The sequence below is a fragment of the Culex pipiens genome, chromosome 3 (assembly GCF_016801865.2).
Source record: "Culex pipiens pallens isolate TS chromosome 3, TS_CPP_V2, whole genome shotgun sequence".
In the NCBI taxonomy this organism is placed as follows: Eukaryota; Metazoa; Arthropoda; class Insecta; order Diptera; family Culicidae; genus Culex; species Culex pipiens.
Genome location: NC_068939.1, coordinates 147,407,412 through 147,984,127, shown reverse-complemented (window position 1 = coordinate 147,984,127; position 576,716 = coordinate 147,407,412). Strand labels below are relative to the sequence as shown.

At 35.2% G+C, this 576,716-nt stretch overlaps 7 protein-coding genes across 9 annotated transcripts; 5 read left to right on the top strand and 2 right to left on the bottom strand.

The window, feature by feature from the left end:
* Positions 1-108,379: 108,379 nt before the first annotated feature.
* LOC120432159 (very-long-chain 3-oxoacyl-CoA reductase-like) lies at positions 108,380-115,319 on the bottom strand. The gene is made up of 2 exons (XM_039597286.1): positions 114,465-115,319; positions 108,380-108,445 (listed from the first exon to the last, which is right to left on the bottom strand). Exons 1-2 carry the CDS (start codon positions 115,317-115,319, stop codon positions 108,380-108,382), a joined length of 921 nt encoding a protein of 306 aa, XP_039453220.1.
* Positions 115,320-115,492: 173 nt separating this feature from the next.
* On the top strand, positions 115,493-125,571 carry LOC120432202 (very-long-chain 3-oxoacyl-CoA reductase-like). 2 transcript variants are annotated; one of them, XM_039597360.1, is made up of 2 exons: positions 115,493-116,317; positions 125,503-125,571. In XM_039597360.1, the coding sequence occupies exons 1-2, from the start codon at positions 115,493-115,495 to the stop codon at positions 125,569-125,571; spliced, it is 894 nt and encodes a 297-aa protein (XP_039453294.1). The 2 variants fall into 2 exon arrangements, with proteins under 2 accessions (XP_039453294.1, XP_039453293.1); XM_039597359.2 differs by lacking the exon at positions 125,503-125,571 and adding an exon at positions 116,374-116,613.
* A 42,376-nt stretch (positions 125,572-167,947) lies between these two features.
* Positions 167,948-528,079, bottom strand: LOC120432174 (connectin-like). The gene is made up of 4 exons (XM_039597312.2): positions 526,402-528,079; positions 218,468-219,391; positions 213,608-213,824; positions 167,948-177,587 (listed from the first exon to the last, which is right to left on the bottom strand). The coding sequence occupies exons 2-4, from the start codon at positions 219,374-219,376 to the stop codon at positions 177,016-177,018; spliced, it is 1,698 nt and encodes a 565-aa protein (XP_039453246.1). The 5' UTR covers positions 219,377-219,391; positions 526,402-528,079; the 3' UTR covers positions 167,948-177,015.
* LOC120432176 (40S ribosomal protein S14-like) lies at positions 238,645-239,935 on the top strand. Of its 2 annotated transcripts, none has more exons than XM_039597314.2 (2): positions 238,645-239,025; positions 239,088-239,935. In XM_039597314.2, exons 1-2 carry the CDS (start codon positions 238,876-238,878, stop codon positions 239,457-239,459), a joined length of 522 nt encoding a protein of 173 aa, XP_039453248.1. In that variant the 5' UTR covers positions 238,645-238,875; the 3' UTR covers positions 239,460-239,935. The 2 variants fall into 2 exon arrangements, with proteins under 2 accessions (XP_039453248.1, XP_039453249.1); XM_039597315.2 differs by having other exon boundaries at positions 239,083-239,935.
* LOC120432175 (uncharacterized) lies at positions 511,103-514,658 on the top strand. Its single transcript, XM_039597313.2, has 4 exons — positions 511,103-512,036; positions 512,098-512,262; positions 512,520-512,678; positions 512,740-514,658. The coding sequence occupies exons 1-4, from the start codon at positions 511,893-511,895 to the stop codon at positions 512,899-512,901; spliced, it is 630 nt and encodes a 209-aa protein (XP_039453247.1). The 5' UTR covers positions 511,103-511,892; the 3' UTR covers positions 512,902-514,658.
* LOC120432184 (uncharacterized) lies at positions 520,466-521,788 on the top strand. Its single transcript, XM_039597324.1, has one exon. The coding sequence runs from the start codon at positions 520,466-520,468 to the stop codon at positions 521,786-521,788; it is 1,323 nt and encodes a 440-aa protein (XP_039453258.1).
* Positions 528,080-537,801: 9,722 nt separating the features above from the next.
* Positions 537,802-547,956, top strand: LOC120432183 (uncharacterized). Its single transcript, XM_039597323.1, has 3 exons — positions 537,802-537,915; positions 538,021-539,517; positions 544,321-547,956. Exons 1-3 carry the CDS (start codon positions 537,802-537,804, stop codon positions 547,954-547,956), a joined length of 5,247 nt encoding a protein of 1,748 aa, XP_039453257.1.
* The last annotated feature ends 28,760 nt before the right edge of the window (positions 547,957-576,716 follow it).

The following is a 576,716-nucleotide window of genomic DNA, read 5'->3' as shown; positions in this document are numbered from 1 at the left end:
CTCTTCAGCACTGAAATAATTGCTAAAAAGTTGAACTTTTTAGCACTTGTGCTGAAAAGTTATCCTTTTCAATATTGTTTTGATTTTATCAGTTAATTGACTCGGTAAACACCGTTAGATAAATGTACGAATCGTGCTGAAAAAATCATCAATATGTTACGTGACGATCCAAATCATAGAGTGTATGGTTAGTACACATTTATTTATTTCTTGTGAGGATGTAGATAATTTAAGAATTGAAAACTGTTTACTAATTCAACAAATGTTTTTTTTCTAGTGAAATCTGACTCACTCAAATTTTCAACTCACATGCGAACATTTGTTCATCTCGTCTGCACTAGCGAGCACTACTAAATCCGGCATCTCCATTAACAAATTACACTATTTTCCAAATCGACGCTGTCGTGCTAACATGTCGTACGTCGCTTTTTGACGTCCCGAGAAAAACGCGTTTTAATGTTTGACCTTGAATAAACAAAAACTAGAGCACGGATCTCAGGATTGATATCAAAATTTGGGGATCTGTGAAGGTCAAAAAATAAGGCATTGTGAGCTACACAAAATGGCGCTGTGGCAAGCTAACACGACAGCGATGAAATGCGACCCCCACAGTCATCTGTGCCGCGAACGGCGAATTAGAGCTCCAAGTTCTCCCACGGCGATAGTTTAGGTTCACGGGCCAGCCCAAAGTCGTGGAATTCTGATGCGAATATTCCTGCCAAACCGCAGTGCAAATGTTTATGCACGACGACCCCTCCCAACCACAGTGCGAGCGAATTATGTTTTCGGAATTTATTAGATGCAATTTATTCCGTTTGTTCACCCCCTCCTCCCTCTCCCCAATCCTTGAATGGTGGAGTGAGCTTTTGTGTGCGAACTCTGCGAACATTATGCTCGTCTAGTTGTCGGACAGAGTCAATTTATCAAAAGCAGTCCCGCGCTGCGTGGGCGGTAGGGTGGTCCAATTTCGTGCAAATGGATTCAAAAAATCAGCACTATGAAATGTTTTTTGAAATGATGGCATTTTTTATGAGGCTTTTTCCACAAACTTTTAGACGAAAATAAATTGTGGGTTTATTTTCAAATTAAACTCTGAAACCTTGAAATCAATAAAAATTAAAAAAAAACTGCTGTGTTTTTTTCTTTCCGTGTATTTTCATCCACAGGATCTGTAATATTTCATACAAGTGTGTATATGACCCTTTTTTGATACGATCAACGGCTTCGAGATGTGTGCATATTTTAATTACGATATACAATCATATTTAATTGCCTTACACCCTTAACAAATGTTATTCTCGAGTGACTCTAAATACACAAAAATGGCATTTACAGTAGAATATAACAAAATCGGTTAATTTGTTGCGACAGAACTTTGCCGAAGAGTGCGAAAAGATTCGTCAAATATTAAGGATGTTACAGAATTTATAACACCAACGCTGAAAACTTCAACTTTTTCTTCACTCTGGCAACACTTACAGCTACGGCAGAAAAGATTCAGAGTAGGCGTCCTGACGCTCATCTAACCAAGCAAGCTGATGGTTGCCAGAAGCGCTTGAAGAATAACTTGAAGTTTTCAGCGGTGATGTAATAAATTCTGTAGCATTTTGAATATTTGACGAATCTTTTTGCACTCTTCGGCAAAGTATTTCCTTGGAACACGAACTTTTTGAAAAATGCAAAAAATGTTGAGGGACTCAAAACTGGCAAAGACCAACACGCACCGATTTCACGGGTCAAGCTCATATTTCGGATTCGAGCTCAGTACACCTAGGGAATCATGTCCTGAAATGCCCACAAAACTCATTTTGTAACATATCCCGGTCAGACGAAAATAATAAAATTCATGTTATTTCAACAACAAATTCTGTTAAAATAACAAGTGTTATGGAATCTTCTTGAAAAATCATTTTTTGCAAAAGAGTTTAATAACAGTTTAAGTTATCGTAACAAAATTTGTTATTGGTCTGATATTGGTTAAAATAAAAAAAATAGTAAGACATATTTGTTCGAAGAATAACAAAAAATGTAATTAGTCTATTATTACAATAACAATCCAATAACAAAAAAATCATAACGACGAATACCAAAACTTGTTATAAATAAAATACGATTTTATTTGTCTGGGACGCGAATGAAAGAGGCATTGTAGGAAAAATAGATTAAAGATTCAAAAATGTAGGGAAAAGGTAGGTGAATTTTTAATAAAAATAACGCATGGACCACCCTAGCGGGCGTCTGCTTATGGTGGTCGTCAAGGTCAGCTAGCAGTGGGTTCTTTGAAACACACGATGCAACTCTGGATGGCTTCGGGCACTTTATGAATCTGATGCAGTTCTGCTGTACCAGGTTGACTAGTGAGTTGGGTTGTTTGTCAGTTGTTAAACTTTTTTAAAATAATAATTATGTTCAAAAGAAACGAAACTATAATGTGACTAACAGTTTTGAAGCTACACACATTCTAAACACCTAATAGAAAATGTTGGACTTCAAAACAAATGTTATCGTCAAACTCTTGGCAAAGTACCCAAAAGGATGTCCACACTGTCAATTTATTCTCAAAGTTCACATTTTGGAAAGGTGTGTGGTGCATGTCCCCGGGTTGACAGACTGAAATCAATTTCTGGATGCAAATCACAAATCTCCGCCGGTCGCACACGGAGTGTGTGTGCGTCTGATATTGTCAAGGTATCTACACAAAATGATAAAGTTTGTGCAAAGTTGGGGCACTTCTGATTGGTTTTCAATGAAATAATTATTTAAAAGAACTTTTTTCGTGATTCTTATTAATCAATTTCATTATAAAATCGGCCGATTTCATGGAATTTACATAAATTTTTTTATTTGGCTGAAACTGTTTGGAGGGTCTCCCAATGATCAAAAAAGCTATTTTGCATAATTGGTTTCATACAAGTTTCCATACAAATTTGGCAGCTGTTCATACACAAATGGTTTGTAATATTCGTTAATCGGTATCTGGGATAGGAATGTTCTAAACGTTGTGGTGTCGTCAGCAAAGGTTTAGGTAGGTGATGATGATGAGGACAGTAGTTAAACTTTAAAAAACACTCTTTTTTAGTTAATTTGTTTACAAAGAATTGTATATGTTTTAGGGAATCAAAAAGGAAAACTTTTAAAAACAGAGAAGCATGGACAAAAAAAATCAAGGGCATATAAATATAAAAAAAATAATGATTAAAATTTTGGCAATTTTGTCACCTTGAAAATATAGGCCTTGATTTCGAAGTTTTGAAAAATAGTATTGGAAGATTGCACAAAAAATCACCTTTCAAAATTGAAAATCTGACCAATGGTTGCCAAGGTTGGTCAGTACAACATCTAAGATTATGAGAAAACTTTGGGGGAATTTCAATTTCCTTAATTTAAATACTTTACAATGGTCTTTTTTGGCAACTGTTTTTCCGTATTAAAAAATATCTAAGCCATTTGAAATAATGTTTTTTTTTTCAGAAAACGACAATCATAAATTTTATTTTGAAAAATATTTTAAAAGTAAAATTTTTGTTACCAGATATTTAACTTCAATCATGATAAAATATATTCAATATATTGATAAAATCAAGCAAGCAAATAAAAAAGTATAAAAATTTAAAATTACGAGCCATGGTTTTAACATTTTAATGAAAAAAGTGTTTTAAAATGCATTATACACCTGTCCAGTTGTTTTGCCATCATCAGTTTCCAATATATCTAAGTATTGAAGAAAATTTTATTTTTTGCGAAAAATATTTTTTTTGCTGTGTTGTACGTTGGAATTTCAAAACATTTTTAAACAAGCCCAAACATGCCTAATATGATTATCAATGCAGAATACTGCATGTTAGATTGTTTTCCGTTGATTGGACTTCCATTTTTATGGAATTTTTGAAGCTTTTTGGAATTTTTTTTTTGATTTTTCAAACCAATTTCGAAGGGGGTGGGGGGCCGGGGCGACTTAAACTTTGAAAAATATTTGCAACGGCCTAACAGATTAATAACATTTTCAGTTATTCTTCGAACGAATCTTAGTTTTTTTTTTATTTTTTTGTTATTTTAACAACTAATCTGATCATGCCAATAACAGTTGGAATTATTCTTCTTCCATAACAAAAAATATTATTCCCAAATTGTTTTTGTTTTCAATCAATATCAGATAATAACAAATTTTGCTATGATTACATGAAATGTTTTTAAACTCTTATTTAAAAATGGTTTTGCAAGAATATTCCATAACACTGTTTGTTATTTTAACAGTATTTGATATTGAAATGGCATGCATTTTGTTGTTACCGTCTGCCCGGGTACACTTAATTATTCATTAAGCAACTAAACTAAGTTATTTTTCTAGCTAACAATACCCAGTTATCACGGGGATTCATATCAAATCAAAACTAAAATATTCCAGAAAAAAACTAACTTGTTAGACAAAAAATATAATTTAAAGCCCAACTCATTTAATCATAATTCATCAATAAACAATGTTTGAAACTTATTTTTTTATTTGAAATGCTAATGAATTTTTAGTCAAATTGTCACGGAATTTACCTAGCACATTAAAATTTTCATTAGCTTGAAAAAAACTAGCATTCTAAAAAAACAGCAAATAATTCTTTGCCGAACTGTAAATAGAAATTTCACTAACCATGGTAAAAAAGGAAGGGAAGTGCAGTTTTCTTAATTGAGTGAAGAACTCAAAAAGTGCTACGGGTATTTCCAATCTGTGTAAAGTACCAAATTTGATTTTTTTTATAAATATTTCTCCCCCCCCCCACCATCTCCCTTTTCTAAACATATTTGAAGTGAGGTGACAAAAACATTAAACAAAATTTGGTTAAGCCTGACTGTAGTCATCGCGAAAATAAAATAGGGTTTTTCTTAAATATTTTTAAATATATTTTTCACTTCAATTATTTATTCATATCTTATAAAATTTTTTAACAATTCTATTTTAATGATCCGGTTCGTGATGCTTTCAAATTTTAGACTTCAATTCAAATTTAAGTCAAAAAGTTAAAATCACGGGTTTCAATTGGAAACTCATCAAGTGTACACTTAAAACCTTTTTGGATAAAATATTGGTAAAATTCGATACTTTTATGCATTGATTTCAGAAAATTCTAGAATTACCCGAGATTTCGCGGAAATTGTGGAATTTGACTCTGTCAGCGATATCGCGAAAATTCACTTACCCTAGTTATTTGCTTCAATTAAAAATAAATCTTAGATTTTATCGACTCTTATGTGCTGTTAAGAATTAATATCAAACTAACAAAAAAAAAAAAAAAAAAAAACATTTGAAACCACAAGCTATGTTCGATCAAGTCACAGCAGTGGCAGCAAAAGGGGGTGCGCGTTAAAACCACACCACAGTCTAGACGGAAATTATTTGCGCTCGGGCAAATTCATCCCGAAGCAGTTTACCCTCTTGGGAGAGTGCATTCTCGCAAAATATTGATAGAATATCAGATTCGGCGGAAGGTGTTGCCAATCAAGGGTTGGCGCACCTGTTTTGGACCATTCCATGAATTCATTTGATTTTATCATTTGAATTTTGGAAATAAAAAAAACGTTCGAAATCTTCGAGATACGTTCTGAGATACGACCTTGTTCCAGCATCGATGGTGTAACTCGATCTGCGTGGTGGCGCCGTGAGACGATCTCACTGTTGAGACGATTTTCCGCTGAGCGGATTATTTAACGTTACAGAATCGATTGCAAACAACCCAACGGTATTCAGAATCATGGTTACTTGCATCGTATCACACACGTGGGGAAGCCGAAGCAAGTGGGTGCTATTGTGTACGGAAAATTCGTTCTGAAATGTATTCATAGATTCTGAATAGAAATTTAGCAAACGGTTTAACGAGGAGTGATGAAATGTTTGCTCGTTTTGAGTTGCATCGGATTTTTTAAATTGTATTTGAATCTTTTTAATGACATTCTCCATAGATTTTAAAATCATTTATGGGTGTTTCTTTGCTAACTCACACAGCAGTAGTTGTTGTAACTATTTTTAAAACACTATCGAAAAAACTTTTTTTCAAAAGTGTATTATGGACTTTGTGTGTCCTACCCCAGTACATGTTTTAAAAATAATAATCTTGAGAAAAACCTTACCAGTTGCTAAATGTTCCAAAAATAATTTGAAATCCTATCAATGTCTCCCCGGTTTACGGTACCAACCACCAGTTTGTCAGAACATCTCACCTCGAAAAGAGTCCGAGGTCACCGCCTGGGAAAGTTGACTCCGTTATCGTAAGGTCGGCCACTGGCATGTCGTTGGAGGTAAAACTTTTCGCCAAGCATTTTCCTAGGACATCTTCATTTTCACCGGTGTGTGTCACGAACCAGCACAACTCTCTCTCTCGCTCGCTCGCTTCGTTGTGCATCAACATATTCAAGATACACTAACACACACGCTCAGACCCCGTGAGTACGCTGCTGATAGGTTGATTAAATTATCTCCGGAAAGTATGAGCGGCCAAGATATTAAATTACAGACCAATTTATGGTGCCAAGGTGGGCCAAGCGGCCCACGTGTACGGGAAGTCGGGGAGAGGATTCTTGCATTTTGTTTTTTTTTATGCTTGAAATAAAAATATAACATAAAAATAAAATTAAGAATATCTATATATGTTTTTTTTAATAGAAAACAGAAACAACTTCAAATTAAATGGACATCTGCATAAATTACGTTCACAGAGCCCAAACTTCCCCCTTCCTAGTTAAGACTTTTTCGGTGAGAGGTCCCACCGACTTTGGGGAGCAAACCGAGCACTCCCAAAAAAAAGGGGGAGTTTCTTCGGCGTCCTGTATGACCTCACAGAGTGCCTCTGTCTTCTTCTGGTTGGCGACTCAACGTCGTCGTCGTCGGGTTCACTCATCAGCGTTGGGAGCGCAAATTATGGTGGGCGAGGAAGCACCACCGTAATGTGCGTTTCCACCAGCTCTAATTGAAATGAATGAAAGGCCAGGGAAATGTTTTAATTAAAATTTGTGATTTCATCTGGGGCGCGTCAACGTCGCCACGGGGAAAGTTTTTCCTACCCAAAGAGTTGGGTCTGTTAGATTGCACGTGTGGTTGGACGTTTTGTGGAATCTTTTTTTTAATTCTATTAAACAAGATATCTTTTCTATGAACCTCTTAAATAAGCTTATTAGGAATGCAGTTCAGCTTTGGCTGTGCAAATCATATTTAAATTATGGTTTTTCCTAGGAAGGAAAATCTTTCTCATCAAAATTACCTGTTTTTTCTTTTCTGTGCGCTTCACATTAAATGCCACTAAAGATGCTATTTAAATGGCAGTCTTGACAAAAACCCTGAGTAAAAAAAAATCTAAGTTACGAATACAACAGAAGCGAATTATAAATCAGGCTGGACTCCTTAAAAGCTTACCGTCCACGATAAACGGTGAAACTGAGAGAATTGTTCTTGCTGACAGATTGAGTTGGAAAACTCTTATGAACACAAATGGAAAACAGTTTTAAACAAGGCTGGAAGACTTTTTTTTCTCTCCCCTTACCAAGATTTCTCAAAAAATCAAATGACTGACAATAAATCTAGAAAAAATTCACGCAAACAAAAGAAAAACGATTGAAAAATATTCTGAGTCTTATCAAATAAGATTATTTTTTCTTTTAAAAGCATATGGGACTGGTCCCCAATCCTTTTGATTTTTTTTAATGTGAATTCAAAGATATTTTGCAGTTAATGGAAGCGAAATACTCTGGGACTTCTGTAAATGAGGAGGAATTTGAAAATCTGACAACGATTTTTATCACTTTGTTCCGTAGCCCAAAAGCATGCATTTTTGTCTATGAAAATAAATAAGAAAATGTATTTTGCAATTCGATTTATTAAATAAAAGGAAAAATAACAATCAGTTTATTTTTGTTTAAATTGATTGTTAATTGAGAAAAATGGAATTGACGTAACACCTTATCATGTGGCCTTCTTAAACCTTGCGGTTTCGTCAAAGGATCCACAGGTGTATATCGTTCTTTTTGCGACAAGACTCCGTCTCCCGGGTCTCCCTAGTGTGAAGGTATGGCACGGGTAGAGGGCACTGAATACCTATATTTACATTAAGAATGTTTTGAGTCCGTCTCGGGATTCGAACCGGTGACCTCTGAATTATGAGTCCAGTGCGCAGAAGACAAATGGATTAAATAGATAGATAACTAGGGTATATGATCCTACTTTGGACCTAGTACCTATTTTCGACCTATTTTCTTAAATTGAGTTAGTTCAGCTTTGGAAGTAGGTTTTACTGGATCCAATGAAAAGAAAGCTTAAGCCGGGTCGTTTTCTAGTTTACCTTGTCCAAAAATGTTAACATTGTTGATTACTTCCGCTTTTTTAGCCATTCGCATTTCCTACAATTTTCCTGGCTCATCGATTAGGTTCAAAAACTCCGGCCTCGTTGCTTATCAGTTTTGGTTCGGGACTACCTTGCACAACTTTCTATTTTTCACTGGCATCAAGCTATTTTCAGCAGTTTTCCGAGTAATGTAAGTGTTATTTATTAGATACTTTTATGTTTTTATCACTAAAAAAAATCTATAGTTTTACAAACACAATTGAAAAAACACTTTCAAATCAACCGAGTTGGCTAATTTTGTGGAGCTACTTTGCCGTCAGTTCAAGGCTATCACCAACACATGTATAACAAGGTGTTGTCAATTTTGTTTATGAATTTATTTCAATACTTCATTGAAAATAAAATATTCAAAAAAAAAAAAATCAGCATTCGAGGTTAATGCTATGTTTATTTTCGAAGATGTATTCTTATTTTGCATTTTTATGCATTTTATTATTAAGACATACCTAATTACAAGGTTTATTCAACACCACCATTAAAATCAATTTTGAAACTACGCCCCTCTTAACCAATCCAAACGGTAGGCAATCTCGTCACATTTTACATTGTTTTTAAAAGTGCAACATGTAGAAAACTTTCTGTCTAGAAACCGTAAAGTTTAACATGACCGAAGAGCAATTCTCTGAGATTTCGGTCATTAGAATTTTAAACAAACAACTAACATTTCAAAAAGACCAAACATTCAATATAACGCCCTTTTGATATGTTAGTCTTGATTTAAAATTTATGGAAATATTTTTTTCGAATAGATCGGAAAATTTTACGAATGTTTGATGTTTTGACAGTGTAAATCGGACCATTAGTTGCTGAGATATCGACATTAGAAAATGGTGAGTTGTTTGGGTGAGACTTAGAAACATCAATTTTATTGTTTCTAACCCTTTGCATGACGAAATCTCAGCAACTAAGGGTCGTATCAACAAAATACTTCAAAAATATTTTTTTCAAAAGTGGGCAAACATGGGCACTATTTTAAAAAAATCAATAACTGCTACTATTTTGTAAAAAGGTACATAAAAAAGGCTATGATTGAATGATAAACTTTATAAAAATTTGAAAATTTGACTTTTTGATTGCAAATTCAATTTTACATCGAATAATGAAGTTGGAAAATATTTACGACCAATATTTCGATAATTTGAAAAAAAATGTATTGATTCAAAAAATTATAACTTGGTCAAAGATTTTTTGCCCATTCTGGAAATTTCTGAAAAGTTGGCATTTGATGTCCTCTAAAACATATCAAAAAATAAAAAATATTAAAAATATTGCTTTTTTTTTTTGCAAATCAAGTTTGAGTGACAAAAAGTGAAGTTAAAAATCACCAAAAAAAAATTTTACCGTGTACCATTTTTTTCAGTGTGGTCCATATCCATACCTACAACTTTGCCGAAGACACCAAATCGATCAAAAAATTCCTTCAAAAGATACACCCAGAACTGGACATCGACATACGAGAGGATAAAGAGCACGATTCGGTAGTAAAATGGTACTGTGTGCGGACTGAGAGGATAAATCCCGAAATTACCGAGAGTACTTTACTCATGGGTTCATCTACAAAAAAGTTCATCTATCAAAAAATAAAACGTACCGGTACCGAGACTCGAACCCAAGACCTTCGGCATATTAAACCGTGCCTTTGCCGTATGGGCCACCATGGTTCGGTGACTAAGAGGCGGTCATTTGTCCATATAAGCCACTCAATAGGATGAACTGTTCCAATGAACGAATGAACACGCGAGAGGACTATACTCTCGCCAAATAGCACTTTCCTCAGGTTTCTTTTCGAGAGGACTATCCCCTCGTTCTTTAACTTTGGGTGTACAGATTTTTGAATTTTCATATATAATGTTTGTATGGACAGCTGTCAAATATGTATGGAAAATTATATGGACAAACTTATGATGCAAAATGGCTTCTTTGGGCACACTGAAGGCATCAAAAAAGTTTCAGCTGGATTAAATAAAACATAAAAATTAAAATTAAAAAAAAAAAAAACAATTTCGTACACCCAAAGGAAAAATATATCTCAAAATCTGCAACATTGGATTAGCTGCAGAAAATGTCACATTTTATAACATAGGGACGTGGCGTTACATCGTGCTGCCATCTGGTTATTTTAAGTGCAAGAGTGTAAAAGTGCTGAGTCATCGTCTAAAAAAAGACGGCGTCCTATCTCGCCCAGCAAAATGAAGTCGATAAAGTAGTCGGTTTCGATGAGAAAAAGGAAGGAAAACGTGGTCTAAAAATAGCGACGCCATCCCCCTATTATTTGCAGCAAGCCCGTAGATCATTTTTGCCCGCGTGTAAAAATTTCAGCGATCTGCAGTTCTCACCAACACATATAATAGGGACGTGGCGTTACATCGTGCTGCCATCTGGTTTTTTAAGCGCAAGAGTGGAAATGTGCTGAGTCATCGTCTAAAAATAGACGGCGTCCTATCTCGCCCAGCAAAATGAAGTCGATAAAGTAGTCAGTTTCGATGAGAAAAAGTGGAAAACGTGGTCTAAAAATAGCGACGCCATCCCCCTATGCAGGCCCGTCCCCGAGCAACACTCCAAAGAGAAGCATATGGTGGTGCTCTCTCACTCACTTTTTATCAAGCGTCCATGGCGCGGTGGTAGCGTGTCGGATCAAAAATCAAAAAGTTGGTGGTTCAATCTTCGTTTTGTAAAGGATTTTTTTTTTGTGAAATACAACCAAAAAGCCGTCGGTAATGTCGATAATTGTCGGTAACGGGCAAAAATGGCATACTCCTACATCGCAAAAAATGCATGAGGACAGATTTCATGCATATTCTGACATACTTTCATGCCGCCATGCATCACAATCATGCGACAGCCGGTTGGGTGTAGAGAATTGCTTAGATGCGAAAGTTTCACTCCAAGTTACATGCTATAATGTTCCTTTAAAATTTCTTGATTTTTTAATAATATTTGATCTTCAGTTCTAAAGATAACCTTTTAACCTAAAGATAACCTTTTTTCTTTGTGACATTTAATGTATCTCTGCCATTCATGTGTTTTTAATGCAGCTAATAACGTCTTAACCCTCTTGATATGTTCTAATTCTTGAACAATTAGGTTGTGAAGATGCATGAGTTCCCATTCAAAATAATTAAAACACGTATTCAAATCTAAATCCATTGAATAAAAAATATATATATTGGAAAAACAGGCCATTTTTTTAAAATATGTAAGATTTGAGGAAAACAGTAATTTTAGCGAAAAAAAAACTTTTTGTGGAACTGTATATCGAAAATTTTCACAAATTTAAGAGATTTTTGAGCAATTCCATGAACCCAAAAAAAAGTGTTTTGCCAGTGCCTAGAAATTCTAGTGAAAATATTCTTGACCACACACACTTTCACAGACATTTGTCAAGAATTTTTTTCTGAGTCGATATGTTTTTCAAGCCCAAGTCAGGTTAAAAGGATGCTTTTTCGTTTGTTTTGAAGCACCGGCAAAATTCGCTTCTTTGTTCACATTCCAAGCTATTGTTTCCCAAACACAACTGCCAGCATCGAACTCACTGCTAAGTAATGAGTATCATAACTCAATTCGACATTTATGTATTTCTGTATACTTAAAGCTTCATCCAATCACACTCACCGGGTAGGGAGGAAGGCTTGGTGGCCATGCATGAGGTGGGTGTCGCAAAAGAGCGAAGCATAAAATTCACTCGTACTCTTCATAGCCAAACAGGTTTGATATATTAAAAACTCGCACTCGCATACACTCACCATCGAAGCACATAAAAAGCTTTTATCTCATATTTTCTCACACCAGTCTCTGTTCTGTTCTCCATTGCTCGGAGAAAAGCATCAGGAGGAAAGACAATGCAGGGATCTTAACACGCGTTCGCTTCCTTATTTTATAGGATTGGTTTGAAATTCTTGAATATATTTTTCATACCATGATTGCAATTTGGTGTTGAAAGTAGGTAAGTTTTGTTCAAAGTTTATTTTTGGTGTGGAGCCCTTTCAAATTGTTTGCGTTGAATTACGAAAACGAATTTAAAATGTCTCTTCCTGTGAAAAGCGTAGCTGTTGGTGAATTAGTTTTTCTAGCAGAATAACATATAATAAATATCGATTGAAACGAAAAACATTATAACTTTATTTGTTTAACAACACTATTCACACAGTTGTTGTCGATGTTAACATTTCAAAACAATTTTTGAAATGAAATCAGCACGGAGTTTCCATTGTATCATTTTCACCAATGGCGTCAGCTCTTTGCTTCTCTATTTTACGAAATTTATGACGATCTGGAGCGCGAAACATGGTTGGCCATAAATATTACATGAACTGTTCGAGATCGGGAAAGGTAAGTGGGCGAGTTGAGGAAGTTATAGCACGAACCAGAATAGGGGGAAGTACATTTTCTTGATATTTAAAAAATAAGAGTAATAACTGACAAAATACACGATTTTAAAAGTATAGCATCATTGAGGATTCAATAATACAATTTTCATCATGTTTTTGATAATTGATTGTAAAATTGAGAACTTACAAATAAGTGCACTTACCATACTTGCCATCAAAGGATAAGAATCGAGCGGAAAAGGACATCTCGCTTTCGCATATGTGTTTGTGTGTGTGTGTGTCGTCCACAGCAGAGAATGGAAATTGTTTTCCCAGGGTTTTCCTGCAGGGATCCATTTGTCTGGAATAGTAAAATTTCGCCCTCTGAACCCATCCCAACTCGTTTTGCTCAGAGAATGGTCCTGCTTCTTGGCATGAAATATTCAAAAACAATTTTGGAACCATATTTTACTCAATTTGGACGCACGCACACTCTGTTATCATAACCGTTGATAAATATCTGCATGCAGAACGAGCGCTTGTGTGTCTATTTGTCGTCTGTAGAATAACAAACACGGGAGAAATTTAGGCAAGCTTAGGTGAGCTCTCTGCATAGTTTAAAACGATGATTTAAATTTGAGGGGGACAGCAAATGCTGATTTTTAATGTAAAATGTACTTTATTTCAAAACACCACAGTTACTGCACTTGCAACATTTGCACACAAAGTACGTGCTGAAACAATAAAACTTGTAAAATAATCCTTCCGTTGTATTTCTAATGCTTTCACTCAGTTAATCTTTGCTCGACCAGTTTTTAAGCTTGCACAAAGCACAAATCCCTTTGACAAGAAACATACACTCAAGGAAAAGCAATGCTGGAAAAGGATTAGGGCGTAATTGTGTGTGCATGACAGACTAATCTCAAACCAAAATGTGTAATCTTTTGCAAAGCAAGATATACAATGCAATGAGTAAAATTTGAGTGGTTTCCAGTTAAGGTAGCAGTGGTGTAGTATTTTTAAGGTATAACATTTGTAATTTGTATACATTTGCACAGAATTATGTCTCTGTCTCTGTCTCTGTCTCTGTCTCTGTCTCTGTCTCTGTCTCTGTCTCTGTCTCTGTCTCTGTCTCTGTCTCTGTCTCTGTCTCTGTCTCTGTCTCTGTCTCTGTCTCTGTCTCTGTCTCTGTTTCCCCCATATTTATCGATAACATTTTATTCGCAGCTGAAATTAAGCCACCAACTGCGAGGATTAATTTTCAAATTATTCATTGTTGCAAGACGAAGACTTATTTTTTACCAGAATAAAACCACAAGACGTTTGAAGACTTCTGAAATGCAATTTTTCCATAACTCCTGACTGGGTTTTAACGAAGTTTTTGTTATGGCTTTGAAGATGTTGTTAGGATTCCTTTGTAAAGCCATGAACTCCTATGCAGGATTTACAAAAAGGCCTTGACAACCTTTTGCAAAGGTCTTTTTGCAAAGGTCCTTTTGGGTTTTAAGAAAGGTGAGCAGTTCTCTCAGATTTCGGTCATTCGATTTTTTTTTGTATTTTTTAATCCGACTTAAACTTTTTTGGTGCCTTCAGTATGCCCAAAGAAGCCATTTTGCATCATTAGTTTGTCCATATAATTTTCCATACAAATTTGGCAGCTGGCCATACAAAAATGATGTATGAAAATTCAAAAATCTGTATCTTTTGAAGGAATTTTTTGATCGATTTGGTGTCTTGGGCAAAGTTGTAAGTATGGATATGGACAACACTGAAAAAAAAGTACACGGTAAAAAAAATTTGGTGATTTTTTATTTAACTTTTTGTCACTAAAACTTGATTTGTAAAAAAACACTATTTATAATTTTTTTATTTTTTGATATGTTTTAGAGAACATCAAATGCCAACTTTTCAGAAATTTCCAGGTTGTGCAAAAAATCTTTGAGCGAGTTATTAATTTTTGAATCAATACTGATTTTTTCCAAAAATCGAAAAAATGGTCGCGAAAATTTTTCAACTTCATTTTTCGATGTTAAATCAAATTTGCAATCAAAAAGAAATTCACTGATATTTTGGTTAACTGCATCGTTTTCAAGTTAAATCCATATTTAGGTGACTTTTTTGAAAATAGTCGCAGTTTTTCATTGTTTTTTTATTAGTGCACATGTTTGCCCACCTTTGAAAAAAATATTTTTGAAAAGCTGAGAAAATTCTCTATATTTTGCATTTTTGAACTTTGTTGATACGACCCTTAGTTGCTGAGATATTTCCATGCAAATGTTTAACAACAGGAAAATTGATGTTTTCTAAGTCCCACCCAAACAACACACAATTTTCTAATGTCGATATCTCAGCAACTAATTGTCTGATTTGCAATGTTAAAATATGAATTATTCGTGACCAAGACTATCATTATTAAAAGGCGTAATATTGAATGTTGGGCCCTAACATAACGTCTTGGTCTAAAAAAAAAAATTGAAAATATTTTTTTCGAAAAGATCAGAAAATTTCACGAATGTTTCATATTTTAACATTGAAAATCGGACCATTAGTTGCTGAGATATCGACATTAGAAAATTGTGTGTTGTTTGGGTGGGACTTAGAAAACATAAATTTTCCTGTTTTTAAACCTTTGCATGGCAATATCTCAGCAACTAAGGGTCGTATCAACAAAGTTCAAAAATGTTAAATATAGAGAATTTTCTCAGCTTTTCAAAAATATTTTTTTCAAAGGTGGGCAAACATGTGCACTAATTTAAAAAAAAATTAAAACTGCGACTATTTTCAAAAAAAGTCACCTAAAAATGGATTTAACTTGAAAACGGTGCACTTTATCAAAATTTCACTGAAGTACTTTTTGATTGCAAATTTAATTTTACATCGAAAAATGAAGTTGAAAAATTTTTGCGACCGATATTTCGAATTTTTGAAAAAAATCTGTACTGATTCAAAAAATCATAACTCGGTCAAAGATGTTTTGCCCATTCTGGAAATTTCTGAAAAGTTGGCATTTGATGTCCTCTAAAACATATCAGAAAAAAAAAATAAATAAATAAAAATAGTGTTTTTTTGCAAATCAAGTTTAAGTGACAAAAAGTTAAATAAAAAATCACCAAAAATTTTTTTACCGTGTATCATTTTTTTTCAGTGTAGTCCATATCCATACCTACAATTTTGCCGAAGACACCAAATCGATGAAAAAATTCCTTCAAAAGATACAGATTTTTGAATTTTCATACATCATTTTTGTATGGCCAGCTGCCAAATTTGTATGGAAAATTATATGGGCAAACTAATGATGCAAAATGGCTTCTTTGGGCATACCGAAGGCACCAAAAAAGTGTCAGTCGGATTAAAAAATACAAAAATTAAAATTTAAGAAAAAAGACCGATTTCGTAGAGAATTGCTCAGGTTTATCAGAGATCTGGGGAGACTTTTAGGACTAAGTGATTGATGTTGGTTTGGTTTTGGCTGATAGGTTTTTTAGCGGCTTTGATTAAGTTAGTCCCTAATAAAATGTGATCGGATCATAAAAAATAATAACTTTAAAAACACGCCTCACACCAAAATCTCACCTCTCGGGAGTCCTCCTTGTTGAGCAGTCCTGCTGCCACTTGTTCCTCAGTTTCGTGACAAACGACTGATGATTAGAGTTTTTCAGGGGGCGGAGGCGGGAGAACAAAACACGCACATTAATAATACTTTCAAACTCATTTGCAATCATAAATTTCATAATTGGCTCCGACAACAGCTGCAATCCAACAGCTCCGCACTACACATCAAACTGTAGTGGGCCTGTTTTCGAGAGAACAACAAATGCCATCGGCACTCGTTTTGGAATGTTTTCATAAATTATGTATTATGCTTGAATTTTTGAAAAGTACAATAGAAAATGAATTTGGGCAAAAATAATAACATTAAAAATTATTCATAATAGTTCATAAAAAAACAGTTTTAATTTATGGACGACCCCCAAAATTTCGAGCAAATTTCCCAAACATGTGACAACTGTCGTGATCCTTTTCGGTCTGGTGCGAGCGCACATTTGTGAGTGGGGTTTCTAAATTTTGACGTTCGGGTTGTTTTGAAAACTAACAAACACATGTACAAAAAAACGCACACACACACCAACACAAATTCACACATTAATAATTTTGACGAATACGTGCGGTATAGTTTTTACCGCTCAACTTTCACCACAGAAGTGGACTGACGAAAGCACGAAACTATGTGTGTGTGTGTGATTGTGTAAAATTTTAACTGGTTAGCAAATTTCCGTCACGTTTACGTAAACATGGTTCAGGGTGGCAGGATCAATCATCTGAACATATGCCGCCATTTGAGCAGGAGAGGAAGGAGTTGGGGGTTGTTTTGAAATATGACATGGTTTATAATTTTATTTCGGTGAAATTGCACTCAATTCATCAGAGTGGCGTCGCACGTGTTTGGGTTGGTTAGCGTTGGTCACAAATTTAATTGATTTGTTGATAAGTTGAGCAAACTTTTAAGATTGTTCACCGTTTTAAAAATTCTAACACATCTTCATGAATTGTTTTTTAATTATCTGTGGATTGTGTTATCGTGTATGATGCTTATTCTTGAAAGAGAGTTTAGAGTAATGTTTGCTTAGGTGAAATAGTGAAAGTATGTAATTTTATCAACATTTTAAACAGTTTAATTTGATTTAAAAATTTCTTTTCGTAAAAAACAAATGATAAAATTAAGAACATACCATAAATTACGCACCATGCAACACATTTTTGGAGCAGCACGAGAACATGCATTTTCCATTTCAACGCTCGCTAAAATATTGGTTCTGACTATATTTTCCAGGAAAACACCCGTGGGCATTCGTAGCGACGGTCGTACTCGATGAACTTCCGGACGATGGACAAACCGGTATTATTCCCACCTGCAGAATCAACAAACAGCCACTAATTAATTTCTCCAATCAAAGACAAAACCTGTTGAAGCGTTAATTGTGAGCTCCAGTCCAAATTTTTCCCGCCCCATCGACATCCTCCTGCAGCTATTGGCAAACATAGTTTAGGGGAAACTTTTCCCGAAATCACTCGGCAATCCCCGATTTGGAATTTCATTACCACCGTCGCCACCTCTGCCAAATCCGACGCCGGCTTCACTTGGCTAAAGTTCCTGACGGTGACACTTTGCTTATTTAACGCTAGTTGCTGCAATTTAATTTCGAAAGTTTTTCCTCTGGCGACCTACCTATATGGAGGAAGAGGAGAAAAAAGGGGGCGAAAAGCCAGCTCGAAAAAGTTTTTCCACCCGGAGTTTGTCACTCCGCCAACTGATTTAGTTTACACACGTCAGCGGGAATAGAAGTTTCCGGCCAGAGCCAGGGCGCAATGCAGCGTGATTTCCGATACAGGACGGTAAGGTTTGAAGGAAGTTTTGAACAGAAAAATTGTTCTACTTTTCAATAAAATGTTGCGAAAAATTTAAAATGTGGCAAAAAACCTAAACTGCTCGCATGGAAGTGGTTCATTCTGGCGATTGTAAATCTTGGTAATCTATCATACCTTGACGAAACTGAAGCGTTTACTGACATCAACTTCAAAAATGACGGGTTATGGTTAGGGACCTACATAAGGAAATGAAAGGTTGAAAAACTTGTAGTTTTTTTTTGTGTTGGCACTTTTCTTGTACCGAACAAGCACAAACATAATAAAAACTACCAGATTATTATCAACAACAGTTTTACAATACTTGTAATTGTTATAAGTCTCGTTTTTTGCCAAAATTATTTTAAATTGATTCCAACCTTGTTCTTGCATGATCTTGTTGCTCGATTGGAACCCCGATTTGACAGTTCGATTGGAACCCTGAGAGTGACATTTTGCCTCTCCATATAGGCTCTCTAGTTATGGTTTGATCAAATAAAAAAACATTTTAATTTGAATTGCTTTGAAAAGTTATAACATTAAGTATATTTTTCAGAGCTCCTAGAAATCCTGATTAATTTACTCTTTGGTGTGCTATTACTTTTTTATTTAATTTCAATTTAAAAATATCCCAAGGCAGAGTGTTTAGATCACAAAACCTCAAGTCTTGTAGGAAAGATCTTAGATTTCAGGAGAGAAGATTGAGAAGGGTGTAAGTTTTTTTTTAATATTATTGTATTTCGTAATTTAAATATTGTTGTATCGTTTCAAAAGTGGTCAAAGACAAACTTGTATGAAATTTGACAGGCTTTCTGAAAACAAAATAAAAAAACACTAAAAGAAAAGAACACACCACTTTTATAACATTTTTAGATTTTTATGTTTAAAAGTCATCTTCAAAGTGAGCCTACGATTTTGTTTCGTTCATTTTTTTCGTGGAAAGAGCGTAAAATGTAACAAAACGACTTACGAAATATATAGGATGGAGTAATACTCCTAAAAATACACAAAAATCATTTACTGAATCTGTTTATTTTAAGTGGAATAAACGTCAACATTTTCCAAAACCGAAAGCAGAAATCGATTTTCCAGACAATTTAACATAAAAGTCTCCATATTGACTATTGTCCTTAGTCTTATACTTGTGAAGTTAAATCGGTTAAACGGTAACATTCAGTATTAAGTCCTTTTGAAGTGTTAGTCTTGATTTTAATAAATTGAAAATATTGTTTTCGGAAAGATCGGGAAATTTCACTAATGTCTAAAATCTGACCATTAGTTGCTGAGATATCGTCATTACAAAAAGGTGGGTTATTTGGTTTTTTTTTTTTATTTTATATTTATTTAAATTTCTTTTCCATGTACATTCATTCAGTTAAAATATTATTGAGTGACCAATCACAAACGATGACTTTTCACCTCAATTTTAAATACTAGCAACTTTCATTTATTCATGAAATATTGTAGCTTTCGCTATTCAGTGATTTCAAATGTAGGAGGTCCTACATGTACAAAAGGGAAAAGGGATACCTTAAAACTAACTTATAAACTATATAAAGAGCGGATCAATGCAGCTGAAGACTGCAATGATTTTTGTCGAAATGCATCAATTATCTTATTGGACATAACATCCAAAGTGTCAACTTCGGCTAATTGATGAAGTTCACTGGTGCTGAACCAGGGAGGAAGTATCAGAATCATTTTCAGAATTTTGTTCTGAATCCTCTGAAGTTTTTTCTTCCTGGTTAAGCAACAGCTTGTCCAGATCGGCACAGCATAAAGCATGGCAGGTCTGAAAATTTGTTTATAAATTAACAGTTTATTCTTGAGACAAAGTCTAGAATTCCTGTTTATAAGTGGATACAAACATTTAATATATTTGTTACATTTAACCTGGATACTTTCAATGTGATCCTTGTAAGTAAGGTTTTTGTCAAAACCAAGTCCAAGATATTTCACTTGATCCTCCCACTTCAAATTCACCTCATTCATCTTTATAATGTGATGACTTTTTGGTTTAAGAAAATCAGCCCTTGGTTTGTGAGGGAAAATAATAAGTTGAGTTTTTGCAGCATTTGGAGTAATTTTCCATTCTTTCAAATAAGAATTGAAAATATCCAAGCTTTTTTGTAATCTTCTTGTGATGACACGAAGGCTTCTGCCTTTGGCGGAGATGCTTGTGTCATCAGCAAAAAGTGATTTCTGACATCCTGGGGGCAAATCAGGCAAGTCAGAAGTAAAAATATTGTATAAAATTGGACCCAAAATGCTTCCTTGAGGGACGCCGGCACGTACAGGTAGTTGATCAGATTTGCTATTCTGATAACATACCTGCAGAGTACGATCCGTCAAATAATTTTGAATAATTTTCACGATATAAATCGGAAAATTAAACCTTTTCAATTTCGCAATCAAACCTTTATGCCAAACACTGTCAAATGCTTTTTCTATGTCTAGAAGAGCAGCGCCAGTAGAATAGCCCTCAGATTTGTTGCTTCGAATTAAATTTGAAATTCTCAACAACTGATGAGTAGTTGAATGCCCAAGGCGAAATCCAAACTGCTCATCAGCGAAAATTGAATTTTCATTAATGTGCGTCATCATTCTATTAAGAATTATTCTTTCGAATAATTTACTAATAGATGAAAGCAGACTAATGGGCCGATAGCTTGAGGCTTCAGCAGGATTTTTATCCGGTTTCAAAATCGGAATTACTCTGGCATTTTTCCAACTACTGGGAAAATATGCCAAATCAAAACATTTGTTGAAAATTTTGACCAAGCTACTTAAAGTTGCTTCTGGTAATTTTTTAATTAAAATGTAAAAAATGCCATCCTCACCAGGGGCTTTCATATTTTTAAATTTTTTGATAATAGATTTTATTTCATTCAGATCCGTATTAAAAACTTCATCTGATGAAAATTCTTGTTCAACAATATTCTGAAATTCTATTGAAATTTGATTTTCAATAGGACTCAAAACATTCAAGTTGAAATTATGAGCACTCTCAAACTGCTGAGCAAGTTTTTGAGCTTTTTCCCCATTAGTTAATAGAATATTATCACCATCTTTTAAAGAAGGGATGGGTTTTTGAGGTTTCTTAAGAACCTTTGAAAGTTTCCAAAAAGGTTTGGAATAAGGTTTAATTTGTTCGACATCTCTTGCGAACTTTTCATTTCGCAGGAGAGTGAATCTGTGGTCAATAACCTTTTGCAAATCTTTTTGAATTCGCTTCAGTGCAGGATCACGAGAACGTTGATACTGTCTTCGGCGAACATTTTTCAGACGAATCAGAAGCTGAAGATCGTCATCAATAATGGGAGAATCAAATTTGACTTGGACTTTTGGAATAGCAATATTCCTAGCATCCAAAATTGCATTAGTTAAAGATTCCAAGGCTGAATCAATATCAGCTTTGGTTTCTAAAACAAAATCATGATTCAAATTATTCTCAATATGATGCTGATACCTGTCCCAATTAGCTTTGTGGTAATTAAACACAGAACTATTGGGTCTGATAACTGCTTCATGAGAAAGTGAAAAAGTTACTGGAAGGTGATCAGAATCAAAATCAGCATGAGTCACTAAAGGACCACAATACTGACTTTGATTTGTCAAAACCAAATCAATTGTTGATGGATTTCTAACAGAAGAAAAACAAGTTGGCCCATTCGGGTATAAAACCGAATAAAGACCAGAAGTGCAATCTCTGAATAGAATTTTACCATTGGAATTTACTTTAGAATTATTCCAAGATTGGTGTTTGGCATTAAAATCACCGATAATCAAAAATCGAGATCTATGCCGAGTAAGTTTATTCAAATCCCCTTTGAAATAATTTTTATTTTCCCCAGTGCACTGGAAAGGCAAATATGCAGCTGCAATCATAATTTTCCCAAAAGATGTTTCAAGTTCAATGCCCAAACTTTCAATAACTTTCAACTTAAAGTCACGTAAAGTGCTATAAGTCATACTACGGTGGATAACTATTGCAACTCCACCGCCATTTCGATTCATTCGGTTATTAGTTATAACTTTATAATCTGGATCACTTTTCAAATAAGTGCAAGTTTTTAAAAATGTTTTGGTTATAACAGCAACATGCACGTTATGAACTCGTAAAAAGTTGAAAAATTCATTTTCTTTCGCTTTTAAAGAGCGAGCATTAAAATTCATAATATTGATGGAATTACTTAGATCCATGATTAAACTTCAGGGTAAGAACAACATCATTCGCAAATTTTAATCCAATCTGGATTGCTTCCATCATGGATGTAGCATTACTCATTGTTTGAATCAAACCAAACAGTGAGTTTTGCAAAAAAGTCATTTTTTCAAACGTAACATCGCCGAGATCAGAAGAACCCAAAGCGTTGCCAGCAGAAAAATTTTCAAATGAAATTTGAGGTACCTGCCCAATTTCAGAAAGATTGGTAGAGGATTTAAAATTCGTGGATGAACCCGAACCCGAAACGACGTTAGCATAAGAAATGCCATTGTTGTTACCTAACTTTTCCACGGTAGGGGTATTTCTAGAATTGTTCGAGTGAGACAGCACGAACGTTTGATTTAAAGATGCAGGTACAACCTGACTTTGAGAAAATTTCGGTTTGGATTTCGGCTGATGCTTAGCACGAGAATCCAAAACCTTTTTTTTTGATGGGGCAATCCCAAAAATTTGATTTGTGATTTCCAACACAATTTGCACATTTAAATTGGGTGACTTCTTTCACGGGACAATTGTCCTTGTCGTGAGAAGAATCCCCGCAAACCATGCATTTTGGAACCATGGCGCAATGATCAGTACCGTGACCGAATGCCTGGCAACGCCGGCACTGGGTCAGATTCTGGCCATTACCGCCATGTTTCTTAAAATGCTCCCACTTTACCCGTACATGGAACAAAAACTGAACTTTGTCCAAAAGTTTCAAATTGTTGATTTCATTTCTGTTGAAATGAATCAGATAAAATTGTGAAGTCAAACCAAAGCGAGAAATATTCCCGTTTGATTTTTTCTTCATCGGTATTACTTGGGATGGGGCAAAGCCAAGCAACACCTTAAGTTCGTTTTTGATCTCATCCACCGACAAGTCGTTGGAGAGACCTTTCAGGACCGCCTTGAATGGACGAGCATTCTTGGTCTCATACGTGTAGAAATTGTGTTTGTGGTTTTTCAAATAACCAACAAAAGTTTGGTGATCTTGTAAAGATTCCGTCAACAAGCGACATTCTCCTCTTCGACCAAGCTGGAACGAAACTTTCAAATTGCAAGTTTCCTTGCAATTCTTCAGTTGCGTTCGAAAGCTGGCCAAATCGGAGACGGAAGTCACTACAATTGGCGGAGCCTTTACTCGTTTCTCGACGGCAGAAGGCTCAGTACGAGGAGAAGGTTCCTTGTCATCAGTTTCGGATAAAACACCGAAACTGTTTGTCAATGGAATTGGAGGATTGACCTCACTTTCAGAATCAGAATCAGACCTCAGAAGAGGCTGTTTTCTTTTTCTGTTTCCGTTAGCCGGTTTAGCGTTCAAACGTTTCACCGACGTAACGACCAAATCTTCAGAAGATTTGCGTTTACCTTTGTTTTGACGCATTTTTCAAGCAAAGTTCTCTTAAAAAGATGGCTTCGTTTGTAAAATACTACAAAATTTCAGGTGGTGTTAGCCTTGAAAAGACTGTTTAGAATTTTGGAAAATAACTCAGGTAGTCTTTAAAAAGACTGTGAATTTTGTTTTGAAATAACTCTGAGCTTAGGTAGTAAAAAAATACCGCAGCTCTAGTGTCCGTTCACCACGAAGGTTCGCAAGACACTGTGGGTTATTTGGTTGAGACTTAGAAAATAAGGCGTTCAATTTTCCCGGGTTTGAATTGCCCGGGAAACAAGAAAATTATTTTTTGATTCCCGGGAAATTTTTGAAGCAGTCATAAAATCTATGTTTTCATTAAATTTTCTATCTTTTACTAAATTTAATAATAGAATTTGCTCAAAACTGTTAGTTGGTAAATAGCTATACCTCAATCCGACATTAAAAAAAATCTTTGATGTGCTTTGGAATATAAATAACCAATATTATTTAATCAAACACTCACGAAAAGTTACATGTATAGAAAAAGTTTCCTGGCATCACTGGCTCACTCCAACAGGCGCTGCTGGTGGTGTTATTTGCCCCCTTTGTTCAAAAGGCAAAAATGCCTTCGCTTCTCGCTCGGTTTTCTTCAGCCTTCGATTGGAATGGGTCGTCAAAATTGAAACGTCAAAAGACTTGGCGCGTTTGTTTTTTTGATGGCGCTTGCTAATTATTTACATGTTTCGGGATTATTTTTCAAGTGAGTGATCAACAAATGTGCAAAAGAACATGTTGCCGAAAGTTGGGTTCAGTTTTGTATCGAAAGCGCCATGAAAAAGTAAGCCAAAGTGAATAGTTGATTTTGGCGAGATTTATTAGGCGTTAGAGGTTTTCTCGCGTGTGTCACTGTGTGTGCCAACAAAATGATGAGAAATGGTCTCGCATAATAGAAATTTGCATTTAATTCGATCTTTTTGGCCAGTAAGTGGCATACATTTGCGTGCTTACTCGAGGCGGTGCTGTTGCTGGTAAGTTTATAGCCTAAATAGTATTTTTGGAGCTTTGATCGAGCATCAAACTCATCATATCACGAAGGTAGGTGTTTGTTTTGAATGGATATATTTCCCCTAATTGTTTCTCCTGTTTCTGTTGTAACCGAAATCAATCAAAACAATCAGAACGTTACTTAAAAAAAAGCCTAAAAAGTTGTCATAATTCGTTACTTTTGTCCTGATTTGCTCCATATGCCGGTTTTTGATTAAAAGTTAAATAATGTTTTTAAAGTTAAAACTCAAAAATGTACATGAAAATAATACTAAGTCCTTTTTTAAATAATTAAAATTTAATTGGAAATATTCAAGGCGCAAAGCATTTTGCGGATCTGTACACTAAATGTTTAACAGTTTGCCCTAAGAAGACAAATGAATTCTGAAATATGTCCAACACAAATTTTATTGCTTTAAAATGCTTATCGATTACTAGGTATTCAACTATTGATCTCTTTCCACAACCACATCTGAATTACTAGACCAGAAATTGATTTGTTTTCAATTTCAGTAATTCACGGGACAATGAATAAAAAAAAATCCCGTGATTCGGGAATTTCCGATTTTGGAAAAATCCCGTTATTTTTGTCCCTGGAATTTCCGGAATCGATGCATGGAAATACCTCCAAATGTAGAGAATTTTCTCAGCTTTTTAAAATATCATTTCAAAAAGTTTGCAAACATGGGCACTAATTAAAAAAAAAATAACTGCGACTATTAAAAAAATATCTATTATCTGAATTCGGTGCACTTTTTCAAAATTTCACTACAGTAATTTTAGATTGCAAATTCCTTTTTACATCGAAAAATAAAGTTGAAAAATTTTTGCCGGCGCTATTTATTTTTTCTGAAAAAAATCGGTATTTATTAAAAAAATCGGTCAAAGTTTTTTTTCACATTCTGAAAAATTCTGAAAAGTTGGCATTTGTTGTAAATCACATCAAAAAATTAATAAATTTAAATAGTGCTGATGTGCAAATCAAGTTTAATCGACAAAAATAAAATAAAAAATCACCATATTTTTAAATCATTTTTGTATGGGCAGCTGCCAAATTTGTATGGAAAATTATATGGACAAACTAATGATGCAAAATGGCTTCTTTGGGCATACCGAAGGCACCAGAAAAGTTTCAGCTGGATAAAAAAATTCAAAAAAATAGAATGACCGAAATCTCAGAGAATTGATCAGCTCATTTTTTTACGAGGTTTCTATTGTAGGGTAGAGTAGTCATCAATGAGACACGGGGAACAATGATAAAATGGCTCTCACAAGTCGTAGTTTTAACCGATCAGGCTCATTTTTGGAGGAATGGTGTATCTACTGGATACACGTCTGCTATAATAAAGGCTTTGGTTATGGACGCTCCGTTGAAAAGTTATTCATAAATGTTTGATTCTTGGGTGTAAAAGTAAATTATGGTCAAAAAATACTTTTTCGCTCGTAGACTGCCATTTATACCAAAACTAATATTTCTTCAAATTTCTTTCGACGTTCCATAGGGATTGAGTTGGACTACAATGTGCTTTCATTAGGTTTGACCAAAATCTAGAATATACCCAAAATCCACGGCTGTCTCATTGTTCCCCACTCATTTTAGCCCATGGGTAACAATGAGACAATTTGATTATTCTTCATTAAACATTTCAAAATCCATGTAAATCTTTAAAAACATGAATTGAAGTGATTTTTGGCATATTTATAGAGTTTTAATTTCATTTAACCAAAAATAGAAAATTATTTGGTATAAATATATGGATTTTACAAAATTAAAATACTTTTTAGTATAACTTTTGTTATTTAAAGTTTCATGTTGGCAAAATTGCTCTAAAATGTTCAAAGCAAGTCACCTGTAATGGAACAATACAAAAACATGATGTTTTACTAGAAAAGTATTGATTTTCGTAGAGTGTCTCATTGTTCCCCAGCTGTCTCATTGTTCCTGCCAAGTGCGTCTACAATGAGACAGTTGAATAACTCTGGCTGTAGATGTCGGATCGATTTCATATCTTGGTCAATGTTGAAACACACTAAAAAAAGAAAATGCAACAAAAAGCTCATTAAAACATGCTGATGAAAAAATTAGAAAAATCGTTGAAAGTCGAAAACCAAAAGTGTCTCATTGATGACTACCCTACCCTAATCATGATTCAAAATATGTTTTAGTGTTAATTTAAAATTCCTAGTTGAGCAAACTTTTTCATGTAATATATGAACGAAGTTTTAACTTGTTCACTTAGTTAGACAAAATTAGTAAAAGTATTGTGAAAAACACAATGAAGATTCGTAAGTTCTGCATAGCAAAAAACATTGCACCAAATTGTAAGCTAAATTCTAAACATATAACCTCTTTTCCACTCACCGTCTTCAACTGCATCGCGTCAATTCCTCCCACATCACTTTTCCAGCGAATTTTAAAGGTTTAGGAGGGGCAAGAAGGTGGAAAAAAAATGTTAAGCAGCTTTATCGAATGACGCCACCCAGCGAGTGACAAACTTTCCCATTATCGGGACCCAGAAGAAGCAGAATCGCGAAGAAATAGTTTTTTTTTCTTTCCATTGAGGGAGGGAGAACATTATTGACAGTCGAAGGTGGGGGAGGCGCAAGAAAGTTCTTTGACGATACAGCGTAAAATGTGTGCAGTTTTTCTTTTCTTCTACGGTTCTGCTTGCAGTTGATTGTAATAGTTGGCCGATCCAGGTATTCCTTCTATTCGCTCAGATTATGGGATGTGAATAGGATGAACTTAAGTTCTGTCCTTTCTATTTCAATAGAGATGAGAAATAAAGAATGCACATTTTGCGGTCAAGATTGAGTTAAGTAGAGTTAAATTAGTTTCTTTTGAAAATAATTCTGATTTTAGATAAACAATATGATCGTGAAAATTAACATACTAGATATAAATGCCCATATACATATAAAACACGATATTTATTTTCAGTCTTCTTCCTCCGGATGACAATAAAAATTCAAATAAAATGCAATTATTAGTTCCGTTCTAATGCAGCATTTCTCGCCCAAATTTTCAACCAGGGAAATAATTACATTCCACTCCGCACCTTCTTTTATTTTCCTTCCAACAGCCCAAACACAAAAGAGAAAGTTTTCCCCGAGCAAGCAACCGAGAGTCCCGATGGGCCTTTCGATACAACAACAAGTGAGGAAAAGCCCGGGAGGAAACTTTTCACTTCCTCTCAAGGGGTTCCACCAGTCGGTATCTACAAGGCTGCTCCCCCTCCATTGCATGCCTTGCACCTTACTTTCGACACGTGTAGTAGGTATGGTTTTATGGGGTGGTTACATCTTGAAAATAATAATAATTGATTTACTCATTTGGGACCAATTTTGAGGTGGTACCAAAAAGGAAAATTTTATTATTAGCTTCTTCCCTTCATCAAAATTGGATGGGTCGATTGGTACGGTATGTCCACGCATCCTTCTTACCTGTAGATTATGTGGAATGTGATCCGTTCTCAGAATCCTCCTTGCGGTAAACACAACGCAGTAGAGCTGGCCACTTTAATTTTTGTAATACTTTTGCGGTTGTTTCCAGATGTACTGCAATTATTGATATCAATCGGACTGGCTGCGTTTGTGTGTTGGATTAGATGAGATTAGATAAGATTAGTCTATCCCTTCTTAAAAATGGATTTTCATTGAAAAAAAACTGGTATATTGAATTTTTAACTAAATACGTTAAATATTGTTTTTTTTTATCATATATAACACGATTAGGTTTTTTCCCAAATTTGAATTTATGAGCCAGATATCTGATGGGAAATTCTCTGAGATTTCGGTAATTCAATTTTTTTTGTATTTTTTAATCCGACTGAAAGTTTTAGGAAACTTTTTTGAGGATAATCGCAGTTATTCATTTTTTAAAATTAGGGCCCTTGTTTGCCCAATTTCGAAAAAAAATATTTTTGAAAAGCTGAGAAATTCTTTATATTTTGCTATTTAGAACTTTGTAAATAAGACCATTAATTACTTCGATATTGCCATGCAAAGATCTTAAAACAGGAAAATTGTTGTTTTCCAAGTCTCACCCAAACAACCCACCATTTTTTAATATTGATATCCAGGAACTAATGGTCCGATTTTCAATGTCGATCACAAAATTCCTTCAAAAGATACAGATTTTTTAATTTTCATGTACCATTTATGTTTGGACAGCTGCCAAATTTGTATGGAAAATTATAAGGACAAATGATGCAAAATGCCTTCTTTGGGCATACCGAAATAGTTTCTGCCGGATTAAAAAAAAACAAAATTAAAATTAAAAGAAAAACATCGATTTCGTAGAGAATTGCTCTTATATAGACGCTTATGGAACACCAATATTTTCGTTAATTTACTGATATTCTCGAAAATTTTATCAGTAAATCCGTTCTCAAATTACACGATTTTTCAATACAAAAGTGCAATGAAAATGTTTGAAAATATGTATCAAGAGAATGGATTGTGTATGGGACCATCCATAAACCACGTGAAATGAGTGATAAAAAAGCTATCAATTGATAATCTCTGCGCCAAAAACATCCGAGAGTATAGCGACCGTCACTATAGCTTGTGAGATCTCTTCTTGTTTCTGCAATGAAAGAACGCGAGATGGCTATTAGAAGCCGACCACGCATGACGTCTCGTAAAACTGCGTTTGCGAATTTGGTTTTTGTGGTGGCTTTTGTGGTTAAACGCTGTTGCGGTACCCGAGCAGACGGAAATAACTTGGGAATAACATTCTTTGTTATTTGAAAATACTAGGCCAATAACATTTTATGTTATTTATAACAAGATTTGTTATTAGCCGTTATGATTTTTTTGTTATTGGATTGTTATTGTAATAACAGACTAATAACATTTTACGTTATTTTTCGAACAAATCTTTGTTATTATTTTTTGTTATTTTAACAACTAATCCGATCATCTCAATAACGTTTGGAATTATTCTTCCATAACAAAAAATGTTATTCCAAAGTTGTTTTTGCTGTCAATCAATATCAGACCAATAACAATTTTTGTTATGATAACATAAACTGTTATTGAACTCTTATGCAAAAATGGATTTTTCAAGATTATTCCATAACACTTTCTGTTATTTTAACAGTATTTGTTATTGAAATGGCATGAATTTAGTTATTACCGTCTGTTCGGGTAGGATGATCGTGGGAGCGGGAATGAGAGAGAAAAGGAAAAAGTCAATCGCGAGTGTGTAAACACGAAAACTTGTTCGGCTGTTTTCGGCGCTGAGAGTTTCAATAAGGAGGGAAGAGCAGTTGTATTTGAGGTATGGGAACACTACTACGCTGTCGTGCTATCTTGGCATACGTTGCTTTTTGACGTTCCAAGAAAAACGCGTTTTAATGTTTGACCTTGAACAAACAAAAACGAGAGCACGCAATGTAAACAATAACAAACCCGTTTTGTTTGGTTGACCATTCTGTGCATTGCTCCGAGTTTGGTTGAAGTTGGTTGCTGGAGTCCCGAGTTATAATTACAAATGTTTACGGTAGTCGAGCATGTGCCTGTGTCAAACGCGTTCTGACCTGAAATCCCTTTGGCCATTTGTCGCACTTACATAAATTTTCAGTGAGTGACAAGATAGCACGACAAGATTGAAACTTCTTTTATATGCAGAATGACTAAAATGAATGGAGTTTGTTTTAAGGTTATGAATATGATTGAAATCGAATTTTGGGGATCTGTGAGGGTCAAAAGGTGAGGCATTGTGAACTGCACAAATTGGCGTTCCTAACTCAATTTGACCATAAATGCACGTACGACAACTTGTGACATGTGTTTTTTTTTTCAGATTTCTGTTTACATTTGTTTACTGTAGCATTAAACTGGTGTTACTAAAGTACCTACTTAATGGTCGTTATCACAAGATAGCACACAACAGACGATGCATAAAGCATATTGTGAAACATTAAACAAAAATCTGAAAATTACAGGGAAAACTTTTAAACATATTTTGAATGGTGGTGGAGAACCACCCTGCCCGTTCGGAACCAGTAGCCAGGTTACACGGCCCGGCATGTTGCGCACTCCCGCCAGGCATTCTATTTTTCCAATTTTGGAAAAGTTTTGACGATGGAAAACAACTCGGGCTTCGAGGCATTTCATCGAAGTCTGCAAAATTTATGTAATAAAACCCTCGAAACCCCCTAGCAAACTAACCGCCCGTGTGTGTGTGTTGACTCTCCGTGTGGGTGTGTGTAACTTTGTGTACACACACACACTCCCGGCTCTGTTAGTTGTCATTTTTTGCCGGATATGAAATTCGATTTCATAGTTTATGGCCGACAAGGACCATCAGTGGCAAGCCAGCAGGTCCCAATGTGATGGTGCAGAGAGAAAACTCGCCCCAATGGCAAAAGTTTGGCAATTACAGTCCGGACCCCGGATGTACTTTTTTGGCAAACATAACACACACACACACGTGCCCACCCACGTGTCTGCAGCTGGGCTAAACAGAAAATTACCGAGGTAATGGCTGTGTGTGTGTGTATGTGTGTGTGAACTGAGAGTGCATCCGGCGGATGTAGTTTCGATGGATGTGATTGGATGGATTTCCTATTTTTTTTAGAAAAGTTTATTTTTAACGGCAAAAAGTGGATCGAAGCGCTAACAACGCGTTAGCTATACATGTTCAAACAAGGTAGGTACATACAGAAATTAGGTGTATGTAAAAACATTTTTTTTCGTTAACACTTAGATATTTTGGAAACTTAAGTTACTAAACAACTGGACTATAAGATATTTAACACTTATCAGTTTTCTTCGGTACACGGAGAGACCGTGCCCAGAAATTTTAACAATTAAAATTGTTGATTTTACTTTCGTAAATTTCAACAAAAACGTACTTGTCACTGCCAATTTTCAGTTAAATTAACCAAAATTTAGTATTAATTTTATAACCTGTTTGTTGAAAATGCTAAAAGCAAAAAGCTAACAGATTTCCCGAACTCAAATGAACGTGCTCGACTGTTAGCTTTGGTTTTAGGAAAATCAAAAATTTTGTTAGTTGAATATAATTTACATTTGGTTGAATATTTAAAAGATGAACTTGGGTTTGTTTACGTCTGTCATTTGAAGTCAGGATTCGAACGGGAGCGGTCGATTTGTTGAGTTTGTGTTGTTAGTTATGAAGTGAGAGGATGTGGAAGGTGAAAATTACACTATTTAGCTAATGTTGAAGTGGCAAATCAAAGTGTTGATGATTTTTTTACAGGCGATTAACTATGAAAAGCAAGAGGACGACCTTCGTCATAAAGACCTCTGATGCGAGTGAGTTGAACACGTTATAAGAATGTTTGAAGGAAAGAGAGGGCAGTAGAAGGGAGATGCGGGCCAGCTCTTTACGGATAGAGCAGCCCGGGCAAACTTAACAAAATGTTGGTTAATCCAAGTAAGTATGGGTTAATTTATGCACAATAATTTATCTTATGTGATACTTATTAGAAAACTGAATCAATAAAAAGCTTCATGCTTACGACGGATAATATCAGAATCATCAATTATAAAATACATAGAAATGCGTACACATGACACCATAAAAAATAGATATGAAGTAAAATATAAAAAAATAAAAATATATAAAATATATAAAAGAAGATAGGTAGTTATTATCTTGAAAGTTTTGTTGCAATACGTCTGCTCAATAAACTGGTAAGTAAAACTCTAAATGTTTTTTTCAGGAATCGGAGTACGTTAAATAAATTGAATCAAATGCAATGTTGCCAAAATAAAGTGTTAAATAATGCAAGCTTGGTAAGTAGCATTATTGATATTTCTTCTTTCCTCAATATAATTATATTTATTGACGTTCCTTGTTTCAGTTTATAGCCGAAATTAAGAATTTTGTATTAAATTACTAATAAATTCACATGTCTATTTGCAGCAAAAGGTTCACTTTGGTGAAAATTCTGTGTCCCAACACAAGAAAAATAACTACTCCTGAGACCGTTGTAGATGATGATGACATATCGGATGATTTCACAGTGATGGTAAGTGAATACAACACTTAATTTTGTACAACATAATGAAAATATAAGCTTAAAACTTGGTGAAAATTTTGCTCGGTTTCTTTTTTTAAAGACTTCACGAGAAATTAAACATCTTTTTTAAATATGTTTCACAAAATTCGTAATACAATTAAAATATTTTTTAGTTTAATGCAACGTAATTTTTTAAACATTAATCAAACTTCACATGTTTTATAACAACAGTTAAAAAAAAGCTTTTTAATAGTAATTTAATAACTTCATGTAAAAAAAAAACAAATTAGTACAAAACGTTAAATTTTTAGGCAGAATAAATGCGAATATAAAAACACTCATCATTAATTTGTGAGGCATTATTACAAAATTTACTGCAAATTCAATACAAATATTGCTAACAACTGCTAGTTATTGACTACATGTACAAATATTTTTCTGTATTCAAGGAAGACATTAGTTAAAATATAGCTAGAAATTCGGCCCAGCCTGTATCGTTAGATAATTAAAGAAAATATAAATCAACACTTACATAAATTATGTCTAATTAAGAAATGTTTTGTTATAAACCATTAATAATTTGCTGCATGCAAAAATATTTCGGTTGATACAACGAAAAAAAATTGTTGAAAAATAGTTGAAAAATATGTCCCAGCCAGTTTTTAACAGAATAATTTTCTGAAAAAAAAATTCTAGCAGTCGACTGCTAGAATTTTTTTCTGCCATTTAACAAACAAAAATGGAAATTCCAACTATTTTTTTAGTTTATTTTTGTTACTGGTGGTCAGCAATTTCGGGTTAACAAAATCAACACTCGATTGTTGAAAAAAGCTGTGTTAAAAATTAACCCATACTTTTAGTTAAATTAACAAAGATTTTCTTAGATTTGCCCCGGCCGGTCTCTCCGTGTACAATAATAAAATGTAAAAAAAGGGATGGAAAACATGATCTTCGAAAAAATTGTGTATCGGCCCCACTTGTCAGCGGCCAACCACAAAGTTTTTTTTAAAGAATTAAAGTCGAAAGGTTATGATTTACAATTCAGCAATGTGTTTTTCTTAGAACCGCAACCATTTCTGGGAAGTACCCTATTTTTGTTTAAATTTTCCTTTTTCATTTTGAATATATAAAGACTGAAAAAATCACTAAACTGTTACTTTTTTTAGTCATGCAGGTTTGACAAATTCACATTTCTTGATTTTTTTTGAAAAGGTACAATTAATTTAATTTTAAGTTTTTGCTTATAGGGTGTTTTTCAATAGGAGGAGCGGCCGTGGCTGACTGGTTACGGTGTTCGCTTTGTAAGCGAATGGTTCTGGGTTCGATTCCCATCTGCTCCCAACGAGAAAGTTAAGAACACATAAATTTGAAATGATGAATATGAACGAAAAATCCAAGTCGCTCGAGGCGGGGTTCGATCCTCCGTCCTTTGGATTGGTAAGCAAAAATGCTAACCACTAGGCCATGACGACTTGGTGAGCGTGGACTGGAATTAGGAATACTGTTACAGAGAGCGAGTTGTGGCGCTATAACCACGGCAAATAGTGTCCAGGGCATTCGTGGAAATACAATGTCCCATCCCAGAAGGTCCCGGAGTACCAAACCTTCTTAGCATGGTGCTCCCAACGAATACAACCAAAATCTCGGAGCGTATGGTGGTGTGTCCCCACGCTTCTTCCTCCCCTGTCGATTCAGAATTGTGTTGTTGTTCGAACACTTTGTGCTCAAACTCAACCCAATTACGAGTCATCTCTGCGATACGGCTTTACGCAGTAGGCCTGGCCGCTTTAACGCTTGTGATGTTTCAATGCATTCTAATGCAATGGCGCACTACAAATGTTAATAAATGACAAGAAGAGTGCTAGGCGTCATCTAACCTAAGGGACTCTCCAGGATCCCTTCGAAAGATTGGCTGCGCTAGGGTCTGATTAGATTAGATTAGATTAGATTAGGGTGTTTTTTAATACCCTTGTCTCAAGGCGGTTCAAAAAACACCCAAAAAGCAACAACTGGAAATTTTATTTATTGGACCTTTTCAATAAAATCCCGATTTCATGATTTTTAAAACCGAATTGTTTGAGAACAAAAATCTGTCTGAAGTTTTAACGCAAGGCAGTTCAACTTGCCGTTGAATTCAGGTTTTGACGAAGACTGCCATGACGTCGCTTTAAACTATTCAATTGAACGCTTTAGCGCAGATCTGGATTGACACTTGGCAAATGCAATTAAAAAGCACACACTAGATTCCGTCAATTGCATTTCTGCTTGCGCGTGACACGTGACAATCACCCGCTTTCCACCGCAATTATACTCATTTCAAGGGAAATTTACAGGGTGCTCTCCAGCACTAGCTGACAGTTACTAATTACACGTGACAGTGGTGGTGGTGGTGGTGGTGAGTAGTGTAATGTCCGCTTGCCTGACAGCAACCTGTCACTGCGCCGAGCTTCCGACCATCCATCCCTTCCGGCAGGACACACTCGAGTTCGTCGTCGTCGCTCACCTGTTGGCCAGGAACCGGATTGGCGTCAATTGCATTGCCAGGCTTGATTCAATCATTGTGGCCACCAACCACTTCCGGGATTTCCACCCAACACCCCAAATCCAGAGAGCGCACTGGAAAATCGTCGCGTGGGAGGGGGGTAAAAATGAGATAAAGAATTAACGGCGTTCATTGTTGCCGGGCATTTCCGCGAACAAATTGATTCCCGATCCCGGCAAATTGTGTCAATATTTGATTGAATCATAAAATCCCGCATAAATGCTATTAAATTTGCATGACATTGTGCATTCTGCCATCCTGTGTTCCCGCGTAGAGGAGAGCGGATTTGGCATCGTCTATAGTGGGATATTTTTGGTCACCGGGTTTCTCCATGTCCTGTACTAGTTTTGAACTATTTAATTTAATGAAGGAATCCTGCGTATCTCCGATGTTTATTTGATATAAAGTTGTGTAATAATATTGTATAATATTGCACAACTCAACATTTTTGAAGTTGAAGTTAAAAAAAGCTTTAATTTCGTCAAGGTATGGAAGATTTGGGCTCCCTGAACACGCTCCATCCTTTAGAACTGAAATTTAGGTGAATATAATTGTAAATAGGGGAGAGTGGGGAGACTTGATCCCCGGGGAGACTTGATCCCAAGCCTGTATCTCGTCAGCATGTGGGTAAAACAATTAGCTTTGTTCTAGAAAGTTGTGCGAAATTGACTAAAACTCATTGTAGAAAACAAAGAAAAAAATAAAAAATGTTTAGATTGAGTTACACACATTTTTCTAAAAAGTGCTGCAAAAAAGTTCCAAGAGATCTTTTTTTCTTTTTTTTGATAAGTATAGAAAACACTCAAAAATTATTCAAAAAAAATTTTTTATACATGAATTGTTTGATAAACATATCAACTCCAAAACCCTTACGCATTTGACTTTAAATTTATCGTCATACTATTTTTACTATCAATTGTTTAAAAAAGTACGTTTAGGGAGACTTGATCCCTGCGTTTTTACAGTAACTGGAATCAGCCTCAAGATCAAATAATTGGGCTGGGTTTTCGTACATAGTTTTCTTTAGTATAGTTGTATATAACTTACTGCAGTTTGAACCATTTTTCAAAAGTTTTGTAAACAAAAATTACCAGCTTTTGTAAACATGCTCAATTTTGGTCTAAAAAAGAAAATTTTATGTTTTTAAATATTTTGCATGCTAAACTTGTTATATTTTAAACACAAACGTACAGGTTTAATGTGAAATAGCTGTAACTTATAGAAAATTAAAAGTTTGGATGAATAAGAAACATTTTGCTTAAGATTTCTTCAAAATGTTGAAAGGGGGATCAAGTAACCCCCAACATTTTGAAAATGCCGGTTTAAAATATTTGTTTAAAACGCTTGGCATGATTCGAAGAGTTAATCTGATGAAATACCCTAATCAGCCAAACATAGTTGAATGTTTAAGCTTTCAATTCATGCAAAAAGATCATAGTTTTGTGAGAAATTGACAGAGTTATGTGCGATACAAAAAAAGGGGATCAAGTCTCCCCACTCTCCCCTACCGTAAACTGGGGTGACTTTGATAGGTTTTTCAAATGTCCGTCAAATTAATATTTAAACATTTTTGAGAGTTATAAGTATGTATGCATTTTTTTTTCTCTTTTTCATAAAATTATTTTTTTTAGGTCCTTTTCGGTGTTGGGACCTGGGAAGGACCCAGTCGGCTTTTGTAATTACATTTTACTTAAACTAAGAGTAATTACAGTGGATCTTGTGTGTAAATGTTAGTGGGAGGGGAGCCGATTAGTATGTAAGCATTAAGGGATAGCTTATTACCGAACATATATGCAAAAATGTGACTGTTACATTGGATGTATCAAAATCAGTGGCCAAATCAAATTTCTATCAATGTCACCCCGGGCTGTCAAAGTCACCCCAGTTTATGGTATCTGATATAAATGCTATGGAATTATCCTAAGCAATCACATCCACATCTATGGAGGCAGCACAAAAAGGGGGGGTGCGCATTAGGGTGGGTACGTTTCAAAAAGTTCTCCGATCAAGTTTTAATATGTCAGTCAGGAATCACGTGGATGAGAAACAGCTGGAATATTTCATTTCAAACTTATTTTGGACCAGAAAAAGGTCATTTTGAGCAATCCTGATGTATTTTTAATTTTTGAATACGAAATTTGCGTTTTTTTTGCAAATATTTAAACCACGTGGTACATGCCTGACATATGGCGTCGCGGTATTCATCAAGTTTTCATAGCATGCTAAGGAAAATTTGATGCTTTTTGAGGAAAAACCGTTGATTCCGGAGACATCGGATGTTTTGTCGATGCGTCTAGGGACAACGAATCCATATGCTCTCTTCGGGAAAAGTGTTCTCCAGACCATTCCCCAAAAGCCTGACCATACCAGAAGTTGGCGCGTTTTTTTCCCAGACCTGTAGGAGCGCTTGAACAAAAAGTTCAAATTTCCCATAGTAATTCCCATGTAAACTTTAACCCAGATGCGCGCAGCCAGTTTACAACCAAATGCGCTGATATTTGGCATGAGAGCCCCTATAAGCATGCCCTACAAGGGGAACCATACTAAAACTTGATCGGAGAACTTTTTGATAAACGTACCCACCCTAGTGCGCATGGTTAATGCTTAAGATGATTCCAAAACTTTAAGATGGATGATAGTGTCTTTCACTTTTGAGGCAATGACTGTTAATGGTCCCACTGAGAATTTTGGCTCGAGTCTCGACTCGATTCAGCCTCGATCTTGAGCCAGATCGACTCGAGGCTCAAGCCAACATTCTCAGTGGGATGGTTCTGAATTCAGGGTCTAGAAATAGTAAATTCAAATGAACATATAATCACTACATGTAAAATGCTTCTGACCATTTCTCTGAGATTTCGGTCATTCAATTTTTTTGTATTTTTTTATCCGGCTGAAACTTTTTTGGTGCCTTCGGTATGCCCAAAAAAGCCATTTTGCGTCATTAGTTCGTTCATATAATTTTCCATACAAATTTGCCAGCTGTCCATACAAAAATGATATGTGAAAATTAAAAAATCTGTATCTTTTGAAGGAATTTTTTGATTGATTTGGTGTTTTCGGCAAAGTTGTAGGTATGGCTATGGACTACACTGAAAAAAAATGATGCACGGTAAACAATAATTTGGTGATTTTTTATTTCACTTTTTGTCACTAAAACTTGATTTGCAAAAAAACACTATATTTAATTCTTTTATTTCTTGATATGTTTTAGAGAACATCAAATGCCATAATTTCAGAAATTTCCAGAATGGGCAAAACGAAAATAGTCGCAGCTTTTCTTTTTTAATTAGTGCCCATGTTTGCCCACACTTGCAAAAAATATTTTTGAAAAGCTGAGAAAATTCTCTATATTTTGCTTTTTTGAACTTTGTTGATACAACCTATAGTTGCTGAGATATTGCCAAGCAAAGGTTTAAAAAGCAGGAAAATTGATGTTTTCTAAGTCTCACCCAAACAACCCACCATTTTCGAATGTCGATATCTCAGCAACTAATGGTCCGATTTTCAATATTAAAAAATGAAACATTCGTGAAATTTTCGGATCCTTCGGAAAACGAAAACTTTTAAAATTTTCAAATAAAGCCTAAAATTTCATAAGGGCCAAACATTCAATATTACGCCTTTTTGATTTGTTAGTCTTGATTTAAAAAAAAATAAAATAATTTTTTTCGGAAAGATCGGAAAATTTCACGAATGTTTCATATTTTAACATTGAAAATCGGACCATTCGTTGCTGAGATATCAACGTTAGAAAATGGTGGGTTGTTTGGGTGAGATTTTGAAAACATATTTTTTCTGCTTTTTAAACCTTTGCACGGCAATATCTCAGCAACTCAAAGTCGTATCAACAAAATTCAACAAAGCAAAATATAGAGAATTTTCTCAGCTTTTCAAAAATAGTTTTTTCAAAAGTAGGCAAACATGTGCACTAATTAAAAAAAAAAATGGAAAACTACGACTATTTTCAAAAAAGTTACCTAAAAATGGCTATAAATTGAAAACGGTGCTTTTTATGAAAATTTCACTAAAGTACTTTTTGATTGCAAATTTGATTTTGCATCGAAAAATTAAGTTGAAAAATGTTTGCCACTAATATTTCGATTTTTTGAAAACATCAGTGTTGATTCGAAAATTCGTGACTCGGTCAAAGATTTTTTGCACATCCTGGAAATTTCTGAAAAGTTGGCATTTTATTGCCCCTAAAACATATCAAAAAAGAAAAAAAATTAAAAATAGTTTTTTTTCAAATCAAGTTTAAGTGACAAAAAGTTAAATTAAAAATCACCATTTTGTTTTTACCACGTATCATTTTTTTTCAGTGTAGTCCTTATCCATACCTACAACTTTCCCGAAGACACCAAATCGATCAAAAAATTCCTTCAAAAGATACAGATTTTTGAATTTTCATATATTTATTTTTGTATGGACAGCTGCCAAATTTGTATGGAAAATTATATGGACAAACTAACGATGCAAAATGGCTTCTTTGGGCATACCAAAGGCACCAAAAAAGTTTCAGCCGGATAAAAATACAAAAAAATCGAATGACTGAAATCTCAGAGAATTGCTCTGCAGTTTTATTGTTTTGCGAAAAGCTTATATCTTTGTGCGGCGTGGCATTCAAAGGATAAAATTCAATCTAAATGTATAAAACGCTAAAAATGGTACGGCTTGGTCTTCCAAAACTGGGCAATTTTAATCGACTTTATTTGATATTACTAAAAATTTGATCAACAACCCCATATTTTTTGAATCTCTACAAAGTGTTAATTTTTATGATTCATACAATTGAAATAAAAGGCAATTTTCGTCTTTATGCAAATATATTTGTTAAACATCACACTATCATAGTCCCATTTCAAATCCTAATTCTTCATAGTTGTTGGTCTTGCCTAACCCTACAATTTCAACAACGCGTAGGGTCAGAAGTCCTTACTTCTTGGCGTACACGAGACCATAATCGGTGATGTACACTTGGGGAGTCTGGAGCGGGGCGGGGGCCACCTGCAGGGGTGCAGCCACGGGAGCAGCCGGCACCGGAGCCAGTTTCAGCTGTGCCGGGTAGGCAGCCGACGCCTCGTTCAGCAAAAGCAACCGCTGGAGAGTAGATTCCGGGATGTTGACCAGGTAGATTGGCTGCTGTGGCTGCTGGTTGTCATCGTCTCCTTCCAGCTGCTGCAGTCTGGCGGCCAATCCGTTGCGGCGACGGGCCTGTCGAAGGCGGGCGGCCCGCAGCTGTCCGGCCACGGCTTCGGCTTCAACGGTTTCGGTTTCCGGATCCTCGGTCGCGTTGTCCTCGTAATCATCAACCGGCAGGGCAGTCGTGGTGGGCAGTTCCGTCGTGGTCGGGGCCACCGTGGTCGTCAGTGCTGGCTCCTCTGGCAGAGGGAACGGTTGCTCGGGCGGAGGGTAGGCGTACCCACCGGATGGTTTCGGGTAGTCGTATCCCTGTGGAGGATCGGCCACTTGACGCGCAAACGACGGGGGTGCTTGCTGCAGGCGGCCAAAGCTGGAACCACGCCGAAATTGATGGTATCGCACCGGTGGTTCACCACTTACGGTGGCCACGGCCAAAACGAACACGGATGCCAACGCTAGGAGTTTCATTTTGCAATTAAATTGAACCAAATGGCAAACAACGAACTGAACTTCTAATTGTTTGATTTGATAACCCGCTGAAACTGATATCGATTGTCCGGTGGCGTTCACCATTTATACTAGTTAGATTCCGACTAGGGGTTGGACTAGGATGGTGGGGGTGGTTGCCGAAAAACCAATATTCTGCATCGTTTCAAGTTCGATCACCGGCCATCAGTGTGGGGGACGCAACACCCCCTAGTCTGTGGTTGACCCATATACGACCGCAGCCGCATGGCAAAGCGAAGCCGGGTATAGAAGTTACGTGCTTCCACAGTTTTATGACTGATGATGGTGCGTCATTTCGCGGTTCGCGGGACTAGTCTAGCTAACCTTTGTCGGTGCTCGTTGATGAAGTTCTATTTGATGAAGCGCACCAGCGATGGTGCACCCAAAGCGTTTACAGGTCTTGTGATGTGAAATGATTTGAATTAGATTTCGTGTTTTGGTACAAACTTTTCTATCAAATCTCGGGTCGGTTTTCAAAAGTTTGCAACAGAAAACTCGTCCTACGATATTTTTTTCAATAAACAAGTATCGTGAAACGTTTTAAAACTTTTTTGCAGCTGAATTTGTTTAAAAAAATAATGTGGGGACCATCCCAATATGCTAAATACTACCAAGCTAAACAAAAAAACATGACAATCCATTTTGAGTCATTTATATAATTAAAAAAAAATACTTTCTGCAATTCCGGCATGTTCAAAATAACCATTCGATTGTTGGATTAATCTTGGACAGACTCTTCGTGTAGAAAATTCGTTCTCTAGTAAAACCAATCCTGTGTGAGTCATTTTACTACATTTCCATCGCATTTTGAGATGGATTCATAAAACAATACTTTGTCAATATTAGAACACCAGTTTCTCAAATACATACACTTATTGTAGTCGAATAGTTTTATATGATTTCGCAAATCGACTTTCTTTTGTAATTTTCATTTAGATGAGACTTTGTCCGAACACTTCATTCGTCGAAACCATCATTAGTTTTTTCAGTTTTTTTTTAATATTATTTATAATGTATTTATTTATTTATTTATTTGACAAAAATGGTATAAGATGTGGTTTTATTTTATTACAATGAAGTATATTTGTAATTCTCCGCCAACTCACACAGCAGTTGCCTCGACCCCTCTTCGATTTGCGTGAAACTTTGTCCTAAGGGGTAACTTTTGTCCCTGAAATTTTTGATATCTCGTGATGAAGGGGCGGTGCGAATCCTTTCATTTTTCTGTTTTTTTACTAAGACACGTTTTTCAGTGATTTGTAGCTCTTAACCGTGAAGAAATAGAAATTTGGTCTCAAAGGGACTTTTGTGTAAAATTAGACGCCCGATTGAATGGCGTACTCAGAATTCCGAAAAAACGTATTTTCATCGAAAAAAACACTTGAAAAAACACGAAATTTTAAAATTAAAAATTTTGTTCTAAATGAAAAAAATACCATTTTGGGCCAATGAAGATTTAAAAAGTACATTCAATTTCCCATAAAATGACATGTTCCAGAAATTTTTACATTCTTGTAACGGAAAATGGGAGAATTTTTAAAATATTTTTAGCGTTTTTTTCGATGAAAGTCCCTTTGACACCAAATTTTATCTGATCACAGTTTCAGGCTGTTCAAAAATATAAGGGGTCGTACCGCCCCTCCGTCACGAGATATAAAAAAAGGACCTCGGATTCGTGATCAGGAACAAAAATTACCCCTTAGAACAAAGTTTCGCGCAAATCGAACTTTTCCCGATTTCGTGTGAGTTGGTAGAGAACTACCCATAAATTTTTTTTTATTGGGATCAGTTATAAATCATGGCCTATCTACAATCACTTAGCTTAGAATAGTTATGTAGGGTAGAGTAGTCATCAATGAGACACGGGGAACAATGATAAAATGGCTCTCACAAGTCGTAGTTTCAACCAATCAGGCTCAAATTTGGGGGAAAGGTGTGTCTACTGGATACACGTCTGCCATATAAGTGGCTTTGGTTATGGACGCTCCCTTGAAAAGTAATTCATAAATGTTTGATTCTGGGGTGTAAAAGTAAATCATGGACAAAAATTACTTTTTCGCTCGTAGGCTGCCATTTACACCAAAACTAATATTTTTTTAAATTTCTTTCGACGTTCTAAAGGGATTAAGTTGGGCTACAATGTCCTTTCATTAGATTTGGTCAAAATTTAGAATACATCCAGAATCCAGGACTGTCTCATTGTTACCCACTCATTTCAGCCCATGGGTAACAATGAGACACTTTGATTTTTCTTCAATAAACTTTTCAAAATCGATGGAAATCTTTCAAAACATGAATTAAAAGTGATTTTTGGCATATTTATAGAGTTTAAACTTCATTTAACCAAAAATACAAAGTTATTTGGTATTAATATATGGATTTTATAAAATTTAAATAGTTTTTAGTGTAACTTTTGTTATTAAAAGTTTCATGTTGGCAAAATTGCTCTAAAATGTTCAAGGCAAGTCACCTGCAATGGAACAATACAAAAACATGATGTTTTGTTAGAAAAATGTTGATTTTCGTAGAGTGTCTCATTGTTCCTCAGCTGTCTCATTGTTCCTGCCAAGTGCGTCTACAATGAGACAGTTGAATAACTCTGGCTGTAGATGTCGGATCGATCTCATATTTTGGTCAATGATAGAACACATTAATAGAAAGATAATGCAACTAAAAGCTCATTAAGACATGCTGATGAAAAAATTAGAAAAATCGTTGAAAGTTGAAAACCAAAAGTGTCTCATTGATGACTACCCTACCCTAAAGTAAAACTTAGAAAATGTACACAACTTACGACCGTCATCCACAATCAACTTAGAAAATTTGCTGGGCTGATATACGTTGCTATGCAGTTGTTTGTTTACCTTTAAAATGGAAACGTCAACTTACCGTAGATTTTGAAATTTTCCAAACCATACGTCAAGTTTCTAATTTTATTCCTTTTCACTGTAGAAGATCAGATTCATTTCCATTGATTCAAACTCCTAAGCTAAGTGAAATTTTCTAAGTTAAGTGATTGTAGATAGGCCATCAGTTGTAGTATTTATTGTTTTAGTCCAAAATCTTTGCAAAAAAAAAAAAAATTCCCGAATCAACGACAAAGTGCTTTGGAGTTTTAGTAACTTATAAGTTATTTTCTCTTATTTTTTTACATTTTTTTCAATATTTAATAAAGAAAGGCATTTCAATAACTTCTAGCAATGCTCAAATCATACCTCGAACAAAAAGAAACTCAACCGCATCAACAAACACCGGACATCCTAGAGCATTTGCCGGTCACCCGGGAAGTAATCGACTAACAAATCGAATATCAAAAAACAATCGAGAAGCAAATTTGCGCGCCGGTGTTTGTCAAATGTGCACAGGCCCCAGTACAAACTAGGCTCGACGGGTACACACTTGAAGAAGCATTCAACTACAGCAGAATTTGTCATAAAACAAGCGGTACGTGCGTGGCTGGTCGTCACCGTCGTTGGCCGTATAATTGCCGACGACGTCGGACGTGCCCCGACGGCAATGTGGTGCACTCGCCCCGGGGACCGGACCTTGACCGTCAACAGAAAGAATACTGAGTTTGAGCCGTAGGGTGGATGAATTAAAAACAATTTTTTTTTAAACATCCCTTTAAAGATTTCATATAAACTCAATACTAGGATTATCTTAAAAGTGTATAACATACGAACAGAGATTTCAGAACCACCCTACCACCCTGAAATCTCTTTAACCGTTTGTACGTGCACGAATTTTTCGCACCCAAATCGAATTACGGGGGCTTTCTGGTGGAGAACTCATAAAAGCAGGGTAAAATAAGGGGGAAGAACAAATCATAGAGATAGTTTTACTTTTAAAACTAAAATTCATACTTTTTTGTTTTGTTTTATAAAATGATCAATTGGCTCCATATCTAATTGTTCTCATTTTCTTATCTAAAAGACAAAAAGTGGTAAGTAAATTGTAAAAAAATGAAATTTCAGTTAAACTAAAGTGTACATTTTCAACTGTTCTAAATCAAACTGATTAATTTGCCAATTTGAGAGATTCAGAAAAAAATATGTCAAAACAATTTTATAATAAAAATGGAGAACTTTATAATACTCTTTGTCACACACTTGAACAAAAAATATTAAAAAAAAGTTTAACGTTTTAATCTGTTTTTTTTTTTATATTAATTTTTACTTCGCTTAATACCCTTAATACCTCAAAAATCAAATTGATATTACTATATTTAACTTCTAATTGTGCAATTTATTGTAGACTTGACCTGATTCGGAGGTTGAGATTTGGACAAAATTACAAGTAAAAAAAGAGAGTAGTGGTCTCAGAAATTGCCCACTTTATATTAGGAATGAAGGAAATTTGAAGAAAATTCAATAAAAACTTAAAAAAATGTATGATGGGTCTTTCTCCGCGGACTCACACAGCAGTTGCCCCCACTAAGGCGTCCAACTTTTTCGGGTTTTAAATTTCCCGGGAAACGGGAAAATATAATTTCAATCCCGGGAATTCCCGGGATCATAATTTTTAATCGAATGTGACTCAAATTACTTCATATTAATGTTTTTAAAATTCATATAAATACATTTCTTTTTTTATTTCAAATGACTAAAAAGCTTAAGAAATTTCATTTAAGGGGTTACATACATGTAGAAAATTACAAAATTTTATATTACAGATTATTTGATAAATCCACTCAAAACTTGATTTTTAATCACTCCTGAAAGTTTCATGAAGATATTTATTGATTCAACTGAGTAAGAGACGATTTAAGTTCAGAATTTTGCCATGCGCAAAGCGGGCTGTCAAACTTTGTTGGAGTTTTTCTCTAAACCTCGAGTTGATTTACGGGTGCCACGATATCTCGAGATGGGATGGACCAAATTGGCTGAAATTTTAGGTGAAGATTCTCAAGATGTATCCTGTGTGCATGACTAAGCCCAATTTTTAAAATTAGCTTTTTAAAAAAATACAAAAATCAAAAACAAACGGTTTTTTAATATGAAAAGCATGAATATATTTTTATCTTTTTTTATAATAAACTTTTTGAAAATCGGGCTATTCACCAAAATTTTGAGTCAACTTGGTCAAGACTGTGTTGAGATATCGTGGCACCCGTTTTTTGAAACTGCTAACTTAAAATTGGTATATCTCGGCAATGATGCAACCAAATATCTTCAAATTTGTTTTGAAAGTAGGTGAAAATGTATATTTTAATGCCATGAAAAAATAATTTAAACAAAGTTACTTAATCCACCCTTAGTGGTTGGCGCCTTCCTCACATTTAAAGGGTGCTATCCAAAATCCAAAAAGTGCGTGAATAACATTTTAGTGCTTATAACTTTTGATAGGGTTGTCAGATCTTCAATGTTTTGGACGCGTTAGAAAGGTCTTTTGAATACCTATCCAACGATAGGTCGCATGAGAGATCCGGACAACGTTGTCATCAAAATATCTGAGATCCGGCCTCCAAAAAGTGTTTAAAAAACACTTAAGTGATTATAACTTTTGATAGGGTTGTCAGATCTTCAATGTTTTGGACGCGTTGGAAAGGTCTTTTAGATACCTTTCTGAAAATGTATAGCATGACGGGTTTTCTTACAAAAACCACCCTTTTTACAATCTTCCGGACTTTTGTTAAAATCGTTTTTTAGCATAACTTTTGAAGTACTTAACTAAACTGCATAATTTTTAATAGCGACTTATGGGACCCAAAGACGGATCGAATGATGCCAAAACGGACAAAATCGGTTCAGCCAATGTCGAGATAATCGAGTGACAATTTTTTGATCAACATCCCACCACACACACAGACATTTGCTCAGAATTTGATTCTGAGTCGATAGGTATACATGAAGGTGGGTCTAGGAGGTCTAATTGGGAAGTTCATTTTTCGAGTGATTTTATAGCCTTTCCTCAGTAACGTGAGGAAGGCAAAAAGTTGAAGTGTGTGCCCATACTAACCTCTGACTTTTTTGCCAATATACATGTATGTAATCCCTTAAGCTAATTGAAAAACAAGAAACAAAATCAAATAAAATTATACCATCCAATGCAAAATTATAAAAAAATTTAGAATTTCATGTTTTATATAAAACATATTCTAAAAATTATCATTGAGCCACTACCGCCAACTGCGGGGAAATCGGAACTGCAGTCTAAATAGGTACAGGATATTTCAGATCAATAAATTTGAAACTAATTGTTTTGTTATTTTAAAAAATATCAAAACATTATGGAAAAAAATATTGGCATGAACAGCTGTCTTGGTTCGTTACTATATATTGTCTTGGTTTGCTCCAGATGCCAATGTTTTATGAAAAATAATTAAAAATGATTTTTTTTCTAGTTTAAAAATGGTTATTTAAATCATAATAAAATCATAATATTTAAAAAATAAATAAAAGTTTATGAATAATATTTAAAGCGCTAGGCATTTTGCGGATCCGTAAACTAAAATTTTAATTATTTTCCCTTATAAGCCAAATCAGTGTTGATATATGTCGAATACAAGTTTGCTAATGTTTTAAAATTCTTATGGATTACTAAGTATACAACTGTTCATCTATTTCCACAACCAAATCTGAGTTTCCTGACCAATTTTTTTTTCAATTTCGGGAATTCCCGGTTTAGGGAGAATCCCGGGATTTTTGTCCAGGGAATTCCCGGGAGGACGCACTAGCCCCGACCCCTCTTCGATTTGCGTGAAACTTTGTCTAAAGGGGTAACTTTTGTTCCTGATCACGAATTCAAGGTCCGTTTTTTGACATCTCGTGACGGAGGGGTGGTACGACCCCTTCCATATTCGAACAGGCAAAAAAAGACATCTTTTTCAATAATTTGCAGTCTGAAATGGTGATGTGTTGGAAATTTGGTGTCAAAAGAACTTTTATGTAAAATTAGACGCCCGATTTGATGGCGTACTCAGAACTTCGAATAACATTTATTCTTCATCGAAAAAAACAAGTAAAAAGTTTTAAAGACTCTGCCATTTTCCATTACTTAACTGTAAACATTACATTTTAAGGAAAATTTCATGTGCTTTTTGAATCTGCATTAACCCAGAAGGGTAATTTTTTCATTTAAAACAAAAATTTCATTTTGAAATGGTGTTTTTCTAACTTTGCAGGGTTATGTTTTAAATGTAACAATGTTCATTAAAGTTGTAGAGCAGATACTTAAAAAAAAAGATATATATACATAAGGGGTTTGCTTGTTATCATCACTAGTTATCGCGATTTTATGGAAAAAAAGTTTTGAAAATGTTGGTTCTGTCGATCATGGCCGTTAATCGTCACCCGCGACAGAAACGAACGACAAAACTAAAAGAAACGCAAAAAAATAATTTATCAAAACTTTTTTTTCGTAAAATTGCGATAACTCGTGATGATTACAAGCAACCCCCTTATGTTTATGTATCTTTTTTTTTGTAATTGTCTGCTCTACAACTTTGTAGAACATTGCTACACTCTAGAAAATAACCTTGCAAAGTTAAAAAAAAATACAAAATTCTAAAATTATTTTTTTTCTAAATGAAAAAATGACTCTCCTGGGTTAATGCAGATTCGAAATTTAAGCCTAACAAAACGCTGAAAAAATGCCCTTGATAATCGGATTCGATAAGGTGTTATTTATGAAAAAGCCTTATAAATTTCGATATTTTTTTAAATTATTTATATCTAGAAGATATTGTTTTTTTGAAGATCACAGATCGGTAATAGACGGTACTTGTGAAAAATAAAAATGAATTTATTGGTTAATATGCAATTGTTTGGCAATTTATAACACATTTAAAAAAACCCTAATCTTATATATTTTGAAAGTTGAGTAACGGAAAATGGCAAAGTATTTGCATCTTTTTCAAGTATTTTTTCGATGAAAAATACGTTTTTCCGGAATTCTGAGTACGCTATCAAATCGGGCGTCTAATTTTACAAAAAAGTCCCTTTGACACCAAATTTCTATCTCATCACCGTTTCAGGCTGCAAATTATTGAAAAACACCAATCTTGGTTTATTCAAGATTGAATGACGTGGGCTTAAAATACTTTGTTTATCTAAAAAATCAGCTCTATTCAGGATTGTATTAGGTTTTTCATAGTCTCGCGGAATTTCCTCGAATTTTGAAGATTTGATTTGAAGCTCCCAAAGAAAACTGAACATTTTCAGCTTGAAAAATCACTGCGTTTGGATGCTTTATTGAAAATTAAGTATACAAAAATCTTTAAGGTTGTTTTTTCTAAGATTTTAAAAGTTATTTTAGTATTTTTCACGCTCCGTGAAATTTCCGAGAAATTTGTTGTTGCATTTTTTTAGCGTGAAAAATCACTAAGCCTAGTGATTACCCATAAGGAAAAAGTTTACGAAAATCAAGTGAGTTGGTGGAGAATGACCCTCATATTTCCACATACTCATTTGTTTTGGACAATGTACAGGTTACCACTGTCGAATATTTAAGCTTCCCTAACATTTTGAATCTTTCAATTAAAATGATATTAATTTCTTGAAAATCATGTTGTGCTCAAGATCAAGATCCAAATAAGGCCATTTTAAACGAAAATTTATCAAACATTTCTCAGATTTGGATTGAAGACAGTCTTAGTGTATTGATCGCATCAAATATTAAAATGCAATTGAAAAAAGTTTTTTTTACTTTGTACCTGTTCCGCACCACGTGTCCTTATCAACAGTTTTAACGTCAACAATCCCCGTATAATTCGTACAATTCGGATCAAGCGACCGCACGAAACCCCGGACAGAGACCGGGACCAAAAAACAGAAAAAAAAGAATCTGCTTAATATTCATTGTGCGGATATTGCTCACGTGTACACGCGGCTGCCGTTTGCCTTCTGTTTTTTTTTCTTTTTCAAATGTGTGGGGTGGAGGCTCTTTTGCTGGCCAATTCGTTTTCGGACAGGCAGGTGTACGTACACCGGCGGAGTATAGAGTCATCGGTTCGTGTGTGTGTGCCGCACACGTATGTTCCTGACAGAGCTTTATTCGTCTGTTTGCTCGTTGATGCGTTTTTGAACGCTGCTCCACCACTTCCTGGCCACCGGCCCTTTGAGCGGGGCGCGGGGGTGGCCTTGCCAGGGCCACTCGCCATACGGTGCGCGTTTATGAGCGAACGGTCGATGCCGGCGCCGTACCTTGATCCCGGAAGTGGTCGTAGAATCTGCTGCTGGCTTCCGATGGGCACACGGTGGGGTTGAATGTTGCGGTGAAATATTTGACGCGTGTGAGCATTCATTGTTTTTTTTGAAACCTTGACGGCAAACTAGCATTGGTTCGTTCAAAAAATAACGGTGTTTGAACCCACCGTGTGCGCAGACAGAAATCATGCGATTACCGGCGAGAAGGGACGAATCCAAACCGTAGCACTGTTTAATCGCTGATGGTTGATTTTCGAGGAAACTGGGATTAATCCACGAATGGGGTGGGTGTTTTCCGGAAAAGTAGATGTTTGAAACAGAGATTTTTTAATTCTCTTCAATAACATGAAATGGATTTAAGCCGAACAAAACACTTTAAAAAATGCCCTTGATAATCGGATCCGATAAGTTGTTATTTATGAAAAAGCCTTATAATATTGGATAATTTTTTAAATTATTTATATCTAGAAGATATTGTTTTTTTTTGAAGATCACAGATCGGTAATAATAATCGGTAAAGACAAAACTTATGAAAATAAAAATCAATTTATTGGTTATTTTGCAATTGTTTGACAATGTATAACACATTTCAAGAAACCCTAATCCTAAATATTTTGAAAACTTTAAAAGCTAATTTTTTTATTAATATTTTTATGTAAAATAAACCAATGTTGGAATTCGAGCGAGAAGAAGGAAAACATTTCTCACTCGCGAGCGAGGGAGAGAACTTATAGTACTTACACACAAAGAATCGTTCGTTGGAGTAAGACACACTATCCCAGTTTTAGCTCATCAAGTCGTGATGGCGTAGTGGTTATCATGTTTGCTTACCAATCCAAAGGACGGGGGATCGAGCCCCACCTCTCGAGCGACTTTGATTTTTCGTTCATATTCAAGTATTTCTAAGTCTTAAACTTTCTCGTTGGGAGAGCAGATGGACATCGAGAACCCAGTCACCAGTCAGCCACGGCCGCTACCCTTTGTTGAACGAAATCGTTAAATCGGTAAAAAAAATTACTTCTAATTTGATAAACTCCTTTTATGACAATAATTTAAAACATTGAATACTACATTCATTATAAGGGTTAGTGAATTTTCACGATTTCGCGTGCAGCGTGGAATTCGTTAAATTTGAAAATTTCCATGAAATCCCGTGAAATTTATCAATTTTCTCAAATTAATTCATTAAAATAACAACATAATAAATATTTTGTTTAAAAAAACTTTTTAAGTGAATTTTATTAGTTTTCAATTGAAAAGTGTGATATGAACCATTTGAAGAATTTTTAGCAAAACATACATTAACATGTAATTATTATTACATTTACTAAGAAGTGAATGCTGCGAATACTTAGAAGATGTTAACAAAAATCAGATAAAGAAAAAAAAATTCTCGGATTTTATTTTTTACAGATTTTTCTTTTTCAACCAAAACTTGTTGAAATTTACTGAACAAGTATATAATGCTCAATACTATGTTTTTTTTCAAAGACTGTACAGATTTTTTTTTAAACTGTATTGATTTTTTTTTTAAATCAATTGAAAGCAAACATTTATTTAAAAGTAACATTCAGTGAAAATTTCCTCCGGTTAATGATACCGGAGAAGTGAAAAAAAAAATAGACGGAAAAATTTTATTTCATCAGATCAAAGAAAAATATAGAGAAAGTAGATTGCTATTTTCTGGATACTCTAAATAATAGTTTATCAATTTTTCTGAGGAAACTAACTGAATTCAGCAATATTTTCAGTCGCCATAATAACAATTTATCTATTATTTAAGGCCATTGCCCCTCCCCCCTTTAAAACTGGTCTGACAAATCAGAGGGCAAAAAAAAAATAATATAATATTATGTAATATTCAATGTTTGGCCCTTTTAAAATATTAGTCTTGATTTGAAAATTTTCAAAACATTTTTTTCGATAAGATCGGAAAATTTCACGAATGTTTCATGTATTAACATTGATAATCGAACCATTAGTTGCTGAGATATCGTCATTAGAAAATGGTGGCTTATTTTGGTGAGATTAAGAAAACTTCAATTTTTGTGTTTCTTTTTCTTAAAGCGGCTCTATCTCAGCAACCTGAGGTCCAATCTTCAATGTCTCTTGCACAATTTTATAGCAAATTTTCTGAACTTCTCAAAAAATATATTTTTAGAAATGGTCACTTATGGTCACTATTTTTAAAAATTGAAAAACTGCAAATATTTCGCTAAAATCAAACTTTCGGTGGCTATATCTTGAAAACAGAGCCCTTTATCAAAAAATCTGTGAAGTACTTTTCGATTGCAAATTCAATTTTGCATTTAAAAATAATGCCATACTTGTTTCTGCATGAAACTTCGATTTTTAAAAAATCACAGTTTTTTTCAAAAATTCATAACTCGGCGGCAGATTTTTTGACCATGTTTCTCTATGGCTCAAAAGTTGCGGATTTTTGTCCCTTAAAACATATCAAATAATCTCGAAAATCAAAAAATACGTATTTTGGGAAATTGAGTTTTTGTGAAAAAAAGTTGATAAAAAAATTTGCAATTTTTTTCCGTGTACCTATTTTTTTCTCAATAGTCTTCAACAATATCTACAATTTTACCGAAGACACCAAATTGATCAGAAAATTCACTCAAAAGTTACAGCTGTTTGAATATTTACATACCATTTTTGTATGGACAGCAGCCAAAATTGTATAGAGACTTGTATGGGTGAACCAATGACGCAAAATAGCTTATTTGGTCATAGGGAAGGCCGCCACAAAGTTTAAGTCAAATAAAAAAATACAAAAAAATAAAAATGGTCGAAATCGGTCGATTTCTTAGAGAGTTGCTCATATACTACTTTTTAAACGTAAATAGTGGCAAAATTTTACATAAAAATATAATTAGTTTCATTCTATTTTATGCTTGCATTTTTTGTATTTTTTTTACAGTGGTTTATTTTGGTTCCGAAATGACCAGCTGTTCTTTTGTTCTGGCTATGATTTGGTGCCGTAAATGGCAGCTCCCTTTTGTTCTGACTTTGTTTTGGTGCCGTAATTGACAGTTTGTGTTGGCTGCGGTTGAGCTGCCTGTAGTGAGATATAGATGTCACCTCTCTGCTTTCACCGCAACAGGGTGTATCACTCCACACAAACTTCATCGTCGTCTTTTTCATCCTGCCGCCGTTGGAGCACTGACGTCGTCAGTGATTGGAGTTTTGTTCGAGCCGTTTGAAGACGGCACTTCGCTGCCGCCGACTGTCAAAACTGGCGTCGTTTTTTGTTCGATACCACATTGATGGTGCGCTCTATGTTAGTGGAGGATCCACCACCGGCCGAAAGTGTGTAAATATCATCGAAAATCTACCACCGGAACCTGCAAAGCATTTGTTTACATTTTGGACTTAGACGTACACGTTTTATGCAGTCGTAATAAAAGTTAAAACATTTAAATCAGTTAGTCATGAAGTTTTCAAAAACTTTGTCAGTAAACGTTTTCATTTTTAAAACAAGAAAAAAACTTTTAATGTATCGAATTTTAACCACTTTTTGTTTCAAAAGAAGGTTACTTATGTCATTCCATTATTTTTGTGTGTGTAGTGTCGTTTTCTTTTGTTCAAAACAATGTTATGTTAATTTTAATTGCCAATTTAAAAACCTAAAAACTAAATATACATTGTCCCATTAGCAAATGCAAAGAAAATTATTCATATCCATCACGGCAGTTCCATGTCAGTTTCAATCATCATCAATAATTTCATTATATAAAACATCACGTAACCAAGCAGAAACAGAATTGACTGTGGTCAGTCATTGGAGGTCAAAGGTTAAAAACTATTCATTGAGCATGAGTGCTAAAGTTTGAAGTGATTGTAACAAATTCAATACCGTCAGTGGGGGTGATTAACTTAATAACAGTAACAATTTAAATATCATCGAAACTTTTTTAACGTAAAATGTACTTAGATAAGTTATTAACGGTTTCCCAAAATATGGTGAAATTAAATGCCAATTTTTTTGAAAATTTACCAAGTCTCACCTCTTAGAGGAGAATTTCAAACATTTAGGTACTTTTCGAGCAATTCCAATTAAAAATATTTAATAGTTGTTTTTCTAGAGGTCATTCTTGGCCAAAAACGTACCGCAACTTTAAACAGCTGCCAAAATGACATGATTTGTTCTGGGAACCCTTTCAACATAATTTAGTTTCATTGAGAAGAACCTGAGAAACGGCAAAATCCGTAAAAACTAACTTTTTATCAAGGAAGTTTCGAGGGAAACTTAATTTCAAGCAGGAACTTCAAAGTGTCGGGGTTGTGGAATGTGGGAGAACTTCCACTGGTGCACATTTTTTGTAGGCAATAGAAAAAGAAAAACAAATGACAATAATTACACTGAAATTACAGTACAGCGTACAGTTTTGCCAAACAAAAAAGTGCACGTTCGTCACTAGTTTGAAGTGTGCAATTTGGCACAGTTGTCGCCGTTGCTACGTAGTTTATGTGGGCAGTTCCGGCCACCCCGCATGTGGTGTGACATTGTGTAGGGTGCCTTTCTCCCCTGTTATGACGTGGCAGTTGTGTGGATTGGTGATTGTGGTGCCATGGATTTAATGTGTTGTTTTTCATTCTTTGTATTTTCACCGCACTAATGATGATTGTTGCTGCACTGGATAGAAAAAATAAAACAATGAAAGTGCGCTTTTCTTTCTGGCATGATGAGTTTCAATGAGTGGTATATCAGTGGCTAATGAATGTTTGCCGCGGACGAGATATCATTGTGTTGTTTTTTTTTGCATACCAAGGGGCAAGCGTAAAATTATTTGTTTTGAAAATAATTGGGATTTGCATGCTTTATTCTTTTGAATTGTTTCTTTTCGATTCTATCGTTAATCAGTTACATGTATGCAACCCTTTTTTTTTGTTTTGAAAAAAGGATTGTAAGCGTACAAAAATAAAATATTGTGAAAATTTATTGTTTGCAGATGGTGAAAACACTGAAAAAAATTGCACTGTCTCATTTTCATCTAATGACATCAGTTCAGCCCTCTGTCACGACGGCCATGTTTATGAAACCTAAATGTTCGACGCGAACATGAAGACAACAAAGAAGATGAAGAACGCATTTGCTGTCAAAATCTGAAAATAAACAAACCGCGTGATAAACAAAGGTATAATTTCATAATGTTGAAATGATTTCCATGAAAAACGGGACGGATTTCCAAACACAAGTTCCCGAAGGACCTTTCCGCCAGAGACTATGGATAAATGCCCCGGGAAGTGGCGATGAAGACGGTTTTGCAAGTTCAAAATTCATATTTATTCGGACCACTTCGCGATGAATTTCTTGTGAGTCCACAAAAGGTCGGATTCTACACAAGCACGCGATTCCTTCGATTCCCTGTGCGAGTCGACAGCGGGAGTGGGCCAGTCCTCGGAGAAGGTTATCGAAGGATGCTCGGAAAGACCAGCTCCACCACAATCACCGGAATCACGGATGTTTCTGCACTTGGTCGGTTACTCCCTGTCGGAGATTGCAGCGAGTTGTTCAGAAGGATCAAGTCCCGCTTGGCCAGTCCCCGGTCCAGTACTACCCAGCAAATCTTACCGGTCAATCAGAAGCAACAGTTTTCATGTTTTTTCGTAACAGATTTGCACACACAAAAAGTGATGTTTCTTGAAGATTTGGTGTAAACAAACAGACAACACCAATACTGCTACACTCACAGAGCCCACGCAGTAGTATTAGTGAAGAGCCCACGATAAACAACGTGGGCTCTTCACTAATACTACTACGTGGGCTCTTCGAGATTTCGGTGACTGTCAAACGTTCTAGCCATTTACAGTGGTGCCAGAGGGTTGCATCAGTTCCAAAGAACATCTCATAACTCAAATTGAGTAAACAAACACGATCGATTAAAGTTTATGTCTTTGACTCTGGGATAAAAAAACAATATAAAAAAATCAAATTGAAATTTCAAGCCATTGTTTCGGCTTTTGAATTATTTTTTTGCTTTACTGTACATTAATCTTAACAATAAAGAAAAAGTAGACACAATGTTTCATTCAAATAGAAACATTCATTGCCTAACTTTTTTTTTTTGAAAAGCCCTCTTGTAACCCTTCACAGTGTGCGTTAGCGATTTTGGTGTGTTGGTGCACGAATGTTTATAGAAGTTTGTGTGCATGTGTGTACGTATGCTGCCCTGCAGTTTCGTATCGGGCCAGGTTCGTGCCTATGCGTACACAACGTGCACACACGTGTTTACATGTTTCTGTTTTACGGCCACACCGAAACCACAGTTTACTAACGTTGAGGTTTGTTTGGTAAACTCAAAGCTCGAACCTTTACCTTTCGGGGGAAAATATATTTAGCATGCTCTTGGTGTTGTGGTACCTGGTTTGTAAAATTATTCAATTTTGTGCTTTTTAACGTAGAAAAACGTTTAAATATAATTCGATCACCTTTTACTTTACAATTTCCGACATCACAAGAAAATTTCCGCTGAAATTTTCACATGAGGAAATCTCGTTTTAACGGGGTCACGTGCACGGTAAGTTTTTTTTCCGCCTCGTAATGGTAATTAACCTGACCAAATTACAGCAGCTCCCCAGAAGAACCCGGTCCGAGTCGTAGGGGGTCCTTCCGGTCGGTCATTTGCAGCGAGGGGGTTTCTGTCACTTCAGCAGAGCTTGGAAATTTCGGTGAAAAGAGATTTTTTCCACGCCTTTTTTTCTGGCTGGTTTAGACAGGGAGAGGATGATTTTGGTTCAATTTGAAGAATAAAAACCAATTTCGTTTATTATACGTTCTACTTGCCATTTAAGATAGTCGTTGCTAGTTGTTGTTGGCGCCAACGCCAAAGTAGATTTAATTTGCCCAAGAAATGATTTTAATCTCAGAAGAAATAGTTTCCAACCGATATGATTTTTTAACAGTGTCAGGTATAGTAAATTTGCAAGAATAATCCATCCATTTCCACAGTGTCAGTTAATCCTTCCATTGTTTCAAGCACATAACACAACACAAATGTACCCGCACATACACGCCACACATTGAAGAAGAAAAGAAACAATAGCATGTAAATAACCGCAGACCAACTCACCATTCGTGTCCTTTCCCTTTCACACATGTTTCATTCATGAATCTCACAGCACACAATAGGCTCAAGGACGCGCAGCGCGCGTCTGAATAAGCAGCTTGCGCAAACAGACCAATAGGAGAGCAGGGAGTAGGAAAGAACGAAGTATGAATGGAAAGAAGAAGTGGCGTGTACATGGTTTAGGGAAAAAGGATTGCGCACCCGAGAGGAGATTAAAGAATAAGAATGTTTTTGTTGCAAGAATGCAAAGAAGATTCGGGGAGTTTGGCGGTCGTGCTCGTGTTCGGTTCGGTCTTGGTGCGCGCTGTTTTTAGTTCAAAAATTTCAAGTGTTTTAAAAAAGTTTTCGTGTTGAAAAGTGATAGATATTGCTCGTTTAGAGTCGAACTTCATGTGGCTGAAGAAATTACTGCAAATTTTGAGATATTATTGCGAAAAAGTGATTTTTTCTTGGTCGAACAGCTTGTTGGTAAATGGCGTCCCTTTTTTCGTTGGTGCTGCAGTGATACGTATCACACTCACACAGTAAGGTTGATTGTTTGTAGTGGTGTTGTTGACGAAAAGAGAGAAGAGCGAAAATCACGGCCAGTTTGTGGGAGCTTGTGGGTCGTGCTTGTGTGCAGTGAAGAGGGGTAAGCTCTGACTCGGGCTTAAAATCATGTTAGCAGCATTGATCGTAGTGTGCTTTGATGTGGCTGTAATGGTGCGTGATTGAGTTGGCGCTCTCGGAAAGCGGATTTAAAGTGAAATGTGTGCAAAAAGAGCTTTCGGTTTTGGTCGCGAGCACGAGAGGGGTGTGAAGAAGGGAGTAACTGCGTTGCTGGAAGCATGAAAAGGATGCGGTTGGCCAGCGGAAAGGTGAAAGGTGCTGGACGGCGACTCTGTGCCACCTCGTCGCTCGGTGGGGAGGAGAGGCAGCGATCGAGAGACGACTGCATACGTGACCCGGGTGAGAGCGTTCTATTTTATGTTGTGTGTTTTGACACTCTCCTTGAGTGGTGTTGGTGGAGAGATGGAGGCAGGTGTGTGTTGTGTTTGTGTGTGTTTGAGTAATGTGGCTAGAAAAGAGATGCTAGTCGTTTTTGTTTTTTGTTTACACTGAGGAAATTTGTTGGTTGTAATTGACGATTTTCGCCGTGATTGGGTTCATCGCGTTTTTTGTCGTCAATATGGTGATCGTATCGCGTAGATTAGTGCAGTGCCTATGAGGACGCGCATTCCTGTTTTTTCGAGTTATTTTCATCTCTTTTGTGTTGCTGTTTGTGTGCATGGGGTGATTGGTCAGTATAATTAAATAATGGCATCAGGGATGGAATAATCGCAAAAAATCATTTTCGCTTGCGAACTTTCTTCACCCGCGAAAGAGAGAAGAGGCAAATCACGCAAAAGAAAATCGCTCCCGAACTTCTCAAAGAAAATCAATCTGTTGATGTTTTTTTGTGAATTTCCTTGTTAGCATCACTTAAAATTATTTATTTCGCTTTGTTTACACTCATTGCCCAACTACAAAAGTGACAGTTCATTTTTTCGACCTGTGACGTTACACATGCAAGTGTAGTAGTGAAAAAGATGATCCGCCGAATAATCAAGATGATGATTTTTTTAGATTCCTTTTACCGATCTTTCGTGCGCGAGAGAAGAGAGTCATGCTCCTTTTGGATTTTTTCTCTTGATGAACGTCCAAAGATTTTCTTTTGATGATGATTATTCCATCGCTGAATGGCATCATTAGTGCAGTGCCTATGAGGACGCGCAGTCCTGTATTTCGTGTTAATTTCGTCTCTTTTGTGTTGCTGTTTGTGTGCATGGGGTGATTGGTCTTCTTCTTCTTCTTTTTTAATTTTTTTAGTTCGCGCGTACGTTGGCCGATGAGTTTTTTTGTTACCTTTATATAGTTTTTGAGATTTAAGATTATTTAAAAAATCCGCGAGAAAGTAGTGGAAGTTCCTTGAATTTTTGATAGAAGGCTTCGCGTTGTCGTGTATATGTTGAATTTCATTTCGTTTTGAAAGCCCTTCCCATAGCATCGTTGCTCGGATGGCACGCCGACGGTAAGAAGTAAAAAATTACGGGATTAAGTTTAAAATTAAGTTCTTCTAGCGTCGAAGATCAGAAAGCAACGATTCACACTCGGTCATATTATCTACCGCCGCCGGTTTAGTTCGTTTATGTTATTGTTTTAATTTCATTACAATCGGTTACGTGGTGTCCTCTTTTCTTGTAGTTCAAATTTGTTGATTGTAAAAATGTATTCCAACGGGCAGTTTAAGTATTAACTCATCAAACTTTCCATTTTATGAAGAATAACTTTTTTTTAATTTACTCGCGTTATCGTATAAACAGTAAAAATATACTGATAAGTCCAGCCCATAGCAATACTGCTCGGTTGGCACGCGTTCGACTAAAAAAACTTTTTAAATAATCAATTATGTATCTTTCCGCAGCCGGCTGCCTAAGATTTTTAAAATTTCAACCGATAAACAAATTGCTTATGGTCGCATCACCTACCACAGTGAATCCTGACCTCATACCCATCTTACTAACCCCTCAAAACTCATGTGATACTTTGTCGGAGACGCAGTCGATTTGGCGGTCCCATCACTCAAGTATCGGCTAACATTCCCATCCACTTCCCCGTGTCTTACCACTGGTCGTGGCCGGCGTCGGTATTGATCAGCATGATAGGGATCTTTGAAAATTGCGAAGGGGTGATGATTGGTTCCTACTTTTCATCTGTGGTCCACGGAGCAATTTTTGGGGGTCCTGGTCAATAACGAAGTAGCAGCTACGGGTAGACACCAATGCTATGCTATGCTATGCTAAGAATGCAAAGAAGATTCGGAAAAATTGCCGAAGTTTAGCTTTAAAAACCAAATGATTTTGTTAGTCCGTAAGTCAGTTTAAGCTTGTAAATATAGAAGTTAACATCGTGAAACAAGCTGTTTTCTTGCATCCTGGCCAAAGGAGTCCACTGAAGGAAAAACTTGTGAATACAGTCCACTCGCCGATTGTCGCCTTGAAGCTGTGTTGTGCCACGGAATTCCCTGCAACACAGTGGAAAGGTTGGACAATCAACAAGCCCTCCTGGAGCCGGGCCTAGCGCTCCTACAGTTGTTAAACACTAAATTTTAAAATTTTTGTTTCGCAAAGTAACAGAATGATCCACATCAAAATTAAAAAAAAAACTACTAACTCTCAATTGAAACATAATGCTGATTTTTTTTCAGGATAAAAATCAGGATGTTTTTAAAACTAACCCGAGAGTCACACTTTACAAAAATTCAAACTTTCAAGAAATCCATAGGAAATTGTTGGTTTCACTAAAGTTTCAGTCTCATTTCTGTTGAAATGGGGAAATTTTACGTTATTGACTAGAAACAATAAATAACCGTTTCCCCATGTTTTAATATTGAAGTAGCTCTTTTTTACTATTATATCTTGCAATCTTATTTGCTGGTGAACTATTAAATTTTTAGACAAATTTGTAAAATATAATTTCGCCGCTTAAATGTAGTGCCGATATTTTAGTTTATAATAAATGAAAAAAGATTTTTTTTTTGGTTATCATAAATATTTTTTGATGTTTTTTTGCTGAACGCTCCCGATTATTTTTTCAAATCAGGTATTTTTCGAAATTCTTTATGGTGATTTGATTATGGTGCATATTCACCTAAACTATTTTCTTCAAAATGTAAAAAAGTGGTGCAGTAAGCGATTAAGGCTAATGAAAATATAACATTTTTTCCAGGAGTTCTACAAGAGCTCTTCAAGATATCTACAGCATAGCAGTTTGGACCGCGGTAGGATAAAACTCTCTTCAAGTACTCTTCCAAACTCCTGAAGAAGTTTTGAAGAGAATTTTATCCTACCGTGGTCCAAACTGCTAGGTTGTAGCTCTCTTGAAGAGCTCTTGTAGAACTCCTGGGAAAAAATGTTACTTGGGAAATGACCCTCCTGAGTCAATGTAGATTCGAAAAAGACATTAAATTTCCCTTAAGATGACAGGTTCCAAAACTTTTAAAGTCGAGTAACGGAAAATGGCAGAGTTTTTAAAACTTTTTAGTGTTTTTTTGATTAAAAATACGTTTTTTCGAAATTCTGAGTACGCCATCAAATCGGGCGTCTAATTTTACATAAAAGTTTCTTTGACACCAAATTTCTATCTCATCACCGTTTCAGGCTGCAAATTATTGAAAAACACCTCTTTTTTCGCATGCTCAAAAATTGAAGGGGTCGTACCACCCCTGCGACACGAGATGTCAAAAACCGGACCTCGTATTCGTGATCAAGAACAAAAGTTACCCCTTAGGATTAAGTTTCACGCAAATCGAAGGGGGGTTGAGGCAACTGCTGTGTGAGTTGGCGAGAATTATTCATAGAAATAGTTTAACTGCAATCATTTCCAAATACATTTTCCAGCAAAGATTTTCAGTTGAATCATTTTGGCTTAAGGAGGTATTAGATTGTGACAAAAAAACAAACTCGCACATTTTCGTGTATGCCAGTTCCAACAAAACAATACAAAAGGGCCGTAGTTGGTGTGTAAACCAAGAGGGTATTCTTTCATACCAAATGTAAACAATCTCTAGACTGAGCAAGATAAACTCTTTGTTTACAATCTCACTACGGCCCTTTTGCATTGTTTTGCTAGAGTTTGCCAAACTCGCAAACTTGTTAACGGCAAACTCGTAAACAAAGCAAAATGTATGCAGCCTGACGTTTCGGCAAACAAACAAAGCAGGCAAACTGTCAAAAAGTGCGAATTTGCCAAGGTATTTAGATTAGTAAGGTAAGGCGGGTTTTCCAGCTGTCAAAATAGTTAGTTAGAACGAAACCCGGATTTTATATGGAGATTTTCAGAAATGTTAAAATTTGACCAATTTCCGGGCAAATTTCACCGGATTTTTTTCTGTACGGTTGTTAAGCATGCCAAACTGAACCGAAATACACTTTTAAAACAAAAATATTTAAAAAAAAAATCAACTTAACGCGTTTTTCGGTTCTATTTGAAAAGTTTAACAACCCTACAGAAAAAAATCCGGCGAAATTTGCCCAGAAAATGGTCAAAATTTCACTTTTCTGAAAATCTCCATATAAAATCTGGGTTCGTGCTAATTATTTTGTCAGCTGGGAAATCCCGCGTTACCTTATCTAATCTACATACCTTGCGAGTTTGTTTGTCATAGTCTAACACCTTCTTGATTTTATCATCAATTTAATTTTTTTTAAATTATGATACAAAATTAAATCGAGTCAAATTTACCTTTATTATGGGCATGCAATTTATATTCTCTCTCAAACAGAAGGCAAAAGTATGATTGTGGAGAATGGATTCATTTAAGTCATTGTCAAACACCTAATACACAAATACTTCTGAACCAAAAATACAATTTAAGCCTATTCAATTTGAAGGAAATAGGGGAGCTGGGGCTAAGACGGCCAGGCGGGGTAAGACGGCCACCCCACTGTTTTAATAAGTATACTAATGAATATTACTAAAATGTTTAGCAATACTATTCCTCATGCTAAATAATGCATATGGAGTCACCTTTGCCAGAAATATTGTTTGAAATAGTATGAAAATAGCTCAAAATAAACAAATAATTTTTGAACTTGAAACTGGATGTAATTTTCATGAATTACAACTTAGGCATTTTTGTTAAATAACAATATGTTTTTCTGTCTTCAAATATTTTTTCATGTTAAATTGAAATTTTCCCTAGATTATGTCCCTCGAAAAAGTTCAAAAAATGCGATGAACTGTTTACAAAACATGTTTAAAAAAATAATTTATTTGGGGGCAAGACGGCCACCTCCTCCGGGAGTAAGACGGCCACCCGTAATTTGTAGATTTTATTTGATATAGGTTATATTTTTGACGGTTTTTGACAATTAAGACATAGGGGAAATCTACCCATTTTAATCCTAATAAGCGGTCGTGTATGAATGATGCTGGATAATCTAGAGTCTCCCTTGAATTTTACTAAAACCAAGTACACCAACGAGTAGAGCAAGTTTTTGTGAACATTTCTGTTTATTTTCACTTTCACTAAAAGTTATTCTATTTCTTTACCAAGCATTTAACAAAAAAAAATTCCCAAGGGTATTCTAATCGAGGCGAATGCATTGGGCCACGCCCATTTTTCTAATATCGGCTTAGTTCTTTTTTCTTCCAACACTCTGTCGAGTGTTGCCATTTGCGCTGACAGTTCAAACGAACACTCACGAAAAGTGGCATTTATAGGGAAAGTTTCCTGGCATCGCTGGCTGTGCTGCTGGTGGTGTTGACGGCCAGCCTTTGTTCTTTTTTGCCTTCGTCTCTCGCTCGGTTTTCTTCAGCCTTCGAGTGGAATGCAAAGTGAAAATTGAAACGTCAAACGACTTGGCGCGTTTGTTTTTTTGATGGCCCTTGCTAATTTATTACATTTTTCGGGATTATTCTTCAAGTGAGTGCCTTACTAATGATCAAAAGAACATGTTGCCGGTAGTTGGAAGCAATTTCATATCTTAAGCGCCGTGAAAAAGTAAGCGAAAGTGAAAAGTTAATTTTGGCGATATTCATTAAGCGTTTGAGGGATTCTCGTGTGTGTCACTGTGTGTGCCAACAAAATGATGAGAAGTGGTCTCGCAAAATACAAATTATGATCAAAAGTGCATTAAATGTGATCTTTTTGGCCAGTAAGTGGCATACATTTGCGTGCTTACCCGGGCAGACGGTAATAACAAAATTAATAATATTTCAATAACAAATCCTGTTAAAATAACAAAAAGTGTTATTATTTCATCCTGAAGTTCAACTTCAAGAAGAAAAAATAATAACAGTTTCTGATAAAATAACAAAATTTGGTATTGGAGAGATATTATATTGAAAATATTTAATAACACGCTAATAAGAGGAAATGTTATACATTTCAAAAACTCTCCTAATAACAAAATTTGTTATTCGTTCGGTATACTGACTTAGAAAAAAAATACCATAAATCGCACAAATGGAAAAGTTTCTAAGTGTCCATAACACAATCTGTTATTTTTTTTCTTTTGTTAAATATGTTTAGATCTTTGGGATAATTTTGACCAATTTTGTCAGGGTCATTATTTTGGCCAAGAAATGGGGTCCTTAAGCTAAAATTATACTGAAAAGTTAAAATTTTGAAAGTTGAATTTTTTAATTATTTGATATGCCCCCTAAAGGACTTTGTTAAAAATGGTTTGAACTATGCGATAATTTTGACCAATTTCGTTTGGATCATTATTTCGGCCATGAAATGGGGTCCTTAAGCTAATATTATTTAAAAAGTTGAAATTTTGAATGTTGATTTTTTTAATTATTTGATATACCCCCTAAAGGACTTTGTTAAAAATGGTTAGAACTATGGGATAATTTTGACCAATTTCGTCGGGGTCATTATTTTGGTCATGAAATGGGGTCCTTAAGCTAAAATTATTCTGAAAAGTTGAAATTTTGAAAGTTGATTTTTTTTTATTATTTGATATACCCCCTAAAGGACTTTGTTAAAAATGGTTAGAACTATGGGATAATTTTGACCTATTTCGTTGGGATCATTATTTTGGCCATGAAATGGGGTCCTTTAGCTAAAATTATTTTAAAAAGTTGAAATTTTGAAAGTTGATTTTTTTTATTATTTGATATACCTTATGGGACTTAGCTAAAATTGTCTAGAACTATGGGATAATTTGGACCAATTTCGACGAGGTCATCGCACTCGGAGATGCATGCATAAGCTAATATTATTTAAAAAGTTGAAATTTTGAATGTTGATTTTTTTAATTATTTGATGTACCCCTTAAAGGACTTTGTTTAAAATGGTTAGAACAATGGGATAATATTGACCAATTTCGTTGGGATCATTATTTTGGCCATGAAATGGGGTCCTTAAGCTAAAATTATTCTAAAAAGTTTAAATTTTGAAAGTTGATTTTTTTAATTATTTGATATACCCCCTAATAGATTTTACTAAAATTGGTTAGAACTATGAAATAATTTTGACCATTTTCGTCGGGGTCATTATTTTGGCCATGAAATGGGGTCCTTAAGCAAAAATAATTCTGTAAAGTTGAAATTTTGAATGTTGATTTTTTTAATTATTTGATGTACCCCTTAAAGGACTTTGTTTAAAATGGTTAGAACTATGGGATAATATTGACCAATTTCGTTGGGATCATTATTTTGGCCATGAAATGGGGTCCTTAAGCTAAAATTATTCTAAAAAGTTTAAATTTTGAAAGTTGATTTTTTTAATTATTTGATATACCCCCTTATAGATTTTACTAAAATTGGTTAGTACTATGAAATAATTTTGACCATTTTCGTCGGGGTCATTATTTTGGCCATGAAATGGGGTCCTTAAGCAAAAATAATTCTGTAAAGTTGAAATTTTGAAAGTTGATTTTTTTAATTATTTGATATACCCCCTAAGGGACTATGCTAAAATTGGCTAGAACTATGGGATAATTTTGACCAATTTCGTCGGGATCATTATTTTGGTCATGAAATGGGGTCCTTAAGCTGAAATTATTCTGAAAAGTTGAAATTTTGAAAGTTGATTTTTTTTAATTATTTAATATACCTCTGTTCCGACAACACTGCCACCAGGTCGACATAAGTCACGGCGGCACAGACACGGTCGCAGCAACGCCGCAAATCGTGTCAACGCAACGCGTTGACAACTGTCACGAGAGAGAGAATGAGAGATAGGGAGAAAGAGTGAGAGAGAGCGAGGAGAAAGAGCGCAAAAAGCGATGTAAACAAACAAGCACAAGTAGTAGGAAAAAAGTGAAAAACGTTTACGAGCAGCTAGACGCGCGTGAATAGGGGTTAAAAGGTGCGCTTTTGTGCAGTTTCGCGAGTTTGGTGCATTTTGTGCGTGCAACGAGAAGGTTGACGATCACGTACAGGTAGAAGCTACGATCACGAACAGGTAGGCGAGTAAAACTGCATGCAGACGAAAACCAGAGACTAAAATATGTCCTAACCCTAATAGTACGGTCGCAAGCGGTTGATTAGACGTTCCGACGGGACGTAGAAGGCCAGTTGACCTCGAACAGCACAAGAACGACACAGTACAGGACAGAATTGGATTCCGGCGGAGTCAGCAGGGAATTTCAATTGAACTTGTAAGTTACACTGAACAAAAAGTGCACGATAGATTTAAAACATTAAAATGATGAATTTCGATAGGATTGTGGATAGGACGGTTACAAGGAGCAGGAAAGGATTTCTGGAAAGGATCAAACTAAAAAATGTAAGGAAACACACACACACACACACATGTACATTTACAAACATACTAAAAACTGTTCTTAAATACATTCAACAGTTTGATCTGCTGCGAAGCGGCTGATGCACAAAATTTGGGTTTTTATTCCGCCACCGTCCGAACAACCTCCTAAGGGATTTTACTAAAATTGACTAGAATTATGAAATAATTTTGACCAATTTTATCGGGGTCATTTATTTCACCATGAAATGTGGTTTCAAGCTAAACTTAATTCGATAAAATTAACTTTTGAAATTTCTTTTTTTTTAATTTTGTTTTATTCCCTAACGGAATTGATTTATTTAATGATAATTTTTGATGTGTGAATAACAAAAACTGTTATTATTTTCACAGAGCCAGGAAGTCGGAGCTGACGTTGAAGTTCGAGCTGGAGTGAGACCTCGGAGACTGCATCGGATTCAGCAAATTTTCAGCAACTTTTACTTGGAGTCGGAATCCGTGAAGTCGGGTATTTTTAGAGAGCTGAAGTCGTCGTTGACGTCATATCCTGCATCCAGAGTCGGAGTTGTCTTCAAAGTATGGATTCAAAGTCGCTTGGAGGTACCCGACTCTGCAGCCCTGACTAGTACAGAGGAGTTATGGCAACTGCAGGTTAATTTGCAAATTGCAAATAAACCAAAACAATAACTTTTTTTGTTATGGAGACATACCAGTTCAATAACATTTTTTGTTATTATGCTGCTCCACCTCTCCGCACAAAATAACAAATCTTGTTATTCCTTCATGATTCCTTCTGTGTTATTGGTTTGTTATTGCAATAACAACATAATAACAGTTTAAGTTATTCTTCGAACAAATCTTTGTTATTGATTTTTGTTATTTTAACAACTAATCCGATCATCCCAATAACATATTTCGATCTTCTCACAATATCAAAAACTGACCTTCCCAAGTTATTTCCATCTGCTCGGGTACTCGAGGCGGTGCTGTTGCTGGTAAGTTTATAGCCCAAATAGTATTTTTGGAGCTTTAATCTAGCATCAAACTCTCCATATGACGAAGATAGGTGTTTGATTGGAAAGGGTAGATTTCCCCTATTTGTAAATAAAGGAAAAGCATTTTCAATAAAACTATCCATTTTTAATCAAAATGCTGTTAACTACCGTTTCGACAACATTCTTTACTGTGATATAGCAAAACTCATTGAATAGTATGAAATCCTATCAAACTTTTCATAAAAATCGCTAATTTAATATTGTTTACATAATTTGATTCAAAATAGTTATGATGTTCAGAGAAGTCTGTTGAACCAACCATGTAGGTGTTTGGGAGGATTTAGCAAAGTTATTAAGTTAATTTATAGCATTGGCCGTCTTACCCCGCGTATTTCATAAATATACGATTTCAATTATTTTTTTAGAATTGCTGAAAAGTATTGAAAATTGGTTTTTAGATCAACTAATTTATGTCATTTCTATAATGGACTAGTAGTAGAACAATATGTACGTAATTTGAGATCAAAATAATCTGTTGTGTAAATTTTATTAGACTTCTCCCTTAGGGTGGCCGTCTTACCCCCATCTCCCCTATACACAATTGAAGTTGTACGATTTTTTACATGCAGTCAAGCTTTTACTTGATATTATTTCAACGATTTAACTTACTTTCTTATACCAATTTGTTGCAATCTATTAATCAGAGCCAAGATCAGATCAATTTAAATTAAAAAAAAAATTCCGGAAAATTGGTTAAAAATTTCTCGTTTCCCGGAAACATAATTTAACTTTAACTAAAGTGTTCTTTTCTTATAAAAAATGATTTTATTTTTAAAGTCTTTGCAATAACACTATTAAAAAAAGCTTCAAAGAGTATTAAATAAAAAGTGCTCAACTTTGCCCTCAATTTATTTGTAATACGTTTCAAAAGGTATTTGACACATCCATATGTAACAAAATCGTTATTAGGCAATCATTTATTTATTTTTCTGCAACAAAATCATTTTTTAATTGGTATTTTTCCAATTAATCTGTGCAAACAAATAAATAGAAATTTAAGCAAAGATAAAATAAACAGTTCAAAAAATCCTGCCGTCCTCGTACCGGGATATGACGGGGTCGTTTGTTTTAATCGCTCTGGAGCAGTGGGTGGTAAAACGGCGAAAATGAATGAAAATATAAAATAAAAAAACGAAAAAAAGGAAATTCCCGTTGAAAGGCCTTCGACAGCCGAGAGTGAAAGATGTTTATCATCGCCGGTGGGCAAACCGGACGAATAAAAAGGTCAGCCAGCACCGTCCTCCCCCCCCCTCTCCCTCATTTGTCCGTATGTGTTGGAGTTGGTTAGGGAGAGAGTGCAAAAAAAGTGCTAAATAAACGGAAACTTTGTTATCCGGCCTCCGCTTTAGATTTCGTCTGGACTATAGGGCCTCAAATCTGAATCCCTTGTGTTTTTTTTTCAATTTGGAAAAAAATACATTTAAATAATGATTGTTTAAAAAACAAAACATTTGTCAATTATTTTTTAAATAGTTAGATTGTCCCTTTAAGATTTTTGTTTTGTTCAACACACAAGTTATTCATAATCATTTCTAAAATCATCGTGCCTTTTCTAAACTTTAATATTTTGTCTCGCACACTATGAACAAATCCCAGCGTTCAATCAAAACTGCTGAGTCCACTAACTGGTGTTGGCTCCCACCGTGAACTTCCCCACGGGGTGGTCAGTGACAATCGTGTTACCCCGCGGTGTCACCCCAAAAAACCTTCACAAAAAAAAAAAAAAAAACGAGAATCACACCAACACTAATCTTGTGAGCAGTACAGAAAAAAATCAGGGTCGAGTCGTTTTTGAGGATGAATGTGTGAGAGTGTGTATTTGCACTAAATTTTGACCCCCCCCCCATTGAAACGTGTGATGGCCTGCTGGCAAAATTTTCCATTTGCACTTTATCTGATGTCCCTTTAGGGATGATTTTTGGATCCAGTTTTTTTCGGTCTCTGTTCTCACCATGATGCCACCGGAATTGTTCGCCAAATTGAGGGGAAGGAAACAAGTGTTTCCGCTTTGGAGACGGTCCATTATCTGCACACTCTTGAAACGGTTTCCTGACCCTTTGATGGATTACTAGTGCTGTTTTTTTTTTCTCTAGTAATTAATAATCGAACAATTTATTAAAATTTCTGAATTTCTGAAATGATGAGCGTCTGGGGTCAAATTGGGTACTAACATTTTCTATATTTTTTGTGATTTACAATTTAAATGAAAGAACACAATATCATTCAACAGTAGAAAATGTAAAAAAAAACTATCAAAATCTCGAAAAAGTAATTGTAAAAACATGAAAAAAACTATAAAGGCAAAAGAGGTGGTAGAATAAGCCAAATATTTTCAAAAAAGAAAACTAAACTTAACAAGAAAAATAAAAAATACAAAAAAATGAAACAAGAAAAGCTCACTCAGCAGTTGCCCAGACCCCTCTTCGATTTGTGTGAAACTTTGTCCTAAGGGGTAACTTTTGTCCCTGATCACGAATCCGAGGTCCATTTTTTGATATCTCGCGACGGAGGGGCGGGCTTTCATTTTTGAACATGTGAAAAAGAGGTGTTTTCAATAATTTGCAGTCTGAAATGGTGATGAGATAGATATTTGGTGTCAAAGGGACTTATATGTAAAATTAGATGCCCGATTTGATGGCGTACTCAGAATTCCGAAAAAAACGTAGTTTTCATCGAAAAATACACTTAAAAAGTTTTAAAAACTCTTCCATTTTCCGTTACTTGACCGTAATTTTTTTTTTGGAATGTGTCATTTTAAGGGAAATTTAATGTACTTTTCGAATCTTCATTGACCCAGAAGGGTCAATTTTTCATTTAGAACAAAATTTTTCATTTGTAATTTGTAATTTGTGCGTTTATTTATAACGATAACCTGTTAGTTTACAACATTTTATCAGGTCAAGGAATTAACTGTAGGAAAAATATAGTTGATAGAAATAATCCATGCAAACTGAGTTAGTTTAACTATTCATTTTTTAATTTTAAAATTTCGTGTTTTTTCTAACTTTGCAGGGTTATTTTTTAGAGTGTAACAATGTTCTACAAAGTTGTAGATCAGACAATTACAAAAAAATTGGTAGAGATACATAAGGGGTTTGCTTATCATCATCACGAGTTATCGCGATTTTACGAAAAAAAAAAAATTTGAAAACTTTGAAAGGTCTTGCTTGACAATTTATTATTATTATTTTTTTATTATTTCTTTTGAAATTTGGAAAAAAAATAATTCACTAAAGTTTTAAATCAGCAAAAATCAAAATACCCAAAATCAAATTATTGCCCTAGGCGAGACCAAATTCTGGGGTCTGATTTTTTTAGGGCAGTTTTCGCCCGTCTTCAAAAATCACAGAAAAGCAGCAAAAGATGGGTGAAAATAACATTTTAGTAATAAAACAAAATTAAAAAAAAAAATAGCAAATAGTGTTGGAAGTTCTTTGCCAAATATTTATCCAGAAACCAATTGTTTAGTTGAGCAGTTGGAGACTAAGAACGCTTAAGGTAAGGCCGTTTAACATATGAGCAACTCTCTACCAAAACCGGTGATGGATTTTATTTATTTATTTTTATTTGGCTCAAATTTTGTGAGGGCACCCATACAAGTCTCCATACAATTTTGGCAGCTTTCCAATTTTCCATACAAAAATGGTACGTAAATATTTTAACAGCTGTAACTTTTGAGTGAATTTTCTGATCAATTTGGAGTCTTCGGCAAAGTTGTAGGTATTGTTGAGGACTATTGTGAAAAAAACTGGTACAAGGAAAAAAATGCCGATTTTTTAATTTACTATTTTTTTCACAAATACTCAATGACCCAAAACAAGTATTTTCTTGATTTTCGAGATTTTTGTATATGTTTTAGAAGACAAAAACCCTCAACTTTTGAGCCATAGGGAAGTATGGCCAAAAAATCTGCCGCCAAGTTATAAATTTTTGAAAAAAATAGTGATTTTTGGAAAAATTCTTAATATTACAACAACAAAAAAAAAAATTTACTTCACGTTTTGCCGCAATTTTTGGCCCTTTTAAAATTTTAGTCTTGAAGAAAAAAATTCAAAATATTGTTTTCGAAAAGATCAGAAAATTTCACGATTGTTTAATACTTTAACATTGAAAATCGGACCATTAGTAGGGTTGTAGGGTTGGGTAGGGTAGTAGGGTTGTTTGGGTGCGATTTAGAAAACTTCTGGAGTTTTTTTTTTGAAAAGGTCCAATAAACCAAATTTCCAGTTTTTGCTTTTTGGGTGTTTTTGAAACCGCCTTGAGTCAGGGGTATCAAAAAACACACAAAAAGCAAAAACTGAAAAATTGGTTTATTGGACCTTTTCAAAAAAAAAACTCCAGACTTCAATTTTCATGTTTTTTTTTCTCTAAGCAGCTTTATCTCAGCAACCAGATGTTCAATCTTTAATGTCTCTTAGACAATTTCATAGCAAATTTTCTGGACTTTAAAAACATATTTTCTCATAGTTAAAAAAACTTCCGGTGGTAATGTATCGAAAATGAAGCCCATTTTCAAAAAATCTTTGAAGTACTTTTTGATTGCAAAATCAATTTTACATAAAAAAATTGAGATATTTATTTTAGTATAAAATTTCGATTTTTAACAAAAAATCATAACTTGGCGGCAGATTTTTTCTACCATACTTCTCTATAGCTCAAAAGTTGCGGGTTTTTCCCCTTAAAACATACAAAAAAAATCTCGTAAATCAAAATATTCATTTTTTGAAAATTGAGTTTTTGTGAAAAAAATAAATGATAATTAAAATATCGGCAAAAATAATTTCCGTGTACTAATCTTTTCCTCATTAGTCCTCAACAAAACCTACGTTTTTGCCGAAGACACCAAATTGATCTGAAAATTCAATCAAAAGTTACAGGTGTTTAAATATTTACGTACCATTTTTGTATGGACAGCTGCCAAAATGGTATGGAGATTGGAGACTTGTATGGGTGAAAAAATGACGCAAAATAGCTTATTTGGTCATAGGGAAGGCCCCCACAAAGTTTGAGCCAAATAAAAAATTACAAATAAAATCCATTTCCGGCTTTGATGGAGAGTTGCTCATGTGTCCTTAGCGACTCCGAATCGAAGACTGAACAAATGACTGTGTGTGGTGTCAAATATGACGAATTTGACTTTTTTAAGACCCGGGCAGATGGTAATAACAAAATTCATGCCATTTCAATAACAAATACTGTTAAAATAACAGAAACTGTTATGGAATCTTCTTGTAAAATCCACTTTTGCATAAGGGTTTAATAACAGTTTATGTTATCATAACAAAATTTGTTAATGGTCTGATATTGGTTGAAAGCCAAAACCATTTAGTTGTTAAAATAACAAAAATTAATAACAAAGATTTGTTCGAAGAATAACTCAATATGTTATTAGTCTGTTATTACAATAACAATCCAATAACAAAAAAATCAAAACGACGAATAACAAATCTTGTTATAAATAACATAAAATGTTATTGGCCTAGTATTTTCAAATATCAAAAAATGTTATTCCCAAGTTATTTCCGTCTGCTCGGGGAACCCGGAGTCAGAGTCAGTAACTTATCAGAAGCCGGAGTTGGAGTACGAGTCAGAGTTTCTAATTTGTTGGAACCTAGGCTACTTATTTTTCGATTTCATTTCTTAAATTAAACCTGTGACACAAAATGCGTAAATCAAGAATTGCTATCGGATCGCACTGCATAGTATCCTATTTTCACCAGAATAAGCTCCTCGTCCGACATCTTCCCCTCTGAAAGGAAGCACCTCTAAGTGCGTTAACGAGAAAATGGAGAAACCTGATTTGGTCCGTGAGCAGGATCCCATTTCCAGGTGGCTTTATTCCGTGGGCCAACCCCAACGCAGCAACCAACAACGGTCGTCCGGGAGCGTAATCCACCTGTTTGAGTTATCACCCCCCGGTAGAAATTGGATTCCGTGCTGGTTCCGGAACGGGGTCCGGTGTCCAGAACGGGATCGTCGGGTGGTGGACAGCAACACACCTTGGACACCACAACGCTACGTGACGTTGGCCGCAGGGTGCTAGATTAATGCAGTTATAACCTTCCGATGGGCACGAACCGGGGCTTGTGACGATGGCAATGTTCCGGGTTCCGGGGCATGTCTCATGGAGGGGGAAATGGAATGCGAAATTAGGAGAATAAGACTGGTGGAGAAATTGGAATTTGCCAACTCGAACTTTGGAAAACGACAAGAATAAATTACAAGAGTAGTTTGCTGCCATTTCGTAAGATCAGGCGTTTTCATCGAATGTTCAAGTTACTGAAGATGATTTTATTCGCATTTTTTGCTGAACATTATAAACAAAACCTTTCTTCCAAAATTTAAATTTTGTTATCAAACAAGATGCTCCTAAAATTAATTTTAATCGTATTGCTTAAGCAATGGTCATCTTCAAACACCATCGTTCAACTTTTACGACTAACCTACGCTTCAAGTACCTAATATCGACCCAGCCAGTAGTGGCATTACCGACCACTTGTCTGACAAACGCAGAGCACACGTGTACCGCTACCAACCAGGAGGTGGGTGCCGGCTAATCCGTTGCTAATGAACACCGGTTCGGAGAGGGGGTGCCTCCGTGTTGGACACTTAACCCGTTCGGTTGGGCCATTTGGCCGGTCCCCTCCCCCTGGACCGATTAAGCCTAAATTGAAAGCAATAAAGAAGATCAAAATTAAATTGAATCTTCGGCCATTTCCCGGGCCCAGCCGTATGGTTTCCACGTGGACACCACGTGGTTTGGTGCACACTTCTACACGTGGGGGGCCATTTTCCTCTCACGCACACGGAAAGGTACGGTTATGGTGCCAATTTGGTTCAGCTTAACAAACGTGCTGGCAGAGGCGCAAAGGTCGGGTTTGTTTGGAGAAGTATCGCCAGAACTGGAAATTGGTGCGTTTCTGTGATTTACTTCGGTTTTGCTGGAAGAGAAACTTGGGCAACTTGAGTGGGAGCTTGTTTGGAAAAGGGGGACATTGGCATTTATTGAGAAAGTGGTCTGAATCTTTTATTGTTATTTTTTTTTCAATACTGCCAAATCTTCCAGCGTTGGTAAGAGTAAACTTGGCTTCAGTTTCCAACCGGCTTCGCTAAAACTTACAATTAACCATGATTCATTGCAGCCTGACAGCTGATTGTAATCTGCCACATCGTCGCCGTCGTGATAACTTGTCGTACGTGCAATTTGGGCCAAATTGAGCTCAGAACGCCATTATGTGCAGCTCACAATGCCTCATCTTTTGACCTTCACAGATCCCCAAAATTCGATTTCAATCATGAGATATTCAATGAAAACCGAAAAATACTCCCTGCTGTGTTGTCACTTTTCACTTAGTTTCAATCTTGGCGTGCTATCTTGACACACCCTGAAAGTTGATGTGAGTGCGACAACTGGCCAAAGGAATTTCAGGTCAGAACACGTTTGACACAAGTACGAGCTCGACTACCGTAAACATTTGTAATTATAACTCGGGCAACCAAATTCAACCAAACTTCAAAACAAGGCACAAAATGGTCAGCCAAACAAAACGTGTTTGTGCTCTCATTTTTGTTTATTCAAGGTCAAACATTGAAACGCGTTTTTCCCAAAACGTCAAAAAGCGTCGTACGACAAGTTAGCACGACGGCGTCGGCAGAGTGTATACTGATCCCGAGCATGGGTAAATAACAAGGGAAATGCAAAATAATACCATTCAATGGTATCAATACCAAATTTTGGTTTTCGCGAGCCCTTGAAAAAATGTCTAAAGTGTAAGTTAATACCAATCTGTGGTATTATAGCAAATTTTGGTATTGTTTTGTTATTGGGCAATTTTTAAGAAAATGTCGAATTTTGACATACTGTTACTTACTTACATACTTAAAAACGCAAATCTACTCCAAATGAAAGCCAACTATTTTATTTTGGTCTAAAAAAGTCATTTATTGGTCTTTATAAATTAGGGAATACCATACATTGGTATTGTAAAGGTATTTTAAATAAAAATATTATAAAATAAAGGTGATTCATAAAAAATCTATTTTAAATAAAGATTAACATTCTTAAAAGTATGCTGATACATTTAAAAATGATAAGAAAAACATTTATAAATTAAGACGATTAACTTAACAACAACAATAGGTTTAACGTGAAAATATAAAATTTTAAAATGGATTTTACTTAACATTATGTGCCTTTTTCGTCATAATCGATAAACTCAAAAAATAATGTCAATCTTTGTTAATTTGATAAAATAACTCTTTCCATACCAAAATGTTGGTATGCATGTGATATTCGAACTTCGTTCTAAAATCCTTTTAATATTAGATTTGTGTTAAATCCTATTCAGATGGAATCATGCATCCTCGAAAATCCCACGAAAAATGCCATGCTGCCTGGGCTATAGCCTTTCTCGTTCTGGTTTAGTTTGTTTCTCTTTCTTTGAATTTCCTCATATTTTTGCCTGCAGCTAAAACATGTTGATGCAGCAGCAGCTCGTTTTCAACAAGCGTTAATAGCTCAGTTGGTAAACTGGTAGCTAAAATGGTGTCTGCACCTTACCTGTCATGAGTTCGATTCCATTATTCCTCTAGTTTTCTTTAACTGATATTTTTTGGCTCTCCAAGCAAGACTTCGTTTTCCTGCCTGTTCGAAGGATTTAAATAAAGCATCAAAATTCTGCCCATTTCTCATTGAAATCCCATTAGCCAAATTGAATTCCTGTTGTAATCCTATAGAAAATTCTCACTGTTTTTTTTTCAATGAGATTTTTATTTACCCGGAAAGTTGTTATTGTCTGGTATTCATTTGCCCTTGAAATGGCACGTTTTCGTATTGCTTTGGTCTTCCCCATACAGTATTTTAGTATGATTCCATGGTATTATACCATCTATTACTGGGCAACCAAGGGCACATTTTGGTATTTGTTATTATGCCAAGTAATACCAAAATATGGTATTCCCGTGTTATTTACCCCTGCTCGGGATGTTTTGGCTCGGAACATTCTTCAAAGTAATAAAATTATAATTATTGATGTTCTTGTAAGAATTTCAACTATTCTAAATAACGTAGCATGATGATTTTGCAATAATTATGCAATCGATGCCTCTCCACGTGTTCACCGTCTGGTATGTGACGTCGTGGTTTTCACCAAGCTGTCATAGCATACGAAGGACAATGCGTACTTTCGAAGGGAGAATCGTTCGTTCTGGAGACAACCCTAATTCCTTTTGGAATGTGTTCATTGAACCATCCCCTACACACCTGTCATTATTCCGAGTGAATTCATGTTGTCACCAGACCTGTAGGAACGGTTTAAGAAAAAGCACAAAAATCCCGTAGTAATTTCCATGTAAACTTAGAACCGCTGGGGACAGGCCAATTCTCAACCAAATGGGCTGATATTTGGCATGAGAGTCCCTATGGGTATCATCTACAAGGGGAACCTCGGTTTGTCGTAATCTGAGAACTTTTGTGTTTTGTTGAAACACCCTAATGGTGATATTTGGTACGGTTTCAGGTCATTTATCTAACACCCGAATATATTCGAAGACACATTTGAATACAAAATGGTGGGTCTACGAGCTATATGTGAAAAGTTCATTTTTATAGCCGGATTGTAGCCTCACCTCAGTGAGGAATGCAAAAATGGATTCGATTATCCAGAGAAGTCTCCGGATGATCGAGTTTGAACCGTACTACTTTTTGAAAAACTCATGCCGAATATTTTCCATAACAAAAAAAGTGTGTATACCTTTCGAAATTCAAATGCAAACAATGTCATTTGTTTATAAATATCATAAACTGTGAATAAAAACCCATAGTCCTGAATCGATTTACTCAACTGACAAAAAAAGAGAGATATGTAAATTGATTAATTGATTGATGATGTCAATGTTCACTTGTATTCTTCATGAATTTTCAGAATTTTAATAAAAAGTTTTTGAAAAAAGAAACGACCAGTTTTTCGAGTTTTAACCCTCAAAAATCAATCGTGTGCTTTTGAAAGTATTTTTTTCTGGAAAGTTTAGCAAATTGTTCATAATTTTGGCCCTTTGGTGTGGCAAGTTCATTGTATGTCAAAATTTCTTGCCTCATCATTTTGTTGCGAGTTGGTTTACTCTTTTACTGATACAAACAAAATAAATAAAAACTAAAAATCAAGTATGTAATATGTTTAAACATATTCTGACGGATTGGCAAATGCGACGAGTGCTCATAACCTGACTGCAAGACAAATTCCTGCTTCTAATCTTTTTGGCAATGAATAAATCACCCATAAATATTCGATTTCCAATATATCAGCACTTTCACCTCCACATACACTTCATCGAAAAGAAGGAAAAGTTCAAAAAGAATATGACGGCATAGTGAAGAGCAAACTTTTACCGTTTTATGAATATGCAAAAAAGAAAAGAAAAACTCTTGCATACATCTTCCTCCTGAAATCATAGGGATGAAGCAAAACAAAAAAAAACTTTCTTCATCATTGTCATATCGATATCCTTATTTACCTCAATTCCGGTGTCTTGGGTTTCCGGCGCTACATGTCTGCGGAAGTATTCGTGGAAGACACAACTCGCACGTGGCAGTAGGAGATTACATTGCTCCCTCACCAGCAGATAGAGCGGAAATGGATTCGTTTAGTGTGCAGAGCAATTTTTTTTTCGTTTTATGATTTTTGCAGGCAGTTTTAAGACATATATTGAAGATTGCGATATAACTTCAGTGTGATCTTGTTACATAGAATTGAATGAAATGCTTTTTTGCTTCTTTTTTGATTAATGGAAGGAAAGAACATTGTAAAAACTGAGGAAAATATCGACATTCCGATAAAATCAAAGTATCATGCTCTGAACAAAATGTTGTAGAGATGGTATCGAATATCCGATGATAACTTTTTCGCTTACTCACATGGTGCTGGGGGAAAGTGCTGCTGCCATCAAAACAAAATTAATTAAAAATCTCAATTACCCACTCTCTTCTAAGGGTCAATCGCATAACCCTGTTCTGTCCATTTTCTTGCTAAACATAAATTTTGATTTATTTATTTTTATTACACTACACATATTTTCAATATTTTTCATTTACTCTTGGCAAACATATATAAATATCCATATCGATTAATAAAAAATAAGCTACTAAAAAGTGTTGAGCAGAGGGTTATACACCAAAGAGTTGTGCTAAAGTTCATGACCAGGCAGAGTGGACTGCATTAGTATGAAAAATCATCAACAACATTCTGGTCTCTAGAATGCATCAAAGTTTAGCTGCTTTATTGGGGCTGATTTAATGAAGTTCCCGAAAGTTTCTGGAAATTTTTTGCAATACGGAACCATTGATGGATTAAATTTAACATTTTATCTAATTGAATCTCCTGGAAAATAACCTTGGCTCAATATATGATCTTCAGTACTTTTACAGGTGATGTGGAAAAATTTAACTTTTTGGTTGATAAAGGGCAATTTTTGGAAAGCAATACTGCTTATCTTTAACATTGAAGTGCTCTTCACTATGATTGCCCTCTAATCTCGCCTGTCCCTCACCTTTTCCAGGTCCCATCTGCCTTCCCTCCTATCCCTTTCAGTGTGCAAATTTGATCTACCAAAACACGTTGCTCATTTTCCATGGGGCGCGTCCCTAATCAACGGTGTGCTCGTGTCACGCCATTGACAGTCTCTTGGATCTCACTTGACTCCGAGTTCTGGCTCGACCTTTTGCCGTGCCAAAGATCCAAAGTCGAACGTGTGTCGTTCGAGACGGGAGCTGCATCAAACACGTTCATATGTCACAGGACCGAGCTGTCAGAGCGCTATGTTTAAAGAAGAGGAAGAAAATGGGAGAAAAACTAGCAAAGTTGGTAAACTCATTAGGGGGATGGGTTCTGCCACTGGCAGAAAGGAGATTTTTCGAAAAGAGATTTCACAAACGGTCTAATTCATGGCGAGATTTAATGTAGTTTTTTGTATACTGGATTTGGTCAAAAATGCGTTTCTTGTTATGTTTGTAGTTAGTTTAGTCTATTCTCAAATAAATCTGAGCAATAAAATATATAATTAAAAAAAAACGTTGTGTACATCACTTGAGTTGGTGACTCCAGAAGCTTAAATTGTTCTTAATCAACTTTGTCCAACCTTATTTCAGAAAATTGCTTTATATTAGTCAATGGAATTGAACAATAAAGCTCGAGTAGCAGTTTTTAAATTTGTGTATTACGATATTATGAATAAAAAAAAGTTCAATGAAATAGATTAAAAGTTGAATCGTCTGATGTTTGCAAACAACGATATAAGCTTCGATTTAAATATTTCTAATCCATTATTTAAAATTAATTTTTATTATGAACTTTCTATCAATATAATTTATTTAATTCACGTCCTTTCGTGAAAGTGTATCCGACGCTGTACTTATTTCCACTCATACTCAACGTTGTTTTGCTGTCAACAAAAAAAAAATGCAGCCAGCGTTGCTGTGGCTTGCTGAAGTTTACAGGAAAAGGACGATGACGGCTATCGCTACATACTATCACTTACCTATCCTGTTCTCCGTAACTAACGTTGCAACGTTGATAGCAGGGATCGTTTTAAATTGCTAGTGTAAATTTCCTGTCAATAGTGTTGCTTTGCAACGTACATTCGCTTTATCAGGTCAGGTCATTCTCCGCCAACTCACAAAGCAGTTGCCCCGACCAATCTTTCAGTTGCGTGAATTAAGTCATAAGGGGTAATTCTAGTTCCTGATCATTAGGCTCAGTGATTTTTCACGCTAAAAGACTGCAATTGTCACGGGGACCACTATCCGAAAACACAAAATTTCGCGGAAACTTCACGAATCGTTAAAAAAACAGGATTTTTTTTGTGTACATAATTAAGTATAAAGCATCCAATTTAAACGTTTTTTTGGAATTCTGTCGTGAAACTACTTACTTTTCTTGTAATTGTTGAGCGATGAAAAAAACTACATTTCTGTACCAATAATAATAAAATCGAATAGTAACACTTTTCAAAATAAATGCCGAAAAGTTCTACTTTTCAGCACTGTTGCAAATGCTGTATGGAACTCGTTGCAAAACTTGATTTTTTAACACTCGTCGTATTTATTCAACTCAGTGAACCTCGTTGGATAAATGTGCGACGCGTGCTGAAAAAATCTTCTTTTTGCAACTACTATTTCAAGCCTAAAATTTCCAGTTTTCACGGGGACCATCAAATCAATTGATCAATATTTTTGAGAATTTCACGGAACTAAAAAAATGTATTCCAGAAAAGGAATGATTTTTTAATAAACGTTATATTTGTATGCCCAAGTCATTCAATTTGTAGTAAACCGAGTTTGAATGTTCAACTTTTATTTAATTCTACTTATAAAATGAAATGGCAGGTACAAAAAATAAATAACGATGCACAGTGGTCAGAATCGCAAAATTAGCAGGTTACACCCAACTGGCAGTCGCATGATTGTGATGCATGGCGGCATGAAAGTATATCAGAATCTGCATGAAATCTGTCCTCATGCATTTTTTGCGATATAGGAGTATGACATTTTTGCCCGTTACCGACAATTATCGACATTACCGACGGCTTTTTGATTGTATTTCACAAAAAAAAACACTTAGCAGAACGAGGATTGAACCACCAACTTCTTGGTTATTGATCCGACACGCTACCACCGCGCCATGGACGCTTGATGAAAAGTGAGTGAAAGAGCACCAATATATGCTTCTCTTTGGAGTGTTGCTCGGGGACGGGCCAGCTTTATATGTGTTGGTGAGAACTGCAGATCGCTGAAATTTTTACACGCGGGCAAAAATGATCTACGAGCTTGCTGCAAAAAATGTTATAAAATATGACATTTTCTGCAGCAAATCCAATGTTGCAGATTTTGAGATATATTTTTCCTTTGGGTGTACAATGAAAAAGGCATTTCCAACTTTTTTGACCCCGTGTTGGGGCTACAAGTGTTGAACGAACTAAATCGTGCTAAAAGTGATATTCAATGCAGGAAAATGCATTTGTTTTCAGTTAGGTGCTTGTAATTCAATTTTCACTCAACATTTGAAAAAAATTATAAAAAATATTGTTACTAAAATATAAAAAATAAAGACTGCTTTATACAGTCATCCCACATATTTGTAACGGTTTACAGATCTCCCGATGTTCAAAAAATCATAGAAAATCGATAATTGAACATAATGATTTGCTTTTATCTTCATGAGAACCCGAGCAGACGGTAATAACTTTGGAATAATATTTTTTGATAGTCGAAAATACCAGGCCTATAACATTTTATGTAATTTTTAACTCGTTTTGTTAGTCCCTTTTATGATTTATTTGTTTTTGGATTGTTATTATAATAACAGACTAATAATATTTCATGTTATTCTTCGAACAAATCTTTGTTATGATTTTTCGTTATTTTAACAACTAATCCGATCATCCCACACCCAACTGGCAGTCACATGATTGTGATGCATGGCGGCATGAAAGTATATCAGAATCTGCATGAAAACTGTCCTCATGCATTTTTCGCGATATAGATGTATGACATTTTTGCCCGTTACCGACAATTATTGACATTACCGACGGCTGATTGATTGTATTGGAGAAAAAAATTTGAACAGAACGAGGATTGAACATTAACTTCTTGGTTATTGGTCCGACACGCTACCTCCGCGCCATGGACGCTTAATGCATTAAGAGGGACAGAGCACCAACAAAGTCTTCTCTCTGGAGTGTTGCTCTGGGACGCGCCAGCATTACATGTGTTGGTGAGAACTGCAGATCGCTGACATGTTTACACTCGGGCAAAAATGAGCTATGAGCTTGCTGCAAAAACTGTTAGAAAATGTAACATTTTCTGCAGCAAATCCACTGTTGCAGATTTTGAAATCTATTTTTCCTTTGGGTGCAATAACATTTGGAGATAATCTTCCATAACAAAAATGTTATTCCCAAGTTGGTTATGCTTTCAATCAATATCAGACCAATAAAGAAATTTGTTATGATAACATACACTGTTATTAAACTCTTATGTAAAAATGGATTTTTCAAAAAGATTTCATAACACTTTCTGTTATTTTAACAGTATTTGTTATGGAAATGGCATGAATTTTTGTATTACCGTCTGCCCGGGAAAGCCTTTCTTTTGTTCTTTCGATTGATGTATTGACCGACGGTATTTTTGTACGTTTTATATAAATATATTTAAAAAACCTTAGACCTTAGAAATCCAGATTTTTTTTTATCTTTCCAGGAGTACCGTGAACTGGGGTGACTTTGATAGGATTTCAATTTGTTTTTGGATTATTTTCCAACAGGTAAGGTTTTTCTCAAGATAATTACTTTTAAAACATGTACTGGGGTAGGCCACACAAAGTTCATGCACTATTATAGAAATAAAGTTTTGATTAGAAAAAAAATTACGTTAAAGATTATTACACAGCTAAAAAAGTAGTAATCCAGCTGCGTGTAAAAGGCCTGGGTGTAAAATAAATATTGCATTATTTTATGCAATTCTGTGTAATATTACACCCTGAAATATGTAGCCCATCAGTATGGGAAACCTACTTGACCGAAATGTCAAGCTCATATATGCGATTATCCTTGCAGTCTTTCATCGGTCTGATGGCCGAGTGGGCTAAGGCGCCAGTCCTTACTATTGGTGCTGGGTTTGAATCCCGTTGGTTGCAACTTTTTTTTGTGTTTGCAAAAATTGTACATGCAGTGTGTAATATTAAGTGTTTATTTTGACGAAGGTGATGTGCATGCTTTTGCATGCGATTTTACCATCGGATTTTTTGCTGTGTAGTTTTAACTCCGGACGACTTTGATAGTCAAAGTTTTTCTTGTTAAAAACATATTTAAGATGTTTATACTTTATTTGTACGTTAAAAGTACCATCACAAAAGTAGCTGATATAGTTTTTTAGAAAAAAAAATCAATGTTTATATTTAGTTAACTAATTTTATAAGCTTGTTAACAAAGTTCATATCAATTTAAGGTAAAATTGTTAAAAAGTCGCAATTTTGCCTGAAATTGGTTAAAACTAGTTTTGTTTATAAAATTATCGATTTTATCGATTTTCATTTTATACTGAATTCGAAGCACACATCAAAAGTTTTTACATCATACCGGAAATTTGTTAAACTTAAATTGCCTTTTAATTTGGAGATTTTTTTGAGTTTTGTACCACATATTATTTATTATTTACAAATTTATTGAACCTTCTCTTAGTGGAAAATTGTTCAAAGAATCCAAAAATACATTCCGTTTTCCGATTCAAAATCATGTTTATTGAGAAAATCATGACACTTTGAAAAGTTTAAAATAATGACTTTCATAAATATTTTCTTAACTATACCTCTTTCCTCAAGGGAGCAATTCTCCACCAAAACCGGAAATGGATTTTATTTGTATTTGTTTATTTGGCTCAAACTTTGTGGGGGCCTTCCCTATGGCCAAAGAAGCTATTTTGTGCTATTGGTTCACCTGTACAAGTGTCCAACAATGCCTAATTTTGGCTTTTGTTCATATAAAAAAGTTTGAGCCAAAACAGATAACCGGCTCCGTGGCTTAATGGTTGCGGCTTCTGCCTCGAATGCAGAAGGTTCAGGGATCAAATCCCGGTCGGTTCCCTTGAAATTTGGAATCAGGAATTGAACTTTAAATATGAACAAAAAACCTTTAGGTGGGTGGGATTCGAACTCACACCCTTTGGATTGATGGTCTGGGACGCTAACCAGTCGGCCATCATGGAGTTAATGCTCTAGAATTGAATTGATCCGTAGTGGCGAAATAATGTCACAAGGTATAACATATCAATCCATTATATAACTACTAACACCGTCTCAAAACAGCCCAGGGCCATCTCATATACTCATGAACTGGACGAGGGAGTCGTGGATTGCCTGGCCCGAGTCATCTGCATTACCGATCTTTGTCCGTACAATTTCAGAAGAAATCGTTAGCCAGAGAAAGGTATTCGCTTCAAAGGTTCTTGAGATATATGGTGGTTACTAACCGAACCGTCTCAGTTGAAATATACTGTGGTCATGGCCAAGTCCTGCCAAGGCGGGGGTTCAAATACATACATACATACATACATACATAAAAAAGTTTGAGCCAAAACAAATTACAAAAAATAAAATTTTGGCAATCATTGAAAGTAAGTCCAAGTCTTGAGTTTTTTTGAAAAGGAAAACCAAATTTTCAGTTTTTGCTTTTTAGGTTTTTTTAATACCCTTGACTCAAGGCGGTTTCAAAATCATCCAAAAGGCAAAAACTGGAAATTTGGTTTATTTTACCTTTTAAAAAAAACTCCAGAAGTGTCAACAGAATGAACGAGTATTGAATGATTCATAAATGATTGATTAACGGCAATTAAAAAAAAATCATAAATTAATTCCACTCGTCAATGGTAAAATGAACGGTGGTTTCTACCTCCTAGTTGCGGTCATTTTGGTTATGATTAATTATTGCATTTTTGTGCATCACTTGACAGATTGTTTACGTGCAAAGTGGTAATGAAATTGAACAGATTCCGGAGTTACATCGGATAAGCGCTCATTTCCGGCAGAACAATTGCTGCCACCGCATTTGTTTGATGGTGGCGTAAACAGAGCGGATGTACCCAATTATGCAATCGACCATACTCTGTTTCCATCAATCAACAGTTTTGTGGTTTTTGGTATAATCAATCTATCCAACTTAATTCAATCAATATTGCGATTGTTGTAACGGTGGTTTGTCATCAAATGAATTTGTTACTAAAATATAGAAATATGCCTTTATTAAAAATGATAGAATTTCACTTCTCAACATTCTGATATCTACCTCCACATGAGCACCATCACAAACGAGTCTCTTTGTCAACGTCAAAAAAAAAACTTCAACCGAACAAAAGTTCCACGATTGGAAGCCGGTGGCTTGTGACATTTTTGAAAAGACTCCACAAAAAAAAAAGAATCGCAAAATTCCCTGAAAAGCTGCGATCTTGAACGAAAATTAGCTCTCTGATAGAGAGGAAAAGTTTTCCCATCAACTCCGTTTGGCATGTTCGTCCCCCCTATCTTCAAGGGATGTGTTCTTCTTGTTCTTCTTTCCCAAGGACCATCATCATCGTTCGTGATGCACATGTTGAGATTCTTGAGTGCTCTATTCGAGGGAGTCGAGTCAGCTAACAAGGAAAATGCTGCTGCACACATCACACAATTTGTGCATATATTGCACGCAGCAGCACCTCCCCCTCCTTGGGTTGGTTGCAGGGAAAAAGACTTCCGGAAAAGGGGGAAGTAGTCGTAGAATTGTAATTTGCTATCAAAAAGCAAAAAGCAAAAAGCAAAAAGCAAAAAGCAAAAAGCAAAAAGCAAAAAGCAAAAAGCAAAAAGCAAAAAGCAAAAAGCAAAAAGCAAAAAGCAAAAAGCAAAAAGCAAAAAGCAAAAAGCAAAAAGCAAAAAGCAAAAAGCAAAAAGCAAAAAGCAAAAAGCAAAAAGCAAAAAGCAAAAAGCAAAAAGCAAAAAGCAAAAAGCAAAAAGCAAAAAGCAAAAAGCAAAAAGCAAAAAGCAAAAAGCAAAAAGCAAAAAGCAAAAAGCAAAAAGCAAAAAGCAAAAAGCAAAAAGCAAAAAGCAAAAAGCAAAAAGCAAAAAGCAAAAAGCAAAAAGCAAAAAGCAAAAAGCAAAAAGCAAAAAGCAAAAAGCAAAAAGCAAAAAGCAAAAAGCAAAAAGCAAAAAGCAAAAAGCAAAAAGCAAAAAGCAAAAAGCAAAAAGCAAAAAGCAAAAAGCAAAAAGCAAAAAGCAAAAAGCAAAAAGCAAAAAGCAAAAAGCAAAAAGCAAAAAGCAAAAAGCAAAAAGCAAAAGCAAAAAGCAAAAAGCAAAAAGCAAAAAGCAAAAAGCAAAAAGCAAAAAGCAAAAAGCAAAAAGCAAAAAGCAAAAAGCAAAAAGCAAAAAGCAAAAAGCAAAAAGCAAAAAGCAAAAAGCAAAAAGCAAAAAGCAAAAAGCAAAAAGCAAAAAGCAAAAAGCAAAAAGCAAAAAGCAAAAAGCAAAAAGCAAAAAGCAAAAAAGCAAAAAGCAAAAAGCAAAAAGCAAAAAGCAAAAAGCAAAAAGCAAAAAGCAAAAAGCAAAAAGCAAAAAGCAAAAAGCAAAAAGCAAAAAGCAAAAAGCAAAAAGCAAAAAGCAAAAAGCAAAAACCAAAAAGCAAAAAGCAAAAAGCAAAAAGCAAAAAGCAAAAAGCAAAAAGCAAAAAGCAAAAAGCAAAAAGCAAAAAGCAAAAAGCAAAAAGCAAAAAGCAAAAAGCAAAAAGCAAAAAGCAAAAAGCAAAAAGCAAAAAGCAAAAAGCAAAAAGCAAAAAGCAAAAAGCAAAAAGCAAAAAGCAAAAAGCAAAAAGCAAAAAGCAAAAAGCAAAAAGCAAAAAGCAAAAAGCAAAAAGCAAATGCAATGAACAAAAAGCAAAAAGCAAAAATATGCACGGGATGTTTTCTGAAAATACTTAACAGCAATACCTTCAACTGGCCAAATTCCCCTACGTGGTTAGTGATAGCCTGGGGGTCTCCTATGGACGTCGGTGGGTCCCAACCATGCAGGCGACCAAGTGTGAGAGTGCGATCCTTCGGGGTCAGGCTTTATTGATATTTCCGGATTCCGGTGCATCCTCTAGTTTTGCCAAGCAGAGGGGTTGGCAAAGTTTGATGGCGGGACCTCTGCTGCAGCTTGCTCCAGGGGCACAACCTCCTGGGTGCTCCCTGGCTCGTGTGTTGAGTTAACGCAAGATGGCTCCAATTTGCTCTGTGTGTGTGTGAGTATGTACTCAAGTGTGTATTTATATGCAAATTATGACGATGATGGGGGCGATAATGATGACGGCGATAAAACCATACTGTTGGAGGAGGCCAGCTGCTGCATCTTGAAGATGAACTTACTCTCCTTCGGGGGTGGTACGCCGTGGCGAATGTGTGTGCGTGTGTGTGTAGATGCGAGAATTTATACTTTTTCTGTTTTCTACGGAAGCAGTGATGAAGATATATTGAACAAAAAAAAAATCATACTTCTAATTTTGTTAACAATTTGTAAATATTTCAAAAATCATACATCCACACTTCAAACTGAGCGATTGACCACGTCAAGCTTCGCCACCACTGCCAAACTGAATCAGCACTTACAGAGAGAGCATCTTGTAGCGCGTTGGTGGGTGGCGACTGCAGCATCTTGACGAACTAACATAGAGCTGCTGGCAGTGTACGATGACGGCTATGGTAGGACGAGCGGCGATGGAGTTTTAATTTAGTCCCGAGGATGCTAATGAATATGTGAGAGCACTTTCTAATTGGTGCTGGATGCAAAATGCACTCCAGCACTCTGCGCGTAGTTATTGGGAGAGTTGAATTTCCAAGTGGCCAATTATTCTGATTTGGACGTATTGTTCAGTTTGAAATAGCGGTGGAAACTTTTGAGCTTGGTATTTTTTGATACAATGACTAATTGAATAGCTTCCTTGGAATATTGAAAAGTAAACCACGGGATGGGAATACTCAATACTGCTCTTAAAAACAGAAATGTTATTTTTTGAAAGTAAATAATTCAATTTTCAGAGCGAGTCCACGAGCAAAGCATATCCATCTCGTATCCACCTCACCAATCTGCCTGAAAATTTCAAGGATCGTTTGCACATATAAAACTAGCATCTGACCAAAATATGAGCACTCTAGGTCAACGGGAAGTGAGGCAAAATTCAAAATTTGAAATGCATCTGAAAGGGCTTAAAAATGCAACGAAATATAAGGTGAAGAATTCCAATTGGTTAAATCTAAAGGGAGTTAATGGCATTTTAGTGGAAAAATAGCACAATTTTTAAACTCAAATAAAAAAGTGTTCCATCCGGATATCAACTCGATTCGACCTGCAGCTTGTAAGAGACATCTGAGACTACACGGAAAGGAGATCCATTGGCAAATCAGCAGAAGGATTTTCCTGGTTTGATTTTACTGATATTTGCAAAAAATTACATTGAACCAGCAAATTAAAGAATTTTTCAAGTTTTTTTGACGGTTTTGAACTTTAAACTTTGCGTCCCGATTCGCCCTATTTTCCATTGACACCTGAAAATTTAGGGCGGATTGGTTTGGTCAAAACGACGTCCCATACAAAGGGGTATGCCCTGTTAGTGGACTCGCTCTAAATCAAACAAAAATCTTTTGTTCAGCCTTTTTCCCTCGAAATTCATGCTTTATTACAGAAATAATATTTTGTTCTAGCTTAGGGTGACAAAAACTTTGAAAAATATTTGCAATCGCCTTATTACTTATTATCTTATTGGTGTTAGTGATAGAAGAAAATAAATTATTCTCCTGTTAGAAAAAAATTGCTTTTTTTTACACCTTAGCTTCCATCCACCCCGGGATTCGAACTGACGATCTTTTGATTGTGAGTCCAGTGACTCCACCGAGACAGGACCAAGGGAGACGACTCCTACACCTGGACTGAGCTAACAACCTACACAGAAAAAAAATATGATGGTAATATTCATCAGGAAATGGTGACAGATTTTGTGGCTAAAAAATGATGAATTTTACCCCAGAAAATTATGAATTTTCATCAGTTTTTGTGAATATTCATCAAGTTCACATTTTTACACATTTTTTATAGAATATTTTTCAAAAAAAGAGGTTATATTCAACCTACCAAATTTTCAACAATCCAAAATTCAACTTTTTTTTTTCTGTGTAACCTATCAAATTTAACCATTATTAGGTTTCTTATAGGTTTTGATCCTGCGCTAAGAATTCGTCGCCGTTGTACTTACTCGTCGTACGTGCATTGTTGGCCAAATTGTGTTAAGAACGTCAATTTGTGCAGCTCACGATGTCTCACCTTTTGACCTTCACAAATCCTTAAAATTCTATTTCAATCTTAAGATATATAAAAGAAATAAAAAAAAAAAAAAACATTTTTGTCACTTTACGTATGAAATTAGTTTCCATCTTTTCGTGCTATTTTGTCATACATACCACACCAATCAGTATAGCGCACCAGGTACGCGTGCTGTAGCAAGAAGACGCTTTCATCTTTCCCGGTCTTGTGCTGCTACTCTCCAATTTCCCAGGTTACAGATCTTCCGGATATCACCATTCACTTGATCTCCCCACCGTGCGCGCGGTTTCCCTGCTCTTCTGTCTATTCCGCCAGCTGGTTCAGCGCGGTCAAATAGCAGTCTGACAGGCTGGCTTTCGGCCATTCGGGTGACATGGCCGGCCCACCTGAGCCTCCCGATCTTCGCCTGGGTGGCGATGGTCGGTTCTTCAAGAAACGCGTGCAGTTCGTGGTTCATGCGTCGTCGCCACACTCCGTCAGACACCTGCACTCCACCGTAGATCGTTCGTAGCACCTTCCGTTCGAAAACTCCAAGGGCACGTTCGTCCTCCTGCCGCATCGTCCAGGTCTCGTGGCCATAGAGGACTACCGGTCTGATCAGTGTTCTGTACATCTTCAGCTTCGTGCGGCGTTGCACTCGATCCGAAGTGAGGGTTTTCCGTAATCCGAAGTACGTACGATTCCCAGCAAAAATACGAGTCCGGATCTCTTTGCTGGTGTCGTTGTCGGCGGTTACCAGCGATCCCAAGTACACGAACTCGCTCACCTCCTCCAACTCATCATCATCCACAGCTAGAGGGGTGAGACATGGGGGGCCAACGTCCTTCGAACCCCTTCCTCTCATGTACTTCGTCTTCGTCGTATTCATGCCAAGCCCTACACGCCTTGCTTGTACCTTCAGTCGGGTGTAGATATCTTTCACCGTCTCCAAGTTTCTTGCCACAATGTCGATGTCATCGGCAAACGCAAGCAACTGGTAGGACTTGTTCATGATCGTGCCACTCGTTTCGATGCCCGCCCTTCGAATAATGCCCTCAAGGACGATGTTGAACAGCGCACAGGATAAGCCATCACCTTGCCGCAGCCCTCGGCGTGATCCAAAGGGTTCCGCTGATTCCCCCGAAACACGCACGTGACACATCACACCATCCAAGGTAGCCTTGATCAGCCGAGTCAGTTTATCCGGGAATTCGTTCTCGTGCATAATCTGCCATAGCTGCTCGCGGTCGACTGTATCATAGGCCGCCTTGAAGTCGATAAAGATGTGATGTGTGGGCACGTTGTACTCACGACATTTCTCAAGGATCTGTCGGAGACAAAATATTTGGTCCGTGGTGGCACGCGCGCCGGTAGAGCCCGCTTGGTAGGGCCCCACGAACCTCCTTGCGTGGGGTGACAGCTGACGGCAGAGGATCTGGGAGAGGATTTTGTAGGCCGCGTTGATTAGCGTAATGCCGCGGTAGTAGCCGCAGTCCAGCTTATCGCCCTTTTTGTAGATGGGGCACACGACACCATCCATCCATTCCTCCGGTAGCTTCTCCTCCTCCCAGATCTTGGAAATCACGCAGTGAAGCGCCCTCGCTAGTTTTTTTTTTGCTATTTTGTCACTCCCTTAAAATTGATGTAAGTGCGACAACTGGCCAAAGGGATTTCAGGTCAAAACGGGTTAGGAGCATGTACAAGTTAGACTACCGTAAACATTTGTAATTATAACTCGGGACTCCAGCAACCAACTTCAACCAAACTTCCAGACAATGCACATAATGGTCAGCCAAACAAAACGTTTTTTTTAGATTGCGTGCTTTCGTGTTTGTTTATTCAAGGTCAAACATTAAAACGCGTTTTTCTCGGAGCGTCGAAATGGCGGGTGCGACCAGATAGCACGACGACGTCGAATTGATCCCGGTATGATATTTTTTGGAGTATGGAAAAAATATAACGTGCTCTATGAATTTTCCTGTATCATTTCGGGATTAACTCGTAGCGCTTTGCGTTCAACAAAGTTCTTCCCCTGATTAATACATATAAAAAATCTGATCTGATTTCAGAAAATTTCCCAAAGTTTATGGAAGCCAGGCCAAATTTACAAAATAGGCTATTTATGAAAAAAAATAATGAAATTTCGTTATTTTAATTTAAAAGTATTTAAAATACATCTAAAAGTCTAAAGGTGACATGTAAATTGAACAATTTAAGTAACGTCTTGATTTTCTATTTTAATTAATTATGACTAATGAAAAATCGTTGAAATTCAACATTTCAAATGAATAAATATTATAAAATGTTATAAGCTGCAATCATTATTATCTTCAAAAAAAAAAAGATTTGATGAAAAAAATAATGGTTTTAATGAACATTTTTTTTACATTTTCAATTGATTTCAGCTGATTGCACTTAAATTTCTATAGATTTTTTAAAGTTTTCCCGAGCAGACGGAAATAACGCGGGAATAACATTTTTTGATATTGGAAAATACTAGGCCAATTACATTTTATGTTATTTATAACAAAATTTGTTATTCGCCGTTATGATTTTTTTGTTATTGAATTGTTATTGTAAGAACGGACTAAAAACAATTTAAATTATTCTTCGAACAAATCTTTGTTATTATTTTTTGTTATTTTAACAACTAATCCGATCATCCTAATAACAATTGGAGTTATTCTTCCATAACAAAAAATGTTATTTCAAAGTTGTTTTGGCTTTCAAACAATATCAGACCAATAACAAATTTTGTTATGATAACATAAACTGTTATTGAACTCTTATGCAAAAATGGATTTTGCAAGAATATTCCATAACACTTTCTGTTATTTTAACAGTATTTGTTATTGAAATGGCATGAATTTAGTTATTACCGTCTGTTCGGGTTTGGAGATAATATTTTGCTTCTGTTTTTTTGAGCCATTTTTATATATTGGGGGTGGGGAAGTTGATCGACAAAAGCTTTGTAAAATGTTTGCAACAGCCTTGATCCTCCGTTTTCAACATTTTGTCTGCCTGAATCAGATGGTAGTCAATCAGCCCGAACAGACGGTAATAACTAAATTCATGCCATTTCAATAACAAATACTGTTAAAATAACAGAAAGTGTTATGGAATAATCTTGAAAAATCCATTTTTGCATAAGAGTTCAATAACAGTTTATGTTATCATAACAAAAATTGTTATTGGTCTGATATTGATTGACAGCAAAAACAACTTGAGAATAACATTTTTTGTTATGGAAGAATAACTCCAAACGTTATTGGGATGATCGGATTAGTTGTTAAAATAACAAAAAATAATAACAAAGATTTGTTCGAAAAATAACGTAAAATGTTATTAGTCTGTTATTACAATAACAATCCAATAACAAAAAAATCATAACGGCGAATAACAAATCTTGTTATAAATAACATAAAATGTTATTGGCCTAGTATTTTCAAATAACAAAGAATGTTATTCCCAAGTTATTTCCGTCCGCTCGGGAGGCTCGTTATCTAACTGTCATGAGTTCGAATCCAGAAGGAAGTTTTCTAAGTACAAAGTAAGTTTGAGAGTCAGTTTTCTCGTGCACAGTTGAGATGGAATGACCTATATGTAACTTAAATTTTTTAGAGATACTGGGAAAAATCGAAAAGTATGTTGTTACATAATTCACAAATCTTGTCCAAATCATCAACCATTCGCTTCCCTGCTCCAAACATATCAGTACAAATGCTAAGCAATCTGCCACCGAGTGCAGAGCACCAAATTGGAATGACTTTCGAGGGTGAAACGATTCTCGATTTTCGAAGCTTGTTGATCGTTTTTTGGAGGGGGCAGAGGGAATTCCCCCCTCCGTGGCGCAATTGACATGACACGAAACATGGAGCGCTATCAAAAAATTCAGTCATGAATTTTCACTCCGTTCCAGTTGGTTTGTTTTTGCAGCAAGGCGTGTGCAATACCCGATCGGATTTTGGAGCTGAGAACTTTCCCGGAGGAAAAAAGGGGCCTTTGATTTTGCTCAAGTGACTTCACGTTTTTTTGACGCAAGGCGTGTAAAATTATTGTACGAAATACTGGCAAAAACGTTGAATATTTTAAAGTTTTGGTTGATTTGAACATTTGAATGTACTCGACATTGTAATTTGCTTGTTTTTTGTGACGAACCCCTACATAAAGGATGATTCAAGAATCATCAAAATTCAATAACATAATTTAAAATTGCGTTTTTTTTTTAAGACTTTCTTTAAATATACAGAAATAAGAATCAATGAATCAAATTTCAACTCATGAAATTTTGAAAAATAGCTATTCAATCATAAGGACGTGGTTCAAATTACAATGTTACAAATTTTCTTGGTCTACCATCCAAAAAACCAACGCAATATTATTTATTCCCTTCAAACTGCATGTCTCACCACACGCCAGAGGCAGTAATTTTAACTGTCAACACGCTCACGAGTGCCACTTCACTTTTCCATTACGAAACCTTGCAATTACCCTTTTTTGGCGCACCGAAAAGTGGCTCACCCCTCGAGCGGCGCAAAGTCCATTTCGCCGCGTGACATTTCATCGCAAACTGGCAATAAAATTAGCTAAATTCAATTCATTACCCAACGGTCCCCGACCGAGCTTTGGGTGGTGCGGAAAATTGTATGTTTCAACTGGCCCAACATTAGCAGTAACCGTTGGCGATTGGTGGATTTGGTGTTGAACGCACACGTGAAAACGGGTTGGGTGGTAATTAACACTTGAGTTTCGAGTTTGGCCAGTGAGCTGTGAAAATTAATTACGAACTGCGATTACAACGCCTGTTTGCGTAGGGGAAAGTTTTGGTCATGGAAACGAAACTTTGATGACATTTATGCTGGAATTTCTATTTTTTTATGTAGAAATCAGATATTGCGTAATAATAATTAAGGATAGCAATTCGCAATTTGCTGGAAAATTGGCAACATTGTTGTGACACACCAACAGAATCTTATTAAGCACAATTAATTTTATGTGTGTATTAAAAATGTACAGATTTGTTTGCTACTATATTGTAATGCTATATAGGTAATAACGACATAAAGAAATGCCATCGTACAATGCGAACTCAATTGAATTGAATTGTATTGAATTCAATCAATCATTTTCAACATGTTTTCACTCGATGTGCTTCCTTGATCAAATTCTCCCCCCCTCCCTTCCTTCTTTCGAAAAAGGCCCGACACTCCATCATGTCTTGGAATATTTCCCGCGCCAATTGAATCGAACCATGTAGTGCCATGTGCCGGCGGGACAGGTTGTTACTTTTATTAGGTTCTTATTCATACCACTCGAGATGGATGTCAGTGTTTTCGTTCCCATGTCGGAGGAGCCAAAAGTTGTTTAATCGTTGATTACATTTCAGTGCGACCCGGGCAGACGATAATAACAAAATTCATGCCATTTCAATAACAACTGTTAAAATACTGTTAAAATAACAAAAAAATGTTATGGAATCTTCTTGAAATATCATTTTTTGCGTAAAAGTTTAATAACAGTTTATGTTATCATAACAAAATTTGTTCTTGGTCTGTTATTGGTTAAAATTCAAAACAACTTTGGAATAACATTTTTTGTTATGGAATAATACCGCCAACTGTTATTGGGATGATCGGATTAGTTGTTAAAATAACAAAAAATAATAACAAGGATTTGTTCGAAGAATAACTAAAAATGTTATTAGTCTGTTATTACAATAACAATCCAATAACAAAAAAAATATAACGACAAATAACAAATCTTGTTATAAATAACATAAAATGTTATTGGCCTAGTATTTTCAAATATCAAATATTGTTATTCCCAAGTTATTTCCGTCTGCTCGGGGAGTGCTGGGTAAGAAGGGAGTTGTAGCTTATTGAAGTTCTGAGAAAACGCGTTTTAATGTTTGACTTTTTTGATAACCATTCAGTACCTTTGGGTTTGAGAGTGATCAAAAACTTTATCAGATTTGCTTGATTAATTTTAGAATTAAGATATTTTTACACTTACCATCCTTCTGCAATAATTTTACAACTAAACAATGATGCGATGAATCTAGCTAAAATGTAGCCATAGTTACAATGACTTCATTTCTTCGCCATGTTTTGGTATTTTTCCAATATTGAAAATTGTCAAAAAAAAAAAGTCGAAGTTATTTTTACCCAATTCTCACTTAGGACAAAAATATGTATTGGTAAAATTATCGCATTATGCAGACCGTGGCCCCCATCTGGCCAGTGAACCGGAATATGGTTTTGTCCCGATTGCACCGTGTTCAGTTTTAAATTCACGTAATACCTTATAATGTGGCCCTCTTAAAACTGACGGTGTGGTGGTGCGACCCCTTTCATTTTTTTCTTAATTTGTATGTGAAGAAATAGAAATTTGGTGTCAACGAGACTTTTGTGTAAAATTGGACGCCCGATCTGATGACTTACTCAAAATTCTGAAAAATGTGTTTTCATCAAAACATTAGAATAGCTACCATTTTTCGTTACTCAACTGTCAAAAATCGTTATATATGTAATTTTATGGAAAATTTAATGCACTTTTCGAATTTGAAATAATCCAGAACGTCGTTTTTTCATTAGGAACATTTTTTTTTCATTTTTAAAATACGTGTTTTTTGTTAGTTTGCAAAGATATTTTTTAAAGTGGAACAATGTTCTATAAAGTTGTAGAACAGATAAACATAAGGGGTATGTATGTATTCTTCACGAGTTAACAGTATTTTACAAATCAAGTTTTTTTTAAAGAAGTGATCATTTTGACCATTTTTGAACAGATTTTGAATGTTTACCCATTAAACTCAATCAAAAGCTTCTAAAAATATTTTGCAAATTTTGCAATAGTTTTGACTAGTTTTGACCACGTGCACAGCTTGTAAGTGGGATTTTATATATTTTTTACATTTATTTTTTTTTTTAACAAAATCTGATTTTAGCAATGCTGGTGTCACAACAATCGTCCAAAGGGTCATTCTTATGCAAAATTTTTTAGCACTCAATTGAGTTTTATAGGTTAAAAGTTCGAAAAACTGATCAAAAATGGTCATAATTAACAACTTAAAAAAAGTGTTTTGTCAAATTCTGATAGCTTGTGAAGAAAACATGCTAATTCTATATTATATTATATTTATATCAAAAATTTGTTTTTGCTCTGCAACTTTTTTTAAACATTATATAAGTACAGGTTTTGTGTATGAATAATAATCAGACCATTTCAAATATTTTTTGATGTTTATGTCCCTCGACTCTGGCAAAAAACTTTTTTTTCGATTTTCGAAAAAAAAACCCTTGCAGCTATTTGAGCAAAAGACTTGCTACAGATTGAATTTTATAGAAAAGGCAAGGGATTTCAGAAGCATTATTTGATTATTATCGAATTCCTAGGACAATTTTCTGTAAAATGCAACCTGTAGAAAGTCTTTTGCTTCGGAAAAATTCGGATAATCGAATCACAAAACAAATATTTTTATTTGTCTTATTTGGGTAATTCTTCGCCAACTCACACAGCAGTTGCCCCGACCCCTCTTCGATTTGCGTGAAACTTTGTCCTAAGGGATAACTTTTGTCCCTGATCACGATTCCGAGGTCCATTTTTCGATATCTCGTGACGGAGGGGCGGTACGACCCCTTCAATTTTTGAACATGCGAAAAAAGAGGTATTTTTCAATAATTTGCAGCCTGAAACGGTGATGAGATAGAAATTTGGTGTCAAAGGGACTTTTATGTAAAATTAGACGCCCGATTTGATGGCGTACTCAGAATTCCGAAAAACGTATTTTTCATCGAAAAAAACACTAAAAAAGTTTTAAAAATTCTCCCATTTTCCGTTACTCGACTGTAAAAAATTTTGGAACACGTCATTTTATGGGAAATTCAATGTATTTTTCGAATCTACATTGACCGAGAAGGGTCATTTTTTTCATTTAGAACAAAATTTTTCATTTTGAAATTTCGTGTTTTTTCTAACTTTGCAGGGTTATTTTTTAGAGTGTAACAATGTTCTACAAACTTTTTTTCGTAAAATCGCGATAACTCGTGATGTTTATAAGCAAACACCTTATGTCTATATATCAAAATTTTTGTAATTGTCTGCTCTACAACTTTGTAGAACATTGTTACACTCTTAAAAATAACCCTGCAATGTTAGAAAAAACAAGAAATTTTAAAATGAAAAAAAAATTGTTCTAAATGAAAAAATGACCCGTCTGGGTCAATGTAGATTCGAAAAGTACATTAAATTTCCCAAAAGATGACATGTTCCAAAATTTTTTACAGTCGAGTGACGGAAAATGGGACAAGTTTCAAAACTTTTTTAGTGTTTTTTTTTCGATGAAAAATACGTTTTTTTCGGAATTCTGAGTACGCCATCAAATCGGGCGTCTAATTTTACATAAGATAGAAATTTGGTGTCAAAGGGACTTACACCAAATTTCTATCTCATCACCGTTTCAGGCTGCAAATGATTGAAAAATACCTCTTTTTTCGCATGTTTAAAAATGGAAGGGGTCGTACCACCCCTCCGTCACGAGATATCAAAAAACGGACCTCGGAATCGTGATCAGGGACAAAAGTTACCCCTTTGGACAAAGTTTCACGCAAATCGAAAAGGAGTCGGGGCAACTTTTCCCGATTTCGTGTGGGTTGGTAGAGAATTACCCATTTTTGATTTTCAAGCTTCAATATGACTCTCCTAGACCACTCTAAAGAAATATAGAATTTTCAAATCCGTGATGGATCCCAAAATGGCGGTCACAAAATACTAGGAAAATGCGTTTGGTAAATTTTAAGGCAATCCACCCATCAAATTTATCTAAAATGGGGTCACAGAACTCAAATTTGATGATAAAAATAAGGAAATGATAGAAAAATACGAAAAAAAAGTTAGTGATTCGATTATCCGAAGTTCCATACAAACCTTCCAATAATCGAAACTTCGGATAATCTATGTTTCAGCTCATCGAGTCTGTTAATAATTATTTGAAGATTCCAGAGGATTTCTTCAATTTTTAAATTTGTTTTTTCTTGATACAATCAACAGGAAAACCAATCAGCACATTTTGTTGTTTATTAATCAGATTAAATGTATGACAACAAGACTGCAACACTGACTGTACCAGTATAACGTCACAACAATCTCTACGTTTTGAAGCAAAGCTTAAAAACCAAGCTAGGTCCAAAACAGAAACATCTACTCTGTTTGAAATGTGTCCTTACTATGAAAGAGGCCGGAACCGGTATGAACACGTACCGGTAATCCTTTTCAAAATTGAGAGACAACCCATATTGGAGGACCACGTGTCTGCAGGCTTCCGTCGTACACGTGGCACGCCATGATTACTTAATGCATTCCATGAAGCATGGTCGCCCAAGCCCCAAGTAGGCCCACTTTTTACTTTTGAAAGTGGCTGCTATCCTCAATAGAGCGCAAATTTAGTGGGAGGTGGTGATGCTGCAGCAAAAAAAAAAAGCCTTTCAATGATGTGCCAAAAGGTAAAAGTTGATGTTGGCTTTTCGGCTAATAAACTGACTTTTGCCATCAAAGTTGGGGCGGGTTGTGTGGCTTTCAGACGGATGAGCAACAGTTTTTAATGAAAGCCAAAACTCATTTTAGCGAACTGAGTTTGGCACTCTACATAATGCCTCCTGGGAAGCTTTCACAAGTGCATGTAGTTCAAAAGGATGAGATTCAATTTCGTAAATGAAGGCACATCAATGATTCAGTGCGGATGAATAAACTGTATTATCTTCTGGGGAGAGAGCCTGTCAAGCAGGTGAATTATGTCATCACAGCTGAATGGCTTGAGATGAATTTTTAAATAAGCCTACGTTCAATCACTTATTGGACATTGCTGTCTTGGTGACTTTTTAAGTTAACGTTGACTCTGCATGATTTTGTTTCAATTTTCTGTTCAAAAATCAAAAATAATTTTATTGCTTCATCGATTTTTATTATTCAAACTTATGTTTTTTAATCATCTTGGAAATCAAAAATAAGAACACACTTGCGCCAGAGTGCAAATTCACATCGCTCCCACAAATCCATCACATGAGCACGTGACGAAACAAAATCAAAAGCTAAAAATTTGCTCGTAACAATCCTTCCATGTTCCGGCGCAAATGCTCCCCAGCGAAATTTTGAGCCGACATTAAGCCCTTCGATTGGGGAACATGACAGCTTTCCCTGCGCACTGTTTCATAGTTTTGATCAACGGCGTCCGCTCCGAGCATTCATGACGAGTAGGGTGGTCTTGAAAGAAATAAATTTGTTACAGAGTAGCTCTTTACGATTACGCAACTTTTTTTTACGATTCATTTAAATATTAATTTTTTGGTTTGGATTAAACTTTTTCAAACATTCCCTTTGTGAAATTAAAAGAAGTCGTTTGCCAACATTAGTTTTTCCATACATGTTTCCATACAATTTTGGGAGCTGGACATATGATCTGTATCTTGAGAAAAGATTTTCTGTTCGATTTGGTGTCTTCGGCAAAGTTGTTGGTTAAAATTAATACTTTTAGGAAAAGATTTTTTTTCTATTAAACTTTTTATCTCTTTATTTTAGATTATTTAATTTGTTTTGGGGAAATAAAAAAGATATCTTCTTAGCCATTGTGCTTGATGGTGCAAAATCTGGTTGAGGAGATATAAATTCTTTAAAAAAAACGTGTGATTTAGAAAATATCGGACAAAGAAATAATTAAAAATTATTTTTAAAAAGCAATCCTAAATTCATTTACATATTATTTTATAGCGCATCCCAAGTAACATTTTTTTCCAGGAGTTCTACAAGAGCTCTTCAAGATAGCTACAGCATACCAGTTTGGACCGCGGTAGGATGAAATGCTCTTCAAAACTTCTTCAGGAGTTTGGAAGAGTACTTGAAGAGAGTTTTATCCTACCGCGGTCCAAACTGCTATGCTGTAGCTATCTTGAAGAGCTCTTGTAGAACTCCTGGAAAAAATGTTACTTGGGATTTAACATATTTTTAAAGCACGAAAAAAATGTCTTAGGCCAATTCTTAGTGAAGATACACCAAAATGTTAATTTTTCAACCTAGGACCATAATTCTCAGCATCACGCACTCTGGCTTAGAAGCAATATTCTTTTGTAATTTGCCAGAATATGAATCAAATTTGGCAGCTGTCCATACAAAATAACAAAAATGATGTTTAAACTTTCAAAGAAATGTATCTTTACAGGAAATTTTTTGATCGATTTGGTTTCTTCGGCAAAGTTGTAGATATGGATAAGAAAACAAATAAAAAAAATAAAAACATTGAAATTGGGTTAAAAAGTTTTGAAAGAGTTACATTTTGCGTTTCTCTTTGTTTCGTCGTCCGTGTCTGTCGCGGGTGACCATGAACGGCCATGATCAACGACGACCAACATTTTCAAAACTTTTTTTCGTAGAATCGTAACTCGTGATGTTTATAAGCAAACCCCTCTTGTCTATATATCAACATTTTTATAATTGTCTGTTCTACAACTTTGTAGAACATTGTAACACTCTAAAAAATAACCCTGAAAAATTAGAAAAAACACGAAACTTTAAAATGAAAAATTTTATTCTAAATGAAAAAATTACCCTTCTGGGTCAATGTTGATTCAAAAAGTACATTAAATTTCCCATAAAATGACATGTTCCAAAAAATTTTACAGTCGAGTAACGGAAAATGGGAAAATTATTAAAAGTTTTTTGGTGTTTTTTTCGATGAAAAATACGTTTTTTTTCGGAATTCTGAATACGCCATCAAATCGGGCGTCAAATTTTACATAAAAGTCCCTTTGACACCAAATTTCTATCTCATCACCGTTTCAGGCTGCAAATTATTGAAAAACACCTCTTTTTTCGCATGTTCAAAAATGGAAGGGGTCGTACCGCCCCTCCGTCACGAGATATCAAAAAACGGACCTCGGATTCTTGATCAGGGACAAAAGTTACCCCTTAGGACAAAGTTTCACGCAAATCGAAGAGGGGTCGGGGCAACTTTTCCCGATTTCGTGTGAGTTGGTAGAGAATTACCCAATTACTATTCATGGTTTTAACAGTTGAATGAAAAAAGTGTTTTAAAATGCATTTTACACCTGCCCAGATGTTTTGCCTTCTTTAGTTTTTAAAATATCGAAGTATTGGAGAAATATTCGATTTTTTCGAAAAAAAAAAACTTTTGCAGGACTGTACAACGGAATTTAAAAAAAATAAAATAAAATATGCTTGATCGATCTCAAATCAGCTCAATATGTTTTGAAACGCTGGAAAATGCATTTTAAATTAAATTAAAATTTTGAAGCTTTTGAAAAAAATATTTTTTTGCCCCCTTATTTTTCGGACCGAATTTGAAGGGGCGGGGGGGCGGGATTCACGTTAACTTCAAAAAATATTTGCATTGGCCATATTGATTCCAAAATTTCAAAATTGTTCAAAGATGTTAGCGCATTCTGGAAATTTAAAAAAAGTTGGAATTTGATGTCCAATAAAGCACATAAAAAATTAATTTAAATAGTTTGTTTTTCTGAGCCAAGTTTTCGTGACAAAAAGTTAAATAAAAAATCACTTTAAAATGTTTTACCGTGTATTATTTTTCAATGTAGTCCTTATCTATACCTACAACTTTGCCGAAGACACAAAATCGATCAAAAAATTCCTTCGAAAGATACAGATTGATTAATTTTCATATATCATTTATGTATGGACAGCTGTCAAATTTGTATGGAAATTATATGGACATACTAATGATGCAAAATGGCTTCTTTGGGCATACCGAAGGCACCAAAATAGTTTTAGCCGGATTAAAAAAAATAAAACAAAGACCAAAATTTCGTAAAGAATTGCTCAGTGATAAAAAAATCCAAAACATTTATTTTTTTTTTAATTCTAAAATGAATTTTCAGTTACTGACTTTGTAGCTTATATTTAATTTGTCCTGATAAATTTTATAATTAATAACATAGCAAAAACTTTCATACAAAGATTTTTTCGTACACGTACATCCAAAACTGGGACGAGCGCTATCCGAGGAAATAATGGCCTCGAGTCGGGAGAATACACAGTTCGAGAGAGGCAAGTGAATTATTCTCTCGAGGTTCATTTGCAAAAAAAAAGCTCATATGTCAAAACAAAAAAAAAAAAACAAAAGTGTCGACTTCGGGAATCGAACCAGAGACCTTTGACATACTAACCCAATGACTTAACTGCCTCGGCAACTACAGAATGTTGAACAAGGAGTGGTCAGATGTCGATGTATGACACTTGATGGAGATTTATTGTTTTAATTAACGAATGAACTCATTTGTTATGGTGGTGTGAGTTGGTAGCATTATTCTTTCGATTTTGGCGTTAACCCCTCAATATATTTTGAGGGAACGGTTCTCTCGACTTTTTATAATAATTTAGTAAAACTTGTGTACTCATGCGATACTTAATTAAAATGGTATTCATTAACATTTGAAATAAATTCTATTAAATTTATGCTGAAAATCATCACAACAAAACAATGAACCATCCTAAGCAGTGATAGTTCATCGAGTAGCAGCAGCTTTCATTCGCTGGCTGGCTAAATAATGTGTCCGTTCGATGTGCCGAGTCCTGGCACAGTCCTGGAAGCCCCGTCATATTTTCGTGCCGACGATATCGACGTGGCCGGAATAATTCACTGTGTCATAATAACTGTCCAAGACTCGCCGAAGCCGTGTCCAACGTTCCGGTTCAACGTGTTCAAGAGAGAGAGAGATGGTGGCTGGGCAAAAATGGATACGGAGTGGTACTTTTCGAGTTCTTTGAAAATTTTGGGGGGCCATCGGAGCTTTTTTTATCGAATTGTCTACAAAATTTCTAATTTGAAAAAAGTCGTTGCTTGTTTGATTTTAGTATCAAAAAACACCTCAAAACTAACGAAATTTTTAACCCCACTTCCCCGCACATTTGTCCCGGAAGCAGAACTGTTCGGAGCTGCTACCACGGAACTCGATATCGTGGTGCATGTTCCGACCGATGATTCCTCCAATCCCCCGAGGGCTTTGTCCTTCCCGGCTGACATGGCCACGGTCAAAAGTTGGGGCTGCGCTTCACCATCCCGGTACAAACCCGAGATATTGTGAATATGCAAAACCAGGACAAGGGGGAAGATTCGGGCAAGAACGACACCAGAAATTGGAGGTTTCTTCGAGAGTGCATTATCGACATTTCGAGAATTGAGGGCAGTCAGGAAATGTTATATTGGGCAAGAAATGTTGCTAAAAAAACTGGCATGGCAAATGGAATTTGGGGAAAATTTTATCAAATATTGAAAAAGATAAGATAAGATATTTTTATTCAAGATTATTAGGCATTATTAGGTATGAATTTGATGAGATAACATTAGATTCGATAATAATTTTAGGAAACAAAAAGGTTGGATAAGATAAAAAAAATATTAGATTTAATTTTGTCAGACCAGATCAAATCAGATTAAATAAGATTGAAATACAATTTCGAAGTCTGAATTTACTTAAATGAAAAGATTCTTTCCAACATCGATTCTTTCCATCCAGAAAAAAAGCGAGTAATTCTCGTCGTCGGCAACGTTACAACTGTAACTCTCTAGAGGCCAATTTGAAAGCAGGTGAACATTGCCAAATTAGTGTCTTCTCTTAGTAAAATCCAGGTCCAGAGCTATTGTCACCAGGACAACCACCATGGGACGAGGACCATGGTAGATGCATGATGTAATTCAAAGTTCGTTCGTTGAAACTAGTCGTGCCTAGTTTGAGAGACAAAAAGTGATTCACCGGGATTTGCAATACAATTTGCGAACTAGTTACCCATGGAAAAGCTTCAAGTACAAGTACAATGTTGATTGTATTTTTTCCCGATTGGAGTGGAGGGGAGAGCAGTCTTTTAAACTTTTTTGGTTTTAAGTTTTAAAGGGTTACCGATGCTATTTTGGCGTGTGGGCCAGATTGCTGTGCAAGTTGTAGAATACCTAAAATTGAATTGTGCCTGCTATCTTTAGATTGAATTTATTCTGTATGAGCTATAAACGTTTTAAAATAAAATATACATTTTTTTAACTGATGGTTTTCACCATTTTGACCAGTTTTTCAAGTTCAATCGTGTGTTTTTAAAAGTATTTCCCCAATCCAAATACTGCCACTACAAATAGGCAATGCAAATCATTAAAAAACGTATCTTTGTGAAAATCCAGAAAAAAGTGGGGTCATAACGCCCCACCATCAATTAAGCATTAAATGGAAAAATTTCCCTTCCGGGTTTTTCAAATAAATATTAATGAAAATGACATGTTTCAAAGTTTCTACAGTCAAGTTACGAAAAATGCCAAAATTTATAAAACTTTTTTTTCGAGTGTTTTTTTCCAAAATCAATCGTTGTCCGGATTTTTATTTAAATATTTATTAAGATTTTCATTTCCATTAACATTTATTCAGTTAAAATAATATTGCGTGTTTATAGTGAGTAATATTGAGTGGTTATCGTTATCGTCAGGACGATAACGATGATCTATCGTTATCGTTGTTCCGATAAGTCTATCGGCGATAATTTTATTGAAGATAACGAACGATAATACAATTAATATATTTCTAAAATTGACTTAAACCAACCAAACCATGTTGAAGATTGAAGCTTTGCCCAAGTTAATATTTTGTTGGTAATATAGTAATTTTCAATGCTAATACTAAAAACACAAAATACCGTATTTTTTTAAAGTACTCGATTTTTGTAATTTGCAATATGGGTAACAAAAAGTTAAAAATTTTGCATGTATTTCAACTGTTTTAGAGTTTTTTCAATGAAAAACTCAGATTTCCACAAAATACTGTCTTTTCTCGAAAATTCAGAATTTTTTCAAATTTACAAAAAAGGTATCAAACAATTTGAAATTGTGCATTCATTTTTACTGTTTTATTTGTGCATGCATTTTACCAATTTTTGAATTTTTTGAATGAAATACTCAAAGTTTCACAAAATACCATATATTTTATGAAAGTACAGTCCCGAGACGATTATCCGAAGTCCTCAGAAAAATTTAACTTCGGATAATCGAAACTTCGGATAATCGAATCACTAAAAAAAATTGTTTTCGTTTTCTTATTTTTGATTGTTGAGCATAGGTACAGGGGCTTAAATTATTAAGAATTTTTTAAGATGGCGGCCAAAATGGCGGTGATGCAATATTAAAAAAAATGCATTGTATTTTTTAAAAGGCAATCAACAACTAAAATTTTTATAAAATGGGTTCGTAGAACTCAAATTTTATGTTAAAAACAAGAAAATGAAAAAAAAAGATATTTTTTTTCTTCGTGATTTGATTATCCGAAGTCCCATACAAACCTTCGGATAATTGAACTTCGAATAATCGAAACTTCAGATAATCGAGGCTTCAGATAATCAATTCTGGACTGTACTTAAATTTTAATGATTTGACATATGGGCATCCAACGAAAAAAAAAATTTACCTGCTATTTCATTAAAAAAAACTCTAAAACATATAAAATACATGCAACATTTCGAATTGTTTGAAAACTATATTGCGAATCATAAAAAATGGAGTATTTTCGAGAAAATATGGTATTTTGTGAACATTTAAGTATTTCATTGAAAAATCTCTAAAACAGTTACAATAAATCTAAAAATCGAATCAAACTTTTGAATCGTTTGATACCCATATTACGAATTATACAAATTTTAGTATTTTGAAGAAAATACGGTAATTTGTAAAAATTTAAGTATTTAATTCAAAAAACACTAAAATTGTTAAAACGAATCGTTTGATACCCATGTGAATTATAAAAATGAGTATTTTCGAGAAAATACGGTATTTTGTGAGAATTTTAGTATTGCATTAAAAATCTCTCTATAACAGTAAAAATACATTTATAATTTGGAATCGTTTGATACTAATATTGCGAATAATAAAAATTTGAGTATTTTCGAGCAAATACGGTATTTTGCGAAAAATTTAGTAATTCAATTAAAAACTGCTAAACAGTTAAAATACATGCAACATTTCAATTCGTTTGATATATTGCGGCTTATAAAAATTTGTGTATTTTCGAGAGAATACGGTATTTTGTGAAAATTTTAGTATTTCATTGAAAAACTCTAAAACAGTTTAAAGTATTTCATTAAAAAAAATCTAAAACAGTTAAAATACATGCGAAATTTCGAATCGTTTGATAACCATAATGCAAATTATAAAAAAATTGAGTTCTTTCAAAAATACGGTATTTTGTGAAAATATTAGTATTTGATTGAAAAGCTCTAGAACAGTTAAAATGCATGCAAAATTTCGAATCGTTTGATATCCATATTGCAAATTATAAAAGTTTGAGTACTTTCAAAAAATACGGTAAATAGAGGAAGCTTGAAAATTTAACATAATTTGGCTGGTTTTAGTCAATTTAAGAAATAGATTAAATATGAATTATCGTCCGTTATCGTCGATAAATTATCGCCGATAGAATTATCGGAAAAACGAGAACTTCAACAATTTTATCGTTAACAACCTTGAAAAAAGTCTGGAAAGTTGTAAGAAGGGTTGTTTTTGTAAGAAATTCCGTCAGGTTAGGTGTCATCCATAAAGTATGTCACGCAAAAATCGGCCAAAATTTGCAAGATTTTGCAAATTATTGAAGTTACAGCTGAATTAAAAAAAAATACTATAACATAAATTATTATGTGATACTTCTAAATAATAATAAGCAAACAATTTTAGAAACGAGGATTTAATTTAATTGTGTACATTTCGAATTAATATTATGCAATCATAAAAAACCAAGCGTGAGGATACAGTCTCGCAAACCCCCTCTCCCCCTTCGTCACATCTTGTCACACCTACGGTAATCCCCCCTTCTCCCTCCCTCCCTAAGAGCGTACGTTTTTTATGGATAACGCCTTACACATTTTCAGAAAGGTATTTTTGGAGGCCGGATCTTAGCTATTTTGATGAATACGTTGTCCGGATTTATCATGCGACCTGTCGTCGTTATCAAAAGACCTTTCCAATTCATGTCAAAGATTGGAGATCTGACAACCCTAGGAAAAGTTGTAAGCACTTAAGTGCACTGGATTATGAAGATCTGACTAACCAATTTGATGATTTGTATTATGAATCAAATTGATAGAACACTAAGAGGTCCGCCTTTTTGTCTTTATTTTGGATAGCATAGCTCTATTTTTTTGTTCCAAAGATTTGGCCATTTGAAAGAGAGGTTTTTTTTGGAAAATTGGCGAAAATCTCAAAACCTTGGTGCCAAAAAGAAGGGATGGTCAAATTTTGCTGGAATGCAAGATTGTTGCATGCAAGCTTCGCTAAATTTAAGCATGCTCAGAAATAGTCGATTTGTACTTTTTTGTGTACAGTTGGAGCAATATTACCCATATGACTTTCTCCGTGTTTCTTTTAACAACTTAGATTTGCTTTTGATATCTCCATGGTTTTGGAACTTGTACTTGGAATCATATTACATCCTCAAGAAAATTTATTTTGAAGATCTTGGAAAAGATATGATTTGCATAGCCTATTATTTTTAGCCTAGATTTATTGGAACAATCCTTTATTTTAAAATTCAGATTCAAGAAAACAACTCTGAAACCGATACACCAGCCGGCCAGCCAAGCCCTTCATTCCATATTTCACGATGGCATGAAATTGTTGCATAGCACACCGCTCAGGAACGTCGAGAAAATTCCTCAACGCTGGTGCACATTTGATTCGAGCTTGGCCAGCCAGTATGAAATATGCATATTACGCAAAATATGCATCCTAATGGCACCGTGCGGTGGGGTATTTTCACTCTCAATCCTTTCAGTGTAATAGGTTATATTAAATTACATTGAAATCTATTTAATTTTAAAACGTGAATTGCCATCAAGTTAAGATTGTCATACAAATATATCCAATTATCAATATGATCAAAGTAACCCCATTTTACAGTATTCCTTCAAATTTCCTTTCCACCGTCCCTACCACCAGACTAAGTCCATTATGACACCCCGGCCACCTGACCGCCAGCCAGTGTGGCCAGCGGACCTTTTGTCCGAGAGCAGGGGATACAAAGTCTGACAGAGCTGCTGGGGGTACTCTCAGAGAAAACCCAACATTGCTCGGATGCCGGACACACTGCATTACTCAGGAGTTCACCCCGGCAGAAGCAATGATGATGTACTGCCACCAGCCGGGTATGGCTTCTTCCGGCTTATGGAAAAATTTACCCATCATTCCAGATGGGATACCAAAGTCAAGGGAACTGGAATGTTAGCTGCGAAAATTGACTGAAATTTTTGAGAAATTGATCGATGTGGTTTTAGTTTCAATGCAAAAATTTCAGCTGATCCAAAAATAGTTTTGAAAATTGAAACTGAACACAACTTCAAAACGAATTTACATTTGATCTAAATTCTACTCACAAGCTGACCACTTTATCCCAGTAAGATCTATCCTCTGCGTTAAACGTTGAAATTCAAGCCCCGGAAAGATATTACCCCGAGCAGCCAGGAAGCATCAAGCGCTCGGTCAGGTCAGGTCAGGCCTTCCAGGTCTTAAGTGGTGTGCGAAAGAAGATGCACCAGCCAAGATATGAAAATTGCATTTTGATTGCAACTGACAGTTAAATTGCGCTCCCAGGCGTTTTCCCCTCCCGACGATCTCTCCACTGGACTCGGAGAACATTCGTCCAGGGAAGGAATTCCTGCGAAAAAGCAGAAGTATCATCTCGGACCAGTCGACGCAGGAGGGTAAAGATTCTTTCACAAGGGTAAAGTAGTGGATAATTTATCAATTTTATTGTTTTAATCTTATGCTGAAAAAAAAAAAGAAAAAACAAGAACAAGATTATTCAAACCAAATGATACAAATGGTAAGTAAAAAAAAAACAGTTTTATTAAAATAAGATAAGGAAAATTATGAGTTGGGACTTGAAACTGGGTTGAAGTCGGTACTTTTTGTAGAGCCAAAGTTGGACATGCCCATCTAGTCTAAACTGCTGACAACTTTAAGGTAAGCAATTCTCTACGAAATCGGTCTTTTTGCTTCAATTTTAATTTTTGTATTTTTGAATCCGGCTGAAACTTTTTTGGTGCCTTAGGTATGCCCAAAGAAGCCATTTTGCATCATTAGTTTGTCCATATTATTTTCCATACAAATTTGGCAGCTGTCCATACAAAAATGATGTATGAAAATTAAAAAATCTGTATTTTTGAAGGAATTTTTTGATCGATTTGGTGTCTTGGGCAAAGTTGTGAGTATGAAAAAGGACTACACTGGAAAAAAATGATACATGGTGAAAAAAAATCGGTGATTTTTATATCACTTTTTGTCACTAAAACTTAATCTGCAAAAAACACTTTTTCTAATTTTTATCTATTTTCTGTTATTTTTTAGGGTACATCAAATATCAACTTTTCAGAAATTTCCATCTTTGGCCGAGTTATGATTTTTTTGAATCAATACCGTTTTTTTTTCATCAAAATGTTGGTCGCAAAATTTTTTCAATTTCATTTTCGACGTAAAATCGAATTTGCAATCAAAATGTACTGCAGTGAAATTTTGATAACGTGCTCACTGTTTTCAAGTTATAGCCATTTTCAGGTAACTTTTTTGAAAGTAGTCGCAGTTATTATTTTTTTAAATTAGTGCACATGTTTGCCCATTTTTGAAAAAAAAAAACATATATTTGAAAAGCTGAGAAATGGTGATGAGATAGAAATTTGGTGTCAAAGTTACTTTTATGTAAAATTGGACGCGTATTAGCGTTTTCAAAATTAAAAAACATATTTTCATCGAAAAAAACACTCAAATAGTTTTTAAAGCTCTGGCATTTTCCGTCACTTAACTGTAATTTTTATTGGAACATGTGATTTTAAGGGAAATTTAATGTACTTTTCGAATCTCAATTTACCCAGAAAAGTTATTTTTTTCATTTAGAACAAAATTTACCCTTTCAAAAAATCGTGGTTTTCTAACTTTGCAGGATTTATTTTGAGAGTGTAACAATGTTTTACAAAGTTGTAGAGCAGACAATTATAATAATTTCAATAAAAAAAACATGAAAACTGACGGTATCAACATCTGACTGCTGATAGCGTTCTATTTAATTTGATTTTCTACAACTTTGTAAAACATTGTTACACTCTTAAAAATAAACCTGCAAATTTAGAAAAATCTTGAAATTTTAAAATGAAAATTTTTGTTCTCAATGAAAAAAGAACGCTTCTGGGTTAATGTAGATTCGAAAAGTACATTAAATTTCCCTTAAAAGAACATGTTCCAAAATTATTTATAGTTGTGTAACGGAAAATTGCTGAGTTTTAAAACTTTTTGAATTGTTTTTTCGATGAAAAATACGTTTTTCCGAAATTTCAAGTAAACCTTTAAATCTGGCATAAAATTCTACGTAAAAGTCCTTTTGACACCAAATTTCTATCTCATCACCGTTTCAGGCTGCAAATTATTGAAAAACACCTCTTTTTTCGCATGTTCAAAAATCGTAGGGTAGGGTAGTCATCAATGAGACACTTTTGGTTTTCAACTTTCAACGATTTTTCTAATTTTTTCATCAGCATGTTTTAATGAGCTTTTAGTTGCATTATCATTCTTTTAATGTGTTCTAACATTGACAAAAATATGAGATCGATCCGACATCTACAGCCAAAGTTATTCAACTGTCTCATTGTAGACGCACTTGGCAGGAACAATGAGACAGCTGGGGAACAATGAGACACTCTACGAAAATTAACATTTTTCTAGCAAAACATCATGTTTTTGTATTGTTCCATTGCAGGTGACTTGCCTTGAACATTTTAGAGCATTTTGCCAACATGAAACTTTTAATAACAAAAGTTACACTAAAAAGTATTTCAATTTTGTAAAATCCATATATTAATACCAAATAACTTTGTATTTTTGGTTAAATGAAGTTTAAACTCTATAAATATGCCAAAAATCACTTTTAATTCATGTTTTGAAAGATTTCCATCGATTTTGAAAAGTTTATTGAAGAAAAATCAAAGTGTCTCATTGTTACCCATGAGCTGAAATGAGTGGGGAACAATGAGACAGCCCTGGATTCTGAGTATATTCTAAATTTTGGCATATCTAATGAAAGGACATTGTAGCCCAACTTAATCCCTACAGAACGTCGAAAGAAATTTTAAGAAATATTAGTTTTGGTGTAAACGGCAGCCTACGAGCGAAAAAGTTTTTTTTGTCCATAATTTACTTTTACACCCCAGAATCAAACATTTATGAATTACTTTTCAAGGGAGCGTCCATAACCAAAGCCACTAATATGGCAGACGTGTATCTAGTAGACACACCTTTCCCCCAAATATGAGCCTGATTGGTTGAAACTACGACTTGTGAGAGCCATTTTATCATTGTTCCCCGTGTCTCATTGATGACTACTCTACCCTACTGCCCCTCCGTCACGAGATGAGCATGAGCATGAGCATGGTTGACTGCCAATGAGCTGCTACTCCGTTATTGACAGATCAGCTGAAGTTAAACAATGAATCAAAAATGATCAGTGGGAGCCAACCATTAGTTCACTGTTTAACCCCTGAAGACCCCGACTTTATTAGTCAATACCGGCGCCCTCCCAAGAAGCCTGCAGTTCAACAAAAGGGAGGAATGTTAGTCCGATAGTTGAAGTTGCAGACTCATCAAGCACATAGTTTTTCGCTATATACTTGTTGATACCGCTTGAGACCGTTGAATCCACAGCATCTCCTTCAAGCATCACGTGATTATTTTTTTTGGGTTAGTAGGATAAGGTATTGGCTTTTCGATGCCTCCCGAGCTACGATGCTATGGGGAGGACTTTCATAACAAACCCGTCGGCGAGCCTTCTGAGCAACGATGCTATGGGAAGGTCTTTCTAATTAGCACACAAAAACACTCGCGCACAGGTATTTAAATACTGAATAAATGTAATTTTTCATCACGATTATCCAGACGACATTGATGATATAGGAAGGACTTTTTTACAGTCATTTACAGTAATACTTAAACTTATTTTAATGCAACAATTCACACGACGTCGTGCCTCCCGATCAACGATGATGTAGGAAGGACTTGAGCAAGCCAATCAGGATGAAACACGAAATAAAATTCTTTTCTTTTCACACACAATGCCACATAATTGACCGCGCGTCACCACCCAACAAATTGAACTCACTGCCCCTCCGTCACGAGATTTCAAAAAACGGACCTCGAACACGTGATCAGGGACAAAAGTTACATCAATTTCCAAGGAATGACAAGGTTGCACGACAAGATTGAAACTTCTTTCATATGAAGAGTGACAACAATGAATTGAATTTGAATTTTGGGGATCTGTAAAGGTAAAAAAAAATCAAACCATCCACATTAACGACCCCCGGGTCTTTCCTGGTCTCTATTGCAAGTTTTTGCTCAAACCTAGGAGTCCGAAGGCTTGAATGGAAGAGCACCCAAACCTCTTTCTACTCCAAGGAACCTTCCACCCCAGTGTTTGAACTGACGACCTTTGGATTGCGAGTTCAACCGCCGCCAGCGATTCCACCGGAGTAGGCTTGGTTTGGTGTGTTGTTTGTACTCATGGCATGGATACGACTCCTACACCTGGAATGACTTAATGGCCTAACAACAACCAAGGCCGGGACTATAGCGGGTTGTGGCGCTATAACCACGGCAAATAGTGTCCAGGGCATTCGTGGAAATACAATGTCCCATCCCAGAGGGTCCCGGAGTACCAAACCTTCTTAGCATGGTGCTCGCAACGAATACAACCAAAAATCTCGGAGCGTATGGTGGTGTATCCTCACGCTTCTTCCTCCCCTGTCGATTCAGAATTGTGTTGTCGTTCGAACACTCAGTGCTCAAACTCAACCCAATTACGAGTCATCTCTGCGATACGGCTTTACGCAGTAGGCCTGGCCGCTTTAACGCTTGTGACGTTTCAATGCATTCTAATGAAATGGCGCACTACAAATGTTTATAAATGACAAGAAGAGTGCTAGGCGTCATCTTACCTAAGGCACTCTCCAGGATCACTTCGAAAGATTGGCTGCGCTAGGGTCTGATTAGATTAGAATAGATTAGATTAGATTAGATAGCAACAACCAAGGCCGGGACCGACATTTTACTTCCTCATCCGATGGAAGGTAGGTAAAGGTAAAGGTCTGTAAAGGTCAAATGGTCAGGCATTGTGAGCTACACAAAATGGCTCAACACAATTTGGCCCAAAATGCACGTGCGACAAGTTTGGACCACGGCGATGAATTGTTGAATTAATATAAACTTTGACTTGACCATTTGATCTCCAATCTTAAAAATATGGGCCATATTTGGTTTGGACATGTAAATTTAAATTTATGAAGTTGGATCCAAGATTTGAAATTTGAAATAATTGCCTTGAAAAAAAAACTATTTTATGAGATTTTGAGCACGTCAAACCATTGGCTTATTACTCTTGTAAAGATGCAGTTGTACTAGACCATCACAAAATATGTGTGTGTGTGTTTGTGTGAGTAACTGTGTGTGTGTGCATCGTCGACCCCTACACCATCATCCCACAGGATCTATTGGACACACAGGACAGAGAAAACTGGTTCCTGGAGGAAAGCCCTCCACACTGAAAGGAATGAATGCGGAATGGTCTTTTGTCTAAATTATGCTGATATCTGCTTGTCGTGTTTCATTTGCCAATGCCACACGGCTATGCATTCCGACGTTTAAAGAAAAGCTGCGAGGGAAGAAAAAGTGCAAACGATGCACACTTTTATTGTTTTGGCTTTGAACTTTTATGTGGGGCGCAGAGTGGGCGGGAAGAGATTGTGGAATAATTTAGGTTTTTGAAAATTCTAAAAACACCCTTTTAGGGACTGGTGGTCCTGAATCAATATGCCAATCGATATAAAATGGGTTTATTTTTTGTCGAGGCACAAACATAAGAAATGTTTGAATTTAATACAAAAACATTAAAAATACAAAGGCATAATCAAAATATTACGTAAATTAGCAAAATTTTATTGCAAATGCAAAAAAAAAAATGCTAAATGTTCGAATTTTTTTTGTTATATTATAATATATGATGTAATTTTTTTTTTAATTTCGACTCTCATTTAATTTATTGAATATTTCATGAAAAGCCGTCGCGGGCCGGATAAAATGGTTATTGTTTCAACAAAACGCTTCTGAGTCGCTTCAGCAGCACTCCGACACTTAGCGCCATTACGCTTTGCGGTAGAAAGTTGATATGAAATATCTGCACCGGATGCAGCCAGTGACCGCACGTGTGGGCCGTCTTGCCGATGGTGAACACCGCCGACCGCACGAACCGTTCCACGTCGAGCACGGCCATAAACCGTGGCAGTAGCTTGGCAAAGTCCTGCGACCTGTTCGTCAGCACCACGAACGGTGCAACGGTTTGGCATTGGACGCCCGTTCCGTGCAGTTCATGGGCCAGTCCCAGCCCGAGACTGGTCGTGTAGGCTTTGGACGCGGCGTAGATGGTCATGCCTGGGCCAGGGTGGTACCCGGCCGAGGACGAAACGTTGATGATGATCCCTTTGTGGCGCCGTTGCATTCCCGGGAGTACGATCCGGGTCATCGTGGTGGTCGCAACGATGTTCAGGTTGATCGTGGCGGTTACATCTTGGTCGGAGTTTTCGTCGAACGTCTGCGACGGTGGCGGCAGATGGCCCACGTTGTTGACCAGCATGCCGACCTCGATCGAAGCAAGCTGCTCGCGGAGGGGTTTGTAGATTTCGGGCCCTTTGGAAAAGTCAACGGTGAGCCACTTGGTTTGGACGCCGTACTTGCGTTCGATTTCAGCGGCTACTGCGATCAGCTTGTGTTCAGTTCTAGAAAGGAGCATGATGTTCATGCCCTTGCGAGCCAGTTGTTCAGCGTACTGTCGACCGATGCCGTCCGTTGCTCCGGTTATCACAGCCCATTTCCCATATTTCTGTGGGAATCGCTCCCGAATAAGTAGGTTCTTCAGAGAACCCCAAATGATTCCCAGCAGGGACTCCAGAAATCCATTGTAGCACCACAAAAACACCGCGTACACTCCAATCCACCAGAACATCTTGCCGTGGTAGAACTAACTGAACTGAAAATGCTGATACAAGAACATGACCCGATCAGCATGTTTGTTGTTACGGAAGGTTGTGTTTACGCCAAGGGGTAAACAATCGTGACCAAGCAGTCAACCTGTGACGGTTTGAGGTCTTCAAATTTCAAACTCAGTCATACCGCACCATGTTCTGGTGGATTGGAGTGTACGCGGTGTTCTTGTGGTGCTACAATGGATTTCTGGAGTCCTTGCTGGGAATCATTTGGGGTTCGCTGAAGAACCTACTTAAGCGGGAGCGTTTTCCGGAAAGATACGGAAAATGGGCCGTCGTCACTGGTTCGTCGGACGGCATTGGCCGACAGTACGCCGATCAACTTGCCCAAAAGGGCATGAACATCTTGCTCATTTCGAGAACTGAACACAAGCTGATCGCAGTAGCCGCTGAAATCGAACGCAAGTATGGCGTCCAAACCAAGTGGCTCGCCGTTGACTTTTCCAAAGGGCCCGAAATCTACAAACCCTTGCGCGAGCAGCTTGCTTCGATCGAGGTCGGCATGCTGGTTAACAACGTGGGTCATCTACCGCCACCGTCGCAGACGTTTGAGGAAAACTTCGAGCACGATATAAATTCCGTCATTCGGTTAAATGTTGTCGCGACCACCATGATGACCCGGATCGTCCTTCCGGGAATGTTACGCCGCCGCAAGGGGATCATCATCAACGTTTCGTCCAGCTCGGGGTACCATCCGGTGCCGGGCATGGCCATCTATGCCGCGTCCAAGGTCTACACGACCAGCTTTGGGCTGGGTTTGGCGCACGAACTGCGAGGAACGGGCGTCGAGTGTCAAACCGTAACACCTTTTCTGGTTAGTACCAGCATGTCCCAGGAGTTTACCAAGAATCTGTCACCGTTGACGGCGGTTCTCGATGTGAAGCGGTACGTGAAGGCGGCCGTTTGTACCATTGGGAAAACTGCTTACACATGTGGGCACTGGATGAATACTTTGCAGGTTGGTGAAATTTGTTGGAGTTACTTTTACGTTTATGGATTTTATTTTGCTTTTAGCTTTTTTATATCAACATCGTTTCGCCAAGTCTTGCTGCCTACATTATTGGAATAACATTGAAGCAACGAAGATCAGAATTACTGAAGAAAAAATAAGTTCAATATTTCCAAAATCAAATCCAAATTTTGAACTTGAATCAAAAATATTATATATATATATGTTTAAATAAAAATTTATAAAAAACGACATGTCAGAAATCCGGGCAAACTTCAACAACATTGCAGTTAACTTCATTAAGCCCTCAAGCCCTAACCGGGCAACAGGCCTCCCAGTTTAATCTTGCCACAGTCTTATCTTCCCCAAAAAGGAAGCAACCATCCTTCAACCTGATGGCCCACGGGTGAAACGTTAATGCCACCCGCGGATTTCCCGCGCTCAAACGCGTAATTAGAAGCAGTAGGTCTCACGCGGGCAATTTTCCGCCTACGCACACACACGCACTTGGGAAAAGTTGCGGAAAATCGCGACAACCAGTGTTAACGATTTAATAAAGCAAACATTACGAGCCCCCGTGTGACGTTTAGTGAGCCGCTTGTTGCTTGAGTTACTGCTTATGGGGAAAGGATAAGATGGTTGGTTGTTTGCACACTGTTGACAGAAGTTATTTTTTTGTTGGATGTTAGTTTTCGATAATATCAAAAGTTTAGAATTACTTGTTTATCGAAGCATTGTACCGGGATAAACTGAATCAAAATTCAAGTATAATTTTCCAAAGATTTCATTGTAATTTTCAATTTTTCTTCCTGAAAAAACTGAGAATAAAAAAAACTTGTACAATCGCTTGTGAACTTTTTTTTTTTCTCTAGTTAAAATTCCCGTCTTTTCAAAAGTCTTTATGAAAATTTGATTTAGAGTTTAAAAACGACTTTTAACGCATACCCTGCTTTCTAAATTCTTCAAATCTAACAAAAAGAAGGTAAATCTCCATAAATTTTGTAAGTCAAACAAAAACAAAAACAAAAACAAAAACAAAAGCAAAAACAAAAACAAAAACAAAAACAAAAACAAAAACAAAAACAAAAACAAAAACAAAAACAAAAACAAAAACAAAAACAAAAACAAAAACAAAAACAAAAACAAAAACAAAAACAAAAACAAAAACAAAAACAAAAACAAAAACAAAAACAAAAACAAAAACAAAAACAAAAACAAAAACAAAAACAAAAACAAAAACAAAAACAAAAACAAAAACAAAAACAAAAACAAAAACAAAAACAAAAACAAAAACAAAAACAAAAACAAAAACAAAAACAAAAACAAAAACAAAAACAAAAACAAAAACAAAAACAAAAACAAAAACAAAAACAAAAACAAAAACAAAAACAAAAACAAAAACAAAAACAAAAACAAAAACAAAAACAAAAACAAAAACAAAAACAAAAACAAAAACAAAAACAAAAACAAAAACAAAAACAAAAACAAAAACAAAAACAAAAACAAAAACAAAAACAAAAACAAAAACAAAAACAAAAACAAAAACAAAAACAAAAACAAAAACAAAAACAAAAACAAAAACAAAAACAAAAACAAAAACAAAAACAAAAACAAAAACAAAAACAAAAACAAAAACAAAAACAAAAACAAAAACAAAAACAAAAACAAAAACAAAAACAAAAACAAAAACAAAAACAAAAACAAAAACAAAAACAAAAACAAAAACAAAAACAAAAACAAAAACAAAAACAAAAACAAAAACAAAAACAAAAACAAAAACAAAAACAAAAACAAAAACAAAAACAAAAACAAAAACAAAAACAAAAACAAAAACAAAAACAAAAACAAAAACAAAAACAAAAACAAAAACAAAAACAAAAACAAAAACAAAAACAAAAACAAAAACAAAAACAAAAACAAAAACAAAAACAAAAACAAAAACAAAAACAAAAACAAAAACAAAAACAAAAACAAAAACAAAAACAAAAACAAAAACAAAAACAAAAACAAAAACAAAAACAAAAACAAAAACAAAAACAAAAACAAAAACAAAAACAAAAACAAAAACAAAAACAAAAACAAAAACAAAAACAAAAACAAAAACAAAAACAAAAACAAAAACAAAAACAAAAACAAAAACAAAAACAAAAACAAAAACAAAAACAAAAACAAAAACAAAAACAAAAACAAAAACAAAAACAAAAACAAAAACAAAAACAAAAAACAAAAACAAAATCAAAAACAAAAACAAAAACAAAAACAAAAACAAAAACAAAAACAAAAACAAAAACAAAAACAAAAACAAAAACAAAAACAAAAACAAAAACAAAAACAAAAACAAAAACAAAAACAAAAACAAAAACAAAAACAAAAACAAAAACAAAAACAAAAACAAAAACAAAAACAAAAACAAAAACAAAAACAAAAACAAAAACAAAAACAAAAACAAAAACAAAAACAAAAACAAAAACAAAAACAAAAACAAAAACAAAAACAAAAACAAAAACAAAAACAAAAACAAAAACAAAAACAAAAACAAAAACAAAAACAAAAACAAAAACAAAAACAAAAACAAAAACAAAAACAAAAACAAAAACAAAAACAATGGATGAGATCGAGTCATAAAAATTTTAGCATTTTTGTATGACCCAATCTAGGCCCCAAACCCAATGACACCCCTGATGCCGGTACAATGAATATCGTTTGAATGAGAATTAGTTTTGAAATATTAATTTTTGTTTTGCTCTCTCATTCGATTTGGACCTATAGCGTCCAATTTCCCGGGGATGAAAAAATTCTGGGAAACAGGAAATTTTAAATAAAATCCCGGGAATTCCCGGGATATTTCAAAAAATCTATCAAAAAATATTTGGATCCCGCTTCTGATTACTATTGTGCAACACAAATGTATAGAACAGCAACTTTAATGGTCCAAATGAGTGTGTGAATTAATTAATGTCTTTACCGCTTGAACAAATAATACACTTTTAAGAAAATATACAAATTACAATTTTATATGCTGCCTTTGAAATCGTTCCAAGTAATATAATTATCGTTCGTATTTTTTGTTGTGAAGTATTATTTATAAAATCAAGGTTTTTGGAAATTGAGTAAGATCCATGCCCCACAACCAAAAAACAATGCTTTCAAAAATTTGTCCTTGTGACCAATTTGAGAGAACATCGTCGCCATCGTGCTAACTTGTCGTACGTCGTTTTGGACCAAAATGAGTTAAAAACGCCATTTTGTGCAGTTCAAAATGCCTTCACCTTCACTGATCCCCAAAATTAGATTTCAATCCTGTAATATTCAATGAAAACTCAAAAAACTCCGTTCATTTTTATCACTCTTCATATAAAAAAAGTTTCAATCTTGTCGTGCTATCTTGACACACCCTGAAAATAGTTGTAAGTGCGACAACTGGCGAAAGGGAATTCAGGTCAGAACGCGTTTGACACACGTACATGCCCGACCCCGGCAACCAAATACAACCAAACATCGGGACGATGCACATAATGGCCGACCAAACAAAACGTGTTAGTTATTGTTTACATAACGTGCTCTAGTTTTTGTTTGTTCAAGGTCAAACATTAAATCGTGTTTTTTTTCTCGGAACGTCAAAAAGCGACGTGCTCTTTCGAAAAAAGTTTAAAAAATTTTAGAGCAGCTCAAAACTGCAAACTTCAAAATGCTTTAAAATAGCTGTTCTAGAAAATATATACTCCATGATGGTAGTTGCATCATTTTAATGAGAAATTAATGCTCCCGATGGCTCACATCAGGGCACAATTTGGCAAACTAACTATTGCTTTCCATGAAATCAAAATAGTTCTATCGAAAGGTACAATTCGATCATTACCATGCAGGTGCACCAATGTTTTCTAGATTTCTCGTGAAAATTTAGCTCCATTCTGATTTGTTTTTGGGAAATTTATAAAGAGGATATGTATATTTCTGGGCCAAATTGTTGGAATCGAAAATGATCATTGGAATTTCTAAATTGATGCGCTTTACTATTTATCAGTTAAATTAAAAACATACGAAAATTAAAGTGTGTCATAGTGGGTTTACAAAAACGCTTAATCAAAACTTAACCCCACTTTAAAGCACACATGATGAGCACGGCTCAGTTTCATCCCCGCCCTACACGAGCGCCTTCCATCGGTTTGTTGACACCAAATCCCTGCAGAAAAATTTGCGCTGACTTGGGTGAATTTTTCATGAATTATGCTAATAAAAATAAATATAATATTTTAATCTCATTCGAGCTGTCACGCTCGGGGGAAAAGTTTCGCGAGTGTATTCACCACCCACTTCTCTCTACGTTCGTTTCCTCGTTTAAGCTCGGAATTGTTTCACACTTTTCCTCCCAAACGCTGGTAACTGAAGGGGAGGAGTTTTACTGTTGCACAGTAGTAGAGTGTGATGGGGAAAGGATGAGGTGAGTTTTCCAGCAGCCAACGCCTGGAGAAAAAAGCATTATCTTTAGCCACTGATCGTGGAGGATCTATGAACCATTTGGGATAGTTGGATGATAAAAAGTTTTTGAAAAAAAAAAATAGTTTCAATAATGGAACTGGGAAAGGTCAGCCAAACTGAGAATATTATTTGTTAAAAAAAGATTTTGCAGTTTCATAAGTTTAAAAAAAACACGGTTTACAGTTGGGTAAAAGCCCCAACGATTGTAGACGTGCTTTTAGAACAAATAATATTAAAGAGAAAACAAAAAAAAAACAATTTCTTAACGAACAGTGATCAACAGTCAAGTTTAAAAGTATAATACAAGTATAATCAAACATCCTTCAATCATAATTGTTTCACTTTTATGAATTCTCCTGTTTTTTTTTTCAATTGACTCCTTTAAAAAACAGCAAAACATGAAAATTAAGTTAACCAACATTGAATTTTACAATATTTGACCCAAAGTCATACTAATGTTTCGAGCACGACCCACACATCCCTACGTAAAAGCTAAAAAGTGTCTCCCTCTCCTACCCCACCTTCCCCCACACACTCCCATTTTGGACACTGGGGTAAAATTAAACATAATTTTCCACTTTTATGAATTTGCATCTTTTTAGCAAACGTGCGCCGGCCTCGAGAGTCATTATTCTTTCACCGCAGTCTCTCGGCATCATCACCGTCATCCGAGGCCCAGAACCTGTCTGGGTTCCTCAGTCGGAAGTCAGGTGGGCGTGCGTGGGCGGAGGCAACTCAAAGAGGTGAAACTTTTTTTCCTTCTCCGTTTATGCCAGACTGGGCACCTTTTTTGTTTGAAAAGAAGGCAGTCTGCGAGGGGGCACTGCTTCAGAGTCGAGTAATTTCCACCTGTGAAAATAAGTCCCCTGGCACCCGTTTTTAACGAGAAATGTGGAATTAATTAAGCTTAGGCCGTTCACTTAGTGAGAGCAGATTTGATGTTGGATGGAAATGCTCTGTCAAAGGAGGAAGAATGAGAAGGATTTTCAAAATTGGATTATGCCTAAACGAAATAAAAATGACTGAGCATTAGGGTGTAATATGGTTGTATGGACAAAACTTAAGCTGTCCAAATTTAGTGAGCACAGCTATTTTTCAGTTCCTTTTGGGGTCCTAAATAGCCATCCTGCATTTTTGTGAGTCTTTTTGTAACATCTTAGAATATTTTCTTAAAAAATGATCGAAATAAAAATCGTGACACCACCATAATATTAATTATTGAAACTAAGTCATTGAAAAACCTCATTGAAGTGGCGTGTATTTTTCTTTCAGTTTTTTTTTTTTTCAAAAAGTAATCGTATGAAAAATCATACTAACATCAAACATTTTTAGTGTTTTGAAATCGAGATGATATCAGATATCGTTTGCAGTTATAATTACATATAATTACAACATTTTCACAAAAATACGTATTTTTCCTGTATTTTGAAAAAATTATTGTTATTGCAATGTAAGTATCAAATGATCGGGATATTTTCATACATTACGAAAGTTATAAGACATTTTTTGAAAATATTAAAATTTTTCACAAAACTACGTATTTTTGAAAAAATACTCAAAATTATATTCTTTCACAATATGGTTATCATATGATCGGATTTTTTTTTATATATTTCGAATGTAATAGCATCATTTTTTGAAAATACTTAAAAAAATTCAAAAATGTTGTTTTGAAAACACTAACAATTTTCACAAAACAACGTATTAAAATAATATTACTAAAATTTTTAGTTTTTAACAATGTAGGTATCAAACGTTCGAGATATGTTCATACATTACGAAAGTTATATCATTTTTTTTGAAAATACTAAAATTATTCACAAAACTAACTTCAAAAATACGGAAAAAAATACTGATTTTTTTTTCGCAATATGTAAATCAAATAATAGGATTTTTTTTATGTTTTTCGAATATAATATACTAAAAAAAATTCAAAATTATGAATTTGAAAAAATACTCAAAAGTTCAGTTTTTTTTCAATTTGGGATTTTTTCATACATTTCGATTAAAGTAAAATTTTTTTGAAAATACTTTAAAATTTTCATGAAACTACGTATTTTTGAAAAAAAAACTTTTGAAATTTCAGTTTTTTTTTACAATATAGATATCAAACGGTCTGGATTTTATCATGCATTTCGAAAGTTGTAACACCATTTTTTTGAAAATTCACAAAATTTAACAAAATTAGGTATTTAAAAAAATGCTAAAAATTTCAGTTTTCCACAGTATGGGTATCAAATGATCGAGATATTTTAATGAATTTCGACACAACATTTATTTTTGGAAAAGACTCAAAATTTTCACAACACTATTTTCTAGAAAATACTTAAAATTTCAAAGGCTTAAAATTTCTTACTTTCGTAATGTTTGAAAACTTCTAATCACTTGCTACCCAACTGAAATTTGTTTTTTTTTTTCAAAAATTCGTAGTTTTGTGAAAATTTCGAGTTTTTTTTCTGAAAAGGTTGTTATTACATTAAAAATGTATGAAATAGTTCCGACCCATAATGCAAAAAAAAAAGAAATTCGGAGTAGTTCTTCATAAATACGCAGTTTTGTGAAAATTTTAAGTATTTTCAAAAAATGTTGTTATTACATTCAAAATGTATGAAAAAAATCCCAATCATTTAGTACCACACCCAATCGGCATGGTCGCATGATTTTGATGCATGGCGGCATGAAAGTATATCAGAATCTGCATGAAAACTGTCCTCATGCATTTTTTGCGATATAGGGGTATGACATTTTTGCCCGTTACCGACAATTATCGACATTACCGACGGTTTTTTGGTTGTATTTCACAAAAAAAAACCTTAACAGAACGAGGATTGAACCACCAACTTCTTGGTTATTAATCCGACACGCTACCACCGCGCCAGAGAGTAAAAGAGCACCAACATATTTTTCTCTTTGAATTGTTGCTCGGGGACCGGCCAGCTGTATATGTTAGAGCAACACAGCTTTATATGTGTTGGTGAGAACTGCAGATCGCTGAAATATTTACACGCGGGCAAAAATGATCTAGGGGCTTGCTGCAAAAAATGTTATAAAATGTGACATTTTCTACAGCAAATCCACTGTTGCAGATTTTGAGATATATTTTTCTTTTGGGTGCAGCATTGCAAAGAACTGAAATTTTGAGTAATTTTTCGGAAATACCTAGTTTTGTGTTAATTTTCAGTATCTTCAAAAAAATGTATGAAATTCGAAATATATGACAAAAACACGATCATTTATACCCATATTGCAGTAACAAATATTTGCTTACAATTTTCACAAAACAACGTATTTAAAAAAATACTAAGAATTTTAGTTTTTTACAATGTAGATATCAAACAATCGGGATATTTTCATACATTACGAAAGTTCTATAACATTTTTTTTGAAAATACTCTAATTATTCACAAAGCTACGTATTGATGAAAAACATACTCAAAATTTTATTTTTCACAATATGTGTATTAAATGATCGGATTATTTTTATATACAGCCGAATCTCTGGCTGTCGATCTTCTCAATATCAATATTGCTCCATCTATCGATGAATTCTTCAGTCCCTTCAAACTGCATACTTTGATTGGCTTTATTCCTCGATATTTTCTCTTGCTTGAAGGATCTCTTCCTCGACGGTCCCTTGGATTTTGTTTGCTTTAAAAATCTCTTCCGGTTGTCAATATTGTCACCATCTCATGGCTTGCATAGACATTTTTCTTTGCGAAACGAAGCTTTGAAGGGTGTTTGCCATTAGTTTGTTTTTGTTTACTGGACGTTGCCATGATTCTCTCCCATAGCTGGGTACCAAGAAAAACATATTTCCAATCGAGTCTTCATTTTGCATCGTTCTGTAAACTGATGATTCTCTTCCTCGACGGTCCCTTGGATATTGACAACCAGAGAGTCGACTGTATTTAGAATGTAATAACAATTTTTTTGAAAATACTTAAAAAAAATCACAAGACTACGGGTTTCAATTGGGATTGATTGATTGGGATTTTTTCATAAATTTCGATTATAGAAACATTTTTTTAAATACTTAAAATTTTTACAATTTTTTTTAAATGCGACATCATCCCGGTACGAGAATCGAACTCACGACCTCTGGATTGGAAACCCAGCACGTCGCTAGTCGAAACCCATCCCCTACCGGTCAGTATTCCCAGTGAGCATATTTACTCTTTAAGGGATCTGACTTTGCCGAGCCAGACAGGAATCGAACCCATCACCTTCCGCTTACAAGGTGAAACCCGTAACCTCACGGCCACAGAAGCTCGGTATTTTCGAACGAAAACAATCAAAATTTCAGTTTTTTACAATGTAGATATCAAACGATCGGGAATTTCCCATGCATTTCGAAAGTTGTAACATTTTTTTTTTTGAAAATACTCAAATTTTCACAAGACAAGGTGTTTTTGTAAAAATGCTCTAAATTTGAGTTTTTGGCAATATGATTATCAAATGATCGAGATATTTTAATGAATTTCTAAACAACATTTATTTAAAAAAAAAAAACTCAAAACTTTCACAATTTTTTTTCTAGAAAATACTTAACATTTCAAATGTAGAGGGTTAATTGACCTAACTGATGTTACTTGTCATTTTTCACCAAGCGTAATTCTTTTCCTTGATCTCACTAAATTAAGACTGTTATAAAAACCCATTAATGTCCCCCATAAGCGTTGCCCTAAATCATCTCACCACACCCTTTCCTAAACCAGAGCTTGGCAGGTCGCCTCCTCCTTGGTCGTGGACACACGCAAACTTCCGGTTTGAACGCACAACCATAAAGCCGAAATTCATTACCCGCCGTCGTCGTCGTTCCGCCGAAGAACCGGAACGATGGGTTCCAGCGAGCACGCATCGCGATGGCCACTTGCGAAGCCCATAAACGATCGCGTAAAATCTGCTCTTTCGCGCTGCCGCGACGAATCGAAATGACGGAAATTTTTAATTGTTTTTTTTTTTTTGAAAAGTTAGTTTATTTGAAAATTTTATCATGAAATTGAGTGGTTTGAATATTTTAGTATTTTTCCCCCTAGATTTTTATTTAAGAAATCAGATCTTGAAAATTATGATTTGATTTTAATAAAAATTAACTTTATTTTTTCCGTGCAGCTACACCCTTTCCAACCCTTGGGAAACGGTTGGGGTCGGTTTCGGTAATAAACCCCTCGAGCGTTATTCCGCGAGCTTTTCATTGTCAATTTGAGCGCAAATGACAATAAAAATGGCGAAACGGTTCATGCACCCGCAGAAATGAGCACACCCCCCTCAATCGGGTTGTGAAGGAGGGGGAGAAAAGTGTCCTTTGGCATCGTTTTGGCGAAATTGACCCTTGATTTTCAATTAAAGTTTGTCAAATAATATCAAGACAGTAATTTTTCAAATTCGTCCAAAATTCAAGAAAAATTTGAAAACAACGCAGATATAAATTAACAAACGAAGTTTCCAATCTAGGAATGGCAGCTGAGGGTTAACCATTTGGATGCAGCCACCGGAGGTCATAGGGACACGGCCATTTGACCATGATGTCCGCCTCAGGGCTCTTCGTCGGTGGTCCAAGCGGAGCTCAATTTGATGGGGGAATAATTAGGTGAGGTGCGAATTAATTATTCAATTGCACTCGCGAAGCGGGTGAGGAGTCTGCAAAAACGTGTCGTAAATTCAGCCGTTGATTGCTGTCGTCATCCTTGATGTGCTAATAAAAGTTAAATTTGGCTGTTATTTTGAAAGGAAAACATTGACTGGTTTAAAATGTTTTATTTAGCGTAGAATTGTTGTTTCGTATTATTTAATAAACTGAGTAATTATTTTCAGTTTCTTATGGGGTACAGCAAAGTCGCAAAGTCCTCACTTTGCGCAAAGTGATTCAAATTTCTATGGAAATATGAACGGGATTTTTTTGGATTTTGATTTCTTTTGAATTCACGTTTCTCGCTAATTGAAACCAGTCTCGTATTCGGCTGCTCTAAATGGTGTTCTACAACTTTCCCGGAGAAAGTATGGTGCTAGCTTGCCCCTAAAAAAGATACAGCGTCCTCAAAGCTGGTGTAAAACGTGTTTTTTGCTCTAAAACTTTAGCAGAAGTATTTCGATAACCAGCAATCCAATAAAAAAAATCTAAATATTGTACGAAACTTGTATAGCTTTTCGAAAATATATTTAGCAGCAGTGCTTTTCTCATGATTTTGTTTTCATTTCAAATTGATATTTATTTAATTTATTTCCTTAAAAATTTAAATGATTTGAAAACATCGAAGCAATTTTACAAAAAAAAATCGTACACATTTTACCAAAGTTATTGTCACATAAGAATTTAACGCTTTTGTGGTGATACAGGTAATCCCTCATTTTTCCAGTGTTATTTTCTTTCAGAGTAATTAAAGTTAAGTAATTATCTGATCTCGGGTTAAGTAATTAACTGGGTCTCGTGGCGCAGGGGTAGCGGCTTCGGCTGCCGATCCCGATGATGCTATGAGACGCGGGTTCGATTCCCGCCTTATCCACTGAGCTTCTATCGGATGGTGAAGTAAAACGTCGGTCCCGGTTTCTCCTGTCTCGTCAGAGGCGCTGGAGCAGAAATCCCACGTTAGAGGAAGGCCATGCCCCGGGGGGCGTAGTGCCAATAGTTTCGTTTTTAATTATCTGATCTATGGTCAAGCTTGGTCATTAACCCAAGTAGCAAGAAAAACATCGCTCTTTATTTTGTTGTTCAACAATTGCTGCATAAGTGTTTTTATTCGTTAATTATTGAACAAGTGTCAAAAAATATGGTCAATTGTTCATATTTTGACCAAAAAACCATTGTTCAACATGGTTGTGTAACACATATGCCAAATCTAGCAACAGATTACGAATATTTCATTTCGAAGTTTATTCTGACTCAAATGGAACATGCTTGTAGAACTCGAAAAGCAAAATGACATTTGCAGACATGATGTTTCATTGCAGTTTGCTAAACGTGATAACATAGTAGATTCGACCTTTGGCTTCGGCTGGGATTTCTCGTAAACTCGTTGTTTATGTGAAGTTCGCGTTCGTGTTCTAAACACCGAGCATGGACATGTTGACGAAACAAGCAAGGATAGTTCTAAAAATAGAAACAGCTTATGTTCGAAAGAAGTTTTGGCAAACTGTTACTGAACTTGGTAAAACCTAGATGACCGCAGACTTCTTATTGACGTTTAGGCCTGCTCATCCAACATAACCTCTCGTGGAAAAAAGCAGACGCGCGCCCGGACTTGACATTTGGAGTGATCTTGAGTTCGATACTTGCCCTGAGCATTCTTCATCAAAAAGGAAAACTGAAAATTCAGCACCGGGAACCAGCAGCAGTAGTAGAGTAGTAGTAGTAGCAAGCGATGTTAATTAGCACTCAAACATAATTGAAAAAAAATCCTAAAGGCATAATGAAGAAATCGAATGATTTTTTATGGTTGATAATTTTTTATTATCCATCATTCATAAATGGCGTATCCCTGTCCAAACTAATAAATTACAAAAAAAACTGGTAGTTAAATATCGTGAAGCGACATTTCTCACAAATAAAGGATTAAATGAAGAAAAAATAACTTTTGAGCGAACGTCTTGAACATATTTTATGAAAAGCCTGTTAAACATTTTGCCTGCCATGATATGTTCTTGAACGGTTATAAAAACGTTTGCCTAACTCCCTCCTGAATCTTTAAGGCAGAATGTTGCTAAACGGTTCTAACGACGTTATCCAACCCGGTTCAGAATCTTATAGTCAAGAGTTCTTATGACATGTTCAACAAACGTTCTCTTTGCAAGTAGGACGTGCGCTGGTAAAACTTGATTAAACCACGCACATTTCTAACGGGTTAAGAAATGTTCAACAACAGAAAAACGTGCGCTTTTTCCAGCGTTCAAGAGTTCTCTGGGACGTTGGGAAAACATAGTAAATGAGTTCAACAACAAGTTTGGAAATCTTTTGGCGAACAAAGTGTGCTACTTGGGAATTTAGCAGGTGAACAAGTTACCGTAAACCGGGGTGACTTTGATAGGATTTCAATTTATTTTTGGTATTTTTCTCCACTGGACAAGTTTTTCTCAAGATTATTATTTTTAAAACATGTACTAGGGTAGGCCACACAAAGTCCATGCACTATTTCTGAAAAAAAAATCCTATAATGTTTAGAAAAATAGTTACGCTAAAAATTCACATTTTTAATTCCGGGGTGACTTTGATAGTCATAGTTTTTCTTGTTAAAATCAGATTAAAGGTGTTCAAACTTTAATTTGTTATGAAAAGTTCTTTTTGAGGTACTTTGAGTACTTGTATACCACGATCAGTATGATTCCAAACCATTCCGTACGTATTGAATTTGTAACCTTCATTTGCTATGGAACGTCCGGCCCGCGGACGTGATCCGGCCCGTGAAGCCATTTTATCCGGACCGCGACGACTTTTCAAAATAGTTATATGACCGGGTTTAAAGGCTGTTCATAAAACACTCAATAAATAAATTGAGTTCCACACAGCAAATAAAAAAAGTTGAATTTTTGAATGTTGAAAATTTGGTAGGTTGAATATTATCTCTTTTTTGTGTAATATTACTTAAAAAATGTGTAAAAATGTGAACCCGATGAATATTCATCAAAAACTGATGAAAATTCACCATTTTCAGAGGTAAAATTAATCATTTATTTTGCCACAAAATCTGTCACCATTTCCTGATGAATATTACCATCATTTTTTTTCTGTGCAAAATATTAAAATATATTTTGAGATAAAATATACAGACATTATAACAAAACATTTATTTGTTTTTATATTGCTTTTGACATTAATTGTTGCTAAACCAACGATTTGACAAAAATACGACAAGTGCTGAAAAAATCAAGTTTTGCAACGAGTTCCATACATTTTTTTTTGCAATTCCGAAAAACGCCCATTGAGTGAAATTATAAGTAAATTTTTCATGTATTTTGTTAATAAATCGTTAAAATAAAAAAAATGTTGAACACCCGAGCAGACGGAAATAACTTGGGAATAAATTTTTTTGATATTAGAAAATACTAGGACAATAACATTTTATGTTATTTATAACAAGAATTGTTATTCTTCGTTATTATTTTTTTGTTATTGGATTGTTATTGTAATAACAGACTAATAACATTTTCAGTTATTCTTCGAACAAATCTTTGTTATTATTTTTTGTTATTTTAACAACTAATCCGATCATCCCAATAACAGTTGGCGGTATTCTTCCATAACAAAAAATGTTATTCCAAAGTTGATTTTGCTTTCAACCAACATCAACCCAATAACAAATTTTGTTATGATAACATAAACTGTTATTGAACTCTTATGCAAAAATGAATTTTGTAAGAATATTCCATAACAGTTTTTGTTATTTTAACAGTATCTGTTATTGAAATGGCATGAATTTAGTTATTACCGTCTGTTCGGGCAGTATTATTTTCCAAACAAGTGCTGAAAAGTTCAATTTATCAGCATCATTGAAAAATGTTGTTTTTCGATTCCGTTATTTTTCATACTATCTCGCCGCTGTGAAAATGATTGGACAATGTAACAGTAGGTATTCCGTAAGCCGTATACTGTGTTAACTGTATATCTGGAGTTTTTTTTTGAAAAGGTCCAATGAACCAAATTTCCAGTTTTTGCTTTTTGGGTGTTTTTGAAACCTCATTGAGTCAGGGGTATTAAAAAACACCCAAAAAGCAAAATCTGGAAATTTGGTTATTGGACCTTTTCAAAAAAACTCCAGATATGATGTATGGGGAACCTACAGCTATATCGGTGAAGATCCAACTATATATAGCGAAGAGATAGCCGAAAGGGTTGGGGCGGAGGTTTGGTAATCTGAATATGACTCTCGCCGGATTGATGTTATTTTTGGGGTGAGCTGAACTGATTTTTTTTTCTTCGGTACATGCTTTTTGTGTACACGTTTTCTCATACAATATTACATGCTTTTGCTCACAAAGGTGATGTGCATGCTTTTGCATGCGATTTTACCATCGGATTTTTTGCTGTGTGAGTCTAGAAATTAAACTGCAATGTGATTTTTTTCAAAAAAAAAATCAATAATTCTAAGTCTGTTGAAGAATGACGAATTAAAATCTATCAGATATATATTTTATCTATTTATGGAAATAACGATGGGGAAACTCCCATTTTCACATATTTAACTGTGCAAACTGTACATATTATATTTTTTTATGAAACTAACACTAAAGAAGCATAGTCTAGATTGTCCCGAACAACTCAATCCGAGACAGAATGGTGCTAAAGTGCTTCTCAAAAATGATACAGAGTTTAAAAAAGTAGTGTTTAAAATAGTCGCAACAACGTTCTTCAGCAAAAAATCGTTTTGCTTACAGTTAGGATGCATCCTTTATGAATAAAGGTTCATAACACTTTACTTTGTTGTAAAACACTTCCAGAAATACAGGAAAATAAAAAAGTTTTCTGCAGAACATTGTTACTTTGCCAGTGTTGGCAATAAACAATGTTTTCACTGTCTTTTTAAAGAAGCACCTTAACTGACTTCGGGAAAGTTGTTCGAGACATTCTTGACTATACTTCTACGGTGTTAGTTGGATGAAGTAATGAAATTTAAATGTTCTACAATTTTATTCCAAGCTTTGTTTAAAAAAAATCAATATTTTAACATGCACTTATAAAGGTTATTCAATTATGAAATTTTCCATTTTTGAATACAACACTTTTTTGCCTTATGATTGAATGATGAAGAAGAGAGGGGAAACAAAAACCGGAGTTGAAATTTATCGTGGCCTAAATCAGATTAAATTTGATTTGATTTTGATTTTCAACTGTCACAATATTAGTACCGCATCATAGATCTACAAATTTTACCATAAATTGAAGGTTTTCATAATGTCAAATCACATTTGCTTCTGGATAACCAGTTAAACTCTTATTGAAATTCGCACATGAGCAACTCTCTACGAAATCGGCTGATTTCGACCATTTTTATTTCTTGTATTTTATTTATTCGACTTAAACTTTGTGGGGGCCTTCCCTATGACCAAATAAGCTATTTTGTGTGATTGGTTCATCCATACAAGTCTTCATACAATTTTGGCTGGTGTCCATACAAAAATGGTATGTACATATTCAAACAGCTGTTACTTTTGAGTGAATTTTCTGATCTAGATCAAGAATTCTCTAGTCTTCGGCAAAGTTGTAGGTATTGTTGAGGAGTTTTGAGAAAAAATAGGTACACGGAAAAAAAATTTGCAGATTTTTTTTATCAACTTTTTTTTCACTAAAACTCAATTTCCCAAAGTACGTATTTTTTTATTTTCGAGATTTTTTAATATGTTTTAGGGGACAAAATCCGCAAGCCATAGAGAAACATGGTCAAAAAATCTGCCGCCGAGTTATGAATTTTTGAAAAAATAGTTATTTTTGGTAAAAAATCGAAGTATCATGCAAATACAAGTTTGACATTATTTTTTAATGCAAAATTGAATTTGCAACCGAAAAGTACTTTACAGATTTTTTGATAAAGGGCTCCGTTTTCAAGATATAGCCACTGAAAGTTTGATTTTAGCGAAATATTTGCAGTTTTTCAATTTTTAAAAATACTGACCATGTGACCGTTTCTAATTTTTTTTTAAAGTTCAGAAAATTTGCTATAAAATTGTTTAAAAGGCGTTGAAGATTGGACCTCGTGTTGCTGAGATAGAGCCGCTTTAAGAAAAAGAAACACGAAAATTGAAGTTTTCTAAATCTCACCAAAACAACCCACCATTTTCTAATGACCATATCTCAGCTAATAATGGTCCAATTTTCAATTTTAATGCATGAAAAATTCGTGAAATTTTCCGATATTATCGAAAAAAATATTTTGATTTTTTTTAAATCAAGACTATCATTAAAAAAAGTGCCAAACATTGAATATTACGCTCATTAAAAAAGCTAGTCTTGATTTAAAAAATTTCAAATTATTCTATTCTGAACTTTTTAAAAAAAATATTAAAAGCTGCAAATATATATCTTGAAAACGGAGCCCTTTATCAAAAAATCTGTAAAGTACTTTTCGATTGCAAATTCAATTTTGCATTACAAAATAATGTCAAACTTGTTTTTGCATGAAACATGGATTTTTTTCCAAAAACCACTATTTTTCAAAAATTCATAACTCGGCGGCAGATTTTTTGACCATGTTTCTCTATGGCTTGCGGATTTTGTCCCCTAAAACATATTAAAAAATCTCGAAAATAAAAAAATACGTACTTTGGGAAATTGAGTTTTAGTGAAAAAAAAGTTGATAAAAAAAATCTGCAAATTTTTTTTCCGTGTACCTATTTTTTCTCAAAACTCCTCAACAATACCTACAACTTTGCCGAAGACTAGAGAATTCTTGATCTAGATCAGAAAATTCACTCAAAAGTAACAGCTGTTTGAATATGTACATACCATTTTTGTATGGACAGCAGCCAAAATTGTATGGAGACTTGTATGGATGAACCAATCACACAAAATAGTTTATTTGGTCATAGGGAAGGCCCCCACAAAGTTTGAGCCAAATCAAAAAATACAAATAAAATCCACTTCCGGTTTTGGTAGAGAATTGCTCACATCCAACATCTTGGTGGCATTTTCTGGAGTTTTTCGCTCATTCCGGTGACCTCGACGAGCACTCGCCGTGGTAACGAACACCGTATACTAGCTAGCTGCTAGCTATTGACCGCATCAAGTGGCTGTCCAAATCTGAACTGTTTCCATCGAAATCCAAGTTTCAACCTGTGCCCAGGTGAAATATCCTCGTTGTTACGTTGGACCGGACGAAACGGGTTTGCCCGATGTAAATTAGACGGTTTTGGTTGCGCATATATTCGAGCACGGAGTACGGAATTCTAGAAAATGGGCACCGTGTATGTGCGGTTGAGCTCGACTGGTAAAGTGCCACTTTCGATGCTTTTCCAGCTCAGCTCAGAGTCAATTGCCGTGGTCCGGTGTCCGGTATTACATATCCAATTGGAAGAAATCTCACGCCGAGCTTAGGTAAAGGGGGAATAATTTACAGTTTTGGCGTGACCCATCAACGATAGCCGGACATGGGCCTTGAATCCGTTCACAACACTGCCCACTTGTGGTTACTGCCACAGTCTGCTGAAACGGATCCACCAATCTCGCTAGGGAATGGTTCGAGAAGATAAACACTTGTCCGGGCGGTTTCAGGCTGGACAATCTGTTTGGAAGGTTATTGCTGCAACGAGTTCCGATTTTGGCTTTATTTGGACAGTGTGCTAAGCTTGTTGGTTCGAACCATTGAATGGGCCTTCCAAAGCAACATCCGTCATGAGGATTCTTGGGATAATGCGATTCTGGAAATGTTGTCCGAAATTTCAATTCAAATTATAAAAACAATTATTGCTTTACAATATTGTTTTGATCACCGGAAGTCAATTATAATTATTTGCTTATATTGGCAATTTGCGGCGAGAAATATTAAGCTAACCTAGGACAGAAAGAGGAGAGACAGAATTGAAGATCGCGACAACAGTTTTTTCAAACCTTTTGTCACATGGTGGATAGATCCAGACAGGGCGCTGGCAGTTATAAGGGGAAAGGAGGTGAAGAAGCTAAGGGCCATTCATTCTAAGTGTAATATTTGGTTGAACTAGCTTTTTAGGGGTCTTCCATTAACCGACACAGAAGGTGTCGGAGAATGTCCCACATAGTTGACACACGATAATTTCTTTTCGTGTTTCGTCATCTATGGGACGACCCCCAAAAAGCTAGCTCAACCAAACTCGCTATATACTCTTAGTGGCGCACTTCGATTCTACCGATGGATTTCTTTTTTCAGATATTATCTACCGAAATGTTGCTGCTTGTGAGCACTCTGTACCGATAGTTCCTACTTTCGAACAAATACCGATAGATGAGTTTATTGTTTTTTTCTTTTTTTACCAACTTATTTTTGCTTTACAATATTGTTTTGATCACCGGAAGTCAATTATAATTATTTGCTTATATTGGCAATTTGCGGCGAGAAATATTAAGCTAACCTAGGACAGAAAGAGGAGAGACAGAATTGAAGATCTTTCTGTCCTAGGTTAGCTTAATATTTCTCGCCGCAAATTGCCAATATAAGCAAATAATTATAATTGACTTCCGGTGATCAAAACAATATTGTAAAGCAAAAATAAGTTGGTAAAAAAAGAAAAAAACAATAAACTCATCTATCGGTATTTGTTCGAAAGTAGGAACTATCGGTACAGAGTGCTCACAAGCAGCAACATTTCGGTAGATAATATCTGAAAAAAGAAATCCATCGGTAGAATCGAAGTGCGCCACTAAGAGTATATAGCGAGTTTGGTTGAGCTAGCTTTTTGGGGGTCGTCCCATAGATGACGAAACACGAAAAGAAATTATCGTGTGTCAACTATGTGGGACATTCTCCGACACCTTCTGTGTCGGTTAATGGAAGACCCCTAAAAAGCTAGTTCAACCAAATATTACACTTAGAATGAATGGCCCTTAGCTTCTTCACCTCCTTTCCCCTTATAACTGCCAGCGCCCTGTCTGGATCTATCCACCATGTGACAAAAGGTTTGAAAAAACTGTTGTCGCGATCTTCAATTCTGTCTCTCCTCTTTCTGTCCTAGGTTAGCTTAATATTTCTCGCCGCAAATTGCCAATATAAGCAAATAATTATAAAAACAATTATATATGATACACGATATCAGGCAGGCATCTTTAAAAGATAGCAAGATATTGGGAATTCTCTCCATGGCACCGACCTAAGATTCGCACAGTTATCTATTTAATTCAAAAGTTTAAAAGGTGATTCCGCATGTATCTGAATATTACATAAGTGCACAAATCAATTCAAATACCATTACATTATTATGTAAATCGTTGGGTAGGTAAAGACCTTCCCAACGAGTCTAACAGTTTGGATATAATTGATGTTTTTTAAGCTAGATCTTGTATTTTCAAATACTATGCGCGAAAAACTAAAATGGGGTGCGTGGTTTGTAAGTAACTACGCTGGTTTCATAAAAAATGTCGATTTTTTATTTAACCTTTTTTCACAAAAAATCAGTCTCCCAAAATCCGTTTTTAATTTTTTTGAAATTTTATGATTATGATTTTTGAAAAAATAAAAACTTCGCATAAAGATACAATTATTCCGATTTTTATTGTCAAATCAAACATAAAATCAGAAAATAAAATAATATAATAAATTTGCAGTTAAAGACTTATATATGGTTAAAAATCGTTGTCTATTTCTGAAAATATTATTTTGAGTAACTGAAAACAAATATCCATAATTTTCATTATTGAACTTAGAAAATCGAACAATTAGTTGTATCTCAGCCTTGCAAAAAATTAAAAAATATAAAATAAAGTTTTTTCTAGTGTCATCCATTTCGACTTGATTTGTCGAATGTCAATAGCTTCAATATTTAGCAAACGAAACATTTATACATTTTCCTTTTTTTCTGAAACAAATGGTTAAAAATTTAGCTAATGTTAGATTTTTGACATTTTCATATAAAATTATAGATTTAAAACTCAGATTTTGTTGTTGTTTTGAGTACAGTAAACTGGGGTGACTTTGATAGCCCGGGATGACTTTGATAGGTTTTTCAAATGCCCGTCAAATTAATATCTCAACTTTTTTGAGAATTTTGAGTATGTAAGGATTAAGGAATAACTTATTATCGAACATATATGCAAAAATGTGACTGTTACATTAGATGTATCAAAATTAGTGGCCAAATCAAATTTCTATCAATGTCACCCCGGGCTATCAAAGTCACCCCAGTTTACGGTATTGGAAAATTTGACAAATGTTTCGTTTTTTAACATTGAAGCTATCGTCTCTTTAAAAATCAAGTCTGATTTAATCAACATTATTTTCAGAATGGACAAAGCAGGAAATTATTTTTAAAAAAATCATAATTTCTTATCCTAAATTAGACTTAAGTTGGCTTTAACTTCAAAATGATTTATTTAAAGAAAAATCGAACTTTTCGATGCAAATTCTACTTAACAATTATAACTGAACACAGTAAAAAAAATCTGTGTAAAATCACATGCAAAAGCATGCACATCACCTTTGTGAGCAAAAGCATGTAATATTGTATGAGAAAACGTGTACACAAAAAGCATGTACCGAAAAAAAAAAATTGCTACACAAAGTCAATTAACTATTTAAAAAAAAAAACATTTTTCTTATTTATTTTGAATTACGGGGTGACCATAGTCATAGTTTTTCTTGTTAAAATCAGATTTAAAGTATTCAAATTTTATTTTCACGTCAGATTACCATCACTTAGGTTGCTGCTGTAGTTTTTCAGGAAGAGTATCAATGTTTTTATTTCGTTAACTAAGTTTCACATTTTGTATGTAATTTGTTTTAAAGAAAATACCTATACATTTGGAGTTTTTTTCGAATTATGTTTCAAAACACAAAAAAATATTATTTCTTCAAAAACTTATTTTTCATTTCCAATTCAAAAATCGTTCAAAGAATCCGAAAATGCATTCAGTGTTTCGATTCAAACTCATTTTTTTGAGAAAATCATAACTTATTGAGAATCTTTAAATAATGCAATTCATCAACATTTTCTTAACTATAGATAATTAACTTTTGAAACTTTTCCAAATTTTATGAAAACTTTTTCTCGAAGTACTTCCATACCATCTAGTACGTATTAAGAGGAAGTATTTGTAAATATTGCTCGGTTTGTTCCAGAGGTCGTATCAAGGTGCTCCGATTTGGATGAAACTTTCAGCGTTTGTTTGTCTATACATGAGATGAACTCATGCCAAATATGAGCCCTCTACGACAAAGGGAAGTGGGGTAAAACGGGCCTTAAAGTTTGAGGTCGAAAAAACAAAATCTTAAAAATGCTCGCATTTCTGTAAAACTTCATCAATTCCAACTCTCTAAGATGCATTCGAAAGGTCTTTTGAAGCACTTAAAAATGTGCTATAGACATACAGGATTGGTTTGACTTTTTCTCATAGCTTTTGCAAATTACTGTCAAAAATGTTTTTTTTCAGATATTCGCCTACTTGATACAGCATTTGACGTATTGATCACAGGGTAAATAAGATCTGTTTCTTTGTCAAAAATGTATTATTTAATTATTTTTCAAATCAAATTTACAACTCCTATGCTTCTAACTTACGTGAAATTGTCCGAGGATTCCGAATATGACAAAATTGAGACCAAAAAGTGCCGCTTTGGCGGCCAACAGGGCAAAAACTACCGTTGTAAAATGTTTGAGCATGAGCATGAGCATGGTTGACTGCCAATGAGCTGCTACTCCGTTATTGACGGATCAGCTGAAGTTACACAATGAACCAACAGATGAGTAGTGGGAGCTAGTCATCCTCACTGTGTAACTCCTGAAGATCTCTGCTTTAAGTCAATACCGGCGCCCCCCAAGGAGATGCAGTTCAACAAAGGTAGGAATGTTAGTCCGATAGTTGAAGTTGCAGACTCATCAGACACAGAGTTTGTCGCTCTATACCTGTTGACACCGCATGAGACCGTTGAATCCGCAGCATCTCCTTCAAGCATCACGGGAAGTGGGGGAATTGTGTTAGTAGGGGAAGGAAAGGGAAGGTCAGGATTCATCTTGGTAGATGATATGACCAGAATGTGAACCATAATCGTTGCCTTCTGAGCTACGACGCTATGAGAAGGACTTATCATTCGCGTTTTTTTACTTCTTACCGCCGGCGTGCCATCCGAGCAACGATGCTTTGGGATGGGCTTTCAAAACGAAATGAAATTTGAACTAATGCATTATTCGGTAACGTACAATTTAGAATAGATCCGGATACATTATTGTTAGATGATATGACCAGAAAGTGAAACATAATCGTTGCCTTCCGAGCTTCGACGCTATGAGAAAGACTTAATTATATACTCAATCCCATAATTTTTTTTTACCGTCGTTCTGCCATCCGAGCCACGATGCTAAGGGAAGGACTTTCAAAACAACTTGAAATTTTTAGCACATATTTTCAATGAATTTCAGAATCTTCTAGCACTTTCTCGCAGATTCTCGCGCGTCGATTCTCCAACCGATCTCCCCCACGAACACCACACGACTCACCGTTGTAAAATGTTTGATACAGAAAAACCGAAAAACCATGATTGGCCAAAAAGTTATTTCCGTAGGCTTAAAAAAAAAAAAGAATATGGGAGTATGGGTGTTGGAGGCAATTTTTAACAGTAATTTGCAAAAGCTATGAGAAAAAGTTTAACCAATCCTGGATATCTATAGCACATTTTGAAGTGCTTCAAAAGATCTTTTGAATGCATCTAAGAGAGTTGTAATTGATGAAGTTTTACGGAAATGCGAGCAATTTTAAGATGTTTTTTGTTTTTTTGGACCTCAAACTTCAATGCCAGTTTTACCCCACTTCCCTTTGTCGTAGAGGGCTCATATTTGGCATGAGTTCATCTCATGCATAGACCATCAAACGCTGAAAGTTTCGTCCAAATCGGAGCATCTCGATACGACCTGTTACACATTGGTGAAAATCTCGCTCTTAAATTTATTTTCTTCATTTAACGGAAAAATCTCAAGCCTGTCAAAATCACCCCGGTTTGCGGAGTGTTGTCAAAATATTGATATGGAAGTTAAAATGGCGCAAGCCATCACCATAAGATCAATTTATATATTTTACAAAAACTTGACGAGCTGGCAACACTGCTTCCGGATCATTTTGTTGACAACAACTTCTGCCGACCAAAGTAATCCCCGTTCGTCGTGATTGGATGGTCGCCGCCATTGAACCAGCTCAGCTAGCGCACAGACCTACACAGACAATACACCAAGACCACACCAGGGACCCTCTCCCCTCCAGTCCGGGTTGGCAAATCTTTCATCCTCGAGACAGCCAGTGCGCTGATCTTTGAAGAGTTGATGCAAGCAGAGTGCCCAGATCGATGAATCCTTCCAGATCCGATTACGGGCTGGCAGGAAGAGGAGGTAGCGGGCAACGGCAACCGGAAAAGTGCTATTATGTGTGTGTGTGTGTGTGTCTATTTGCTGTTCTTGTTGTAGCAGCAGCATCGCCAACCGAACAAGATAGAACATGCCCAAATAATGGCTTCTAGCTTAGAGCTTTGACGCTTCGTGCAATGAAATCGAATTGCATTCGGACGAGTGCTTCAAATGTTTTCCTCCCGATCAAAGTGACTTTCCAGTAATTTGATTTACACACTGCTCGACAAGAGATTTTGTCTTGTTCTTGCCGTGTTTGAGGAAGAGCAAGAATTGTAGCCTCAGCGCTCACAAAGAAGCTCTGGTCGGTCTTCGTACAGTAAAACCCTGTTATATTTTTTAATTTCGTTCCGTACGTAAATTCTTATTTTTTATGTCACTTTCTAAACTGTAAAACAAAAACACTCGAAAAATTAAACTTAACTAAATAAAAAAAACTTCTCAAACCAATGACATTGAACTGTGAATTGCATGCTTCGAATTCGAGCTGTTTACTTCCAAACTTGACGATGGTCGTCGGGCCAAACCTTTGATAGTGGCTCTGGACTGGCTGCTGCTTGTAACATGGCTATGGATTGGTAAACAATAATACTCCCCCAAGTGCGGTGCTGTCCCCCAGCTGATGGTGGTGGTGTTTCGTGATGTCAACAGGGCACTATTGTTCGAGCGAGAGCAAATTGAATTTTTTGAAGTCGGTTGTGTTTGTGCTGAAGTCGATTGCAGAAGCGTGCAATGATTGCATTACTTTTCAGTTATACATGAATTAGGAACTTTTACAAATCGACGCCGTCGTGCTATCATGTCGTATGTCGCTCTTTGACGATCCGAGAAAAACGCGTTTCAATGTTTGACCTTGAATAAACAAAAACGAGAGCACGCAAACAATAACAAACACGTATTGTTTGGTTGACCATTTTGTGCATTGTCCTGAAGTTTGGTTGAATTTGGTTGCCAGAGTCCAGAGTTATGATTGAACATGTTTGCAGTACTCAGGCATGTACGTATGTCAAACGCGTTCTGACCTGAAATCCCTTCGCCCTTTGTCGCACTTACATCAATTTTCAGGCTGTGTAAAAATAGCATGACAAGATCTTCTTTCAAATGAAAAGTGACAAAAATGCATGGAGTTTTTTTTCCGTTTTTATGGATTATCTCAGGACTGAAATCGAATTTTGGGGATCTGTGAAAGGTGAGGTATTGTGAGCTGCACAAAATGGCGTTCTTAACTCAGTTTGGCCCAAAATGCACGTACGACAAGTAAGTACGACGGTGACGAAATAATGATGCCACTGTCCTCAACTTTTCATAACATAGGTAACAGATCATCAAATTACAGATTTAAAATCAATGTGAAAAAACATAATTGAGAGATTCAATGTAGTCAACAACTATATTGAAAGTAATTTTGAATTAAAAATCATAAATCTGAAGCAATTTTTTTTTTGATTTAAATGTTTAGGCAAGGGTTGCCAGCAAGGCCTCAGACTGGCAAATACTTATTGAAAATTGAAACGGCCTAGCTTGTATTTTTTTTGGTTATTGTAGTTTTGTTTGTGGAATTGTGGAGTTTCGGTGTACAGAATCATAAAAAGTGTTTTTAGCGAAAAAAATGTATTTCTTGAGACTAAGTTTTTAGAAAACTTATGATTTCAGAACAACGATACTGTTATATAATGCATTTTGAATTTTGTATTTAAAAAAAAAAAACAATAGCAGATATTTTAGGATGTGAGGTTGAAATTTCAGGTGCAGCTTTTGAGGTCTTGACCATTATTAGACATTATTTTAAGATCAAAAATATATATTTTGCTCAAATTTGTAAAATAGTGTCCACCTTTGCCCTTCTCTGATATAAATATGTTAAAACAGCTGTGAAAATTCTCTCCATTTTTTTTACACTGTCGATCTCTGAAACTATTCAGAGTTTCAAAATCTCGAGTAATATTTCACAAAGGCGAAATAAAAAGTTTGAAATTTTAAAGTTTTAAAAAGTACTTCAAAAGTTTTGCTTGAAACATGGTTTCGCTAAAGTTTGGGAAGGTTTAAATAAAATATTTTTTCAAGCTATTCTGTCGTACATAATGTAGACCCGGGCAGACGGTAATAACAAAATTCTTGCCATTTCAATAACAAAACGTTACTTAATCCATCTTAAGGTGGTTGGTGCCTTCCTCACATTCATGTTGTATTTTAGGTTGTATTTACAAATTAATTTAATTTTTTTTTAATTTTTTTAATTTTTTTTTCATTTAATTTTTTTATAATTATTGTTTTTACCAGAACAGCAATTTTCAATTCTTTTTTTACCAACTCTCCAAAATAAAGGAGAAAAGGGGGGCTGTAATTGAATTTAAAAGTGCTGATATGCCAACATTAGGTGCACGATGGAATTGCATGCTGTCCCCCTAGTCTTAGTAAACAATGTCTTATGAGTTGTATATTTCAGTAAAAAGTTCGTGTAAATCTTTGTCGAGACAAAATGATGTATTCAGCAACATAATTAATACAGACTTTTTCCAGAAGAGACACAGACACTGCATAAGCAATGTGGCAACCAGGCGATATGCATGCTGCGCAAATCTCGCGCGTAAGCAAAAAGACTCGGCCTTTGAGGTTATGCAAAAATCACCCTTTTTTGTAGCTACAAAAACCTTGTTCATGGCATAACTTTAAAAGTACTTCACTAAACAGAATAAAATTTAATAGGGTCTTAGGGGACCCCAAAACGAACAGAATAAGGCGGATCCGGCCAAAATCGGTTCAGCCAGTTCTGAGATAATCGTGTGGAAAAAAAATCATGTCTACACACATCCCCACAGACATTTGTTCAGAATTTGATTCTGAGTCGATAGGTATACGTGAAGGTATATCTAGGAGGTGTATTTAAGAAGTTCATTTTTCGAGTGATTTTATAGCCTTGCCTCAGTGAGGTGAGGAAGGCAAAACTGTTAAAATAACAGAAAATGTTATGGAATCTTCTTGAAAAAATCCATTTTTGCATAAGAGTTTAATTACAATTATCATAACAAAATTTGTTATTGGTCTGATATTGATTGAAAGCCAAAACAACTTTGGAATAACATTTTTTGGTATGGAAGAATAACTTGGGATGATCGGATTAGTTGTTAAAATAACAAAAAATAATGACAAAGATTTGTTCGAAGAATAACTAAAAAAGTGATTAGGCGTAATCCATAAAGTATGTCACCCTCTAGGGGGGGAGGGGGGGTCTGAGCAAGTGTGACATAGCATGTTATAAGTATAGGAAAAGCGTGACAAAGGGGGGGAGGGGGGGGTAAATTTGGGCTGATTTTAGCGTGACGTACTTTATGGATGAAGCCTTAGTCTGTTATTACAATAACAATCCAATAACTAAAAAATCATAACGGTGAATAACAAATCATGTTATAAATAACATGAAATGTTATTGGCCTAGTATTTTCAAATATCAAAAAATGTTATTCTCAAGTTATTTCCGTCTGCTCGGGGTACCGGATCCTCTCCGATTTCAATGAAACTTTGTAGACATGTTATCCTACGCTTAGGTAAGCCATTTTTGTGTAAATGGAGCCAGTTTCACTAGATAATGATATTTGAGGAGGGCGTACACGCTAACCAGTCGATCTCAATTTTGAGATGAACGTCGCAAACCGGCTAAAAGTGAAACCACTCAACGTTGAGATGAGCAACTTGATCTCAATTTTGAGATGTAGAAGACGATCTCAACGTTGAGATGCGTTTGGAACCGGGAAAATCGCCGGAAAATCCGAAAATCGGCTGGGGAAGGATAATTGAAGCAATAAATAAGTTAAATTAGAATGAAGTAAGCAAAGATTTTGAAATTTTATTTATTTACAGCTTTTATAACTCCATGTACGCCGTCATTTACTTGTACCCCTGCGACTGAACTGTACCAGCGTCTCGGTGCCCTAAACCGTATCAATCACAACTATCATGTCCCCTTCCGGATTGACTTGCTCGAACAGGACACGTACACCACCACCATCCGGCCCGTCGCAATGCCAATCTCCGCAAACCACCGAGATCTTTGGCCATCACATCCTCCGATGTGATTGTTCTTGCGTCCGCCCCGTGACCGCGATTTTCCGCCAGCTGCTGGACCAGGTTGCGCGTGCTGCGTTGAATCGAGGTGATCACATGACCCTCGTCCGTTAGGTACTCTTGGTTGAGGCGGCTGCCACTGATGCCTTCCAGCGTTGGTTCCGCTGAAGCTGAAGGTGTCTTGTTCCGAACCACTTTTCCCTTTCCATTTAGCTGCCAAGTGCCTCCGCCAATTATCTTCATGTTGTCCAACCCAGCCGTCACGGAATTGTCCACCTTCTGTTCCTGCTTGCTGCTGAAGATACAGATTCCTAATAGCAACACTCCACGTTCCTCTTCCACAGCTGGATCCCGTTCTCGGCGGCCTTGGTTATCAGATTTTCGACCGGGTTGTCCTGCTTAATGACGCCAATGTCACCCCGGCAGTGGATCAACAACGACCGAACAAGTGTTCGGCCATTGCTTTGAGATTCCGCTTCGACTTTATCAGGAACATTTCTAAAAACCTGCTCCTCTTCCTCTAGTCAATAATCAACTAAGTCCAAATGTCAAACAAAAATAATCGGCTAAGTGCCGTCGCAAAAACAAGTTCGCATTCTTCATCTCAAAATTTGGAATGTAAACAAAAAATTTCATCTCAAAATTGAGATGGTTGAATCGAACTCGTTTTTGCGAAATTTTTCTCAATAATTGAGTTCGCCTGGTAAGCGTGTAAGCGTTTTAAATATTTTTTGTATTTCGTAATTTAAACATTGCTGTATCTCGAAGCCGTTGCATCGTATCAAAAAGTGGTCAAAGACAAACTTGTATTAATTTGACGGGCTTTCCGAAAAAATACACTGGAAGAAAAAAACACGCCACTTGTATGAGATTTTTATATTTTTAAGTTTAAAAGTGAAATTTTAAGGTGAGCCCACGATTTTTATTTTGTTCAAAATTTTTGAGAAAATAGTCTAAGATGTTACAAAAAGACTCACGAAAAATGCAGGATAAAGTAACTCACCTAAAAATAATACAAAAATCAAACGTCAAAATATTCAAAAACCGAATACGAGAATCAAATCTCCTGACAGTTTTACATAAAAGTCTCCTTATTGACCACTGTCCTAAGTCAAATTCTTGTGAAATTTCAGCGGCTTTAAAAATAAAAAAACGTTGAATTTTTTTTGTGGTTTTTTGCAATTTCTATGCGACAGACTGAAAATATTTATACCGGAAAGCTCGTCCAATTTCCCATAAGATTGTCTTTGATCACATTTCAGTTGGAAGTATGGGCTTATAGATATAAGCTTATTATATTTCTCATAACTGAAAACAGAATATTTTTTTCAGTGTTATTCATTGGATGATAGCGGAACAGCATCTAATTCCAGCGTGCCTCTAATGTTGGCAGGTCAGAACTTTGACATTCAATTAAAGCTAATTAAAAGCGTTTTCAACGGAAATCGAGTGATAAATAGCTGAATAAGAAGTGAGCAAGCAAGTTTCTATCAAAAGTTTTGCAAAATTAGTTGTTTAAATAGTGAAAATCAGCAAATTAGATGGAGTTAGGAGCGAGAGCTTAACCTGCCAAAGATACGAGAATTTCCCCTAGTAACCTGGATAGTAAATTAGCTTAAATCATTAAAAAAACGAGTTTTTTGAAAAGTGGTCCGAGACTTATGGGACTTATGGAAAATTGGACGAGCTTTTCGGTAAAAATATTTACGAGACTAAAAAATCTAGTCTGTGATATTGAAATTGTCAAAAACCATGAAAAACCCATTTTTCAACACTTTTATTTTAAAAGCCGTTGTATCTTCCCAAGGATTGGACATAGGATGATGGTCAACAGGGTCACTTTAATGTAAAATTGTCTGGGGATTCGATTCCCACTATTGGTTTTTAAAAATTTTGACGTTTAGACCACTTTTCAAAAAAACAGTTTTAGTAAATGATTTTTGTATTTTTTGAAGGAGAGACAAACCATCCTGCATTTTCCATCAGTCTTTTTGTAACATCTTAGGCTATTTCCTTAAAAATTTTGAACGAAAAAAAATCGTGACCTCACTATAAAATTTATTTTTTAAGCTTAAAAATCTAAAAATGTCAAAAAAGTGTCATGTATTTTTATTTCAGTGTATTTTTTTCCAAAAGCCTGTCTTATTTCCTATAAGTTTGCCTTCCCGGGCAGACGGTAATAACAAAATTCATGCCATTTCAATAACAAATACTGTTAAAATAACTTAAAATGTTATGGAATATTCTTGCAAAATCCATTTTTGCATAAGAGTTTAATAACAGTTTATGTTATCATAACCATATTTGTTATTGGTCTGATATTGGTTGAAAGTCAAAACAACTTGGGAATAACATTTTTTGTTATGGAAGAATAACTCCAAATGTTATTGGGATGATCGAATTAGTTGTTAAAATAACAAAAAATAATAACAAAGATTTGTTCGAAGAATAACGCAAAATGTTATAAGTCTGTTATTACAATAACAATCCAATAACAAAAAAATCATAACGGCGAATAACAAATCTTGTTATAAATAACATATAATGTTATTGGACTAGTATTTTATAATAACAAAAAAATTTATTCCCACGTTATTTCCGTCTGCTCGGGTTTGACCACTTTTTGATGCGATGCAACGGCTTCGAGATACAGCAATTTTTAAATTACAAAATACAAAAATATTTAAATTAGCTACGCTCTTCTCAGATGTTATTTTTGAGTATAATTGGCTCCATATACACAAAAATAGCTTACATAGGCAAAGGATAACATGTCTACAAAGTTTCATTGAAATCCGAGAGGGTCAGGTACAAAAGTACCAGAAACATTTCTGATTCGAGCTGGTATTGCTCAATACTTTAAGTGAATTTGAAAAAAAAAAAAAAAAAACAGGACACCGCGTAAACGTTTGTGATGAAATTAAAACACTTTCACAAACACTCCACTGTTGAAACTGTGGACTCCCTCACCTGGTTAAGCCATTAAGCGAAATGTTATTTGCACAGCATTATGACCTCATTAGTGCGCCAGACCGTGTGATTCCACGTGTGTGCGCGCCCGTTTCGGGGCAAAAATTTGGCTCAGCTCATAAATTGTGCGAAACATTTTATCCAGCCCGTTTTCCACCCACGCAAAGCATAAAATATCGCAAACAGGTGTCCGGTGGCGCGCGAAAAAGCTATTTGTGCGCCCAATTTATTACACACAATGAATGCATTTTTTATCGCGTGCTGATTGTAAATATTATTACTATTAATTTCGAGTGGACGGGGCTAATTGAATAAACGAAGGCGGGTTCGGGTGGGCAGTAGGGGTCATTTTGTAATTTGAAATTGCGTCCACTTTTAAACACAGTTTTCAGCACTTAAAAGGTTCTTTTAGATGATATATTCAAATCAGGTATAATGAAAATAATAATAATTTAAACAACAATGACAACCCTACCATCAATGCGTAATCGAATCAGATCGGCAAGTCTGGCGTAAAAAGTCAATTGTCAAGTGTAAACACTCCCGATATTAATTACAAAATAGCCGATAAAAATGGGTAAGCAAACATCCTCATTGCGATTCCCTGTTATCACTTACACCTCATAAATAACGTGTTGGATAGTGGGTCAGAAGTTTATCGAATTGATTAAATATAAAAGAATTATTTTTTTCATCTGCCTGCTTCTGCGAAATTTCCCGCAAAAGCAAGGCCAGTCAAATCCACCTACCTTCCCAGCATTAATCCCGTTTATGTAATTTTGGTTAACTCGCTTCCATTACAGTACACTTTTTTCCAACGTCGAATCAACATCGGCTCAAAAGTCAAACCGAAATGCCCGCAGCAATCAGCGTTGAAGCGTGAAAATTAATAAATTTAATTAAGTAACGGAATTGTGAAGCGCACAAAAATCGCTGCCGGAAATCATGGCTGATTTATTCTGTTCTGGATCCGGTGAACTGTTTTCTTTTTTCGAAATGGAAGAATTAACCTCGAAACATCAAACCGCAACGAGAGTTACGGGATGAATTCATTTGTGGCAGATGTAATTTGAGTGGGTTCTGTTGATTGGTTACGCTTTGCGCAACGGACTGGCTACGGAGCGTTGAGAACTGTAGATTTTTGTTGACAAACTTACAAGTGTTTACCGTCGTTTTCTTTCAGCAGAACAAATTAAAATTTTCAGAAATGTTTCATTTTTCAACATTGAAAATTGGACCTTTAGTTGCTTGGCTGTCTAGGTGAGACTTTGAATACTTAATTTGTCCGGTTTGTTTTTCTTTTATCCGCTGAATTTCATCAATAAGAAGTCCAATCTTCAGTTTAGAAAATTTGCAGAACTTTTGGAAATAAAATTTAAGATATTATCACTCATGAGCACTAATCAAAAAATCGAAAAAAGAAACAATTTATTTATTCCCTCACCTCAATGAGAAAATGCTATAAAATCACTCAGAAATTACACTTCGTTATTTGACCTCGTAGACCTAAAAGTGGGTATACATATTGACTCAGACAAATTCTGAGCAAATTTCTGTGTGTGTGGTGGGATGTTTATCAAAAAATTGTCACTCGATTATCTCGGCACTGGCTGAACCGATTGTGTCCGTTTTGAGCTCATTCGATTCGTCTTGGGGTCCCATAAGTCGCTGTAGAAAATAATGAAGTTTAGTTAGGTACTTCAAAAACGATTTCGACTAAAGTCCGGATTAAAAGACCTTTCCAATGAGCCCAAAATATCGATGTTCTGGCAACCCTATTAAAAGTTATAAGCACTTAAGTGTTATATAAAACACTTTTTTGAGGCCTGATCTCAAATATTTTGATGAAAGTTATGTCCGATTCTATCATGCAGCCCATCGTTGAATGGGTAATCAAAAGACCTTTCCAACTGTGACAAATCGATTAATGAATAATCAAAAGACCATTACAACGTCCTCAAAAGATTTAAGATCTGACAACCCTATCAAAAGTTATAAGCAATTAGGTGTTATTAACACACTTTTTTGAGGCTGCATCTCAAATATTTGGATGAAAATACTGTCACAAGAAATTTGTAATGAAGCTTATTTTTCTAAACATATTAGGAGGGAAGGGTGCTATTTTAACTAAAAGTATTTACTATATGAATGTAAGGAAGGCACCAGCCACCAAAAGGTGGATTAAGTAATTTTTTTTTCTGTAAAAATCAAACTAATAGTGGCATTATCTTGAAAACTTATTCATAACTTCTGGCAGGTACTTTTTGATTGCAGATGGAATTTTGACATTAAAAAGTGAACCTTCATCAGGGGTGACATTGGGGCTGGGGTGGGATTGGGTCATACAAATTTAAGTTTTTTTTAAATATAATTAAAAAAAACATTATTCGATAGTAAAATGTTGTGCTTTGCTTCAAAAATTAAAATATTTCAATCTTGGGAAATTGATTTTTAGTGAAAAAAAGATGATTAGAAAAACGGCAAAAAATCCGTGTACCTATTTTATTAATAGAGTACTAATCAATAGCTGCAACTTTGCTGACGACACCAAATCGATCAGAAAATATTAAAAAAAAATTTATATTTTTTCTAATATTAGGCCTACAGTCACGCCCCTTGAAACAGGAATTTTATAAATAAGCAATTTTTGTGTTGCACTCGATAATGGCATTTGAAAAGAACGTTAGTTGTTTTAGTATTTTTGTATTTTATAGTTTGAATATTGACTAGTTAAAGACAAACTTGTAGGAAATTTGACAAAATTTAAATAAATACACTGAAAGAAAAAAACACGCCACTTCTATGAGATTTTGTAGGTTTTTTAAGTTCAACAGTCAAATTTGAAAGAGAGTCCAAGATTTATATTTCGTTAAAAAATTTTATGAATTACAAAAGTTGTTTATTAAAATTGTTTTTTAGGTCAATCAAAATTTGCCAAAAACTGGCCACGCGAATCATTATTTCGTAGGCAAACCTAGGGGAAACTGGTCGAATATTCTCGTTAGCATATTTACGAGACTGAAAAATCAAAGCCGTATTGTTAATCCGATAACGGTAGATTTTCTTGAAATAATTCGAACTGTCAAAAATCCACCAAAGCATCTTTCACAATGAAACTTTGGTAGAAAAGTATCCACCGCGATCTACCTTGATCATTTTTTGACAGTAAATTGTTTCAAGAAAATCTACCCAAAATAAAATGGCCAAAACCCGCAAAAAACATTTTTTTTTTAATCTGAAACCACTACATCTTCACAAGTATTTTGGAAAGTGGACAATTTGAAGGAAGTTATTTAAAACTGTTATGTCCAAGATTGTTGTTGTTCTTAATTCCTATTTTTGGCAGCTTAAAGCCTATGCGGTCATTCGTTGCCCTAACTGCGAATGGAATTTGGAAATTTTTCGTGAGGTCTTTTGGCACATTATATAAAAAGTATTAAAAGTTTGCCAAAGACACCAAATGAACAAGAAATTCCTTTCACAAGATTAAGATTTAAAAATATTTAAGTACCAGTAGGGTGCACAGAAAAAAAGACCGGGAATCGGTTTACTTTTTCAAATCGAATAACTTTTTAGGCTCGAGTTTTACAATTTTGGTATGTTCAACGACGTTTTTAACTCTACTGCCCATTCAAGAGAACGGAATTTCTGATTCATTTAGTGTCTTTGTAAAAGTTATAGCTACAATTAAGAGCAATTCACAAAAATAAAGTTAAATGATGATTTTCTTTTTTATTATGAAAATTGAATGGCAAAAAAAAACGTCTACATCCATTTAAATAGAAATTTGCTCACAATTTGATTATTGAATTGTACACTTTACGGTGGATCTAGGAGTTTTATTTATGAAGTTTATATGTAATATTATATCCTGAAATATGTAGCCCATCAGAATGGGAAACCTTTCCATTCTTCATCGATCTGATGGCCGAGCGGGCTAAGGTGCCAGTCCTTACTATTAGTGCTGGATTTGAATCCCGTCGGTTGCAAATATTATGTGTATTTTTTCACAAAGGTGAAGCACATGTTTTTGCATGCGATTTTACTATCGGATTTTTTGCTGTGTGGTGAGAAGGCAAAAAGCTTTTAACATAGTAAAACGGTGCATAATCCACCTTTAGGAGGTGGTCGGCGCATTCTCTCAATTATATAATTCCCCTTCCCCCTCCTAAAAGTGTCCACATAGTTTAAGAATGGCCCCTTACCAATCGCACCACCAGTTAAGAATAATAAAAAACAAATACAGTCATCCCTCATATTCGGAACAGTTTACAGATCGGCCAATTGTAACCGTTCAGTTACAAGATCCCTAGTATTTTTAATATGTTAATTTATTTATTTATTATTTAATGTTCTTTGTGGTAAATGTTCAATGTTTTGGGTGACGAGCTATAGGGAAACACCAATATTGTATAGCGTAGTCCCCCGTCAACAAACACAACAAAATATTGTCTCTTAAGAAAGGGCTCAGTGGGTGCAAGGGGGGTATCCAGTGGGTGCAACTTAAGGGCAAGCTTCTGCGATGTTGGCGGTATTGGGGGATGACGGTTGAGGAGACCGATGACGGATCCTTCGAGGCAGGTTTGACCGCCGTGAATCGGCCATTTCAATCCCGGTGTTCGTGCGAGAAAGTTGAGTGCTTTAGTGAAAGTTTTTAAAAGTGAGCCAGCAGAAGACGGAAGAAGGATTCCCGCATCACCCTGCTGTTCGTTCAGGACCTTTTTGATTTCGTCCACCAAGCGTACGCGCCTCACACTCGCACGGGTCGGTCCATGTACATTGAGTGCGGAGGAGCCAGTACATGCACCTAATCGTAATAGGACCTCTCGCTCTGGATCTACGGATCCATAACCCGTAAAGGAGCGTTTTTCTCGGGCTGAAGCCCTAAATACCAAGGAGACCCTTCTCGGAACGACCGTTACGGTGATCCCGTGGTCCGCCCGATCGAGTCAAAGAAGGAAGACACCGAACACCTCGACACCAGCCTACGCCATTGCTGGTCAGTACGCGCCATCCGTCCGCCATCGCTCAAGCCAGCCCGCGGTTTTCCACGGCCGCCATTGCCACCCAAGAGCACTGGTCGATGTTCCGTGCGCGGCGCTGAAGCGAGCGTGGCCATCCGAGTGGTGCTAGCCCACCAAGAACCCGAGCCAACCGAAGCCGAAGCAGAAGTAAGAGAAGAAGCAGTTCATCAACGGTACGTACCGCAGCAGTTCCAGAACCCCAGCAACCCCCACAATAGCCCAAATTTCCCCCCATATCACACACACAGTAGTTTCCGTAGTTTTTAATAAATAGTAGTTTTTAATTTCCATAGTTTCTTGATTTGTCTTTAATAAAACCCTTCCCTTGATATTTCCCACAAATTTGCCTTATTTTATTTGATCCGCGTTGTCCTCCGTCACCTGAGGTGAGCCGACTCTGTTTTCCTATCCTAGGGGAAGAGTTAGTGCCAAGAGCTTGCCGACATCCGTAGGAAATCACACCTTTTTCCCATTGCTACCTTACAAATTAGTATCACAATGTTCAAAAAATCATAGAAAAGCAATAATTGAACTTAATGATTCGCTTTTACCTTCATTTGAAAGCTTTTCTTGCGATCTTTCAAATGCTGTATCGAACAACTGCAAATTTTAACTTTTATATCAAGTTTTTGAAGAAAAACTTTGACCCTTGAAATCCCTCCCTTGAATTCGGAACACTTTTTTCGTAAGGATGTAAACAAACATTGAATCTCTCCAGGAGTACATATTTGTAACAATATAATGACTTCACACACTGCAACCAGTGAAATTCAAGCTTAAAGATGTTTTATCCATGGTCTGATAACTTTTTTTTTTGTAAAAATATCAGTTAAATTCAGGTGTTCCACAATTGTGGGAGGCACAATAACATTCACAATTATGGAACAGGCAATTTGGAGGTAGTGTTTGGCTGTTCAGGATAAAATAGTCTTGAAATTAAGTTTTTTGTTCAAAAAGTACTACTTTTACTAGTGAAATTGCAAGAGAATTGCCAAATAAACTGCCCATGTTCGCATAAAAACGCATAAAAAGAAAAACGCGTTTGAAGTTTGTCCCATACATAAGGCTACGTGTTAAGTTTTCGTGAAAAAACTGGATTTCCTCCTGATTTCTAGAACAAAGTACTGGATGTTATAGGCTCTTTCGAAAGAACACACAATTTTGAACCAAACTGCATCAATAACTCGAAATCGATGAAAATGCATATGGGACATTTATGCGATCAGGGGCAGTAAAGGTCCTTAAAAATAGTAGGGTTTACAGAAAAGCTGAATTTGGCAAGCTATTGAAAAATTCTCACAAAAGTGTTCCGAATTTGTGGGTGTTGCGAATATGTGGGATGACTGCCAAGAATATACAGACTCCACTTTTGAAGAAAATGGCAACCCTCTACACAGCTTTTTAAACCCGGCCATTTCAGGTTATGTTGAAAATCATCCTTTTTTGCAGTCGTCAAAATAGTTTTTTTTATCATAACTTTAAAACGACTAAATGAAACCATTTTTTTTAATCAAGCTGTAGGACCTTAAGCTGAGCCGACTGGACCACATCCGGGCTAAAATTCGTTCAGCCAAAGCCGAGAAAATCAAGTGCATATTTTTGATCAACATCTTCACACACGTACAGACATTTGCTCAGAATTTGATTCGGAGTCGATAAGTATAAATGGTCTAGGAGTTCAAATACAAAAGTTTATTTTTCGAGTGATTTTCTAGCCTCTCATCAGTGAGGAAGGCAAAAATGATGGGGTGCACTGATTTCTTCACGTTCGGGATTCTTATTGGTTTTATTGAAGCTAAAATCCACCAATTTTGAGCCAGATTAGGCAAAGTCGATTACGAATAAAATTCCTTTTCTCTCAAAGATCTTTTAAGAAGACATTCCGCCTGGGATGATTTTAATATAAAAATTCTAGTAAAAAGCCTTCTCTTCAAACATGTAAAAAGATACATGCACAATTCTACCAGATCAAACGGGAATATTTTTTCTCCGCCACAGAGTTGAGATTCAATTTCGTCAAAGTTGTAGCGTTCTTTGGACGCAGAGGTGCGCTCGCATGGACCACCCCCGCGTCTGTGTGATGAGCTCGATCGCACCGGGTGGTGGCGGGTTTCGGTGATTGTTTTTCTAAAGAACGTTGGAATGTCTTCGCGGAAAAAAGATAAGGTATATGCGTTGCCACAGGCAGTCAAGGTAGTACTACCAATGCTTGTACTTTTTTTGTTGGGTTTGAGCAATTTTTTTTAAACTTTGTTTATCGATTTAAATTTGATTTTGGGGTCTGTATAAATGTTTACAACCTCTTGAAACATGGCTTACAAATCAGTGTTCTTACCCTTGAGGTCCCACAGTGTAGGGTGGAAAATTCATTACAAAGTTTCGATGTCATGTTGTTTAAGGCATTCTTTTAGCATGATGAAGGATTGCGACGACTTTCCGACCATCAAGTTACGAAGTTACGAAGAATGTGTTTAAATATTATTTCTTGATAATTCATTTTTTTTGTTAATGAAATATAATATTTTTGTTCAACTTGACTCCAAATATGATTGCAACAGTTTTATAAAAACACGCAAAAATTTTACTCAACGCACATGTGGATTCGCGTGTGGAGAATCCAGTAGAATTTAAAACTTGAACCAGAACTGGTTTGTGTGCACATATCCATGACAGTAATAAAACGGCAATTTCAATGATGGATGATGGCACTTTTGCTTGCGGTGGGTAATTTATTGAACTTTTTTGCATTTAATATTATTTTTCACGAAAGGGACAGTGATCTGCGATTTCAAATTCAAAATATTGTTTTTTTCTATAGTCCTTGATTTTGTTAATTTTTTAAAAAATATATTTCCAGTTCAATTTTACAAAAGAATCTCTCAACATCTCTGGTTAATCTGAACCATTGCTAAGAATTAAAATAGCATGATTTCAATGAAAAATTCAATCAATCATTCTTCAAATCGAGGAAATTTCCACTTTAAGCAAACCAATAAAAAAAAGCTCGCGGGTGTCTTTTCAGTCGAACAAAATCAATCAATAAGCAGTTTTACCAGTTCAAAAGCGCGAATACAATCGGGAAATTTAAATATTTTCTTTCAGGTCGAGCCCAATTCACGAAAGAGTGCACATTATAATCGATTATCTGGTCGTGTCAGGGGGAAAAAAGGATAACAAAAGCAACATAACACACACATACACAGATCGGACACCTGTCCCGCTGTGTCCGGTGAATAATGCGTTCTGGAGTGGTTTTTAATTTCATGGTGCTGAACTGTGACCCCCAGGTGAATCGGGCGCAATTAAGGCAATTGGAAAATGATAATATTCTTTTTTTTTTTGGTTTTTCAAGCTGGGTGTAAATTACTTTTCCACTAAAGGATCATAAAAGTGGAGTTTTTTGGAATTGGTGGAAGCAATAATTTAAAATAATTTATTTTGACGAGCAAGAGCAGAATGAATATGACCAGGATATATCGGGGATTCCGGAAAACTTCATTAACGTTTTCGTTTAGTTTTTTTTCGATAAAAACTATAAATTCAGAAAAATAGTCTCTTGTCCTGCTAATTAAATGAAGTTATTTGTTATTTGCAGTTATTTTTCGAGAATTAACCCAAACAACAAACAACAAACAACAAACAACAAACAACAAACAACAAACAACAAACAACAAACAACAAACAACAAACAACAAACAACAAACAACAAACAACAAACAACAAACAACAAACAACAAACAACAAACAACAAACAACAAACAACAAACAACAAACAACAAACAACAAACAACAAACAACAAACAACAAACAACAAACAACAAACAACAAACAACAAACAACAAACAACAAACAACAAACAACAAACAACAAACAACAAACAACAAACAACAAACAACAAACAACAAACAACAAACAACAAACAACAAACAACAAACAACAAACAACAAACAACAAACAACAAACAACAAACAACAAACAACAAACAACAAACAACAAACAACAAACAACAAACAACAAACAACAAACAACAAACAACAAACAACAAACAACAAACAACAAACAACAAACAACAAACAACAAACAACAAACAACAAACAACAAACAACAAACAACAAACAACAAACAACAAACAACAAACAACAAACAACAAACAACAAACAACAAACAACAAACAACAAACAACAAACAACAAACAACAAACAACAAACAACAAACAACAAACAACAAACAACAAACAACAAACAACAAACAACAAACAACAAACAACAAACAACAAACAACAAACAACAAACAACAAACAACAAACAACAAACAACAAACAACAAACAACAAACAACAAACAACAAACAACAAACAACAAACAACAAACAACAAACAACAAACAACAAACAACAAACAACAAACAACAAACAACAAACAACAAACAACAAACAACAAACAACAAACAACAAACAACAAACAACAAACAACAAACAACAAACAACAAACAACAAACAACAAACAACAAACAACAAACAACAAACAACAAACAACAAACAACAAACAACAAACAACAAACAACAAACAACAAACAACAAACAACAAACAACAAACAACAAACAACAAACAACAAACAACAAACAACAAACAACAAACAACAAACAACAAACAACAAACAACAAACAACAAACAACAAACAACAAACAACAAACAACAAACAACAAACAACAAACAACAAACAACAAACAACAAACAACAAACACAACAAAAAACAACACAATTTTTGCCAAGAAACAAAACGCACACACATTCAAATCACCGGGATCTTGCTGCGTCTCACGGCCAGTTGGATCCGAAGTTGGGCGTGTGCTTAAGGTTTCCAAGTGGGGGCAAACACAATTAAGACCGCAGACGCACCGCCGTGGCCAAACTTTAGTCCTTGCTAACTAACCAGCGAGATAATAAATTGCTGCAACTGTGAAGTTTTGTTGGGGAGGATGCAAAAACTCCACCTCCCAAACCCCCTTCTGGGTGAGCTCTCCAAAAATCGGCGAAAATTTGTGAAACAAAAAAAAATAAAAAAAAGCTTCCAACTCTCACTTGCTCGACGTCTGGCCGACTTGGGGGAAGCATTATTTTGTCGGGGAAAAAAAACTGCTGAAAAGCGCTTGGAAAAATTATGGGAATTATGTATTCAAAATAGGTGGTTATTTGGGGTAGGGAAGAGTAGAAGAATTGAGGATTGAGCAGCGTTTTGAGATAACGAACTGGGAGTTAAAGAGTCACGGTGAGTGATGAGAGTGGGGGTGGATCGTTAAGGGTTAAACACTGGAAGGATCCTAGGGACTTGATTTTGTTTGATAAATTTTGTGATGAATGAATAGCCGGGAACCGTGGTGAACACGGAAAAACGCGATAAAATCCGCTAAAACTAGCAAAAAAGTCGCTTATTTCTCAGTCTGCAGAAAAATTACCTGGAATCGCTAAACTATTTCGTTGGTTTAGAAGTCAGTCAAATCTGATCGAACCAGTGAAAACATTTACTGGTTTATTGAAAAATTTCGTTGCTTGGGTTTCGCTAGAATTAGCGATTAGTTTTGCTGGTTCAGAAGAAGCTACCAGATTCCAAAATCAACCAGGAGATTCTTCTGCCCGTTTCGGGAGACAATGCGCTGTACCAGTGGGTTTTTTCGCTGGTCCGGCGGATTCTGGCACTGGATCGGCGTATTGTTTCGCTGACGTCTGGACATTGGACCAAGGTGCTGAGATACAACAAGATACAATTTGAAAGAAAAAATAACGAGATTATTCAATTCAATTTACTATCTTACTGATCAGATCTTTTGAAAATTTCATGTCAAGATTTTTTTTTAAGATAATCTGAATGTAGAAAGCATTCACAACATGGAAAAGTTCTTGTTCTTTTCAACGCTGTCGTGCTTTTTTGTCGCACGTCGCTTTCTAACGTTCTGAGAAAAATGCGTTTCAATTTTTGACCTTGAGTAAACAAAAAATAGAGCAAGCAATATAGATAGTAACAAACACGTTTTGTTTGGTTGACCATTCTGTGCACTGTCCAGAAAATTGGTTGAATATGGTTACCGGAGTCTTGAGTTATAATTAAAAATGTTTACGGTAGTCGGGCATGCACGTGTGTCAAATGCGTTCTGACCTGAAATCCCTTTGCCCTTTGTCGCACTTACATCAATTTTCAGGGTGTGTCAGGATAGCATGACATGATTGAAACTTCTTTCATATGAAAAGTGACAAAAATTCATGGAGTTTTTTTTTCGTTTTTATTGAATATCTCAGGATTCGAATCGAATTTTGGGGATCTGGAAAGGTCAAAAGGTGCACCATTGTGAGCTACACAAAAAAGCGTTCTTAATTCAATTTGGCTCAAAATGCATGGCACTTGTGACAAGATAGCACGACAGCGACGAATTGTTAAGCAACAGAGTTTACGATAGAATGGAACAATAAAATATTTCATTTTGGCAAGCTTTTGAAAGAATAATTCGTGTTTAATGGTCAAGTAATTCTCTGCCAACTCACACAGCAGTTGCCCCGACCCCTCTTCGATTTCCGTGAAACTTTTTCCTAAGGGGTAACTTTTGTCCCTAATCACGAATCCAAGGTCCGTTTTTTGATATCTCGTGACGGAGGGGCGGTACGACCTCTTTCATTTTTGAACATGCGAAAAAAGACGTGTTTTTCAATAATTTGCAGCCTGAAACGGTGATGAGATAGAAACCGATTTGACGGCGTACTCAGAATTCCGAAAAAATATATTTAATAATCGAAAAAAAACACTAAAAAAGGTTTAAAAATTCTGCCATTTTCCGTTACTCGACTGTAATTTTTTTTTTTGGAACATGTCATTTTAAGGGAAATTTCATGTACATTTTGAATTTACATTGACCCAGAAGGGTCATTTTTTCATTTAGAACAAAATTTTTCATTTTAAAATTTCCTGTTTTTTTTACTTTGCAGGGATATTTTTTAGAGTGTAACAATATTCTACAAAGTTGTAGAGCAGACAATTACAAAAAAATTGATATATAAACATAAGGGGTTTGCTTATAAACATCACGAGTTATTGCGATTTTACGAAAAAAAGTTTTAAAAAAGTTGGTCGTCGTCGATCATGGCCGTTCATCGTCACCCGCAACAGACACGGACTTAACTTTTTCAAAAATAAAAAATCGTAAAATCCCGATTACTCGGGATGTTTACAAGCAAACCCCTTTTGTTTATATATCAAAAATTTTGTAATTTCTGCTCTACAACTTTGTAGAATATTGTTATACTCTAAAAAATATCCCTGCAAAGTTAAAAAAACACGAAAATTTAAAATGAAAAATTTTGTTCGAAATGAAAAAATGACCCTTCTGGGTCAATGTAGATTCGAAAAGTACATTAAATTTCTCATAAAATGACATGTTCCAATTTTTTTTATAGTCGGGTAACGGAAAATGGCAGAGTTTTTAAAACTTTTTTAGTGGTTTACGATGAAAAATACGTTTATTCGGAATTCTGAGAACGCCATCAAATCGGGCATCTAATTTTACATAAAAATTCCTTCGACACCAAATTTCTGTCTCATCACCGTTTCAGGCTGCAAATTATTGAAAAACACCTCTTTTTTCGCATGTTCAAAACTGGAAGGGGTCGTACCGCCCCTCCGTCACGAGATATCAAAAAACGGACCTCGGATTCGTGATCAGGGACAAAAGTTACCCCTAAGGAAAAAGTTCCACGCAAAAAGAAGAGGGGTCGGGGTAACTGCTGTGTGAGTTGGCGGAGAATTATCCATATGAAAAGAGAGAAAATGCCATTTTATTACCAAAAACTTTTTAAAATATAACAAGTGAAATTTCTCAATGGTGGTTTGCAGTTTTTTTAATTTCATGTCACTAATTCCATTAAGTCGATATAACTCTATGCAACATTAATTAAAATGATCGTCACGTGATTTGTAGTCAACTTTTCCCCACCTTATGACCACTCTTGGAGAAAAAGAGAAAAGCTCCCCCCATAGTTTAGTGACTGGTGTAGACTCTAAAACCGATACCCACCCTCAAACTCAAGCTCAACTCCACCGACCACGACTAAGATGAAACACACACACACACCAGTCTTGTTGCTCTAGTTCTCTCTGGATTAACATAATTTGCTAAATGGGAAAAGTTTAAAAAGCCAATTTAATTTTCAGCCCCCACTTTGTGGGGGAACGAGGGGATGAGGGGGGGAACTGTGGTGATTCTGACAGCATCCAGCTTGGCGCTGGGGAAAAAGGAGTAAAGTTGAGCCTGAGATGGGCAAAAGAGATAGATCATTTCAGCGCGAGAGACTCCAGAGTCCTTCTCTGATGGCTGCGAGGAACCTCTTGGACGCCACACCGAGCGAGGGTTTGAGCTCCAGTGTGAGTGACGGCAAAAAGGTGGTTTAAATTTTTCTATTTTTTTGCTGCCGTTTGCTGCTCCCAGATTCATTTTAATCCACTCCGGTTTGTTGAGATACAGGTAATTACGGAATTGTCGAGATGATTTTAACGGTTTTTTTTTGCTCCTCTTTATCTGTGCATAATTATTCTGCTTCAGCTTGTCAGATAAACTGTTTAGTAGAATCTGGAGGGAAATTGCTTCTTTTTCTAGGTAATTTGATGCTTTGATTTGATAGAACGAACTTTAAAATTTAAACCATTCAGATAAATTATAAAGTGTTACAGGTAAACTCATCACATTTGCTAATGTTACTCAAAAGCAATATTTTAAATACATTTTGATAGCAAATTGTGAACGTTGACAACGTTTTGAATTTAACCTTGATTGCATTGTATAACATTGTATTTGAAGCATAATGTTTCATACAAGCAGTTTATTCTTTGAATTCTTCCGAGCGGAATCAGCGTTTATGGCTGAAAGGCTCGTCAATAAAGACAACTAACTTACTAACTATGAATTCTATGAATGAAAATGTTTTTTTTTCTAGAGAGCGTAATCCATTGAGTATGTTTAAATATGTTATTGTACCTCATAATCCTTTTCCAATTCCCAGGAGTTAATAATCTCTTTGCTCTAAAAAACCATACTTCACCATATCGCACATATTTTCACCCATCCGATTAGGTAAAAAACTGTTGATTTTAATCTCCTTCTAATTAGAAGTGAATTATGAAAGCGCTACCTACATCATCCACTCTCCTGCTCAAGCTGCTGCTGTGTGTGTGTGGGCGTGCAACCAATGCTCGGCCAAACTATGTTTGCTTCAGCCTAATTATTCCAAACTATTTAGACTGGACTGGGCGAGAACCTTTTTTTTTTTTGGTTGTTGGGTTGATGAAACGCAAAGTATGTTTCGCAAAGGGATAATTGGATGGATTATGGTTAAAAGGGTACACGCATCGCACAAGTTTAGGTTTTGTTTTGTTGATTGCAAAGTTAACTGGGGTAGGATTAGTTACACATTTTCGACAGATTGGCAGTGGGATTTAATTTTGAAAAACTGGATCCCCATTTCAACAGGTTGATAAAAGCTTGGAAAACTCCGGGATTAATTGAACGGCAGATTCCACAGTCTCAATGGGGCCCACTTAATTACTATTCCGATCCAACCAAGCTTTTATTTAGTTATGCAAATCATCACGCTTTAGCTAAATTTGAAAAAAAAGAAATGTTATAGATTGACTTTTGAGCTTTCTGATCTAATAACCGAAATGTTTTTTTAGGAGATATAATTGATCATTTTCGTGAAAACATGAAATGTTTTGGCAAGGTCAATTTAAAAATAAAATTGTTCTGACGGAACTGTTTTCAAAATCGACCAAAGTTATCATTTTAATAATATGACTTTTTTTTTTGGTGAATTGATTAATAGATAATTAAAGTAAATGTCAGCCTAACATTTAACACAATAATGTCAATCCATGACACATTTTAAGCTGGTTTCTAACTCACGTTGTAGACCAGTTTCAAACAAGCTGTATCTTTAGAAGCTAGAAGGCACCGTAATTTGTTCGATTTTTTTAGATGGAGAAACATTTCAACACTTGTTTGTAAGTACATTTCAACACTTGTTTGTAAGTACTTTATTAGAGTCTGCGATCAGCAGAGCAGCGAGTCAAACGTGCGTCCCTCCAACACCAAACAAGTGCTTAAATAGTGCAAAAATGCCTCACGGCAAGAAAAAGAGGCGGTCCTCATCTGCAGGATCGGCAGATTTGAAGAAGCTAAAGAATGCCGAAGCGCTACCTGCAAAGCCAGGCAGTTTTAGCAAGGACGCTCCAAATTCATCTGGAAACCAGTTCGCTACCCTCCCTGTGGACGTAAGCGAGAAGGAAGAATTTGAACGACGGGAAAAGTTGCCACCCATTTTTGTGAAAACATCGTCATCGGATTCGGTGCGAAAGTGGCTGACCGGGTTTATCAAATCTGGTGCTTTACGAGCTTCCATTCGCTTGTGTGCTGATGGACTCAAAATTCTGCTACCTACCAGAAAGGATTACAACTACGTTCGGGATTTCCTGAACAACACAAAGATTGAATACTACAGCCATGACGATCCAGGTAAACGAAGTTGACTTTATAGCTGTCGGCCACCATTGCTAGTAACAACCACTAGTGTCTTCCTTTTTGTATCTACAAGGACTTCGCCGCCCTGGGCTCCTAAGTGTATGAAAGTATGGCACGGAGCGACGGCGCCGAATACCCATATTTACACAAAGAATTTTAGAGCGCCCGCCGCGGGATTCGAACCGTCGACCTCTGGATTGTGAGTCCAGTGCGCGGTCCGATTGATCCACACGGGCGGGACAAGGACGATCCAGGTAAACGCCCCATGAAACAGGTCCTCCGAGGCCTGTATGACATGGATGTGAGTGTGCTGAAAGAAGAGCTCAAAACTCTTAAGTTGAACGTGATCGAAGTCTTCAAGATGACGAGACACAACAAGGACATCAAGTATCGTGATCAACTGTACCTGGTTCATCTCGAGAAAGGATCGACAACGCCGTCTGAACTGAAAGCAGTTCGGGCAATTTTCAACATCATCGTGACTTGGGAACGTTATCGTCCAGTGCACCGTGACGTGACACAATGTTCAAACTGCTTGCAGTTTGGGCATGGTGGAAGGAACTGTTTCATCATCGTGGATTTTCCTGCTCTTTTCGAGTGGTTCCAAATCTGCAGCCATTGCCGTTGAATCAGCGGCAAAAAGTTGCAGAGAATACAACACCTCCTGGCTTCAGTCAGCAACCGAGGGAAAACCAACCAGCATCAACGGATGAAGGCAGTAGTGACCTGTTTTCACCACAAGAACTTCTGAATATTTTCATCGAGATGACAAGAACACTGCGTGGTTGCAAAACTCGTGCGGAACAAGTAAGAACGCTTGGAGCATTCATCTTAAAATACAGTTCGTAGTTTACTCGTTGTAATGATTTTGAATATTTCAATGAATTTACGTTTTTTTGTTTTAAGTTAGGATTGGTTGTTAAAGTGATTTTTTTCTTTTTTACTCAAATGTATTTGATTCAATGCAAAAATTTAAAACAATTTGAAGCAAATAAATGAATGTGAACAGTTAATAATAAAACGAGAAATACAATACAATAAAGAAGAGCATTTAGCCATACCACTTAAAACGTAAGTGAAATGTCATTATTATAAGAAAGTTCAATAAAGACATATTTAATTTAAAAAAAAAGTACTTTATTAAGTCCACAATGTAGACTGTCTACATGGTACTTTTAGCATGGATTTGGGGTAACCTCTAGGAAAGCTGTTTTTTTTTTTTCTATAGAGGCAAAAATTGAAGAAACATTTAGGATTATTCAAGACACATTCATGAGAAATATGATGAATATGTACAGGCTTCTATCATTTAAAGTGTATTTTTTCCTTTGACAATATATTCGAAGTATAAATTATTCTATCTTTTACTAACAAATAAATAAGACAAAATGAACAAATTGTAACTTGATTAATGACAGCAAATTGTAGCTTCGATGCCTCTGTGCTCTCTTATGCTAACTAGATAGGAAAACCAGCAAGCTTAGTACAAGAGAGCACCGAGGCATCGTAATAAAAATCAATGCTCCAAAGAATGTGCATTTTTTATATCTTTTTATATTTTTTTAATTGTCTAACCAAAGAACAGGGCTGAGCTGTAGTTTAGTCGTCAACTAACAAGTTCTTTTAAAAAATGTCGCCCTCCTTAAACAATTTGGCGCCCTCAGCAGGGCCCAAGAGAAACTTGCAAATTTGGCAAGTTGACGATTTGTGCAGCGCCTTCATTTAAAAGATATAGCGCCCCCTCAGGAGGCCCCAGGCCCCAGTTCAAATGATCGTCAAGCATTTCTGGGCCATGTTTCAGAAGGTTTGTGTATGTAGTTCTCGAGATACAGCCATTTTAAAATGTTAGGAATGAGCACCAACATATTATTTTTTTTCAAATTTGATACACAAGCTGGCACATTTTTTTTTTATAGCAAATCCACTGTTGAAGATTCTGATCTTTGTTTTGCCTGTGCGTGTATATAATAATTTTAAGAAACATTTCAGAATTTTCCTTTTTTTTTAAGACGTGAAATCAAATTTGGAATCAAAAAATGTTTTACATCAATGTCGATACCTTGCACCGTTTTTGAGTTACCACCTGATTTTTTTTTGTAATATCAGGACTTTTTTTAAACTATGGAGTTTTCCGATAAAGCCGTTGCAAATATTTTTCATTGTTTAAATCACCCCCCTCCCCCCCCCTCTTCAAAATAAAATCCAGAAAATAAGGGGGAAAATTTGTTTTTAAGCTTTGAAATTTTAATTAAAATAGAAGTCTTATCTACTAGAAACAATCTTAAATGCATTTTTCTGCATTGATAATCACATTTAGCATGTTTGGGCTGGTTTAAACATATTTTGAGTTAAATGAAATTCCGAAGCACAGCACCACATTTTTTTCTCGCAAAAAAATTGTCAGCGCTTAGATATTTTGGAAAGTTATAATTGCAAAACGGTTGGACTGGTATTTAATTTCATTCGAATATTGACATCACGGCTCGTAATTTAAATTTTTATGCTTTTTGCCTTCCTCACCTCAATGAGGAAAGGCTATAAAATCACTCGAAAAACGAACTTCTTACTTTAACCTCCTAGACTCACCTTCATGTATACATATCGACTCAGAATCAAATTCTGAGCAAATGTCTGTGCGGGTGGTTGGATGTTGATCAAAATAATTGCACTAGATTATCTCGGAACTGGCCGAGCCGATTTTGTCCGTTAGGGCCTCATTCGATCCGTCTTGGGGTACCCTAAGTCACTATCTATAAATGGTGATGTTTAGTTAAGTACTTCAAAAGTTATGCTAAAAAAACGATTATGACAAAAGTCCGGAAGATTGTAAAAAGAGTGTTTTTTGTAAGAAAACCCGTCATGTTATACATTTTTAGAAAGGTATTTGAAAGACCTTTTCAATGCGTCCAAAATGTTGAAAATCTGACAAACCTATCAAAATTTATGATCACTTAAGTGTTTTTTATACACCTTTTTTGGGCCGGATCTCAAAAATTTGGATGAAAAGTTTGTCCAGATCTATCATACGACCCATCGTGAGATAGGTAATCAAAAAACCTTTCCAACGAGCCCAAAAGATTGAAGATCTGACAACGCTATCAAAAGTTATGAGCAATTGTGCTAAAACATAATTGTGACAGATACCCTTTGAACATTGCAAAAGATCCGGCTGAGGCAGCACTAAGCTTTATGGAATCGGCCTCGTTAGCCCGAGCTTTCTTCATGTTATGGCTTTTTTATGTCAGAAACGTAAGAAACGCTTTTATAGCATTTTGTTTGCATGTATTCAGGCGCATTTGAATACAAGCAGAAAGAGTTTTCAATTGATTTTAGGAGGAAGGCATCAATCACTAAGCTGCCCACCATTGAAAAAACGGCTAATATCCACTTTTGTCAAAAACGAGATATTAGCACCAGGTGGTAGAGGATGTTCCAACGCATCTTCTGGAACTTGAATTTCACTGAAATAGTGTATAGACTTGGCTGCCGATGCGAAAAACCAAACGGCTAATATGCCACTCTTATGGGAAATTGCCTTGACGGAGATTTTGTGACAAACACTAAAACGCGTTTTTCTCGGAATACTTGATTTGGCATAATAGCCGTATTTTCAATTATGGGCAGTAAGGTGGTTTAAAGTAACGTTTTATTTTTCATTTCAGAGGTGTTTTTCTTTGAACATGATATATCTTCATTTTAATTTGTTTAATTTTCAATGGAAAGGTGCATGGGACAATCTTAAAAAAAATATATATGAAATTACATGTTTTTCCATGTAATTTTGCCCTTTGATTTTTAATCTGCCCTCAGAATTGGGCTAAAGTGTCAAAATATCGATTATTGGTCATCTTTTGGGTTTTTTTAATTATCATAATTATCATACCAGCTCCAAAAAATAGTTCATTTTCCACTAAATTTTGCGATCTGGATCTCTATGCATTTGTACAATCCCCAATATCTTTGAAACAAAATTTCTAATAGGATGTAACAAAAATGACTTTTAGGCGGGCATTCAAGGGTTTGTTCCGGTGGGCGTATTGAGCCCAAATCCAAAATATGAGCTTGATTGGACGTAACAGGAGCTGGCGCTTTGCATTTGAATTTAAATAAAAATCAAAAATGTCACTTTTGAGGCATATTGGCCACTGAAGCGTTTATTTTCAACATCACTGGCGTGTAGGCCAGATCCTTGCGCATCTAAACGCTTCAGTGGCCAAAATACCTCAAAAAGCGATATTTTTGAAAAAAAAATTACGGGTTAAATCCGATTTAAAATTTAAGGGTGGAGCGCCAGCTCCTGTTACGTCCAATCAAGCTCATATTTTGGATTTGGGCTTAGTATGCCCACCGGAACAAACCCTTGAATGCCCGCCAAAAATTATTTTTTGTTACAATCTAATTTCTAATCTCATTAATATTGCAATTTATGCAACATGGCTGCACCATGAAGATGACAATTGATTGTTCGATAAGGACAGGAGAAGGAAGTGATAACGCAACGGAACCGCAAAAAATATCTTCAAGCTTGATGATGACTTTGACAGTTTAGAAAGCCACGCTGTCGACAAGCAAAAAAAAACATTTTTATATTTTAAATAACTCAACATATCACATTTTTTGTTAAGGTACTCTCCGATTGCAAAATAAAATTTTGCATGTAAAAATAAAGTAATAGCTATGTTTTCGATGTTTCCATGATTTTTTTTTTACTGAGAATGTGTTTGAAAAGTCGAATTAAAATAATAATATCCATCCATGTACAAGATATTTTTTTATAAATATTTTAGTAGCCTGTGTGTATGGACAGCTCCGAAAATTTTATGAAAACTTCTATGGACGAACTTATTATGCCAAATGACTTCTTTGGCATTTTTTGGTAATAGAAAAAGTACACACAAAGTTTCATCAAAGTAAAAAAAAAGCTGTCAAAATTCCCAGAGAATTGCTCCAGAACTTATTTCAAATTGATAATTTGTAAAACTAACGAAAATGAACATTTCTATACAAAAGATGTTCTTGTCCATACGATCATTTGCAAGATCAAAAACGGTCAAATAGCATTGAATTGAAACTTAACACATGCAAATCCGTTAAAATTTAAATTTGAACTCTGGTCAGGGAAATCTCAAAAATAAGTTGCTGAAATCCTTCACTTAATTTTATGGAAATATAGTTTTTGAATGACTGACCCACAAAAGTGTTTATTTCATTTCATTGTGATGTATATGTGTTCCCTTTGAGTTTTTGTGTTCCCTTTGAGTTTTTGTCATTTTCTGTTTGTGTGTTTTTTTCATAATCAGTTAGTTGTCCCTCCAGAAATAAACTTACCGTAACAAGCTTACAATGCTCCGAAGCTTTCCATGCTCCGAGGAAAAAAAATGCCTGTGATATTTCAATTACGGCACAAGAAAAACAACCCCGACAAAACTTTATTTTTTAATAAGATTCCTTTATTTACGATTTCATTTCTACCCGAAACAATAAGGACATCATTTAAAGTTTTGAGAAGTTTTCCACGGTTTCGGGTTTAATTTTTTTTTCTCCATTTTGCGTCTTAACTTACACACTGTTTTGTTTTTTTCCCTCTTCATCCTTTCGCTTCGTCTTTTAATAGTACTCGCTTTTCCCAATTAGTAATTTTCTTGTTTTGTTTGCAGTTTTCCACTCAACTTCGACATTTTTCTCGTCATTTTACTCGCCCGCTTTTCAACTTCTTTTTGTGTGATTTCACGCAGCTTCTTACACTCTAAAAATAAGCACGTATTTTCAACTTTTTTTTTGTTTTTTCTTCGCCAATGTTTTACACTTTAGTTTGCCTTACTTTGCTATGTACGTTTTTTTTTCTTCTTCCATTTTTTGGTTTGTTTTTGTTTTTGTGTTGTGACTGTTGCTTTATATGTATAGAGTGAAAAATGACAGTTTTATCTTACTTTTTTTTCTTTGCGCTCCACCATTTGTTTATCTTAATCAGTTCAAAATTCCAGGGCGGTACAGTAACGGTGTGATTCATGGGACTTGCTGTCTGTGAATGTGTTTGTTTTATCTTGTGATGTGCGTGGGGATTGGGAAATTAATACAACTTGTATAAATCCTGTTTTTCTTTCGTTTTATTTTTGCTTTCAGCTGTCACGTTTTGAAGTACAGCTTGGATATCTTGTTTTTTGTGTTATGGCTTTACATTTTAGCTCGATTTTTCCCTACATATCGGAGGCAACATTGGGGAGGATTACGGGGAGCTTTATCTTTTCTCCTTAATTTTTTGTCTTTTTCTGTTTAGTGTTTTATCATAATCATCTTTTTCTCTAAGGTTGTTTTGCTTCTTCAAGAATCATTGTTTTATACATCTAGGTTCACATTTATACACTATTTACAGAGGAATTTATTTACCTTCGAGGGAAAAATGGGAATTTTAAGGTCAGGTGAAGCCAAAGTTGTGTGCTGATTGGTAATTTTTTTCCTTGGCATTCCGTCAATCAAAAGTGGTAACCATTAAAAACCGATAATCTCGTTATGAGCATAATTTTTCCCGGAAGACTTCGCAACGCCACCCAAGCCACAAGCCGATCGAAACTTTTCCCAATCCAGCTTCTGCGGTGCGGTGAGCGAGTCTCTTAATTTAATTACGCTCAATTTTCGCGATTACAACCGTGTCTGTCCGTTTGTTTCCGCGACGTGGTGGTTGAGAAGTGCTCGGAAAAGCTGAAACCCAGAAGGCTTTGTGGGGTGGAAAATCAAGAGTTTTTCCCACGGTGTGGAATTGGATGGAGGAACCTTGCCGAGTGGACTAATTGGTACTACTACTGGGTTGTCGGCGATTATCCGATGTCGGAAGTGGATGTTAGTGTCGATGAAAGTTTTAATCTTAATGAGCACGTTGAAAGTAGGAGCAAATTAGAAAGAGTTTGGCACGTTGTCACATCGTTGGAGTAACGTGAGGAATGGTTTTAATCGTTGTCGGTGGTAATGTGAATCAAGTCGGAGTTATTTTTTATCTTGGAAATGAAGCTTTGAAATTCTTACTCTACAGCATAACTAAAAAGACTTAAAATGAAATTACTTTGCAATAGGTTGACAAGAAAAATTGAAAATTTGTGAAAATCTTAAAAGATACCCCCTGGCTTCATTCTTCAGGTAAACATAAATAACTGTGCTAATTTTCAACCCAATTCAGTAAAGGTTTAATGTCGCTATTGTCCGTTAAAGTTTGCATGGGGAAATTCGCAAAATGTATGGGGAAAGCAAGAATTTCAAAATTCTACCAATGTGTTGGATCACTGTCAACAAACAACTTTGTCGAAGACCGCAAAACGAACCGAGTTAACCCTGACGTGTTATTAGCGATTGAAAGATGACAGATCTATAAACTACAAAATGTATTGAAATATGTTTTTCAAAGAGATCAGAAAGTTTCTCAAGTGAATCACTTTTTAATGATGATAAAATGAGGGCTCGTTTGGCAACACTGAAGGAGGTATAAGACTATGACAAACAAACAAACTCGCACTCGTTCGTGTTTGATAGTTCTCCAAACTCGCAAATTTCCCAAGTAACGAAAAGATTCTGGAATTCTACAAGAGCTCGCCAGGATTGCTACAGCATAGCAGATTGGAACACGGCAGGTTAAAACTCCCTTCAAGAACTCTTCCAAGCTCCTAAAGAAGTTTTGAAGGGATTTTCATCCTATCGCGGTCCTGAATATCTCAAGATCAATGGCTGTAGCAACAAAGTTGAAAAATGCAAAACAAACATTTATTTTACAACTTTTCGTTTTTTTGTCGAATGTTTAAGGAAGTCCTTAAAAAGTTCTTCGAAAACATTTTTTGTTTTTTTTCGAATACAAAAAAGTATTAAAATTGCAAAAGTTCCAGCTGATGGCTCATTTATCGCAGTTGTTTTTGAAATGATTCTTCAAATTTCCAATAGGTGGCAGCACTAAGCTCGTAAGTTGTATAGCGATATGTTGTCGGCGTGACGATAACGATAAGTTATCGTTATCTTTATCGTAATCGCCGATAATTATATTGGCAATAACATACGATAACTCATATTTAATATATTTCTAAAATTGACTAAATCCAACCAATTTTTTTTGAATTTTCAAGCTTCCTCTTAAAAAATATAGTTACAGGTTCTCAAAAAAGTGTCCACGTGGTTCATGGATGGTCCCAAAGTATAAATACTAAAAAAAAACCACATCATAAAAACCACAACATTCTCGAAAATACTCAAATTTTTATAATTCGCCATATGGGTATAAAAAAATTCAAAATTTTGCATGCATCTTCACTGTCTTAGAGATTTTTGAATGAAATACTAAAATTTTCACAAAATAATTTCTATAACTCGCAATATAGATGTCATAAGAATTAAAAATTTGCTTGCACGGTTCTTTATTAAAACTCCTGTCTTTTGAAAGAATCGTTCCAAAATGGTCCAAGTTTAAAAATTAACTTGTTATAAATATAATTTATTGAATTTGTAACGAATTGTAGTGTAAAATTTGTTTTTGAGAATTGAAAATACAATTTCAAATATTTCAACGACAATAAAAAAGTACTTTTCAAGTACTTTAGGATAAAAACGGCATGCAAATGAGGAGCTATTTTCAGAGCTGAATCGAAATATTTCATCATTATAATGTATATCAATATATATTATATTGAAAGACTCTCAATAGCATTGATGTCAATCTTTGAACACCACTTAATAGTTTTAAAGCTAATATTTTCAGTTTCCTGCTGTTTCTTTTAATTTCAATAGTATATGAATTTTTAAAACAAAATGAAGAAACTTTTAATTGTATTCATCGTACATTATAGTTTTGTTCGAATACAAATTTGAGCATTTCAAATTGCTTAACTTGTAAATTTTAATCAAAAATCTACTGAATAGCTTAGAGATTTAGGAAAAAATAATTACTTCAGCGTTTATAAACTTTATCGATCAAATCAGAATGTAGAAAAGATTTAACAGAATATTTTCTCTTAATAAAATATCAGCATTAGTTCAATGTTCGCAGAAATAAATGCCATTTTAAAATTAATAGCAATTTCTCCAAAATCCTAGATTTAAGTGTGGATGCAATTCAATCATTAAAACATTCAGGTTCAAGTAGAAATTTTGACAAAGAGATCGCCAAGACCTGATTTTTTAAGAGCATCTTTTTGTTTTCAGTTATTTTTAAAAAAAAATAAAAAAAAAAAATATTAATCCAATGTGAAATAGCTTTAAAAATCCCAAAAAAAAATTGAATTGATTTAAATTTGCTTCAGCAACTCAAAATATAAAAAAACACCCTAGAACTGTCCAATTTCACATTTCACCACTTGTCGTCGAGTAAGCCTCTCTCTCTCGTGAGTATGCTCCGCACTTTTGCACAATTTCCTTCAAGAGGACGCCGCTTGAATTCGCGTCAGTACTTGAAGTCCACAATCGACCAACCGCAGCACAATTTGTGGTGGAACCCGAATCGGAAACGCAGTAAAGTGTCCCACTTTATTGGTCTATTTTTTTGGGGTTTTCGCGTTTTAATTTCTTATAATCCAGCTGCTACTGCTGGTTTCATCCGATCTTTTTTTTCAGTGAAATTTTGCCCCGGGTAGTCAGATAAGCTTGGTCTGCTTGAATAAATGACGATGCAAGCTGTGTTTGCGAGGAAAAGTTTTTTGAGAAAAACAATAAGGTTGATCAATTAATTGACTGCTTGATCGGTTGATAAAATTTTCATTTTTGCATTCTTGTGCGTCGTTTTGAAAGCAATTCGACGCTGTCGTGATATCATGTCGCACCCGCCATTTCGCAGTTCCGAGAAAAACGCGTTTTAATGTTTGACCTTGAATAAACAAAAACGAGAGCACGCAATGTAAACAATAAAAAACACGTTTTGTTTGGTTGACCATTCTGTGCATTGCCCCGAAGTTTGGTTGTATTTGGTTGCCGGAGTCCCGAGTTATAATTACAAATGTTTACGGTAGTCTCACTTGTACGTGCGTCAAACGCATCCTGACCTGAAATCCCTTTGGCCAATTGTCGCACTTACCTAAATTTTCAGGGAGTGACAAGATAGCACGACAAGATTGAAACTTCTTTCATATGAAAAGTGTCGAAAATCCGCGGAGCTTTTTTGGTTTTTATAGAATATCTCAGGATTGAAATCGAATTTTGGGAATCTGTGAAGGTCAAAAGATGAGGCATTGTGAGCTGCACAAAATGGCGTTCTTAACTCAATTTGGCCCAAAATGCACGTACGACAAGTTAGCACGACGGCGACGAATTGTAGAAAACTTTATTTTATTATATTGTGAAACCCAAAAATCAATTTGAGTTTTTTAGAGTTTAAAAAATATGTTGTTTTTGCTAAGGGTTCGTTCAAAAACTACATCCAGGAATAGGGGGAGTTTTGTGACAGCCCATGTTAAAGGTTTAGGAAAAGTGCGTGACAGAGAGGTGGGTGGGGGGTCTGAAATCCCGAAAATCGCTGGACGTAATATTTGAACAAACCTTAACTAAAGAATATTAAAGCAGGATTATCCTCAAACAACAGTGCCTTCAAAAGACAACCTCCCACTCGTTAATGAAATATTAATTCACCATTCTGTATATGGTGGAGCAGTAAACTTGTTCGCATACGGCATTGTTACTATACCGGCTCTGTGAACCTTAATAAGACACATTGGATAACAGTACAGAGTGTATCATTGGCCCCGTCTCAAGCTGAGATGGTTTTCCTTAGGAGGGGCTCTTTGGGGTCAAATGGGTCACACATGTTGAATCTTGAAATGACTTTTTGTTCTCTAGTCTAGCTTAACATTTTGATATTGTAATATTTCTCAAATCTCAACTTCCCCTTTTCGCCATTTTACCCTCAAAGTCTCCAAACATTCCACCTTCTTGTGTAACATGCTCGTACTGTTTTCTTTCATGAGCCAGAACGGTTTTGGAATTATCCCTCGGAGCTCTTCCTTATTTGCGCTTACGCCCTCACACGATCGTTGGAGCTCACAAAACATCCTGGGCGTTCTTTTTTATTATCCTCTCAACTGAACATAAGGAGATTTGTGCCTTTCGAGCAAACAACAGTCCTAGATACTGTTTCGAAAGGAAGCATTGAATTTATATTAAAAGTTTTGAAATATTCAATTAAATATTGATATCGGAAATTAAAACAATTTTTAAACATGGTAAATCCATTTGTTTTTTTTTAATAACAAGCAACTTTAAGCAAAGAATAATTAATTTTTATTTTCTATTTTTTTTTTGGAAGCGAGTTTTTAAAATCGGGTTGTAGCATCTTGTAGTGTTTGTTAAGTATAGCAAAACGTCATCATTAACTCATTTTCGACCAAAATGGTCTATGTCACAAGATAGCACACAGCTGACGATTTGTGTAAAATTTCTGTTTTTCCTTGTTTCTTTGTTATGGTTTAAATTTTTCTTTTCCTTTTTTCCTTTTTTTCATTTCATTTCTTTTCTTATTTTTTGTCTTTTTGTTTTCTTTTCCATTCTGTTTTTTAGTTTATTTAAAAAAAATCTTATCTGTTAATTTTTTTTTCTTCTAATGAACGAACATTAAAAAAACCCGATTTAATATCACCAGAGGTGAAATAGAGCCTTTCTTACAAAATGATGAAACTCCGAAACATATATTGGTGCAATTAATTTTTCAGAAACCTAATGATACCACCCAGTGAGAATTTGACCTAAAGTTTCGAATCTTTTAAGACTGAACCTCGAATGCCATTTCTTTATTTCAGAGGTACATTCTTGGCCGCAAGATAATTATATTTAATTAAGAAAAACTTATTGGATTGACTTTATTAGAAAAAGTAAAGGGTACTCAGTCTTTAGTGTTAGTCTATGATTAACTTGAAAAAAATATACATCGATATTGCACTTTGTCGATCTATTATGAGAAGGCAGAAAGCACACTTTCACGCGCAGCGTAAAACGCGCAAGCGTAAATGTGCTAACGTTTATGCTTCGCCTTGACGACTTGTCGATCTTTCGAGCGAGAAAGAGCCGGGACTTCGAATTTGATGTTTAGTATATGATTTTGTATAAAACCAAAAATTTATAGGAAAAAATAGGGTAAAAATAAGACGAAAAACACTAAAATGGCTATATCTCTGGAAATACATTTTGGAAAAGCTTCAAATTTTGGGCCCAAGCAGTTTATGGCGCATGTTTTCGAATGGCTTTTTGTTTGAAACTGAATTCTTTTAATTTGATAGTGTTATCTGTAAAATAGTCCAAAAAATACCTCTTAAAATGGCTTTGACCACATTTACTGGTCGAAAATTGTGAATCGAAAAATAAAATGTTCGTCTCCGACCCCACGGCTACAGATCTGACTTATAAAAATTGTGGGTTTTACGAGCGGTTTTCCAATAATGGAAGACACAAATTTTTAAGAGCGGATACAGACATCGCTCATGTATTTCAGAAAAAGAGCTATCAAAAATCAGACTTTGAGTACCGGGTTTCGGGCCAAAATTCAATCGAAAGAGCGCATCTAAACCTTCAATTTAGTAATAGGATTTTTTTCTGGGACGAATCCTCGCCGTGCAGGAATTTTTTTAAGATTTCTGAGAAAAGCGTTTTTCCAAAAGCAAACCTTAAACCTTTCTTTTGTAAGAAAGGCAAAAATCAAAAAAATAAAAATAATCGAAATCGGCTGATTTCGTATAGAATTGCTCACATGTCATTTTCATTTAAAACAATACTTTCCATTTTAAAATTTTGAGTTTTTTGTTGACTTTGCGTTTCTACTTTTGAGAGTGTAACAATGATCTACTGAGACAATAAGAAAAACTTTGATGTTGAAACATAAGTAATTTGTTTGCAAACATCACGAGTTATCGTGATTTTAAGGAGAAAAGTTGTGATAACGTTACTTTTTTGGTTTTCTTTGTTTCGTCGTTTTTGGTTATCGCGAGTTACCTTGAACGGCCATGACCACGGCCAACTTTTACCAAAAAGTTTTTTTCGTTTTTTCACTATAACTCATGATGGTTACAAGCAAACACACTAAGTTTTTATATCAATTTTTTTTAAAGTGTCAACATTGTAGAACAATGTTACACTCTAAAAAATAACACTGCAAAGTAACAAATAAAAAACACGAAATTTCAAAATGAAAATAAAAATGTTATAAATGGAAAAATACTCTTCTGGGTTATTGCAGATTCGAAAAGAACATTAAAATTTCCCAAAAATTTCCGCCTTCAAATTTTCAATCCATCACCATTTCAGGCTGCAAACTATTGAAAACAAGTCTTTTATCGAATGTTCAAAAATGCAAGGGAGGTTTAAACCCTAGAAAACCAAATGTTTCCAATTTTTAAAAATGTGAAAAAAATATATTTAAAAAATTTATTCAGCAGCACTCTTGTACAGTTTCTTGTAAACCAGACTGGTTTACCGGCAGTGTTGCCAGACTTGAAAGGTTAGGTGCTCGCTCGAGGGTGAATAAAATTTGATGCTCGCACTTTTTCCCGCTATCTCGCTCAAAGAAGAAGACCCATTAATAGGCTAATATTTTATTTATATTCATGGTCGAAACTGGGTGGCTGGCCTCCGGGGGGTGATTGTGGTGCGGGGTTAATTTTTATTAGACTTTCATTGATTTTGCATCGATTGTTTTTTTTTCTGAAAGTGATAAAATTTTGAAGCTTGAAATAAAGCTTCTGTATAAATTGGCAATTTTCACTTGAAAAAAACCATTCTGTATTGTGTTGAAAATATTGGAACAATAATAATTAGCCTCACTGTTATTCACTTCAGCAATCAGAACAAATAAATGTCAATCCCCTCAAATTCATTGCAAATGCTCAACCTGCAGCGCAAATCAATGCAAACCCCAGAACCACACCTTCACTGAGAGAAACAATCAGGGCTGCAATCAATCAACCAAACCGAAGCAAAAAGAAAGAGCAAACTTCAATGAATGATCGTACCGATTCCCTCGATTCCCTGAATAACTGTGCCAGGGAACGATAGCAAAGGTGCTTGCTGGGAAATGCAAATGCTTCAATTTGGTACCAATTTACCAAATGACTGAACCGTTTACAGGTGTGTGAAGTGAAGAGGAGAGGGAAAGGTGGTGACTCGACTAACTGTTGCTGTTCGAGCAAAAGAATTGATTGGTTTTACGGAAAACTCTTTTTTGCTTGCACAATGGCTACTTCTGAGAGGAAAAAGGGAATAGATGTAGCAAGTTGCAGGATAGCAATTTTCCAGCGATAATTAAGTGTGTTTATGATGAAGTTATGCAAATTGAAAATTACCAGGTATTTATTATCAAATTAAACACTCAAATCTTTAAAAAATAGTTTAAAAAGTACTTTCAAATGTAGATATTTGCCCTATTGGAATTCTTTCGATGCAAAATATGCAAATTTCAATCAGACCTACCATCAACACACAACAATGTCAGCAATTCATCATGGGGAAAGTTTGGATGCAATTTGCTTAAAGTTCTGACGGGTTTCAGTGGGGGTTTTTAATTGTTTAAAAAAGTTTATCTACCTCACTTTACTGCTCTCCTCGCTCACCAATCTACTAGTATTTCTCGGGGTTTTGTAATCCCACTGTGATTACCACCACTTACTTAAGCTTTAAGCTAACACTTAACTAGCGCAGAAACCGTCACCACTAGCAGCACGACTACTAGCCCTTGTGACCCCCAACTCCGGAGTCGTCCCGCGGAACTGGACGTGACCCCGCCGACCGACGATCGCCAGCCCATGTCGATGCCGATGGATTCCCGCGACAGGGGCAACTCGGTCGGTTCGTCCAGCTCCTTGGTGCACGGCAGCAGGTCTTGCTTGCGTAACTTCATCAGCGTAAAGACCTGCTGGCCGGCAGCATTCAGCGGAGCCTTCGGAGCGTACGGGTCCGGCCGGTGAACCGGCTGCACTCCGTACCCAACGCCGTGCTGCGGCTGTCCGTGGTCCAGATGGTCCAAGCCGCCGTAATCGGTGCTGTCGTCGTACCCGAGGATGTCGTGCGGCCGCGATAGATCGCTCAGCTGGTGCTGGACGGAGATCGGGATGGGGCCGGCACCGCGGTTGTCGGCCTTCAGCTCGTACAGACACTCGAGCTGGCGCAGGGTGTGCCGCAGGTTGTCGTTCTTCGTGGTGTTGGCCAGGTCGAACAGCCACGCGAGCCGGCAGTCGCAGATCAGTTTGTTTTCTGGAAAAAGAGCGAAAGAGTGGAATACGGTGAGAAGTTGTAGATATATGCAGGTTTTTACACCTCAGTCATAAAAGAAAAAATCATAAAAAATGGACTGCTTCACTCGATTCTACACCCAAAGTTAAAGACCGAGCGGATGGTCGTCTCGAAAAGAAACGAGAAAAAAGGCCTATTTTGCAAGAGTATAGACCTCTCGCGCCTACAACAACAACAAATTGTGTTCATTCGTTCATTACAACAGTTCATCCTATTGAGTGGCTTTATGGACAAATGACCACCACTTAATCACTGAACCATGGTGGCCGAAACGGCAAAGGCACGGTTCACTATGCCGAAGGTCTTGGGTTCGAGTCTCAATATCGGCACATTTTTGTTGTTGAAAGATGGACTTTTTTGGAGTATGAACCCCTCTCGGTAATTACGGGATTTACCCTCTCCGTCCGTTTACTACCGAACCGTGCTCTTTATCCTCTCGTATGCCGATGCCCTGGGTGCAAAAAAAAAACTTTTAAAGGCAATATCTCAGAAACCAGCAGTCCGATCAACAAAGTCAAAAAATTAAAAGTGTAGGAATTTTTTTCCGCTTCAAAACAATTGCAGGCTTATCTTTCCTTTATGAATTTTATTTCTATAGCAGAAAATTTAAACTAAGAAAAACTAAGAATGCATATACTGCCGTTCTACGCATAATTGTCCCATGTTCAAAAAAGTGCAACAGAGAAAAACGCGATTGAAATTTTTCGACCGATTTCTGCGTTTCTACGCATAATTGTCTCAGGGTCCCTGTTCGCCTTATATGTCCCTTATCACCCCAGTAAGCAGTTTATGACACTTATTTGTAAAAAAAAACAAACAACTTTTTACCTCCCCATTCGATGGCAGGTTGGAGCAGATAGGAATCGAACCCATGATCATCCGCTTGCAAAGCGGACAGCGTCGACCACGCCTGCTGCCTGCTATAAGACTGATACAAATCTAGCAAAACATTGCAATAGGGCTGAAGGCGAAGTGTAAACAAAGAGTCTATCCTGCTCGTTCCCAATGTAAACATCAACTGACGTGAGCAGGATAGACTCTTTGTTTACACTTCGACATTGGCCCGTTTACATTGTTTTGCATGAAATATCAATTTACATTACAAGCCAAAGTTTAAACATTTCAATGAATAAAGTGTTGTTGAATTCATATCATGAGTACAATTGTTTTGCTGTCGTAAGTTTTCTAAAAAAAACTTAGTTTTGACAATAATAAAAACGTTAGGTCATGGTCGATTATTCAATTTGAAATGATTTTCGAAATTTTGTTTGAAATTGTTTCAGTTTTTCGCAAAAATACAGATTAGCCGATTCTTATTTCCGACTTGAACGACGAAATATTTTTTAAATATAAGGAATTATTTAAAAACTGTGTTTAAATATATTTTTAAATGCTAGATTGATTTAAAAACGGTTACATTTGTAGTAAAATCGTAGCTAAATTTCACTAAGTTAAATTTTCAACATTGAAACATTTGTCTCATAAAAATCATGTTTTTTTCAGGAAATTATAACCATCATGATATTAAAAAATATATGAAAATACACTTATTTTTAATGTAATCGAGTTTTCAAAACTATCACTTGAACACTGTGCTTTTATATAAGATAGTTAAATTCATTTCGTTTTTAAATATTTGGCCATAAACTTGAAATAATGTTGGGTGCTTCAGTGTCTTGCGAACCTTCGTGGTGAACGGACACTAGAGCTGCGGTATTTTTTACTACCTAAGCTCAGAGTTATTTAAAAAAAATTCACAGTCTTTTTAAAGACTACCTGAGTTATTTTCCCAAATTCTAAACAGTCTTTTCAAGACTAACCCCACCTGAAATTTTGTTGTATTTTACAAACGAAGCCATCTTTTTAAGAGAACTTTGCTTGCAAAATGCGTCAAAACAAAGGTAAACGCAAATCTTCTGAAGATTTGGTCGTTACGTCGGTGAAGCGTTTGAACGCTAAACCGGCTAACGGAAACAGAAAAAGAAAACAGCCTCACCCGAGGTCTGATTCTGATTCTGAAAGTGAGGTCAATCCTCCAATTCCATTGGCAAACAGTTTCGGTGTTTTATCCGAAACTGTTGACAAGGATCCTTCTCCTCGTACTGAGCCTTCTGCCGTCGAGAAACGAGTAAAGGCTCCGCCAATTGTAGTGACTTCCGTCTCCGATTTGGCCAGCTTTCGAACGCAACTGAAGAATTGCAAGGAAACTTGCAATTTGAAGGTTTCGTTCCAGCTTGGTCGAAGAGGAGAATGTCGCTTGTTGACGGAATCTTTACAAGATCACCAAACTTTTGTTGGTTATTTGAAAAACCACAAACACAATTTCTACACGTATGAGACCAAGAATGCTCGTCCATTCAAGGCGGTCCTGAAAGGTCTCTCCAACGACTTGTCGGTGGATGAGATCAAAAACGAACTTAAGGTGTTGCTTGGCTTTGCCCCATCCCAAGTAATACCAATGAAGAAAAAATCAAACGGGAATATTTCTCGCTTTGGTTTGACTTCACAATTTTATCTGATTCATTTCAACAGAAATGAAATCAACAATTTGAAACTTTTGGACAAAGTTCAGTTTTTGTTCCATGTACGGGTAAAGTGGGAGCATTTTAAGAAACATGGCGGTAATGGCCAGAATCTGACCCAGTGCCGGCGTTGCCAGGCATTCGGTCACGGTACTGATCATTGCGCCATGGTTCCAAAATGCATGGTTTGCGGGGATTCTTCTCACGACAAGGACAATTGTCCCGTGGTAGAAGTCACCCAATTTAAATGTGCAAATTGTGGTGGAAATCACAAATCAAATTTTTGGGATTGCCCCATCAGAAAAAAGGTTTTGGATTCTCGTGCTAAGCATCAGCCGAAATCCAAACCGAAATTTTCTCAAAGTCAGGTTGTACCTGCAACTTTAAATCAAACGTTCGTGCTGTCTCACTCGAACAATACCCCTACCGTGGAAAAGTTAGGTAACAGCAATGGCATTTCTTATGCCAACGTCGTTTCGGGTTCGGGTTCATCCACGAATTTTAAATCCTCTACCAATTTTCAAATTGGGCAGGTACCTCAAATTTCATTTGAAAATTTTTCTGCTGGCAACGCTTTGGGATCTTCTGATCTCGGCGATGTTACGTTTGAAAAAATGACTTTTTTGCAAAACTCACTGTTTGGTTTGATTCAAACAATGAGTAATGCTACATCCATGATGGAAGCAATCCAGATTGGATTAAAATTTGCCAATGATGTTGTTCTTACCCTGAAGTTTAATCATGGATCTAAGTAATTCCATCAATATTATGAATTTTAATGCTCGCTCTTTAAAAGCGAAAGAAAATGAATTTTTCAACTTTTTACGAGTTCATTACGTGCATGTTGCTGTTATAACCGAAACATTTTTAAAAACTGGCACTTATTTGAAAAGTGATCCAGATTATAAAGTTATAACCAATAACAGAATGAATCGAAATGGCGGTGGAGTTGCAATAGTTATCCACCGTAGTATGACTTATAGTACGTTACGTGACTTTAAGTTAAAAGTTATTGAAAGTTTGGGCATTGAACTTGAAACTTCTTTTGGGAAAATTATGATTGCAGCTGCATATTTGCCTTTCCAATGCATTTGAATAAACTTACTCGGCATAGATCTCGATTTTTGATCATCGGTGATTTTAATGCCAAACACCAATCTTGGAATAATTCAAAAGTAAATTCCAATGGTATAATTCTATTCAGAGATTGCACTTCTGGTCTTTATTCGGTTTTATACCCGAATGGGCCAACTTGCTTTTCTTCTGTTAGAAATCCATCAACAATTGATTTGGTTTTGACAAATCAAAGTCAGTATTGTGGTCCTTTAGTGACTCATGCTGATTTTGATTCTGATCACCTTCCAGTAACTTTTTCACTTTCTCATGAAGCAGTTACCAGACCCAATAGTTCTGTGTTTAATTACCACAAAGCTAATTGGGACAGGTATCAGCATCATATTGAGAACAATTTAAATCATGATTTTGTTTTAGAAACCAAAGCTGATATTGATTCAGCCTTGGAATCTTTAACTAATGCAATTTTGGATGCTACACCCAACTGGCAGTCGCATGATTTTGATACATGGCGGCATGAAAGTATATCAGAATCTGCATGAAAACTGTCCTCATGCATTTTTTGCGATATCGGGGTATGACATTTTTGCCCGTTACCGACAATTATCGACATTACCGACGGCTTTTTGGTTGTATTTCACAAAAAAAACACTTAGCAGAACGAGGATTGAACCACCAACTTCTTGGTTATTGATCCGACACGCTACCACCACGCCATGGACGCTTGATGAAAAGTGAGTGAAAGAGCACCAACATATGCTTCTCTTTGGAGTGTTGCTCGGGGACGGGCCAGCATTATATGTGTTGGTGAGAACTGCAGATCGCTGACATGTTTACACGCGGGCAAAAATGATCTACGGGCTTACTGCAGAAAATGTTATAAAATGTGACATTTTCTGCAACAAATCCAATGTTGCAGATTTTGAGATATATTTTTCCTTTGGGTGTAGGAATATTGCTATTCCTAAAGTCCAAGTCAAATTTGATTCTCCCATTATTGATGACGATCTTCAGCTTTTGATTCGTCTGAAAAATGTTCGCCGAAGACAGTATCAACGTTCTCGTGATCCTGCACTGAAGCGAATTCAAAAAGATTTGCAAAAGGTTATTGACCACAGATTCACTCTCCTGCGAAATGAAAAGTTCGCAAGAGATGTCGAACAAATTAAACCTTATTCCAAACCTTTTTGGAAACTTTCAAAGGTTCTTAAGAAACCTCAGAAACCAATCCCTTCTTTAAAAGATGGTGATAATATCCTACTAACTAATGGGGAGAAAGCTCAAAAACTTGCTCAGCAGTTTGAGAGTGCTCATAATTTCAACTTAAATGTTCTGAGTCCTATTGAAAATCAAATTTCAATAGAATTTCAGAATATTGTTGAACAACAGTTTTCATCAGATGATGTTTTTAATACGGATCTGAATGAAATAAAATCTATTATCAAAAAATTTAAAAATATGAAAGCCCCTGGTGAGGATGGCATTTTTTACATTTTAATTAAAAAATTACCTGAAGCAACTTTAAGTAGCTTGGTCAAAATTTGCAACAAATGTTTTGATTTGGCATATTTTCCCAGTAGTTGGAAAAATGCCAAAGTAGTTCCGATTTTGAAACCGGATAAAAATCGTGCTGAAGCCTCAAGCTATCGGCCCATTAGTTTGCTTTCATCTATTAGTAAATTATTCGAAAGAATAATTCTTAATAGAATGATGACGCACATTAATGAAAATTCAATTTTCGCTGATGAGCAGTTTGGATTTCGCCTTGGGCATTCAACTACTCATCAGTTGTTGAGAGTTTCAAATTTAATTCGAAGCAACAAATCTGAGGGCTATTCTACTGGCGCAGCTCTTCTAGATATAGAAAAGGCATTTGACAGTGTTTGGCATAAAGGTTTGATTGCGAAATTGAAAAGGTTTAATTTTCCGATTTATATCGTGAAAATTATTCAAAATTATTTGACGGACCGTACTCTGCAGGTATGTTATCAGAACAGCAAATCTGATCAACTACCTGTACGTGCCGGCGTCCCTCAAGGAAGCATTTTGGGTCCAATTTTATACAATATTTTTACTTCTGACTTGCCTGATTTGCCCCCAGGATGTCAGAAATCACTTTTTGCTGATGATACAAGCATCTCCGCCAAAGGTAGAAGCCTTCGTGTCATCACAAGAAGATTACAAAAAAGCTTGGATATTTTCAATTCTTATTTGAGAGAATGGAAAATTACTCCAAATGCTGCAAAAACTCAACTTATTATTTTCCCTCACAAACCAAGGGCTGATTTTCTTAAACCAAAAAGTCATCACATTATAAAGATGAATGAGGTAAATTTAAAGTGGGAGGATCAAGTGAAATATCTTGGACTTGCTTTTGACAAAAACCTTACTTACAAGGATCACATTGAAAGTATCCAGGTTAAATGTAACAAATATATTAAATGTTTGTATCCACTTATAAACAGGAATTCTAGACTTTGTCTCAAGAATAAACTGTTAATTTATAAACAAATTTTCAGACCTGCCATGCTTTATGCTGTGCCGATCTGGACAAGCTGTTGCTTAACCAGGAAGAAAAAACTTCAGAGGATACAGAACAAAATTCTGAAAATGATTCTGAAACTTCCTCCCTGGTTCAGCACCAGTGAACTTCATCAATTAGCCGAAGTTGACACTTTGGATGTTATGTCCAATAAGATAATTGATGCATTTCGACAAAAATCATTGCAGTCTTCAGCTGCATTGATCCGCTCTTTATATAGTTTATAAGTTAGTTTTAAGGTATCCCTTTTCCCTTTTGTACATGTAGGACCTCCTACATTTGAAATCACTGAATAGCGAAAGCTACAATATTTCATGAATAAATGAAAGTTGCTAGTATTTAAAATTGAGGTGAAAAGTCATCGATTGTGATTGGATACTCAATAATATTTTAACTGAATGAATGTACATGGAAGAGAAAATCAAAATAAATATAAATTAAAAAAAAAAAAAAAAATGTTGGGTGCTTATTAGATGGAAATGCAACCAAGATTTTTGTAGAGTTTTTGCAATATTATTCGTATTTTTTTAATTATTCAATGCAAAATGAATTTGGACTGAAAAAATATTTTTCACTTTGAATTTGAGTATATGCGAAAAAATACGGTTATTTATGAAAATTCATGTATTTAAAAAAACTTTAATAAATTGTATAAGCATGTACGGAATTTCTATGAGATTGATACCCAAATTGCTAATTTTGAAAATTTAAATATTTTCAAAACATACGACATTTTGGAAAATTTTGGAATTTAAAAAAAATTCTAATAAAGTGAAAAAGCATTCAAAATTTCGCTTCCCATACCCAAACCCATATTGCATATTTAGAAAATTTGAGTAATAAGGTAATTTGTGAAATTTTTTAGTATTTTCCGAAAAAAAATCGCTAATGAATAAAAAAACAAAAAAAAATCAATTTGTTTGATAATCATATTGCAAATTTTGTAAATTTCAAAACTTTCGAAAAAAGTGCGGTATTTAGTCAAAATTTTAGTATTTAACAAAAATACTTTAATAAAGTGAACAAAAACATACAACATTTCGCTTTGTTTAGTACCCATATTTCAAACTATAAAATAATTGAGTATTTTAGAAAAAAATACGGTATTTTGTGAACAATTATAATATTTATGCTTTGAAACTAACTACATTAACAAAAAAATATTCTATATGAAAGCATTGAAAATTTAACATGATATGGTTGAGTTAAGAGCGAGTTTTTCACCGATGTGAAACAGGTCGTATCGAGGTGCTCCGATTTGGATGAAACTTTCAGGGTTTGTTTGTCTATACATGAGATGAACTCATGCCAAATATGAGCCCTCTACGACAAAGGGAAGTGGGGTAAAACAGGCATTGAAGTTTGAACCCCAAAAAACATGAAAATCTTAAAATTGCTCGCATTTCCGTAAAACTTCATCAATTCCAACTCTCTTAGATGCATTCGAAAGGTATTTTGAAGCTCTTCAAAATGTGCTATAGACATCCAGGATTGGTTTGACTTTTTCTTATAGCTTTTGCAAATTACTGTTAAAAATGGATTTTTTTAAAACCTTAATAACTTTTGGCAACAGCCTCCAACACCCATACTCCCATAGGTCAAAAGTTAGGGAATTTCATGGACTATAAGCCTACGGTATTAACTTTTTGGCCAATCGCAGTTTTTCTCATAGTTTTACGATTTTTCTAGAACAAAAATTTTACAACGTTAGTTTTTGCCCTGTAGGCCAAGAAGACGGCACTTTTTGGTCTCAATTTTGTCATATTCGGAATCCTCGGACAATTTCACGTAAGTTAGAAGTATTGGAGTTGTAAATTTGATTGAAAAAAATGCCATTTGGAATAAATAAAAAAAAATTAACATTTTGTCGGATTAGGGGTAGAACAGATATTCGCCTACTTGATACAGCATTAGACGTATTGATCACAGAATAAACCAAATCTAACTATTTTTCAAAAATGTTTTATTTAATTATTTTTTAAAATCAAATTTACAACTCCAATATTTCTAACTTACGTGAAATTGTCCGAGGATTCCGAATATGACAAAATTGAGATCAAAAAGTGGCGCTTTGGCGGCCTACAGTGCAAAAACTAACGTTGTAAAATGTTTGTTATATAAAAATCGAAAAAACTATGAGAAAAACTGCGATTGGCCAAAAAGTTAATACCGTAGGCTTATAGTCCATGAAATTACCTATCTTTTGACCTATGAGAGTATGGGTGTTGGAGGCTGTTGGAAAAAGATATTAAGGTTTTAAAAAAATCCATTTTTGACAGTAATTTGCAAAAGCTAAGAGAAAAAGTCAAACCAATCCTGGATGTCTATGGCACATTTTGAAGTGCTTTAAAAGACCTTTGGAATGCATCTAAGAGAGCTGGAATTGATGAAGTTTTACGGAAATGCGAGCAATTTTAAGATTTTTTATGTTTTTTCGACCTCAAACTTCAAAGCCCGTTTTACCCCACTTCCCTTTGTCGTAGAGGGCTCATATTTGGCATGAGTTCATCTCATGCATAGACAAACAAACGCTGAAAGTTTCATCCAAATCGGAGCACCTCGATAAGACCTCTAGAACAAACCGGGAAATATTTACAAATACTGTCTCTTAATCGATTTTAGAAAGGTTTAAAAAAAGAGTTATCGTCCACTATCGGCGATAAGATTATCGCAGATAGAATTATTCAAATAACGATAATGATAGATTATTGTTATCATCTCGACGATAATATTATCGAAGATAATTTTATCGATTAACATCCTTGGCTAAATAAGTTAAATCACTGGCAATTAAGATAAATTACCAATTTATTACTTTAAATAACTCGAATTACCATTGATTACTATGTAATTAATGAACTACCAAATGACCAGCTTAAAATCAAAGTATTTAATAAATATTTGCCAGTATGATGCCTTGCTGGAAACCCTTGGGAAGTGCCCAAACCTCCGGCCAATGTGTCGCACGTGTTCGAGACAAGATCATCAATCGGGTGAATGGCTATATTCGCGATACGGTCAGCTTTAAGCCGGACGAGCATCGGGTGAAGATTGAACGCCTCAGAATTGGCTGAAATTTGGGGGTGAAGACTCTGAAGACATATTCCGTACCGTAATTTTTTTTTAGATTTTAGAGGGTTTTTTTTTTTTTTTTTTTCATAAAATTATTTTTATTAGGTCCTTTTCGGTACTGGGACCTGGTTAGGACCGAGTCGGCTTTTGTAATTACATTTGGCTTAATAATTACAGAGGATCTTGTGTGTAAATGTTAGTGGGAGGGGAGCCGATTACCCGCGGCCTACTCGGGGTTAGTAGGGAAGGGATTGATGTTAAAGACAAGGCGTGGGAAGGGAAGGGGGATTGTGTAGGGGTCTTGGTTGGCTCTGCTGGCCTTTGCGTTTTGTCCTCAGCCGCAACTCGGTGTCCAGCTGCTGGGGCGTTCTTGCTTTGCTTCCGGTGCAATCCAGAAACGACGGCTTTGTGCGAAGGCGAGTTATACTAACAGAAGGAAAACTAACTGAAGGAAAACTAACTGAAAGAAAACTAAATGAATATTTTGGAATCTGAGAGGAACTGATAGATCGGATAGAGAACATCAAGGTCAAGTTGAGACAACGCGTCTCGCATCGGGATTTCTGGTGGTCTTCCTCGGGCCCTGAGGGTATCTTTCAACTTAATTCTGTGAGCCTGGTGATCTGGACACGCCCATACGAGATGGTCGATGTCCTGATAACCCTGCCCACAGTCGCAAAGGTTCGTATCACTCATGTTGATACGGTACAGATGAGCCTTGGACGAGTAATGGTTCGACATAAGGCGGGACATCGTTCTGATGAATCCACGCGTCAAGTCCATTCCCTTGAACCAGGCTTTTCTTTGCACCTTAGGTCGTATGGAATACATCCAACGTCCTTTGGTGTCGCCGTCCCATTGTGTTTGCCAATCCAGAAGCGCACGCTGCCTCGGAAAACCGTAGCATTCTTGTAGGCTAATTGGCCTTTCAAAAATGTCTCCACTCTCAGCACCCTTCTTGGCGAGCAAGTCCGCTTTCTCATTACCCGGAATCGAGCAATGAGCGCGGACCCATACCACCGTGATGCTGAAGGACTGAGCCGCCAGGTTGTTTAAAGTCTTACGTATTTCCGTGAGGAAAAACGTAGACTCCCTGGTCGGCTTCAGAGACCGGATAGCCTCAACAGAGCTAAAGCTATCGGTGAAGATGAAGTAGTGGTCAGGTGGCATGGTCTCGATGATTCGCAGTGCGCAGTAAACCGCGGCTAACTCTGCGACATAAACCGAACTCGGGTCCTTCAGCTTAAAGAACAGCTGATAAGATTCATGATAAACACCGAAGCCCGTACAGCCGTCGAGCTTGGAGCCATCGGTGAAGAATCTGTTGTTTGGAGGAACATGGTTGTACTTAGATGCGAAGATCGACGGTACAACTCCCCGCAGAAGATGGTTTGGGATACCGCGAGTATCGGCTTTCATGGACGTGTCGAAGCCAATCAGGGTGCTGCTGGTTAACGGAGGCGTGCGCTGTACCGTTGTGCTCGGGCTCCCCTCCCACGATGACATAAAGTCATAATATAGAAGCATGCGCCGAGACTCAACGTGAAGGTTCAGCAACGTTTCAAAGTTGTCAATTACCAGTTTATTCCTGTAATCACACCGGATCAGGAACCGGTAAGACAGTTCGTAGTAACGAGTTCGCAGAGGCAATACTCCCGCCAAGACCTCGAGGGTCATGTTGTGAGTTGAGTGCATGCATCCCAAGACAATGCGAAGACTTCGGTACTGTATCCGCTGGAGAACCAACAAGCGTGATTTCGCAGCTGTTTGGAAGCAGAAACTGCCATATTCCAGCACTGAGAGTATCGTTGTCTTGTACAGTCGAAGCAGGTCAGAAGGATGAGCACCCCACCGGTTGCCAGAGACGCTGCGCAGAAAATTAGTTCTTTGCAGGCACTTTTGCTTCAGGTAGTTAATGTGCTTCCCCCATGTTCCCTTCTGATCAAAGATGGTACCCATGTACATGAAGTGGTCCGACTGCTCGATAGTCTTTCCCGAGAGAGAAAGATTGAGCTGCGGCGGTTCATGCTTCCCCGTAAAAACGACCAGTTCCGTCTTCTCCGGAGAGAATTCAATACCCTTTCCAACTGCCCAATGGGCCAAGTTGTTCAGGGTATCTTGCAAGGGTTCTAGCAGATCGACTTCCTTCTTGGCAGCGATTGAAACCACTGCGTCATCTGCGTACTGTATAAGGGTGCAGTCTCCGGTCAAGCAATCGTCGATATCGCTGACGTAGAAGTTATACATGGATGGGCTTAGGCGTGAGCCTTGTGCCAAACCCATGTAACTTATCCGGGTGATTGCCAGATCACCTTGCACAAAGTGCATGTGTTTTTCTGACAACAGGTTGATGAGGAAGTTGCACATCGTCGGATTGAGACCGCTCCGCCGCAGCTTTACTCCCAACACATCGATGGAGACTGAATCGAATGCACCCTTGATGTCTAGGAAGACAGAAGCCATTTGCTGTTTTTTACCACGGGCTATGTCGATTCCTGTGGCCAGCAAGGCTAGACAGTCGCTTGTTCCCTTGCCTCTCCGGAAGCCATACTGCGTGTCTGACAGCAAGTGCTCTCGTTCCATCCATGGTTCGAGGCGGTCGAGGATCATCTTCTCCAGCAACTTGCGTAGACACGACAGCAAGCTGATTGGACGATACGAGTTGTGGTCGGACGCCGGCTTACCGGGCTTTTGAATGGCAACCACCCGGACCTGTCGCCATTCGTGTGGAATTACGTTCTGCTCCACCAACGTGTTGAACAGTTTCAACAGACGCTGCTTGGCGACGTCCGGAAGATTCTTCAGCAAGCTGAACTTGATCTTGTCCGGACCAGGAGCAGTGTTGTTGCCCGTCAATAGTGCTATGGAGAGCTCTACCATCGAGAAGGGAGGATTAGCATCGCTCCCATCAACAACGTCGAATGATGGTTGTGTCGGCACCGAGTCCGGGCACACCTTCTTGGCGAAATCCAATATCCACTTGTCCGATTTTTCCACACTCTCGTTCGGAACGGAACCTCTACGCATGGCCCTCGCAACGCGCCACAGAGTGCTCATGGACGTATCTGCTGGTAGTCCTTCAACGAACTCCCGCCAGTACATTCGCTTCTTCCTCTTCAGAGTATTACTGTACCTGCGATCAAGAGCTCTGTACTTTTGGAAGTTCGCTCGGATTCCACACTTGCAGAAGTCCACATAAGCTTCAGACCTGGCCGCCGAGAGATCCGTACACTCCTTGTCCCACCAGGGGAGTGGAGGGCGCGTTCGGATGTACGGTCCCGGGACGGGTTTCGTCTGAGCTTGTAACGCACTGTCATAGATCAAATTAGCCAGATACGCATATTCTTCAAGCGGTGCCAACCCATCTCGCAACTCAACTCCAATGGAGACTGCCTCCGCGTACTGTTTCCAGTCGATATTTCGCGTCAGATCGTAAGGCATCTCCACCGTTGTCGATTGCTGTGGGCCATGGCTAACCAGAATAGCGATCGGCAAGTGATCACTGCCACGAGGATCTTGAAGCACGTTCCAGTCACAGAGAACTGCCAGACTGTTGGAACAGAGCGACAAGTCGATGGCACTCGCCTTCGTGCCGGACGTGGTTGGCGTTGGTGGTGTTGCAATCCGCGTAACTTGCTTGTCCCTATTTAGGAGGGTCATCTGGAAGTCGTCGCACAGTTCATGAATCAGATATGCTTGAGGGTCTGTTTTGTGACTTCCCCACTCGGTGCTGTGAAGATTAAAGTCACCCAGAACCAGTCGCGGTGCCTGCAACAGCTCAAGCATACCCCACAACTTTTGTCGAGTTAACGACACCTGTGGGGGAACGTAGACGGATACAATGCAAATGTCCAGTCCTCTGATCCTGGCCTGTACTGCGACTGCTTCGATTCCTCCTAGCTTCGGGAGCGTGACCTTTCTAAAGGTGTGGCATTTCCTGACCCCAATCAGTACGCCTCCACCTCTATTTGGTCCTGCCCTGCTCTCTGTGATGATGTTGTACCCCCGGAAAGCTGGCGTCTCATCTCCGATAAGAAACGTTTCGCTCAGCGCAAACACATCACAGTCCCGTTCGAATGCGAATTGTTGAAAATCGTTTAACTTGGGGGTTAAACTTCTACAATTCCATTGTAGGAAGGAGATGCCATTTTTCGTTTTTGGTGTATTACCCATCAAAGGAAATGAACGACAAGAGGGGCATCGTGGTAGCAAGCTGTTTCCCGATGTGTCTAGCGAGAGGCTCAAACCGCTTTATGATTAAACGCGTCGGTTCACTCACAAAAGAGCACAGCCATTCCACGATTGTGGAAAAAGGAAGGACTCCTTTGAAGGCATCGGTGATCGGATTCGGTTGAGGAACCGGTTTGAGGGGGATCTTTGGCAGCTTGGGAACGGGCTTCAGCGGCTTGAGAGGAATCGGTGCCGGCTTCGGTGTCGGCTTCGGAGCGGGCTTACCTGACGGACCGAAAGGAAAATCCTCCTCGAAGTTCAACGAGTCACTTTCCTTACCCTTGCCGCCAGCGGCTTTTCTGGACTTGGAAGCCTTGTTGCGCTTCGGGTTTGGCCCGGAAGAGTCACTTTCCTCGTCTCTCTGGAAGAGGACCTCCGCATCGGAATCTTCATCCCCCGAATCTTCGTCCGCCAAAGGAGCGAAGCGATTGGAGTGGGTCACCTGACTAAGGATTTCCGCGAAGGACTTCTTGGAGCGTTCCTTCAAGGATCGCTTCATCTTGTCCTCGCGCTCCTTGTACTTTGGGCACTGCCGAGTTTTGTGCGGTTCCCCGCCACAAAGCAGGCATTTTTCAGCCTGCTTTTGGCAATCCACGTCCTTGTGGGGGCCGGCGCACTTTGAACACTTGCTCTTGTTGCTGCAGTAGGTCTTGGTGTGTCCCAACTGCTGGCAGTTTTCGCAGCTCATCACTCGCGGAACGTACAATCGAACTGGAAGCCGAAGCTTGTACAGCTCAATGTAGTCCGGCAGAGCTGACCCTGCAAAAGTCACCCGGAACGAAGCAGAAGGAATGAACTTCTTCTGGCCACCCTCGGTGGTGACGTTGCCCAGTTGCCGACACTCGAGTACCTCCACAGCTGGAAGTTTAGGGTTCTTGAAGCGTCCCACCGCCCTTGAGAGGTCGACAAGCGACAGACTGTCATCGGTCACCACGCCGTCGATTTCGACTTTGTGGGCCGGAATCCAAACACGGTACTCAATGCAGAACCGCAGATCAGTTACGATCTGATTAGCTTGCACCGCGGAGTTCACGATCACGCGGAGCTTGCTCTTGTTCAGCTTGGTACATTCGACCACCCCAGGATAGTGCTTCTGCAAATCCTTGGTGATCTGTACAAAGTTTAACGGCTTCTGTTTGGGCCGGAAGAAGACCACCCATTCCGTTTGCGATCCCTCTTGATACTGACGAGGACGAGGAATCGGTTTTTGAGAATGAGGATTCAGGGGCGGAGGGGGATTTGGATCCGGATTCGGCACCGGTGTTTTAGGAGGAATTGGATCTGGATTGGGAGGAATCGGTTCTGGAGTCAAGGGAGGAACCGGGTCTGGAGTCAAGGGAGGAATCGGGTCTGGAGTCAAGGAAGGAATTGGTGGTTGAGGGGGAACCGGATTCGGATCTGATTTAGGACGCTTTCGCTTCTTCGTCTTAGACCCGTCCGAGGATCCCCCTTTACCGCCAGCATCCTTATCCTTCAGGAAGAGGTCCCTGTTGGTGGTGTTTGAAGGAACTCCCAAAACGGAGTCCGCCATTTCCACGTCCTCATCACCCTCAAGGGTAGAATCGAATTCAGATTCTTCATGTTCCGACTCGGTCGGATCCATGATTGCGGAAAAACGGAAGAAAACTAATCAAAACTAAAAATAATGAGACTAAAATAACGCAAAGAAATGAGAAAAAAAAAACTAACAGGAGAAAAAAAAAACTATGAGAAAAAAAAAAAAAAACTAAAAGCAAACAAAAAACTCGCCTTTTGCACTCACCGCCGAACTGGCCGCACTGGCTGCCGCCCGCAGCGGGATGCGCGGGAAGCTCGTTTGCGCGCGCTTGTTGTTGTTGTTGTTGTGCTGCCTGCTGCCAGCCACACACAAACACCGGGGTTGTCTCCGACCTGGCCTGGCCGGAAACTGGTCCGTCGACTGCAGTCGACTCTCCGGGGCCGCCTCCTGCGACCACCGCTCGTTTGCGTCTGCCGCCGCCTTCTCCTGCTGCCGCCTCACGGGAGCGGGAACTCGGGAAGCTGCCTTGGGGAACTGCCGCTTCTGGGCCGTCGCCGTGTCCACTTCTTCCGGAACGTGGTCCGCACCACCTGCAACCGCCGGAACGGGAAATCGCCGTCGAAGACGCCGAAAAAATCGCACAAAAAACTCGCGTGTAAGAGACTCGCTAAACACGACCGACTCGCACCGAGTTAGACAGGGCAATGGATTTTAGAGGGTTAAAAACCTCTCTTTTATGATGTAATTTTACCTCAATTTAGACTGAAAAAGTGACATTACTCCAGAAAAGTGGTAAAATTACACATTTTTTCTGACATAGAAGAAATTACCATGATTTCGCGTGCATGATGGATCCCGAATTTGAAATTTAGATTTTTTTTTAAATACAAAAATTGGGTTGTGATTGTCCACGCTCCAAATATTTTTTTTGTTCACGTACTTCAAGAATGATTCCTTATTGTTAAGGTCGTAGAAGGTGTCCTTACTTCTTGGGGCAATGACTGTCAATGATGGTTCTGAATTCAGGGTCCATAAATAGTAAATTTAAATGAAAACATAATCACTACATGTAAAACGCTTCTACAAATAACACAAAGAAAAACGGTTTTCTGATTGAAACATTCTGAATCAAGATTTGAATGTTTTTCTAAAACAAACATGGCCGACAAATGGCCGATCGGGAATGATATCTTTAAGAGCCTTAAAACAATGAGTGAAAATCATCAAAAAATCATTGAAATGCTGCATTCTTTTTTCGTTTCAAATATTTTAATGTTTTGTTGCTTTTTCCACAATGATTTATTATTTCATTTTTGAAAAAGTCGCGAAAAAGAGTCAGGAAAAAATGTTTGTTGCGGTCCTATATTAAAATGAACAATAGGGTTACAAGAAAAAATGAAAATTTCGGAAAATCGCAAGAGATACCCCCTGGATCGATTCTTTAGGCAAAAACAAGTAACTGTGCCAATTTTGAGCCCAATCGGTTAAGGCTAAGGGGTCGCTTGTAATCGTTGAAGTTTATATGGGGAAATCGCAAAAATGTATCGGGAAAAACATCGCTTCAGGATTTTTGCAGCAGGTGGCGCAGGTCTCGCCCAAAATTGTCCAAGTGTGAGATTCTTGTAGGAAATTTAATTACCTACAACTTTGTAGAAGGGTGCAAGACGATCCGAGTTGATCCTGATGAGTTATTAGCAATGCGATGAAAAGAAATCGGCTTTTATACTTGAAAGTATACAAGGGGTATATAGGAAGTATATAAGAAAATATTTTTTTCTAGAAAAATCGCCAAAAATCAGGATCAATTCGGATCGTTTTGCACCCTTAGACAAAGTTGTAGGGAATTAAATTTCCTACAAGAATCTCACACTTGGACAATTTTGGGCGAGACCTGCGCCACCTAGCAGAAAATTACTTAAACGATGTTTTTCCCCATACATTTTCGTGATTTTCCCCATATAAACTTCAACGATGAAAAGCGACCCCTTAGCCTTAACCGATTTGGCTCAAAATTGGCACAGATACTTATTTTTGCATTAGGAATCGAGTCAGAGGGTATCTCTGATGTCGATTTTTTTTATTGTCACCCTAATGAACAACAAAAAAAATCCCTGATCGACTGTAATAATCCATTATGGCATAACTTCTCGTTTGCGCGTCAAAACGGATCGATCATCAATCAACATCAACCAGCAGTCTAGAACCACTTAAAACTTTTCCATTTTGCAACACACTGCAGCTGACTGCGAGGCGGTCAGTGGGTCCTTCACAAATCGCGCACTTAATTAAACTTCGACGCTTCTCTCATGTTAGCGTCCAAAACCGCAACGTAACTTACAAACACCCTCTTTTTCGTTTTTGCCTTCACTCCAAATTGTGGCAGGTAAAATCCAGTCAGAAACTCGCTCTCTTTTAATTTTAGCCTTTTCCCCTCATTAACCACACCGGAGAATGGGGGCGGAAAAAGTGAAAAATCGCCCATCAATCATGGGTCTTTGCGCTGTCGAAACTTCAATCGCCCGTCGTCAATGGTCGCACAAATTTAAAAATTCATTAGCGAAAATTCAATGTGGGAAATGCCTTTTAAATTTTGTTTTACAAAATTATTGTTTAAATCAGTATTTTTTAAATCAATAATTTTTTGATAATTTTCTAAGTTTTTCATTTTGTGAGTGATTTACTAAAATCCAATTTTCTATATTCTCAAGGGACTTCAAACCCACTAAGTGACTCAATCAAATTATATGGCACGTGCAGGAGAGCTTTTTCCCTTCAAACTCCCAGCTGTTATCGCTGATAAAAACTTGATTGGAGGGATGAACGTTCGATCCCCGGAAAAACCTCCCCCGAAATCAATCATATTTTCCCCAAACTCCACCACACGCGCTGATCGGCAAAAATCGAGAGCTTGAAACTATAAAAAACTTTTTCGTCAGCAAAAAAACTAAAATAGGAAACTTGCTGCACCAGATGAGGGCGGTCAAAGTTTAATTGGGGGCACACTGCTGGGAAGTGGGCGAAAATTGAACCTCTATAAAAAAGTGGGGTTGGGAAAGGGGCGAACCTGGCATCACTAAATTGCTCGCAAATGAACACCTCCGCGGCGGGTGAGAGCTGAAATCGTTCGATGATCCGAAAATAAACGCGGATCAGCGGCAATGTTTTCGGAATAGCTTTTGCTGGGAGTTTTGAAAGGATAGAATATTGTTTTATCGAAAAGCCACCCAGATCCCACTTCCTTCTCTTGTAAAGCTATCACCACAAACATTTCATTAGGGGAAAATGTTTTAAGTCAGTAAATCATTAAATTACTTTCCTTTTCTTTCAGCGTTCTTTTTTCTTACGCCATTTTCAAAGTTTACTAACGTGCACAGTGATTTGTTTTTGCCTTCCTCACCTCACTGAGGCAAGGCTATAAAATCACTCAGAAATTGAACTTTTTAAATAAGCCTCCAAGATATACCTTTACGTATACATATCGGCTCAGAATCAAATTCTGAGCAAATGTCTGTGCGTGTGGATGGACGTAGAATTTTTTTTCTCACTCACTTTTCTCGGAACTGGCTCGACCGATTATGTCCGGATCTTTGTTTTTGGATTCGCCTTCAGGTTCTTTAAGTCTTTTTTTAATTTCATCCGGTTTGGTGCAGTATTTTAAAAGTTATGTTCGAAAAACTGTTTTGGTTGATACAAAAAAAGGGTCATTATTTACATAATTTGAAAGCTCCGGCGAAAGGCTGTCGGAACTTTCCGCTCAGTGCACGCACACAAACACTGCAGTGCTTTCAAATAGTTCATTAAATTTATCATAGATGGCAGCCCTCAGATGTATAGTGTCTTTACTAAGTAAGCGTTAGCCAAAGCTTTCGTAGTGTGTGGTTACAAGGCTTTTAGGAGGAAGGCAGCAACCACCTTCTGGTGGATTAAATAACGTTTTTTTTTGTAAATTTGTAAATTGCGGTGTGATCTTGAAGGTTGAATATCATCTCTTTTATGATGTAATTTTGCCTCAATTTAGACTGATAAAGTGATAGTACACAAGAAAGGTGGAAAAATTACACATATTTTCTGTCATCCCAGATGTAATATTATTATGATTTTATTTTACTGTGTGTGTAACTGGATTCATATTTACAAAAATGGCTTATATAAACCAAGGATAACAAGCCTACAGATACAGATTGTCTAATCGACCTGGTATGATAGTTGCAGTCATTGCTTAGGACTTCTCAGAGAAAAAAAAAATGCACTGTAAAACAAGTTAAGGTATAAATCAACTCTTCACGCAAACTTTTTAAGCGCTTTTCTGAAAATTCTTGTTTTTGTTTAACGGAGAACATTCAACAGAGCTTTTTGCACTGAGAATTCAGTTGCACACATTTTAATATTTAGAAAAAAATACGGAAGTTATTGATATACTTTTGCATTCATCTCCCAAGGTACTGTTTATAGAATTATTTACAAAAAAAAAAAAAAACTAACTATATATACCATCAAATAATTGCAGGATTGGGTCCGTAAGTTCGACAATTTTGGAATAAAAAGACCACAACTTCCATGATTGCTGTGCACCCTCAAGACAAATATGAGCAATTCTCTACGAAATCGGCCGTGGGGGTGACATTGGGTCTGGGGGGTGAGATTGGGTCAAAGTATTTTTTTACGGATTTTACCATTTCTCAGGTACTTCTCAATGAAACTAAATTCTGTTAAAAGGGCTGTGCAAGGGACATCCAAAATGACTTTGCTGAAAAAATCTCGTTCCTAGAACAAATCCTGTCATTTTAGCAGCTATCTAAAGTTGAGGTACGTTTTTGGTTCCCTCGAACAAGAAACACTGTTCGACGACTTGTTTTTACCATATCTTTGTATTTGAGCATCATTTTAGTTTCATTTGACCCAATGTTACCCCCTCTAAGGGGTGAGATTGGGTCAATTTTCAAGCGATTGCCATTTAAGGTAGAGTCCATCAAATTACACCATATTTTGGGAAAATGTTAGTAAACTATCTAAGAACTATTCTGCGATAAAAGATTTTCGATGTTATTTAAATTGTTTTTGTTATTAACAAATTACGAGAGGTATATCGTTTTTTGACCCATAGTCACCCCCACTGACGGTAATACAAAAATGATACGTAAATATTCAAACATTTGTAGCTTTCGAGTATAATTTTCTGAACAATTTGGTGTCTTCGGCAAAGTTGTAGGTATTGTTAAGGACTATTGAGAAAAAAATAGGCACGCAAAAAAAAAATCCAATTTTTTAATTGACTTTTTTTCACAAAACCTCAATTTCCCGAAACAGGTATTTTTTGATTTTCGAAATTTTTGATATGTTTTAGGTTTCAAAATTCCGCAACTTTTGAGCCATAGAGAAGTACGGTCAAAAAAATTTCCACCTAATTATGATTTTTTGAAAAAAAAAAAGTGATTTTTGGAAAGAATCGAAATTGTATACAAAAAAATACTGTTATTTTTAGGTAAAAATGAATTTGCAATCAAAAAGTACTTTACAGATTTTTTTTATATAGGGCCGAAAGTATGATTTTGGCGAAATAATTGCAGTTTTTCGATTTTTTAAAATAGTGACCATGAGTGACCAGTTCTAATTTTTTTTTTAGAATTCTGAAAATATGCTATAAAATTGTCAAAAAGCATTGAAGATTGGATCTCTGGTTGCTGAGATACAGCGGCTTAAAGAAAAAGAAACAGGAAAATTGAAGTTTTTTAAGTCTCACCCAAACAACCCACCATTTTCTAATGTCGATATCTCAGCAACTAATGGTCCGATTTTCAATGTGAAAACATGAAACATTCGTGAAATTTTCCAGTCTTTTCGAAAACAATATTTTCAAAACATTTGAATCAAGACTTACATCTTAAAAGGGCCAAACATTCAATATTACGCCCTTTTTAAATGTTAGTCTTGATTCAAACATTTGAAAATATTGTTTTCGAAAAGATCGAATCATGTTTTAACATTGAAAATCGGACCATTACTTGCTGAGAGAGAGAAAGAGAGAGAGAGAGAGAGTGTTCAGTAGCGATTGGTGTGGAAGTGACAAACGGTAGGAATACATCAGAGCAGTTTTTCGTCGCGCTAGATTTGTGCTCGCGAGTGACTGAGTCTTTTTGGAGCAATCAGGACAAAGTGTACAAAGTAAACTGAAAAAAAACTCTGAAATTTTAGCAAATATAGAAAAAAAATAACAATAAAATATATTTAAAAAAAAATCTAACACATACCCAATGGCTAATTTTTTTTGCAGCTTGAATTTTAGTGTTGAAAAGTGAAAAATGGGTATTTTATTAAGAGTATAATAATTTTTCCATCCAACTACAACTTCTCCGAATAAATTCACAGTTATTCAAAGAAATGTTAATTTAAGAAGCCTCATTATTTTAAGGAATTTATTCAACGTTTAGAATTTTTCTTAGAATCTGTAAATACAAGATCGTTTTTTGAGCTTTTGGGGACTCAAAATTGTAGTTTAAAATTTTACGAATCTTAATTCGCACAGAGTGATTTTTGAAAAGTTGCACAAGCTTGTTGCATGAACTTGTTTTTAAATTTTCGTGAAGTTAAAAAATAGCAAATATATAATTTCCCAGTATCGAGATTTTTGCAACTATTTGAACTTGTTTTTTTTTTCTTTTTAATGTAAACTGGAAATATTCATTGAAGAAATATTTACATTTATCAGGAAATCCGAATGTTCATAAATATCGGATCTTAACAAAGATTAATACAATCTTTACAGAATGCTAGAGTTTTTTTTTCTAATATATAATAGGGTGGGTACGTTTTTCAAAAAGTTCTCGGATCAAGTTTTAGTATGGTTCCCCTTGTAGGGCATGCCCATAGGGACTTTCATGCCAAATATCAGCTCATTTGGTTGTAAACTGGCTGCGCGCATCAGGGTTAAAGTTTACATGGGAATTACTATGGGAAATTGGAACTTTTTGTTCAAACGCTCCTACAGGTCTGGGAAAATCACGCGCCAACTTCTGGTATGGTCAGACTTATGGCGAATGGTCTGGAGAACACTTTTCCCGAAGAGAGCATATGGATTCGTTGTCCCTAGACCTGGCGCATCGGCAAACAATCCGATGTCTCCGGAATCAACGGTTTTCCCTGAAAAAGCATCGAATTTTCCTTAGCATGCTATGAAAGTTTGATGAACACCGCGACGCCATATGTCAGACAGCTACCACGTGGGTGAGAAATGGCTGGAATATTCAATTGCAAACCTTCTTTTAACTAGAAAATGATCATTTCGAGCAATCCTGATATTATTTAGTCGAATTCAGAATCTTTGCATAGCAAATTTGTATTTTTTTGCAAATATTTCAACCACGTGTTAGCTGCCTGACGTACGGCGTCGCGGTGTTCATTAAGCTTTCATAGCATGCTAAGGAAAATTTGATGCTTTTTGAGGGAAAACCGTTGATTCCGGAGACATCGGATTGTTTGCCGATGCGCCAGGTTTAGGGACAACGAATCCATATGCTCTCTTCGGGAAAAGTGTTCTCCAGACCATTCCCCATTGGCCTGACCATACCAGAAGTTGGCGCGTTATTTTCCCAGACCTGTAGGAGCGTTTGAACAAAAAGTCCAATTTTCCCATAGTAATTCCCATGTAAACTTTAACCCTGATGCGCGCAGCCAGTTTACAACCAAATGAGCTGATATTTGGCATGAAAGTCCCTATGGGCATGCCCTACAAGGGGAACCATACTAAAACCTGATCCGAGAACTTTTTGAAAAACGTACCCACCCTAATATATAATCTAATATTGAGGTTGATGAGAAACACAAAATGACTTAATGAGGATATGGAAATTGAACTTATTGAAAAGGGTGTTCCCTCTTAGAAATAACAAATAAAAATAATTTAATAAAAAAAACTTTTTACAACAAAATTTCACTTCGAATAAACAAAACTTCATATAATCGAATCTCGACAACAAAAATTTTTCTCTGTCTTATTTTTGATTTTCGAGCTTTAAACTACTCCAAACTACTCTAAGATTATTAGGAAATTTTTAAATCCAAGATTCAAATTTGACTAAAATGTTGTTGCAGAACTCAAATTTGATGTTTTTTTTGCGCAATTCCCTCAACGTGGTGTAATTGCTTTCAAAAAAACATAACACTTTTGATTTTGAAATACGAAAAAAAAATTTTTTTTTGTTCGTGATTCGATTATCCGAAGTTCCATACAAACCTTAAGATAATCGAACTTCGGATAATCGAAACTTCGGTTAATCGAGTCTGGACTGTATTTCATTTCTGGGATGTAACTGCTTCTTTAATGTAAATTTTGGGCTCCACATTTTTTTTTTTGGGCTTCTCTCAATTATAGTTATTGGAATTTTCGACAAGTTAAAATTTACACTTTCTGAATAACAAGATTAGAGAAGTAATTCAAACTTGAACATTAAACATCCAATGTTCTAAACCATTTTGAATTTTTAAAGGTTTTTCTGATTAGTTTATAACATTTTGCTTCGATATTTATAAGTAGAAAATTTCCCGGAACTCTAGACCAAATTTTCCGGAAATCGAGAGGTCCAAAAAGTGTCGATTTCCCGGGAATTCCCGCTCGTTACCCTCTACTCGGTATATAATATCTGTGATATTGATTTTAGCTGTGCACGTTGAATGGAAAATTAAAGGTTTAGAGAGAGGTTATTATTATTTTTATTATTATTATTATTTTTTTTTTGAGCATTTCAGATTCAACCAAACTTTCAATCGTAATTTAAACTACTTGTTGACTGTGAAAACGCCTTTTAATCAAAACTCTTTATTCCACATAGCTTTTCCGTTCATCTTCTTTTCAAGACTGTTTTCTGTTGATTTCCCTCCACTGAGAACAATGGCGAAAACCCAGACGAAAATCCATTGAGCGAGGTTTTCCCTCCCAACACATTCCAGGAAGTGCAAGTAAGAAAAACAACTTGAACCTCCCGCGCGCTCTTTCCTTCAGATCATGAAAGTAATAATTCTTTCGTTGTTGTTGGTGGCCGCTAGGGCCGCCTTTTTTTTCGTTGAGCTGCTTCTTCCAAGTTAAATTGCAAATTATTTATTTACGCAACCGGCACGAGGGCCAAAAATGTACTTGAGTACCTAATAACAACTTTGCGCTCCCTCCTTGGTGCAGTAGCAGCAGCACCCCAAAGATACATCTCAACTGGGAGATAACAAAAAATGAAGATGAAATGAGAAGCTCACTGATAAAATAGTTGATGGTTTGAAGGATTTTTTTTTTTTCATCATATAAAAAAATAAAAAAAATTAAATCAATTGAAACTCTGCAGAAAACAGAAGAAAGAAGAACTCATAAATTTTTGAACATTTTTAGGTTTGATTATTTTACTTATTCTATGGCTTTTCTAAGATGTTTTCTTCTTGATACAAAGGCTGAAAAAATAAACTTTTCAACACTAAAATGGGTGCTGAAAATTGAACTATTCAGCACTTGTATCCAAAAGTGTTACTTTTCAATATTGTTTTGAACTGAACGGTGAATGGACACATGGGCATTTGACTTAAAATTCAGTTCAAACGGTTTTTTTTTTTCGGAATTGCAAAAATGGTTGGATGGCAACCCCGGGCAGATGATAATAACAAAATTCATGCCATTTCAATAACAAATACTTTTAAAATAACAGAAAGTGTTATGGAATCTTCATGAAAAAATCCATTTTAGCATTAGAGTTTAATAACAGTTTAGGTTATCATAACAAATTGTGTTTTTGGTCTGATATTTCGTCAGCTGTGTGCTATCTTGTGACATAGACCATTTGGTACTTTTCGAGAAAAACGATTTTTAAAGTTTGAGGTTGAATATTTTCACAACAATACATGATAAACTATTTTTGAATACAGCGATCTGTTCGTATACTATCGATGAACAAACGCTCCAAGTATGGATTAATTTAGTGAAACATACTAAAAGTTACAGTATAAAATGTAACTAAAAATCTGAAAAGCACGTGTCACAAGTGTGTTTTGAAAGTAAAAATGTACTACGTGTCACAAGTGTGCACAGAATTCCCATACAAAATTAAATAAGCTCAAATCAAAAGTTTAGTTAAGTTAAACAATAGTTTTTGAAATTTTTATGATAAGATTACCTTGAAACAACGGTAAGCAATCAAAATGTTGAGAAAACGAGGAAAATTTTCTCGCTTTTCCGAAGTTTTCCACGATTTTTTAATGAGTAACAATAAAAATTCTCTTAAATTATCTAAAATATTTAAAAAAATATTAAAATAAGCTCAATGCAAAAAAAAATTAGTCATATTCATAGTAGTGCAATAAAAAAAAATATGAGAAAATGATGAAAATCATGGAAAACCAATGATTTTCCCATGTATCCACATAGCAAACACAAAATCCATGATGGAAAATTAAATCATTCAAGACACAACCCGAACAGACGGTAATAACTAAATTCATGCCATTTCGATAACAAATACTGTTAAAATAACAGAAAGTGTTACGGAAAATTCTTGCAAAATTTATTTTTGCATAAGAGTTCAATAACAGTTTATGTTATCATAACAAAGTTTGTTATTGGTCTGATATTGGTTGAAAGCCAAAACAACTTTGGAATAACGTTTTTTGTTATGGACGAATACCTACAACTGTTATTGGGATGATTGGATTAGTTGTTAAAATAACAAAAAATAATAACAAAGATTTGTTCGAAGAATAACTAAAAATGTTATAAGTCTGTTATTATAATAACATTTCAAAAACAAAAAAAATCATAACGACCAATAACAAATCTTGCTATAAATAACATAAAATGTTATTGGCCTAGTATTTTCAAATATCAAAAAATGTTATTGCCATGTTATTTCCGTCTGCTCGGTACTCGTTGCTTTTTTTTTTTAAAGAACTCGTCGTATTAATTCAACTCAGTCCTGAAAAATTTATTTAGTTATAACGGTTTTAATTCTGTGAAAAACACTCAAAAATACTAAGTGTGACTGGAAAATAATGATATACAACAGGCCTGCCCAACGTCCGGCCCGCGGGCCGGATTCGGCCCGTGAAGCCATTTCATCCGGCCCGCGACGGCTTTTCAAAAATGTTCTATGACCGGCCCTGTTCATGGACTGTTCATGAAATATTCAATAAATAAACTGAGTGTTTAAATTAAAAAATAAGCATGAGATTAAATATTCACGCAAGCAAAAATTTAACGAGAAAAATTTTGGTTTTTTATTTGTTTTTTTTTTTGCTATAAAATGTTACTAATTTAACGTATTATTTGGATTTTGCCTTTGTATTTTCAAAGATTTTTGTTTCAAAATCTAACATTCTCCATGTTTGAATTTAATTCTTATCATTTCTATATTGATGACTTCAGAATTATTCAATTAACTGAAAAATGGCTTAAAAAAATAAAGTTATCCATTTCGTGAGAATGTGAAATAAAACTGAAGATTTTCTTTTTTTAGGAACTTGATTAAAATTGATTTTAAAATTCAAATATCGTTTTTTTCAGAAAATCTTTTCAGTGATAAACTCGTGTTTGAAAAAAAAACTTTTTAAAAGCAAATTATTAAGACCGAAGAAAAAATAGCTGCAAATATTTTTCAAATATTGAAATGTTAAAATGAGTCAATAAATCTGGGAGTATTAAATATATGACACGTTCTTCAGTATATTTTTCATAAACTTCGATAGTTTAAAGAAGTTCAATGAACTAAACATGAAAACTACTCAATATATATTTTTCTACACGTTTTAAAATTTGTTTGTTTAAAATCTTTTAAAATGTTTTATAAAATATATTTCAATAAAGGTGAACAACAACGCAAAAACTTTTTTTTTTGTTTCATTACGCTTGGATCCAAATTATTTGGATCCAAATTTCGTTTAGATAGTTTTTGTCAAGCCTCATTGATTTCTTTTATACATGGTTGTGTTGGCAATCAAGCTTTAAAAAAAAACTTGCAACGACCAGTTAAATTTGAATGTTTTTGCCTTTTTTTTTACTAATTTTAAAATTAATTATATCAAGGTATTGAATAGCAATCTACAAAACCAATAACAATAAATGAAAAAAAAAACTAAATGAAAATAAAAGAAATAAACACATTTTTCAATGTTTTGATTCTTATTTTCAACACTAGTTTATTCATTTGATTACATGAAAAGAACCTATAAGAATAATTTTATGAAAAAAATGTTTACTTTTTCAATTTTTTATCAAACATTGGTTCCGGCCCGTCACTGCTTCAGAAAAATCAGATCTGGCCCGCAGGGCCAAAAGGTTGGGCACCCCTGATATACAATAAAAAAGAAAAGCTAGCAGGTTGTAAAATAGGCCTGAACCTACAAATAAAAATCAAAAGCTAGACAAGATGAACATAAATACTTAAAATGAATGAAAAAATTTAACAAGAGAAGTAATTTTTCGTAGGAGAAAAATTGCTCAAAATAACTTGCCAAACACAACAAAAAAAAATTTACTCAAAAAGTAGCGAATAAAAATCAATTTTTTTTTAAATAAAAAACGGTAGTTTTACACGTGCTCACCAGCAATGTCTGTTCTCGAGCAACATAAAAACAAGCCACCATCCTATATTCCTTTTATTTTCATTTCCCCAAAATTCCGTGGATCCGTACTTGAGATAAAAAGAAATGACAGCACGGGCAAAAGGTCGAGATGGAGGTAGAGCAAACGAGTTCTCGGGAACTACACCACCAGCCGAGCGCGTGTTTTCCACCCTCTCACTAAAGTGGGCTTGTTTGGGGGAGGGGGTTCCAAAGTAACCCCACCTCGAGCAAACATATCTTGGGGCTAGAGGGCAGGAGGTGGCAAGCAATGTTTCTTATCCTTTGTTCGGCAACACATTTTTCCAGCGAATCCTACCTTTTCCGCCAAAGCCACTTTTGCGGAGCTTTTCGCCCGAAACTCTTCAAGGTGTTTTGGCTTTTGTTTGAAGAGGGTGGGGGAGAGATGGTTTGAAGTAGATTTTCCACAAAATTATTAAACTTTATTCTAAAACATTGAAAGGAAATAAACAAATCATGGTCAACTTTTAAAAAATATATTGAAGAAAATTAAGCAAATGTTGTTTAAGTCAGATAGGTGAATTCATCAACATGTTTTCCTACCCATTTTCCCAAACATCTCAAGGAAATTAATAAAAGAAGGCAGTTTAGGTGCTTCTGTTTTCCGAATCGTACTTTTACTCCGTCTCGGTGTATCTTCCTTGCGGGAAAAGCTCATGAAGAGGACAGTGGGAGAGGTAGCTGAGGTTTCACACCTCCTCCCTTCCTTTTTTTCCAACCATCAGAAAAACGAAGGAAATCTCCCCTCTGCTCCCCTGTCAGAGTGTCAGAGTTCAGTGCGGAAAAAAACGTGAGTAGGAGGAGGGTGACACGTGTTGGGGGTCTTGTAAAAAATGTAAATGATAAAAATTTCAAAATTGTTTTATTGTCTGTGTTTCATGCCGTGTAACCTGGTGACTTTTATTGTGTTCAGAAGAAAAGATCCACCCACCACCACCACCAGCAGCTCTGCTTCTGGGAAATTTTTTTAGCGTTTTTTTGAGTTGATTGTGAAACAAAAGAATAAAAAGCATAATTATGGCGGAGTGAAATTCGTTTTCAGAACTCAGTCGGAGTGATGTAATTGGAATTCAATTCTCATGTACTGCTCGCGCAGTGATCATTAAAATTTCAATTCCCCTGGAGTTCATTATCGTGTTTCCCCACGCGTTGAGATTAAAAAAAAAACTCTCGTTGTATTTTTCATGCAATTCTGTAGACAAATCGATTTTGGAGCTGCTGTAACGATTTTTTTTATCGATTTTCCTATCGTGTATGCGCTTCTGGTGTAACAAAACAGCCAACTTTTCATTAACTAAGCAAGATTGTCGAAAAGTTCAAAACATTCGACACCATTTAATAATGTCGAAAAGTACCTCTTTCTAGCACTATTTTAAAATTCACTATTGAAACGAAACGAAACAAAAGTACTTTCAAAGCAGAATAGCTAAAGAAGATTTCACATCATTCCAACAATCAGAGCAAAATGAGTGGACTGACTCAAACTCGTTTTATTGGCATTCATCTTAGCTATAAAATTCTGCTTGTTGGAATCTTGTATGACTAAGGCTTAGGAAGCATTTTTTGTTTTAGTCGAAGACCGTAACCGTTCAAATAATGAAAATATGTCAAAATTTTATTTTTCAGCACTGGTATTGAAAGGTATTAATTTTCCTTTTTTTTTGCAGAGTAGGCCAATTCGTCGTTTGAAAATGAAAGGAAAAGTTAGTAGTCTCACGACGAAATTGCATAAATAAATATTTCAGTTTCATAACATTATTTTTGAAATTTTGAAATTTGTCAACTTTTCCTGTCCTTCTGGAGAAACGAAACGGCCTACTTTTCCCTACCAAAAATAACAGAATGGAAAATTAATACCTTTTAATACCAGTGCTGAAAAGTTCTACTGTAATGGGTGCTGAAAAGTTGAAGTTTTCAACACTAGTATCGAAAAGTAAAATTTTTCAATATCTTTTGTTTTGTTTTAAACGGTGAATTTACTAAGCACCAAGGAACCTTCAGATAAAATTAGAACTCGATCGGAGAACTTTTTTTCAATTCAACGTTGTTTTTGTTAAAAAATTGACAGGTTTTATTTTATTTTTTAAATTCAAACCAAAAAATCGTTCTTTTTTGTTAGTTGCAAAAGAACCTCATTTCGATGAGCAAATTGCATACAATAAAAAAAAAAAAAACACGAACCCAATCATCATCAGTGGCAGCAGCAGCAGTCGCTCGCATACCGCCAGAATGAGTGGGAAAATGAGTTTTGCTCGAAGGTAGATTTCCCGTGATGGAAATTAAACTTTTAATGAACGGAATCCCGTGGCAACACGAAAGACACACTCAAGTTGGTTTCTGCGCAGGAGATGGGCTAAATTAAGCTTAGTTGAAATTTAAATGAATATTTTTCATGAATTCATGAAGTTTAGCCATGACTTCATGAAAATCAGTCATGAAATCATGAATAGTGATATGCATGATTTCATGAAGAAAAATTCATGAATATTCGTAAAAATATTTAAGCCAACCGTAGTGGGAACCGTGGTGTAGGAGTAAGCGTGGTTGCCTCTCACCCAGTCGGCTTGGGTTCGATCCCAGACGGTCCCGGTGGCATTTTTCGAGACGAGATTTGTCTGATCACGCCTTCCATCGGACGGAATCCAAAGGTCATCAGTTTGAATCCCGGGGTCGATGGAAGCTAAGGTGTAAAAAGAGGTTTGCAATTGCCTCAATAATCAAGCCTTCGGACACCTAGTTTCGAGTAGGAATCTCGCAATCGAGAACACCAAGGCAGCTAATAATTTGTTTTTTTTTATATTCAAGCCATTTATAAAATTCATAAACTCATGCTTTTTAATGCACGATTTCAAGAATAATACTCGTGAAATCATGAAAGGTGTCACGAAATCATGAACAAAATTAATCATGAATTCATGAATCGAAATTCATGAATTCTCGCACACTTTTTTCCGTGTGATGTTTTGATTTTCCAGTTTATGTAAATGTTTTTTAAGTTTCAAAATTTATATGAAAAAACATTTTTGCCAAAACTCGATCAGCAATTTTTAGAAAAAAAAAAATCTAATTCGAATCTTTAAATGTGTTATTTTACTAATCCTACAAAAATTGAAGTGAAATAAAATCGAAAAATATACAACCAACAATTTTTCAACCGTCCAAACTTTAACTTTTTCTTACTACAGTCATGCCTCGGTTTAGCACGGCCCAGTGCTTACCTGAAGCACAGAGCTTATGGGATTTGGACTAAATGGGAAACTTTAGCTATAATCCTATGAAAAATCATCCAAACTTCAAAAAAAAAAATACAGTGTTTTGAAATCGGAATGATGTCACCTATCCATTGCATTTGGGTAATTCTCTACCAACTCACACGAATTCGGGAAAAGTTGCCCCGACCCCTCTTCGATTTGCGTGAAACTTTGTCCTAAGGGATAACTTTTGTCCCTGATCACGAATCCGAGGTCCGGTTTTTGATATCTTGTGACGGAGGGGCGGTACGACCCATTCCATTTTTGAACATGCGAAAAAAGAGGTGTTTTTCAATAATTTGCAGCCTGAAACGGTGATGAGATATAAATTTGGTGTCAAAGGGACTTTTATGTAAAATTAGACGCCCGATTTGATGGCGTACTCAGAATTCTGAAAAAACGTATTTTTCATCGAAAAAAACACTAAAAAAGTTTTAAAAATTCTCCCATTTTTCGTTACTCGACTGTAAACATTTTTGGAATATGTCATTTTATGGGAAATTTAATGTACTTTTTGAATCTACATTGACCCAGAAGGGTCATTTTTTCATTTAGAACAAAATTTTTCATTTTAAAATTTCGTGTTTTTTCTAACTTTGCAGGGTTATTTTTTTGAGTGTAACAATGTTTCACAAAGTTGTAGAGCAGACAATTACAAAAATTTTGATATATAGACATAAGGGGTTTGCTTATAAACATCACGAGTTATCGCGATTTTACGAAAAAAAGTTTTGAAAAAGTTACTTTTTGCGTTTCTCTTTGTTTTGTCGTCCGTGTCTGTCGCGGGTGACCATGAACGGCCATGATCGATGACGACCAACTTTTCAAAACTTTTTTTCGTAAAATCGCGATAACTCAAAGTCAAAGTTTCACGCAAATCGAAGAGGGGTCGGGGCAACTGCTGTGTAAGTTGGCGGAGAATTACCCATTTATAAAAACATGAAAATTTTCACAAAACTTAACTTTCATAAATCATTGAATTTCATCTAAAAAAAAAAATTTTATTGCAATATGGGTATCAAATGATTGGGATTTTTCCATACATTTCAAATGTAATAAATCAAGTTTTGAAAATACTCAAAATTTTCATAAAACTACGTATTTTCGAAAAAATGCTTAAAATCTAAGTTTTTGACAATATGGGTATCAAATGATCGAAATTTTTCAATATATTCCGAAGTCATAACAAAACATTTTTAAAATACTCAAAATTTTTACAATGCTACGTATTTTCGAAAAATACTCCAAATTTCAGTTTAAAAAAAAAATGAGTAACAAATGATCGGGATTTTTGATACATTTTGAAAGCAATAGCACACATTTTTGAAAATACTCAAAATTTTTGTTTATTTTCAAATATGGGTATTTAAAAAAACTTTCGAAATGAATAAAAAAAAACCATTTTTTTATACTCATATGGTAAAAACTTGAAATTTTAAGTATTTTTTTTCAAAAATGCTTAGTTTTGTGAAAATATTGAGTTTATAATTTTCAAAATGTATGCAAAGTTCCTGATCCGAGACCCATATTGTAAAATACAAATTTTATTAGTATTTTTTTCAAAAATACGTAGTTTTGTGATTTATTTTTGCATTTAAAAAACATGTGTGAAAACTTCGAAATGAATAAAAAAAATCCCGTTTATTTGATACCCACATCGTATAAAACTGGAATTTGGAGTATTTTTTCGAAAATACGATGTTTTGTGAAAATAATTAGTATTTTCAAAAATTGTGATATTACTTTCGAAATGTTTGAAAAATCCTGACCATTTGATACCCATTTTATAATAACACAAATTTTGAGGTCGAGAAAGAATTGCATTTTCAAAATACAGGAAAAATACGTATTTTTGTTAGAATTTTCATGTAATTATAATACCCATGGATAGTTGACATCATCCCGATTCCGAAACACTATATTTTTTTTGAAGTTTGGATGATTTTTCATCGGATTATAACCAATGTCTCCCATATAGCCAGAATCCCATAAGTTATGCACGCCTCGGTTTTGCATCCCCCATATGCGGTGCTAAACCGAGGCATGACTGTATGTAGAATTTGATATTTTGTCAAACTAACACGGACGCCCAAACCTCCCAAAAGTGCGGGAACAACTCAATCAATCGTGACAATTCCAGACATTTGTTAGGATGTTTAGATGGTCCTAAAATTTTGCAGAACTCGATTTGATCAAATCTGCAATTTTTGCGATCTAAAATATTTTGCCTCCGCAGAATTTTGGACGATCTTACACGTGAAAAAAAGAGTTCAACCATTTTGTTTGATGTTTTGTCGAACTTACAAGTACCAGTGCTTGATGTTTGTTGTTTGTTGTTTGTTGTTTGTTGTTTGTTGTTTGTTGTTTGTTGTTTGTTGTTTGTTGTTTGTTGTTTGTTGTTTGTTGTTTGTTGTTTGTTGTTTGTTGTTTGTTGTTTGTTGTTTGTTGTTTGTTGTTTGTTGTTTGTTGTTTGTTGTTTGTTGTTTGTTGTTTGTTGTTTGTTGTTTGTTGTTTGTTGTTTGTTGTTTGTTGTTTGTTGTTTGTTGTTTGTTGTTTGTTGTTTGTTGTTTGTTGTTTGTTGTTTGTTGTTTGTTGTTTGTTGTTTGTTGTTTGTTGTTTGTTGTTTGTTGTTTGTTGTTTGTTGTTTGTTGTTTGTTGTTTGTTGTTTGTTGTTTGTTGTTTGTTGTTTGTTGTTTGTTGTTTGTTGTTTGTTGTTTGTTGTTTGTTGTTTGTTGTTTGTTGTTTGTTGTTTGTTGTTTGTTGTTTGTTGTTTGTTGTTTGTTGTTTGTTGTTTGTTGTTTGTTGTTTGTTGTTTGTTGTTTGTTGTTTGTTGTTTGTTGTTTGTTGTTTGTTGTTTGTTGTTTGTTGTTTGTTGTTTGTTGTTTGTTGTTTGTTGTTTGTTGTTTGTTGTTTGTTGTTTGTTGTTTGTTGTTTGTTGTTTGTTGTTTGTTGTTTGTTGTTTGTTGTTTGTTGTTTGTTGTTTGTTGTTTGTTGTTTGTTGTTTGTTGTTTGTTGTTTGTTGTTTGTTGTTTGTTGTTTGTTGTTTGTTGTTTGTTGTTTGTTGTTTGTTGTTTGTTGTTTGTTGTTTGTTGTTTGTTGTTTGTTGTTTGTTGTTTGTTGTTTGTTGTTTGTTGTTTGTTGTTTGTTGTTTGTTGTTTGTTGTTTGTTGTTTGTTGTTTGTTGTTTGTTGTTTGTTGTTTGTTGTTTGTTGTTTGTTGTTTGTTGTTTGTTGTTTGTTGTTTGTTGTTTGTTGTTTGTTGTTTGTTGTTTGTTGTTTGTTGTTTGTTGTTTGTTGTTTGTTGTTTGTTGTTTGTTGTTTGTTGTTTGTTGTTTGTTGTTTGTTGTTTGTTGTTTGTTGTTTGGTGTTTGTTGTTTGTTGTTTGTTGTTTGTTGTTTGTTGTTTGTTGTTTGTTGTTTGTTGTTTGTTGTTTGTTGTTTGTTGTTTGTTGTTTGTTGTTTGTTGTTTGTTGTTTGTTGTTTTGTTGTTTGTTGTTTGTTGTTTGTTGTTTGTTGTTTGTTGTTTGTTGTTTGTTGTTTGTTGTTTGTTGTTTGTTGTTTGTTGTTTGTTGTTTGTTGTTTGTTGTTTGTTGTTTGTTGTTTGTTGTTTGTTGTTTGTTGTTTGTTGTTTGTTGTTTGTTGTTTGTTGTTTGTTGTTTGTTGTTTGTTGTTTGTTGTTTGTTGTTTGTTGTTTGTTGTTTGTTGTTTGTTGTTTGTTGTTTGTTGTTTGTTGTTTGTTGTTTGTTGTTTGTTGTTTGTTGTTTGTTGTTTGTTGTTTGTTGTTTGTTGTTTGTTGTTTGTTGTTTGTTGTTTGTTGTTTGTTGTTTGTTGTTTGTTGTTTGTTGTTTGTTGTTTGTTGTTTGTTGTTTGTTGTTTGTTGTTTGTTGTTTGTTGTTTGTTGTTTGTTGTTTGTTGTTTGCAAATTTGCAAGTTTCTGATACTATTATTTATTCTCGTGCTCAGTTATTTATTCTCATGCTCAGTTTTTTGCAAGAATTATTTGCTTATTAAAACATCATCATATTAAAGAAAACGTCTTTCTCAAAAAAGACAAAAGACTCAAAACAAATATACCCAGAAGAAGCAGAACTGAACAAAAAACCTGGGCCGGAAAATTAACTTCACACCTCAGTTCCGGTGGGAGCAGAATGAGAAAAAATACGAAAAAAATAATCAAACTCTGACTGACTGCTTTAGAGAAACTTCTCCCAAAAAAATGGCCACCCTTCTCAGAATCCACCGGAGAAGAAGTGGGTACGCCACCGTTCTGCATATTGTATGAATAAGGGTCCGGAAAGTGGGTCCTTTTTTTCTCGTTGGATGCAACGGTTGACTTTAGGCTGCCCCAAATGGATGTTCCATCGAAGTGAGTAAATGAAAGGGGTTGGGGCGCTGAAATGGGTTGATGAATTTTTGAAACATTTTTTTTTCTGCTTTGTCTCAGTCGTTGGAAACGCAAATCATCGTTGACTGAAGTGCAGTGTAAATAATTTATAATTAGAACGAAGGAGCTTTGTCTGATAATCGAAATTGAGCTTGCTTAGGAGCTTTTGTTGATGAACATTACTAGTATATTTTTGTGAAAATATAACAATTTTGTACCCGTTGGAGGCAACAAAAAAAAATCAAAAATTTAAATATTCCTACATTTTAAATTTACAGTAGAGTCACAAAGCCAATCAAAACTTAAAGCTTCACTTCAAAAACCCCCTAGCTCAAACACTCGAGAAGCGTCCCTCCTCCAACCAACATTTTTTTTCTTCCTCTGTTTGGCAACACTGCTGTCATCGCTGTCTTTCAACACGTGGCGTGGAGCCTTTAGCAAAACACAAAAAAAAATGATCTCAAAACAAAAGAAAGCAACCATTACAGTTAACAGTTCTTTGGAAAAATTCTCCTTGACTGGCTGGCCAGACCCCGGCCACTCCCCGAGGGCGTTTGCTCCCTCTGCGGAAACTTCCCCGTCCCCGTTCGGGCTTCCGGTGCTTTTCATCGCGGCGCCATTTTAATTGGTGCGAAGTTTGAGCGTTTTTCTTCCACCGAGTTTTGTTGACGGAGAGGAGGATTTTTCCCCTTTGGCGAAGGACGATTTAAAGTTCGTGTCAGCGAGCAATTTAGTGTGCACTTTATCTAATTTATGGTTTTTGTTTAATTTTTTTTGAATCACACTTAAAATAACAATATAATCTTACCTTTAAGCAGCAACTCCACGGTGCTGTTGACCAAGTTGTCCATCAGCGGTAGAAAATTGTTGTACGTGATGGTCTGGAGCAGGTTCGAGTTCAGGTTGAGTCGCAGAATGGCCGGCACGCCGGTGAAGATGCCCCGCTCGAGCCGCGCCAGCCGGTTCTGTTCCAGGTTGAGCCGGCGCAGGTTGTTCAGGCCGTCGAAGGCGCGCGCGGAAAGTTTCTGCAACGATAAAAAGATTTGAAAGTATGTTATTCCTGATTCTGCATTAGTTTTTTTTTATGTGTTTATAAACAAGATTTAATTTTTATATTTAATTCAATCAATACAAGTATTGGCTCCTAAAAAAACGACGGAAAAAATATTCTAAGAAAAAAAATTGTTTTAAATTAAAACTTGAAACAAACTTTTATAAAAAAAAGTTATTTTTTTCTATTTTCGTTTATAAAAAAAAAATTTTTTCTAAAAATCATATCAGGATACCTACTCACACGAAATCGGAAAAAGTTGCCCCAGCCCCTCTACGATTTGCGTGAAACGGTTGTCCTAAGGGGTAAATTTTCTCCCTGATCACGAATCCGAGCTCCGAGCTTTCGATATCGAGGAGGAGTGGTACGATCCTTTCCATTTTTTATCATTTGAAAAATACGTGTTTTTCAATAATTTGCAGCCAGAAATGGTGATGGTTTGGAAACATAGGGACTTTTATGTGGAATTGGACTCCTGAGTAAGCCATCAATTTCTAAGAATTCCGAAAAATCCTAATTCTGACATTTTTCGTTTTTCAACTGTAAAAAATGTTGGCACATGTTATTTTCAAGGAAATTTACTGTACTTTTCGAATTTAAATTAACCAATTTTTTCATTGGAAACATTTAAATTTATTTTATACTTTTGTGTTTTTTTTTCCAATTTTGCAGGGTTATGTTACAGAAAGCAAAAAATATCTAAAAAGTTGTAAAGCAGACAATTACAAACAAATTTGATGCAAAAGGATAAGGGCTTAACATGTAACCATTAAGAGTTATCGCGATTTTAATAGTGTTCCAAATATAACTTTTCTCTAAAACTTGCCTGCTATGTTCAAAAAATGTTTGCTCAGGTACTTTCTTAGAATTTGGTTGCAAAAGGCGTTAATTGCGAGATAAAATTTTGGTGTCATCGACAAGGTTGCTTGGATTGACACCCCAACAATTATTTCGAAGACAATAAATTCCCACAAAAATTATTGCACAGTTATAATTTCAAAATCACCACCAAAGCTTCAAAACAACAACACTTTTCGGAAAATCAATTTTCCACTTAAATTTGCCATTTGGGCAAATTGTATACGCTTGATACAATTTTATTTTGGTTTTGACTATTTCAGATACATAATCAAATTTAGCATCCAAAAGTTTTTTTTTTAATTTCGCTGATTTCAAGTTAGGACGTTGCTAATATTTTTGAATTGTAAGTTTGGCTCCAAAAAAAAAGTCATCATTATTTTTTTCGAAAATCTTCATAATTCCATTGAAATTTGACTTTTAATTTGACTGAAAACAGTGTAAAATTAATTTCACTGCATTTTTTTTTTTTTGTTCGATGCCACTATCCACTGCGACCAGGAATTAGATCTATTGCGGACTTGCAATTCTATTTATAGAATCACAAAGGCTTCTTCTGTTATTAGGCAGATGGGACACGCACACACGCTATTGTTGAGCGAGTGTGTCGAGCGATCCACTGCCGTAACTTCGCCGCCGAAGAGGTTTGAATGTTTTTTCAATCCTCTTTGGCTCTGCCTTTTCCACTCTGTACTGTCCAAATGTATCGCTAGAACCGAAGTGCACATTTTACGTTTACTTATACCCAGCTAGCCCTTAAGTTCTGGTTTCTGAAAAACTCGTCCCTTCAAAGCACTTTTTGCGATCGGGCCGTGGAGCTCTGTAGGGCAATTATACAGAGAACAGTTGGTCCTTATACATGTGAAGAGTACAGGGGAAAGGATGTGCCGAGCCATGTGGGTTTGAAACCACGACCTTCCGCTCGTAAAGCGAAACCTGTAACCATTAGACCACAGGAGCTCGGCATTTCACTGCATTGATATTCAATTTGTTCATGATTTAAAAAGTAAAAAATATTAAAATTTTTGTAGAGCACCATACAAAGGTTTTTTTTTTAATTTTTTCATCAAAATTTAGAATTTCAGAATGTAATGACTCACGGTGGGTAAGAAGGGGATTATTATGCAACTTGCATGCACCTCGGAAATTCCTTCTGGAGGTTGTTGGGGGGACTATTCTGAGTCAGAAAAATCGATTCCCAAAATATTCTGTCGGTGAAAACTGGTTTTATTTCGATTTGAAGTTAAAAAACCTAATATATCACCTTAAACCTCAAAAATACGTCTAAAATCGCGGTCTAACTCTGGACAAAGATGCACATTTTCATCAAGATATCAATTCTTAGCTCCCAAAATATATTCCTGACATAGTACACCTTAAATCGATCCATTACTTGAGTCCCAGCGTCATGAGAAGGTGTAAAATAGTGTTTTTTCTTTAAAAATATTTTCAAATTGCTCTGGTAAATAAACTGTCATGTCTGAATTCAAAAACTAATGTTGTAGCATTGTTGCAAACAAAATGAGGAACAATTTTGCAGAAAAAAGAATGAAATTTTATCCATTTTCAGTAAAGTTATGTCTATTTTAGTGGGAAAATTGCTGCCAATTTTCAAAATTCTTCGATATTTGACTCATTTATGTTATTAACAGCTACTACGATCATACTCAGTAGGATGTAACAAAAATTACATATTAGCGGTCATTCTGGAGCTTGTTACGGAGGGCACACTGAGCTGAAGTCCCAAATATGAGCTTAATTGAACTCAACAGGAGCATGCTTTTTGCACTTTTTAATAGATTTTTTTTAGAATTTTTAATAAGATTTAACCCGTAATTTATTTTTTTTAACAATGTAGATTTTTTAGTCGTTCTGGCCACTGAAGCGTTTATTTTCAACATCATTGGCGTGTAGGACAGATCCTTGCGCATGTTTTGGTATATATAATATTGAATTGAAGCATTCTGAAGCTCTGCACAGGCCTTCAAAGTTTTGAAATTTTTCTAAAAAAACTTTCCAGCAGAAAAGATAGGCGTCGCGCCATTTCATTTTGCTCAAAACAACAATGTTATATTTACCAAAACATGCGCAAGGATCTGTCCTACACGCCAATGATGTTGAAAATAAACGCTTCAGTGGCCAAAATGACTAAAAAATCTACATTTTTGAAAACAAAAAAATACGGGTTAAATCTTATTAAAAATTCAAGTGCAAAAAGCATGCTCCTGTTGAGTTCAATCAAGCTCATATTTGGGATTTCAGCTCAGTATGCCCTCCGTAACAAGCCCCAGAATGACCGCCAAAATGTAATTTTTGGTAGCTGTTAATAACATAAATGAGTCAAATATCGAAGAATTTTGAAAATTGGCAGCAATTTTCCCACTAAAATAGACATAACTTTACTGAAAATGGATAAAATTTCATTCTTTTTTCTGCAAAATTGTTCTTCATTTTGTTTGCAACAATGCTACAACATTAGTTTTTGAATTCAGACATGACAGTTTATTTACCAGAGCAATTTGAAAATATTTTTAAAGAAAAAACACTATTTTACACCTTCTCATGACGCTGGGACTCAAGTAATGGATCGATTCAAGGTGTACTATGTCAGGAATATATTTTGGGAGCTAAGAATTGATATCTTGATGAAAATGTGCACCTTTGTCCAGAGTTAGACCGCGATTTTAGACGCATTTTTGAGGTTTAAGGTGATAGATTAGGTTTTTTAACTTCAAATCGAAATAAAACCAGTTTTCACCGACAGAATATTTTGGGAATCGATTTTTCTGACTCAGAATAGTCCCCCCAACAACCTCCAGAAGGAATTTCCGAGGTGCATGCAAGTTGCATAATAATCCCCTTCTTACCCACCGTGGACTGCAACACAACTTTAACTGTTATTTAATGCTTCAAACAACAGTTTTTTCATTGATATCTTTCAAACAATGGAAACCTTTTTTCTAATTTTCCCCATTAAGTTAAAATTTTGTTAAATACGTTAATTTGTCACCATTTTTTAATTCACAATGTATCAGAAACTATTGGTTCGATTTCAATGTTTTAACTCTCTCTATTGTGAAACTTCCTGCTTATTTTACTTATAATAAAAGTCGAAATACACATAATACATATTTGTGAAACAAAATTAAAGCAGCACAAATTAACCCTCTACAACCCAACCCCGCCTTTAGACGGGCTTAGATTTTAAAAAATCGCCAATAATCCATTTTTTAACCACGGGCTACGTTTTACACACAAATATGGTGATAAATTTCCGAAATTGTGAATCTTTTGAAGAATTTTCTGATCTCTTCGGAAAAAGTTGTAAGTGCTATTCAGTACTATTCAATTCTGTGAGGTTTATTCAAAATGAGGAAGTCTCCAAATAAAAAATGCTCAGATTTGGCTTAAATTTGGAGTGGGCGTTTTTTGATCCAAATTATAAGGCCCATAATTTTTTGTTTGGCGATTAGGGTGCTTCTATCCGAAATAGGGTGATCCTTTTAAAACTTTTAAACTTTTAAAAATATTAGACGGCCTAATAAATAAATATATTATTTATTATTTTTCTCGAACCAATATGACAAAATGAAAAAAATATGAATATTTCCGATCTTTTCGAAATGAAATATTTTTAAAATTTTGGAACCAACTATTCGAAGTTTGAGTCAATTCTAAAAATATAAATAATATCCATTTCTAGTGATGATGGAGAATTGCTCAGGTTCTGAAAATAGGTTCCATGGGCCAAAAACCTACCTCAATATGATTGCTGCTCAAATCCAGCTCCTGCAGGCTCCACAGCTCCGCAAACACCGTATCACCAATGTAGCTGATACTGTTCGACTTCATGTTGAGCAGCCTCAGGTTGCCCAACCCCTTGAAGATCTCCCTCGTGAGCACCGAAACCTGGTTCGATTCCAGCTTCAACTCGTCCAGGTTGGTGAGATCCACAAAGACATCGTCGTGCAGCATGGTTAGGTTGTTAAAGTCCAGATTGAGCTTCTTCAGCTGGGGCAGATTGATCAGCGCTTCCTTGTCCAGCTCGATGAGCTCGTTCCGCTCCAGGTTGATCTCCTCCAGGAAGGGATGGTTTGCAAAGGCGAACGGGTGCACGATCCGGATCTGGTTCTTGTGCAGCGTAATGTTCCGCAGGTCGGTCATGTTTCCGAACGCGTAGTTCAGCAGGTCCGGAATCTGGCCGTACTCGACCGTGAGCATTTTCAGGTTCTTCAACGTTACGATCACATCCGACGGGATGTAGGTGAGGTTGCCGATCTTCTGCACGGTGATCTTCAGCTGCTCCAGCATGGTTTGCGTCTGGAAGGCCAACCAGTTGGGGTCCTTCCTGGGGAGATCCTTGCTGAAGATCCAACAGTTGGCTTTCTGCGCCTTGACGTGCTCGTCGTCCGGGGAACAGTGACACACGAGCTTCATTTCGCGATCTCCCGAGCAGAGATTCATCAACGGCGGGGTGGACATTCCGTGGAGTGTGTTGGAACTGGCGCTACTGCTGTGGCCGCCGATCACGTTCAGCTGGGCGGATTTTGCTTTCTTGGGGTCCTTGTCGCGGTACCTGCTCTCGGTGGGACTTGTGACGATGCAGAGGAGGAGCAGCACTAGGGCTGCGTGTCGGTAGAATTTGGACGTCATTGTGGTTGGGTGCATTTCCGGGGGTTCAATCTGGAAGTTGAAGAGAAGTGGGAGGTTGTCAGTATAATCAACTTTTAAAATTGATAGTGTTTTTTTACAATATTTCAAAAAGGTTACTTATAAACTTTAACCCACCGGAGGTCGCGTACGTGTACTTTGTACACAGTTTGTAAGGGCACTTGTAAGAAAGGCGCAAACACGCGACTTCCCGAAGGTTAAAAAAGAAACTCAAAAGTTCTCAACTGGCAAACCGTGCCGGAACGTCGGAAGTGTGGCCGGAAATCTTACAGTCTGCTTCCTGCAGTCAAGAGCCAGTTGTGAGTCAAGTTCGATATGATTGAACGAAGCGCAGAGGACACGTACAAAAATACGCCAAGTCAAACGTTAAGGCCGGAAACAGATCCGGACGCGGAAACAAAGTGAAATCGAGAAGCTGCACCGTCGCGTGGGGTGAAATAGGAACAAATTTGGGCCGATTGACTGGTTTTCCGCTTCACCCCACGGTACGGCTCACGTCTCAATAGCTGGTCGCGCCAAATCTATTGAGTGGCTGCCAATTGAAATTCGCCCATAAATCATACGAAGCCGGACCGGAATCAGCCCCAAACATGATGAAAATGTATTTACTTTCGCTTTTCGATTGCCTCCCGCCAGTTGGTTCTAAGTGATTGCTAGCTGGGACGTGGTCCCCGGGCTTCTGTTAACCCTCTTGTGCTATTTTTAAGATTGTGTTTCCATTAAAAAACAGAACAACACCAATCAACACAGGACAACGAAAATAATATTGTAATGGTATAACACAATCAATCAAACTAATATGTTTTTGAAATAGAACATTATCAAAAAAAAAAAAAAAAAAAAAACACAGAACAAAAAAAGATCCATCAGAAAAAAACATACCTAGAGTTTTATTTAATAGGTCCTATAAACATATGAAACAAAATAGCTTATAGGACCTTTTAAAAAAAAACTAAAAAAATTAGAAAAGCAGAAGAAAATTCAAACATAACAAAAGAAAACAACAAATAACGGAAGAAAATCAAACAAAGCTACAAAGAAAATAACTGAACAAGATCCGAGTCATTGAGGGTTACCGAAAGGTTCATCCAACTGACAGCAAACTGACACTGCCTGGTGCGTGGAGAGTTTCGGTCCAGATGGCGCTCCGGTTGCGGTTTTTACTTTACTTTTTTTACGCTGTGGGGTGAGTCACTCTCCAAAAGGAAAACTTGTGTCGCGATAGGCTTTTTAAACAAAAATACACAGACTCGCCGCGAAGGCCCAAGCTGACAGATAAGGGTCGTGCCTGAATGAATTATGGGCTTGAACTCGAGAGTGGAAAGTTTGCAGTCTTGTCTGGGGCGGAGGCTGTGGCCGTGGTAACTTTAAAGACTGCGGCACCACTTGCAAAATGGCAGTTGGCGACACGGTGCCAAGTTTCTTTTTATGCGCTCTCTTTTTCTCTCCGTTTCCGTTGAAAGTTTAATGTATTCTTTGGCATAAATTTGAAAATGCTTTTGCTTTATGGTAACGGAAGTTTCTCTGTTTTCAAATTTAACATAACTTCCTATATTATACAGAAAATAAGGACAATTTTCAATTTAAACTTTGTTGAAATATTAGTTTAAAAAAAAGCAAATTTCAAAAAGTTTAAATACGTGACATTGAAAATTAGATTCATGTATGCCGAGATATTCAAAAAAGTTGGAACACAAAATGCATTTCCGCAGCGATAAAATCTAATTTCCTCAACATTCAAAATATTTCTGTAATCTAATGTAATGTAATCTAAATTAATCTAATCTAATCTAATTTAATCTTATCTAATCTAATCTAATCTAATCTAATCTCAGCTAATCCAATATAATCTAATCTAATCTAATCTTATCTAATCTAATCTAACCTAATCTAATCTAATCTAATCTAATCTAATCTAACCTAATCTAATCTAATTTAATCTAATCTAATCTAATCTAATCTAATCTAATCTAATCTAATCTAATCTAATCTAATCTAATCTAATCTAATCTAATCTAATCCAATCTAATATAGTCTAATCTAATCTAATCTAATCTAATCTAATCTAATCTAATCTAATCTAATCTAATCTAATCTAATCTAATCTAATCTAATCTAATCTAATCTAATCTAATCTAGTCTAACCCTAGCGCAGCCATCCTTTCGAGTGTATCCTGGAGAATGTCGGGGCGATTACTTTCAACGGCCAGGCCAACTGCGTAAAGTTAACCGCAAAGATGGCTCGGTGAATTTAGGGCGTCCAATTTTCCCGTGTTTTGAATTTCCCGGGAAAAGGGTAAAATATTTTTGGAATCCCGGGAATTCCTGGGATCCCGGGAAATTTTGGATACAGTCATAAATTCTATGTTTTCATTATATTGGTTATGTTTTCAATTTAAAAATCATAGAATTAGCTCAACAATATTAACTGGTGAAAATCTAAAGTTCAATTGAAACAAGGAAAGCAGTTTTTAGATAGCTTAAAAGAAATTTAAATTGTATTTTATCTGTGTTGTGCTTTGGATTTTGGATTAATCACAATTTAAAATATATTGTGGTTCAAATTGAATATGTCTTTTATGAATATATTTCTCTTATAAATTTCGGTATGACGTGACTACGAAAGCCTCGACTCTACCGTTTGAATAGCTGCAGTAGATTTTAGAGTAAAAAATTTGGAAATCGGTGAACTAATTGTTTTGTTCTGTTCCTGTTTAAACAAAGTTAATCAAAACATTATGCAAAAAAATGGCATCAACAGCTGTCTTTATTCGAAGAAAAATATTTTTTGTTGATTGCTTTACAAATTCAAAATCTTAAATATACGTTAATATAATACCCAGAGTTTTAAAAATATTTAAAATTGAATAGAAATATTCAAAAGCACTATACATTATGTAAACTAAAATTTTAACAATTTTACATAATAAGCCAAATGAAAGCTGATGTATGCCGAGTTAAAATCTTAATGCCTAAAATTCTTATCGATTACTAAGTATTCAACTTGTTATCTATTTCCACAACCAAATCCGAATTTCCAGAATAAAATTTGATTTTTCTTCAATTTCGGGAATTCCCGGGACAAATTATAAAAAATCCTGGGATTCGGGAATTCCCGGTTTTGGAAAAATCCCGGGATTTTTGTCCCGGGAATTCCCGGGATGGACGCACTAGTTGAACTGGATTGAGTTTGAGCACGAATGTTCAAACAATAACACATTTCTGAAACTACAGGGGAGGAAGAAACGTGGGGATCTCCAGCAATAAATCAATCAACTCGCTCTAAACACATTTTAAATCAGTAATTTGGCAGAAACAAGATAAAAATTATCATAGCAACTCTTTTGAAGCACTGCTGCAAATAAAATTTCTGAATAATAGGACCTGAACAATGTGTGTCGGTTCCCAGCAGAAGATAAACTGGCTAAGACATAATTTGGAAAAATGAATAAAAATCCTCTGTCCAAAACACGGTTCTCGTTAACCAAATGTCAACAAAAACATCTAAACGTAAAAAAAACTTCAGTCATTTTACCAAATCGAGAAAAGTGAAGATTGGTCAAAAGAAAGCAACATTTCAAATGCCACAAGAATGGCTCCATGCGTCCATAACTGTCCACAGCAGTCACCGGTCAACTGTCCGTGGAAATTGCATCGATTTCCCCCCCGAAAAAAAAAGAGAAGAATCTCTTTTCACAAATCATCCTCCCAGAAACGACCCATTAGCAGAGAGCGAACCCATTGTGCGCAGCAATGTTAAGGTTCCCTCCGGAAAGTTGAGCAATCACGTCTTGATCTTCAATCGTTACTATTATAGTGCTCCTCGTTTTTTTTTTCCTCCGTCGTCTCCGTCTAGAGCATCCTGTGCACTCTGGGGTAAAAAGGTTTCCAGTGGCGAACGGATACATCGAGCGAACATGCAGGAAACAAGCACTGCTGGCAAAAGTTCGACAAATAATGACAACTAGTGCCCCATAACAATCGATTTCGAATGTCGATTTTGGGGGCGGTGGCGAGGAAATAGTGCTTCTTGAAAATATATTATTTTCTTTTTTTTTTTTGGATCGAATAATGAGTTGACTAAATGATACTTTTTGTTACCAAAATAAGCTGCAGCAAATCGGATTTCCTGGTCAGCGCAAAACCACTTTCGCATGGGAAAAACATGACATTGCAGGAAAATCATTTCCACCCCTCGTCCCTTCCCCCCACAGTTCAGCAAGCTATTTTCGAATTTGTCTGCACGATGAGCATCCACCCGGGAGGTTCCAGCTAACAACGGCGAAGACGACGAAAAATTTTTTGGAGAAAATCTATCGAGCTCCATCGTCGTCGTCGTCGCCGTTGTCGTCTGGGACCTGGGACCAAATCAAGCGACTACGGTCCGACAGATAGAGGATGGGGAAGTGGGGGCTGCCTCGCGAGAACAGCTTTATTATCGAGTAATTTCCTGTTTCGAGACACCCTGGCGCCAGCGGAATAGCACCCCAAGTGAGCAGGGGTGTTTTACTTGTTAAATAAACGTGAAGTTGCGAATTAAAAACCGAATTTTAAACCAAAACTAGAGTAATCTCATTTTCGAAAAATAATCTTATAATATAAACCCAATCTCAGAACCCAAACTCAATCTCATAACCTATACCTAATCTTATTACCTGAACCCAATAACCCAAATCAAATAAAAAAAAATCTCTAAATCATATGTCAATCTCACTACCTCAACTCAATCTCTTGACCTGAACACAACAACCTAAACTAAATCTCTTAAGCATATGTCAATCTTACGACCTCAACCCAATCTCTTAACCAAACTCCAATCGTGTGACCTAAATCAAATTGTATGACCTAAATCCAATCGTAAGACCTAAATCCATTCGTATGACCTGAACCCAATAACCTAAACCAAATCTCTAAACCATGTATCAATCTCACGACCTCAAGTCAATTTCTTAACCTAACTCCAATCGTATGACCTAAATCCAATCGTTTGACCTAAATCCAATCGTAAGGCCTAAATCCAATCGTATGACCTGAACCCAATAACCTAAACCAAATCTATTAACCATATATCAATCTCACGACCTCAACCCAATTTCTTAACCTAACTCCAATCGTTTGACCTAAATCCAATTGTATGACCCAAATCCTATCGTATGACCTGAACACAACAACCTAAACCAAATCTCTTAACCATATGTCAATCTTACGACCTCAACCCAATCTCTTAACCAAACTCCAATCGTGTGACCTAAATCAAATTGTATGACCTAAATCCAATCGTAAGACCTAAATCCATTCGTATGACCTGAACCCAATAACCTAAACCAAATCTCTAAACCATGTATCAATCTCACGACCTCAAGTCAATTTCTTAACCTAACTCCAATCGTATGACCTAAATCCAATCGTTTGACCTAAATCCAATCGTAAGGCCTAAATCCAATCGTATGACCTGAACCCAATAACCTAAACCAAATCTCTAAACCATGTATCAATCTCACGGCCTCAAGTCAATCTCTTAACCAAACTCCAATCGTATGACCTAAATCCAATCGTATGACCTAAGTCAAATATGACCTGAATGACCTGAACCCAATAACCTGAACCCAATCTATTAACCATAAACCAATCTTACGACCTAGCCACAACCAATACTCAAATTTAACTCAAACCCAAACCTTGAACTTTACCACTATTATTATTACCGTAAAACGGGGTGACTTTGATAGCCGGGGTGACTTTGATAGATTTGCGATTTTTCCGCAAAATGAAGAGTACAATTAAAATACGTAAGGAATGGTTTAGAAACATACTGACCGTGGTAGAGAAGTGTTCAATGTACCTCAAGAACTTTTCATAAAATTTTGACAAGTTTAAAAAGTTAGTTAACTATAGTTAAGAAAATGTTGATGAATGTCATTATTTTAAACTTCTCAAAGTGTCATGATTTTCTCAATGAACATGATTTTTAATAGAAAAACGGATTGAATTTTCGGATTCTTTAAAAAAAATTGTAAAAAATAAATAATATGTGTTTTTGAAACACAATTATAAAAACTCTCTAAATTTATAGGCAATTTCAGTTGAACAAATTTCGTGTAAAATGTGAAAACATGTGATTCGTGCTTCGAATTCAGTATAAAATGCAATATAAAACGACAATTTTAAAAACAAAACTAGTTTTGACAAATTTTAAGGAAAAATTCCGACTTTTTAACAATTTTACCTAAAATTTATATGAATTTTGCTTAAAAGCTTATACACTTAGTTACCTGTTTGAAAATATTCTAAAAACAAATTGAAATCCTATCAAAGTCACCCCGGTTTACGGTACCTATTATATTTAATCAGAAGAATGAACAACACTGCTCGTTCTGAATCATTTCGCTTGGTTTTTCTGAGGCATTTTCTTCCCAAAACTATAGCCATTGGGCAAGCATAAAAGTATCGTGAATCTAGCGAAATTTCCCTGCTGAATCATTGGCCTTACGAGCGTGCTGCGGTAGGAATAATAATCGACCAAGAAAGTCGGCATTTCCGAGGAGAAAAATAAAAAGTTTTCACTGTAGAAGAGTCAGAAGTTGGAAATAGTTGCGATTGATATTCGCAGAAATGTTGATTTTTGTTTGTTCTCAAAGAAAAAAGAGCTTTAATTTGTTCCAAAATTTAAGAAGTGATTGCTGAAAGCAAAATATGTTGAATTTTCTTTCAAGGTTAGACACATAACAAACATAAATGCCATAACTGAACACTTCCAAAATAACCATTTAAAGCAATTTAGCAAACGAGCTAGCTCATAACACTAATCGTTGCGTCAGACATTATGCTAGCCCGCCGCTTGTTTCCTATTTTAAGGTGTGAAGGTTGATTAAACGAAACAGTTTCAGGTAGTCTGGGTTGTTCCGGCGTTCCGTTACAGATTTGGTGAACCCTTCAGTCCGCATAAAGGCACTCCATAAAACACAAATTGTACCGCCCATAAAAACGACTCGTTTTGCTGCTGCAAACAGCATGACGACGTTGGAGGTGGGGGGGAAATGTATTTTCCGAGAAGAGCTTTCACCCGAGCGAGTGAAAAGTTGAAGGTCCATTGGGTTTGCCGCTTGTACAACAGGCCTGCCCATCGAGGATTTCTTGTGGGAAAAAGCAAACATCGAGTGGTAGCAGGTTGTAATGGAATTATGAAACCACTCGCTCCGTTTGGGCAAGGTTTGCTCCGGTTGAAGTTTGAACACGATGGCAAGAAGACTTGTACATTTGAAAACTTGTAGACTTGAAGTCCCGAAGTCCCGAAGACCCGAAGACTCGAAGACTTGAAGACTTGAAGACTTGAAGACTTGTCTTGTTGTCTTGTTGTCTTGTTGTCTTGTTGTCTTGTTGTCTTGTTGTCTTGTTGTCTTGTTGTCTTCTTGTCTTCTCGTCTTGTTGTCTTGTTGTCTTGTTGTCTTGTTGTCTTGTTGTCTTCTTGTCTTTTGTCTTCTTGTCTTCTTGTCTTCTTGTCTTCTTGTCTTCTTGTCTTGTTGTCTTGTTGTCTTGTTGTCTTGTTGTCTTGTTGTCTTGTTGTCTTGTTGTCTTGTTGTCTTGTTATCTTGTTGTCTTGTTGTCTTGTTGTCTTCTTGTCATCTTGTCTTGTTGTCTTGTTGTCTTGTTGTCTTCTAGTCTTCTAGTCTTGTTGTCTTCTTGTCTTCTTGTCTTCTTGTCTTCTTGTCTTCTTGTCTTCTTGTCTTCTTGTCTTCTTGTCTTCTTGTCTTCTTGTCTTCTTGTCTTCTTGTCTTCTTGTCTTCTTGTCTTCTTGTCTTCTTGTCTTCTTGTCTTCTTGTCTTCTTGTCTTCTTGTCTTCTTGTCTTCTTGTCTTCTTGTCTTCTTGTCTTCTTGTCTTCTTGTCTTCTTGTCTTCTTGTCTTCTTGTCTTCTTGTCTTCTTGTCTTCTTGTCTTCTTGTCTTCTTGTCTTCTTGTCTTCTTGTCTCATCTTCTTCACTAAGACAAACATTCGTCCCAATTTCCTCCGGTGCAAGCTTCCGGCAAAAAACCGTTATCTCGCCATTTTCAAGGACCAGAGCCGGAAATGTGTGCGGTAGGAAAATTGTAATTGAATTTGAAATCCGTTTCAGGCTCTGGCCCCGGCCTGTCCGTATCGGGGGCCCAATCTACAAGCAACTACATCGGGGAGGGCGGAAACACCATGTTGCAGCACAAGAAAAGAAACATAAAGTGGAAAACATTGAGTGTGAACAACGGGTCTTCTGGGGAAGTGTGTGTGAGTGGGGAGGGAATGAGGTTGGGGTGCAGATCGACTGTTATTTATAGAAAATTTTTATTGCATTTCACGCCGATAAAGTTTCCACTTTCGAGGCAATTTTCAATCCGGCTGTTCCGGGAGGACTCAGCAGAGCACACTGCCAATCGATGGTGAAGGCTGGTTGTGAAAGTTTATAGTGCAGAGTTTGTAGGGTGGGATGCAAGATTAAGATCTATTATGACGCTGAAAGCAAGTTCAGTCAATAATACATTACAAAACAAATAATTGTCAAAGTAGAGTGCTTTCAAAAAAAAAAAAAAAAAAAAAAACTCACACACATTTTCACGTATTTCATGATCGATATTTCTTATAAATGAATAAAATTCGCAATCCTTACATCAAAAAATAAATATTTTCATGAAAAAGATTTGTGATATTATATTTTCAAATTATCTCAAACTTTTTTAAACATTAACACAGTAACATTACAGTCAAAAATTGCCACAAAATAAATAAACTCATGAAGATACTGTTTTTTGAAAAGTTATTTTCAAAAAAATTAAATTTGATGTCACAAATTGTAAAAAGACAATTTAAGCCTGAAAATTCCATATTTTAAATGTCCTTATTGAATCTCTTTAAAAAAAATCATTTTCAACATGATTAATAACGTTAACAATAGAAAGCACAAGTTTTCACTACTAATTGATTTGTTTAACAATATTTATATTTGTGCTCCTATGTTTGTTTTGGAAAAAAAAGTTAAGCGGGACGATAACGGAAAAAAATTGAAATGGCCTCACAATACAAAAAAACAATTTTAATTGCTTTTGAAAGAAAATTGCCAAAAAAAATCATCTAATTCCTCTAATAAGGGTTGTTTTCCATTGTGAATTTAATGCCATTGGGAGATAAATGACAATGAAGAAGAAATACAATAATGATAAGCTAGAACGAAAAATAATATTACTTTAAAGTTTCAGTGGCAATGTTTTTTTTACTACCGTTGCATTACGTTGTTAAATTGTGAAATTTTTAAAGATTTTTATTTTCTTATTTGGTCATACAAAATTTAAATCTTGAGATTTGACAATTCTATTTAATTTTATTTTTGTGTTTTTTAAAATAAATTCAGGGTATTTAAAAATGGCTTCTTCTGTCTAGAACCAAGAACATGACTGTGAAAAAAAAAATACTAAGGCCGTTGCAAATATATTTTGATGTTTTTTTTTTTCTCTAAAAAACCTATAAATTTGAAACTCTACATCAATAAAAAATATTTTTGATCGATCCCAGGCATGCTAAATATGATTTAAAAAGCAGGAAAATGCATTTTAAACAAGATTGTTAATCGATAAATTTATCGTCGATAATATTTTAGTATGACGCTAACGATAATGGTTATCTATCGCAAAATACCGTATTTTTTCGAAAATATTCAAATTTCCATAACTTGCCATATGGGTATCAAAAGAATTGAAACTTTGTATGTTTTTTCAATTTAATGAAGTTTTTTATTTGAAAATACTAAAGCTCCTTAAATATGCAATATCAAACGAGTTAAAATTTTGTATGCTTTTTGAATTTATTACAGTTTTGTTTAAAATACTAAAATTTTCACAAAATACCGTATTTTTTTGATTTATTGAAATTATGCAATATGAGTAACAAACGAAGCATAATTTTGTATGCACTTTATTTAAGCTTTTTTCTTTTAAAAAAATACCATTTTTTTTAAATAATCAGACTTTTTAAATATATTTAAAAAATCTGAGTATTTTCGAAAAAAATATGGTATTTTGTGAAATTTTTAGTACAGTGGACTCTCTGGCTGTCGATTTTCTCGATATTAATATTGCTCCAGCTGTCAATAAATTTTTCAATCCCCTTTCCCGCTCTCGACGATCCCTTCAATATCGACAACGAAAAAGTCCACTGTATTTAACAAAAAAAAGCTAAAATAAAGTGCATATAAAATTTTGCTTCGTTTGTTACCCATATTGCATAATTTTGAAAAATCCGAAAAGTACGGTATTTTGTGAATATTTTTGTATTTAAAAAAAGTTAAAAATCATACCAAATTTGTTTCGTTTGATGAAAATTTTAGTATTTTAAAAAAAAAACAACAGTAAAATGGCAAAGCATTCAAAATTTTGCTTCGTTTGATACCCATATCGCAAATTAGGAAAATTTGAATATTTTCGAAAAAAAACGTTAATTTGTGATTTTTTTATAATCTACAAAAAAAAACTGTATTATTGTAAAAAAGCAAACCAAATTTCGCTTCAATTGACACCCATTTTGCTTATTTTGAACAACTGAGTATTTTAAAAAAATACGAATATTTGTGAAAATTTTAGTACCGTAAACCGGGGAGACTTTGATAGGATTTCGATTTGTTTTTAGAATATTTTCCAACAGGTAAGGTTTTTCTTAAGATTATTATTTTTAAAACATGTACTGGGGTAGGCCACACAAAGTCCATGCACTATTTCGGAAAAAAAGTTTTTTCAATAATGTTTAGAAAAATAGTTACGTTAAAAATTCTTAGTTTGAATTCCGGGGTGACTTCTATGACCCGGGGAGAAAAACTATGACTATCAATAGTTTTTCTTGTTAAAATCATATTTAAGATGTTCAAACTTCATTTGTACGTTAAATGTACCATTACTAAAGTAGCTGATATAGTATTTAAGAATAAAATCAATGTTTATATTCAGTTAACTAAGTGTATATAAATTTTTGGTAAAATTGTTAAAAAGTCGGAATTTTGCCTGAAATTTGTTAAAACTAGTTTTGTTTATAAAATTATCGATTTATATTGCATTTTATACTGAATTCGAAGCACGAATCACAAGTTTTCACATTATACATGAAATTTGTTCAACTGAAATTGCCTATAAATTTAGAGAGTTTTGATAATTGTGTTTCAAAAACACATATTATTTATTTTTTACAAACTTTTTAAACCTTCTCCTAGTGAAAAAATGTCCAAGGTATCCGAAAATTCAATCCGTTTTCCGATTAAAAATCATGTTCATTGAGAAAATCATGACACTTTGAGAAGTTTAAAATAATGACTTTCATTAACATTTTCTTAACTATAGTTAAATAACTTTTTAAACTTGTCATAATTTTATGAAAAGTTCTTCTTGAGGTACTTTGAAAACTTCTCTACCACGGTCAGTATGTTTCTAAACCATTCCTTACGTATTTTAATTGTACTCTTCATTTTGCGGAAAAATCGCAAACCTATCAAAGTCACCCCGGCTATCAAAGTCACCCCGTTTTACGGTATTTAAAAAAAATCTAATAAAGTGACTTTGTTAACTTTGTTTAATAGTATTTTCGAAAAAAATCGGTATTTTGTTAACAATTTTGAATGCATATTTTACTTTGAAACTTAAAGAGACTAAATAAACTTTGAAGAATATTTACAGCTGTCTAAAATATTGTCGAACAAAGTTAAAAAAAACCCTTATAAGATGCAACATTAAATTTCCAATTAAATATGCCAATTTTTTCAATAGTTTTCTGTTTTCAAGTTAGTTATTTGATGGCATAATTTTGAAAAAATGATTAGTTTTTTGCAATTTGATTATACTTTAAAAAAACCCTGCAAAAATATATTCGAAGAGCTAAAAAGAATTCCTAAAATATTATTCTCGGGATTTAAGAACCTCCCCCCCCCCTCTCTCTCTCTCTCTCTCTCTCTCTCTCTCTCTCTCTCTCTCTCTATCTCCTATGATAAACCCTTAAAGTTGAAATTATGTAAGAAATTGGTTTTTCTCAGTGTCATCGATTTAACCTTCACTTTTCAACTCGCGTTATCTTGGAAACTATCGAGAGTAACATTTCAAAATTTCCAAAAAATATATAATTTTGACGTTTTGAAATGCATTGCATAATTTTTTTCAAATAATTTTTTTAATGAAAAGATCAGTTAATTTCCAAAAGTTTTATTTTTATAGTTTCCATAATTTCACAAGTTGAAAAATTAGTGCTAATCAGTTGGCTGTACCTCAAAGCAAAGTAATCCACTTTAACGACCCCCGGGTCTTTTGTGGTCTCTGTTGCAAGTTTCTGCTCATTTCTAGGCGTCCGAAGGTTATGTGTGGTGAGTCACTCAAAACCTCTTTTACGCAAATGGACCGACGTTTTACTTCCCCATCCGATAGAAGGCGTGGTCAGGCAAATCTCGTCTCGAAAAATGCCACCGGGTCCGTCTGGGATTGAACCCAGGCCATACTGGGATTCAGAGGCTACCACGCTAACCACTAAACCACCGGACCCGGTACCTCAACAACTAGTAAAACTATCAACAATGTCTATGAAGAAAACTTTTCTTTTGGAAAATATTGCTAGCTTTTCCTTGATGAAGTATATTTAAAATGCAAAAATTAACTGAACATCTTTCGAACAACCCTCGAAATAAAAACCCTCAAGATGAACAAGTGTGCCAAAGTCATAAACTGCAACACAATTTGCACTAATCGCGCTATACTCCACACCATAAAAAGGGAACGAACTTCATCAATTTGGTGGTTTCGGCTTTATTCGAATGGTGCAACTTTCCCGTGTTCCACTTGTGTTTCTCCAAAGTTCAGCATAATTCACGCACGCACACACACATACTTGAAAATGAAATGTCAAACCGCACCACAAGTCACATTTGGCCGCGGGCGCGAGGAGAGTTGTAAAAATTTTATCACTGCAATAAGGGATGAAAAAAGCATTCGAATAACTTGAAGAAGCAGCGAATAAAAAGAGGAACCCCGCAGACGTAAAAGCTTTAAGAAGAGCTTTCGCGGCCCTCGTAAAGTTGCCTTATTTAACACGATTTTCTCCCTTTCTTTTCCCCCACTGTGTGAGTGTGTGTGTGTGTTCGAAGCCAATGCTAATCGAATTGGAACGGCCTAAGCTGCAATGAAAGCTCGAAATTTATGGATGCTACTTTATGGAATTGACGGGGCTTCGGGGCTCCGGTCCGTTGGGTTCTGGCTCCGGGATGGTCAACTTTTACGTAAGAGTGCATTTTCCCTCTCGGTGTGTGCAGCACAACCATCGTGGAGCCCCATTAGCTGGTCGGTCGTCCCGGGGAAAGAGTGAAACTTTGGGCCGGAATGGTCACAGCCGGAACCAATAGCGGCTGAATTGCTTTGTAATTGTGTTTCACCGACACAGGGCGATTGGACACGGGTTTGGGGAAAGTGTTTGTGGGGACGAGAAAAACGGTCAAAAACAATAAAAAAAAACCTCGGAAATTGCTTGTGGTGTCTGGATGTAAACAGCAGTTGACAAGTGTAGCTCGCAACTTGTGTATAGTTTTAATTGCTTTAACAATAAATCGGTTTAAGTTTGTTCAAAATGAACTTTTGATTTGATCTGTTCCCATTTAGTTATACTATTTGCCGAATAACGTGTAAATGATTTTTTTATAAACCTATGTCATTTTCCACAAACTCAACCGAAATCAGAAAAAATGGCTCATTCCCCCTTAGATTTTAGTGAAACAATGCAATAATGGGTATTTTTAGTCCCTGATCACGAGGTACATGGATTACGATGGATTGGGCGCCTGATGTAATGACGTATCAAATTTTGGGTTAAAAATGTTTTTTTTTTTTTCATCAATAAGCTTTTCTTTATTAAACTGTGATTTTTTTTATCACTTAGCTTTGAAAACTTCATGAGACCTCTCTTTTTTTTCTTTAATGTACCAATGTCAATTTATATCATTTATACAAAAAAATCATTTGAACACATTATGCCAGTGCACAGTGGTCCAGATTGCAAAATTAAGTGGAAAATGGATTTTCCAAAAAATATTAAAATTTAAGAGCTTTGGTGCCTGTAATTCAAAATGATTTTTTAAGGAATATTTTTTGTCTTTTAGAAAATTGTTGGGCTTGCCAATCCATTCAATTTTGTAGAAGACACCAAAGTTACAAGGAAAAACACATATTTTGATAATTTTTGAATTTATTCAGGGTTTTGCTTTTCCCTTGAAAATTAGACTTTTTTTTTCAAATAAAGATATCTTGAGTTTAAAAATTACCCCTGATCCTTTTTCAGTGATTGCACTTGCTTAATTCAGCCTTTTAAATGCAACCTGACGTTTAAAATTGGAAATTTAGACTTTTGTAAAAATATAAATAAATGCGATCGAAACATGTTTTTAATACAGATTTGTTTGATTAGATTTTACCAAAGTATGGCTTTTGATCCATTTTTGATGATCATGTGAAATAACCCATGCATACAGTAATTTTATAATTCTTGAAACATTAAGTTTTGTTTAAGCTTTTTTGTGAAGCTTTAAAGTAATGATTTATCTGTTCTTTGATGCCGATTATACCTAACAAGTATATTACTGAAAAATCTATCCTATTAGTTTTTTTTTTTTTTTGATAGTAAGTTATAAAAAGTTCAAGTTCAAGTTATGGTTGAAAACTGTAAAAAAAGCAAAAATTCAGGTAATCCATATTAATTCAAAATTCTACACAAGTAAAACAGATTATTCTGGAAATTATTTTAGAAAACGACAAAAATGACGAAAATTAAAATAAAATACCAGAAGTTTCAAATGAACTTAAACTTATACATATATGTTGAAGGTTGTTTTGATTGAAAAAACAAATAATCATTTTTTTCAAATTTGGCCATCAAGCTCGTGTAGGCTTCAAACTTAGCTCGCCATTCAAAAACGTTGAGCACCCCTGATCTAATGAGAACATGAAGAATAGATTGAAAAAGGATAGAGCTCTTTTTCATTTTTCGGAATTGTTTATATTCGAAAGATAGGAAAAGCCACTGAAATACACACAGTATTCTTTTTATAAATTAACATTTGTAAGTTTTTATTTAATCGACGAAAACAAAAATGGTAAGAACATTTTAATCACTTTTAAATGTAGTTTTCTTAAAAAGAACCGCTCATATTCAAAGAATGGAACAAATCACAATAGCATTACCGCATTACGATAATCAATAATAGGTTTTAAACAATAAATCCGAACTTTTTTAGTTTTTTTGAGAACTTTTTATATTTGAAAGAATGAAAAAAAAATCACAAAAAATTATGGCAATCAAGAATAGGTTGTTTTTTGTTAACTGCCAGAATATTTTCGAAGTCACATTTTTTTTGATTTAACTGATCGTGTTTGAAAGAATGGAACCACTCAAAACAATATTATGACAATCTAGAATAGGCTGTTTTCAAAAATAACATTAAAAACTTAAATCAATTTTTCTGAAGTCGATTATTTTTAATTCACAAAAATATTACGATAGTCAAGAATAGGTTTTTTAAATAAAAGAAAACTTTTAAAATAGAAAAACTTACACAAATATATTTACAATCAAGAATAGGATGGTTGGTTGTTGTTGAAAATAAAAATAAACTTTCAAAATATTTTAGAAGGTAATTTTTTTTTTTCAGAGAACTGCTCATGTTTGAGAGAATGGAAAAACTCATAAAAATATTCAAAAATATTTTAGAAGTCAAACTTTTTTTAATGAACCGCTCAAAAATTAAAGAATGATAAAAATCACAAAAAAAACATTGCGACAGTCATAAACAAGTTGTTTAAAAAAATAACTAAGAATAACATTTAGAGGTCGATTTTTTTAAGATAGAAATTATTTCAGAAATCGCCCTTCTTTAAACTGCTCCTGTTTGAAAGAACAAGATAACTAACAATATTATTATAAAATCTTATTACAAAAACTAATATTTTATTAGGGAATGGAAAACTTCTTAAAAGAAGTTTGGCATTTATTCTCTTTTTTGAAAAAAAAAAAAATCATTACTTTAGTATGTACGTTTTTTTTGTTTTTTTATTTATTTTTTATTATAGACATTTTACCACTTTTGTGGCATTCATGTCTTGATAAGTATGTATGTATACAGCAGTTCCATATGAAAGTTAAAGAAAAAAAAATTGCTTAGATTTGACTCAAAAGTTTTCTGGGTTTCCTTGGCCAAAAAAATTAGACCCGTATTTTTTTGTTTGGCCATTAGGGTGGGCTACGCCATGTTAGGGTGGTCCGAAAAATGGGCATTTTCGTCGATTTTCACAAAAACCACTTTTTTCAAAAAATCATAACTTCGCTCCATTTCAACCAATTTTAGCTGTCTTGGGTGCAAAAATGAAATTTTTTGAGCCAAATCGAATTCTTTTATTTTTGTTCTTTAACTTTAATATGGAACTGCTGTATATGTATGGTTAAACTAACAGAATAATCGGATTTTTTTTGTAAGCAAATATTTTTTCAGGAATATTTTAGAAGTTTAAAATTATTATTATTTTTTTCATTTTTCACAATCGACCTGTCATTTCAAAGTTTTGTCCATTCGACCTTTTGTCAACTTTTGACTTTTTTGTCAATTCAACCTAATAATCCTTATACCAATTGTCGCACATCCACATTTAATGTGTGCTTAACTATTGAATTATTTCGTCGATTTGGACAGCTGTAATATAGTCTTAAATTTTATTTGTCTATTCTAAAAAAATAATACTTCTTCTAGAAAAATTGCTTTGAAATCTCTCTACCTGCACTTGGTCAGCTCAAATGTATTAAACTAAATTTTGTTCAAGGTTCTTCGTGCACTTTATTTTCTGCACTTTTTTCCCACAAGCAAAGTGATAAATTCCAAACCCGAGCCAAAACAAAACTTTTAATTCCCCTCGACTATCCTTTACAAAACTAATTCAAGCCCTGGTATCTGTACTCCGGAATCGGCCCAGCAAAATAGGAATTTAAATGGCCATTTTTCTGCTGCTGGCAGCAATCCACTTTTTTTATAGCAGCAGTGCACCCTGGCAACGGTTTGGCCTGTTTGGGGGCACTCGTCGTCGTCGTCGTCGTCGTCCTGGCTCACACAATGACCGCCCTTAGGGGTGCACAAGATAATCCGATAATAAATCTACTAATCTTCGTGCTTTCCTGGGTGACGCTTTTGTGCTCGTATTGTTGTACTCATTGGTGTTGGTAGCAACGGAGAGGAAAGCTGGGAAATGACTTTTCCAGAAGGATCTGGTACGTTTCGCCGAATGTCGTTTCGCCGACGGTCATTTCGCCGAAAGTCATTTCGCCGAATGGACGTTTCGCCGAATTGAATAAAAATTTACTTTTTTTTTGTACAATTTATGCTATTTGTTCGCTGCAGTGCCAGTTGTAATTCACTCATGCAAACTTGAGAAGGAGTGGCAAGATAATAATATAATAATTTAAAAAGTAAAGAATGTCTCATGTTTCAAAGAATGCAAAAACTCACAGAAATAATACAAATAATTTGCTTAAAAAATGAGGAATGCAAAAACTATCAGAAATTTTTCTAAATGTTATGCTAAAAATCAAAAAAACTGGTCATGTTTGAAATATTGCAAAACCTAACAAAAATTATAGAAATAAAATGCTTAAAAAACTAAATATACATAAACTCACCGAATTAATTGAAAAATATGCCAAAAATATAGAATGCAAAAACTAACAGCAATTTTGCAAAATGTTGTGCAGAAAACCAAAAGAACTGCTCATGTTTGAAAGAATACAAAAACTCCCAAAAAATATACAAACAATTTGCTTAAAAAACAAAGAATGAAAAAACAAACAGAAATAATGAATGAGGAATGCAAAAACTATCAGAAATTTTTCTAAATGTTAAGCTAAAAATCAAAAAAACTGGTCATGTTTGAAATATTGCAAAACCTAACAAAAATTATAGAAATAAAATGCTTAAAAAACTAAATATACATAAACTCACCGAATTAATTGAAAAATATGCCAAAAATATAGAATGCAAAAACTAACAGCAATTTTGCAAAATGTTGTGCAGAAAACCAAAAGAACTGCTCATGTTTGAAAGAATGCAAAAACTCCCAAAAAATATACAAACAATTTGCTTAAAAAACAAAGAATGAAAAAAGAAACAGAAATAATCAAAATTATAAGCAGAAAATAAAAAAAAACTGTTCATGTTTGAAAGAATGCAAAAACTCACAGAAATAATCAAAAAAAAAAATGCTTAAATACAAAGAATGCAAAAACTAACAAAAGATTTCCAAAATGTTATGCTAAAAATCAAAAGAACTGCTCATGTTTGAAAGAATGCAAAAACTCACAAAAATTATACAAATAATTTGCTTAAAAACAAAGAATGCAAAAACAAACAGAAATAATCTAAATAATAAGCAGCCAATTAAAACAACTGCTCATGTTTGAAAGAATGCAAAAACTCACAGAAATAATAAAAAAAAATTATGCTTAAATACAAAGAATGCCAAAACTAACAAAAAAATTCCAAAATGTTATGCTAAAAATCAAAAGAACTGCTCATGTTTGAAAGAATGCAAAAACTCACAAAAATTATACAAATAATTTGCTTAAAAAACAAAGAATGAAAAAACAAACAGAAATAATCAAAATTATAAGCAGAAAATAAAAAAAAAACTGTTCATGTTTGAAAGAATGCAAAAACTCTCAGAAATAATTTAAATAATATGCTCAGTAAAGAAGGCAAAAACTACCGGCATTTTTCCAAAATGTTATGCTGAAAATCAAAAGAACTCCTCATGTTGGAAAGAATACAAAAACTTGCAAAAATTATACAAATAATATGCTTAAAAAACAAAGAATGCAAAAACTAACAGAAATTTATCAAAATTATAAGCAGAAAATTAAAAGATTTGCTCATGGTTAACAGAACGCAAAAACTCACAGAAATAATTCAAATGATATATTAAAACAAGAATGCAAAAAACTAACAGAAATTATTTTTGCATTAATGATTTAAAATTGTTTGCTGTAATTAAATAACTGCTTATATTTGAAAGAATGCAAAACCTCGCAAAAAAAATTTCAACTAAATTATTTTTCAAGCGATTGTTTATGCATGTTATAATGCATACACTTATAAAAATAACATACTACCCAAGTAACCACAAGCACTAAATCAAAACTCTAAATTCACTCTAAATAAACATTCCCAATGCTATGACACTTTAAATAGCCTCCCAAGTAACCACAAGCACTAAATCAAAACTCTAAATTCACTCTAAATAAACATTCCCAATGCTATGACACTTTAAATAGCCTTTCCAAATGTTTCAAAACATTTGTAGCTTGAAACATTATTACCTACCGTATAATGACATATAGAACAGCCAATTAAAGTTTCGAAGCATTTAGCACAACTATGTTTCGAAGCATTAATGGTAAGCTTTATATATCACTGTAAAGTAAGCTTTTAATGTTATATCACATTTTGACATTTCTTAAAATGTTTCAAAACACTAACTTAACACTAGTGAGGGCAATAAAAGTTTGGCAGTATTTCGTGGTATGTTTATGTTTGCTGCAGGTAAAATCGTTCGGCGCACGGTTCAGCGTCTATAAAAATGTGAGTCAATTATACTTAGTTTTACTGGGCTTAGTATTACACTATTCTTTTTTCCAGAACAGCTCCTTATCGTCGCAAGATACAATTTTCTAGTTACGATGGCTTCCTGCAAAAACAAAACTAGAAAGGAGGAGTTTTCGCTCTACGCCAGCTTCAACGACACTTTCGTCTACGTCACGGATCTTTCGGGCAAAGAAACAATCTCGCGCGTCACCGGCAACATGAACGCCAAGGCCGATCGTGACGAGGCTCCGCCCTACGCCGCTTTGTTGGCTGCTCAGGACGTCGCCGATAAGTGCAAGTTGCTCGGAATCACGCTGCGTGCCACCGGCGGAAACCGCACCAAGACCCCGGGACCGGGTGCTCAGTCGACGCACCGTGCTCTGTCCTGTTCGTCAAAGAATGTTGTGATTTTTTTAGTGCTATTAGTATAAACATAAATAAATGCTCTGTTTTAATCTGGCAAGTGTTTCAGTTTTTCCTGAAGTTCTTCCTCAAGAAAGACTTAGTCGGCAAAAATCATCTGAAAAAACATATTTCAGGACGGACGAGACGGTTGGCGCAGGACATCTAGGTGAAACATCTCAGTACACGCAGTTTAGAATCTCGAAAGCAAAGCAACACAGCAAAAAAACAAACAAACTTTCAAAATCGTCATCCCAGCGTAAAAGCACTCTCCCAAGAGAGAGAAAGAGCTGCGCAAAGCTTTTTGATTTTTCTATTTTTGTTCTGTCGGTAAAGTAGTATTTTGACGTTTTACCGCTGTATAACTTTATATCAACTCTAGACTTCGCCACTCAATTTTACCTCCATGCGTATAAAGTGAATATAAAGTTTCAAGACTCTATAGACAAACTTTATATGTTGATATAGAGGGGATTTAAAGTTACCTTATACAGTCCCGCGGTTACTTGGGTAAGAAACATTTTTTTTTTAAAAAGATTGCAAAATCACCTTTTAGGGACATTATACTTTTTCAAAATATTTTAATACAATTTGTGTCCATTTTATATATTTATTTTACGATTATTTGTCAATTCGGCGAAACGTCCCATGCGGCGAAACGACATTCGGCGAAATGACCTTCGGCGAAATGACCGTCGGCGAAACGACATTCGGCGAAATGTCCCGCACCCTTTCCAGAATAGGGGAGAACTGGTCAAAAATGTCAAGAGCCTTATGTTTTCAATCAAATCAAACGAACTTGATGGTTATGTTACAGACATAACCAATATGACAAAGAGCTTCGCACTCTTATTTTGAGTGTATTTGTTAATTCAAATACCTTCTCTTATTGTAAAACAACGTCCCCTAAACCACAAAGCTGAAATTACGAATAAAAAGGACTACAATTTTTCTCTCCCTGCCATCCGGCGAGAGACCAAATTTTGACTTGAAGGCTTCCGCCGATGGTCCGGGGAGAGAGTTTCCGGGCTGGCAGGTGACCAACGAAAAAAAAAAAAAAAGTGGGTGTGTCTTCCTCCCACCCCTTCCCTCAGTAAAATGGTGCATCTGCTTTTGGAACAAAACACCCACTGGGCAGTAGTCATTAAGGTTCACTACCACTACAGCAGTAGACGCATGGGATCAACCTTCCGAGAGGGATTAAATAATTGCCGGAAGCAGGTTGCAGCAGCCCCGGCCGAAAAGCTTTTCCGTTCTCTCCGGAGGTGGTGGTTGGTGGTTGGGATTTGGACAGGAGGAAATTGTGTGACTTCATTTTTAGGGCTTGGATGTCGGGTGGAAACAGTGGGAATATTTGTTGTTTTTTAACATTTTTTTGAAATTCATCAAAACTTCGGATTGAATAATTTTATTCTTTTTAGTTTCAAACATAAAATAACAATTTTAAAAGCTAAAAGTTAAATTTAAATAGAGTTAATAACGATTCTGCCCGCCGTGCAGTGCTGGCTCAGAAACAAGACGATGAATAATTTCCAGGCTGTCCATTTGGGCCGGATTAGGCCACACAGGACGAGCAAGATTGATTGCGGCCTCCTGTGTGACAATGACGCCCGGGCCAAAGCACTTTCTCCCTCCGGATAGTCTTTTGGCTGCTAATGAAGTCCCCGTGTGGGCTAGGGAAGATGAACTTTTTCAGCTCAGCAAGTAGGGTGCTGATGATCTGGGCCAGATGGCCGGTCTGATTTGTGGGGATGAGCCCCTCCCCGGAAGCGTGAAAGAATAATTGCGACCGCACCGGAGGGGTCATTTATTGAGTTGAGGAGACAAAGAAGATGTAATCACATGGGCAGTGAAGGGATAATTTGGTTCGAGACGGAACAGGTTTGAGTGAAAGGAGTCCGGATTTCAAATTCAAATTGCACAATCGAATAATGTATCAACTTCTCGTCGCGATTCGAAGGCGATTATCTTATCGTTTATAACGTATGATAACTAATTTTTAAAATCTTTCTAGCCTATTCCAACCATATCATGTTATTTTTTTTAAACATTTACAACCAATATATTTTTTGATCGTGTAGTTTCATAGTACAAATGAATCTTCACGAAATACTGTTTGTTTTGAAAATTCTATAAATTTTAAAATTTGCGATATTATCCAAGTGAAATTTAAGCAAAATAATTGTCAAATTATTTTGCTGAAAATGTAGTTATTTTCTTGTGTCAGTTTGACAGATCATTTCTGGAGTTTTTGCCTTTCTTACAAAAGAAAGGTTTAAGGTTTGCTTTTGGAAAAACGCTTTTCTCAGAAATCTTAAAAAATTCGTGCACGGCGAGGAATCGTCCCAGGAAAAAATCCTATTACTAAATTGAAGGTTTAGATGCGCTCTTTTGGCCCGAAACCCGGAACTCAAAGTCTGATTTTTGAGAGCTCTTTTTCTGAAATACTTGAGCGATGTCTGTATCCGCTCTTAAAAATTTGTGTCTTCCATCACTGGAAAACCGCTCGTAAAACCCACAATTTTTATATTTCAGATTTGTAGCCGTGGGGTCGGAGACGAACATTTTATTTTTCGATTCACAATTTTCGACCAGTAAATGTGGTCAAAGCCATTTTTAGAGGTATTTTTTGGACTATTTTACAGATAACACTATCAAATTAAAAGAATTCAGTTTCAAACAAAAAGCCATTCGAAAACATGCGCCATAAACTGCTTGGGCCCAAAATTTGAAGCTTTTCCAAAATGTATTTCCAGAGATATAGCCATATTAGTGTTTTTCGTCTTATTTTTACCCTATTTTTTCCCATTAAATTTTTGGTTTTATACAGAATCATATACTGAACATCAAATTCGAAGTCCCGGCTCGTTCTCGCTCGAAAGATCGACAAGTCGTCAAGTCGAAGCATAAACGCCAGCACATTTACGCCAGCACATTTACGCTTGCGCGTTTTACGCTGCGCGTGAAAGTGTTCTTTCTAGCTTCTCATAATAGATCGACAAAGTGCAATATCGATACATTTTTTTTTTTAAATTTAATCATAGACTAACATTAAAGACTGAGTACCCTTTATTTTTTCAATCCAATAAGTTTTTCTTTATTAAATATTATTATCTTGCGACACATAATGTACCCCTGAAATTAAAAAAAAATGCAGTCGAGTTTTAGTCAAAAAAGATTCGAAGCTTTTGGTCAAATTCTCACTGAGTGGTATCATTATGTTTCTGAAAATTTAATTGCACCAATATATTTTTCGGAGTTTCATCATTTTGTAAGAAAGGCTTTATTTCACCTCTGGTGATATAAAATCGAGTTTTTTAGATATGTATTATTAGAAGATCAGAAAATCATGCAAAAACAAATATATTTTTTTAAACATTGCAAAATGAATCAATAGTTTCCGAGATATTTTATGACATTCAGAAAAAAAAAATATATATCGATTCCATTTTTTGTGAAGTTGTATCTCAGAAACCAATTTAATTTTTTTTTTTTAATTTTCTCAGCTATTTTTAACATATTTTTGAAGGGGTTCTTTTCATTAAAGAAGTATTTTTTAAATACAATATAGAAATCGAAAAATTATACTGTAAAAAAAGCAATAACTTGAAAACCATACATACGATACCATACCATACAAAAAATTTAGGTACTTTTCGATTGTCAATCAGATTTTGCATTAAAAAAAAAATTTCCGCAGGTTCTCGAAAAAAAAAGTTATGATTTTCCACAAAACACAATTAAAAAAAAACATATTTAAACCTAGATTTTGCACTAGCACGCTCAAAAAATTTTATCCTTAAAAAAGATTTTTTTTAAATATTAACTAAACTTCTAGTGATATAAAGTTCAACAGAAAATTGTTTTTTTTTTTAATGAACCTATTTTCTTCGAAAAAGTTTAAATCATAGCCTACATACATTTTTTTTTTGCACTGAGATATTAAAAACAAAAAATAATAATACTAATATGTGTCACCAGTCACACTATCAATATAACTGAAATTCAAGCAAAAGAATTGTCAAATTATATTGCTGAAAATCCAGTTATTTTCTTGTGTCAGTTTGACAGATCATTTCTGGAGTTTTTTTTTTTTGAAAAGATCCAATAAACCAAATTTTCAGTTTTTGCTTTTTGGGTGTTTTTAATACACCATATTCTTTTTTTAAGTCACCTTTTTTTAAACGATTCTCGATTTACGCAACTTTTTTAAAGTCATGACTTAAAATGAGAATGTCCATGACTTAAATTGAGAATATGACTTAAATTAAGAATCTTTGGGATTTTGTAATTTGTCGGAGAATTTTCATCATGTATCAATTGTATTTGGTTTAGTTATGTTATTAAAACATTTCAGCATGGTTTTGGAACACCTGGGATGTTCTAGTCCATCCGAAACTTCCGGAAATTTTGTGCAGCAGGCTAACCGAAGAAACAAGTTGAAACTTCAAAATTTTGACAACGGATCCTACCCAGAGTGCTTCAGTGAGTGTGCATTGTTGGAACAACTTATTGGGATGATCTGGGACATCCAAGGACTCCCTGGAGTTAAGATCTGTGGGTCTACCGCTGCAACAAGCAAGAGGTCGACGGATTTTGACCCCGGAACATATCCACATAGCTTCAGTGAGTATGGTAGACTACTTTGCTGATGTGTAGGGATGTCCTGGGTCATCCAAGGACTCCCTGGAGTTAAGATCTGCGGGTCTACCACCGTAACAAGCAAGAGGTCGACGGATTTTGACCCCGAAACATATCCGCATAGCTTCAGTGAGCATGGTAGACTACTTTGCTGATGAGTAGGAATGTCCTGGGTCATCCAAGGACTCCCTGGAGTTAAGATATGTTGGTCTACCACCGTAACAAGCAAGAGGTCGACGGATTTTGACTCCGGAATATACCCGCATAGCTTCAGTGAGCATGGTAGACTACTTTGCTGATGAGTAGGAATGTCCTGGGTCATCCAAGGACTCCCTGGAGTTAAGATCTGTGGGTCTACCACCGTAACAAGCAAGAGGTCGACGGATTTTGACTCCGGAATATACCCGCATAGTTTCAGTGAGTATGGTAGACTACTTTGCTGATGTGTTGGGATGTACTGGGTCATCCTTGGATGACCCAGGACATTCCTATTCATCAGCAAAGTAGTCTACCATGCTCACTGAAGCTATGCGGATATGTTCCGGGGTCAAAATCCGTCGACCTCTTGCTTGTTACGGTGGTAGACCCGCAGATCTTAACTCCAGGGAGTCCTTGGATGACCCAGGACATCCCTACACATCAGCAAAGTAGTCTACCATGCTCACTGAAGCTATGCGGTTATATTCCGGAGTCAAAATCCGTCGACCTCTTACTTGTTACGGTGGTAGACCCACAGATCTTAACTCCAGAGAGTCCTTGGATGACCCAGGACATTCCTACTCATCAGCAAAGTAGTCTACCATGCTCACTGAAGCTTTGCGGATATATTCCGGGGTCAAAATCCGTCGACCTCTTGCTTGTTGCAGCGGTAGACCCACAGATCTTAACTCCAGGGAGTCCTTGGATGTCCCAGATCATCCCAATAAGTTGTTCCAACAATGCACTGTAGCCTACCGCACTCACTGAAGCACTCTGGGTAGGATCCGTTGTCAAAAATTTGAAGTTTCAACTTGTTTCTTCGGTTAGCCTGCTGCACAAAATTTCCGGAAGTTTCGGATGGACTAGAACATCCCAGGTGTTCCAAAACCATGCTAAAATGTTTTTATAACATGACTAAACAAAATACTATTGATACATTTTGGAAATTCTCCGACAAATTACGAAATCCCAAAGATTCTTAATTTAAGTCATATTCTCAATTTAAGTCATGGACATTCTTTTTTTAAACGATTCTCGAATTAAACACCCCCATTTCGTTGTGTAAATCAAGAATATGGTGTACCCCTGACTCAAGGCGGTTTCAAAAATACCCAAAAAGCAAAAACTGAAAATTTGGTTTATTGGACCTTTTAAAAAAAAAAATCCAGATTTGTTGAAGATTCAGCATTCGTTGCTGGTATTTCAGTAGAGCGTCCAATTTCCCGTCCCGGGAAAAAATTTCCCGGGAATTCCCGGGATTTCCCGAAAAATAATATTTCCCGTTTCCAATTCCCGAAATTCAAGCGGAAGTATAAATTTTCCTAACTTTTTGGTCCCAAATTTTTGAAAATTTACAAAAAAAAATAATGAGAGAACCTAACTTAATTTTATTCATTTTAATCTACTGTGCATATTGAACTAATAAGAGAAAATCAGGTTCATTTAAGGTGTATTTCATATTAAAACGGGGTAACAATGATAGGATTTCATTCTGCTTTTATATTTTTTTCCAACTGGTATGGTTTGTCTCAAGATTATTTTTTTGTAAAACATGTACTGGGGTAGGCCACATAAGGTCCACGAAATATTTTTGGGAAAAAATGTTTTTCAATAGTATTTGAAAAATAGTGGCGTTGAAAATTGTATTTAGCATTTTGGGGTGACTTTGCACAAAGTATTTGTTGTTAAAATCAGATTTAAAGTGTTCAAACTAAGGTTGCTGATAAGTTTTTAAGAAAAAAAAATCAATGTGTAGATTTACTTTACTAAATTTATAAGCTTTTTAACAATATACATTTAAATTTTAGGTGAAATTGATAAAAAGTCAAAATTTTGCCTAAAAATCGTTAAAATGTGTTTTGTTGCTAAAATTTCGGTCTAGAACAAGTTATTTGCCATGACAAACATAATTTCTGCATGATTTTATTTTTTTTGCCTTATGAGTCAACACTATTCTTAAACATATTCCCTTGAAATGGTAACAGAGACAAATTTAAAAGCATTTTTATGGTTGAGAAGCAGGGATTTTGCTCACTTATTCAAAATTTGATTTAAAAAATAATACTTCTCAACAAAAAAATATCAATTTTTTTTTATTTGGTAGGAGTTGAAAGACAGCATATAAAAATAGAAAATTTCAATATTTTTATAAAATTGTATGATTTTTAAAAGCAGTCAAGCCATTAATTGACCCCCACACTCATTTTGAACATTAAAGTTGCTGTTCTATAAAATTTTGTTGCAAAATATCAATCAGAAGCAGGATAAGATCAATTTTCGATAACTTTCAAATTTCCCGGAAATTCCCGGGATTTACCGGGAAATTTGTTTAAAAAAATCCCGTTTCCCGGGAATTTAGCAACCCCGGGAAATTGGACGCTCTATGATTTGATTTTTTTGCCATATTTTTTTCCATTGCTGTTTTTCATCCATATATTACTCAAATTGCGCTTGAAATAAAAAACACCTACCATAAAAAGCTTCTTCCATGTCTGGTTATGTTGTGACTTGCCGTTATTATTGTTTTTCGTTTGGAAAAAGTGGGTGGTTTTGGCAATCATCCACCCCTGGAAAAACAACTGGTTAGCATCGAGGCTTCTGTTTTTCACACTTTCAAACCTTTGTTTCTGAAAATGACTATACAAAATTCAAAAATCAAACACAACACATTTGAAAAAGGATTTTCACTGTAACTTTTGAGTGAATTTTCGGATCAATCTGATCAATGGTGTCTTCGGAAAAGTTGTAGGTATTGTTGAGCACTATTGAGAAAAAATAGGTACGCGAAGAAAATATTTGCCGATTTTTTAATTAACTTAAAAAAAACCCAATTTCCCTTAATTCGTATTTTTTGATTTTCGAGATTTTTTGATACGTTTTAGGGGACAAAAAACTCGCAACTTTTAAGCCATAGAGAAGTATGGTCATAAATTCTGCTGCTGTGTCATATTTTTTTTGAAAAGGTCCAATTAACCAATTTTCAGTTTTTGCTTTTTGGGTGTTTTTTAATACCCCTGACTCAAGGCGGTTTAGAAAAAAAACCCCAAAAAGCAAAAACTGAAAATTTGGTTAATCCAGATTTGTTGAAGATTCAGCATTCGTTGCTGGTATTTCAGTTACAATAATTTGATTCAATAGTGATTTTTGAAAAAAAAATGTGTAAAATTGAATTTGCAATCGAACAGTACTTTACAGATTTTTTGATATAGGAAATTAATACATGAGACATGATAAAATATGAAATTTTCAATCTATTCGAAAACACATTTTTACAAATTTTGAATAAAGACTAACATTTTAAAAGGGCCATACATTCAACATTACGTCCTTTTGTTATGCTAGTCTTGATTATTATTAAAATATTGTTTTCCAAAAGATTCGAAAATTTTACGAATGTTTCATGTTTTAACATTGAAAATCGGACCATTAGTTGCTGAGATATCGACATTAGAAAATGGTGGGTTGTTTGGGTGAGACTAAGAAAACTTCAATTTTCCTGTTTCTTTTTCTTTGAGCCGCTGTATCTCAGCAACCAGCGGTCCAACCTTTAATGTCTCTTAGACAATTTAAAAAAAAATATTTTTAGAAATGGGCACTCATAGTCACTTTTTTTAAATATCGCAAAACTGCAAATATTTCGCTGAAACCAAACTTTCGGTGGTTATATCTTGAAAACGGGGTCCTATATCAAAAAATCTGTAAAGTACTTTTCGATTGCAATTTCAAGTTTACATGAAAATATCTGGTCATTTTTTTTTTGCGTAAGATTTAGATTTTTTCCAAAAATCACAATTATTTCAAAAATGTATAACTCGGTGGCAGAATTTTTGACCATTTTGTCTATGGCTCAAAAGTTGCGGGTTATAGTCCCGCAAAACATAACAAATTTTCTCGAAAATACATATTTTGGGAAAATTAGTTTTTATGAAAGAATGTTAATTAAAAAATCGGCAGTTTTTTGTCCGTGTTTTATTTTTTTCTCATTTTAACAAATAAAATCCACTTTCGGTTTTGGTAGTGAATTGCTCAAATTTGTTAGTTACACATTTTTGCTCATTGCTTTCGAAAGCAGATTTAACAAAAAACATAATTTTTGCTCCTGATTATCATGTTGGTTTGAAGGCATATCCAGGCATATGGAATTTAAAAACACCCTTTAATTGCAATTAAAATTCAAAAAAACCATACGTCTATCTGTGCAATGTATAATTCAAGGAACGTGCCCAATTTGAAAAATGTGAAACTTGCCTTGCATTTGAAAAGTTTCAAAGGGGACCTCTGAAATGCCATCTCATTTTAATTAAATTCTCGGTGTAATTAATGTCAAAGGAATTTCATGATAAAAAAAGAATGTAAAGCCCTTATTTTGCTTCGAAACATCATAAGGCATCGTGCTGTATTCAGCAAAAAACACAGCGAGAATGCTCAAGACATGGCAGGAACGAAACGATGCATGCAGCTGCTTAATTTGTAATGACACCCGTTTTTGTCCTTAGCTGCCAGATTTGCATCCGCAAAATCATATTTTACAACGCTGAAAGGCGCCAGCAGAAGATGAAACAACCGTAGAAGCATAATAATTGGCTACTGCACACACACACATACATGCAGTCATGCACACACACAGCTGGGGAAAACTCTCATGAATTTGAATTCATTTTGGATTTCATTTTTCATTCAAAGGGGTTTTTTTCGTTTTGCTTTCATTCAAACCCGACCCAAGTTCTATTTGGGGACGGTTTTTTGTCTTTCTAGTATTTTAATGCATTTTTCCTGCTCAAATCCCGGGGGAAAAACGGCGCTACTTCCGTGCATATGCATTCGCTGACGGGATATGACGACGACGACGAGGGCGAAAGGAGTCATCCGGATGCAGCCGGAAGCACCCGTAAGCTCACTGTTACTGTAGCGTTGAGTTGGACTGGACTGTTAGGGATACAAGTTAAATTAAAATATAGTGGTGAGAAAACAATCTTCAATTCACACAAAACGTTATCAAAACAAGTCGTGTAAATTATACAAACCATTGGACAAATAGCATTGGAGCTTTTTTGGTGATTTGGTCCAAGGATGTACACGAACGAGAGAAACTTCTGGACGAACTCTCTAAACCCCGGGGTTCAAAAGTAACAAGTTGTTGAAGTTTTAGTATTTTGGGTTAAAATGTACAAAAAATCGTATTTTTGCAATTTCTAAAATCACTCATAAAACCCTTATTTTATTATGAATTTCGATCATCTTGACTTCATTCGACGCGTATCAGCATAAACTATAAGTTCTGATTTGTTTTAGCATGATTGAAACATGCCTTCTCTTGTCTTTATACGTTTGAACCGTGTGTGCAAGAGGCTTACCAAAGAAACAAGTCGTCTACCGCCGTAACAAGCAAGAGGTCAGTGATTTTGTTTTAGAAAACTGTTTTTCATTAAAAAAGGCAATCTATAAAAGAAATCTTTTTGAAATTGCAATTCAAATTTTGTTTTCATTAGGAATAAAGAATAACATTTTGGGTTTTCATTTTTTGTTACTTTTAAGGCACATTATCTACACAAGAATTGTAAAAGGATATAGGGGAACAGCATCTAATTCCAGCGTGCCTCTAATATTTCCATATCAGCCCGTTGACGTTCAATTACAGCTCATAAAACGCGTTTTCAACTAAAATAGGGTGAAACATAGTTTAATAGGAAGTTCGCAAGTAAGTTTCTATCAAAAGTTTTGGATGGAGTTAGGAGCGAGTGCTTAACCTGCCAAGCATACGAGAATTTCCCCTAGTAAGGTTCACTCCCAGTTAAAAAATTTAAGGACTTTCGACTTGTATCTGCAACGACGAACCGCCCCAATTGTCCATGAACACTTTGAAGAAAAAATATTTGGCCATCTCAAAACAATGTACAGTCCAGACTCGATTATCCGAAGGCTTCGTAAAAAATCACTTCGGATAATCGAATCTTTGGTTACATAATCGAATCACGAGGAATTTTTTTTTCGTTTGTTTTATTTTTGTTTGTTGAGCTTAATAACAAACCCTTAACCACGCTAATATGATTTAGATCGATTATCCGAAGTCCCATACAAACCTTAGGATAATCGAACTTTGGATAATCGACCCTCGACTGTATTTTCATTTGCTTGCATATCTAATTTAACCCTTTAAATTTTTAAAACTGCAGTGAATTTTTCATGTTTAAAAATATTTACAATTATTACAAAATTATTACAAAATTTACAAAGTGAGAATGCCGATCAAATAAGCCACATTTTAGTAATTGTAAATAAGTTTTATTTTTGACAAAAAAGCAATGTTTGACCTACAGTGTAGCACTGACGAATTATTTTTGAATCTTTTTGAAAAGTATTAGTGTATTAGAAAAAGAACAAAAAACGTATTTTGATTGCAAAGTTATATTTTCAATTGAAAAGTTCCTTAATTAAATTTTAATAAAGCTTTTGAAAAAAAGCAAATGATTCAAATCTACCTTCTCAAAATTGTATTGTAATATTTTACATGCAAAAAAAATAAATGCATAACAAATAAATTACATGCCGTGGTTCCAAAATTTGGATCAACAAAGAATTTTTAAATGCATCTTATATCAGTCCAGTTGTTTTGCAGTCATTCGTTTTTTTTAAATAATATTTCATTTCTTCTTTTTTAACTTTTTGTTTTGCGGTACTTTCATCAAGTTCTTAATTCTAACGCAGGAAAATGCATTTCTAATTGTTTTCTATTTTCATATTCCCAAAAAATGAAAAAAAAATCTAATTTTGGTCTGAAAATTCAGATTGGGTTGTGGAAATATAAAAAAAAAACAGTTGAATACCTATTAATCGATAAGAATTCTAAAGCATTAAACATTATTCGGCATGAATCAGCATCAATTTGGCTTTTTAGGGAAAATTGTTAAACATTTTAGTTTACAGATCCGCAATATGCCTAGCGCCTTTAATATTTTCTATATATATAATTTAATAAAGAAAGTGATAAGTAAGTTTGTTCCACGAGAACAAAAATTACGAAAGTCCATACATTTTTGGCAGTTTGCTCAAACGAAATTTTAACAACTTTTTTGCCTAGGTATTTAAAAACGTGGGTTTTATAGAAAACCTAGATGTATTAGTATCAAAAGATCGGAAATTTTATGCCCTTTTCGATGTCACATAGGTTGACTTGTGAACATTCAATCCAAATTATTTTTTTAATCAGTCAAGGATGCCCTGTTTGGAGTTGGGAGACTGGATTTATGGTGATTTGTCAACATAACATTATTTATGTGAATTTTTCGAAATGTGTACAAACTTTTTTTGCACCTTTTTTGATTTCTGTAATAGTATTTGTAATATAACTTTTTATGGAAATCATTTTTTCATGAGCTTTTTGAAGCAAAATGTTCGGCATGAGTTTCTGAATAAAACGTAGTACTAGGTTTCTGGCAAACTTTAAATTGTGTACATGTTTCATCACAAAATGCGCATAGTGCCCAAGGGGTGTAAATACTAGAGTGGGGTTTGTTCCGGTGGGCATACTGAGCCCAAATTCCAAATATGAGCTTAATTGGACGTAACAGGAGCTGGCGCTCTGCCCTTCAATTTTAAATGGGATTTAACCCGTAAAAAATGATTTTTTCAAAAATGTCGATTTTTGAGGCATTTTGGCCACTGAAGCGTTTACCAAAAACATCACTGGCGTGTAGGCCAGATCCTTGCGCATCTTTTGGTACATATAACATTGAAGTTTGGAGCACCTTGGAGCTCGGTACAGGCCTTAAAAGTTTGGCATTTTTTCGAAAAATCGGCCCGGCAAAAAAGATATGCGTCGCACCTCGCGACGCCCGAGACGCCATTTGATTTTGCTGGGACCGATTTTTCGAAAAAATGCCAAACTTTGAAGGTCTGTAACGAGCTCCATGGTGCTCCAAACTTCAATGTTATATGTACCAAAAGATCTGGCAAGGATCTGGCCTACACGCCAGTGATGTTTTTGGTAAACGCTTCAGTGGCCAAAATGCCTTAAAAATCGACATTTTTGAAAAAATCATATTTTACGGGTTAAATCCCATTTAAAATTGAAGGGCGGAGCGCCAGCTCCTGTTACGTCCAATCAAGCTCATATTTGGGATTTGGGCTCAGTATGCTCACCGGAACAAACCCCTGAATGCCCGCCAAAAAGTCATTTTTGTTACATCCTAGTAAATACCTTTTTTTGCATACACGGACAGAAAGTAATAACAAAATTCATGCCATTTCAATAACAAATACTGTTAAAATAACAGAAACTTTTATGGCATCTTCTTGAAATATCCATTTTTGCATAAGAGTTTAATAAAACTTGTTATTGGTCTGATATTGGTTGAAAGCTAAAATCACTTGAGAATAACATTTTTTGTTATGGAAGAATACCGCCAACTGTTATTGGAAAGAACGGATTAGTTGTTAAAATAACAAAATATAATAACAAAAATTTGTTCGAAGAATAACTTAAACTGTTATTTTTCTGTTATTACAATAACAATCCAATAACAAAAAAATCATAACGAAGAATAACAAATTTTGTTTGTTGTTTTGGCCTAGTATTTTCAAATAACAAAAAATGTTATTCCCATTTTATTTCCGTCTGCTCGGGTACTGTATTTTTGGCATATTTTCCAACTGGTAAGGGTTTTCTCTAGATTATTATTTTTAAAACATGTACTTGGGTAGGCCACACAAAGTCCATGCACCTGTTTTGAAAAAAAACGTTTTTTCAACAATGTTTAGAAAAATAGTTTCGTCTAAAATTCTTAGTTCAAATTCCGGGGTGACTTTAATAGTCATAGTTTTTTTTTTTTTGGTCAAAATCAGATTTTAGGTGTTAAAAATTTGTTTTACGTCAAATGTACCATCTTTTAGGTTGCTGATATAATTTTAAAGAAAAAAATGTTTATATTTAGTTTACTAAGTTTTTAATCTTTTTAACAAGGAACATATAATTTTTTAAGGAAAAATAAATGTATTTTTTTCAGAAAGCCCGTTCAATTTCCTACAAGTTTGTCTTTGACCACATTTTGATACGATGCAACAGCTTCGAGATACAGTAATTTTTAAATTACAAAATACAAAAATATTTAAATACCTTACGCCCTCCTCAAATGTTATTTTCGAGTACTATTGGCTCCATATACACAAAAATGGCTTATATAGGCCTAGGATAACATGTCTACAAAGTTTCATTGAAATCGGAGAGGGTCGGGTACAAAAGTACCAGAAAAAATTAATAAATAAAACTATTTTGTCAAAACCTTCGCAGCTAAATTATAGCTGATGCTATAGGTAATAAGTGGTTCTAGCGCAAAAGAAAATAAAACAAAAAACAACTAGCTGTTTACATTGAAAACGTGTATCTCATCGATTGTTAACTGTCATAATTAAATTTATGATCATGTTTGCTTTATTTATTTACTTTTGCAATACAGATTAGGACAAGACATAAATACATAAATATTATTTGCTAACTTTTACCAGTAGCATATTTGAATTTTGTTATACAAAGCATTTCGAAACTTTTTTTTTTAACTTAAAGACATAGAATTATGAGAATAGTGCTTCTTTTTAGGGATTGTTTCATATAAAGTTTCCAAGTTCCAAGAATCACATCAACAACAATTTTCTAAATTACTTGAATTTTACGGTTTTCACATGCATTTACATACGTCCTAACGGCACACATACGCTGAAGCCAGCCAAGCAAATACACATTCGTCTGCTGTTTTCATTCATGGTTTTACTGATGTCTGTGAAAGCAGATTCTATGTATGAGACTGAACAAACATGGTGGTCACAGATTGTAGATTTCAAGCTTTGAAAAAAAAAATCAGGATTAAAAAACTCAAGGAAAAGTGGAAGAACAGTTTTAAAGTTCAGTTTGCATTGTTACACTAAAGAAAAAAATAATTTTCAACGTCTTCCTGTCTGTGGCACCTGCAGTAATCTTCCGTTTTTTTTTGTTTCTGGTATTTTTTCTAGCCAAACGAGAAACTCTCCTCTCTGTGGGCAAGAAAGTATTTTCATTTCATTTCGTTAGCCGTCGTGCACGACGGTGGCGGCGCCGGCTTCAGAGCGGAATTTTCCTCAATTATGTTTCTTGCATATTTTTGTGCTTCAAAGTTCCAGGAAAAATAGTGCGGAGTTGGCGCTTGGATGGGAAGACCGAGATAATTCATTCGGGCTGGAAAAATGCACCCGGCTACAGTTTTCCCGGAGAGCTACCAGCTTAGTCTGCTGACGGTGGGCCTTGTAAAGTATTATGAAATTTTATAAGGTTGCTTCTGTTCTGGAAGCTGCAGGTTTTTCTTGTGAAATTTCGGTATTATTTAAATCTTGCTAAGAATAACTGAAATTGCGGCTTGGCTTCAAAAACTAATTAAATTTAAATCTGGAGTCTCGATCATAGAAGGTTGTATAATTTATAGATATTAATCATCCTCCCAATTTCAAATGCACTCCAGCAAACCATAAAACCTCATTAATTCCGTCAGTGTCATGGAAGTTTCTCAAAAAAGTTACAACCCACTTTCCCTGCCCAAAAAACTTTTACCACGCCAAAAAGATTTCCCGCGTCAGAATTTTCCTTTACCCGAAAAATTCAATTCCATGTTCCTGCCACGAACCCGGACTGACACTTTACAGATTTTTCCCTTCGATTTACACTTACACACACACACTTCACCGGCAGAGATCCTTCACCAAAAGCACTTGAGGGGGGGTGGCGCTTCCACCCGCTTCCAAAAGAAAAGTCTTTGTTCGGAAGCAAGACAAATATTTTGCATACTTTCAGGCGTCACTTGCGAAGTTGTCGTCCCTTCCACCAAACTGACTGACGGGCTGCCGTTTTCTGCAGTTTAAAGGACTTAAGATGACTGCGAACAGTTTGTGCTGTGGAGGGGGGGTGAAATGGACATGGTCTCACGAATCTACTTCCAAAAAGCGACTTGAACTATTTCAGAACATCTTACAAGCTTCTAAAGGTATCCACTTCACCCCAAGTCACCCCGAAAGGACCCAGGGTGCGGAAAATCGTTGGGGACAAAGTTGGGCTAATTTTAATTAAGCGTCTCCCTTTTTTATCTCCTCGTCATGGTGAAAATTAGCCTCGGCAGTCCACCCGTCGGGCGGATAATTTCTTAGAATAGCAAGCAGCCCCCTTATTCCAGCAGCAGTCAGTGAGGCTGTGGGTCGTCCGAAATTCAAATGAAGAACGCGCCCCGAGATAATGCAATCTTCGGCGGGGGTTTTGGGTGTGTGATGTTCTCGATGAAGTGCGCAGTTTTGTTTTCTTTAATGAAATTATTAAGAAAACATTTTTTACTTCTCTTGTTTAATGTTTTTTTTTGTTTATTTTTGTTTATAATAAAATTTGGCTTGTTCTACCATCTCCTATAATTTTTCCTTTTAAGTCTTTTCATGTTTTTACAACCACTTTTCCATTATTATTTTTTTACTTGTTTTCACATTTTCTATTATAGAATAGGTAAAAGCAATATCATTCAAATTGTAAAAAAAGCATAGAAGTATAGTCTTGGAGAACACAAAAATTACTGAATCCTCAATTTTACCGATAATATAAAAAATATAAAGAAAAACTTATTTTGCATGCACCGAAAGTTTGATTTCTGCGAAATATTTGCAGGTTTTCGTTTTTTTTTAAATAGTGACCATCAGTGACCATTTTTAAAAATATGCTTTCAAAAAGTTAAAAAAAAATCCCGGCCAGACAGTAATAACAAAATTCATGCAAATTCAATAACAAATACTATTAAAATAACAGAAAATGTTATGGAATCTTCTTGAAAAATCCATTTTTGCATAAGAGATTAATAACAGTTTATGTTATCATAACAAAATTTGTTGTTGGTCTAATATTGGTTGACCCGATCAGACGGTAATAACTAAATTCATGCCATTTCAATAACAAATATTGTTAAAATAACTGAAAATGTTATGGATTCTTCTTGAAAAATCAATTTTTGCATAAGAGCTGAATAACAGATTATGTTATCATAACAAAATTTGTTATTGGTCTGATATTGATTGAAAGCAAAAACAACTTGGGAATAACATTTTTTGTTATGGAAGAATATCTCCAAATGTTATTGGGATGATCGGATTAGTTGTTAAAATAACAAAAAATAATAACAAAGATTTGTTCGAAAAATAACTAAAAGTGTTATTAGTCTGTTATTACAATAACAATCCAATAACAAAAAAATCATAACGTCGAATAACAAATCTTGTTATAAATAACATAAAATGTTATTGGCCAAGGATTTTCAAAAATCAAAAAATGTTGTTCCCAAGTTAATTCCGTCTGCTCGGGGAAGGCCAAAAAAACTTGGGAATAACATTTTTTTGTTATGGAAAAATAACTCCAACTGTTATTAGTTGTTAAAATAACAAAAAATAATAACAAAGATTTGTTCGAAGAATAACTAAAAATGTTATTAGTCTGTTATTACAATAACAATCCAATAACAAAAAAATCATTACGACGAATAACAAATCCTGTTATAAATAACATAAATTGTTAATGGCCTAGTATTTTCAAATATCAAAAAATGTTATTCCCAAGTTATTTCCGTCTGCTCGGGTTGCTATAAAATTTTCTAAGAGACATTGGAGATTGGACCTCTGGTTTCTGAGCTACAGCGGCTTAAAGAAAAAGAAATTGGAAAATTAAAGTTTTCTAAGTCTCACCCAAACAACCCTTCCTTTTCTAATGACGGTATCGAGCAATTCCAGCTCAAAATGGAAATTTGTCTGGTACACCATATATTCCTTTTAAGTCAACTTTTTTAATAATTCTCGATTTACACAATTTTTTTTTAAGTCATGACTTAAAATGAGAGTGAACATGACTTAAATTGAGAATCTGACTTAAATCAAGAATCTTTGGGATTTCGTAATTTGTGGGAGAATTTTCAAAATGTATCAATTGTATTTTATTCAGTTATGTTATTAAAACATTTAAGCATGGTTTTGGAACACCTGGGATGTTCTAGTCCATCCGAAACTTCCGGGAATTTTGTTAAACTGGCTTACCAAAGAAACTAGTCGAAACATCAAAACTTTGACAACGGATCCTGCCCAAACTGCTTCAGTGAGTGCGGTAGACTACAGTACATTGTTGTAACAACTTATTGGGATGATCTGGGTCATCCAAGGACTCCCTGGAGTTATGACCTGTGGGTCTACCACCGTAACAAGCCAGAGGTCGACGGTTTTTGACCCCGGAACATATCCGCATAGCTTCAGTGAGTATGGTAGACGATACGCTCTGGCTTGTTACGGCGGTAGACCCTCAGATCTTAACTCCAGGGAGTTCTTGGATGACCCAGGACATCCAAAAACATCTGGAAAGTAGTCTGCCATACTCACTGAAGCTATGCGGGTATGTTCCGGGGTCAAAAACCGTCAACCTCTGGCTTGTTACGGTGGTAGACCGACAGATCTTAACTCCAGGGAGTCCTTGGATGACTCAGGACATCTCAAAATATCTGGAATGTAGTCTACCATACTCACTGAAGCTATGCGGGTATGTTCCGGGGTCAAAAACCGTCGACCTCTGGCTTGTTACGGCGGTAGACCTGCAGATCTTAACTTCATGGAGTCCTTGGATGACTCAGGACATCTCAACACATCTGAAAAGTAGTCTACCATACTCACTGAAGCTATGCGGATCTGTTCCGGGGTCTAAAACCGTCAACCACTGGCTTGTTACGGTGGTAGACCCACACATCTTAACTCCAGGGAGTCCTTGGATGACTCAGGACATCTCAACACAGCTGAAAAGTAGTCAACCATACTCACTGAAGCTATGCGGATATGTTCCGGGGTCAAAAACCGTCGACCTCTGGCTTGTTACGGTGGTAGACCTGCAATTCATAACTCCAGGGAGTCCTTGGATGACCCAGATCATCCCAATAAGTTGTTACAACAATGTACTGTAGCCTACCGCACTCACTGAAGTAGTCTGGGTAGGATCCGTTGTCAAAATTTTGATGTTTCGACTAGTTTCTTTAGTAAGCCAGTTGAACAAAATTCCCGGAAGTTTCGGATGGACTAGAACATCCCAGGTGTTCCAAAACCATGCTAAAATGTTTTAATAACATAACTAAGCAATATTCAATTGATACATTTTGAAAATTCTCGGATAAATTACGAAATTTTCGAAAGATTCTTGATTTAAGTCAGATTCTCAATTTAAGTCATGGACATTCTATTTTTAAACGATTCTCGATTTAAACACCCTCATTTCGTTGTGTAAATCATGAATATGGTGTACTTTTGTACCCGACCCTCTCCGATTTCAATGAAACTTCGTAGATGTGTTAATATTTTTGTATTTTGTAATTTCAAAAGTACTGTATCTCGAAGCCGTTGCATCGTATTTAAAAGTGGTCTGAGACAAACTTATAGGAAATCAGACGGAATTTCCGAAAAAAATATACACTGAAAGAAAAAACACGCCACCTTCATGAGTTTTTTTTTCGATTTTTAAATTAAAAAATATAATTTAAAGGTGGTTTTTTGATATTTCGTTACGGAGGGTCGGCACGACCCTTTCCATTTTTAAACATGCGAAAAAGAGGTGTTTTCAATAATTTGCAGCCTCTAACGGTGATGAGATAGAAATTTAGTGTCAAAGAGACTTTTATGTAAAATTGTACGCTCGATTTGATGGCGTACTCAGAATTCCTAAAAAAACGTATTTTTCATCGAAAAAACACTAAAAAAGTTTTAAAAACTCTGCCATTTCAACTGTAAAAATTTTTGGAACGTGTTATTTTTTTTTTAATTTAAAATTTTGTGTTTTTTTTTAAACTTTGCAGGGTTATTTTGAGGACTGTAACTGTTAAATACTATGTGTCTAGTTTTGTAATGAAATTTGATGTTTTGCAACCCTGACAACTAACCATAGACAGTTAGTTACCTAACCCACCTGTAAAACACACACAAATTACATGCAAACACACAAACACACAACATACCAACTTGTAAGCCCTACACCAAACATGTAAATACCTACAGACAAAACGACACAAATTGTACAGACATACACAAACCCCAAAACCAGCACCACTGCTACGCGAGATCTGTCATCTCGGCGCAGCATAATCGATGTAAACAAAAGCATAACGAGGAATAAAATTAAGTCTCAAACGAACCGTCGCGGAGTTCAGTTCGCGTCACAGTAAAAGCGGCAATTTTACTTGAAACAAGTCCGAAACACTAAGTCGCGGGTGTGATTAGTGGGAGAGAACATGCAGAGGAGTTAGTTGGAAGGAAGGAAGCATGCAAGGAGCGGAATAAAGGAAAAGGAGGAAGGAAGTTCATGCAGGAGAAGGTTCTGGGAAGTGAAGTTTGGGGACACAGGCCGTCGGTGATCCGGGACGGCCGAAACTTATGTCCAGTGCGTGGACATAATTTGGTCCTTCGAACCGGATCGAAGAGACAACTACCAGTGCCGGTGTGGAACCAAGTCCGCCGGAGTGTGCAAACCCCGTCGTCGCACGGGTAAAAAAGTGTCCCCGAAGAACAAAGTGCCCCAGAACAAAATGGCCAAAAGTGCGCGAACCGAAGCGTCTCCAGTGACCATTTTGTGCCAAGGAAAATGGTGGAAATCGGGACAAGATTTCTCCGCCATCAGCAACAAAAGTGCCCGTGAATGAGAGTGTGTGGTGACGACGACAAACAGCAGTGCGATCACCAACACTCGTTCGGTTTGTTTTGGTTGCACACACGAGAAGCACCCACGGTGGGTCAAATCGAAGAATTTTGTGAAAAAATAAAAGTGCTAAAAAGTTTTCGCAAAATATTTTGCTGAATTTCTGGACGCAATTCCCGGAAGTTTGTGTGCGCGTGTGTGACCGGAAGTGACGGCAAGAAGACAAAATGGCCGAAGAATTGGTGCAGCAGAAGTCGATCTTGCTCGACTCTCTGGCCATACTGGAGCGTTCTGCAGTTTGCGGACTTGAAGTGATCCTGACGGAGCAACCGGAAGTGTGGGAGAAGCAGCTGGACGAGGTGTACAACCGGTACTTCGACATCGTGGCCAGGCTTGAGGTGATGACATCCATCGACTTGAAGCTGGAACGGATGGAGTTCGACGGCAAGTACTACGCTCTTTCTGCCCAAATTTTGAACTCGTTGGTACTTTCGCCGCTGCCCACGTTGCCTTGTAATGCTGATGGGCAACCCCACGGCGGTTCCTCAGCCGCCGCTTCTCAAGTCGTTTCGTCACCGCTGTCAGCACAGCACAGTTCCACATCCAAATCTAGATTAACCTCGTCGGTTCCTGTTACGCCAAAACCGGAAGCGCAGCCAACAAGTGGTTCCTCAACCGCTTTGCAAACCCGGAAGTCAACCAGGCGACACCGGAAGCCCAAGCATTCGACACCTGCTGTGCCAAAGCAGGCTGTACCAGCGTCCAGTGGTTACTCAGCCACCGGAATCACATCGAACGTTACGCTCAGCACTCGCGCCAAGCCACCAATGAAGTCTGCTGCGCCAAAGCAGACAGTTCCAGCTCAAGCAAGTTCCCGCTCCAAGCCATCAACGAAGCCTGTCGCTCCCACAGTGACTGCAGAAGCGAAGCCAGCAAGCAGTTTGTCGGCAGCCATCCCACGCGACGGGAAGCTGACGAAGCCGTGCGCCAAGCGCGGCAGCGACCATCTTCGCCTGAGTCCGGACATCCGTAAGCCACTTTCCCATGGGACGGATCCGGTAAGTCGAACCAGTTCAAACCCAAACTACTTGCGATCGCCCAACCAATCCTCTTACGAATGTTCCGGCACGCACTGCCGATCGTGCAGCGTAAAGCACGACTCTTTCCTCCACGCGAACCACTCGCAACTCGCTCCCACTATGCCAAGCCGGAAACAGCGCCAAGTTTCTCGGCAGTCTCGGTACACTTCGTGTCTTTACGTCCATCAAGAGCGCTACGCTCGCTGCTTGTTGGACAATGCGCCTCGAGTCCTGCCTCGGGCTTTCCCCAAACGCGAAGAGCTGCTCTTGCAGCTGACGGACAAACTACACTACGCTACGCACTCCTACACAATCAAGCTTCCCCACAAGCACATCGCCGAGCGAGCACAGCTCGGGCACGTACGAGAGGTCGACTGCGCCAAGGTCGATGCTCTGCTGCAGTGCGTTCTCACGCACACACAGACGAACTCCGCTCCTACGCTCAGTGCCGGCTTCGAGGACTCTTGTCGCTCGGAATCGGACTTTCTTGAAGAAACCCCTGGTCACAGCATCCAGGTCAACCCCACCACAATCTCGTGCACCAGTTTCCAACCGCTTCCGGTCTGTGCGGACATGTTCCGGCAGATTCTGGTCCGATCGTCGGGCCAGTTGTTCCCGCGAATCTGGTGGCGTGACTCTCAACCGATGAAGGCATTCGAGCTGCAGACCGTCGCACACGGGGTCAGCAATGCCGTCCCGTCAAGCCCCACAAAAGAATCGTACCACACCCCACTGGCCGTGCCAGTTCCACGACGTGAGTCCACCGAGGATCGTCGCATCGTGGCAGATAAGGATAGCCCTCTCAATGTGCCCTGCGAACCCGCTTCCGCAGGATTTCAAGTCCGTCAGCGCACGATGGAGCTACGAGAGACCAGCCTACTCCGAGATCTGACCCCAAACCCAACCGCCGCAGCGGTCGGTCTGCACATGGCCGGCTACGAGCTGTTCAAGCTGCCGATTTGGAGGATGTTGATCGGCAAAGCCCAACCCGTGCCCAACGGGACAACACGCGACTGCCAGAAACTCACGCGCGATTTCTGCAGTGCACACCAGTTCCGGAATCTCACCAGGCAGAACATCCGGAATCGTCGTTTCCGCCACCTAGGCGGGATCGGACCACCTCGGCTCAGCGAGAGCCATCCACGCCAAGCGTACCGGCGCCGCAAGCATGGTTCTTCCATGGCGGCCGGCCAACACACCCAACAAACCAAGAAGCAGCGCGCCAAGCTGCAAGGTAGCCAGCACATCGCACGACGCTTTCGCCACCGGACGAAGCGACATCATCACCAACCGCCGTTGCTGTACGGCACGAGTTGCGATGGCGGCCGGCTACACTCACCAAGAACATCAACCCGCTGGAGCGAATTCCAGCAACTCTTATCACGAGCACCGACACGACCCAGCGAGCTGTCCTCGCACTCTACCGGTCCCGGTGGAGCCTCACGCATCCGCACGTCAGTCGAGTGGACTCCTGGCCTCGCACGGGGAACGAGCCGCCGGCGCGAGATCCGGTTTCACTCTTTAGAAGAGTCGCCAGTCGAGTGGACTCCTGGCCCAAGCTCGGGGGAATCGAGCGCGTTCCTGGAGCATCTGTAAAGAGGAACAAGGTCTCGCCGTGCGGGTTCGTGGAACCCCGCGGCTGGGACTTGATTACAGGCAAGTACCCATTGTGTTCCTTCTTTACCAGACCCTCAGTCGCCCATTCTTTCCAGCAACAACCACACCAGCTGAAGAATGCCGCCCGACAATCAACCGGAGCGCCAGAACCGTCGATCCAACCAGCAGTTGTACGAGGAGCATCTTTAGCCATCAAAAAGCCTCGTCACGTGGGTCTGGGAGACAAACTGGACCCCGTGACTGAGACTTAACCCAAGTTAAGTACTCGCTCAATGTTCCCGCAGCCCCTGCGCTCACCTTTTCTCGTTACAGCTTGCCACCACTCGGATTTCTGCCGCCGGCTCGATGTCGGCCACTGAAAGCTGTAGCGGGAAAACAACGAAGAAGATGCTTCAACCTGACTACTACAAGTGATCGTCATCTACTTGACCACCACATGTCTCGTTCATATGTGTCCATTCGCGGTTGCGCCCGTGAAAAACCTAATTTCATTGGCGGCCGGAATGTTAAATACTATGTGTCTAGTTTTGTAATGAAATTTGATGTTTTGCAACCCTGACAACTAACCATAGACAGTTAGTTACCTAACCCACCTGTAAAACACACACAAATTACATGCAAACACACAAACACACAACATACCAACTTGTAAGCCCTACACCAAACATGTAAGTACCTACAGACAAAACGACACAAATTGTACAGACATACACAAATCCCAAAACCAGCACCACTGCTACGCGAGATCTGTCATCTCGGCGCAGCATAATCGATGTAAACAAAAGCATAACGAGGAATAAAATTAAGTTTACAACGAACCGTCGCGGAGTTCAGTTCGCGTCACAGTAAAAGCGGCAATTTTACTTGAACCAAGTCCGAAACACTAAGTCGCGGGTGTGATTAGTGGGAGAGAACATGCAGAGGAGTTAGTTGGAAGGAAGGAGGCATGCAAGGAGCGGAATAAAGGAAAAGGAGTAAGGAAGTTCATGCAGGAGAAGGTTCTGGGAAGTGAAGTTTGGGGACACAGGCCGTCGGTGATCCGGGACGGCCGAAACTTATGTCCAGTGCGTGGACAGTAACAATATTGTACAAAGTTGTAGAGCAGACAATTACAAAGATTTTGAAATATAAATATAAGGGGTTTGCTTATAAACATAACGAGTTATCGCGATTTTACGAAAAAAAGTTTTGAAAAAGTTGGTCGTCATTGATCATGACCATTTATGGCCATGATTTTTTTTTTCAAATGGCCCGTCCAATTTCTTACAAGTTTGTCTTTGACCACTATTTGATACGATGCAACGGCTTCGAGATACAGAGAAACCTCGTTTTACGCGGGGGCGTTACGCTTCTTGTTTCGTAGATTTCTCTTAAACCATACAATATTTTTGCAAGCTTCGAAAAGCGTTTTGTAGATCAGAGAAAAACCTACAAATTGCTTTTAAAAGATTGCAAAAATGTTGCGCCGTTCCAGAGAAATCTAAAAAATAGAAAGACGTAACGCACCGCGTAAAAAGAGGTTTCACTGTACAGTACTTTTTAAATTACAAAATACAAAAATATTTAAATAACATACGTCCTTCTCAAATTTCATTTCCGTTTGCAACTGGCTCCATATACAAAAAAAGGCTTATATAGGCTAAGGATAACATGCCTACAAAGTTTCATTGAAATCGGAAAGGGTCGGGTACAAAAGTACCAGAAAAAAATCCTGATTTGAGCTGGAATTGCTCTTTCTCAGCAACTCCGCTTTTCACCATATCTCCACGTTTGAATGAAACATTCGTGAAATTTTCCGAACTTTTCGAAAACAATATTTTGAAATTTTTTGAATCGAGACTAACATTTCAAAAGGGCGTTTATAGAATGGGAAAACAAGGCACTTTTTCAAAAAAACATGCATGCATGAAATTTAGATTTTTCTAAAATTCCTTTTTTTTAATCATAGCTTGGCTACAAAATCTTTGACCATTCTTCTCTATGGCTCTAAAATTGCGGGTTTTGGTCTCCTAAACCTATCAAAATATCATCTCCAAAATAAAAAAAAAACAATTTTGGGAAATTGAGTTTTTGTAAAAAAAAAAGTTAATTGAAAAATCGGCAAGATTTTTTTCCGTGTATCTATTTTTTTCTGGACAGTCCTCAATACCAACAACTTTGCCGAAGATACCAAATTGATCAGAACATTCCTTCAAAAGTTAGGCCGTTGCAAATATCTTTCAAAGTTTATGTCGCCCCCCCCCCCTCCTTAAAAATTGGTCCGAAAAATCAGGGAAAAATTATTTATTTCTGAAAACTTCAAAATTTTAATGAAAAATTACTTAAAAAAAATTAAAACGCCTTTTTCTGCATTGATAGTCCCCCCCCCCCCCCCCGACTTTAGTCAGAATCGAGGGACAAAAACTTAAAAAAATATTTGCAACGGCTTGACATCTTTTCAAATATTTACGTTCCATTTTTGTATGGAAAGTAGGGTGGTTCAAACCCGGGCTTCCCCTGAAATCAAAGATTGACCCATAGCAAAAAATCCTTCGGGAAAGTTTTTACAAATTAAATGATGATCTTCGTTTCTAGAATTGGTAAGAGTGGGATAGTGATTGCGCCTTCCAATGGTGAAAAAATCAGAAGCAGTTGCTTTTCTCCATACATTTTGACGATTTTTCTCATACAAATATTTTACATTTTACAAAGCTATTAGAGGGAGGGGTTCCGATGGTCAGAATGAGCATAAATTTGGAATTAAGAATAAAAACACTTTTAAAAACAAATGCTGAAAATTTCTACTTTAAGCATTAAAGTGGATGCTAAAAATTTTAACTTTTTAGCACTTGTTTCCAAAAGTAATACTTTTCATATTGTTTTGATTTAAATGCAATCCACTTTAACGACCCCCGGGTCTTTTGTGGTCTCTGTTGCATGTTTCTGCTCATTTCTAGGCGTCCGAAGGTTATGTGTGGTGAATCACCCAAAACCTCTTTTACGCATATGGACCGACGTTTTACTTCCCCATCCGATAGAAGGCCAGGAGTATAAGGCGGGAATCGAACCCGCGCCCCATAGCAACTTAGGGATTGGCAGCCGAAGTTGCTAGCCACCGCGCCACGAGGCCTTACATGAACATTCGACTCATAATTCTATCCGAAGGATGTTTTTCGTAATTGAAAAAAATGTTGTATGAAGTATTATTTCAAATTATACATTTCTTGATGCATATTTTCAGTGATCAACATTTTCCTCCCATCCGGCCTGCATGCGAATTTCATAATGTCAATAATTACCCATTCCCAAACTGGCTAAAAAGCGCTCTAAAATTAATATTTTCAACACTTTGCATAGAATCGTTACAAAAAGGACACCCGGAAAGGACCCTTCGTAGTACAATAACAACAACAGCCGTTCTGGCTTTTGTCCGTTACGGATAAACTTTCATCTTTACAGTGAAGGAGCCTTGCAAAAAAACGGCTGAATAAGATTTTTTTTTCTGCGGTACGGTTCTTGCATTTTTCCACCAACATTTTTGAGTAGGGTTCTGTTTTCTGTTGGTGGTGGACCGTGACAAAAAGAAGAAAGCAAAAAAAAAACTATGCAAATAAAAGGACTCCGAGCAAGGACACACTTTCGGTAATGATCTTCTCGACGCAAGGATGAACTCCAAGGACGGACAAAGTGGTGGTGCTGCTGGCCACCCAGATTAATCAACCGAAGAGGCTCCTTCGATGACTCTGTCTCCGAGTGGACTTTGGGCTGGAAAGCCTTTCTCGTTTCGGGCCAAGGATGATGCATTAGGACGGAATTAGACCGAAAGGGATGGAGTTTCAACCGAGAGTGCTGAGCTTGGAGATATGCGTTCGAAGGAGTGGATAGGCGTTGTCCAGGAGTTGACAAACGGGCTGACTGATGAAATGGGGACGGATTGACGACTATGTTGGCTGGTAAGCTGCCAGAATTAAGTGCAAAGAAGCTTTCAGGAGGATTTTGAAAGTGCGTTTGCGATAATGAGGGATTGTTCAGTTCGAAGCAACGAGAACTCAATTTGAAGCTAGAGTTGAAGTCTTCGGTTATCGATAAAATGTAAAACATTTGAACCAACTACAATTCATGTTTATACGAAAATATATCGGCATCTATGTGCAGCTTTTGTAGAATGTTAGATTAAAAAAAATCATAATGTACATTAGGGTGGTCCAAATCCGGACTTTTTTGGGGCTACCCCCTGAAATCAAAGATTGACCCATCACGAGGCTAAATTCCAAATTTGAGCTCATTCTGACCACGGGAACCCCTCCCTCCAATCGCTTAAAGTTTGTATGGGAAAAATCGTCAAAATGTATGGAGAAAAGCAACTGTTTTACTTTTTTACCTGTGGAAGGCGCCATAATTATCCGATTCTTACCATTTCTCAAATGTAGAACCTTCATTAAATTTAGAACAACTTTCCCGAAGACACCATATTTTTAGGATTTTTTCCCGCGAAGTTATTAGCGCCCAAAACTGACCCTTTTTGCGCGGCCAGCTGTAAGGGGCTACCTAACAACGATGTTTAATTCCAATTCGTACACGCACGTGCTCTCTCTCAGGTTCAAACTCTCTCACGAGCTTGCTCGCCTGCCTGCCTGTTTACCTACAAGCGCGCGCTGTTTCTCTGCTTGGACTTTTGTCGTCGTCGTCGTTTTCGTTTGCTATCCGCTGCGCTGCGTTTCTGGTATGTTTATTATAATTTTCAAATAAAATAGCAGGATTGTCTTGAGATATATTTAGAATATAAATTCTTAAATTATGTCAAAAATAAAAAAAACCTCGCTGAAAAAAATAGTTTAAAGAAAAGACAGCTTAGGCTCAATTAAAAAAATTACAGCAAATGTCATGAGAACAGGGTTTGTTTGTTTTTCCAAGCATTACACGCAGTTTTTCGTATATGCTAAAGAAACATGATAATGATTCAATTATTTAAAAAAAATCTTCAAGTAATACAAATGTTGTTCCTTTAGGTAGTTTGCTTTAACAAAAATATACTTAGTACAAATCAAGGAAATTTTACAATTATTGCTGCAACGTTTCATTCATACTCTCTAAAATTATTTTTTTATTCTTTCTGGAAATTTCTTTCTGTGTTCCTAGACCACCTGCAACAAATATTGCAACTGTTTATCATTTTTTGTCAGTTTACCTGTAAATTTTTCGATTCAGGAAACATCTCTTTCTGCACAATCGTTAACTACCTTCAGATCTTGCAGTTGCGGCCTTCCTTTAAGATACTCATTTGGATTCAGTTTTAAAAAAAATCTAAAGAAAATTCCTTCCATTTTTATCTACAAAAACTGCATGGTATTTCTTGTAATAAAAGCAGATAAATTAAAATCCAAAACGTTTGCAATTAGGTTTGGATCAGAACAGATGACGATTCATGGATGAACTAATTCATCAAATTTGTATTCTCTCTCACACGCTCTTATAATATGATATCTTTTGTTGATCACATATTACATAAAATTTTATATCTCAAAACAAACCTGGTATTTTAGTTCAACATTATAATAAACATGTCAAGAACGCAGCGCAGCGGATAGCAAACGAAAACGACGACGACGACAAAAGTCCAAGCAGAGAAACAGCGCGCGCTTGTAGGTAAACAGGCAGGCAGGCAGGCGAGCAAGCTCGTGAGAGAGTTTGAACCTGAGAGAGAGCACGTGCGTGTACGAATTGGAAATAAACATCGTTGTTAGGTAGCCCCTTACAGCTGGCCGCGCAAAAATGGTCAGTTTTGGGCGCTAATAACTTCGCGGGAAAAAATCCTAAAAATATGGTGTCTTCGGGAAAGTTGTTCTAAATTTAATGAAGGTTCTACATTTGAGAAATGGTAAGAATCGGATAATTATGGCGCCTTCCACAGGTAAAAAAGTAAAACAGTTGCTTTTCTCCATACATTTTGACGATTTTTCCCATACAAACTTTAAGCGATTGGAGGGAGGGGTTCCCGTGGTCAGAATGAGCTCAAATTTGGAATTTAGCCTAGTGATGGGTCAATCTTTGATTTCAGGGGGTAGCCCCAAAAAGTCCGGATTTGGACCACTGATGGTAATATTACATCAGGGAACGAAAACAACTTATATGTAAGAAAAAATAGTAATTTTACCTCTAGAAAGTGTAACTCCAATACTGTTTCAGTGCAGCTTCACATTTTGAGTATAAATTAAGCCTTTCTTACGTCACGAATGAAGTAATAATGCACCTTAAATTTTGACTACATTCAAGATTTACAGAATTTTTCACTGTATGTTATATTGACCAAAATTTATTAAAATTATTAACAAAAACTCTGTACAATCGATCTTAAACAGTTAAGAACTCTGTGTTTAACGTTTATTAATAATTGATTTTCAATTTGTTCACTTTAAGTTTTTTGTTTTGAAATTTTGCACAAAAGAAATGTTTGCATGAATTCATAAATTTTTTCCACCTTTTTAACTTGTGCGATACTTGACGATTGAAAATATGGAAAATGTTGCTTATTTTTTTTCACGTCTAATAATTTAAAGTATTTAAAAATATTAGAATGAGTAATTAATGGCTAGAATAAAATAAAATGGTTGTTATTTATTACCGAGTAAAGTTGTTTGTTTATTGGCCAATAGCCAATGCAAATTTTATTTCATGTTAAATAAGGCTGGTGCAAATATTTTCAAAAGTTTTTGTCACCTCCTCCTTCAAATTTGATCCGGAAAATCATAGACATTTTTTTTAAACTTCAAAATATTAATGGAATGTCAAGTGCAATTAGCTATAATCAATTTCAAATGCATTCCCTTGCGTTTAGAATTATGTTAAGCAAGTTTGGGTTTATAAAAAAATCGAATGAATTTTTAAATCATTTTTGCGGTTAACTTTACGCAGTTGACCTGACCGTTTAGAAAAGAAGGATGTTGGAAGTAATCAGCCCGACATTCTCCAGGATGCTTCCGAAAGGATGGCTGCGCTAGGGTTAGATTAGATTAGATTAGAAAACTAATGATTTCAAAACAACTTAACTTGAGTAAAATGCATTTTAAAACTTATTTTTCATTCAAATGTTGAAAGAATTGCTTGTTATTTCATTTTTCATATTTGCATTTTTTTTGCAATTCGTATGTTTTCAAATCAGAATGTTCAAAACACCGTCACTAGCATTTTTTACGTTTAAACAAATATAAAATATAATTTTAAATATTCTAACAAAAAAAAAATACAAATAGTGGAGTGGAGTGGAAGCCAAACTATGTGAACAAAAATCAAGGTATTTAAAAAATAACTTCAAAAAAGATGAGATTTATTAGACTGCTGTAATTCTTTAACCATTCATAAATACACAAAAACAGAAAAAAAAATCAAATCATATTCATAGAGAGCATTTCGCCTGAAGCTTGCAAGTTGCAACAGTAATTTCTAGTTCAATTTCGATTATAAAATATGTTTTGTATCCATGCACCTATTTAATCTTTAGTTAAAGAATCATGATATTTTTTTTTTCATTAGAATCCAATCATACATTTAGCAATTTCAAACCTGCTAAAAATGTTAATTACATCAGCTAAATTAGAGCACACTGGAGATATTTGTACGTAAAACAAATGTAAAATTGTATTTATTCATGTAGAAATTATGTTTAAATACGGTTTTATGATTATAATTTATTTCAACACTGATCTAAAACTACATTTTCAAAATGTTTAGCGATTTGCAACGTTGAACAAAATTTGTTTCTTGTCAAACTTCGCACATATTGCTGAGTAAATGACACATAAAGCACATCATTTGACAAGTTCCCTGATCAGTTATTAAAAATATTTCAACAAATAGTTATGGAATTCTAAACAAAAAACTTGAGTAATAGATATCTTAGACATTTCTCGATGGAACACTTCGCTCTTTGAAGCATTGAAATACTGAGAAAATTTCCAGCAAGGCACATTTAAAAGTAGCGATGAATATTTTTTTCGTTTTAACATTGCCCAAAAAACACGCCGTTCGTTCAATACTCAAAAAAATGTTTGCCAATAGAAAAAAGGTTCCAAAAAAAGAACCAAAATGATACATTAAATCATGTGAATTTGCTTTCAAAATGTGTTTGCCAGCACAAAAGAAACACAAACCACCAATTCACCAGCGCTATCCATTACACTCATCATTCATGTATCATTTATTCAGTGAACCGTGTTTCATTGCAACAACCCAAGCCTCCCCCCTCCCAACAACCTCCACAAACAGTATAATCAGCTAAATTGGCTGAATGTAACACGATATTGTGGAGAGCGGTACATCCATTTGCGCTGTCATTCTTTTGCCTGTTTGGTCGTGTCACGAGCAAGAAAAAAAAATAAACGAGAAAAAAAACCGCAAAAAAGGACCCACTTTTACCACGGGGACCTCCGGTTACGATGAGTTCAAGAAATCGCTTGTAAAAATTATCATCACCCGCAAAAGTGCCACCCACCACTACCGTTGCCACCGATATTGCACGGTGGGTTTAGTGGTTGAAAAACAGTTTGGAATGAAATTTGTTCAAGTCGGATATAAAAAAAATCACTTTTTAAACCTTGTTCGGATTTTTTCCGCGATTTTCAAGCTTCAACCCTACCGCGCCCGTTGCTTACTCGATACAAAGTGTCACTTTGGCGCACTCAAACGGCACAATTTCCAACCAACCCCCTGCCACTTTTGCGCCACTTGGAACCTCGGAGTGTTCCAGCTGTGAAGTAGAACCCTGAGTACCGTACCGAGAAGAGGGTGGCCACAGTGTTGGAGGCACGACCTTTGGTTGCTGGCTGGGTGGACGCACAGCTTTTTTTGCTGTTGTTGATGTTGCCCTGAACATAGTCACAGCTTTGAAGAATGAATTTTCACATTCTTTGGAGAGTTATGGCAATTTAATTTTTGCAGTTAGTTTTTTTTTTTTAGTAGCTGATGTCAAAAGGGATGGGCATTTGGTGAAATTATTGTTAAAATACGATTGAGGAATAGTTTTGTTCCATTTTATGTTTACTCCATTTTACTCTTTTGTAAAGAATCAATATCAATATTAATACCTTGTCACTTTCACTTTATTCCAAATATAATGGTTTCTTGTATTCGATGGTACCTGCAAATAGAAGAAAAAAGTTCCAAAATTAGTTACCTTAAATAATACTTTAGAGGAGAACGGTAGTCCTTAATGTTAATGTAAATGTCAAATTTTTTCAAAGAAAATTTTAAGCAAAATACAGAATGATGACAAACTCCATCACATGGTGGTTCCACCCCACCCCCAATCTCTCTCCCTTCTCATCAACTATGTCACAACTGGCTGGTGGTAGCTTTTTGTGAAGGTTCCCGTTTTGCTGAACAGCAACTTTGTACTACTGAAAAGAAAAGCATGCTACCCTGCGAATAAAGGTAAGCTTCGCTCTCTTCCAGTCATTTGTTTCCAGTTGTTGCGCTTGTGGCTGGCAACACTTGGCAGTTGGTGGGGTTTGGTTTCTTAAGGTTATTATTTTCGGAGAACAGTTTTTGAGGTACCCGAACAGACGGAAATAACGTGGAAATAACATTTTTTGTTATTTGAAAATACTAGGCCAATAAAATTTTATGTTTTTTATAACAAGATTTGTTACTAGCCGTTATGATTTTTGTTGTAATTGGATTGTTATTGTTATAACAGCCTAATAACATTTATAGTTATTCTTCGAACAAATCTTTGTTATTCTTTTTTGTTATTTTAACAACTAATCCGATCATCCCAATGACACTTGGAGTTCTTTTTCCATAACAAAAAATGTTATTCCCAAGTTGTTTTGGCTTTCAATCAATATCAGACCATAACAAATTTTGTTATGATAACATAAACTGTTATTAAACTCTTATAAAAATTGATTTTGCAAGATTATTCCAAAACAAATTTTATTATTTTAACAGAATTTGTTATTGAAATGGCATGAACATTTATTGCAAAAGGTGTTTAAAATAAAAGATTTTCAGTTTTTAGTTTTTAGTTTTTAGTTTTTAGTTTTTAGTTTTTAGTTTTTAGTTTTTAGTTTTTAGTTTTTAGTTTTTAGTTTTTAGTTTTTAGTTTTTAGTTTTTAGTTTTTAGTTTTTAGTTTTTAGTTTTTAGTTTTTAGTTTTTAGTTTTTAGTTTTTAGTTTTTAGTTTTTAGTTTTTAGTTTTTAGTTTTTAGTTTTTAGTTTTTAGTTTTTTAGTTTTTAGTTTTTAGTTTTAGTTTTTAGTTTTTAGTTTTTAGTTTTTAGTTTTTAGTTTTTAGTTTTTAGTTTTTAGTTTTTAGTTTTTAGTTTTTAGTTTTTAGTTTTTAGTTTTTAGTTTTTAGTTTTTAGTTTTTAGTTTTTAGTTTTTAGTTTTTAGTTTTTAGTTTTTAGTTTTTAGTTTTTAGTTTTTAATTTTTAGTTTTTAGTTTTTTGTTTTTAGTTTTTAGTTTTTAGTTTTTAGTTTTTAGTTTTTAGTTTTTAGTTTTTAGTTTTTAGTTTTTAGTTTTTAGTTTTTAGTTTTTAGTTTTTAGTTTTTAGTTTTTAGTTTTTAGTTTTTAGTTTTTAGTTTTTAGTTTTTAGTTTTTAGTTTTTAGTTTTTAGTTTTTAGTTTTTAGTTTTTAGTTTTTAGTTTTTAGTTTTTAGTTTTTAGTTTTTAGTTTTTAGTTTTAGTTTTTAGTTTTTAGTTTTTAGTTTTTAGTTTTTAGTTTTTAGTTTTTAGTTTTTAGTTTTTAGTTTTTTGTTTTTAGTTTTTAGTTTTTTAGTTTTTAGTTTTTAGTTTTTAGTTTTTAGTTTTTAGTTTTTAGTTTTTAGTTTTTAGTTTTTAGTTTTTAGTTTTTAGTTTTTAGTTTTTAGTTTTTAGTTTTTAGTTTGTAGGTTTTAGTTTTTAGTTTTTAGTTTTTAGTTTTTAGTTTTTAGTTTTAGTTTTTAGTTTTTAGTTTTTAGTTTTTAGTTTTTAGTTTTTAGTTTTTAGTTTTTAGTTTTTAGTTTTTAGTTTTTAGTTTTTAGTTTTTAGTTTTTAGTTTTTAGTTTTTAGTTTTTAGTTTTAGTTTTTATTTTTTAGTTTTTAGTTTTTAGTTTTTAGTTTTTAGTTTTAGTTTTTAGTTTTTAGTTTTTAGTTTTTAGTTTTTAGTTTTTAGTTTTTAGTTTTTAGTTTTTAGTTTTTAGTTTTTAGTTTTTAGTTTTTAGTTTTTAGTTTTTAGTTTTTAGTTTTTAGTTTTTAGTTTTTAGGAATTATGTAATTTAAAACTTTTCTCGTGTAATGTTTCTCGTGTACTTTTTTCAGTCTAAATTGAGATAAAATTACATTATATAAGCGGTAATACCTTCCAAAACAGTCCTCATTTTTCAACATGTGATATCACGAAATCTATTGGTCCAATTCACAATGTGAAAAATTTAAACAGCTTTTTATAAAGTAAATTTTTAACAACCTATAATTCCTTGGTTTCCTATGCAGATTGAACATTTTGAAAATTTAATCCAGATTTTATAATGTTGGGCTTATTTTTAATTTTCACAACAGTTTCACTCTTTCAAGATTGTAAATCGATCCAATAGTTTATGAGTATTGCGAGTTAAAAAATGAAGATTTCTTTCAGCTATTTATAATATTTCGATGCGTGCTTTCTATACTTTAATATTTTTAAGCTGCAAAAAAAACAAAACTTGTCTAAGCATTTTAACAATAAAGCAGCCTACAAATTTAAAACATAGCTTTAAAAAAATCCAATTATATTTTTTTTGACGAATGTCAAATTCAACATTTGATTCATTTTTTTTTTCAATTTTTTTTATCAAAATATATGTATCTTATACTAAATTTTGCAAAATTGTAAACTCCAGCTCATGTTAAATATTTAAAAATGTTATTTAAGATGTTTTTTGCGGAAAAGTATGTTTTTCAGTAAAAAAATCACTGAAAAATTATCAACTTTTGCTTCAATGAAATCGCTACTGATTTTTGAATATTTTGATAGCATTTTTGGAGTTTTTATGATGAACTGATGACGCAAGATGGCTCCATTGATAACGTGAAAAGATGTCACCAAGTTTCAGCTAAACCAATATTTACACAAAATATTCATTTTTTTTTAAAGAATCGCACTGTAGTTGAAGATCAGCATAATGCTATGGGTAATATTTTTATTATAAAGATTTTCTTTGCATATTTATCTCTACAAGATATGTCGAAGACTGCTCTAGCACAAAGAAAACCAAAGTTTTCTTGATTTTCCGCTCAATTGATCTGTTGAATAAACTCCCACCATTTGCATAATGTTATTGACGAAGAAAAACAGTCCGATAATTATTCCATTGTTTATTCAGTCCAGCAACAAAAAGTTCCCAAGTTTTTCCGCCACCCAAAGATTCAACCGTTATCTTTCTTCGCCCCCCCTCTGATTGCTTAATTAGGAAACTGGCTGCTCGCCCAATCACCTCCGACAAGCGGCTATCAACCGATGTCTTCTCGGGGCAACACAAGTACAAAATAATGGTGTGTAAACACATTGCCACCGAGCTTTTCCTGTGAATTTTCCACCTCTCCTCCCCTCGAGAGAAATTCCAACTCGACACTGTGCGGTGAATGCTATAAATTCCACGTTTTTACCACACTCTATGAACTCTCGCACTGTGTCTCTCTCTTGGGAAAACCTAATCAACTGAAAGTGTTTTCAAATTTCTTCTCCGTCCCCATTCGAGATGGTGGGTGGAGGTTGCCTTTTCTTTCGTCACAAAACCGCAAATTTGTTCGCTCAGCTGTAATAGATAAACTTTTAACCTGTGCTGCACACCACGACTGGTAGTGTTTTTGTCTGGGTCTAGGAAACACCCACTCGAGCATTTCTTGGCCCCAACTTCCACTTTTTTTTGCGGACCAAAGAAACTTTGGTGTGGCGGATGAAAAACCCCCTCCGAAAAGGAAAGTGAAAAAGAGAGCGATTCCCGACCTAGTTGTGTGCGGCAATCACTTTTCCACTTGAGCAAAAGTCCCTGCCAGTTTGCTCTAACGGCGCTCAAGGTGTCATGTAACGGGTTGAATTAAAGAGTTTGCTAGGTTTGTGTCATGTCGGGGTGCTGAAAGGTGCGGTTTGCCGACCTGCCTGGAGACGACGACGGACCCTCTTTTTCTGTGCAGTTCTCGAGTTTTTGAGCTCAGTGGTGAGTTTGAGAACTGGGGAATAGTTTTGAGAAGGGGTTTCAGTTTCAGCTTAACTTAACTTTGGAATGGGCATTTAGATTCTATTTACTGTTGAAGATGAAACGAGCAAAGTTACAAAACAATTCGAGCTGACTGAAAAGTGAAAAGGTAAATTTTTCTGGTCAAAACTAGCAATCTGAATCTTCATTAGGACAATACATTTTATGTTTTTGTCTTCTCTCCACTCTTCAACATTTCTCCGAAATTCAGCATTTAAAAAATAACGTATTACTAAAAGTAGAAGTTGAGTTTTTCACTTAACATAAATAGTGACTGTGCAAGGTCTGAAAATACATTTTTGCAATTCCACTGTGAAACTGTCAACTTTTCCTGCCCTTCTGGAGAAACGAAACGGCCTACTTTTCCCTACCAAAAATAACAGAATGGAAAATTAATACCTTTCAATAACAGTGCTGAAAAGTTCTACTTTTCAGCACTGAAATGGGTGCTGAAAAGTTGAACTTTTCAGCCCTAGTATCGAAAAGTAACATTTTTCAATATTGTTTTGTTTTGAACGATGAATTTATTAAACACATGAATGTTTGACATAAAATTCCATTAAATAAGCGTTTTTCAGAATTGCAAAAAATGTTGTAAGCAACTCGTTGCAAAACTTGATTTTTTCAGCACTCGTCGTATTTATCCAACTCGGTAAACCTCGTAGGATAAATGTACAACTCGTGCTGAAAAAATCTTCTTTTTGCAACTTGTTGCATAAACTACTATTATTCATTTGGCTCAAACTTTGTAGAGGCCTTCCCAATGACCAAAGAAGCCATTTTGTGTTATTTGCTTACCCATACAAGTCTCACACCATACAATGTTGACAGCTGTCAAAACAAAAATAGTACGAAAATATTCGAAAATCTGTAAATTTTGAAGGAATTGTTTGATTAAATTGGTGTCTTCGGCAAAGTTCTAGGTATTGCTGGGGACTAATCAGAAAAATAGGTTCATGGAAAATAATTGCAGATTTTCAAATTATATTTTTTCACAAAAAAAATAGTTCCGTGCTATAACATTTTGAAATTTTAAAATCAAGACTAACATTTCAAAAGGGTTAAAAACTTAATACGCAGAAATTAAATTGATGGTAATATTCATTAGGAAATGGTGATAGATTTTGTGTCAAAAAAAAAAATGTGTCATATTGCGCAATTCTCACTAGCTTGGACTTCGCACTAAATTATTGGTATCGATCGCACTATTGCGACTTGTCAAGCTGGCTTGGGAAATTTTAATTTTCTCAGAAAATGATCAAAGCGAGCCGATGTTGCTCACCTGTCAATCGCAATTTTAAAGTGCGAATGTCCAGTTTGGTGGAAACTGCGACTGGAAATGTAAATAAACAACTGCTGGTTGCCTAGTTTTTGGACATTTTGTTGTCAAAAGTGCGAGAGAAAAGTGCGGGCCAAATCCAAGTTACAGTGCAAGGATCAATATGACATCAAGAATTGATCAATATTAATCAGTTTCCGAAGAATTTTCATCAGGTTCACATTTTACACATTTTTTAAATAATATCACTCACTCAACCAAAATTTCAACCATTCAAAATTAAACATTTTTTCTGTGTTTACGACCCTTTTGAAATGTTAGTCTTGATTTCAAAAAAATTAACCCGTTTTTTTTCGTATAGATCAAAAACTTTCACAAATTTTACATTTTTTAAATTGAAAATTGGACCATTTGTTGTTGAGATAATGGCATTATAAAATGGAGGGTTGTTTGGTTGAGACCCAATTTTTGTGCTTTTTTTTTTACATTTACCCACTGTATATCAGAAACTGGAGGTCCTAATTTTCTGAAAAATAAAAAAAGACATATTTTCGGAAATAGATAATCAATGAGTATTACTCATGCAAACTTATTTAAAAATCGAAAAATGGTTTATCAGCTTAAATCGAACTTCAAGTGGCTATATCTCGAAAACGGCACATTTGATCAAAATTTCTGTTCAGTGTATTTGGATTGCAAACCAACCCTCTACTGCCCAAATGTTTTTAATTGAAATTTTTATTTTTCCCGTGTTCAGGAGGTCATTTTGAGCAACTTTTGTTCTACGAAAAACTTTACTTCTCTTGTTTTATGTTTTTCCTGTTTCATTTTTATTTATTTTTTGTTTTTTTGTTCAGTCACTTTTTCAATTTGTTGCTTGTTTTCACATTTTCTGCTTTAAAATGGAACCATTATCATTTAAATCGTAAAAAAATGCGTTGAGGCATAGTCTGGGACACTAGAAAAACTACTGCATTCTTCTTATTACTAATAATATTATAGGAAATGTTAGTAAACAACACAGCCAAAGTTGAACCCTTAAAAAAGTCATTTTTAAAACATTGGCAAAGTCACATAAAACAAGAGCAATTCTCTACCAAAACCGGAAATGGATTTTATTTGTATTTTTTGATTTGGCTCAAACTTTGTGGGGGCCTTCCCTATGACCAAATAAGCTATTTGGCGTCATTGGTTCACCCATACAAGTCTCCATACAATTTTGGCTGCTGTCCATACAAAAATGGTATGTAAATATTCAAACAGCTGTAACTTTTGAGTGAATTTTCTGATCAATTTGGTGTCTTCGGCAAAGTTGTAGGTATTGTTGAGGACTTTTGAGAAAAAAATAGGTACACGGAAAAAAAAATTGCAGATTTTTTTATCAACTTTTTTTTCACTAAAACTCAATTTCCCAAAATACGTATTTTTTGATTTTCGAGATTTTTTGATATGTTTTAGGGGACAAAAATCCGCAACTTTTGAGCCATAGAGAAACATGGTCAAAAAATCTGCCGCCGAGTTATGAATTTTTGAAAAAATAGTGATTTTTGGAAAAAATCGAAGTTTTATGCAAAAACAAGTTTGACATCATTTTTTAATGCAAAATTGAATTTGCAATTGAAAAGTACTTTACAGATTTTTTGATAAAGGGCTCCGTTTTCAAGATATAGCCACCGAAAGTTTGATTTTAGCGAAATATTTGCAGTTTTTCAATTTTTTAAAATAGTGACCATGAGTGACCATTTCTAAAAAAAAATTTTTTGAAACGTTCAGAAAATTTGCTATAAAATTGTCTAAGAGACATTGAAGATTGGACCTCGGGTTGCTGAGATAGAGCCGCTTTAAGAAAAAGAAACACGAAAATTGAAGTTTTCTTAATCTCACCAAAATAACCCACCATTTTCTAATGACGATATCTCAGCAACTAATGGTCCGATTATCAATGTTAATGCATGAAACATTCGTGAAATTTTCCGATCTTTTCGAAAAAAATATTTTGAAATTTTTTAAATCAACACTTACATTTTAAATGGGCGTAATATTCGATGTTTGGCCCTTTGATTTAAAAGCCTGAAAAGACAATAGTCTTTTAAAGGTTAACCATAAATAATTCAAGATAATCAATATTTTGCATATTTTTTATCGATCAAAAAAGCCCACTTTAAGCTTGTTCCAACCTCGATCTCATAAATAGTTTAGTTGAATAGCCGTCAGCACCTTTCCACCGAGAACAGACCCGCAAATATCAATATCCCAAATTGGAGGGGGGGCTCGTTCGCGTTATTGGATCGGAAAAATTCCATCATCTTGAAAGGTGTTCATAAATATTTGCCAAAAGCCCTGCCTTCCACTACTCCTGCCGGAGGGTTTTATGCTGGTTAACAGGGGGGTTAGCAAAAATGCCAGTCTCCTCCCCCTGCTTCTAACCCATATAGTATTCCGATATTGGCTACGAGAGAGCTCAAATAATTTATCGATAGAGGGTGGGGGCGGGGGGAGTTGAGCACAAATCGGGAACAATTTCGTTACGGTGAGCGAATCTTTTGCTGCTCTGTTAAATTCATGGCCGAGGCGAATCGATTCATGAAAGTGTTCCGTGTTCCAGCGGCCACACTTTTTCCAAGGTTGGGATTTTTCCTCCTCCACGTGGAAAAGCACAGGGAGGTAGTAGGGAGGAAGGTAGCGGTATCCAAGCGGCAATCAATTGTGGAACTTGCCGGGGCGAAGAACGCCGAGAAAAGACCGTTAGCTAAATTGCCGTTTGCCATCGGATGGGGACTGGTTTTGGCAGAGAGAGAGAATCAGAACACTGGATTCTGTGATCTGTGGAAAGACAATTTTAGATTACACTAAATCCCCTAAATACGCTCCCCCCGATTGCGCCTCCCCCGTTTTGCGCCCCCCGAATTGCGCTCAAACCCCGAAATAACGCTCCCCCCAAATAACGCTCTAATTGGCGCAAATCGGGGGAGCGTTATTTCGGGGTTTTGGCGTAAAATGGGGTTTTCTTTTTTAATGTTCTTTATTTACATATAAATGAAACATTTGTATAAGGGGTCATCCACAAAACACGGATAAGGGGCCATCCACAAATCTGAGTATCCAAGAACTCCCGGAAGTCATGCCCTAGATATCTACCTGATCATCGAGGGTCTATATGGGTCTATTAACCATCGGTATAGCTTCAGGTAGCTTCAGTAAACCACGATGGATACTCTGGGGTACGTTGGATTGTTATGGGTCCTCCAGGAACTCCATGGAGTTATGACCTGATGATCTACCTGTTCAACGGGGGTCTATATGGGTGAATTAACCATCGGTATAGCTTCAGGTAGCTTCAGTGAACCACGATGGATACTCTGGGGTAGGTTGGATTGTTATGGGTCCTCCAGGAACTCTCGGAAGTTATGACCTGATGATCTACTTGATCAACGGGGGTCTATATGGGTGAATTAACCATCGGTATAGCTTCAGGTAGCTTCAGTGAACCACGATGGATACTCTGGGGTAGGTTGGATTGCTATGGGTCCTCCAGGAACTCTCGGAAGTTATGACCTGATGATCTACCTGATCAATGGGGGTCTATATGGGTGAATTAACCATGGGTATAGCTTCAGGTAGCTTCAGTGAACCACGATGGATACTCTGGGGTAGGTTGGATTGTTATGGGTCCTCCAGGAACTCCATGGAGTTATGACCTGATGATCTACCTGATCAACGGGGGCCTAAATTGGTATATTAACCATCGGTGTAGCTTCAGGTAGCTTCAGTGAACCACAATGGATACCCTTAACCATGTTGGTTTGATATGGGTCCTCAAGGAACTCCCGGGAGTTATGACCTGATGATCTACCTGATCAACGGGGGTCTATATTGGTATATTAACCATCGGTATAGCTTCAGGTAGCTTCAGTGAACCACGATGGATACTCTGGGGTAGGTTGGATTGTTATGGGTCCTCCAGGAACTCTCGGAAGTTATGACCTGATGACCTACCTGATCAACGGAGTCTATATGGGTGTATAAATCATCGGTATAGCTTCAGGTAGCTTCACTGCACCACGATGGATGCTCTGGAGTTCGTTGGATTGTTGGACCCATATAGACCAACCCTCGTTGATCAGGTAGATCATCAGGTCATAACTCCCGGGAGTTCCTGGAGGACCCATAACAATCCAACGTACCCCAGAATATCCATGGTGGTTCACTGAAGCTACCTGATGCTATACCGATGGTTAATATACCAATATAGACCCCCGTTGATCAGGTAGATCATCAGGTCATAACTCCATGGAGTTCCTGGAGGACCCATAACAATCCAACCTACCCCAGAGTATCCATCGTGGTTCACTGAAGCTACCTGAAGCTATACCGATGGTTAATATACCAACATAGACCCCCGTTGATCAGGTAGATCATCAGGTCATAACTTCATGGAGTTCCTGGAGGACCCATAACAATCCAACGTAGCCCAGAATATCCATGGTGGTTCACTGAAGCTACCTGAAGCTATACCGATGGTTAATAGACCCATATAGACCCCCGTTGATCAAGTAGATCATCAGGTCATAACTTCCGAGAGTTCCTGGAAGACCCATATCAATCCAACCTACCCCAGAGTATCCATCGTGGTTCACTGAAGCTACCTGAAGCTATACCGATGGTTAATACATCCATATAGACCCCCGTTGATCAAGTAGATCATCAGGTCATAACTCCCGGGAGTTCCTGGAGGACCCATAACAATCCAACGTAACGCAGAATATCCATCGTGGTTCACTGGAGCTACCGGAAGCTATACCGATGGTTAATATACCAATATAGACACCCTTTGATCAGGTAGATCATCAGGTCATTACTCCCGGGAGTTCCTTGAGGACCCATAACAATCCAACATGGCCAAGGATATCCATCGTGGTTCACTGAAGCTACCTGAAGCTATACCGATGTGTAATATACCAATATAGACCCCCGTTGATCAGGTAGATCATCAGGTCATAATATCCGGGAGTTCCTAGAGGACCCATAACAATCCAACCTACCCCAGAGTATCCATCGTGGTTCACTGAAGCTACCTGAAGCTATACCGATGGTTAATTCACCCATATAGACCCCCGTTGATCAGATAGATTATCAGGTCATAACTCCCGGGAGTTCCTGAAGGACCCATAACAATCCAACGTAACCCAGAATATCCATCGTGATTCACTGAAGCTACCGGAAGCTATACCGATGGTTAATTCACCCATATAGACCCCCGTTGATCGATCTACCTGATCAGGTCATAACTTCCGAGAGTTTTTGAAGGACCCATAACAATCCAACATGGCGAAGGGTATCCATCGTGGTTCACTGAAGCTACCTGAAGCTATACCGATGGTTAGTTCAACCATATAGACCCTCGATGATCAAGTAGATATCTAGGGCATGACTTCCGGGAGTTCTTGGATACCCAGATTTGTGGATGGTCCCTTACCCGTGTTTTGTGGATGCCCCCTTATATAAATATTTCATTTATTTGGAAATAAAGTACATTAAAAAAGAAAACCCCATTTTACGCCAAAACCCCGAAATAACGCTCCCCCCGTTTGCGCTCAAACCCCGAAATAACGCTCCCCCCGTTTGCGCTCAAACCCCGAAATAACGCTCCCCCGAATTGCGCTCTCCCCCGGTGTGCGCCCCCCCAAAAAGAGCGCACATGGGGGATTTAGTGTATTATTAAATTATTTATGAAAAAGTAGGGGATTATCAATAAATAATCAAAAGCTGGTTTTATTCTTTGAGAAGCTACAAAAAAAAAATACAAAAATTCCTGATCACAGACCAAATTTACATCTTTGCCAAAGTATCACGAAAATCAAAGAAACTTTTTCGTTAAAAACCCATTTGTCTGTGAAACAACAACCTCCCCCTACCTACTCCCCACCTGGTGGCCATCCTCTTGCATTGGCGTGTGACGACGACGACGAGGGACGATCAAGCTCTACACTTGTTGAGGCAGCATCATTCGGAACTGCTGCTGATTCAGGACCGCTCATTCTTCCGTCCGATATTGGATGAATGAAAAATTCATATTATTTGATTTGATTGATCCGAGCCAATATTTGTCGTCATCATATCGCTGGTGGTCGTGCTAGTTTAATCATTCTTTCCTCTGTTTTATTTTTATTTCGCAGGAAATGTTTCATCGCTTTCGAGCTTTATTGGAAATAGCTGGGCAAAAATGCTGACATTGGGTCTTTTTATTTATGAATCATTCCCGGAATGAATCAATTGAGTCGAAACGATTTTTTTTTATTGATTGGAACATGATATCTAGCAACTTCATTAACCCGAAACATTGGTATATTCGATACAACATCAACAACATTGTTCATAAAAGTCGAAATGGTAAGATTGTTGCACCGTTCGATTAGAAATTTTATTTGCTGCTTTCTACTTAACTTTCAATAACCTTAGCAAACTTATTTAAACCATCCAAAGGTTACAAAAAAAAACTATCATGATTAATGGAAATTCCAAGCTAAACTGCGCTTTCCTAACACAGAAGTTTGCCTCTCAAAATGAAATTCCAAAACACGGATGAGAACTTCTCATATCTAGAAGGAAGATCATTTTTAAGCAGAGCTACATAGTGAAAAATTGTGTAAATTTTGATGGTTAAAATCTGATTCCAAAAAATAATAAAAAAAAACAATTGAAATTCAAATGCATGGGATAAAATCTCTACGAATTCGGTCGATTTCAAGTATTTTTATTTTTTGTATGTTTTGATTTGGCTACAACTTTGTGAGAGTCTTCTTTATTACCAAAAAACTGTTGACGGAATTTTCTGTTTAGTTTGGTATCTTGGGTAACATTGTTAGTATTGATGAGGGCTATTCAGAAAAAAAATAACATAGAAAAAATGCCATTTTTTAACCAAATTATAAACCTTAAACCTATGTAAATTTTGTTGTCCTCCATTTTCAAAATATTTTTTTCAAGGGGATCAGAAACTTTATTGAACCATTACACAGAAAAAAAAATGATGTTAATATTCATCAGGAAATGGTGACAGATTTTGTGGCAAAATAAATGATAAATTTTACCCCAGAAAATGATGAATTTTCATCAGTTTTTGATGAATATTCATCAGGTTCACATTTTTACACATTTTTTATGTAATATTACACAAATAAAGAGGTAATATTCAACCTACCATATTTTCAACATTCCAAAATTCAACATTTTTTTTCTGTGTAGTTGCTGAGATATTGGCATTCGAAAATTAAGTACCGTTTGGGAGAGACTGAGAAAGCTAAAATTTCCCTGCTTCTTATTCTTTTTTCCGCTGTTTCTCAGCAACCAGAGGTCCAATTATCAACGCCCGAAAAAAATATTTTTAGAAATAGACACTGGACAGTGGTCCAGATCGCAAAATTAAGTGGAAAAAGGATTTTCCGAAAAATGGTGAAGTTTTGTAGCTTTGGTGTCTTTAGAAGAGTTGTTGCAAACAAAAAGGGTCAACTTTTGGTTTGGTTGAAAATTAGGGTGGTTCACGATTAGGGTGATTTTGAAAATCTAACTTTTCAGGAATATTTTTGGGATTTTTTTCGTCTTGTAGAATGTTGTTGGTCTTGCCAATTCAAGCAACTTTGCCCAAGACATCAAAATTAAATCTGCCCTCAGAATTGAGCCAAAGTGTCGTAAAATCGATTTTTGGTCATATTTGGGTTTTCATGTAAAATTATCATTTGAACCCAAAATAGGAACAAAAATGAGACCACTTTGGCTCAATCGTTAGGGTGGTCCTATAGGGTTTTCCCTTGAAAACTAGACTTTTTCAAATAAAGATATCTCGAGTTTAAAGCAAAACACCCCTGAGATTTTTTCCAAAAAGAAATCGTTCTACCTTTTTAACGTTTGTTGACGTTTTTAGCTCTTTTGCTTATTCAGCCTCCTTTGATCAAAATTTGATTGTACGTAACTTTTCCCATATAATCAGCACGGGTCCCCCACAGACCGTTATTATGAAGAAAAAATTTCCATAATCAAATAGAGTTAGCAGATTTGCGTAGCAATATCATTTAATTGTTTTTCAAGCTTATCAAAACAATCTTAAGTCGTTTGTTGGCTCAATGTCACCCCTTGGCTCAAAGTCACCCCATTTTAAATTATTTTGGTGCCGTTTCGTTTTTCTAGACTTGAAATTTTCTAATATAAAATTTTTAAAAAAAATTTACGCTTGAATTTACGTCTAAACTTGTAAATATTGTACTTAAGTCACTACACTTAGGCTTAATCCGGCTCAGTCAGTATATCATTCTGCTACATGTTAATACAATTTAAAACCATGACCAGTAATGTTTTGGAGTTAAAACATTGAAACTTAGATCTTTTCCTACGCATTTTACATGTGATTTCCCCTTAATTTCTACTCGAAACACTAAAACTGACCGTATTCGAAATTTCTGCCGGCAAATATTTTGAAACTCGGCCCAGAGGTGCAGAATGGTCCCAGGAACCATGTCCAATCATTGGTTTGGGTGGAAATTTTTTATTTATAATAACGGTCTTTGGGGGACCCGTGTTTTTAACTGCATTTTTTGATTTGGCTCATATTTTGTTAGGGTCTCCCCTGTAATACAAAAAAAATTAGACGAATTTTCTATTTGATTTGGTATCTTCGGCAAAGTTGTAGGTATTGATGAGGAATAATCAGAAAAAAGTACATGGAAAAATATTGCCGATTTTTTAGTTAACATTATTTAAAGCCGAAACTTTTTTAAATTTTGGAATATCTCAGCAACCAGAGTTTCAATTTTCAAAGTAAAAAAATATATTTTTGGGGATGGTCACTCAAACACTTTTTTTAAATCAAAAACTAACTTTTTTGTTTTAATCAAAATTTAAGTGGTTCTATCTTGAAAAAGGAACACTTTATCAAAATTTCTGTTAAGGGTTTGTTCAAATGTTACGCCCCTGTCACGCACTTTTGCTATACCTTTAACATGGGCTGTCACAAACCCCAGTATTCTTTGAGAAAAATTCATCAAAAAATACAGATATATATTTATATACAGACTTATATTATGTTTAATCTCAAAAATTAAGTCTTTATAGAACATATCCGATTTTTTTGTGTCCTGGTTTATTTTGACGATTCATTAATTTTCTGCCGAATTATTGCAAAATATTCATGAATTTATTTTAAAAGTTTTTGTAATAAATCATATAATTGCTTGATTTTTGATTTTTAATAAATTTTTTGAAAAGAGAGACACAATCTTTTTAAAATATTTAGTTGGTTAATGTCGCAGGATATACAAGTTATTTTAATAGTTTTGGTAAGACGTAACTGTTAAATTTTGCTTAAATCTGTAATTTTAAATTAAATATAAAATGGAGAATTAGAAACAAACCAGACTCAAAATTTAAGCTATAATAGTCGAATATAGAAAAATGATCAATATTCAATAAGCTACAAAAGTGCTTTAATGTGAAATGGAAAAAAGAGCAAAGAAATTAAGAAAAGATTTTCTATCAGAATCACGATCAAAATTGGTAAAGAAAATTTATTTGTTTTAATTTAACGAAAAAAATATATTCAAGGAAATTTATAGTTTATTGAAAAAAAATTGTAAATTGGAACATAAAAAGTACTTTCTATAATTCTACCCTAAACTGTTCAAGATTTTTTATAAAAAAAATCACGTAACATTAAACATTGTGTTCTCGTGAAATTTTCAATTTTTGAGCGTGAAAAATCACTTAGCCTAGTAATAGGGCCCCTACAAAGTTTGAGCCAAACAAAAAATATAAATAATATCTTTTCCTGGTTTTGGTGGAGAAACGCTCTATTTTGTCTTTTGACCTTTTGTTTGTTGTTATGCATTACAAAATCGCGATATTTTTTATCACAATTTTCGCGCATAGGGGATATTTTTAAAACGAATAAGGTTTTCAAAATTCATACAAGTGAGTTTAAATATTCAATTCATTCAAACTTAAATTTTATTGACCTTTATATAATATTGTTTTCATACCAAGAGCACTCCATCATTGCAATTCAAATAATGTTTAATAACTTTTTCCTCCCCCGCTGCGAATTGCACTCTCGTTATCATGCAGCGCATGTACGTGATTCGTGATTCCTGGGAAAAGCTTTTCATGAAAATAAAAACTAGCTGACACAGATTAGCACGCTGCTTCACTCAGCTGCTCGCCCCCTCCCTCCAGGGAAAACAAGGCATGCATAGTATACTGTCCTCGTACTACCTCCCGGCAGAGCAGGACACCCCCCTCCAACTGACTGCTGCTAATACGTTGAAAGCTTCAAAACTTTATCATTTTGATCCCTGCGCTGGTTTCTGATGGCCGGGGAAAAGGCGAGTGCTACTTTTGATGTGTTTGCCAAGCATTTTGTTCAACCGGCGAAACAAAATAATATTAGTTTTGAATAGAAAAACTTTTGAGCTCATAAGATTGGTCTTCCAAATACCTAATCGTCAATATTTCTATTAATGGTAATTGAGTAATTTTTTGGTAACTCATCTAAAAGCTTCAGTTGAGTTTCGAAAAAAAAGCCATGTTAATTATTCAAATGTAAACTTAGTCTTATTTTTAAAAAAATCCTACTTTATTTTTTGATTAAAAAAAAATGTTTATACTCTAACGAAACTAACTCACACAACCCAAATGAGAATTGATTGAATGTTACGCCCACACAGAAAATGGCTTCAAGCTGCACAAAGAAGTGCTTTGATTCTTGATGTGTGAAAAAGGACAAATGACAAACCAGTGAGCCTTTCTGGGAGTGAAAAAAAGATAAGATTTACAACAGAACATCGTCCTGTGCAACGTCACCCCGAAAATAGCTTTGATCGATCATTTGACCAGTCTCTTTTGATTCTTGGTCCAAACTTCCGCTCCGCCGCAGGTCTGCAAACCGAAACGACTCTTCCCGTCGGTTACATTTGGTTTTGGTTTGCAGCATCAGAAGGCCAATTCCGAATCGTTGCCCACACCAAGGATTCAACAAATAACCCTTAAAAAGGCTAACTCCACTCTACAGTATTTAAATGGATGCTGAAAAGTACTTTTCAGTACTGTTATTTTTAGCAATGAAAAGAAGACCGTTTCGATGCAGTTTTTCAAAGGAATAAAAAAACATCTAAAATGCATGTTTTCAATTTAAGGGTTCAATTCTGACGTACACAGCTACTCTCAAGGACGTCCAAAGCAAGTCATCCAAAGTCGCTCTTTACCGGGCCTGTGTCCACCAGCGGTGTTCACATTCATCGGGGGCTGACTTTGAAAACTGTAACTTTTGCAGCCCCAAAAGTGTGCCTTGCTGTGATTCTGTGAAAAAGTCGCAAAATTCTTCGAGCCAGAAACCTAGATCGGTGCCTAGTGCAAAATATGCGGTTTTATCTTTCGAAGAGCGTTTGACGAGGCCACTCCAGAGAGTGCCTCCTTTTCGAGGTCTAACTTTGCTGTTCGCACTGACAGCAGAGTACGTGATTTTGCACAACGGGAGCATCAAACGATTTGAACTTGCTGATTTCCCAGGTTTTGTCCCTATTCTTCAAGATATGCTTATTTCCTTTCCTCCGGCTAAACTAAAATAGGAGTAAGAAGAAGAAAAGCAAAAGTTCCGCCAAGAATCGGCCAAGCACTGTCCGGTGCAATTTGGCTGTGCCCTCGTCAGTTTGGTGCAACTTTTACCCGAGCATGGGTAAATAACAAGGGAAATGCGTAATAATACCTTTCTCTGGTATCAATACCAAATTTTGGTATTCCTGGACCCTTAAAACTTTGTCTTAAGGATTATGCAAGAGCAAAATGTGGTATCATACCAATTTAAGGTATTATTTTGATATTGCAAAATTGCAGAATTTGTCAATGGTCGAACACCACATTTTGGTATTATTTTGGTATTAAAGTGTTTTACCAAATTCCTCTGAAACTATGGGAAAATTTTGACCAATTTTGACAAAATAATTAATTTTGCGCTAAAATGATTTCTCAAAGCGAATGCTTTCATTGAAAACCGGAAATTTCAAACTTGATTTTAAACATTTTTGATATACCCCCTACAGAAATGACTTAAAATTGTGGAAAATTTTCTAAGTCAGGATGGCACATTTTGGTATTATTTTAGTATTAAAGTGTTTTATCAAATTCCTCTGAAACTATGGGAAAATTTTGACCAATTTTGACAAAATAATTAATTTTGCGCTAAAATGATGTCTCTAAGCGAATGCTTTCATTGAAAACCGGAAATTTCAAACTTGATTTTAAACATTTTTGATATACCCCCTACAGAAATGACTTAAAATTGTGGAAAATTTTCTAAGTCAGGATGGCACATTTTGGTATTATTTTGGTATTAAGGTGTTTTATCAATTTCCTCTGAAACTATGGGAAAATGTTGACCAATTTTGACAAAATAATTAATTTTGCGCTAAAATGATGTCTAAAAGCGAATGCTTTCATTGAAAACCGAAAATTTCAGACATGATTTTAAACATTTTGGATATAACCCCTACAGAAATGACTTGAAATTGTGGAAAATTTTCTAAGTCAGGATGGCACATTTTGGTATTATTTTGGTATTAAAGTGTTTTATCAAATTCCTCTCAAACTATGGGAAAATTTTGACCAATTTTGACAAAATAATTAATTTTGCGCTAAAATGATGTCTCAAAGCGAATGCTTTCATTGAAAACCGGAAATTTCAAACTTGATTTTAAACATTTTTGATATACCCCCTACAGAAATGACTTGACATTGTGGAAAAATTTCTAAGTCAGGATGCCACATTTTGGTATTATTTTGGTATTGAAAGGTTTCATCAATTTTCTCTGAAACTATGGATTTTTTTAAATTTTTGACGAGATAATTAATTTTGCGCTAACTTGACTTGAAACCCAAAAATGTTAAAGCTGATTTAAATTTTTTTTTGTGATATACCCACTAATATTTTTTTCAAAAACGTTGAAATTTTTCTAAGTTGGGATAACCAAATACTTTGAAAAACGAGTCAATCAACAGATTATTGAATTTTGGTGAATTTCAATCCAGTTTCATTTTAATAATACTTATTTTTCAATCTTGTTAATTTTCAGAAGCTTCAAGAACTTCAAGTACAGCCGTTCATCAATGACAAATGCATTCGGTGTGGTGAAGAATATCACTAAAAACAACATGGAATCATCAGGTGAGTAGATTTGGTTGTTGCATAAGGATCATTTACGTTTTTTTCACTAACTGCAACTGCTGCACTAAAAATGGTATGAAAATAACAAATTTTGGTATTACTTGTGCAAATACCAGCGACCAAAATGTGCTCTTGGTTGCCCAGTAATAGATGGTAAAATACCATGAAATCAAACCAATATCATGTTTGTGGAAGACCACAGGAATACCAAAATATGATTTTCCAAGGGCGCGGGAATACCTAAAATTAAAACCATGACAATACCAAGTTTTGGTATTCAAGCAATGTTCAAAAATCCAGAAGACCTCAACTTGGTATTGAAATGATTTTATTTTGTGGTATTATTTTACCTTTGGAATAACATGGTATGGTATTGTTGTGCCCTTCCACATACAAGCTTTTGGTATGATTTCATGGTATTTTACCATCTATTACTGGGCAACCAAGGGCACATTTTGGTCGCTGTCATTTGCCCAAGTAATACCAAAATTTGGTATTCCCGTGTTATTTACCCCTGCTCGGGTAAGGTTTATTTGTGCCACCAGCAGTCAGCTGGACCCGGCTCTGGACAAGAACGTGCTGCAAGCTCGACCTCAACCTTGGCGCAGTTATTGTGTGCCGTCTTTATCGTGAGGAATTTTTCTTTATTTATTTATTATTTTTGCTGAGTTGTTCGAGCTGGGAGGCGAGTTGACTTAGTGTGAAAACGTGACTGGTCCGGATTCTAATAGTTTTGTGAATCTGGCCATCAGCGGGAATTCTTGGCACGCTTTTGCCGAGTGCAATTGATTGAATGGAATAGGCAATAGCAATAAAGCTCTTTTGTGGTGAAATATGAAACTTAAACGTTTATTGTTTGTTTTTTTTTTTATGATACATGAGATGCAAAAATGTTTGTTTTTTTATGTTTTGCATTTAATACAAAGTAAAAAATTGGGAAATTTTGGAAAATGTAGAATACAAAAAGTGGGACTCTAACTGTTTTCTATGCAATTTTTAAATATAAATTTGAATGGAATTTTTAGAAATTTTGGAAATTTTAGAAATTTTAGCAATTTGAAAATTTTTGGAAATTTTGGACATTTTGGAAATTTTGGAAATTTTGGAAATTTTGGAAATTTTGGAAATTTTGGAAATTTTGTAAATTTTGGAAATTTTGGAAATTTTGGAAATTTTGAATATTTTGGAAATTTTGGAAATTTTGGAAATTTTGGAAATTTTGGAAATTTTGGAAATTTTGGAAATTTTGGAAATTTTGGAAATTTTGGAAATTTTGGAAATTTTGGAAATTTTGGAAATTTTAGAAATTTTGGAAATTTTGGAAATTTTGGAAATTTTGGAAATTTTGGAAATTTTGGAAATTTTAGAAATTTTAGAAATTTTAGAAATTTTGGAAATTTTGGAAATTTTGGAAATTTTGGAAATTTTGGAAATTTTGGAAATTTTGGAAATTTTGGAAATTTTGGAAATTTTGGAAATTTTGGAAATTTTGGAAATTTTGGAAATTTTGGAAATTTTGGAAATTTTGGAAATTTTGGAAATTTTGGAAATTTTTGGAAATTTTGGAAATTTTGGAAATTTTGGAAATTTTGGAAATTTTAGAAATTTTGGAAATTTTGGAAATTTTGGAAATTTTGGAAATTTTGGAAATTTTGGAAATTTTGGAAATTTTGAAAATTTTGGAAATTTTGGAAATTTTGGAAATTTTGGAAATTTTGGAAATTTTGGAAATTTTGGAAATTTTGGAAATTTTGGAAATTTTGGAAATTTTGGAAATTTTGTAAATTTTGTAAATTTTGTAAATTTTGTAAATTTTGTAAATTTTGTAAATTTTGTAAATTTTGTAAATTTTGTAAATTTTGTAAATTTTGTAAATTTTGTAAATTTTGTAAATTTTGTAAATTTTGTAAATTTTGTAAATTTTGTAAATTTTGTAAATTTTGTAAATTTTGTAAATTTTGTAAATTTTGTAAATTTTGTAAATTTTGTAAATTTTGTAAATTTTGTAAATTTTGTAAATTTTGTAAATTTTGTAAATTTTGTAAATTTTGTAAATTTTGTAAATTTTGTAAATTTTGTAAATTTTGTAAATTTTGTAAATTTTGTAAATTTTGTAAATTTTGTAAATTTTGTAAATTTTGTAAATTTTGTAAATTATGTAAATTTTGTAAATTTTGTAAATTTTGTAAATTTTGTAAATTTTGTAAATTTTGTAAATTTTGTAAATTTTGTAAATTTTGTATATTTTGTAAATTTTGTAAATTTTGTAAATTTTGTAAATTTTGTAAATTTTGTAAATTTTGTAAATTTTGTAAATTTTGTAAATTTTGTAAATTTTGTAAATTTTGTAAATTTTGTAAATTTTGTAAATTTTGTAAATTTTGTAAATTTTGTAAATTTTGTAAATTTTGTAAATTTTGTAAATTTTGTAAATTTTGTAAATTTTGTAAATTTTGTAAATTTTGTAAATTTTGTAAATTTTGTAAATTTTGTAAATTATGTAAATTTTGTAAATTTTGTAAATTTTGTAAATTTTGTAAATTTTGTAAATTTTGTAAATTTTGTAAATTTTGTAAATTTTGTAAATTTTGTAAATTTTGTAAATTTTGTAAATTTTGTAAATTTTGTAAATTTTGTAAATTTTGTAAATTTTGTAAATTTTGTAAATTTTGTAAATTTTGTAAATTTTGTAAATTTTGTAAATTTTGTAAATTTTGTAAATTTTGTAAATTTTGTAAATTTTGTAAATTTTGTAAATTTTGTAAATTTTGTAAATTTTGTAAATTTTGTAAATTTTGTAAATTTTGTAAATTTTGTAAATTTTGTAAATTTTGTAAATTTTGTAAATTTTGTAAATTTTGTAAATTTTGTAAATTTTGTAAATTTTGTAAATTTTGTAAATTTTGTAAATTTTGTAAATTTTGTAAATTTTGTAAATTTTGTAAATTTTGTAAATTTTGTAAATTTTGTAAATTTTGTAAATTTTGTAAATTTTGTAAATTTTGTAAATTTTGTAAATTTTGTAAATTTTGTAAATTTTGTAAATTTTGTAAATTTTGTAAATTTTGTAAATTTTGTAAATTTTGTAAATTTTGTAAATTTTGTAAATTTTGTAAATTTTGTAAATTTTGTAAATATTGTAAATTTTGGAAATTTTGGAAATTTTGGAAATTTTGGAAATTTTGAAAATTTTAAAAATTTTGGAAATTTTGGAAATTTTGGAAATTTTGGAAATTTTGGTAATTTTGAAAATTTTGGAAATTTTGGAAATTTTGGAAATTTTGGAAATTTTGGAAATTTTGGAAATTTTAAAAATTTTGGAAATTTTAAAAATTTTGGAAATTTTGGAAATTTTGGAAATTTTGAAAATTTTGGAAATTTTGGATATTTTGGAAATTTTAGAAATTTTGAAAATTTTGGAAGTTTTGGAAATTTTGGAAATTTTGGAAATTTTGGAAATTTTAAAAATTTTGGAAAATTTTAAAAAAATTTAAAATTTTTAAATTTTTTGGAATTTTGGAAATTTTAGAAATTTTGGAAATTTTGGAAATTTTGGAAATTTTTGAAATTTGGGGAATTTGGAATATTTTTTTTTACAGTTTAAATAATAATCGTTCTATACAAGCTTCCCTGCACCGTGCGGTACACGCGGTTCACTTGCACCTTGGGTTTGCTTTGCGCCTGCTTTGTTCGGTTTACACCCGTACCCGACTCACACGAACCGAGGGTATTTTGGTTCATCGTACCAGCGCACCACGACACTCTCGGTTCGCCGCGTCGGTTTTGTGTCTGGCACTCACCCATGGCATGAAACCGGTATATCAGCCAAGGTGCTTCACTCGTTACGAGCCGAGGTACGTGCCGTGGTACGCGCTGGCGGTACAAAACGGGTTCAATACCACGGCGCGTACCACGGCACGCTGGGTTCATGCCATGGGTGAGTGCCAGACACTAAACCGATGGGGCGAGCCGAGAGTGTCGTGGTGCGCTGGTACGATGTACCAAGATATTAATACACAAATGGGTTCAGGCACGTACCGAAGCTAGAAAACCAAACCCGCGGTGCGCGGTCTATAGTAGAAAATGTGAAAAACATGCAAACAATTTAAAAAGTGACTGTTAAAACATGAAAAAACTAGATAGGCAAAAGATAATGACAGAAGACGGTAGAGTAAGCCAAATACTATTCAAAACAAACATAAACCAAACAAGATAAATGAAAATTAAAAAAAAAAACAAATGAAACAAGAAAAATATGAAACAAGCGAAGCAAAGTTTTTAGTAGAACAAAATTTGCTCAAAATGACCTCGGGAAAAATAAAAAAATCGAAAAAAATTGGGCGGCAGAGGGTTAAGAGTGCTATTAGCATCACTTTTCTTTGAATGTTATATCTGAATTACAACATTATTTTTTCTTAATTTTTTTTTTGTTTTGTTGCCTTTGATACACCTAGTCGTAGAAGGCGTAGATTGCGAGATAAAATCTAGATTTTTTTTAAAGGTCCAATAAGCTATTGTGTTTCGTATGTTTATTGGATCTTTTCAAATAAAACTAAAAACAAATGTTGGTGTGTTCGGCAAAGTTTCAAAGATAGTCGTACTTAACAACTTTAAAGAGAGAACAAAAAATCCTACAATATTCCGGAAAAAAATGATTATATAAAACACCCTAATTTTCATCCAAGCCAAAAGTTTCCCTCATTCCAGTTGGAAACACTCTCTCGAAGACATAAAAGCTCTAAAACTGCGCATTGTTCGATTTTTCGAATTCCACATAATTTTGCGACCAGGACCACTGTGGTATGATCTTTTAGCTTATTGATTTGAATACAGCTTCGGTAATGATGTTGGGAATAAAGATTCAGAAAATAACATTCTACTTGTTTAATTTTTTTACAACAAAACAAATATTTTTAAATTATTCTCTCAACTTTCAATCTGATTTGAAATTATATAAAAAGAAACCAATGTAATTTTTTGAAGCATTATTTTTTGAGGGATTAAAAAAACACAAAACTCATTGTTTGTTGAAAATCAACCAATAGATTCTGATGTATCAACATAAAAATATCTACTTTATATGCTTTCATGGTGTGTTTCCTAGAAAAAACATAAGATTAATAATTTGGCAAGTCTGCTATTTGGCACCATGAAAGAAGGGCTCTTTCCCGACATTTCGCGTGGTCCGTAAAAAAATTCATCCGGGGATTTTTTGAAGTTTTTTTTCAATTTTAAAGAATTTGTCTTCAGAAATTCGCTGAAAATCAATGGATTCATGTATATATCCATCAAATTTCTTATGAATATGTCTTGTGAGACTCTAAATAACATATTTGACCAATATTAGGCCTCAAATAAGATGTTGCCGAATCAAATTTACCAGATTTCTAGTATTCTTTGAAATAACCCCAAAAATCTAAGTTGGAGACCCCAGTAGGTCCGATTTTTCTGTTTCTTTGTATAATTTGTCATGAAAGTACAGTGACAGATTGCCGTGGTACAAATTTGAGCATAAAACACTGTTAAACTTAGAATACTTCATTAATAAACTATTTACTACCAAAAAAATATTCTTTCAATCCTCTGCCATATTCAATCATGACATTTTAATTATTTTTCGAATCAATCACATAGTAGAAAATAGTTTCCAGATCAAGTTACCAAAAAAAGTATCAACTGTTATCTAGTATAAGCAGAGATATGCTCAATTTCGTAAAATAAAAATTGACTCCAAAATTTCTGAATTTAATTCCCTTGAATCAGTAGATTTTCAGCCACATTTCTGAGGAATTCTACAAAATCGAAAAAAATAAAAAAATGGCTCTGGACATCCCCCCCCCTTCGTCGAAATGTTTGCCAAATATGTTATCTTAATAGAAAATTAAAAGAAAGGACGAAATTCTGGCAGTTGAAATATTCTTTTTTCTTTGTAGTCCTTAACAATTTTTTTTCCGTGACACCGAATCTATCATTAAACGTGTTCTAAAATATAGTTTTCTATCATTTTCAAATCATTTTTGTAAGCAGCATTGTCTAAATTTTACAACGATTTGCATGGATGAACTTGTGATGTAAAAGAGACCTTTCCGATAATCAAACTTCGAGTTTTCGAGGCTTCGGATAATCAAGTGTGAACTGTACTGACAAAATAATTGCTCATAATCAGGATGATTTCTCAGAACAATTTCAGACTAAAAAAATTGATTTTTCACCAGGTGTTTCCATCTCCCGTTTTTTCTTTCATCAAGTCATAAAATCTCACAAAAGCTCATCGCCATCTTTCTCGCCTCCCCCTCGTTGAAACTTCAAGGTATCCCTAGCGATAAATTTCACAATGGGAACACCGCCCACCTCTTTGTTTGTGAATATCGATGGCTTCATTTGTGAGGGAAACTTTTATCTTTTCCCTCCTTTTTTCTGGTTGGCCAACCAGCAAAGCATTCATTTCCATCACTTAACGAGATCAAATTTGCCATTATCCACAAACTAGGGCTGGGGCAGCACGGAAAGAAATTTTAATGCCATTAAATAGAAAAATCTTTCTCTCTGTTTAAAAACAAATTTGACGAACTTTCAAATTTCTTGAGAAAATAGATATATTCTTTAAAAATTATTTTTCTCTGTGCTCTCAACTTTGGAAACCAGGATCGGCAACGACAATCCTTTGATCAGTTTTGCTCCCTTTTTTAAGCACACTTGACCCTAACCTAACATCGCAAACACACTTCAACCCAGCTTCGTCAACATTCTTTCATCCTTCGATTTTCCTCATTTTTTCTTTCGAAACGGTTAGCCCCATCTGATGAAATCCGGTAGCTTTCTCCCTCAGGTAGATTCTGCAGAAATGGGGGAGGGGAGACCGCTTTTGGAAAACGAAGAGTCCTTTTTGGCGACGGCAGGAACTTGTGGTTTAAAATGGGGCTGAAATAGGGGAGTGGGGGATAGGAGGACTGGTAAGAGATATTGGTTTCGTGTGTTGAGGTCGGCAAACAGGGGTTCCCTTGACGTGTCCGGAAATTGCTCCCGGTTTATCCTGTGGTTTGAAGGTGAACCTGTTTAAACACTGTATCTACAGTGAGGAAAGTGGGGAAAAAGTAACAGGGAAATTTTAATGTTGTGCGAATTTTGGCCAGTTTGGTATATCGTTTTTGCTGCCCGAAATCACCCAAAAAAACAAGAGTTTGAAAAAAATATGGCATTTATATTATCTTTCTAGTGGACTTTTGACTAAATATAATACGATTTCAGAGCTAGCCTTCAAAAATCATCCTTGTTTAGTTATTTGATTATTTAAAAAATATATGACTGTAAGGGTACGTTAATCATACCCAAATAAGCAAATTAACTCAATAAATTAATTCAAGGAAGTCTCCAACAAATTTCGTGAGCCGTCCATGTAATCATACTTTGTTAATATTAGAAATTGGGATTTTATTTTCGCAATTATTATAATGATATACAATGCTTAATTTTAGTAACAAAAATTAGATTTGATTTCATGACAGTTAAGCGAATACAATGTTTAAAATGTGTGGCTCCATCCTCTCTAAAATTTTCGTAAAATCAGCGTGCTGTAAAATGAGTCACTGTAAACCAGAGTTACAATAATAGACTAGAGACATATTTAAAAATTAAAATTCAAAAATATTCACAGAAAAAAATCATGGTAATATTCATCAGGAAATGGTGACAGATTTTGTGTCAAAAAAAAAAGTGTAATATAACATTAGGAATTGGTGAATTTTCATCAGTTTCTAATGATTTTTTTCAGGTTCACATGTTAACACATTTTTTGAGTAATATTACTCAATATTAATATTCAACCAACCAAATTTTCAATATTCAAAAATTCAACGTTTTTTTTAATTTTCAGATTTATGCTTTGAAATCAGTTTAAATGTCAATAAAAAGCATTTTTTATGAAAATTTATATTTTCCTTAGGCCATTGCAAATAATTTTCAAAGTTTTTGTCCCTCGGCTCTGGCCAGTGCCGACGGGTGAGCAAAAAAATAAAAAAAATATTAAAAATAAATAACAAGCCATAGTCCCAACATTTGAATGCAAAAAGTGTTTTAAAATTCATTTTACACTTGATCAGTTGTTTTGCTATCATAAGTTTTCAAAACAAGTAAGGTTTGACGAAAACATAAAAAATAGCGAAAAAAAACTTATTGCGTTACTAAACATCGAACATTTTAAGAAAAATTAATAGATGTTTAAATCAACCTAAACATGCTTAAAATGATTTTAAACGCAGGGGAATGCATTTTAAATCAATTTCAGCTGATTGCACTGAAATTGCCATTGAAATTTTTAAGTTTTATGGAAAAATATTTTTTTATCCCTTTGATTTTTCGGGCCAACTTTGAAGGGGGAGGGGGGTGACAAAAACTTTACTTTGTCCTAATAGGTAACTTTTGTCCCTGATCACGAATCCGAGGTCCGTTTTTTGATATCTCGTGACGGAGGGGCGGTACGACCCCTTTCATTTTTGAACATGCGAAAAAAGAGGTGTTTTTAAATAATTTGCAGCCTGAAACGGTGATGAGATAGAAATTTGGTGTCAAAGGGACTTTTATGTGAAATTGGACGCCCGATTTGATGGCGTACTCAAAATTCCGAAAAAAACGTTTTTTTCATCGAAAAATAAAAACACTAAAAAAGTTTTAAAAAACTCTGCCATTTTCCGTTACTCAAATGTTAAAATCTTTGGAACATGTCATTTTAAGGGAAATTTAATGTACTTTTCGAATCTACATTGACCCAGAAGGGTATTTTTTTTTCATTTGAGTCAAAAATTTTCATTTTAAAATTTCTTGTTTTTTATAATTTTGCAGGGTTATTTTTTAGAGTGAACAATTATTTTCTCTTTGTTTCATCGTCCATGTCTGTCGCGGGTGACCATAAACTGCCATGATCAACGACGACGAACTTTTTCAAAACTTTTTTTTTTGTAAAATTGCGATAACTCGTGATGTTTACAAGCAAACCCCTAATGTTATATATCATTTTTTTGTAATTGTCTTCTCTACAACTTTGTAGAGCATTGTTACACTCTTAAAAATTAACCCTGCAAAGTTTGAAAAAATACGAAATTTAAAAATGAAAATTCTTGTTCTAAATGAAAAAAAATACCCTTCTAGGTCAATGTAGATTCGATAAGTACATTAAATTTCGCATAAAATTACATTTTCTAAATTTTTTTAAAGTTGAGTAACGGAAAATGCAGAGTATTTAAAAAAAAATTTTTTATTTTGATGAAAAATACGTTTTTTTTGGAATTCTGAGTACGCCATAAAATCTGGCATTCAATTTAACATAAAAAGTCCCTTTGACACCAAATTTCTATCTCATCACCGTTTCAGGCTGCAAATTATTGAAAAACACCTCTTTTTTCGCATGTTCAAAAATTGAAGGGGTCGTACCGCCCCTCCGTCACGAGATATCAAAAAACAGACCTCGGATTCGTGATCAGGGACAAAAGTTACCCCTTAGTTGGTAGAGAATTACCCATACATTTTATTAAACTTTAGTAAAACATAAATTTGATTGTAAATTTTGCAATAATAAAAAGAAACCATGCTTATGATCGATTTGACGTTATTAATTCATTTTGGTAAATTTTGGGCAGAAATTATTCAAAAACACAGTGACTTTCAAAAGCAATTTTAAACGAATATATTGTTTTAGGCACCGCTGAAAAAAAAATCTTTAAAAAAACGTACTTGAACATTGGGTGACCCAGACCAGTAATTATTTAAAAAAAATAAAGTCATGAGAAAACCGTTGAATAAAACTTTGATGGTAAACTGAAATCTTATCATCCCGGTTTATGGTTTCCATTGAAATGAGAACAATAAAAAAGTCATGTTTTTTTTTCTTCCATTACTGAACCACTAGAACTACATTGGGTAATTCTCCGCCAACTCACACAGCAGTTGCCCCGACCCCTCTTCGATTTGCGTGAAACTTTGTCCTAAGGGGTAACTTTTGTCCCTGATCACGAATCCGAGGTCCGTTTTTTGATATCTCGTGACGGAGGGGCGGTACGACCCCTTCCATTTTTGAACATGCGAAAAAAGAGGTGTTTTTCAATAATTTGCAGCCTGAAACGGTGATGAGATAAAAATTTGGTGTCAAAGGGACTTTTATGTAAAATTAGACGCCCGATTTGATGGCGAACTCAGAATTCCGAAAAAACGTATTTTTCATCGAAAAAAACACTAAAAAAGTTTTAAAAATTCTACCATTTTCCGTTACTTGACTGTAAAAAATTTTGGAACATGTCATTTTATGGGAAATTTAATGTACTTTTCGAATCTACATTGACTCAGAAGGGTCATTTTTTCATTTAGAACAAAATTTTTCATTTTAAAATTTCGTGTTTTTTCTAACTTTGCAGGGTTATTTTTTAGAGTGTAACAATGTTCTACAAAGTTGTAGAGCAGACAATTACAAAAATTTTGATACACAGACATAAGGGGTTGCTTGTAAACATCACGAGTTATCGCGATTTTACGAAAAAAAGTTTTGAAAAAGTTGGTCGTCATCGATCATGGCCGTTCATGGTCACCCGCGACAGACACGGACGACGAAACAAAGAGAAACGCAAAAAGTAACTTTTTCAAAACTTTTTTTCGTAAAATCGCGATAACTCCTGATGTTTATAAGCAAACCCCTTATGTCTATATATCAAAATTTTTGTAATTGTCTGCTCTACAACTTTGTAGAACATTGTTACACTCTAAAAAATAACCCTGCAAAGTTAGAAAAAACACGAAATTTTAAAATGAAAAATTTTGTTCTAAATGAAAAAATGACCCTTGTGGGTCAATGTAGATTCCAAAAGTACATTAAATTTCCCATAAAATGACATGTTCCAAAAAATTTTACAGTCAAGTAACGGAAAATGGTAGAATTTTTAAAAAGGTTTTAGTGTTTTTTTCGATGAAAAATACGTTTTTTTCGAAATTCTGAGTAAGCCATCAAATCGGGCGTCTAATTTTACATAAAAGTCCGTTTGACACCAAATTTCTATCTCATCACCGTTTCAGGCTGCAAATTATTGAAAAACACCTATTTTTTCGCATGTTCAAAAATGGAAGAGGTCGTACCGCCCCTCCGTCACGAGATATCAAAAAACGGACCTCGGATTCGTGATCAGGGACAAAAGTTACCCCTTAGGACAAAGTTTCACGCAAATCGAAGAGGGGTCGGGGCAACTTTTCCCGATTTCGTGTGAGTTGGTAGAGAATTACCCCATTAAAATCCGTCCAAAAAAAAAAAAAAAAAAAAAAAAATCGATAAGAAAACTCATTCCTTCACATGCATCAGCGATGATCCAGATCTGGTCCGTTGGACCTGTATGTGAGCACCACCCTTCGTTCCCTTTCTTTACTTTATCCATCACTCGCATCGGAAACAATCTCATTTTCAATCAAAAGGTCGAGCTAACATTCAACTTTTCAAATGATGAAACAGCGAAACTGTGCGGTTGTGTTGGTTGTGAACAGCGAAGTAGCTTCCGTGGAAAACAATCAACAGAGTGAGCAAAGTTCGAAAACAACAACAGAAATAACATCGGCACACAAAGAAGAGAGAGAGATAGAGGAGGAAAAAAGTTAAAATTTCCGCTGGGTTGTTTGCATATTTTGCCAGTCATTTTTTTGTTGTGCGTTATTTGAATGTTGAGTTGTTAGAAATGTTTTTATGACCTTCACTTTGTTTGGTCTACTTCAAGGTTGCTGGCAAACAGAACATTTCCTTCCACCTCGTAGTTGCAGGAATGTTTTCCAGGGGAATCTGCCTTTGGTTTTTCCTTACTGAGGTGTGAGTTTTGCAACGAGTTTTAAACGACATTTTTAGCAATTCTTGATAACGTCATTTAAATTAGCTTTTTCAGTTGATCGTTTGTTTTACACTTGAATTTAATTTTCCGTCAAAATGAATATCAATATCCAAAACAGAATAGAAGGTATTACTTTTCGATCATGTGCTGAGAAGTAGAGCACTCAAATGGATGTTGAAAAGAACTTTTCAGTACTGATATTTTTAAATATAAAAAGTAGGCTGTTCGTAATTTGAAATGGCAAGAAAAGTAATTTACAGATTAAAGATGTTAGTGTATTTGTTTATTCGCACGAAATCTCCTAGATAAACCCTTAACCTCAAACATTCTGAAAAAAAAATCCAGCAGATAACTAACGCTCCGGAAATTTGTTTGCAAAAGTGAAAAGTGCGGAAATCTTTGCCCGAGAGTGCGGCGGAAAGATGTGGTACACACACACCAAACTTCAAAAGGATTAATCCCTCGGAAAAACCAAAACCAAACGCAAACGCCGCCTCCCCTCAGGTACATTTCTAGGAAAAACTTTTTTTTTCTTCTCTGCCTCCTGCTCATGTTGGGTAGGGGAAGGAAAACACGAAACAAATAGTTCCGAGATAAACAGAACCGACCAGGCAGAGAGATAGAGAAAGAGAGCGGCAAAATGTGGTTTGGTTGGGGATTTTTCCGGAAGGTAAAACTTGAATTTGCTGAAGGATTTCAATTAGTTTTATGGAGCTCGATGAAAGGAGCTCGATGTGATGGTTTTTGTGGGTTGGTGGTATTTTTAGAAATGGGAGATTCGTCGGTGGAAATCCAAGCTTGAAGTCAATAATGCCTTTTTTCGAAAAGGATTTTGAAGTAAGCAGTAAGAAGTAAGAAGTAAGAAGTAAGAAGTAAGAAGTAAGAAGTAAGAAGTAAGAAGTAAGAAGTAAGAAGTAAGAAGTAAGAAGTAAGAAGTAAGAAGTAAGAAGTAAGAAGTAAGAAGTAAGAAGTAAGAAGTAAGAAGTAAGAAGTAAGAAGTAAGAAGTAAGAAGTAAGAAGTAAGAAGTAAGAAGTAAGAAGTAAGAAGTAAGAAGTAAGAAGTAAGAAGTAAGAAGTAAGAAGTAAGAAGTAAGAAGTAAGAAGTAAGAAGTAAGAAGTAAGAAGTAAGAAGTAAGAAGTAAGAAGTAAGAAGTAAGAAGTAAGAAGTAAGAAGTAAGAAGTAAGAAGTAAGAAGTAAGAAGTAAGAAGTAAGAAGTAAGAAGTAAGAAGTAAGAAGTAAGAAGTAAGAACTAAGAACTAAGAACTAAGAACTAAGAACTAAGAACTAAGAACTAAGAACTAAGAACTAAGAACTAAGAACTAAGAACTAAGAACTAAGAACTAAGAACTAAGAACTAAGAACTAAGAACTAAGAACTAAGAACTAAGAAGTAAGAAGTAAGAAGTAAGAAGTAAGAAGTAAGAAGTAAGAAGTAAGAAGTAAGAACTTAGAATTAAGAAGTTAGATGTTAGAAATAAAAAGTAAGAAAAAAGGCGTAGTAAAATAAAAAAAAACTTGCAAATAAAAATTCGTCAAATAAAAACCAATAAAAAAAAACGAACTATGCTGAACTGTTTGTAGTTCAAACAAACCGCTCACTCGACTATGAATATTTCAATAAACCACTTTCTATTTTAATCCCTCTGCCAATCGAAATAATGGAATTTAAAATCACTCCATAAACTCCATTTGTGGCTCAAATCAAAAGCAATAAAGCACGTGCAAACACACGTTATTTTTTTCTCTTCTCTCTCAAACATTCACAAACAGTGCTAAAAGCACCGTGTCATGAACCTAAAACAACGCGTTCTAGTGCAAACAAACCCCTAAAAACTGTATCATCATCGGTCGTGTTCTGCACGCTTGAACAGAACCTAACCACGCACTCGAACCTGGGGCCTAGGGAGAAATAGTTCAGGTTAAATATTTTATTATTTGCGCGTCGAGTCGATAAATAGTCACTCTGAAATAACAACACCATCGACGATATGACCTAGCTTTTGGGAATGTGTTGGGAAATATTGATTTTGTGTGTGTGTGCGTGATTTGCTAAATTTAGCACTTTATTTGCAGACACTGTTTTAATAACAAAAATTGAAGTAAATTTTCAAAATAACACAACACAAAAATGATAAAAATATTTCCAAACAACATTTGTAGCAACAGCTCGTTACGAATCGATTGAATAACGATGCATCATTTTGCTCATACTAACGATTAATAAATTTGTAACGTTCAAGCATCCTCTCAAAACATTGATCGATTGGAATGTCCCATCAATGCGCCCTTAAAAGTCAAGCACTAAACAGCACACCACATGATTTGTGGTGGTCATTCTCGAGGGAAAATTGTTTGAAAAATAGTGACGCATTAAATAAATACTCCCCCTCAATATATTTGCTCCGACTTCGGTGCAGTTAGCTGCCAAAATGCACGCATAAAGTCACAACAAACGGCTATAGGGACGCCACTTGCAGTTTGACACGTGGGTCGAAATAAAGCCTTGAACTAGACGAACCAAAGTATGGCTAAGCAAAATTTTGTTCGCATAGGGTGAACGGGCCAGATTTCTATCAGAATTGGTTCCTATTTTCAAAAACAAGCCAAATTGAATTTTTACATGCATCGTAAATTAGAAAAATAAATAAATAAATCTGAACTGTGTCAGTGTTCAAAACCAGTGCAAATCAAATTGTGTTGAGTGTGTCTCTTTCAAAATATTCATCGAAATTGGAAATCTGTGGATTCTATAGCGACCTAATTTTCGATGGCCACACGCGAGTGCTTGAAGAGTGGATCATTGTCGCTTAATTTGGCAGCATCAACAGAATTAGATTGGAGGTGGTACAGTATAGTGGAGTAGTCTTGAAATTTAATAGATCTAAAAATCGTTTATTCGAAGAATATTTTGGAAAACGTCTTGAAAAAACAATCAAAACATTTCAGACAATAAGGACACGCACACACACACAATTTGAATTTGATTTTGAATTTGATACAAACAAAAGTACAAAAAAGTACAACGCTTTTTTAATCAAGCTCAAATTTGGCGGAGCTGTTCGAAATATGTAAAGATTCCCAATTTTAGCAAAATTGGACCACCTCTTCTTTTTTGGCACTAACCCAAAGTGATGCAGAAGGGATCTTCTGTTTTATTTTGGTCGTTTTTGGCAAAGTTGTATGTAATGATTTGGACTTTTACACACAATGAGGAAGTCTTTCCTTACCTCAATGAGGAAGGCAAATGATACGTTCTTTATTTTTGAAAATTCTTTAGTAATGCCAAATAAGTTTTTCATTCAAATTACAATTTGCCTACAAGAATGTATTTACACATTTTGTGATTAGATTAGCTTAGATTAGAATGTATTTACACATTTTGTGATAAAGTAAGGTTTTTCAAGGCATTTTTTTTATTTTTTTCGGTATTTCGCGATAAAATATACTTCATAAAAAAAAACACCCGTGCAATTTTTTTTCAGCAATTTAAGACAAAGTATTTTTTCATTGTTTTGACTTTGTTGATCGACATTATGAAGATTACATTTTGTTAGAATGAGTTTTTTTCAGAGCCATCTTATATCGGAAATTTATGCATTGATCTTGTTAGAAAACATTTTAGAATTATTGCGCCTTGCAGCAATTCCTAGAGTTTTGTGTCAATCGTGCTAGGCCTAGATTTTTTCATCACACTGCTTTGCAGGACTGAGAACTGTCAACTTTGCGCACTTTGCACCTCACTAGAGTGCTGCGGGATAATTTTCATCACAGTTGGCAAACTGAATTTCCATCACACCATCAAACAAAACAAGTCTAATACATCGACTTCTGACCACAATCTAGTCACCAAGCTGTGGTAGCCGAGGCAGTAAAGTCATTGAGATGGTCTGTTAAAGGTTTCTGGCTCGATTCTCGTAGTTGGAACTTTTGAGTTTTTTTGACGGGTTATTTTTTTTTCTCTAATGAGCTCGAGGGCATAATTCTATCGGCCACTTCGAGCTGTGTTCGCTGAGTCCGTAAACGGTACCATTATTCTCACGGCTCGGGGCCATGATTTTTTCGGACGATTGCTGCGAATATAACTACATCCCGGCAACGAAGACCAGAATTCCACAGCCAGAACAAGTCAAGTCCGGGTAGTCCCAGGAATGGCAAGATACTAGGTGTAAGAAATCAATTACGACTGCTTCTGGCTTCTGGAACTTCCCAATCTATTGATGACGAAAATCATGATCTTTCTACCCAAACTACCCCTCCGCCGTCTAGAAGATGCATGCCATGAAACAATCTTTCTCAAGAATCATAAATATTGGCCGTGATCATCTGTTTCTTTAGCTCGTTTATGTAAACGCCATAAATAAACTATTGTTGATGAATTAGCATTTATTTTAAAATAACGTTGGAAATGATCATCTTACACAATCGTTAAAATCCCGATTGCTTCCAGTGGTAGACGCAATGATGTGGTCATTAGCTAAAAGCATGTTTTTGCCAATCCGTTACATGTCCGGTAAAGCTTCACAGGAGTTATCAACGCTGCTGGGCAGTCACAGAACAAATTCCTTTTTGGCTCTGTTTGGAAGCAGGATTTGACTCTGGAATAAATTATCAGCCATTTTTAAACGTTGAAGAAAGTAACACGCTACCAAATTAATAATAACCCTCAATTTGACTGTGCCGGCATTACAACAGTTTCCAACTTATCTGACTTTGAACGGTTTCATACGACTGGTAACGACTGGTAGTGTGAAGAAAATCACTGTGATAAAAAGATACTGTGATGAAAATATTTGCGCAAGACTCTAGAGAAGTGCAAAATGCGCAATATTTAAAATATTTCTTTTTGTAATTTCTCTACGAAATAGGTCTATTTTATTTTATTTTAATCTTTCTATTTTTAAATCCGGCTTAAACTTTTTTTGTGCCTTCGGTATACCCAAAGAAGCCATTTTGCATTTTGTCCATTTAATTTTCCATACAAATTTGGCAGCTGTCCATATAAAAATGATATGTGAAAATTCAAAAATCTGTATCTTTTGAATTAATTTTTTGATCGATTTGGTGTCTTAGGCAAAGTTGTAGGTATGGATAAAGACTAAATTTTTATGGTGATTTTTAATTTCACTTTTTGTCACTAAAACTTGATATGCAAAAAAAACACCCTTTTAATTTTTTTTATTTTTTTATATGGTTTAGGGGACATCAAGTGCCAACTATTCAGAAACTTCTGGAATGTGCAAAAAATCTTTGACCGAGTTATGAATTTTTGAATCAATACCTATTACCTAACAATGGCTATAACTTAAAAACGGTGCACTTTATCTCAATTTCACTAAAATACCTTTTGATTGCAAATTCGATTTTACATCAAAAAATTAAGTTGAAAAATTTTTGCGACCAATATTTCGATTTTTTGAAAAAATCAGTATTGATTCAAAAATTTATTTCTCAGCCAAAGATTTTTTGCACAACATGGAAATTTCAGAAAAGTTGGCATTTGATGTCCCCTAAAACATATATAAAAAAAAATCAAAATAGTGTTTTTTTTTGCAAATCAAGTTTTAGTTTTTTTTTTTGCAAATCAAGTAAAGTTAAATTCAAAATCACCAAAAAAAATTTACCGTTTATCATTTTTTTTTCAGTGTAGTTCTTATCCATACCAACAACTATGCCGAAGACACCAAAACGATAAAAAAATCCTTTAAAAGATGCAGATTTTTGAATTTTTATAAATAGTTATTGTATGGACAGCTGCCAAATTTAGCATAGCATAGCATTGGTGTCTACCCGTAGCTGCTACTTCGTTATTGACCAGGACCCCCAAAAATTGCTCCGTGGACCACAGATGAAAAGTAGGAACCAATCATCACCCCTTCGCAATTTTCAAAGATCCCTATCATGCTGATCAATACCGACGCCGGCCACGACCAGTGGTAAGACACGGGGAAGTGGATGGGAATGTTAGTCCGATACTTGAGTGATGGGACCGCCAAATCGACTGCGTCTCCGACAAAGTATCACATGAGTTTTGAGGGGTTAGTAAGATGGGTATGAGGTCAGGATTCACTGTGGTAAGTGATGTGACCATAAGCAATTGGTTTATCGGTTGAAATTTTAAAAATCTTAGGCAGCCGGCTGCGGAAAGATACATAATTGATTATTTAAAAAGTTTTTTAGTCGAACGCGTGCCAACCGAGCAGTATTGCTATGGGCTGGACTTATCAGTATATTTTTACTGTTTATACGATAACGCGAGTAAATTAAAAAAAGTTATTCTTCATAAAATGGAAAGTTTGATGAGTTAATACTTAAACTGCCCGTTGGAATACATTTTTACAATCAACAAATTTGAACTACAAGAAAAGAGGACACCACGTAACCGATTGTAATGAAATTAAAACAATAACATAAACGAACTAAACCGGCGGCGGTAGATAATATGACCGAGTGTGAAACATAATCGTTGCTTTCCGATCTTCGACGCTAGAAGAACTTAATTTTAAACTCAATCCCGTAATTTTTTTACTTCTTACCGTAGGCGAGCCATCCGAGCAACGATGCTATGGGAAGGGCTTTCAAAACGAAATAATATTCAACATATACACGACAACGCGAAGCCTTCTATCAAAAAATTCAAGGAACTTCCACTACTTTCTCGCGGATTTTTAAATAATCTTAAATCTCAAAAACTATATAAAGAGAACAAAAAAAACTCATCGGCCAACGTACGCGCGAACTAAAAAAAATTAAAAAAGAAGAAGAAGAAGACCAATCACCCCATGCACACAAACAGCAACACAAAAGAGACGAAAATAACACGAAAAAAAAAAACAGGACTGCGCGTCCTCATAGGCACTGCACTAATGATGCCATTATTTAATTATACTGACCAATCACCCCATGCACACAAACAGCAACACAAAAGAGATGAAAATAACTCGAAAAAACAGGAATGCGCGTCCTCATAGGCACTGCACTAATCTACGCGATACGATCACCATATTGACGACAAAAAACGCGATGACCCAATCACGGCGAAAATCGTCAATTACAACCAACAAATTTCCTCAGTGTAAACAAAAAACAAAAACGACTAGCATCTCTTTTCTTGCCACATTACTCAAACACACACAAACACAACACACACCTGCCTCCATCTCTCCACCAACACCACTCAAGGAGAGTGTCAAAACACACAACATAAAATAGAACGCTCTCACCCGGGTCACGTATGCAGTCGTCTCTCGATCGCTGCCTCTCCTCCCCACCGAGCGACGAGGTGGCACAGAGTCGCCGTCCAGCACCTTTCACCTTTCCGCTGGCCAACCGCATCCTTTTCATGCTTCCAGCAACGCAGTTACTCCCTTCTTCACACCCCTCTCGTGCTCGCGACCAAAACCGAAAGCTCTTTTTGCACACATTTCACTTAAATCCGCTTTCCGAGAGCGCCAACTCAATCACGCACCATTACAGCCACATCAAAGCACACTACGCCCGAGGCAGAGCTTACCCCTCTTCACTGCACACAAGCACGACCCACAAGCTCCCACAAACTGGCCGTGATTTTCGCTCTTCTCTCTTTTCGTCAACAACACCACTACAAACAATCAACCTTACTGTGTGAGTGTGATACGTATCACTGCAGCACCAACGAAAAAAGGGACGCCATTTACCAACAAGCTGTTCGACCAAGAAAAAATCACTTTTTCGCAATAATATCTCAAAATTTGCAGTAATTTCTTCAGCCACATGAAGTTCGACTCTAAACGAGCAATATCTATCACTTTTCAACACGAAAACTTTTTTAAAACACTTGAAATTTTTGAACTAAAAACAGCGCGCACCAAGACCGAACCGAACACGAGCACGACCGCAAAAATCCTCTATTGTATGGACAGCTGCCAAATTTGTATTTAAAATAATATTGACAAACTAATGATGCAAAATGACTTCTTTGGGCGTTCCAAAGGCACCAAAAAAGTTTCAGCCGGATTAAAAAATACAAAAAAAATCAAATGAACGAAATCTCAGAGAATTGCTCCTTATTTAAACTCATGAACCATATAAATATATTTCATATTTATTTTTACAAAGAGAATGCATAGTCAAGTTTAACTGAAATAAAAAAAAACAACATCAATAAAATTGCATTTTTGGATAGGACAAAATATTAATAATGAGCTCAATGAGAACAAAGTGGCTGCATATAAAAGTCATTTTAATTTTTGTAAATTTGTAATACGTTTATTAAATAATATTTTTGCGTGGTTGAAACATTTTTAATAATTATTTAATTCCTCCTTTATTTTTAATATTAAGAAATTTCGAAAGCTTTATTTTCAACCAGGGCTGTGGGTACGAAGTCGGTTGAATTGGCTGTTTTGGAGATCTGAAGTTGTAGTTGGAGTCAGAAAACCACCAGTTTTTTTTTTTAAACGGAGTCGGAGTCGCCTCAAAAACTACACAGCAAATAAAGTAGTAATCCAGCTGCGTTTGAAAGTCCTGGGTGTAAAATAAATTTTGCATTATTTTATGAAATTGTATGTAATAATACACCCTGAAACACGTAACCAAAGTGTCATGCTCATATATGCGTTTATCCTTTCCATTCTTTGATTTGATAGCCGAGCGAGTTAAGGCGCCAGTCTTTCTGTTGGTCCTGGGTTTGAGACCCCGAACAGACGGTAATAACTAAATTTATGCCATTTCAATGACAAATACTGTTAAAATAACAGAAAGTGTATGGAATCTTCTTGAAAAATCCATTTTTGCATAAGGGTTTAATAACAGTTTTTGTTATCATAACAAATATTTTTATTGGTCTGAAATTGGTTGAAAGCCAAAAGAACTTTGGAATAACATTTTTTGGAACAATACCTCTAAATGTTATTGGGATGAACGGATTAGTTGTTAAAATAACAAAAAATAATAACAAAGATTTGTTCGAAGAATAACAAAAAAAAATATTAATCTGTTATTACAATAACAATCCAATAACAACAAAATTCATAACGACGAAAAACAAATCTTGTTATCAATAACATAACATATTATTGGCCTAGTATTTTCAAATATCAAAATATGTTATTCCCAAATTATTTCCGTCTGCTCGGGACTCGTTGGTTGCAACTTTTTTTTGTGTTTACGAAAATTTTACATGCGGTGTGTAATATTAAGTGTCACAGCACTTGATATTTTTTTTTTTTTACTTTTTGATACACTTTAGATTTGGCTCTGATGTGGATGCGTAATGACTTTTTTATTTTTTTTTATTTATGTGAAATTCATAATTTTGGAAAATGCATTAGACTGCCCAGAGTAAAAATATCGATTTTGTTAAAAGTGGATAACTGCCGTTTCTTCAGTTATCGAGAAAACTCCGAAAAACTATATTTTTCTGCTAGCATTTTATTATTGCAATGAAATTGAAAAATAGTAAATTAGTCGTAGAATTTTGGTAAGGATTTTTAGTCAAGTGACAAGCTCTCAATCATTATTCAATGATTAAAACCACATTTTTAGAACATCTGGGATGTTGTTTCAATGTATTAATTTTGAATACATCACGCTTTTACAAAAAAAAAAAAATCAATCCTAAAACAAAGTCACCCCCATGAACGGTATCCAGCGAGAGCAATTGCAATCAGAAAATGTTGGGTGGTAATTTCAATACCCACTGCTTTGACCGCTTAGTCTAATGAACTGGTGTTTGAAAATTGTTGGGACCTCGTTGAATGAGCATTGTCGGATTTTAGTGAATTTGGTGGATGCTTTGGAGAAAGAATACAAGCTCACCTAATTGTGAAATTCATTAGCAAGTCGTCTGGTTTTGTGGTCCAACGAAAAATGTTCAATTTTGACTAATGATTCGAGGAACTATTTGAAAATTGGTTCGGATTATTTGAAATGATTATGGAAATTCAGAGCATCGGAAATGAACCACAAAGCTCAACGTTGAACTTCGACATTTCCTTCGACCTTGCTCCATTTCCGGGAACTGATTCCGGCGCAGTGCTTTGACTTGTTGAAAAAGTCATCTCGTTAAAACTTGCTGCCATTGAAAACGTGAGGTTGGTCCGGGTTTGACCTCACCCGTAGTCGTCGCTAACGTCGTCTTGTCAGCCCGCCCTTTTGTGCAGGGAAGAGTATGATCATTATGTTGGAAAACTCTTTTTTTTTCGCCAGAAATTTGCTCTCGCGGAAGCTGCTGTAGCTCTGTTATCATTTCCTTGAACATCAGCAAACATAGAAGGTGCAGATCCCGAGAGTTTTGCGTTGAGGTTTTTTCGCAGAAAACCCTAAAGTTTTTCATTAAAAAATCCTTTAAATTCGATTGAGTTGTGGTCTTCAGTAGCGTTTCCAGGAAAATCCTTCGCCAAATACAGAGGTATTGATCCAGGAAATGCAAGTTCATTTTTCGCCAGAACACCCCTGCCCTTCTATGCAGGAGTAAATTCCATCGGCAAACAACAATCAGTACAGCTGTCGCCGGCAGAGATCGACTCGCAATTTCCCGTACAAATATGTTCGATTTCTAGCTCAAGTCGGTGCTCATGCTGCTGCTGCTGCCCGTGAGAAAGCAGGAACATGGCCCCGGACATATCGATGAGAACGACGAGGACAATTTTCCCTGTCAAGTTTGAAGGTTGACATGGGGAGGTAAAAGGGTGGGCGAAGGAAGATGTTGGATTTAAGTTGTCTTGTGCAAGAATTTGCTAAAGAGAATGAGGATGTGTTTGCTTTGGAGATTCTAGTCAGGTCTTATAATTTTCTTAATTTTAATTCATTATGGCTTCCTTTGAAAGATATTATTCCGGATGCAAATAAAAACAAAATATTTTGGAAGGGACCTTCTTTAAAATCAACACTTAAACATGGAATAGTTTCGAGAAATTGTGCAAGGAGTATGGAAGGTTTCATTAGCACAGCCGAATTTTAGAAATAAAATTTATAATTCATTTCAAAACCTCAATAAAACAAGGTGGTGGCTCATTGGTTAAAAATTGTTACTTGGGTATGGTAAAAATAAGAAATGTGTACGTTCTTTAAATAACCGAATCGGATCAACAATGTCAGAAAACAAAATTGTAGAGAATTCTATTATGTATTTGCAACTTTTTATCAGAGATGGACAACTATTTTTTTTTTCATTAAAAAATTAAGAAAATAAAAATTTGTCGAAAAAAAAAATGAAAAAAAAATTGAAACGGCACAAAAATCTACGTTTTCATTATGTTTGTAATGTTTTTCAAGCCTAAATTATGGAATTTGCTCAGTTATATTATTTGGTGATAATCTACACTCTATTCTAAAAAAGGACAACAGTTTTTAAATAGTTTAAAAGAAATTAAAATGTTGTTTGTTCTTGGTTGAGCTTTGCATTTCAAACTTGCTACAATTTTTATTCCAGTGTGATTAAAATTTAATATGTCTTTTATAAATATATTTATTTTATATATTATTTTATATGACATGACTATAAAAGCTTAAAAAAATGATTTTAAAATGTCTAGAAAAGAAGAAGCGACAACAAATAAAATGATACCAGTCAATATTGAGTTTCACATAAGTTTTGAATTTCATGTTTTAGTTTTATATAAAACATATTTTATTAAAAGTCACTACCGCCAACTCTGCGAAACCGGGACATAAGTCTGAATAGTTACAGGAGATTTTTAAGCAATATTTTGAAATCGGTGTATTTTTTTCTGTTCCTGTTATAACCGAAGTCAATCAAAATATTATGCAAAAAAAGGCTTTAATAGCTGTCTTAATTCATCACATTTGTATACGAAAATATACGTAAATATAATACTAAGTCTTTAAAAAAAATTATAAAATAAAAAAGAAAATGTTTCAAGCGCTAGGCATTTTGCAGATCTGTAAACTAATTTTTTAACAATTTACCCTTTTTTAGCCAAATTAATGCTGATCTATACCGTATACAAACTTTAATACTTCAAAATTCTTATCGATTACTCAGTATTCAACTGTTCATCTATTTCCACAACTTAATCTGAATTTCCCGATCAAAATTTGTTGTTTTTTTTTTCAATTCATAAAAAAGTCATAAAAAATCCCGGGATTTGGGAATTCCTGGTTTTGGAAAAATCCCGGGAATTTTGTCCCGGAAATTCCTGGGATGGACGCACTAGTTGTCAAAAATCGAGTTTTTTTATTTAAAATAAAAAAATTGAATTATTTTTTTTCTGAAAAGTCCTAAGCATAACCTCTAACTTTGTAGAATGTATCAAATCGATTACTAATTATTTTTTCCAGCTACGGATTTTTTAAAGTTGCTGATGTTTTTTTTTTTCTACAAACAGCACCTAACTTTGTATGGAGGAACCAAAAAATGTATTTAGAACTCTTAAAGTGCCCCGAAAGTCACTTTTCTCTAAAACTCAGCAATGAATTGCTATGTTAAAAAAATGATTTTGATTCATTGTGAGATAAAATTTTGGTGTATTCGAAAAATTTGCTTGGATTGGCAAGCCCACCAACTTTCTAGAAGATGAAAAAAAAACCTGAAAAGTAAGATTTTTAAAATCACCCTAATCGTGATCCACCCTAGTTTTCAATAAAACCAAAAGTGGCCATTTGAAGACACCACATATGTGTTATAACTTTATAACTTGGAGCATTTAATCCTAGAATTATCACCCTATTCAATTAAAGGTGTTGAATTTGTATATTTTTATGATTTATTACAAGTTTTGCGAATTTATCATCTTCTAGTGATTTCTTATTATTGAATTAGGCAAAGACAATTTGATCTTTTAAAATTAGTTTTTATCTCGATTTTTTTTAAATAATAGATCAAAAAACCACAATTAACAGTAATTGGGTAGTCAAAATACGATACACTTTTCGTTATTTATAAATAACTTACAATTGATGGATATGATTGATTTAACCTGTTTTTTTGCAATTCCGCTGTGAAACTGTCAATTTTTCCTGTCCTTCTGGAGAAATGAAACGGCCTACCTTTCCCTAAAAAAATAACAGAGTTGAAAATTAATACCTTACAATACCAATGCTGAAAAGTAACATTTTTCAATATTTGTTCTGATCGGTGGATTTACTAAACACAAGGATGTTTGAAATGTACGACTTGTGCTGAAAAAAACTTTTTTTTGCAACTTGTTGCATAAGCTACTATTTTATCAATCGTTTGAAAATGAACTCGTCTTACTCATTAGAGGGGGTAGCATTGGATCAAATGGAGCTAAAATTATTCTCAAGTACAAAAAATGGGTCAAAACAGAATCTGAGAAATGGCAATAACCAAAAAAAATCACAATGAATATATGCAGCGCAAAAACATCTGTGCTCTTCAACCTGCTATCAGGTGACACTAATCGCTGCTTAAACGCCGTGTTTGTTTCAATCAGTTAAGCTGTGGCATCCATCAACAACGAACGTCACCCGGTCTTCGGCAGCTCATGACAACTGACAAGTACGAGTTCGGGTGTAGAACATGCACTTTCCCCCTCGTTACCCGATCCCGGTTGACACCTGACAGCGAAAAAAAGTAGCGCAAAAAAATGTCTCGAATAACATCCAACACCCCTCCCCTTACCAGGGGGATGCCAGTCAGTGTTTTCCCCCGCCACGTGTTGAACAACGTCGTGCTGCTGGCTTGGCGGTGTTGTTCGTTGATTTTGCACTCGACTGACTTCGCGGCGAGCTTGCAAAGAAGATAAATCACGAAACAATTTGAATTAACGACCCTTTTTTCTGGTGGGGAGGAAGGTGACACAGGAAAAAGACAGGGATTTGCGATTTTCAGACCTTGACGTTCTGGAGTAGTCACCTTTTCGGTTCAAGCAAACAAAGATAAGAAATTTGTGTTTTGGTGAATGTGTGACTTTTTGGATTAAGGTAGATCTGGTAGAATAAAGATTTTTAGGAAAAAACCGGCGACCGCCAGTGAAGTTATGGGAAAGTACATTTTGTATTAGACTAATAAAAAAGCCTCTTAAGGGTGCACAGCAACCAAGGAAGTTGTTGTCTTCTTATTCCAAAATTGTCAAACTTACGGACCCAATCCTGCAAAAATCTGATTGTAAAAATAGTCAAACTTTGTTGTAATCAACTACGAAGACAGTAATTTAGGGGATGAATAAAAAAATATATCGATAGTTCCCGTATTTTTGAAGACACTAAAATGTCTATTCACTTATTCTTAAGATTTTTACCAATTTCTCCTACGCATGTTCAAAATTAGCTCGATACCATTGGGTCTTCATTTAAAAAGGTCGCAACCTCTCAGCACCATAAAGACTCCATTTAGCCATTAACCTTCAACGCACCCGTCCTTCAACTTGCTCATCAGTTTGTCCGCCAGCAGCAGGTCCCAAAAGTTTGCCCAAGGATTTCTCTAATGGCTTTTCGAAACGCTAACGACCGCTGCAAAAACTCATCATCCAGTGGACTTCCGGCGGCGAGTTTGTGGGACGGGGTCCGCGGATCTCTTTCTCGGAAACTTTGAAATAAACTTGAAAGTTGCTTGCCACGCGGCGGCATCGTCACGTGGTCCTTCGATCGACGATGACGCAAGTGACGCAAAACTTTGGCCGCATTCTTGCGTGCACCTGTGCACCTCAATGAAGTTTTGTCCTGAGAGGGACTGGGATTTTTGTTTGCGAACGCGTGTCTACCTGGTTGCGATGAATAATGGAAGAATAAGAGCAACTCACAGGTTGAGTTTGGCTAGGGTGGACCAGATGTTTGAATTTGAAAAAAATAAATCATAAGGTCATCAAAAATCAGCAGCAAAGAAAAATAAAAAAAAATAAAATAAAAGAAGAACAAAAGAACAAACAAACAGAAGAACAGAAGAACAGAAGAACAGAAGAACAGAAGAACAGAAGAACAGAAGAACAGAAGAACAGAAGAACAGAAGAACAGAAGAACAGAAGAACAGAAGAACAGAAGAACAGAAGAACAGAAGAACAGAAGAACAGAAGAACAGAAGAACAGAAGAACAGAAGAACAAAAAACAGAAGAACAGAAGAACAGAAGAACAGAAGAACAGAAGAACAGAAGAACAGAAGAACAGAAGAACAGAAGAACAGAAGAACAGAAGAACAGAAGAACAGAAGAACAGAAGAACAGAAGAACAGAAGAACAGAAGAACAGAAGAACAGAAGAACAGAAGAACAGAAGAACAGAAGAACAGAAGAACAGAAGAACAGAAGAACAGAAAAACAGAAGAACAGAAGAACAGAAGAACAGAAGAACAGAAAAACAGAAGAACAGAAGAACAGAAGAACAGAAGAACAGAAGAACAGAAGAACAGAAGAACAGAAGAACAGAAGAACAGAAGAACAGAAGAACAGAAGAACAGAAGAACAGAAAAACAGAAGAACAGAAGAACAGAAGAACAGAAGAACAGAAGAACAGAAGAACAGAAGAACAGAAAAATACAAAAATACAAAAATACAAAAATACAAAAATACAAAAATACAAAAATACAAAAATACAAAAATACAAAAATACAAAAATACAAAAATACAAAAAAACAAAAATACAAAAATACAAAATACAAAAATACAAAAATACAAAAATACAAAAATACAAAAATACAAAAATACAAAAATACAAAAATACAAAAATACAAAAATACAAAAATACAAAAATACAAAAATACAAAAATACAAAAATACAAAAATACAAAAATACAAAAATACAAAAATACAAAAATACAAAAATACAAAAATACAAAAATACAAAAATACAAAAATACAAAAATACAAAAATACAAAAATACAAAAATACAAAATACAAAAATACAAAAATACAAAAATACAAAAATACAAAAATACAAAAATACAAAAATACAAAAATACAAAAATACAAAAATACAAAAATACAAAAATACAAAAATACAAAAATACAAAAATACAAAAATACAAAAATACAAAAATACAAAAATACAAAAATACAAAAATACAAAAATACAAAAATACAAAAATACAAAAATACAAAAATACAAAAATACAAAAATACAAAAATACAAAAATACAAAAATACAAAAATACAAAAATACAAAAATACAAAAATACAAAAATACAAAAATACAAAAATACAAAAATACAAAAATACAAAAATACAAAAATACAAAAATACAAAAATACAAAAATACAAAAATACAAAAATACAAAAATACAAAAATACAAAAATACAAAAATACAAAAATACAAAAATACAAAAATACAAAAAATACAAAAATACAAAAATACAAAAATACAAAAATACAAAAATACAAAAATACAAAAATACAAAAATACAAAAATACAAAAATACAAAAATACAAAAATACAAAAATACAAAAATACAAAAATACAAAAATACAAAAATACAAAAATACAAAAATACAAAAATACAAAAATACAAAAATACAAAAATACAAAAATACAAAAATACAAAAATACAAAAATACAAAAATACAAAAATACAAAAATACAAAAATACAAAAATACAAAAATACAAAAATACAAAAATACAAAAATACAAAAATACAAAAATACAAAAATACAAAAATACAAAAATACAAAAATACAAAAATACAAAAATACAAAAATACAAAAATACAAAAATACAAAAATACAAAAAATACAAAAATACAAAAATACAAAAATACAAAAATACAAAAATACAAAAATACAAAAATACAAAAATACAAAAATACAAAAATACAAAAATACAAAAATACAAAAATACAAAAATACAAAAATACAAAAATACAAAAATACAAAAATACAAAAATACAAAAATACAAAAATACAAAAATACAAAAATACAAAAATACAAAAATACAAAAATACAAAAATACAAAAATACAAAAATACAAAAATACAAAAATACAAAAATACAAAAATACAAAAATACAAAAATACAAAAATACAAAAATACAAAAATACAAAAATACAAAAATACAAAAAATACAAAAATACAAAAATACAAAAATACAAAAATACAAAAATACAAAAATACAAAAAATACAAAAATACAAAAATACAAAAATACAAAAATACAAAAATACAAAAATACAAAAATACAAAAATACAAAAATACAAAAATACAAAAATACAAAAATACAAAAATACAAAAATACAAAAATACAAAAATACAAAAATACAAAAATACAAAAATACAAAAATACAAAAAATACAAAAATACAAAAATACAAAAATACAAAAATACAAAAATACAAAAATACAAAAATACAAAAATACAAAAAATACAAAAATACAAAAATACAAAAATACAAAAATACAAAAATACAAAAATACAAAAATACAAAAATACAAAAATACAAAAATACAAAAATACAAAAATACAAAAATACAAAAATACAAAAATACAAAAATACAAAAATACAAAAATACAAAAATACAAAAATACAAAAATACAAAAATACAAAAATACAAAAATACAAAAATACAAAAATACAAAAATACAAAAATACAAAAATACAAAAATACAAAAATACAAAAATACAAAAATACAAAAAATACAAAAATAAAAAAATACAAAAATACAAAAATACAAAATACCAAAATACAAAAATACAAAAATACAAAAATACAAAAATACAAAAATACAAAAATACAAAAATACAAAAATACAAAAATACAAAAATACAAAAATACAAAAATACAAAAATACAAAAATACAAAAATACAAATATACAAAAATACAAAAATACAAAAATACAAAAATACAAAAATACAAAAATACAAAAATACAAAAATACAAAAATACAAAAATACAAAAATACAAAAATACAAAAATACAAAAATACAAAAATACAAAAATACAAAAATACAAAAATACAAAAATACAAAAATACAAAAATACAAAAATACAAAAATACAAAAATACAAAAATACAAAAATACAAAAATACAAAAATACAAAAATACAAAAATACAAAAATACAAAAATACAAAAATACAAAAATACAAAAATACAAAAATACAAAAATACAAAAATACAAAAATACAAAAATACAAAAATACAAAAATACAAAAATACAAAAATACAAAAATACAAAAATACAAAAATACAAAAATACAAAAATACAAAAATACAAAAATACAAAAATACAAAAATACAAAAATACAAAAATACAAAAATACAAAAATACAAAAATACAAAAATACAAAAATACAAAAATACAAAAATACAAAAATACAAAAATACAAAAATACAAAAATACAAAAATACAAAAATACAAAAATACAAAAATACAAAAATACAAAAATACAAAAATACAAAAATACAAAAATACAAAAATACAAAAATACAAAAATACAAAAATACAAAAATACAAAAATACAAAAATACAAAAATACAAAAATACAAAAAAAACAAGACCACCCTACTCGGCTCTCCAACATCCACGATGATGATCTCAAGAGCAGTGCCACCCGGCAACTTTTCCACGTGGCCGCACGTGGTGGTGCGCACCTGTTTGCATACAGAACTTCCGCTGCCAGGTTGGGTCGGGAAATCGGGCGTGAAATTCGCTACCGACAGGCCGCCGACTCAATACATCGCGCGCCACCTCGCCAAAGTGCTCGGAGTGCATTTTAAACGAAGTTGCATTATGCGTCATGAATACGTAATGCATTACGCAACTGGGAACTCTGGCTTGGGACTGGGATGCAACTGCTGCTTCTGCTGAATCTGCTGCGGTTGAGGTTAGCGAACATTTCAATTAGCTGCTGGCGATTCGAGCAGCAGGCGGGATGAAAAGCTGCTGTTCACGGGCGCAAGATATGTGCATGAATGTGTGTGCGTTAATTTATCCGATTAAACGGATTTGAACGTGTCATCGTGGGGCAGTCAACCGGGGTTAGCGCGCCAAGTGTTAACTGGCGGCGTGTGTCTGGTCAAAAGTCAAACCGGTCCGCTCGTCATATGTCACACGTGAGAGTATCGTGACCGCAGTGCAATTACACGTGGTGGATCTTGGCGCAAAGCGTTGCGCAATCCATTACGGATGGAGTCAGTTTGTGATTCGCGGAGTGTGTGTGTTTTTACTGCACGCATGCATCATTAAGTGATTTGAGATCAATCGGTACAGAACACACGTGAATAAATAATAGTTGGTATGATTTGCTGGTAGGGCGTCCAATTTTCCCGGGTTTTGAATTTCCCGGGAAACGGGAAAAATATTTTTGGAATCCCGGGATTTCCCGGGATCCCGGGAAATTTTTGTATCAGTAATAAAATCTATGTTTTCATTATATTTGTTATGTTTTCAAGCTTAAAATCATAGAATTAGCTTAAAAATATTAATTGGTGATAATCTAAACTTCAATCTAAACAAAGACGAATGTTTTTAAATAGCCTTAAATTAAAATTAATTGATAAAAATCATTTTTTGTGGTGTTTTGGATTTTAAATAAACTACAATTTTCAATTCCCATATGATTCATTATTTATTTGTGATTCAAATTACATAAGTCTTTATAAAAATATTTCTCTTATATATTTTTTTATATGACATGAATAAAACAGCTTAAAAATTTCATTTATATGTCTAAAAAACAAACAAAAACGACAACAAATAAAATGATACAAGTCAATGTAAAATTTTAGATAAGTTTTGAATTCACATATAAAACATATTTTATAAATTAACTTCAAGTAACTATCGCCAACCGGGGAAATCGGGACTAAAATTTGAATAGGTCCAGGAGATTTTAGAGCAATACATTTGGAAGTCGGTGAACTAATTGTTTAGTTCTGTTCCTGTTTTAACCAAAGTGATCCAAAACATTATGCATTTTTTTCTGCTTAAATACTTTTTCTGCTTAAATACCATTTTTTTCTGCTTGCCCCAAATGCCGGTGTTTGATTAAAAATAATTTGATATGAGATTTTGTTCAAATATAAAATCGTAAAAATACGTAAATATATCGAGTCGTTAAAAAAATAAAAAAGAAAAAAATTAAAGCGCTAGACATTTCACGGACCTGTTAAATGAAATTATAATAAATTTCCCAAATAAGCCAAATAAATCCTGATATTTGCCGAATACATATTTTAATGCATTTTATTGATTACTAAGTATTCAACTGTTTACCTATTTTAATGCTTCTTATCGATTACTTAGTATTCAAGTGTTCTACTTGTTGCAAATCTGAATTTCCAGACCAAAATATGATTATTTTTTCAATTTCGGGAATTCCCGGGACAAATTATAGAAAATCCCGGGATTCGGGAATTCCCGGTTTTGGAAAAATCCCGGGATTTTTGTCCCGGGAATTCCCGGGATGGACGCACTATTTGCTGGACACAATGAAGTATTAGACTCTTCTTCATGAAATTGAGTTAAGAACGCCATTTTGTGCAGCTCAAAATGCCACACCTTTTGACTATCACAGATCCCCAAAATTCGATTCCAATCCTGAGATATTCAATAAAAACCGATAAAACTTCGTCCATTGCTAACAAACAACACTCTCTATATGAAAGAAGTTTCAATCTTGTCGTGCTGAAAATGGATGTAAGTGCGACAACTAGCCAAAACGATTTCTAGTCAGAACGCGTTTGACACACGTAAATGCCCGATTACCGTAAACATTTGTAATCATAACTCGAAACTCCGGCTTCGTAATTCAACCGAATTTCGGGACAATGCAAATAATGGTCAACCAAACAAAACATGTTTGTTATGTTTACATGGCACGCCCTAGTTTTTGTTTATGTAAGGCGTGTGGCAAGATAACACCACAACATCGAAATGACTTGATGGTCAATATTCATTTCACAGCGAAGCCATTTTTTCAGATCGAGACTTTGAAAATTGTTGAGGTTACTCATATATATTTCTGTTTAAAATTTAAAATTTGCTGTACACAACTTACTATATTGTTTGAAATGTACAGGTAAGAGCAACTTTTAATGATATGATGAAATGATTTTGCTTTATAGGTTTTTTTTTACTTTTTTCAAAGTGAATTTTGCTTAGCGATCACTGAAAATATTTTGAAATGTGTTATAAAAGAAAAAAGCATACTCGTTATAAAGTATTATGTGTTTTATCACAGTAGAGCAATTCTCTGAGATTTCAGTTATTCGATTTTTTTTAATTTTTTAATCCGGCTGAAACTTTTTTGGTGCCTTCGGTTTGTCCAAAGAAGCCATTTTGTATCATTAGTTTGTCCATATAATTTTCCATACAAATTTAGCAGCTGTCCATACAAAAATGATTTAAGAAAATTCGAAAATCTGCATCTTTTGAAGGAAATTTTTGATCGATTCGGTGTCTTCGGCAAAGTTGTAGGTATGGATAAGGATTAAACTTTTAAAAAATTATACAAGGTTAAAAAAATTTGTGATTTATAATTTAACTTTTTGTCACTAAAATTTGGTTTGCAAAAAAACACTTTTTTTATTTTTATTACATGCTTTAGGAGGCATAGAATGCCAACTACTCAGAAATTTCCAGGTTGTGCAAAAAATCTTTGAACGTGTTATTAATTTTTGAATCAATACTGATTTTTTCAAAAAACCGAAAAATTTGCAACTTTATTTTTCGAAGTAAAATCAAATTTGCAATCAAAAGTACTCTAGTGAAATTTTGGTAAAGTGCAACGTTTTCAAGTTATAGCCATTTTTTGGTTTTTTTTTTTGAAAATAGTCCCAGTTATTATTATTTTTTTAAATAAGTACACATATTTGCCCACCTTTGAAAATAATATTTTTGAAATGCTGAAAAAATTCTCTGAATTTTGTTGATACTGCCCTTAGTTGCTGAGATATTGCCATGCAAAGGTATAAAAACAGGAAAATTGATGTTTTCTAAGAGATACTTAAACAACCCACCATTTTCTAATGTCGATATCTCAGCAACTAATGGCCCAATTTTCAATGCTAAAATATGAAACATTCGTGAAATTTTCCGATCTTTGCGAAAACAATATTTTTTTAGAAACTTAAGACTAAAACTAACATTTCAAAAGGGCCAAATATTCAATATTACGCCCTTGTGAAATGTTAGTCTTGATCAAAGAAATGAAAATATTGTTTTTGATGAGATCGGAAAATAAAAAAATAAAAAAAGTGTTTTTTTTGCAAATCAAGTTTTAGTGACAAAAAGTGATAATAAAAATCACCAAAAAATTTTACCGTTTATAATTTTTTTCAGTATTCAAATTGTATGGAAAATTATATGGACAAACAAATGATGCAAAATGGCTTCTTTTGGCATACCAAAGGCACCAAAAAAGTTTCAGCCGGATTAAAAAATACAAAAAAAAAAACAAATGACCGAAATCTTAGAGAATTGCACATTATTTGGAAAAGTTGTTTAAATTGAAAATGGTTATCATTGAAAATTGTAAGATGAATGAAATGTGCTTAGACATTACCTTTTTTTGGGCAAATACTATTAATTTAGCGGATTTTTGCAATAGTTCACTCATTTACTACCGTCAGTGGGGGTGACATTGGGTCTGGGGGGTGAGATTGGGTCAAAGTATTTTCTTACGGATTTTACCATTTCTCAGGTACTTCTCAATGAAACTAAATTCTGTTAAAAGGGTTGTGCAAGGGACACCTTAAGATGACTTTGCTGAAAAATTCTCGTTCCTAGAACAAATCCTGTCATTTTAGCAACTATCTAAAGTTGAGGTACGTTTTTGGCCAAAAATTTCGTCTCGAAAAATCAACTTTTTAAAATTTTTGTTGGAATTGATCAAAAAGTACCCAAATGTTTGAAAATCTCTACTTCAAACATTTTAGCATGTCAATACGATTCCCTCAAACAAGAAACACTGTTGGATGACTTGTTTTTACCATATCTTTGTATTTGAGCATCATTTAAGTTTCATTTGACCCAATGTCAATGAGATTGAGTCAATTTTCGAACGATTGCCATTTAAGGTAGAGTCCATCAACTTACACTTTATTTTGGGAAAATGTTAGTAGACTATCTAAGAACAATTCGACGATATAAGATTTTCTATGTTATTTAAATTGTTTTTGTTAATAATAAATTACGAGAGGTGTATCGTTTTTTGACCCATTGTCACCCCCACTGACGGTAATAATAATACTATACTATAAAAAAATAAGTTTGATAATTTACACAAGTTAATGATTCTATATGAAAAAAGAACAAATGCTAATTAATAGAAATTTAATCCACATCGAATTGCCTTTTTCCTGCAACCAGCAACATAATTCAAATACAAACTCCAAAGCTCTGCAGGGCACAATAAAATGTTTCCCCTTGGAGCTACTCTAAACGATTACGGAAACCGATTTCGCTCCAACGTTGTGTTACAACATCAAAACAACTGCGATCCAGCCCCCCCCTCTGGCCCTCACTCCAACCAGAAGCAATCATCGCTGATTTGTGGCGCAAACTGGCATCGCATCCTCCTGAGGGGCCTCCAGTTGGTCGTTTTTAATCGCAATCTTGCCGCATGTGTGGCCCCGAAATGTCGCTAATGAAAATATGGCTCCCAGAACGAGCGGGGATGGGCCGACCGGCTTTTTTTTTGCAGTGTTTTCCCCGCCCAGTGCTGCCCCAGCCGACTGTTGGTCAACGTGTTGTGGTTTAGCGATTTGAGTGCCATAGACAAGTGGCGATTGATTTAAAAAAAATTGAATATTATTAATGTCAATTTTTTATGATAAGTTGATTTTCTTTTTAGATTTAATATTAATTGAATAAATTAACATTTCTAACAAAAAAAAACTGTTTATGATTTGAAAAACAAAATAACCAGTTATCTGGGACATTGGCCAAATCTGCCAAATTATGTCGAGTGTGCAAATGTTTGCTGTTGACTGAGGGCATGGGGTCGGGGTGGCCACCGATCGCAATCGTGCCGGAACCATCGTCAGCTGATGACCAAATGGTACCCTCGGTGCCGATTGCTTTTGGTGGGATTAAGGACACACGCGGACGCAAAAGTATGACCGATAATTTGGGGGTAAATTATGAATTCGAGTTCGATCTGCGCCGGGCCAGGCCAGGCCACATTCAAACAGTGACGATGGTCATTTGGCCGGTCCAGCTGGTCACAGTGGGATTCGAGATCGGACAAAATTTGAAATTCTATGTTTTTAAATTGAAGAGTTTGATAGCTCGGAAAAGTGCTTATTAAAACATGTCAACGCTTTTCAAACTTTAAAATTTTGACTCTTAAAAAACCCCACCGTCCAGCGCCCAGGCACTAATGGGGACGGAACTTGGCTTCCCAAAATTATGACCCACGTGGGACTGTTTTTAGCGTGCTTTGGTGAGAGATAGATATGGAAGCGGTCAAACGGGGCCGATTCCATAAATACTGACTCATTAGTTGTTGACGCATCGAGGGCCTCTTTGGAAAAACCGCGGCGGGGAAGTTTATTGGCTTTGGTACGGGCAGCGGATCCAGTTCATTAGAGGTCAATAATGGCAAAATTGATCGTATTTGTGCTTTTAAGGGAAAGCTTTCAGATTTGTTAGAGTAATCTGTACCTTGAATGGAGGTTTAGGAGTTTAAATTGACGAATATTTGAACGACATTTGAAGGATATATCAACAACATATATTTTATCTAATATTCTTTCATGCTATCAGAGAACAAGTACAACGTTGTCTTTACCTTTTCTTTTTTTTAAGGTCGTTGCAAATATTTTCCAATGTTAATGTCACTTCCCCCTTTCAAATCAAGGGGCATCATTGTAATGAAAAACCCGATTCAATCCCACCTGGGGTGAGATAGAGCCTTTCTTACTAAATAATATAACAATGGTAGAACTTTTTTCAATTCATAACATCGACTTTGTTTATTTATAACGTCAGCACAAAAGAAAGTCTTATGAAGAAAGCAATGTATTATAAATGATATGATTTCCAAAAGAAATAAAAAACGCAATTTTCACCAAAAGAATATTTTCAATCGTACAATATGTTTGTACGTTTGTAATCAAACAAGCGTTTATGACAAACGCGATCATAGCAAGCTTCCCATGCGCCAGTGACAACGCACACCGCGGTTTTGGTTTTTTAGCTTCGGTATGTCCTTTTGTGTGTTGGTATTTTGGTTCATCGTTCCAGCGCACCAAGCCAAGCAAATCCGAGGTACAAGAAAACCGCGTGTGCCGCACGGTGCAGGGAAGCTAGCCATTCAGCATCTAAGAAAGTGACAGAGTCAGAGATAGCTATTTTTAACAACCGCACCACTACACACTCAATCGCGAGAACCTTAGGTAGAAAGTATGGTGCCCAGAATATGGGACTTTATTTCAAAACCTCGCTCCACAAGCTGAATATTGTTCCTTGACTTATTTTAGGACTCTGGGCCAAATATGAGCAAAATCGATCATCATTTACCCATTGATACTCGGAGGTGAAGTTTGTATGGGAAAAATCGAAAAAATGTATGAAAAACCCAAGTTTTTTACGGTTTGGTCTGCCCGGTGCGCTACTTTCATCCAAACATTCCCAAATGTGAGATTCTTATTGGAAATTTAATGCTCTACAACTTTGTCGAACACACCAAAGCTGTAAAACTCGATCCGGAAAAGTTATTAGCGATTTAAAAAAGTCATTTTTGAATGAAAAATATTTTTTTCGCCAACTTTAGGCTTGGGTATCAATGGGTTAATCTCATTCAATTTCGTTCAAAATTTACACAGAAGCTTAAAATAACCCAAAAACCGTTTTCCGCTTGTGGAACAGGGGGTAATTTTTTCTGGGCAAACTAGTAGAAAGCCATTGGCGTCGCCAGCATTGAAAACTTTGCAAACGATATAAACGATGAAAAGCTTGGAAAGCTCCTATTGGAATCCAATGAACCCTGTTAAATAAACTTACGAAAATGAAGTCTACATTTAGGCGATTTTAGGAGCGCACGGGAAGCTAATTGATTGTAGCCGGATGAAAGTCCTATGTCACAAAAGTTTTTGCATAAACATTGGTCAGTTATTCAAAAACGGACAGGGCAAAAGAAACCGAAAAGCTACGATATTTTACATGTTGTAAGAAACATCGAAGCTCAACTTGACAACTTGTCGACTTGGCGACGAAGCGTCGAAAATCGATGCAGTGTGATTTTTTGACGATTTTTCCGATTAAAATTCATGCTGAATCGACATCTTTACGAAGATGGAAATGACGTCCAGCCTTAAAGTAAAACCTATACCTTTCTTTAGTAAGAAAGGCAAAAGGAAATCTAGTTGAATGTGAACAAGTTTAAATGTATTTTCCTGGATTTGTTAAGAAATATGTTACGCAAAAATTTTTTTTTCTAATTTTTTTTTCGGCTATACTCAGAGGTTTTTTGATAACCCAAATAACTGGACTGCCCCAGTTTATATAAATGTTCAATATGCATTTTTTTGGGCACTGATCAAGGGAAGGATTTTTCGAACATCTGAGAATTTTTTGAAAATCGTAGATTTTCTTATCATTTTTTTTTAAATAAAGTCAATTAGAAACTAGTTGCTGAGGGTTTAAAAGTTTGTGATTTTTTTTCTGGGTCGTTAAGATAAGGGCCTTTAATTTTCCCGGGTTTTGAATTTCCCGGGAAATGGAAAATTATTTTTTTAATCCCAGGAATCCCGGAAATTTTTGAAATAGTTATAAAATCTATGTTTTCATTATATTTGTTATGTTTTCAAGCTTAAATCATAGAATTAGCTCAATAATGTTAACTGATGATAAGCTTTAGTTTAAAAAACATATTTTTCTTTGTTCTTTGATGTTCTTTGGAATTTAAATGAAGCACAACTTTATATATATTTCTTTTATTTGTTTATTTATACAACATGACTACACAAGTTCAAACAATTCCATTGAAAATGTATAAAAAAAAAGAAACAAAAACAAATAAAATTATACCAAATATTGTAACACTTTGGATAAATTTAGAATTTTGTGTTTTATATTTAAAACATATTTTAAAAATTATCTTTAAGTCTCTTCCGCCAACTGGAGATAATCCGGACTGCAGTCTGAATAGGTACAGGAGATTTTAGAGCAATGAATTTGGAAATCGGTATTCTTAATGTTTTGTTCTGTGCCAGTTGTAACCGAAATCAATCTAACAATAAGAACATTATGAAAAAAAATGAGCTTCAACAGCTGTCTTAATTCGTAACTTTTGTAATGATTTTCTCCAAATGTCGGTTTTTTGGTGAAAAATTGAAATATTTTTTTAAATATATTTTTATTTTCAAGTTTAAGGTCATAAATATAAGTGAATATAATCCTAAATCTTTAGACTCAAAGAATTTTTCGGATTTATAAACTAAAATTTTAACAATTTTCCCTCATCATCCAAATAAATGGTGATATATGCAGAATACAAATTTCAATGCTTTAATATTCTTATCGATTACTAAGTATTCAACTGTTTATCTGTTTCCCCAAAAAATCTGAATTTCTAGATCAAAATTTGATTTGTTTCGGAAATTCTCGGGACGAAATATAAAAAAAAACTCGGGATTCGGAAATTCCCTGATTTGGAAAAATCTCGGGATTTTTGTCTCGGGAATTCCCGGGATGGACGCTTCAGTTAAAATGAATTAAATGGATGATGTGTTGAAATTATTGTTTGTAACATCGCGGCCCTTCTTGACAGAAAGGGTCCTACTTGAAAGCTCGTTCCAAGGGGACTATAGCCAATGCTTGAAAAGGGATCTGTCACTGAATGGGGCTGCTCGATATTCGATAGAACTTTCTGTCAGCGATCATTTCCCAAAACGATATTTGATCGCTGACACACAACGCCTATCATGACTGTCATTGCTTGGCGACGGTCGATGAACGTAAACACGAAGACGAAACGAACGAAAAATGAGTACCACTCAAGCAGCCGCCCGAGCGAGACAACATGCTCTTTCTCTTGTTTTTGTCTCTCTCTTCCTAGTGTATGCTGCGTGGTGGCAGGAGTCATATGATTGCTATCATTGGAGAGATGATCGGAATCTCGGTAGAATGTCAAACAACCGCTCTTAAGCGATTTTTCTCCTGGAGGGAAGTCAATGATTGTGTGAGTGACTTTGTGTAGCACTCATTCCTTTGTGTGTGAAACGAACGAAAGTAGATTTTTTTGGCTGATACCAGCAGCTGAGCAAAACCAACACAAGCAACCTAGTTCTGCTCGTTTATTTTAGCTAATTATTGCCAAAATATTCTGACAGTAGATTATCTAGCAGCATTTTTCGTTGTTTTCAGTGTAGTTCTCTTCTTCTCTTTAAAAAAAGGACGTTCTCTGGATTTGGATATTTTTTTTATTTGGTCGCAGTGGTTTTAAACCCCACAAAAAAAAAGCATCATTAATTCGTTCATACAAGTCTCCATACAATATTCGCAGGTGTCCATACAAAAAGGCTTTAAAAAATTCAAGAACTTTATCTTGAGAATGATTTGTCGCAAAAAACATTTCTGAAAAATCTCATTTTTGAATATTTTTAGATGACATCAAGGGTCCTGATTTTCGGTTCAATGAACAGAAACCACTCACTTATCGCCTATCCATTCGTCGCCTATTCCAACCCGCTAGCATTCATGAGCGAATGAGTCTCGCAAGCAGTCAGCGAGTGGCTCGAACTGTTCACTCAGCGAACAAATACATCGTGAAAATATTTGCCTACTCCGTCGCTCGACGACACTCACACACTAATATACTCAGCGAAGAGCCATTCTCAAAAAATGCCAGCGCGGCAGTCTTTTTGTCTTCACGCCCTCAGTTTGCCATCAATTTGATTTTTTCTTGGTGGAAGTTTCTTTGAATGATGTCTATAATGTTATGAAATCAAAATAAATGCACAATTTAAATAATAACATTGATTTTAGGCAACCCAAATCAATGAGTATAACGCAGCGCATCAGAGAAAAAATGTTTTCAGTTCAGAGTGATCGGAGATGATCGGCCTGCCTGAGCCGTTCGGAGACTGAGCCGATCAGAGAGAGAAGGAGAGTAGAAGAGAGAGTGTTTAGGAGCGAATGGTGTGAAAGTGGCAAACGGTAGGAATTCATCAGGGCAGTATCGCGTCGCCTGCTATTTGTGCTCGCGAATGGAGTGGTTGATTTTGAGCAATCAGGACCCTTGGATGACATAAAATGCCATCTTTTAAGCTATGTTACAAAATTGTCAAAAATCACTTGGCAGTGTTGACAATTTTCAAAAAAAAACATTTATTATTAAAAACAAAAAAAATATATTCATTCAAAAAAAAAATCGATACAGAGTACCGTTCTTAAATTCTTCGATTCCATCTCTGATTGTTTATCGAAAAAAAAAAAGAAAATTTCCTAAAAAGCAGAGAAATTAAAAAAAAAACAATGATTGTTTAGTTACATCTCCGAAAGAAAACCAAAAAGGGTAATTCACATAGTTTTGAAAACATGCTTGCTAGCTACCGACAAAGCTATTTATAACTAAATGTTGGGTAAAAACACATTTTTGAAGCTGCAATTGAACGTCAAAGTGCTGCCGACATAAAATGCTCGATGGAACTACAAGCTGTTCTCACAGCAAGTCAAATAATTGCGTGCATTGTTTCACATTCCACGTCCCGAGCCACTCGTCCAAAGTGATTAATAATTGCCAAATTAATCATCACAAAATCCCCGCCCGGATTTTCCCCTCAACCCAACTTCCCCCCGCAAATCTAGTCATATAAAACACTTTTCCCGCTCTATTTTCCCTCTCTGTCTTCCTGTAGCTTCCCAGAATCCATCAGGTCGATTGGTCGTTTATGAATTCATCGAACTCAACCGGGGCTGCTTTTTCCACTCACTCACTCTGGGGAAAATGATTGATTTGATGATTGTGTCTGCCCGTTGCTACCTTGCTCACTTTTGTTGGCAATATACAGAAGAAATCGATACAAGCGCGCAGTATTTATTCAACCGTATAATGGCCTAATCAGCTGACCGGAAAATTGATAGATTAGGCGCGAACTGGTCGGAAAATTGATGAACAGAGATTCGGCCTGACAGTACCTGAAATGAGAGGGAGAAAAAGAAGGGGAAATTAATGACGGAATGTTAGTATTTGGAGATGGGACTTGGGCAAGCCTACCCCCAAAAAGCCTGTTTAATAATAATGATGGGCTCGCTAATGATGCCAGGCGGAAGGCCAATTATGGTTCAAGTGCTGGTACTACGAAACACTGACGCTAGACCACTTCAAACTCATCACGGCAAGAGTAATTCGTCTAATAACGCCTTCATTCCAGCCCATTAATCTTGAATCAGTCTAAAACCCGCCCCCATCTTGTGCGTATCGTCATGTGTGTGTGTGTGTAATTAATTTCACCTGAGCAACAATGTGCTGCCGACGATGGTGGCGGTGCTAATCTGTGCTAATGGAGCCGCTAACCGTCACAGAGCAGAGAGGCGCCACCATGATGGAACTTGAATTAATTGAATTTATTCCGACCTTTGATGATGAAGATGTGCTCGTGTGCTAGTGTGTTGTTGTTTAGTACACACACGGTAAGGCGCGGTGACGCTAATGATGTGTCTTGTTATGCTAAACCCTCGAAAGGAGCACGTTGGGATGGAGTTCTATGGTGGAAACTTTAATTGGATTTTAGTTTTTTTTTTGTTTTTGAAGAATTTTTGTACTTAGGAGACCGAAGTTAACTGCGCGCACGTGTTTATGAATTCTGCTCTAATTTTTTTCGTTTTAATATTAAATAGAATTGTAATATTATTAATAATTTTTAAGTTGTGTTTACTAAAGTTCGGGTTCGTATGTTTGGATAAGTCGTCGGAAAGGTCTGGTGCCAATTCCGAGCGTGAGGAGCAGCAAGAAATTACCCCGACATACTTTCCGTGGACACGGGACTTTGACAAGAGAGGTCCTTTGCTGAGGACGAAAGTGCTCCACAAGAGAAGTGATCCTCGGAGGCCGATGATTTCGGCTGGAAATGTTTTGTTTTGAGGGCGTCTGCGGGTGCACGGAGCAAACTTCTTAAGACGCGGTCGGCTCGGGAAACGAGAGACAAAAAAGCAAGCTGGAGAGTGCAACTGCATACCAAACTGTTCCACCTGCTTCTGAAAGGAAACTTGAAGAAGGAAGAGTGCTTCCAGATTGTATCCTTCTCAAATATATCCATTTTAAATGTTTTACTATTTTTCTCGCACGTTTCTAAATTCTTCTCTTCTTGCTTTTGATTTCTTTTGAAACTATCAAAATCCTCATTAAAATAGTAAAATTTTCTTACCAAAATTTCCTACAATCTCTTTATTTTTTTCTTCAACTTGAGAAAACACCTGTCTTATTTAAATTATTAATTGATTTTTTTTTCAGCTGGTAGTTAAGGTTATTTAATATATAAAATAATGCTATTGATAAAATCCATTTATTATATTCTATTTAATTATATATTATTACACTAAACACAACTTTCACCAATATATTGCAAAAAAAATAAATAAAACGGCCCGAGCAGACGGAAATAACTTGGGAATAACATTTTTTGATATTTGAAAATACTAGGCCAATAACATTTTATGATATTTATAACAAGATTTGTTATTCGTCGTTATGATTTTTTTGTTATTGGATTGTTATTGTAATAACAGACTAATAACATTTTTAGTTATTCTTCGAACAAATCTTTGTTTTTATTTTTTGTTATTTTAACAACTAATCCGATCATCCCAATAACAGTTGGAGTTATTTTTCCATAACAAAAAATGTTATTCCAAAGTTGTTTTGGCTTTCAACCAATATCAGACCAATAACAAATTTTGTTATGATAACATAAACTGTTATTAAACTCTTATGCAAAAATGGATTTTTCAAGAAGATTCCATAACACTTTCTGTTATTTTAACAGTATTTGTTATTGAAATGGCATGAATTTTGTTATTACCGTCTGCCCGGGGGAGCGTTTGGTACGGTATGTCCACGCATGCTCCTCCCCTGTAGATTCTATGAAATGTGATCCGTTCATATAATCCTCTCTGCGGTAAACAAACCGCAGTAGGGCTGGCCACTTTAATTTTTGTATTACATTTTCGGGTGTTCTCGGATGTACCGCAATTATTAATAATGACAAAAAAAGTGCTTGGGGCGTCATCTAATCACAAGACTTTCCAGCATGCTTAGATTAGATTATATTTTGTTTTTGAAGAAATTTTGTACTTATTGATATTAATATTAATAACATTTATAAAAACGTTACATAATCCACCCTGAGGTGCCTTCCTCACATTTAGAGGATAATGCTATCCAAAATATATACAAAAGGGTGGACCTTTCAGTGTTCTATCAACTTGATTCATTATTCATAACATCAGATTGGGTAGTCAGATCTTCATAATTCAGGGCACTTATGTGCTCATAACTATTGATAGGGTTGTCAGATCTGCAATTTATTGAACTAGTTGAAAAGGTCTTTCGAATACCTTTCTAAAAATGTATACCATGACGGGGTTTCTTACAAAAACCACCCTTGTTACAATCATCCAGACTTCCCGGGCAGACGGTACTAACAAAATTCATGCCATTTCAATAACAAATCGATTTCAATCCTGAGATATTCAATGAAAACCAAAAAAGCTCAGAAAATTTTTGTCACTTTTCATATGAAAGAAGTTTCAATCTTGTCGTACTATCTTGTCACTCCCTGAAAATTGATGTAAGTGCGACAACTGCCCAAAGGAATTTTAGGTCAGAACGCGTTTGACGCACGTACAAGTTAGACTCCAGCAACCAACTTCAACCAAACTTCGGGACAATGCACAAAATGGTCGGCCAAACAAAACGTGTTTGTTATTGTTTACATTGCGTGCTCTAGTTTTTGTTTATTCAAGGTCAAACATTAAAACGCGTTTTTCTCGGAACATCGAAATGGCGGGTGCGACAAGATAGCACGACGACGTCGATTTGCTAAGAATTTGATTCTGAGTCGATATGTATACATGAAGGTCGGTCTAGGAGGTCAAATTAAGAATTTCGTTTTACGAGTGATCTTATAGTCATTCCTCAGTAAGGTGAGGAAGGCAAAAATTGGGCTAATGTCTAGATTTTTGCAAATCAGCTTTTTCATTTTATTTCAGTTTTCATGAACTTATGATTAGGGATAGTGAGTTGATGAATAAATTGATGAAATCCGTGAAATAAGAAAATTTTACTTGAAATCTCAAGAAATTTTACAAATAAATAAAAAAAAATCAGCATTCAATCAATATTTCCTCCTAAAAGTATTTTTGTGTAAGTTTTCCCGAGCATACGGATATAAGGGAATAACATCGTTTGATATTTGAAAATACTAGGCCAATAACATTTTATGTTATTTATTACAGGATTTGTTATTCGTCGTTATGATTTTTTTGTTATTGGATTGTTATTGTAATGACAGACTAATAACATTTTAAGTTATTTTTCGAACCAATCTTTGTTATTATTTTTTGTTATTTTAATAACTAATCCGATCATCCCAATAACAGTTAGAGGTATTCTTCCATAGCAAAAAATTTTATTCCAAAGTTGTTTTGGCTTTCAACCAATATCAGACCAATAAAAAATTTGTTATGATAACACACACTGTTATTGAACTACTATGCAAAAATTGATTTTTCAAGAAGATTTCATAACACTTTCTGTTATTTTAACAGTATTTGTTATTAAAATGGCATGAATTTTGTTATTACCGTCTGCCCGGGTTTATTTAAAAAGCGTGATAAAAATTTTATGAAGAAAAAATTGTCAAAATACCAAAAAAGTCATGCAATAAAAAATATATTTTCGGTATCATAAACACCTAAACTCCCAAGTTCGAGAAAAATGGGAAAAATCCATACAAATTCGATTTTTTTCACGAGCTTGGGCGGTGTTTCTTAAAAAATCAAAAAGGCAGGATGATTACAATTGTTTTCTACCAAATATAATTTAAATATTTATGAATATTGGATTTTTGTTTCTAATGTTTAACGCACATGTTCAATTTCTATGTTTATTTTATAATTCCGAAGTTTTTCAATCAAAGTATATTGTGATTTATTTTTAAAGATGGCTCATTTTTTTCAAATTAATTCATTTATTTTGTTGATCGAATTCCGGCAAACATTCCTGCAAAAGTAACATTCAGTAAATACAGTCAACTTTCTCTGAGTCGATATTACTCTGTAATATTCCTGTACCGTGGTTGAAGGAAGCGATCAGGATATAGAACTAAATAATTGAAGTATGCAGGGTCTGGTTTTCATCGAAAACTTACAAAATTAAATCATTTTTTCATTCGCTTCAATGACAATTTGATAACCATTTTTTTATAAAGTAGAAATACAAAAAAAGGAGATTTAAACTTAGTTATTCAAAATTAAATGAATTTTGCTTCATTTTACCATTTGTGACCTAAAAAATCTGGACTTGAAATGAAAAAAAAAAATTACTGTAAAATTTTCGTGAAATTTGATTAAATGGTTTAATTGTCACCGTGAAAAAAAAATAAAAGTTGTTTTTCATTTTAATAATCTCATTACAGTTCTTTCTTTTTGCTTTTTCAAGATGGTTATAAATGTACACTTTCATAAATATTTAATTGGGCTTAAAAAAAACTCAAGTTATGCAAACCATTTTGGCTGTATCAATTTTTTATTTGTTCATTCATAATGTTTTAGTTGACAAAAAGAGTAAACTTTTGAGTTATTTGGTATCCCGAGGAGACGGAAAAAACTTGGGAATAACATTTTTTGATATTTGAAAATACTAGGCCAATTACATTTTATGTTATTTATAACATGATTTGTTATTCGTCGATATGATTTTTTAAATATTGGATTGTTATTGTAATAACAGACTAATAACATTTTGAGTTATTCTTCGAACAAATCTTTGTTATTATTTTTATTTTAACAACTTATCCGATCATCCCAATAACATTTGGAGTTATTTTTCCATAACAAAAACAAATATTCTCAAGTTGTTTTGGCTTTCAACCAATATCAGTCCAATAACAAATTTTGCTATGATAACATAAACTGTTATTAAACCCTTATGCATAAGGGCCTCGTGGCGCGGTGGTTAGCGACTTCGGCTGCCGATCCCTAAGTTGCTATGGGGCGCGGGTTCGATTCCCGCCCTATCCTCTTGGCCTTCTATCGGATGGGGAAGTAAAACGTGGGTCCATTTGCGTAAAAGAGGATTTGGGTGACTCACCACACATAACCTTCGGACGCCTAGAAATGAGCAGAAACTTAAGAAAATTTTGTTTCAGTTGCTTTTTTGGACAGTGTTGATTCGACATTTGCTTGCTGAGATCAGAAAATCCCAAAAACAGTTTTTTTAAAATTTTATAGCACTTTTTTTATGGACAGCCTCCAAATTTGTTAGATACTTGCTTAGAGAAACTAATGATGTAAAGTGGCTTCTTATTTGAACATAAGATATCGATGGGCAAAGTTTCCTACAAGTTAAAAAATAAAAATGAAAATTCGATTTGAGAAATTCTAGAGAATTGCTGAATAACAAATCTATAATATGAATGTTGGTAAAAAATGTAATAATAACTTTTCGATTGCTGATTTTAAAGTAAACTAAATTTTACGGAGACAGTCACCAAAGGGTTGATTTCGTTGTGTAACGACCCGAACAGACGGTAATAACTAAATTCATGCCATTTCAATAACAAATACTGTTAAAATAACAGAAAGTGTTATGGAAAATTCTTGCAAAATCCATTTTTGCATAAGAGTTCAATAACAGTTTATGTTATCATAACAAAATTTGTACTTGTTTTGATATTGGTTGAAAGCCAAAACAACTTTGGAATAACGTTTTTTGTTATGAACGAATACCTCCAAATGTTATTGGGAAGATCGGATTAGTTGTTAAAATAACAAAAAATAATAACAAAGATTTGTTCGAAGAATAACTAGAAATGTTATTAGTCTGTTATTACAATAACAATCCAATAACAAAAAAATCATAACGACGAATAACAAATCATGTTATGAATAACATAAAATGTTATTGGCCTAGTATTTTCAAATATCAAAAAACGTTATTCCCAAGTTATTTCCGTCTGCTCGGGGAGGCAGAGAACGAGTTTATAGAACACATTAGCCCTACCTGTGATGGGGTTTGCTCATTTCAAAAAAAATGTAACATATTTTCCAAACATTTCCAACATTGCTGCCACTAATTTCCCGAAAGTTCAAAACACTAAGCACTGCTGATCAAATTACGCGCCAGCTGCTACTTGCCAAAGTGAAAATTCATAGTCGTCATCATCACCGGGCCACTACCACCCGGAAGTGAGCGATTATTTATTCAAAACATGATGGAAAACATCCACTTCCGGAGCCCGCGTCAGCAGCAACTCCAAGAATCACAACCCTTATTTGGGTTTGCACCGAAGGGAGCGAGTGCGGATTCCTTTGCCCCGAGAGTGGTGAAATGTTTGCAAATTTGCCGACAAATCCAACATCCTTCACATTTCCGCAGCACTGGGTGGCAGCTTTGGCAGTGACCTACATTCCGGGGAGTCGGTCCTGGGAATGCTGCTGCTGGGATGTAAGCCCGTTGACGGAATGTAGTACCTCTAGTACGGCAAAGTTTGTCGTCGTGGAAACTGAGTGGATTTCTTCGGGATTGCTAAAAGCACGGTAAAAGTCAACAATTTCCTAATGAAATGCGATGGGGAATGGGACATTGTTAACAAATAAATATTATTAGGAAATTGCTATGTTTTCTGAAAACAAAAGCTAAAAAGGCAACAAAATTTAGGTTTTGACGACCTTTTGCTTGTTTCTATGGTAGTCACACAGACCAGAACTCCAACGAGTCCTTGGATAACTTAGGAAATCCCAATATATATCATCAAAGCAGTCTACCATACACACTGAAACTTTGTGTGTATTATCCGGGGTTGAAAACGCTGACATCTTGCTTTTTACGGTGGTAGACCTACAGGTCTAAACTTCAAGAAGTTCTAAGATGGTTCAGAACAGCGTTTCTCAAAGTGAGTCAGACTTCTCTTAACGGAAGTTGGACAAGTTCAATAAAAGCAAATTCAAAATTCAAATTCAAAGTTCCTGTTGGGATGTGGGTCTGAATGAATCCAATCTCAAACTGTTGAAATTGTGACTTGCCTTGTTGATAAGCTTTTTAACCAAAACCTGGATGACCTAGAAAATTTCAGGACAGATTAACCCTTTATTGCACAAAAAAAAGGGTCCCGGGCAGACGGTGATAACAAAATTCATGCCATTTCAACAACAAATACTGTTAAAATAACAGAAAATATTATGGAATCTTCTTGAAAACCCAATTTTTTAATAAGGCTTTAATAACAGTTTATGTTATCATAACAAAATTTGTTATTGGTTTGATATTGATTGAAAGCAAAAACAACTTTGGAATAACAGTTTTTGTTATGGAAGAATACCTTCAACTGTTATTGGGATGATCGGATTAGTTGTTAAAATAACAAAAAATAATAACAAAGATTTGTTCGAAGAATAACTCAAAATGTTATTAGTCTGTTATTACAATATCGATCAAATAACAAAAAAATCATAGCGACGAATAACAAATCTTGTTATAAATAACATAAAATGTTATTGGCCTAGTATTTTCAAATATCAAACAATGTTATTCCCAAGTTATTTCCGTCTGCTCGGGGTTCCAAAAATCGTGAACAAGCGTTCATGAAAATGGAAACCACGAACAAGGTGTTCAAATGTTATGGAAAATTTTTCCTAAACCTACCATGGAATTTGAACACATTGTTCGTGGTTCCCATTTTCATAAACGCTTGTTCACGATTTTCGAAAGTCTTTTCTCTCAGTACGTCTACATTTTTTTTCGGATTTGTTTAAATTTCCCATGTATACGAACAACGTTTGCTCTACGAAAATCCTAAATTTCATATTGAAAATATATTCAAATGCAGTTATATTGTTTTTTTTTTTGGTTAATATTTGTAGATTTAGGCCTACTTCACAACCTTCAAATTTTTTGCCTTTGTTCTGTAATTCGTAGCTTTTTAGTCAATTTTAATTTTTTTTTTAATTTGCTTTTCATATTTTGTCATAAACTCAAGATATTCATCAAGGAGTGTTTCAATTTCAACATTTTTTCATGCTAATTTGCAAAGTAAAATCATCAAATCCATTTCCATATTTTTTTTAAGAAGGTTAAAATACCTGAATACATTACTTTTCAAACATTTTGAAAACTCTAAAAAAACTAAAGAATCTATTTTTTTGAAATTCAGTCATGTCATACAAGTTTCATTATGAAATTCCAATCATTTCAAATTGTAAATTGTTAATCATTGATAAATTGATAAATTTATAATTTGACAAATTTAATCATTGATTAAATTGATAAATTGATAAATTGATAAATTGATATATTGATAAATTGATAAATTGATAAATTGATAAATTGATAAATTGATAAATTGATAAATGGATAAATTGATAAATTGATAAGTTGATAAATTGATAAATTGATAAATTGATAAATTGATAAATTGATAAATTGATAAATTGATAAATTGATAAATTGATAAATTGATAAATTGATAAATTGATAAATTGATAAATTGATAAATTGATAAATTGATAAATTGATAAATTGATAAATTGATAAATTGATAAATTGATAAATTGATAAATTGATAAATTGATAAATTGATAAATTGATAAATTGATAAATTGATAAATTGATAAATTGATAAATTGATAAATTGATAAATTGATAAATTGATAAATTGATAAATTGATAAATTGATAAATTGATAAATTGATAAATTGATAAATTGATAAATTGATAAATTGATAAATTGATAAATTGATAAATTGATAAATTGATAAATTGATAAATTGATAAATTGATAAATTGATAAATTGATAAATTGATAAATTAATAAATTGATTTATTGATAAATTGATAAATTGATGAATTGATGAATTGATAAATTGATAAATTGATAAATTGATAAATTGATAAATTGAAAAATTGATAAATTGATAAATTGATAAATTGATAAATTGATAAATTGATAAATTGATAAATTGATAAATTGATAAATTGATAAAATGATAAATTGATAAATTGATAAATTGATAAATTGATAAATTGATAAATTGATAAATTGATAAATTGATAAATTGATAAATTGATAAATTGATAAATTGATAAATTGATAAATTGATAAATTGATAAATTGATAAATTGATAAATTGATAAATTGATAAATTGATAAATTGATAAATTGATAAATTGATAAATTGATAAATTGATAAATTGATAAATTGATAAATTGATAAATTGATAAATTGATAAATTGATAAATTGATAAATTGATAAATTGATAAATTGATAAATTGATAAATTGATAAATTGATAAATTGATAAATTGATAAATTGATAAATTGATAAATTGATAAATTGATAAATTGATAAATTGATAAATTGATAAATTGATAAATTGATAAATTGATAAATTGATAAATTGATAAATTGATAAATTGATAAATTGAGAAATTGATAAATTGATAAATTGATAAATTGATAAATTGATAAATTGATAAATTGATAAATTGATAAATTAATAAATTGATAAATTGATAAATTGATAAATTGATAAATTGATAAATTGATAAATTGATAAATTGATAAATTGATAAATTGATAAATTGATAAATTGATAAATTGATAAATTGATAAATTGATAAATTGATAAATTGATAAATTGATAAATTGATGAATTGATAAATTGATAAATTGATAAATTGATAAATTGATAAATTGATAAATTAATAAATTGATAAATTGATAAATTGATAAATTGATAAATTGATGAATTGATAAATTGATAAATTGATAAATTGATAAATTGATAAATTGATAAATTGATAAATTGATAAATTGATACATTGATAAATTGATAAATTGATAAATTGATAAATTGATAAATTGATAAATTGATAAATTGATAAATTGATAAATTGATAAATTGATAAATTGATAAATTGATAAATTGATAAATTGATAAATTGATAAATTGATAAATTGATAAATTGATAAATTGATAAATTGATAAATTGATAAATTGATAAATTGATAAATTGATAAATTGATAAATTGATAAATTGATAAATTGATAAATTGATAAATTGATAAATTGATAAATTGATAAATTGATAAATTGATAAATTGATAAATTGATAAATTGATAAATTGATAAATTGATAAATTGATAAATTGATAAATTGATAAATTGATAAATTGATAAATTGATAAATTGATAAATTGATAAATTGATAAATTGATAAATTGATAAATTGATAAATTGATAAATTGATAAATTGATAAATTGATAAATTGATAAATTGATAAATTGATAAATTAATAAATTGATAAATTGATAAATTGATAAATTGATAAACTGATAAATTGATAAATTGATAAATTGATATATTGATAAATTGATAAATTGATAAATTGATAAATTGATAAATTGATAAATTGATAAATTGATAAATTGATGAATTGATAAATTGATAAATTGATAAATTGATAAATTGATAAATTGATAAATTGATAAATTGATAAATTGATAAATTGATAAATTGATAAATTGATAAATTGATAAATTGATAAATTGATAAATTGATAAATTGATAAATTGATAAATTGATAAATTGATAAATTGATAAATTGATAAATTGATAAATTGATAAAATGATAAATTGATAAATTGATAAATTTATAAATTGATAAATTGATAAATTGATAAATTGATAAATTGATAAATTGATAAATTGATAAATTGATAAATTGATAAATTGATAAATTGATAAATTGATAAATTGATAAATTGATAAATTGATAAATTGATAAATTGATAAATTGATAAATTGATAAATTGATAAATTGATAAATTGATAAATTGATAAATTGATAAATTGATAAATTGATAAATTGATAAATTGATAAATTGATAAATTGATAAATTGATAAATTGATAAATTGATAAATTGATAAATTGATAAATTGATAAATTGATAAATTGATAAATTGATAATCAATCTAATCAATCTAATCAAACCCTAGCGCAGCCAATCTTTCGAAGGGATCCTGGAGAGTGCCTTTGGTTAGATGACGCCTAGCACTCTTCTTGTCATTTATTAACATTTGTAGTGCGCCATTGCATTAGAATGCATTGAAACATCACAAGCGTTAAATCGGCCAGGCCTACTGCGTAAAGCCGTATCGCAGAGATGACTCGTAATTGGGTTGAGTTTGAGCACTGAGTGTTCGAACAACAACACAATTCTGAATCGACAGGGGAGGAAGAAGCGTGGGGACACACCACCATACGCTCCAAGATTTTTTGGTTGTATTCGTTGGGAGCTCCATGCTAAGAAGGTTTGGTACTCCGGGACCCTCTGGGATGGGACATTGTATTTCCACGAATGCCCTGGACACTATTTGCCGTGGTTATAGCGCCACAACTCGCTCTGATAAATTGATAAATTGATAAATTGATAAATTGATAAATTGATAAATTGATAAATTGATAAATTAATAAATTGATAAATTGATAAATTGATAAATTGATAAATTGATAAATTGATAAATTGATAAATTGATAAATTGATAAATTGATAAATTGATAAATTGATAAATTGATAAATTGATAAATTGATAAATTGATAAATTGATAAAATGATAAATTGATAAATTGATAATTTGATTTATTGATAAATTGTTAAATTTAGATAAATCGATGATTTCTTCAACGGTATTTTTTAAATTTTAATATTGTTAAATTTTCTTTAGGGCTTGGAATCTATGAATGTTAAATTATCATTCAAAATAGATTAGAGATTTTTTGTTACTCTGAAGCATAAACACGATGAACCTCAGTATATTCATAAGATGAAATTTTGATTATATGTACTGTTTGGTGTTTACAGAAGTTCAACTTTATTCACATCAATGCCTCATGTAATTTAAAATTTCACAAAGCTGTTACAAGCCAAGGACTGCTCTTTTAAGCCTCTCACAAAAATCTCACTTTGTACAGCTCTATAACCAGACCCAGAGTCAGTTCCGTACTCTCATCATCAAAGCTCGAAATGTCGACGTGTTTTTTTTTCACCCTCACTTTTACTCAACTCAAAACATGCAACCCCAAAAGATGAGCTTATATTCCGAGCTTCATAATGTACGAGTAAATAAACGGATAAGAGACAAACTTATTTCTTCGTCCCGGGGACCTGTGGCACATCTTCAGCTTCATAGAAAGTCATTCCGCAGCAGCAGCAGCAGCCAACGAGACTAGACTAGATATTCAGCGTAGGATGGCATTCTAGTGGAAGTTTAGTCCTTTTGCTATGTGCCCACACACAGCTCAAAGCTCTGCTGGTGCTATCATCACGGAGCAGCAGCAGCAGCAGCAGCAATAGTCTCAGCAGGACTCTGGTATCAAAGCTTTGCGGGGAGTTGGTGTTTTGATGAAATTTAGTTTTGAATTCACAAATCTTTTTCAGTTTTTAACATTTTTGAAAGGCAATTTTTCTTTCAAATTTATCGAAATTTATGAGAATAGTGGTCCATCTAACCCCGATGACCCCATAAGCCCCCCCGGAAAGCTGCCACTCCCCGGAGCGTTCCGAAATTGGTCCCTGTGATGTGCGCGCAGTAGGTTCCTTCACTACTGGCAATGACTACAGTGCGGGACGGCTCCGGATTCGTCCTCCTCCGGAAGCAAGGATTATACCTGCTTGTGAAAAGGTATTGCATTACATATTAGTCACTCACACACACACAGCCAACAACACCAACGCAACTCACTATACTTTATTGCAGGCGGCAAACCAGCCCAGAGAGATATTACACGTCTTGTACAGTAGTGTTCTGGATCTACCCAAGAAGGTTAAGGGAGGCAGAAGGGTCGGAAAGGTGTTTGCTCGTACCGAAATTTATGTCAGATGCAGTCCGGGTGTGTCGTCCTGCCTTAGTGCGCCCGGAGAAGCTGGCAGGGCAGGGCACGGGACAGGAAAATTAATTTACCATGCTAAGTTCTGTGACACTTGGTGCGTGCAAAGTTGACAGATTGTGTGCGCTCGGATTCTGTGGCAAGCTGGGTATTTGCTGTTGGTGATGGATTTTTTTTGTGACTCTACGTTATATAACTGTTTTATTTTGTTTGTTTCCCCGTTTTGACTTGCAAGTTAAGGGAATTTGTGATACTGTAATTAATCTTCTCGAAAAAAATATTTTCAAAAATATAAAATCAAGACTAACACTTCAAACGGGCCAAACATTCAATATTACGCCCTTTTGAAATGTTTGTCTTGATTTAAATTTATAGAAAATATTTTTTTCGAAAGGATCGGAAAATTTTACGAATGTTTCATATTTTAACATTGTAAATCGGACCATTAATTGCTGAGATATCGATATTAGAAAATGGTGGGTTGTTTGGGTGAGACTTAGAAAACATCAATTTTCCTGTTTTTAAACACTTGCATGGCAATATCTCAGCAACTAAGGGTCGTATCAACATAGTTCAATAAAGCAAAATATAGCATGAGCATGAGCATGAGCATGAGAGATCACCCATGGTTGCCCCTCCGTTGCTGAACAGAACCGTAATATCCTTTCAGCACTACTGATTATAGGCTTCGACAATCTAGTGGTGTTTCCCTTATCAACAGCATGTACACCCAAAACTGGCAGCGCTAGTCCGAGAGAATGATGGTCTCGAGTCGAGAGAATAGTGGTACCATTCACGGACGCAGAGAACACAGCTCGAGATGGGCGATAGAACTATTCTCTCGAGGTTCATTTGCAAATGAAGTTCATCCATCAAACAAAAAACCAAAAGTGTCGACAACGGGAATCGAACCAGAGTCCTTTGACAAACCAATCCAATGACTTAGCTGCCTCGGCCACCACAGCTTGGTGACCAAGGAGAAGTCAGAAGTCGATGTATGACACTTGTTGGAGATTTATTGATTCAACTAACGAATGAACTCATTTGGTATGATGGTGTGAGTTGGTACCATTATTCTATCGATTTTAGCACTGAGCCCTCAATCAATTTTGAGAGAACGATTATCTCGACTCTGAATTTTGGGTGTACGAATGCGCTGAAAAGATAAAACACCATGATTGCTAAAACTAGATCAGTTGCAAATAGGTTACAGTCATTGGCCACCAACGGCGCCCGCCATGTCAGTTTGTAGACCTCGATTTTAAGGGACGGGAATGTTAGTTAGCGCAAGTTGCTACTAGGGCAGCTGATTTACTCTGTGCTTACACCCCACGAGCGCCAGGAACCTAAAAATGTGTTAGTAGGGAAGGGTATTTGGTCAGGATTCATCATAGAAGATGATGATGCGACCCAAAATCATAGTGTTTGTTGAAAGGTATTATATATTATTCTCAAGGCAAGCAATCGGATGCTGCGGATGAGACATTTCCCGTTTATCTGTTGTTAAATTTTAAATGAAATGGTTTAGTCTTAGACAGCCGGCTGTGGAAAGATAGAACCAAAATCATTTGAAATTAATGAATGAAGGATTGAACAGTGCAATTTTTAACTTGAGATGATTTTACGAGTTTTAAATGATTGATGTTTAGTGAGGTAATGGTTAACGTTGCGATCGACGAGTTACAATGTTTATCGAGCTGAAATGGTATGATAGGGTTTTGTTGTTGTTGAACACCGACGATGGACGCGGAAAGTTTTGCGACCCAACGAAAAGGAATCGCAAATCGAACTGGCTAACTGTCATCGGGACAGCCAAAGCCAGCCGCACCTTCACACGCACGCGAATGGAAAAACGAAAAACACACTGCGATGGACGCGAAAAATTTTGCGATCCAACGAAAAGGCATCGCAAATCGAACTCCTTACCGAACATTTAAACGAGTACAGGCAAAAAACAAAACAAACAAAAACGGAGTAAACGGTAACGGTAACGGAAATCTTTTGCAGCAACCGCGACGTGAATTAAACTAAAAACATAAATCATTAAAATGCAAAAGACGCGGCGTAGTTCTTTTTTCAAAATACTAAAACTGTTTGCTTGGAACAAACTCACCGGGATTCTGTGAATAAGGCATCACTGCACTTATTTAGTTCCGCCACCGACCACCGTCGAGCTTAGTGGCGTGGTAGTTGCCCACTGACATAAAGCACTCAGCCCCTATGAGCTGTCACCCCTCGTCGCACTGTCAGCTCACCTGACTTTTCTTACCCACACTCAATCCTTTAAACATGTGACACCAAATCGATCAAAAAATTCCTTCAAAAGATACAGATTTTTGAATTTTCACACATCATTTTTGTATGAACAGCTGCCAAATTTGTATGGAAAATTATATGAACGAACTAATGATGCAAAAATGTTGGGAATGTTTGGATGGAAATAGCGCTCCGTGATCCAAACTATAAGAATTTTTTTTTCAAAGATTTTTTTCGATTTTTCCCAAACAAATTTCACCCCCGAGAATCAATGGGTTAATGTTGACCAATTTTGATCATTTTATGCCCAAAGTCCTAAAATATCTCAAGGAACAATAATCAGCTTGTGAAGCGAGGTTTTGAAAAAAAATCCCATATTCCGGGCACCTTAATACATATACGGAGTTTTTTTTAAGATGCTGGAAAGCTCGTCCAATATCCCATTAGACATCTTTTTTATTTTACTTGTTTTTATATTGATGTAAGCTTATTTACTATCCAGGTTTATACCACACTGAAAAAAAAATCTATTTTCAGTTATGAGTAATGTATAAAATATTTGTAAGCCATCTAATTGAAATGCTGTCGAAGGCAAACTTATGGGAAATTGGACGAGCTTTCGGGTAAAAATATTTTCGAGACTGAAAATCAAGTCTGTCTTATAGAAATGGCCAAAAACCACCAAAAAACCTATTTTTTCAACATTTTAATTTTTAAAATTGCTGTAGTAGTTTGGACATAAGGGAATGGTCAATATGGAGACTTTTATGTAAAACAAGCCTTACCCGACAAACTTCGTTCTGCCTTTTTTTCGTTTGTTGACGTTTTTTGATTTTTTGCTTATTCAGCCTCCTGTGATTAAAATGTGATTTTACGTAACTTTCTCCATACCATTTGCCGATGCTCCGGAATCGGTTCCAGAGTGGCCAAAGTGTCAATTAGTTAGCGTAAGAACCTTCCTTGAGCTTATACGAACCCAACGCAACAAAAAGCACCTCGATCCGACGCCCCGTATTGAACTGATTCGCGTTCGAACAAAACCGTCGAAATTTTTTATATATATAGATTGTGTGGTAAATCGATTTCTACTGTCGGTTTTTATAAATTTTGTGTTTAGACAACTTTTCAAAAACCAGTTTTTGAAATTGATGTTTAGAGTTGTTTAGGAGAGACATACCATCTTGCATTTTTCGTGAGACTTTTTGGTACTTCTTCGAATATTTCTTCAAAAATTTAGAACGAAAAAAAAATCGTGACATGACCTTAGAATTTAACTTTTAAGCTTATAAATTGAAAAATGTCAAAGAAGTGGCGTGTATTTTTCTTTCAGTGTTTTTTTTTTTTTCAAAAAAGTCGTCCAATTTCCTACAAGTTTGTCTTTGAACACTTTTCGGTACGATGTAACAGCTTCGAGATACAGTAATTTTTTTTTAAATAACTTACGCCCTTGTCAAACTTCATCTTTGGGTACAATTGGCACCATATACACAAAAATGGCTTATGTAGGCCAAGGATAACATGTCTAGGGACCATCCATTAATCACGTGGACACTTTTTTGGGAATCTCAAAAAATATTAATCACGTGATGCTTGAAGGAGATGCTGTGGATTCTTGTGGATCTTCAAAGGTTAAACAGTGAACGGATGGTTTGCTCCACTGATCATTTTTGATTCATTGTTTAACTTCAGCTGATCTGTCAATAACGGAGTAGCAGCTCATTGGCAATCAACCATGCTCATGCTCAATCTCAACAACCCCCCCTCCCCCCCATCGTGGACAAAATACAAATATCAGACCAATAACAAATTTTGTTATGATAACATAAACTGTTATTAAACTCTTATGCAAAGATGCATTTTGTGAATATACTCCATGACACTTTTTGTTATTTTAACAGTATTTGTTATTGAAATGACGTGAATTTTGTTATTACCTACTGCCCGGGTTACCACATCATGAAAAAAAAAAAAATATTCGTAAGAGCATATAACATTCAACATTATGTTGATTGATTTAGTCAATTTTAGAAAAATTTCAAAAATGAGCTGTCGTTCGTTATCGTTGATAAAATTATCGAGGTTCAATAACGATAACGATAGAATTATAATGATGTTGACGTAACCAATCAAATGTGCACAATTTTAATCTTTGAATCTTCAATCTTATTTATGATTTTTCTATAAAAAAGGATTACTGATTTTTATTGAATTCAATTGTGTACAGTGGCGGGACAGTTATGCGTTTATTGTAAATATTGGTTGGGAAAAACATTCAACGCACTTTTTCCGCAATTATTCATCATCCTTTAATACAAACTGAATACGCTGGTTTATGAAATCTGATCAAAACTAGCATTTTTCCAATTCAAGTATAATGAAATGAAATTTAAACTACTCATTTCTGCCTATTCTCAAAATCCCCATTAACTCGTGATCCGTGCGCGCGTGCAGCGCTGTTTCCAAGTGGACGTTAATTAAACTGAATTTCAACCGAAAGCCTCTCGTTTGCGGTATGAAAAGCATGGCAAAAAAAGGGTTCACGGTGTGCCTACGGGGAAAAAACACGACAACCGGGGAATACCAACAAAAACATACTTTTAAAATACACAAGTTTTCGCGACGCGGGTGCTCGTTAAAATTTCACCGACGGCCGAGAATTGATTAAAGTTCAGCCCGAGTCCTCGCCCCGTCATGTTCGGTGCTTGCCGGGGCTGAAAAGTTTCCATTTATAATGAGTCCCCAATGAGTGGACGGAAAAAAGGAGCGGCCCAACCCCCAACCCTCTTTTGGTGGGAAAAATTTAAATCATACATTAAAACCACAACATTCCAACGTGCCAGGAAACATGGATGCCACCACCTTGCTGACGGGCATCGGATGTTGTTACTGTTGCGAGGTAGAGTCGGGGAAAAGTTATTAAGGTGGCGTAAATTATAACGATCGGAATTTCAAGCAGATATTTCTGTCATATTATGTACGAGGACATGGATAATAGAATTTGTCAAATATTTTAAAAAAGTTTCTATCCACAATTCCCGGTATCAACTCAACACCTCAATAAGCTCGGTTTATGTTTTCATCATCTTGTACCACCGCGTTGCAGTTTTACAGCCGGGAAATGAAACGCTGCAGTTCAAACCGTAGCAAATTTGAGGTTACGACAAAATAATCACTCCATATTCCCGCCGGGGCACACCAAATGAGACATTGCACGGGTGGTGGCATAAAAACATCAGGTCGACTCTCGCCGTAATTCCCTCCCAGCGGGAACATCACGTGGTGTTAAATTTCCCTCCTTAAACACACACACATAAAACATAAAATAAGCAAACATCAAAATTCTGCGTTTTTTTTTTGCGCGCGAGGAAGTTCGCAGAAACTTCCCTCCGTCACACACATAAAATCCAACCTCTAACCTAACCCTGAAACCGCGACTTCTGACTGACTGACTGGCAGAGGCAGCAGCACCTGAAAATTTATGACTTTCAACTTTCCCCGGTGCCCATAAATTTCCCGCCTACGCTGATCAAATATTCCAAAAAAAAAGGAGGAAGTCGTCGTCGTGCGAGTAGCAACTTCCGCTGGTTTCCCACACCCTGGAGCAGGCCTCTTTTATTTGCACCTTCTTTGCGGAAGTACACTGTCTCTCTCTCTCTCTCTTGTGGGTGCGCATCTGGGAATCCTTCTTACTTTTTGATGAAGTAAATATTTAGTCCTTACATCAAATTTCTGAGTTGGGTAAAGGTCGGTTAGGATTTTTATAAACAGAAAACAATCATTAAAGTTTTGAAACTGTTGAAAGCTTGCATAATGCCTTAAAATTTATTGGAATTTATTTATTTTAATGTTGGCGTTTTTTCCAATCAGAAGTCCAAATAATTTTTTTTGGTGATTCAGTTTTGAAAATACTCACTTTTCCTGATGATCTTTGTGGCACGAGGACTCTCGGGAGCAACAGTCTAGTTTTTGCCACCGTAACATGCAAGAATTCGGTGAAATTGAAAATTATAAAACTTAAATTACTCAAGAAATTTTAGATATTCGAGAAACTCGAATCATGCGGAAATTCTAAAATTTTATAAATCTGAAAATTTTACAAATTTTTGAAAAAGTCCAGAAAATTCAAAAATTCAAGCAAGACAAATAATAGAAAAAATGGAAAAATCAAGAAATTCTGAAAAGAAGAAATTGAAACATTCCATTAAAAAAAAGCCAGAAATTTATTTAATTCAAAAACAATCATGATAATAATGATTTTTTTGATTTTTTTTAGTTCTATAATTCCAGAAATGCCACAAATTTCAAGAATATATAAACAATCAAAAAAGATAAAAATATAAAAAATAACATTAATTTTCGAAATTTAAAAAAAAGTCCTTTCCTCTAACTATCCCCCACCTATTAGCTATGTCGAAGGTTATTTTGTAACTTTTTTCCTTAAGCACCCGCAAACTCTGTTCTTAACTTTGAATTAATCAGTAGGTAGTCCACATATTAGCTCAGGATAGTAACTTTATACAAGTTATGCTTGAACAACAAAAAAAATGAAATGAAATAAAATTAATTGAAATTCTAAAATTCTTAATATTTCATAAATTCTTGAAATTTCTAAAATTCGAGCAAAGGAAAAAAAGTAAAATTGGAATAATTCAAAAAAAAATAATTGAAGATATAGAAATATTTAAAATTCAAGAAATTTAAGAAATTCGAAAACATTCAAGATTTTCTTTCTGAAATTGAAAAATTATAATATACCAAAAATTTTGAAAAATCGAGCAAGCTTAAAAGAGAATACTTTGAAAAAATCAAACATTTTCCAATTAAAGCGATTAAAATATTTAAATTAAAGAAATGTTAGAAATTTAAAAACAATTAAGTTATTCGAAAATTCGTAAAAGACAAAAAAAAAGAAAAATTGGAAACTCTAAATTGAAGATATTGAAATATTCAAAATTCATGAAATTTCAGAAATTTAAGAAATTCAAAAACAATTAAGATGTTCAGGAATAAATGTCATTCTAATATTCTTAAAATTTCAAAAATTTCAAGGGTAAAAACAATTGAAAAAAAATTAAGAAATTCAAAATTAAAGAGATTGAAATATTGAAAATTCTAGAAATCTAAAAACAATCAGGATATTTATAAATTTATAAAATTCTTCAATTCCAAAAATTCTACAATTTCAAAAAAAAAAATAAAAAATCGAAAAAAACAAAAAAAAATTTAAAAAAATTCTTGATTATAGACATTTAAATATAAAAAATTCAAGAATTTGCGGAAATTAAATAAAATCAAAACTAATCAAAACATTAAAGAATTTCTGGAATTTCAAAATTCTTCAAAATCCCCAAATTCTGCAAATTCCTGAAATTTGGGAAAAAAATATTTAAAAAGCAAAAAAAAAGAAATTTAGAATTGAATAGATTTTTATATAACAAATTAAAAAGTTTTAAAAATTCAAAAACAATCAAAATTTTCAGAAATTTTAGAATTCTAAAATTTCTTTGATTTCCAGAAATTCCACAAAAATGTAACTAACCCAAGATCTGGAGCAACATTTGAAAAAGGCGCGTATGCATTTTGACAGCTTGAACTATTTTGCAAATTCCAAAACAATACGCAACTTTTTCACAAAAATCGAAAAATATACAACGATAGCTGGCCTCCACGGCAAACTTTCAACACTACGGGTTTTGTATAATAGTTTCCTTGGAACTTGCAAAATAGTCCTAGCTGTCAAAATGCTTATGCGCCCTTCTCAAATGTTGATTAAATGATAATTAAAAAAATCAAAACATTAAGTTATAAAAAGAGGAAATTAAAAAAAATATTAAATTAAAAAAAAATCCAGAAATAAAAAAAAATCGATGATTAGGGATTTAAAAATCCAAAATTAAGAAATTAAAGAAATTATAGAAATTCAAGAAATTCAAGAAATTCAAGAAATTCAAGAAATTCAAGAATTCAAGAAATTCAAGAAATTCAAGAAATTCAAGAAATTCAAGAAATTCAAGAAATTCAAGAAATTCAAGAAATTCAAGAAATTCAAGAAATTCAAGAAATTCAAGAAATTCAAGAAATTCAAGAAATTCAAGAAATTCAAGAAATTCAAGAAATTCAAGAAATTCAAGAAATTCAAGAAATTCAAGAAATTCAAGAAATTCAAGAAATTCAAGAAATTCAAGAAATTCAAGAAATTCAAGAAATTCAAGAAATTCAAGAAATTCAAGAAATTCAAGAAATTCAAGAAATTCAAGAAATTCAAGAAATTCAAGAAATTCAAGAAATTCAAGAAATTCAAGAAATTTTAGAAATTCAAGAAATTCAAGAAATTCAAGAAATTCAAGAAATTCAAGAAATTCAAGAAATTCAAGAAATTCAAGAAATTCAAGAAATTCAAGAAATTCGAGAAATTCAAGAAATTCAAGAAATTCAAGAAATTCAAGAAATTCAAGAAATTCAAGAAATTCAAGAAATTCAAGAAATTCAAGAAATTCAAGAAATTCAAGAAATTCAAGAAATTCCAGAAATTCAAGAAATTCAAGAAATTCAAGAAATTCAAGAAATTCAAGAAATTCAAAAAATTCAAAAAATTCAAGAAATTCAAGAAATTCAAGAAATTCAAGAAATTCAAGAAATTCAAGAAATTTAAGAAATTCAAGAAATTCAAAAAATTCAAGAAATTCAAGAAATTCAAGAAATTCAAGAAATTCAAGAAATTCAAGAAATTCAAGAAATTCAAGAAATTCAAGAAATTCAAGAAATTCAAGAAATTCAAGAAATTCAAGAAATTCAAGAAATTCAAGAAATTCAAGAAATTCAAGAAATTCAAGAAATTCAAGAAATTCAATAAATTTGATCAATTCAAGAAATTCAAGAAATTCAAAAAATTCAAGAAATTCAAGAAATTCAAGAAATTCAAGAAATTCAAGAAATTCAAGAAATTCAAGAAATTCAAGAAATTCAAGAAATTCAAGAAATTCAAGAAATTCAAGAAATTCAAGAATAAAAATAGACGACAAACAATAGAAACAATCAAGAAATTCTAAATAAAAAACAATAAGAATTTCACGAAAACAAACTCAAAACTAAACTTAGAAGAACCAGACAAAACATTTAAAAGCACACTCACGTGATTTCTTTAAATTGCACAAAGCTGCCTTCTGCACAATAACCTTCAAATCCCACCTGCACGGACAAATCCTGGGGACAAATCTGAATACGAAACAAATTCAACGATTTTATTCGTCCATGTCGTCAGTCGAACCAGCATTAACTGTCCATTCGCCGTTTGTTACGTTAAATCGATAGCTTTGTGGCTGCTTTCAAAGTCCCAGACTGGTTCGCCCAACGGTCAGTTACGTAACGAGAGAGCTCTGGTTGTAAATAAGCTCTCGGGCGGCGAATTAGTGCCTAAAAATGGAACCCATGGCACGTGGTACATCCGAAACTGTCACTCCAGCGTGAAGAGGGTCTGCCGGAGATAATACCTTTCGGGGGGAAATTAGTGCTAACCGGGGCGAGCCTCGGTCAGAACAGGATATTTGGGGAGTGCAGATGGATGGGTTTTTATCGAAATTGATTGCGTCCCTGAGGTAAAATCGATTGAAATTGTTTGGGCGAGGAAAAAGTGAGTGCCTTCGGGGAACTGAGCCTTGACGGGACATTCGATACTTTTTATTCTATATTTTGGTCCAATAAAAGAGTGCTGTTGTTGTTTGTTGTTTGTTGTTTGTTGTTTGTTGTTTGTTGTTTGTTGTTTGTTGTTTGTTGTTTGTTGTTTGTTGTTTGTTGTTTGTTGTTTGTTGTTTGTTGTTTGTTGTTTGTTGTTTGTTGTTTGTTGTTTGTTGTTTGTTGTTTGTTGTTTGTTGTTTGTTGTTTGTTGTTTGTTGTTTGTTGTTTGTTGTTTGTTGTTTGTTGTTTGTTGTTTGTTGTTTGTTGTTTGTTGTTTGTTGTTTGTTGTTTGTTGTTGTAAAGTTGGTTTTTGTTTAGTTAAACTTGACTTGACTTGACTTTAGGTAGACTTGTCTTGTTAGAGTTGATAATATATTTTTTGCATTGTTTTGGTTTCTGAGCAAAATAAACCAAAGAAACTATATAACATCATCAATCTAGCGTATCTAGAACTTTTCCAACAACTCTCCAAAGACAACATCCTTCATAATTGGAGTTCATCCTATGGCTTTGTTTAGGTTCGAACTGCTTAATAAAATTATGAAAACCTCCTGCCGAGATTGCAAAGCCCCCAACTCTCAAAACTCGTGCCAATTTTCCATTATAATCTGGCGTAACCAGCACTGTGGGGAAAGCCCCGGCAGAAAATCCACTCTCCGGAAAACTTTCCTCTCCAAAATCCAAAGCTTCCAAAGCACTAATTAGGGCCCCCTCTCATTTCGGCCTCGATAATTCAGGCGAGGAGACTCAATTTCTGGCAAGAGGAAACAACACAAAAAAAGTGCCACGCGGATCAGACGCGTTTCTGGCGGCTGCTGGTTTTGAAATTTAATTACAACATGAGAAAAATCCAATCAAAATCATGTAATCTAATTTTCGCTTTTATTTTGGTGCGTTCCCACACTCTCCTTCACTCACTTTTTCACGAGGAAAGAAGAAATTCTCAAGATTTTCGCAGAACGGTATTTGTTACGAAGAAAAAGGTTTCTTATCAATTATAATTTATATTTTGCTTCTGTAAATGATGAAAGAAAATGTATTGTTCAAAGTTTGAAGTGGAAACATAATAAAAATTACAACAAAATCCATAAATTGCGAAAATTCTGAGAACATTTCCCAAGCGAAAATCTTGAAAATCTTGCGAATCTCGTGGTCGTGGCCAAGTCACGTTCCGCCGTGGGTGGCGATGGACTTTTTTTTTCTGCCGGATTTTCCGCTGTCTCAGAGCCAGTGCTGGAATGACAGATGAAATCTGCGTGGGGTGGAGGTGAGGGTCGTAGGAAAAATCACGGATAATGTATTTTCCGGGTGTCGTCGCTCGAACCACTTTCGATTATACGCGCCCAACTCGGAGAGCTTCCTCCTTTTTTTGTGTGCCCTTCCTCAAAAAAGCTTGCTTTGGGATTGCCAGTCGTCGAGAGATAGGGGAAATATACCCATTTTAATCACACTAAGCCGTTCGACCAATTCTCATCAATTTTGCCGTTTTCCACTAAAATCAACATTTTCAGATGTATCAACAATGGAGAGTTGCTTGCTCACTTTTATATGAGCTATTTATTACTTTGGAACAGTCAAAAACACTTTATGAAAGCTGCAATTCATGTTCAAAGTGCTGATAGGCTGATAATAGAAATAGGCTGAAAAAGGGTATAGTTCCCCTAATCTGGGTTCAGACCGTGGGAATTATTTGGGTGGTTGAAATGAGAGGGCGAGCTCCTGGTGGGTACAATGGATACGGACTACACTGAAAAAAAAAGATACACGGTAAAAAAATTGTGATTTTTTATTTAACTTTTTGTCACTAAAACTTGATAAGCAAAAAAACACTATTTTTATTTTTTTATTTTTTATATGTTTTAGAGGACATCAAATGCCAACTATTCAGAAATTTCCAGGTTGTGCAAAAAATCTTTGACCGAGTTATGAATTTTTGAATCAATACAGATTTTTTTCAAAAAAATCGAAATATTGGTCGCAAAAAAATTTCAACTTCATTTTTCGATGTAAAATCTAATTTTCAATCAAAAAGTACTTCAGTGAAATTTTGATAAAGTGCATCGTTTTCAAGTTAATTCCATTTTTAGGAGAATTTTTTGAAAATAGTCGCAGTTTTTTATTTTTTTAAATTGGTGCACATGTTTGCCTACATTTGAAAAAAAATATTTTTGAAAAGCTGAGAAAATTCTCTATATTTTGCTTTTTTGAACTTTGTTGATAAGACCCTTAGTTGCTGAGATATTGCCATGCAAAGGTTTAAAAACAGGAAAATTGATGTTTTCTAAGTCTCACTCAAAAAATCCATCATTTTCTAATGTCGATATCTCAGCAACTAATGGTCCGATTTACAATGTTAAAATATGTTACATTCGTAAAATTTTCCGATCTTTTCGAAAAAAATATTTTCCAAATTTTTAAAACTAAACTTACATTTCAAAAGGGCGTAATATTGAATATTTGGCCCTTTTGAAATGTTAGTCTTGATTTAATGACTCATTTAAAAAAAATAAAAATTGCGACTATTTTCAAAAAAGTCACATAAAAAAGGATTTAACTTGAAAACGATGCTCTTTATCAAAATTTCACTGAAGTATTTTTTGATTGCAAATTTTATTTTACATCGAAAAATGAATTTGAAATATTTTTGCGATGTATATTTCGATTTTTTGAAAAAATCAGTATTGATTCAAAAATTCAAAACTCGGTCAAAGATTTTTTGCACAAGCTGGAAATTTCTGAAATGTTGGCATTTGATGTTCTCTAAAACATATCAAAAAATTAAAAAAAGTGTCACCAAATTTTATTTTACCATGTATCAATTTTTTTTTTTCCAGTGTAGTCCGTATCTATACCTACATTTTTGCCGAAGACACACAAATCGATCAAAAAATTCTTTCAAAAGATACAGATTTTTGAATTTGCATACATCATTTTTGTATGGACAGCTGCCAAATTTGTATGGAAAATTATATGGACAAACTAATGATGCAAAATGGCTTCTTTGGGCATACCGAAGGCACCAAAAAAGTTTCAGTCGGATTTAAAAAATACAAAAAAAAAATAAAAATGACCGAAATCTGAGAGAACTGCTCACACTGAAATTCAATTTTTTTAATTTGAGCAATTATCCGTCAACTCACACGAAATCGGAAAAAGTGACCCTTCGGTATTTGCAGTATTTTGTGAAAATGTTAGGCGATTTCGTGTTGTTTTACTATCATATTACAAATTAAGCTGGTATAATTTTTGTTCAAAGTTTTTGTTAAACTTAAAGTTTGTGTAAGTTTATTTTAGTAGTTACTTAAATGAGTTATCGCATATTATCGCTGATAATGAATAGTAAATAGAATAACTGAATTTCAACAACGAATCATTTGAAGTCTCTTAGATAACGAAAAATAAGCTCATTCGGTTAAAAAAAATCGTTAACAAGCTCATAAGTGCCAAAAAACTAAATGTATCGTTTCTATTTTGAAGTTGGTTTTGCTTTGGAAGCTCGAATTTGCAACCAATCAGGCTCAAACTTGGTATTCGGGCTCTGATAAACGACCAAACATTTGAAAAAAATATGTTCTAGAATTCTATTAAATTGGAAGATCTGACAAACATATGGCTGAATCCATTTTGGATTAATGAAATTAAAAATTAATAATGAGTTTTTTTTTTTAAATTGTATTATTTTGTTTATTTATATTTAGTATTCATTAAATCTTCATTCAAACAATCGAATGAAACTCAAAATTTGTATCCTGCATATGAGCAATTCTCTGAGATTTCGGTCATTCGATTTTTTTTTTGCATTTTATAAAAAAAAAATACAAAAAAAATTTAATGACCGATATTATTAACCGGCTGAAACTTTTTTGGTGCCTTCGGTATGCCCAAAGAAGCCATTTTGCATCATAAGTTTGTCCATATAAAAATGATATGTGAAAATTCAAAATTCTGTAACTTTTGAAGGAATGTTTTGATCGATTTGGTGTCTTTGGCAGTGTCTATGGACTACACTGAAAAAAAATGATACACGGTAAAAAAAATTTGTGATTTTTAATTTCATTTTTTGTCACTGAAACTTGATTTGCAAAAAAAACATTTTTTTTATTTTCTGATATGTTTTTGAGGACATCAAATGCCAACTTTTGAGAAATTTCCAGAATGGGCAAAAAAATTTGAAATATTGGTCGCAAAAAATTTTCAATTTCATTTTTTGATTTAAAATCGAATTTGCAATCAAAAAGTGCTGTAGTGAAATTTTGATAAAAAGCACCGTTTTCATGTTATAGCCGTTATCAGGTAACTTTTTTGAAAATAGTCGAAGTTTTTAATTTTTTTAAATAAGAGCACAAGTTTGCCCACTTTTGAAAAAAATATTTTGAAAAGCTGTGTTGAAATATGAAAACAATGTTAAAATAACGTCATGATTCGAAATCCGGACACTTAGTAGCATATCATTTTTGTTATAGCTGGAAAAAAAAATCATGTAATAAGTTGGAAATGTAGAAATATCATCAGGATGTAGTATAAACAGTCAGTTTCAAGGAAATGCATGCAAAATATGTCTTTTCAAACAATTTTTCATCAGAATTTCAAAATTAAGATGACTTGTTGTGCTTCGAATCCCGGACATTGATAAAAGCTGATTCGAAATCCGGACACTTTTGCTTCGAATTCCGGACACTTGATTTTACTTATGAATCGCACAAATTTGGACTGAAATGTTAGTGAATGGCATTCTTTAGGTCTCAAATAAGCTGTTAACATCAAAACAATCGATAGTTTATATAAAAATTTGCTAGAATTTAAGGAAATCGTAACCATAAATTTCTGCTATGCCTTCCCGGTGCTTCGAACGCCTATGAAATATTTCAAGTGAAATGTTTCGCATTTTTGGTAAACTTATAATTTTATTGTATTTAATTGTTTTGGCATTAACTACAGCGTTCAAACAAACTTTAAATGAAAGTTGATGTTGGAGTTCATCAAATAACACAGTTTTGACATTCATAAGGCGAACTTATAGCGTCCGGGAATTCGAATCATGACGTTATGAAACATTCGTGAAATTTTCCGATCTTTTCGAAAAAAATATTTTCAAAAATTTAATATCAAGACTAACATTTCAAAAGGACCAAACATTCAATATTACGCCCTTTTGAAATGTTTGTCTTTATTTAATTTTATTTGAAAATATTGTCAATCAATTTTCCTGTTTTTAAACCTTTGCATGGCAATATCTCAGCAACTAAGGATCGTATCAACAAAGTTACCTACCCCAGTAACATTTTAGGTTTTAAGTAGGCCATAAAAGCCTATATAGGCCGTATGAGGGTTTTCAGACCCATGATAAAACCTGTAAGTTTAAAAATGTTACTAGGGTAAAATGGATATAACTTGAAAACAGTGCACTTTTTCAAAATTTCAAGCACTTTTTGATTGCAAATTAAATTTTACATCGAAAAATGAAGTTGAAAAATTTTTGCGACCAATATTTCGATTCTTTGAAAAAAAATGTATTGATTCAAAAAATCATAACTTGGTCAAAGATTTTTTGCACAACCTGGAAATTTTTGAAAAGTTGGCATTTGATGTCCTCAAAAACATATATAAAAAAAAAAATAGTGTTTTTTTGCAAATCAAGTTTTAGTGACAAAAAGTTAAATTAAAAATCACTAATTTTTTTTTACCTTTTATCATTTTTTTCCAGTGTAGTCCGTATCCATACCTACAACTTTGCCCAAGACACCAAATCGATCAAAAAATTCCTTCAAAAGATACAGATTTTTGAATTTTCACACATCATTTTTGTATGAACAGCTGCCAAATTTGTATGGAAAATTATATGAACGAACTAATGATGCAAAAATGTTGGGAATGTTTGGATGGAAATAGCGCTCCGTGATCCAAACTATAAGAATTTTTTTTTTCAGAGATTTTTTTGATTTTTCCCAAACAAATTTCACCCCCGAGAATCAATGGGTTAATGTTGACCACTTTAGATCATTTTATGCCCAAAGTCCTAAAATAGCTCAAGGAACAATATCAGCTTGTGGAGCGAGGTTTTGAAAAAAAATCCCATGTTCCGGGCACCTTATTACATATACGGAGTTTTTTTAAGATGCTGGAAAGCTCGTCCAATATCCCATAAGACAGCTTTTTTATTTTACTTGTTTTTATATTGATGTAAGCTTATTTACTATCCAGGTTTATACCACACTGAAAAAAAAAATCTATTTTCAGTTATGAGTAATGTGTAAAATATTTGTAAGCCATCTAATTGAAATGCTGTCGAAGGCAAACTTATGGGAAATTGGACGAGCTTTCGGGTAAAAATATTTTCGAGACTGAAAATCAAGTCTGTCTTATAGAAATGGCCAAAAACCACAAAAAAACCTATTTTTTCAACATTTTAATTTTTAAAATTGCTGTAGTAGTTTGTACATAAGGGAATGGTCAATATGGAGACTTTTATGTTAAATTGTGTGGAAAATCGATTTCTACTGTCGGTTTTTATAAATTTTGTGTTTAGACAACTTTTCAAAAACCAGTTTTCGAAATTGATGTTTAGAGTTTTTTAGGAGAGACATACCATCTTGCATTTTTCGTGAGACTTTTTGTTACTTCTTAAAATATTTCTTCAAAAATTTAGAACGAAAAAAAAATCGTGGCATGACCTTAGAATTAAACTTTTAAGCTTATAAAATGAAAAATGTCAAAGAAGTGGCGTGTATTTTTCTTTCAGTGTTTTTTTTTTTCAAAAAATTCGTCCAATTTCCTACAAGTTTGTCTTTGAAAACTTTTCGGTACGATGTAACAGCTTCGAGATTTAGTAATTTTTAAATTACAAAATACAAAAGAATAACTTACGCCCTTCTCAAACGTCATCTTTGGGTACAATTGGCACCATATACACAAAAATTGCTTATGTAGGCCAAGGATAACATGTCTAGGGACCATCCATTAATCACGTGGACACTTTTTTGGGAATCTCAAACCCCCTCCCGTCCCATGAGTACATAATTGGCAAAGGGAGCGCGTGGTCGTAAAAGAATATTCGGAGTGAAAAATGATTTTTTGTGATTTTCAAAGCCCTTCCTATATCATCGTTGATCTTCCGAGGGCAGGGCGTCGGGTGGATTGTGTTTAAATTTTTTGAATAAGGTTTTATTTTTTTTTTGCGGTGAAAAAGACATTTCTATATAATGATCGAAAGACGCACTGACAATTTGGGTTGTCGAGTTAATAGTGGAGCAAAATAACTGTGTGTGAGTGATTTTGTGTGTTAACCAAAAAGACCTTCCCATAGCTCGGAAGGCTCGCCGACGGGTCTGTTATGAAAGTCCTCCCAATAGCGTCGTAGTTCGGGAGGCATCGAAAAGCCAATACCTTATCTTACTAACCCAAAAAAATATTAATCACGTGATGCTTGAAGGAGATGCTGTGGATTCTTGTGGATCTTCAGAGGTTAAACAGAGAACGGATGGTTTGCTCCACTGATCATTTTTGATTCATTGTTTAACTTCAGCTGATCTGTCAATAACGGAGTAGCAGCTCATTGGCAATCAACCATGCTCATGCTCAATCTCAACCTTCACCCCTCCCCCCCATCGTGGACAAAATACAAATAAATTATTTTTTATATGTAGCGTGGACAATCGCCAACCACCCCCCCCCCCCTCTAAAGTGTCCACGTGGTTCATGGATGGTCCCCTACAAAGTTTCATTGAAATCGGAGAAGTTAATCTTCGAACAAATCTTTGTTATTCTTTTTTGTTATTTTAACAACAAATCCGATCATCCCAATAACAGTTGGAGTTACTTTTCTATAACAAAAAATGTTATTCCAAAGTTGTTTTGGCTTTCAACCAATATCAGACCAATAACAAATTTTGTTATGATAACATAAACTGTTATTAAACTCTTATGCAAAGATGGATTTTGTGAGAATATTCCATATTCGTGAGAGCATATAAACTTCAACATTATGTTGATCGATTTAGTCAATTTTAGAAAAATTTCAAAAATGAGTTGTCGTTCGTTATCGTCGATAAAATTATCGATGTTCAATAACGATAACGATAGAATTATAATGATGTTGACGTAACCAATCAAATGTGCACTCTATTAAACTTTTAGTCTTTAATCTTAATTATGATTTTTCTATAAAAAAGGATTACTGATTTTTATTGAGTTCAATTGTGTACAGTGGCGGGACAGTTATGCGTTTATTGTAAATAATGATTGGGAAAAACATTCAACGTACTTTTTCCGCAATTATTCATCATCCTTTAATACAAACTGAATACGCTGGTTTATGAAACCTGATCAAAACTAGCATTTTTCCAATTCAAGTATAATGAAATGAAATTTAAAGTACTCATTTCTGCCTATTCTCAAAATCCCCATTAACTCGTGATCCGTGCGCGCGTGCAGCGCTGTTTCCAAGTGGACGTTAATTAAACTGAATTTCAACCGAAAGCCTCGTTTGCGGTGTGAAAAGCATGACAAAAAAAGGGTCACACGGTGTGCCTTCGGGGGTAAAAAAAAACACACGACAGCCGGGAAACACCAACAAAAGCAAAAAACATACTTTTTAAAATACACAAGTTTTCGCGACGCGGGTGCTCGTTAAAATTTCACCGACGGCCGAGAATTGATTAAAGTTCAGCCCGAGTCCCCCCCTCCCCCCTTCATGTTCGGTGCTTGCCGGGGCTGAAAAGTTTCCATTTATAATGAGTCCCCAATGAGTGGACGGAAAAAAGGAGCGGCCCAACCCCCAACCCTCTTTTGGTGGGAAAAATTTAAATCATACATTAAAACCACAACATTCCAACGCGCCAGGAAACATGGATGCCACCACCTTTGCTGACGGGCATCGGATGTTACTGTTGCGGGGCAGAGTTGGGGAAATGTTATTAAGGTGGCGTAAATTATAACGATCGGAATTTCAAGCAGATATTTCTGTCATATTATGTACGAGGACATGGATAATAGAATTTGTCAAATATTTTGAAAAAAGTTTCTATCCACAATTCCCGGTATCAACTCTACACCTTAATAAGCTCGGTTTATGTTTTCATCATCTTGTACCACCGTTGCAGTTTTACAGCCGGAAAATGAAACGCTGCATTTCAAACCGTGGCAAATTTGAGTTTACGACAAAATAATCACTCCATATTCCCGCGGGGCGCAGAGCAACACCAAATGAGACATTGCACGGGTGGTGGCATAAAAACATCAGGTCGACTCTCGTCGTAATTCCCTCCCAGCGGGAACATCACGTGGTGTTAAATTCACCTCCTTAAACACACACACATAAAACATAAAATAAGCAAACATCAAAATTCTGCGTTTTTTTTTTGCGCGAGGAAGTTCGCAGAAACTTCTCTCCGTCACACACATAAAATCCAACCTCTAACAAACAACAAACCATCGCGCAGCGATCGCGCATCGACTTAGCGACTTTGCGACAGACTGCGACAGCACTACCTTGGAACACTGAAATGTTTGGTTGACTTTCCAGAAAGAGTGCATATGACTTGAAAAAAAGAAAAGGGCGCTTCAAAATTGAGCCAAGAAATTGATGAAACTTGGTGCAAGCCCTTTTATGGTCAAAAATATCGTTTAACTTGAATATTTTTCCTTAAAAAATAAATAAATTTAAGCAAACAGCTAAGTAGATGTCATCTACTCAAATCTACCCATAAGCACACCCCTGTTCAATTTTTTTTTCAGCCATAAGGGCGCCTCCAGTCAAATTTTCATATTCAGAATATCAATACAATTTTTTAAGTCGTAGGGGCGCCTCCAGTCAAATTTTCATATTGAGAATTTCAATACATTTTTTTAAGTCGTAGGGGCGCCTCCAGTCAAATTTTCATATTGAGAATTTCAATACATTTTTTTAAGTCGTAGGGGCGCCTCCAGTCAAATTTTCATATTGAGAATTTCAATACATTTTTTTTAAGTCGTAGGGGCGCCTCCAGTCAAATTTTCATATTGAGAATTTCAATACATTTTTTTAAGTCGTAGGGGCGCCTCCAGTCAAATTTTCATATTGAGAATTTCAATACAATTTTTTAAGTCGTAGGGGCGCCTCCAGTCAAATTTTCATATTGAGAATTTCAATACATTTTTTTAAGTCGTAGGGGCGCCTCCAGTCAAATTTTCATATTGAGAATTTCAATACATTTTTTAAGTCGTAGGGGCGCCTCCAGTCAAATTTTCATATTGAGAATTTCAATAAATTTTTTTAAGTCGTAGGGGCGCCTCCAGTCAAATTTTCATATTGAGAATTTCAATACATTTTTTTTAAGTCGTAGGGGCGCCTCCAGTCAAATTTTCATATTGAGAATTTCAATACATTTTTTTAAGTCGTAGGGGCGCCTCCAGTCAAATTTTCATATTGAGAATTTCAATACATTTTTTTAAGTCGTAGGGGCACCTCCAGTCAAATTTTCATATTGAGAATTTCAATACATTTTTTTTAAGTCGTAGGGGCGCCTCCAGTCAAATTTTCATATTGAGAATTTCAATACATTTTTTTAAGTCGTAGGGGCGCCTCCAGTCAAATTTTCATATTGAGAATTTCAATACATTTTTTTTAAGTCGTAGGGGCGCCTCCAGTCAAATTTTCATATTGAGAATTTCAATACATTTTTTTAAGTCGTAGGGGCGCCTCCAGTCAAATTTTCATATTGAGAATTTCAATACAATTTTTTAAGTCGTAGGGGCGCCTCCAGTCAAATTTTCATATTGAGAATTTCAATACATTTTTTTAAGTCGTAGGGGCGCCTCCAGTCAAATTTTCATATTGAGAATTTCAATACATTTTTTTAAGTCGTAGGGGCGCCTCCAGTCAAATTTTCATATTGAGAATTTCAATACATTTTTTTTAAGTCGTAGGGGCGCCTCCAGTCAAATTTTCATATTGAGAATTTCAATACATTTTTTTAAGTCGTAGGGGCGCCTCCAGTCAAATTTTCATATTGAGAATTTCAATACATTTTTTTTAAGTCGTAGGGGCGCCTCCAGTCAAATTTTCATATTGAGAATTTCAATACATTTTTTTAAGTCGTAGGGGCGCCTCCAGTCAAATTTTCATATTGAGAATTTCAATACAATTTTTTAAGTCGTAGGGGCGCCTCCAGTCAAATTTTCATATTGAGAATTTCAATACATTTTTTTAAGTCGTAGGGGCGCCTCCAGTCAAATTTTCATATTGAGAATTTTAATACAATTTTTTAAATCCTAGGGGCGCCTTCAGACAAACTTAATTTAAAAAATATCGCTCCTCGACTTGGCGACTTTGCGACAGACTGCGACAGCACTACCTTGGAACACTGAAATGTTTGGTTGACTTTCCAGAAAGAGTGCATATGACTTGAAAAAAAGAAAAGGGCGCTTCAAAATTGAGCCAAGAAATTGATGAAACTTGGTGCAAGCCCTTTTATGGTCAAAAATATCGTTTAACTTGAATATTTTTCCTTAAAAAATAAATAAATTTAAGCAAACAGCTAAGTAGATGTCATCTACTCAAATCTACCCATAAGCACACCCCTGTTCAATTTTTTTTTCAGCCATAAGGGCGCCTCCAGTCAAATTTTCATATTCAGAATATCAATACAATTTTTTAAGTCGTAGGGGCGCCTCCAGTCAAATTTTCATATTGAGAATTTCAATACATTTTTTTAAGTCGTAGGGGCGCCTCCAGTCAAATTTTCATATTGAGAATTTCAATACATTTTTTTAAGTCGTAGGGGCGCCTCCAGTCAAATTTTCATATTGAGAATTTCAATACATTTTTTTTAAGTCGTAGGGGCGCCTCCAGTCAAATTTTCATATTGAGAATTTCAATACATTTTTTAAGTCGTAGGGGCGCCTCCAGTCAAATTTTCATATTGAGAATTTCAATACATTTTTTTAAGTCGTAGGGGCGCCTCCAGTCAAATTTTCATATTGAGAATTTCAATACATTTTTTTAAGTCGTAGGGGCACCTCCAGTCAAATTTTCATATTGAGAATTTCAATACATTTTTTTTAAGTCGTAGGGGCGCCTCCAGTCAAATTTTCATATTGAGAATTTCAATACATTTTTTTAAGTCGTAGGGGCGCCTCCAGTCAAATTTTCATATTGAGAATTTCAATACATTTTTTTAAGTCGTAGGGGCGCCTCCAGTCAAATTTTCATATTGAGAATTTCAATACATTTTTTTTAAGTCGTAGGGGCGCCTCCAGTCAAATTTTCATATTGAGAATTTCAATACATTTTTTTAAGTCGTAGGGGCGCCTCCAGTCAAATTTTCATATTGAGAATTTCAATACAATTTTTTAAGTCGTAGGGGCGCCTCCAGTCAAATTTTCATATTGAGAATTTCAATACATTTTTTTAAGTCGTAGGGGCGCCTCCAGTCAAATTTTCATATTGAGAATTTTAATACAATTTTTTAAATCCTAGGGGCGCCTTCAGACAAACTTAATTTAAAAAATATCGCTCCTCGACTTGGCGACTTTGCGACAGACTGCGACAGCACTACCTTGGAACACTGAAATGTTTGGTTGACTTTCCAGAAAGAGTGCATATGACTTGAAAAAAAGAAAAGGGCGCTTCAAAATTGAGCCAAGAAATTGATGAAACTTGGTGCAAGCCCTTTTATGGTCAAAAATATCGTTTAACTTGAATATTTTTCCTTAAAAAATAAATAAATTTAAGCAAACAGCTAAGTAGATGTCATCTACTCAAATCTACCCATAAGCACACCCCTGGATCTATCCATTTTATCTATCATTATTTGATTTTTTTCCCTTATTTTATATAATATTCTATTGATCAAATGATTTATCCATAATATCCTTTTCCCACCTTCCCTTTCTCCTATCCTCATTTCCTCCCCCTCCCAACCTCCCCCCCCCCCGCCTCTAAATAATATTATCTGCCAAATTTACACTAACACACCACACCACAACTGATTCGGAGCGTTTGGTACGGTATGTCCACGCATCCTTCCTCCCCTGATGGTTCTGTGAAATGTGATCCGTTCACAGAATCTGTCTCTGCGGTTAATGCAACGCAGTAGGCCTGGCCGCTTTAATTTTTGCTATACATTTTCGGGGTAACTCGGATGTACTGTAATCATTTTTTTTTTTCTGTTTGAGTATTAAGACACGGAATCCTGATTACAAGGACTATTGTATCGTGTTACCCATTTTTACTGTTATTAAGCATTTCTAGATCTATAACACAGTTCCTATTGAGAGGAAAAGTGCTGTTCCATCCAGATGCTGTAAACTCCATTCCTTGTGCCTTGTGCGCTATGTATCGCTAGAACCGCGGTGACAATTTTTTCGTGTCATTTTTCAAGCTCTTCCCAGCAGCTATTATTTGCCGCGCGGGGTCTTGTAAAGACAATTGTCTTTTTGCGGCGCTACTTTTGCGGTGTCCCCTTTGCTCTGATCTGGACAAAGCGACTGGACTGCAGTGCAATACCGATCGGCTGGGCATTATTTACATGCGAAGACACGAGGAAAGTATTTTGGGAAGAGGCGCAAAGGAATATCCCAAGATTGATCACATGCTTGAAGAGCACGTGAAGCAACCGTTTTATACTCATACGGTTGCTGCTACCTCTGAACTTAAACCTAAGGCTGCCACCCTGAGAAGAACCCATGACTTTCCGCTTATGAGGCGAAACCCGTAACCATTCGGCCACAGGAGGTTGGCACTGTAATCATTAATATTGACAAGAAAGGACTTGAGGCGTAATCTTACCACAAGTTCTTCCAGGATGCTTTCTTCGGACTGGCTGCGCTTGTGTTCGATTAGATTAGATTAGATTAGATTAAAAAAGTAAACGGTAAATTTTGGCGAAATAACACTTGAACAGTAGCGTGGCTCACGGATATATGAAAAAGACAAAAATGTTTAATTTCTAGTACCTCAAATGGAATTAACAAATAATATAGCATTTGGTTAATGTTTAGTTGTTCCACTCTAGTCCTGAAGTTATAATGAAACTTTAATAAATTTAATTAATTTATTTTTCACTTTTTAACTCATCTTCGAGAAAGTTTTCCTATACCCTATGATTTTTTTTCTCAAATTAAAGGTTTCTTATAGGTTTTGAACCGGGGAACAACTTTGTAGAACATCACAAATTTTTAGAGCACGTTATATTTTTTCCATACTCCAAAAAATATCCTGTATCTTTTCAGGATCAATTTCTAGCGCTTTGCGATGTTTTACTAAGTTGTTCCTGGGATCAAAATCTGTATGAAACCTAAGTATAGGAAAATTTGATAAGGTTTTGAGGAACTTTCTCTAAGAAGAGGTTAAAACTGAAAGTTTCACCAGTAGTAAATTTTTGAAGTTCCATACTAACTTCAGGTCAATGGTGGAAGTACTAAACCTTAACCAAATACGCTCAAAAATTCAGGCTAGCTTCTGGGGCCATATTGCTTCAACATTCCGGTAGAGGCGTTCGAAATTGAATACTTTTGTCTTTTTCATATAACCGTGAGCCACGCTATTGAACAGCCAGAAAAATTAATCAATAAATTGTGAAAAATCTAAGTGTGTAGCAATTTGTCAACACCGGTTAAGCTAAAAATAGAAAATGAGATTCAGAGAAGCTTGTGTGTTCTGTAAAACATTTTTTTTCTTGAAAAAATATTGTTGATTTTATTGATGAAAATTTACAGCAGTTTTCCTTTTTTTAAACTCTAGTATTTCGAAAAAGCGTAGGCAAATTTCATTGCACGAAGTTGCTTATAAAAGGGAAATAGTGCTGAAAATATTTCAAATGCCATTTTTTCAATCTCGAGAATGTCTAAATTTTAAAACAAAAATTATGTGTTTCAATGCTAAAATCTAGAGTTTTTTTAAAGGTTCTATCCTATAAACAAAATATTCATTTTTAGCTTTTTGGATGTTTCTAAATACCTCTGATTCAAGGCGGTTTTAAAAACACCCAAAAAGCAAAAAATCTAAATTTTGTTTATAGGCTCACTTAAAAAAAATCTAGAAATAATTCCTATTTTAAAGAAGTTCAAAATATAACAACAACGTGAAAATAACATACAGTTGGACAATATTTTAGTCTGGAAGGTATGGCTTAAACTTCATTGTATAACGGTCCAAACTTTAACGCTGTATTAATTTTGAAAAGCTCTTCTATAACTCCTTGATCTTTCTGCCACTTCAGCGCCCTGCCCCTTCTTTGATGACAAAATAAATTAAGCATTAAAAATTTTTCAAGAACACTTCGGTAGAAATATTCATGCAATTGATTTTGACGACCCTAAATCATTTTTTTTAATTATATGTTAAATCAAATTATCTAGTTATTTGTAGTTATACTTTATATTTAGGCGCCGTTTCTCTTTTAAATACCTAATGAGGATGTTATAACTGACATTAAAAATAAGTAAAATCACAGATTTTGGCGCCCCTCAAGGGCTCCCCAAGAGCTTCCCTAGGTACGGCGCTGAAAATACATATAAATTTTAGGTAAAATTGTTAAAAAGTCAAAATTTCACCTTAAATTCATTAAAACTAGTTTTGTTTATAAAATTATCGAATCATATTACACTCTAAACTGAAATCGAAGCAAGAATCAAAAGTTTTCACATTTTATAAGACATTTGTTCTACTGAAAATGTCTATAAATTGGGAGATTTTTTTGAATTATGTTTCAAAAAAACATAACGCCAATTATTTACAAACTTATTTTACCTTCTCCTAGTGGAAAATTGTCCAAAGAATCCGAAAATGCATTCCATTTTTCGATTCGAAATCATGTTCATTGAGAAAATCATGACACTTTCAGAATATTAAAATAATGCTATTTATCAACATTTTCTTAGTTATAGTTAACTCACTTTTAAAACTTTTCAAAATTTTATGAAAACTTCTTCTAAGAGTACTTTGAACACTTATCTACCACGGTAAGAATGATTCAATACCATTCCGTAAGTATTTAATTTGTACTCTTCATTTTGCGGAAAAATCTCAAACCTATCAAAGTCACCCCGGCGTTAAAAGTCACCCCTTTTTACGGTAAGTTTATTTAAGTAGTTAATGAATAGTAAATAGAATAACCGAATTTCAATAACGAATCATTTGAAGTCTCTTAGATCATGAAACATAAGCTCATGCGGTTTAAAAAAATCGTTAAGAAGCTCATAAGTGCCAAAAAACTAAATGTATCGTTTTTGATTTTGAAATTGATTTTGATTTGTAAGCTCGAATTTGCAACCAATCAGGCTAAAAATTGGTATTCGGGCTCTGTTAAACGACCATACATTTGAAAAAAAATTGTTCTATTAGAAAAAGATTTATATTAAATTGGAAGATCTCACAACCATATGTCTAAATCAATTTTTGCTTTTTCAAATAGAAAAATTAATAATGAGTTGTCTGAAATTTTTATTATTTTGTTTATTTATTTTTAGTATTCATTTAAATATTCATTCAAAAAATCGAATGAAACTCAAAATTTGAATCCTACATATCTGAAACGTGAAATCGAAGCGCTGAACCAAACCGTAAATAAGCTTCTCTCAGCAAAGCTCAACACCAGCCAGCCTGAGGCGCAATCTTGTCGTAATTTCAGCTCATACCCAATTTAAGGCTTCCACAGGCTCCAAATCTTGACCATAAAAACGACTCCCCCAGATTGTGCGTGCCGCCCGTCGTCGTCGTACTTGATTTTCAACGTACCGCGCGTGCTCTAATCCCCTGCCGGATGAGCCCAGCCCTGACAGTCACACTGGCTCGGAGCCTCGAAAAGCGACCAGAATCCTAGCAAGGCCTCTAATACTAATCGGATTCGCGGTACCTAAAAACGAGAGCTTGTGGGGGGTTTTTGAACGGTTATCTACCCGGCCGACCACCGGACTCAAGCATGGAATTAGTCGATTGCCGGAGTCTAATCCTGGGCCATCACTTGGGCGCAGGCGACTGTTGATGATGACGGCCGGGGGGTGGAACTATGGCAACTGCTTCCGGATTGTGGGTAGCGCATGCAGTCATACCAAATGAAGTGCTCTCGGGGGCAATTTCAATTGAAACCTTTTTTCTAGCTGCCTGCACTAGGATTGGAAAGCACTCAAATGTCACATAAAATCGTGGGTTTTTAATTGGACCAAACGGAAAACTCAACAACTGATTGCAATGTCAAACGTGCATGTACAGTATTCTGGATGCATTTTTTGTTTTGTTAATTTTACACTTTTCGCGACAAGATTTCTTTTTTATGAAAATGATAATAGCCGAATGATTTTCCAACGAACCCTGCATTTTGAAGATCTAACTATCCAAAGTTATAAGTTAATCAATTCTACACAGAAACCTGAAATGGATTTCATTAGTTCTCTGCATCACTGGTTTTCCATACAATCATATCGCCGAAAATGGACGATAACTCATTTTTTAAATCTTTCTAAATCGACTCAATTCACCCATCAAAAAATCAAACCATCCACATTAACGACCCCCGGGTCTTTTGTGGTCTCTATTGCAAGTTTCTGCTCGAACCTAGGAGACCGAAGGCTTGAATGGGGAGAGCACCCAAACCTCTTTCTACTCCAAGGAACCTTCCACCCCAGTGTTTGAACTGACGACCTTTGGATTGCGAGTCCAACCGCCGCCAGCGATTCCACCGGAGCAGGCTTGGTTTGGTGTGTTGTTTGTACTTATGGCATGGAGATGACTCCTACACCTGGAATGACTTAACGGCCTAACAACCAAGGCCGGGACCGACATTTTACTTCCTCATCCGATGGAAGGTTGCAGCAGATGGGAATCGCTTACAAAGCGGACAGCGTAACCATTCGGCCACGCACTGCAATTCACCCATATCATGTTAAATTTGCAATGCTTTCTCCAAGAATATATTTTTTTTGAAAATCTAGTTAGTTTCCAAGAAAAATATGTACTCAAAATTGTTCACGAAATACCGTATTTTTGAAAGTACTAAAATTTTCATAATTTGCAATCAAACGAAGCGAAATTTTGTGTGCTTTTTCACATTAAAAGAGTTATTTTTTTGTGAAATACTTTTTTTTGCAAAATATCGTTTATTCTAACAAAATGAAAAAGCAAAAAAAAATCGTTTCCCATTTTGCAAATTTTGACGTTTTATAACCATATTGCAAATTATGAACATTTTAGTAATTTGTAAAAACAAAATACTAAAATTTTCATAATTTGCAATATGGGTAGCAAAGGAAGCGACTTGTTTTGCTTTTTCACTTTGTCAGAATTATTTTTTAAATGCTAAAATTGAAAAAAATAACGTATTTTTCAAAAATAATCAATTTTTTTTATTTTGCAATTTTTTTTACGCAATTTTTTGTATGAAGCATTTTCAAAATTCCGCTACGTTTGATACCCATATAGCATATTTTGGAAATTTGAATATTTTCGAAAAAAAAAATGGTAATTTGTGAAAAATTTACTACTTTCCAAAAACTAAACTCTAATAAATTAAAAAAAAGCATACGAAATATCAATTCGTTTGATACCCATATTGTAAATTATGAAAATTTGAGTATTTTCGAAAAAATTAGGTATTTTGTGAAAATATTGGTTTAAAAAAAAAAACTTGAACAAAGTATGAAGCATTATCAAAATTTAAAATTTTGAAAAAATGAGTTGGTTCGATTAAATACGGTAAGGGACCATCCATAAACCATAGGCCCCCTGGGGGGAGGGGGGGGGGGGTTGGCGATTGTCCACGCTTCATACAAAAAAGATTTTATTTGTATGAAAATTGTCCACGATGGGGGGGGGGGGTGTTGAGATTTCCAAAAAAGTGTCCACGTGGTTTGTGGATGGTACCAAACTTGTATTTTTTTTTTGTATTTTCCAAAGAAAAAACTTTAATGAATTGAAAAAGCATATTAAATTTCAATTAGTTTGATAGCCATAATGCAAATTAGAAAATTTGAGTATTTTCGAAAAATACGGTATTTTGTGATAGTTTAAGTATTTCACAAAAATACTTTAAAAAAGTGAAATAAAACATGCAAAATTTCGCTATGTATTTTCGAAAATTATGAAAATTTTAGTAAGTTTGCAAAATCAAAAATAAATACCGTATATTTTGCGAAAATATTATTTAAAAAAAATACTTTAATAAACTGAAAAAACTGATAACATTTCGCAAATTATGAAAACTTTAGTATATTTGAAAAATACGGTATTTTGTGAACAATTTTGAGCTCATATGTTGTTTGGCAGGTTAAGCCCTCGGTCCTGACTCCATCCAATTTGCTGATTTTCACTATCTAAACAACTAATTTTGCAAATCTTTTGATAGGAACTTGCTTGCTTACTTCTTATTGAGCTATTTATCACTCAATTTCAGTTGAAAACGCTTTTAATTAGCTTTAATTGAATATCAAAGCTCTGCTGTTCCCCTATTTACACTTGGAAACTTACAACATTTTCAAAAAAAAAAATAGTCTTAGTGAAAACATTGAAAAACTAACTTGATATGGTTGATTTATTCGATATAAGAAGGATTTTAAAAATGAATTATCGTCCATTATCGGCGATAAGATTAGAATTATTGAAATAACGACAACGATAGATTATCGTTATCGTCCCAACAATAACGATATCCATTATCGTTATCATCGGACGATAATATTATCGACGATAATTTTATCGATTAACAGTCTTGTGTTATACATTGAAAAAAAAAAATGCAATGCTCTGTGATAAAAAAATACTTGTTCTATAATTTGCTAATTCAGAAAGCAAAAAAAAAAATAAACTTCAAAAAAATTCAATAACTATTAGGACCAGGGATGCCTCATGGTCTTTTTATATGTCTGTGGAAAATTCTGTGTATGTCTGCAAAAGTAAAATAAATTTTTCCCATGACCCATGAACTGCCGCTCGAAGCTAGTCCGTCCCTAGCTAGTTTTTCGTGAAATTCTATCACGTAGCCTTATGGGCGGGACAACTTTGACAGGCGTTTTTCTCGGCTTGCTGGTTTTAAATATGGGACGGACACGATTAGAGTGACAGTGTAGTTTTTCAAAAGTCTGAGCACCTCAAAAATGACTGACTCAAGCTCAAATGTCTGTGAAATCAAATCTGTGCATCTGGCATCCCTGATTAGGACATAATCTTACAATTGGAGAAACAAAAAGTCTTTAAAAAAGTTATCATTTGTTGCATATGAAGAAATCATTTAAAAATATAAAAAAAGTAACTCAAAGTAATAAAAATCTCGAATTGTAAATGAATTAATAAAATTTTTAAAAATGCAATAAATTCGTTTTTATTTTTTCAGATCATTGGCAAAATAGCATTAATTTTTAATAAAACTAAAGTTTTGAGGTTCAGGGAGTTTTCTGGAAATAGCAAAATTGTTTTACTTTTTGGTAATTTTTTTTGAAAAAAATGTTTAAAATAAGATTTTTGAGATCGAAGCAGTTTACGATCAGAGAAAGACATCAAAATTTTCTGGGACATGTCTCTTACATTGTTTGTGGCTTTGGAGACGCTGTCTAGAGTAGAAGTTTGTATGGGAATGTTTGAAAAAAATGTAAGGGGAAAAGCTTAAGATGATATTCATTGTGTGGAAGTTTTGTCAAGAATGAGATTCTGATGTGAATGTAAAGTTAAGTGTAAGTTTAATATTTTGCACATTTTGTGACACTTTTTGCCTGAATATTTGACTTGAACGAAAATGTGACTAGAAATTAAAAAAAATCTTTTACAAAATGTTACAGACATAAGATATTCTTATTATGAATGGCAAGCTTAATTCATCTAAACTTATTTTCCGCTTAAAAAAATCTATAGAACAAAACTGTGCTCAATAAAGAATACGATAAACTGATAATATTATATTATGCCGGAACACTTCAAATAGCATAAAACACAGATCTCCCTCCCAAAAAACAAAACCACTTGTGGGTCATCCGAGGAAAACGTCTCACGCTGAAACCCCCAGAAGAAATTTGGAAACCATGCGCTCCGTCGTAAATCCAAAATTTTCCTCCCAATTCTCCAGTTTCAGTTTCATCATCATCATCGTTGTCGTGGTTGTGTTTCATTTCCGAACCAATTTATATTTCCATCATTCTTCGCTTGGGGTGGGTGGGGGTGGAGGTCGCTTCTTCTGCTTTTTCTGCTTGTTTTCTGCAAAAACAATTTCCAGAATCCAATCAAAAGTCTTGGCCGCGTTTGCTCGTGAGTTTGCCCCTCGTCAACAACTTTTTATTGGACAAAATCCCATTCGCTTGATCCGGTCTAATTTGAAAACATCGTGGTGCGATTGAGTGTGTGGATGTGTGTGTGTGACTTGAATTGTAAGAATTTAACGTGTGTGTGTGTGCCGATGCAATAACACACGCTAAAAGGAAGGTCTCTTTCTTTAAAGGAGCTTGCTCGAGAAAATGGTCCAACAATCCTTTGCTTTTAGTTTGAGTGTTATCACCATCAGCGCAAGGCACACCCACACAGGATGCGGCACTAATACCGCTATCATTATTATCGTTAAGATTATGGATTGTTGTAATCTTGACTGCTGAAGATCACACGCAAAATTTAGAAGGGGCAAGTTGGGTTTTTTTACAACCAAGAAAACATGAAAGCCTATGAAATTATTAACTATTTGAGAATTGAAAATAAATTAAGAAAATATGTCGATATATCAAGACAGAAACCTAGAAGACGAAACAGCAGTAAAGGAAATATTCTACCGCATGTCAAAAGCAATGTTTTTTTTATATGGCTAAAATTTTGTTTCCAATTCCTAAATCAGTCATTGTTTGTCATCTATTCGTCCATATAAATTTCCATATAAATTTGGAGACAAACATTTCTGATCAGGTTGGCGTCTTCGGCAAAGTTGTAGGTGTAGGTGAGGAAAACTCGGAAAAATGGTTGCACTTTATAAAAGGCCCATTTTTTATTTCACTTTAGTACACTAAAATTCAAATTGGAAAAAATTAAACATTTATTTTTTTTAGTATGTCCAAGATGACTACAATGCCTTCTTCTTTTGAGCATTGACCATTTTTTTTTTAAATATTTCGTCGCCGCCATATTTGCCGCCATCTTGGATTTAAAAAGTGTTAATCACCTTAGCGTAGTTTAGGGGTCATATTTAAGCTCGACCATCAAAAATAAGACAACAAAAAATTTTTTTTTCGTTATTCGATTATCTGAAGTGACTTTTTCCGAGGCCTTCACATAATCAAGTCTGGACTGTATTCATCGTTTTCCAAAATTTTAGAGAGTCGCTCACATGTTTACAATTTAATTTGTTTTTTATTATGATTTTTCAAAACGTAGAAAATACTATTTATTTTGCTTATTAAAAGAAGCTAAATAATTTTAATTAACAAAAAGAACTTTTAAAAATGTGGTTCACGGGCACCGTTTCTTGATGTTTTTGCCTGTAAAAGTTTTTTTAATATAAGCTTTTCTACCTGTAGAAGTGATGAGTAGAGATCTCTGAACATTTTTTTTTATTTTCAAAAAATATTTTTCTGAGAGTAACAGAAGCAATATCTTGGCAACTTTTGGACGGATTTTTTCACAAAAAAGTTGAACCTGTTTGAAGATGATTGATACTCGTATTTTTTTGCTTTAGTTATATTAAGGTGAAACGGAACGCCAGTTCTAGGACAACTGAGCACAAATGTCTAAACTCGACAGATGGCTTGCTTTATTTGTAATCACCTTCTGCAACAGACATAACTTGTTTAAGTTACGGCGTTTACCTTAAAAATGCTCCCAAAAATTCAAGTTTTGGTGTCAATATGGCGCTGTCTTGAAAAGGTCCAAAAACACACAGTTGAAATTCAGGAAAGGTTTAGAATTTTTAATCTAAATTTACACTCTTTTTATAAAAAAACTATAATTTTCAACATTATACAAATTTATTTGTAGTTTTAGTAAAGTTACAGTTTAAGGTAAGTAAGGACAAAAATAATTCGGGAAAGCTTCACCCCAATACATATTTCCAAATAAATTATTGTTTGTGAAATTTAAATTTCCAATTTCCGAGGTATCAAAGATTGGCAAATGAGGGTTTCTAAGGTGACACTGAGAAAAACCATTTTTCACCAAATCAAAACTATAAAAGGCTTTATCTCGGCAACAAGTAGACCGCTCAACAATGTCAAAAAAAAAACTCAGATTTTCACTATTTTGCAGGGCTGTTTTTTCTTCAAAATGCACTTTTAAATTTTTAAAACTGATTTTTTTTCAATTAGTTTTAACCTAAAACTGCATATAACTAGAAAATTAGGCAATTTTTCAAAACCCCGATTTAATCCCACCTGGAGTGAGATAGAGCCTTTCTTACTAAAGAATATAACAATAGTAGAACTTCTTCTTTAAATTCATAACAACGACTTTGTTTATTTATAACGTCAGCACAAAAGAAAGTCTAATGATGAAAGCAAAGTATTTTAAATGATATGCTTTCCAAAAGAAATAAAAAACGCATTTTTCACCAAAAGAATATTTGTAATCGTACATATTACTAATCAAACAAGAGTTTATGACAAACGCGAGCATAGCAAGCTTCCCATGTGTCAGTGGCAAAGCACACCGCGGTTTTGGTTTTCTAGCTTCGGTACGAGCCCTTTTGTGTGTTGGTATTTTGGTTCATCGAACCATCGTACCGAACAAAGCAGGCGTAAAGAAAAACCGAGGTACAAGTGAACCGCGTGTGCCGCACGGTGCAGTAAAGATAGCCATTAAACTTCTACGAAAGTGACAGAGTCAGTGATAGCTATTTTTACAACCGCACCACTACACACTCAATCGCGAGTACCTTAGGTATACCTATATAGAAAGCCATTGGCGTCGCCAGCATTGAAAACATTGATAACGATATAAACGATGAAAAGCTTCGAAAGCTCCTATTGGAATCCAATGAACCCTGTTAAATAAACTTACGAAATCGCGAAAAAAATTAAGTCTACTTTTAGGCGATTTAAGGAGCACACGGGAAACAAATTGATTGTAGCCGGATGAATGTCCTATGTCACAAAAGTTTTTGCATACACATTGGAAAGTTATGCAAAAACGGACACGGCAAAAGAAACTGAAAAGCTACGATATCTAAAATGTTGTAGGAAACATCGGTAGACAAGCTACTACAAAACGAGTATAAGTCGAGCCATAAAATATATGCGCCAGCATTCTCGCGCCAGTATTCGAAGCTCAACTTGACAACTTGTCGACTTGGCGACGAAGCGTCGAAAATCGAAGCAGTGTGATTTTTTTGCGATTTTTCCGATAAAAATTCATGCTGAATCGACATATTTACGAAGATGAAAATGACGTCCAGCCATAAAGTAAAACCTATACCTTTCTTTAGTAAGAAAGGCAAAAAGTAAATCGCTCTAAAAATTGATCCGGAGTGCCGATAGATGTCAAATTTGTTTCAGATGCTCACTCATGGTCTGTACTATGAATGTAGGAAGAAATTTCGGATAAAATCGGAAATGAAAAGTGTTGGCGAAGGTCACCAGGTGGGCTTTTACCTTTTTTTAGGTATTTTTTTTCTTTTGGTAGGTTTATCAAACGGCTCTAACTCCAGAACCAGATTATGGATCTGGATAAAAATTTGGGAAGTTGTTGAGTTCGAAAAATGCAATTTTTGAGATAAATAAAAGATATGAAAATGAAAAAATTTGACCATATTTTCATATGAAAACATTGTATTTTGTTGAAAAGTCTGGCCGCATCCGAAAACAGATGGATATTTCGAAATTCGGTCTCAAAATAACCCTTGTTCAGCACACCAGCTTTCAAACGCACTTGGAACAATCAAAATCGAAAATAGGGGAGCCGAGGACTACGCGACACAAATTTTGGCAAAAATTTTACCACACACGGACATCACTCGAACTCCACGGAATTCTTTTCCTCAAAATTCGAGGGTTGGAGATAGACGAGTTCTGTCAAGGTAAATCGATAGAGCGTCGAAAATCGATGCAGTGTGATTTTTTGGCGATTTTTCCGATAAAAATTCATGCTGAATCGACATATTTACGAAGATGAAAATGACTTCCAGCCATAAAGTAAAACCTATACCTTTCTTTAGTAAGAAAGGCAAAAAAAGGCGTTGTCAATTTCGATAGAGCAAATTTGATTTTTATCCACCTTAAGGTGGTTGGTGCCTTACTCACATTAATATACTCTTGATAGAGCTGTCAGATTTTCATCTTATTGCACTCATTGGAAAGGTCTTTTGATTACACATCCAACGAACGACATCATTTTAATTTAAATTTCTGAGATTCGGCTTAAAAAAAGAGGATAATTAATGTTGTGTTATATTCCGGGTTTAAACCGCTAAATTAAAGTCGAATTTTATCTCCAAATTACAACCGCGTGTAATCTTTATTTTCCCTGCTTTCATGTAATGACAGTTCTCTTTTTTTCCAAGGTGTGTCTGGTATTTCTCGTGTGTGTGTGTGTGTATTTGTGTTACACTCTAAATTTAGTTTTATCAGAACACAGCAGTTACAACTTAAGTGCTCATTACTTTTGATAGCGTTGTCAGATCTTCAATCTCTTAGACGCGTTGGAAAGGTCTTTTGATTACCTATCCAACGATGGGTTGCATGATAGATCCGGACAACGTTTTCATCAAAATATCTGAGATCCGGCCTCAAAAAAGTGTATAAATAACACCTAAGTACTCATAACTTTTGATGGGGTTGTCAGATCTCCAATCTTAACAACGCGTTGGAAAGGTCTTTCAAATACAATATATAGCATGACAGGGTTTCTTACAAAAACCACCCTTTTTACAATCTTCCGAAATTAGCTAAAATCGTTTTTTTTAGCATAACTTTTGAAGTACTATTTTAAACTTTATAATGTTAACTAGGGACTTGTGGGACCCCAAAACGGATCGAATTAGACCAAAATGGTCCAAATCGGTTAAGTCAGTCCGTAGATAATCGTGTGCATATTTGTCGGTGCACGGACTTACAGACATACACACGCACAGACATTTGTTCAGAATTTGATTCTGAGTCGATAGGTATACGTGAAGGTGGGTCTACGAGGTCGAATAAAGAAGTTCACTTTTCGAGTGATTTTATAGCCTTTCCTCATTGAGGTGAGGAAGGCAAAAGGGGTTTTAGAATTTTGTTTCGCAATATTTTCCTTTACTATTTTCAAAAACAACTTTTTTCTTCAAAAATCATAACTCCAGTACCGTAAACCGGGGTGACTTTGATAGGATTTAAATTTGTTTTTAGAATATTTTCCAACAGGTAAGGTTTTTCTCAAGATTATTATTTTTAAAACATGTACTGGGGTGGACTACACAAAGTCCGTGCACTATTTCGGAAAAAAAGTTTTTTCAATAATGTTTAGAAAATAGTTACGTTAAAAATTCTTAGTTTTAATTCCGGGGTGACTTTGATAGTCATAGTTTTTCTTGTTAAAATCATATTTAAGTTGTTCAAACTTCATTTGTACGCTAAATGTACCATCACTAAAGTAGCTGATATAGTTTTTAAGAAAAAAAAAATCAATTTTTATATTTAGTTATACACTTAAGCTTTTCAGCAAAAAACATATAAATTTTAGGTAAAATTGTTAAAAAGTCGGAATTTTGCCTGAAATTTGTTAAAACTAGTTTTGTTTATGAAATTATCGATTTATATTGCATTTTATACTGAATTCAAAGCACGAATCACAAGTTTTCACATTTTGCATGAAATTTGTTCAACTAAAATTGCCTATAAATTTGGAGATTATTTTTAATTGTGTTTCAAAAACACATATTATTTATTATTTACAAACTTTTTTAACCTTCTCCTTGTGGAAAATTGTACAAAGAATCCAAAAATGCATTCCGTTTCCCGATTAAAAATCATGTTCATTGAGAAAATCATGACACTTTGATATGTTTAAAATAATGACTTTCATCAACATTACCTTAACTATAGTTAACTTACTTTTTAAACTTGTCAACATTTTATGAAAAGTTCTTCTTGAGGTACTTTGAACACTTCTCTACCACGGTCAGTATGTTTCTTAACCATTCCTTACGTATTTTAATTGTACTCTTCATTTTTCGGAAAAATTGCAAACCTATCAAAGTCACCCCGGCTATCAAAGTCACCCCGTTTTACGGTACTAAATTTTGCATCATCTTAAACTCTAGCGCAAAAGATGTCTATTTTAGTTCCCTTAATTATATTAAAAAAATGAAAATGAAAAAAAAAATATTTTAGGAATTAAACTTTATGTAAAAAAAGTCAAATATCAAAATTCCTAATAGTCCTAATAATTTACAACTTTGCCGATGACACCAAATTGATCTAAAAATCACTTCTCAAGATACGGATTTTCGAACATTTACATGCCCATTCTATGTTCTTAAAAATCGACCATGTCGAGCCACCCTAGTATACTGAATTATTTGCAATTTGCAACAGTAGGATATGTCAGAACAGAAACAAAGCGACTTTCGATGTAATTTTGTGTAAAATCATAAATGTAAAAAGCTTTTCCATCATCCGTCGACTTGCCATCCGAGCTGTATTGCTATATAAATTGACTTGATAATGCAAAGATTAAAAATATTTTTCAGCAATTGTTATTTAAAAAAAAAAACAATCAAAAATGGTGATCCGAAAAATTGTCAATTCTGGAATGATTTTCGAAAAATGATGAATCATTGTTGTAAATCGTGTATTATTCGACTAGCATGCATGTGTGTGCGTGTGCTTACTGGTGTGATAATGGGAAATGAATTCATCACGCTGGGAGCGGACGCTTGTTGGCCGTGCTCGGAAAGCCAACAACGTGCGATTTCCGGGTGTACGACGGCGTGCGAATGCTGCTGACCGGAATTGGCAACAAACGCGTGATTTCATTCCCAGATGGGTTGTGATGGTTGGGTTGGGGCTTGATTGGGTGCTAAACTGCAGGTCGTTTGGACCCTTTTTCTGGGCATTGGGTTGTTTTGTGTGATGGTGCGCTTTATGAGGGTTGTCGTGCGAGAAATGATAATTCTTTGATTTGATCGTTGCGCCATCTGCTGGGAATGGTTGATTCTAGATTTTGTGGGCAGTTTGTTGGGTTATTGCTTGAGTTATTTGAAGTAGTTGATGTAAGAGCATTTTGATGTAGGACATTTGAATAACACTGGTTTAGTTGTGAAAGAATAAGAATGTTGCCATCGACAGCTGCTTTAAAAATCACAGCCCTTGAAGCTTTTAATTGGAGGACAAACAGTCCTTACCAAAAGGATCATGTCAGCGAACGATGTTAGCAACGAATGTGAACCCTTTCGCAGCAACGATTTTCACAAGCTTCCCAGTGCAGTAGCAAGGTTTTACAGGATAGTGTATCGTTAGCGAAAGCTTTCCACTTGGCAGATCCTCAAAAGGTTCTCGAGAGGCAGCGAACGCGTGCTTCCTATGGTGGAGCAAAGATTTTAATTGACGACCAACGAGAGCTTCCCCGAAGCAGCCACGTGGAAAGCTTGTTGAGCGAAATTCTACAAACAAACGACCACCAACGATTGTACTGCTGCTGCTGAGTTTATAACGAGGCGAGTACGCAGTACGATGATTATTGTTTTCGTTCATCATTACGGGGTAGAACATTGTGGTTCGCGAATGATGCTTGAACGAGTTTGAATCAGGAATCGACTATTCAGAGTTCATTGAAAAGTTTTTGCAATTGATTGGATGCAGATATTTCGTATATGTAGTAGAGTGTGATGCATTGTGTTTATTGGAAATAGGGGTTTTTATGTATTTATTTCCATATTTTCATGTATATCAACCGTTAAGCAGTAATAATTTCTCACTACAAGGGTCAAACGCAAACAATTACAAAGTTAGTGTTTGTTCTTTTTGAAAACCTAATGAGTTCATCAGCTTCGAGCAAACATTCTTCATTTATTTAGTTGATTGTGTGATACTGAGCTCAACCCAAACCACACTGCTCGCCTTTTCCACTTGAATACGTTATTTCAAAGAATACCTCAAATATTCTTACCTTATTGACTCTCTTGGAAAAGGCATATCTTGTCCAGGCACAACGAAAGGAAGCTCTCACTTGTCATATGTGGTGATGCCAAGAGGAAGATTCTTCTCACAATCACAATACGTTCTCATAAACCATTCAGCTTCTTCTTCATCTTCTACTTCTTCCGTATGCATGCATAGTTCGAATACCGCTTCACTCCGAAGAATACAGCTGCTGCTACTGTCCATTATGTTTTCCAAACACGCACCCCACACACACACACACACACACACACACATAGACCAGGAACCAGGAAAACCACTCAAAGCAATCACAAAGTTGCCTTTTGGACCGTCCTCGAATACCCATGAATGCCGGAGATATTCGTTCGTTCTTCTCGACTCGGTAGTGCTGCAGCTGTGTGTGTGTGTGTGTGTGTGTGCTCTGCACTCCTAGCATAAGTTGGTTCATTTTTCAACCTGGTTGACAATATCGTGTACCCCATTGTGTGGGTTTCCAAGGTATTGCTCATCCTAAGGCTCTTTTACGATCTGCAATTTTCTACTTCAAGAAGGCTTCTATTGTGGTGAAGTTAGAGCTACACTGCAGGTGTGAGTAAGCCGCTTCAGAGGAACTCTGATCCAATCTGCAATATGGTTTGCCAGAGAAAAATCACACACGTTTAAAAAACGCCATTTTTGTGAGTAAATTTACTTTTTTGCTGGTTTATGATTTGCATGCGAGTTTTTTTAGCTTTTTTCTGAATTGTTTTTTTTTTAAATAGTAACACTAAAGTCACCCCGATGAACGGTACCAGCCATGCCAGATATACAGATGAATCTGTATTTGACAGATTTTTCGATCCCAAAAATCACAAAAATGTGTACATAATAGTAGTTTATGCAACAAGTTGCAAAAAGAGGACTTTTTCAGCACGAGTCGTACATTTATCCAACGAGGTTCACCGAGTTGGATAAATACGACGAGTGCTGAAAAATCAAATTTGTGCAATGAGTTCCATACAACATTTATTTGCAATTTCAAAAAACACCCATTGAGTGAAATTTTAAGTCGAATTTATATGTATTTTGTCAATAAATCGTTTAAATCGAAAAAAAATTGAAAAGTGTTACTTTTCGAAAAAAGTGCTGAAAAATTCAAGTTTTCAGCACCCATTTCAGTGCATTAAATATTACGCCCTTTTAAAATGTTAGTCATGGTTTTAAAATTTTGAAAATATTTGTTTCGAAAAGATCGCAAAATTTTACGAATGTTTCTTATTTTAACATTGTAAATCGGACCATTAGTTGCTGAGATATCGACATTAGAAAATGGTGTGTTGTTTTGGCGAGACTTAGAAAACATCGATTTTCCTGTTTTTAAAACTTTGCATGGCAATATCTCAGCAACTAAGGGTCGTATCAACAAAGTTCAAAAAAGCAAATTATAGAAAATTTTCTCAGCTTTTCAAAAATATTTTTTTCAAATGTGGGCAAACATGTGCACTAATTTAAAAAATGAAAAACTGCGAATATTTTCAAAAAATCACCTAAATATTGATTTAACTTGAAAACGGTGAACTTTATCAAAATTTAATTAAAGTACTTTTTGATTGCAAATTTGATTTAACATCGAAAAATGAAGTTGAAAAATTGTTGCGACCAATTTTTCGATTTTTTGAAAAAATCAGTATTGATTAAAAAATGCATACCTCGGTCAAAGATTTTTTGCACAACCTGGAAATTTCTGAAAAATTGGCATTTGATGTCCTCTAAAACATATCAAAATATAAAAAAAAAAACAAAAATAGTTTTTTATTTGCAAATCAAGTTTTAGTAACAAAAAGTTAAATAAAAAATCACCAAATTTTTTTTACCGTGTATCATTTTTTTCCAGTGTAGTCCGTATCCATACCTACAACTTTGCCCATGTCACCAAATCGATCAAAAAATTCTTTCGAAAGATACAGATTTTTGAATTTTCTTACATCATTTTTTTATGGCCAGCTGCCAAATTTGTATGGACAAACTAATGATGCAAAATGGCTTCTTTGGGCCTAACGAAGGCACCAAAAAAGTTTCTGTCGGATTAAAAAATACAAAAAAAAAACGAATGACCGAAATCTGAGAGAACTACTCAGCTTTAATTTCAACATTTTGATTAAAAAAAAGGTTTTAAAACGCACTTCCCACCAGCCAGATGTTTTGCAATCATTGGTTTAAAATATTCCAAGGTATTGACGATTTTTTTCGCGATTTGTTTTTTTTTTTGCAGTACTCTACATCGGAATTTTACACAAAAATTAAAACATGTCGACGTCGTCGTGCTATCTTGTCGCACCCGCCATTTTGACGTTCCGAGAAAAACGCGTTTTAATGTTTGACCTTGAATATTCAAAACGAGAGCACGCAATGTAAACAATAACAAACACGTTTTGTTTGGCTGACCATTCTGTGCATTGTCCCAAAGTTTGGTTGAAGTTGGTTGCTGGAGTCCCGAGTTATAATTACAAATGTTTACGGTAGTCCAGCTTGTACGTGCGACAAACGCATCCTGACTTTCCAGGCCTGAAATCCCTTTGGCCTTTTGTCACACTTACATCAATTTTCATGGAGTGACAAGATAGCACGACAAGATTGAAACTACTTTCATATGTAAAGTGACAAAAATGCACGGAGTTTTTTCGGTTTTTGTTGAATATCTCAGGATTGAAATCGAAATTTGGGGATCTGTGAAGGTCAAAAGGTGAGGCTTTGTGAGCTGCACAAAATGGCGTTCTTAACTCACGGCCCAAAATGCACTTACGACAAGTTAGCACGATGGCGACGATGTGTAAGCGATCTAAAGCATGCTTAATATGATTATCAAAGCAGGGATATGCATTTCAAATTGTTTTTAGTTGATCAGACTTATATTCTCATAGATTTTTTTTATGAAAAAAAAAAGTTTTTCGCCCCCTGATTTTTTGAGCCGATTTGGAAGAAAAATTGGTTGGGGTTAGGTGGCGACATAAACTTTGACAAATATTTGCAACAGCCTGAACATTGTTGAAAAATAAAATCGAAAGGCTCAGTAAATTTCCTAAAATTCCTCAAAAAACATTGAAGATAGGATCTTTATAGGCTGAGAAACAGCTCATGCTATAAATGTCGCTGAAATAGCTGAAATAGACTAAAAGTAGTGGCATATTTCAAGAAAGGCTATTTTTTTAGAATTTTTATCCCTCAGCTCCTTACATCAAAGAAGAAGGTGGGGAAGAAAAAAACACAAAAATCATGCGTAACTTATAATAGTCTTAAGTAAAAAATATCACGCAATGCAATATAATGCACACAAATGCAAAACATCAATTAATTCACGAAAATATTTTGTTCAGAAGTAGGTATTACGTTTTTCCTATCTGTGGTCCCAGAATTGTATTCGCAACAAATTTCAATCGTTAGGAAATATTTTTAACATACAACATTTTTTCTGCAAATAATTTTCATCGCCCCCCCTATTTCAACCGAAAAATTAAGGGGAGAGACAAAAGCATTCAATACAAATTTTACTGAACTTAATTTAACTGAATGTCGACTCAGTAGAACATTACGTTTTTAATTGAAAACATTTTATCATAAGAATTAAATTAACCTTTGAATTATGATGATAATTCCACACTATATTTTAGTTTTCATACCTCAAACGATTCGAAACGTTTAAAAAATTGTTTAAAAGCTATTAAAACTTCAAAAAAATGGTCAATGCTATTTTTTAGGTTTTTACCTGAGGCTGCAGCAAATATTTTTGAATTTTGTGCCTCTGAACTGGGACCAAAATCAAAAAAAAATTGCGGTTTATTACATTGGACATTCACAAAAATTCAAAGTATTTTCAAACCCGACTAAAAATATTAAATATGATTTTTTTGTGGTTTTTTTTTGCGTTAAATATTTTTTGGAGGAGTCACATTAACGACTCCGAGATCTTTAGTGGTCTCTATCGCATGTTTCTGTTCGAACCGGAGGGGTCATATTTACTTTGAAAATATTTGCAACGGCCTTACCCCTTTTTATCGAAATATCAGTGGAGAGTAAAAATAATTATTGCTGATAATTTTAATGTTTTTAGATTTTGTTTGTTTGTCCACACGGGCAGGACAGCAGTTGGAGGGATCACAGATTGGAAAAAGTCGTTAACGGTGCACATCAACCAGAGCTTTTGCACCCAGTTTTTTTTACAGACATTTTAGTATCTTCAAAAATACGGGTACCATTGACATATTTTTCTTATTCATCCCCCAAAGTACTGTCCACCAAGTAATTTACATCAAAGTTTGACTATTGATACAATCACGTTGTTGCAGGATTGGCTCCGTAAGTTTGAAAATTTTGAACTAAGACGACAACAATTTCCATCGTTGATTTGCACCCTTTAGCTTAACCATCTACAACCCAACCCCGTCTCTAGACGGGCTTCGATTTAAAAAATCGCCAAAAATACATTTTTCAACTAATTTTTGATCTTTAAAAAGCATTGGAAAGAAGAACTTTTAAAATTTTGGAAAATTTTATGGTTAGAAGTTTGACTTGTTTTATGTGACTTTGCCAATGTTTTAAAAAATTTAATTTTTTAGGGGTCAACTTTGGCTGTGTTTTTTACTAACATTTCCTATATTTTAATTAAAAAGAAGTATGCAGTAATTTTTCTAGTGCCCCAGACTATGCCTCTATTTACAATTTAAATGATAATGGTTCCATTTTATAGCAGAAAATGTGAAAAACATGCAAAAAATTTAAAAAGTTACTGTAAAAACATGAAAAAATAGATAGGCAAAGTGTAATGATAGGAGGTGGTAGAGTAGGCCAAATACTACCAAAAACAAACATAAACTAAACAAGATAAATGCAAATTAAAATACTAAAAATGAAACAAGAAAAACATAAAACAAGAGAAGTAAAGTTTTTCGTAGAACAAAAGTTGCTCAAAATGACCTCCTAAACAAGGGAAAAATAAAAATCTTCGAAAAAAAATTTGGGCAGTAGAGGGTTAACATATTAAGCTCCATTTGCAAGAGTTTGTAACAAAAAAGTGTCACACAATACTTTATGGATCATTCAACCTCAATCGTGCACATAAAGGGCAACATTGAAATCAACTTTTTCTGATCGAGTTCAAATTCGATGGGGCTGTTGATATCATCAAAACAAGCAAGATTCTCGATTTTCGATTTTTGAAAAAGGCTAAATTTTCGGGTGGTGTTAAATTTTTATAAAAACCCGAGCAGACGGAAATAACTTGAGAATAACATTTTTTAATATTTGAAAATACTAGGCCAATAACATTTTATGTTATTTATAAAAGGATTTGTTATTCATTGTTATGATTTTTTGTTGTTGTTGGATTGTTATTTTATTAACAAATCAAAATAACTGTTAGCTTTTCTTCAAACAAATCTTTGTTATTATTTTTTGTTATTTTAGCAGTTGGAGGTATTCTTCCATTACAAAAAATGTTATCCCGGGCAGACGGTAATAACAAAATTCATGCCATTTTAATAACAAATACTGTTAAAATAAGAGAAAGTGTTATGGAATCTTCTTGAAAAATCCATTTTTGGATAATAGTTTAATAACACTTTACTGCCGTTCTACGCATAATTGTCCCATGTTCAAAAAAGGGCAACTGAGAAAAACGCGATTGAAATTTTTCGATCGATTTCTGTGTTTCTACGCATAATTGTCCCGTGGGTCCCTATTCGCCCTATATGTCCCTAATCACCCCGGGTCACATTTTATCACCCTTATTTGTAATCCTCTTACAGCTAAACAGGTAAACAAGATGAAATGCTTCTTAAAACTCATGATTTAGTGGTAGAAAATACTTGGTGGGACAATTATGCGTAGAAGTTCAACGATGGGACAAACAGACTTGGTGTTGTTTTCAATGATTTTCTGAACAAAGTACTAGATTTTATGTGTTTTTCTGAAAGTATACGTAAAATTAAGCTTAAAAATGATAAAAAGTCAGAATCGTCAAAAAATGACATGGGACAATTATGCGTAGAACGGCAGTTTATGTTATCATAATTAAATTTGTTGTTGGTCTGATATTGGTTGAAAGCCAAAACAACTTTGGAATAACATTTTTTGTTATGGAAGAATACCTCCAACTGTTATTGGAATGATCGGATTAGTTGTTAAAATAACAAAAAATAAAAACAAAGATTTGTTCGAAGAATAACTAAAAATGTTACTAGTCTGTTATTACAATAACAATCCAAAAACAAAAAAAATCATAGCGGCGAATAACAAATCTTGTTATAAATAACATAAAATGTTATTGGCCTAGTATTTTCAAATATCAAAAAATGTTGTTCCCAAGTTATTTCCGTCTGCTCGGGATTCCAAAGTTGTTTTGGCTTTCAACCAATATCAGACCAATAACAAATTTTGTTATGATAACATAAACTGTTATTAAACTCTCATGCAAAAATGGATTTCTCAAGAAGATTCCATAACGCTTTCTGTTATTTTAACAGTTTTTGTTATTGAAATGGCATGAATTTTGTTATTACCGTCTGCCTGGGTGTGCCTTTTAAAAGTCCAGTTTAACGATGTTGTCCCGTCACGCTACATTAGCTATTCAGGATATGCACGGGTACCATATGGTTAATTCTACATGATATTTGTCGGTAGGAAAATCAATCATCTTTCCTAATATGTAATATTATTGGGAAGTTTCATCTTTTATTGTGCCACTACAGCCAAAACGCTGAAAAAAACTTGGGATTTTTTTTAAAAGGAGCCGAAGAATGGGTCAAATGTTTCTCCAAAATTATTCATAAATTCTCAGATAACAACCAGCACTGTCCTGAGCTCAGTCAGAATAAGCAAAACTTCTTCATGACAAAGCCCATCCCAGAAAACGAACCCATCAGGTACTGTGCACAAAAAGGTCAACTACTGTGACGGAGAAAGCTGGTTGCTGGCCAGTACTGGAAGCTGACAAATATCATCTCCCCATCTCATCGAGCCTGCTGTCACAGAAGAGACAACTCACCAACGTCCCCAAGGGTGGGTGGGTGAGGTTTTCTCTCTTTTCCGGTTCGTCACCCGAATGTGTCGGGTCCGGTGAGCCGTGCGAAATGTCTCTTTGTGGGTGGGTGTCAAAAGGTGTGCAATTCACTTTTACTTCGAAGGTGTCCCGGCCCTTGGGATTGGAGGGGTTGGACCTTCCTGGAGGTTCGTGGTGAGGCTGGTCAAATAATATATTTTCATCATTTTCTCACCAAAAGTTGGAACTGGAGATGAAATGTACGTATGTGTGTATGAGTGTGTATGTGGCTTGTAAGTAAGTAAGTTTGAAAGCTGTGAGAAGGGTTGCCATCAGAGGAAGTGTTTTCATGACATGTGTTTGTCTTTAAAATTTAATGTTGTTTTTATTTTAAAGAAACACTCACTCTAGTGAAGGGGACAAGGATGAGATGCTTGTTTATATTACATGACTATTGCGAAGACTACATTTCATTCAATTTTTGTAAAAGCTTAAAGACGAGCTCAGCTAGAAAGGGAAGGGAATTTATGGACCAGGTTTGAGTTATTTTAGATTCATGTAATTTAATATTCAAATTACAACCTTTATAGTTCATACCATACTAAATTTAAATGTTCCAAGAAAGCTCAAAACAAAGTTTCTACCAACACTTGCACAAAAGCCGAAAATAATCTGACCGGAAAGCTCGGATGAGTGCTTACATTTCCGAAAGCCGGAGTGAAATTCTCCAGGATAATACATCCCAAGCCCTGGACGAGAAGAATCACACTGCTTTTTTTGTTATTCTGAGGTTGATGGATTTCTTTGGTCTATCCCAGAAGCCTGCTCTCAGACAGGACAGGATAGGACAGTGTCAGAGCTTCACCCTCAAAACACACGGACGCTCTTTGTCCATCGTTGACATCGGTACTTGGGCCACCGGACGACTCCAATGTGCACTGACATGGAATCCTTGGTCGCCTTGGTCAGTTTGTGGTGCTGGTCTGGATTATGGCGGAAGACCTTTCGAGATTATGGTGGTGACTGGGTTCCAGGTCAAAGACGATTTGACTTCTTACTAGAATGTTTTCTTTACAAAAAAAGAAATTGTTTTAGTAAGCATAAATTTAAACTGAAAATTACCTAAATTCCAGACATTCTTAACTTGTTTCATAACTCGAATTCGCCGACAAGATCAACCTCTTCAACCTTGCTCGGTTTTACAGCACAGAACCCGAAAATCCCCCCTGAAGGCAACATAAAAGCTCAAACCAAAGCTTCCACGCAGCGGAATGTTTACCCCCCGGGATAATGACGACCCAGATCTCGATTTCACACTTGTTTTTCGCCGCACCGCTCCTCACCGTGGAAAAGTTTCCCATCGCACACCACCGAAACAGGGAAACAGCAAAAAAGGCCAATCCGATTGCTTCATGCATAATAAAATTATTCAAATCACTTAGCGAAATTTGAATAATTTATGGAATACTTGATCCTTGAGCCTCTTTTGCGGTTGCCTCCGGCGTGACGACGGCGTCGTCATCGACGTGTCACATTCTGCACCGCTTTCACGTGTTGTTCCACGGTGAAGAGGGTGGTGAAGAAGACGACAGACGGAGCACACGGCTCTAAATCACACTGCCTTGGAACAGTTGACAGGCTTAGGTTGAAATTAAATTTTATGCGATTTTCCATGTTTTTGAGCTTTTAACATCATTACAGGTATGCTGCTATCAAAAATTTTGAAAATATCAATGAGTTTATGAAAATTATTTTTTTGTCCATATTTTTAACGTCTTATACCGATCTGCAATCAGAACATTCAAAATTTGTTAAAAGTTAAAAAACAACTTTATTTATTTTAAAATGCAATAAGTAGGGCTAGTGATATTTCACGGCAAAAAAGGAATTACGCGGCATGCCAATTTCAAAACATTGGAATTTCACGGCAATTTCACTGTACTCGAAAATCTCCCGATCAGACGGAAAAAACGTGGATATAACATTTTTTGATACTTGAAAATACTTGGCCAATAACGTTATAAGTTATTTAAAACAAGATTTGTGATTCGTCGTTATGATTTTTTTGTTATTGGATTGTTATTGTGATAACAGACTAATAACATTTTCAGTTATTTTTCGAACAAATCTTTGTTATTTTTTTTGCTATTTTAACAACTAATCCGATCACCCCAATAACAATTGGAGATGTTCCTCCATAACAAAAAATGTTATTCCAAAGTTGTGTTGGCTTCCAACCAATATCAGACCAATAACAAATTTTGTTATGATAACATAAACTGTTATTAAACCCTTATGCAAAAATGGACTTTGCAAGAATATTCAATAACACTTTTTGTTATTTTAACAGTACCGTAAACCGGGGTGACTTTGATAGGATTTCAATTTGTTTTTAGAATATTTTCCAACAGGTAAGGTTTTTCTCAAGATTATGATTTAAAAAAAATATACTCGGGTAGGCCACACAAAGTCCATGCACTATTTCGGAAATAAGTTTTTTCAAAAATGTTTAGAAAAATAGTTGCGTTGAATATTTTTAGTTATAATTCCGGGGTGACTTTGATAGTCATAGTTTTTCTTGTTAAAATCATATTTAAGATGTTCAAACTTTATTTGTACGCTAAATGTACCATCACTAAAGTAGCTAATATAGTTTTTAAGAAAAAAATCAATGTTTATATTTTGTTAACTAAGTGTATAAGCTTTTTAGCAAAATACATATAAATTTTAGATAAAATTGTTAAAAAGTCGGAATTTTGCCTGAAATTTGTTAAAACTAGTTTTGTTTATAAAATTATCGATTTATAATGCATTTTATACTGAATTCGAAGCACGAATCACAAATTTTCACATTTTAAATGGAATTTGTTCAACTGAAATTGCCTATATATTTGAAGATGTTTTTTAATTGTGTTTCAAAAACACATATTATTTATTATTTACAAACTTTTTTAACCTTCTCCTAGTGGAAAATTGTCCAAAGAATCCGAAAATGCATTCCGTTTTCCGATTAAAAATCATGTTCATTGAGAAAATCATGACACTTTGAGAAGTTTAAAATAATGACTTTCATCAACATTTTCTTAACTATAGTTAACTAACTTTTTAAACTTGTCAAAATTTTATAAAAAGTTCTTCTTGAGGTACTTTGAACACTTCTCTACCACGGTCAGTATGTTTCTAAACAATTCCTTACGTATTTTAATTGTACTCTTCATTTTGCGGAAAAATCGCAAACCTATCAAAGTCACCCCGGTTATCAAAGTCACCCCGTTTTACGGTATTTGAATTATGATATTACCGTCTGTTCGGGCTGCCTAAAATTAACACAAAAAAGTGTTATCTAAGAATAATTGTATACAGGAAAGTTACTGAAAACGTCAGCAGTTGTTTAAGATACAAAATTTAACCCTCGAACAAACAATATTCATGACAATAAAATAACGAGCTCAATTTTGTGAAATTTTGAATTCAGAATTTTCCAAAAAAGAAATTACGATTTAGCTATCCTATTTTTACTGAGATATTTGAAATTTAATGTGCTGAAATATTTTAAAAACAAATCACATCCTAGAAAACATCCTAAGCGATACATTCACCAAAAGTAGATTAAGTAAAATTAAAGAAATAAATTTTTGTTACTTATAGTTTTCAGCAAAAGAAAAATTTGAAAATTTCAAAAAATGCTAGGCAAATTTTTTTTCAGTTTTATTTATTCCAGAAAGTTATGATGCATTGTAAAGTGGTCAACAAATTTTTAGCCACACGTTTTGTATTTTAAATCAAATTTATTAAAGAAAAAATATGTATGACCAAATTGCTATTTTTTAAAGATGTGCTTGCGTTTTATGCCATTTGTTAATTGTTGTTTTGATAATTTCAACAGGAATAATAAAAGCTCAATATGCTCTGCGTTTTCTTTCTTTGCAGTTTTGAATCTCGTTTTTTCATTTTCATTTTGAAATTTGGTGCATGTGCAATACACATTGTTTTATCTCTAGCAAACAACCAAAAACCATTTCGCCGGAACTTTTCGTAGAACATTGAAATAAACAATTTTTGAATTGTTTGAATTAAAAATCTATGTTGAAATACACTGAGGTGCAATTTGACAGTCAATTATTTCGAATTTTGTGGTATTTCGCGGTATTTACAAAATATCACAGCCAATGGCGAATTTCACGGATTACAAACGATTTGACATGTTTTTTCAATGAAAATTTCGATTTCAAACTGCAATTATTTTATTTGCTCTTCTAATTTTTTTTGGGAAAATTTTGAAGGGGGAAGTTGTCAAAGTTGTATGTGTTTCAATTGTCAAAAACTTTGTTTAGTATTAATAATGTCCATAAAATTAACTTTAAATGAAATTCATTTCTTTTCAACAGAAAACCAAAGAAAACGAAAATTACCTTTAAAACTTATGGAATAATGAATGTAGTATTCCTAAAGAATTCCAAAATAACCTTAACATATAAGTTATTAATGAAATCTGTAGAAAGGTAATTTTTTCTTTAAACAAATGATCATGCAGCAAAAATTGCACTTATACAAATTTCATTCAAATAAGTAAAACTAGGTTAAAAAAAATAAAAAAAAAATAACAAAAGTTCAAAGTTCAAAACTGTTACACAATATAAACCCTGGAAAAATGGAGTCCATATTTGCAGTAACCATACAGACAATTGAGTACAAAATAACTACAAATCTGAATTAATTTAATATATGTTTGACGTCTCTATCCAACCTCTATCCTAAAAGATAAAAACAATATTTGTTTAAAAATGACACCTCTAAGTGGGATTTAGATAAATTCATCAAATTCAAAGAACTTTTTTTTATTTTTTTTTTCGGAGATTAGGAAGCGTGCATAAAACATTTGAAAACATTTTTTTTTATAACAACATCGAATTTTAATGCAGAAATCGATAAACCATATAAACAAAAATCATTATAAACAATTAATAATAAGAGAGTAAGAATAAGAAAATGATAAGAAACCAGACCATCTTGTGATTCAGCGCAATCTTTTGTAAAAAAATCTTAGGTTTATTTCTAAATGTATATTTTAATTTTAATTGGATACAGTACAGTATTTTTTCGTAAATTAAAGAGTTGCTGTTTTCAGCCAGTTGTCTTTAACCAATCTTGATGAAAATTTTAAAACAGATTTGGAATAATCTGAAAGATTTTTGAGACTATTGGGTTAAAACTAGTTTCCGAGGTAGAAAAAAAAAGAATTCATTTGGAGAAGGTGGGGAAAGTGTTAAAAGCTAAGGAATATTAGGAATATTCAAAACCATAATCATTATTCCGTCATTTTTTTTTTATTTAAAAATTAATCTGAATATTCGAAAAGGCCTAAAAACATTAATTTTCGACCATCTCAAATGTAAAAGTCAATTTAAAAGTGTTAAAATATTTTTAATCCAAGCTCGTAAAATTTCACCCTTTTTTTTGACACTAAAATTCAAACGTAATTATGTTGTATTATCGTATCTTTAAAAATCAACGCTATTTTGGTGATAAAGAGAAAACTTCATTTTTCTTGTGTGATATTCTTTCAAAGGCTGTATCTCAGCATCCATTGGTCCAATATTCACGCAGCAAGCTTTATAGTAAATTTATAGGAAATTTTCTGATCCTTTCTAAAAAAAATGTTTCCGGGTTGGTTCAGTATTGAATTTATTAAGTAAAACAATCACGTAATCAGCAAAAAATTAATGTTAAGTGGATATTGGGGAAATTCTCGTATTTATCATATTGATATCATCTCGATTTCAGTTGAAAACTCTTTTTATAAGATGTAATTGAACTTCGAAGTGCTGATATGACAGCATTAGAGGCACGATGCGGATGCTGTTTTCCATATTTTTTTTATTTTATTTTTTTATTAAGTATACTTTATTGAATCTTTCTTATAATTATTACATTTGATTTACATAATAAGTGGTCAGCTGTGGCTCTTCAGCTTTAGTTTGCTTTTTGTGACTTAAACACTGTTCATTTTTATAACTTTAAAAGTATATGATTTATCATTATTGTAACACTAGGTACAATGGAAAAAAAATTTGTTAAAAAAACATAACCTAACCTAAAACTAACTAAAACAAATTTTTTTTCGACTTATTTTCAACATTCTTAGGAAACACTTTTTTTTTCAAAAATAAGCAGCACTGTTAAATGAGTTTTGAACAGTTTCTGCCGTAACTCGAAAAATTGCATTTTTGTCATCCAACACATTTTCTTAAAGAAGATTTTTCAAAAACGAAAACTATTAACTATTGTATGTGTAACTATTTTTATCTGAGAAGTTCTTAGCAATACCATATTTTTGGTGAAGACGCTAAATCGATCAGAAAATCAATTTTTTAAATACAGATTGTGGAATATTTTAATAGCCATTTTGTAACGACAGGTGCCAACATTGTATGAAAACTTTAATGAACAATCTTATAATGGAAAATGACTTGCTAGGTCATAGGAAAAGTACACACACAGTTTCATAAAAAAAAATTATGGTTGTCTGGAGTCTCAGATAATTACTCAGAATAAAAACATAAAGGAATGGAAGAATTGCTTTTCGATGATTGGAAGAAGCTTACATTGTCCTTTCTAAGCTAAACTATATTTGTCAGCTTGTGAAGAACAATTTTAAAGGAATTATTTAATCAAACAGCAGAAAAATATATAACTAATTTTAAACTTTAAAATTCATTCCGAGGTCCATTTTATGACCACTAAATCAACCAACTCTCCCACAGTATAATATGCCAAAAAGTCCTCACAAAAACTGCACACAGGAAAATCTGTCATGTGTGCGGCTGTGGGGTTTTGCAAAGGGGCTCATTCTCGTCCTACCAACGCGCGCAGCACGCCGCCAAAGCACTGGAAAATGGCTCACGTCTTGATTGTCCTCTGCGGTCGCCCCACTCCCCACTAAACCATCAAGCTTGCCATTCAGGCCGGATTTCTTTCATTTTTTTCCGCCTAGTTCTCCTAAACAGGTGGAACAGGCGGTGTTGGGGAGGGGTCTCTCTGCCCTTAACGTACGACGTGTTGAAGGCATCACACCTTAACGATTTCCACCTTTTGCTTGATGGAATGTCCTGGGCCGAGACTGTCGGCGGGGATGGCCGCGCACGCCGGGGATGGCATATTATTCCATCAAATAGGAAAGATTACGGTTCTTTTGTGGGGAATTTAGCAGTATGCTTTTCTTAAAAAAAAAATAACAAAATTATCAAAATTATTGAAATTATCAAAATTATCAAAATTATCAAAATTATCAAAATTATCAAAATTATCAAAATTATCAAAATTATCAAAATTATCAAAATTATCAAAATTATCAAAATTATCAAAATTATCAAAATTATCAAAATTATCAAAATTATCAAAATTATCAAAATTATCAAAATTATCCAAATTATCAAAATTATCAATTCAATTCAATTCAATTAGTTTTTATTAGTAAATAATCAATTCACAATTTCGTAATTCTTATAACCTAATAGAGTTTTGGAGTACCTTTCAACTATGATTTGTACTATAGTTCATTTTGATGTAATTGGATATTCTAACAATGGATTTGGCAAGAGAAGGAAAAATTTAAAAAAAAACCTTCTAGATTTACTAAGGAAAAGGATAGAAATAGAAAAGCTTAAAACTAGATCACAGTTTGTTTTGTCTTTTGACGTCGAAAAACTTCGCTGTACAAGGCAGCTTATCCATTGTAGATATACTTCATCATCAGCTCACTAAGAGCTTGGAATTGTTCTGCCTTGTTCCGGCAGGCACGAAAGCGCGTGAGCATCTCTCCAGCAAGAGCGAAAAACTCGGGAAGCGTGAAGAGGTCATCTCCGGTAACGTCTGCTTGTCCCGGTGAAGTACCGCTCCCAGAAGCGGCTACTCTAGCGTACGAACCTCCCCAAGCGGGAGGGAACGCTGGGTTGGTCGATGGAACCGCTCCGCCGCCAGCTGCTGCAGCGTTCGTGCTCGAAGTCTTTGGAGGTTGGCGGGATGCTTGCGCTTTCTTCTTCTTGTCCTGCTCCTCGAGGTACTTTTTCCGTGCGGCACAGCCACGGAAATTCACCGTGTGGTTTCCACCACAGTTCGCGCACTTGACGCGCGCTTTGTGCTGCTGGGCGTTTTCCCCCAGCTGGTCTTTCCGCGGAAGATTGCACCTTTCGGTGAAGTGGGTCTCACCGCACTTTACGCACCGGGGCGGAAGATTACAGTTTCTTGAACCGTGTCCGAATTTTTGACAGCGGTGGCATTGCGCTGCGTCGGTCGGATTCTTCGTGTAGAATCGCCACGTCACGAAGAAGCCGTCCAGTGCTTTGATCCGCCGTAGGTCCTGGATTTTGACGGACCCACGATCGAAGTACAGGAGGTACAATGTGTACGTACCTGTCACCGTTGTCGATTTCGAGAGCACCTTAACCTCTCGAGGCTTAACCTTGATGCCCGACAGGTGTTCTTCCAGGTCGGAGATCAGGCGGTCCGGATATCCCTGAAGGACGATCTTCACTGGGACCTTCTCTGCAGGATTAAATGTGAAGAATTTGAAGTTTTGCTACTTCAACTTCTTCACCACCAAGTCGAAATTCAGCTTCTTGTGTGTAATCACTTGCACTGAAGTTTTACTAATTTTAAGACAATATTGGAGTCCCTCAAGCAACTCGTCAACATCGTCCGCCAACGTATCCAAAACAAAAATTGGAGGTGGTCGTCGTTCCTTCGGAGAGTTACACTTTTTCTGCTTTCCTTGCTTGCGCGCAATTTCATCATCATCATCGTCGTCGCCAGTACTGCTGCTGTCAATGTCGGTGTTGTTTTCATCTCCACTCAGCATCTCAAATTCGTTGCTGGTGGGAACGTTGGAAGTGTTTGTTGTCGTGGTGCTTGTGGACTGCTGCTGCTGCTGGTCGGAAGTGCTTCCGGATGCCTGGGTCGATTGTCTCGTCCGTACTGGGGACTCACGTGGACGGTATGACACGTGTAAAAACGATGGATCGTTGACGTCACTGGGCACGCTCCCGTGCGCGATGGTGGTCGATGCGGCGTTGGTGTGTTTAGCTTTTCTGCACTCTGCCGGTAGATGAACTTCGCGGGTTTTTCGAGGCCGCACTCGAACTGCCACGGCCACGGTCGGCCCTTGGCATGCTGGAGCAGCAAACTCGCGGGTAATCACTGTTAATTACGGCGAAAAAATCGAAAAGTTTGAGGAGCTCCGAACAGTTGACTGTTGCTGGCTGGTGTTGCCAGTCCCGATCTCAAAATTATCAAAATTATCAAAATTATCAAAATTATCAAAATTATCAAAATTATCAAAATTATCAAAATTATCAAAATTATCAAAATTATCAAAATTATCAAAATTATCAAAATTATCAAAATTATCAAAATTATCAAAATTATCAAAATTATCAAAATTATCAAAATTATCAAAATTATCAAAATTATCAAAATTATCAAAATTATCAAAATTATCAAAATTATCAAAATTATCAAAATTATCAAAATTATCAAAATTATCAAAATTATCAAAATTATCAAAATTATCAAAATTATCAAAATTATCAAAATTATCAAAATTATCAAAATTATCAAAATAATCAAAATTATCAAAATTATCAAAATTATCAAAATTATCAAAATTATCAAAATTATCAAAATTATCAAAATTATCAAAATTATCAAAATTATCAAAATTATCAAAATTATCAAAATTATCAAAATTATCAAAATTATCAAAATTATCAAAATTATCAAAATTATCAAAATAATCAAAATTATCAAAATTATCAAAATTATCAAAATTATCAAAATTATCAAAATTATCAAAATTATCAAAATTATCAAAATTATCAAAATTATCAAAATTATCAAAATTATCAAAATTATCAAAATTATCAAAATTATCAAAATTATCAAAATTATCAAAATTATCAAAATTATCAAAATTATCAAAATTATCAAAATTATCAAAATTATCAAAATTATCAAAATTATCAAAATTATCAAAATTATCAAAATTATCAAAATTATCAAAATTATCAAAATTATCAAAATTATCAAAATTATCAAAATTATCAAAATTATCAAAATTATCAAAATTATCAAAATTATCAAAATTATCAAAATTATCAAAATTATCAAAATTATCAAAATTATCAAAATTATCAAAATTATCAAAATTATCAAAATTATCAAAATTATCAAAATTATCAAAATTATCAAAATTATCAAAATTATCAAAATTATCAAAATTATCAAAATTATCAAAATTATCAAAATTATCAAAATTATCAAAATTATCAAAATTATCAAAATTATCAAAATTATCAAAATTATCAAAATCATCAAAATTATCAAAATTATCAAAATTATCAAAATTATCAAAATAATTAAAAATTATCAAAATTATCAAATTATCAAAATTATCAAAATTAAATAAAGAAGATTAAAAACGCGTTTTGTTGTGCAGAATGTTAAACAGAAACACAGGATATTTAAAAAATTAGAGATTTGAAGATTTGAAAATTTGATGATCAGAAGATTTGAAAATTTGAAGATTTCAAGATTTCAAGATTTCAAGATTTCAAGATTTCAAGATTTCAAGATTTCAAGATTTCAAGATTTCAAGATTTCAAGATTTCCAGATTTCCAGATTTCAAGATTTCAAGATTTCAAGATTTCAAGATTTCCAGATTTCCAGATTTCAAGATTTCAAGATTTCAAGATTTCAAGATTTCAAGATTTCAAGATTTCAAGATTTCAAGATTTCAAGATTTCAAGATTTCAAGATTTCAAGATTTCAAGATTTCAAGATTTCAAGATTTCAAGATTTCAAGATTTCAAGATTTCAAGATTTCAAGATTTCAAGATTTCAAGATTTCAAGATTTCAAGATTTCAAGATTTCCAGATTTCAAGATTTCAAGATTTCAAGATTTCAAGATTTCAAGATTTCAAGATTTCAAGATTTCAAGATTTCAAGATTTCAAGATTTCAAGATTTCAAGATTTCAAGATTTCAAGATTTCAAGATTTCAAGATTTCAAGATTTCAAGATTTCAAGATTTCAAGATTTCAAAATTTAAAGATTTGAAGATTTGAAGATTTGAAGATTTGAAGATTTGAAGATTTGAAGATTTGAAGATTTCAAGATTTCAAGATTTCAAGATTTCAAGATTTCAAGATTTAAAGATTTAAAGATTTGAAGATTTGAAGATTTCAAGATTTCAAGATTTCAAGATTTGAAGATTTGAAGATTTGAAGATTTGAAGATTTGAAGATTTGAAGATTTGAAGATTTGAAGATTTGAAGATTTGAAGATTTGAAGATTTGAAGATTTGAAGATTTGAAGATTTGAAGATTTGAAGATTTGAAGATTTGAAGATTTGAAGATTTGAAGATTTGAAGATTTGAAGATTTGAAGATTTGAAGATTTGAAGATTTGAAGATTTGAAGATTTGAAGTTATGAAGATTTGAAGATTAAATATTCGAAATATTCGATCAAAATCATACCCGTTCTTTCCACCAAAAAAATAAAAATCAAAACCATAGATGAATCGCTCCCTGTTTTTATTTCTCGTCATCGTCGTTGGCCTTTTTTTCGGAAATTGAATGACACGGATTATGTGTGCGGGTGGAAAATGGCTCTTCACGTCACTTGAAATTTCCATTTCACGCCCTCTTCTCTGGTTCCCGAACCATAACCTCATCTTTGGAGATTGATCTGATGAGATGCTCCCACCCACAGCCAAACAATGATATCCGCGGCGGATGATAAGGGGATGATGATGATGATGATCGGTGTTAGATGGCTTGTCTGTCACAGGTGAACATTGAGAAGGTGTCAGGAAGGAGGGGGGTGGATTTCGTGTGGTTTTGAGGTTTGAGACATTCGCATGTTTACGAATCGTGTCAGCATGATGTAAATAGAGCTTTTGAGGAGGTGCGAGGGGTTTGGAGGTTATGTTTGCACTCTTGAGTGATTATGTGAATTCTCTAAAATGTTTTTTTTTGCTGTGGGAGAAAAATCGATGCTTTGTGGTGAAATTACATCCTGTTTCATCTTTAAGATAAATTTCAATTCAACCACAGTATCACTTTCAAGCTTATCTACATCCGTTCAACATAAAGATGACATCTTTATTCCGGCTCATAATTTCCACCTCAACGCAGGGGAAAGAGGAGTCTGAGTCACGGTTCGTTATTTAAATGACGACACCGACACGCATTAAATTATATTGCCCCCGGGAAAAAGTGTAAAAATTTCAGGTAATTGATACACATTTTCGTCTGGCAGTGGCCCAGAAAGCAAAGTGCCCATTCCGCGAGTTTTCTTTCGGGCCCTGGAAAACGGGAGAAACGATAGCCAAAAGAAATGCTCAACTTAATTACCAACTCGACGGCAATGAAGCACCGTGCCTTAAAAGACATAATATGGAGATGGATGCATGAAAAGAAAAGCCGTTTGAACGCGACCGTGACGTTGAAGAAGGTTAAAGGAACGGTGAAGCGAAAAGTGGAATTTTTTGTTGAAATTAAAAAAAAAAGAAATAGATAAGTTAAAAATCAACTGAAAGTTTTTTTCTGTATCACCTTTTCTTAATAATTATCTTTAAAATCAATGCACTTCTGAACTCGTAAATTTATGCTTTTAAAGCATTTTTCATTTCAGCGAATAAAAAATTAATGGGGCTTGTTTGGTTTGAAAAAATAATGCAGATCGTGTTTTCCGAAAAGTTATGTTTAATTTTTAATTTCAATACAAATCTTGAACAAACCAATTATGTGTGCGGTTTGACTCATATTAATAAGATCTATAAAATATCACTGAAATAACATTTATAAAAGGCACCATCCAAAAATGACGGAGCGTTTTAGGAAAGAAGGTGTGGGTATGTAGATATTTGACGATCCTTAACAAGCTATTAGAATAATCAGGGCTGTGGAGTCGGAGTCGGAGTCGGAGCCGGAGTCGGTGGAGTCGGGTCTTTTTGAGGACCTGGAGTCGGAGTCGGAGTCGGAGTCGTCAAAACTCGAACAGCTGGAGTCGGAGTCGGAGCCGGAGTCGGCTAAATTTTAAGAGCTGGAGTCGGAGTCGGAGTCGGAGCCGGAGATTTCTGATAACCCGGAGTCGGAGTCGGAGTCGGAGTTATCTTAAATTTAACAAAAAATATGTTTTTTTTATTGTTCAGCATTTACTATATAAAAATGCGTCGCCATTTTTTCATTTCTTTTTAGAGATTAAGCATTTCAATTCAAATTTGACCAAATTTCATCCAGTTCTTTCTGAAAAAAGAACACACACAGTCATCTTTTACCCCGATAGCGAATGTCTTGAAGGTTTTAAGTTAAATTATTTTTTAGGAAAAAAATACGAGGTACATAAAAAGATTAAAAAAAGTAATCACTGTTTTTTGGAAATCGAATGCATATTGTTTAACAGCTTTTAATTAATTGCGAGAATCTCGATTTGGTTTTATTATGATAAATGCCGAGATTTTCGGTTGAACTCGTTTCCAGATTTTCGGCATAAAGAAGCTGGCTGTCATCATTATTTTTGCCGAGACTTCGGCAGATGAATTTTCTGCCGAACTCTCTGCCGAGCGCTCAGTTGTTCTGTTTTCGGCAGAATTCTGCCGATGTTCGGCATAAAAAACTGAGTGTGTAGGATTTTAATTTATTTTTCAAATATTATTAAAAAAAAACGAAATCAAAATTTTATCAACCCGTAAGAATTTTCTCAAACTGTTTGTCCCACGCCAATATGATGGAAGGTGATTATCATTGCAAATCAATGTACCTTAACCCTCTACTGCCCAAATTTTTTTTTCGAAAATTTTTATTTTTCCCGTGTTCAGGAGGTCATTTTGAGCAACTTTTGTTCTACGAAAAACTTTACTTCTCTTGTTTTATGTTTTTGTTGTTTCATTTTTAGTATTTTAATCTGCATTTATCTTGCTTAGTTTATGTTTGTTTTTGGTAGTATTTGGCCTACTCTACCACCTCCTATCATTACATTTTGCCTATCTAATTTTTTCATGTTTTTACAGTAACTTTTTCAATTTTTTGCATGTTTTTCACATTTTCTGCTATAAAATGGCACCATTATCATTTAAATTGTAAATAAATGCGTAGAGGCATAGTCTGGGGCACTAGAAAAATTACTGCATACTTCTTTTTACTTAAAATATAAGAAATGTTAGTAAAAAACACTGCTAAAGTTGACCTCTAAAAAAATTACATTTTTAAAAACATTGGCAAAGTCACATAAAACAAGTAAAACTTCCAACCCATAAATTTTCTAAAATTTTAAGAGTTCTTCTTTCCAATGCTTTTTAAAGATCAAAAATTGGTTGAAAAATGGATTTTTGGCGATTTTTTAAATCGAAGCCCGTCTAAAGGCGGGGTTGGGTTGTAGAGGGTTAAAAAAATGAAATACTTGTGACCTAGAAAATATTTTACTTGTGGATATTTGTTTTTTATTATATTTTAAGTTTTTTCATATATTTTGATGGAGACGCAAGATCATTAATAAAGCTTCGTTTTAGGTGAAGATTCACGAAGTATCGTGCGCCTCCTTTTTAATGTATTTTAATTTTTAAAATTAAAATAAATTAAAAAATTCCAAATAAAATATTTTCCTTGTCACAGATATTTGAAAAGGACCTCTTAAGCGTCCTTTCCACGAAGAAATTGTTCAGATACATTGATTTGCAATAATAATCTCCTTCAGCCATAGCGTGATGTCCATGTACGTCTTAAAAAAAAACAAAAAAAAATGTTTCGTTTAAAATTGTCATTTCAAAACCAGGTGCCTGTCACTGTGCTTCTTATAAATGTCAGCCTGAAAAAGAGCAAATTGAATTTTAATGTTCAATAGATCATTAAGGCCAGGTTTCTTTTGATTATTCATTCAAAAATAACAATTTAATATTTAAATTTATTAGCTTTGAATACATTATTTGCAAATTTGAGGTTAAGCAAATAAATCCAACTTTACTTACAAAACTGTTCTTCTCAAACGCCTCTAAAACTGAAGAAATTTTTTGATTTCTGTTTTCATAACGTATAAAACTTGCAACCTAGAAACTTTTTTTTCGTTTTGTGATTCGAACTTATTTTTCTTGAGAAAAACATAACGCTTAGAGAGTATTCAAATAATCCTATTTATCAATGTTTTAAAAATAATTAGCTAATAAAAGTTGACTAACTTTTGATACATTTAAAAATATGTGGAGTCGGAGTCGGAGTCGGAGCCAACCATTTGTTGAAAGCTGGAGTCGGAGTCGGAGTCGGAGTCGGCTAGAGTTGGTAGGCCGGAGTCGGAGTCGGAGTCGGAGCCAACCATTTGTTGAAAGCCGGAGCCGGAGTCGGAGTCGGAGTCGGCTAGTCTGAGAAAGCCGGAGTCGGAGTCGGAGTCGGAGTCGTTTGAAATATGACCCGACTCCGCAGCCCTGAGAATAATCCTCGAAAAAATGCTGCGTAATTTGTCAAGGTGCCGTTTATAATAGTAGTTTATGCAACAAGTTGCAAAAAGAGGATTTTTTCAGCACGAGTCGTACATTTATCCAACGAGGTTCACCGAGTTGGATAAATACGAAGAGTGCTGAAAAAATCAAGTTTTGCAACGAGTTCCATACAACATTTTTTGCAATTCCGAAAAACACCCATTGAGTGAAATTTTATGTCAAATTATCATGTATTTTGTCAATACATCGTTTGAATCAAAAAAATGTTGAAAAGTGTTACTTTTCGAAACAAGTGCTGAAAAGTTCAACTTTTCAGCACCCATTTCAGTGCTGAAAAGTAGAACTTTTCAGCATTTATTTTGAAAAGTGTTGCTATTCGATTCTGTTATTTTTGGTACAGAAAAGTAGGCTATTTCGTCGTTCAAGAATGACAGGAAAAGTAAGTAGTTTCACGACGGAATTGCAAAAAAGTGATTTTAACAATGATTTTTATTTTTATTATATCTGAAATGAAATCAAAGTGAAAATCTAGAGTTTTTTTTTTTTTTTTGAAAATGGCTTATAAACATATGAAACACAATAGCTTATTGGAACTTTGAAAAAAAAAAAACTCTAGAATTTATTATAACTTTTTGGAAACATGATCCCCAATATTTTTTAAATATCTTGTTTAACCTGTTCGAAAACAAAAAAGGATATGCATTGGAAAGAATTTTTACACGCGAAGTCTTTTAACACGAGAATTAATATTCGCGTAAAAAGAGGTTTGGCTGTATTCAGATCCATCAATGAAATTTGTTGTTGAAGATTTCACTTGTTTCGGAACCCCCAGTATTTTTTTAATGTCATGACGATGCCTTCGTCTGTTTTTTTTGCAACTTAGGCCGATGCTAATATTTTTCAAAAATGTAAATAACAAGCCATAATCTCAACATTTGAACAAAAAAAAGTTTTTTAATGCACTAGTTCAGTTGTTTTGCAATAATTAGTTTTCAAAAATTGTAAGATTTGATGTACCGTAATCTGGGGCGAATCGGGACTACAGTCTGAATAGGGACAACAGTGTTTAGAGCACTTAAAGCTTTTAAATTTGGAAATGGATGTACACATTTTGTTGGTATGAGTCTGTTCTAACCGTAACCAACCAGAAAAATCAAAATATTGTGCTCCAAAATGGTTAAAATTGCTGTCCCAATTCGCCCCACGTGTCCCGATTGACCCCAGTTTACGGTACACAAAAATAATAACGAAAAAAAACTTTTTGCGGTATTTTTGAATAAACAAAAGTTGTTGAAAACGATTTGGAATGCATTTTAAATTGATTTCAGCTGATTGCACTTGAATTTCCATTAAAATTTCGAAGATTTTCTGAAAAAATTTTTTTTGCCCCCTGATTTTTCTGGTCGTTTTTCAAGGAGACTTTTAAAAATTACGACTCAAATGTTTTGAGACAACTTAATTCTGTCCTCAACTCTGGACAGCAATTTGTTGTAACTTGAAAGCCTACAGTTTTCTGTTTAGCTTGCTAAGAAAAAAAGAAACACATGTTGGACATAAGGTAAAAAGTGACGCTTTAAAAAAAAATCAGGTACTAAAAAAATACTGTTTCAAAGTTTCGATTAGTTTTGATTTTTAGTTCAATAAGGCTGTTACTAATATCATTAATCGTTTTTGTTAAAATAATTGGCACGGAAATACAGGGGACAAGTTTTTATTTTCAAGTGGCCAAAAAATCACGGAAAAACAGCTCTAAAAAGCTGTATTAAATTTAAAATGCATTTCCTGTTTGTATGGAATATTTTTTGTATGTTTGGTTTTATTCAGAAATCTTTTAAATTTGTGTGAATTTTCGATGTACAGTACTGCAAAAGGTTTTTTTTTCGCTGAAAATGTTGCTTTTTTCAAATTTTTAATTTAGGCTGTGAAATTTTTTTATTTAGAGTTACTGTCAAACCCCCACCCCCCCCCCCCCCCTCCCCCTTCAAAGTTGGCCCGAAAAATCAGGGGGCTGAAAAAAATATTTTTTCAAAAAACTCCAATATTTCAATGAAAATTTATGTGCAATCAGCTGAAATCAATTTAAAATGCATTCCCCTGCGTTTAGAATCAATTTTTAGCATGTTTGGGTTGATTTAAAAATCTTTTGAATTTTTGAAAATTTTCGATGTTTATTATCGCAAAAAGTTTTTTTTTCGCTAAAATTTTTGTTTTCATTTTTGAAAACTAATGATTGCAAAACAACTGAACTAGTGTAAAATGCTTTTAAAAACACTTTTTCCATGCAAATGTTGAAACTATGGCTTGTTATTCCAATATTTATATTTTTTTAAATTACCATATCTTTTTGTTTAATTGGAATTATTCCACATAAATTCAGGTAAAATTACACCAAAACGTTACTAAATCCACCTTAAGGTGGTTGGTGCCTTCCTCACATTCATACTGTCTTTTAGGTTGCATTTGCAAATAAATTTATGATTTTTTAAAAAAAAATTATTTTTTTTTTGAAATTTTTTTAATTAATTTTTTTTTGTTATTGATTTCACCAGAACATCAATTTTCAATTCTTTTTTACCAACTCTCCAAAATAAAGGAGAAAGGGGGGGGGGGCTGTAATTGAATTTATAAGTGCTGATATGCCAGCATTAGGTTCACGATGGAACTGCATGCTGTCCCCCTAGTTTAGTAAACAATGTCTTATGAGTTGAATATTTCAGTTAAAAGTTCGTGTAAATTTTTGTAGAGACAAAATTATGTATTCCGCATCATAATTAATACAGACTTTTTCCAGAAGAGACGCAGACACTGCTTAAGCAATGTGGCAACCGGGCGATATGCATGCTGCGCGGTTCTCGCGCGTAAGCAAAAAGACCTGGTTTTTGAGGTTATGCAAAAATCACCCTTTTTTGCAGCTACAAAAAAACTTTTTCATGGCATAACTTTAAAAGTGCTTTACTAAACAGAAAAAAAATTAATACTGTCTTAGGGGACCCCAAAACGAACAGAATAAGGTGGATCCGGCCAAAATCGGTTCAGCCAGTTCTGAGATAATCGCGTGGAAAAAAAAATCATGTCTACACAGACATTTGTTCACAATTTGATTCTGAGTCGATAGGTATACGTTAAGGTATATCTAAGAGGGGTAATTACGAAGTTCATTTTTCGAGTGATTTTATAGCCTTGCCTCAGTGAGGCGAGGAAGGCAAAAAGAGGAAAATAAAAGCTCGTTTACCTCGGCCATGGTGTCAAAACAACCAATCTTGTCATGAAAGATCAGGACGTAAGCGAATTCATCAAACTTTTCAAAAACAGTTACATATTCAATTTATTTTTTTAGGTCACAAATCGAGTATCTCAATAAACTATCGGATAATGCTAAGGAATTGATTAAAAAAACATAAAAAAGCTTAAAACACTTTTTTGTTGTTTTGACTTTTGACTTCAAAAACCATCGTATTTTTTTAGTTGTGTAGATGTACTTAGTCATCATTTCACTGAGAGCCTGGAATTCTCTGGTTAATATTCAAAAGGATGTTACCTTGCTTGAAAAAGCTCACTTGTACGTCCTATTGAAAAGTTATTTTGAACCTGTTCTGATGTTTCTAAAGAAATGTAAAAGTGTCCGCATTTCATCAGCAAGTAGGGGAGAGTGGGGTGACTTGATCCCCTTTTTTGTATCGCATATAACTCTGTCAATTTCTCACAAAACTATGAACTTTTTGCATGAATTGAAAGCTTAAACATTCATCTATGTTTGGCTAATAAGGGTATTTCATCAGATAAACTCTTCGAATCAAGCCAATCGTTTTAAAAAAAATATTTTAAACCGGCATTTTAAAAATGTTAGGGGTAACTTGATCCCCCTTTCAACATTTTGAAGAAATCTTAGGCAAAATGTCTCTTATTCTTCCAAACTTTTAATTTTCTATAAGTTACAGCAATTTCACATAAAACCTGTACGTTTGTGTTCACAATATAACAAGTTTAGCATGCAAAAACGAAACTATTGGCACTACGCCCCCCGGGGCATGGCCTTCCTCTAACGTGGGATTTCTGCTCCAGCGCCTCTGACGAGACAGGAGAAACCGGGACCGACGTTTTACTTCACCATCCGATAGAAGCTCAGTGGATAAGGCGGGAATCGAACCCGCGTCTCATAGCATCATCGGGATCGGCAGCCGAAGCCGCTACCCCTGCGCCACGAGACCCACATGCATGCAAAATATTTAAAAACTTAAAATTTTCTTTTTTAGACCAAAATTGAGCATGTTTACAAAAGCTGGTAATTTTTGTTTACAAAACTTTTGAAAAATGGTTCAAACTGCAGTAAGTTATGTACAACTATACTAAAGGAAACTATGTACGAAAACCCAGCCCAATTATTTAATCTTGAGGCTGATTCCAGTGACTGTAAAAATGCAGGGATCAAGTCTCCCTAAACGCACTTTTTTAAACAATTGATTGTAAAAATAGTATGACGATAAATTTAACGTCAAATGCGTAAGGGTTTTGGAGTTGATATGTTTATCAAACAATTTATGCGTAAAAAATATTTTTTTGAATAATTTTTGAGTGTTTTCTATACTTATCAAAACAAAGAAAAAAGATCTCTTGGAAGTTTTTTGCAGCACTTTTTAGAAAAATGTGTGTAACTCAATCTAAACATTTTTTAATTTTTTTCTTTGTTTTCTACAATGAGTTTTAGTCAATTTCGCACAACTTTCTAGAACAAAGCTAATTGTTTTACCCAAATGCTGACGAGATACATGCTTGGGATCAAGTGTCCCCGGGGATCAAGTCTCCACACTCTCCCCTAATCATCGCAATACATTTCTGGACTGGATTTTTTAACTGGCTTAAAAACTAAAACTTTCAAACTATTTTCAATTCTTCTTTTCATGCTTACATCATTATCATTACATTTGGATGAATAAATTAAATCTTTTTGAATTATCTTACATTTATTTATCAATTAATTGATCATGAAAATCAAACGAATACGATAATATAAGCGTGTGTGCATTTGTGCATTCGACTAGAGTGGCATCCTCTTTTTTGTTACAAAATGAGGTGATTTTTAAGTTGTCAAAAAAATTAAAAAGGTTTTCTTGAGAAAGATTTTTTTTTTCTTTGTGTAGAAACCATACACCAACCAAGTAAACCCTTATGGATGATAGGGTGGAGTTAAAGGACCATCTATAAATTCCGTACTGAACGAAATAATAGATTTTTTAACAGCCTAAAATTTAATAAAGTAATATTTTTTTAAATATCAAACCAATTGATTCACTTCGTGGTTTGTGTAAATGATATATGATTTATTCAAGTGAAAATTATGATTTTTTTATTATCAATTTTCCCAAAACGTCGTCTGAATAAAAATTGTAAACTAAATTAAAGCTGCGATAGCTTTACGAGATCAAAACTATCAAAAGTTTGATATGGTTGCCAAAACTAAGTGTTTCCAAAATTAGATCAACTTCCATTTGGCTGCGTTTTAGACAGAATTGCCAGCAATTTCCCAATTGGGATCTTGATTTTATTTTAATCAATAATCGATTTCAAAACACAGAATAATATAACACAGTTTAAACAAACTCGATTTTATCCATCCAGAGGTGAAATAGAGCCATTCTTAACAAATTAAATTGAAAGAGAGCTCTGTAAAAGCAGGTTTTAATTTTCAATTTGCAAGCCAAATCGAATCTATCGAAAAAGCCAACAAAATCTACAAAAATAAAGATTTTGTTTGTGACAACACCTAGTCCGAGTAAGAATTTTCCAAGACTTCTGAAGAAGTGAAAGTAATGCTTTAAAACTTCATATTTTGTTCAATATTGCATCTACATAGAATAAAAAAAATGTCAATGAGACTTTTCATCAAGAAGCGGAAAAACCTTGAAAAAAAATCCCCAGAAGTCTCACCGCCCACTTTTGACGATAACCATGACCGGGGGGGCCGGACCTCCCACCCGTGTTATTGCCGTTTATCATCGTTATCGCTGCGTCGTAATCTCCGGCCTGCGCGTTCCGACCCGATATATCCTTCCCGGGGGATCCATTGAAGGTGTGGACGCTAGCAGCTCTATTAGCTGCATAATGATTGGACTTGGCAACGACTTGGTCACGGGCGCGCCCCTAATGCTTCCCAGGGTGTTCATTTCCCGAACGAAGGTGAGCTTTTTCTTATAAAGTGGACGTATTTTCATCTGGATAAAGTAAGTTAGCTTAAGAATGAAGATCTTATTTTCTTACAATTTAAACTCCGGTGATGCTAACTGGTCCACTTTAAGGGATCACATTAACAGCAATGCTTCAGATCCTTTTTGTCGTGTCCGGCAAAATGAACACTGACAGATATTACAGAACAAGTGTCTTCTCCGTTTCCGCATCCGGGGAAGGAAAACGACCCAGCAATAACACCGACACAGGAGACACACTTTCTTCCTGCACCAACGTCCCCCAGCCACAATTCTCAAAAGAATGAAAAATATTTGATAAAATTTTAGAAAAGTTTTCTTTTTTTTTTAAATTGCTAATTCATTTAGTATTTAAAAAGACGCTTAGAATTCCAAAACAAAATTTACAACAAACATGTAAATCTCCTAAAAATTTCACAGAGAAACTCTCCGTGCAGCACAGCTCAGCTCAAGAAAGTCTGCAAACTTGTGTCTGCAAGCCCGGTTTGAATCCGAGTGGGAGCGCGTAGTTTCCGGTGACGGAAGTTTAGCGCACCATCGTGGCAACTTGGAGTGTCCACCCGAAGAGATGGCACCCAAAGTCCGGTACAAAGTTCCTATAGCTGCCGGACAACTTTTGCAGCCGCTGCACTTAATGTGCACTTTTCGGTGGTTGGGTGTGTTGGGTGAATGAGGAAGGAGTTTGGGTGGGGTGGATTACAGCTTTTTTTTAAGTTTCGTTTATTCTGGGGAAGTTTTCGCAAAACTTTAGGAACTTTGAGAAAAGCTGGGCAGAACTCGAACCGTTTGCACTTTTATAGAATGTAAAGTTCGGTAGAGATAAAACGGGGAACGAACACAACAGCAATAATTTGGTTGGTTGGGTTTTTTTTTTAGTTTTGTGCCCAAGTTTTTAAGATTATTGAATAATTTTAGTTTCTCCTTCCTCTTATTGAATCTTTGAAGTGTTCTTTCAAAATTTAAATGCTACAATTTATGTTTAACAGCTACCCGAGCAGACGGAAATAACTTAAGAATAACATATTTTGATATTTGAACATACTACCCGGGCAGACGGTAATAACAAAATTCATGCCATTTCAATAACAAATACTGTTAAAATAACAAAAAGTGTTAAGGAATCTTCTTTAAAAAAAAAACATTTTTGCGTAAGAATTGAATAACAGTTTATGTTATCATAACAAAATTTGTTATTGGTCTGATATTGGTCGAAAGCCTAAACCAGGCCTGCCCAACGTCCGGCCCGCGGGCCGGATCCGGCCCGTGAAGCCATTTCATCCGGCCCGCGACGGCTTTTCAAAATAGTTCTATGACCGACCCTAAAGGTTGGTTATGAATACTCAATAAATAAGTGAGTGTCAAAATTTAAAATATAATCATGAGATTAATTATTTTTTTTCAATATTTTGAAAAAAACATTTATTTGTTTTATTTTTGCTTTTGACATACCATGTTGCTAATTCAACGTTTTGTTTGGATTTTGCATTTGTATTTTTTTTATTTCACATTCTTTATATTTGAATTTAATTCTTATCATTTCTATATTAATTTTCAGAACCAATTATTAAACTTAAAAATGTGCAAAAAGAAGTGTCAAATATAAATTTCTAAAAATGTTGGCTGTTTTTACTTCTATTTGAATTGTTACATTTGTGAGGATTTTGATTTGAATTGATTTTTCATAAATGAGTAAGCAAAACAATAATAAAGTTTAGCTGGAAAAAAGCTTTAAAAAAGCAAATTAATCATATCGAATATAAAGATCGCTGCAAATATTTTTAAAGTTTTAAAAAATGTTTCAAAATGAGTCAAGAAATCAGATAGCATTTTTTTCCATAAACTTCAATTATTTTAGGAAATTTGAAGAATGACAAATTTAAAATTTTCAGATATATATTTTTCTTCACATTTTTAAATTTCGTGCCTTTAAAATCATTTTGAAATGTTTTGTAAAATATTTTAAACTTAAAAAAAAAAAACTTTCAACGACGAAATTTGAATGTTCTTTTTAAGTTAATGATATCAGGGTATTTAATTTCAATCGACAAAAACATTTACAATACAATTTTAAACAAAATAAACATAAATAAAAAAAACATCTTTGAAAGTTATCTTTGTTTTTCTTTCTTATAATCAGGATATATGAATCTTATTTGCAACACTAGTGTATTTAACAACCTTATCAAATAAATTTTATGAAAAAATGTTTTTTATTTTTTTGAACATTTGAACTTTTTTGAACATTTACTAACATTAGTTCCGGCCCGCCACTGCTTCGGAAAAATCAGATCTGGCCCGCTGGGCCAAAAGGTTGGGCACCCCTGGGCCTAAACAACTTTGGAATAACGTTTTTTGTTATGGACGAATACCTCCAAATGTTATTGGGAAGATCGGATTAGTTGTTAAAATAACAAAAAATAATAACAAAGATTTGTTCGAAGAATAAATAAAAATGTTATTAGTCTGTTATTACAATGACAATCCAATAACAAAAAAATTATAACGACGAATAACAAATCATGTTATAAATAACATAAAATGTTATTGGCCTAGTATTTTCAAATATCAAAAAACGTTATTCCCAAGTTATTTCCGTCTGCTCGGGAAATAACATAATTTATAACTAGATTTGTTATTCGTCGTTATGATTTTTTTGTTGTTCCCGATCAGACGGTAATAACTAGATTCATGCCATTTCAATAACAAATACTGTTTAAATAACAGAAAATGTTATGGAATATTCTTGAAAAATCCATTTTTGCATAAGAGTTCAACAACGGTTTATGTTATCATAACATAATTTGTTATTAATCTGATATTGATTGAAAGCCATAACAACTTTGGAATAACATTTTTTGTTATGGAAGAATAACTCCAATTGTTATTGGGATGTTCGGATTAGTTGTTAAAATAACAAAAAATAATAACAAAGATTTGTTCGAAGAATAACTAAAAACGTTATTAGTCTGTTATTACAATAACAATCAAATAACAAAAAAATCATAACGGGGAATAACGAAACTTGTTATAAATAACATTAATTGTTATTGGATTAGTATTTTCAAATATCAAAAAATGTTATTCCCAAGTTATTACCGTCTGCTCGGGATGCGAAAAAAGAGGTGTTTTTCAATAATTTGCAGCCTGAAACGGTGGTGATAGAAATTTGGTGTCAAAGGGACTTTTATGTAAAATTAGACGCCCGATTTGATGGCGTACTCAGAATTCCGAAAAAACGTATTTTTCATCGAAAAAAACGCTAAAAAAATTTTAAAATTCTCCCATTTTTCGTTACTTGACTGTAAAAAATTTTGGAACATGTCATTTTATGGGAAATTTAATGTTCTTTCCAAATCTACATTGACCCAGAAGGGTCATTTTTTCATTTAAAACAAAATCATTCATTTTAAAATTTTGTGTTTTTTCTAACTTTGCAGGGTTATTTTTTAGAGTGTAACAATGTTCTACAAAGTTGTAGAGCAGACAATTACAAAATTTTTGATATATAGATATAAGGGGTTTGCTTATAAACATCACGAGTTATCGCGGTTTTACAAAAAAAAAGTTTTGAAAAAGTTACTTTTTGCGTTTCTCTTTGTTTCGTCGTCCGTGTCTGTCGCGGGTGACCATGAACGGCCATGATCAACGACGACCAACATTTTCAAAACTTTTTTTCGTAAAATCGCGATAACTCGTGATGTTTATAAGCAAACCCCTTATGTCTATATATCAAAATTTTTGTAATTGTCTGCTCTACAACTTTGTAGAACATTAATACACTCTAAAAAATAACCCTGCAAAGTAAGAAAAAACACGAAATTTTAAAATGAAAAATTTTGTTCTAAATGAAAAAATGACCCTTCTGGGTTAATGTAGATTCGAAAAGTACATTAAATTTCCCATAAAATGACATGTTCCAAAAAATTTTACAGTCAAGTAACGGAAAATGGGAGAATTTTTAAAACTTTTTAGTGTTTTTTTCGATGAAAAATACGTTTTTTCGGAATTCTGAGTACGCCATCAAATCGGGCGTCTAATTTTACATAAAAGTCCCTTTGACACCAAATTTCTTTCTCATCACCGTTTCAGGCTGCAAATTATTGAAAAACACCTCTTTTTTCGCATGTTCAAAAATGGAAGGGGTCGTATCGCCCCTCCGTCACGAGATATTAAAAAACGGACCTCAGATTCGTGATCAAGGGCAAAAGTTACCCCTTAGGACAAAGTTTCACGCAAATCGAAGAGGGGTCGGGGCAACTGCTGTGTGAGTTGGCGGAGAATTACCCCTATGTTATTATTATAATTTTAAACAACTAACTCGATCATCCCAATAACAGTTGGAAGTGTTCTTCCATAACAAAAAATGTTATTCCAAAGTTGTTTTTGCTTTCAATTAATATCAGACCAATAACAATTTTTGTTATGATAGCATAAACTGTTATTAAACTCTTATGCAAAGTTTTTTCAAGAAGATTCTATAACACTTTCTGTTATTTTAACAGTATTTGTTATTGAAATGGCATTAATTTTGTTATTACCGTTTTTCTTAATTTTTCTTACTCTTGGTGACACCAATATTTACAAGCAATAATTGATCCAAAATGGATTATGATTAGGGCTAGTGATTTTTCGCGATTTCACGGAAGCAGCGTAATCCGTGAAATTCACTTCTGTCCGTGAAATTTGGGATATACCGTGAAATGCCGCGAAATTTGAAATATTCAATGGAGAACCCGACGCGATTGGTAGTGAGAAATGTATTTCTTATGGAGCGAACTGTCAAACTACCACTCTAATCGGGTATTCCATTGATAAATCGCTACTCAGTGCATTCAAGCTTTATTTTTTAATTCAAAAATTTTAAAAGATTTTTAACAAGCACTTTAAAAGCAGTCTACAAATTGAAAATTATTACATATCAGATCTATAACTAATTTTTAATGATATTGTTCAATAGAATATTCAACAAAATGCAGGTTTTTTACTTTATTCCATAAAATTACAAAAAGATTTTAGAAGAACATTTATCAACACTTCTTTGATAAAATACGCGAAAAATAACCTTTTTAATTTTTTTCTAATTTTTTTTTAATAAACGATATAAAACAACGATGAACAAATTGCATTTAAATATTTTCAATATATGTAAATTATGTGTATTAATTCAATTGATTAGTAAAATAATACATATTGAAATCATATTTGTTAACCATTTTGCAATGTATTATATTTTTTCTTGAATTATATTGATCAATTAATGTAAAAACTGCAATTAATGAAGTTTTGCCTGAACTTTATTAAAAAACTAAAATTCTCTGATTGCTGAAATTAAGGAAAGCAAAAATATCTTTATTGCAATTTTTTTAAGGATTCTAGTTTTGATGAATTAGACGTTCAGGACGTTCTTCCTTTTGGAGGTATTTAAGCAAATTAATTTTATAAAAACTCAATAAAATTAAATTCGCTTGACTTGTTTACATTTATCTAGAATTCAACTGACATAAATTCTTCAAAATTTTTCAAGATTAATCTAATACTCCTTTTTTCCAAATAAATAATTTGTGTCAGGGGGTTTTATTTTGTATCTAGAACTAATGCTAACTTTTAAGACACTTTTCTGTTAATACTTTGCTAAAAGAATAAATTTTTACGTTTATTTTGAGCAGTTTTTAGAGTACCGTGAAATTGCCGTGAAATTTTAATGTTTTGTAATTGGCATGCCGCATAATTTCGTTTTTTTTTGCCGTGAAAAATCACTAGCCCTAATTATGATGTAACACACAGCTGAAAGGAACTCCAAAACTCTGTTATGTATCTTGATTATTCACCAATAAAACCCTCTTTATCTTAATCTAATCAATCGAGACAAACTGTCAAGAAATGTTTCATTTGCCATCGAAAAATAAAAGAATCAGCGAATCCAAACATGTTTCAACAGACATTGTCTGCGTAAAATAGCTTCAAATGTTATAGCAAGTAATTTAAATCTTTTCTATTTTGACTAACATAATATCTGTCAGGTCAACTGCTGTCGAAATCTCCCTTCAAGAATTCCCAGCCCCAATTGCGGTTACCCCTGTTTACTTGTGCGCACTCATCAGTTATCGTTTATTTTGCCGCAGAGCCCTTCTTCCCCCAACAAAGACCCGTCAATTCTCATCCTTCGTGCGAATTGATTTAGTCAATTTCCTTGAGCTTCCGCACTCACGCACACATTTTTCGCACGGGCCTAGTATCCTATATTGACAGTTTCGGTGTAATAAAACTGGGTTGCGTTCGTTTTCCTCGCTTTCACTGTCTGTTTTGCTAGGCAAACAACAAATTGCCGGCATCCGGAAAGTATAAATAAACAGCCTCCGGGCAACAATGAATGCGACGGTTTGGCAGAAACGCTTCAAAGGAGAGGGAAATTTGGAAAATGTCACGAAAATTCTTAAAGAGTTTAAAATTGACTGAAAGTGGTGCATGCTAAAAGTCAATTCAGCACACACTTTTATGCTTTTTTTATTCGCAATGAAAATATTTCATTTTTTAACAATTTCAAATTCCTTCACAGCGCCACTCTTTCAGCAAGGAAAGAAAACAAACCAAATCGTGGAAACGAAACCTAGGCTCAGCGGCAAAAATAAACAGAGCCTGGAGCATATTTTCCCGGCGCCACCATCCATGTGGGAAAAGCAAGACCGAACAACATTCCACCATCATCGGGTGCGGGAAAACGCTGGGACGAGCTTTTTTTTACCCAGCAGCAGAGGATCGATCGGCAAATGTTTGGTGCAAAAGAGAGCAGCGGCTTCGGCATCCATCATCGTCATCATCATTCAACGCTATCATGAAGTCGATAATGTTGGGTTGCTTGGAACATTGGCGTTTGAGATGATTTTTCATTTTGATATTATTTATTTTTTGTTGATATTAAAAACGATCACAAATAGATTCAAATAAAAAAAATAAAGAAAAAACATTTTAATGCAAATGCAACTTTTATATCCAAAAACAAAAACAAAAACAAAAACAAAAACAAAAACAAAAACAAAAACAAAAACAAAAACAAAAACAAAAACAAAAACAAAAACAAAAACAAAAACAAAAACAAAAACAAAAACAAAAACAAAAACAAAAACAAAAACAAAAACAAAAACAAAAACAAAAACAAAAACAAAAACAAAAACAAAAACAAAAACAAAAACAAAAACAAAAACAAAAACAAAAACAAAAACAAAAACAAAAACAAAAACAAAAACAAAAACAAAAACAAAAACAAAAACAAAAACAAAAACAAAAACAAAAACAAAAACAAAAACAAAAACAAAACCAGAACCAGAACCAGAACCAGAACCAGAACCAGAACCAGAACCAGAACCAGAACCAGAACCAGAACCAGAACCAGAACCAGAACCAGAACCAGAACCAGAACCAGAACCAGAACCAGAACCAGAACCAGAACCAGAACCAGAACCAGAACCAGAACCAGAACCAGAACCAGAACCAGAACCAGAACCAGAACCAGAACCAGAACCAGAACCAGAACCAGAACCAGAACCAGAACCAGAACCAGAACCAGAACCAGAACCAGAACCAGAACCAGAACCAGAACCAGAACCAGAACCAGAACCAGAACCAGAACCAGAACCAGAACCAGAACCAGAACCAGAACCAGAACCAGAACCAGAACCAGAACCAGAACCAGAACCAGAACCAGAACCAGAACCAGAACCAGAACCAGAACCAGAACCAGAACCAGAACCAGAACCAGAACCAGAACCAGAACCAGAACCAGAACCAGAACCAGAACCAGAACCAGAACCAGAACCAGAACCAGAACCAGAACCAGAACCAGAACCAGAACCAGAACCAGAACCAGAACCAGAACCAGAACCAGAACCAGAACCAGAACCAGAACCAGAACCAGAACCAGAACCAGAACCAGAACCAGAACCAGAACCAGAACCAGAACCAGAACCAGAACCAGAACCAGAACCAGAACCAGAACCAGAACCAGAACCAGAACCAGAACCAGAACCAGAACCAGAACCAGAACCAGAACCAGAACCAGAACCAGAACCAGAACCAGAACCAGAACCAGAACCAGAACCAGAACCAGAACCAGAACCAGAACCAGAACCAGAACCAGAACCAGAACCAGAACCAGAACCAGAACCAGAACCAGAACCAGAACCAGAACCAGTAAAAGAATTTGTTAGTTGAAAACCAAAGAGAAACAAACTTTGAGCTGCTCTCGCTATGCCACTGTCCCATTTCAACATCGTGAAGACGACGATGGCCCCCCGGGTCACTGGTCCCAGCAACACTCCTCCAAGGGAATTCCTAGCGCCGGAAGCAGCCCCTTACTCTCGACTCTCCAAGCGAGTGTGAGTATGTCATCAGGAAGCCTTCTCAAGAGCGATTATTTTCGCTGATGTTGAAAGATTTGGATACTTGGCAAACGCGCCCTCCTTTCCCAGTAAACAGAGAAGCTGTTTGAGTGGTCGTTCATCGTGAGTGAAGTTGAAGGGCGGACCCCTGCCCGAAACCCCTCCGCACTTCAGGAAGACGGACTCAGGACGTGTGTAACGTCTTCATAATTCTGCTGATGATGAGTAGAGGGTATTAACATAAAAGCTGACGCACTGACGATTCTGTGAGTAGGAGGGGGGTGGTGGGGGATTGTTTGTTTCCCGGGGGTGATGAAAATTGGATCGCATTTGGTTGGGTGATGTTTGCGGTGGGTGGCGCGAGGAAAATTCCTCAAGGGGGCGTTTATTATGCAAATTTTGAAATTGTCGTCTTAGTGGAAGTTTGCGTGGTTTGCGTCGTCGACTGTCGGCACTCTTGAAGCGGTTGAGACAGATAATGTTTAACAGTTGGACAGAAAATTTCCGGAAATTTACGACAGACAGGCGGGGGCGGTTTTTCCTCCGGTGTAATGGCAAGATTACCGTGGAATTTAGTTGGAATTTTCAAGCGATACGGTGATGGTGTGTGTGTGGTTACAGACGAGGTGCATGTTTACTTTTGTTTTAGAAATGTAATGAAAATTGAAGTTGCACTTGTGTCGTCCAATTTGAAGCTCAGTGATCACATGTAGGTTAGTTACAGTATAAGTTAACTAAACTAACTCGATGAACCTCGTTGGAAAAATGTACTACTCGTGCTAAAAAAATCATCTTTTTGCAATTTGATGAATAAACGAAATGTAGAGGGTGTGCAATTTTATCAGAAAATCTTCCAAATTTCCAATAAAACCTTTATAACTTTTTTCCTTATTTCCAATCACTTTGCTTGCTTCAGGAAAAATGTTCCCTGCATAATTTCCCATGAGAAATTATATGATCTGATCCATAAATCATGTTCATGAGCTGCATAGATTCAATTATCTGAAGTGATTTTTTTCCGAGGCCTTCGGATAGTCGAGTCTAGACTGTAATCAAAATTTTCACAAAACTAGTATTTATGGAAAAAAAATTACAATGTGGGTATCAAATGATCTGGATTTTTCATACGTTTCTAAACACTAAACACAAATTTTTGAAAAAAACACTAAAAAAAATCACAAAACTACGTATTTTTGAAAAAAAATACCATTTATTTTAGTTTTTTTACAATATGGGTAATCAAATGACATTTCTAAAGTTATAACTTTTTTTTTGAAAATACTAAAAAAATGCAAAGCTACGGTTTTTTGAAAAAAAAATAATTAAAAATTATAGTTTTTTTTAATATTGGTATCAAATGATCGGGGTTTTTTTCATACATTTTGAATTTTTGGAAATACAGTCCAGTATCGATTATCCGAAGCCTCAATTATCCGAAGTTTCGATAATCCTCGATTATCCGAAGGTTTGTATAGGACTTCGGATAATCGAATCATGACCAAAACAAAATTTTCGCATTATTTCATTTTCTTACTTTTAACATCTTTTAACAATTCTGCGACCTAATTTTAGTCAAATTTGAATGGTTGAATGCCTTTTTAATTAAAAAATGCACTTTTTTAATATTTCATCACCGCCATTTTGGCCGCCATCTTGGATTTATAATTTCTAAATTACTTTAGAGTAGTTTAGGGGTCATACTTAAGCTCAACAATCAAAAATAAGACAACGAAAAATATTTTTTTTTCGTGATTCGATTATACGAAGTTTCGATTATCCGAAGTGAAATTTTTGCGTGGCCTTCGGTTAATCGAGTCTGGACTGTACTCAAAATTTTCACAGAACTACGTTTTATCGAAAAAGTACTTTAAATTTCAGATTATTACAATATGGAAAGGCGAAAAATTACTAAAAATATATATTATCTATTTAGAGAATTTGTTCAAGCTACGTAGTTTTGTGAAAATTATGAGCAATTTAAACAAAAACTAACTTAATCCACCTATGTGGCTGATGCCTTCCTCACTTTTCACCAACAATGGGTAATATGAGTGGTTTGGATACATATTTCAGCTATTTTTTTAGACCCAGAAAAATAAGTACACAGATATAACTTAAGTGGTCATAACTCGAGACAGGGTTGCCAGATCTACAATGTTGTGGACTCGTTGGAAAGGTCTCTCGATTACCTAACCAACGATGAGTCGGGTGATGGATCCGGACATCGTTTACATACATTCAATTGAGATCCGGCTGCAAAAATGTATATAAATATCACTTAAGCGGTCATAACTCGAGACAGGGTTGCCAGATCTTCAATATTGTGGACTCGTTGGAAAGGTCTCTCAATTACCTGTCCAACGATGGATCGGATGATGGATCCGGACATTGTTTACATACATTTAATTGAGATCCGGCTGCAAAAATGTATATAAATATCACTTAAGCGGTTATTACTCGAGACAGGGTTGCCAGATCTTCAAGGTTTTGGACTCGTTGGAAAGGTCTCTTGATTACTTAACCAACGATGGGTCGGATGATGGATCCGGACATCGTTTACATACATTTAATTGAGATCCGGCTGCAAAAATGTATATAAATATCACTTAAGCGGTTATTACTCGAGACAGGGTTGCCAGATCTTCAATATTGTGGACTCGTTGGAAAGGTCTCTTGATTACCTAACCAACGATGGGTCGGATGATGGGTCCGGACATCGTTTACATGCATATAAATGAGATCCGGATACATGTGAAAACACATTTTTATACATAACTTTTGAACTAGTTATCGAAACTTCAAACAATTCAATAGCGATGTATGGGACCCTAAACCAAGTCGAATGCAACTGGTTTGGTCAAAATCGGTTCAGCCAGTGCTGAGAAAACTCAGTGAGAATTTTGGTCACATACATACATACACACACACATACACACACACATACACACACACAGACATTTGTTCAGTTTTCGATTCTGAGTCGATATGTATACATGAAGGTGGGTCTATGAGCTTTTAGTAAAAAGTTCATTTTTAGAGCAGGATTATAGCCTTACCTCAGTGAGCAAGGCAAAATATTCAGATCGAAATGTATGAAAAATTCCGGATCATTTAAAACCCATACTGCAAAAAACTGTAAATTTTAGTATTTTGTTTCTGAAATACGTAGTTTTGTGAAAATTGTAAGTTTTAAAAAAATGTTGTGTTAAATGTTTAAAAAAATCGATTACTTGATACTCATATTGTAAAAAAAAAAATATTTTTTATTATTTTTTCGAAAATTTGTAGTTTTGTAGAAATTTTGAGTATTTTTAAAAATTAACATTCGAACTGTTTGAAAAAATCTCGTTCATTTAAAACCCATATTGTAAAAAACTGAAATGTTGAGTATTTTTTCAGAAAAACATAGTTTAGTGAAAATTTGATTTTTAAAAAAAATGTTATTACTTTTGAAATGTATGAACAAATCCCGATTATTTAATACCTATATTGTAAAAGAAAAAAAATCTGTCTATTTTTTCGAAAATACGTAAATTTGTGAAGGTTATGAGTATTTTAATTTTTTTATTACTTTCGAAATCTATGAAAAATTCCCGATCATTTGATAGCCATTTTGAGTACAGGCCAAACTCGATTATTCGAAGGCCTTGGACAAATTTCTCTTCGGATAATCGAATCACGAAAACATTTTTTTTCGATGTCTTATTTTTGATTGTTGAGCTTTAGTTAACTACTTTAAAGTGATTTAGAATTTTTAAATCCAAGATGGCGACCAAAATGGCGGTTATGAAATATTGAAAAAAGCCATTTTTAATTGAATAAGCTCGACTTTGATGTTAAAAGTAAGACAATAAAAAATACGATTTTTTTTTGATCCTGATTCGATTATCCGAAGTCCTATACAAAACTTCGGATAATCGAAACTTCAGATAATCGAGTCTGGTCCGTATTTTTTTTCTAAAATTCGATGTTTCGTTAGAATTTTGAGTATCTAAAAAATATTTATTACTTTTAAAATGTTTGAAAAAATCATGATCATTTCTGGAGTTTTTTTTTTAAAGATCCAATAAACCAAATTTTCAGTTTTTGCCTTTTTGAAAAACGAGATTCTGGCTTGTTTTGATATTATCAACAGCCCCACCAAATTTTAGCTTGAACGGTAAATGTTGATTTCGAGTGCTGTGTACGATTGAGTCAATTTGACCACCAGCAGCAACACAAATTTTCGTGCTCCTTTATTAAAAGGTATGTCCTTTCTCTTTAAAATTCCCTCCAACCAGTCACCTGCCCACCAAGGGGACAATGACAGCCAGCTGGTGTCTCATAAACGGGTGACAAGTGGACGCACTAATTTGACCAATTTTCAACGAACCGAAACAAACTGGAGAACGAGTGAGCAAAAATGGGAAAGAAAAACTTGAAAACCCCCGTCCCAGAAAACTTTCAAGCATCAATTTTCCTCTCACTTTCCTTTCGCCTTCGAAGACAAGAAAGAAGAACCAGCCAAGGATACAGGTCAACCGCATAAATTTCCCCCGTCGTTTTCCAACGGCCCCTAATCACACCCTTCGGACCTGCCCCACCCGTTGTAACCGGGGGTAAGGGTCCAGCAGGTTTGGACAGCTGGTGGCCACGTGGTGCCAACTTTCCGCTCGTTTGCCGAAACGATAAGAAAGGGAAATCCCTCGGATAGCGATCCGGTTTTGAGGCGGAAAAAAACTTTTTAACTCTTCCCACACCCTCTGTTTCCCACGGAAAAACTGTCACCAAACGCTTTACCACCTTGGCAACTTTTGAAATTGATGAGAACATGAGTGTGCTTGTGTTTGTGTGTGTGTGTGTGTCTGTGGATGACGTCTTGCTCAAATGAAATCAAAACTTTCATTCATTCACCTTTTTTTCTTTCTCTTGGTCCTCTTACTTCAAGGGTTGTGTGAACGGTTGGGTGGGTTTTCCGCCCGGTTGAACGTGAGCTTTCTACACTCACCAGAGCTGAGATTTAATCAGGTGTCTTTCTCTGAAGGTGAGTTTTGAGGTTTCCCAGGTCCGAGGGAAAAGTTCTGTCGGCAGATACTTGGCAAGAGTAAAGTTTTCCGGCTTTTGATACAAACTCCATCTCTCTCTCTCGGTTGTGGATTGCGGTGGGAAATGTACCTGTGGATGAAACAAGAAAGATAAAGAATTTGGTTAGGAGAATGATTGGTTTAATTTGTGGAAAAAGGAACACGAAAACAGACAAGTTTGAAGATTCTTTCAAGCAGAAGAATATGTTTCCTTTTTGTTTGTTTTATTAAAAATGAAATCTTTTTTTTCTAGTTAAATGGTTTTTATTTAAATATTATTTGTTGTTGCGTTAATTTTTAAATCAATATCAATGCAAACCATTTAAATCAAAGTAGATTGAAAACCCTTTTTTTTCCTTAGGTGTTGGTCAAAATTTTAAAAATCCCAGTCGAATTCCAAAAAAAGTACCTATATGCTAATTAAGACAAACAAATTTAATAAATCTTAAAACAATACACGAAAAACCGGAGCTAGGGCAGTTGCTAATATTTCCCACCCCCATCGAAGCTGGCCCGAAAAATTAAGGGGGCAATAAATTTTTTTTTTAGAAAATCTCAAAGTTTTACTAGAAATCGAAGTCAATTTAAAATACATTTTCCTTGTTAGAGTCATATTGAGCATGTTTGGACAAATTAAAAATATTTTAAATTTTTTGATTTTTTTTAATTTCGCAAAAGATAAATTTAAAAAAAAAAAGATTGCAAAACTACTTAACTGGTATACTGCCGCTCGAATCAAGTCCGTCCCATATGTATTTTTGTCGATTTTGAGATAAACCTAAAAATTGTCTTGTATGACCTTCTACTTTAAGCCTATTAAATAAAAAAGTTATGTTTAAAGGCAAGTCAGTTCCGTGTATAAAAATGTCTTACAACTCAGCAGCAAAAATTGTCTAATAATTATATTTACTCAGACTATGTTACTAGGTACTCGCAGAAGTTTTTCATATTGACGGTATATTTTGAATTTTGAAGCGTGATAGTAGAAAACTTATTTTGCCTTTTTTTTCCTCATTCATGGGATAACCACGGTAATAAAATAAACTACATACCATTGAGCTAATATTCAATACAATTAGTACTTTTTCCTTCTTGAATGAATAGCCATGGTCTGGTTCTGGATTAGGTTCCCCTTCCGTTAATTAAACGATTCTAGATTACTCAATTTAAGGGCCAAGATATTGATACATGCAATCAAATTTCTATTTGTCTACAGCAAAAGAAATAGAAATAATACAACGTCGCTAGTTTCATTTTCGCTGCTGGCAAATTTTCTAGAATCATCCTCCAAATTAAATAAACCTGAAGCAAACAAACTTTAAGAGCGAGTCCACGAACAGGGCATACCCCTTTGTATGGGAAGTCGTTTGGACCTCACCAATCTGCCTGAAATTTTCAGGGGTTGTTTGTACATATGAAACTAGCATCTGGCCAAAATATGAGCACTCTAGGTCAACGGGAAGTGGGTAAATCGGGACACAAAGTTTGAAGGTTCAAAAACGTCAAAAATCTTAAAAAGGCTGTAACTTAGGCAAAATTCAATTTATTTTCAAAATTCAAAATGCATCTGAAAGGGCTTAAAAAATGCAACAAAATGCAGGATAGAGCATCCCAATTGGTTAAATCTAAAGGGAGTTATTGGCATTTTAGTGAAAAAATTGCATAATTTTCAAACTCAAATAAAACAGTGTTCCATCCAGATATCAACTCGGTTCGACCTGCAGCTTGTAGGGGACATCTGGAACTACCATCTGAGACTGAGAACGCTTTGGGTAAGGCAGTTTAACATATTAAATAGACACTTTTACTTTTAGTGAATTTTATGGTTGTAAATTTTTGCTCGGGAGACCCCTTAGATCCCATTTTCTGGTGATAATTTTATCTTATTCGTGTTTCTGAGACAATTTCACATAAGAAACATGCATTAAAATTGTTATTTTCACCCATTTTCGTGCTTTAAAAAATGAAAGTTAAAAAAAATTTAAGAATCTGCTTTTTTCTGGTGTCATCTAGTATCCTTGGAAACGAACTTGATTTTCAATAAATGTGAATCGATGATTTTTTTAAACTTTTATTTTTTAAAGGGCGAAAATGGATGAAAATATACATTTTTATGCATGTTTCTATTGTGAAATTGTCTCAGGAACACGAATATGATAAAATTATCACCAGAAAATGGGATCTAAGGGGTCCCCCGAGCAAAAATTTACAATCAAAAAATTCACTAAAAGTAAAAGTGTCTATTTAATATGTTAAACTGCCTTACCCAAAGCGTTCTCATTCTCAGATGGTAGTTCCAGATGTCCCCTACAAGCTGCAGGTCGAACCGAGTTGATATCTGGATGGAACACTGTTTTATTTGAGTTTGAAAATTATGCAATTTTTTCACTAAAATGCCAATAACTCCCTTTAGATTTAACCAATTGGGATGCTCTACCCTGCATTTTGTTGCATTTTTTAAGCCCTTTCAGATGCATTTTGAATTTTGAAAATAAATTGAATTTTGCTTAAGTTATAGCCTTTTTAAAATTTTTGACGGTTTTGAACCTTCAAACTTTGTGTCCCGATTTGCCCCACTTCCCGTTGACCTAGAGTGCTCATATTTTGGCCAGATGCTAGTTTTATATTTACAAACAACTTCTGAAAATTTCAGGCAGATTGGTGAGGTCGATGCGAGATGGGTATGCTTTGCTCGTGGACTAGCTCTTAAGTTCTTTGATAAAAATAATTTGGAAAACCACCAAAACAAACCAACAAATGACAGGCAAATTTCTGTTGTAAATGTTCAAGCCTACCTTGATAACACAGTTCAACAAAAAATCAAATGTTTCTTGTCTCTGAGACGAGAATATGTGTTCCTAGTAGAATTTTGCCTGCTGAATCCGAATCCGAATCCAGAATTGCTCCAAATGGTCCCAATTTTGAGATACACCCGTTTGAAATGTTAGTTTAGGCCAAAATTAGCTACTTTGTCGACTATTTTACAAAAAACTATTGAATAAACAACTAAACCAATACATGTATCTTAAAATTCACGTTTTCCCCTTTCTGAAACACCTCTGGTTTTTAAAATTTGATTGTTTCTACGCTTATTTTTAGCCATTTTAAAATTAGAATTTGACTTGCATGCAAGTTGGAAAAACTTGAATGAGAACCAACTGAAAATATAATTTTAAAATGGCTATAAATATGCGTAGAAACAATCAAATTTTAAAAACCAGGGGTGTTTCAGAAAGGGGAAAACGTGAACTTTAAGATACATGTATTGGTTTAGTTGTTTATTCAATAGTTCTTTTGTAAAAAAGTTAACAAAGTAGCTAATTTTGGCCTTAACTAACATTTCAAACGGGTGTATCTCAAAATTGGGACCATTTGGAGCAATTCTGGACCCGGATTCGGATTAAGCTGGCAAAATTCTTCTAGGAACACATATACTCGTCTCAGAGACAAAATCTTGATGGACTGTGTAACCTGACAGACTTGCCTATATTGATGGAGAAATAAAGTCAGGTCAGTCTCAGCATGAAAATTTATCAAATTAACCTATAAATTTTTACTTTTTTGAGTAAATTTTAGGATAGTAGTACTTTTTGAACCAATATTGAAATAATTGTTGAAAAAAGTATGTAAAAATTGGTGATTAGAAATGTAAAAAAAGGTGAAACATTTTTTTAACTTCTCACGGCGATATCTCAGCACTCACTTTTTACATATGGGACGGACTAGATTGGAGCGGCAGTATAGGATAGATTTTAAAATACTTTTTCCATAAAAATGTTGAAAGCATGACCCCTTCCACGACTTTGATCAGTGTCGAAGGACATAAACATATTTGCAACGGTCTACAAAAAAATGACAATGACACGAATGTGATAACTTGAGTCATAGCACTTTTCCTGATAAATACAAATTGCACTAGAAGTGTCAATCAAATATTTTCTTTTACTTTTCCGCCTGAGGTTATTTCTTCAGAAAGGAAATTTCAGCAGAGGCAAAGAAAGCAAAGCAAGTTTTCTGAAGAAAATCCAATTAAACTTCAAGAATTTCTAGAACCTTTGAACGATTGATAAGTAAGTCACTAGAGAAAAGCCTAAAACTGAAACATATTTTTGTATGTTAAATTATGACAAAACCTCTTTAAGAGGGAAATTTAAAAGAAATTAGGTTAAATATTTATAATAACTTGACTCCAATGTATTATTACAAAATTTCACAAGAATGACTGTAATTTTAGTATTATTAGGCTGGCACAAATATTTTTAAAAGGTTTTGTCGACTCCAGTCCGAGCCGAGGGACAAAAACTATGAAAAATATTTGCACACAAACGTGACTAAAAAACGTAAGATTGTTCTTAACAAGAACTAATACAAAAATAAAAAAAATATTGATCTTATCAAATCATAATAATTATGAAACCTTATCATCAATAAATATAGGGCACATTAACCACTATTTTTCCATTTGCTTTTATTTTGTGTATTTTATTGAATTCCATATCAATATATGATTTAAATCTTGTCTAGCCAAAATGATTTAAATAACTTGAATCTTCAGCAAACATTTGCCCAATACAAATATTTTAAAAGTTTTTATCTCCTTTGCAAATGGGCAAAAAAATGTAAAAAATAATGGCGAAAAAAACCTGTATACAAATCTTCAAAAAATATTTTTTTTGTCTTTTTTTTAAACAGTAATGATTTTTACACTGGAACTTTGAAAATTCCACGAGAACCATCAAACCAAATCATCCAATTTCGTGAAGTTGAACGGGACTCAGAAAACTGCAATGTTGTTAAAAGGCCATATTTTAGAGATCAATTTTTTTTTTAAATTACCTTGAAATTCTATCTTAAATGTAAATTGGTAGCCTTATTGTCAGTACATTTTGGGATAACTTGATATTTTTTTTTATTTTTTTTTCTAAAAACGTGTTTATTTTATTTATTTTTTGATAATTTACATGTCATTTATGTTCCTTTGTAATACTTCCACGAGTCCCTTATCTTCTTCAATTCCTCTTCGGTAATTTGTCTGGGTTCGCTCAACTTTTGCAAGTCCGCTTGGATATCATGCTCTCGGTTGCTTTTATCCAAATCGCTAGGGACCGATCTATTGTTCTTTTCACCCTTTGAAATTGCTTTGCTGTTATCTTTCGAGGTTTTTTCCTTTGATTTTCTTCTTTCCATGGCTTCTTTGTCTTCATGATTCTCGCAGTTAGCAACAACTAGCAAGCAATCTGGTTGAGTGACCAGAGAACCATTGTTTTTTGAAGAAGAGCAGCCATCTTCTTGACCAATCCCGTACAATTGACCTTGAGATGATCTTGAGAACCACACTTGAAACAAAAACTGGGCTGTCCATCATAATAAATTCTGGCAGAAACTCCACCAACTTCCAATGTCGATGGAATTTCGCTGACCAATTCCATGTAGGCGCCTCTTACTCCGTTCCAGATAGGGAAACCTGTATCCGCCGAATAACGCTCTCTTTTCAAATATTGCACTTGTCCGAACTTTTCCAAACTTATTTCAATATCAACGTCGTTCACTTCTGGAGGCAGACCAAAAAGCCTAACATATTTACACACCACATTAGCGTCATTAACAAATACTTGTCCTTTTTTCCCATCCTCATACTTAAACAAAAATACATTTCCGATCTTTCCGATCTTCTCCATTTTGATCAAATTCCCTTTTGCACAAAGCCTTCCGCTGCAGAAAACACGTCTGCTTTCTCTGAGTTCCACTTCCAAACTGATAATTCAGAGAATTTTTAAACTGATTTCTATTCCAGTTGAATACTCATAAAATTTTCATAAAAGGGTTTTTTTATGTTTAAGCATTGATTACACAAATAAAGCTAATTTCCACAGGATTTCACGAAAATTATCAAATTTTACGAATTTCACGCTGTCCGCGAAATCGTGAAAATTCCCTTACCCCAATTATTATAAATGTTTTTTTTTCTTTTTGCTACGCTGTTTTACCTGTTTCTCTAAAATACAAATACTGCCTTAAATGCATCAAATGTGTTTCTCAATCAGTTATTGCAATTTAAAGGAGAAATAAAAGCAAGATCAGCCCAAAAAAATTAAGGAGCAAATAATTTTATGAAATAAACTTGAATATTTAAATGTAAATATAAATTAAATCAATTGAAAACAATTGGAAATGTATTTTCCTGTGTTGATTATCCAAATAGTTTTTTTTTTCAAGAAAACTTATTTTGAACACGGATTATTTTGAATACAGCTATACACTGATGATTGATTGATTGGAATTTTCACAAAATTATGTATTTTTTTTAAATTGTTTTCATTATTGGTATCAAACTATTCAAAACTATACATAAGAGTGACATTTTTTTTTAATCTTAAGGGATCCCTGGTGGTGAACAGCTAAAGTAAACAAAAGTAACTGTGCCAATTTTTTGCCAAATCGGTTAAGGTTTAAGGGTAGCTATTTATTGTTCAAGTTTATAAGGGAACATTCGCAAAAATGTATGGAGAAAAGCAAAAATTTCTAAATTCCAAAAAACAAAAAAAAATTGAGCGCGATTGGCGAACTTTTTTTTTCTGAATCATGCTGTTTTCGTGGGGAATTGCTGTGTAATAAAATATTTTTGAATGCTGTCACTTATTCAAGAAAATGTGCATAATTAAATGCAATCAAAGCTGCAAAAAAAACATTAAACATTCAATTCAATTACAGGATTACAAGTTATTAAAGCTGATTGAACACCAAAAGTATCATTCACATCCAATTTCCTCCAGCAAATAATGTCCATTTCATCTGAACTCACAACAAATTCCCGTGTCCATTACCTTGCGGTCATGAATATTCAATTTCCCTGCTCTAATCAAACTTGTTTTTTCCGCTTGAGATTTTCCCGACCAACTTTTTCCCCGTTTCCACGCTTCAATGCCAGCAGCAGGCTCCGTACAAACGACTTTAATTAAGCGATTGGGAGAAAATCTCTTCTCACTCACTCACACGCACAAGCAGACACACACAATCACGCGCGTGCACAGATTAACCCACATTAATTAGAACTAATCTTAATTAGTTCAACTTTCTGGTGGAGCCTGGCCAGCAGTCAGTGTCACAAAAGTTGAGCGCAAACACAAACAAATCATTTCCCAATTAGGTTGGATTTGGCACGAGTGTGTGTGTGTGTGTGTGTGTGAGCAGTTGTGTAACACACGCGTGTAACGGTGTGTGCATAACAAATGGTCGTTGTCAGGATAACAAGAAGACTTCTTCTTTCTCTTCATTTGGGGCTCGGTGGATCTTGTTCACCGTATATTATTCGAGTTTATCACGTGAAATGACCACAACAGACAAATTTATCTCCTAGGACACGGATGGACCCACACACAAAGGACTACGAAAGTGGTGGTAGTGGGGACGTCCCCGAAAAATATTGAATAAACTTTGTCCTTTCACATTAGTGTCAACGGGTTTCGCCTTTCGGCTCTTTTGTTTCCACCGAAAAAGGATACCCTTCCGGAAGTTCATGAGGCGAGCTTCCTGCGTAGGCATCCTGTGAGTATTCGTGTGAGCTGGGTTAGGGATTAGTCAACACCGAACTGTACCGATACCTGTGGCGTGACCTTTTTGACAAGGGGTTTCCAGCATCAAGGATTACTGACCAGTCTAAATGGAATTACCAGGATTACTGGCAATATGTCATGAATTACTTTGATTTCCCAGAATTACTTGGAATTTCCAGAAACCACGCAGCATTGCTCAAATTTATAAAAATAACTTGGAATTACTGCCTAGGTTCCAGCATATTGAGAATTGGATCGAATGACAGCTGTCAAATGCACAAAACCACGTGCTTGGCAATAGAACGTCCATCCCGGGAATTCCCGGCACAAAATTCCCGGGATTTTTATATGTTGTACGGGGAATTTCCGAAATTAAACAAAAATCATAATTTGGCCTGGAAATTACATTAGTATTACAATTAATAAGTTTAAACTTTTCTAAAATTTACATAAATTGGTACCATTTTATTTGTTGTCATTTTTGTTCTTAGACATCTTAAACCAATTTTCAAGCTGTTTTATTCATGTCATATAGAAATAAATAAAAAATAATAATTAATAAGATACTTATTTAATTTGAATTAGAAATGTGGTGCATATAAAATTCAAAGCACAACAGAGAACAGCAAAAATTTGTTTAACACTGGAACGCCCAACGCATGTCCAACTTACACAGACGCCCAAGCCTCCCAAAAAAGAGGAACAGTAACTTCAGCTCGCTGGTTCTCGGGCATTACTCAACCAATCGGGACAATTCTTGTTTCCAGTGATTTGTAAGAATGTCTAGATCCTAAAATTGTGCAGAACTTAATTCGATCAATTCTGTAATTTTTGCGATCAAAAACATCGTTCCACCTTTTTTAAAACGACTGCCGCCGCGTAATTTTTGGCGATTTTTTTTTACACGCGAAAAAAAAAAGTTGGAACGATGTTTTTGATCGCAAAAATTACAGATTTGATCGAATTAAGTTCTGCAAAGTTCTATAATCATCTAAACATCTAACAAATCACTGGAAAGAAGAATCATCTTGATTGGTTGAGTTATGCCCGAGAACCAGCGAGTTGAAGTTACCGTTCCAACTTTTTTGGAGCCTTGGGCGTTGGAATGTTAAGCTATCTAAAAACTGCTATCCTTGTTTAGATTGATATTAATAGTATTGAGCTAATTCTATAAATTTAAAGCTTGAAAAACATAACAAATATAAAGAAAACATAGATTTTATGACTTTTTCAAAAACTAAAAACTTCCCGGGAATAAATAAATATTTTTCCCGTTTTTCGGGAAACTCAAAACCTGGGAAAATTAGACGTCCTGCTTGGAAATCATCGAACAATTGGGTAAATGTCAACATCATTTTGAAAACTGATTTTGGCGTTTGAGTGCATTTAAAATTCAAAGCACAACAAAGAACAAAAAAAATCTTCAAAACTATCTAAAAGTGCTATCCCTGTTTAGATTGATTTTAATAGTATTGTGCTAATAGTTTGATTTTAAAAACATAACTAATATAAAGAAAACATAGATTTCATGACGTTTTCAAAAATTTCCCGGGATAAAAAATATATTTTTTCCGTTTTCCGGTAAACTCAAAACCCTGGAAAATTGGACGCCCTACTTGGAAATCATCGAATAATGTGGTAAACATCAACGTCAGTTTGACAACTGATTTTGACGTTTGAGTGTTTTTCATCCGAATACATTTGAATTAGAGAGCATCCAAATTGGCGGACATTTCGAATCCGCTCTGTACTTCTTACAACCATAAAAAGCATCAAGGAAAAGCAAAATGCATTCTGCCGATTTACCTTTTAAGAATTACTAGTAGTTACTTGAATTAATGGGAAATACACGAATTACTGAGTAACTATGGAATTACTCGAAGTACTACGGAATTACTAGGTAATTCCAGAATTATAGGAATTACTGCAGAATTGCGGAGTAATTCTGGAATTACTGAATTACTTACCAAAAACCAGATGATCCCGTACTAGCTGTAACTTTGGTTTCATACATGAAAATTAATAGGCAATAAATAAAATTATAAAAGGTTTATCGAAATTATCTTTTAAACAGTTATTTTTTAATATTTTATTATTTTCTGAAGTATGTTTTCACAAACAAGAATCATGGAATTACCAGGATTACTGGGATTATTAGGAATTACCAGGATTACTCTGGAATTACTCAGTAAATCCGGAATTACAGAATTACTTGCTCAAATTCCAAGTAATTCCGGATTAGTGACCAGTCTGCCACGATGCTGGAAACCCCTTGCTTTTTGACATGTATTTTGACCCAAAAGTTGGTTTGGCTAGAATGATGTTGGTGTTGGTAAATGATTATTTTGAAATTTACCATCAACTCGAGTTTTCCAAATGTAATAAAATAGAAACCAAAAGCACGCCTACATAATTTTCTAGAATGTTATTCAATACCGCAAAGATATTAAATATCCATGACTAATTGCATTTCCAGGAAATGTTGAGCAAATTCCAAAACACAACTGTTCTATACAATGTATCGCACATACCAACACGTTTGTTTGGTCCACCGAGAAAAACATTTCACATGACCTGAGTTTTGCTTGCGTTCATTAAAGCTATCCATTTCAGCACACATTTAAACCAGGCTGTTGACAAAAACTTTTCCAATCAACTGAAACATTATTTTAAAACTGCCCCACTCAGTTGCTTTTCGATGGCTTACAAGGGGTCATAACCGAAACAGAGCAGTCCGAAAAAAATAGTAGTTTAAGCAAAATAAGACTTTTTCAGCACGAGTCGTACATTTATCCAACGAGGCTTAGCGAGTTGGATAAATACGACGAGTGCTGAAAAAATCAAGCATTGCAACGAGTTGTTTACAACATTTTTTGCAAATCCAAAAAACGCTTTTTGAATAGAATTTTATATCAAAAATCCACGTTTTAAGTAATTTCACCGCTCAAAACAAAAAAAAATGACCAATGCTCGGATTAGTTTTCAAAAAGACGTAAGAGCCAATGGTAAACAAAGCCTTTTTTGCATCGGTATTCGACCTACTTACGAAAAACCAATTTCAAAAATGCTTAAGATTGTTCATCTACACGTCTTTCAAGTGCCCCAAACTAAAAATAAATGAAATTTTGTTACAATTTGGAGAAAAACGAATTTTAGTGTCGGAGGTCACGGTGGCTCTTACGGCTTTTTGAAAACTCAGTCGAGAATGATACTTTTTGATAGAAGTGCTGAAAAGTTCAACTTTTTTATACAAAAAAAGGTTTTAATTTTCCATTCTGTTATTTTTGGTACAGAAAAGTAGGCCGTTCCCGGGCAGACGGTAATAACAATGTTCATGCCATTTCAATAACAAATACTGTTAAAATAACAAAAAGTGTTTTGGAATCTTCTTGAAAAATCCATTTTTGCATAATGGTTTAATAACAATTTATGTTATCATAACAAAATTTGTTATTGGTCTGATATTGGTTGAAAGTCAAATGAACTTTGGAATAACATTTTTTGTTATGGAAGAACACCTCCATCACATATTGGGATGATTGGGATAGCTTGGTCAAAGTTTTCAACAAATGTTTTGATTGGGCATATTTTCCCAGTAGTTGGAAAAATTCCAAAGTAATTCCGATTTTGAAACAGGACAAAAATCTTGCCGAAGCTTCAAGCTGACGGCCCATTAGTTTGCTTTCATCTTTTAGTAAATTATTCGAAAGAATAATTGTTAATAGAATGATAACGCACATTAATGAAAATTCAATTTTCGCTGATGAGCAGTTTGGATTTCGCCTTGGGCATTGAACTACTCATCAGTTGTTGAGAGTTTCAAATTAAATTCGAAGCAACAAATCTGAGGGCTATTCTACTGGCGCTGCTCTTCTAGACATTGAAAAAGCATTTGACAGTGTTTGGCATAAAGGTTTCATTGCGAAATTAAAAAGGTTTTATTTTGCGATTTATATCGTGAAAATTATCCAAAATTATTTGACGGATCGTACTCTACAGGTATGTTATCAGAACAGCAAATCCGATCAACTACACAGAAAAAAAAAGTTGAATTTTGAAATGTTGAAAATTTGGTAGGTTGAAAATTACCTCGTTTTTGAGTAATATTACTTAAAAATGTGTAAAAATGTGAACCTGATGAATATTGATCAAAAACTGATGAAAATTCATCATTTTCTGGGGTAGAATTAATCATTTTTTTACACAAAATCTGTCACCATTTCCTAATGAATATTACCATAATTTTTTTCTTTGTACCTGTACGTGCTGGCGTCCCTCAACGTAGCATTTTGGGTCCAATTTTATACAATATTTTTACTTCTGACTTGCCTGATTTGCCCCCGGGATGTCAGAAATCACTTTTTGCTGATGATACAAGCATCTCCACCAAAGGTATAAGCCTTCGTGTCATCACAAGAAGATTACAAATAAGCTTGGATATTTTCAATTCTTCTTTGAAAGAATGGAAAATTACTCCAAATGCTGCAAAAACTCAACTTATTATTTTCCCTCACAAACCAAGGGCTGATTTTCTTAAACCAAAAAGTCATCACATTATAAAGATGAATGAGGTAAATTTAAAGTGGGAGGATCAAGTGAAATATCTTGGACTTGCTTTTGACAAAAACCTTACTTACAAGGATCACATTGAAAGTATCCAGGTTAAGTGTAACAAATATATTAAATGTTTGTATCCACTTATTAACAGGAATTCTAGACTTTGTCTCAAGAATAAACTGTTAATTTATAAACAAATTTTCAGACCTGCCAAGCTTTATGCTGTGCCGATCTGGACAAGCTGTTGCTTAATCAGGAAGAAAAAACTTCAGAGGATTCAGAACAAAATTCTGAAAATGATTCTGAAACTTCCTCCCTGGTTCAGCACCAGTGAACTTCATCAATTAGCCGAAGTTGACACGTTGGATGTTATGTCCAATAAGATAATTGATGCATTTCGACAAAAATCATTGCAGTCTTCAGCTGCATTGATCCGCTCATTAAGTTACAACTTTGGCCACTCTGGAACCGATTCCGGAAAATCTGCAGATTGTATGGAAAAAGTTACGTAAAATAAAATTTTGATCACAGGAGGCTGAATAAGCAAAAAAGCAAAAAAAAAAAACGTCAACAAACGAAAAAAAGGCAGAACAGAGTTTGTCGGGTAAGGCTTGTATAAATAAAAAAAAATTGGGATGATTGGATTAGTTGTTTAATTAAAAAAAAAAATTACAAAGATTTGTTCGAAGAATAACTAAAAATGTTATCACAATAACATTCCAATAACAAAAAAATCATAATGACGAATAACAAATCTTGTTATAAATAACATAAAATGTTATTGGCCTAGTGTTTTCAAATATAAAAAAAAATGCTTTTCTCAAGTTATTTCCGTCTGCTCGGGAGTCGGCGTGATTCATTAAAAGAAATGATTGATATTAATAGTACTATTCCCTCTGTTATTCCCACCTGCCTGGGTTAAGCGATATTTTTTCGATGGAAATTTGTATGGGAAAAAGATTCTTTTTTGATTTTGATTTTTTAAAATCCACGTTCAACGCTACATTAAAACCGGATAAATATTCAGTTGCTCTGAATGGTGCTTTACAACTTTTCGGAAGAGAGTATGACGCCAACTTACTCCTAAAAAAAAAGTTGTTCAAAACTAATCTAAAACATGTATTTGCTCTCAAATAACATTTTACGTTTACAATCACACACACATTTTACGTTTTTACAATCATTGTTGGGCTTGCCAATCCAAGCAACTTTGTCGAAGACACCAAAATTTTATCTCGCAATCTATGCCTTCTACGACCTGATGAAGCTGGGCAAAGCTTCAAAAATCAGTTTTTTCTTCGTCGCAATTAAGGGTTAAGTTTCAGAGAAAAGTGATGTTCGGGGCACTTTTAGAGATCTAAAAAACAAATATTTTTATTTTGTGACAAGTCAATTTTAACTTTAGGGTGTGTAATAATATTTTACATAGAAACCCAAAATATGAACAAAAATCGATATTCTGACACTTTGGCTCAATTATGAGGGCAGATTCGGATTCAGCGGGCAAAATTGCATGGAAAACATATAGTTGGTCAACTTTTGAATTTCACTAGGGTGGTCCCATACACTTTTCCCCGTTTGTTGTTCTAGATCTCTTCTTTCGAATGCATCCTGGTGCTTAAAATTTGGCCTACGTTTTTTCGAGATATTTATGTTTTAAATTCGATTTTTTACCTTAAAATGGCTGTGTCTTTTGACCTTTGAGTTCAAATTGACTTGTCAAAAAAATGTTTGATTTTTAGTGCTCTAAAAGTTCCTGAACATCACTTCAAACTTTTCAAAATCACCCTAATCAAAGCAGCAACTCTTCTGAAGACAGCAAAGCTCCAAAACTTCACCACTTTTCGGAACATCCATTTTCCACATATCTTTGCGATCAGGACCACTGTGCAATAGGGTGATCACCAAAATTCAGGATAAACTTGGATCTTCTTGCAGCCCTAGACAAAGTTGTAGGGAATTGAATGACAGACAACAGACGTTTTGCCTCGATCACCACCTTGTGTAAAAACTTGCAACGGTTTTATTAAGAATGGCAAGCCGTTTGTGGCGCTGCCGTCGCAGAGGAGATTTGACATCTCTCCCGCGCTGCTCTCATGTGTAAACAACAACATTGAAAAGCACGTGGTTGGGCGTATTCTCATTCTCATAAAAATGTTCATGCCGTTTTTTCGTCGAGAAGATTGATATGTAGACTAAAAATAGTTTTGAAATGTCGAAGGCAATTATTTTAATTGTCGCTTTAGATAAATTCAAGTCAAATTCAAAGCAAAAAAGTAAATTTATTTAAAAAACTTAGCATCATCAAAATTATGTTGGTGAGAATCAGAATGCAGCTCCTGGAAAAGCTGCGGTACACTGTAGTCTACATTCAGGCTTATTCTTGCAAGTGGCAATAGACTACTAGATGACGTTAGTTTATCATCCGCCATGTTTTTACACACGATTTTCAAATTATTTTGTTCTAGCTGCTACGTCTGTTGTCTGTGATTGAATGTCCTATAAGAATCTCACACTTGGACAATTTTGGACGAGACCTGACTAAAAAGTCGAGCCAGGGGTATCTCTTGAAATTTTCCAAAATTTTATTTTTTTCTTGTCATCCTACTGTGCAATTTGTGCATTCAACTTTAAAACAGATCCCAGCTCAAAAGTGTCCATACGTATAATCTGAGATAACGTGCAAGGAAACCCATTATCATCGTTTATCAATCAATTCCTCACCCTACGTGCCCTTCTTACCAAGACGATGTCCACGCAAACTGGAGAAGTTGGTGTTTTCTTGAAAATAAGTGTGTGTCGTCTTCAATGTATCCACTTTTCGTGTAGACCACTGTTCACCATAAAAGTGAAGATTACTATGATACAGCACAGAATTTGTTAACAAAATTATAACACCTAGAAATTTAAACAAAACAAATATTTGCTCTCAAAAAATACGTTTATACTTTTGATTTTCATTAAAATTTAAAAACCCACTTTACAAAACATTTTTGTGCTGCTTGTTTGCCATGAACATACGACTTTCGTTGAAAAATATTGAAAAGATTTTTTTTTTTACAAACTTCTCTTCGTTAAGTCCGTGAAAAAACATGCAATGAAGCGTGCTTTACTTTGAATCACTTGAAAGATACACTAAAGGAGGAGTGGAGTCAGGTCCAATCTCACCCCTACCTTACGAGCACAAATCGAGGATGCTTCCGCTGATAGATAGAGCGCAAAAGTCGACAATGAGTTCCGAGAAATTTGCCCAGACTTGTACGGGGCCATCTCCGTGACCTATGGAAAACAATCACGGCGAGAAAAGGTCAACCCGAAGAGGGTTGCGAAGTCAGGATTTGTTTGAAGGGGTTGACGCCCCATTAGTGAAGGGGACGAAAGGGTACAAATCCGATGATGGGTCTTGGCGATGGTTTTGCACAGCTATAATGGTGGACGTAATCTGGCAAATATACTCAGTGGCATTTGGGGCGAAGATTGAATCGACTTGGTTCTCTTTTTTTTTAATCACGCGTATCCTTTTCAATTTACCAGAAATCTTTGAATTTCAAGAACGTTTTGTAAATTTAATATAATGTAAAAGTCTTGCAATTATTGAGAATGTGTTACCGAATCCACCTATTCAACGATAGTTCACATGATGGATCCGGACAGTATTGTCAAAACATCTAAGACCCGGTTTAAAAAAAGTTTATAAATAACACATAAGTGCTCATAACTTTTGATAGGGTTGTCCGATCTACAATATTTTTGGTTCGTTGGAAAGGTCTTTTGCATACATTTTTTAAAATGTATGCAATGAAAAAAAATTTACTAAAAATGTATGCAATGAAAAAATATTGAATTGTATACTAAATGTTTCAAATAACACCTATATTGACACCAGCACAATTTTTTCGTTAATTGATTTCAGTAAGAAATAAATATTAAAAATAATTACATATATTACAATCCAACAGATTGTTTCGATTCTATTATGGTTTCCGTATTAGTTTTAATTATTTGACAAAAAATGGTTTTATTTGATGAATGCTCTATTTACTTAAGGATATCAATTTAAAGTTTTATTTATTTTATTTATGAAAATTCTTTGCATAACTATTACACTATTAAACTAAACTATTTTTCAAAACCAAGTAATGGGCTGAAAGTAACAAATTTGGACAAAATTTATCATGTCAAAGCTGAGAACAGCTTTTTTTCTGGGTGACCTGAAATTTTTAAAAAAATGTCCACGTGGTTTTTGGATAACCCCTTGTCTAAGGATTCTGTTGAGTTGAATGTTAACAAAATTATGCTGAAATATTATCTATGTTTCCGACAGTCAACTTTTCAGGCTTTAATCATGAGAAGAAATTACCAAATCAATTTGCTGTCTTAAGAAAATTTGTAGGTAATGATAATACTGATCATACTGCATTATAAAAAGTTGATATTAAGCTGTTACTGGTGGATTTTTTGATTATTATTTTAATTTTTCGAAAAAAAAAAATATTTTCAATTGCAGACAGAATTTTCAACTGCCGGCACTTAGAATGAATTTCATTGTCTCACATCTTGAGCTGATCTTTAGAGGTTCCATTTTGCTTGTGTTGAGCTTTTTTCGGTTATTTTAGGAATTCTTCATTTTGCATTTAAAATTGTTTTAAGAATTTAAAAAATTTGGAAACATGACAATTTTTTTTAAGTTTTTTATAGTTTGGAACCAAAATTTCATAAAAATCATTAAAATTACAGGAAATTTTCGTCCGATCTTAACAAAAACATTATTATGTTCCTAAAACATCATCCCTAACAAAAAGCTTTTATTGCATTTTTGAAATTTGAAAGTTAATTTTTAGTAATTATTCATATACTCCCTACAGAAATTATTTCTTTCCCTTGGAATTTTTTTGCGATTTGTATCATGGCAAGATTATTGTTAGATTTTATTCTGATTTTCTCCCAAAAATTGTCCACAAAAGAGGGGGGTTGGGGGTTTGAGGTTTACAAAAAAGTGTCCACGTGGTTTATGGATGGTCCCTTAGGTAAAACTAAAAAAAACTCATTTTTATCGATTTGAAGTGTTTGTGAGGATGTATCTAAGAAACTAATTGCCCGATTTTGGAAGTCTCAAAGAGATAAATTTACGAAATTTTCTCCACTTTTCATAAATATTAGTTCTTAGGGGTTCTTTTCATTCAAGAAGTTTTTTTCAAATGCAAAAATAAATTGAAAGGAATCTAAAATTTATACCTTAAAATTAGTTTAAACTTGAAAACGGTACATTATGTATAAAAAAAATAAAATGAAATGCTACTACACATTAAATTTTGCTTTAAAAACTGGGTATTTTTCAAAAACAAGTTTTATTTCCTAAACCAGATTATGCACCATCACGCACTATTGCTCAGAAGATGTCTTTTTCAATTCCCCTAAAAAATATGAAAAAAAAAATCGAAAATATTAAAATGCCTGTTTTCTAATCTAATCTAATCTATACAGACCCTAGCGCAGCCAATCTTTCGAAGGGATCCTGGAGAGTGCCTTAGGTTAGATGACGCCTAGCACTCTTCTTGTCATTTATTAACATTTGTAGTGCGCCATTGCATTAGAATGCATTGAAACATCACAAGTGTTAAAGCGGCCAGGCCTACTGCGTAAAGCCGTATCGCAGAGATGACTCGTAATTGGGTTGAGTTTGAGCACAGAGTGTTCGAACAACAACACAATTCTGAATCGACAGGGGAGGAAGAAGCGTGGGGACACACCGCCATACGCTCCGAGATTTTTGGTTGTATTCGTTGGGAGCACCATGCTAAGAAGGTTTGGTACTCCGGGACCCTCTGGGATGGGACATTGTATTTCCACGAATGCCCTGGACACTATTTGCCGTGGTTATAGCGCCACAACTCGCTCTCTGTAACAGTATTCCTAATTCCAGTCTAAGCTCACCAAGTCGTCATGGCCTAGTGGTTAGCATTTTTGCTTACCAATCCAAAGGACGGAGGATCGAACCCCGCCTCACGCGGCTTTGATTTTTCGTTCATATTCATCATTTCAAATTCATGTGTTCTTAACTTTCTCGTTGGGAGCAGATGGGAATCGAACCCAGAACCATTCGCTTACAAAGCAAACACCGTAACCAGTCAGCCACGGCCGCTCCCCAAAAAAAAAATTAAAATGCCTGTTTTGAGAATTAATTTTTAAGTAATAAAAAATTAATTGAAAAAAAGATTATTTTTTTTCGTGTGGCTGTATTTTTTCAGAAAATTCCTAATCAAAAGCTACAATTTTGCCGATGGCACCAAATCGATCAGAAAATCTCATCTCAAGATACAGAATTTAATATATTTACATTCCCGTTTAGTTTGACCAGCTGCCGAAATTGTATGGAAACTAATGTCGCAAAAATTGCTTATCTTGACATAAAGAATGCCTGGACAAAGTTTCATCAAAATAAAAAAAAATACAAAGACAAGTCAATTTGCGAAACCGTAGGGAACAACTCTTTTTTTAAGTTAGTGTTTTTTTGAAAACGATTAAAAGTGAGAAAAAGTTCTGAAAAATAAAAAAAAAAGAAACTTTCGAACATTTACTGTTAAAACTCATGCAAATAATTAAATTTCCTTGAAATTGCTATTTGTTTACCAGCTAAAACAAACAAGTTAAATCGTCTGCAAAAAAAAGCAATAACCATTTTCAATGCTTGTCCAGAGTATCTCAATCAAGGCAAACCCCCTTTTGCTGCACAACCCAACAAATCTTGCAGGCAGCCAGCATGACCCCCCGATAAATCACCATGCGTTCGTCTCCTCTCAATCGACATCAACGCAGTAAAAACAAACTGGATCAGCCTCCCCTCTCTCATTCTAATGGTCACCACTCCTAAACGAACTGACTTGTTGGTGGCCCCATCTCATCGTCCGTTCCATGTTATCGCCCATGTTTACCCACAAAAAAACTACGAACAAAACACTCTCACACCAGGCAGCAGGAACTTGGTGAAAAATCGTTTCGTTTTCCCCTCACTTTAAGGACTTTTTCCAGCTTGTTTTTCACCCGAAGCTCGGCGGAGCTTTGGAAAACAAACAGCTTTTTTTCGAGGGAGGGGTAAAATGGCACATCGCCAATACCGATTTTGTCTCGACAGCATCAGCGCGCCTGAATCTAGACCACCAGCCAGCCAGCAGTACGGCACGACGGCAAGGCGAGTGATTTATGATATCGGAGGCTTAACCTAGTCCCAGAGCTCATCTCCGGTCGATGGATAATGTAGTGTGGCAGTGCTAGCAGCAGGCAGCAGAAAGCAGCTTCAGCCCAACAGCAGCAGTGTTGAAGAAGGTTGCCGAGACTGCCTGGCTGACTGACTGAGTGACTGGAAGAAGATGTGTGCATCATCGTCAGCAAAATATTTTGAAGACAGCAACAGAGCAGGACTCAGTGGCCTTGTTGCTCTAGGATCCAGATTGAAAGAAAGGTTGAATAAACAAAAGTGTAAAACATGTTTAAAATTAAGCACAAACTATATTTAAAACCTGTGATGCTGGAGTAGGAGACAGAGTTGGCTTTTTTGCCTTCCTCACCTTACTGAGGAAAGGCTATAAAATCACTCGAAAACTGAACTTCTCAATTAGACCTCCTAGACCCACCTTCATGTATACCTATCGACTCAGAATCGAATTCTGAGCAAATGTCTGTGTGTGTGGTGGGATGTTGATCAAAAAATTGTCACTCGATTATCTCGACATTGGGTGAACCGATCTTGTCCGTTTTGGCGTCATTCGATCCGTTTTGGGGTCACATAAGTCGCTATTAAAAATTATGCAGTTACGTTAAGTACTTCAAAAGTTATGCTAAAAAAACGATTTTAACAAAAGTCCGGAAGATTGTAAAAAGGGTGGTTTTTGTAAGAAAACCCGGCATGTTATACATTTTTAGAAAGGTATTTTAAAGACCTTTCCAACGCGACCAATACATTGAAGATCTGACAACCCTATCAAAAGTTATTAGCACTTAAGTGTTATTTATGCACTTTTTGGAAGCCGGATCTCAGATATCATGATGAAAACGTTGTCCGGATCTATCATGCAACCCGTCGTTGAACAGGTAATCAAAAGACCTTTCAAACGCGTCCAAAACATTGAAGATCTGACAACCCTATCAAAAGTTATATGCACTTAAGTGTTATTTATACACTTTTTGGAGGCCAGATCTCAGATATTTTGATGAAAACGTTGTCCAAATATATCATGCAACCTATCTTTGGATAGGTAATTAAAAGACCTTCCCACGAGCGTGTTTTGGTAGCATTACCCTTTAAATGAGAGGAAGGCACCAACCACCTAAGGGTGGATTAAGTAACGTTTTTAACCATATTGTTAGAATTGATGTCAGATTCTGCCACTCTTTTTGCCTTCCTCACTGAGGTAAGGCTATAATCCTGCTCTAAAAATGAACTTTTTATTAAAAGCTCAAAGACCCACCTTCATGTATACATATCGACTCAGAATCGAAAACTGAACAAATGTCTGTGTATGTGTGTGTGTATGTATGTATGCGACCAAAATTCTCACTGAGTTTTCTCAGCACTGGCTGAACCGATTTTGATCAAACCAGTCGCATTCGACTTGGTTTATGGTCCCATACATCGCTATTGAATTGTTCGAAATATCGATAACTAGTTCAAAAGTTATGTATAGAAATGTGCTTTCACATTTATCCGGATCTCATTTATATGCACGTAAACGATGTCCGGACCCATCATCTAACCCATCGTTGGTTAGGTAATCGAAAGACATTTCCAACGAGTCCACAATATTGAAAATCTGGCAACCTTGTCTCGAGTTCTGACCACTTTAGTGATATTTATGTACTTTTTTAAAGCCGGATCTCACTTTAATGTATATAAACGATGTCCGAATCCATCATCTGACCCATCGTTGGTAAGATAATCGAGAGACCTTTCCAACGAGTCCATAACATTGAAGATCTTGCAACCCTGTCTCGAGTCATGACCACTTAAGTGATATTTATGTATTTTTTTAAAGCCGGATTTCACTTAAATGTATGTAAACCATGTCCGAATCCATCATCCGATGCATCGTTGGTTAGGTAATTGAGAGACCTTTTCAACGAGCTCATAACATTGAAGATCTGGCAACCCTGTCTCGTGTTATGACCACTTAAGTGATATTTATGTATTTTATTGAAGCCGGATCTCACTTAAATGTATGTAAACCATGTCCAGATCCATCATCCGATGCATCGTTGGTTAGATAAACTTGAGACCTTTTCAACGAGTCCATAACATTGAAGATCTGGCAACCCTGTCTCGTGTTATGACCACTTAAGTGATATTTATGTACTTTTTTAAAGCCGGATTTCACTTAAATGTATATAAACGATGGTAACACTTAAATGTATGTAAACCATGTCCAGATCCATCATCCGATGCATCGTTGGTAAGATAATCGAGAGACCTTTCCAATGAGTCCATAACATTGAAGATCTGGCAACCCTGTCTCCAGTTATAACCATTTAAGTTATATCTGTGTTCTTATTTGTCTGGATCTAAAAAAAATAGCTGAAATATGTGTTCAATCCACTCATAATACTCATTGTTGGTAAAAAGTAAGGAAGGCATCAACCACATAGGTGGATTAAGTTAGTTTTTTATTTTTAAAATAACTTCAAAATCAAGCTTTACTTTTGAAAAGGTTTACAGATAGATGTTTTTTCATATTTCATAGCTTAGATCAAATTAAAAAATAAACAAATATTTTTATTGAAAAGGCCAGAAAAAAAAAAACATTTTTCAACATTGAAAATCAGATCAATAGTTAAAGATAACTGGCCAATTAGGTGAAACCTAAAAAACATTTTCATTGATTCAATTTTTTTGAGGTTGTGTCTCAAAAACTAACTGCCCGATTTTCAAAGTTCCAGAGAAAAAAATGTGGGAAATTTTCTCAACTCTTCGAAAATATTTTTGCCACAGGTGCCTCTTTCTTGAAGTATTTTTTAAGTGCAACAAAAAAAAAAACGAAAACAAAATAAAATTTGTACCTAAACGTAGCAATATTTTGGAAATGGTTAATTTTATAAAAGCGATTGCGGGTTCAACTTTGATAAAAAAAAAGATTTTTATGATTTTGCTGTTTTTTGGTACCGATAATTTCCAAAAAGACATATTAAAAAATTAAAAATTAAAAAATATATGTTGGGAAGTTAACTTTTTAAGATAAAATGTTAAATAGAACTTATTTTTTCGTGTTACAATTTTTACGGAAAGTCCTAATCAAAACCTAAACTCTGCCGTAGACATCAAATCGATCAGAAAATCCCCAGGTACGGAATTTCAAACCTTGTATGGAGACTTGTATGGAAAACATAATGATGCAAAATTGCTTCTTTTGCCTTAGGGAATGCATGGGCAAAGTTTCGTCCAAATCATAATCCGAAAATAAAAAAAAATCGTGAAAATGGATTAAAAATTGTGAAGACACACTCCTTTTAAAAAAAACAAACCTTCAATAATATTTAAAATTTATTCATTCCAAAATCTGGATATACATTATAATTTTTTTTTTTTGAAAAATATCGCAAGGATGATCAAAAAATGTAGGATAAATATGTTTAAAGGGTTATTCAAATTTTCAATCTAACAGTACTCTTCCGATTTTTTGATAAAGTGCCTTGTTTTGCAATTACTTTTAGATTAGACAATTAATTTTTCGGATTTCAAAAACTTCTCGCAGAAAAGGTACCCCTGAAAAAAATATTTATGAAAAGACTAGTAAAGTTCTTACAACCAGACTTGAAAACCAGACACTTAGTTTCTGAGAGCCTCACCTCAATTCGATGTTTAATGTTATGATGCTGACATAATCTAGCTTGGTTATGAAGTTTTTGTATGGCAGTTTTTTGTAGAAAAAGTAAGGACAATATAAGCACACATTTTTTTTTCAGAATAACGGCTTGTTTTTATGGACCGATTACACTCAACTTTTTTAAATTTTAGTGCAACAATGATCACTGCTTTGATATGTGTTGAATGTGTTTTTTTATTTAATTTTTTGATCATAAAATTATTTTTTAACACGCATGTATTTACTTCAAAAATAATAAAAAGAGTGGCCAGCAAAAAATGGTGAACAAAAATTATCAGTATGCTGACATGCCAACATTAAGTGCTCGATGTAGTGAACATAATTTTTCTCAAAACAAATCAGAGGGGGGGAGGAGGGGTGAAAATAATTCGAAAAATATTAGCAATGGCCTAATAATTTACCTATTTTAGGGTTTACATACATGTAGAAAATCACAAAAAATAAATACAAAAAAATATTAAATTCACTAAAGAGATGATTTTCAATCATTCCTGAAAGTTTCATGAAGATATTCCATGATTAAACTGAGTTACAGACGATTTAATCCAAACATTTTGCCATTCGCAAAGCGAACTGTCAAACTTTTTAAGCGTTTTTTTCTAAACACCGAGTTGATTTACGGGTGCCACGATATTTCGAGATGGAATGAACTAAATTGGCTGAAATTTGAGGTGAAGACTCGTTTAATGAAACTGCTAACTTCAAATACCTTTATCTCGGCAATGATACAACAAAATGTCTCCAAATTTGGTTTGTGTCCAGGATCGATTAAAATATTGTAGAAAACTAGCACATATATTTTTTTAAGAAGTCAGGCATTTTTTATGAAATGAAAGAATAGGAGACGGCTTAAAAATATTCCAACCATCAACATTAATTTGTTTTTAAAAAAAAAGATAAACTCACACAATGTTCAGAAACACGACTTTATTTAAAAAAAGAAATGCTGATTTTTAATGAATTGAAAAACTGACAAAAACTAATTAACAAGAATTGAATGAATGTGATTAAAATAGAGAAATATACAATATTATAGAAGTTATCACTATTAACTAATACTTTTTATACTGTAGCCGCCCATGTTTGAAAGAATGGAAATACTAACAAAAATATTACAACATTTGAAAAAATGGGAGATTGGAAAAAATTATAGCCGTCACGAAAAGATTCCGTTGAAAAATCGGTAAAATTGCAAAATATTTTAGAAATGAGACTATTTTTGAAAGAACTTCTCGTATTTGAAAAAAATGAAAAAACTCTCAATTTTTTGTAAGGTTAAGAATAGGTTGATTTTTTAAGAATAAAAAAAAACTTGTGATAACCATTAAAAGCAGTTTTTTTTTAAATGGAAAAACTCCAAAATATTTTGAAGTCTGACTTTTTTTTAAAAACAACTCATGTTTGAAAAATTGAAAAAAAAAAACTCACAAAAATATTACCACAGTAAAAAAAAGTTTATTTATAAAACAGGAAAAAAAATATTTTGAAGGCCTTTTTTTTCTTTGAAAAATTGCCCATGTTTCAAAAAATAGAAAAAAACTATGTTTGAAAGAATGGTCTTACTCAGAATAATATCACAAAAACTTAAAAAAAAATAGTTTGGTAGATATGCTATTTATTTGAAAGAACTGCTCATTATTGGAAAATGCAAAAAATCACAAATTAAAAATGCGGATTTATTTGTAGGGACCATCCATAAACCACGGGGACACTTGAGAAAAGGGGAAGGGGGGGATGTTAGCGATTGTCCACGCTCCATACCAAAAAGATTTGTTTTGTATAGAAATTGTCCACGTGGTTTATGGATGGTCCGGTAAGAAACTAAATTAAAAATAATATTTTAGATGTCTGACTTTTTCTGCAAATTTTAAAAACAAAATACGTTAGAAAATTCACAAAAGTATTGCAAAGTATTATTTTACTTTTTCCACATACAACCTTTTGTCCTTTCGACTTTTGATCCATTCGACCTTATGTCTTTCGATCTTTTGTCGCACTTCCTGGAACTTTATACTCAATTGTCCTTTGAATCAGTTAAACAATATGTTTTTCTAATATTTTTTCAAAAAATTAACGATGGAACTAAATTTGTATGATGACCTTCTAATGACCTAACTTACCATCGGGTCGGGCCTCAAACAATTTAGTAATAAAAAAGTTTTTTTTTTTAAATTTTAAAAGAATGACAACATTTAAGGAAGCGATAACAACTTGGTCATGTAGACACATTTCTCCAAATCCAATTACGGCCACTTGCCAGTGCAAACGCCTATTTAATCTCAAATTCATGGAAATTTTCTCGACCCTGAGATTCACACTCGTACTAAGAGAGAGAGAGAGAGTGCCAGCGGGGACGAGTAAACCTATCGATAATCGGTTCTCCTGGAACGACCAACACACAACAAGCCTGCTGCCGACTCGGTTGCCCACGATGATGCTCGTCGAAACCAATCAAGAAGCCAAAGGTAAAATTCCACACCGAGCATGGTCAGGCTGGATTGCACAGCAAAAAAAAAAAAAGGTTATGATACATGTTTATTAAATTATTTTTTTAAAGATAACTTGTAACTAAAAAATTCAATAATTTAATGAATCCAACTTTTTTTTAGTTCCCAATTTTTTACTCTTCAAACCAGCAATCCCAACACGACTACAACTCACTTTGTCTCGTGTTTCCTCGTAGGCTCCCCCCCAGCAGATCCTACACGAGAGGACTTGGCCCACTCCTGGAGGCTGGGTTTTATCACTCTATCGTCGGTTTAAAATCGATTAACCCATAAAACACTTAATCCGATTGATATACCCCCTCACTGGGACAGCCTCCTACGAGCCCATCACAAATAGAACCACTAGCGAAAGGTTCTGAAAATCGAATTAACCCTCGATTGCCATTTGGACCTACGGGGTATCCCATTCCGCAGAGATGGGCAATTTTTCAACAAGACTGTTGACTGTTTGAAATGTTCTGGGCAGGATTGCTGGGTAAAATGTCAACTGTTGCATACTAAATCAATAGGATTGAGCAATATGAATTCACGATTACGTAAAAAAAACCTTACTTTGAACCAACAAGTGCCATTTTACCCCAAACAGCCTTCCAATCCTCACTCTTATTTTCAGCGAATTCGCTGTTGAAAATTGAAAAATGATCCCACCAGCCTCATAGATTGAACTGAAGAGGGAGGGATTCAGTCCAAGTGATCCTGGTGGTGGAAAGAAAGCACAAAAGCAATTTTCACTCGGTAAGTAAAAGGAGGAAAAAGGTTTTTTTTTCATCTCGGTAGAGGAGTTAAACTGTGTCGATTAAACTGTGTCAATGCAATTTGCACACTGCAAAGCAGAAATTTGTGCGAAACAAAGTGTCTATCAAAGTAACCATAGTTTTCCAAATTAACAGTTACAGTATGTAAAAAAAGTATTTACACCCCTTGGGCACTATGCACATTTTGTGATGAAACATGTAAAAAATTTAAAGTTTGACAGGAACCAAGTACTACGTTTTGTTCAGAAACTCATGCCAAACATTTTGCTACAAAAAGCTCATGAAAAGATGTATTCTATAAAAAGTTATATAACAAATACTATTACGAAAATAAAAAAGGTGCAAAAAAAGTTTGTACACCTTTCGAAAAATTAACATAAATAATGTTATTTGTTGACAAATCACCATAAATCCAGTCTCCCAACTCCAAATAGGCATCCTTGACTGATTAAAAAAATAATTTGGATTGAATATAAAGTTTACTAACTACTTAGTATAAAAGTTTATATAACTCTGGAAATTCTATATGAAACTTATCTAAACTTAATTTTGCAAACTTTTTATTCAACTAAATGTCAATATATTATCATAGAATTGCTAAGTAAACATTTTGGAGTGGGTATAACACCGTTTTGGGGGTATTTGTATCGATAGAATAGATTTTTCGTTGGATTTTCGTACCAACCCGGAATTACGTCGTCGGAAAATCCGCCGGCATCTGAACCGGTCCACGTTTCACAAGTCAACCTATGTGGAATCGAAAAGGGCATAAAATTTCCGATCTTTTGATACCCATACATCCAGGTTTTCTATAAAACCTACGTTTTTAAATACCTGGGCAAAAAGTAAGTTTGATTCACGAGATCAAAAATTACGAAATTCCATACATTTTTGGCAGGTTGCTCAAACGAAACCATAACAACGTTTTTGCTTAGGTATTTAGAAACGTGGGTTTTATAGAAAACCTGGATGTATGGGTATCAAAAGATCGGAAATTTTATGCCCTTTCTGATGCCACATAGGTTGACTTGTGAAACGTGGACCGGTTCAGATGCCGGCGGATTTTCCGACGACGTAATTCCGGGTTGGTACGAAAATCCAACGAAAAATCTATTCTATCGATACAAATACCCCCAAAACGGTGTTATACCCACTCCAAAATGTTTATTTAGCAATTCTATGATAATATATTGACATTTAGTTGAATAAAAAGTTTGCAAAATTAAGTTTAGATAAGTTTCATATAGAATTTCCAGAGTTATATAAACTTTTATACTAAGTAGTTAGTAAACTTTATATTCAATCCAAATTATTTTTTTAATCAGTCAAGGATGCCTATTTGGAGTTGGGAGACTGGATTTATGGTGATTTGTCAACAAATAACATTATTTATGTTAATTTTTCGAAAGGTGTACAAACTTTTTTTGCACCTTTTTTATTTTCGTAATAGTATTTGTTATATAACTTTTTATAGAATACATCTTTTCATGAGCTTTTTGTAGCAAAATGTTTGGCATGAGTTTCTGAACAAAACGTAGTACTTGGTTCCTGTCAAACTTTAAATTTTTTACATGTTTCATCACAAAATGTGCATAGTGCCCAAGGGGTGTAAATACTTTTTTTACATACTGTATCATCGAAACTTTTTTTTAAAGCACTATTTTATACATGACCTTTGAATAGTTTTAGCGTTTGAGTAATATTTGAAAAAAAAAATTGATATTCTATTCATATCACCTCGGTTTACTAAAAACTAATTTTTTGGTAAAGTTTCTTAGCGGTCTTTAAAAAGTAACTTTTGTTTCAGAATAAAATATCAAACATTATAGAAATGAACTAAACAAACAACTCACACCGTTTTCGCAAATAAGATTTTCACTGCATTTCTTGATTTGTATAAAACATTATTCATCAGATGACCAAAAAACCATAGTTGGTGTTTTTAAACAAGTTACATACAAGCAGCGATGGAATAATCATCATCAAAAGAAAATCATTGGACGTTCATCAAGAGAAAAAATCCGAAGGGAGCTTGGCTCTCCTCTCTCGCGCACGAAAGATCGGTAAAAGGAATCTAAAAAAAACATCATCTTGATTATTCGGAGGAACATCTTTTTCATTACTACACTTGCGAGTGTTACTTCACACGTCGAAAAATGACCTGCCACATTTTGTGGATGGGCAATGAGTGTAAACAAAGTCAAATAAATATTTTGAAGTGGTGCTGACAAGGAAATTCACAAAAAATCATCAGCAAATTGATTTTCTTGGAGAAGTTCGGGAGCGATTTTGTTTTGCGTGATTTGCCTCCTCTCTCTTTCGCAGGTGAATAAAGTTCGCAAGCGAAAATGATTTTTTTGCGATTATTCCATCCCTGCATACAAGTAGAAAATCACAAAATTTCATATAACAGAGCATGAGCATGTTTGACTGCCAATGAGCTGCTACTCCGTTATTGACGGATCAGCTGAAGTTATACAATGAACCAACAGATGAGTAGTGGGAGCTAATCATCCTCACTGTATAACCCCTGAAGATCTCTGCTTTAAGTCAATACCGGCGCCCCCCAAGGAGATGCAGTTCAACAAAGGTAGGAATGTTAGTCCGATAGTAGAAATTGTAGACTCATCAGACACAGAGTTTGTCGCTCTATACCTGTTGACACCGCATGAGACCGTTGAATCCACAGCATCTCCTTCAAGCATGATGAATAGTGGGGGAATTGTGTTAGTAGGGGAAGGAAAGGGAAGGTCAGGATTCATCTTGGTAGATGGTATGACCAGAAAGTGAAACATCATCGTTGCCTTCGGAGCTACGACGCTATGAGAAGGGCTTATTATCGCGTATATTTTACTTCTTACCGCCGGCGTGCCATCCAAGCAACGATGCTTTAGAATGGGCTTTCAAAACGAAATGAAATTTGAATTAACCCTCTACAACCCAACCCCGCATTTAGACGGGCTTCGATTTAAAAAATCGCCAATAATCCATTTTTTAACCAATTTTTGATCTTTCAAAAGCATTGGAAAGAAGAACTCTTAAAATTTAAGAAGCTTTATGGGTTGGAAGATTTACGTGTTTTATGTGACTTTGCCAATGTTTTTAAAATTGTAATTTTTTTAGGGGTCAACTTTGGCTGTGTTTTTACAAACATCCTATATTTTTAGTAAAAAGAAGTATGCAGTAATTTTTGTAGTGTCCCAGACTATGCCTCTATGCATTTTTTTTAAATTTCAATAATGGTGCCATTTTATAGCAGAAAATGTGAAAAACAAGCAAAAAATGTAAAAATGGACTGTAAAAACATGAGAAAATTAGATAGGCAAAATGTAATGATAGATGGTGGTAGAATAGGCCAAATACTACCAAAAACAAACATAATCTAAACAAGATAAATGCAAATTAAAATACTAAAAATGAAACAAGAAAAACATAAAACAAGAGAAGTAAAGTTTTTCGTAGAACAAAAGTTGCTCAAAATGACCTCCTGAACACGGGAAAAATAAAAATTTTCGAAAAAAAAACTGGGCAGTAGAGGGTTAACGTATTATTCGGTGACGTACAATTTAAAATAGATCCGGATTCATTATTGGTAGATGATTTGACCAGAAAGTGAAACATAATCGTTGCCGACCGAGCTTCGATGCTATGAGAAGGACTTAATTATATACTCAATCCCGTAATTTTTTACTTCTTACCGTCGGCGTGCCATCCGAGCCACGATGCTAAGGGAAGGGCTTTCAAACCGAAATGAAATTTTTAGCAACGTATTATTCGTTATCAAAATTTATTTAATCCTCATAAAAGATGGTTTTCAGTCGCTCCTGAAAGTTTCAGGACGATATTTCATGATTAAACTGAGTAAAAGTCGATTTAAGCTCACAGCGCAAAGCTAGCTGGCAAACTTTGTGAACGTTTTTCACTGAACACCGAGTTGATTCAAAGGTGCCACGATATCTCGAGATGGGTTGCACCAAATTGGCTGAAATTGGGGTTAATTCCGATTTTGAAATTTTGCATTTGAAAATACAAAAATACAAAATTTGCCGTATTTATTTAGTTGCTGATACTCCTTAGAAGGGTTGCCAGGTTGCCGGATAAATCTGGGAGTGCCAGATTTTTCAAGTGTCTGCCAGAATAAAGATTCACCCTTCGCTGTGACAGATATTGACAGATTTTGCCAGATTGTTCACTTTATGCCCATTTTAAACAACTTAGATGAACTTTAAATGAACGAATTTAATTGAAAAAAAAAATTGAATATGTATTACAGAAAAAAAATGCAAAATCAACATTTTTGAGGCCATAGAATCAGTTAAACCGTCTGAGTTCTACAAATTTTTGAATTAATTTATATCTCCCTCCCTTTCACCGTTCAGAATTGTAAGATTTTCGTCTGCCAGATTTTTCAAGATTTTTTATTGATACTTTGCCAGATTTTTGAAATTTTGACCTGGTAACCCTGGCCCCTTAGTATTCATACATGAAGTTTTTTGTTTGAATTTATGCATTCCAAATTTTGATTGAGTCCTTTTTTTCAAAAGTGCTCTAAATAAAGTTGCGTTGACAATTTTTATTCCAACATTTGGACTGACTCACCGTATTTACTGTATTTCGTTGATAACGTCAAGTGGAACACTAGAAAGAATGAGTTAAATGTTTCATAAAAATATCAATATGTAATGTCATTTTACCCAAATTTGAATTTATCAAAAATAAATCTTAAAATATATCTAAAACCGTTTTTGCTTTCAAATTAAAAACTGCTATCAAAATATTCTTGTGATATTTTGATAAAGTCCAAGGTTTTCAAGTTATAACTTTTTTCAATTAAATTTTTGAAACATGTAAAGTTCATTCTTTTCAAAATGATTTTGTTTTTAATTCTCTGCTTTTTTTATTTATAATTTTTTTATCCATTCTTCCGCTGCTCTAATACAGGACACAACTTGAACATTTTCAATGTCTTAAACTATTTTTTTTCAAGATATTTAATACAAAATATGAGTAAATTTCAATATACCGTAAAACGGGGAGACATTGATAAAATTTCATTTTCTTTAATATTTTCCAACAGGTAGGGTTTATTTCAAGATTTATATTTTTAAAACATGTATTTGGAGTAGGCCACACAAGGTCCATGCACTATTTCTGGAAAAAAAAAAGTTTTTTCAACAGTGTTTCAACAATAGTTTCGTTGAAAATTCTTATTTTGAATTCCGGGGTGACTTTTTGATGGTCATTTTCTTGAAAAAACGGCCTTAAGGTTTTCGAATTTAATTTAAATGACAAATATACCATCCCTAAAGTTACTTATAAAATTTTTAAGAAAAGAAAATCAATATTGTTATTTAGTTAACTAAGTTTATAAGTTAAAAATAAAAATAGGTAAACCTAGTTTTGTTTATAAAATTATGGATTTATATTGCAATTTAATTTGAGTTCGAACACAAATCAAAAGTTTTCACATTTTATATGAAATTTGTTCTACTGAAAATGCCTATAAGTGTTAAGATTTTTTGAATTGTGTTTCAAAAACGCATAATATCAATTATTAACTAACTTATTTTTCCTTCTCTTAGTGGAAAATTGTCCGAAGAATCCAACAGTGCATTCCGTTTTCCGTTTTGAAATTATTTTCACTTTGAAAATTATGACACTTTGAGAATAATAAAACAATACTTTTTATCAACATTTTCTGAAATAAACTAACTAACTCAATGTGGCTTTTTCGACTGTGTTTATTAATTTCAGATGGATTTTCGCCACGCCACGCCACGACTGCAAGCCGAAATTCCATCTGAAAGTTAACTAACTGTTTAAACTATTCAAAATTTTATGAAAACTTCTTCTTGAAGTACTTTGAACACATCTCTAACACGTTCAGTATGATTCCATACAATTCCGTACGTATTTAATTTGTTCTCATCAGTTTGCAGAAAAATCTCAAGCCTGTCAAAGTCACCCCGGTTTACGGTATTGTTTTATTTGTATCATTGAGTATAGGATTCATGATATTTTTCATCAACAATTGAAAAGTGGGGGCTATTCTAAACAAAAAATATATTTCATAAATTTCATTTTTTTTTACAAAAATTCAGATTTACAATCTTCCAAAAGGACACTTTAGAAATTTTCATTAATCTTTTGAAATTTTTTATGTGGTTAAAGTTGGCTCAATTAACAAATTTGGAGCAAAAATTTACAGAAAAAAATTGTTTGGAAAACTCATAATCGGTGCACTTTAATTAAAATTCAACAAATATCTTCACATTTGCAATTTTATTTTTTTCATTCACATTTTTCTTGGAAAATTAATTGGGTGTACTGACAAAATTTTCCAAAAGAATTTTTTAAAAGGAAATTTAGCCTAGCCAACAACAATTCGTTCGTTATTAAGATACAGATTTTCGAAAACTTTCGTAATACTTGTGTGTCCTAGTCCATGTTTCAAACAAACATAAAAATGCAACAAAAAGTAGTTTGGCGAAAACGAAGAGAATTAAATTCATTGTTGAAAAAAGTTATTGTGTTAATTTTTGCTTTGAATAGGTTTGTTGTTTTTTTCTCATATTTCCGCCATTACGAAGTTTGTCTTCCGGTACCCTCTGAGACCACTCGTGGTACACCCAGGGATTAGAGCTGAGACTTCGGATATCCGGATAATTTGTACCATTGATAATTCTATTAGAAAATAAACTAACTCATACATGTCAGCTTTGTCTCACGACTGTGGGGCGATATTAAGACAACAAAAAATCATTTTACAGGTAATTCAAAAGACCTTTAATTTTGTATCACATGATTTATGGTCGAATACTATTATCCGAAAAACTATCCGATCCGTTACATTTTTATTCTTAATTCTATTTTGGGTTCCTCAAATATTTTATCCAAATAATTTTCAGTTCTGATACGATTTTGGTACATCTCTTTTGATTTGGTTTAATTAAAAAGATGAAATCTGATTTTATATGGAAAAAATGTAAATTATCCGGATATCCAAAGTCCCAGCTCTACCAGGGATACATGTGCATTCTTTTTCATGCGAATTTACACAGATTTTATTTTAACTGTGTAGATTTAGGAAACTATGCATTTTTCCACATTTCAATTCTTTTAAAAAACTGGAACGTGATTGTGTACGCCGAATGCAATATTTAGCCGAACAAACTAGCAAAGAATCGACGCAGCATATTGATATTTGGTTCAGAAAAGAACACGTTCTCATGGTATCAGTGTCTGCTTTCAAACGTACCTCCGAGAGATCCATAATGCCAGCACACACACAGACACTCACACAATCTGCCTGCCACAAAGCATCAGTTGCATCAGGTTGCACACTTTTCCTCAAACTTGGCGCAGCACAAGCTGGCAAAAGTTGTGTTTTCTTTTGAGGGAAGATTTCCCCCACCCCTCTCTGCCTTCGGGAAAACCAAATGTTGAAGAATTTTCACCACTTGTGTTGGCGTTTTATCCATCCATTTCTCAACACCCCCCTCACCAAAAACCACCACTAGAATGCAAACCCACCCGTCAGACGTCGAATGTTGGCACGTATCGATGATAAAGTGTTGCTTGCACTGCTGGAGAGCTTTCTGTGGGGCGGGTGCATCGTTTGGGATGTATCTGCCATGCGGTTAAACCTTCAAGTGCTCAAATGTGTCGATATTTGCTTCTATTTGTACCATTATTTGATTTTTTAAACAGCAGAGTATTCTTCCTTTGTTGTTTTTTTATTTCTTCATATTTTTTTTATTTTTTTTTATTTTTGTTAAGTTTTCTCTCTATGATTATTTTTACTTAATTTGTTAGATCCTGACTTCAAATTTTATGATTTCTGGTTTTTTGGGCTATTCAATTTGTTTTTTTTAAATAATTTTCCCCAAGCAAACATTAGTTTTCCCAGGGTTAAGGACAAGACTCCAGAGTTGAGCAGATGAAGGAAATACCACTTTTGCAACTTTTGTGGCATTCACGCGCGCGCGCGGACTAAGTGGCATCAGCTGTGGACTTTGGCTCGGTTCGCTTCCCCTGACAACACTTGAAGTTTTCCCAAGCAGGAGGGGGGGATGGGTCGGAAAACCCGTATTGTGGCGTTTCGCCGTGAGTATGTGCATGATAGGAGGGTGCATCGAAGTGTGAATAATGAAATAATAAACTTTGGCTCACTGGCTGGGTAGTTTTCCGGGAAAATGGATCAGAGCAAAAACGGGGTTTGATGAATGGTTTTGCCAGGGAGCGCTAAAGTGGTTAGCGGAGCGGAGGAGATGATGATGGAGAATGTGACCGATGACGCTCAACAGATGTGTCGGGGAAAAGTGGATCAATTACACCTCCACCCGAACGATTGACGGGAACGGGTGGGGGGAAGCTTCACACCCGTTAGTTGGGATAATGCTTTGACAGATTGCTAAACTAGGGAAAAGGTCACACGGGACTAAATGCATTAGCTGTTTGTTGTGGAAATTTAAACTGATTACGTGTTTGAGCAAATTTTCCATGATATTAATATCTGAGAGATTGTTGTTAAAAAAATTCTCTTCAAATGCAGGACAATTCCATATCGACCCCCACCAAAACTGGGAATGGATTTAATTTAAATTTTTTGTTTTGGTTCAAACTTTGTGCGGCTATGACCAAAGAAGCCATTTTTTGTCATTTGTTCATCCATACAAGGTTCGTTACAATTTTGACAGCTTTCCATACAAAAATGGTACGTTGTAAATTTTTCAAGGAATTATCTGAACAAAATTTATATTTTTTTTTTCAATTTTCCAAAATCAGTATTGCCTTCCTAACTGAGGTAAGGCTATAATCCTGCTCGAAAAATGAACTTTTGAAAAACAGCTCGTAGACCTATATTCATGTATACCTATCGACTCAGAATCGAAAACTGAACAAATGTCTGTGTGTGTGTGTGTGTATGTGTGTGCGTATTCCCCTTGGTGCTCAAAATTCTTGCCAAGTTTTCTCGGCACTGGCTGATCCGATTTGAGTCAAATAAGTTGCATTCGATCCGGTTTGGTGCCCCATACTGCACTATTGAATTGTTTGAAGATCCGATAAGTAGTTCAAAAGTTAAGTATAAAAAAGTGTCAGAGTTGCGAATCGGATCTCACAAAAATGCATGTAAACTATGTCCAACCCATAACCCGACCCATCGTTGGATAGGTAATCGAAAGACCTTTCCAATGAGTCCAAAACATTGAAGATCTGGCAACCCTGTCTCATGTTATGATCACTTAAGTGATATTTATGTACTTTTTTGATGCCGGATCTCACTTAAATGTATGTAAACTATGTCCGGATCCATTATCCAACCCATCGTTGGGTAGGTAATCAAAAGACCTTTCCAATGAGTCCAAAACATTGAAGATCTGGCAACCCTGTCTCGAGTTATGACCACTTAAGTGATATTTATGTACTTTTTTGCAGCCGGATCTCACTTAAATGTATGTAAACTGTGTCCGGATCCATCATTCAACCCATCGTTGGATAGGTTATCAAAAGACCTTTCTAATGAGTCCAATACATTGAAGATCTGGCAACTATGTCTCATGTTATGACCACTTAAGTGATATTTATGTACTTTTTTGATGCCGGATCTCACTTAAATCTATGTTAACTATGTCCGGATCCATCATTCAACCCATCGTTGGATAGGTAATCAAAAGACCTTTCCAATGAGTCCAAAACATTGAAGATCTGGCAACCCTGTCTCAAGTTATGACTACTTAAGTGACATTTTTGTATTTCTTTATTGAGAAACAAGCCTTACCTGACAAACTTCGTTCTGCCTTTTTTCGTTTGTTGACGTTTTTGACTTTTTTGCTTATTCAGCCTCCTGCGATCAAAACTTGATTCTGGAGTTTTTTTTGAAAAGGTCCAATAAACCAAATTTCAAGTATTTTGATTTTTGGTTGTTTTTGAAACCGCCTTGAGTCAGAGGTATTAAAAACATCCAAAAAGCAAAAACTGAAACATTGGTTTATTGGACCTTTTCAAAAAAAATCCAGCACCTCGATCGGACGTTCCGTGTTGAATTGATTCGCGTTCGAACAAAACCGTCGAAATTTTGTATATATATAGAAGATAGATAGAATTTGTGTCCAAACCCATCACATCACCAAATGTTGGTAAAAAGTGAGGAAGGCAACAACCACATAGGTGGATTAAGTTAGTTTTTTTTTTTAATTTTGCCTTCCTTACTGAGGTAAGGCTATAATCCTGCTCGAAAATTGAACTTTTGAAAAACAGCTCATAGACCTATATTCATGTATACCTATTGACTCAGAATTGAAAACTGAACAAATGTCTGTGTGTGTGTATGTGTGTGTGTGTGTATGTGTGTGTGTGTATGTGTGTGAGTGTGTATGTATGTATGTGTTCAAAATTCTTGCCAAGTTTTCTCAGCACTGGCTAGACCGATTTTGATCAAACCGGTTGCATTCGACTTGGTTTAGAGTCCCATACATCGCTATTGAATTGTTTGAAGTTTCGATAAGTAGTTCAAAAGTTATATATAAAAATGTGTTTTCACATTTATCCGGATCTCACTTATATGCATGAAAACTATGTCCGGATCCATCATCCAACCCATCGTTGGTTAGGTAATCAAAAGACCTTTCCAACGAGTCCAAAACATTGAAGATCTGGCAACCCTGCCTCGAGATATGGCCACATAAGTGATATTGATGCACTTTTTTGAAGCCGGATCCCACTTAAATGTATGTAAACTATGTCCGAATCCACCATCCAACCCATCGTTGGTTAGGTAATCAAAAGACCTTTCCAACGAGTCCAAAACATTGAAGATCTGGCAACCCTGCCTCGAGATATGGCCACATAAGTGATATTGATGCACTTTTTTGAAGCCGGATCCCACTTAAATGTATGTAAACTATGTCCGAATCCACCATCCGACCCATCGTTGGTTAGGTTATCAAAAAACCTTTCCAACGAGACTAAAACATTGAAGATCTGGCAACCCTGTCTCGAGATATGGCCACTTAAGTGATATTGATGCACTTTTTTGAAGCCGGATCCCACTTAAATGTATGTAAACTATGTCCGAATCCACCATCCGTCCCATCGTTGATTAGGTTATCAAAGATCTTTAAAACGAGTCCAAAACATTGAAGATCTGGCAACCCTGTCTCGAGATATGTTCACTTAAGTGATATTGATGCACTTTTTTGAAGCCGGATCCCACTTAAATGTATGTAAACGATGTTCGGATCGATGATCTGACCCATCGTTGATTAGGTAATCGAAAACCCTTTCCAACGAGTCCAAAACATTGAAGATCTGGCAACCCTGTCTCGAGATATGTCCACTTAATTGATATTAATTCACTTTTTTGAAGCCGGATCCCACTTAAATGTATGTAAACCATGTCCGGATCCATGATCTGACCCATCGTTGGTTAGGTAATCGAAAAACCTTTCTAACGAGCTCACAACATTGTTGATCTGGCAACCTTGTCTTGAGTTATGATTACTGAAGTTATATGTGTTTACGTATTTTTCTGGATCTAAAAAAAAAATAGCTGAAATATGTGTCCAAACCACTCATATTACCCATTGTTGGTAAAAAAGTGAGGAAGGCATCAACCACGTAGGTGGATTAAGTTAGTTTTTTGATATGTTTTAGGAGACAAAACAAAAAACCGCAACTTTTAGCTAAAGAAAAGTATGGACAAAAATTTGCCGCCAAGTTACGTTTTTCTTTTCAAACATGGTATTTTTTGGAAAAAATAGAAATTTGAGTAAAAAAAAAATTATGTATAATCCAATTTGCAATCAAAAAGTACTCTACAGATATTTTGATTAAGCGCACCGTTTTGAAAATATTGCCACTTTTAGTTTAATTTGAACTGAAAAATTGCCATTTTTCAATTTTTTAACTGCTGCGCATGATTGTCCATTCCTGATTTTTTTTTTTCAAAAAGTTCAGAAAATTTCCAAATAAAAATGCCGAAGAGAAAATTAGACCTCTGGTTGCTGAAAAACAGCAAATAAAAGAAAAAAAAAACAAGAAAATTAAGTTTTTTAAGTCTCATCCAATCATTTCACCATTTTCTAATGTTAATATATCAGCAACTAACGTTCAACTTTTCGATGGGAAACACTTGTGAAATTTTTTGGACATTTCCAGAATTTTTTTTTACTTTAAAAATGTGCGTGATCAGGAATGTTTAGCTCTTTTGAAAGGTTAGTCTTGATTCCAAAATTAAAAAAAGAACGATAACAAAATTTCACAGTAGTTTCAATTCATAACATTGATAATTGAACCAATAGTTGTTGAGATATTGGCATTTTTTTTCAACTTTTAATTTAAAAACTTTCTTGTTACTTTTTATTTTATTTGCTGTATTTCAGCAAACAGAGGTTTAATCATCAGGAAATTCATTTTTAAAATTTTCTGACTTGTTCTAAAAAAATAATAATTCAGGAATCGACAATCATGGGCACTATTTCTCAAACAAAAATAATGTTTCTGTTTTTTTTCCAACATATAAAAAATATTATGGAAAAATCGGCAAAGAATATTTTCCCTGAACATATTATTTTTTTCAGAAAAGTCCTCATCATTACCTACAACTTTGCCGAAGAGACCAAATCGATCAGAGATTTCCATTAAAAGTTTCAGATTTTCGAACATTTACGTACCATTTTTATAAGTATTAGTAAAACAATGAACACAAAATGGCATCTTTAAACAAAGGAAAGGACTCCACAAAGTTAGACCAAATCAACAAATATAAATAAAATCCATTTCCAGTTTTGGCGGAGAATTGCTCAGCAGTCCACATAAAATGTTGTATGAAAAATGAAAAATCTGAACCTTTTCAAGGACTCTTTGATTGATTTTGTGTATTCGGCAAAGTTGTTGGTATGAATGAGGACTACACTGTGAATGTTGAATTATTATTATTTTTAAAATTTCTTATTGTAACTAAAATAAGATTTACAAAAACACAAAAAAATATTTTCTATTTTTTCAGGTGTTTTTAGAATACTAAATTGTAAATGCAAAATAAGCAACAAATCATTACCCAGCTATAATTTAAAAAATTAAAACATTTTGAAGACTTATTTTTTTCAAAGTTTCTTGAAATTATCAATCAAAAAGTACAGTCATCCCTCATATTCGGAAAAGTTAACAGATCGGCCAATGTTGAAAAAATCATAGAAAATCGATAATTGAACTTAACGATTCGCTTTTACCTTCATTTGAAAGCTTTTCTTGCGATCTTTCGAATGCTGTATCAAACAACTGCATATATTAACATTTATATCTCATTTTTAGAGAAAAACTTTGACCCTTGAAATCCACAAATTCGGAACACTTTTTTCTTACGGATGTAAACAATCTTTGGTTTTCTCCATGAGTACATATATTTTACAAAATAATGACTTCACGCACTGAAACCAAAGAAACTCAAGCATAGTTATGTTTTATGAATGGTCTGATAACTTTTTTTGTGAAAATATTAGTTAAATTCAGGTGTTCTACAATTGTGGAAGCCACAATTACATCCCACAATTATGGAACAGGCAATTTGGAGGCAGTGTTTAAAATAGTCTTGAGATGCAGTTTTTTGTTTTAAAAGTACTACTTTTACTAGTGAAATAGCAAGAAAATGTCCAAATAAAGGTCCTTTGTGGGTGTTCAGAATATGTGGGATGACTGATCTTAAATCAAATTGGGATAAAGTGTCCGATTTTCTACATTAAAATCGTATTAATGAATATTTGGCCCTTGTTGTAAATCAGACCAAAATATCCAAGTTTAAATGAGCAAAATGTAAGAAATTTGCTCAGCTCTTTAATTATTTTTCTAAAATGGGCACAAATAAGGACGATTTTCAAAAACTGATTTCTTAATATTTTTTATTTTGTCAAATCGCAAACATGAATTCCAAATGAAAGTTTAATTTTAATGTTAATGGGAAGCCAACTCAAAACATTCCGTTGTATTTGGTATGTTGATAGTAACGCATTTTTGCGCAAAGTTGATCACAATTCGACTCTAAAAAGCATACCTGTAGAAATATTCCATACGTGCTCGTCCAGAAACCAAAATATGAAACAACTTTTCCCTCGTCAGTGTTATTTCAACAAAACCACCAACTATTCCGCGCTTATTTGCATTCTGGATTTGCTAGCAACTTCGAAACAGTCAGTAGTTATTCGTACCGCCATAAATATACTCGCCCAGTTTCAGCTGTATGGCAAACGGGAAACTCGTACTCCCGTTGTAGAGCAGAGAAAATGTACTAGTACTGTATTGTGTGAAGTACACCACCAGCCAGGTACTTATTTCCATATTTTTAACCATGCTGCGAAATCCATTAAACTTTCAAATGTGCGGCTCCTAGAAAAAGTTACGCCCAGGAGCACGTGGAAAAAGAGTGCTGCACTGCTCTACAGGCAGTTTGTTAGGAGAGCCCCGGAAGTGGCACTAAGGTGCCACTATTAAAGGAGTAACTTTGTCCTCACCTTTTGCTGCCACCCACTCGCACCGGAAGCTGGCGAGTTCTGGATGTGAAGCCGGAGAGGGCCAGATGAGGAACGACGACTCCCGGGCAATGCCTCGTGGGTTAGAAACGATAAAATAAAGTTTTGCTAGTTTGGTATTCAGAGCTGATTTGTGCGAATAAAAGGCGGAAAGTTTTGTGACTGTAAGTATTAATTTGATTACAAATTTCAGGAGAAGACATTTTTTTAACTGGATCTTGATTTTTACAAATTTACGACTATTTGACCCTCTACAACCCAACCCCGCCTTTAGACGGGCTTCGATCTAAAAAAAAACGCCAATAATCCATTCTTCAACCAATTTTCGATCTTTAAAAAGCATTGGAAAGAAGAACTCTTCAAATTTTAGAAAATCTTTGGGTTGGAAGTTTGAATTGTTTTATGTTATTTGCCAATGTTTTAAAAAGTGTAATTTTTCAAGGGTCAAATTTGGCTGTGTTTTTACTAACATTTACTATATTTTAAGTTAAATGAAGTATGCAGTATTTTTTGTAGCGTCCCAGAATATGCCTCTACGCATGTTTTTTTTTTTACAATTTAAATGATAGTGGTGCCATTCTATAGCAGATAATGTGAAAAACAAATAAAAAATTGAAAAGTGACTGTAAAAACATGAAAAATTAGATAGGCAAAATCTAATGGAGGTAAAATAGGCCAAATACTGCCAAAAACAAACATAAATTAAACATGATAAATGCAAATAAAAAAAAAACTAAAAATCAAACAAGAAAAATATAAAACAAGAGAAGTAAAGTTTTTCGTAGAACAAAAGTTGCTCAACATAATCTCCTGAACAAGAGAAAAATTAAAATTTTCGAAAAAAAGAATTGGGCAGTAGAGGGTTAACTTTATATTGTTTTGGTAACTTATCTACAGAAAATAACATCGGGCGAATATTAATTAATTCAAGTCAATTTTAGTAAGTTTTTTTCTTAACTTTTTCTTTCTTTCGGTAACCCTTTAGCTACAAGCAACAATTGTTCCAAAATGAATTATGATGTAACACACAGCTGAAAGGAACTCCAAAACTCTGTTATGTATTCCAAAAGAACTTATTGTTTATTGATAATTCACCAATAAAACCGAATTGAAAATTGAAATTAATTCAGGTTTCTCAGTATAAATTCTCTAAATTGTTCACAAAATACATCATATAATTTATTTCGAAGGTACTCAAATTTTCATAATTTGCAATACAGGTATCAAACGAAACGAAACTACTAAAATTTTCACAAAATGTCGTATATTTCGAAAATACTAAAAAAAATTCAAAATTTGCAATATGGGTTCAAACGAAGCAAAATTTTGTCTGCGTTTTCACTTTTTTGAGTTTTTTTTGTTGAAAACTACCAAAATACTGTTTTTTTTTTCGAAAATACCCAAATTCCCAAGAATTGCAATATAAGTATCAAACGAAGCGAGTTTTGTTTATACGTTTTCACTTTATTAGAGTTTTTTCTGTTAAGAACTAAAATGTTGAAAAAATACCGTATTTTTTTCAAAAATAACCCAAAATTTTCAAAACTTGCACTATGGGTATCAAACGAAAATAAATTTGTAATGCATTTCAAATTATCAGAGTCTTTTTATGAATATACTGAACTGTTCACAAAATCCGAAATTACTCAAATTTTCATATTTTTAAATATGGGTATCAAACGAACTTTCTTTGAAAGTTTTAGTTTAAAAAAAATCTAATTAAGCGAAAACGCATGTGTATTTTCAAAAAAAAGCATTAAAAAGGTGAAAAAGCATGAAAAAATTCGCTTTGTTTGATATCCATAATGCAAATTTTGATTTTTTTAAGTGCTTTCGTAAAATACGGTATTTTGTGAAAACATAAACTTAAAAAAAGTCTAATAAGTGAAAAAGCATCCAAATTTTGCTGCGTTTGATACCAATATTTTAATCTATAAATTTAGTACCGTAAACCGGGGTGACTTTGATAGGATTTCAATTTATTTTTGGAATATGTTCCAACTGGTAAGGTTTGTCTTAAGATTATTAATTTTTAAATATGTACTGGGGTAGGCCACATAAGGTCCATACATCATTTAAAAAAAATTCAATAGTATTTAAAAAAAATAGTTACGTTAAAAAATCTTAGTTTGAATTCTGGGGTGACTTTGATAGTCATCGTTTTTCTTGTTAAAATCAGATAAAGGTGTTCAAACTTTATGTTTACGGCAAATGTATTATCACTAAGGTTGCTAATATAGTTTTCAAGGAAAAAAAAAAAACAATGTTTATATTTAGTTACCTAGGTTCATAAGCTTTTTAACCAAATACATATAAATCTTAGGTAAAATTGTTAAAAAGACAGAATTTTGCCTGAAATTCCTTAAAACTAGTTTTGTTATAAAATTATCGATCAATATTGCATTTAAAACTGAATTCGAAGCAAACATTTTCCAGCATTTTCACATTTGATATGCAATTTAATCAACTGAAAATGCCTGTAAATCTGGAGTTTGTTTTGAATTTTGTTTCAAAAACACATTATATGTATTATTTACAACCATATTGTATTTCTCCTAGGGGAAAATTGTCCAAAAATTCCGAAAATGCATTCCGTTTTTCGATTCGAAATCGTGTTCTTTGAGAAAATCATAACACTTTGAGAAGATTTAAATAATGCTTTTCAGCAACATTTTCTTAATTATAATTAACTAAATATTTTAACTTTTCAAAATTTCATGAAAACTTCTTCTTGAGATACTTTAAAATGCATTTGACAGTAGTTCAGTTGTTTTGCAATCATTAGTTTAAAAAAAAATGATTTGACGAAAACAAAAATTTTAGCAAAAAAAAAACTTTTTGCGATAGTAAACATCGAAAATTTTCAAAAATTTTAAAGGTTTTTGAATAAACCCAAACGTGCTAATAATAATTCTAAACGCAGAGGAATGTTTTGCCTTTCTTACTAAAGAAAGGTATAGGTTTTACTTTAAGGCTGGACGTCATTTTCATCTTCGTAAATATGTCGATTCAGCATGAATTTTTATCGGAAAAATCGCCAAAAAATCACACTGCATCGATTTTCGACGCTTCGTCGCCAAGTCGACAAGTTGTCAAGTTGAGCTTCGAACACTGGCGCGAGAATGCTGGCGCATATATTTTATGGCTCGACTTATACTCGTTTTGTAGTAGCTTGTCTACCGATGTTTCCTACAACATGTAAGATATCGTAGCTTTTCGGTTTCTTTTGCCGTGTCCGTTTTTGCATAACTTTCCAATGTTTATGCAAAAACTTTTGTGACTTAGGACATTCATCCGGCTACAATCAATTTGTTTCCCGTGTGCTCCTTAAATCGCCTAAAAGTAGACTTCATTTTTTTTCGCGATTTCGTAAGTTTATTTAACAGGGTTCATTGGATTCCAATAGCAGCTTTCAAAGCTCTTCATCGTTTATATCGTTTTCAAAGTTTTCAATGCTGGCGACGCCAATGGCTTTCTACACAGCAAATTCTGATGTTCGTTTTCAGTTAATATTTACTGAAAACTGCACTACTGACATTTTCAGTTAGTTTTTCGCTGAACATCAGTTGAAATTTGTATTGAGCTGTCAAAGTTTTCTGAAATTTCAGCAAGTTTTCGTTTACTGAAAATTTCAGTAGTACAGATTGCAGTAAATTTAACTGCATTCAGTAATGAGAAATTGGTGTGTACCTCTTTTGGTGAAAAATGCGTTTTTTATTTCTTTTGGAAAGCATATCATTTATAATACTTTGCTTTCATCATAAGACTTTATTTTGTACTGACGTTATAAATAAACAAAGTCGTTGTTATGAATTTAAAGAAGAAGTTCTACTATTGTTATATTCTTTAGTAAGAAAGGCTCTATCTCACCCCAGGTGGGATTAAATCGGGTTTTTTAAATTGGTTTTAGCTGATTGCAGTTAAATTTCCATTGAAATTTTGAAGTTTTTTGAAAAAATATGCAAAAGCCCCTGATTTTTCGGATCAATTTTGAACTTTTCAAATTTTCTTTCTTTTCCGAGAAGAAAAAATAAATAAATTGGGTGATTCAAACTTTGCTGAATCGTGCTATTGGAAATATAATCGAACTTTGATTTTCGAAGCAATACATTCATGGCAATATTCAGCATTATTTTACAATTTTCCAGGAAAAAGGATTTAACGATTTTCAATACGGCGCTCAAATCCGGATAAAAACGTTCATGCATATCCAAATTGTGTAACGAATTTGCACGGCTGGTTGTCTGTCCCACTTATTCATATCCAATTATTAATAGCTCACTTCGTTTATGTTCCAATAATCGAGTGTGGGGTTTCCACGGAAAGTGTCATTTCAGGTAATTTATGTTTCGGATTATTGACAGTTCATACTGGGCACAATCCTGGCAAATATTTACTGGAACAGTTCAGCTTCCAGAAGAGATTTACGCACAACAACGTTGACATTGCCGTGCCGTGGAGGGTCGATTGATATGTTGTGGTCCAGCGGAGATAGCGCGTCAAAATGAAAATATAGGCCAGTCGGCAGAATTTATTGATGTTGACAACATTTCCGGGCTGATTTATCGCCACCGCCTGGAATATTACTAAAACTTTGGGCCGCCTCACCATAACTCCAGTTTGCGAGTGTGTTTGTGTGTGTGCGTGCGCCACGATCATAAACAAACTCACACACTTGACACCGCATACTACACACTGCTGTGGATGTCGGCACTACGATAATGCCCAGAACACTATACGGGACCTGCTCAACAATGGACCACTCAGATCAGACACATTCCCGTGGCCAGGCCATCGAACCCTCCTCGCTGGCAATGACCGTCGCCGTTGACAGATTGTCACCTTCGTGGGCTCTTGGCGTGAAATGGAAAGAAAATGAAATTGGTAAACAAACCTTAAGGTTAGAAAATTTTACAGGGTAAAAGATTTATTTGAAACTTTTCAAACTAATGACATTTGCGACAAGCGAGCATTCCACCATCGTGGCTTGGCTCAACCGAGGCAGGTCGTCGGAGCTCTGTCATGTTGTACACCTCAAACCGCACACAGTCACCCACCCACGGAACCACCGGACTGGCCGTTTGTCATCGTGAACCGCCAAGTACTGCACCACCACCACCACCATCACCGGGCTGTGTGGGGTTTTGCGCATTGACTGACCGCGAAGTGCGATACCAAACCTACGATAGCGTGGCTGGACGTTTGGTTGGTCAGGTTGTGACGGGGGGCCTCTGTCAACGAACTCTCGTTCTAGGTCAACCTAGAGCAGGTTAGGTGGCAAAACAGTGCAACGGCTGGTTTATTGAATTCTAAAACGAACCAGACCATTGATTTTAATGTTATAAATTTTTCAAAATGTACGCAGCTTTCCAGTAAAATGAAAAAAAAAAATCATTGTACATTGTAAATAGTACCAAAAATAGGCAATAGTACAACCAAATGATATTAAATTTATTTTGTTAACTGTCAAGTTACTAAGCCCCGTTTTAGCGTTACATGGATTTTCAACAAGCTTGGTGAAAATTACATGAAATATCAACTTCATATATACCATTTGATTCGAAAATTAATCAACTTTAATATAAAAATATTTAATATGGTGGTTTAGGGGGTGGGTCCCCGGGGGGAGGGGCCAAAAAAACAGTGTTACATGGAATTCGAGGGCCCAGAGCACATCTTAAAATGACCCAAAATACCAATGGTATATATGAAGTTGATATTTCATGCAATTTTCACCAAGTTACAGCTTGTTGAAAATCCATGTAACGCTAAAACGGGGCTTAGTAGTCTACGGGTACTTTTCTGGCATAGTTGCCTGACTGTTAATAGTTAAAACAGTTTTATTCAATTCCACTGAAAACAGATTTTTAAAAAGTTTAAATTTGTGCTTTTACAAATCGATGCCAAAATTTCAAAAAGCATCATGTACACACCATCCTTATTGAGAAAAACGCATTTGAATGTTGAGCATCCATTTTCAATTCCCATTTTAATATAAAAGCAAAATAAGATGTTCTAATGATAACAAACGATGAAAAACGTTGCTTTTATTGAAACTTGATCATTCAAATTCAATAAAAACATTATTTCCGTAATTTTATTTGAGAAAAACAAACATAACTTCTTTTGAAATCACCAACGTCTATATCACCCTGCTGTCATTGAGAGGGACGCTTTGTTATGATTCGTTTTTTTTTCGCCGAATGTACATGGCGCTTTTTTCATGATGCTTTTTTTTCGTCACGAGGTTCATGTAGTTTACTGAAGTAACTTTTGCTCATTTTTGGTGGAGAGGTAGCTTATTAGAATACTTTTAGAATATGCAATAACCCAGAAAGTGTCAAAATGTACATGATGCCTTTTGAAATGTTACCGTCGAAATGCTTGACATTTTTGCCGATCTACATGTATGTAACCCCTGAAGCGAAGAAAGCTGATTAATCAGTGCTGGGGATCGAAGTGGCTGATAGAATATTTTGCTATCCAAACCGAGATTTTGTGTTTAAATGCTATCATCAAATCACAAGATCACAAACCAACCGTACCTGTAAATCATTTCTCGCATTATTTTTTTTTTTTTTGTGCCATAACCAAAAATGATTTAACAAAATCAATTTCCATTTTTTAATTTGTTTACTAGACCACTTTTGGTGAGACATTATCTTAGTGTCACTCAATATTCGAACAATTCTAGATTAAATTTTTAAAACAACCTATCCCTCATGGGTTTCCTATGCAGATAGGGCCTTTTGAAAATTTAATCGAGAATTATTTCATTTTATTAGCTGATACAGTTGTGCCTCGGTTTAGCACCGCATATGGGGAATGCAAAACCGAGGCGTGCATAACTGAAGCACAGAGCTTATGGGGTTTGGGCTATATGGGAGACATTGGCTTTAATCGTATGAAAAAACATGCAAAAATCAAAAAAAATATAGTGTTTTGGAATCGGGATGATGTCAGCTATCCATTGAAATTATAATTTCATGAAAATTTTCACAAAAATACGTATTTTTCCTGTATTTTGAAAATGCATTTTTTTTTCTCTAAAGAAACCAAAAAAAGTATATTGTTATTGCAATATGGGTATCAAATGATCAGATTTTTTTCATACATTTCGAATGTGAAATCATTTTTTTTTGAAAATGCTCAAAATTTTTAAAAAACTACGTATTTTTGAAAAAAAATACTCAAAATTTCAGTTTTTACAATATGGGTATCAAATGATTTGGATTTTTTATACATTTCAAATATAATAACAAATTTTTGTTTAAATACTCAAAATTTTCAAAAAACAACGTATTTTTGAAAAAAATACTCACATTTCAGTTTTTACAATATGGCTAAAGAACGGTCAGGATTTTTTCATACATTTCGAATGTAATTGCAACATTATTTGGAAATACTCAGAATTTTCACAAAACTTCACCCAAAGTTAAAGACCGAGGGGATAGTCCTCCCGAAAAGAAACGTGAAGAAAGTACTATTTTGCGTGAGTGAGAGGTCTTTTTCAGGTCGTGTTCATTCGTTCATTGAAACATTTCATCCCATTGAGTGGCTTATATGGACAATTGACCGCCACTTAGTCACCGAACCATGGTGGCCTATACGGCAAATGCACGGTTCATTAAGCCAAAGGTCTGGGGTTCAAGTCTCGATACCGATACTTTTTTTTTTTTTGATAGATGAACTTTTTTAAAAATGAACCCATGAGTAAAGCACTCTCGGTAATTTCGGGAATTATCCTCTCCGTCCGCACACAGTACCATTTTATTACCAAACCGTGCTCTTTATCCTCTCGTATGCCGATGCCCAATTCTGGGTGTACGTATTTTCGAAAAAATACTCCAAATTTCAGTTTTTACAGTATAAGTATCAAACGATCGGGATTTTTTCATACATTTTGAATGTAATAACAACATTTTTTGAAAACACTCAAATTTTTTACAAAACTACGTTTTTTTTTTCGAAAAAATACTCAAAATTTCAGTTTTTACAATATGGGTATCAAACGATCAGGATTTTTTTCATACATTTCGAATGTAATAACAACATTTTTTGAAAATACTCAAAATTTTCACAAAACTACGTATTTTGGAAAAACCACTCAAAATTACAGTTTTTACAAAAAAAAATCAAATGATCGGGATTTTTTTACACATTTCAAAAGTTATAACGCAAATTTTAGAAAATACTCCAAATTTTCACTATACTACGTATTAATGTTAAAAAACTGAAAATTAGAGTATTTTTTCGAAAATTCGTAGTTTTGAGAAAATTTTGAGTATTAAAAAAAAGTTGTTATTACATTCGAAATGTATGAAAAAGTCCTGATCGTTTGATACCCATATTGTAAACACTGAAATTTAGAGTATTTTTTTTTTCAAAAAAACGTAGTTTTGTGAAAATTGTGAGTGTTTTCAAAATATGTTATTATTACATTCGAAATGTATGAAAAAGTCCTGATCGTTTGATACCCATATTGTAAACACTGAAATTTCGAGTATTTTTTTTCAAAAGTACGTAGTTTTGTGAAAATTTTGAGTGTTTTCAAAATATGTTGTTATTACATTCGAAATGTTTAAAAAAAATCCCAATCGTTTGATACCCATATTGTAAACACTGAAATTTTGAGTATTTTTTTCGAAAATACGTAATATTGTGAACATTTTGAGTGTGTTCAAAAAAAACATTTTACATTCGAGATGTATGAAAAAATTCCAATCATTTGATATCCATATTGCAATAACAATAATTTTGAGTATTTTTTCGAGAAACATTGTATTATCAAAATACAGGAAAAATACGTATTTTGAGAAAATTTTCATGATATAATAATTTCAGTGAATAGCTGATATCATCCCGATTCCAAAACACTATAATATTTTGACGTTTGCATGATTTTTCATACGAATAAAGCCTATGTCTCCCATATAGCCAAAATCCCATAAGCTCTGTGCTTCAGTTAAGCACTGGACCGTGCTTAACCGAGGCAGCTGAACGAATCAAAACCGGGACAGTGCAAAACCGAGTCGTGCAAAACCGGGGCATGACTGTAACACAAAAAAAAAGATTTTTTTTAATTTCTCTTTGAAAACGTTCATTTAAAAATATGACTGATTTGTCTGAGTCATAAATGAGTCATCAGAAAAATCGAAAAAAAATAATACAGAAATAATCAAACATGTATTCGAAAGTAATTTTACAAACAAGAGGGTTTAAGGGGTTACATACATGTAGAAAATCTCAAAATTTCATAATTCCGAAAATTTAATAAATTCTTTAAAAAGATGAATTCAAACACTTCTGAAAGTTTCATGTAGATATATCATGATTCAAGTGAGTAGAAGACGATTTAAGTATAAACTTTTGCCATGCGCAAAGCGGACTGTCAAACTTTGTGAGCGTTTTTCTCGGAACACCGAGTTGATTTACGGGTGCCATGATATTTCGAGATGGGATGGACCAAATTGGCTGAAATTCGGGGTTAAGACTCTCAAGACATATTCGGTGTGCATGACGAAGCCCGATTTTGAAATTTTGCTTTTAAAAAAATACAAAAAAAGGCGAATTTTTATATGAAAACTACAAGAATATTTTTATCTTGTTTTAAAAAAAAACTTTTTTTAAATCGACCTTCGTCATGCACACGGGACCGGTTTAATGAGTCTTCACCAAAATTTTGACCCGATTTGGTCAAATCAGTGTTGAGATATCGTGGCACCCGTTTTTTGAAACTGCTAACTTCAAATAGCTATATCTCGGCAATGATAAACCAAATGTGTTCAAATTTTTTTTGAATGCCCTGAAAACAGATAAAAAAAATAAGCGTGTGCTTCTGAAATTTTTGCCGATTTACATGTATGTAACCCCTTAATTGAAGATGAACCGCCAAACCCCGCAATCACGTCGTCCCGATAAACGACCCATAAAGATTTATTCTCAACCCATTCCACAACAGTAACAGTCACCCTCTACAAAAAAAAACAGAGCTGATGGGATCCCTCAGTGAAAGAATCCGGATCCAGCGTGAATTCCTCCGTCCAGCAATAATATTCCATCCATCAACAGAACGAGCCAGAGCGGTGAGAGAGTCCAGCAAGGGCACCAGAGACGACGTCGCTGCGGTCATCAAAATGGCACGACGCGTGCCCATTATGGGGCCCGGAATGCGCCGACCGAACCGGTTCGAGACTGATCCATAAATATTTTCCATTCGCCCCCCCTGACCCACCACGGTTTGGTGGGCAGTCTTGCTGGAATGTTACTGTGGATCCTTGGGCTTGGAATGGACGGACACCGTGAAAAAATGTTTTAAAAAGAATTTTGTAATTTACCAAAATGTTGTACTCATAAGAACACATTTTTGAAAAGGTGAAATTTTGACAACCCTGTCATGTTTCATGAACAAAAAAAGTAAATTGAAGTTCAACCAATTAACAAAATAATAACAAACAGTTACACGTGATTTCAACTGTGTCCATCAAGGAGAGAAACGAGTAGAATTTTTGGGGGGAGAGGGGGTGAGAAGATTTGAGCAATGTTTCAATCACGTGCTGCACTGGCACAAAGAAGGCGGGGGGGTGGGGGGTTCTCAACCCCACACGTCCGACCGAGAGTCTGTGATAATAAAGATAAGGGATAAACGGGAGGAAAATATTTGAACGTGCGCGGAATACCCACCAGGGCCTAGGGACCAGACCCAGCAACCTTCTTTGTGATTGCCAGACTTGGACGGGGAAACTCTGCTCTAGGAGAGTCCGGCTACGGATGGAATTGTTGTGTTGGAGTACCGTGGGGTGGAGTGAAGGAGGTTATGTCGGATCAATTATCAAGAATTACATTATTGGGACGATTGAAGTAACTTTAAAGTCCCAGGTGACAGATATATAATGGAATCTTTTGACATAATTCAAGCTATTTTCTCAACCTGCCAAAAATGCAGTGGAACATTAATGCAAGAATTAGCAGCAACTGTCGGGATTCAAATCCTGCACCATCAATAAGGACTGGCGCCTTAGCCCGCTCGGCCATCAGACCGGTGAAGAATGAAAAGGATAAACACACACAGCAAAAAATCCGATGGTAAAATCGCATGCAAAAGCATGCACATCATGTGAGAAAAAGCATGTAATATTGTATGAGAAAACGTGTACACAAAAAGCATGTACCGAAGAAAAAAATATCAGGTCTGCTCACCCCAAAAATAATATCAATCTGGCGAGAGTCATATTCAGATTACCAAGTCCGCGCCCCAACCCTCTTTTTTTCTTCCGTACATGCTTTTTGTGTACACGTTTTCTCATACAATATTACATGCTTTTGCTCACAAAGGTGATGTGCATGCTTTTGCATGCGATTTTACACAGATTTTTTTACTGTGCATATATAAGCTTGCCATATCGGTCATGTAGGTTTCCCATACTGATGGGCTGCATATTTCAGGGTGTAATATTACATAGAATTTCATAAAAAAATGAAAAAAATATTTCACACCCAGGCAGTACACAGCTAAAAAAGAAGTAATCCAGCTGCGTGTAAAACGTCTGGATGTAAAATAAATATTGCATTATTTTATGCAATTTTATGTGATTTTACACCCTGAAATATGTAGCCCATCAGTATGGGAAACCTACTTGACCGAAATGTAAAGCCCATATATGCGTTTATTCTTACAGCTTTTCATCGGTCTGATGGCCGAGTGGGACAAGGCGCCAGTCCTTACTGTTGGTGCTGGGTTTGAATCCCGTCGGCTGCAACTTTTTTTTGTATTTGCAAAAATTTTACATGCAGTGTGTAATATTAAGTGTTTATTTTGACGAAGGTGATGTGCATGCTTTTGCATGCGATTTTACCATCGGATTTTTTGCTGTGTATGGAATTAAAATTTCTCTGGGTCTCGTGGCGCAGGGGTAGCGGCTTCGGCTGCCGATCCCGATGATGCTATGAGACGCGGGTTCGATTCCCGCCTTATCCACTGAGCTTCTATCGGATGGTGAAGTAAAACGTCGGTCCCGTTTTCTCCTGTCTCGTCAGAGGCGCTGGAGCAGAAATCCCACGTTAGAGGGAAGGCCATGCCCCGGGGGGCGTAGTGCCAATAGTTTCGTTTCGGAATTAAAATTTCTTTTTCCAAAAAACAAACTATTTTCAATCAGTTTGTTCATATCATTTTTAAATTTGGCAGCTTTCTATACAAACATGTTATGTATAAATTCTAAAATCTGTATCTTTTGAAGGTGATCAACAGTAAAAAACTTATTTGGACAAGCTTTAGGTGTGGAAGAGCAGTACATCGGAAAAAAATAACACAGGGAAGAAAATCAAAATAATATTTAACGAAAAGAGCAGAAAATTAAAAACACTTGTTAGCATTAAAAATCAAACTAACTGGGCAACACTGAGAAAATATAATTTTCCTATTTTTTTTTAATTTTTGCATAGCCATATCGTCGCTTGTGTGCTATCTTGTGACACGTCTGCTGTAAAAAGATAGGACGTGTCTCCAGATAGCACACAATCGACGATATGTCAGCAACCAAAAACCGTATCAATAATGTTCAAAATGTTGGTAATTTCATTCCCGATCAAAAAATATTTTCTTACTTTTCGAAAATATTTCAATCAAAATGGACAACTGAGACACTACTTTTAAAATTGGAAAAATCTTTATCAAAAAAAAAAAATACTAAAAATTCCCTTTAGTGAACCATTTTCAAACTTTATAAGAATTTGACTAAAGTTTTTTTTGACTGCAAATACAATTCTACATTAATTCATTCAACATTCTACATCTACAGTAATTTGATTTGACCTTTGGGTTCGTTCAAAAATTAGGGAGGGGGGGTCTGGAGTTTGAGACAGCATATGTTAAAGGTAAAGGAAAAGTGCGTGAAAGGGGTGAAAGGGGAGATCGGGATCCCGGAAAATCTTTGTAAGTGATATTTGAACAAACCCTTGCTTAGATTTTTGTTTGAATCACATTTTTTTCAGAAAATCTTATTTAAGTCAAGTATATTTTTCTCTTTCTGGAATTTTCTGGAAAAATAGCCTTTTGTATTCCCCAAGGCATAAAAAAAAGTTTTTTTTTTAAATCTTCGGAGTATTCTTCATTCATAGCTACAACTTTGCCGAAGACACTTAATCGATCAAAAATTTCCTTCAAAAGGTACAGATTTTTTTTAATTTTAGCATACAGTTTTTATTTGAACAGCTGCCAACGTTTTTGGCATATTTTGTACAGAATTTCTCATATATAAAAAGTGCAAATTATCTTCAATTTAAGTGCTGTCACAATAATTTTTAGAATGTTTCCTACATTCACAGTAAATTATGATGAATGTGCCCACGGCGTGTTTTCTAAAACAAACTATTCAGGAAAAAATAGTCATCGCTACTTTTAAATGTTTCTTATAGGAAATTTTCTCAGCTTTCCAATAATTTCAAGAGCGAAATGATTCATCGAGAAATTTCTGAGATATCTATTTTAAGACAAGAAACAATTTTGTAGAAGATTGCAAATCGCTAAACATTTCAAAAATAATATTTTAACTGAGTTTTTGAATGTGTGATTTCAGAAAGTAAAAACATAAAACCTTAATAAAGAATGTTTTTAACATGAATCCAAAGATATTTACATAATTGTTGTGCACAAGTATCACGTGTCTGCTCTTATTCAGCTGATACAACCATTTTTTTGCAGATTTGAGATTGTTTAGGTTATTATTGGATTTTTATGAATAAATATATTTCCTTAATCAAATAAGAACCAGGAACATGAATACAAAACATGATTTAAAATCGGAAATGTACTACAAATGACTGTTGCAAGTTTCAAAAGTCACTTTTTTAATATAAAATGTTTTTCTGTTGAAAATGGATTTAAAGTAGGCGCAAAAATCGTGGGTTCTAAACGTTTATAACATCATAACTTTTTTTTGGTTTAAACAAAAATTAAATAGTATTTAATAAAAAATCGAACAGAAACTTCAATCCAAACTAGTTGAACAAAAGTCATATTTGTTAAATGTTTTAAAAAGATAAGATTTCGAAGACTTCTATAATATTGTTGATTCCTTGATCATTTCATACAAAAAAAAAACTAAAAAAATCATGAAAATTATTTCTCCTAAAGCTTGCAACAGTAATTTGTAGTTCAATGTCGAGTATAAAACATGTTTTGAATCCATGCAACTGGTAAATATTTGGTTAAGGAAATATAATATTTTTTTAAAAAATCTAAAAACCTTATCAATCTCAAAAATGCTAAAAAAATGAGCTTATCAAGTTAATCCAAGCTAAATCTGAGCAGACGTGAGATATTTGTACGCGAAAATTATGTAATTATCTTTTAATTCTTTTTAACATATTGTTTAATGTGGTTTTATGATTTTCATTTCAAAATAAATCCCACATATTCAAAAACTCTGTTAAACTTAATTTTAAAAATGTTTAGCATTTTGCAACCTTCTACAAAGTTGTTTCTTATCTTGTTTTGCACATTTTGATGAGTAAATGTCACATAAAAAACATCATTTGATAAGTTTCACAAACTGTTATTTAAAAAGTTTTTAATAAATAATTGAGGAATTTAGAAAAAAAAAACTTAAAAAATTGATGTCTCAGAAAATTCTTGATGAATCATTTCGCTCTTAGAAGCATTGGAAAGCTGACAAAATTTCCTATAAGCCACGTTTGAAAGCAGCGATGAAATTTTTTTCTATTTAAGGTTGCCCAGAAAACACGCCATGTACCGTGCGAGTTACTGAACATGCTTTTTAAAGGCCAACATTTTCAAAAAATGTTTTGTTTCAATAATTTGGGTATGTTTTCAATTAGTTCCTTAATTTTAGTACATTTTTTTTTTCATTGTAATCAGACATTTGGTTGCAGATTGAAAAGTAACGAGAATAGGATAATTCAGGGATTTTTTTGCTGTTAAAAATAAATCAAATGATAATTTTATTTCAATGAATTACTAAAAAAAAATGATGTGATTGCTTCGAAACATCAAAAACTGAACATGAAATTTAGTCAATTTTTATGTTTTACCTTTTCCCTTCTTACTCGATCTTGAAAAGGATCAAGGGACAAAATTATTCAAAAATTATCAGAAAAATATAGTATGTAAAAAAAGTTTTTACACCCCTTGGGCACTATGCACATTTTGTGATGAAACATGTAAAAAATTTAAAGTTTGACAGGAACCTAGTACTACGTTTTGTTCAGAAACTCATGCCAAACATTTTGCTACAAAAAGCTCATGAAAAAATGATTTCTATAAAAAGTTATATAACAAATACTATTACGAAAATAAAAAAGGTGCAAAAAAAGTTTGTACACCTTTCGAAAAATTAACATAAATAATGTTATTTGTTGACAAATCACCATAAATCCAGTCTCCCAACTCCAAATAGGCATCCTTGACTGATTAAAAAAAGAATTTGGATTGAATATAAAGTTTACTAACTACTTAGTATAAAAGTTTATATAACTCTGGAAATTCTATATAAAACTTATCTAAACTTAATTTTGCAAACTTTTATTTCAACTAAACGTCAATATATTACCATATAATTGCTAAATAAACATTTTGGAGTGGGTATAACACCGTTTTGGGGGTATTTGTATCGATAGAATAGATTTTTTGTTGGAATTTCGTACAAACCCGGAATTACGTCGTAGGAAAATCCGCCGGCATCCGAACCGGTCCACGATTCACAAGTCAACCTATGTGGAATCGGAAAGGGCATAGAATTTCCGATCTTTTGATACCCAAACATCTAGGTTTTCTTTAAAACCTACGTTTTTAAATACCTAAGCAAAAACGTTGTTATGGTTTCGTTTGAGCAACCTGCCAAAAATGTATGGAATTTCGTAATTTTTGTTCTCGTGGATCAAACTTACTTTTTGCCAAGGTATTTAAAAACGTAGGTTTTACAGAAAACCTAGATGTTTGGGTATCAAAATATCGGAAATTCTATGCCCTTTCCGATTTTTTTGCTGTTAAAAATAAATCAAATGATAATTTTATTTCAATGAATTACTAAAAAAAAATGATGTGATTGCTTCGAAACATCAAAAACTGAACATGAAATTTAGTCAATTTTTATGTTTTACCTTTTCCCTTCTTACTCGATCTTGAAAAGGATCAAGGGACAAAATTATTCAAAAATTATCAGAAAAATACAGTATGTAAAAAAAGTTTTTACACCCCTTGGGCACTATGCACATTTTGTGATGAAACATGTAAAAAATTTAAAACAAAAACGTTGTTATGGTTTCGTTTGAGCAACCTGCCAAAAATGTATGGAATTTCGTAATTTTTGTTCTCGTGGATCAAACTTACTTTTTGCCCAGGTATTTAAAAACGTAGGTTTTACAGAAAACCTAGATGTTTGGGTATCAAAATATCGGAAATTCTATGCCCTTTCCGATTCCACATAGGTTGACTTGTGAATCGTGGACCGGTTCGGATGCCGGCGGATTTTCCTACGACGTAATTCCGGGTTGGTACGAAATTCCAACAAAAAATCTATTCTATCGATACAAATACCCCCAAAACGGTGTTATACCCACTCCAAAATGTTTATTTAGCAATTATATGGTAATATATTGACGTTTAGTTGAAATAAAAGTTTGCAAAATTAAGTTTAGATAAGTTTTATATAGAATTTCCAGAGTTATATAAACTTTTATACTAAGTAGTTAGTAAACTTTATATTCAATCCAAATTCTTTTTTTAATCAGTCAAGGATGCCTATTTGGAGTTGGGAGACTGGATTTATGGTGATTTGTCAACAAATAACATTATTTATGTTAATTTTTCGAAAGGTGTACAAACTTTTTTTGCACCTTTTTTATTTTCGTAATAGTATTTGTTATATAACTTTTTATAGAAATCATCTTTTCATGAGCTTTTTGTAGCAAAATGTTTGGCATGAGTTTTTGAACAAAACGTAGTTCTAGGTTCCTGTCAAACTTTAAATTTTTTACATGTTTCATCACAAAATGTGCATAGTGCCCAAGGGGTGTAAATACTTTTTTTACATACTGTATATCCGTAAACTAGTTCGAAAGAAAATTATGCACTTTAGTACAGACAATGATCTTAACACTATCATCACGAACTTAAACAATTTTACACGTTTTGATTACAAACAACATTTCAAGTATTTTCGAAAAAAAAATATTTGGGCAATTTATGAACGATATTAAAAATATCATAAAATATTATTGATAATGATCCTCTCTGAACAAAAGACTTAATCTTGTTAATTTTCATGCAAATTTAATTTGCAGCAGCACAAAAACTTTTTTTTCTGACAAAAACAAATTTTGTTTATATGTAATAACCAAAATTTTAAAAACTACTGATTGCACAACAACTGGACAGGTGTTTAAAGAATCTTGAATCATTTTATTTATTTTTTTCATTAATATTTTGAAACAGTGGTTTGTTATTTGAATTTTCTAACTTCCCTTACATTCTTGGGTGGCTCTACTTTTCCTTATATTCTAGAATAAAAAAAAAACGATACTAAAATGTTTTTGAGCAGTTAAAAAAATCGAGTTTGCTACATGATTTTTTTTTGTAAAAAAACAACTTAACAACTTTTTTGGTGTATAATTCATTTTACTTTGAATAAAACAACTATGAAAAAATTATCTCAGCTTCACAATTATACACCAAGTTTTCAATTACCTTAAACAAATATTCCCAAAAGCATCGATTTTTAAAGCTTGAAACTCACAGACAGTGCCTTTTCCACGAATTTTCCACAAGAACCTACCCCAGGCCACGGTTCCATGCGCCGGCCATCTGGTCCGCAACCCTACCTTAACCGAACTTGCTGACAGTCTGCGGCCTACTGACGACGATGGTCCACCGTTGTTGCGCGTTTGCCGGAGGAATTTCAATGGGATTTTGGGGCTGGTCGATAGGCTTGACTTCAGAGGGAGAGTTGCTGCCGCTGTCGGCCAGAACATTGTTATTGGTAACAGGATCTGATATATTTATCTACGGCGTAACAAAGCCCATAAATAGACAGATTTAATTTTGTGGAATCGAGGTTTAGCCAATTTGTGGGGGCGGCAAAGATGATGGCATTATTGGATGCTGGCTGACGTGATGTTTGTTTTGTGATAAGTTGGTAATAATTCTTTAATGGGGACTGAAGATTAAACAGCAATCCTTGTCGTTTTCAGGGCATCAAGTTTTTAATAAAGTAAAAATTATAATTTAGGTATGGTTTTTACGTAGAATTCATGATTTGTCAAAATTTTCTAAATCTCTTGATAATGTTGAAATAAAATGGATAAGATTTCAAAAATAAATGCTTTAACACGCCAATAATCCAAATGTTTATGCCTACCGTAAATATTTTCGCCCAATTAGCTTCAACAGCTCTATTCCAGCAAGCATTCCTTCTGCATCGATAGCCCCAACAACGAAACAAATTCCGATCGGCATCACAATTCCAAATTCCAACAGATAACGAGCAGCGAAAATTTCATCGTCGTCGTCGTCCTCCCCTTAACGAGCCAACTTAAGCAACTGCTAGATTGCTCTTCTTTATATTTTTTTTTCTTCTATTTCCCCTCTTGCTCCCAATCGATTTAATGTCAACTGTCAGCATGGCTTTCAAATGTCGCTTCCAAAGAAGAAGAAGACGAAAAAAAATCCCTTCCCAAATTGCGCGCCTTTTGAGCGTTCCAGTTCCGTCCTGGTCGGCCATCCGGTTCAGGGAAGGGACCGGTTTTCTTGGTTTCTTTTTTGTGCCACCAAGGAGACACACAAGTGGCGACAAATTTTGGTCTGGAGATCGACGCTTCGCGGTGGTTTATTAGTAAAGTGTTTTTCAAAAAAGTAAAAATTTTAGAAACTCATTATCAATCTCACCTTTTTTTTTGTTTCAAACATCATTTTCATATATTAAGTTATGCTGAAACCTTGAAAAATAACTTTAGATGATTAGTTAATGAATTAATTAATTAATCACTTATTGTCCTTTGCTAAAAACCATCAAAAAAGACCAGTTATATTAAAAAATTGGGAAACATTTCTTGAGGGATTTTTCTTACGTTGAAGACATTTTGACACATTATTTTCAAATTCAATTAAGTTTTTTGTTTGATTACAACTCTGGGCTCTTTGTTTTGGTACCATAAATCGTCTAAAAGTGCCTTTTTGGACAGCCTTATTCCGGGAAGGCAAACCCCAATCGCCAAATAAATTTGTTATTTGGCCAAGAAACTCCCATGCCAAATAAAATAAAATAAACATGGAAAACAAACGTTCAAGAAATATTTGCAAAACTGTAAAAAAAAAATGCAAAATATCTTGAAACAGGATTAAAAAAACTTTTTAATTATGTGTGTTTTGAATCTAAACATTTTTGCACATTTTATAGTTATGCAAAAGGTTATCTTTCAAAAATTCTTTAGCAAATTAAAAAAACCGCCTGCAATTGTTTTAAATTTAGAAAAGTTCCAAATCTTTTCACAAAAACAAATCCTAAACATTTTAAAAATTAACAAGGATGAATTTATTGTTATCCAATTCAAACAAAATGTAAACAATTTAAAACTTGAGTTTTTTTTCTCAAATTTATTTCAAAAATGTAAAAAAAATCAGGAAAGTAGATAATTCAGATTTTTAAACTAAATTTAAATTTGAAATAAAACGTTTGATAATGATCCATCACACTTTTTTAACGTTTTGGTCGAATAGTTATTAAGCAACTCTCTACGAAATCGGTCTTTTTTAATTAATTTTTGTATTTTTTAATCCGGCTGAAAAATTTTTGGTGCCTTCGGTATGCCCAAAGAAGCCATTTTGCATCATTAGTTTGTTCATATGATTTTCCATACAAATTTGGCAGCTGTCCATGCAAAAAATAATAAATGAAAATTCAAAAATCTGTATCTTTTGAATGATTTTTTGATCGATTTGGTGTCTTGGGCAAAGTTGTAGGTATGGAATTTTCTCAGCTTTTCAAAAAAAAAAAAATATTTAAAAAATGTTATATCTTTAAAACGGTGCACTTTGTCAAAATTTCACTAAAGTACTTTTTGGTTGCAAATTTGATTTAACATCGAAAAATGAAGTTGAAAAATTTTTGCGACCGCTATTTCGATTATTTTGAAAAAATCAGTAATGATTCAAAAAATCATAACTCGGTCAAAGATTTTTTACCCGTTCTGGAATTTTTTGAAAAGTTTGCATTTGATGTCTTCTAAAACATATCAGAAAATAAAAAAATAAAAATATTGTTTTTTTGCAAATCAAGAGAAATTAAAAATCACAAAAAAAAATTTACCGTGTATCATTTTTTCAGTGTAGTCCTTATCCATATCTACAACTTTGCCCAAGACGCCGAATCGATCAAAAAATTCCTTCAAAAGATACAGATTTTTGAATTTTCATTTATTATTTTTTGCATGGACAGCTGCCAAATTTGTATGGCAAATCATATGAATAAACTAATGATGCAAAATGGCTTCTTTGGGCATACCGAAGGCACCAAAAAAGTTTCAGCTAGATTAAAAAATACAAAAAAATCGAATGACAGAAATCTCAGAGAATTGCTCTATTATAGAAAATGATCAAATTTTCCAAACCCAATTTTCATGTTTTAATAAAAAACAATATCACAAAACAATTCTGACACTATATGGGTAATTTTCTACCAACTCACACGAAATCGGGAAAAGTTGCCCCGACCCCTCTTCGATTTGCGTGAAACTTTGTCCTAAGGGGTAACTTTTGTCCTTGATCACGAATCCGAGGTCCGTTTTTTGATATCTCGTGACGGAAGGGCGGTACGACCCCTTTCATTTTTGAACATGCGAAAAAAGAGGTGTTTTTCAATAATTTGCAGCCTGAAACGGTGATGAGATAGAAATTTGGTGTCAAAGGGACTTTATGTAAAATTAGACGCCCGATTTGATGGCGTACTCAGAATTCCGAATAAACGTAGTTTTCATTAAAAAAAACAAACACCAAAAAAGTTTTAAAAACTCTTCCATTTTCCGTTACTCGACTGTAAAATTTTTTGGAACATGTCATTTTAAGGGAAATTTAATGTACTTTTCTAATCTACATTGACCCAGAAGGGTAATTTTTTCATTTAGAACAAAATTTTTCATTTTAAAATTTCGTGTTTTTTCTAACTTTTCAGGGTTATTTTTTTGGAGTGTAATAATGTTCTACAAAGTTGTAGAGCAGAAAATTACAAAAATTTTGATATATAAACATAAGGGGTTTGCTTATAAAGATCACGAGTTATCTTGATTTTACGAAAGAAAAAGTTTTGAAAAAGTTGGTCGTCGTGGTCAATGGTCAAGATTCGAAAAGTACATTAAATTCTCCTTAAAATGACATGTTCCAAAAAATTTTACAGTCGAGTAACGGAAAATGGCAAAGTTTTTAAAACTTTTTTTGTGTTTTTTTTTCGATGAAAGATACATTTTTTCAGAATTCTGAGTATGTCATCAAATCGGGCGTACAGCTTTACATAAAAGTCCCTTTGACACCAAATTTCTATCTCATCACCGTTTCAGGCTGCAAATTATTGAAAAACACCTCTTTTTTAGCATGTTCAAAAATGGAAGGGGTCGTACCGCCCCTCCGTCACGAGATATCAAAAAATGGACCTCGGATTCGTGATCAGGGACAAAAGTTACCCCTTAGGACAAAGTTTCACGCAAATCGAAGAGGAGTCGGGGCAACTGCTGTGTGAGTTGGCGGAGAATTACTTAGGGGAAATATACCCATTTTAATCACACTAAGCCGTTCGGCCAATTCTCATCACTTTTGCCGTTTTCCGCTATTAAATCAACATTTTTACATGTATCAACAATGGAGAGTTGCTTGCTCACTTTTATTTGAGCTATTTATTACTTTGGAAGAGTCAAAAACACTTTATGAAAGCTTTAATTCATGTTCAAAGTGCTGATAGGCCGATAATAGAAATAGGCTGAGAAAAGGTATAGTTCCCCTATATGAAAAATAAAAGAAACAAGTCGAAACTTCAAGATTTTGACAACGGATTATACCCAGACAGCTGCAGTGAGTGTGGTAGGCTACAGTGCATTGTTGTAACCACTTATTGGGATGATCTGGGTCATCCAAGCACTGCTTGGAGTCAAGGTCGGTGGGTCTACCGCCGTAACAAGCCAGAGGCCGAAGGTTTTTGACCCCGGAACATATCCGAATAGCTTCAGTGCTTTTAAGTCATGCCTTGAAAAAAGTTGCGTGTATCGAGAATCGTTCGAAAAGGGTGACTTAAAAAAAAAGAATATGAATTTATGCATTTTTTTGCCCAAAGTTGTACATCTTTTTCCGATCTATGGTCCCAAAATAATAATTTTGTAGAGAGTAGGGCGTCCATCCTGGAATATCCCTGGACAGAATTCCCGGATTTTTTTTATTTTATCTCGGTTATCCCGGGTTACAAAATATCAATTTTTTTTTTCAAATTCATTCATTTTTGTGTTTGAAAATTCTGGTACAATTGAATGCACTAAAAAGTATTTCAAAGCTTTTATCAAACAATTTTCTAGACTTTTTTTTATTCAAGTTTACAAATCTGCAATATCTTTGAATTTGACTGTTATTTTTTTCTATACATCATGCAAATAAATTAAAATGCTAACTTTTTTTTAGTTAATAAAAAAACTGAATAATAGATTTGAGTGTTTTAAGTATATTCACATTCTATTCTGCAAAACATAATATTTTTCTACAAACGTAAAAAATCTAAAAAATTTCGTTTGCTTGCTCGACTTTTAAAAATAAAAAAAACTAGATTGAAAAGTGTTGGCAAAGAACTGATTGTTTAAGTCAGTACTTTAGAATTGACTAAAAACATACCGAATGTTTCCCAATGTTTGTAGATAAACAATATCCCATCCGCATGTTCTTTAAAAATCAATTTGGTTTAAATATTTGATATTTTCCTCAAAAAAAATGATTTTTTGAGTTCACACATTTAAGGAAACATTTTTTCAATTTTTGTTATTCCCTTTTCAATGAAAAGCAACACTTTAAATTATTTTGAATATTATTTTTCGAGTTACAGGATGATAGTGCTGCATCCAAAAATTCAATTAAAGTCTATGAATGTTACTAAGGCGTCATCCATAAAGTATGTCACGCTCTAGGGGGGGAGGGGGGGTCTGAGCAAGTGTGACATTGCATGTTATAAGTATAGGAAAAGCGTGACAAAGGGGGGGGAGGGGGGGGTAAATTTTGGCTAATTTTTGCGTGACGTACTTTATGGATGAAGCCTAAGCAATTCTTTGGCACTGACATACCTGTTATCATTTCTTCAAATTTATTTGATACTTTTTTCTTTAAAATTTTTACAGTAGGGCTAAAAAACCCCTGCAATTTCCGGGATTTTCAAAATTATTTTTCCGTTAAAATAGGACGCTTTAGTAGACAGATTAAAAGCTCTATTTCATAAAAATCTTAAATAAACGCTCATTGAAAAATTAAATAATTATAATTATTTTGTCTGATTTTTTCGGAAACATTCCAAGGGAAAAGGAGAAGGACAAAAATCTTACTTGAGCAACAATTTCACTTCATTTGCCACAAATGATTCCTATCAGTTAATTCAACATTAATCATTGAATCAAATTTTTTTTAAACAATTTTTGGAGCGGCAATATTACACACTGTATGTACAAATCAAAAATCAAAAATCAAATTATTCGCTCAACAGCATTGCCTTGGCTTCTCGATTGCGAGATTCCTACTCGAAACTAGGTGTTCGAAGGCATGATTGTTGAGGCAATTGTAAACCTCTTTTTACACCTTATCTTCCATCTAACCCGGGATTCGAACTGACGACCTTTGGATTGTTAGTCCAACTGCCTACCAGCGACTCCACCGAGACAGGACCCAGGGAGACGACTCCTACACCTGGACTGAGCTAACGACCTAACCTTTTTAGGTTAGTTCGGGGCCAACATTTACTTCCCGTCCGACGGAAGGCGTGATCAGACAAATCTCGTCTCAAAATTTGCCACCGGGACCTTCTGGAATCGAACCCAGGCCGACTGGGTGAGAGGCAACCACGCTTACCCCTACACCACGGTCCCACTGTATCTACACTAAACACAAAAAAGTAGCAACCGACGGGATTCAATCCCAGTACCAGCAGTAAGGACTGGCGCCTTAGCCCGCTCGGCCATCAGATAGGAGAAAAGTGGAAAGGATAAACGCATATAATAAGCTTGACTTTTCGGTCAAGTAGGTATCTCATACAGATGGGCTACATATTTCAGGGTGTAATATTACATAAAATTTAATAAAATAAGGCATAATTTATTTTACTTATTTTTAATAACAACTAATTACTGTTCATGTTTTGTCATATTCAGTAACATCACTATCGCACACTCCGTCGCTTTCTTGAAGATTTTCTTCGAAATAAGAACCAAAAAACCTACCTTCTTCCGAAAAGTGTCACACAAAACCGATGCCATCGCTGCTGTTAAGCTGGAAGGTCCACAAGTGCGTAAGACGAGTCTTCCCCCCCGCCCCACTGGCACGAGATAATGTCTATTTTTTCCGCCAAGCCAGGGCCAGACCCCGGCCTCATCGATGACCGGTATTTGGCTTTGATCGACCAGAGTGCGAAAAACGAAGAGCCAAATCGCTCCAATATTGACTTCAATCGGTGTACTACCGTGGGTCACTATGGGATGATTTGACGGGAATTTTGGTCAAAATTTATGTTTTTTAGTAGACAAGTAAATTAGTCACGTTGAAAAATATAAACTAATTGATTAACTTTAATGATTTTGTCCAACATCAAATTCAATGATCCAACTTTGCCTCGGACATCTGCAATCATCGAGAGGAACCGGAAAACGGCATTCCAAGAACGTGTCAACTACTTAACGCGCCGAATGGTCGTCCCGTCCAAGGCTGTTTCTATTTTTTTAACTTGAAAACGACGCCGACGACGTCATCATTTCCGATTTAGTCGTTAGCGTAGAGCTTTTCTGCCGCGAGGGGCGCAGAAAAGCGTCCCCATTAAAGCATCAACGCCTTTCCCAAGGGGAGAAAGCAATAAAAGTTGAATTGCTTTTCCAAATTGTCCGAATTGCCTACGATGACGACTTGCGTTTATTTGGGGCCGGGTGCAGTGAATTGGACGGAGCTTTGAATTAGAAACGAAAACAACCTCGATGTTTTACTTTGCAAAGTTTTTCCGATGTCTATTTTGTTATTTTTTTCGGGGAAAACTTCCATCACGGGGTTGACAACTTCAAATTGAGACGAGAATTGCTTCGTGTTTTTTGCGAGTTTCAAATTGAATAAAGTTGAAATTGTTTTTCACGTACCTTTAACAATTCTAGTTAATTTCCTCAGTTGATTTTATTACCTGAAAATAGAAAAAAATATGATAGAATACAAAACCACAGAACAAATAAAGCAAAAGTAATTAATTTTAAATCTAAAGTTCCTCCCCGAAGCTTTCCTTCGCACTTCTCATCGAATGAGACACACATTTCATCAGCAAACCCGTTGAAAGGTAAACAATTGAAGGGAAAAAGTGCTTCACCATGAGTCGGCTTGTGCGGCCCTGGGAAAACAAAAGTTTAACTGGAATCAGCAGCGTTGGGGTAACGGATACCCGGCACAAATATTTACGTTTGCCCGGAAAAGTCAACCCCACTTTAGTTGCGAGAGAAAACGGCTTCCCGTTTCTGTCACGTGTCACGTAGTGAGAAAGGAGCGAGTAATTTTTTTTTTGAAATTTTGTTTGCACATTTTTATTTGAGTTTTGCTTGTTATTCCATGTTATCTGATTTTGTATTTATTTGTCACGAAACCTTTTTTTTAATGTTTAATGAATTGATAAATTTGATAAAAACTCATCAATATTTAAGAAAAAAAAAAACATTTTTAGCTGCCATATTTTTTTAAGCTATTTGCCTAAAAAAAAATCCAGAAGGTTCTGCATTCCCGAGCAGACGGAAATAACTTGGGTATAACATATTTTGATATTTGAAAATACTACGCCAATAACATTTAATGTTATGTAAAACAAGATTTGTTATTCGTCGTTATCATTTTTTTTGTTATTGGATTGTTAGTGTAGTAACAATACAATAACAAAATTAACTGTGAGAGGTATTCTTCCATAAAAAAAAATGATATTCAAAAGTTGTTTTGGCTTTCAATCAATATCAGACCAATAACAAATTTTGTTATAACTTAAAGTGTTATTAAAACCTACCCGAGCAGACGGAAATAACTTGGGAATAACATTTTTTGATATTTGAAAATACAAGGCCAATAACATTTTATGTTTTTTAAAACAAGATTTGTTATTCGTCGTTATGATTTTTTTGTTATTGGATTGTTATTGGGTAATTCTCCGCCAACTCACACAGCAGTTGCCCCGACCCCTCTTCGATTTGCGTGAAACTTTGTCCTAAGGGGTAACTTTTGTCCCTGATCACGAATCCGAGGTCCGTTTTTTGATATCTCGTGACGGAGGGGCGGTACGACCCCTTCCATTTTTGAACATGCGAAAAAAGAGGTGTTTTTCAATAATTTGCAGCCTGAAACGGTGATGAGATAGAAATTTGGTGTCAAAGGGACTTTTATGTAAAATTAGACGCCCGATTTGATGGCGTACTCAGAATTCCGAAAAAACGTATTTTTCATCGAAAAAAACACTAAAAAAGTTTTAAAAATTCTCCCATTTTTCGTTACTCGACTGTAAAAAATTTTGGAACATGTCATTTTATGGGAAATTTAATGTACTTTTCGAATCTACATTGTCCCAGAAGGGTCATTTTTTCATTTAGAACAAAATTTTTCATTTTAAAATTTCGTGTTTTTTCTAACTTTGCAGGGTTATTTTTTAGAGTGTAACAATGTTCTACAAAGTTGTAGAACAGACAATTACAAAAATTTTGATATATAGACATAAGGGGTTTGCTTATAAACATCACGAGTTATCGCGATTTTACGAAAAAAAGTTTTGAAAAAGTTGGTCGTCATCGATCATGGCCGTTCATGGTCACCCGCGACAGACACGGACGACGAAACAAAGAGAAACGCAAAAAGTAACTTTTTCAAAACTTTTTTTCGTAAAATCGCGATAACTCGTGATGTTTATAAGCAAACCCCTTATGTCTATATATCAAAATTTTTGTAATTGTCTGCTCTACAACATTGTAGAACATTGTTACACTCTAAAAAATAACCCTGCAAAGTTAGAAAAAACACGAAATTTTAAAATGAAAAATTTTGTTCTAAATGAAAAAATGACCCTTCTGGGACAATGTAGATTTGAAAAGTACATTAAATTTCCCATAAAATGACATGTTCCAAAATTTTTTACAGTCGAGTAACGAAAAATGGGAGAATTTTTAAAACTTTTTTAGTGTTTTTTTCGATGAAAAATACGTTTTTTCGGAATTCTGAGTACGCCATCAAATCGGGCGTCTAATTTTACATAAAAGTCCCTTTGACACCAAATTTCTATCTCATCACCGTTTCAGGCTGCAAATTATTGAAAAACACCTCTTTTTTCGCATGTTCAAAAATGGAAGGGGTCGTACCGCCCCTCCGTCACGAGATATCAAAAAACGGACCTCAGATTCGTGATCAGGGACAAAAGTTACCCCTTAGGACAAAGTTTCACGCAAATCGAAGAGGGGTCGGGGCAACTTTTCCCGATTTCGTGTGAGTTGGTAGAGAATTACCCTATTGTAATAACAGAATAATAATGTTTTTAATTATTCTTCGAACATATCTTTGTTATTATTTTTTGTTATTTTAACAACTAATCCGATCATCCAAATAACAGTTTGAGGTATTCTTCCATAACAAAAAATGTTATTCAAAAGTTATTTTGGCTGTCAACCAATATCAGACCAACAACAAATTTTGTTATGATAACATAAACTGTTATTAAACCCTTATGCAAAAATGGATTTTTCAAGAAGATACCATAACATTTTCTGTTATTTTAACAGTATTGAATTGTATTATTACCGTCTGCCCGGGTAATGCAAAAATTGAATCTTTGACCGAGTTATGAATTTTTGAATCAATACTAATTTTCTCAAAAAAATCGCAATTCATTTTTGTATGTAAAATCGAATTTGCAATCAAAAAATACTTATGTTAAATTTTTGATAAAGTGCACCAATTCCAAGTTATATCCATTTTTAGGTAACTTTTTTAAAAAATAGTCGCAGATATTCATTTTTTAAAATAAGTGCCCATGTTTACTCACTTTTGAAAAAAACATTTTTGAAAAGATGATAATGGTCTGATTTTTAATGTGAGAAAATGAAACATTTGTGGAATTTTCCGATATTTTTGAAAACAATATTTTCAATTTTTTTAAATCAAGACTAACATTTCAATAGGGCGTAATATTGAATTTTTGGCCCTTTTGAAATGTTAGTTTTGACTTGAAAAAAAAAAGAAAATGATAATATTGTTTTCGAAAAGATCGGAAAATTTCACGAATGTTTCATATTTCAACTTTTAAAATCGGACCATTAGTTGCTGAGATATCGACATTAGAAAATGTTGGATTGTTTGGGTGAGACATAGAAAACATAAATTTTCCTGTTTTTATATCTTTGCATGGCAATATTTGAGCAACTATGGGCGACCAATATTTCGCCCATTGCCCATTGATGTCTCCTAAAGCATAATAAGAAAAATAAAGTTTTTTTTTTTCAAGTTTCAGTGACTAAAAGTGAGATCAAAAATCCCTAAAAAATTTGTACCGTGTATCTTTTTTTTCCAGTGTAGTCCTCATCCATACCTACAACTTTGCCGAAGACACCAATTCGATTAAAAAAATCATTCAAAAAATACAGATTTTTCAATTTTCATATATCATTTTTGTATGGACAGCTGCCAAATTTGTGTGGAAAATTATATGGACAAACTAATGATGCAAAATGGCTTCTTTGGGCATACCAACCAAAACCACCAAAAAAGTTGCAGCCGGATTGAAAAATACAAAAAAAAATCGAATGACTGAAATCTCAGAGAATCGCACGGTGGGTAAGAAGGGAATTATTATGCAACTTGCATGCACCTCGGAAATTCCTCTTGGAGATTGTTGGGGAGACTATTATGAGTCAGAAAAATCGATTTCCAAAATATTCTGTCGGTGAAAACTGATTTTATCTCGATTTGAAGTTAAAAAATCTAATATTTCACCTGAAACCTCAAAAATACGTCTAAAATCTCAGTCTAACTCTGGACAAAGATGTAGATTTTCATCAAAATATCAATTCTTAGTTCCCAAAACATATTCTTTAAAAACTTCATCATCCCGGTACGAGAATCGAACTCACGACCTCTGGATTGGAAACCCAGCACGCCGCTAGTCGAAACCCATCCCCTACCGGTCAGTATTCCCAGTGAGCATATTTACTCTTTTAAGGGATCTGACTTTGACGAGCCAGACAGGAATCGAACCCATCACCTTCCGCTTACAAGGCGAAACCCGTAACCTCACGGCCATGGAAGCTCGGCGACATAGTACACCTTAAATCGGTCCCAGTCCCAGCGTCATGAGAAGGTGTAAAATAGTGTTTTTTCTTAAAATGTATTGCTCTGGTAAATAAACTGTCATGTCTGAATTCAAAACTAATGTTGTAGCATTGTTACAAACAAAATGAAGAACAATTTTGCAGAAAAAAGAATGAAATTTTATCCATTTTCAGTAAAGTTATGTCCATTTTAGTGGGAAAATTGTTGCCAATTTTCAAAATTCTTCGATATTTAACTCATTCCTGTTATTAACAGCTACTACGATCATACTCAGTAAGATGTAACAAAAATTACTTTTTGGTGGGCATTCAGGGGCTGGTTCCGGTGGGCATACTGAGCTCAAATCTCAAATATGAGCTTGATTGAACTTAATAGGAGCTGTCGCTTTGCATTTTAATTTTAAATGGGATTTAACCAATAAAAAACATGGATTTTCAAAATGTAGATTTTTAGGCACTTTAACCACTAAAGCATTTATCTTCAACATCATTGGCATGTAGGATAGATCCTTGCGCATGTTTTGGTATATATAACATTGAATTGAAGCACTCTGGAGCTCAGGCCTTCAATGTCTTGATTTTTTTTTCAAAAAACGGCTCAGCAGAAAAGATAGGCGACGCGCCATTTTATTTTACGCCCGATTTGATGGCGTACTCAGAATTCCGAAAAAACGTATTTTTCATCGAAAAAAACACTAAAAAAGTTTTAAAAATTCTCCCATTTTCCGTTACTCGACTGTAAAAAATTTTGGAACATGTCATTTTATGGGAAATTTAATGTACTTTTCGAATCTACATTGACCCAGAAGGGTCATTTTTTCATTTAGAACAAAAATTTTCATTTTAAAATTTCGTGTTTTTTCTAACTTTGCAGGGTTTTTTTTTAGAGTGTAACAATGTTCTACAAAGTTGTAGAGCAGACAATTACAAAAATTTTGATATATAGACATAAGGGGTTTGCTTATAAACATCACGAGTTATCGCGATTTTACGAAAAAAAGTTTTGAAAAAGTTACTTTTTGCGTTTCTCTTTGTTTCGTCGTCCGTGCCTGTCGCGGGTGACCATGAATGGCCGTGATCGATGACGACCAACTTTTTCAAAACTTTTTTTTCGTAAAATCGCGATAACTCGTGATGTTTATAAGCAAACCCCTTATGTCTATATATAAAATTTGTTGTAATTGTCTGCTCTACATCTTTGTAGAACATTGTTACACTCTAAAAAATAACCCTGCAAAGTTAGAAAAAACACGAAATTTTAAAATGAAAAAAAATGTTCTAAATGAAAAAATGACCCTTCTGGGTCAATGTAGATTCGAAAAGTACATTAAATTTCCCATAAAATGACATGTTCCAAAAATTTTTACAGTCGAGTAACGGAAAATGGGAGAATTTTTAAAACTTTTTTAGTGTTTTTTTCGATGAAAAATAGGTTTTTCCGGAATTTTGAGTACGCCATCAAATCGGGCGTCTAATTTTACACAAAAGTCCCTTTGACACCAAATTTCTATCTCATCACCGTTTCAGGCTGCAAATTATTGAAAAACACCTCTTTTTTCGCATGTTCAAAAATGGAAGGGGTCGTACCGCCACTCCGTCACGAGATATCAAAAAACGGACCTCGGATTCGTGATCAGGGACAAAAGTTACCCCTTAGGACAAAGTTTCACGCAAATAGAAGAGGGGTCGGGGCAACTGCTGTGTGAGTTGGCGGAGAATTACCCATATTATTAAAATTTGGCTTTTTTAAAAATACTGAAATTTAAAATTAATGGATATTTATATGAAAAACACAAACATATTTTTATCTTTTTTTTAAATAATTTTTTGAAGATCGGGCTTCGTCATGCACACGGAATCGGTTTAACGAGTCTTCACCAAAATTTTGAGCCGATTTGGTCGAGACAATGTTGAGATATCGTTGCACCCGTTTTTTGTAACTGCTAACTTGAAATTGCTATATCTCGGCAATGATGCAACTAAATATCTTGTTATTTGTTTTGTTAGTAGGTGAAAATGTATATTTTAATGCCCTGAAAAAAGATTTAAAAAAGTTAAAGTGTGTGCTCATACTAACCTCTGACTTTTTTGCCGATATAAATGTATGTACCCCCTTAAGGAAAATTGTTGAAATTTTAGTATACAGATCCGCAAAACGCAAGAATACTTGAAGACCTGAAAAAATATTTTATATCTTTTCTTATAAAATAATAAAACTAAAGATATAAATTTATAGGAAACTTATTTATTTTGAATCTCATTAGATAAAAAACCGTGGTTGATTGAAAACACAAAGCAAAACACAATTCTTAAGAATTTATAATTTTAAATGCTTTTGAATTATCTAAAAACTACGGTCCCTGTTCAAATTGCAGTCAATATTATCACCAGATAATGGTAATCAACTAATTCTATGATGTCCATGGTTAAAAATTAACAAAGGTTTCAAGAAATGGGTTTTTGCAATTCCGCTATGAAACTGTCAACTCCTCCTGTCATTCTGGAGGAACGAAACGGACTGCTTTTTCCTTTCAAAAATAACAGAATGGAAAATTAATACCTTTCAGTAGCACTACAATGGGTTTTCAAATCTTGTATCGAAAACAAACGGTTTTGTTTTGAACGGTGAACTTACTTAACACATGGATATTTGAACAAAAAATCTATCAAAAAGCGTTTATCGGAATTGAAAAAAATGCTGTAAGCAACTCATTAAAAAACTTGATTTTTTCAGCACTCCTCGTGTTTATCTAACTCGGTAAACCTTGTGGATAAATGTACGACTCGTGCTGGAAAAACCTTCTTTTTGCAACTTGTTCTATAAACTTCTATTGCTCAGTATTGGGACTGAATGTTTATTTACCCAAATTGTTTTAATCACCTTAGATTGTTGGAATTACGGACTCTTATCGGTAGTTTTCGGTGAAATTAAACTCTCAAATGAGAAGGAAGAAATGAAACTGATAGGTGGATAGGTGCCTAGTGTCTTAGAAGACTTTTCTTAGCCGACATGTTTTTTTTACATTTTATGGGGAATTGCATGAAAAAAAAAACGAATGATGCCAAATTGCTTCTTTTGACATTGGGAACGCATGAACGAAGTTTCATTCAAATCAAAATTCACAAAATATACTTTTTGAACCAAACTTGCCATTACGCAAAGAGCGGATCAATTACATATGAAGCAAAATATCTTAGAGAAAAAATAAGACAAATGAAAAACTTCAACCAGAGGCTTCCCATTCCAAAAACGAGCAAAACTTAAGCAATTCAACCACCGCTCAAAACCTCTTTTCCGCTTTAACGACGCCACCGCGTGACGATTTCAAGCTGATTTGCGACTTTTCCGCACAAATTTCCAGCGAAACAGACAATAAAATGAACCTGAAGCCTGCCAAAATACTAATTCGGAGTAACGCCCGCAAGACGTCAACGTCAACAAAAACAAGAATAAGACGAAGAGCACCTGAACCTGCCTATACCTCTACGAAGGAGCAATCACACGTGGCAGATGTGGCGGTGCTAAAAAAGGATTCCGCACGTGGCAATGAGCAAATGTCAGTCAACGTTCGGTGTGTTTTGAAGAGAAGCGAAAACATTTTGCGTGAAAAATCTCATTCCGTGCGGAGGAAAAGTGTTTTTACAGTACATTCCACGAGATTTGCGCAGGCAGCAGGGTGTGTGTGTGTGAGGAGTACCAGGATGTTCAGTTTCGGAAGGGTTTCGTGGAAACACCTAAAGCTCGTCGAGTCGAGAAAATTGGACAGCTAGGCGATGGGAAATGTAAGCCTTATCCGCTGGAAAAGCCAGTGAACATTTTCCGGAAACGCCTTCCTGCGATGTTGGGGGTGACGTAGAGTGACTGTCGTTTAAATCTAAAATTTTATTCAATGGTTCATAGAAAACAAAACCAAACAAATCAACAAACAAACTTAAAAAAGTGAAAATGTAAAAATGTAAAAATGTAAAAATGTAAAAATGTAAAAATGTAAAAATGTAAAAATGTAAAAATGTAAAAATGTAAAAATGTAAAAATGTAAAAATGTAAAAATGTAAAAATGTAAAAATGTAAAAATGTAAAAATGTAAAAATGTAAAAATGTAAAAATGTAAAAATGTAAAAATGTAAAAATGTAAAAATGTAAAAATGTAAAAAATGTAAAAATGTAAAAATGTAAAAATGTAAAAATGTAAAAATGTAAAAATGTAAAAATGTAAAAATGTAAAAATGTAAAAATGTAAAAATGTAAAAATGTAAAAATGTAAAAATGTAAAAATGTAAAAATGTAAAAATGTAAAAATGTAAAAATGTAAAAATGTAAAAATGTAAAAATGTAAAAATGTAAAAATGTAAAAATGTAAAAATGTAAAAATGTAAAAATGTAAAAATGTAAAAATGTAAAAATGTAAAAATGTAAAAATGTAAAAATGTAAAAATGTAAAAATGTAAAAAATGTAAAAATGTAAAAATGTAAAAATGTAAAAATGTAAAAATGTAAAAATGTAAAAATGTAAAAATGTAAAAATGTAAAAATGTAAAAATGTAAAAATGTAAAAATGTAAAAATGTAAAAATGTAAAAATGTAAAAATGTAAAAATGTAAAAATGTAAAAATGTAAAAATGTAAAAATGTAAAAATGTAAAAATGTAAAAATGTAAAAATGTAAAAATGTAAAATGTAAAAATGTAAAAATGTAAAAATGTAAAAATGTAAAAATGTAAAAATGTAAAAATGTAAAAATGTAAAAATGTAAAAATGTAAAAATGTAAAAATGTAAAAATGTAAAAATGTAAAAATGTAAAAATGTAAAAATGTAAAAATGTAAAAATGTAAAAATGTAAAAATGTAAAAATGTAAAAATGTAAAAATGTAAAAATGTAAAAATGTAAAAATGTAAAAATGTAAAAATGTAAAAATGTAAAAATGTAAAAATGTAAAAATGTAAAAATGTTAAAAATGTAAAAATGTAAAAATGTAAAAATGTAAAAATGTAAAAATGTAAAAATGTAAAAATTTAAAAATGTAAAAATGTAAAAATGTAAAAATTTAAAAATGAATAAATGTAAAAATGTAAAAATGTAAAAATGTAAAAATATAAAAATGTAAAAATGTAAAAATGTAAAAATGTAAAAATGTAAAAATGTAAAAATGTAAAAATGTAAAAATGTAAAAATGTAAAAATGTAAAAATGTAAAAATGTAAAAATGTAAAAATGTAAAAATGTAAAAATGTAAAAATGTAAAAATGTAAAAATGTAAAAATGTAAAAATGTAAAAATGTAAAAATGTAAAAATGTAAAAATGTAAAAATGTAAAAATGTAAAAATGTAAAAATGTAAAAATGTAAAAATGTAAAAATGTAAAAATGTAAAAATGTAAAAATGTAAAAATGTAAAATGTAAAAATGTAAAAATGTAAAAATGTAAAAATGTAAAAATGTAAAATGTAAAAATGTAAAAATGTAAAAATGTAAAAATGTAAAAATGTAAAAATGTAAAAATGTAAAAATGTAAAAATGTAAAAATGTAAAAATGTAAAAATGTAAAAATGTAAAAATGTAAAAATGTAAAAATGTAAAAATGTAAAAATGTAAAAATGTAAAAATGTAAAAATGTAAAAATGTAAAAATGTAAAAATGTAAAAATGTAAAAATGTAAAAATGTAAAAATGTAAAAATGTAAAAATGTAAAAATGTAAAAATGTAAAAATGTAAAAATGTAAAAATGTAAAAATGTAAAAATGTAAAAATGTAAAAATGTAAAATGTAAAAATGTAAAAATGTAAAAATGTAAAAATGTAAAAATGTAAAAATGTAAAAATGTAAAAATGTAAAAATGTAAAAATGTAAAAATGTAAAAATGTAAAAATTTAAAAATGTAAAAATGAAAAAATGAAAAAATGTAAAAATGTAAAAATGTAAAATGTAAAGAGTAAAATGTAAAAATGTAAAGAAAAATGAACAAAAATCACCATAAACCCAATCTCCAACATTACATGAACACCCAAAGTAAAAAGTCTCAAATTTCCACCGGCAGGTGTCACGTCCCTTCACAAAACTTCCAGTTTTAGCTCGGCTTTTCACCAATCCTCGGTCGACTTGCGGTATCGAGTTGAGAAATTGAATCTTGTTGTTGTTGGAAGGTAGAGAGAACGAAAAAAAAGTGAACAAGAAATGGTGAAGATTTCGTCGAAATTCGGGAACTGAACCCACTTCAAAGGTACTACAGCTCTGCTGCCCGCCGTAGATGACTGCCATGATGGATTACAGTTGGTATTCACTTTGATGGAGGATTTTTGAAGCCGTTGGAGGCGTTGATGCCGGGCTCTCTCCCTTGGTTTACAACCGAAAATAGGTTCCGGGTTTTCCTGTGATATCCTCTTTCGAAGGCGGTTTCCGAACCCTTCTTGGAGGTGTGCATTGGAGGGGAGTGTTGATCGAGCTGGAATCAATATTGGCGCGAAAACATTGGCAGGCTTGTTGATTAAATATTCAACGTTTGGGAAAGGAACATTTTGTGAAAGTTCAAAGATAAAGATGATTTTTGATAAATAATTTGAAACATTTTTATTTTATTTAAGAGAAAATTTGAATTCAATGCTTCATTATTTCTACGTTAAATATTTATTAAAATTGGCATCAACATTTTCTCAAAAATCCTTAAAGGAGCAAATAAATCCAAAAACAATCGACTCCGACATCAAAAAAGGATCGCCTAGATCAAGGAAACGCATCAATAAGCGAGAAAAGAAACCAGCCAACAACATCTTATTTGAGCAAAGAATGGTCTTTCCTCTTAGAGAGAGAGAAGCCCTCCTTCCAGGAAAAGCTCGTTCCACCCCATCGAGTGAGGAGTTGGAGTTAAAGGGAAGGGGGGCCGTTGTATGGAAAACGAATTAAAGCAAATGCCGGTGTGGACTGCCGGAAGGCATCCTGCTGTTGCTGCTGCTCGGTGAGCCCGAGTGAACATAAAAGCCTCGCCAAGAACATTTAAAATCCATTAACAAAATCGATAACAAGCATCCGGTACCGGTCTTCCGAAGGGGGGAGGGGAGAAGTTGGACGAAGAAGAGGAAGGGGGGGTACTACTACTGTTCTACTATGAGAACCACCTTCACCCGGCCCGGATCCACCCCACCGAACCTAACCAGAAGCGGCAGTTTTATTCAATTTTCCAAGATTTCCCTGCAAGTTAATGAAAATAAATTAAACCTCCCGGGCAGACTTTGGTCTCTGCCTGATGCTGGCTGGTGATGAGCTTGCTCTCTGCTTTATAGCGAAAGCTTTACCAAGGCCTGAGAGAGTGAAAGGGTGCAAAAGTGGCCTGTCATAATGTGGAAAATCAGGTGAAGCCTTTGGCCAAAGGAGAGTACTGCTTGTGAGATGATTTGACGCAGCCAAGTGAATAAATTGCTTTGTTAATTGAAATAGAAGAAAGACTTTTTCTTAAGCAATAAACAAAGAAGCCAAAACTTTTAAAACGAAATCAAAGATTTTTTCAGCACCTTAAAATAGCAGGTGAGTAGTTCTCCTCAAAATCTGCCGATTTCATAATTTAATTCTAGTTTTTTTCTTTCTTTTGAAGCTCAAACTTTCTAGGGGGGCTTGAATGGGGAGAGCACCCAAACCTCTTTCTACTCCAAGGAACCTTCCACCCCAGTGTTTGAACTGACGACCTTTGGATTGCGAGTCCAACCGCCGCCAGCGATTCCACCGGAGTAGGCTTGGTTTGGTGTGTTGTTTGTACTTATGGCATGGAGACGACTCCTACACCTGGAATGACTTGACGGCCTAACAACCAAGGCCGGGACCGACATTTTACTTGCTCATCCGATGGGAATCGAACCCAGAATCATCCGCTTACAAAGCGGACAGCGTAACCATTCGGCCACGCACTGCCACTGTCAAAGGAACCCATTTTGCATTATTATTTTTTCCAAGCGATTCTCCAAACAATTAAGAGGTTTCGTAAAATGTTCATGTGAATGTTTGAAAATCTGCATCAGGAGAAGGGATTTTGTGAGCGATTTCAGGTATTTGACAAAGATGTAAGTTATAATTAGGACTTTTTAGAAACAATAGGTACGCGTTTCGTTTCCTGTTTTTTTATTTATTAAATTTCAGTTTAATTCAAAAAACGTATTTGTGAACTATTGATTTTTTTAATGATCAAGAGAACTAAAAAATGCATCTTTTGTAATAGAGTTTAGGATGGTGCAAAATCTAGTACCAGATGTTTAAATTTTTGAAAATAAGCTGGCTTTCATAACAACACATTGTTTAATAACTAGCACCAATTTCAAGTTAAAGACATTTTTTGTTGAACAAATTGCAAAAAGATCAGTTTTTCATAATTTAAAAATACTTTATGGAGGGAAACACCCCTGCTTTCTAATATTTTCATAAAGCTGACCATTTTTTTTTCAATCTTTTCTTTCATTGTTGATCGGACCACTGGGCCGTATTTTTGGTTTAAATTGTGTGAAAAATGAGCTTTTCTCAGTGTCACCTAATTTGCCCTCATTTATGTGACATCTTGCGATAGCACTGAATGTAATGGTTTGATTATGTTAAAATACGAAGCTTTTGTGAAATTTTTAACATTTCCGAAAAAAAAGCTTTTCATGCACTTGAAAATACACCTCATAAAAAAATTAATGGAAATTTCATTTTGCATCTTGAAATGTTAATTTGAATTTCACTTGAAAATATTTTGTCATTTTCCAAATCTCACATTTTTGTCAAAAATTCATATCTCTGGAGCACCAGATTTTGCACCATCCTTAATTAGAACGCAAAAGATTCCTCTTATTTTTTTTTAAATGAAATTTGAATTTAAATTTTTCCGTTTAGCTATTTTTGTTCCGAAAAGTCCACTTCTTCGATCAGATTATTGAATATTCTTTTGTCTATTTTGTATGATTAGCCCGCATAATTGTATGGAGACTTGTATGAAAAAACTACAGATGCAAAATTGCTATTTTTGAAAAAGGAGGAATTTTCTCCGTTTTCAAATTTTCAGGAAAAAACAAGAGCACGGAAAAAATCGGGGGAAAAAATATTATTTTTTTCAAAAAACTTCATTTTTTATGAAAATAGAAGTCAAATTAAATGAAAACAATCTAAAAAATTTTTTTCTGCATTGATAAACATATTTCGCAAGCTTGGGCTGGATTAAAAAAAATCCAATGAACAGCACTGCAAAAAAAATTGCAAAAAAGAAATCGTCTATACTTAGGTATTTCGGAAACAAATGATTGCAAAACAACTGGACAGGTGTAGAATGCATTTTTAAACACTTTTTTCATTCAAATGTTGAAAACATGGCTCGTAAATTATTTTTTTTATTAAAAACATTTGCAACGGTCTTAAATGCATAAAAATTTTTTTTCACAAAATCAGTAAATTTAAATTTAAATTTTTGTACATTTATTGAAGGACAAAAACCCGCACCTTTTGAGCCATTGAAAATGCCGGACAAAAGAATTGCAAATTAGTTATATTTTTTTAAATGATTAAATTTTGGTTTGACATCAGTTTGCACTTAAAAATCTTTTTTTGCAATTGAAAAAAACTTTACAGTAACTTTGATAAAGTGCGCCGTTTTTTAGATATATCCACAAACAGTTTGATTTTAACTAAAACAAATATGTTTTTTTATAATTTATAAAAATGGTGTCCATTAAAGTCCATCGCTGAAAAATATCGATTAGTTCAGACATTTGTGAAAATTGCTGATTCCTTGAAATTTTGAAACGCTCACATTTTAAGAGAACCATAAATTTCAAAATTATATTTTCAATACTATCTTTGAACTTTTTTCTAATGAGTCCGTCGTTGCTCTCTGCGAGGCAAGGCCTGCTTCGATCGTGTCTGGCCTGAGTTTTCGTTTCGCGCGGGAGAAGAAAAGAAGAAAAAAGTGAATTTGCAAGAAGTTGGCCAGTCTCGTCGTTGCTCACTGCGAGGCAAGGCCTGCTTGGATCGTGTTTCGCATGAGTCGTCGTTTCGCGCAAGCGAATAGAAGGACAGGACAGAAGGGTGACACAAAACCATGAAATATTCTACATAAATGCCATTTATTTATCATTATATACGCGCTGATCCCTGTTTTGCCTGATGGGATTGGAAGTTTAAAGATAGTTCGAGGACCCGTCTGGTTTTTGCTCTATGTTTAGGCGGGGCCAGACAATGCCCAATGACCTCGGAATTGGGCCGCTAGGATCTCTGCCATTCTGAAATGGGTCATTGGAAGCAGCGCGAGGGCTGTCACCACCTAATACCCGGGACTGAGATAAGCTGTATCAGCATAACCCAAGTCTGATACAAATTATACTTTCCCATAATTTCGCTGCCGGCCAGCGGGTATTGGATTGGACCACACACACACACACACACACACACACACACACACACACACACACACACACACACACACATATCTTTGAACTTTTTTTTCTAATGTTTAGAGTTAGTTTAAAAATTGAGAAGCATCACAAAGTTTTGTTCGTCATTCTGAATCAATTGTATTGAAGATATCGTTAGCTGAAAAAATATATAATTAATTAGGTGACGCTGCAAGAAGGTTTTAACAAAATTTTAAAAACTGCAAAATTAAAAAAAATATAACTTTTCACAGCATTTATTTTAGAAAAATCAAACGGTTTTTGGAAAAAAACGCTTAGAGGAAGCCTTACTGGAAAAAATGCCCGGTTTCAAAAATAACAGGGCTCTTTTCGATTATGTAAATTTTATCAAAGCTGCTCAATTTTCAAATTAAACTTAATAATTTGAAACAAAAATTGTTGCACATCATGCACTGTTGCTAAAGATGCATTTGTTTGTCCTTCTAATCATTAAAAAATTCAAAAATTAAAAGACGTACCAAGTTAAATTTTAAGTATTATTAATTCAATCGTGAGTTTAAAAAAATATAATTTCCGAAAGTTTGAAAAATTAAACATGATTTAAACATGTTTTTGATATACTTTTCCTAAGAATCGTGTTGCTATCATGCGCTCTTTTCTGGGTGTTGTTGCCTGCTTGAGGAGAGCAGACTTCTTTATCTTTCGATAAAAGCTCCAGCACAAAAGGATGAAACCCCCACTGCTACAAAACGGGCCCGGAATCCTCTCCTAATGGATGCCATCCGATGGACGGTGATCCCCGCAACCGACACTTCCGCTGCTGCCCCAACTCGCTACACGAAAGCTGATTATGGAAAAATAGCCTGCGGGATCGAGAGAAACCCCGACCCCGGAGATGAGACCCGGGGATAATCCATGGACCGGGTGACCGGTGGTGAGGAGGAGGATCAGAACAACGAGGAGTTTGAAGAAGATGGTCCAGCCAGGTGTCGATGGAGCAAAAATGGATTTGAGGAAAAAAGGAGAAAATAAAAGCTTACATGAAGGTTCAAAAGCTGCACAACAAAGTCTGCAGTCAAGGTCTACAAAATGTGGGGTGCGGGAACAAAAAAAAGGGTAGGAAATAAACAGAATAACATCAACAATAACAACAGGTTTCCGCTCTTCAGCAGGTCATAAGTCAACAACACGCCGGCTTGGGCGGGAATCGATGACGGGGAAAACTGGTGGCACGGAAAGTTTGAAAACAATCAATTTGTACTGAAAAAATATTTTTTTTTAAATAAATAAATCATTGTCATATCTTTTTTCGAAAAAAAAATGTAAATTTGATGTTATGTTGATTGATGTTGTTTCAATTGAAATTTTTATTTTTATATCTGTTCAACGACTTTCCAGTGCTCTCAGGACAATTTTCCCGCCCAAACTCTACGAAAAGGATACGCTCAATCTCGCCAACCCCTCCGGGTCAAAGGCCCGAGTCAAAAGGTTTGTCTCATTTTCACCAGCTTCCAGCCAAAGGTTGAACCATTTTCACCGTTTTCCCTCCAAGAAGAAACAGGGAAAAAAAACAATCCAGGTCAGGTGTACCTTGACGAGAGATTTATGATGTTCAATTTATTATCGCTTCTGGGCTTCGATACATTAGATCGCTCATTAATTATTCTGGTCGACGTACGTACACGATGGCGGGTTGGCGATGGCTTAACTCCAAGAATCTCACAGGGGTGGTTGGTTGGTTGGTGTCGACGAACCGAGGAAAAGGTGATGATTACGGCCGTGTTGGCTTTACCCGCCAGCAAAGATGAATGAAGCGAGATGATAAAAGCTTTCGAGGCAGCGATGGGTTAAGAGGGGTAGGGGAAGGTGGCATCGTGGAACTGTTGAATATGCTAAAAAAAAAATCTTTTTTAACTTTGCCACGTTATCACATAATGATAGTTGAAAAAGTATTTAACAGAAAAGTTGTTTTTCTTTTAACTGGAAATTGTTAGAAGTAATCCTTAAAATCAGCGATGGAATAATCATCATCAAAAAAAATAAATCTTTGGATGTTCATCAAGAGAAAAAATAGCTCTCCTCTCTCGCGCACGAAAGATCGGTAAAAAGAATCTAAAAAATCATCATCTTGATTATTCGGCGGAACTTCTTTTTCACTACTACACTTGCAAGTGTAACGTACCTCGTCGTTAAATGGCCAGGCACTTTTTGTAGATGGGCAATATGTGTAAACAAAGTGAAATAATTGTTTTTAAGTGGTGTTGACACGGAAATTCACAAAAAAATTATCAGCAGATTGATTTTCTTGAAGAATTTTGGGAGCGATTTTCTTTTGCGTGAATTGCCTCCTCTCTCTTTTGCAGGTGAAGAAAGTTCGCAAGCGAAATTGTTTTTTTCGCGATTATTCCATCCCTGCTTAAAATTAAATTAAAAACAATTCTCTCCTATATTCCCTAGTAATATCTTTAAACTTACAGGTTTTATCGTGATTCTGAAAACCCGCATACAACCTGAATAGGCTTTCATGGCCTACTTTAAACCTAAAATGTTACTAGGGTTTTCATGCAAAAAAAAGGCAGTAAAAAACTAGATTTTTTCATGTTTAATGTTAAATGTTTAATGTTTAATGTTTAATGTTTAATGTTTAATGTTTAATGTTTAATGTTTAATGTTTAATGTTTAATGTTTAATGTTTAATGTTTAATGTTTAATGTTTAATGTTTAATGTTTAATGTTTAATGTTTAATGTTTAATGTTTAATGTTTAATGTTTAATGTTTAATGTTTAATGTTTAATGTTTAATGTTTAATGTTTAATGTTTAATGTTTAATGTTTAATGTTTAATGTTTAATGTTTAATGTTTAATGTTTAATGTTTAATGTTTAATGTTTAATGTTTAATGTTTAATGTTTAATGTTTAATGTTAAATGTTTAATGTTTAATGTTTAATGTTTAATGTTTAATGTTTAATGTTTAATGTTTAATGTTTAATGTTTAATGTTTAATGTTTAATGTTTAATGTTTAATGTTTAATGTTTAATGTTTAATGTTTAATGTTTAATGTTTAATGTTTAATGTTTAATGTTTAATGTTTAATGTTTAATGTTTAATGTTTAATGTTTAATGTTTAATGTTTAATGTTTAATGTTTAATGTTTAATGTTTAATGTTTAATGTTTAATGTTTAATGTTTAATGTTTAATGTTTAATGTTTAATGTTTAATGTTTAATGTTTAATGTTTAATGTTTAATGTTTAATGTTTAATGTTTAATGTTTAATGTTTAATGTTTAATGTTTAATGTTTAATGTTTAATGTTTAATGTTTAATGTTTAATGTTTAATGTTTAATGTTTAATGTTTAATGTTTAATGTTTAATGTTTAATGTTTAATGTTTAATGTTTAATGTTTAATGTTTAATGTTTAATGTTTAATGTTTAATGTTTAATGTTTAATGTTTAATGTTTAATGTTTAATGTTTAATGTTTAATGTTTAATGTTTAATGTTTAATGTTTAATGTTTAATGTTTAATGTTTAATGTTTAATGTTTAATGTTTAATGTTTAATGTTTAATGTTTAATGTTTAATGTTTAATGTTTAATGTTTAATGTTTAATGTTTAATGTTTAATGTTTAATGTTTAATGTTTAATGTTTAATGTTTAATGTTTAATGTTTAATGTTTAATGTTTAATGTTTAATGTTTAATGTTTAATGTTTAATGTTTAATGTTTAATGTTTAATGTTTAATGTTTAATGTTTAATGTTTAATGTTTTTTGTTTTTTGTTTTTTGTTTTTTGTTTTTTGTTTTTTGTTTTTTGTTTTTTGTTTTTTGTTTTTTGTTTTTTGTTTTTTGTTTTTTGTTTTTTGTTTTTTGTTTTTTGTTTTTTGTTTTTTGTTTTTTGTTTTTTGTTTTTTGTTTTTTGTTTTTTTTTTTGTTTTTTGTTTTTTGTTTTTTGTTTTTTGTTTTTTTTTTTTTTTTTTGTTTTTTGTTTTTTGTTTTTTGTTTTTTGTTTTTTGTTTTTCGTTTTTTGTTTTTTGTTTTTTGTTTTTTGTTTTTTGTTTTTTGTTTTTTGTTTTTTGTTTTTTGTTTTTTGTTTTTTGTTTTTTGTTTTTTGTTTTTTGTTTTTTGTTTTTTGTTTTTTGTTTTTTGTTTTTTGTTTTTTGTTCTTGTTATTGGAAAGTATAGCAGTTATCATTTTACCCAACCTCCTCTAACAATTACGATAGGCAAAGTACGTACACGATATCAAAACACGAATCCCTCCAAAAGCTTTCGGATTCGGGTTTAAAAGATGGTGTTATCCCCGAAAACCTGCCGTGTGACGGGTACTTTCTGATGGGTGCTGGAGGCAAGTGGAGTGGTCCGGCAAAGTGGGCTAACCTTTTTGATGGCATTAAGCCAACCGAGGATGGGCTTAAAATCGATGGCATAACATTGTTAAATTTGTGAAAAGGGTAGAAAAGACAAAGATTTTGGTTTCAAGCCAGAGTGGGAAGATTTCCATTCGGGTTCCGGGGGAAAATTGATTGATCTTTCGTGTTCCGTAAGTCGTTTGAAAATTTAATAAGCATGTTTGATTCGATCTGAGTGGTTAGCCGGATGAAATCTTTTCCAAGCTTTGTCCATAATTGACGCAGTTTTCTTGGCCAGTTTTCTTTTTTTCAGTTGATGGGATTGAAATGTTGCTTTAGCGCATGACTTGATTCACAATCATATCTTGAATTTTAAGTTTTAGTAACTAAAGCAACCATGATAAGAAGAAAATGATTATAAAAGCTTGTCACGGGAATGACAGCAATTTAAATCAAATTAAGCGAAAACATTCCTAAAAGCATGTTTCAATGATTTTCTGCTGATCCAATTATTATTATTACTTGTCCGGTATAAGAACACCATGATGATTGCTAATTACTTTCGCACCTTTCATTATTCGATTCCGGTACCAGCAACATCCTCCCTGTGTATCACCTATAATTAATACAACTATTCCCACACCTCGCCATGATTGCAATCTTTGGCCAAAACCACTATAAATCAGCTATAAATTCCAGCCACCAGCTTCAATTTCAAGTTGACAAACCTCCGGACATGAAGTTCGCAAATTTTCTAACTTTGGTCGTCACCGTGCTGTCGGCAGTAGTATTAGTTGGAAATTCAGTAATCAATTTAGAATAGTTAAATCAATATGTTTTCTTCATTTTCACAGGCAGAGTACGTGCTCGACATTGTCGACTACCAACAGGATTGCGAGAACGGTATGCCCAAGTTCGGCATGGATATGTCCGACCTCGACACCAACCTGGACGAGGAGGGCAATCCTTCCGCTACGGGGAAGATTGTTATCACGGAGGAGTACAACGATCCGATCTCGGTAAGTGTTTAACCAAATTACGTGTGATTTTTTTCAATCGGTTGCAATCGGCTGCTGGCAACTTTTTTCACATTGGTTTTTTTTTAGCCAGACGAATTAGGGCATATTGTTCACATTCTGGAATGGACAAGTTTGGGCAAAACGTACTTTTTGTAATTTTAATATTCAACAATGTTCTTCGTCATACAGGTCATGTCTGTGACATAACCACCTGAATCTTTTCTTTTTTTTTTGCCAAATCAACACTACCATTTCAGATTCATGCCTACACGAAGCGTTTCCTGCATGGCTCCTGGGAGGATGGGGAAATTTCCCGTGACGTCACGAACTTGTGCGCCGTGTTGACCGTCCCGTTCGAGCCATGGTATCCGTTCTTCAATGCGATGAAAAATCAGGGCTGTCCCTTTGAAAAAGGGGTAAGTTGACAAAAAATGGCATTTAGTCATGTGTATAATAATTTGCTATTTGTTCCAACAGCACGAGGAGTATCTGGAAAATGTGGCTCTTGGTGATATTCCGATTAGCTTCCCGTCAACGTTTGCCGGCGAGTGGAGAATGTACCTCGAGATCAGCACGCCGAGAGGGGGCCAAACCGTTACCGAATGTATGAGGATCGCATTTGACATAAAGGAGGTGTAAGGACGGACCAGAGCGACGGTTTACAATTTACGGACGTTTTTTTTTTCTAAATGATCAAAGAACCAAATAACCTACCTTGCTTACACTATATTTGTACTTAATGTTTTGGGAGAAGGCAGGATACACTTAATGTCAATATGGTTCTTATGTTACAGAGCAACCTCTTTTGACGCGATGCGTTACGTTTTTCTATTTTTTTGCAATCTTTTAAAAGCAATTTGTAGGTTTTGTTCAGATCTACAAAACACCTTTTGAAGCTTGCAAAATTATTGTATGGTTGAAGAGAGATCGACGAAATAAAAAGCGAAACGCCACCGCGTAGAAAGAGGTTAGTATTAAAAGGAATAGATGGAATTGTTTTAAGCTATTTAAGCTGTCATTGATGAGTTAGGGTGCACTTTTTTGAGTCGATGCCAGTGATTTTTCGCACAATATTGAATGATATAAAAACTGTGAGTTTTGAGCATTATAACACTCGATAAATGTACTTTTTAATATCACCTCCTAGAACCACCGTCATGCATAGAGTGGAGTGGGGTGATTTCCCAAGTAGCAAGACAAATGCCTTTGATTCTAAAGCATTTTTATAATAGTTTTATCAAATGCAATAAAGATTTGTTACATCTTTCACCAAATCCAACAGGTTTTACCATTCCACAAACTTAAACATATTTTAAAGAATTCTTCAAGATATCATGAAGAATTTTGTTTAGAAGTTTTAAATAAGCTTTCAACTTTACACTTTAAGTACGCCTGAAGAATTCTTGATATAGCTTGATTAACTTAACAAATGCTGCTTTAAATCTGTTAAGTCTTTCGTAAGCATTTTATCAATCTTGTTAGATTTGTACTTTCACTTTGACATATTCAGTTGTACGTGAACAGCGCAGTGAAATACATTGAGAGGCGAGCTGATTTTTTGAAAAACGCTTCTGGGCATAATTACTAGTGAGTTTTCGGTTAAAGTTTAAAATTACATATGACTTAATAACTATGTGTTGATAATAATAAAATATTTTTTAATTGGTGGTTTTTTATCGTGTTTGAATTGTGATAGAATTGTGAGAAATCGGAACATTTCACTGAACCTGAAATTCTTTTGCTTTGCAATAGTTGCATGTACTGGTGCTGTGCATTATCATTATTGTGTCAAAGTGGATGTACATCATGTTATGTTGCAATTTAGCGTTACTAAACGAGGCATTTTATCAAATTGTTTTCGTTTTAGTGTTTTTCGTCCTGCCCCTTTTATCAAAGCCTTTCAGTCTTGATTAGAACTTCTTTAAATACATATGGTTTTCGAAAAGTAGTTGATAAAACTTTTCATCCTTAGAGTTACCTTGTTCAAAACTATCAAGATTTTATTATCTGTATTGCTACGCGCTGTCATTTACAGTTTTGCTTGTGCTGATTGCAGCGGTTTTTTGTTCACTAATATGTTTAATTTGAAAAGAGAGTGATAATCGTTTTAAAATATCATTGTTTGTGGTGCGCATTCTATATTGTGAGGGAGTTAAAGATTGTAATAGCAACAGAAGGTAAAAATAGTGAAAGTAGCTGCTTTTTAAGGCAGTGTCCAACCCACCTTCGCTGTTTAAAGTTTGGTCATTGAACTGTGTTGAGTGACCGAGTTTGTGCTTTTTTAGTTGTTATATAATAAATAAACCACATGCAAACTAACAAAAATGTGTTTTTTTTATTGAATTATTGCCAAATTCAAATCCGTTGTCCAAGTCGATCTATTTACAGTTGATGAAGCCCGCATGCGCTACGTTCCCAGCCGTGTGCAATTTAATCTTGGTTAAGACCACGATAAAGTATGTGAACCTGTTTTAAACCCTAATAAATCCTTTTTAAATCAAGTTATTCCTAGCGAGTTTTGGGAAAGAGTCTTTGAAGAAGCATTGAATTTGAAATAGACTTAAAAAAGAATTTTAATATTTATAAATTTTCGCCATATTGCCAAACAAATAGAGGTGCTGGAAATCGTAGCCATATTGAATTTTGGAGCAACAACCGGCGAAAAAGATTTTTTTTCGATAATAGTTTAGTTTTTTTTTTGTGATAATTTTAAAGGCGCGTTCCATTTTTTCGAGCTATCTTGTAAAAATGTTCGGTAATTTTTTTTGGCACTACTGTAATGGTACATTTCATTGGAGAAATGCAAGTGCTTAAATATATTTAAACAATTATTATCAAATGAATAATCAACTACCATAAGCCTTTTAGAATTCCATTTCGCATAAGAATATTTGTCTTTAATCAAGTAAATCAGCATGCTGTTCCCTTTTTGTACAGGCTTCTGGTTCTCTTTGAGAGAACATTCATAAATGCTTCGTGCTTCCCGAGCAGACGGAAATAACTTGGGAATAACATTTTTTGATGTTTTAAAATACTAGGCCAATAACATTTTATGTTATTTATAACAAGATTTGTTATTCGTCGTTATGATTTTTTTGTTATTGGATCGTTATTGTAATAACAGACAAATAACATTTTTAGTTATTTTTCGAACAAATCTCTGTTATTATTTTTTGTTATTTTAACAACTAATCCGATCATCCCAATAACAGTTGGAGGTATTCTTCTATAACAAAAAATGTTATTCCAAAGTTGTTTTGGCTCTCGACCAACATCAGACCAATAACAAATTTTGATATGATAACATAAACTGTTATTAAACTCTTATTCAAAAATAGATTTTGCAGGAAAATTCCATAACAATTTTGGTTATTTTAACAGTATTTGTTATTGAAATGGCATGAATTTTGTTATTACCGTCTGCCCGGGTTTGTTATAACCTTTAGGAGTTCCTACAGGTTGCCACAAAAATCTTTAAAGTTTTATTCGAGCATTGAAGAGCTTTATAAAGTATTTATTAGGTACACAATAAAACTATAATGTCTTATGATACTCTTAATTTTTACTCTGGCTAACCTCCTAAAGTAGTCCATTTTAGCTTTATTGCTGATTTAACACTTATTTAACACAGCATGTAAGACTAAAAGGCATCTCGCATACATTTTCTCAGGAATTCTACATAACTTCTCCAAAACTACAGTAAAACTAAAATTGTTACTTGGGTTGAATCCGTTTAGCATTCAGCGTGTGGGTTAAAAAAATTTGCCATGTTTTAGAAAGTTGTGTGGAATTTACTCAAACACTGTAGAAAACAAAATTAACTAATAATAAAAAAATATTAATATTGAATTACTTAAATTTTTATTGAGAGTGCATTCCATAAACCTCCAAAAGATCTTTATTTTTTTATGCATTTTTTTGTGTAAAAACAATCTTCTTATTTTCATTACGCTATTGTTTGTCATGAATGGTTTGGTAATTTTATCATCTTCAAAACTCTTACGCAGTTTATGTTTAATTAAACTTTCCACTATTAATTCAATCAATTCGCATTCGCATTCGCATTTCGCATTCGCATGGAGATGGTGATCTTAGCGGGTTGCAGACTGGATTTCGTCATGTTTGTGTGATGATTATCCAGCCCAGGTTGCTTAGAAATTGATTAAAAGGAATTAAAACCAATTCTACCAGGACAGGACAGCCAGCACCATGAAAGCCATCCATTGCCGGCCGCTCCCATCTCCACCATTCACCGGGGCAGGAATAAGGATTAGGAGCACGGGAAGTGTTGATGCTGAACTTACTTAGAAAAAGGTAGCGAAACCGCAGGCTCTTTTTCCCAGCCCTATTGTGGAACTCGATCAAACTGACCGTTTGATCAAATTTGATTGAATTTAAACAACAGAGCTGCGTAAGCATCGCGTGGAGTTGGTAGTTGGGAAAGGTAAGGGTCTGGGATTCGCCCTAAGCAAGCGATACGACCATTGGCATAAGTGAGGTTAAAGGGTAAGTTATTATTCTCAAGGCAGACTATCGGAAGCTGCTGTTGAGACTGTTCCCGTTTACATTTGATAAATTAAGTCTTTTATAAGATTGAAAATTTACTCTCAAGGCAAGCAATCGGATGCTGCTGTTGAGAAAATTTAAAGTTTAGCTGATGGATATTTTATTTACTTAAGTGTTCTTTCTTAGACAGCCGGCTGCGGAAAGATCGAACAAAATTATATTCTATCAGATCGATTTCAGTATAGCGATTCGAATATTTCAAGATATTATCCGATTTTACACGACAAGTTTGATCACGCTTAAGAAGTTAAATGTGCAAATTTCCTCAAAAAGTTTTAAAGAGGAAAAATATTAACATCAAACCGAAAAACTATTTAATATGTTAGAAAGAGCTAAATTAGCCGACGGTAATGCAAAAAGTCTCACGTCCCCGAGAGATATCGCGCTTCGCGGTGAAAATCATTCGAATATACGATAAAACGCGACTTTTCGTGGGGGTATTCCGTACCCAGATTTTTGTTCGATTCCTTAAAAATGCTGCAAAAAATGTTTTATCATATTCATACCTTAATAACATTTTTTTTTCTCACACACATGTCATTTGATGAGCCGGATCAATAAATATATTCCTATCATAGAACATTCATGGAAATAAAATGTTGAGAATGTGCAATTGTTGTTCACAATTAATTAAAATAAAATAAAAAAAGAAAAATAGTTTTTAGGCAAAAAATCAAACTTTACGTCAAGAATTGTTGATAAATTATGAATTATCGATAAATTTGAAAAATTTTAATGTTTGGCATCACTGATCAGTTGATCCGGCTCAACTTTTCGACACTCACTCACACTCACACATAAAATATTCCTATTGGAATTTTCTCACCGGATTTATACACTTCATGATGATTCATCTCCGAAGATCGGCGACACCCGAAACAAACACCTGGAGTCAGCTGCCAAACCTGCTTCCTAATGCTCGGCAACTGCAACACGAAGCTCGGCGCTCTTCCTCATACCGCCGCACAAAGAGCCCCCGTCGACCCCACGGATGGTTGGAGTCATCGACTGACCAAAACCATTACACTTACAATCTGTCTGTGCTTGTCTCTTAGCACGACTACACACACACTCTCTTTTAGACAGGCAGACACTGCACACAAACGCATATTTGCTCCTTCTGCTCTCCTCTTCAAAAACACACCTTTGCTCCAGAAAGCTCTCCACCACGATTGGTTTCTTCTCTTTTCCTCAAATTACACGAATACCACTGAGAACCAACAGCACCAACACTATTTGGCTCACTTCCCCTCCTCTCACTGAATGAACTCGCGGTTTGGCCGAAAAAACATGGCCGTCAAGCAAAAATTGCCTCTTCCACAAATTAAAACACAGAATTATCGGATAATATTCACAAAATTCGCGAAAACTCCTTCACGACGGCACGAACCAATGATTCACACAGCACTTAACAGAGCACCCGAGGTGGTACTTTGTGTTTTTCTCGCGTAAAATCGAATTAAAAAACGAGCAATTAACAAACGTGACCGAGCCGCGCAACACTCTCACTCTCTCCTCTTTCCACTATTAATTCAATCAATTGAATAAAAAGTAGCTATACCCGAGCAGACGGAAATAACGTGGGAATAACATTTTTTGATATTTGAAAATACTAGGCCAATAACATTTTATGTTATTTATAACAAGATTTGTTATTCGCCGTTATGATTTTTTTGTTATTGGATTGTTATTGTCATAACAGACTAATAACATTTTGAGTTATTCTTCGAACAAATCTTTGTTATTATTTTTTGTTATTTTAACAACTAATCCGATCATCTCAATAACAGTTGGAGTTATTTTTCCATAACAAAAAATGTTATTCCAAAGTTGTTTTAGCTTTCAGCCAATATCAGACCAATAACAAATTTTGTTATGATAACATAATCTGTTATTAAACCCTTATGCAAAAATGGATTTTGCAAGACTATTCCATAACACTTTTTGTTATTTTAACAGTATTTGTTATTGAAATGGCATGAATTTTGTTATTACCGTCTGCCCGGGTAGGGAGGTTTGATCCATGGTTCGTTTAGTTGGAGATGACTTACTCCAGTTTGAATCATTTCTCGAATGTTTTGATAACCAAAATTATATGCTCCCCGAGCAGATGGAAATAACTAGAGAATAACATTGTTTGATAGTTCAAAATACTAGGCCAACAACATTTTATGTTATTTATAACAAGATTTGTTATTCGTCGTTATGATTTTTTTGTTATTGGATCGTTATTGTAATAACAGACTAATAACATTTTTATTTATTCTTCGAACAAATCTTTGTGTTCGGCCGATGCCGAAGATTTCACCAAGAAATTCGCAGTTTGAAGCAGTGTGCGCAACCCCACCCCTGCGCCACTGACAGAACGGCGCTGCCAACTTGACAGAACAACAACAACGGCGCGACGACGAGAGTTCGCGCGCAACGAACACGAAAACCGAACGGAAAGTGCGCGCCAAAGCAAGTCGCACGAAGGATCGCGTAGAGAACAGATCGTAATCCTGTAAATATCATCGGAAATACAAGTTTAGTGCTAGTGAAAAACTGTGTTTTCGTCCCGGAATTGAACTTCCAAAAGAAGCTTGAGTTTTTACAGTCCGCTCAAGTTGAAGGACAGTCCACCTTGTCCAAACCGTTGCCAGGAGCCGCAACATTTGGTCCATTCGAACCGGACAGAGGACCCGAAAGTTCGCGAGTGAAAGTGAAGAGTGGCGGCGGACCAACCGGATGGTCGCCATCTTGAAAATCTCGATTCCGCAGAAGAAGAAGTTTGAAGTCGCGATCAATTCAAACACCTCGCGTGCCTCCAGATGAGGAAAAGTTTATCCTCCATCTCGCGATCGTCTCGAGTGCTCCGCGTGAAAACGTGTCGCGTGTCTGTGTCTTGCAGAACGACGGATCGGAAGACGCTGAGGGAAGATCAGCGAAACGCGTCAAGCGAAGCGAAGTGAGCCGGAAGTTGGTTACCGGCAGAAGAATCAAAGTGCGTTCACTCGGCAAGGAGCAAGCAAGCGTTGCCATCTTGCCTCAGATAAAGTGCTAAACCGAGACCGGAAGTGATAGTTTAAGAAGGCGACTCCGTGGCCTGAAGAACGGCGGAAACAGTGGCGGCAAGAGCCCGCAAAAAAGCGAAAAGATGTTCGCGTAAAAACCTGTGAGTGTGTGCGGTGAGCGTAGCGACGCCATTTTGTTTGGTTCCCAAGCGTGGAACATTCCAGTTCACAGTACCGCTGCGAATTTGGCGGTCGCTCCAGCTGCACACGGTAGAAGAAGAAGCAGTGGAACGTATCCGGCTGCAAGCGTCAGCGGGGACGATTCCAGATCCAGCCGCGTCGAGGCCACAGCACCGACGGAAAGGGCCTGCTGCAAGCGTCAGCAGGAGAGTTCCGGGAGGGTGGCTGCGACGAAGAATCCCGAAGAAAAGTGTTTCGCTTAAGAGCAAGTGCGACACCCCGAATAAAAAGTCCTAAAGTTGGCCTGCTGCAAGAGCAAGCGAGGAAGGTTTCGGATACCGGTTGGGAAGCCGCTACCCGAGCAGAAAGTGTTTTGCTGATGTGCTGCCGCTGTTGTGTCGCCACGAGTGCGATCACGGCGGAACATTGAAATCTAGAGATCCCAAAACTAAACACCAGAAAGGATGAATCCCGCTGGACATCCGAGGTCCTCGAAGAGGTTGGCCAACAAGCGACGCCAGCTGAAGTTGAAGATCCTGCTACTCCAAGAACGACTTTCCACCCTCGAAGAAGACCAGCAATTGCCATCCATGCCGGAGTTCCGGGTGTTCGCGAAGAACATCGAGCGATTCTACGGTGAGTTAGATCGAGTGCTGCGAGAAATTGAGGATTGCGACAGTTTTGCCGATGAACGAGACGCCCACGACATGGAGTGTGCGGCGATTGAGGGGCTACTCCAAGGAGTCAACAACAAGATTGTAGCCCTCAGTCTCGCACTGCTGTCCAAGCCCGTCCAAGCCACTGAACAGCAACAAGTCCAGCCTTTAGCAGTCTCGCAGCAGGTTGCCATCCCAACTCCGCTTTTCACGAACGACGCTCGTGGTGAAGGAGAGTGTACCGGTGACTGCGATGTTCCGGAGAGAACCGACCTAGCTGCAGCTGATGCTAAGGTATGTGCCCCAATTCAACTCCTCTCGAGCCCATCCAACGCAACCACAGAGCGTGGCGACCCGTTGTGCACGCGGTGCAACGGTTGCCACTTGAGTACCGACTGCTTTGTACCCAGTGAAGTACCTCTCGGACAGAGTCACGAGACGAACTCCAACCTGAAAGCCTTCCAAAGCATGCCAGACAGTCCCGCCGAACCTGAAGTGGTTCAACACGAAGCCTCGACAAGAGTTCGAGGTGACGTCGACATGTCCGGCGATTCGGGCGTACCTCCTACGCTGCGGTCAGAAGAGCGGATACGCGGTGACCTCGACGTTGGCTGGTGTCAGCCAGTGGAACTTGGTTCACTGCTACCAGCCGACGCAGAACGAGAAGACGCCAAGTCCGATGACCCAAGGCAGGGGACAGCTGGACTGGTAGACGAAGATCGCGATATCGCCACGAACCAGGCAGTGAAGGACGAGGACGCTCGATCACTGCAACCAGCCGAAGCCGACGAAGTGAACGACGAGGACCGTTCGCTTTCGATCAATGCACAGCCCGTTTGCACATCACCAGCCGTCCAAGAGGACGCAGCCACAAAGCCAAGCCACAAGAGTGAGACGTACAGCTGCCAGCTATACAACGCCAACGTCGCACGATCGACTGATCGTGTCCGTGCAGCCAGAAAGTTTGCGGAGAAGCTGCTGCAGTCCGTGATCTTCACCAACAACGAGAAGCAGTCCCGTTTGGTTTGGGACCCGGGATTGCAGCTGAGATCTGCCTCCCGCTCAACCATTCGACCAACCGAAGAACACCACCAGATGGCAGCAAGCTCGGGACGAAGCATGCGCATCTGATCCGAGATCCTTAACCACCAACGAATTCCAGCGTGGCCAGCGGCCGATTCTCTTCTAGCGGGATTGATGTTAGAAGCCGAGCCTTCAACCCGGGGGGAGAATGTTCGGCCGATGCCGAAGATTTCACCAAGAAATTCGCAGTTTGAAGCAGTGTGCGCAACCCCACCCCTGCGCCACTGACAGAACGGCGCTGCCAACTTGACAGAACAACAACAACGGCGCGACGACGAGAGTTCGCGCGCAACGAACACGAAAACCGAACGGAAAGTGCGCGCCAAAGCAAGTCGCACGAAGGATCGCGTAGAGAACAGATCGTAATCCTGTAAATATCATCGGAAATACAAGTTTAGTGCTAGTGAAAAACTGTGTTTTCGTCCCGGAATTGAACTTCCAAAAGAAGCTTGAGTTTTTACAGTCCGCTCAAGTTGAAGGACAGTCCACCTTGTCCAAACCGTTGCCAGGAGCCGCAACACTTTGTTATTATTTTTTGTTATTTTATCAACTAATCCGATCATCCCAATAACAGTTGGAGGTATTCTTCCATAAAAAAAAATGTTATTGCAAAGTTGTTTTGGCTTTCAACCAATATCAGAACAATAACATTTTTTTTATGGTAACATAAACTGTTTTTAAATTCTTATCCAAAAATGTATTTTGCAAGAATATTCCATAACACTTTTTGTTATTTTAACAGTATTTGTTATTGAAATGGCATGAATTTTGTTATCCCGGGCAGACGGTAATAACAAAATTCATGCCATTTCAATAACAAATACTGTTAAAATAACAGAAAGTGTTATGGAATATTCTTGAAAAATCAATTTTTGCATAAGGGTTCAATAACAGTTAATGTAATCATAACAAAATTTGTTATTAGTCTGATATTGGTTGAAAGCCAAACCAACTTCGGAAAAACAATTTTTGTTATGGAAGAATAACTCCAATTGTTGTTAGGATGATCGGATTAGTTGTTAAAATAACAAAAAATAAAAACAAATATTTGTTCGAAGAATAACTAAAATTGTTATTAGTCTGTTATTACAATAACAATCTAATAACAAAAAAATCATAACGACGAATAACAAATCCTGTTATAAATAACATAAAATGTTACTGGCCTAGTATTTGCAAATATCAAAAAAATTTATTCCCATGTTATTTCCGTCTGCTCGGGTGCTGAAATATTGAAAAATCTCATAAATTTATGAATACATGTTCTTATTCTTATTGTTCATTTTAACCACAAACTTTTTTTAATATCTAAAATGCCATTTTTCTAAAATCTGTCGCAGGCCAGAGAAAGGGGACCTCTGTCCTGGTTTGCCACATTTGGTTCTGTATTTTCGAGGGACTCATATACATTAAAGATTGGCAAAAAAAACATCATATATCAATTTGACAAAATCTGGAAGAAAAAGATTTTGATTGTTGTCACTAAAAAAAAACTGGCAATGCCAGATTTATCTGGCAACCTGGCATCCCTGCTCTCAGCATCGAACTTAGCCGACCAAGATTTTGTGTTCACAAACAAACGCAGCTCAACGGGTCGTTTCCAAATCTCCATCTCACGTTCTTAATTGCAGTTTTCGGAGAGATCGAAAGACTCGGCGGTAGAGGTGGGCAAAACTGCTCTTTTTTAGGAGCCGCTCATTTTCGTTCGCTCACTAAAAAGAGCCGCTCTTTTGAACGGCTCTTTCGCTCTTTTTCAAAATTTGGATGAAAAGGTTATTTTTAAGAATTGTGTGATTTTGCGAACTCTTTTCTAAATTCTGATTTAATCCATGAAGTCTATAAACACTGAAGTTAAATCAGGCAAGAGAATTATTGTTTTCCATAATCTCTCAGCTATTTAGTAGATTTTTGGTAATATTTTACAAGCTATGCAATTTTAAATGCCCAAATTTGTATTCGGATAATACTTTAATGTACGATCAGTTATATAAAGAAAAACTTTTTCATTTTGTTTAGAAAATCATTTACTTTTGGAATTTCAAAGAAAAGTAGGAAACTGAAAATAAGTTTAAAACTTTAAAATGGTGTTTGGCAGCAATGCTATTTTGGGATTAATTTTTATAAGCAATTATTTTTCAATTAAGAGTTGCATTTTCAATTCTAAAAACAAAAATTGTGATGCAATTTGTTCGAAATTCGATTAATAATATTTATAACAAGTTTAAAAATCATTCTATCTTGGAACGGTTCTTTCAAAAGACCGGAGTTTAAACAAGAACCGCGGTTCTTTTTTTTTGTGAGCCATGGTTCGTTCGCTCTTTTTGGTGAATCGGCTCGCTCTTTTTTTGCCCACCTCTACTCGGCGGTGAGAGCGTGTAGTCGAGGGGAGAAGTGATAGAAAGAGAATTGCTGGGAATCGCGAGACAAAGGAAGAGATCTCACAAGCTGTAGCCCGGGCAGACGGTAATAACAAAATTCATGCCATTTCAATAACAAATACAAGCAAAATAACAGAAAGTGTTATGGAATCTTCTTGAAAAAAATAATTTTTGCATAAGGGTTCATTAACAGTTAATGTTATCATAACAAAATTTGTTATTGGTCTGATATTGGTTGAAAGCCAAAACAACTTTAAAATTACATTTTTTGTTATGGAACAATACCTCCAATTGTTATTGGAATGATCGGATTAGTTGTTAAAATAACAAAAAAGAATAACAAAGATTTGTTCGAAGAAGAACTCAAAATGTTATTAGTCTGTTATTACAATAACAATCCAATAACAAAAAAATCATAACAGTGAATTACAAAACTTGCTATAAATAACATGAAATGTTATTGGCCTAGTATTTTCAAATATCAAAAAATGTTATTCCCGCGTTATTTCCGTCTGTTCGAGTAAGGTTTTCTTAACGGAGAAAAATGAGTTCCGAAAATCGTGAACAAATGTTCGAATTTCATGATACGTTCTCAAAAACGTAACAAGGCATTTGAACACCCCGAGCAGACGGAAATAACTGGGTTTAAATGATAATTTTACATGGAAATCCAAAATATGACCAAAAATCGATTTGTTGACAAAAATTACATGGAAAAACATATATTTGGAAAATTTTCGAATTTCTTTAGGGTGGTCCAATATGGTTTTCCCTTGAAAATTAAACTTTTTCAAATGAAGATATTTCGAGTTTAAAGAAAAACACCTCTGAGATTTTTTCAGCATTTGTAGTGATGAATCTCCTCTTTCAAATGCAACCTGGCTTCAAATTGCCATGTCAAATAAGAAAAATGTTCGTTTTTTAGAGTTCTAAAAGTGCCCGTAACACCACTTTTCTCTAAAACCTAACCCTGAATTGCCACGTACAAAAAACTGATTTTTGGAGGTTTGCTCAGATGCTTTCTATAAATTTGGTCGTAGAAGGCGTAGATTACGAGATAAAATTTTGGTGTCTTCGACAAAGTTGCATAAATTGGCAAGCCTAACAACTTTTTACGAGACGAAAAAATTCCCAAAAATATTCCTGAAAAGTTAGATTTTCAAAATCACCCTTAACGTGAACCACCCTAATATTCAACCAAATCAAAAGTTGCCCCTTTCCATTTGCAACAACTCTTGTGAAGACAGCAAAGCTCCAAAACTTCACCATTTTTTCAGAAAATCCATTTTCTACTTAATTTTGCGATCTGGACCACTGTGCACTGTGACGAGGAGTTCGACATTTTTGAGTTAAACTATACTTTTTTCACTGAGCCTAGAAAGTCTTATGATCAGGGCTGTGGAGTCGGAGTCGGAGCCGGAGTCAGTGGAGTCAGGTCTTTTTGGAGACGCAAATAGCTGGAGTCAGAGTCGGAGTCGGCTAAATATTATGAGCTGAAGTCGGAGTCGGAGCCGGAGTCGAAAATTTCTGATAAACCCGGAGTCGGTGTAAAGTGATTTGAGTTGAATCTAAAATGCTATAAGCTTTTCAAAAAGATCACTAACGATCACTAACGACTATAGCGACCCTTAAACCCTATCCGATTTTTGTACAGATGCCTATTTTTGTCAAAGTAATCGAGCCATAGGGTGTCCCTAAAATCATTTTCTTTGTTGTCATTCTAATCAGTATAATGTCTAATGTAAATAAAAAAATTAAGTGTTATGTTGAAAACATCTGAATATCAAATATTTGAAATATCAAAAACAGGTTGCAACTATTTTTTAAATAACCATATTGAATACATCGATTACCTTAATGTAAACTGTTGCTATGCAAAAACCTGGACGTGTTGATCTTTAGGCAAACTGTTTGGCAGCAAATTTAAGAGCGAGTGATGTTATTAGAAAAATCTTACTAATACTGAGTTGACGTTGGAGTCGTAGTCGGAGTCGGAGTCGCCTAAAGTGGGTAGGCCGGCGTCGGAGTCGGAGCCGGAGTCGGTTGGAGCCGAAGTTGGAGTTGGAGTCGGAGTCGTTTGAAATATGACCCGACCCCGCAGCCCAGATGATGAACTTTTTGAGGGTCCATTTTCTAAGTTACATTTTCCTTAGGTGCTTCCAAAAACACGAGTCATGGTGTCAATATGGCACCGCCTTCCCGTTTCAACTTAAAAAACTCGCTTGCCGTAAACACCCCCTCTTACATCATCTTGACAGCCACACCGCATGCATAAATACCTACCTTTTAATCCTCGCTTCGCGACCGTCCGGGAAATTGTCGCTTCTCCTTTGTCCAATCCAATCGAATCGAAAATCCAAAATTATCGGCTTACTTTCCGTATCACTCAATGGAACGGTTTGTACAAACACACACAAATAAACACGGCCTCCAACAAATAACACACCAAAAGTGCGCGCTTTCACCCTCACACCCCTCTTTTATCAGTATTTAAACGTTGTCAATCACGTATTATCAAGTTTAATCCCTTATTCCACTTCCCGCACGTTTGGGGAACGCAACCAACTCAACCGGATTGATGCTCCCACGCTTGTGTGGGTGTGTGAGCGATCTTGTTCTCTCTGTTTTTACCCGCTCTCCCTCGCACCTTTTTTTCAGATTTTTTTTATCAGCACAAATTTTTAAAAGCACCGCCCTCTCAAGCTTTCCAATTGATGGGTTCGCTAAAACTCACCGGCACTCGCGAAAGCTCGTTCAAAAATTAATTCCACACAACAGCGCGTCGCGCTGCAAGCTCCGTGTTTTCGCTCTCCGCCTTCACCTCGTTCGCGGTATGTATCGCTAGCGCAACACGATTCGTTTTGCGTATAATTTCCCGTTCGAGAGTTTAATCCGTTAGCGCGCGCTTGGTCTGGAATTTTGGTTGCAGCGGGGTGGCGGGGGTGCAAAATTCTATAATCCGCTTTACTCCCTCGGGCGGTACTCCGGACTCTAGTGACAATATTTGAAAATTTATTTCACCGTAACCGTTGGTTTGTGATGACTGGTTTTTTTTTATTTATTTTTTTGGGTGTGGGTTTTAGATGCTCCAACTTTTTGGGTGCGAAAAAGAGTCACGAGTTTCGGGACCAAACACAATGTGTTTTGTGTGTGTGAATAAGTAAAAGCTCGAACTTTTTGTTTGTTTCCGCTTTGTTGTGTTTGGGAATTTGATTTTTTGTTGTTGTCGTGGGGAATTGTTCGTGGTGGTGCACCCCTTTTTTCGGAGCGTCACGATGATTAATAGGAGCAGCCTTGATTTATGGCTCCCTCGAGAGGAGTTCGCTCCAGGATTCGCCGGAGCGCGCCTGGCCGTGTGACCTCAGGGCGATTATTAGTAATTAGAGCAAATTTGCACAACCATTAATCATGTAAAGCCAGCCGCCCCAGGTCGCGACCAGTCGACGCGCGATACACCGTGTGTGTGTGTGTCCTGGGAATATGCGGAAGGGTATGGATTTCAGCATCCGGTCTTCGCCGGCCCCCCTAATCCTCCCGGACCAAGTTCTGGCACGCTTTTTCCATAAATTTCCGCAAACCAGCCAACCAAGCCAAACTGTGCAACGACGTGTATGTGTGTGTGTGTCCGTACGTGTCCGCAACGTCACTCGGGCAACTCACACTTGCTTCCTCGCTTCATCCCCAGTAAACCGAACTATCTCTTCAGCGAACTCTTGGTCCGTTCTCGACGCTTGAATTATTCACAACTGCATAGGGGGCGCCACTACGCCCTCCAGAACCCGACACTGCAGTCCCCCGTCGTCCCAGGGAAAAATTCCACAACGCACACACGCCCCGGCAGCCTCCAAAAATTCCTCAGACGGCTACACCAATCTTCGCCCGAAAGCTCCGACACAAATCCCAAAAATCGCGCGACACGTGCTCGATGCTCACTCTCGCCACGCACACGTCCACGTCCGGAATGGTCTGACAGCGAACTGGCGGACCCGACGGAACCGAGATCGAACCCTCGGAAGGACGCGCATCGCGCGGATCTTCCGGCAGGGGCGCCCACCACCGGAGTCGGAGCAAACGGCGGCCAAAAGCTCTCCCCTCAGAGTGAGCGTGAGTGACTCGTTAACGGCGAGAGGAAGTGAGATTCGCTCTCGTGTCACGCGGGGGGTTCCTCTGCAAAAGGGGTGGTGTGTGACAACTCCGGGTTGGGAAAATCGGGGTCACGATGAGCCTGCCTGCCCCTGGGTGCAACAGGTTGTGATGGTTTTGTTTTGATTCTTTTGTGGAGGCAAGGTGAGGTTGCGCGAGAGCGTGGCAATGTGACAAATATTGCGTGGGAGAGAGAATGTAGCAAGAGAGGGAATGCAAGGCTGCAAAGGTTTGGGAAAGTGAGAGCCGTAGTTGCGCTAGTTGGCGAGAGATGGCACAATCTAGTGAGTGCAAAATTACCATGCGTTTCCGTTGCAAATGCCCAAAGCGCTCTGCACAGTTAGGTTTTACGCCGACTCGGTTTTGAGGTTAGAAATTTGACAGCTTGGCTGCACTGTTTTCCTTTTTTGCACGTGAGTCTCTGTAAAAATGTGTGTGCGTGTGCACTCGTGACGTCACGCTGTAAAACCTAATTAGGTTTTACAGCGTGACGTCACGAGCACACTCGCACACACATTTTCAATGAGACACACAAGAAAAAGTGTAAACAGCCAAACTGTGAAATTTCTATAATAAAAATTTAGTCGGCGTAAAACCTTATTAACACTCAAACGCTTGGGTAGTCATTTGACCCCTGTTTTTTTTTCTTAAAAATCTCAAGGGTTTCCAGAAGCGTTTATTACTTGCCAGTCTGCCAATTAATTACTCAAATTACTGGTCCAAAATGATTAATTACATAAATTACTTAATTACTTTTCACTACGATATTTAATTTACATTTAAGTATTCATTTCTACGGTTCTAAACTAAATTATTTATAAATTATGCTGTTTATTTTTTTGTACCAATCTAGATATTGTGAATTTCGCGTATAATTTTTATTGAAAATAACTATAGGCGATCAAACGTCAAAAATACCCCCACTAGAGGGCGCAGAAACTTTGGGTGATGTTTACATAATATCCTACGGCGAGTTAATTGGTTTGAAATTTTGGAATTTTATTATAAAATTGACATTATTATTTAATTATACCATTTTCATGTGAAAAATAAGTAGCTCAATTGATATGAACAATAATATTTGTTTTATGGCCAATTTAACCTGTTCATTATCTGATTCGAAATTCCATTATATTTCACGTTTCAATCAACCGAACCCTTATCAATCAATTGCAAAAGAAGATTATTTAAGTTGACTTACGTTTTTTGAAGTTGTGTTTGTCATAAAAGCTCAAAAACTACTGTATTATTTTACTTCAATATATGAATTTTAATATAATTAATTAATAATTTAAAATTGCTTTCAGTTTATTGCAAGTCGAATGCCATTAAAATATAGAAGTTGTTTAAAAAAAGGCCCCCTGATTTTTCGAGCCAAACATAAACTTTGACAAATATTTGCAGCGGCTCTTCATGAAAATTGTGAAATTCATCAAAATAAAATGTTTTTCAAACATTGGTTTGACATTACTTTGCATGTTTTTTTCAAGTTTCAAGCAAATTAAAAAACCGTTACTGAAAATACGGATAATGTGAAATGTGACATTTACATTGGATTTAATTTCTGCATCTGAATATTAGTCGATTTTAATTTCACTGAGTTTGATTTTTAACATTGAAACATTTGTCTCAGAAATATTTGGATTTTTTTCGGGAAAATAGATTAGCTCTTAATAGAGAGATATTACAGGACTATCAATTTCTGCAGATTATGAAAAAATATTTAAAAAAAAATATTTTTATTGGCTATCACTTGAAAACTTTGTTTTTATCAATGATAATTAAGTACATTTTGGTTTTAAGTATTTGATCCACATAAACTTCAAATAATTTTGACTGCCTATTAGAAGGAAACACATAAAAAATTAATCAATTCTAATGTAGTTCTTGCAAAATGAAAACATATTTTTATAATAATTTTATAATAATGAATAGATTTCGGATTCACAAAATATTTTTCACTGGGTAATATATAATGGCGTTGCCTTTTGTTGTAAATCAGCTTCGATAAACAACATGATAAAAATAAATTTTAGGAGAGTTTTAGGAGAGAACTATGGTGAATAAGGCCTTCTACATTAATCTTTGTGTTTCACTCTTATTTGAAATTAATAAATTACTGTTATAATAGATTATATATAAAAAGTAAATAGTTTCGTTGAAGAAGTACAATTTAAAAAATCAATTGCTTTAATTACTCAAAAATTACTTTAATTACCAATTAATTATCTTAAATTACTCTAATTACCATGAATTACTAAGTAATTAAAGAATTACCTAATTACCAGCTAAAAATCTAAGTAATTATTAATTACTTGCCAGTCGGAGGCCTTGCTGGAAACCCTTGAAAAATCTCATATCTTTTGGTAAAATTGACTTTTGGTAAATTTTTATAATAGGTCCGGGAAACATATAAAACACAATAGCTTATGGGTAATTCTCCGCCAACTCACACAGCAGTTGCCCCGACCCCTCTTCGATTTGCGTGAAACTTTGTCCTAAGGGGTAACTTTTGTCCCTGATCACGATTCCGAGGTCCGTTTTTTGATATCACGTGACGGAGGGGCGGTACGACCCCTTCCATTTTTGAACAAGCGAAAAAAGAGGTGTTTTTCAATAATTTGCAGCCTGAAACGGTGATGAAATAGAAATTTGGTGTCAAAGGGACTTTTATGTAAAATTAGACCCCGATTTGATGGCGTACTCAAAATTCCGAAAAAACGTATTTTTCATCGAAAAAACACTAAAAAAGTTTTAAAAATTCTCCCATTCTCCGTTACTCGACTGTAAAACTTTTTGGAACATGTCATTTTATAAGAATTTTAATTTACTTTTCGAATCTACATTGACCCAGAAGGGTCATTTTTTCATTTAGAACAAAATTTTTCATTTTAAAATTTTGTGTTCTTTTTCTAACTTTGCAGGGTTATTTTTTAGAGTGTAACAATGTTCAACAAAGTTGTAGAACAGACAATTACAAAAATTTTGATATATAGACATAAAGGGTTTGCTTATAAACATCACGAGTTATCGCGATTCTACGAAAAAAAGTTTTTTAAAAGTTGGTCGTCATCGATCATGGCCGTTCATGGTCACCCGCGACAAACACGGACGACGAATCAAAGAGAAACGCAAAAAGTAACATTTTCAAAACTTTTTTTTCGTAAAATCGCGAAAACTCGTGATGTTAATGAGCAAACCCCTTATGTCTATATATCCAAATTTTTGTAATTGTCTGCTTTACAATTTTGTAGAACATTTTTACACTCTAAAAAATAACCCTGCAAAGTTAGAAAAAACACGAAATTTTAGAATGAAAAATTTTGTTCTAAATTATAAAATGACCCTTCTGGGTCAATGTAGATTCGAAAAGTACATTGAATTTCTCATAAAATGACATGTTCCAAAAAAAATTACAGTCAAGTGACGGAAAATGGGAGAATTTTTAAAACTTTTTTAGTGTTTTTTTCGATGAAAAATACGTTTTTTCGGAATTCTGAGTACGCCATCAAATCGGGCGTCTAATTTTACATGAAAGTCCCTTTGACACCAAATTTCTATCTCATCACCGTTTCAGGCTGCAAATTATTGAAAAACACCTCTTTTTTCGCATGTTCAAAAATGGAAGGGGTCGTACCGCCCCTCCGTCACGAGATATCAAAAAACGGACCTCGGATTCGTGATCAGGGACAAAAGTTACCCCTTAGGACAAAATTTCACGCAAATCGAAGAGGGGTCGGGGCAACTTTTCCCGATTTCGTGTGAGTTGGTAGAGAATTACCCTTATAGAACCATTAAAAAAAACTCTAGAAATGGACAATTATTCACGAACGGGTTTCGTCGAAATTATTTGCATTACCCGTTTTCCAGAAGTGATGTTTGTTTTGCATTTTGGAAATAGTTGGCTAAAAATTTATTCTAGATTATTTTTTCAAAACAACCAATGCGACGTTTCCAACGTACAAAGGACCTTTTGAAAAAGTAAGCGAGAATTGAAAAATAAACACACGCAAACAAAAAATTAAACAGGGCTTATGAGTTTAAAATGGTGCAAAACCTGGTATCTGTGACATGCATTTGAAAATAAAAATGATGCCTTCCTCACAATAACATAGTTTTGGCTTTGGTAAAATAAAAATATTCAAACTTAAAATGATAGGGTACGCAGATTTTCAAACTTATAGTATCATTTGAAAAACCTTTTAATTATCCAACAAAAAATGGATCGCATTATCGATCCGGATATTGCATTTATCGTAATATCTGTGATCCGATCTCCAGAAAGTGTATAAATAACACTTAAGTGCTCATAACTTTTAATAGGGTTATCAGATCTTCGATGTTTTGGGCTCGTTGGAAAGGTCTTTTAAATACCTTTTTTACAAAAACCACCCTTTTTACGATCTTGCAGACTTTCCTCAAAATGGTTTTTTTTAGCGTAACTTTGGAAGTACTTTACTAAACCTGCTGATTTTAAATAGAGACATATGGGACCCCAAGACGGATCGAATGAAACCAAAACGGTCAAAATCCGTGAAATAAATCCGGAGATAATCGAGTGACCATTTTTTGTCCACCCACCTACACACATCCACATAGACATTTGCTCCGAACATGATTATGAGACGATAGGTATACGTGAAGGTGGGTCTACGAGGTCGAATAAAGAAGTGAGGAAGGCAAAAATGATTTAAAAAACTAACTTAATCCACCGAAGTGGTTGATGCCGTCCTCATTTTTAATATAAGTGGTTTGCTAGCTATTTTTTTTAGATCCAGAAAAATAAGTACACAGATATAACTTAAGTGGTCATAACTCGAGACAGGGTTGCCAGATCATCAATGTTGAGCATTTTTTTACCTGCGCAAAAAAAGTTGGAACGATGTTTTTGATCGCAAAAATTACAGATTTGATCAAATCGAGTTCTGCAAAATATTGGGATCATCCTTGAAATTCACTGCTCGTGTCTTTATCAAATTTAATATTCTTTGAAGATCAAGTTATACCTAGAATGAAGAAATATATGCAGCTTTTGAATGTGTAACTTGTGCCATTTTCTGGACACGAGTATATCATTGAACTCGATATCAAATTGAATGTCTTACCATTAATTCTGAGGAAATGTAATGTAATACTTAATAATCATACAAGCCTGAAGGCATCTTACCATGTAAAACAAAAATGTGTATAGGATTTCTCGTCACAGCTATTCTCTATAATGGTGCTTGATCTAGAAATATTTTCCTTTCATTCATCGATTCCCAAGAATCGAAGAATTGGCACAATAAAGCAAAACCTCTACAAGAGCATCAAATTAATTATATTGATCACCTCATGCGGATGTCTCCTCTGACTTCCCTTACCTTTGCGCTGAAAGCAACGAACCAGCTCTGCTATTGGTTTTCATGTGCTTTTCCAGCAGCACTTTTCCTTTGTAGGCCACTCTGTCAATACGAGAGACCCCCACCAATAACACACACACACACACACACACACACACACACACACACACACACACAAAGCAAAGCTCCCTTTCAGCTCAGGTCACGATGTATGGGGGGCCCGCTTTCGGCTCGGTTGTTCTGAAGACGACGCATTTCAAAAGGATGAAGGAGTTTGCCTTTTCCTTTCTGGAAAAATAAAACGGAGTGGAAAGTTTGACTTTTGCATCAGCCGCTGGCAACGCTCGATGTCGGTGGTCCAAGGCTTTGGTTTGATTTAACCTTCAACCACCTGTTTTTATTTTATTTGTCTAAATTTGGAACAAAGACAATACCCACCCACTTCCCGAGCAGACGGAAATAACTTGGGAATAACATTTTTTGATATTTGAACACACTGGGCCAATAACATTTTATGTTATTTGTAAAACGAGATTTGTTTTTCGTCTTCCTGGGCAGACGGTAATAACAAAATTCATGTCATTTCAATAACAAATACTGTTAACATAACAGAAAGTGTTATGGAATCTTCTTGAAAAATCCATTTTTGCCTAAGGTAACAATTTTAAACTGCCATGATCATTTCTCACAATATTCAACAACATCAACAGGCCCACTGGCAATTAGAGCAAGATGCTCGTGGTGACTCTCTCTTTCACACAAAATTATAAATTGACAAATATATCGCCTTCCACTTGTCCGTGGTTTTTGTTATAATAAAAAAAATTGTTTTTGGTCTGATATTGGTTGAAAGCCAAAACAACATTGGAATTACATTTTTTGTTGTGGAAGAATACCGCCAACTGTTATTGGGATGATCGGATTAGTTGTTAAAATAAAAAAAAAATTAACAACCGGAGCAGACGGAAATAACTTGGGAACAACATTTTTTGATATTTTAAAATACTACTCCAATAACATTTTATGTTATTCATAACAAGATTTGTTATTGGATGTTATGATTTTTTTGTTATTGGATTGTTATTGTAATAACAGACTAATAACATTTTTTGTTATTCTTCGAACAAATCTTTGTTATTATTTTTTGTTATTTTAACAACTTATCCGATCATCCCAATAACAGTTGGAGGTAACGTCATGATTCGTAATCCGGACACTTAGTAGCATATCATTTTTGTTATAGCTGGCAAAAAATCATGTAATACGTTGGAAATCTGGAAATATCATCAAGATGTAGTATAAACAGTCAGTTTCAAGCAAATGCATGCAAAATATGTCTTTTCTAACAATTTTTCATCAGAATTTTAAAATTAAAATGACTTGTTGTGCTTCGAATCCCGGACACTGATAAAAGCTGATTCGAAATCCGGACACTTTTGCTTCGAATTCCGGACACTCGATTTTACTTATGAATCGCACAAATTTGGATTGAAATGTTAGAGAATGGCATTCTTTAGGTCTCAAATAAGCTGTTTACATCAAAACAATCGATAGTTTGTAAAAAAATTTGCTAGAATTTAAGGAAATCGAAACCATACATTTCTGCTTTGCCTTCCCGGTGCTTTGAACGCCTATGAAATATTTCAAGTGAAATGTTTCGCATTTTTGGTAAACTTATAATTTTATTGTATTTAATTGTTTTGGCATTAACTACAGCATTCAAACAAACTTTAAATGAGTGTTGATGTTGGAGTTCTTCAAATAACACAGTTTTGACATTCATAATGCGAACTTATATCCAAATAATTGATAAAACAAGATGAAGTGTCCGGGTTTCGAAGCGTCCGGGAATTCGAATCATGACGTTATTCTTCCATAACAAAAAATGTTATTCCAAAGTTGTTTTGGCTTTCAACCAATATCAGACCAATAACAAATTTTGTTATGATAACATAAACTGTTATTAAACCCTATGCAAAAAGGGATTTTCATGAAGATTCCATAACACTTTCTGTTATTTTAACAGTATTTGTTATTGAAATGGCATGCATTTTGTTATTACCGTCTGCCCGGGAAAGATTTGTTCGAAGAATAACTAAATGTTCGGTCGCGATAGCAAGTTGAGTTGTCACCCTGCCGTGTAGCATAAATTTCTATCTTGCTATAATTTTCTATCTTGTGTGTGCACACGGCAGGGCAACTGTAGTGGTGTGGTTGATCGTGCAGATCACGCGCACTATCGCGTAGTTTATTTGCATTCCTTTTTGCACTGCTTGAGTGTAGTATCAGTACAAATAAATCGTCGTCGCAGCCGGTCGTCGTCTCGCGTTTCTCTGAGGAGATTTGTTTACGTTTTACGCAAAATAAAGGAAGAAGAAAGAAGTTCTTTGTGCGGAATAAAATTGTAGTTTTTACGTCCTAAAGTCGTCGTTTTCATCAGGGAAGGGAAATAAGAACCTGCACTTGAAGTAAGGTAACTTTGATAAGCACAGCACTTTAAAAAAAAATCAAGTGCGGTGCTTGGTGCTACAATGAAAAACTGGTGTTTAAATTCAGTCGTGTTTCAAAGTATTGTTAAGAGTTTTAAAGAAGGAATCGAACAAGTGAAATTACGGGGAAAAGGCCACACTTGAAAGCTGGTTTTGTTTTCTCCAATTTGATTATTTTTTTACCTTCAAAATGTAATTTCCTAATTTGCGTAATTTAGATACTTTACCTGTAGAAATCTCCATTACAATGAAAATATTTCTTCATATTTCCACGGAACAAAATAGTGCACAAAAAACACTTTAGAAGAGTTTGGAGCAGCAGGGGAAGGCATTTTTTTATTTGTCTGAGAATAGACAAAAATTTAATTCACCTTTGCCAACACTTTAAAAAAGCACAGATTCTTCATCGCACATCACTTTTCGAGAGGAAACCGATTTCGCTATTGTGTAAATTGATTTTGAATAAATATTCTTTAAAAATCAGTGGAAAAATAAGCACCTTCAACCTGAGGTGCTTATAATAAGCAACGAAAAAAACTGGGGGCAGGTGACAACCAAAGCACAGCACCCTTGACTTTTTACAAAACTGGGTGGCTAAGTTCGTTCCCTGGTTTTCATTACCTGTGGAAGACCATACTTACCCGGGTACTTACCTGTGATTCTGCTACCGCTGCTGTCCGGAAAATACCTGTAGAACCTGCAAAGAAAGAGAAGAGGAAAACGTGCACGGGAAGGAAGGATTTCAGGGACGCAGAAGGACGACACAACACACGGAGGACAACACAACAACTAGACACAACGTAGAAAGGAGCGACAGCGCAAACGGTACAGGTGAGAACGCGTTTCGTGGCCAGACGGGATTGGGTCCGAACATTGGTGCCGTGACCAGGATTTGTTCCTTGGGTGGCCCAGCGAGACGCCATCGCGATCACCTTTGTGCGCCGAGAAGAGTTCGCCATCGCTGCTGGAGAAGAAAGACTCTGCGGCCATCGCGACTGTTTGTTTTTGGCGCTCAGCAACAGCAACAAGTTCAACGACCGGGAAGAGGAGGTCAACGACCCTGCGAGGGAGAGGATTTCCATTAAGACGTGCACGGCCTGGAGGACAGGCTCACACGGTGAGTACACTTGTCTATCCTGTTTACGTTTTGGAATCCTCAACGTTGTTGTACTTTCTCGGTACTGTCCTGTTGGGACGTTTCGCTGCTGTTGGAGTTTGCTGCTGAACGATTTGGACGATCACGAACACATACGGCCGACTGCTGTGTGATTGGCGACGGTTTCGAGTACGAGCGGTACCTGTGCTGTACTGGGGGACTGCTGCAGTTCTGTGCGTGGGTGGACAGGTGTTTTGTTTACCGGGGGCGCGTATTTTCATACGGTTGGTTTACAAGGCCTGTACTGCCAGGCTCACAGGGTGAGTACTCGGCACGAATTCTTGCTCGACGGTGTATTGCAACCCTTTTGCTTTCTCGGATTGCTCCGGTGGACAACTCGCTGCTCTCGACGTGTGACACTGCCGCGCTGGTGACGTCACTGGGCTGCTCACTGCTGGAAGGACGGAAAGTTGCTGTTTGTTCCTGTTGGGCGTAAAACATATAAGGCCTAGTTTTACAGGCTCACAGGTGAGCCTCTTTCCATTCCGTTAAGCGCGTTGTTTGTGGTGCTTCGCTTGTGTACCTTTCCCCACAGTGTGCCATCTGGGTCATCATGTCGACTAGGGCCAAGCTGGTCAAGAAGCGGGACCTGATCATCGCGCACCTGACTCGATCGAAGAGTTTCCTCAAGGGCTACGATGCGGCGACGCAACAGCATCTGGTGTCTGTTCGGATGGAAAAGCTCGAAGAGTGAGAACGCGTTTCGTGGCCAGACGGGATTGGGTCCGAACATTGGTGCCGAACATTGGCTGCGGACGACCTGGGGACGCAGACCAAGCTCAACTTCGACCAGGAGCAGCAGCGAGAGGACATGATGAGGAGGTTTGAGGATCTGTATTACGAGGTAAGGGCAGGGTTGCTAGCTAGGATGCCAAAGGTGGTTGCGCCTTCTTCTGGTTCTAACGATGGGGCACCAAAAGTGCATGCTGGCGTCCATCTGCCCAAGATTGAATTGCCAAAGTTTAACGGGGATTACGATCTGTGGTTGCCTTTTCATGACACCTTCAAGTCTTTGATCCATGACAACCCGGATTTAAAGACCATTCAAAAGTTCCACTATTTGCGGTCATGCGTGGTTGAAGAGGCTGAGAGAAAAATCGAGAATCTCCAGTTGAGCGAGATCAACTATTGCGTGGGATACTCTTGTCAAACGGTTCTCCAAGTATCAAGTAACAAGTATCTCAATAAGAAACGGCATGTCAACGCGTTGTTGCATTTTCCGCGCGCGGAGAAGTTGACGGCGAGTGGGATTCATGAAGTGATCGACTGTTTCGACCGGTGTACGAAGATCTTGGATCAGTTGGGTGAGGTTTCGTCGGGCTGGGGAGTTTTGTTGACGCAGCTGTTGGTGTCGAAGATGGACGATGCATCGCAGAAGAGCTGGGAGGAAGCGGCGCTGAAACTAGCGGACCCGACGTTCGGGGATGTGATCCAGTTTTTGGAGAATCAGACGAGGGTTCTCGAAGCGATTGCAGTCGATCAGCAACCGGAAGTTCAGCGATCGTCACCTGTGACTTCTGGCAAGCCAGCAAAGAAGCCCTTCCCAAAGCTTGTGGTGAATGCTGCGACGGATGCTGGCCCGCAGAAGTGTCCAGTTTGCAAGGGATCTCACCAAGCTTCTTATTGTCCGGATTTTAAAAGGCTGTCGGTGGAGCAGCGGATCAAGACGATCTACGAGCAGAAGCTGTGCAAGAACTGCTTGCGTGTTGGACATAGGATGTGGACGTGCCCGATTGCTGCACGCTGCAGTACGTGTGGTGGTAGGCACCACTCGTTGATCCACCCCGAGAAGCCAGCGGGTGTCCGTGGTTCGGCATCGAACAGGCCGGCCCCGGTGGTGCAGCAGGCTGCTGGTTCTAGCGTACCGTCAGCAGGGACGGGAACGGCCAGCACACCGCAGGCTCTGACGAGCTCTGTGGCAACCATTTACGCTGCAAACGTGGCAGCGGAGTCGAGGAAGATTCACGTTTTCTTATCGACGGTTCTCGTTTCGGTGAAAGACTGCAACGGAAAGTTGCACACGGCGAGAGCACTTCTTGATAGCGGGTCGCAGGCAAATTTGATCTCGGAGCGGCTATGCCAGATGCTGCGATTGCCCCGTAAGAAGGTCAGCGTACCGATATCCGGTGTCGGCAGCGCACGGATGCAGGTTGACAGCTCGGCGTCGGCAATAATTTCCTCGCGCGTCTCGAACTATACCGTACCGATGGAGTTTCTGGTACTGAAACGAGTAACCGAGGACCAGCCGTCGGCAACGATTGCCATCGGGGTCGGGTCAATCGGCAGAAAACCGAACGGCAGAATGCCGAATGGCAGAATGCCAAATGGCAGAAATTTCAATCGGCAGAAAAATAAATGGCCGAATGATAAATGGCAGAAAAGGTCAAATGGCAGAATATAATATGGCAGAAAAGGTCAATCGGCAGAAAGGGTCAATGAGCAGAAAATTAAGAAGCCGAAAAATCAAATGGCAGAAAAATCAAAAGGCAGAAAAATTAAAAAGCAGAAAAGTTAAATGGCAAAACGTTAATAAGCAGAAAAATTAATTGGCAGAAAATTAATTAGCAGAAAATTAAATGGCAGAAAATTGATCAGCAGAAAAAATAAATAGCAGAAAATTAAATGGCAGAAAATTAAACGGCAGAATAGTTAGTTGGCAGAATAGTTAAATGGCAGAATATTCAAATGGCAGAACAGCCAAATGGCAGAATAATCAAATGGCGGAATAATTAATTAGCAGAAGAGTTGAATGGCAGAATAGTTAAATGGCAGAATGTCAAATGGCAGAATAAATAATTCACAGGAGAGTTGAATGGCAGAATCGTCCAATGGCAGAACAGTCAAATGGCAGAATAGTCAAACGACAGAATAGTCCAATGGCAGAATAGTCAAATGGCAGAATAGTCAAACGGCAGAATTCACTTGATTTAATATTAATAGTACGTTCATTGGAAGTGCCGGTGCGGCACTGAGTGCCGCACTCGTCGGTGCCAGTTTTAATTCAATCGAACGTCATTTGTCAGTGTGCGTGGAACTCGCATTAAACTGAAAAAATATCGAGTGCGGCACTAGAGTTTCAGTTCCAAGATGGCAGCGAAACTCGTGCGGAACTAGCGCGAGTTTTTCCAAAGAAACACTTTGCTTATATTGTAACTTCAGTGTTTATTCAACATAAACAGTTTATCAAACAGTTCATGCAATAAAAGTAATAATTTTTAATAAATTGTACTGTTTAACATTTAGAGTCTTTTGAATAGGTCCTTTAAACATATGAAACACAATAGCTTATAGGACCTTTTTTTTAAAAAAAAAAAAAACTATGAACCGATGGAGGTTATGTTACACATGACCAGTCTGCCCAAGAACTATGCAAGAAGCATGTTGAAATGGTGGCAAATTTTCGATTCGGACAGTGCATGTGTTTAAATGGGGAGAAAGACCGCAATGTAGTACCGCCCCTTTCAAATGTTGCTCCAGCCAGCCCAGTCACGAAATATTTCAGCAGAGCTGGTTCTGCTAAAACCCTGCTAGAACGGTGGAGCATTTCTGCTAGAATGCTGTAAGAATTTCCAGCTTTGTTAGAACTGTGCTAGATCGTCGTAACTGGGAGATTTCTACCACTTGAGGCAGTGTATGCACTTGGTAAGAAACCAGTCAAGGAAAATTTCAAATGGGCAACAACAGCAGCGAAAGCAAGCCAGAGATGGTGTAGAAAACCCCCCAAAAAATCGCTTCGTTGTTCTGCTGTTCGTAAAAATGTTTTTTGACTCCTTTCCCTTTCGAGCTGCGTACTGGCCTTGTGTCCTAAAAAGTTCCTTAGTAACTTTTTAAAATGGCGTAACCATTAATGTAAACAAACAGTCTATCCCACTTGCTCTGGTGACAGTTATGGTTGTGTAAGAGTGAGATAGAGTTATCTACGTGCGCATGTATTGCGTGTTTGAACACGAAGGGTTTTTAGGTTAAAATTTGTACCCGCCAGCAAAAACAAAGTGTGCGTGAGATCGGGCTAAGATAGCTTAGATTTTGATTATACTATTTTCGAGTAGATCAATCGCCTGTAAAAACCAGCTGTTTACCACGTGCACCACCACAGCTGATTTTGACAGACGAATCATTCTACTCGATTTGCCTAAGTATGCGTGTCAATTTTGTTACGAACTAAAACACTCTCGCGCGTGGATATCTCTATCGAGCTGTCAAATCTTAACATGGAGTTAAACTTTCTGTGCAGTTGCTGTGAAGCTTACCAAGGCTTTTCAAAAAGTTTAACTCCATGTTGCACGCACACACTCTCACAAAAGCAAAATGAAATGGTACCCTAATGTGCGAACGCGTAATAAAGAGTTATCTACGTGCGCATGTATTGCGTGTACGTACACGAAAAATTTTGTTGTACCAGCCAGCAAAACAAATGGTGCGCTAGTGTGTGTGAGATCGGGCTTAGAAAGCTCTATAGAGATCTCCACGGTTTCTCTCACGCGCGAGAGTGTGTTAGTTCGTAACAAAATTGACACGCATACTTAGGCAAATCTATAGAATGATTCGTCTGTCAAAATCAGCTGTGGTGGTGCACGTGGTAAACAGTTGGTTTTTACAGGCGATTTATCTACTCGAAAATAGTATAATCAAAATCTAAGCTATCTAAGCCCGATCTCACGCACACTTTTGGTACGTTCGTTTGAAGAGCCGGTGCGGGACTGAGTGCCGCACTCGTCGGTGCCAGTTTTGGTTCAATCGAACGTCATTTGTCAGTGTGCGTGGAACTCGCATGAAACTGAAAAAATATCGAGTGCGGCACTAGAGTTTCTGTTCCAAGATGGCGGCGAAACTCGTGCGGAACTAGCGCGAGTTTCTTCAAACAAACACTTTGACAGCTCTGAGTGCGGCACTCAGTGCCGAACTAGCCATCAAACGAACGTACCATTTGTTTTTGCTGGCGGGTACAAATTTTAACCTAAAAACCCTTCGTGTTCAAACACGCAATACATGCGCACGTAGATAACTCTATCTCACTCTTACACAACCATAACTGTCACCAGAGCAAGTGGGATAGACTGTTTGTTTACATTAATGGTTACGCCATTTTAAAAAGTTACTAATGAACTATTTAGGACACAGGGCCAGTACGCAGCTCGAAAGGGAAAGGAGTCAAAAAACATTTTTACGAACAGCAGAACAACGAAGCGATTTTTTGGGGGGTTTTCTACACCATCTCTGGCTTGCTTTCGCTGCTGTTGTTGCCCATTTGAAATTTTCCTTGACTGGTTTCTTACCAAGTGCATACACTGCTTCAAGTGGTTGAAATCTCCCAGTTACGACGATCTAGCACAGTTCTAACAAAGCTGGAAATTCTTACAGCATTCTAGCAGAAATGCTCCACCGTTCTAGCAGGGTTTTAGCAGAACCAGCTCTGCTGGAATATTTCGTGACTGGGCTGGCTGGAGCAACATTTGAAAGGGGCGGTACTACATTGCGGTCTTTCTCCCCATTTAAACACATGTACTGTCCGAATCGAAAATTTGCCACCATTTCAACATGCTTCTTGCATAGTTTTTGGGCAGACTGGTCATGTGTAACATAACCTCCATCGGTTCATAGTTTTTTTTAAAAAAAAAAAAGGTCCTATAAGACTGTCTGCAGCGCGAAGTTTTATAATTGTTTCAAATTGCGAGCAGTTTTAATTTTTTAGAACTGGCGGAAATGAAACTAGAACACGGTGCTCGCAACGCGCTGATCTAAATGTTGTTTCAAAAAATGCTTTTAATTGTGTGCGTATGATTATCAACACAGCATCATAGTGTGTGTGTAAGAATACGTGGATATCTCAATATATCTGATTTTTTTTGAAACTGAGTTCTATTCCAGTTCCAAATCGTCTCACGTTTGAAACAAACTCGTCGAGCAGTTTTATTCCTGTTTCAAAATACTGCTCGAAAAATAAAACTGCAACTCCGCGTTGCGGGTGGTCTGTTTCAGTTCTATTTGAAAAATGAAACAGCTAGAACAAAGTAGAGCCGCGTTGCAACCAGTCTAAGCTATTGTGTTTCATATGTTTAAAGGACCTATTCAAAAGACTCTAAATGTTAAACAGTACAATTTATTAAAAATTATTACTTTTATTGCATGAACTGTTTGATAAACTGTTTATGTTGAATAAACACTGAAGTTACAATATAAGCAAAGTGTTTCTTTGGAAAAAACTCGCGCTAGTTCCGCACGAGTTTCACTGCCATCTTGGAACTGAAACTCTAGTGCCGCACTCGATATTTTTTCAGTTTAATGCGAGTTTCACGCACACTGACAAATGACGTTCGATTGAATCAAAACTGGCACTGACGAGTGCGGCACTCAGTGCCGCACCGGCACTTCAAATGAACGTACTATTAATATTAAATCAAGTGAATTCTGCCATTTGACTATTCTGCCATTTGACTGTTCTGCCATTGGACTATTCTGCCGTTTGACTATTCTGCCATTTGACTGTTCTGCCATTGGACTATTCTGCCATTCAACTCTCCTGTGAATTATTTATTCTGCCATTTGACATTCTGCCATTTAACTATTCTGCCATTCAACTCTTCTGCTAATTAATTATTCCGCCATTTGATTATTCTGCCATTTGGCTGTTCTGCTATTTGACTATTCTGCCATTTAACTATTCTGCCAACTAACTATTCTGCCGTTTAATTTTCTGCCATTTAATTTTCTGCTATTTATTTTTTCTGCAGATCAACTTTCTGCCATTTAATTTTCTGCTAATTAATTTTCTGCCAATTAATTTTTCTGCTTATTAACGTTCTGCCATTTAACTTTTCTGCTTTTTAATTTTTCTGCCTTTTGATTTTTCTGCCTTTGGATTTTTCGGCTCTTTGACTTATTCTTCCAATTAATTTTCTGCTTTTTAATTTTCTGCTGATTGACCTTTTCCGCCATTTAATATTCTGCCATTTGACCTATTCTGCTATTTGTCCTTTCTGCCATGTGATTTTCTGCCTTTTGGCATTCTGCCATTCGGCATTCTGCCGATCGGTTTTCTGCCGATTGACCCGACCCCATTGCCATCGGCGAGTGGAACCTCCCGTCGGATATGGTTCTGGCGGATCCCGGTTTCAACAAGCGCGCTCCGATTGACCTGCTGTTGGGATTGGAGCACTTCTACGAGTTCTTGCTGTTGAATGGCGGTCAGGTACAGATCCAGCGTCCTGGTGAAGGTCTTCCGCTGTTTGTCAACACGGTTTTTGGTTGGATAGCAGCAGGGAAGACGGACTTGGGAAGCCTCAACCCTGTCCCGAGTTGTCATGTTTCGGTTAACGCGACCCTGGAGGAGAAAATCGAGCGGTTTTGGACCATCGAAGAGCTGCAGGAGGCACCGAAGCGGACACAAGAAGAGCAGGATTGCGAGGAGCACTTCCAGACGACGTTTTCACGCGACACTACGGGAAGGTACGTGGTGCGGCTTCCGAAGCGCTTGGGCTTTGAGAAGATGATCGGCGAATCCAGGGATATGGCGGTACGACGATTGATGCAGCTCGAGCGCAGACTCGGTAAAGACGAAGGGCTACGGGTGCGTTACAGCGAAGCGATTCACACGTATCTCGAGCAGGACCACATGAGATTGGTATCGGAGGAGGAGCTGAAGGGCGACACGCGCCTTGAGTGCTACCTTCCTCACCATCCGGTGTTCAAGGAATCGAGCACAACCACGAAGATTCGACCGGTGTTTGATGGTTCGGCGAAGACGACGTCAAATCATTCGTTGAATGAGGCGCTGATGGTAGGTCCAGTTCTCCAGGACCCGCTTTTCGACCTGGTGCTTCGTTTCCGGAAGAAGCAGGTTGCTCTCGTCGCTGACATCGAGAAGATGTACTTGCAGGTCAAGGTGCATTCCGACGACACTCCTCTGCAGCGGATCTTGTGGAGGCCGTCACCGTCGGAGCCCATTCGGACGTACGAGATGCTTCGGGTCACTTTCGGCCTGGCCCCATCGTCGTACCTAGCGACAAGATGTCTCCAGCAACTGGCGCATGATGAAGGTGAAGTGTACCAACGTGCGAGGGAAGCACTGCTGCGGGATTTCTACGTCGACGACTTCATCGGAGGAGCGGAATCCGAGGAAGAAGCGCTTTTGCTGCGGCAAGAGCTGGAGCAGCTGCTGCTGAAGGGCGGTTTCAGGCTGCGCAAGTGGGTGTCGAACGCCACAGGGGCGTTGGCGGGGCTGGCTGCGGACGACCTGGGGACGCAGACCAAGCTCAACTTCGACCAGGAGCAGGTGAAGACGCTGGGCATCAACTGGCAACCTGGGCCAGATGTGCTGGGAATCGACGTGTCGAGTTTGTCCGTGAGCGGACCGTGGACCAGAAGAAGGGTCTACTCGATAATCGCCCAGCTGTGGGATCCGAGCGGAATCACTGCCCCGGTGATATCATGGGCCAAAATCCGGATGCAGCTGCTGTGGGTAGCGACGCAAGGGTGGGACGACCCGTTGGCGCCGGCGCTGGCGACACAATGGACGGAATTCCACCAGCAACTACCCGAGTTAGCCAAGATAGCAGTCGACAGGTGCGCATTCGTGGAGAATCCAGCGCACGTCGAGTTCCATGTGTTTGCGGACGCATCGGAGGCTGCATACGGAGCATGCATATACGTTCGCTCAGTTGACCCATCGGGACGGGTCAAGATTTGCCTGTTGGCGGCGAAGTCGCGGCCTGCAGGTTTGAAGAAGGTCACTCTAGCAAGACTGGAGCTGTGCGCGGCTCTGATGGCAGCGAGGCTGTACAGTAGAGTGGTCCAAGCTCTCAAGATGGAGGGTACGGAAACTTGGTTTTGGTCAGATTCGACAGTCGTGCTGGCGTGGCTCAAGTCGCCATCGTACGTCTGGCCAACGTTCGTCGCGAACCGAGTCTCGCACATTCAGGAGCTGACGAAGGGACATCGTTGGAACCATGTCAAGGGGACGGAGAATCCGGCGGACCTCGTTTCGCGCGGCGTGATGCCGAAGGATCTCGTTGGACTGCGTCTGTGGTTTCAAGGTCCGCACTGGTTGGAGGCATTCGAGGAGTATTGGAGCAAGGCGAAGCACGAGGAGACCGAAGATCCGGCCGAAGAACTGTTGGAGAAGAAGAAGAACATTCTGGTGGTGTCGGAATCCCCGGAACCTCACCCGCTCATCGATCGCTACGCGTGCTATTGGAAGCTGCTGAGGATCACGGCGTACTGCATGAGGTTTGCTCGGAACTGTCAGCGTCGCAAGAAGCCATCCACAACGTCGTACCTCACCGTTGGCGAGCTGAAGGAAGCTAAACTGGCGCTGGTGCGCAGTGTGCAGCAGGAACCTTTCGCCACGGAGATCAAGGCACTCGCGAACCACCGACTCGTGCCCGCCCATTCGTCGTTGAAGCTGTTGAACCCGTTTCTGGATCAGCAGGGCGTACTCCGTGTTGGTGGCCGGCTTAGACTCGCAGGCGAATCGTTTTCCACCCGACATCCCATGATACTCCCGAACAGTCACACTTTCACGCGACAAGTAGCCGTCGCGTACCACGCAATTTCACTCCACTCTGGTCCTCGTATGACGCTCGCTCAAGTTCGCCAGGAGTTTTGGCCGCTAAGTGGCAAACAACTGGCAACCTACACGTATCGGAACTGTGTGCGATGTTTCCGAAGCAACCCTGTCCCTGTCAAGCAACCCCCTGGTCAACTCCCAAAGCCTCGTACAACTCCCTCTCGTCCGTTCACCGTCACCGGTGTAGATTATTGTGGCCCGGTCTACCTGAAGCCCGCACACCGTCGAGCGGCTGCGCTGAAGGCGTACATCGCCGTGTTCGTGTGCTTCAGCACAAAAGCGGTCCACCTTGAGCTGGTAGGGGATCTGACGACCGCGGCGTTTCTTGCGGCCCTGCGACGTTTCGTTGCGCGCCGAGGCCTGCCCTCGGAAGTCCACTCGGACAACGGCCTGAACTTTCAGGGAGCTAGCAACCATCTGCGAGAGCTCTACGATCTGTTGCAAGACCCTACGGTGATCGAGGAGGTCACCAACGAAGCTACTCGTCGTGGCATCGACTGGAAGTTTATCCCACCGAGAGCGCCGAATTTCGGTGGCTTGTGGGAGGCGGCGGTAAAGTCCGCCAAGACGTCGCTCATCCGCGTGCTCGGCCAGCGACAACTCTCGTTCGAGGACATGATTACTGTCCTCGCGCAAATCGAAGCAGCGATGAATTCCCGTCCGCTTACTCCACTGTCTGAGGATCCGGACGAGCTGGACGTGCTCACACCAGGGCACTTTCTGACCGGAACGTCGCTGCTGGCGATCCCAGATCCGGACTATTCGGACATCCCCACGAACCGGCTGCAGCATTACCAGCAGCTGCAACAACTGGTGCAGCAGCACTGGAAGCGGTGGAGGCGAGAGTACATCTCGCAACTCCACAATCAGAACCAGAAGTTCCCGCAAGCAATCCAGCTGAAGGCTGGCCAGATGGTTGTCCTCAAGGAGGACAACAAGGCGGCAATCGAGTGGCCTCTTGCCCGCATCGTCGAGGTCTACCCCGGCCCTGATGGCGTCGTCCGGGTCGTGAAGCTGCGCCTGCCGAACGGTGCTGTCTACAAGCGACAAGCATCCCGAGTTTGCTTGCTGCCTTTCGAGAGGGACTCGATCGGGCAGACTTCGAACGCCTTCAACCCTCAACCGTCACAAGGCGCACCGTGATCGGAGGAATCGCTGTCGACCGACATCCATGCAGCGCAACGGAGATGGGCGAAGAAGGCGCTAAGAAGATTATTTTGAATTTGAACAGTGCTAGGTTTAAGTCGCTAAGGAAGCAAAATAGGTTTAGTTGATTTTGATAGTTTAAATTCTTACAGAATTTTGGTGGCCGGAATGTTCGGTCGCGATAGCAAGTTGAGTTGTCACCCTGCCGTGTAGCATAAATTTTTATCTTGCTATAATTTTCTATCTTGTGTGTGCACACGGCAGGGCAACTGTAGTGGTGTGGTTGATCGTGCAGATCACGCGCACTATCGCGTAGTTTATTTGCATTCCTTTTTGCACTGCTTGAGTGTAGTATCAGTACAAATAAATCGTCGTCGCAGCCGGTCGTCGTCTCGCGTTTCTCTGAGGAGATTTGTTTACGTTTTACGCAAAATAAAGGAAGAAGAAAGAAGTTCTTTGTGCGGAATAAAATTGTAGTTTTTACGTCCTAAAGTCGTCGTTTTCATTACCTGTGGAAGACCATACTTACCCGGGTACTTACCTGTGATTCTGCTACCGCTGCTGTCCGGAAAATACCTGTAGAACCTGCAAAGAAAGAGAAGAGGAAAACGTGCACGGGAAGGAAGGATTTCAGGGACGCAGAAGGACGACACAACACACGGAGGACAACACAACAACTAGACACAACGTAGAAAGGAGCGACAGCGCAAACGGTACAGGTGAGAACGCGTTTCGTGGCCAGACGGGATTGGGTCCGAACACTAAAAATGTTATTAGTCTGTTATTACAATAACAATTCAATAACAAAAAGCTCATACCAACGAATAACAAATCTTGTTATAAATAACAAAAAATGTTATTGTCTTAGTATTTTCAAACATCAAAAAATGTTATTCCCACGTTATTTCCGTCTGCTTGGGTTACCAACTTGGCCGTGGCCAATCAAGAATCTTTTTAAATATATTTATTATTGTAAGGAATGTGTCGATAACTCAATAATGACAATCATTTTCAAGGAAATACATTGTCATTTAACAAAACATCATGTCAATCTTTGTAATAATGGAAATTGTCACTGTGAGGGTTAAAGTCGATTCCAGATGACAGTCAAGAAGCTTCGCGTTTGATGTGACGGAAGGCCCCGATCTAGGGATTTCGTGCGGAAAACGTTGCTTGCAGTAACGAGTGTTCCAGGAAGGATGTTGGATAAATCCACCTAAAGTAATGGTCAGAAATGTAATTATAGTTATCTGTAGGAAGCAATCTTTGCAATTGTTTTGAAAAATGAACATTCTACATAGAATGATCAATATAATGAAAAAAAAATCAATTTCCATCAAAAAACCGCTTCCAATAATCATCAATAAGTCCGCCTTTGTCTTCTTTGTCCGATGGTTTCCTCGAAAGGCTTATTCTTCACTAAAAGCTGCGGCCTTTTCTGCGTACAGTGGAAACCTCCCACTGAAAAACCTTGACCACCCCAGCTCCGAACGGAGAATCGAAAACAAAGCCATTTTCCCACCGGGACCAATAAATGAATGGCATCAGGATGTGGTGGGGCCCCTCGACCAATCGAACCTTGAGTCGGCTTCTAGAGATCGATGGAATCGAAGCCGGTGCTTAGCGGGGGGGCTGCCCAGTTGCTCATTTGTGTTTCTGGGTATGAAATGTACACCAAATGGCGCTGTTACCCAGTTTGATGTTATTGGGCGTTTTCTGTACGTTTTCGCAAATCGACGAATACGAATGGCCCATAGATCTATTCTTTTCAAAACTAAAAATATCTCAAATGGATCATCCTTCACCAACTTTTCATGAAAATTTGTCCTGAGCGGTAATTTTTGTCCCTGATCACGAATCCGAGCTTCATTGTTCGATATCTCATTCGAATAAAGACGTGTTTTTCAATAATTTGCCGCATGAAATGGTGAATTTAAAACTTGGTGTCCAAGGAACGCACATGTTTAACACACAAAAAGTGAAATTTAGTTACTTAGTTGTGCAATTAAAGGTTGCATTTATGAGTTAATCGTGAAAAAATAGTACTTACATTTTTGAACGTGCGTAAATCGAGATAGAGATAGATTCTCTGAGGTCATACCAATCGAATGGTGTATAATTTAAGAACTGGTATTTTTTCTTTCTAATAACGGTATTTAAGACACTGTGGGGCCGTTTGTTCCTGTTGTTTGCTCCTTTACCTACTGATTTTTTTTTTAACTGAGGGAAAAACATAAAATCTTCATTTTGGACATTGATTTGAAGTGATTTTTTTTTTAAATAACAGTTCTGAAATCTTGTCATATTATGTGTTTTATGTGTTATTTATTCTTCAAAATGTGCAAAATAAGACAAGAAACAGCTTTGTAGAAGGTTGCAAATCGCTAAACATTTTGCAAATTATGTTTAGCTGAAATTCTGAAAATGTGCGATTTATTCAGAAATTAAAAACATAAAACCGCAATATAATATGTTTTTAACATGAATTAAAAGATAATAACATAATCGTTATGTAAAAGTATCACGTGTCTGCTCTGATTTAGCCGATACAACCGAATTTTTTGCAGATTTGAGATTGTTAAGGATATTATTGGATTTTTATGAATCAAATATGACCCGGGAACATGGATACAAAACATGATTTAAAATCGAAAATTTACTACAAATTACTGTTGCAAGCTTCAAAAGTCATATTCTCATGAGTATAAAATAAAGAAAAACAATGACATGTTTTTTTGTTGAAAATGCATTTAAAAGTAGGAGTAAAATTTGTGTGTTTTCTGAATGTTGAAAACATCGTTACAAACTTTTTTTTGGTTTAAACAAAACTTTTATAGTATTTATTTAACAAAAAATCCAACAGAAACTTCCATTCCAAACTAGTTGAACAAAAGTCAAAGTATTTGTAAAATGTTTTAAAAGATAAGATTTATAAGACTTCTATAATATTGTTGATTCCTTGATCATTTCATACAAGAAAACTAAAAAAAAAAACAATTCATACTCATGAAAAGTATTTCTCCTGCAGCTTGCAACAGTAATTTGTAGTTCAATTTCGAGTATTAAACATGTTTTGTATCCATGCAACTGGTTAATGTTTGGTTTAGGAAATATGACTTTTATTGATATTTTATTGATAAAAATCTAGTAAAACTAAATTAGGTTGCATCAGCTTATTCCAAGCTAAATCAGAGCAGACATGTGTTATTTGTAAACAAAAAATATGTTAAACTCAATTTGTTCTTGTAAAAATCATATTTAAATACGGCTTTATGCTTTAAATTTTTGAATAAATCCTATATCTTCAAAAATTCGGTTGAAACTTCATTTTTAAAATGTTAAGTGGATTGCAACCTTCTACAAAGTTGTTTCTTGTCTTGTTTTGCACATTCTGATAAGTAAATGACACACGAAACACATCATTTGACAAGTTTCACAAACTGTTAATAAAAAGTTTCCAATAAAAAATAAAGGAATTTAGAACAAGAAACTCAAAAACTAGATATCTGAGAATTTTTCGATGAATCATTTCGCTCTTAGAAGCATTGGAAAGCTGAGAAAATTTCCTATAAGACACATTTGAAAGTAGTGATGACTATTTAAGGTTGCCCAGAAAACTCGCCGTGTATTTGTTAAATTATAAATTTGTGTTTCATTCTAAAAAAGTGCGTCGCGCGTTGAAGTTTGCACCTTGGTACGGCTCCGTGAAAGTGTCCTTAGAACCGCCGAATTACCGTTCCGCCGCGACCGTGAGTGTTATCAATTAACGCCGGAGTGCGTCGCGGACCGGCATAGTGCGTTATAATTGACCCGCAATCGACGGCCGGGCAACAACAGTGAAATTATTTTTGCCATCCATCGTCGTCGTCGCGGGATAAACAGGCAGAACAAAGCAAGAAGTGTGGTGTAGCAACAAGACCTGTGGCAGTGCTGTTGTGTCGAGTGCGTATACACACACTATACGAAACCGCGCGCGGTGTGCTGAGAGTGCGGTTTTAGAAAAAAAGGAAACGAGAAAAGTTTTTAACTTTTTTTTTGCTAAAATAAAATAAAAGTTATTTTATTGTGCTGTTGTGAAAAATTCTGTGCTGTAAAGTGAAGCGCATACACGCACGAACGCAGGACGTCCTCTTCCGGATATGAAGACCGTTAGGCTTCGAGATAAAAGCCCCGTTACGGTAGCGTGAGAAAACCGGGGCTAGGTCTCGGTAGCCCTTAGGTGGTTCTCCACCCCGAGACTAGGTAGCGCAGCCCTGATAAGGCTGCCTACCGAAAAAGAGGATCGCGAATGGCAAGAAGGCTAGAAATCCGGAACAAACGGCAGAAGCCCATAGAAAAGCAGACCACCGATTGGCGACTCGGCTCCTGGAACTGCAGGTCTTTGAATTTCTTGGGTTTCGAATTCGCCTTAGCGAATGAGTTGCAACCTCGCAACTTCGATGTTGTGGCACTGCAGGAGGTGTGCTTGGAGGAGGAGCAGGTGCTAAACTGGCCAGGTCAGCAGACCAATTCCAGATTTTTTCTGAGCGGCGGCACGGACAAGAAGCTGGGTTCCGGCTTTATCGTGCGGGGCAAGATGCAGGATCGCGTGTTCGGCTTCACGGCGTTCAGCGAGCGGATGTGTAAGTTGAGGATAAGAGGCCGTTTCTTCAACTACAGCATCATCAACGTGCACTGCCCCCACGAAGAAAAGACCGATGATGAGAAGGAAGCATTCTACGCGACGCTGGAGGATGTGTACGACGGCTGTCCGCGGCAGGATGTTAAAATCATCATTGGGGATTTGAACGCTCGGTTCGGAAGGGAGGAAATGTTTCGACCGACAATAGGTTCAGAAAGCCTACACGCGGTCACGAACGACAACGGCCAACGCTGCATCGACTTTGCAGCCTCCCGTGGAATGGTGGTCAGGAGCACCTATTTTCCTCGCAAGGACATCCACAAAGCCACCTGGACATCACCTGACCAACGGACGAAAACGCAAATCGACCACGTCCTGATCGATGGCCGATTCTTCTCGGACGTAACGCACGTGCGCACCTTTCGCGGTGCGAATATTGACTCGGACCACTACCTAGTTGGAGTTGACATGCGCTCAAAACTGTCGACGGTGTTCAACCAACGCCGAAGTCGGCGGGCCCCTCCGTTCAACACCGCGTGTCTCCAGAACGGGGAAGTGGCCCACAGTTACGCGCAGCAGCTGGAAGCGAATCTGCCAGGTGAGGAGGATCTTGGCGCAGCCTCGCTCGAAGATGGTTGGAGCCGTATTCGCTCAGCCATCGGCAGTGCAGCGGAAGCCACACTGGGTAGTGCGATCCGAGTCAGTCGGAATGATTGGTACGACGACGAGTGCCAACAGATTATCGCCGAGAAGAAAGCAGCTTACGACAAGAAGCTGCACAAGGCGACGAGAGGGAACGTGGAACGATACAGGCAGGCTCGGAATCGGCAGGTCGCGGTCTTCAAGCTCAAGAAGCGCCAGCAGGAAGACCGGGACTGCGCAGAAATGGAGCAGCTATTCCGAGCTAACGAGTCGCGAAAGTTCTACGAGAAGGTGAACCGGTCCCGCAAAGGCTTTGTGCCGCGAGCCGATGTGTGCAGGGACAACGAAGGAAACCTGATCGTGAACAAAAGCGAGGTGTTGGACAGGTGGAAGCAGTACTTCAACGAGCACCTCAACGGCGATGAAGCGAACAGGGACGGCGTTGGAGTCAACCTTGGAGCGCCCGCAGCTGATGAACAGTTCCCGGCGCCTGATCTAGAGACGGTGAAGAGGGAGATCAGGAAGCTGAAGAACAACAGAGCTGCCGGCAAGGATCGGTTACCCGGTGAGCTCTTCAAATATGGAGGAGAGAAACTGGCGAGGGCGCTTCACTGCGTGATCTCCAAGATCTGGGAGGAGGAGAAGTTACCGAAGGAATGGATGGACGGTGTCGTGTGCCCGATCTACAAAAAGGGCGATAAGCTGGACTGCGGCAACTACCGCGGTATCACGCTTATCAACGCGGCCTATAAAATCCTCTCCCAGATCCTCTGCCGTCTGCTGACACCGTACGCACGGAGGTTCGTGGGCCCCTATCAAGCGGGGTTTACTGGCGCTCGGGTCACCACGGACCAAATTTTCTCGCTCCGGCAGATCCTCGAGAAATGCCGTGAGTACAACGTGCCCACACATCACATCTTCATCGATTTCAAGGCAGCGTACGATACAGTCGACCGCGAACAGCTATGGCAGATCATGCACGAGAACGGATTTCCGTATAAACTGACTCGGCTGATCAAGGCTACCTTGGATGGTGTGATGTGTCACGTGCGTGTTTCGGGGGATTTAGCGGAACCCTTTGGATCACGCCGAGGGCTGCGGCAAGGTGATGGCTTATCCTGTGCGCTGTTCAACATCGTCCTTGAGGGCATCATTCGAAGAGCGGGCATTGACACGAGTGGCACGATCATGAACAGGTCCTACCAGTTGCTTGCTTTTGCCGATGACATCGACATTGTGGCAAGAAACCTGGAGACGGTGAAGGACGTCTACACCCGACTGAAGGTACAAGCAAGGCGTGTAGGACTTGGCATGAATACGACGAAGACGAAGTACATGAGAGGAAGGGGATCGAAGGATGTTGCCCCCCCAAGCCTCACCCCTGTTGGAGGAGGTGAGCGAGTTCGTGTACTTGGGATCGCTGGTAACCGCCGACAACGACACCAGCAAAGAGATCCGGACTCGTATTTTTGCTGGGAATCGTGCGTACTTCGGATTACGGAAGACCCTCACTTCGGATCGGGTGCAACGCCGCACGAAGCTGACGATGTACAAAACACTGATTAGACCGGTAGTCCTCTATGGCCACGAGACCTGGACGATGCGGCAGGAGGACGAACGTGCCCTTGGAGTTTTCGAACGGAAGGTGCTACGAACGATCTACGGTGGAGTGCAGGTGTCTGACGGAGTGTGGCGACGACGCATGAACCACCAACTGCACGCGTTTCTTGAAGAACCGACCATCGCCACCCAGGCGAAGATCGGGAGGCTCAGGTGGGCCGGCCATGTCGCCCGAATGGACGAGAGCCAGCCTGTCAGACTGCTTTTTGACCGCGCCGAACCAGCTGGCGGTACAGGCAGGAGAGCAGGGAAACCGCGCGCACGGTGGGGAGATCAAGTGAATGGTGATATCCGGAAGATCTGTAACCTGGGAAATTGGAGAGTAGCAGCCCAAGACCGAGAAAGATGGAAGCGCCTTCTTGCTACAGCACGCGTACCTGGTGCGCTATGCTGATTGGTATGTATCTAAAAAAATCTTTTTTGAAATCTCAAAGCCCCCTGTCCATTCAAAACAAAATACATATATCAGGGATTATCACAACCCCCCCCCCCCCCCCCGCTAACTCCACCGGATTTCAACAATTTTTGTTATATTTGTTGATTTAGCTCAAATCTTTATAATTCATAAAAAAATTATTTTTTTTCATCGAGGCATCTCAAATGTGCGTAACATTTATAGTTTGGCCCATTTAAAAGTAAGTCTCTGTTTTAAAATATTCAAACAAAAATTGCGAAAAGATTAACAAATTTCAAAAAAAAAAATCATTTTTGGACATTGAAATTTGGACCATTAGTTGCTGAGATATTGGCATGGGGCCATTCGTAAACCACGTGGAAACTTTTATTTTAGTGGGAATTTTCTGAACTTCCCGAGCAGACGGAAATAACTAAAGAATAACATTTTCTGATATTTGAAAATACTTGGCCAATAACATTTTATGTTATTTATAAATAGATTTGTTATTCGTCGTTATGATTTTTTTGTTATTGGATTGTTATTGTCATAACAGACTTATAACTTTTTCAATTATTCTTCAAACAAATTTTTGTTATTATTTTGTTATTTTAACAACTAATCCGATCATCCCAATAACAGTTGGAGGTATTCTTCCATAACAAATTATGTTATTCCAAAGTTGTTTTGGCTTTAAACCAAAAACAGACCAATAACAAATTTTGTTATGATAACATAAACTGTTATTAATCTATTATGCAAAAATTTATTTTTCAAGAAGATTCAATAACGCTTTCTGTTATTTTAACAGTGTTTGTTATTGAAATGGCATGAATTTTGTTATTACCGTCTGCCCGGGTTTTCAAAAAAAAAATGTTCAAGAATTAATTTAAAATAATCGAAATACTGAAATTGTTCAGTAAAATTTAACTTTTAGTGGCTATATTTTGAAATCAGTGCACTTTATCAAAAATATGTACAGTACTTTTCGATTGCAAATTCGATATTGCATTAAAAATTTGGTCAAAAATATTTATGAATGAAATTTCTTTTTTTTTTTCAAATATCGGCAATTTTTTCCCCTTGTACCCGAACAGACGGTAATAACAAAATTCATGCCGTTTCAATAACAAATACTGTTAAAATAACAGAAAGTGTTATGGAATATTCTTGCAAAATCCATTTCTGCATAAGAGTTCAATAACAGTTTATGTTATCATAACAAAATTTATTATCGGTCTGATATTGATTGAAAGCCAGAACAACTTGAGAATAACATATTTTGTCATGGAAGAATACCTCAAACTGTTATTGGGATGATCGGATTAGTTGTTAAAATAATAAAAAATAATAACAAAGATTTGTTAAAAGAATAACTCAAAATGTTATTAGTCTGTTATTACAATAACAATCCAATAACAAAAAAATCATAACGGCGAATAACAAATCTTGTTATAAATAACATAAAATGTTATTGGCCTAGTATTTTCCAATATCAAAAAATGTTATTCCCGCGGTGTTTCCGTCTGCTCGGGTACCTATTTTTTCTCAATAGTTCTCATCAATAACTACAACTTAGCCAAAACCGTACGGGTGAAAAAATGTCAAATTTTTTTTGCCTTTCCCATGTTTGAACCAAATAAAAAATATAAATAAAATCGTTTTCCGGTTTTCTTCCGTTATTCTTTTAATAGTAGAGTTGAAATTGAAGCAAAAATATAATTTTATTGAGTATATTTTGTTTTTGATTTGGTTTCGGAATATTTACTAAGGTTGAATTTTCGGCTCCGATACCCTACAATTGCAGCTACCCCTAGTCTCAAATCACTCTTTCAACCCTCAGGGGAGTAGGTCGTCCTCCTCGGTCCAACTTCCTACAGTCCATCATCGAAGTCGAGTCAATTTCTGATTTCTCTCTCTCTCTCTTGGAAAGGGAGCCGTAGAGAAAACCTCGCCTAATTAATTAATAGTCGTATTTATCAGTATTTTCGCCCCGCCAGTAATAAATACCAGTTAATAGCATTTTGTGGCCCCGGTTCTTTTGATGGTTTCGCTGAACGGGGTGTAGGGGTTGTTGTTTTTCCGTCCGCGTGTGCAACAGGGGAAAGGACCACCCCCGCACCCTTTGAGCCACGACTGGTGACCGCGATAATTTAATGAGTTTTCGGCTTTTCTTCTGCTTGTGGAGCTTTTTGATGGCGAAAAAAAGTTCATTTTTGTGACATTTTTCCTACTAATTACCGAAAACGGGAAACACGTGCTCACGAGTGCAGACCCAACTTTGGGGCGGAAGGAGAATGGTGGGAGACACCTCCACCCCCCTCCTCCTTTATTTGCGAAAAAAAAAACTCATCAATAACAATCGACAGCTATTAACTCTGTGTTTGTGTGAGGCAGTGTTCAAACTTGGCTGTTTTTGGCGAAGCATTATTTTGACGTGGGGTTTCCTTTTATGTTGGTTGCTTAAATTTTCGGGAAAATTATTTTTGTTGTCCATTCTCCATCAAATATGATTTCACGCAATTAGATTTGTTTGTCTCCACTTGTGGGACTGTACTGCGAACTTGACCAATTTTCAGAACAAAGCAATCATTGTTTGGAGAGTTGGTTTTGTGGAAACTGGTGGTATTGAGATATTGGTTATTGAAATTCATGATAAAAGTATTCCATAAAGCTGCGTCCCGAGCAGACGGAATTAACTTGGGAATAACATTTTTTGATATTTGAAAATTCTAGGCCAATAACATTTTATGTTATTTATAACAAGATTTGTTATTCGCCGTTATGATTTTTTTGTTATTGGAATGTTATTGTAATAACAGACTTATAACATTTTTAGTTATTCTTCGAACAAATCTTTATTATTATTTTTTGTTATTTTAATAACTAATCCGATCATCCCAATAACAGTTGGCGGTATTTTTCCATAACAAAAATTGTTATTCCGAAGTTGTTTTGGTTTTCAACCAATATCAGACCAATAACAAATTGTGCTATGATAATATAAACTGTTATTAAACTCTTATGCAAAAAATTGATTTTGCAAGAATATTCCATGATACTTTCTGTTATTTTAACAATATTTGTTATTGAAATGGCATGAATTTTGTTATTACCGTCTGCCCGGGGTTGCTTTTATTGAAATCATGAGAACTCATTAAAACAAATTAATGAAATTATTGTGAATTGCTCAAGTTAACTGAAATAAAACGATTTTTGGGTCACATTGTTGGTATGTGATTGTAAACATATTTGGAAATGATTCAATTGAAACATTTTTTTTTTATCAAAATTTGGACACCTGTTAGCTTTAGGAAATGCATTTTTATGGTAGAGGCATAACTTTACTAATGTATCAAGTATTTTGTAACATGGGTGATTCTCCGCCAACTCACACGACATCGGAAAAAAGTTGCCAAGGTCCCTCTTCGATTTGCATGAAATTTTGTCCTAAAGGGTAATTTTTGTGCCTGATCACGAATCCGAGGTCCATTTTTTGATATCTCGTGATGGAGGGGCGGTACGCCCCATCACAATAACTCATGATGTTTACAAGCATACGTATGCTTTTATATATACATAAGAGGGGTACCCCTTATGTATATATAAAAAAATGTATTTGTCTGCCCCTTTGAATGGGACGTAGTTTGGACCTCACCAATCTGCCTGAAATTTTCAGGGATTGTTTGTACATATAAATCTAGCATCTGGCCTATATATGAGCACTCTATGTCAACGGGAAGTGGAGCAAATCAGGACACAAAGTTTTATGGTTTAAACACGTCAAAAATCTTAAAAGCTTAGGCAAAATTCAATTAAATTTCAAAATTCAAAATGCTTTTGGAAGGGCTTGAAAATGCAATAAAATGATCCCATTTGCTGGAGATAATTTTATTATATTCGTGTTCCTGAGTCAATTTCGCAATAGAAATATGCATAACAGTTTTTATTTTCATCGATTTTAACCCTTAAAAATTTAAAGTCAAAAAATAATTAGATAGAAGCTGTTTTTTTTCTGTGGGGACATCCAGTATCCATGGAAATGAACTTGATTTTCAATAAATGAGACTTGAAGAATTTTTTGCAATTTAATTATTAAAGGGTAATAAACAAGTGTATGCATGTTTCTATTGTGAAATTGACTCAGAAACACGAATATGATAATTTTATCCCAGGAAATGGGATCTAAGGTGTCCCCGAGATAAAATTTACATGTGTTATACTGCCTTACCCATAGCGTTATCAGTCTCAGATCACCAGGTCGAATCGTGTTGATATCTGGATTAGAGCGTCCAATTTCCCGGGGTTACAAATTTTAAATATATTGAAAATTGTTCTGAACGTGGTTCTGATTAATATTATGCATCAAAATTATATAGACTTTAATGGTTAAAATAAGTGTGAAGATCAATTAACAGCAAGACTTTTTTTTTTCAAATCGAAAAAAATATATCCGGTATTTTTTGATGGGAAGTATTTTTTATCAAAGTGTTTAGACAGTGAGTAAAATGAATCCATACTCCACAATCATAAAATTTCTTTTGAACTTGTCTCTGTGACCAGTTTGAGAGAGCACAAATGCTGAAATTATGTTTTTCATGACAAATAACTTTTCTGAAAAGTCATACTGGTTCAGCTCTTAAACAAAATGGTAAAGCTTTTTAGTATTTCCTTAAAATCTAACTTCTCGTATTTGTTTTACTTCAAACAACGGAATATTTTGAAATAATTGGAGCAGGTTTTGAATATATTTTTTTTTTCGTTTTTTGAGTGCCTCTCAACCCATATAAAGTATTTTTTTGCAATTCCGTCGTGAAACTACTTACTTTTCCTGTCATTCTTGAACGACGAAATAGCCTACTTTTCTGTACCAAAAATAACAGAATCGAATAGCAACACTTTTCAAAATAAATGCTGAAAAGTTCTACTTTTCAGCACTGAAATGGGTGCTGAAAAGTTGAACTTTTCAGCACTTGTTTCGAAAAGTAACACTTTTCAACATTTTTTTTGATTTAAACGATTTATTGACAAAATACATGAAAATTTTACTGAAAATTTCACTCAATGGGTGTTTTTCGGAATTGCAAAAAATGTTGTATGGAACTCGTGCAAAACTTGATTTTTTCAGCACTCTTCGTATTTATCCAACTCGGTGAACCTCGTTGGATAAATGTACGACTCGTGTTGAAAAAATCCTTTTTTTGCAACTTGTTGCATAAACTACTATTTCAATGATCTTTTATGAATATATTATACCACATGTTTTTCAGGTTTATAATTGACTTCGTTTGAATGTTTTTTCATGGCACGGAAACATGATTTAAATTTTACGATAAATCCACATCATGCCACAATCAGTCTTCCATTTTAACATATTTAACCTTCTAACACCCATTTTTGCACCAGTGCTCCATAATTCTTTTACTTCAAATTGTAATTTCGTTAATACTAGGTAATCTTGCACAAAATTTTTTGAAATATTTAACGATACCAATTCGATTTTCATCTCATTTGATCATGGTAAACAAAAATGTAAAAAAACTCTCTATTTTACTTTGGCAGTAAGGGGTTTATTTTTTTTAACGAGTTAAAACCAATAACTCTACAAAAAGCATATATACATTGTAGAAAATCATATTCATTAGGCAAGATCTATTTCCAAATGCTTCAGAAATAAATGTTGATATCAAAATTTCTGGTAATCTGATATATGACCTAAACAATAAATTTAATTAAAAAAAATCGTGTTGAGTTTCTTCAATTAATTTTTTTTCAGAGCATTTAAAAAAAATGTTCCAGAAGGTTTAGAAAATGTTTACTTCCGCTTGAATTTCGGGAATTCCCGGAAAATTAACAAATTTGCCTGGAAACAGGAATTCCCGGATTTTTTTCCCGGGACGGGAAGTTGGACGCTCAAATCTGTATGGAACACTTTTTATTTGAGTTTGAAAATTGTGCTATTTTTTCACTAAAATGCCAATAACTCCCTTTAGATTTCACCAATTGGGATGCTTTACCATTTATTTTGTTGCATTTTTCAAGCCCTTTCGGATGCATTTTTAGTTATGAAATTTAATTGAATTTTGCCTAAGCTAGAGCATTTTTAAGATTTTAACGATCAAACTTTGTGTCCCGATTTGCTTCACTTCCCGTTGACCTTGAGTGCTTATATATTGGCCAGATGCTAGTTTTATATGTACAAACAACCCCTGAAAATTTCAGGCCGATTGGTGAGGTCGATGCGAGATGGGTATGCTTTGCTCGTGTACTCGCTCTCACACTCTTGAAAATAACCCTGAAAAGTTGAAAAATAAACTCAAATTGTGAAACGAAAATTCTTAATTTAAATCCAAAATGACCCATATGGTTTATTGCAGATTCGAAAAGTAAATTAAATTTTCCATAAAATTACATGTCCCAAAAAAATTATAGTCAAGTAACAGAATACTGCAGAATTTTTAATTTTTTTTCCATGAAAAATAAGTTTTTCGGAATTCTCTAACCAAAAAAAAAACAAATCAACTTATTCGCTCTACTCAACAAAAAATCCGATGGTAAAATCGCATGCAAAAGCATGCACATCATGTGAGAAAAAGCATGTAATATTGTATGAGAAAACGTGTACACAAAAAGCATGTACCGAAGAAAAAATTCAGGTCTGCTCACCCCATAAATAACATCAATCCGGCGAGAGTCATATTCAGATTACCAAGTCCGCGCCCCAACCCACTCGGCTATTTCGCCACTATGGAAATAGTTGGATCTTCACCGATGTAGCTGTAGGTTCCCCATACATCGTATGCAGTTAACACAGTATACGACGTACGGTAAACAATACAATATTACATGCTTTTTCTCACAAAGATGATGTGCATGCTTTTGCATGCGATTTTACACATATTTTTTTTGCTTTGTACAGCATTGCCTTGGTTCTCGATTGCGAGATTCCTACTCGAAACTAGGTGTGCGAAGGCTTGATTTTTGAGGCAATTGCAAATCTCTTTTTACACCTTAGCTTCCATCCACCCGGGATTCAAACTGACGACCTTTGGATTGTTAGCCCAACGGCCTACCCATCGAGACGACTCTTACACCTGAGCTAATGACCTAACCTCTAGGTTAGACCGGGGCCAACATTTACTTCCCCATCCGACGGAAGGCGTGATCAGACAAATCTCGTCTCGAAAAATGCCACCGGGACCTTCTGGGATCGAACCCAGGCCGACTGGGTGAGAGGCAACCACGCTTACCCCTACACCACGGGTCCCGGTTCTTGAGCTATTTATCACTCGATTTCAGTTGAAAACACTTTTAATGAGCTTATATGGCAACATTAGCGGCACGCTGGAATTAGATGCTGCCCGGGCAGACGGTAATAACAAAATTCATGCCATTTCAATAACAAATTCTGTTAAAATAACAAAAAGTGTTATGGAATCTTCCTGAAAAATCCATTTCTGCATAATGGTTTAATAACGGTTTATGTTATCATAACAAAATTTGTTATTGTCTGATATTGGTTGAAAGCCAAAACAACTTTGGAATAACATTTTTTGTTATGGAAGAATAACTCCAACTGTTATTGGGATGATCGGATTAGTTGTTAAAATAACAAAAAATAATAACAAAGATTTGTTCGAAGAATAACTAAAAATGTTATTAGTCTGTTATTACAATAACATTCCAATAACAAAAAAATCATAACGACGAATAACAAATCTTGTTATACATAACGTAAAATGTTATTGGCCTAGTATTTTCAAATATCAAAAAATGTTATTCCCAAGTTATTTCCGTCTGCTCGGGTGTTCCCCTAGTAGTTTTTTTTAACAAGAATACTGTGAGAATATCTAGCAAAAAAAAAAAAAAAAAAGATACCCGGGCAGACGGTAATAACAAAATTCATGCCATTTCAATAACAAATATTGTTAAAATAACAGAAAGTGTTATGGAATATTCTTGAAAAATCCATTTTTGCATAAGGGTATAATAACAGTTTATGTTATCATAACAAAATTTGTTATTGGTCTGATATTGGTTGCAAGTCAAAACAACTTCCCGAGCAGACGGAAATATCTTGGGAATAACATTTTTTGATATTAGAAAATACTAGGTGAATAACATTTTATGCTATCTATAACAGGATTTTTTATTCGTCGTTATGATTTTTTTGTTATTGGATTGTTATTGTAATAACAGACTTATAACATTTCTAGTTATTCTCCGAACAAATCTTTGTTATTATTTTTTGTTATTTTAACAACTAATCCGATCATCCCAATAACAGTTGGAGGTATTCGTCCATAACAAAAAACGTTATTCCAAAGTTGTTTTGGCTTTCAACCAATATCAGACCAATAACAAACTTTGTTATGATAACATAATCTGTTATTAAACTCTTATGCAAAAATGGATTTTGCAAGAATATTCAATAACACTTCTTGTTATTTTAACAGTATTTGTTATTTAAATGGCATGAATTTTGTTATTACCGTCTGCCCGGGTTCGGAATAACATTTTTTGTTATGGAAGAGTACTGCCAACTGTTATTGGAATGATCGGATTAGTTGTTAAAATAACAAAAAATATTAACAAAGATTTGTTCGAAGAATAACTAAAAATGGCATTAGTCTGTTATTACAATAACAATCCGATAACAAAAAAATCATAACGACGAATAACAATTATTTTTATTCATAACGACGAATAACAAATCTTGTTATAAATAACACAAAATGTTATTGGGCTAGTATTTTCAAATATCAAAAAATGTTATTCCCAAGTTATTTCCGTCTGCTCGGGTTAGTTGAAATTGTGGGCATTTTTTTCGCTTTAAAAGGTTTTTTGCCTTCCTCACTGAGGGTAAGGCTATAATCCTGCTCGAAAAATGAACTTTTGAAAAACAGCTCGTAGACCTATATTCATGTATACCTATCGACTCAGAATCGAAAACTGAACAAATGTCTGTGTGTGTGTGTGTATGTGTGTGCGTATTCACTTTGGTGCTCAAAATTCTTGCCAAGTTTTCTCGGCACTGGCTGATCCGATTTGAGTCAAACAAGTTGCATTCGATTTGTTTTGGTGCCCCATACTGCACTATTGAATTGTTTGAAGATCCGATAAGTAGTTCAAAAGTTACGTATAAAAAAGTGTCAGAGTTGCGAATCAGGTGCTGGAATTTTGATGCCGGATCTCACTTATCTATATGAAAACTATGTCCGTATCCATCATCCGACCCATCGTTAGTTAGGTAATAAAAAGATCTTTCCAATGAGTCCAAAACATTGAAGATCTGGCAACCCTGTCTCGAGATATGACCACTTAAGTGATATTTATGTACTTTTTTGAAGCCGGATCTCACTTAAATGTATGTAAACTATGTCCGGATCCATCATCCAACCCATCGTTGGTTAGGTTATCAAAAGACCTTTCCAATGAGTCCAAAACATTGAAGATCTGGCAACCCTGTCTCAAGTTAAGACCACTTAAGTGATATTTATGTACTTTTTTGAAGCCGGATCTCACTTAAATGTTTGTAAACTATGTCCGGATCCATCATCCGACCCATCGTTGGTTAGGTTATCAAAAAACCATTCCAATGAGTCCAATGTATTGAAGATCTGGCAACCCTGTCTCAAGTTATGACCACTTAAGTGATATTTATGTATTTTTTTGAAGCCGGATCTCACTTAAATGTATGTAAACTATGTTCGGATCCATCATCCGATCCATCGTTAGTTAGGTAATCAAAAGACCTTTCCAATGTGGCCAATACATTGAAGATCTGGCAACCCTGTCTCAAGTTATGACCACTTAAGTGATATTCATGTACTTTTTTGAAGCCGGATCTCACTTAAATGTTTGTAAACTATGTCCGGATCCATCATCCGACCCATCGTTGGTTAGATGATCAAAAGACCTTTACAATGAGTCCAAAACATTGAAGATCTGGCAACCCTGTCTCGAGATATGACCACTTAAGTGATATTTATCATCCGACCCATCGTTGGTTAGGTTTGAAGGCCTGGCAACGCTCAGTCTCAAGTTAAGACCGCTTAAGTGACAATTGTGTATTTTTTTTATTGAGAAATAGATGGAATTGGTGTCCAAACCCATCATATCATCAAATGTTGGTAAAAAGTGAGGAAGGCGCCAACCACATAGGTGGATTAAGTTAGTTTTTGTTTTCTGCTTGTCTTTGATTGTGCGTTGAAAATAATACATTCAAAAAACCAGTCACTGTGTCACCTAATTGTTTTCAATTTTCCTTAATCGAAGATGCGTGCATCAAATTGAATTGCTGATCAACTAATACGATTGGCTCATCGACGTGTTCACCGTAATTGATACATTGCACCGTCCAAACACACACACACACACAGACACGCACACTGCTGCCCCACCGCTGAAACATCATGTTCAGTGTAAGTGCGTGTGTGTGTGTGTGACACCTTCAGTTGCTACACGCAACCAATTAGATCTGCAGGCAAAGGAAAATCGACCCAACGTCCGATGCCCAACCTCCCCTCAACCCCCTTGGGGAGTCCTCCCCCTCCCACCTTTCCCAAGGATGCCGCCGCAAGCCTGCCAGGCACAACTTGTTGAGCTGCCCAACTACCCACTACTCCCCGGTTTTGTCCGACAACACTGGCAGACAAAGAACTGTGTCACAAGCTCGCCAGCATCCGACGATCCGGATCTTCGGCCGAGAACCCCTTCGCCGAACCGCGGAGAACCGTCTTCGGGTTAACGGCAAGGTCGGAGCTTGAAGTGGCGGAACTCACTCTCCGGAGAGCGAGACAACGGTTCTCTCTCCCGCGAGCGAAACGCTGCAACCTTAAGGGATGGGGTAACGTGTCGCGCGACGCCACCACGGTTTTGTATCGTGCAACAGGTCCCGGGCGTCGCGCGACATTCCGAAGCGCCTGCTCACGGTGACTGCGCCTGACCGGTCCCGGTGACCTGGCGATGCACCGGTTGCGATGGCGGAAGGTGGCCGGTTCCACCCGCTTCCGCCGTCTACGGGTTCTGTTCCGACGAGCTTCCAGCAACGGCGGAGGATTATCAAGTCAGTCGGTTGGGAATCGTCGGAGCGTTACGACTTGCGTGTGGGTTGGTGACCGCCGTCGTGGTCGCGTGAAACATTTCCGGAAGTTTCGTGTCGGTGCGTGGTTTGCTTCCGGGAGATACCCCGACCCCAGCTGGTCGTACTAGTGCGGTGGTACTACGAGCGGTAGTATTTGTCAGTTCTGGTGTGTTTGTGTGTGTGTGGGAAGTTTGCGTGTGTAATGCAATAATTTGCGGAGTGTTGACGTGTTCAACGCATCGATCTGCGGGTGAGTGAATGTGGCTACAGGTACAGGTACATCGTCGCTGTTGTACTAACTTGTCGCACGTCGCTTTTTGACGTTTCGAGAAAAACGCGTTATAATGTTTGACCTTGAATAAACAAAAAAGAGAGCAAAAAATGTAAACAATAACAAAGACGTTTTGTTTCGTTGACTATTCTGTGCACTGTCCTAAAGTTTGGATGAATTTGGTTGCTGGAGTCCCGAGTTATAATTACAAATGCTTACGGTAGTCTAGCCCGTACTTGTGTCAAAAGTGTTCTGACCTCAAATCCCGTTGGCCAATTGTCGCATTCACATCAATTTTCAGGGTGTGTCAAGGGAGCACGACAAGATTGAAACTTCTTTCCGGTTTTTATGGAATATCTCAGGATCGAATTTCGGGGATCTGTGATGGTCAAAAGCTGAGGCATTGTGGTCTGCACAAAATGGCGTTCTTAACTCAATTTGATCCAAAATCGACGTGCGACAAGCTAGCACGACAGCTGCGTACTTGGCTTAATGATTGTTCACGCTCAAAAATTAAAATTTTCACGGTACTTATAATTCCGAAACACAACATTTCACGAAAATTATTTGAGATACTTTAAAATCTATTGCGGTAATTCTCCACCAACTCACACGAAATTGAAAAAAGAATGTTCCAACCGCTCTTCGATTTTGCGTGAAACTTTGTGCTAAGGGGTAACTTTTGTCCCTGATCACGAATCTGAGCCCCTTTTTTTCGATATCTGTTATTGGAGGGTCGGTACGACCCTTTCCATTTTTGAACACCCAAAGTTAAAGAACGAGGGGATTGTTCTCACGAAAAGAATCGTGAGGAAAGTGCTATTTTGCGAGAGTATAGTCCTCTCGCGTGTTCATTCGTTCATTGGAACAGTTCATCCTATTGAGTGGCTTATATGAACAAAAGACCGCCACTTCGTCACCGAACCATGGTGGGCCATACGGCAAAGGCACGGTTCAATATGCCGAAGGTCTTGGGTTCGAGTCTCGGTAGGTACCGGTACTTTTTTTTTGATAGATGAACTTTTTTTGAAAATGAACCCATGAGTAAAGTACTCTCGGTAATTTCGGGATTTATCCTCTCCGTCCGCACACAGTACCATTTTACTACCGAATCGTGCTCTTTATCCTCTCGTATGCCGATGCCCAGTTCTGGGTGAACATTCGAAAAAAGATGTGTTTTTCAATAATTTGCAGCCTAAAATGGTGCTGATATGAAAATTGGATGTCAAAGGGACTTTTACGTAAAATTGGACGCCCGTGGCCTATATTTGGTCCGTAGTGAGGAAGGCACCAACCACGTAGGTGGATTAAGTTAGTTTATTTTTTATTTCTGAAGGGCTGTTTCTCGACAATGGTTTGGTTTAGTTTGAGATATTCATTGATTCTTAATTAAAATTGTCCGGGGAACACGATGGTAATCAAATAAAAAAATGAGGAATGGGTGAAAATCACGTTTGAATCGTAAACTGCAAAGAAAAACTAATTGATGTATATTTTTAATAAATTCCTTGGACAATTTCTTATTAAAAACAACCAAAAGAAAGTTTTTTGGTCCTCCCAACATTTGGGAGCGATTGGTTAAGCCCACGATTGGCGCAAAGCGAATGAAATCTGTATGGAAATTACTATGGGGAAACTTGCATTTTCACATTTTTCAATTTACAAAACTCATGTTTTATTTTATGAAACTTACACCGTAGAAGTATAGCACTTGATATCCTGAAAAACTCTCCCGTAGACAGTATAATGCAAAAATGTTCCACAAGAAAGATACAGAGTTTTCAAAAGTAGTGAATTGACATATTCACTGAAACTCATATTTTCTGCCAACATTGCCAAAGGAACCATGAAATACAAAACAAACATGGTTGTTCTTCTATTTTGATGAACCTTACGTAAATCGTTATGAAGAAATGTTAAGAAGACATTTTTTATGTTAAGTTGCACCTCAATTCCTCAAATATATAGTAGTTTTTGAAACTTTCCACTTGACTTGGCAGTGTTGGAAAAAAGTATGATTTATACCAAGTATTTCGAAATGTCTCTCTTGAGCGCTCTGTGACTTTTGCCAAATGCAATTTAGCAAACGCTCTGTTACTTTTGCCAGAAGCAATTTAGCAATTTACTGTCTTCAAAAGAGTTGTTCAGGACATCCAAGGCTTTACTTTCACGGTGTTAGTTTCATAAATAATAAAACATGAGTTTTGTAAATAAAAAAATATTAAAATGCAAGTTTCCCTGTAGTAATTTCCATACAAATTTCATTCGCTTTGCGCCAGTTGTGGGCTTATCCAATCGCTCCCAAATTTTTGGAGGTTGTTCGGAACTCTAAGAGGGACCCAAAAAATGAGTTGCTGAGCACGGGAAACATTCCATATAATTTTTGATTCATCCCCCAAAGCACTGTACTTCAACACAATTTACATCAAAGTTTAACTATTTTTACAATCAAATTGTTGCAGGATTGTGTTAGTAAGACTGACAATTTTGAAAAAAAAATTGAGACAACTTCCTTGGTTGCTGTGCACTAGAGTGACAAGAAAAATTGTTTTTTTTTTGAAAATCTTAAAGCAGGGGTGACCAAAGTATGGCTCGCGAGTTGTTTTTTTGTGGCTCGCGGACCCATTTTTAATGATCATGTAAAATGGCCTTATCTGTAATTTGTATAATTCACAAAAAAATATATTAAGTTTAAGCTTTCTAAAGAACCTTATTTTTGTTAATAAAAAACTAAATGCTTTGATCCGGATTAAACGAAACAAATATTTTGGTTATAAAACCCCTAGCTGATTGAAAATTTAATTGTGAAGCAATTCTTTACGAAATCGGCCAATTTCGAACATTTTTATTTTTTTTGTTTTGATTTTTTGATTTGGCTCAAACTTTGAGGGGGCCTTCCCTATGACCAAAGAAGCCATTTTGTGTCATTGGTTCATCCATACAAGTCTCCATACAATTTTGGCAGCTGTCCATACAAAAATGGTACGTACTTATTCGAAAATCTGTAACTTTTGAGTGAATTTTCTGATCAATTTGGTGTCTTCGGCAAAGTTGAGGACTGTTAAGAAAAAAAATAGTAACACGGGAAAAATATTTGCAGATTTTTTAATTAACTGTTTTTCACAAAAACTCAATTTCTCAAAATACGTATTTTTTGATTTTCGAGATTTCTGGATAAGTTTCAGGGGAAAAAAACTCGCAACTTTTGAGCCATAGAGAACTATGGTCAAAAAATCTGCCGCCGAGTTATGTCCCAAACAACCCACCATTTTCTAATGTCGATGTCTCAGTAACTAATGGTCCGATTTTGAATTTTAAAACATGAAACATTCGTAAAGTTTTTCGATCTTTTCGAAAACAATATTATGAATTTGTTTCAATCAAGACTTACATTTCAAAAGGGTGTTATGTTGAATGTTTGGTCCTTTTAAAAATAACCTTGATCAAAAATTTAAAATATATTGTTTTCGAAAAATCCGAAAATTTAACGAATAATTAATGTTTTAACATTGTGATTCGGACCATTAATTGCTGGGATAAAGACATTAGAAAATGGTGGATTGTTTGGGTGAGACTGAGGCAACTTCAATTTTCCTTTTTCTTTTTCTTTAAGCAGCAACCCGAGGTCCAATCTTCAATGTCTCTTGGACAATTTCATAGCAATTTTTTTGAACTTTAAAAAAAATGATTTTAGAAATGGTCACTCATGGTCATCCCGAGCAGATGGAAATAACTTGGGAATAACATTTTTTTTATATTTGAAAATACTAGGCCAATAACATTTTATGTTATTTATAACAAGATTTGTTATTCGTCGGTATGATTTTTTTGTTATTGGATTGTTATTGTAATAACAGACTAATAACATTTTTAGTTATTCTTCGAACAAATCTTTGTTATTATTTTTTGTTATTTTAACAACTTATCCGATCATCCCAATAACAGTTGGAGGTATTCTTCCATAACAAAAAATGTTTTTCCAAAGTTGTTTTGGCTTTCAACCAATATCAGATCAATAACAAATTTTGTTATGATAACATTAAACCCTTATGCAAAAATGGATTTTTCAAGAAGAATTTATAACACTTTTTGTTATTTTTACAGTATTTGTTATTGAAATGGCATGAATTTTTTTATTACCGTCTGCCCGGGCACTATATTTTTCGGTTTCAGTTCCAAAAATTACTATTTTTTCAATAAATTATAACTCGGTGGCAGATTTTTTGATCATAGTTCGCAATGGCTTAAAAGTTGTGGTTTGTTGTCCCCTTAAACATTAAAAAAATCTCGAAAATCAAAACATACGGAAATTGAGTTTTTGTAAAAAACAGATAATTAAAAAATCGGCAAATATTTTTTTCCGTGTACCAACAATACCAACAGCTTTTCCCAACACATCAAATTGATCCAAAAATTCATTCAAAAGTTACAGATTTTCGAATATTTACGTATCATTTTTGCATGGACAGTAGGGTGCCCAGAATATGGGACTTTTTCTAAAAACCTCGCTCCAAAAGCTGAATATTGTTTCTTGAACTATTTTAGAACTCTGTGCCAAATATGAGCAAAATCGGTCAGCATTTACTCATTGATACTCGAAGGTGAAGTTTGTATGGGATAAATCGAAAAAAAAATATGGAAAACCCAATTTTTTAACGGTTTGGTCTGCAGGGTGCGCTGATTCCATCAAAATATTCCCTAAAGTGAGATTCCCATTGGAAATTTAATGCTCTACAACTTTGTAGAACATACCAAAGCTGTGAAACTCGATCCTGAAAAGTTATTAGCGATTTAAAAAAGTAATTTTTGTATGAAAAACATTTTTTTAACCAGCTTAAGGCTTGGGTATCAATGGGATAATCTTAACCAATTTCGCTGAAAATTTGCACAGATGCTTAAAATAACCCAAAAATCCGTTTTTTGCTTGCGGAGCAGGGGGTCATTTTTTCTGGGCACCCTAATGGACAGCTGCCAAGATTGTATGGAGACTTGTATGGGTGAACCAATGACACAAAATGGCTTCTTTGGTAATAGGAAAGGCCCCCACAAAGTGTGAGCTAAATCAAAAAATATAAATAAAATTCATTTCCGATTTTGGTAGAGAATTGCTCTGTGCCTAAAAATAGTAATTTTGTCAAAATGTCATTGAAGGTCTAGACTCGACTGTCTAAAGCCTCGATAATCTGGAGTTCAATTATCCGAATATTTCCTAAGAACTTCGGTTAATCGAATCATCAAAAATAAAATTATTTTTTTCGCTTTTTATATACAATTCGTTGAATTTGAGCGGTTGATTGCTTGTTACATTAACAATGTTTTTTTTTGCATTTTTTTGGTTTTGTTGTTTTAATATTGTTTTGACCAATTTAAGGGAAACTGAAGTCAGTCTCATTCATCAGATATTTTCAGATATTTTTATGTTAAAAAATCTGGTTGCCAAAAACATTTTTTTGTCCCTAATTTTTGTGTTTTCACTAAGTTTTGCAGCGCAGTTTAATGGGAAGTAATGCGTTTCTTTGAGAGGACGGAAGACTCAGCGGTGAGAGCGCGTGGTCGAGGAAGAGAGAAATCGCAAGATAAAGCAAGAGATATCGCAAGTTACAGTGACGGTTGCGTTACTCTCTGATATTTTGGTTGAGGAATCATCAAACCATAATCAACACTGATCCTTTTGTAATTTAAAAATTGAATTCATTTTTTTTTTATTCTTCCTTTTTTTTATTAAAATTATATTCAGCGCAATTCACTTCATGCCATACGATAATTAAACCGATGAGTTCATGAAGAGGAATCTCAGCCGCATAATGCTTGCTATCGAACGAAACTATTTTAACTAGTTCAAACACAACAACCTCAACGTTATGTTACACGGGTTGGTTGCACTGAAACGTTTGTGTTTACAAAATGCCAGGCTCGGAAAGTTATCGCAAACATTTACCATTTTCTGATGCTTTTGAATATTCTTTAATAAATATTGTTTAATCTAACATAATTTAATTCTAATTTTATATTTTCAGCAACCAGAGTCGACTCACCAAATAAACCGGAACCCAGCTCAATATCCTGAACACACGTGTCTGTTTTTGCCATCGTGCTCCAAATCTAGGCAAGCTCTCGTGGGGGTTGGCGAGAGAAGGCACACGGAGCCCAATTTAGACCCAAAAGCAAACAAACAACCCACCCAGAGTGGAGTGTTTGTAGGCTTCCAAACGGGGAAGGGGAGTGTCGACACAACTTTCCCAGCCGCCCGCCGTCTGACCTTGCTCGATTTTCCAACTCCCCTTCTCGGTCTCCAATTCCCGATTGGTTGAAGGTGGCTGCTTATTTTTGGTCAATTTTTAGCGATAAACTCAATCAAATCCCAAATTTGTTTTCATACAAGTTGTGAACAACAATTTCCTCCCTTTTTTTGTTGTTGTTTTCAACCGCTGTTGATTTCTCGACTTTCTCGAATCTCATCCCGTTTCTTCGCCAGAAGAAATGTGCGTTTAGCGATTGAATTTCCCCAGAAGGCAACCACCGACCAGTTCGAAACAAGTGAAAAGTGATATTTATTGCCGGTTCGAACGAGCTGTTTCTCTTGTCGATCCAAGAAAATTCCGTCAACAAGTTGTTGGGTTAAGTTTTGGTTCCCAGTTTTTCCCCGAGTTGTCCTTCCGATAAACTATTAATGAGCGAAAAAGTGGCTCCGTTCGTTTGCACTGGACTGGGCTTTGGACATTGAACGGCTCGATCTTCGGTGAAAAGTGCTGGTGGCTAATTGGGTAAGTTTTATGTATAACTTTTAAATGGGGAAAAACATATTTTAAATTGTTTTTTAAACGGAAATCCAGGTGAAACTCTGTCAATTCATTTAACCTTTGTCACAGCTTCTTTTCAATTTTCGTTTCGTTTAATTATTATATCTCAAAGATTAATTTTGTATGGTTTTTAATTAGATTATTTTTACAATTGAGCAGTTCTCTAGGATTTCGGTCATTCGATTTTTTTTTGTATTTTTTAATCCGACTGTAACTTTTTTGGTGCCTTCGGCAGGGGTGTGCTTATGGGTAGATTTGAGTAGATGACATCTACTTAGCTGTTTGCTCAAATTTATTTATTTTTTTAAGGAAAAATATTCAAGTTAAACGATATTTTTGACCATAAAAGGGCTTGCACCAAGTTTCATCAATTTCTTGGCTCAATTTTGAAGCGCCCTTTTCTTTTTTTCAAGTCATATGCACTCTTTCTGGAAAGTCAACCAAACATTTCAGTGTTCCAAGGTAGTGCTGTCGCAGTCTGTCGCAAAGTCGCCAAGTCGAGGAGCGATATTTTTTAAATTAAGTTTGTCTGAAGGCGCCCCTAGGATTTAAAAAATTGTATTAAAATTCTCAATATGAAAATTTGACTGAAGGCGCCCCTACGACTTAAAAAAAATGTATTGAAATTCTCAATATGAAAATTTGACTGGAGGCGCCCCTACGACTTAAAAAAATGTATTGAAATTCTCAATATGAAAATTTGACTGGAGGCGCCCCTACGACTTAAAAAATGTATTGAAATTCTCAATATGAAAATTTGACTGGAGGCGCCCCTACGACTTAAAAAATGTATTGAAATTCTCAATATGAAAATTTGACTGGAGGCGCCCCTACGACTTAAAAAATGTATTGAAATTCTCAATATGAAAATTTGACTGGAGGCGCTCCTACGACTTAAAAAATGTATTGAAATTCTCAATATGAAAATTTGACTGGAGGCGCCCCTACGACTTAAAAAATGTATTGAAATTCTCAATATGAAAATTTGACTGGAGGCGCCCCTACGACTTAAAAAATGTATTGAAATTCTCAATATGAAAATTTGACTGGAGGCGCCCCTACGACTTAAAAAATGTATTGAAATTCTCAATATGAAAATTTGACTGGAGGCGCCCCTACGACTTAAAAAATGTATTGAAATTCTCAATATGAAAATTTGACTGGAGGCGCCCCTACGACTTAAAAAATTGTATTGATATTCTGAATATGAAAATTTGACTGGAGGCACCCTTATGGCTGAAAATAATTGAACAGGGGTGTGCTTATGGGTAGATTTGAGTAGATGACATCTACTTAGCTGTTTGCTCAAATTTATTTATTTTTTAAGGAAAAATATTCAAGTTAAACGATATTTTTGACCATAAAAGGGCTTGCACCAAGTTTCATCAATTTCTTGGCTCAATTTTGAAGCGCCCTTTTCTTTTTTTCAAGTCATATGCACTCTTTCTGGAAAGTCAACCAAACATTTCAGTGTTCCAAGGTAGTGCTGTCGCAGTCTGTCGCAAAGTCGCCAAGTCGAGGAGCGATATTTTTTAAATTAAGTTTGTCTGAAGGCGCCCCTAGGATTTAAAAAATTGTATTAAAATTCTCAATATGAAAATTTGACTGAAGGCGCCCCTACGACTTAAAAAAAATGTATTGAAATTCTCAATATGAAAATTTGACTGGAGGCGCCCCTACGACTTAAAAAAATGTATTGAAATTCTCAATATGAAAATTTGACTGGAGGCGCCCCTACGACTTAAAAAATGTATTGAAATTCTCAATATGAAAATTTGACTGGAGGCGCCCCTACGACTTAAAAAATGTATTGAAATTCTCAATATGAAAATTTGACTGGAGGCGCCCCTACGACTTAAAAAATGTATTGAAATTCTCAATATGAAAATTTGACTGGAGGCGCCCCTACGACTTAAAAAATGTATTGAAATTCTCAATATGAAAATTTGACTGGAGGCGCCCCTACGACTTAAAAAATGTATTGAAATTCTCAATATGAAAATTTGACTGGAGGCGCCCCTACGACTTAAAAAATGTATTGAAATTCTCAATATGAAAATTTGACTGGAGGCGCCCCTACGACTTAAAAAATGTATTGAAATTCTCAATATGAAAATTTGACTGGAGGCGCCCCTACGACTTAAAAAATTGTATTGATATTCTGAATATGAAAATTTGACTGGAGGCACCCTTATGGCTGAAAATAATTGAACAGGGGTGTGCTTATGGGTAGATTTGAGTAGATGACATCTACTTAGCTGTTTGCTCAAATTTATTTATTTTTTAAGGAAAAATATTCAAGTTAAACGATATTTTTGACCATAAAAGGGCTTGCACCAAGTTTCATCAATTTCTTGGCTCAATTTTGAAGCGCCCTTTTCTTTTTTTCAAGTCATATGCACTCTTTCTGGAAAGTCAACCAAACATTTCAGTGTTCCAAGGTAGTGCTGTCGCAGTCTGTCGCAAAGTCGCCAAGTCGAGGAGCGATATTTTTTAAATTAAGTTTGTCTGAAGGCGCCCCTAGGATTTAAAAAATTGTATTAAAATTCTCAATATGAAAATTTGACTGAAGGCGCCCCTACGACTTAAAAAAAATGTATTGAAATTCTCAATATGAAAATTTGACTGGAGGCGCCCCTACGACTTAAAAAAATGTATTGAAATTCTCAATATGAAAATTTGACTGGAGGCGCCCCTACGACTTAAAAAATGTATTGAAATTCTCAATATGAAAATTTGACTGGAGGCGCCCCTACGACTTAAAAAATGTATTGAAATTCTCAATATGAAAATTTGACTGGAGGCGCCCCTACGACTTAAAAAATGTATTGAAATTCTCAATATGAAAATTTGACTGGAGGCGCCCCTACGACTTAAAAAATGTATTGAAATTCTCAATATGAAAATTTGACTGGAGGCGCCCCTACGACTTAAAAAATGTATTGAAATTCTCAATATTAAAATTTGACTGGAGGCGCCCCTATGGTGAGAAAAAGAAGAAAGTAATAAAGTGTGAAACAGCGGAATGGTGCTGTATGCGGCGCCTAGGTTTTGAGGTAGAGGTGAATCTACTTAGCTGTTTATGCTTTCAATTATATTTGATTTCTTTTTAAGGGAAAAATGATTCAGAGAAGTTAAAGGATATTTTTTGACTCATAAAGGGCTTAACCCCGTGCTTTTGCTACCAGTGGTATTCTACCAGAAGTTTTGTGTGGCTCAAGTTTTGACACAGCGCCTTTTCTTTTTTTCTAAAAGATCATATGCCCTTCTCTTTTGAGAGACGGATATCAACCAACATTTCAGACTGTTTCAAGCGTTAGTGC

Excerpts from the sequence above, each read along its gene's own strand:
- LOC120432159 (XM_039597286.1), bottom strand. The coding sequence starts at position 115,319 with ATGTTCTGGTGGATTGGAGTGTACGCGGTGTTTTTGTGGTGCTACAAT. Across the intron at positions 108,446-114,464 it reads TCAACTTTCTACCGCAAAGC|CCGGAAGAAGCCATACCCGG; the intron begins GTAATGGCGCTA and ends TTTTTCCATAAG.
- LOC120432202 (XM_039597359.2), top strand. The coding sequence starts at position 115,493 with ATGTTCTGGTGGATTGGAGTGTACGCGGTGTTCTTGTGGTGCTACAAT. Across the intron at positions 116,318-116,373 it reads ACTGGATGAATACTTTGCAG|CTTTTTTATATCAACATCGT; the intron begins GTTGGTGAAATT and ends TTTTGCTTTTAG.
- LOC120432174 (XM_039597312.2), bottom strand. The coding sequence starts at position 219,376 with ATGCACCCAACCACAATGACGTCCAAATTCTACCGACACGCAGCCCTA. Across the intron at positions 213,825-218,467 it reads TGAGCAGCAATCATATTGAG|AAACTTTCCGCGCGCGCCTT; the intron begins GTAGGTTTTTGG and ends TTATCGTTGCAG. Across the intron at positions 177,588-213,607 it reads CGTGGAGTTGCTGCTTAAAG|AAAACAAACTGATCTGCGAC; the intron begins GTAAGATTATAT and ends CTCTTTTTCCAG.
- LOC120432176 (XM_039597314.2), top strand. The coding sequence starts at position 238,876 with ATGTTATATCACATTTTGACATTTCTTAAAATGTTTCAAAACACTAAC. Across the intron at positions 239,026-239,087 it reads GGTTCAGCGTCTATAAAAAT|CTCCTTATCGTCGCAAGATA; the intron begins GTGAGTCAATTA and ends TTTCCAGAACAG.
- LOC120432175 (XM_039597313.2), top strand. The coding sequence starts at position 511,893 with ATGATTGCAATCTTTGGCCAAAACCACTATAAATCAGCTATAAATTCC. Across the intron at positions 512,263-512,519 it reads AGTACAACGATCCGATCTCG|ATTCATGCCTACACGAAGCG; the intron begins GTAAGTGTTTAA and ends CTACCATTTCAG. Across the intron at positions 512,679-512,739 it reads GCTGTCCCTTTGAAAAAGGG|CACGAGGAGTATCTGGAAAA; the intron begins GTAAGTTGACAA and ends TTGTTCCAACAG.
- LOC120432184 (XM_039597324.1), top strand. The coding sequence starts at position 520,466 with ATGAATCCCGCTGGACATCCGAGGTCCTCGAAGAGGTTGGCCAACAAG.
- LOC120432183 (XM_039597323.1), top strand. The coding sequence starts at position 537,802 with ATGTCGACTAGGGCCAAGCTGGTCAAGAAGCGGGACCTGATCATCGCG. Across the intron at positions 537,916-538,020 it reads CGCAACAGCATCTGGTGTCT|ACCAAGCTCAACTTCGACCA; the intron begins GTTCGGATGGAA and ends CTGGGGACGCAG. Across the intron at positions 539,518-544,320 it reads CGGCAACGATTGCCATCGGG|TGGAACCTCCCGTCGGATAT; the intron begins GTCGGGTCAATC and ends GCCATCGGCGAG.